General features: G+C 37.3%; 12 protein-coding genes across 23 annotated transcripts in view; 5 read left to right on the plus strand and 7 right to left on the minus strand.

The window, feature by feature from the left end:
• The window catches only part of LOC106059821 (cadherin EGF LAG seven-pass G-type receptor 1-like), a 134,813-nt gene extending 126,815 nt beyond the window's left edge, over positions 1 to 7,998 (minus strand). Inside the window, exon 1 of the mRNA XM_056019243.1 lies at positions 7,636 to 7,998. The gene's annotated coding sequence lies outside the window, so the exon portion shown is untranslated. The remainder of the gene's footprint in view (positions 1 to 7,635) is intronic.
• A 14,501-nt stretch (positions 7,999 to 22,499) lies between these two features.
• On the minus strand, positions 22,500 to 311,622 carry LOC106059824 (synaptotagmin-15-like). Of its 4 annotated transcripts, none has more exons than XM_056019265.1 (9): positions 240,585 to 240,726; positions 239,860 to 240,025; positions 169,595 to 169,755; positions 128,384 to 128,594; positions 50,047 to 50,140; positions 45,207 to 45,377; positions 37,331 to 37,454; positions 29,764 to 29,946; positions 22,501 to 24,160 (listed from the first exon to the last, which is right to left on the minus strand). In XM_056019265.1, exons 2-9 carry the CDS (start codon positions 240,018 to 240,020, stop codon positions 24,036 to 24,038), a joined length of 1,230 nt encoding a protein of 409 aa, XP_055875240.1. In that variant the 5' UTR covers positions 240,021 to 240,025; positions 240,585 to 240,726; the 3' UTR covers positions 22,501 to 24,035. The 4 variants fall into 4 exon arrangements, with proteins under 4 accessions (XP_055875238.1, XP_055875240.1, XP_055875241.1 ...); XM_056019264.1 differs by lacking the exon at positions 240,585 to 240,726 and adding an exon at positions 311,444 to 311,622 and having other exon boundaries at positions 22,502 to 24,160; XM_056019266.1 differs by lacking the exons at positions 239,860 to 240,025; positions 240,585 to 240,726 and adding an exon at positions 205,792 to 205,946.
• Positions 74,626 to 103,155, plus strand: LOC106050552 (uncharacterized). 3 transcript variants are annotated; one of them, XM_056019282.1, is made up of 6 exons: positions 74,626 to 74,722; positions 81,771 to 81,873; positions 92,746 to 92,994; positions 93,702 to 93,802; positions 95,059 to 95,205; positions 102,809 to 103,155. In XM_056019282.1, exons 3-6 carry the CDS (start codon positions 92,797 to 92,799, stop codon positions 102,912 to 102,914), a joined length of 552 nt encoding a protein of 183 aa, XP_055875257.1. In that variant the 5' UTR covers positions 74,626 to 74,722; positions 81,771 to 81,873; positions 92,746 to 92,796; the 3' UTR covers positions 102,915 to 103,155. The 3 variants fall into 3 exon arrangements, 2 of the variants coding, with proteins under 2 accessions (XP_055875257.1, XP_055875256.1); XR_008776436.1 differs by lacking the exon at positions 74,626 to 74,722 and having other exon boundaries at positions 81,739 to 81,873; positions 95,031 to 95,205; XM_056019281.1 differs by lacking the exon at positions 74,626 to 74,722 and having other exon boundaries at positions 81,744 to 81,873.
• LOC129924404 (uncharacterized) lies at positions 250,436 to 267,793 on the plus strand. Its single transcript, XM_056018624.1, has 3 exons — positions 250,436 to 250,446; positions 252,240 to 252,422; positions 267,133 to 267,793. The coding sequence occupies exons 1-3, from the start codon at positions 250,436 to 250,438 to the stop codon at positions 267,791 to 267,793; spliced, it is 855 nt and encodes a 284-aa protein (XP_055874599.1).
• A 25,137-nt stretch (positions 311,623 to 336,759) lies between the features above and the next one.
• LOC106079626 (uncharacterized) lies at positions 336,760 to 344,919 on the plus strand. Of its 4 annotated transcripts, XR_008776437.1 has the most exons (6): positions 336,775 to 336,863; positions 338,289 to 338,457; positions 340,017 to 340,223; positions 342,546 to 342,680; positions 343,613 to 344,326; positions 344,817 to 344,919. XR_008776437.1 is itself a non-coding variant. In XM_013240827.2 (5 exons), the coding sequence occupies exons 2-5, from the start codon at positions 338,403 to 338,405 to the stop codon at positions 343,984 to 343,986; spliced, it is 771 nt and encodes a 256-aa protein (XP_013096281.2). In that variant the 5' UTR covers positions 336,760 to 336,863; positions 338,325 to 338,402; the 3' UTR covers positions 343,987 to 344,717. The 4 variants fall into 4 exon arrangements, 3 of the variants coding, with proteins under 3 accessions (XP_013096281.2, XP_055875272.1, XP_013096280.2); XM_013240827.2 differs by lacking the exon at positions 344,817 to 344,919 and having other exon boundaries at positions 336,760 to 336,863; positions 338,325 to 338,457; positions 343,613 to 344,717; XM_056019297.1 differs by lacking the exon at positions 344,817 to 344,919 and having other exon boundaries at positions 343,613 to 344,717.
• Positions 344,920 to 348,584: 3,665 nt separating this feature from the next.
• LOC106079615 (uncharacterized) lies at positions 348,585 to 358,402 on the plus strand. 2 transcript variants are annotated; one of them, XM_056019299.1, is made up of 3 exons: positions 348,585 to 348,853; positions 356,011 to 357,173; positions 358,065 to 358,402. In XM_056019299.1, exons 1-3 carry the CDS (start codon positions 348,831 to 348,833, stop codon positions 358,316 to 358,318), a joined length of 1,440 nt encoding a protein of 479 aa, XP_055875274.1. In that variant the 5' UTR covers positions 348,585 to 348,830; the 3' UTR covers positions 358,319 to 358,402. The 2 variants fall into 2 exon arrangements, with proteins under 2 accessions (XP_055875274.1, XP_013096261.2); XM_013240807.2 differs by lacking the exon at positions 348,585 to 348,853 and adding an exon at positions 351,507 to 351,626.
• Positions 358,403 to 358,415: 13 nt separating this feature from the next.
• LOC106079617 (18S rRNA aminocarboxypropyltransferase-like) lies at positions 358,416 to 374,445 on the minus strand. Of its 2 annotated transcripts, none has more exons than XM_056019300.1 (6): positions 374,312 to 374,445; positions 364,564 to 364,753; positions 363,381 to 363,574; positions 362,705 to 362,884; positions 362,355 to 362,433; positions 358,416 to 361,343 (listed from the first exon to the last, which is right to left on the minus strand). In XM_056019300.1, the coding sequence occupies exons 2-6, from the start codon at positions 364,710 to 364,712 to the stop codon at positions 360,995 to 360,997; spliced, it is 951 nt and encodes a 316-aa protein (XP_055875275.1). In that variant the 5' UTR covers positions 364,713 to 364,753; positions 374,312 to 374,445; the 3' UTR covers positions 358,416 to 360,994. The 2 variants fall into 2 exon arrangements, with proteins under 2 accessions (XP_055875275.1, XP_013096263.2); XM_013240809.2 differs by lacking the exon at positions 374,312 to 374,445 and adding an exon at positions 368,265 to 368,403.
• LOC106068628 (60S ribosomal protein L9-like) lies at positions 368,401 to 375,665 on the plus strand. Its single transcript, XM_056019303.1, has 6 exons — positions 368,401 to 368,485; positions 368,732 to 368,781; positions 373,400 to 373,515; positions 374,024 to 374,113; positions 374,360 to 374,570; positions 375,530 to 375,665. Exons 2-6 carry the CDS (start codon positions 368,733 to 368,735, stop codon positions 375,628 to 375,630), a joined length of 567 nt encoding a protein of 188 aa, XP_055875278.1. The 5' UTR covers positions 368,401 to 368,485; position 368,732; the 3' UTR covers positions 375,631 to 375,665.
• LOC106079618 (DNA excision repair protein ERCC-1-like) lies at positions 375,649 to 394,117 on the minus strand. The gene is made up of 12 exons (XM_056019301.1): positions 393,976 to 394,117; positions 384,369 to 384,565; positions 384,154 to 384,208; positions 383,839 to 383,942; positions 382,674 to 382,773; positions 382,466 to 382,542; positions 382,214 to 382,313; positions 380,999 to 381,070; positions 377,704 to 377,772; positions 375,993 to 376,047; positions 375,817 to 375,884; positions 375,649 to 375,770 (listed from the first exon to the last, which is right to left on the minus strand). Exons 1-11 carry the CDS (start codon positions 394,084 to 394,086, stop codon positions 375,862 to 375,864), a joined length of 963 nt encoding a protein of 320 aa, XP_055875276.1. The 5' UTR covers positions 394,087 to 394,117; the 3' UTR covers positions 375,649 to 375,770; positions 375,817 to 375,861.
• On the minus strand, positions 390,730 to 393,945 carry LOC106079616 (zinc finger BED domain-containing protein 4-like). The gene has a single exon (XM_013240808.2). It carries the CDS (start codon positions 393,276 to 393,278, stop codon positions 391,203 to 391,205), a length of 2,076 nt encoding a protein of 691 aa, XP_013096262.2. The 5' UTR covers positions 393,279 to 393,945; the 3' UTR covers positions 390,730 to 391,202.
• On the minus strand, positions 393,977 to 412,785 carry LOC106079608 (phospholipid scramblase 2-like). Its single transcript, XM_056019302.1, has 6 exons — positions 412,599 to 412,785; positions 410,714 to 410,828; positions 406,436 to 406,592; positions 405,411 to 405,532; positions 401,069 to 401,181; positions 393,977 to 395,363 (listed from the first exon to the last, which is right to left on the minus strand). Exons 1-6 carry the CDS (start codon positions 412,647 to 412,649, stop codon positions 395,226 to 395,228), a joined length of 696 nt encoding a protein of 231 aa, XP_055875277.1. The 5' UTR covers positions 412,650 to 412,785; the 3' UTR covers positions 393,977 to 395,225.
• Positions 412,786 to 415,236: 2,451 nt separating this feature from the next.
• Positions 415,237 to 425,734, minus strand: LOC106079627 (phospholipid scramblase 2-like). 2 transcript variants are annotated; one of them, XM_056019305.1, is made up of 6 exons: positions 425,614 to 425,734; positions 422,987 to 423,101; positions 421,613 to 421,769; positions 420,285 to 420,406; positions 418,617 to 418,726; positions 415,237 to 415,642 (listed from the first exon to the last, which is right to left on the minus strand). In XM_056019305.1, the coding sequence occupies exons 2-6, from the start codon at positions 423,093 to 423,095 to the stop codon at positions 415,475 to 415,477; spliced, it is 666 nt and encodes a 221-aa protein (XP_055875280.1). In that variant the 5' UTR covers positions 423,096 to 423,101; positions 425,614 to 425,734; the 3' UTR covers positions 415,237 to 415,474. The 2 variants fall into 2 exon arrangements, with proteins under 2 accessions (XP_055875280.1, XP_055875279.1); XM_056019304.1 differs by lacking the exon at positions 425,614 to 425,734 and adding an exon at positions 425,192 to 425,513.
• Positions 425,735 to 435,562: the final 9,828 nt, after the last annotated feature.

A 435,562-nucleotide genomic window follows, 5' to 3' on the forward strand; every position in this document is an offset into this window, starting at 1 on the left:
CATGCAGGAGATACGAGAACTGTCAACGTGTCAAACTGTAAAAGCTTTTGCTCAAATGAATCAAATTAAAAGCATCAGACGATGTGTCGTGTTATTTTTAGCTCTAACTCTTGTGTTTCCCAAACTTTGTCCTCAACGCAACACTTCTAACATTCTGAGTGTTTAGCTGAACACTTTGCTTTTTTATTCAAGAGATTAATTCACGTGGTGGCCTGCTAATTAATTATTCCAGTAGTTCGTGGAACACGTATTCAGGCCTCAAGGAAACCTAGGGTTCCCAGAAACACAGGGAAACACTGCTCTAAGCTAATAATGAGCGAATAATGAAAAAAAACAACAACAGGGCAACCACAGATAAAGAGACCATCGCAAAGACAATCATCAGGAAAACTATCGGACAACCACCATGATGATTACAGGGACAACTACCAGAACAACCATCAAGAAAACAACAGGAACAACGACCAGGACAACCACTTAAAAAACTACAGGAACAACCACCAGGTCAACCACCGAGAAAACATCCAGGATTACTACAGGACATCAACCAGGAAAACCACCAAGACAAACACCAGGACCAACCACCATGAAAAATATAGGAATAACCATCCCTAAAACCACCAGGACAGTCATCAGGTCTGCTACAGGGGCAACATCCAGGTAAGCCACAAGGACAACAAAAAGGACAACCGCCAGGGCAACTGTAAGGCAACCATCAGACCAACCACCAGTGACAACCACCAGGGCAGTTATAAGGCAACCACCAGGGAAAATCACCAGGACAGCTATAAAGCAACCACCAGGGAAAATCACCAGGACAGCTATAAAGCAACCACCAGGCCAACCACCAGTGACAACCACCAGGACAGCTATAAAGCAACCACAAGGGAAAATCACCAGGACAGCTATAAAGCAACCACCAGGCACAATCACCAGGACAGCTATAAGGCAACTACCAGGCTAACCACCAGGCACAATCACCAGGACAGCTATAAAGCAACCACCAGGCACAATCACCAGGACAGCTATAAGGCAACCACCAGGCTAACCACCAGGCACAATCACCAGGACAGCTATAAGGCAACCACCAGGCTAACCACCAGGCACAATCACCAGGACAGCTATAAGGCAACTACCAGGCACAATCACCAGGACAGCTATAAGGCAACCACCAGGGACAATCACCAGGACAGCTATAAGGCAACCACCAGGGACAATCACCAGGACAGCTATAAGGCAACCACCAGGCTAACCACCAGGGACAATCACCAGGACAGCTATAAGGCAACCACCAGGCTAACCACCAGGGACAATCACCAGGACAGCTATAAGGCAACCACCAGGCACAATCACCAGGACAGCTATAAGGCAACCACCAGGCTAACCACCAGGGACAATCACCAGGACAACTATAAGGCAACTACCAGGGAAAATCACCAGGAAAGCTATAAAGCAACCACCAGGCCAACCACCAGTGACAACCACCAGGACAGCTATAAAGCAACCACAAGGGAAAATCACCAGGACAGCTATAAAGCAACCACCAGGCACAATCACCAGGACAGCTATAAGGCAACTACCAGGCTAACCACCAGGCACAATCACCAGGACAGCTATAAAGCAACCACCAGGCACAATCACCAGGACAGCTATAAGGCAACCACCAGGCTAACCACCAGGCACAATCACGAGGACAGCTATAAGGCAACCACCAGGCTAACCACCAGACACAATCACCAGGACAGCTATAAGGCAACTACCAGGCACAATCACCAGGACAGCTATAAGGCAACCACCAGGGACAATCACCAGGACAGCTATAAGGCAACCACCAGGGACAATCACCAGGACAGCTATAAGGCAACCACCAGGCTAACCACCAGGGACAATCACCAGGACAGCTATAAGGCAACCACCAGGCTAACCACCAGGGACAATCACCAGGACAGCTATAAGGCAACCACCAGGCACAATCACCAGGACAGCTATAAGGCAACCACCAGGCTAACCACCAGGGACAATCACCAGGACAACTATAAGGCAACTACCAGGCCAACCACCAGGCACAATCACCAGGACAGCTATAAGGCAACCACCAGGCCAACCACCAGGCACAATCACCAGGACAGCTATAAGGCAACTACCAGGCCAACCACCAGGCACAATCACCAGGACAGCTATAAGGCAACCACCAGGCTAACCACCAGGGACAATCACCAGGACAACTATAAGGCAACTACCAGGCCAACCACCAGGCACAATCACCAGGACAGCTATAAGGCAACCACCAGGCCAACCACCAGGCACAATCACCAGGACAACTATAAGGCAACTACCAGGCCAACCACCAGGCACAATCACCAGGACAGCTATAAGGCAACCACCAGGCCAACCACCAGGCACAATCACGAGGACAGCTATAAGGCAACTACCAGGCCAACCACCAGGCACAATCACCAGGACAGCTATAAGGCAACCACCAGGCCAACCACCAGGCACAATCACCAGGACAGCTATAAGGCAACCACCAGGCTAACCACCAGGCACAATCACGAGGACAGCTATAAGGCAACCACCAGGCTAACCACCAGACACAATCACCAGGACAGCTATAAGGCAACTACCAGGCACAATCACCAGGACAGCTATAAGGCAACCACCAGGGACAATCACCAGGACAGCTATAAGGCAACCACCAGGGACAATCACCAGGACAGCTATAAGGCAACCACCAGGCTAACCACCAGGGACAATCACCAGGACAGCTATAAGGCAACCACCAGGCTAACCACCAGGGACAATCACCAGGACAGCTATAAGGCAACCACCAGGCACAATCACCAGGACAGCTATAAGGCAACCACCAGGCTAACCACCAGGGACAATCACCAGGACAACTATAAGGCAACTACCAGGCCAACCACCAGGCACAATCACCAGGACAGCTATAAGGCAACCACCAGGCCAACCACCAGGCACAATCACCAGGACAGCTATAAGGCAACTACCAGGCCAACCACCAGGCACAATCACCAGGACAGCTATAAGGCAACCACCAGGCTAACCACCAGGGACAATCACCAGGACAACTATAAGGCAACTACCAGGCCAACCACCAGGCACAATCACCAGGACAGCTATAAGGCAACCACCAGGCCAACCACCAGGCACAATCACCAGGACAACTATAAGGCAACTACCAGGCCAACCACCAGGCACAATCACCAGGACAGCTATAAGGCAACCACCAGGCCAACCACCAGGCACAATCACGAGGACAGCTATAAGGCAACTACCAGGCCAACCACCAGGCACAATCACCAGGACAGCTATAAGGCAACCACCAGGCCAACCACCAGGCACAATCACCAGGACAGCTATAAGGCAACCACCAGGCTAACCACCAGGGACAATCACCAGGACAGCTATAAGGCAACCACCAGGCTAACCACCAGGGACAATCACCAGGACAGCTATAAGGCAACCACCAGGCTAACCACCAGGGACAATCACCAGGACAGCTATAAGGCAACCACCAGGCTAACCACCAGGGACAATCACCAGGACAGCTATAAGGCAACCACCAGGCACAATCACCAGGACAGCTATAAGGCAACCACCAGGCTAACCACCAGGCACAATCACCAGGACAGCTATAAGGCAACCACCAGGCTAACCACCAGGCACAATCACCAGGACAGCTATAAGGCAACTACCAGGCCAACCACCAGGCACAATCACCAGGACAACTATAAAGCAACCACCAGGCACAATCACCAGGACAGCTATAAGGCAACCACCAGGCTAACCACCAGGCACAATCACCAGGACAACTATAAGGCAACTACCAGGCCAACCACCAGGCACAATCACCAGGACAGCTATAAGGCAACCACCAGGCCAACCACCAGGCACAATCACCAGGACAGCTATAAGGCAACTACCAGGCCAAGCACCAGGCACAATCACCAGGACAGCTATAAGGCAACCACCAGGCTAACCACCAGGCACAATCACCAGGACAGCTATAAAGCAACCACCAGGCACAATCACCAGGACAGCTATAAGGCAACCACCAGGCTAACCACCAGGCACAATCACCAGGACAGCTATAAGGCAACCACCAGGCTAACCACCAGGCACAATCACCAGGACAGCTATAAGGCAACCACCAGGCTAACCACCAGGCACAATCACCAGGACAGCTATAAGGCAACCACCAGGCTAACCACCAGGGACAATCACCAGGACAACTATAAGGCAACTACCAGGGAAAATCACCAGGAAAGCTATAAAGCAACCACCAGGCCAACCACCAGTGACAACCACCAGGACAGCTATAAAGCAACCACAAGGGAAAATCACCAGGACAGCTATAAAGCAACCACCAGGCACAATCACCAGGACAGCTATAAGGCAACTACCAGGCTAACCACCAGGCACAATCACCAGGACAGCTATAAAGCAACCACCAGGCACAATCACCAGGACAGCTATAAGGCAACCACCAGGCTAACCACCAGGCACAATCACGAGGACAGCTATAAGGCAACCACCAGGCTAACCACCAGACACAATCACCAGGACAGCTATAAGGCAACTACCAGGCACAATCACCAGGACAGCTATAAGGCAACCACCAGGGACAATCACCAGGACAGCTATAAGGCAACCACCAGGGACAATCACCAGGACAGCTATAAGGCAACCACCAGGCTAACCACCAGGGACAATCACCAGGACAACTATAAGGCAACTACCAGGCCAACCACCAGGCACAATCACCAGGACAGCTATAAGGCAACCACCAGGCCAACCACCAGGCACAATCACCAGGACAGCTATAAGGCAACTACCAGGCCAACCACCAGGCACAATCACCAGGACAGCTATAAGGCAACCACCAGGCTAACCACCAGGGACAATCACCAGGACAACTATAAGGTAACTACCAGGCCAACCACCAGGCACAATCACCAGGACAGCTATAAGGCAACCACCAGGCCAACCACCAGGCACAATCACCAGGACAACTATAAGGCAACCACCAGGCCAACCACCAGGCACAATCACCAGGACAGCTATAAGGCAACCACCAGGCTAACCACCAGGCACAATCACGAGGACAGCTATAAGGCAACCACCAGGCTAACCACCAGACACAATCACCAGGACAGCTATAAGGCAACTACCAGGCACAATCACCAGGACAGCTATAAGGCAACCACCAGGGACAATCACCAGGACAGCTATAAGGCAACCACCAGGGACAATCACCAGGACAGCTATAAGGCAACCACCAGGCTAACCACCAGGGACAATCACCAGGACAGCTATAAGGCAACCACCAGGCTAACCACCAGGGACAATCACCAGGACAGCTATAAGGCAACCACCAGGCACAATCACCAGGACAGCTATAAGGCAACCACCAGGCTAACCACCAGGGACAATCACCAGGACAACTATAAGGCAACTACCAGGCCAACCACCAGGCACAATCACCAGGACAGCTATAAGGCAACCACCAGGCCAACCACCAGGCACAATCACCAGGACAGCTATAAGGCAACTACCAGGCCAACCACCAGGCACAATCACCAGGACAGCTATAAGGCAACCACCAGGCTAACCACCAGGGACAATCACCAGGACAACTATAAGGCAACTACCAGGCCAACCACCAGGCACAATCACCAGGACAGCTATAAGGCAACCACCAGGCCAACCACCAGGCACAATCACCAGGACAACTATAAGGCAACTACCAGGCCAACCACCAGGCACAATCACCAGGACAGCTATAAGGCAACCACCAGGCCAACCACCAGGCACAATCACGAGGACAGCTATAAGGCAACTACCAGGCCAACCACCAGGCACAATCACCAGGACAGCTATAAGGCAACCACCAGGCCAACCACCAGGCACAATCACCAGGACAGCTATAAGGCAACCACCAGGCTAACCACCAGGGACAATCACCAGGACAGCTATAAGGCAACCACCAGGCTAACCACCAGGGACAATCACCAGGACAGCTATAAGGCAACCACCAGGCTAACCACCAGGGACAATCACCAGGACAGCTATAAGGCAACCACCAGGCTAACCACCAGGGACAATCACCAGGACAGCTATAAGGCAACCACCAGGCACAATCACCAGGACAGCTATAAGGCAACCACCAGGCTAACCACCAGGCACAATCACCAGGACAGCTATAAGGCAACCACCAGGCTAACCACCAGGCACAATCACCAGGACAGCTATAAGGCAACTACCAGGCCAACCACCAGGCACAATCACCAGGACAGCTATAAGGCAACCACCAGGCTAACCACCAGGCACAATCACCAGGACAACTATAAAGCAACCACCAGGCACAATCACCAGGACAGCTATAAGGCAACCACCAGGCTAACCACCAGGCACAATCACCAGGACAACTATAAGGCAACTACCAGGCCAACCACCAGGCACAATCACCAGGACAGCTATAAGGCAACCACCAGGCCAACCACCAGGCACAATCACCAGGACAGCTATAAGGCAACTACCAGGCCAACCACCAGGCACAATCACCAGGACAGCTATAAGGCAACCACCAGGCTAACCACCAGGCACAATCACCAGGACAGCTATAAAGCAACCACCAGGCACAATCACCAGGACAGCTATAAAGCAACCACCAGGCACAATCACCAGGACAGCTATAAGGCAACCACCAGGCTAACCACCAGGCACAATCACCAGGACAGCTATAAGGCAACCACCAGGCTAACCACCAGGCACAATCACCAGGACAGCTATAAGGCAACCACCAGGCTAACCACCAGGCACAATCACCAGGACAGCTATAAGGCAACTACCAGGCTAACCACCAGGCACAATCACCAGGACAGCTATAAGGCAACTACCAGGCTAACCACCAGGCACAATCACCAGGACAGCTATAAGGCAACTACCAGGCCAACCACCAGGCACAATCACCAGGACAGCTATAAGGCAACCACCAGGCTAACCACCAGGCACAATCACCAGGACAGCTATAAGGCAACTACCAGGCCAACCACCAGTGACAACCACCAGGGCAGTTATAAGGCAACCACCAGGGAAAATCACCAGGACACTATAAAGCAACCACCAGGCACAATCACCAGGACAGCTAGAAGGCAACCACCAGGCTAACCACCAGGGATGATTAGAAATACAACCACCAGGACAACTAGACTGAACAATTAGACTGAACAATTAGACTGAACAATTAGACTGAACAACTAGACTGAACAATTAGACTGAACAATTAGACTGAACAACTAGACTGAACAATTAGACTGAACAATTAGACTGAACAACTAGACTGAACAACTAGACTGAACAATTAGACTGAACAATTAGACTGAACAATTAGACTGAACACTGCCAATACCAGACTTCTCTCTTGTTTACAATGATCAAGGATGGAACGCTCCGTGGACTGAGTAGAATCAATATTGAATGGGGGGGGGGGCACAGCCAGAACATCTTAAGTGTGTTCCACAGACAAAACAGAAATTAGTCTGTTAGTTAAGAACAGGTGGAGGTAATCAAAACAAGACATAAGACTAGGAGACATCGACACTCTGTACTTACATGTTGAACTCTGACCTTGTCAACAAGCATAAATATCCTGTTCCGCATCCAAGAAACTGGGAAGACACCCGGTACTTCCAAGCAGGGATACTTTGAGCACAGTCTTAGCACAGCAAGCGTAAAGAAATAAACATAAAGTCTCACGGCGAGACAGATGATCGGTGACACCGTGTGGTCCACTGTCTTAGATGGTATCTGGCATAGGTGTAGTGCCTTCAACTCGTTTGTCTCTCACTGCCAGTGGCCACTGCCGTGCCAGCACACACACGGGAATATCTATGCATACTCACGCACGCGAACACTGTACTACATCCTTTCGTCTGTCTCGTTTACTGAGTGCCACCTCCTCTCTCTCTCTCTCTCTCTCTCTCTCTCTCTCTCTCTGTGCCAACCGAGACCATTTTAAGTGTGTTTTGGTTACGTATTTGAGTGTGTGTGAACGCGTGTCAGCGGGTATGTGTTTTGTGTCGACTGTGGATTATGCGACACCTTCTTAAAGAGCTGATCGAAGTAGAAAAAATGATTTACGGAAACCCACTTGTGTCATATTTCATTGTTCAGATCTTAATAAAAAAGGAAATCGAAATAATAATTGAAATAATACCTTTGTTCCCTCGCCTTTGAGATCCTCCTCACACAAGTAGAATGATGCAAACATGCAACTGAGATACGAGAATAAATAAATTTCATTAATTAAAAGTTATAAAAGATGTTTCTGTCATTCGGTTTTATTCAACTTTTCACTTTCGTTTTACTCGCTTTCTGTTGAATTTTCCAGATTAAAAAAAAGGAATCAAAAACACTTTTAAAGCAACTGTTTGCTTTTTATTGAATTGATCATTTTAAAACAAAGCATACACTTACAAAAATTATATTACAATAAAAGATAAGTTCTTTTTTCCTCATTGATATATATGTATATATCTATCTACTATCTATCTATCTATCTATCTATCTATCTATCTATCTATCTATCTATCTATCTATCTATCTATCTATCTATCTATCTATCTATCTATCTACTATCTATCTATCTATCTATCTATCTATCTATCTATCTATCTATCTATCTATCTATAGTTAAGAGTCGTGACAAAAGCTCCTGGATTGTTGCCATTGGACAGATATGAGAGAAAGGCCCTTAACCCAAGTATCCGATAATCATTAAATCACACCCTCAACTCAAATGTTGTCAAAAAGAATTATGTCCACATGTAGAAATGCATGAAATGTTTACGTTGGCCTTATTCAGACTGGCGACACTCAGGACCTCGCGTATTGGGTTTGAGTGATTGCAATCATACTTTGAATTAACACTTTAGTATGGATCGATCCAGGATTGTAGTTGTTGGTAGCGTTTAGTTCAGAGATGTTGAGATCCGTCCTGAAAATGTCAAAACCTTTATGCTTACCTGTATTTTAGAGCCATGACCGGATAGTTGGGTCATCCTGAGTTTGAAGGAAAGCATTAACATTTGTAATCTATTTATAAAGAGGCCATACACCAAAAGTTCTTTAAAAAGATGTGTCTACAGTCTACACTTATTGGTCCTGACACCAATGAATTGAGAAACAGCCAAACACTTTGAGTTATAAAAAAAAGAAGTTCAATAATAGCAAATGATGGATTGAAATAAGACTCTTTCGTCCTCCAGGAGCACTCCACACAAAGTTGAAGCAAATAAAACAGATCTGTTGAAAACTGGTAAAAACATCCCCTCCCGAAATGTATAGGCCTACAAAACCCCTGTGTCCCCCTCCCTCTTGAGAATCCCTGTGAGTCATCATTATTAAAATGTACAAACAAAGATTCTCTTTTTTTTAAATTTATTTCTGCTTATGTCTCTCTCTCTCTCTCTCTCTCTCTCTCTCTCTCTCTCTCTCTTTTCCTCTCTGTCTCTCTGTCTCGCAATCTTTCTCAATAATTATGTAAAAACAAAAAGTTTTTGTTTGGAACGTATTGATTTATTGAGCACAAGGTTCAACATAAAACTCAATACAAAGAACAATACATCGTGCTAGAGACCTGTTCAAAGATGAATATCTTTCACTATATTCAAAAGTACACAAACTTATGATCTATTGCACACAGCAGAGATTTAAATACAAACACAAATTAATTTTAACTCTGACCAACTATACATTGTAAAGTGAAATATAGTAAATATAGTTTTTGGAAACTCTAGATTTTTTTTCAACTGTTCATATAGTCATTTAAAAATTCAGGAGCTGGTGACCCTTATGTAGCTAGCAGCACTCGGTGCTTCCTACTGGCAGAACGTGATACGCCACTTTTCCTAAACTATTTACTGTACATGGTCAGGGCGGAGAGGGGAGAACTGCTGTGCGGGCCAGCATCGTTCCGGCCATAGATTCAGCGTTAAGAAATCAATCCTAGTCGTTATACGACTGAAAGAGGCCAATAAGAGTAGTGATACTCATACAAGATCCTTCCTCATGAAGAAAACCTTATAGATCTATTTGAAGCCACTCACTTTTGCATATCCTCTAAATATGCTTTAATTCAATCAATCTGGCAGCAAGCGCCCTTTACTACGTCAACAGGCACTGGGGCACTCTGTACATGTGTCACTGAATTCAAATCGAGAGATATTTGTAGTCACCACGTTGGACACTTTTATAGTTTTCTATGACCTTTTCTTGACCGTAAAGTAAGTTTCCTTAAAATGTAAAATTTCAGTGTCTTTGCTGAGTCCAGTAGTTTAAGATATTTTTTGACATCTAAAAGTTTATCGGATTAGGAAAGTTTTAAGGTGCTACAGATGCGTTTGAAATAATGAACTAGCTACGCCAATCTAACAGTATCTTAAGTTATATTTCTGTAATACATGGCAGAACCAATTTGTTTATTTTTACATTTATGATAATTGGATAATTTGATTGGATAACTTCACAAGGCTGAAGTTTGCCAAATGAAGAAAAAGTCAAAAGGTCATCACCCATTTCAGAAGAACTGCAGAAAAAAAAATATGTGAAAAACAATAGACCTTCCAAACTTGTCCAGTTTGTTGTTTCAGATCTCAGAGATTGTTAGTCAGCAGTTCATCCAAGGAACTCTTGATATAGTTTAGCATTAATTAAAATACAGGGAGTAGTGAATGAATGTTTATGTGAGGGGAAGGTAGTGTAGTCTATTTCATAGAACTGTTCCCTTTTTTTTTTTACTGCTGATAACTTTACAGTTTATGACTAGACTTTTAATTCAAACACATATGACACTTTGGGCTTCCGTATTTCCACCAGCACGCGCCTGGTTCTGGAATGCTATCGATCACGAGAGTAGTATGCGGCTTTACTTTCTTCTCCAACATTATTCTAATCTTCGATCTCTACCGAGGATGTAGCGAGCTCACGACTGTGGAATCAGTTCTGGGTTGTTTTTTTATTTACTTTCTTTCTATTCTGGAATTAAGAATTTGACGTCATGGGAACAATTCCTTTAAGCAGAGATCTTATGTCGCCAAAAACACATGGCTTGCGTCAACATGGGCACATAACTCATCCTGACCTGTTTCCCATGTGGGGTTGTCTTTCTTATGTTGTTTGACAAAATGTTACACTATTGATTTCTATCGATTCGTTGCCAATTCTCTGTCTACTTAGTTCGACCTGTTCTGCTACTTGATTACAATACAGATGATATTAGACCATGTTAGACCATATGTCTTAGTTTCCCATTGTAGTTTTGCCCAGTTCTGGCCTTGCCTTTTTGTAAACATTTGTGGGCTGCACATTCTATATATTCAGTGCCGAATTTAGAATTGGTAAGGCTCTAAGCCATTTGAGATATGGGACTCCGTATTATCAATATAAGGCAATTTATTCCTTTGCTTTTTCTTCAAAGCAATTATTGGGGGGGGGGCGACAAGTGGGGGCCCCAAGCTATAGCTTGAATATAGGTAAGCCCATCACTGTATATATTATAAACATATTTTTTATTTTTACTTCAAGAAGAAAGACATTGCACAGGTCAATGGAAGACCTTCAGGAGTACGAGCCGTGTGACATGTTTCTTTTCTAGACATAGTTGCACAGGTCAATGGAAGACCTTCAGGAGTACGAGCCGTGTGACATGTTTCTTTTCTAGACATCGTTGCACAGGTCAATGGAAGACCTTCAGGAGTACGAGCCGTGTGACATGTTTCTTTTCTAGACATCGTTGCACAGGTCAATGGAAGACCTTCAGGAGTACGAGCCGTGTGACATGTTTCTTTTCTGGACATCGTTGCACAGGTCAATGGAAGACTTTCAAGAGTACGAGCCGTGTGACATGTTTCTTTTCTGGACATCGTTGACCAACATGCCAACACGTTCCCGACATTTACAAAAATGGTGTATTTTTATTTTGCTGATTCTAGATAATTAAGTGCATACAATATTGCAAACCTCAAAGATTTCCGTCTATATTTTAAAACGTGCATGATCTCTGCATATTTTCTAAGCCTACATGTTGAATTTCTTTTTTTGTAAAACTATATGTTAGGGTTACATTTTGTAGATTTAGCTTTTTAAACCTACATTTTTCATGTTTACCATTATAGACACAACTGTTATATATCAACACTTTTAAACCTAGATGTTATATAGCTACATTTTAAAAATAGATGTTATCTACAGTGGCGTTACAAGAGGGTTGCGGGGGTTGCTGGCCGCACCCGGTGACACACACGAAAGGGGTGACACCCAAGTGGGAAAAATGCACTTTTAAAAATAAAAATTACTACCTCAAATGTGTCTCAGCTTAGTGTCAACATGTCCCAAACCTTCTTAATTTAATGCTATTTCACTTGCAATCTTGCTATTATGAGAAAAAGAAAGCGTTGTAGACGAGAGGAGAAAGAGTTTGTAGAACAACGCTTTGTTGACACACAAACAGCTTGATTTGTTTTAGACATGTCGCTGAATCTGGACATAGTGTTGCGAGATGTCTTATTTTCTTGCTATTTTCCAGAGTGATTCCGATGGAAGCTATCAAACTTTTTTTTTCTAAATCTACAAAACTGATCAATGTCCTGTGTTGGTGTTCCAGACTTTGCTTGATGACGTAAACCTGTTCAGTAGCTGAGAAACACATTAGCATAATTTAAAACCTTTTCCGTAAGGAGCTCCTCAATAATTAAAAATATGATCAACTCAAGGTTTCTCAAGCTTACAGTTTCATTGTTCAACATTAGGAAACAAAATAAACAAGAGTTCTTTTTTTTTTTTTAAGTTAAGTTTCCCTTTCAGACCTTATGGTCTATAGGGCAGATGATGTAAAGGTCATCTGTTTCTGTGGCCTACAGTTAATGAAGGTGTCATGAGGCCAGCACAACGACCAACCGTCTTTACTTTTCCCCAACTAATTTCAGGTACCTATTAGAGCTGTGTGGACTCAGAGGCGCCCCAAAATTAAAAACCCCAGTTTTCACTAGGATTCGAACCACGATCCCCAGTTCGGAAACCAAGCGCTTTATCGCTCAGCCACCGCGCCTATTTTGTTTTCGTAGGGGAGATTATTTTTTCCCTAGGAGGAGGGGGGTGGAGGTGACACCCGAGCTTACCGTACAGGAATAAGAGATTGTTCCTTTACCAAACAATTAGATCAATTATACATTCATTATAAGACATTATTTAGGCCAGGTTCACATCTAACTTCACATCCACTTTCACCTATCCTTAGGTCTGCTGGACCGCTGGGGCATCACACAAGATCCGTCAACCTTCTTTCTCCATTCTTCTCTGTCATTTGTCTTTGATAGAATTTCATTCTGATGTTCTATCTGACATTATTGAATCCTGCCTTTTTACGTGCCTGGGTGGTCCTGGGTGGACAACTTCGGGGTCCGATTTTGAGTTTGTGTCTCCACACAAACTGTCTTCGTAACCTTGTTGTTATGTTTTTCATGTTGTTTTATAATGTTCTGAATACAAACATAAATGACCACCTTCTCCCACCTTTTGGTCAGTTGTTGTTAGTGCTGAATGGACTTAGTTATTATATATTTACATTTAGATCCACTAGTTCCCTCCTTTCAACTAGAAAAATGTGTAGCAGAGTTTTTTGTTTTTAGTATTTTAGATCTAGAGTCTTTCGAATAATTTAAACCACTCATTTTAAAGAGTTATGTTAAAGAGTTATGTTAAAGAGTTATGTTAAAGAGTTATGTTAAAGAGTTATGTTAAAGAGTTATGTTAAAGAGTTATGTTAAAGAGCTATGTTAAAGAGTTATGTTATAGAGTTATGTTAAAGAGTTATGTTAAAGAGCTATGTTAAAGAGTTATGTTAAAGAGCTATGTTAAAGAGTTATGTTAAAGAGCTATGTTAAAGAGTTATGTTAAAGAGTTATGTTAAAGAGCTATGTTAAAGAGTTATGTTAAAGAGTTATGTTAAAGAGCTATGTTAAAGAGTTATGTTAAAGAGTTATGTTAAAGAGCTATGTTAAAGAGCTATGTTAAAGAGTTATGTTAAAGAGTTATGTTAAAGAGTTATGTTAAAGAGTTATGTTAAAGAGCTATGTTAAAGAGTTATGTTAAAGAGCTATGTTAAAGAGTTATGTTAAAGAGTTATGTTAAAGAGTTATGTTAAAGAGCTATGTTAAAGAGCTATGTTAAAGAGTTATGTTAAAGAGTTATGTTAAAGAGCTATGTTAAAGAGCTATGTTAAAGAGTTATGTTAAAGAGTTATGTTAAAGAGCTATGTTAAAGAGTTATGTTAAAGAGCTATGTTAAAGAGTTATGTTAAAGAGTTATGTTAAAGAGTTATGTTAAAGAGTTATGTTAAAGAGCTATGTTAAAGAGTTATGTTAAAGAGCTATGTTAAAGAGTTATGTTAAAGAGTTATGTTAAAGAGTTATGTTAAAGAGCTATGTTAAAGAGCTATGTTAAAGAGTTATGTTAAAGAGTTATGTTAAAGAGCTATGTTAAAGAGCTATGTTAAAGAGTTATGTTAAAGAGTTATGTTAAAGGGCTATGTTAAAGAGTTATGTTAAACAGATATGTTAAAGAGCTATGTTAAAGAGTTATGTTAAAGACCTATGTTAAAGAGCTATGTTAAAGAGTTATGTTAAAGAGTTATGTTAAAGAGTTATGTTAAAGAGCTATGTTAAAGAGCTATGTTAAAGAGTTATGTTAAAGAGTTATGTTAAAGAGCTATGTTAAAGAGCTATGTTAAAGAGTTATGTTAAAGAGCTATGTTAAAGAGTTATGTTAAAGAGTTATGTTAAAGAGTTATGTTAAAGAGTTATGTTAAAGAGCTATGTTAAAGAGTTATGTTAAAGAGTTATGTTAAAGAGATATGTTAAAGAGCTATGTTAAAGAGTTATGTTAAAGAGCTATGTTAAAGACTTATGTTAAAGAGTTATGTTAAAGAGCTATGTTAAAGAGCTATGTTAAAGAGTTATGTTAAAGAGTTATGTTAAAGAGCTATGTTAAAGAGTTATGTTAAAGAGCTATGTTAATGAGCTATGATAGAGAATCATGCTAAAGAAATTCTTCTTCCTCGTTCTCATTATTGAGTTGGAGTGTTCAGATGACTAGACCAATACATGAGATGAACTGTTGGAGTGTTCAGATGACTAGACCAATACATGAGATGAACTGTTTGAGTGTTCAGATGACTAGACCAATACATGAGATGAACTGTTGGAGTGTTCAGATGACTAGACCAATATATGAGATGAACTGTTGGAGTGTTCAGATGACTAGACCAATACATGAGATGAACTGTTGGAGTGTTCAGATGACTAGACCAATACATGAGATGAACTGTTAATTTGTTCAGATGACTAGACCAATATATAAGATGAACTATTAGAGTGTTCAGATGACTAGACCAATAGATGAGGTGAACTGTTGGGGCGTTCAGATGACTAGACCAATAGATGAGATGAACTGCGCAATGGTTTCCAATTCAGGGAGTTCTCCATATAATTTTTCTTCCTGTTGGTTTGTTTTCTGGCCAGTGTCTTGTACGAGAGCTCTCCATATAGTTATATTTCTATTGGGGTGTTTTGGGGCCAGTGTCTTGTACGGGCCTCTTGGTAAAGAGAGAAGTTTTGAAGGACATGGTCGGCATTCTCTGGTGATGGGCAGATTTCACTGATTTCAATTTTGAGCTTCAGGTACATATGTTGTCTCATTCTGTTGTGTTCTGTCCCGAGTCGAAAGATTAGACTTTGATCTTGTCGGGATAGCTATGCTAATGAACCATGTTTTAGGGATAGGGCCTAGGTGTAAAAAGAAATTATTATTAAGACCCATATTAAAGAGACTCGTGATGTTTGTATGTGTGCGTTTGAGGGTAGGGAAGCGGTATGTACAGCTTCAAAGCCAGTGTTTAAATGTGTTAAGTTTCTCACTGATGAGCAGCCGTCTCTACTAGTTAGAAAGGGGCGATAATTAAACGCAGGGTTATCTCCTTGCGTTACTCTAATTGTCTCCTCCATTGATTGAGGCTGAACTAATGATTGGCCTGGGGGGGGGGGGGGAGGGGCGGAGGGGCCCTCGTGAATTATTAACATCCAAATGAGACGCTGATTTCATGGCATCAAAAAAATGTCTGTGACTAATTCAAGTGCATGGCAAATGAGATATTTAATGACTCGTAGAGGGCCTAGCGTTATTCTGACAAGATTAAATAGACATCTATTTGAAGAGGCTCGTTTCAGGTAGACGCACCATAACATATTGTATGTGCCCCGCGCGAGTACAAGTTACTTATAATTCAGTGGAGGACTGAGCCTCAGACTCGGCCTTGACATTACCATGCAGGAGCGGACTGGGTGTCCAAATCGAGCCAAACAGTTCTATGCCATCCGGCCCATAAATTGTACATTAGACGATGGGCACACAATGCCAGGTCAACCTGTCCTCAAAATCATTCTGTTAAGTTCGATAATGTATCGATAGCTGTACACATGCATACAGTGACAATAAATACGGCACTCAGAGGGACACTTTTGTAAGAGAATACTATCAAACCTTTAACAATTTAACACGTGCCTGAGAGAAATCCATGCGGCCCTTATCTTATAAAATACAGAAACATTAAAAAGATGATTATTGTGGCCTAGCTGTCCATTTGGGTACCAACCCACCGGGCATTTGCCCAAATGCCCATATAGCCAGTCCGCTCCTGTCATGTATCCCGGCCTACATCTGTGTACCATATTAAGGATACCAACTCCTAGGTCTAATTGCCTCGTTACCGTTATTGTGTACGAGTTGCTTTAATAACTCATTAACAAGAGAGCACATGCATTGGTGAATGAACTTATCTTGTTGTATTTCTACAGTTAATCCAGGTAGAGTAGATCTAGGTAGGTTGCTCAACCTTATATAACATCTACAATGTAAAACAGTATTAACAATCCTTACTGTCATTCCATTCGGCCCGTCTCACTGGGTATTTCCCCAATCTCACATACAGCCCCCCCCCCTTCCCGCCCCATCCAAAATGTATATAACACTTTTTAAATTTTATATGAATATCGTGATATTATGATAACTAACCTATCTTATCTTATATATTACAGACGTTACTTCAAAAAAAAAAGATAATTACGTCCTGCGCTTTTCATGTGTCATGTATGTTAATCAATGAATTAAACTCACCTAAGTCGTTGGTTTTCCTGGCTGATTCAGGCAACCCATTCCATTTTCTAATGGCACTTGGAAAGAAAGAGCACTTTTGTAAATTTGTTATAGCGTATGGACAACGATATAATGTGTGTATTTCTATCTTTGAGTATTTCTGAGTATCTCATTAGGTTTTGTTCTTCTATTTGTAAGTTATGGTTTAGTGTTTTATGTATTATAACTACTTTACTTTTTGTTCATTTGTCCTGAAGTGTCTGTAAGTTTACTTATTGTAATAATGCTGTAATTAAAATGACTCTAATTGAATTGTTAGTTCCTATTGGAACTACTTAATAAGTATTTAGTGTGCGGCGATGATAACAAAATAAGGGACTCTGAGAGATTATTGTTATCTGCTCCTAATTTACATTGTAATTTTTAATATCCGGTTTACATTTATTTCTTAAGCAATAAAATACAGAACGTAAAAAAGAAAGAAGAGAAAGCCATATAAAGAAATGCGGGTGAGATATACTAAATAATGTATGAAAAAACAGAAGCTTCGAAAATTTCGAAATAGATTTTCTAAACGCTATCAAGAACGGTAATTACACGTCACAAGAGTTTAAGTACATCTTAGTTTGAATTATTTCCGCTGGTTAATTGTTCACTTGTTTTTAAGAACGTAATTGGTTGAGACACCTCTGTCATAGACTGAACCTCAGTCATAGACTGAACCTCTGTCATAAACTGAACCTCTGTCATAAACTGAACTTCTGTCATAGACTGAACCTCTGTCATAGACTGAACCTCTGTCATAAACTGAACCTCTGTCATAGACTGAACCTCTGTCATAGACTGAACCTCTGTCATAGACTGAACCTCTGTCATAAACTGAACCTCTGTCATAGACTGAATCTCTGTCATAGACTGAACCTCTGTCATAGACTGAACCTCTGTCATAGACTGAACCTCTGACTGAGACCCTGTCGTAGACTGAAGTGACTGAATCTCTGTCATAGACTGAACCTCTGCCATAGACTGAATCTCTGTCATAGACTGAACCTCTGTCATAAACTGAACCTCTGTCATAGACTGAACCTCTGCCATAGACTGAATCTCTGTCATAGACTGAACCTCTGTCATAGACTGAACCTCTGTCATAGACTGAACCTCTGACTGAGACCCTGTCGTAGACTGAAGTGACTGAATCTCTGTCATAGACTGAATCTCTGTCATAGACTGAATCTCTGTCATAGACTGAATCTCTGTCATAGACTGAATCTCTGTCATAGACTGAACCTCTGACTGAGCCCCTGTCGTAGACTGAAGTGACTGAATCTCTGTCATAGACTGAACCTCTGACTGAGCCCCTGTCGTAGACTGAAGTGACTGAATCTCTGTCATAGACTGAATCTCTAACTGAGCCTCTGTCATAAACTGAATCTCTGTCATAGACTGAATCTCTATCATAAACTGAATCTCTATCATAGACTGAACCTCTGACTGAGCCCCTGTCGTAGACTGAAGTGACTTAACCTCTGCCATAGACTGAATCTCTAACTGAGCCTCTGTCATAGACTGAAGTGACTGTGTCTCTACTACTTCCTCCACAATAGTATCATTTAATAATACAAAAGAAATAGGTTTAAAATTAATTCTGAAAAGTGCACACCTATTAATATACATCTTTTGAACATTTATAATACAAAGCTTATCATCACTTCCTATGCATAGGGCGCAGTACCATGAACCTGTACACATATAAAAGCCATGGACAAAATTGTCTAATAAACGAACATGCCCAATCAATTTAATGCTTCTAAAACAGTGGTTCTCAAATGTTTTCCCTTGCGGAACGCTTCGCACATTCTAAGTAATTGCTTGAACACTTTGCTTATTTTTTTATATATAGGTTGGATTTTGTACTATTTGTTTAAAAAAAATTAAGCAGTATTATAAAGTACGCATTATTTGTCAAGTATACAAGTTTAAAAAAAATAGAGAGAGAGAGAGATGATATAATCATATGCAGTTAAAAATCTGAATTCTAATATCTGGTGCGCATCAAATCTGTTTCTATACTTTAACTTAGGTGCAACATACAATGAAAATTCTTGCTTTGTACAAATAGGTTGTATGAAACAAGTAAACAAAAATAACTTGTGCTCTCCAGTTTTAGAAACACTGCAACTAGAGCATGGTCCTGTTTTATATAAATATTTAGCAGAAGCACATAAGACAAAACCGCAAGTTCCATATTTTCACAACAATTAAGGTGAACATTGTTCAGAAATTGTTCCAACCTGACGATCCTTAGGCTGTCTATTGTCCTCCGTTGTAGACACTTTGTACGTACTCATTGTGTTAGACATGTCAAACGAACGAAGTTCTTGAAATTGAGATTCTTTCGAAAGGAATAGTCTTTAGTTTCTATAAAAAAAAAGTTCCCCTTTTAGACCTTGTGGTCTATAGTGGCCCACAGTTAACGAGTGTGTCATGTGGCCAGCACAACGACCAACCGCCTTTACTTTCCCCAGTCAATGTCAGGTACCCATTAGAGCTGGGTGGACTCAAAGAGGCGCTCCTTACCGCTCACCCACCGCGCCTTTAGTTTCTATGGAAGCCCGAAATTCCGAGAAACATATTGCGTTGATGAAAAACTTGACATGCAGAGCCTATCATGGGGGAAACAAATAGTTTATGCAAGCTTTCTATTGTTTAAAATGTGTTGAAAATCTTTGCTTTGAAAAATAATAAATAATAATTATTGCTTTTATCTAGCGCTACTTTCATGCTTATAGCATGCTCAGAGCGCTGTGGTCCAATCTCATTTGTGGACCAGTGTGGGAAGGGGGTATCAGGGAGAAGGTTTTCCGTGCTGCCTGTAGGCGCTCAATAACACAACTCTGCTCGAGTCGGGTGTCGAACCTCGAGCCCCCCCCCCCCCATAGGTAGCCAAGACAAGCCAAGTTCATGTGTACTTAGTCTCTCGACCACATTGGACGAAGATAATGAAAACGGATGAATCGATTGGAATATTGTTAGTTATAATTAACAAAAAAATAGTTGATTTATTACTACACACAATGACAGTCTGTTTCATATAATGTGCTATCTGTTTATAAGTTAATGCCGAAAAGTACACACCTATTAATATACATCTTTTAAACATTTATAACACAAAACTTATCAACATTTCTTATTCGATACTGGATGTCTTTGATATTTGATTTAATGAACTGCTTCTCTTTATTAAAGAGTTTAAAGACGGATTATGGCAAATGTCTTTGATTCCGAAGATTGTAATGGTACTTTGTAAGACTGTTAAAAAAAAATAAATCCTAATAGCATTGAACAGATAAATGTAGATTGTCGTGCACATCTGGAGCTGCTCCTTTGCTTGATGTTTTCTTTTGTGCACCACAACGGTTTGTGCGCTAGTTCTTAAGGGGGCGATGTGTTGGCGTCATTGCTCTGTTTGTTTTTGCTGGATATCAGTCCTTTAGATGGAGCTCTATTGTTGATTTCTTCCCCAGTGTTGGTGACGCAGACTTGGGACTCTGCTGGAGTCAAGCCTGATCTGCAGGCTTTGTTATGGTATGTTATGGTATGGACCTTACTTGGCTATCATCCATGGCATTGGGTTGTGGGCTTCTCGAGCCCTTATTGAACTGTAGCACTGAGCTTAAGGTGTGCTCTATTCATTTTGAGTAACTTGCATAACTTAACCTTGTAAATACTATTGGTACTTATTCATCATTCATGTCAAATTACGTCATCTATTCATTAAACTGTTGTACTTAGAACTGCTTCTCTTAAATGGTTTCTGGTACACAGTCGTTCTTTTTTTTTCCTCGATGGTCCAGGGTTCAGACCCTTCCAGCAGCTATTCTCCTACTGGATGTTTAAACTAGGAAGAAAATTGTCTATAACTCTGAAGAAACATCCGAAACATGTGAGACATTGTACTGTTAACAGAAAAACTTGATTTTGTTGATCTCACTGGTAAGACTTTGCCCGATAGCTTGAGATTAAATTAATTCATTAACTATTCATTAACTAGCTAACTTCTAATCTTTTAAAAATCTTTTATATAGAAAATGTACATATAGAGTTTATAAAACTAATCAATGAACTAGTCTATATCTATCTATCTATCTATCTATCTATCTATGTATATATATATATATATATATATATATATATATATATATATATGGCTTTTTTTGTGACTGTACCCACCTGTACGTATTACCGGCACCTTTTTGTAAAAAAAAAATTACTTTTCTTGTATTTTAACACGTATTAATAATTTTTAGTAGTTAAAAGTTAGGCAATCAATTACTGAGTACCGGCACCTAATCCCTGAGTACCGGCACCTATTTTTTAACAACAAAATATATATATATATATATATATATATATATCCAGTACATCTATTAAGAATAAAACAAAGCACGCCAGATAACCATTATATTATTATTATTATTATTATTATCTGTACATTATCTGTACATCTATTTGCATCCAGGTCAACTGTATTATACATATTACATGCACATTTATATATTTATATCTTTGTGTTTGTGTGTTTTTTCCTTACTATCACATTATATTTATTTATTTATTTATTTTTGTGAGTTATTAAAAATCGTGAGTTGTAACCGCATTAAACGTTTGCAGTAAACACAATATTAGAACATTATTAGGGCAATGTTAGAACATTATTAGGGCAATATTATTACTACTATATTATGCAGCTCATTAAATTTCAAACAAACCATTTGTTTCGCTTTATAGGACATCTAGAGACATATTGAAACATATAGAGACAATTCAAGACATCAGAACAAAACAACACAAGTAGCAACATCGTGGTTTAAATCAATAACATTTATTTCACAAGGACTAAAATAGGCAAATTAGTTTTTATTTTACATTATTACAAACTGTCCATACTTCCAGGTTTATGCTTCTTAATAAAATTCAGTACAAAATAAAATAAACATCACAAGAAACTCTTTCACAAGCTGACAGACATTTTGATTTGAATCATGTATCAATGACTGAATCACTTTGACCCTACCAAGACTAAAATCTCGCCCGCGTGGCAGGAATGATCTAGATTATTCTATATCTAATAATTACATAATTACACTCCTGTTGGACCAATTAAATATGTAAGTAAAACAGATGTTTAACATGTAACAGTGTTAAATTATATATATATATATATATATATATATATATATATATATATATATATATATATATATATATATATATATATATGTATGTAATCTAGCCTATTTATTCCATAAAATTATTTGATTATTTTTCAACCCAACGATTGCTGGGAATCATGAACCAGAAATAGTAGATACTCAATTTTTTATTAAATATATTAAATAGATCATGGGTATGTCATTGTCGCAAACAAACGTTAGATATCGACCTACTATAAATAGCTCTTGCACACACAGGCGCACATAAAGGCTCTCACACAATAAATGATTGCCAGCAGACGTGAAGACATCTATATTTCATTTCTACAAGAGGAGAGCTCTACTGTTTTGTTACATGTGAACATCTAAGGCAGCAAAAAATTATGGTCACTTTATAGGCTATGCTAATTAAAATAAGATTGACAGGTGGTCTTAAGCATGTGACATTCAATACTGACATTGTAATGATTGAATTGATGCAAGCATGATATAAATGACAAGAAACAGTCCCAAACAATTGATGAGAAGGGAATCTAATGACAGTTGACATTCAGGTGTGACAGATTTTAGAATCGATTCCAGAATTTGACAATCTGCTCACCTAACAATTGAACTAAAAAACAAGTTTTCCCTTCAGCAGAAGACGTGGAGGTGTCAAGGACAACCCACTTCAGTTGATAAGTGGTGACTACTTTTTTGGTCATCACCTCCATCTTGACCTTTCTTGACGTCTGCCAAGTACTTCCTGTATACAAATGAGACTTGAAAACAAGCCCCCATAAACATCTCAAGAAAACGATCCGCCAGTCACCAGAATTCGAACTTGGTGTTATCTGGTCAGTTGTCAGCCTTTTTTTTGTTTCATCCACCAATCTTCAGGTCCTTAACTTAATTTATAATTTTATTAAAAGATTAGTGTTTTCCGTTTCCCCCCCCCCCCCCGATCCATGAAAATAATTTCTTATAATATAAGTAAGGAAAGAAAAGAAGGATATCAAGGGCCGATAATTTAAATTCTCACAAAGTATCAGAAGATGTCCGTCTCGTTTAACTCAGGTAAATAGAAACAAGGCATCCAATAAAGGCAGGAATGTTTTCATCAAACAGGAACCCGTTTTACAAGGCCATTTTAAATCAACCTTGACGCGTAGTTCTGGAGACAAAGAGAGAGAGAGAGAGAGAAGAGATTCTGGTATGAGAAATGTCAGTGACATAAGGAGATGACAAGATGACACCTGAGTGTCACGAGTGTGACCTGAGACAGAAACTTGGATGAAAAACAAAAAACTTGAACAAAACTTCCGACTCATTGCCCAATTCAATGAGAACTACACATAGGATAGATACACTCTTAAGTCAAGTGAATAACCCTACCTTAGTATATTAAGACAGATAACTTTTTTATTTATATATATATATATATATAAATCTGATTTAATGTTAAATTGACCATCATAGACTTCCCCATTTGCTGGACATCAACATTGTAGTCCATTCTTTTTTTTTATATTCGGAATAGTTATTGGCAGCTTTTTGATTACAATTAAAAACAAAACAAAACATCATGTTCAAAAAGGGAAGTAATGTCAATATCTATGTAAGCGTGTGCCAGTGCAGGATTTGCTCCCTTTGGTTAGCGAGCATTTCGTTCCAGTGGTCGAGTTCCTTGTTCCTTGCAAACATAAAGGAGCCCAGAACGATCCGACCAAGCTGTTTATCTGTGGATTACAAATGGACGTCAATACAATACGGATATATAAATAACATTTTTAAGCTGGTCGATAAAATACTGATAATGATTATGATGAAACAGGAGCATCCAGGGCCAGATTTGGGGCAATTAGGCAGGGCTACTGCCCCGGGCCTATTCACAAGAAAGGGCTCCCCACAAAAGAGATTTTAATAGTCTCAAAATTTTAGACGGTTGACAACTTTTACATTATCTATTATTATTTATTTAAATTTTGTTTTTCAAATTTTTTACCAATCAAAACTTTCAATCTTACTATTGAATACCATTGCCGGTATGGTCTTTTCAGTTCTTTAGGGTACCTCAATGTCTAAATTTAGATTGCTGACAATAATTCATCTCAGGTAGAAAAATTTCTTCACCATCGAAAAGGTGATTCCCGAATTTACAATGGGTCTTTCTGAGACGTATTTTGCCTTTTTTTGTCTGTATTAGTGAAACTTTTAGTAAGACTGAACTCTTGACTTGCAGCTCATCTTCCAAAGAATTTATGTGCATTTGCTTTCTAAAATAAAGTGTAGGGGCCTCCATAAACTAAAATCCGGCCCTGGGAGCATCAGAACAAAAGAATTAGTCATTAAAATAAGTAAAAAAAAAGTTGAGACACAAAGCAAGTTTCGTACAAGGCATGAATCCATACCCACTTGCCAAAATCTAATTATTGGAGTATTTTATACAAAAAAAGTATATCCTCGAACAGACAACATTACTCTTCATAAGATGTGGTAAAAAAATATGTAGGTCCCAGGAGGTCGTAGACCCTTGACCTGTTTATATCCTAGCTTATCTTTTCAATAAACTACAGACGTTCTTTCAAAAGAGAGGATAATTACGGCCTACTATTCATGTGTCAATCTAATCGCACATATTATTAAGAGACTTAAACCCTGTCACGTCATTGGTTTTCCTTGATTCAGTTTACTCGTTCGATGCTCTATGTAACTAGGGAAGAAGGAGCACTTGTCCTAACATATGGAATTAAAATGTGCCATTACCTTTGGAGTGTTTCTGATAATTTTGTTTGCGTTGTGCTTTTGTCATTTCCGTTCTAGTTCAGTGCCGTTTGTATTAGTAGCATTACACACTGGCTATGCTCTTTGATTTGTTCCCATGATTTATATTGTTGATTAGAGTTGGTAAATCCCCTCCAAAAGTGTTTTTTTTGTATTTTCAATGAACGTAGTAAAAAAGGGAAGTTCCCCTTTCGGACCTTTTGATCTATATGGTAATGAACGGGCCACATTTTAACGATCATCCTAACATACATTTTAGCCCTATAATTAGTGTGTATGTTAAAGTGAAATTAAACGGCCCACAATCTTTCTCTTTCCTTCTCTCTCTCTCTCTCTCTCTCTCTCTCCCAAACCCCCATTTTTTTAAATTATTTTTTTACCTGCACATTTTAATTTCTCCAAGATAGACTTTTGACTTGATGTGGAAAGACCCGCTATATAACGCCACCCCCTGACACACACACGGACATATACTTCAAGTTCGTGAATTCTAGTATCACTTTTACTTATCCCCTTCCCCCTCCCCACCCAACGCTTTCCCACCTACAGCAAAAACCTAGGTCAAATCTCTGACCTTTCTTCGGCTTCTCCATTCAATATTTAATATGGCCTATCTTGCTTTTCGTCCGTAACCAGCACCACCCCACACAAACACACAATCTCACACTTTTCGACAATTTATATTACAAGGACAAATTTTTAATTTATTTTCAGAGAGAGAAAGAGAAAGAGAGAGAGAGAGAGAGAGAGAGAGTACCTTTGCAAATCCCCATGGCAGATTTTTACTTTTTGGTCTTCTGCCCGGAAGAGTTCCTAAATTTAGTGATGCTACTAGTAATGTCACTCTTTAGAGTTGAAGACATTCCATTATTTATGTATCAGTGAATTTAGAAACACTTTAAGCATTTCATTATCTATATATCAGTGAATTCAGAAACACTTTAGCTTCACACACTGATATCAAATATTAATTTTTTTTGTAGCTGAACCAGTGAAGCGAATCGTTCGAAAAGTTCAAGGTACATCTAATTTTTAAAGTTAAAAAGAAATAACATCAATCATCGCCATTATGACACATAATAGAAGATGAATAGCGAATCGTTTCCAAATAATTTGCTGTCAGAAAGATATCAGAAAAGCGTCCAACGAAACAAAAAGGTCTCTACTAGCAGTGAAACCCGTTCAATCAAGATTTCATTTCATTTTTACACATTTCAATTTTAAAGCTTGTTGTTTTATTAAATTAAGAATAAATAATAAGTTATAAATATAGTATGGTCAATTCAAATTATGTAGCAATCCTCAGGGCCTGATTTAAGTAAGAGGCGACCCAGGGGCAGGATATTTGAGAAGGCACCTATACTTTTTCGAAAGTTGAAATAAAAATCTATTAATTGCTAATAATACTTATAGCTTAAAGCATGTCATAGTTTAGCAGAAAGAAATAGAGTAGTAACACATTTAATCAAATGTTTCTTTTTTTATTAATATTTAATATTCATATTTAGTAAAAAAAAAGTTTATATTTTTTTTGAGTTTATGGAGGATAAGGCCCTGGTTGGACAAAAATCTTTAAATACAAAGCTGTATGTAGATCTATCTATTACGAGCACGCAACAAGCAGACACTTCTGAACCATGGCAGTGTTGCCAACCGTAAGCTCTAAAGTATTGACTAAAAATAGAGATAACTGCAGTGCAATTACGAAAGGTAGGAAAATAAAAACATAGTAGTTTCTGACCCGTCAAAATTCGGATATTTTCGTTGTGGATCAACGAATCAGCAACTCAATCATACTTACAATGTAGATCCACCAATCTGTCACTCTGGCACACTATTGATCCACCAATCTGTCACTCTGGCACACTATTGATCCACCAATCTGTCACTCTGGCACACTATTGATCCACCAATCTGCCGGTGTGCCACACTATAGATCCACAAATCTGTAAACCTATCACTCTGTCACACTTTACAGTTTTCAATCTCCACCCTATTACTCTTTTATTCTGGTAGCCTGAGACTTTGCCACAATGATTTGAAACGATCAGATCTCTACACAGATAATCTCTTTCCTCCCCCCCCCCTCCCAACCCCAAAGCTACCTACCTACTAAATCTAACCTAAACCTAAATAATTACGCACACATTTCACTGCACAAAGAGACCAAACAACCATCTTGTTATATCGATGTCCAGCAGCACAGGCCAAGGGCATGAATAATTGAACAGCAACCAAATAACATAATTGAATTGAACACAAAGTGTAAAAAAAAAAAAAACAGGACTTTTTTTTAACGGAACAAATCACGGTCGAGATGTGTACAATCAAGTTTTCCCTGTCTGGGTGTTGTTTTTTTTTTTAATTCAAATAAATAATAGATCTTAGACATTGCCACCACTATACCTACAAAGTGCTGCACAAATTGTTAATTAATCATTGTAATCGTTATCTACCTCGTCGCCTTTGTGACCAACATAAAACAAAAAACAATTGTCAACGTATTGAGATCGTTTCAAAGGTCAAAGTGGATCAACTCTATTATATTCAGCTAATTACATTACATTCAGTCATTTATATTACATCCAGTTCACTCTGTTACAGTCAGCCAACTTTGTTAGATCAACTCTGTAACAGTTTTACAATTTTCATAACATTTCTGTATTCGCGCACTAACATCCGACACCAAATGTGTGAGGATAGGTCAATAAATATGTTACATCGTGATGGCTCATAGATTCACTGTCCAGACAAAACCAAGATTTAAATGAGAACAGTTAAGACCAGAGGGAAAAAAAGATTTATTGATAAAATGTTTGAGTGAAAATGAATTTCTAGCATGGGATGACATGACTAGTAGAATATCAGGTTGTAGACACTCGTGTACAATGTCTGCAACTAGACCTTTCTAAGGATTGAACCCTAACCCTAACCCCTAACCCTAACCCTAACCCTAACCCCTAACCCTATGTAACCCTAACCCTAACCCTAACTAGCCACAACCAACAATCACAATGCTATTATTTTTGTTTATTTGATTACTAAACGTCGAGCTTCTATGTAAAGATTTTATTGAATGAATTTTTTTTCAGCTTATTGTTATTAGTTGTTTCTCCAAGCAAAAATATTTCTGTCTGGATATAGGCTGTTCTAGATTGAATAACTTGTATTATGATAATTATGGTATGTTTTGTTAACTGACCGTAATCGGGACAACAGCGGAAAGGTGCGTTTATAGGGAAACAAATATTTATTAGATCTCTTTCGTTGAGCATATCAGTTATTTGGTCTAGTATCACTAGCTAGTTTTGAGGACCACTACTAGACTATATTAACCACTACCTACTTTGTGAGGACCACTACTAGCCTATGTGAACCACTACCTACTTTGTGAGCAGCGGCGGACTGAATGTCAAAATCGGCCCGGGTTTTCTATGCCATTCGGCCCACAAATTCTATATCATATGATGGGCATCCATTTCTAGGTCTACCTGTTATCAAAATCATCATATTAAGTTTGATAATGTATCGATATGTATGCATACAGTGAACTCTGTATCTTTATACGAAATATAGACCTTATGTTGCTCTTTAATCGCTAAGTATGTAGGCCCTAAAAGGATGAAGCCTACTAGTAGCACTGTCTACGGACGAAGGTCATTACATTATTTCGGAAAATGTGTTAAATTAAAATGGTATTACACTATAGAGTCTGTGAAAGATTTGCTTTTAGGTGCGGCCATGTCGGTTGCACTACCGGCCCATTTGGGTACTGGTCCATCGGGCATTTGCCCAAATGCCCATATAGCCAGTCCGCCCCTGTTTGTGAGTACCACTACTAGCCTATGTGAACCACTACCTACTTTGTGAGGACCACTACTAGCCTATGTGAACCATTACCTACTTTGTGAGGACCACTACTAGACTATGTGAACCACTACCTACTTTGTGAGGACCACTACTAGCCTATGTGAACCACTACCTACTTTGTGAGGACCACTACTAGCCTATGTGAACCATTACCTACTTTGTGAGGACCACTACTAGCCTATGTGAACCATTACCTACTTTGTGAGGACCACTACTAGCCTATGTGAACCATTACCTACTTTGTGAGGACCACTACTAGCCTATGTGAACCACTACCTAGTTTGTGAGGACCACCACTAGACTATGTGAACCACTGCCTAGTTTGTAAGGACCACTACTAGCCTATGTGAACCACTACCTAGTTTGTGAGGACCACTACTAGCCTATGTGAACCACTACCTACTTTGTGAGGACCACTACTAGCCTATGTGAACCACTACCTACTTTGTGAGGACCACTGCTAGACTATGTGAACCATTACCTACTTTGTGAGGACCACTACTAGCCTATGTGAACCATTACCTACTTTGTGAGGACCACTACTAGCCTATGTGAACCACTACCTACTTTGTGAGGACCACTATTAGACTATGTGAACCACTAACTAGAATGTGAGGACCACTACGTTAATAGATTATGTGACCCACTAACTAGATTGTGTGGACCAAGACTGGAGCAGACCGCTTACCTTTAAGTCCTGTGTTGTGTTGCATGACACTCAAGTTAATACTGGCCGAGTCCAGGCTGCTGTTGGCCACTTTGAACGTGAAGGACTCATTAAAGTTTGGATTGGTGGTCTTCTTGGCCAGTTCCGTCTTCTTCACTTTGACCGGTTTGTTCTGGATCATGAGCGTAATCTTCACGTAGGCATCTAGTAGACGAAACAAATGTAGATAAAAAGTAGGCAGAACAAATTAAGATAATCAAAGGATATAGGTCATAGATCATAGTAGATAATGGGTCACAGTAGATACAAAAAAATAATGGATAAAAATGATTTTAATAGTTTATAGATCAAAGGATTTTCGGTTTACTTTAAGAATAAAAAGCTGGTTTCGTCTTTCCGTGCTGCCTTTAGGCGCTTAGCCAACACAGCTATACTTGAGTTGGGATTCGAACTAGGACACCCTTGATAGGCATCAAAGTGTTTTTGTCACTCAGTCACACATCCCAAACCTTCCTTTTGTTTTTCTCTCGTTGCACTCTCTCTCTCTCTCTCTCTCCTCCGTCTCTGTGTCTGATTTTCTCTCTCTCTTTCTCAACTGTTTATCAGCTTCCTATTTTGACAACTTATTGTAAGAGTCATGTTTCAAACTATCACCCAGGCGATTACCGTCAGTTTAAAGATTTTGTTTGTACCAATTCAACAGGACCATTTGACCGAAACATTACACTGCTCGACTAATCACCAAGCTAAGACGTAACCTGATCAGACGTCCGTGGCTTCCTCCAAACCTCTCTCCTCTCTCTCTCCCTTCCTTCACAACATCACCTACCAATCTGACAGTCTGACCAAGACACTACCAGCCAGTCAAACGTCTGAAGGTCGACCACCATCCTATCTGATATCTCCTCTTATACACATTCCAGGCACGTCCGAGACGAAAGTGTATGGTGGAGGAAGGGGGGGGGCACCTTTGTATGGATGTGTTAAACGGGTTTCGGCTGATGTTCCGCCCAGGGGGGGGGGGGGGAGGGGAGAGACAATTTTACACAGGGTGAGTAGAGTTGTTGTTTTTTTTTAAAATAGTGAGACAAAGCCGTTTGACATCGTTTGTAACTCCTGCCGTACCGTGAGGTCAGCTGGTGTCGCTTAGATGTGCCAGTCGATGCCCGACTTCCGGTAGCAACAAACTGATCTCCAACGTATCTTGTTGAAATCCATTCTAAAGTCAACCAGCTTAGGAAAAGATTCAGACTCAAATAAAACAATTACCGCGAAGCGTTTTGTTTCCAAATTTGTCCAGTCGCCACACAATGAATGCATGGATACAAATACACTCAATTACAAAATGAAAAAAAAAAAACAAATGAAAAAATTTTAAACAGACAAAATCTAATTTAATTTTTTTTTTACTTTCAATTTTTATTCTCATTTTTCTCATTATCCGCCTCTCTCTCTCTCTCTCTCTCTCTCTACTCCCCCCCCCCACTTTAACATTCTTGTTCTTCTTCCGCACTAGAGAAATGCTCTTCCTGATCGATACATTATTATTATACTTCTGCAGTGGATCTCACATTGTGGCGAATCCTGAGAAGTCACTTTACACAATGTCACTTTTCATTAAATCATTATGCGGCCACGACATGGCCTAAATTGTGCTGATGTGCCAAAAACTCAAACTCACTATATCATTTTGTCTCTTTTCATTAGGACATTTTTTTATTAGGAAACTTTACACTATTTCATTTTTCACTCTGTCACTTTTCACACTGTAATCGTGTTATTTTTCACTATGTCACTTTTCACTATGTCACTTTTCACTATGTCACTTTGTCACTTTTCGCTATGTCACATCACTTTTTTAATAAGTCACTGCCGGAAAACATTCTTGAACCAAAAAATTGTTACACGATGATAATGTCTAGGTTTTTTTTATGTTATTTTTATAATTTGTTCAAAGTTTAATAGTAGGTCAACATCAAAGCCGCCTCTCTCTCTCTCTCTCTCTCTCTCGCTGATTTAGTTACAGCAATATTTATATTCTTAATAAGGCATATATTAACTTGTATTAGTGCCAGGGCTGTTTCAGCGATTATCTTGTCAGATAAATTCCGAACTCGATCCGGAAGTTTCCATTTCCAGCTTGAACATCGCCCCTCCCATTCTTTCAATACAGCTGTTAAGAAAAACGATAATTAATAATCGATACGGATTCTCATAAAAGGCGGTAGTATTGTCGATTCGATACTGCGAGTTGTTCAAGATCAAATCGATACTACAAGAAAAATGCCTGACGTTTTCTCAGTTTGAGCCAAACTTCGATACTAATTTAAATTTTGTCGATATTTCTGGCTGGCCATTCTGACCTTCACCTTAGTTCACTTTCAATGTTTCGTTCTAAAAGAAAAACAAAATGAGTTCAACTTAAAAAAAAAAAAAATCTTATCAATGGGTTCCGAGTAAGTTAATATATAGGCCAATGGAAATCAAGGGCTCCGACAAGCAAGACTCATGGGCCCAAATATTATAGAAATACTAGTAGACCGGTGGCGTAGCATACGCCTCTATTTTGCATGGCCGGCCTTAGGCAAATGCAACCTATGCGAGTGAGCCCCGCACTTTCATATGACCCGTGCTAATTCTAGGTGTATAAATTATGAAATTAAACCATTTTATAACATAACTAACTTCCTGCGGCCTCCTGTCGATTTACCAGGAGCTCCTGAAAATCTCTTGAAATTGCAAAATATACGAAAAAGTCCTTGAAATATCCGAAAAATACTAAAATCTTTCGAAAACTCATACAAATCACCAGAAATATATAGACAAAAATTGTCATTTTTGGGTGTCGTTCAACATGGAAAACGCCAATCTTTTGCGCTATAAATAAAACGGCATTATGCAATACCCGTAATTGTGTAATCTGGTGAAAGAAGCTTCTCGCTCCTCAAACTAATGTAGAATTACTTGAAGTCAACGATTCTCAAAGATAGATTGAAACATTTGGTAATTCTTGCTATTGAGCGTGATCTATGTAGGAAACAGAATTCTTATGATATACTATATGACTTCGCTACATGCAAGACTCGTGTGGTAATTCTGTGCGTAGTAAAGATTGAATAAAATTCAAAGACAAATTTATTTTCTAATACAAACGCCTAAATTTCATTTATTATCCGTATCCCTACCCAAACTTGGCCCCGCGAAATCCGTTTCGCATAAGGCCCCAAAATGGTTGAGACTGGCCCTGCTTTTTAGTGACGGATGAATACAGAGTAGATTACTTGTTCTCCTCTCCCACTCTTGTTTTTTCGCAGACCACTTCAACAACGTGGGGTAGAAGTAAAAAAGAGTGATCTTTCCATGACTTCTTGGTCGAAACAGTTAAGTCCGGCCTTGCTATTTTTTGACGGGTGAATACTACTTGTTCTCCCCCCCCCCCCTCTTTTTTTTTCGTAGGGTTACTCTAGTCCGACTTTCAGAAATAAAAGAGTGATCTTTTACTTCATGTCCAAACTCTTGAGCCATGAAGAGAATTATATATATAGATTTGATTAATAGTGAGACCGATAAAGTGAGAGATAGACAGGAATTAGAGAGAAAGAGATAGAAAAAGAGAAAGGGAGGGGGAGAGAGAAAGAGGAAGAAAGACAGAGAGGGAGAGAGAGAGAGAGAGAAAGAGAGCGAGAGAGAGAGAGAACGTGAGAGAAGGAGAAAGAAAGAAGGAGATAGAGGGAAAATGAAATAAAGTAAGAGAGAAAGAAAGAAAGTAAGATAAAAACAGATAGAGAAAGAAAGAGAGAGAGAGAGAGAGAAAGAAAGAAAGAGGGAGAGAGACAGAGACAGACAAGGGTTAAAAGACAGACCGCGTGGAGAGTCAGAGAACTAAGACACATTAAAAATAATACATACAATTCTGTAAAGGTTGAATCTTTTCATATCTAATTTTATTTTTAATATTTTAAACATTGTTATTTACAAACTACTTGATTGCTAAGGAATTCATCTACTTAGAGATTTTTTGTTTGCATATCTTTGTATAGATGCTTAACAGATTTTAATTTCTATTTAATATAATCGTATATTACACAAAAAAATTGCTAAAATTTATCAATAGTTTAGGTGAGATTAAAAAAAAAAAGTTTGGATCAGTTTGGTGAAGTTGTATATCTGAACCAATATTCAATGGCAATTTGAACATGTTTGCTTGAACATGCCTAATGAAAAATTCAATTGCGACCAAAGATCATAAATTATTAAAGTATTTTACAGACTTCGATGACTGTATGAGTTCCAAAGATCCTGTCACTACTAATGCTGATGAAATCGTAAATTTCAGGGCGTCAATCCGATGATTGGGATATGTGCGTTATTTTGGTCAGCCATGTTTTTCTTCGAATGTCTCTTTCCTTTAGATTCTAAATCTAGGTCTTGAGGTCTTTGCATAACATTCATGCCTCTTTCTGAAGCCAGTTTGTGCTAGATTCACTTCATGCTATGCTCTCTTAATTTAACAACTCTGGTTATAGAGAAACGTTCCTTGAATTTGTTCATGTTGTATTCAAAACACGAGCTCAAGTAGTCCGCCTGCTTTAGAGAACCAAGACTGCAAAACATCTTTGTTGCCAACTCTGGTAGAGTGAGTCAGACCTTGTTCAGCTCATGAGATCAAAAGTCAAAACAGAGCAGCAGAATGAAATATAAAGTAGTGCAGATAAAAAACAAGCATTTGAATCAAAGCAATCATTGTTTTTGAGATAGAAAAAAATGGGCTTCTTTTTCGGCTATTTATTTTGAGACAACAGATGGGAAAAAATCTGGCCTGAAGTACAAACAATGCATACTGATGGAAGAGCTCATTGTGTATGCATTGACTCAAAGCTGAGGAGCGGGAATCCCGCACGAGCCACGTTGGCTCACTTCGACGGGACTTGCTCTTCAGGTGACGCGAGGATCATAGAAGCTAAACAGAGATTTGACCATTACTGATAGAAGGAGAGGAGAGAGTGCTGCAAAGTGGGGGGAGGAATAGGGCGCCGGGGAAAGATAAGCTAAGGAGAGTGGAAATAACGATATTGGTGATCCATAGTAATGACAATGTTCTGTGAAGGAAACAGAAGGGATGCGGATATATTGACATGATTAATATACTGTCCTAGTGTAGTAGAAACTATACCCAAACATGGCGATACATTATCTGAAACATAGTGATACATTATCTGAAACATAGCGATACATTATCTGAAACATAGCGATACATTATCTGAAACATAGCGATACATTATCTGAAACATAGTGATACATTATCTGAAACATAGCGATACATTATCTGAAACATAGTGGTACATTATCTGAAACATAGCGATACATTATCTGAAACATAGTGATACATTATCTGAAACATAGTGATACATTATCTGAAACATAGTGATACATTATCTGAAACATAGCGATACATTATCTGAAACATGGCGATACATTATCTGAAACATAGCGATACATTATCTGAAACATAGCGATACACTATCCCGAACATAGCTCTACATTATCCCAAGCATATCGGTACATTATCCCAAATACATTATCCCTAATATAGCAATGCACCATTCCAAGCAAAGCAATACTCTATTCCATACATAACAATACATTATCCTAATCAAAAGGATACATTACCTCACACATTGTAAATGTAAAATGTATATATTGGCACTAGCCAAATCATTTAAAAGTATTGCTATTAATTAACATAAACTTAACGAAGACACACAAAATTGCATAGCAAGCAATACTCGATGTGAAACACTGTCCAAATGTATAAGATGATAAAATAGGAAATCATATGAGTGTGCACATAGTTAATTATATGTATCTAGCTGTTCATCAAGCTTAGCTTATTTAGAATTCATTGAAATGCGCTATTTAAGCTATATAAACTGAATACGACGGAGTGCGTGAGTATACATCTGGGTTCACTTCTCCATAAGATTCGGATTAAATTTTTATTTATAGTCTGAATACTATTGTCTTCAAAAGATTTGTTAGTGAAAACTGGGCGACGGAAACCAAACGTCATGCGTTCTCTGGATACTTTTGTCTTCAAAAGATTTGTTAGTGAAAACTGGGCGACGGAAACCAAACGTCATGCGTTCTCTGGATACTTTTGTCTTCAAAAGATTTGTTAGTTAGAACTGGGCGACGGAAACCAAACGTCATGCGTTCTCTGGATACTTTTGTCTTCAAAAGAGTGACTAGTTCTTAAAGAGATTACTCAAAACAAGAAATAGTTAAAATCTAAATGTTTGCAGACAGAGAAAGCGATAGGAAGACAACATTAACAAAAAATTGGATGGACCTGCCACTGAAAGAGGCTCTATCCAAGGTGAAAGACAGAAAGGAATGGAGATAGACGGTTGACAAATCTTGTGTGGTGCCCCAACGGTCCAAGGGATAGTTGAAAGTGAAGATGAAATGTTTGCGAAGTTTGCCAGTGAAACTAGGCGACAGAAACCAAACGTCATTAATATCTGTTCCTCCTCAATCGCCGCTGAGAATTATGCAAATCTCACTTTGATTTGTGGCTCGAGATTGCAGTGTCAAGGTCAACGAAAAAAAAACAACAACATATCTTCTTCCGGTCCGTTCGTATCACGTAAACACCCGAACACAAGTCTCTCGTTATCCACGGTGTCAGAAATTCACATTGACTCAGACATCCACAATTTAAATAAGAGATGTGGGGACGCCATCTCACGCAAAACAAATTTGTGGGGGAACACAAGATGAAGCCTTGAGAAATAAATTACATATTCTAGGAAGTCTTAATGTGGCCTAAATAGGCTTTCTAGATTTTTTAAAATACATAATCATGCGTATTTAGATATAGCTATATTTTTAGCCATAGCTAGGCATCTTATCTTATCTTATAAATTTTAGAAGACAGAAGTTCCTTCAAATTAAAAGATAATTACGCCCTAAATGTTTATTTAGTCGTACATGTTTATTAGAGACTTCTTGTCAGTCATTGGTATTACCGGCTGATTTAGGCAACCCGTTCCATACTTAGCCATATTAGGCAATACTATTTTAGTTATTTAGCCAAAGTTGGTCATAGTGTTAGTCATAGTTAGCCATTGTGTATATTTAATTATTTATAGTTGGTGTTTCGGAATTTTCAAGGCTTCCACCCACCCAGCTTTTCCTATAAAGAGTGTACATTGAAAACTAGTTAAGAAAGATTTATAGAGAGCTATTTCTTTATGGAAATGTCGGAAGCATTAGCCGTTTTTTTTTAAAGATTACATCAAGTCACTATGTCTGTCTGTCTGGTACAAATTTTGTACACGTTATTTCTTCAACTTTTGGTCCCGAGAGGGGGAGGCCGGAGGGAAGACTACTTATACGGTCTAAAAATTCCAGATCTAACCATTCATTTTGATTTCAAGTGCTGCTTTTTCTCTGCTGGACATGGACTTAACGTTTCTCTAACTTTGTCCACCATCAACGCGAGAGCTCTTCTGGGTCTCTCACTCTTCTGCTTCGCTTTGACCAAATTGTCTAGGAATTGTATACAGCATTTGTCCTGGATATTTACCTATTCCTGGGGCGGTAGGTGGCGTGGTGCACATGTCACGTGTCTCGAATAGACCAATGGTAAGGCGTTCAAGATGGTTGTTGTAACACAGTGAGACTAAGATCTCTCCTTTGTTTGCTGTACACTGTGGACAAGGAAGAGAAACGGGAGATAATTAAAAAAAAATAATTAGCGAGTGATTTATTCATTAGCATTCAAGCTAATACATTTACTTGTGTTTGTAACATCGGTTTTTTTTACTGTACTGATTTCCCATTTTCATCGATCAACAATGTCATTTATTTTATTCATTCTCTGTGTGTGTGTATTTAAACTGAGTTATTATGGAAACTGCTTTTTACAAGTAGTGGCAAGCTCCTTCAAGCTAAATTCATTGCAACATCAACACCCATACCATATGTACAACATCAACACCCATACCATATGTACAACATCAACACCCATACCATGTGTACAACATCAACACCCATACCATGTGTACAACATCAACACCCATACCATGTGTACAACATCAACACCCATACCATATGTACAACATCAACACCCATACCATGTGTACAACATCAACACCCATACCATGTGTACAACATCAACACCCATACCATATGTACAACATCAACACCCATACCATATGTACAACATCAACACCCATACCATGTGTACAACATCAACACCCATATCATATGTACAACATCAACACCCATACTATGTGTACAACATCAACACCCATACCATATGTACAACATCAACACCCATATCATGTGTACAACATCAACACCCATACCATATGTACAACATCAACACCCATATCATGTGTACAACATCAACACCCATACCATATGTACAACATCAACACCCATATCATGTGTACAACATCAACACCCATACCATGTGTACAACATCAACACCCATATCATGTGTACAACATCAACACCCATATCATGTGTACAACATCAACACCCATATCATGTGTACAACATCAACACCCATACCATGTGTACAACATCAACACCCATATCATGTGTACAACATCAACACCCATACCATGTGTACAACATCAACACCCATATCATGTGTACAACATCAACACCCATATCATGTGTACAACATCAACACCCATACTATGTGTACAACATCAACACCCATACCATATGTACAACATCAACACCCATATCATGTGTACAACATCAACACCCATACCATATGTACAACATCAACACCCATATCATGTGTACAACATCAACACCCATACCATATGTACAACATCAACACCCATATCATGTGTACAACATCAACACCCATACCATGTGTACAACATCAACACCCATATCATGTGTACAACATCAACACCCATATCATGTGTACAACATCAACACCCATACCATGTGTACAACATCAACACCCATACCATGTGTACAACATCAACACCCATACCATGTGTACAACATCAACACCCATATCATATGTACAACATCAACACCCATACTATGTGTACAATATCAACACCCATATCATGTGTACAACAGCACCTTATCTGGTGCTTTCTTTCAACTAGAAGAATTGAACATTTAAAAACCATTTTAAACAAAATTAAATTACAAAAAAAACTTTTTTTTAACTCAAGCCGGGTATTGAACACGGTCAGCTCAATGTACCAACGACGTTACCCAGTGAGCAAGAGGACATTGTTTAACAGTGTAATTATTTATTGGTACTTTCATTATATAGACATCTAGACCTAGATCTAGACTTCTGATGTTGAAATCTTAAAGTTCTAGTCTAGATCTTGCTCAAGATCTACTTCAAGATGTAATCTACATTAGAATTAGAAAAAAAAGTAAAAATATCAGTAAAACTTTGTTAATCTAGCAATAAAGTGAAAGAAACTTTCAATTTAATAAACGATTCAGTTTATGGTAACTACGGCTGACTACGTCATGTTTTTTTTTTTGTTTTTTTTTTAACTTTCAGACAGTCAAACTAGAGTTTTCCCCGTGGGGCCAACGAGCTAGTAAATCTTTTCTAAGCGATGTACATTAACTATTGAATTTCTAGGCAAATCGTTAGAGCCGATTTTGAGATCCGCGTCAAGGTTCCACCCACCAAAGTTCCCTGTAGTTCTGACTTGAATAGAGGTATTGTAAAAATATTTCTACCTAAAAGGTTGTTCAAGTGTAGATCTAAAACGCCTCAGCGTGTCAGTATGATGTTTGCTGAGTTGGCTCCATGACCACCGCCTGCCGCCATGCAATACTATTCAGTGAAGAAGAAGCGTCCGACAGGCATAAAACAAAACAATGGAGACCACAACATGAGTCTAACACTGCCTTGTATTCTACAATGTTTACTCCCTCACTGCCTTGTATTCTACAATGTTTACTCCCTCACTGCCTTGTATTCTACAATGTTTACTCTCTCACTGCCTTGTATTCTACAATGTTTACTCCCTCACTGCCTTGTATTCTACAATGTTTACTCCCTCACTGCCTTGTATTCTACAATGTTTACTCTCTCACTGCCTTGTATTCTACAATGTTTACTCCCTCACTGCCTTGTATTCTACAATGTTTACTCCCTCACTGCCTTGTATTCTACAATGTTTACTCCCTCACTGCCTTGTATTCTACAATGTTTACTCTCTCACTGCCTTGTATTCTACAATGCTTACTCCCTTACTGCCTTGTATTCTACAATGCTTACTCCCTTAATGCCTTGTATTCTACAATGTTTACTCTCTCATTGCCTTGTATTCTACAATGTTTACTCTCTCACTGCCTTGTATTCTACAATGTTTACTCTCTCACTGCCTTGTATTCTACAATGTTTACTCCCTCACTGCCTTGTATTCTACAATGTTTACTCTCTCACTGCCTAGTATTCTACAATGCTTACTCCCTCACTGCCTTGTATTCTACAATGCTTACTCCCTCACTGCCTTGTATTCTACAATGTTTACTCTCTCACTGCCTTGTATTCTACAATGTTTACTCTCTCACTGCCTTGTATTCTACAATGCTTACTCCCTCACTGCCTTGTATTCTACAATGTTTACTCTCTCACTGCCTTGTATTCTACAATGTTTACTCCCTCACTGCCTTGTATTCTACAATGCTTACTCCCTTAATGCCTTGTATTCTACAATGTTTACTCTCTCACTGCCTTGTATTCTACAATGTTTACTCTCTCACTGCCTTGTATTCTACAATGCTTACTCCCTTACTGCCTTGTATTCTACAATGCTTACTCCCTTACTGCCTTGTATTCTACAATGTTTACTCTCTCACTGCCTTGTATTCTACAATGCTTACTCCCTTACTGCCTTGTATTCTACAATGCTTACTCCCTTACTGCCTTGTATTCTACAATGTTTACTCTCTCACTGCCTTGTATTCTACAATGTTTACTCTCTCACTGCCTTGTATTCTACAATGCTTACTCCCTTACTGCCTTGTATTCTACAATGTTTACTCTCTTACTGCCTTGTATTCTACAATGTTTACTCTCTCACTGCCTTGTATTCTACAATGTTTACTCCCTCACTGCCTTGTATTCTACCATGTTTACTCTCTCACTGCCTTGTATTCTACAATGCTTACTCCCTTACTGCCTTGTATTCTACAATGTTTACTCTCTCACTGCCTTGTATTCTACAATGTTTACTCTCTCACTGCCTTGTATTCTACAATGCTTACTCCCTTACTGCCTTGTATTCTACAATGTTTACTCTCTTACTGCCTTGTATTCTACAATGTTTACTCTCTCACTGCCTTGTATTCTACAATGTTTACTCTCTCACTGCCTTGTATTCTACAATGTTTACTCCCTCACTGCCTTGTATTCTACCATGTTTACTCTCTCACTGCCTTGTATTCTACAATGCTTACTCCCTTACTGCCTTGTATTCTACAATGCTTACTCCCTTACTGCCTTGTATTCTACAATGCTTACTCCCTTACTGCCTTGTATTCTACAATGTTTACTCTCTCACTGCCTTGTATTCTACAATGCTTACTCCCTTACTGCCTTGTATTCTACAATGCTTACTCCCTTACTGCCTTGTATTCTACAATGCTTACTCTCTCACTGCCTTGTATTCTACAATGCTTACTCCCTTAATGCCTTGTATTCTACAATGTTTACTCTCTCACTGCCTTGTATTCTACAATGTTTACTCCCTCACTGCCTTGTATTCTACAATGTTTACTCCCTCACTGCCTTGTATTCTACAATGTTTACTCCCTCACTGCCTTGTATTCTACAATGTTTACTCTCTCACTGCCTTGTATTCTACAATGCTTACTCCCTCACTGCCTTGTATTCTACAATGCTTACTCCCTCACTGCCTTGTATTCTACAATGTTTACTCCCTCACTGCCTTGTATTCTACAATGTTTACTCCCTCACTGCCTTGTATTCTACAATGCTTACTCCCTCACTGCCTTGTATTCTACAATGTTTACTCTCTCACTGCCTTGTATTCTACAATGTTTACTCCCTCACTGCCTTGTATTCTACAATGCTTACTCCCTCACTGCCTTGTATTCTACAATGTTTACTCCCTCACTGCCTTGTATTCTACAATGCTTACTCCCTTGCGGACTTCACTGTTGGACTTATCGTTCTTCTAAAACACTCTAGCCGTGCACATCTTTTTCAACGTTCCTTGAATTAGTGGCAACTTCTATATTTCTAACATTTTGGTTGGTTTGTTTATTGTTCCTTATTCCTCTTTTAAGTGTACATATATCCTGGTCGTGGGGTTTGCGCGCTGGACTGTCGTTCGGACTTATCGATGGTCTCGGGTTCAAACCCTGCCTGCTGCCACCACCGGTCGTCCTGCTGGAGGCTTGGACTAGGAAGTAAACTATCTTCAACTCTGAAGGAACAGCCGAAACATGGAAAACATTTAACAAACATTTTTTAACAAACATTTTTTAACAAACATTTTTTAACAAACATTTTTTTAACAATCATACAAATTTTGTTTTAAGCCGAAGTGCGATACGTTCCTATAAAAGTGATTTATTTAGAAGTATTCTTGATTTCTCTCCCTTCTTTTAGAAGCCTCGTCTACACTTGAATGTAAATATCTACGTGGAAATGTTTGATCTCTGCAACTAGTTCACTTGTAAATGAGGCTAAAAGAAAAAGTCTTTCTCGACCCTGAAAATCGATGTTCCAGGATGCACGTGATGTATCATGTGACATTAAAAAAAATGTGTCAAGGACTCACTCACAGTGACGATTATGTCATGGGATAAGATTACATTAGATGAATCCCTGCAGATAATATTACAGATAATAAAGATTTTATACATAGGTCTGTAAGTATGAAAAGATAGCCATAAGCATCACACCTGAATGAAAAGCGAGCCAAACTAAATATGGTTGACTTTGTAACAACAAATGTCACCTTAACTTGTGAGAACATGTGTCTCCAGTCTGCAGAAAAAGACTTAACGATCACATGAACAGTTGTTATGTGTGACAAACAATTGCTATGTGTGATTATCGCAACTATCTATTTAGTTGTATAGTAAAAATTTTCACTCTGTAATAGCGCCGCTTTCATCAATAGGTGATGACGTCATTTGAGCTATTTTATTTTATTGTGCTGTATTAGTGTTCTCCCCTTGTCGCTTCGTCGTAATTTTTCAAATGACGTCAAATTTTTCTTTTTGATCGTTTGGTACATTGACGCCATCTTGCGCTGTAGAGCCAAGCTGTATGTTTGGAGTTCTTGAATTCTCCTTGTGTCTTCGGTACTGGATAGCCTTAGCGTTGGTCTTGGTATATATTCTTGAGGGATTATTTTGACCACTGTTAAGGGTGAGTTTTATTTCACATTGTAAAGTTATTTTAATATGGATTCGGTCGTATTCGTATTTTGTAATTAGATTAGAAGATTAGAGGATTACAAGAATCTGTTATTTGTCTTTCTATAGGGTTTTTCGTCTGAGGTTCCAGAGTTCAGATTTCAGATTTCAAGTTTTTCTACATTCAGTCTTGGTGTTACATTGTGACGTTGTGAGTTCCGGTGCTACCCTGAACTCTAGTTATCTTCATTGTTGTTGAACATTCGTCTTGGCTAGAAGATACTTGTGTTACCCTCAACATTTGTATATGAAGTACACTGCACCTGATTACAGAATTTTTGTCTTGAAATGGAACATTGATGAGGTCAATACTATTTCTATAAAAAAAAATTTAAGTTAATTGAACCATGTCATGCTATATGTACTTTTATTCATTTATCATTACCATTAGTCATATGTCATTTTATTGTATACATCTCATTGGATTACATTTATAGTTAAATTATAAATCATCATACACATCGTTTATTAGTTTATGTACAACTGGGTGTGTATGGTGTGACTGTTAGGATGAACCTTGGAACTTATAAAAGTAATAATACATTATAAATTACTTATAACACACACGCACCTTGCAATTAATATTACTTTGAATACCTTTAATACTTAGTAAATTAAATCTTAAGACCTGACAGTGATGAACTATTGCAATACGCAATGAACAACTGACGTTCTGCAACTCAAAGATGTTAACAAATACTCAATACTGTCGCAGGTGCTGCTCGATCTAGAATGGTGTGGAAACAGAAATATACACAATGTCAAGCTATGAAAAAATATGCGCAATGTCACGTGAGAAGAAATATACACTGTATCACGCTAGAAGAAATATACACAATGTCACGCTAGAAGAAACACAATATCACGCTAGAAGAAATATACAGTCACTCTAGAAAAAATATACACTATGTCACGCTAGAAGAAATATACACTATTTCACTCTAGAAAAAATATACACTATGTCACGCTAGAAGAAATATACACTATTTCACTCTAGAAGAAATATACACTATGTCACGCTAGAAGAAATATACACTGTCACTCTAGAAAAAATATACACTATGTCACGCTAGAAGAAATATACACTATTTCACTCTAGAAGAAATATACACTATGTCACGCTAGAAGAAATATACACAATGTCTAGAATAAATATACACAATGTCACGCTAGGCGGCTAGATGAAAGCTATCTCAATGTAAGCGCTGTATTCAGAAACTTTTATTGTCCACACAAGCGCAGTGTGAGCTCGTGAGGACGCAAATAACAGGAATACATTCAGAGTGTTGTGGACTGTCCTTGCTTTGTATCAACAAACTGCTGGTAGACATCTAAACCGCTGCTTATTATATCTGAACGTGTAAACTAGGAAATAACTTGAATAACTTTCTTGGGGGACAATATTTAAATTTAACATTTATTACAATATAGATTTTAACTTAAGATGAAGAAACAAATGAAACGTAGTAAACTTTAGTAATAATAGAAACTGATATTCTGAACAAAATCTTAGTCATGACAAAAACACTTCTTTTCAGTCTGGCAATCAACAATCGTCTGTCCTAGGACCGCTGACGACAATCCCATTTATCTTGCATCATTCACAACCATTCGCTAACCTCTTCTCAACGTCTCCATAGAAACACACACACACTCCGTAACACGGAAATTAAAAGTTGAAGACATGGCTGGAGAGGTCAAAGTTCGACTCAGGTTATAGAATAACTTCCTCTCTTGCTGTATGGAACAGTGACGTTGGGAAATCAAAACGCAATTTTTATCCTTAAAATTCACTGATTTATATCATGTAAACATTTGTTATAGACTACAAGGTTATTACAACGACTAGTGGTCAGATAGCTGGACCTCAGTGCTGTTAATAACATTGTGTCAGAGTTATTTTTGATCTCGCCTTTCATTACTTAGTTACAGAATGTAAACAAATACTTCGGACATCTCCAGCTCTCGCCCTCTTCTCTAGTAGCCCCAAGGTGACCTACCTCTGACACTTCCCTCTCTAAATCACGCCAGATGACCAGCCGGACGTTGTTCTCGCAGTCGTGTTCCCGCAGCGGGTAGAGCGCGTGTCCAATCACTTGATGACGCTTGTGTCTGTCCACGTCCAGGACCGTCAGCTTAAGGACACGTTCTTCAAGGGCACGATGGGAGACCTGTGGAAGGAAGGGAAAGAATGAGGAAGGAAAGGGAGAAAGGGGGAGGAGGAACACATTAGAAGGAGGAGATGAGGTATGTAGGGGAGGGAGGGGACAAATAGTAACATTATGGTTTGTTTTAGATCTGAATGTCTAAAGCCGGTTGTCTAGTGTTTTTAAAACCGGCACTATCGCTACAACAAGATGATCTGCGATGGTGAAACAAGAAATATGAAGTCATTACATGTGGTCTAGAAAGTAGCAGCGAAAATGCAAACAAGATGGGATTAGGTTTAAGAAAGCCGTGTACACCTTGCACAGACAGACATCTCCTGACTTAAATGTATTTAGTACAACACAATGGAACTCTCTCTCTCTCTCTCTCTCTCTACCTCTCTCTCTCTACCTCTCAATCTCTTTCTCATACTCTATCTCCAAATCTCTCTCTCTCTATCTCTCTATCTCTCTATCTATCTATCTATCTATCTATCTATCTCTTAATCTCTCTCTGTCTCTTAATCTCTTTCTGTATCTTTATCTCCCAATATATATCTCCCAATCTCTATCTCTTAATCTCTCTCTCTCTCTCTCGTTATTTCTGTCTCCCAATCTCTCTCTCTATTTTCCTCTCTATGTTTTCGACCATTTCATGGTGTCCTTATCTTGGGAGAGCCTTAGTCTTGATTTTAAAACAACAACAACGTAACTCTTAATAACGACTTCAACAAATCTCTGCATTTTGTTTTCTTTCTCTCTGTGTGTCTTTTTTCTCTTCTGTTTCTTTTGCTCTTTCTCTCTCTTTCTCTCTCTCTCTCTCTCTTTCTCTCTTTTTTTCTTTCTTTCTCTCTCTTTCTTACACACATGCAGTTTATCTCTTCTTTTCACTCTCTTTTTTTGTACATCCTTTTCTATCTTTTTTTGTTATTTTTTTAAATCTCTTTCCGAATTTCTCTCTTTCTCCCTCGCTTCTCTTTCTACTCTTTTTATAACATTTTCTATCTCCCCCCCCCCCCCGATCTTTCATTTACTTTTGTCTTTTTCGTCTTTATTTCATCTTACTTTGTCTTTTATTTTTTCCCTTTCTCTTCTTAATCTTCTCTCTCTCTCTCTAACTCTCTCTCTCTCTCTCTAACTCTCTCTCTCTCTAACTCTCTCTCTCTCTAACTCTCTCGCTCTCTCTAACTATCTCTCTAACTCTCTCTCTCTAACTCTCTCTCTCTCTTTAACTCTCTCTATATATCTATTTGTCCTTCAATCTGTATTTCGTTTCTGATTACGTTTATTTCTCTTTCCCCCCTTCCCTTTTTTAAATGTCTTCTGCTTCTTCTCTCCCTCTCTCTCTCTCCCTTTCTCTCTCTCTTTCTCTCCCCCCCTTTCTCTCCCCCCCCTCTCTCTCTATCTATCTCTATCTTTCCCTCTTTATTCTAGAACAATATTGTGTATGTTTTTCCCTGTACCTTTCATTACCATTGCACTGTGCATGTTTTCAAAGAACTGAACTCTGATTTACTTATGAAACAACAACAATCTTGTTTCAACGATTTCTTCCAGCTAGATTCAGTTCTAAAGATCCTTCTCGTAGGTCGACGACTTCCGGAAGACAGAGAAATACGTCATTTCCTACCGTTGCAAGGCAGCTTGGGAAATAAAAGCAAATGAATAGGACGTCTTGATGATGTGGACATGCCATAAATCTTGACAATGTCCCGATGACGTCATGTTCACGGACCACGGCAGACATATTGAATTATACTCCAATCTGTTCGATTGTCGTTGTTTCTTTTGATGTCGTCTGCAGAACTTTTTCTTTATCGAATTCCCATTGCATGAACACATATATCAATAGGGCTGCCTGCCAGTGTTGAAACTATATAGCATATATATATCTTGGGTCCGGTTTTTATAATCTATGGAGTAATACTGTGTACTGCATGTTGCAGCTTAGTCTATGTTGAAGATCTAGACAACCCTAGCTATACCATGGACATTTAAAACAGGTGGGGCTCAACTCGCAAAATGCAAACAATTCAATTTTATTACCTACACAATAGGAGTAAATTAAAAGTATAACCTCAGCGACTCCTTGAGTCCTGATCTCCCTGATCTCCCTTATTCTTATTCTTTTTGTCCACTCCCTTTCTCTCTGTCTCTCGGACTCTCTGTCTCTCTCTGTCTCTCGGACTCTCTGTCTCTCTCTGTCTCTCTCTGTCTCTCGGACTCTCTGTCTCTCTCTGTCTCTCTCTCTCTGATTCTCACTCTGTCTCTTTCTCCATCCCCCCCCCTCTTTCTCTCTCCTCACTATTTCATTCCGCAACACCAACAGTTCCCAATTATTATTTGGTCATCATGTAAACACGTTGAAACCATGCCAGTCATTTCTCCAATGTTTAGAATGTTCCAGTGTTCCTCTGGCCAAGACAATGATTGTGGGGTGACAGAAAGCATGCCTCTAAGCTGACCGGATAGAGACAGACATTAATTAATGAATTTATTTTGGTTTTGAATTATCGATATTCATCAAGAGATTAATGTGAAACAATGTTTATTTATAGTAGTTTTAAATACATGCACACTAAATACATTCGTTTTCTTTTAAAACCAAAGCAAACACTTTATACATAAATGTAAGTCAGTAGTTATTCTTCATTTAGTCAAAGTAATATTTTTCTAACATGTTTTTAGGGACAAAAATTGCATTAATGTCTATAAAATATAAAGATTAATCCTGTCAGTATAGTTTAACCTTTTAACTGTGAATAGTGAATGACTTTTAAAAAAAAAATGTAGATTTATCAAACAACACTGTGATAGTACCTTTAAAAACGGTTCGCTTTAAAAAAAAATCAAAATTTAGAGGTCGCACAAGAGCTTTAAAAGATCTAGAATATATTTTCAATCTTTTTTAGTTTTTGCAATCTAAACGGGACGGACGGATATACAGACAGACCACACAAAACTAATAGCAGCTTTTCCGTTTCGGGGACCATTAATAAAACACGATGAACTTATAATAATTTGTTTTAATACTTGATGGCTGTCTACATAAAAAACATAAAAGTTTATTCATTCTATACTAACATAGGGGATACAAGTAACTAATCAGACACAAATTCACATAGATTCATATTGTAAGGCTTGTCTTGGAGTCCGAAGATCAATGAGAAATGTAGTATTTTCCGTGGCTACACAGCCCAAGCTACGACCTACATATTTTGCCACAAAAGAGCAGGCCATTGTCTGCTGGTGGTCGACTTAAGATTTTCTTGCGACGTCTACATCTGCTCTCTCTCTCTCTCTGTCTCTCTCTCTCTCTCCCTCTCTGTCTCTCTGTCTCTCTCTCTGTCTGTCTGTCTCTCTCTCTCTCTCTCTGTCTCTCTCTCTCTCTCTCTCTGTCTCTCTCTCTCTCTGTCTCTCTCTCTGTCTGTCTGTCTCTCTCTGTCTCTCTCTCTGTCTCTATCTCTCTCTCTCTGTCTCTCTCTCTCTCTCTGTCTCTCTCTGTCTCTCTCTCTCTCTGTCTCTCTCTCTGTCTCTCTCTCTGTCTCTCTCTCTCTCTGTCTCTCTCTCTCTCTCTCTGTCTCTCTCTCTCTCTGTCTCTATCTCTCTCTCTCTCTGTCTCTCTCTCTCTCTGTCTCTCTCTCTGTCTGTCTGTCTCTCTCTGTCTCTCTCTCTCTCTCTCTCTCTGTCTCTGTCTCTCTCTCTCTCTCTCTCTGTCTCTCTCTGTCTCTCTGTCTCTCTCTCTCTCTGTCTCTCTCTCTCTCTCTCTCTCTGTCTCTCTCTCTCTCTCTCTCTACCTCAGTTAGAAATACCTTTTAAATTGGCGATGGAAAAGAGATTTAGCCACAAGGGAGATAATCTAACCCACCACTACCATCCTCTAGGTCAATGTCTTCACGAAGAACGCACATTGTGTTTGCTAAATAATAATAGTTTTATTTTTAATATCGGCAAACCGAACATTTTGCACCTGTCATACTTTTCATATCCTCTGTTGAAATCGATAATTTTTTTTTTGTCTTATGGAATTTAATGTTTTTCCAAACACTCAATTACAGCCTTTGCTTTATTTACTCAACGCATTTGTCATTTTATTTGCGAAAGATCCAAAAGTTCCATAGGACCTTTATTGGAGATAACCCAGGCAAGAATAGCGTGCGCCTACAGCGCGATCGTGTTCCTCGGTCGGCGAACTGCCTTAATAATAGTGAAACAAAACATTTATTTTAAAAACGTGTACCTAATGTACAAATGCATTGTCAATTTGACGGCCAACGACTAGCAGTTCTTCTCTTTAGGTTTGGGTTTCAACATTTTTACTCGTCCTCCACAAGGCAAGTTATTTAAGTAACATTTAGTGGAAGTGCCGCATGGAGCATCCGCATATAGCGACCCTGGTGTTATATTGAAATAAATGGTGCATATTTTCATTGAGATATATCTCTAGATAATTGTAACAATAAAGGTTTAATTTGTAATGAATACAAAAGGACTTTTTTTTTTTTTGCTTTTCTTTCTCTCTTCGTCCAAAATATAAAAAAAAGAAGGATATAAGCACTAAGCAGTGACAGATGAACAGTGACAAGATGAACAGTGACAAGATGAACAGTGACAAGATGAACAGTGACAAGATGAACAGTGACAAGATGAACAGTGACAAGATGAACAGCAGCAGCAGACGGCCAAGACTCACCTGAAATACATAAGTCTCTTCAAACTTTGGGTGGCAAGTTTTTTTCCTCATTTTAGATTGAAGGTATCTACGTTCATCAGGCATTAAATAAAGTCTGGAAATAAAAGACAGCAGAGTTGGTAATACTCAATAAACCAAGTAGATTTCAAGAGTTTATTGGCGAACTAAAATGAGGACTATGTGGACCAGTCAACTTAGAAACCAGGGAAGACATCAGTTTTAAACCCTGCTATAAAATAAAGACTGACTTTCCTAGAAGTTTAGTGAATGTTGAATAAGTTTGATGTAATATTGTACTTTAAAAAGTATGTCTGGCTTCAACTCTCTGGAGAGATTTCAATTGAAAGACCAAGCAATAAGCTTACAACTTAGAAATATGACACTGTGATCTAATAGGAACAAAACAAAAAGAACTAAGTAAAAACTACCATTTACGTTTATAGATTTGAACTAGATGTGATACATACTATCATTTCATTCCCAGAGGACTGACTGAAAAAAAATATCTGAGCATCTTTTTTTTTTCAATTTCAGAGCAGTAACATTTCATAGAGACTTTTAAGTAAGTAGTTCTAAAGTTAGACATACATCGTAATCAATTATACTTTTGATCTTAATTAGATAAACGCACAGTTTCAAACTATCTCATCATTTGTCCCTTGACTTTAGTCGTAGGGGTGTTGTGACAGTTTGTGTAACCAAATCCCTCCATTTTTCTTGGTCAGCAGCTGTCCGTTCTTTTTCACTGTCCAGTACCTTTCCATCGGACGACCCCTTCTTTGTGCTTCCTCTCTTGAAGGATGACTTTTGACAATGAGGTCTTACAATATGACCAAACCAGCTCAGCTTTTCGTAGAACTAATAATAACAAGCCTCAATTTGAAGTTGGACTCGTTTGTTTTAGTCTTTGGCCCACGGTTTGGTCAGTTGATCTCAATGGAAATACACTTGTTTTAGTCTTTGGCCCACGGTTTGGTCAGTTGATCTCAATGGAAATACACTTGTTTTAGTCTTTGGCCCACGGTTTGTTCAGTTGATCTCAATGGAAATACACTTGTTTTAGTCTTTGGCCCACGGTTTGGTCAGTTGATCTCAATGGAAATACACTTGTTTTAGTCTTTGGCCCACGGTTTGGTCAGTTGATCTCAATGGAAATACACTTGTTTTAGTCTTTGGCCCACGGTTTGTTCAGTTGATCTCAATGGAAATACACTTGTTTTAGTCTTTGGCTCACGGTTTGGTCTGTTGATCTCAATGGAAATACACTTGTTTTAGTCTTTGGCCCACGGTTTGGTCAGTTGATCTCAATGGAAATACGCTCATTTGTCTCTACATGTTTTATTAAAACATTTTCTGATCAGTCCAAGCTTACATCGAATAGTGTTTAATTGTTGTTGTTGTTTTTTTTTAAATAGGATGTGAAGTAGCCCACAGTCCACAGCAGTCCTTTCAAAACCTAAAATAATATGGAAAGACAAAGGCTTAGCCCTCGGCACCAAAAATCAGACTGATGCGCTCTCTGGTCATGGTCACATTTTTATATGCTTGTGAGTCTTGGACGGTGACTGCAGAGCTAGAGAGGATGATCCTAGCAATGGAATTGAGATGCTACAGAAGGATCCTAGGCATCACATTCAAAGACTGCAGCAGAAACCAAGAGATTAGAGACAGGGTTACTGCAGCCATTGGACCCCATGATGACCTGCTAACTATCATAAAAAAAAAGCTAAAAATCTATGGCCATATCACACGATCTTTGGGGCTCGCTAAGACCTTCTTTCAGGGATCAGTACCAGGAATAAGAAGAAGAGGCAAACAGAGAAAGCGATGGGAAGACAACATAAAAGAATGGATGGACATGCCATTGAATGAGGCTTTAACTAAGGCTAAGGACAGAGAGGAATGAAGAAGGACGGTCGACGAATCTTGGGTGGTGCCCCAACGGTCCAGCAGACTAATAAGGTAAAGGTAAAGGGTAAAGTAGCCAGCCCAAGGACTAATGACCATCATGTACACCTCGATTAGCTTAATGTCCAGTCTCTTTTCTTAAAATAAATACGCAATACATTATAAGATTCAAACACATTATAAAAAAAAAATAACGCTACACAAAAAAGATTCGGACACTGTTTTAAAAAAACTCTACACATTAAAAGATTCGGACACTGTATAAACCCTATACATTATGATTAGGCCACTGTATAGACTGATAATTTAAGTATAGATTGCTTTACTGGATCTTTGGTTCGTCAGTAACAAAAAAACGGATAGTTAAAGGATGTATTTCTTTGCGGAGTGTATTCTAAAAATGGAGAGGAGACTTGGGGAGACACATTCCTAAGTTCAATTATATGTTTCTAACACATCACATGTTGGAAACTCTTGTCCTATAACATTCTCAACCACTTGACGTTTTAGTTTTCTTGTAGTTTTTTGTTTGTTAGCTTCAAGGGAAGCAATCGTGTCGTTGCTAATGACATAACAATGTCAAGGTAATTAGTGGAGATAAATAGCAAACAAAAAATATGGATTCCATAAATCACACAAAGCTCGTCCAGAAGGAAGACGTTTGACGTAAAACAGAAACACATTTTTCAAACTGTGATAAATAGACAGCTAAGGCTAGTTTTACCAAGCTTATATTAACTCACTCCATCTGTCTGTCTGTCTGTCTGGGTAGATTCTTTCATACTTTTTTCTCCTACTTCCCATTCTCAGACGATTTTGAAACTCTGCACAACTAATCGTTGCCGATGACAGCAAATGAATCAGTAAAGAAAAATTAACTAACATACTGCTCTCAACTGAAGCAAAGTCTGGATTTAAACTAGACCCCCCCACACACACCAGTAAAGAAAAATTAACTAACATACTGCTCTCAACTGAAGCAAAGTCTGGATTTAAACTAGACCCCCCCCACACACACACACCAGTAAAGTAAAATTAACTAACATACTGCTCTCAACTGAAGCAAAGTCTGGATTTAAACTAGACCCCCCCACACACACCAGTAAAGTAAAATTAACTAACATACTGCTCTCAACTGAAGCAAAGTCTGGATTTAAACTAGACCCCCCCACACACACACCAGTAAAGTAAAATTAACTAACATACTGCTCTCAACTGAAGCAAAGTCTGGATTTAAACTAGACCCCCCCACACACACACACACCAGTAAAGTAAAATTAACTAACATACTGCTCTCAACTGAAGCAAAGTCTGGATTTAAACTAGACCCCCCCCACACACACACACCAGTAAAGTAAAATTAACTAACATACTGCTCTCAACTGAAGCAAAGTCTGGATTTAAACTAGACCCCCCCCCCACACACACCAGTAAAGTAAAATTAACTAACATACTGCTCTCAACTGAATCAAAGTCTGGATTTAAACTAGACCCCCCCCCCACACACACACCAGTAAAGTAAAATAAACTAACATACTGCTCTCAACTGAAGCAAAGTCTGGATTTAAACTAGACCCCCACACACACACCAGTAAAGAAAAATTAACTAACATACTGCTCTCAACTGAAGCAAAGTCTGGATTTAAACTAGACCCCCCCACACACACCTTTCAGATGGGGAGCTTAACTCGCTGTTATGGAGTGTGTGTGTGTTTCTATGGTGACGGTTGAAAGATGTTATCTATTGGTAGGTGGCTATGTAGTAAGAAGGTTGCAATATAGGCGGCATTGTCGTCTTTGGTAGGAGAGACCACCACAGAATGCCAGAGTGTAAAGACGTGTTTTTGTAGTGAGTTCGATTTGGTTCAGGATACATTATATTAGTACTACTGTCTACTACATTGATTTATTTCGATTCAAGTTACGACGCTTTATTCTGTAATCAAAGTTGTATTCAAGTTGTTTCTAATTTTACAAGAGATGATAGACATAGAAAGTCAAACAATTCATAATGTTACAGTGGTAGGAAAGTAAGTGGGCAGAATTGTGTGCCCATTAGCATGAGTAGGCTATTCTTTCTTCAGCTTTTAAATGTTATTTTGTTGTTTTTATTTTAGTTTTTAAAGTATGTTTTTATTTTTCATTAAGAGAACGTTTCCTACGTTTTAAAATGTATGATTTGACTTTTTGAATTGTAGTACTGTTAGTAAAATATAGATGTGGCGTCCGGGAGCACGTTGGTTTAGCGGTTGGCTTCCAAACCAGGGTCCAGTGTTCAAATCTAGGTGGAGACTGGGATTTTTAATTTCGGGTTTCTTAGGGCGTCCCTGAGTCAACCCAACTCTCTTGGGTACCTGAGTTAAGTTGGGAAAAGTAAAGGCGGTTGGTCGTTGTGCTAGCCACATGGCACCCTGCTTGTTAACCGTGGGCTATAGAAACAGATTACCTTAACATCATCTGCCCTTAACATCAGATCTCAAGCTCTGAATGGGGAACTTTACATTTTCAATCACTATGCCCGACACCGCTTTATTTGTTAAATGTTAAATGATGCATGAAGGAATTGTATATCAATATTAAAGCGGTCTACGTCATTTGCGTGAACATTGGAATACAGATGTCTTGAAACTTTAAAAAGTTCATGAGACTATTGTTGCTTCAGCGTTTTATTTACACATGACATCGATACATTCAGACATATATTCAAGATGTACACACACACACACACATACACACACAATCGCCAATAAATCCGAGTTCTGAACAAAGAAAACGCAACCTGAAGCTCTCAATGTGTACAATAGCGTCGCCATCGTCCGGAATTAAGAAAGACATTATCGTGGCATCTTCCTGTCTGGACAAAAGCCACATAAAAATGAAACCTTGGATAGATAGCGAATGAAAAGAAAATAAGCTCTGAGCTTAAGAAAAAAACAAACAACATAGAGAAAGGTCTTTGTATGACGATCCACGAGTTTCTAAATGTCTTTTGTTTTATTTCTTTTTAAATCCAAGTTTTTAGATGTTTTTTTTTCGACTTCTGGTTGGTTTCCATAAGTTCAAAAAGTAGGAATGTACTTCAGAAAGATACGAATTGTGTTGGTTTGTTTCATTTACTTAGAAATGTTGTTTTCTATTTTATTTTCTCTTTTGTCAGAAGGATTATTTTTTTTTTTTATAATTAATAAAAACAACATCAAATCATACACAAACAAAACAGTTATTTTTTATTCTTATGAATCAATTTGTATGTAACGGCTGGTGGATGACGGATTTATGGTCGGGTTGCTCTCGGGACTCATGAAATGACAATCATGGGGTCAGTGCCGGCCTTAGGTCACTGCAACCTATGCGGCCTCATTGGGCCTGCAGTTTCATAGGCTCCACGCTAATTCTAGGTGTAAATTATTAAATGAAACCACTAATCTATAACTTATTATTTCCCAGGAGTTCCTAGAAATTTGATGAAATTATTAAAATATCCTGGAAACTCATACAAATCTTCTGAAAAATAGACAAAATTGTCATTTTGGGTTGTCATTCAGTATGGAAAACGCCAATCTTACGAGCGATTAAAAAAACGGCATTTTTTGTTAGCTTTCATTTAATAAAAATAGGGCGAATTATAACCAAGTAATATAGTTCCAATACTTTATTGATTTTCATAGTCTGATCTGTCTTGTGTGTCAAAATGTCTTGGTGTCCAGGTCAGATTGTGTGTGCGTGTGTAATGTGCTATTGTGAACTGTTTTGTCATTTAAAGACCGCAAATCAAATGAGGAGATCTGGAACAGGATGACAGTGATCATTGGGCCTAACGAGGACTTGCTGACATTGTCAATAAACGCAAATTAAAACTTAATGACCATATCACAAGGTCCTCAGGGCTCGCAAAGACCTTCCTTCAGGGAACAGTACAGGAAAAAGAGGAAGAGGCACACAGCGACATAACACATTAAACAGTGGACGGGCCTGTCACCGAAAGAGATTCTACTCTAGGCGAAATAATGAGAGGAATAGAGAATGACTGTCGACTGATCATATGTGGTGCCCTAACGGTTTAACAGACTAAGAGATAGGTGAGTAGAGGTTTGTGTGAGTGTTTTATTTTATGATTCATTGTTACGTCTATGTGTAATCATGTCTCTATGTTGTATACTATTAAAAGTACCCCTTTAAGAACCGTGTAAGGACAGATGACAATAGTGTTTGGGTTAGGATTAGGTCAGAGTTTAGTGCACTCAGGGGCGTCCATACAATTTTACACACGCACTTTGTGGACGCGCGGTGGCTGAGCGGTAAGGCGCTTGGCTTCCGAATCGAGGTCCCGGGTTGGAATCCTGGTGAAGGCTTAGGATTTTTAATTTCAGCTCTAATGGGTGCCTGACATTAGCAGGGAGGTCGTTGAGCTGGCCACATGACGCCCTCGTTAACAGTGGCTTCACGAAAACAGATGGCCATTACATCATCTGCCCTTTAAGATCGTAAGGGGAGTTTTTATTTATATTTTACTTAGCATTGATTGTTCTTAAAAACTAGGACACAGCTAAGTTACTGAGCAGAGACCATCAATGAAATAGATAATTCAAGCTATGACGTCATCATATTAATTATACTTCTAGAAATTTAATTAATGAGGCCAATATTGACACAAAAGTAATCGCTTTGGTATCGATTCTCAAAACAAATGTCACAGGAATGTTTACCTTCCCATAAGCCTAAGCAATTTAGAGTGCACTGTCCTAGTTCTAGGTCACGTCTGCGTGGTCTAAGGATAAAAAAAAACGAGGGCACTATAACTAGAGGCTATAACTATATAGGTATAAAAAAAAATTCCAGCCAGCAATCAAATGTCGCAGTAAAAGTGAATTGCGCCCAGGGCTTGGAACGGCTTGGGAAGGGAGAAGGTTTGGGCAGCCTCCAACCTTCACTAAAGACATACATAACAAAAAAGAAATGGTCGAGTGGACGGTGTCGTGAGACTATCGATTCAATCAGTCGGCTCGTGTAACTAAAACTCACTTAGCCGAGACCACCAGAGAGGGTTCTGTCCATCCAGGTTGACCTTGTGCCAGTTGTACTTCTGGTGATAGTAAAACCAAACGGCCTACAAACCAGGGCTAGAGGTCAACTCGTTAAGACGCCATCGTATCAGTGGAGGCTCAGAACGACGAGAAGTGCAGATAAACAAAACGTGCACATGTTTTAAGAGCCATCGACACTATCGAACTCTTGCAATTAAAACGAAGGCGTCTTTAGTATTTTTATTGTAAAACATATTTCTTTTCCCAAAGATATACATAAACTGTTAAATTTCTAAGAAAATAGTTAGAGCCTTTTTCGAGAACCGTGTCCACCCAGATTTCTTTTTTTTTTTTTTTTTTGCTTAAGATCTTTAATTTTCCGATGACGAAATTGCAAGCTGAAAAGAGGAATGGTAAAAGACTGTGAGGGTCACGTTGTTAAATTGTACTTTGATGCCCCTGGTTTCTCTCTCTCTCTCTCTCTCTAATTATATAGTTCTCATCCCGTAAGGCGGGATGTCAGTGATAACGAGATTTGGGAATAAGTTGGTATAAAGAAAAACAAAATCCTGTAAGAAAACATTCAGTTTTTGTTTTTAAACCTAACAAGAAAGAGACAACAGACGTTTGTAGAAGCACCAGGCATAAGATAGATTGTTAGTACATAAACAGAGGTCTGTAGAAGCACCAGGCATAAGATAGATTGTTAGTACATAAACAGAGGTCTGTAGAAGCACCAGGCATAAGATAGATTGTTAGTACATAAACAGAGGTCTGTAGAAGCACCAGGCATAAGATAGATTGTTAGTACATAAACAGAGGTCTGTAGAAGCACCAGGCATAAGATAGATTGTTAGTACATAAACAGAGGTCTGTAGAAGCACCAGGCATAAGATAGATTGTTAGTACATAAACAGACGTTTGTAGAAGCACCAGGCATAAGATAGATTGTTAGTACATAAACAGAGGTCTGTAGAAGCACCAGGCATAAGATAGATTGTTAGTACATAAACAGAGGTCTATAGAAGCACCAGGCATAAGATAGATTGTTAGTACATAAACAGACGTCTGTAGAAGCACCAGGCATAAGATAGATTGTTAGTACATAAACAGACGTCTGTAGAAGCACCAGGCATAAGATAGATTGTTAGTACATAAACAGACGTCTGTAGAAGCACCAGGCATAAGATAGATTGTTAGTACATAAACAGAGGTATGTAGAAGCACCAGGCATAAGATAGATTGTTAGTACATAAACAGAGGTCTGTAGAAGCACCAGGCATAAGATAAATTGTTAGTACATAAACAGAGGTCTGTAGAAGCACCAGGCATAAGATAGATTGTTAGTACATAAACAGAGGTCTGTAGAAGCACCAGGCATAAGATAGATTGTTAGTACATAAACAGAGGTCTGTAGAAGCACCAGGCATAAGATAGATTGTTAGTACATAAACAGACGTCTGTAGAAGCACCAGGCATAAGATAGATTGTTAGTACATAAACAGACGTCTGTAGAAGCACCAGGCATAAGATAGATTGTTAGTACATAAACAGACGTATGTAGAAGCACCAGGCATAAGATAGATTGTTAGTACATAAACAGACGTTTCTAGAAGCACCAGGCATAAGATAGATTGTTAGTACATAAACAGAGGTCTGTAGAAGCACCAGGCATAAGATAGATTGTTAGTACATAAACAGAGGTCTATAGAAGCACCAGGCATAAGATAGATTGTTAGTACATAAACAGACGTCTGTAGAAGCACCAGGCATAAGATAGATTGTTAGTACATAAACAGACGTCTGTAGAAGCACCAGGCATAAGATAGATTGTTAGTACATAAACAGACGTCTGTAGAAGCACCAGGCATAAGATAGATTGTTAGTACATAAACAGACGTATGTAGAAGCACCAGGCATAAGATAGATTGTTAGTACATAAACAGAGGTCTGTAGAAGCACCAGGCATAAGATAGATTGTTAGTACATAAACAGAGGTCTGTAGAAGCACCAGGCATAAGATAGATTGTTAGTACATAAACAGAGGTCTGTAGAAGCACCAGGCATAAGATAGATTGTTAGTACATAAACAGACGTCTGTAGAAGCACCAGGCATAAGATAGATTGTTAGTACATAAACAGACGTCTGTAGAAGCACCAGGCATAAGATAGATTGTTAGTACATAAACAGACGTATGTAGAAGCACCAGGCATAAGATAGATTGTTAGTACATAAACAGAGATTTTTTTGGTTTTTTAAATGTTATAAGTTTGCATGTATGACTTACAGCCAATCAGAGCAGACATCCTATAATGCTACAGATTCGGAATCAAGAGCGAGAGAAAAATGCTTCGTAATAATATATATATTAGCTTTCTCTCTTTCTTCAACTAATAATAAATACTCCCTTTCTATATCACCTAACACACACACACAATCAGTCCATAACACAGTGAGGTTACGTCATTATGATTCAATGTGGTCTTCAAGTCTTGCTTAGTCATACTAAGTTTCCAATGACTATCCACACACCAGTTTCCAATGGCTAACCACACACCAGTTTCCAATGGCTAACCACACACCAGTTTCCAATGACTATCCCCACAACAGTTTCCCATGACTATCCCCACACCAGTTTCCCATGACTATCCCCACACCAGTTTGTTGATTTCATAATGACTTTCAATATAAAATGTGACTTTGTTTCCGCCCTTCTGAAACAGTAAATACTTAAAGTAATAATCTTTGGTGGCTATTCAGTAAAACGAGGTACTGCTAACCCCAGCATCGCCAGTTTGAAACTGTTACGTGCGCATGTTAATGTAAATGTGAAATGGTGCGAATGCGTGTTGAACGGAGAGGAGAAAAGGAAATGGAGAAAATAGAAACGAAATAGTGTTCTAGTGTTCATGAGAATTAAAATGAGTTCTAAGCGATGACGTTGTTGTTTTAGTGTTAATGTACTGTTTAAAGAGTCTCATTCTAGAAAGGAACGTAACAAGTGGCGCCCAACGTAAAGGTAAAACCTACGTAGTCCTTTATACACAGTTGATCTCCTGTCAACAGATAGTAGAGATATCATATTATATAGTCTAGATCTAGCGATAGGATACTATTCAATTCGATTAATAGTAATAGAAAATGGCGGACAAGGCTGAGGTAGCAGCGTTGAAAGAAGAGGGAAGGTTGTTAGAGCTTGAAGGGGCAGAACTAAGAAAATACGTACAAGAAAGGTTGATGGAGAGGGAGAGATTAGCAATGGAAAGAGAAAAAGAAAAGGAGAGATTAGCAATGGAAAGAGAAAAAGAAAAGGAGAGATTAGACATGGAGGACAAAAGAGAAAGAGAAAAAGAAAAGGAAAGATTAGACAAGGAAGACAAAAGAGAAAGAGAAAAGATAGCCATTGAAAGGGAAAAGAAAAACGAATTAGTTGCCATTGAAAGAGAGAGATTGGCGTTCGAAAAAGAGACGGCCGAGAAAAAGTTAAAAACAACCCAAGAAAAAGAGAGTGATAAAAGAAAAGGGGAAACTACAGGGAACAAACTAGCAAAGTATAAAGGTGCAATATTCGAAGAAGCTAAAATGGACATAGACATTTTTTTGAAGAAATTTGAAATTGAAATGAGGGAACTGGAATACCCCGAAGACAAATGGTCATTCTTATTATCGAAGTCATTCGTAGCAGAGGTTCCATCGAAGATATGCATGAACCAGAGCAGCTATAGCGTGGTGAAAGAACAATTACTACGAACGTACGGAAAAACAGAGGCGTACTACCGTGAACAATTTGTTAACTGTGCGATAGAAACAAATGATGACCCACAGACATTCCTGGACAGAATGACCAGTAGTTTTGAAAATTGGACTGAAACCGCTAAAATAGAAAAGACCTTTGACGGTTTAAAGACATTTCTAATGATAGACAAAGCAATTTATGAGTGTCAGGAGGAATTAAAAATATTTTTGTTGGAGAGGAAACCAAAAGCCATAGAAGACATAGTGAGACTGATAAGGGCTTATAAAGTGGCACATCCCGATAAGAAACTATCCAGAGGCAGTGACATAGAAGAAATAGTTGCATTTAACAGAACAAGAGATACACGAGACAACTACATCAACAATGGAAGACGATTTAGATATGATGAACAAAATAGATTTAGAGGACAAGGAAGGAACCAAATGGGTAGTAGACAAGGACATTTTTATAGTAACCGAGGGCGATACCAAAGAAATGTACAGGGAAGATACGGCGGAGTGAGAGATAGAAGAGATCAAAGCCTTTCAATGTTAACATGTGCAGGAAGCCTTGAGTATTTTGAGACTTTCGTGGGAAACAAAATAGCAAGGACGATACGAGATTCAGGCAGTACAATTGTGGGTGTTAATAAGAAATTAGTAGAAGAACAAGAATATACCGGCAAAACCAGGAATTGTGTGATGTTTGATGGGAAGACTGTACAATTACCAGTTGCTAGAATTAAAATTGATACACCATATTTTACTGGAATTGTGGATGCATGTGTAATAGACCATGCTCATATTGATTTGATTATCGGAAATATTCCAGGTATAAAGAATTGCAATGAAAAGGATATGGGAAATTGGAAGAAGTGTTTCGGAATGAGTATTACTCGATCCAAATGTAAGGACCTGGATGCAGGAGATCTGGAAAAATTATTTCAGTTACCAGATAAGAAAAAAAAAAAAGAAGGATTAATAGGAAACTCAGAAACATTAGAACTTAATGATGTAGTATTCAACAAGGAAAGGTTTATTACAGAACAAAAAAATGACCCAGAGATGCGTCAGTTGGCCCAGAAAGGAGGTAGAGGAGGAAGATTTTATATAGAAAGAGGAATTTTGGTAAGAGAAATTGAGTCACAAAGAAGAAAAATTATACAGGTTGTTGTACCAGCTGAATTTAGAAATGTTATATTGAAGAATGGGCATGATGAAGCATATGCAGGCCACATGGGAATTCACAAAACAAAACAAAGAATATTTAGGGACTTTTATTGGCCATCTATTAGCAAAGACATCAAAAATTATGTGTTGTCGTGCAAAGTTTGTCAAATGAAAGGCACTAAAAAAATCAGAGCTCCATTACAAAAGGTAGATATACCAGAAAGGCCATTTAGGAAGATTGCGATTGATTTGATTGGACCCATGCCGGTGATATCAAATAGGGGTCATCGATATATTCTAACTGTAATAGACGTTTGCTCAAGATGGCCAGAAGCGATCCCACTAAAAAGAATTGAAGCCAGTGATATAGTTCAAGCGTTATATACATTATTTACACGGTTTGGATTTCCTGAAGAGGTACTGTCAGATAGGGGCACACAGTTCCACTGCCAACTAACGACAACATTTTTGAAAATGTTTGGAATTCGGCAACGGTTTACAGCCCCGTACCACCCGCAGAGCAGCGGTATTTGTGAACGTTTTAACTGTACGTTAAAGAAGGCGTTGTCGAAAGTAGCAGATGACAATCCCAAAGAATAGGATGTGGCATTACCCTCAATCCTTTTCGCATACAGAGAGAGCCGTAACGAAACCACGGGGTATTCGCCATTTCAGATGATTTATGGAGGAAATCCAAGAGGCCCAATGGCAATCCTAAAAGAACTAATACTCCCACAAGAACATGTTGGAAATAAAGAAAGTTACGATATAGTGACAGAAACTAGAAATAAAGTAATAAAGGCTTGTGAGGAAGCGAGCAAACATGTGCTTGATAAAAATGAACTAACACAGTCTAGGGTGAATGAACACAGGAAATTGACCAAACTAGAAGTAGGTCAAGATGTTTTGGTATTACTAAAGGATAAAGAGAATGTACTATTCACGAAATGGTTGGGTCCTTATAAGGTAACAAGGAAAATTAGTGATGTGGATTATGAAATTAATATTGATTCAAGGCTGAAAATATTTCATGTGGATATGCTAAAAGAATTTAGGTCGAAACAAAAAAGTGAAAAAAGCAGTAAAGAAGACCCATTGGTCATGGGTACATCCGTGAGTGTAGACATTGAGACAGAAGAAAGATTGGGACACATAGAAACAATTTCAACCGATGCCAGTCAAACATGGAAAGATGTGGAAGTGAAGGGAATTTCGTCAGACAGAGCTAAGGAAGTAACAACATTATTAGAAGATTTTAAGAATATTTTTACAGATTTACCAGGAAAAACGAATATCATAGAACATGATATCAAATTAACAGGCAGAGTTCCAAATAAACTACCTCAATATGCTGTACCATTGCATCACAGAGAAGCATTACAGAAAGAAATAGATGAACTACTTCAATTGGGAGTGATAGAACCATCTAATTCGTCATGTGCTGCACCAGTTGTACTGGTTAAAAAAAAAATGTGGTAACATTAGACTGTGTGTAGATTACCGCCAACTAAATAAAGTTACAGAATTTGACCCATTCCCAATGCCACAGGCAGAGGAAATGTTTACTAAATTGAAAAAAGCGAAAATTTTCACCACGTTGGACCTTTCTAGAGGATACTGGCAAGTACCTCTAAAGGAAGAGGCTAAACCACTATCCGCATTTAAGACACCATTCGGAGTCTATCAGTGGAATGTGATGAGTTTTGGCTTAGTAAATGCCCCAGCCACTTTTAACAGGATGATGGCAAAGATACTGGGCCACAGAAGAGACACTATTTGCTATTTAGATGATATCTGCATCTTCAGTGAGGACTGGAACGAACACTTACAGAGTCTAAGAGAGATATTTGCTATTATCAAGGGAAACAATTTGACATTGAAACCAACAAAAATAAAAATTGGACTTAGTGAAATTCCTTTTTTGGGATACAAGATAAAAAATGAATCAATTACACCACTGGAAGAAACAGTTGCAAAAATAATGGATATTAGTGTACCAAAAACAAAAAAACAAATTAGAAGCCTTTTAGGTCTATGCAATTTTTATAGAAAATTTGTTCCAAAATTTGCAGAAATGATTGAACCTCTTACAAATCTTACCAAGAAAGGGAAATCTAACATTATAGTCTGGTCTGAACAATGTCAAAGATCGCTAGACAAGATTAACAGGGTGTTTTCTGAAAACCCAATATTAAAATTGCCCGATAGTACTAGAGAATTTATTTTGGCAACGGATGCTTCATCCATAGCTATAGGGGGCTGTTTGATGCAAGAGTATAGTGGAATTGCACACCCTGTTTTTTATGTAAGCAGGAAACTAACCCTTGCAGAGTTAAACTATGCAACTATTGAAAAAGAGGGGCTGGCAATTGTGTGGTGCATAACAAAGCTAAGTTTTTATCTGATGGGGGCTAAATTTCAATTATGGACTGATCATGCTCCGTTGGCATTTATTAATTTAAATAAATGTGGTAATAATAGAATTGCTAGGTGGGCATTACAACTGATGGACTATAAATTTGAGATCAAGACAATACCAGGGAAAGAAAATGTTGTGGCAGATACATTATCACGATGTACTTAGGTTGGTGAGATTGTGTAGGGTATATAATGATTACTTACATGCTGTTAAGAATTAATCTATTTTATTGTTTACAATTGTAAATTCTGGCACGGAGTGTAGTAGATATTCCACAGAGGATTGTCCAATTGGGAGTATACACAACAATGATTAGTGAACAGATATAGATTTAAATTGAATTATAGGCGGGGAGTGGTATTAACGAAATCTGCATGATTACATAGAGATATGCATAGATATATATATGTGTCAATTGTTCATAATAACAATTAGTATTGTGATTGTTACTGTCACAATGGGTGAATATAAATGCTATATGTTAAATCTAATGTTAGAATTGTATTGGTATTAATATGTCATTGTGTATGATTTTGTTTTGTAGTACATTATGGTTCTCTATGTTACAGAGAATTTAAAGTAGTTTTAACTTGGAATAGGCTGATAAGATATGTGACAATTTATATTTGGGACGTTCGATGTACATCGAACTTGTTAAACAGGGGGGGTGTTACGTGCGCATGTTAATGTAAATGTGAAATGGTGCGAATGCGTGTTGAACGGAGAGGAGAAAAGAAAATGGAGAAAATAGAAACGAAATAGTGTTCTAGTGTTCATGAGAATTAAAATGAGTTCTAAGCGATGACGTTGTTGTTTTAGTGTTAATGTACTGTTTAAAGAGTCTCATTCTAGAAAGGAACGTAACAGAAACCTTGTCTTGTTAACAATAATCATTCTGGATAGTTATGAAAGAGCCGCAGATCTGCAGAGGAGTGGGTTCATTAGTTCCAGAAAACAAGGGAAGCTGAAGAACTTGTATTGACAATATTCACGGTTGACAATGATTCTTTTTATTAAATTCATCTCAAGATATTTATTTATTGTTGCTTATTTGTTGTGATGTCGATAAAAACAACATCCAGCTCATCCAATCCCCACTGTAGGGCATGAATTATCTCTAATAAAGTTGAACTTGATGTCATTCTAAAAAATATACTGACTTGATATTCAGAAATATCTACAGACAGTAGGCCCTGACTGACTGATTCATTCACTTATCCCTAATTCTCCCTCATGCCGTGGACGAAAAATTACGACAATGTAACCTGTTATTATTTTCCTTGTACCTAGGACTACTAAGCACCTTTCACCATCGAAACTGCTGCGGTTAGATTTACCAAAATTCTTTATTAGCAATTTTGACCAAATAGTTTTTTGAAAAACGACATAATAGAAAGTTAGTATTTCCAATTTGCTCCAGCTTATGGACTATAGATGTAGTTTTTATGGACTACAGATATAGTTTGAATTCTACACTACTAGCTCTAGATGATAAAGGGAAAACAAACGTTGGGGTGGAAAGGTAAAGGGGGGGAAGAGGTTCTAGAATTTACGGGCTGCTCCAGTTCAACGTAATAGATACTAGAATAAACTGGCCAAAGGATTGTATGGGCGAGAGTTTAACTTTATATCATTATATTGTATATTATATAGTTAAAAGTAAAAAAATAAAATGGGCGAGGCCAATAGCAAAACAAAGAATATATAGCCTGTAACTAATGGGTTAAACTAGCATGAGTCTATTTGGTTAATATTCTCGGAACTCATTCCTGTCACTTGCAATTTCCATTTAAGTCTCTAGAAGTGTTTCCTCTTGCACTAGACTTCCGCTTTCTGTTTAAGGAACACACGCTCGGTTTTAAAATAAACTATACGTAACTCATTAACATAAACAACGGGATAGCCAAAGCAATGGGCACCATGTCACGGTTGCAGAAAAGAGTGTGGGACAACATATTGCTGACTTACAATACTAAAGGCTTAGTCTACCTGACCTATGTGATGAGCACTTTGCTATACGGAAGTGAAACTTGGTCAATCTACTCATGGCAGGAAAAAAGCTGAATGTCTCCACCTAAGGCGGATCTTTAAAATAAGGTGGCAAGATAAGATAACCAATGAGGAAGTGCTACGAAGAGCAGGGTGCCAGGACATCCGCTCTGTTATCAGCAGCAGACGCCTTGGCTGGCTTGGCCACGTTCGTAGAATGCCAGTAGGTCGACTTCCACAAGACATTCTGTATGGCGATCTAATAGTAGGCAGGAGAGCCGCTGGTCGCCCACTTTTACGGTATATGGATGTATGCAAACGCGACATGAAGCTCTTCAAAATCGACACTAGCAGCTGGGAAAAAGTAGCACTGGAAGGATCCACATGGAGAGAGTGCATAAAGGAAGGGTCACGGATTGCAGATGTCATACACAACAGAAGCAGAAAGAAGGGTGAAAATGCAACGGCACCTGGTGATTACATATGCCCAACCTGCGACCACAGCTGTGTATCAAGAATTGGCATCTTTAGTCACACAAGAAGTTGCAAAGGGATAGAACTATCCCTCGAGACATAAAATGTCACAGAGAATAGGTAATTCCCATTCTCTAAAAATAGTTTCTCAGTTCCTACAACCACATAAATTTGCACACACACAAATACATATTCGCAAACTATTGAATACATTGTAATAACTACCCCTCCCCTTTTCATTGTAATGGACCTCATTCACCAATCGTAAACAAACAACATTTAGCCACGTGATTCTATATATCTTCTATATAAATTATGTAATCCATAGTGGCAGTCACGTGGTACGTATTTTTCATTGTTTTATCAATATTATGACGTAGCTAAATGTGTTTAATTACGATTGCTGAATGAGGTCCTTTTGAAAAAGCCAAGATTCACAATAAGAAGACTCTAGATCTCTAGATCTCCGAGCCTGTGGTCGAGGGTGGGAGGGGGGTGGGGAAGGGAGAATGGTCGATGACGTACGAGTGTCAATGTATCCAATAGGATGACAGACCCGGTGGCTGGCCTAACTAGTCCCGTACCTTGTAGCTTGTCAACACATGGCCTGATTTATGGCAGACGTAAATTACGTGTCTGTTTAACGACATCACCCCCCCACCCACCCCTTGCCGACCTTCCTCTTAGGATGGCGGGGGGGGGGGGGGGTGGAGGTGAAATACAAACAGTAAACAATAGCAGAAAGAAAAGAAAAAAAAGTAAAAGAAAAACGAATGAAATAAAGAAACAGAGAAGTGAGAACAATGTTTCAATAAATCAACAAACTATGAGAAACCTATTTGTAACCTATGAGTTAGACGTTTATACACGGACAGGCCAATGTGAGATACCATGATGATATCCATATGTGGGAAAGTCTAGAATGTTCATTCAACAAACACCGGCTTAGCTCCCTTTTATTATAAAGCTTATCTCAACAAACTCTGTCTGGTAAAAAGTGTGTCGAGGCCTTCACGTGATTTCTCCTACACACATTCTCGGATCAAGCTGAAACTTCCCACAATTATTTATTGACATGGACAAGACATGAATCAATAAAAAAAAGAAACCAATAATTAGACAACTAATTACTGGTAATTCATTATTTTGTTTAGTAGCAACATGGAAAACTCTAGTATTCATAGAAATGACTATATTTGTTGGATTTAGTTCCCTTAAATAATTGTTAACGCTATTTCTCCCTCACGCATTCTCCGATCAGGTTGATACTTTAAACAATTATTTATTGTAGCTAACAAAACACGAATAAATAAACACAAATACTCAATAGTCAAATAATTATTAGTAATTAATTATTTTGTTTAAAATCAAATAAGGGAAATCGCTCGTACATTATTGGTAGATATAGTTTTATGGACGGAGTTCTTCCCCTTTAGATAAGTTTTGTCCTGGTAGAGTGGCAAGAGATGGCAAAGAATTCCGGTACAGACTTTTGTATTTTTGTGTACAGCTCTCTAGTCCACGTGTACATGGATTACATTACATTAAATTTGTCTATTTTATAAACGTCCATGTTGTTATTCGTTTGATTGTATTCATTATATGAATTTATTATATTAGAATTCTTATGGAAACTGAAGTAACTTTCATTCTCAGGTACTGCCAGGGGTTGAACTTTGTTAAATAGAAATGAAATTCATTGTACTCTCTTAATTATGATTATTTGTTTTGCGATTACGTTTGAGAACCCTACCCAGATCAACGTCAAATGCTACGCCCTTGTATGCTCCATATTAAATGAATATGAATATACACATATAAAATAAAGTAGGAGGTGCATGTGTGTGTGTGTTTGCGTGTGTGTATGTCTGGGGGCTGGTTAAAAACTTGAGATCATGAAATAAGTGACACAAATATCCTAAGTTCTCATGTATATGACGCTATCAGTTGATTCATACCCATCTAAAATATTCCATAACAATACTAACATACTGTACATTGTCTAGACTAAGTACATACATTTAAAAAAAACAACAACAAAACTTGGAATTTCATAATTTCGCTGGCTGTATATATATCAATCCCCCATCCCCCTCTCCACTTCTTTTCAGCTTTAAAAGGGGAAAAAACTTAAATAGATGAAAGAAGAAACAACTAACTGAAGGGACAATGACCAGGTGCCAGAGAAATGAAATATTACAGATGCCATAAATAAATATCCACAAATATTCAAGACATGTGTTTGTCTTTTTTACAGTTTGTTCTTTACGGCATTGAGCTAATGTCACGTTGACTTGTACGACACCTGATCTGGCAGTCAGGTCTAAACGCCCTTAGCAAAGAACCCAAGGATGCAAGAGAAGAAAAAAATACATCAGTGCTGGGGTTTTCTCACCAGATCTGTGTTTTTTTCCCATGTTCTGTTAGTATTGCTGATATTTTTACTTTTCTGTTATTAATATTTTCTATTTATTTATTTTATCTTAAGTGTTTTTGTTTTCATTTTTGCACTGCGAAGGTGTCGCGTCGTGTTACAGCAGGCGGTCTCTTGTATGATATGATGCATGGCAATACATGTTTCGTTTCGTAAATTTTCTTTCAGCACATTTATTCGATTTTTTCCTGGCCTTCATATTCTCTGCTTTTGAGTGCTTCCAGAGATCTACAACTTTTGAGTGCTTCCAGAGATCTACAACTTTTGAATGCTTCCAGAGATCGACAACTTTTGAATGCTTCCAGAGATCTACAACTTTTGAGTGCTTCCAGAGATCTACAACTTTTGAGTGCTTCCAGAGATCGACAACTTTTGAGTGCTTCCAGAGATCTACAACTTTTGAATGCTTCCAGAGATCTACAACTTTTGAATGCTTCCAGAGATCGACAACTTTTGAGTGCTTCCAGAGATCGACAACTTTTGAATGCTTCCAGAGATCTACAACTTTTGAGTGCTTCCAGAGATCTACAACTTTTGAGTGCTTCCAGAGATCTACAACTTTTGAGTGCTTCCAGAGATCTACAACTTTTGAATGCTTCCAGAGATCGACAACTTTTGAATGCTTCCAGAGATCTACAACTTTTGAGTGCTTCCAGAGATCTACAACTTTTGAGTGCTTCCAGAGATCGACAACTTTTGAGTGCTTCCAGAGATCTACAACTTTTGAGTGCTTCCAGAGATCGACAACTTTTGAATGCTTCCAGAGATCGACAACTTTTGAATGCTTCCAGAGATCGACAACTTTTGAATGCTTCCAGAGATCTACAACTTTTGAGTGCTTCCAGAGATCTACAACTTTTGAGTGCTTCCAGAGATCTACAACTTTTGAGTGCTTCCAGAGATCTACAACTTTTGAATGCTTCCAGAGATCTACAACTTTTGAGTGCTTCCAGAGATCAACAACTTTTGAATGCTTCCAGAGATCTACAACTTTTGAGTGCTTCCAGAGATCGACAACTTTTGAATGCTTCCAGAGATCTACAACTTTTGAGTGCTTCCAGAGATCGACAACTTATGAGTGCTTCCAGAGATCGACAACTTTTGAATGCTTCCAGAGATCTACAACTTTTGAGTGCTTCCAGAGATCTACAACTTTTGAATGCTTCCAGAGATCTACAACTTTTGAGTGCTTCCAGAGATCTACAACTTTTGAGTGCTTCCAGAGATCTACAACTTTTGAATGCTTCCAGAGATCGACAACTTTTGAATGCTTCCAGAGATCGACAACTTTTGAATGCTTCCAGAGATCGACAACTTTTGAGTGCTTCCAGAGATCTACAACTTTTGAGTGCTTCCAGAGATCTACAACTTTTGAATGCTTCCAGAGATCTACAACTTTTGAATGCTTCCAGAGATCGACAACTTTTGAGTGCTTCCAGAGATCTACAACTTTTGAGTGCTTCCAGAGATCTACAACTTTTGAGTGCTTCCAGAGATCTACAACTTTTGAGTGCTTCCAGAGATCTACAACTTTTGAATGCTTCCAGAGATCTACAACTTTTGAGTGCTTCCAGAGATCTACAACTTTTGAGTGCTTCCAGAGATCTACAACTTTTGAGTGCTTCCAGAGATCTACAACTTTTGAGTGCTTCCAGAGATCGACAACTTTTGAATGCTTCCAGAGATCTACAACTTTTGAATGCTTCCAGAGATCTACAACTTTTGAGTGCTTCCAGAGATCTACAACTTTTGAATGCTTCCAGAGATCGACAACTTTTGAGTGCTTCCAGAGATCTACAACTTTTGAATGCTTCCAGAGATCGACAACTTTTGAATGCTTCCAGAGATCTACAACTTTTGAATGCTTCCAGAGATCGACAACTTTTGAGTGCTTCCAGAGATCTACAACTTTTGAATGCTTCCAGAGATCGACAACTTTTGAATGCTTCCAGAGATCTACAACTTTTGAATGCTTCCAGAGATCGACAACTTTTGAGTGCTTCCAGAGATCAACAACTTTTGAATGCTTCCAGAGATCTACAACTTTTGAGTGCTTCCAGAGATCGACAACTTTTGAATGCTTCCAGAGATCTACAACTTTTGAGTGCTTCCAGAGATCTACAACTTTTGAGTGCTTCCAGAGATCGACAACTTTTGAATGCTTCCAGAGATCGACAACTTTTGAATGCTTCCAGAGATCGACAACTTTTGAATGCTTCCAGAGATCTACAACTTTTGAGTGCTTCCAGAGATCGACAACTTTTGAATGCTTCCAGAGATCTACAACTTTTGAATGCTTCCAGAGATCTACAACTTTTGAATGCTTCCAGAGATCGACAACTTTTGAATGCTTCCAGAGATCTACAACTTTTGAATGCTTCCAGAGATCGACAACTTTTGAGTGCTTCCAGAGATCGACAACTTTTGAATGCTTCCAGAGATCGACAACTTTTGAATGCTTCCAGAGATCGACAACTTTTGAATGCTTCCAGAGATCGACAACTTTTGAATGCTTCCAGAGATCGACAACTTTTGAATGCTTCCAGAGATCGACAACTTTTGAATGCTTCCAGAGATCGACAACTTTTGAGTGCTTCCAGAGATCGACAACTTTTGAATGCTTCCAGAGATCTACAACTTTTGAGTGCTTCCAGAGATCTACAACTTTTGAATGCTTCCAGAGATCGACAACTTTTGAGTGCTTCCAGAGATCTACAACTTTTGAATGCTTCCAGAGATCGACAACTTTTGAATGCTTCCAGAGATCGACAACTTTTGAATGCTTCCAGAGATCGACAACTTTTGAGTGCTTCCAGAGATCTACAACTTTTGAGTGCTTCCAGAGATCTACAACTTTTGAATGCTTCCAGAGATCTACAACTTTTGAATGCTTCCAGAGATCGACAACTTTTGAATGCTTCCAGAGATCTACAACTTTTGAATGCTTCCAGAGATCGACAACTTTTGAATGCTTCCAGAGATCTACAACTTTTGAGTGCTTCCAGAGATCTACAACTTTTGAATGCTTCCAGAGATCTACAACTTTTGAGTGCTTCCAGAGATCGACAACTTTTGAATGCTTCCAGAGATCGACAACTTTTGAATGCTTCCAGAGATCGACAACTTTTGAGTGCTTCCAGAGATCTACAACTTTTGAGTGCTTCCAGAGATCTACAACTTTTGAATGCTTCCAGAGATCTACAACTTTTGAATGCTTCCAGAGATCTACAACTTTTGAGTGCTTCCAGAGATCTACAACTTTTGAATGCTTCCAGAGATCGACAACTTTTGAGTGCTTCCAGAGATCGACAACTTTTGAGTGCTTCCAGAGATCTACAACTTTTGAGTGCTTCCAGAGATCGACAACTTTTGAATGCTTCCAGAGATCTACAACTTTTGAGTGCTTCCAGAGATCTACAACTTTTGAGTGCTTCCAGAGATCGACAACTTTTGAGTGCTTCCAGAGATCTACAACTTTTGAATGCTTCCAGAGATCTACAACTTTTGAGTGCTTCCAGAGATCTACAACTTTTGAGTGCTTCCAGAGATCTACAACTTTTGAGTGCTTCCAGAGATCGACAACTTTTGAGTGCTTCCAGAGATCTACAACTTTTGAATGCTTCCAGAGATCTACAACTTTTGAGTGCTTCCAGAGATCTACAACTTTTGAGTGCTTCCAGAGATCTACAACTTTTGAGTGCTTCCAGAGATCGACAACTTTTGAATGCTTCCAGAGATCGACAACTTTTGAGTGCTTCCAGAGATCGACAACTTTTGAGTGCTTCCAGAGATCTACAACTTTTGAGTGCTTCCAGAGATCGACAACTTTTGAATGCTTCCAGAGATCTACAACTTTTGAGTGCTTCCAGAGATCTACAACTTTTGAGTGCTTCCAGAGATCTACAACTTTTGAGTGCTTCCAGAGATCTACAACTTTTGAGTGCTTCCAGAGATCTACAACTTTTGAGTGCTTCCAGAGATCTACAACTTTTGAGTGCTTCCAGAGATCGACAACTTTTGAGTGCTTCCAGAGATCTACAACTTTTGAGTGCTTCCAGAGATCGACAACTTTTGAATAAAGATTCCGAAGATTAATGAAGAATGCAGTTATTCCTGTAGCTAGGCAGCCACGGATGTGACCTAAAAATTTTGCTACAGTAGCGGAGGCATAACCATTGTCCACCGGTGGTCGATTAAGACTTTCTTTTCGCGGCGTCTACGTTTGTCCTCGGCAGTGGCTATTGAACTTCAATGTGGATTCCACGGCCTTTGTATGTGACCTTCAGCTGTCTGGTTCTGAAACCCAATTTATACAGTATAGAAGAGGATGTATTTTGCGTAACGAATATCTCTTGTATACAAAAGATGGCTTGATATAAATCTAATTTATTCTGGATAATTGACCTCCACTTTAAAACCCACTTAAATTTAAACCTTCATCGTCAGCGTCCTTGAACCCACTTATAGTTCAACATTATTTCTTTAATTATACAGCTCCAAACCCATTCTACTGTGTCATTTCAACCTTTCTTTTTCTTCTACACCATATTATTCTCTCTTTTATTCCGTTTCTTTTTCATGAAAATATTCTCACTTTTACGACGGCAGAGTTTTCTGCCCCTGCTCTTCTCATCCCTTCAAGTTATTGCCCTTCAATTTTTTGCTTTACTTTTTTTTTTAACCACAAGTGTATGACATAGCTTTCACGTTGTTTTGTACGTTGTTGAGCTATTGATTCTAGACTTCAACTCGACTTTCATTTTCTTTTTTTTTTAATTTTTAAAGATTTCTCGGAGTCTCTAGCAATGATTCTCAACGCGTTACGTCTCCATGGCGACACTTCCTGTTAGGGAAGCTTCAACTTGGAGAGTATAAAGAAAATATAAAAACTCCGCATGTTAAACTTTGGGAACATGCGGGTATTATGTCAAGATAAAATCACCTTTTTTTTAATCTTCCCACCTTGTAACAAATCGTAACTCATGGGAGCGCTGTACCTAATAATAATAATGATAATTTAATGTATAAAGCGCTGTTAACAAACACTATGTAGGCTGACGGCGCTGTGATAACCGAACAAACGTAAATACGAAATATAAATTGTAACTAATCTAAAAAATGTTTGTTATTTCATTTCGAAATGTTTTGTTTTGTTTTGTTAGGTAATAAATCTTCAGAAACCCCCCGTCCTCCTTTTCACACAAATTTGTATTGCCTTCCCCTCCCCTTTTAACCGTTACGTAATGCCCGATTGTTCCAGTACATTGTCAGCAAGACTAAGTGTGTCTATGCGTGTGTGTGTGTACGTATTTATATATGTATGTACGAATGCGTTAGTCACGAAGTTCGCAGGACACACAATTGCCAAAGACAGACCCAATGAAAACTTAAATAGCCACTAGCGAACAGCAGCTTTGTTTGCATTAGATATGGCAAAATATGAAGGTCGCAACTGACTTTTCGTGGTGGTGTGAAACACTGCACTCATCCTTAATCTTCAGAATCGAAGACAATGCCTTAATGTATGTATTTATGTATTTAAATGTATATATGTATGTATGTATCTATGTATTTATGTACGTTTGTGAATATTTATGTATTTGGTGTCCTGTCTCTCGAACACACTGAGAACCACTGAGCTCACTAGATATTAGTATCGGCTAAGTTTCAATTTTTTAAGCCGGTAAATTTAATGCTTCTTTGCTGTACACATTTTTTGTATGATGTCTCTGAATTGAAACGGATCTAACAGAAGTAGCTTTTAAGACAAGAAGTTTTAGATGTGAACTAGGAACATAAAAACTGTGAAGTCCTAGCAGGATGAGTTTGAAGATGGAAGAAATATAGCATTACGTGTTAAAAAAATGTTTTCTATTGAATTTATTTAGATGAAATTGTAAAAAAAAAATAATAAACTTAAATTTAAAAAAATACATGGTTCGAGTCTCAGCATTCAGATTTTTATATACAATACATTATACATCTTGATGTTGGGATAGATTCCAATACTTAACTCTTTCTCTCCGTAATTATTTTCCACATTCCGATGGAATTATTCATTTTGCTCATTTGTGTTTCACTACCCTGTTAGGGTTAAACTTCAATAACGTTTTGTATGTAATCAGGAAATGTTATATTAGGTATATAATTTTAGAAGATTGGATGCTCTTTAAATATATTACAAATTTAAGTTTATAAAACCTAAAACGAATTCAATTTAATGGGGGTCAAATCATGTTGGTATCGTCAGTTAGGAGAGAAAGAGTTAAGGATGTTTGGACTGATTCCAATACTTTTGGATGCTGGGAGAGATTCAAATGCTTGACGATACTTGGAAAAATACTAATTTTTTTAGCCTACTGGGATGTATTATAATACTTTAAGAGGCTGGCGTAGGTTGCAGTACTTTAGGATGCTGGGATAGATTCCAATACTTTATGATTTTGGGATAGATTATTATACATTAGGATGTTGGGGTAGATTCTAATTCTATTCAGCCTTTGTTTATTCTTATTTTCCAAACTATTTGTCCAAAACGCCATTTAAACGTGACTACACTGAGAGTTGAGAGAGAAGGATGGTTGCTGCGTTTACTCTTGTATTGCATAACTGTTATGGAGTGTGTGTGTGTGTGTGTGTGTGTGTGTCTGTGTGTTTCTATGGTGATGGTGAGAAGAAGTTGGCGATTGGTTGGTGGCTAAGCAGTATAGATGACGCAATATAAGCGACAATGTCTTCAGCAGTCGTAGGTACAACAGACGACTCCAAATTGCTAGAGTGAAAAGACGTGTTTTTTTTTAGTGAGTTCTTATAATATTACGAAAGTCTACTATATTTATTTCATTTCATCTTAAGTTTATCTTCTGTATTTTGTAATAAAAGTTATATTTCGTTTTGTTTACAAAGAAGTTATTCAACCTATTTCAAGTTTTAATAGTTAACATAAAATACGCGATTCAGTTGTCTACCAGCAGTTTGGTGCTTCAAGTCAACGACCTTCCACCACAAGTATCTAGACACATTTATAGATTCTATACATTTGTAAAGAAGGAAAGAACCGTTTAGGTATTCTTCTCTAGTTCATGTTTCTCATCATCAAAAGCTTGTAAAATATAACTTTACAAGACTTGTAGATCATGTTTCGTAAATAGAAAGCTTTTAGAGTATATTATTATTTTTTAAGTGTTAACTAAGAATAATACCAAAAATAGCCCGTTACATTTATAACAAGAACAATAGAGAAGATGGTTCAATGAAATCTTGAATGACGTGATAAGTTTTCAGATCTAAACGTGTCTTAATGACAACATGCCAAATACCAATACGATACCAATATGATACCAAAACCATACCAATATGATACCAATACCATACCAATATGATACCAATACGATACCAATATGATACCAATATGATACCAATATGATACCAATACGATACCAATATGATACCAATATGATACCAATATGATACCAATACCATACCAATATGATACCAATACGATACCAATATGATACCAATACGATACCAATATGATACCAATACGATACCAATATGATACCAATACCATACCAATATGATACCAATACCATACCATTTTCTGTTTGTTTTTCCCCTTTGAGGCCTTTCAAAATGAACTGTTTCTGTCATTGTCAAATCGAATGTTCTATTGTGAAAAAAGTGAGTGCGCCTCGACCCTTGTATTCTGTATCTGTCTAGCGGAGTGCTGTCAGCCAGTCTCCATGTCACATAACCAAGTGCCACTTAACACTGTCATTTGTCACTTTAAACCTGTCCAGCTGTCATTTGGGTTATTATTGGTTCTTTTTTTGACCATCGACACTTTATTATAAGAGGTGACGCGGTCACGTTTTAGAGTGGGCTGAGATTTAATAAGTTAGAAAGAAGAAAAACTATTTGAGAGAGAGGAGAGAGAGAAAGAGGGAGAAAGAGAGGAAAGAGAGAGACTAAAGAGGACAGAGAGAAAGAGATGAGAGAGAGAGAGAGAGAAAGAAAGGGGAGAAAAAGAGGAAAGAGGAGAAAGAAAGAGGGGTCAGAGAGAACGAGAGTAGAGAAAGAGATGAGAGAGAAAGAGAGAAGAGAGAAAGAGAGGAGAGAGAGAAAGAGGATACAGAAAATGAGGAGAGAGAGAAAGAGAGAGAGAAAGAGAGGAGAGAGAAAGAGGAGACAGAGAGAAAGAGAAAGAGAGGAGAGAGAAAGAGAGGAGAGAGAGAAAGAGGAGAGAAAGAGAAAGAGGAGACAGAGAATAAGGAGAGAAAGAAAGAAAAAAAAAGAAAAAAAAAGGTTAAGCTTGAAAGAGCGAGAGAGAGAGAGAGAACGAGAGAAAGAGAGAGAGAGAGTCTGATAAAGAAGGAAAACTAGGTTCGAGAGACAGACAGAAGGTTAGAAAGAAAATAGTTAGTGTGTTGTGTGTGTGAAAGAGTGAGAGAGAGAGTGTTTTAGAAAGAAGGAGAAATAGGAGAGAAAGAGAAATAGAGAGAGAAGGTGAGAGATGGGAAAACATAGTCTAGTGTAAGAGAGAGACGGAGAGAAAAAGAGAGAGAGAGAGAATTGAAAAAAAAAGAAAGAAAAGAGAGAAAGATTTGAAAGCCGAAAGAAAGCTAATGGTAGAAAATATCTTTAAGGAGGAGGAAAAGAGACACACGAGAGAAGGCGATTTAAACACAGTGTAAAAAGAGATAGATAGAAAGAGTTGTGGTAGAAAGACCAAAGTCTGTAGAAAAACAAGAAGAAACACACACACACAGAAAGCTAGAACTTTAGAAAAGAAAAGAGACAGAACTAGAGTGAACGAAGGAGGAACATCTACATTAGAGAGACAAAGAAAGAGGCAGGGAGAAGAAGACAGAGAGAGAGAAGAGATAAACAAATGATTGTGTCCTGTGCTTTAATTTACACGTTTTAAGATTGCGAACTGTGAGTTTGACCACGACCGGAAATGAGATGTCTTAACTGATCATGGTTCCTTAAGAGATAACAACTATCTAGCCAGACACCTATCTACATTGGTCAGTAAAACCCATGGGGTGTAATCCTGACCAATGTCAACTTGACCGCTTGACTGCCTGTGATTAGGTCTATGTTATTTATTCCCATCATTACCTCCCCCTCCCTTCCCCAGAAGAAACGTATGTCGCTCATTATTTCACTGTGTTAGACAGAAACTTGAAAAATGTTTTAACACTTTATATATTAAGTTAATGACAACTGATCCAATTTGTAATGCCTGTAACTTTAATAATAAGGCCTGTCTTCGAGTCCGAAGATTAATGAGGAATGCAGTATTTCCCGTGGCTGCGCAGCCCCAGCTGTGACCTACATATTTTGCCACAATCATGTAATGTAATATTTCTTCCATCTTCAAACTTAGCATGCAATCAGGTGCTCTCTTCTATGCCAGCTAAGGGCAAGTGGGTGCCTAAGCTGGTCTTTAAAGCGTTTCCGTGGGGGCGCCTCTGTTACGTTGACTACATTTTAGCTCACCAAAAACATAGACTGCTTTGGGCATACCTTCGTCCCCCATATGAGCCCAGCGTAACTGTTGGACCATAAGAAGTCCCTCTATACTGTCCATACCGGCGTTCGCAAGGAAATCGCTGTTTGTAGTGTGGTCTTGCCTCCGTATGTCCATTATGGAACGCAAGCATCTTTGGTGAAAGCGTGCAAGTGGTATTATTTGCTTTCTGTATAATATCCATGTCTCAAATCCATATAATTGTACCATGAAGTTTTACTACAAGAATAAACAACTTTTTTTACTAAACATATATACCTGTGTTTCGGAATATTTAGAACTATCTTTATAGTGTTTCCTTCTCAAAAATATCATTTGACCTGAACTAGAGTACACAATATCGAAAATCTATATTTTTATCTACCCTTAGTTGTTCGGTCTTTCGCAGTACACCAGGAATAGGAGTGCCGACATGAAGAAGGCCGCCAATATAATGTTCATTTGAGACCTAAAAGGAGTGCCGACTTTGAGGATGCCGCCAATATAATGTTTATTTGAGACCTAAAAGGAGTGCCGACTTGGAGGATGCCGCCAATATAATGTTCATTTGAGACCTAAAAGGAGTGCCGACATGAAGAAGGCCGCCAATATAATGTTCATTTGAGACCTAAAAGGAGTGCCGACTTTGAGGATGCCGCCAATATAATGTTCATTTGAGACCTAAAAGGAGCGCCCTTGACGAAGACGGGCGTAGATGACGAAAAGAAAGCTTAAAAAAAGAACCCCTAACCCCTAACACTAACCCCGTTAAAACGCTTTGTTTGCATTAGGTGTGGCACACTAAGCAGATCACGACTGGGTCCTCGTGGACATGGACAACACTGCAGTCCTCCTTCATTGTCGTAATGAAAGACACTGTCTTATTAAATTAGTTTTCATTCTCTGTCACTGCCAGGGTCGAGCTTCGTTAAAGGAAAACAAAATGTATTTTAGTCCACTAAATAATGACCACTTAGAAATTTTCTGACAATGTGGCAGGTCTGCAGCAGTACTGACCTCTGAAAGATAATGAGGATCCTCCTAGGAATAGAGTAATGGCTTGAACGTGTCATGGAGGTCAGTTGTCATTATCCTCTCGGTTGATGTAGCAATATTATTTATGTTCATTTTTCAAGGAACTTCCAAACTACTTTAAAATGTTAATATAAAGAACAAATATTTTGTAACTTTCGAAATTCATTTCTTTTAATTGTTACAAGAAGTAAATAAAGTCGACTCCGGTCCAGCGGATCAGCCTCTTATTTAGAGAGAATTCTTAAATACTGAAACAGATTCTATCATATAATTGAATACGGTTATTCGTGCCAGGTGGTGATTAGGGCCGAAACGATTACCTCATGATTTTGTTTGAGCCTTGTAACCACAACACGAGACAGCAGTCATAGAACTAGCTAACGAACATCACTTTACAATGTTACATTATGTTAGGCTTTTATCTTGTTACCATTCACAAAGAACGTTCAATGCTAATAATAAAGTTTAGTCTTCGAGTACAAATTGAAACATTTTACGAGACTGCCCAGAGCCAGCTGTGACCTATATATTTTGCCACATTCAACTCGGACAAAGCAGGAGGTGGATTTGAAATCTCTTACGCCTTCTTTCCCTTTGCTCCTAAGTCTGCTAATATGATAACTATGTAACATAATCTAGTTCTAAACAAAAAGCATCTCTATAATGTAAAGGTGTTTCAAGTGGTGTGATCGCATACATATACGAACCAGATACATTTCGTATTTATCATACTAGTTGAAACAAAGGACGATCACCATTACTACAACCGTCTGTATCCAATGGATAACAGCATGCTCTATATGCAAAAGGCTATATTGGTGGGAAACGTGGTCGAGAGGCCAAGTACGCTTGAACTTGGCTTGGCTTGGCTACCTAGAAAGGGGCTCGAGGTTCGACACCCGACTCGGGCAGAGTTGTGTTTACTGAGCGCCTAAAGGCAGCACGGAAAACCAACTCCTAGATACCCCCTCCCCACTGGTCCACAAATGAGATTGGACCAAAAGCGCTCTGAGCATGCTATAAGCATGAAAGTAGCGCTATATAAAAGCTATAATAATTAAAAAAAATAATATATTGTAAACCATTGCTCTATTAGCGTTGGGCATTTTTTAAAACTAAAATCCCCGCCCCCCCCACACACACACATACACACATTAATTCTAAAGTCTAAATTGAGAATTACATTTAAAACTTATATTTTTTTTAAAAAGCTTATATCAACTCACTCTGTCTAGTACAAAGGTTTGTCCAGGCTATTTCTCCCACGCCTAATTTAGGATCAAGCTGAAATTTTCAACAATTATTTCTTTACCCCGATGACGTAAGAATCAATTTAAAAAATAACATTTTAGTTTAATTATGTATTGGTAATTAATTATTATTATTATCTCGAACACGGGAAAAAATTGTACTTGACTGATCCTGGTGGTATAAACTGGATTAGTGCCCTTTATAGGTCGTTGTCTGAGGCTTAGTGAACACAAACATGAAATAGGACGAGACTATTTAAACAATAGATAACTTTACAATCTACAATGTTCATAAACTCTTCACTAGCAGAGTTGTTAGCGTGTTGGCTTGAGAAGTTTTTAGCCCACGAGTTCGAATTCAAGTCGTTCCCTTTTTTTTTTACATCAACACATTTAAAAAGCGATCACCCAGATATCTCATTCATTCTCTCCCCCCCCCCCCTCCCTCCATCATACCAACTGATGCAGACAATTGATAAAATCAGAGCGTATTAAGAAATTAAAAAGCATGAAGATGTGATAAGCAAACAAAAATTTCAAAACTATTTCTACTCGCACGTATTTGTTATTGTTAGTCTAGATCTACTACACGTTTGATCACATGACTGATATAAAAATAACTGCTACAACAAAACTTAATATAAGCTTTTTTTAAAAGATATTTGTTTTTGTATTTTGGCTTGTTTTGGCCTTGAAATGCGCTTGACTATTCAATATGATTTAGTTACACTTTGTAGTTTTACTTTTTATCCGAGTTTTTTTTTTTTACAGCTCGTTTACAGCTCATTGACAGCAAACTGTCAGCTAATTGACAGCCAGATATCTAATTGTAAAGCTGTGTCCATTTTAAACACAAGCATTTGACACTGCGGGGGTAAGTTTGGTTTTTATTTAGATAAACTTACATAGAAATTCGGCTAAGAGAAAAACTTAATTAGTCTAGATTATCTTCTGCCCTAATTGTTACTACTATAATGTAACATTTAATTGTGCATGAAAGAGTGTCAGCTGCACAGTAATTAAAATATTTCCATTCTCTAGAGTACTGTTGTATTACTTGCTGTCGCGTATGGTCACTAAATGCGTTCTGCAGTTATAATTAGCACAACAAACATATATATATATAGTTCGTTCATCGTGGTTCGATGATGACCACTTTGTCATCCAGGGGGCTTAGGGCTTTGCACTGGGGTTTTATGCCTCCTCATGTGGCTGGTGAGACCTATGCGAGCCCGGAATGTTCGGCTGCACACTGGGCAGGTTATTCCAGCTGGAGCTAGTGTCGTTTGTCTTGCTTTTCTTTTCTGGCGTTTTTCTTCTGCCTGTGTTGTTCTTTTTTCCTCAGCAACCTGTGCGCCAGTTTTCACAGCGTGACGCCATGATGCTCTGTCGTGTGCCTCTGTCTCCCAGGTGCCAGGGTCTATTCTGAACGCCTTCAGAGAAGCTTTGAGGGTGTCCCTGAAGCGCTTTCTTTGCCCACCTTGCGAGCGCTTTCCTTTCGCTTAGTTGGCCATACAAGAGTCGTTTTGGGATGCGGTGGTCTTCCATTCTGTAGACGTGACCTGCCCATCGCAGCTGGGACTGCATCAGGATTGTGTGGATGCTTTGCAGACACGCTCTTCGAAGGACTTCTGTATCTGGTATTTTGTCTTGCCATTTGACATTTAGTATTTTTCTCAGACATGTCATGTGGAAGCGGTTTAGTCTCTTTGCATGTTTACTGTACACTGTCCATGTTTCTGAGGCATAGAGCAATGTAGGGAGGATGACGGCTCTATAGACCCCTAGCTTGGTGTTTGTGGTGATACCACGTCTGTTCCAGACATTTTTTGACAGTCTGCCATAGGATGCACTGGCCTTGGCGATACGCAGGTCGATTTCACTATCGATTTTTCCATTTCTGGAGAGTGTGCTGCCAAGATATGTGAATTTGTCAACTGCGTTTATATCCTGTCCATTTATAGTAATGCTTGGATCCGAGTAGGCTTTCCCAGGAGCAGGTAGATATAAGACTTCAGTCTAGTTCGTATTGATGGTAAGGCCAAAGTCTGAGCATGCTCTTAAGAAGTCACTGACGATGCGACAACCACAGAGGAATATCTCTTCTCTCTATTGCTGGGAAAATCCTTGCACGCATCCTACTAAATCGGCTCATGCAACACATAGAATATGGTCTACTACCAGAAAGCCAGTGCGGCTTCAGAAAAGAGCGTGGAACCATTGACATGATCTTTGCAGCAAGGCAGCTCCAGGAAAAATGTCAAGAACAAAATGCTGACCTGTTCTCAATATATGTCGACTTAACAAAGGCATTCGACACTGTTAGCAGAGAAGGACTCTGGAAGATCATGTCAAAGTATGGCTGTCCACAAAAATTCATAACCATGGTGAGACTATTTCATGATGGCATGAAGGCTCGTATCCAACAAAGTGGAGAACCATCAGAGCCCTTCGAAGTATCAAACGGGGTAAAACAAGGCTGTGTCCTAGCACCTACACTGTTCAGTATCATGTTCTCCGCTATGCTGACAGATGCATTCACAAATAGAGAAAACAACGGGATAAATATATCATACAGATTTGATGGTGGCCTATTCAACCCGAGGCGGCTTAAATCAAAATCAAAAACAAATGCAGCAGTAATCAGAGACTTGCTATTTGCTGATGACTGTGCTCTAAATGCCTGACTCCCAGAATGCACAACAAACATAGAGATTCAGAAACGGACGCCTGAATTAGCAGACGACATTTATTTGACATAAGATAAAATAACAGTTCACTGGCAACTCCAGCCATCAATGATATCACATGAGATAATACACATTATCATACAACATAATCCAAATAGAATTTCATTAAACACACAGCTAGCAGTACTCCAATGCTTCAATACTTAAATACGTAAGACACGTCTGTCGTTCTTCAACTACATGGCCTAGACTACCCCTGACCATGTGATCCTATCTCAAGAGCGAGATTTTCTTTTTTCCCACAATGCAACTGTGGCCCCTTGATTTCCCCGTGCGATATAATATTTTCCATAAACCCACAGATCTCGTGGTCCACAACCAATAAATGTCACTAACTACCGAACAATGATGTGACAATAATATGTTGTGTGACATTGATGAAATACTTTAAGTAGATTTATAGGCTAAGAAAATTTGCACGGCAGACCTGAAACAGAAGGATAGATTTCTAGGATGGGTTTGTTTCTTTAGGTCCATTTTCCCCATCTCGCTGGCTTTAAAAGATTGTTAGAAGCCTTAGTGTACCGAAATTATACGATAACAGAGTAAATTTTAAAATCCTTCAATTTTATTCAAAGAATGTCTAAGCATGGAACTATGCTAAAGGAACGCCGACTTCAAGTTTCTTTTTACAAAGCCGTATAGAAAACAGGTTCTTTACGCATATTCTCGCGCATCCTCAATGTCTACAAAATAAAATGAGGAAGCTGAAGGATGTTATGTGTTTGCCCTAGTGAATAAACACAACTATTTATTTTCTGTGTTGAGTTGCCTGCCTTTTTGTTGAGTGCCTACCCTAGAGTTGCAACAACATTACATCCAGATTCTAGATGTAGAAGGAGATCTAGATCTAGATTAGATCTTAAGCGGTCCAAGTCAAAAGTGTAGGTCTAGAATTAGATCTAGATGTCCATATAATGATAATACCAAATAATAATCACAAAAGTAGGAATTCCTCCCTAGCAGAAAAAGGTAAATAAATATGACATTATGAGAATATGTTGTACATGTGCGGTCTTTCCATTGTATAAACTGTTTTTTAAGTATTTTTTTTTACATAAGGATTGTTTTTAAATCTTCATTAGTTTATTTTGTAAAAAAAAAAAAAAGCTCTGTGAATTATCAAAAAGACCGGGGGGGGGGAGTAAATAGAACAAAATTGTTATTTTGTTATCGCCATTTTTTGTCAATCTCTAATTAATGAAGATGTATATAAAAGAACGATAACTCATATCCTCAAGCCTTCTTAATTGCCTTAGCTCCAAACAAAACAAAAAAAATGTCTTAGAGAATTGTACATTTGATATTTTTAAATGTCACTTCTTTCCCTTTTCAAATATTCAGGTTGAGAAGTATTGCTTCATAGTGTAGTCACATGTTTATAGCACACCATCAGGTTGAGAAGTATTGCTTCATAGTGTAGTCACATGTTTATAGCACACCATCAGGTTGAGAAGTATTGCTTCATAGTCTAGTCACATGTTTATAGCACACCATCAGGTTGAGAAGTATTGCCTCATAGTGTAGTCACATGTTTATAACACACCATCAGGTTGAGAAGTATTGCTTCATAGTCTAGTCACATGTTTATAGCACACCATCAGGTTGAGAAGTATTGCCTCATAGTGTAGTCACATGTTTATAACACACCATCAGGTTGAGAAGTATTGCCTCATAGTGTAGTCCCATGTTTATAACACACCATCAGGTTGAGAAGTATTGCTTCATAGTGTAGTCACATGTTTATAGCACACCATCAGGTTGAGAAGTATTGCTTCATAGTCTAGTCACATGTTTATAACACACCATCAGGTTGAGAAGTATTGCCTCATAGTGTAGTCACATGTTTATAACACACCATCAGGTTGAGAAGTATTGCCTCATAGTCTAGTCACATGTTTATAGCACACCATCAGGTTGAGAAGTATTGCCTCATAGTGTAGTCACATGTTTATAACACACCATCAGGTTGAGAAGTATTGCTTCATAGTGTAGTCACATGTTTATAGCACACCATCAGGTTGAGAGGTATTGCTTCATAGTGTAGTCACATGTTTATTGCACACCATCAGGTTGAGAAGTATTGCTTCATAGTCTAGTCACATGTTTATAACACACCATCAGGTTGAGAAGTATTGCTTCATAGTGTAGTCACATGTTTATAGCACACCATCAGGTTGAGAGGTATTGCTTCATAGTGTAGTCACATGTTTATTGCACACCATCAGGTTGAGAAGTATTGCTTCATAGTGTAGTCACATGTTTATAACACACCATCAGGTTGAGAAGTATTGCTTCATAGTGTAGTCACATGTTTATAGCACACCATCAGGTTGAGAAGTATTGCTTCATAGTCTAGTCACATGTTTATAGCACACCATCAGGTTGAGAAGTATTGCCTCATAGTGTAGTCACATGTTTATAACACACCATCAGGTTGAGAAGTATTGCCTCATAGTCTAGTCACATGTTTATAGCACACCATCAGGTTGAGAAGTATTACTTCATAGTGTAGTCACATGTTTATAACACACCATCAGGTTGAGAAGTATTGCTTCATAGTGTAGTCACATGTTTATAACACACCATCAGGTTGAGAAGTATTGCTTCATAGTGTAGTCACATGTTTATAGCACACCATCAGGTTGAGAAGTATTGCTTCATAGTGTAGTCACATGTTTATAGCACACCATCAGGTTGAGAAGTATTGCTTCATAGTGTAGTCACATGTTTATAGCACACCATCAGGTTGAGAAGTATTGCTTCATAGTGTAGTCACATGTTTATAGCACACCATCAGGTTGAGAAGTATTGCTTCATAGTGTAGTCACATGTTTATAACACACCATCAGGTTGAGAAGTATTGCTTCATAGTCTAGTCACATGTTTATAACACACCATCAGGTTGAGAGGTATTGCTTCATAGTCTAGTCACATGTTTATAACACACCATCAGGTTGAGAAGTATTGCCTCATAGTGTAGTCACATGTTTATAACACACCATCAGGTTGAGAAGTATTGCTTCATAGTGTAGTCACATGTTTATAACACACCATCAGGTTGAGAAGTATTGCCTCATAGTCTAGTCACATGTTTATAACACACCATCAGGTTGAGAGGTATTGCTTCATAGTGTAGTCACATGTTTATAACACACCATCAGGTTGAGAAGTATTGCTTCATAGTGTAGTCACATGTTTATAGCACACCATCAGGTTGAGAAGTATTGCTTTATAGTCTAGTCACATGTTTATAGCACACCATCAGGTTGAGAAGTATTGCCTCATAGTCTAGTCACATGTTTATAGCACACCATCAGGTTGAGAAGTATTGCTTCATAGTGTAGTCACATGTTTATTGCACACCATCAGGTTGAGAAGTATTGCTTCATAGTCTAGTCACATGTTTATAGCACACCATCAGGTTGAGAAGTATTGCCTCATAGTCTAGTCACATGTTTATAACACACCATCAGGTTGAGAAGTATTGCTTCATAGTGTAGTCACATGTTTATAGCACACCATCAGGTTGAGAAGTATTGCTTCATAGTGTAGTCCCATGTTTATAGCACACCATCAGGTTGAGAGGTATTGCTTCATAGTGTAGTCACATGTTTATAACACACCATCAGGTTGAGAAGTATTGCCTCATAGTGTAGTCACATGTTTATAACACACCATCAGGTTGAGAGGTATTGCCTCATAGTGTAGTCACATGTTTATAACACACCATCAGGTTGAGAGGTATTGCTTCATAGTCTAGTCACATGTTTATAGCACACCATCAGGTTGAGAAGTATTGCCTCATAGTGTAGTCACATGTTTATTGCACACCATCAGGTTGAGAAGTATTGCTTCATAGTGTAGTCACATGTTTATAGCACACCATCAGGTTGAGAGGTATTGCTTCATAGTGTAGTCCCATGTTTATAACACACCATCAGGTTGAGAAGTATTGCTTCATAGTGTAGTCACATGTTTATAACACACCATCAGGTTGAGAAGTATTGCTTCATAGTGTAGTCCCATGTTTATAACACACCATCAGGTTGAGAAGTATTGCTTCATAGTGTAGTCACATGTTTATAGCACACCATCAGGTTGAGAAGTATTGCTTCATAGTCTAGTCACATGTTTATAACACACCATCAGGTTGAGAAGTTTTGCTTCATAGTGTAGTCACATGTTTATAACACACCATCAGGTTGAGAAGTATTGCTTCATAGTCTAGTCACATGTTTATAACACACCATCAGGTTGAGAAGTATTGCTTCATAGTGTAGTCACATGTTTATAACACACCATCAGGTTGAGAGGTATTGCTTCATAGTCTAGTCACATGTTTATAGCACACCATCAGGTTGAGAGGTATTGCTTCATAGTGTAGTCCCATGTTTATAACACACCATCAGGTTGAGAAGTATTGCTTCATAGTGTAGTCACATGTTTATAACACACCATCAGGTTGAGAAGTATTGCTTCATAGTGTAGTCACATGTTTATAACACACCATCAGGTTGAGAAGTATTGCCTCATAGTCTAGTCCCATGTTTATAACACACCATCAGGTTGAGAAGTATTGCTTCATAGTGTAGTCACATGTTTATAACACACCATCAGGTTGAGAAGTATTGCTTCATAGTGTAGTCACATGTTTATAACACACCATCAGGTTGAGAAGTATTGCCTCATAGTGTAGTCACATGTTTATAACACACCATCAGGTTGAGAAGTATTGCTTCATAGTGTAGTCACATGTTTATAACACACCATCAGGTTGAGAAGTATTGCTTCATAGTGTAGTCACATGTTTATAACACACCATCAGGTTGAGAAGTATTGCTTCATAGTGTAGTCACATGTTTATAACACACCATCAGGTTGAGAAGTATTGCTTCATAGTGTAGTCACATGTTTATAGCACACCATCAGGTTGAGAAGTATTGCCTCATAGTCTAGTCACATGTTTATAACACACCATCAGGTTGAGAAGTATTGCTTCATAGTGTAGTCACATGTTTATAACACACCATCAGGTTGAGAAGTATTGCTTCATAGTCTAGTCACATGTTTATAGCACACCATCAGGTTGAGAAGTATTGCTTCATAGTGTAGTCACATGTTTATTGCACACCATCAGGTTAACTGTAACATAAGCTTGGTATAATCCTATCACTGTAGTCTAAGTATGATATGTCATATACAAAATAGCAAAAAGAACATAAAAAAATACTTTAAAAAACAAACGAAAGCTTATACGAAGTGTTATTGTATCAATTAGTCTGGATCAGTCATGTCATTACATTTGTAACAGATCTAGACCAACAACAGTAAATCTGTGCGATAAATAATAGTTTTACACATTGCTTTTGTTTAGCGCTATATCATGCTTTTAGCTTTCTCACTACGCTGTGATCCTCTCACTGGTCTGGACCAGATGGGACAATGGGGAGGGGGGATACTTTTTACCAGACAGATAGACAGAGTGAGTTGATATAAGCTTTGTAAAAATAAAAATTAAAAAAAACATTTTAAAAAACCAAAGCTTATATAAAGTGTATCAATTAGTTTGGATCAGTCATGCAATTAAATTTGTAATAGATCTAAACCAACAATAATAAATCTGTGTGATTAGAATTTTTTTTTTTTACAAATCGTTTTTTGTTTAGCGCAATTTCATGCTTTTACCGTTATCAATTCGCTATGATCCTCTCACATGACTGGACCAGTTGAAAAGGGGGAGAAAGAACGGGACATCAGGGTGATCGCTTTTTAAATGTATTTTTTTTAAAGGGAACGACCTGAATTCAAACTTGTGGGCTAAAGACATCTCAGGCTTCTCAAGCCATCAACACGTTAACCACTCTGCAAGCGAAGTGTCTATGTACATGGAAGTTTGTATAGTTATCTAGTGTTTCTATTTCATGTTTGTGTTCACTAAGCCTCAAAGACAGCTTAATATAAAGAGGACTGATTCATCTCATAGCACCACTTCAGTCAAGTACTATTTCTTTCCCTTGTTTGATACACCAAACACAATAATTAATACCATTAGCTAATTAATTAATTGGTTAATTATTTTTTTTATTCTTATGTTATCAGGTAAAAGAAATAATTGTGCAAGATTTCAGCTTGATCCGAGATTGGGTGTCGGAGAAATAACGTGTACAAACTTTTGACCAGACAGACAGAGTGACTTGATATAAGCTTTGTAAAAACATTCGCTTTCATTGATATCGATACTCAGATTTCCAATTAATATCTCGTTTTCAAAATTGCCAGTCTAGGTAATCGATCCTATTGCCATAGGCACTACAGCATGTCAATTCGAAAATCTCCATTAAATATGTCAATGTCTCGAGTTTAATAGTTTCGTGGAATTTTGATTATATTCATAGAATGATCTACTTTTTGATTTCGTTGGAGTTTCCTTTTTATTTATAAGGTTCATTCGGACTTTTTACGAAATGTTTTTATTCACCAATTTCTTTAAGTGAGTCTAAAAATGAAGCAGGCCTATATGATAGTGACAATATTAAGACGATAGCCAGAGACGCAAGTTTGTTCCAAATAGCAACCCTCTTTGTTGTTTTTCGTTTCAGTGGATCGAAGAAGAAAAAGATTTTGATAATTTACACATCAATTCTTTATAAGTTATTAATTTTTAGAAAAGGTGGAGGGGGAGGTAAGAATGTAAAAACAAAGGAGGTGAAGGGAGATTATCTTAATTTCAAGAATCTTTCAAAATAATGTCACTCTCAATTTTGTTTTATAATGTCACTGGCACCCAATACTTTAATCAGGGCGTCGACCTGACATCAGCGTTTTCCAGTCTCTGTGTCATTACGCCTGAGAGAGTGCTTCTAATATTTTTACTCTGACAACTTGTTACGGATATCCACGCCTGCACAGTTGGCAGCAAGTTGTATTTTATTTTTACAAATATTGACTAAGCCCAGAAATTGGGAGACGGCTCTGATGCCAACATTGTAGATCTAGTGCAGTATATGTTAACATTGGCCATATAAAATACTCCACGGGCTATTAATCGTAACATGTAATACTGTAAGCAATAGCTACATGGCTACCCTTACGATCCCATGGTCTCGTGGAAGTCCTTGTTAAACCTTTGGTCCTGCTTTACTACTTGAGCTTATGTAAATCATGGTTAGACCACTGCTGGAGAAATGACAATTTGGTGGTCGTATGACGGAATGATAGTAGTTTTGATACAAGAAACTCTGAAAATCATTAGTCACATTTATTAAATTGGTGAACCACTGGCCACATGACTTCATGGTAAACCATTGGCTACATGACTTCATTGTGAACCACTGGCCACATGACTTCATGTTAAACCATTGGCTACATGACTTCATGGTAAACCACTGGCTACATGACTTCATGGTAAACCACTGGCTACATGACTCCATGGTAAACCACTGGCTACATGATTTCATGTTGAACCACTGGCCACATGACTCCATGGTAAACCATTGGCTACATGACTTCATGGTAAACCACTGGCCACATGACTTCATGGTAAACCATTGGCTACATGACTTCATGGTAAACCACTGGCTACATGACTTCATGGTAAACCACTGGCTACATGACTCCATGGTAAACCATTGGCTACATGACTTCATGGTAAACCATTGGCTACATGACTCCATGGTAAACCACTGGCTACATGATTTCATGTTGCACCACTGGCCACATGACTTCATGGTAAACCATTGGCTACATGACTTTATGGTAAACCATTGGCTACATGACTCCATGGTAAACCACTGGCCACATGATTTCATGGTGAACCACTGGCCACATGACTTCATGGTAAACCATTGCCTACATGACTTCATGGTGAACCACTGGCTACATGACTTCATGGTAAACCATTGGCTACATGACTTCATGGTAAACCACTGGCTACATGACTCCATGGTAAACCACTGGCTACATGATTTCATGGTGAACCACTGGCTACATGACGTCATGGTAAACCACTGACCACATGACTTCATGGTAAACCATTGGCTACATGACTCCATGGTAAACCACTGGCTACATGATTTCATGGTGAACCACTGGCTACATGACTTCATGGTAAACCACTGGCCACATGACTTCATGGTAAACCATTGGCTACATGTTTCCATGGTAAACCACTGGCTACATGATTTCATGGTGAACCACTGGCTACATACACCACAGGAAACAACCGGCTACATTATATTATGGTGAAGCACTGGCTACATGACACCAAAAAAAACCCACTGGCTACATGACTTCATGGTAAACCACTGTTATGATATAAAGTCATTGAAACTTCACTTGCGAGTCCGTACAGCTGTCGGACATCCATATAAATAATACTTCAACACGTTCTTTATCAAATTTCGTAGAGTCCAGATCTAGTCTATTCTGTACAAGTATGTCATCCTGTGTTTACTAGCAACCCCCTTATCACTACCTTAAGTGTCGTCATCAGTTTCTATGTAAACATAACTACTTTGATTCTAGATAAAAAACCACCCAACACATAAATCTATATCCTACACCGACCAGCCATGTATCTTGACATCACTGACCACAAGGAATAAACAGCGATACTCTACAACACCAGCAGAAAGAAATCTGCTAATCCTGGCATGAATGAATTCGTTTAAACTAACACACTTTGTGGAGGCGCGGTGGATGAGTGGTACAGCGCTTGGCTTCTGAACTGAGGTCCCGGTTTATAATCCTGGTTAAGACTGGGATTTCTAATTTCGCGATCTTTAGGGCGCCTCTGAGTCCACTCACCTCTAATGGGTACCTGACATCAGTTGGGGAAAAGTAAAGACTGTTGGTCGTTGTGCTGGCCGCATGACACCCTCATTAACCTCGAGCCACATAAACAGATGTTCTTTACATAATCTGCCCTATAGAGCGCCTGGTCTTAAATGGAACTTTACTTCTAACACACTTTGTTTTTTATATCATTTCTACAGTTGTTCTCCCCTACAGTCCAGACACAAAGATTGTTAAGTCCAGCATAGACTATGGAACCCTCAACACCGTGGACTAAAAAATCGAGGTTGCCTAGACCCAAGGACAGGCTTTGGATGGCTACTCTCATGGTCACTTTATGTTCCCTATGGGGTGTGAGAGCATCCATTGAACATTTAAACTATTTCAACATCAGCTACATCTTCAACAGGGCCGCCCCCATGATCGAGTTTAATGTCACTACAAGTGAAGTAAGCACTTCGCAGTTTTGGTCTGATTCTTTTAGTCTTCTTACTAGTTCATTATACAGTAGAACGTCGATAATCCGGATGTAAGTTATCCGGATCGTAAAATATCGGTCCGCCTATTTTTTTTTTATTTTACAGTTCGACTTCTCAGTGATCTTACTGACTAGCAGCCAAAGATCAGCGATTATTTCTCTCAATGATGTCAAGCTACCACGTATAACGCTTTGTTTCCCTGTATATTCTACTTGAACCTTATTCAAAGACCGCATCACAAACCAAGAGACCTGCTAACTATCATTAAAGAAAGCACGCTTAAAATCTATGGCCATATTACAAGATCTTCTAGGCTCGCAAAGACCTTCCTACTGGAAACAGTACCAGGAAAAAGAGGCATAGAAAGCAATGGGAGGACAACATCAAAGAATGGACGGGCCTGCCACTGAAAGAGGTTCTAAGGCAACAGACCGAGAGGAATGGAGAAAGACGATAGGGATAGGTAAAGGTAAATCCCCATATAAATTTTCTATATATTGTTTGTGAAATGGACCGTTTATAATATTCCGATTTCGGTTATCCGGATAATTGATTAATCTGGATAATAGACGTTCTTCTGTATATATAGGTATTGATAAGAACATATTACTTTTTATGTTTTGATCTTATTACTAAGTTAGATCCAAGTATAATATATTGTTTTTATTTCGCGTTAGGTCCATGGTCTACGCATTGTACATTTTACCTGCGTAACGAAATTGAAATTCAAGCAGCCAATAGAAATGAGCATCTATTCGTGGCCCACAATCAGTAACGGGTAAGTCAGGGGTCAGAGTGACATATTTGGGAGAGAGGTTGTCCGCTTCTGAATGTGATACTACCGTATACTTAAACAACAAATCTGCACCGCTAAACTGTCAGAAGATAAGTTATTGCTATAATAAATTATGGATGTAAATTGAGATCAGTTTATAAATACATTTAAATCTAAATCTTGATCTAGATCTGGCCTCTTTTTAGTCTACTTTAGATTGTTGTCAAGTGTATAATGAGGATACGTCAAAACTGCGCGCTATAAAAGTACTTCGTTTTTTCAACTAAAAGCTAAAGCAAATTTCGTATCGAAATTCTATTTAAAACAACAACATTTGAATCAGTGTCTGCTCTATTATTTATGCCATGGGTTGATTGAAAAATAGAAAATATATTTTATAATGGTTCATTGATAAATTTTAAATTGTGACCTAAGATGCAATTTTTTTTACCAATGCGCGGATGCATAAAGGAAAGCTTGAGCTGTTTATGAAGAAGTACTTTCGGTCCCAAAACAATCTTACCTCCCCGAAAGTTTTTTATTTAAAAGTGGTGTTTTTTTTTTGTTGTTTAAATCTGATTGCATAGATAATTTTAAAAATTAAATGGTTCACTTCCGGAAAAGAGAAAAAGATTGGCATTGCATCAGAACTTTAAATGATCTAAAATTTCATGATGTCCGATTTTCAGTTTCTTTTCTAGTTTCTGAGATCTAAGCGGGACGAAAGGACGGACGGACGGACAGATAGACCACATAAAACGAATAGCGGTTATTCACCTCTCGTGGGACCGCTAATAAAACATATTTGTCATGACTCACACTGTTTATTCAGTCTCTATCCAATGGAACTAATTATACTAAAAATAATATCAATGATGTTTAAAATGGTATATGTTAAATATATTGTCCAAGTCTCATCGAGTTCAATTATTTATATCTTGGCTCAATTATTTATACCTTGGTTCAATTATTTATACCTGGCTATTGTAAACTACAAATATGCATGTACTCCTTCGAACCAAATAATCAGTATATGATTCATCAAGGTTGTATATATTTCTTTTTCATCATACATTCAGTCTTGCACTTAGTTCATCTGAATCTGTTTCTTTTGTTCAACTGATTCTTTTTCTTTTGTTCATATCTCTTTAAATGTTCAACTCTGTTTACTTCATAATTTGAACATACAATCAGGAAAAACACACACAAAAAGTTTTATTTTGCTTGTCAGCAATTCTCCAACAACTCTTTCTGGTTAGATTGCCTTCATACATGGCTGGATTTGAAAGGGTCCCCAAAAAGAAGAAACCCATCAGGTGGACCATGGCTAAAAACATTGCATTGAATGGAGACCTGCACAAAATTTGTGTTGATATCACAGAACCCTTCTACAGACAGTTCGGACAGTAAGTTCCTCTTGTTGATATCACAGAACCCTTCTACAGACAGTTCGGACAGTAAGTTCCTCTTGTTGATATCACAGAACCCTTCTACAGAAAGTTCGGACAGTAAGTTCCTCTTGTTGATATCACAGAACCCTTCTACAGACAGTTCGGACAGTAAGTTCCTCTTGTTGATATCACAGAACCCTTCTACAGACAGTTCGGACAGTAAGTTCCTCTTGTTGATATCACAGAACCCTTCTACAGACAATTCGGACAGTAAGTTCCTCTTGTTGATATCACAGAACCCTTCTACAGACAGTTCGGACAGTAAGTTCCTCTTGTTGATATCACAGAACCCTTCTACAGACAGTTCGGACAGTAAGTTCCTCTTGTTGATATCACAGAACCCTTCTACAGACAGTTCGGACAGTAAGTTCCTCTTGTTGATATCACAGAACCCTTCTACAGACAGTTCGGACAGTAAGTTCCTCTTGTTGATATCACAGAACCCTTCTACAGACAGTTCGGACAGTAAGTTCCTCTTGTTGATATCACAGAACCCTTCTACAGACAGTTCGGACAGTAAGTTCCTCTTGTTGATATCACAGAACCCTTCTACAGACAGTTCGGACAGTAAGTTCCTCTTGTTGATATCACAGAACCCTTCTACAGACAGTTCGGACAGTAAGTTCCTCTTGTTGATATCACAGAACCCTTCTACAGACAGTTCGGACAGTAAGTTCCTCTTGTTGATATCACAGAACCCTTCTACAGACAGTTCGGACAGTAAGTTCCTCTTGTTGATATCACAGAACCCTTCTACAGACAGTTCGGACAGTAAGTTCCTCTTGTTGATATCACAGAACCCTTCTACAGACAGTTCGGACAGTAAGTTCCTCTTGTTGATATCACAGAACCCTTCTACAGACAGTTCGGACAGTAAGTTCCTCTTGTTGATATCACAGAACCCTTCTACAGACAGTTCGGACAGTAAGTTCCTCTTGTTGATATCACAGAACCCTTCTACAGACAGTTCGGACAGTAAGTTCCTCTTGTTGATATCACAGAACCCTTCTACAGACAGTTCGGACAGTAAGTTCCTCTTGTTGATATCACAGAACCCTTCTACAGACAGTTCGGACAGTAAGTTCCTCTTGTTGATATCACAGAACCCTTCTACAGACAGTTCGGACAGTAAGTTCCTCTTGTTGATATCACAGAACCCTTCTACAGACAATTCGGACAGTAAGTTCCTCTTGTTGATATCACAGAACCCTTCTACAGACAGTTCGGACAGTAAGTTCCTCTTGTTGATATCACAGAACCCTTCTACAGACAGTTCGGACAGTAAGTTCCTCTTGTTGATATCACAGAACCCTTCTACAGACAGTTCGGACAGTAAGTTCCTCTTGTTGATATCACAGAACCCTTCTACAGACAGTTCGGACAGTAAGTTCCTCTTGTTGATATCACAGAACCCTTCTACAGACAGTTCGGACAGTAAGTTCCTCTTGTTGATATCACAGAACCCTTCTACAGACAGTTCGGACAGTAAGTTCCTCTTGTTGATATCACAGAACCCTTCTACAGACAGTTCGGACAGTAAGTTCCTCTTGTTGATATCACAGAACCCTTCTACAGACAGTTCGGACAGTAAGTTCCTCTTGTTGATATCACAGAACCCTTCTACAGACAGTTCGGACAGTAAGTTCCTCTTGTTGATATCACAGAACCCTTCTACAGACAGTTCGGACAGTAAGTTCCTCTTGTTGATATCACAGAACCCTTCTACAGACAGTTCGGACAGTAAGTTCCTCTTGTTGATATCACAGAACCCTTCTACGGACAGTTCGGACAGTAAGTTCCTCTTGTTGATATCACAGAACCCTTCTACAGACAGTTCGGACAGTAAGTTCCTCTTGTTGATATCACAGAACCCTTCTACAGACAGTTCGGACAGTAAGTTCCTCTTGTTGATATCACAGAACCCTTCTACAGACAGTTCGGACAGTAAGTTCTTCTTGTTGATATCACAGAACCCTTCTACAGACAGTTCGGACAGTAAGTTCCTCTTGTTGATATCACAGAACCCTTCTACAGACAGTTCGGACAGTAAGTTCCTCTTGTTGATATCACAGAACCCTTCTACAGACAGTTCGGACAGTAAGTTCCTCTTGTTGATATCACAGAACCCTTCTACAGACAGTTCGGACAGTAAGTTCCTCTTGTTGATATCACAGAACCCTTCTACAGACAGTTCGGACAGTAAGTTCCTCTTGTTGATATCACAGAACCCTTCTACAGACAGTTCGGACAGTAAGTTCCTCTTGTTGATATCACAGAACCCTTCTACAGACAGTTCGGACAGTAAGTTCCTCTTGTTGATATCACAGAACCCTTCTACAGACAGTTCGGACAGTAAGTTCCTCTTGTTGATATCACAGAACCCTTCTACAGACAGTTCGGACAGTAAGTTCCTCTTGTTGATATCACAGAACCCTTCTACAGACAGTTCGGACAGTAAGTTCCTCTTGTTGATATCACAGAACCCTTCTACAGACAGTTCGGACAGTAAGTTCCTCTTGTTGATATCACAGAACCCTTCTACAGACAGTTCGGACAGTAAGTTCCTCTTGTTGATATCACAGAACCCTTTTACAGACAGTTTGGACAGTAAGTTCCTCTTGTTGATATCACAGAACCCTTCTACAGACAGTTCGGACAGTAAGTTCCTCTTGTTGATATCACAGAACCCTTCTACAGACAGTTCGGACAGTAAGTTCCTCTTGTTGATATCACAGAACCCTTCTACAGACAGTTCGGACAGTAAGTTCCTCTTGTTGATATCACAGAACCCTTCTACAGACAGTTCGGACAGTAAGTTCCTCTTGTTGATATCACAGAACCCTTCTACAGAAAGTTCGGACAGTAAGTTCCTCTTGTTGATATCACAGAACCCTTCTACAGACAGTTCGGACAGTAAGTTCCTCTTGTTGATATCACAGAACCCTTCTACAGACAGTTCGGACAGTAAGTTCCTCTTGTTGATATCACAGAACCCTTCTACAGACAGTTCGGACAGTAAGTTCCTCTTGTTGATATCACAGAACCCTTCTACAGACAGTTCGGACAGTAAGTTCCTCTTGTTGATATCACAGAACCCTTCTACAGACAGTTCGGACAGTAAGTTCCTCTTGTTGATATCACAGAACCCTTCTACAGACAGTTCGGACAGTAAGTTCCTCTTGTTGATATCACAGAACCCTTCTACAGACAGTTCGGACAGTAAGTTCCTCTTGTTGATATCACAGAACCCTTCTACAGACAGTTCGGACAGTAAGTTCCTCTTGTTGATATCACAGAACCCTTCTACAGACAGTTCGGACAGTAAGTTCCTCTTGTTGATATCACAGAACCCTTCTACAGACAGTTCGGACAGTAAGTTCCTCTTGTTGATATCACAGAACCCTTCTACAGACAGTTCGGACAGTAAGTTCCTCTTGTTGATATCACAGAACCCTTCTACAGACAATTCGGACAGTAAGTTCCTCTTGTTGATATCACAGAACCCTTCTACAGACAGTTCGGACAGTAAGTTCCTCTTGTTGATATCACAGAACCCTTCTACAGACAGTTCGGACAGTAAGTTCCTCTTGTTGATATCACAGAACCCTTCTACAGACAGTTCGGACAGTAAGTTCCTCTTGTTGATATCACAGAACCCTTCTACAGACAGTTCGGACAGTAAGTTCCTCTTGTTGATATCACAGAACCCTTCTACAGACAGTTCGGACAGTAAGTTCCTCTTGTTGATATCACAGAACCCTTCTACAGACAGTTCGGACAGTAAGTTCCTCTTGTTGATATCACAGAACCCTTCTACAGACAGTTCGGACAGTAAGTTCCTCTTGTTGATATCACAGAACCCTTCTACAGACAGTTCGGACAGTAAGTTCCTCTTGTTGATATCACAGAACCCTTCTACAGACAGTTCGGACAGTAAGTTCCTCTTGTTGATATCACAGAACCCTTCTACAGACAGTTCGGACAGTAAGTTCCTCTTGTTGATATCACAGAACCCTTCTACAGACAGTTCGGACAGTAAGTTCCTCTTGTTGATATCACAGAACCCTTCTACGGACAGTTCGGACAGTAAGTTCCTCTTGTTGATATCACAGAACCCTTCTACAGACAGTTCGGACAGTAAGTTCCTCTTGTTGATATCACAGAACCCTTCTACAGACAGTTCGGACAGTAAGTTCCTCTTGTTGATATCACAGAACCCTTCTACAGACAGTTCGGACAGTAAGTTCTTCTTGTTGATATCACAGAACCCTTCTACAGACAGTTCGGACAGTAAGTTCCTCTTGTTGATATCACAGAACCCTTCTACAGACAGTTCGGACAGTAAGTTCCTCTTGTTGATATCACAGAACCCTTCTACAGACAGTTCGGACAGTAAGTTCCTCTTGTTGATATCACAGAACCCTTCTACAGACAGTTCGGACAGTAAGTTCCTCTTGTTGATATCACAGAACCCTTCTACAGACAGTTCGGACAGTAAGTTCCTCTTGTTGATATCACAGAACCCTTCTACAGACAGTTCGGACAGTAAGTTCCTCTTGTTGATATCACAGAACCCTTCTACAGACAGTTCGGACAGTAAGTTCCTCTTGTTGATATCACAGAACCCTTCTACAGACAGTTCGGACAGTAAGTTCCTCTTGTTGATATCACAGAACCCTTCTACAGACAGTTCGGACAGTAAGTTCCTCTTGTTGATATCACAGAACCCTTCTACAGACAGTTCGGACAGTAAGTTCCTCTTGTTGATATCACAGAACCCTTCTACAGACAGTTCGGACAGTAAGTTCCTCTTGTTGATATCACAGAACCCTTCTACAGACAGTTCGGACAGTAAGTTCCTCTTGTTGATATCACAGAACCCTTTTACAGACAGTTTGGACAGTAAGTTCCTCTTGTTGATATCACAGAACCCTTCTACAGACAGTTCGGACAGTAAGTTCCTCTTGTTGATATCACAGAACCCTTCTACAGACAGTTCGGACAGTAAGTTCCTCTTGTTGATATCACAGAACCCTTCTACAGACAGTTCGGACAGTAAGTTCCTCTTGTTGATATCACAGAACCCTTCTACAGACAGTTCGGACAGTAAGTTCCTCTTGTTGATATCACAGAACCCTTCTACAGAAAGTTCGGACAGTAAGTTCCTCTTGTTGATATCACAGAACCCTTCTACAGACAGTTCGGACAGTAAGTTCCTCTTGTTGATATCACAGAACCCTTCTACAGACAGTTCGGACAGTAAGTTCCTCTTGTTGATATCACAGAACCCTTCTACAGACAGTTCGGACAGTAAGTTCCTCTTGTTGATATCACAGAACCCTTCTACAGACAGTTCGGACAGTAAGTTCCTCTTGTTGATATCACAGAACCCTTCTACAGACAGTTCGGACAGTAAGTTCCTCTTGTTGATATCACAGAACCCTTCTACAGACAGTTCGGACAGTAAGTTCCTCTTGTTGATATCACAGAACCCTTCTACAGACAGTTCGGACAGTAAGTTCCTCTTGTTGATATCACAGAACCCTTCTACAGACAGTTCGGACAGTAAGTTCCTCTTGTTGATATCACAGAACCCTTCTACAGACAGTTCGGACAGTAAGTTCCTCTTGTTGATATCACAGAACCCTTCTACAGACAGTTCGGACAGTAAGTTCCTCTTGTTGATATCACAGAACCCTTCTACAGACAGTTCGGACAGTAAGTTCCTCTTGTTGATATCACAGAACCCTTCTACAGACAGTTCGGACAGTAAGTTCCTCTTGTTGATATCACAGAACCCTTCTACAGACAGTTCGGACAGTAAGTTCCTCTTGTTGATATCACAGAACCCTTCTACAGACAGTTCGGACAGTAAGTTCCTCTTGTTGATATCACAGAACCCTTCTACAGACAGTTCGGACAGTAAGTTCCTCTTGTTGATATCACAGAACCCTTCTACAGACAGTTCGGACAGTAAGTTCCTCTTGTTGATATCACAGAACCCTTCTACAGACAATTCGGACAGTAAGTTCCTCTTGTTGATATCACAGAACCCTTCTACAGACAGTTCGGACAGTAAGTTCCTCTTGTTGATATCACAGAACCCTTCTACAGACAGTTCGGACAGTAAGTTCCTCTTGTTGATATCACAGAACCCTTCTACAGACAGTTCGGACAGTAAGTTCCTCTTGTTGATATCACAGAACCCTTCTACAGACAGTTCGGACAGTAAGTTCCTCTTGTTGATATCACAGAACCCTTCTACAGACAGTTCGGACAGTAAGTTCCTCTTGTTGATATCACAGAACCCTTCTACAGACAGTTCGGACAGTAAGTTCCTCTTGTTGATATCACAGAACCCTTCTACAGACAGTTCGGACAGTAAGTTCCTCTTGTTGATATCACAGAACCCTTCTACAGACAGTTCGGACAGTAAGTTCCTCTTGGTCTTTCTAGAAAGATAACATGATAGCATCACACCTTAAAAGAAACCATTTAATCGTACCATAATATCATCATACCGTTTGACACACCTCATCGCGCAAGCCAAGAGAGAGAGAGAGAGAGAGAGAGAAAGAGATTGTGTTAAAGGTAATATTTAACTCTCATCGTTTTTAGATGTTTATATCTCGCTATACAACATGATATAACAACATATCATCGTGACATCATGTCTGTCTGCATGCTATATTCAGTGTCTGATTCAGAGGTACTGTAGTAGATATCGCCCCTTACCCCTCACCCCCAGCTGCTGAACCCCCCCCCCCAACTCTAAAATGATGTGTGGGATAAAACGGGCATACTTTTAAGTGTCAACATAGATCACCAGCGGACCAACTACTTTGTCTGCATCACGTATGACAAAATATGCAGGTCGCAATCAAGTTTTGGAAAAGCTGCACGTAGTCTCTGGATGTCTTCAGCTTGCAGAGTCATCGGCAAAAAACCTGAAACCTGGACATTGGACATTGGACAGATGATGTCCATCTTTGGGAAAAGAATTACGACCTAAACGGCCACTCTGGAAAAATTCTACTTTGACCGTTATAATTTTTTTTGAAACATTATCTTCTAAAACTAAATTTAGTCTTGAAAATCTAGAGCAGAAAGGTCACGTCGTATTTCCGTATTGGAGCCCTATTAATGAAAGAGTTAAAGGAATAAACAGACGTTTAGTAATATAATGAGCTTCATCTTGTAAGTCTGGTTCTATAGGCATATCATTAGACTTTTAAATACTCTTGAGTAAATTTATACATTCGCTTAACCAGGATTTTTTTTTGGAGGGGGTGGTGAGGGGTGAGGAATAGGGGATGAGTAAAAATGTTCATTTTTTAAAAATCTATCAATCATTAGTTATTAAGTGTAAATTAACCCCTCTTACAAAAAGACATCAGATTCTTCAAGGAGGCATTGTCTTTGAAAACAAATATTTTGTTAGTTACTTCTTTTTTTTTGTTACATCCAAACTTCTTCCAGAGATTGTAGTACACCTCGTATATACTATTCTCTTATCAGCATAATCATTCATTAACCTTTAATCAACTTTGACCTACAGGTACAGGTGCAAAGCCAAGGGCATCAACAATGACAACATCATAGTGGAGTTTGTCAGTACACCATTCTCATTATCGGAACAGTGGTTCTTGTCTAGGTTTCCATAACAACGGCTGCTTTGTGCATAGTCTCCTAAGCAACGGATGCTTCTTGAGTGCTGTTTGGAGCTTATTCTCCCAAACAACTGTTGTCAACGGCAGGTGCTTCTGGGGTGCTGGAACCAAAAGAAGAGGGATCTCCGGATATTTCTAAACTTTTCCCTGTGCAAATATTCCATTAAAATGAATACGACCTGTATTGAAATTTGATTCGAATAAAATTTAGCTTTCGAAAAATTTCAAATGTAAACGTTTTTCGGTAAAATTCTTTGACTGCGATTCAGGCTTGGTCAACCAGAGTCTTTTTAGTATCGCACCTCCATGTGCTTTCAACCGGCGATCTTGACCTTGACCGCTAGTAACAAGTACATATACTTATTACTCATTACAAATTAAGTTAAAACAAGTTATTAACATATATGTATCATCATTTCTCCATATGGTTAACGGCTTTGTCTGCATCATTTGTCATATTTTCAGTAAGAATATCAGAAACTATGAACTACAAACTATCAACAACTACAACCTTATCTCCGTCGATACAAAAAGAAGAGATGTGCATAGCACAAAGGGAGCTGAACCCTATAATATTCAGTTAAATGGTAGTAATTAGCGATTATTTTCCCTTAGATAGGGTTAGGTTTTTAAAAAGTTTTCTTAATTCTATTGCTTTTTTTTTAAATAAATTAATGTCTGCTAAGATTCTTTTATAAGAATGATCCTTAGAGTGCTTTCCGTGACTTGCTGGGTTGCTTTGACTTGTTCATCAACTGGGTCGTCATGACATTGTACTGTCTGAACCATTTTAAATTTTATATTTTAATTCTATAATAATAATAATGGCAATGTCTTCATTTTCAAAGATTAAAGGATGAGTGCCGTGCTTCACATGACTTCGCGAAGTTTGGCCCGACCTACACTTTGTCCACATTTGTCGTCCAGGATTCTGTTTAGGTTTTCTATAAGTCTTCTGCGCATGTCTTCTAAAAAGGTCTTTTCATTTGGGTCTCACATTTGTGTCCCGTCGGACTTCGTCTTTTTCAAGGTCATCTTCTACCACTATTTGCCTCTACGCCAAAATGGCGCCTAAGTTGATAATTAGGGCCCCTCCTGGGGGGGGGGCCTCTGTTATGCCATCCTTCTACTCTCCAAACAAAGAATGACCATCATAGTTTGTAATATGTTGTCTGTCAAACCTTCTTCGTTGTCTATCTATTAAGTAATTTAAAAGCGCTCAAATTTCAGAAGAGTCCTAATTCCAAAAAGTTTGAGAAATGTTGTGGTCGGTCGTTCAATTTTCACTTTCTATTATTTGTAGACAACTAAACCGATGTAGGCGTATTCTTTTTGAAATTATAGAATTGAAATAACTAGAATAAACTTCTTTTCTGAACAAAACTAAATATAACTTTGATAACAATATTGACAAATGTAACTTGAAATGAAATTAAATAGAAGCAGTAGACTTTAGTAATAATAACAATAATAATACAAAATGATATTTCAAACAAAATATAACTATAAAAAACACAACTTTGCACTCTGGCATCCTGGAGTCGTCTCTCGTTCTTAACATAGATTATGACAGAGCCGCTTAGCTTGCATCATTCGACAAGACTCACTATCGATGATCCCTTTTTGTTCATCACCTAGGAAACACATACACACAAACACACTCCATAACAAGAACCACTGAAAACATTTTTTTTTATTTCATTTTTTTTTTAAGAGCGACAGAAAAATTGCTGCAAATTGTACTCAAATTGGCGTTGAAGTAGAAACTAATTCATAATTCACTGAGCATTGAGTGCAATTGATTTATCTCCTTCTTCCGCCCTAGGGCAAGTGTATTAGTGACACAAACATATAGACCACGTGACCTGGGATTAAACAGTGCTTATAAAATGTCGACCTCAGAGTTAAAAAAAAAAATGTAAACCAGACAGTTCGAGATAGTAGGATGTATGTTGAAATATATCAACTTAGAGGTTTGTCCGTTCAGTCATACTGCCCTCTACTTGATCCTTCTAACACACACACACACACATATATATTTATTTATATACACATACATACTAGGACTACCTCTCGGTTTAGCCCGTTGATTTGCTCCGATGCTATAGTCTGTTTATTCTCTAGTTACATCCTGCCTCATTCTCACAAAATATTTGGTCTTTACCCCCATTCATATGTTTTAGCACTTTCAATAAGACGGGGGCGCATTTCAACACCTCTCCTCCCCCTCCCGTTTGACCTGTGTATTCTAGTGTATGTGTTAGGTTTAATCAAGTGTTCAAACGTATCTTAGGATCGAGGTTATAAGTTCTGTTTCAACATTTATGTAGACCGAATTACTCATTTTAAATAGTGCAAAACCGCTATTTTAAAAATATATATATATATAAAGTAATTTTTTTTTCAAGTATCGTGTGATTAAGGATTTGAACCACTGACCTTCTGATGTAGAGTCTGACACTCTACTAATTGAGCTAACCGAGTGGAAGGACTCACAGCAAAAACTAAACAAAAGTAAACTCTTTTTAACTTTTAAAATTGGCGACTGTACTTAAAAACTTTGGGTCAGAATTGCGAATAAAAGAATCGTTTTCGGTAAATTTAACCGCTGCGGTTTTGATCGTGAAAGGTGCTTAGTTGTCCTAGGCACATGGTCACTGGTTACATTTTCATATTTCTTCGACCACGGCAGGTTGGAGCATTAGTGAAATGTCACTTGTTATCGTAGACAATAACATATATATTTAAAATAATAAAATATTTATGTTAGTGGACACCACAGACTAGTAGAGCACGATTTGATTCATAGTACATACCCAAGTATGACTCAATAAGAAGCTCCATCGAAGAAATAGATAATATCTCTATATGTTGGCCTCCTTCAGTTGTAGAACGACTATGGTTCATCTCACACACTTCCTCATGTGGCTGTGGAGCCCTATTTTGGAGAGACACTCCCGTCCACAAATATTGCAGGTTAAGGTGACTTTTGCTTCGGTGGTAGAGGAGCTGGCCATTTTTCGGATTGTACGTTTTTCTTCCTGAGCTGAGGCCCATGTTATTTCACTATCCATAGCTTTCTATCGCTATATAGAGTTACTTTAATGCTGTCACTGGTCTGGACCAGTTGGGAGAAGGGGGGTAGGGAGAGAAAGAAGGGGGTGCCTAAGTGAAGGTTACCGTGATAGCTTTTTAAATGTATTTATAAAAAAAAAAGTTGTACGATTTGAATTCGAACTCTAGAGTTTAAGCCTCATCAAGCCGATGTACTAACCAGTGAAGTGCTTATGAAAGTATAAGGTTTTATAGTCATCTAGTCAAACTTTAAATTAAGCGACGACCTAATTCTCTACAAAGTATAAAGGGGATTAATTCAACTTAAACCACCACAGATGTCAAGTACAATTTCTTTACCATGTTAATTAGCTAAAAGGATAATTTTTTAAATTGATTCTTGTTGTGTCATGTACAAGACAATATTTCAACTAGATCTGACATTGGGTGTGTGAGAAATAACATGTACGAAAATTGTGCCAGACAGACAGCTTTGTAATAAAAAAAATTTTGAATTTTTTTGAGGGGACAGAAAATGAACAATGACTAAACAAAACTTGTTACAACGGATGAGTCAAAGGTCAGATAATTCAAAGGTCATGTGTAAAGACAAACACAAAGTGACAGGAAGTGGTGTTGAATGACTTGTACACGTCAGCGCACCTAGTGGCACGCTGGAAGTAACTCGATTTTAAATACGCTTGACCTTTCCCTGCAGGTCAGACCTATCCCGGCATTTCTTCACTCCACTACGTCTGCTGTCAGTTGGGGAAACTTCGATCTGCACAGTTATCGCCCTTGCCAGGAAGTCCATTTCCATAGCAAACTTAGTTATTGTCCGAAACTTTTTTTTTCCTATTGTGATTCTGTCCACGAGAGCTTAGACTCTGTTAGTTTGAGAAGTTTTGGATTCGATCTTACACGACACCATCTCAATGGTAACAAGGCAGTCGTATACGTTTTTTTAGGAGATTATTTAATAGCAGATCTGGAAAATTAGACTTTATTTGTCCTTGATCAGGCCAGGGAGTCCATCTTTGATGCTAGATTAATGCTGGGACATAATTTAATGCCTATAAAATCTGGTGAAAACCCCGGTAAGTAACAGGACTGGAACCCGAGACACCTGGAGAGAGCAAACCAATAGTTGGCCAAGGAATGCTTTGATTTTGATTCACACAGTATGTCTTTCTCTCTCATTGACGGTCTCTTTCACTCTCTCTTCCTTCTTCTTCTTCTTTCTCTCTCTTTCTTTCTACTTCTCTTCCTTTATCTCTTTCTTTCTTCCACTCTCTCTCTATCTCTCCCCCTCTCTCTCCTCTCTCATTTTCACAATCACTCAAAATTTAACACGTACACATCCTTGAGTGTTCGATGACACATTCGGCACGAGAACAATGCCAAATGTCATGACATTGGTGACATCTAATGACATACGACACCGTCACCTTTAACTCAGTCTTCACTAAGTCTCCCATCCCTGTTTCTAGACAGTCCCTAACTAATCATTAACCCTAAAAGTCTGGCCAGATTCCACTGGAAGCACAAATTTGAAAAAACAAAGGCACTACAAGATCACAAAGTGAACAGTGTGACAGGTGGGGTAATGTGATGTGTGTTTGGCGCGTTTAATGTCTAGGGGATGATTATTTTTAAAGCTATCACACACCAACCTATCAGCATATGAATCGGGAGCAGACACGCAACGAGACAAAGCAATGAAAGATAGATACAAAAGTTAAAAATGAAGAATATTTATTTACATAAATATACATATAAGAATAAAAAGGGGGAGGGTTTGCATCTATCTCTAGTATATTCTAAGTTTAATCATCACTCTTGCACCTAATAAGAGAGTATGTCACTTTGTCCTCTGACTTAGCTGGTATTCCTGTTGATGTCGCAGCTGGCTGTGTCCTGGCTTGAGGTTCTGCAGCTGGAGGTGGCGCCCTAGCGGATAGAGGGACGCCGGTGATATAGTTCTTGTGGAGTTTCAATCCCAAAATCTAATATCTGTAGTGGGCACAGTAGGGCGGGTGGCCGGCTACCGTGGGCACAAGGTTACTGCGGGCAGAGCGGATCTGCCGTGGGCAGCGTAGTTGACAGGATATGTCCAGTGAGTTGCAGAGGGTTGGCGTAGCTATGACGTCTCACACAGATCTGAATCTATAGGGACGTCGCACCTAATAGCTTGACAGGTGGGCTGTCGAATAGGCGGGCAATGCCGATAGCGCCAAGTAGTAGAGTTGAGTAGATCTCAGTAGGCAAGTGCAGCGCTGAATAGCACTAAGCACATAGGCAGTAGTTGAGTGGGGTCGAGTAGACACTGAACAGCAAATAGCAAATAAATAGGCAGACACCTGAGGGAGGCTGCGGATAAATAAAGACAAGTTAGGACAAGTCTCTCATGCATCTTATCGATGCCCTCGACTGAGGTGCATTCGTCAGATTGGTGAAATTGCTTTAGAGCACAATGAGGAGATGATGACAAATGGGATTTGGGAAAATAGATGGCAGATAGTAGCAATATAGAAATGTACATAAAAGGGGAAATAATAATATAAAAATGTACATAGAAGAGGAAATAATAATCTCAAATAAACAACACAGGTGGATAGAGAAAAAAAGGGGGGGGGGAATGGGCGGTGGTCAGCGACCCAGATGGTTTGTTTACATATGACCGTGGGTCGAGAACAATGAAGCGTGCTTGAATGGAGAGGGTGTCCCTTCAAGCGGCGCAACTCTCCTTAGAGTAAAATGAGTACAGGGGAGACAATTCACTACAGGGGAGATAACTCGTATCTCTTTTCTAGACGCAGTATTAGTGCGCTAGTAAAATTATCACGGTCGTCAGCCGAGATAAAGGAAATAGACTAAGAACAAATATATACATGGTTGCATCAACGATCAATTGAGCAACGTAGCATTTATAGATTAATGCAATACTAAAATATATACATAGGACATGTTTATGTTTTCTACTTACGCCAGTGAGAAATACACAACGCACTAATTAAATATAAATGAACTAGGCAAAATACACATGATAAAATCCAATGGAAATATACACAGAGTAATTAAGATGGAACTTGTGATTAAGTTCGGCTTACCACCAGGTATTCCTCTAGGAGAGAGAATAAATGAGATAGTCCAGACTCGATAGCTCAGCTCGAATGAGAAATGAAAAAGGGTCTGGCTTGAGTTGGTTTACTTTATATAAGCCTGGAAAGTGCGGGCGGACACAGGAAATGTCCTAGGCTAAGAATTATCTTACACGTGGGTGACGTAGCCTTAAGATGGGAGCGTCGAGAGGCGCTTTGACTCGAGTAATATCCTAGATCAAAGAGAGACGTAGGAGAAAAGGGGGGGGGGAGGAGTGACTTGCATTCCACACAAGGTGGTGTCCACTGCGGCTGTCAGACATCCTACCGATAAGATCAAAGTCTGTGCGTATCTTTGCCCCGGTCAAGGGAAGATAAATCGAAAGACGTGGCCTAGCTATCTCCAATGTGGTCAACTAAGTCTAGCCTGGAGCGGAAAAGGTGGTGCGGGTGGAGAATTTAGGGGTAGGATGAGGAAATAATTAAAATAAAATAAATAAATAATGAAAAATAATAATTAATGCTGTGATAAATTTGAGTGACTCTGACAGCGAGTTTTTGACTTGTCACAAACAGACACACGAACCAGTAGGCATCCTGTTCAGGTAAAAGGTACTCACTCATCACACACACCTACACCTAAATCACATGACCTCGAATTAACCAACATAGGGGCCAGTACAAACAGACTTTGCTGGAGATATAGGAGGATGTTTTGTAGAATCCTTTTCAAGTGTTGACTATTATAAATCCCATACATCTGCATAGAACATTGATGACACTAAAGAGATGTGTCGGATCTGTACCATGGTAGGATGTTACTTTAACAGAAAAAAACAGCATGTGAAGGTAACTTTTAAGCGTTATTTATATATAATATTTATATTGTCTTCGAGTCCGAAGATTAATAAGGAATGCAGTATTTCCAATGGCTACGCAGCCCCAGCTGTGAACTACATATTTTACCACACCCAGGGCAAGCATAACCATTATATATTCAATAATTGTAGATACACTAGTCTTCTATTATCTCTCCAGTGCGATGAGGACAATATCGAAATTCTCATTATCGCCTTTTCTCTAAATGTCACAGGTGGACAGACAAACGGACAGACAGCACTTAATTAAAACATCGCCCTTTCTCTTCCTGATTCTTAAATCTAAAGTTTACTTCCCGGATAATTTAAAAAAAAAAATGAGGGAAATTATCAAGAAATTGAAATGAATTGGAATAATTTTCCAATTTTCAGAAACGCTCAACTGTTGGTATATCTTGTTTAGGATCATGTGCAAATGAGTATCTGTGTACGTGTGTATGTGTATGTGTGTTTAGTGCAATGTGTTTCTGTCTCCCGACTCATCAAATCCCTGTCCTATTCACTTTGTTTAATAATTGATCCTGCTCAGTTACCATTTATTAGAGGGATGCCTTCCTTTCAGCGCCTCGGTTACACATTGAGAACTAGTTAAGCATTAGTTCATGAACTAAATGTTACGGATAGTTTGTCAATGAACTAAATATTGCTGCCGGTTTCTTCAGTGAACTAACTGTTACTGCCGGTTTGTTAAATAAACTAAATGTGACTATCAGTTTGTTAAATAAACTAAATGTGACTATCAGTTTGTTAAATAAACTAAATGTGACTATCAGTTTGTTAAATAAACTAAATGTGACTACCAGTTTGTTAAATAAACTAAATGTGACTATCAGTTTGTTAAATAAACTAAATGTGACTATCAGTTTGTTAAATAAACTAAATGTGACTATCAGTTTGTTAAATAAACTAAATGTGACTATCAGTTTGTTAAATAAACTAAATGTGACTACCAGTTTGTTAAATAAACTAAATGTGACTATCAGTTTGTTAAATAAACTAAATGTGACTATCAGTTTGTTAAATAAACTAAATGTGACTATCAGTTTGTTAAATAAACTAAATGTAACTATCAGTTTGTTAAATAAACTAAATGTGACTATCAGTCTGTTAAATAAACTAAATGTGACTATCAGTTTGTTAAATAAACTAAATGTGACTACCAGTTTGTTAAATAAACTAAATGTGACTATCAGTTTGTTAAATAAACTAAATGTGACTACCAGTTTGTTAAATAAACTAAATGTAACTATCAGTTTGTTAAATAAACTAAATGTGACTACCAGTTTGTTAAATAAACTAAATGTGACTATCAGTTTGTTAAATAAACTAAATGTGACTATCAGTCTGTTAAATAAACTAAATGTGACTATCAGTTTGTTAAATAAACTAAATGTGACTACCAGTTTGTTAAATAAACTAAATGTGACTATCAGTTTGTTAAATAAACTAAATGTGACTACCAGTTTGTTAAATAAACTAAATGTAACTATCAGTTTGTTAAATAAACTAAATGTGACTACCAGTTTGTTAAATAAACTAAATGTGACTATCAGTTTGTTAAATAAACTAAATGTGACTATCAGTTTGTTAAATAAACTAAATGTGACTATCAGTTTGTTAAATAAACTAAATGTGACTATCAGTTTGTTAAATAAACTAAATGTGACTACCAGTTTGTTAAATAAACTAAATGTAACTATCAGTTTGTTAAATAAAATAAATGTGACTACCAGTCTGTTAAATAAACTAAATGTGACTACCAGTCTGTTAAATAAACTAAATGTGACTATCAGTTTGTTAAATAAACTAAATGTGACTATCAGTTTGTTAAATAAACTAAATGTGACTACCAGTTTGTTAAATAAACTAAATGTGACTATCAGTTTGTTAAATAAACTAAATGTGACTATCAGTTTGTTAAATAAACTAAATGTGACTATCAGTTTGTTAAATAAACTAAATGTGACTATCAGTTTGTTAAATAAACTAAATGTGACTACCAGTTTGTTAAATAAACTAAATGTGACTATCAGTTTGTTAAATAAACTAAATGTGACTATCAGTTTGTTAAATAAACTAAATGTGACTATCAGTTTGTTAAATAAACTAAATGTAACTATCAGTTTGTTAAATAAACTAAATGTGACTATCAGTCTGTTAAATAAACTAAATGTGACTATCAGTTTGTTAAATAAACTAAATGTGACTACCAGTTTGTTAAATAAACTAAATGTGACTATCAGTTTGTTAAATAAACTAAATGTGACTACCAGTTTGTTAAATAAACTAAATGTAACTATCAGTTTGTTAAATAAACTAAATGTGACTACCAGTTTGTTAAATAAACTAAATGTGACTATCAGTTTGTTAAATAAACTAAATGTGACTATCAGTCTGTTAAATAAACTAAATGTGACTATCAGTTTGTTAAATAAACTAAATGTGACTACCAGTTTGTTAAATAAACTAAATGTGACTATCAGTTTGTTAAATAAACTAAATGTGACTACCAGTTTGTTAAATAAACTAAATGTAACTATCAGTTTGTTAAATAAACTAAATGTGACTACCAGTTTGTTAAATAAACTAAATGTGACTATCAGTTTGTTAAATAAACTAAATGTGACTATCAGTTTGTTAAATAAACTAAATGTGACTATCAGTTTGTTAAATAAACTAAATGTGACTATCAGTTTGTTAAATAAACTAAATGTGACTACCAGTTTGTTAAATAAACTAAATGTAACTATCAGTTTGTTAAATAAAATAAATGTGACTACCAGTCTGTTAAATAAACTAAATGTGACTACCAGTCTGTTAAATAAACTAAATGTGACTACCAGTTTGTTAAATAAACTAAATGTGACTACCAGTTTGTTAAATAAACTAAATGTGACTACCAGTTTGTTAAATAAACTAAATGTGACTACCAGTTTGTTAAATAAACTAAATGTGACTACCAGTTTGTTAAATAAACTAAATGTGACTATCAGTTTGTTAAATAAACTAAATGTGACTATCAGTTTGTTAAATAAACTAAATGTGACTATCAGTTTGTTAAATAAACTAAATGTGACTATCAGTTTGTTAAATAAACTAAATGTGACTACCAGTTTGTTAAATAAACTAAATGTAACTATCAGTTTGTTAAATAAAATAAATGTGACTACCAGTCTGTTAAATAAACTAAATGTGACTACCAGTCTGTTAAATAAACTAAATGTGACTACCAGTTTGTTAAATAAACTAAATGTGACTACCAGTTTGTTAAATAAACTAAATGTGACTACCAGTTTGTTAAATAAACTAAATGTGACTACCAGTTTGTTAAATAAACTAAATGTGACTACCAGTTTGTTAAATAAACTAAATGTGACTACCAGTTTGTTCAATAAACTAAATGTGACTACCAGTTTGTTAAATAAACTAAATGTTACTGACCGTTGGTTCAGTGAACTAACTGTAACGCCCATTTTGTTGAATGAACTCAATATAACGGCCAGCTTTTTTATTCGCAAGAATTGCAAATGCACATCAGTATAATTTTTTCCTCTCCATGGAGGTCGTTTGCCCCGGACAACAAAGATGGATGGCTATGCTTGGCCAGAGATGGATGGTAAAAGCGATTTACAGACAAATTAGCAGAGACCTTCCTTTTTTTTTCATTTTCACCACATTCCCATTTGGACTTGGTTGTATGGAAAATGTATGTACGCAGACTGTATGCCACGGTACATCACTCTACATATTTTGTTGTGCATTGGAAACTGTATAAATATGACTTAATGCTCAAATCGAAAGTGCGTAGTGCTGAAACACACATTTATTATTTGCTTTTTAAAATACATAGCCTACAGATCTGCATTTAAAGCATCGGATGCATCAAAGACTCCATTCGTGAAAATCTCCCATGTAGCTTAAGACGATGTCCTAAAATAAATTATTTAAAAATATTTAATAAAGGAGAAAAAGCTGAAAATTAGGATAAAAACAAAAACCAAGGCAACGAAGATAAAGAAAATTTAAAAAGAGGGACAGACAGACAGACCCCCCACGCCAACTTACACTCACCCTGATCTCACGGTTCTGAAATATGACATGATATCCTTTCATCTCAAATGATCAGGTTTGGGATCGGAACAATGAAGTAATCGACTTTGACTTTCTTATCACCATAGCTTTGACAGCCATCGTCGTAATGCTATCAAGTAATCGATACAGCATCAGCCAAGTGTAACAAAGTTCTTCTCAGAGCGAGATCAAAGCGACCCTAGAGACATTTAGGCGGGAAAATAAAAGTGTCTAACAAGACTTTGGGAAACATGGAGAGGCCTCCTCCCCTGCCAAATAAAAAATTAACTCTTTCTTTCCCACACTTTAACTCTTTTTCTCTCCGCTTTTCCAAAAGCTAAGAAATCATCTATAATTGTTAAGAGTTATATATATATATATATACTATTTTATGTATCAGTCAGGCAAAAAGAAAAACAGCTAAGCTGCAGTGGATTCAGAACAACTCTGCACGAATAGACCTACGAAAAAAAAAGACGAGATTCTGTTACTGTGAAAGCGAGTATTGACTACAAAGTGGCCACACTTTGTCTTCAGCGCATCTACAACAATGAAATGCCCTTGTACCTTAATGAACTGATCACTCCATATGTCCCTCAAAGAGCCCTGCGCTCAATGGGCTAAACGCTTCTAGTGGCACACACGTTTCTCCCTCCAAAGTTATGTTTTGAGGCAGTGGCGTCGCTAGGGTGGGGGGGGGGGGAAGGAGAGGGAGAATTTAAAAATCCCCCCCCCGGGTCCCCACTTGAGGGGGGTTCCCAAATGAGTGTTGTTTTTTTACATTAAATATTAAATATTACGCAAAATGCAGGGGCCCCCAAAGCCCCCCGTGCCCCAAAATGATGGCAAATTCCTAGCTACGCCACTGGTTTGCGGGGTTTTTCAGTGCACGCACTCAAGTTTTGAAACTCACTCCCCATTGATCTCAGACAACATGCTTAACTACTTCCAATAAGAACATTAAGACACATCAGGTTTAACATTTTTTTGTTATAAGTTTGTCATTTTAGCTCTTGTGTTTGTTTCTAACGTTATTTAAACGCCTTGAGCTTACATTATATTTGTTAACAGCGCTCATTAAGTTAAATTATTATTATTATTATAAATGTATAAATGAAATTGACTTTCAATGCCCACCTGGCTACTAATGATAATCATTCTTACTCTCTATACTATATAAGTCTTCAAAGTTTGTATATCTAGATCCGGAGACAAAAACTTTTAGAGATACAAATTTGTAGGACATCTATTTTTAGTACGTTGCAGAATTTTCCGCATTTAGTGAATTTATTTATTTATTTTTTGATATCTGAACGTGACAGACATAGACGGACAGACATTATTATTATAGCTTTTTATATAGCGCTACTTTCATGCTCAGAGCGCTTTTGGTCCAATCTCATTTGTGGACCAGTGGGGGGGGGGGAGGGGGAGGGGGTATCTAGAAGTTGGTTTTCCGTGCTGCCTTTAGGCGCTCAGTAAACACAACTCTGCCCGAGTCGGGTGTCGAACCTCGAGCCCCCTTCTAGGTAGCCAAGCCAAGCCAAATTCAAGCGCTCTCGACCACACTTCCCACATAAGAACAAACACATTTCACACAGCCAATAGCAGCGTTTCCCCTTTCACTACTTACGTTCAAAACCGTCCTGCTGGCATAAGAATTGAAAGACAAGACTCATGGGAAACTAAACACAGAAAAACAACTAGTTCCTATCGTTTTAATAAGACCTGCATTTAAAACAACAACATCCGAACAAAGAAAAAAAAACAACAAAGCATTTTACAGTAGTGGCCTAGATCTAGATAAGGATCTAGGATCAAACAGACATCCTACAGACAGCTAAAAACACTTTCTAAATAGACCCAAGATTATATTCCGTTTAGGTGCACCGTGTACAACAAATATAGGCTTTATTTCATGCCAGCGTGTTTAGATTCAATAATTGAAAACAAATATTTATTACTGTATCGAAGTTTGTCTAGTTAAAAAAAAATTGTTTGCGAGTTTGTATTTTTTTTACATTATTATTTTTCTGTTTTTGCTCTACTGCATCAATGTTGGGCATGGGCATGAACCAGATCAACATAAGACAGACCACGAAACAGAATCTGAGCATCCTGATTTCACCAATCTACACTCTTGAACTTAATTAGTTTTTTACCTTCCTGACATTATTACAGGTGTTCTTTCTTTTTACTAATTACATAAAACTGAAAACTGATCCAAGTAGAAAATATATATATATATATCAATATCATTTAATTATCTTGAAATAAATCCAATACAAATGTCAAGGTTTAGATTTGAAGAATTGAATGAGAAAAACATTATAAAAATACTTTAAAAAAGAAAGCTTATGTTAAGCTTAGTTGTATCAATTAGTTTGAATCAGTCATGTAATTAAATTTGTAATAGAACTAGACCAAAAATAATAATTCTGTGCGATTAGAAATGTTTTTACAAATTGTTTTTGTTTAGCACTATTTCATGCTTTTAGCTTTCTCAGTGCGCTATGATCCTATCACTTGTCTGGACTAAATGGGAAGGGGAAGGGGGGGGGAGGGAGGGGGTTTCAGGATGAGTGTTAGGGTTATCACTTTTTAAAGGAATTTATTTTTAAAAAAAAGTTGAACGACCTTGACCCAGACCATTCGTTATAGAACCTGTGAGGATGTTGTGACGTTGCAGGTCAGTGTTCAGGCCTTCTGTAACGGTTGGTCTCGCCTGGACTCCTCAAGCCTCCTCAAGATGTCACCAACTAATGTACCAATGAAGCGCTTAAGAAAATAGAATGTTTTATAGTTATCTATTGTTTGTTTCAAACTTTAAAATAAGAGTATAAAGGGGACTAATTCAACTTAAGCCACCACATTACTCAAGTATAATTTATTTCCCTTGTTCTACTCCAAACTCAATAATTTATTACTGATTGATAATTATCTATTTGTTGTTTTTTTTTTATTGAATCTTGTTTTCTCTGGTCAAAAAAATTATGGTGCAAAATTTCAGTTTAATTAGAGATTTGGAGTGGGAAAAATATTGTGTACAAACTTTTTACCAGACAGACAGACAGACAGAGTGAGTTGATATAAGCTTTCTAATTATAAAAATGTTCAAATTTTGTTTAGCTCCGTTCAATTAGAGAAAACAATAAAGAAAGAGATAGAAAGAGACTGATAAAGAGAGTGAGAGAGAGAGAAAAAACGAAAGAAAGAGAGAGAGTGAGAAAGAGAGGGTAAGAGAAGTAGAAAGAAATAGAGAGGCAATAAGTGAAAAGCTCACAATTAATACCTAACTTTAAAAAACATTTTCAGTGTCACTTTTAAATACAATTAACTTAGCTCCCCTCCCCACCACCACCACTGTCACACTCTCTAAGCTGTGTCCATGGTCAAACAGCTGTGCTAAACGACTCCTCTGGTCTGAAGTGTATAATAGGCAACTTATTTACTGATTAGATGTTCATCTCACAAAGAGTCTATTTACTACGTAGTCCGCACAGTAGATTTGTGGTGATTTATATGTACTCAACATATGTGTTTTTCCGTTCTCTAACCAATTTAAGAGTAACGAGTGTTGTCATAAAAATGGTACAATTGACTCTGCATAAAGTCAACTCTCTTAAATAAAATACTTAACATTGTTGATATTTTATAATCTCCGTACCGTACCGTGTGTGTGTGTGTGGGGGGGGGGTGATCGTACTTTGAGAAGCACTGCTTTAAACTATTAATGACCATAAGGCCGTGAAATCACGCGCTAATGGTGATTGGATAAGAAGTCTTGGCGCTGAGATACCATACACACACAAAAGTCTGTTGTCTGACAATCAATACGAGTAGCCAGACGTATTTCCTCTCACGTACCGTACTTACCCCCTTAACAGTACGTTTACAGAGAGCAACGTTATGTTAGGTATACGTTTCTCACGTTTTCAATAGAGCATCGATAGAGCAGACATACTAGAAAGCATAATACACTTGCATTATAGCTAGACTAGACATACTAGAAAGCATAATACACTTGCATTATAGCTAGACCAGACATACTAGAAAGCATAATACACTTGCATTATAGCTAGACCAGACATACTAGATAGCAAAATACACTTGCATTATAGCTAGACCAGACATACTAGAAAGCATAATACACTTGCATTATAGCTAGACCAGACATACTAGAAAGCATAATACACTTAGATTATGGCTAGACCAGACATACTAGAAAGCACAATACACTTAGATTATAGCTAGACCAGACATACTAGAAAGCACAATACACTTAGATTATAGCTAGTCCAGACATACTAGAAAGCATAATACACTTAGATTATAGCTAGACCAGACATACTAGAAAGCATAATACACTTAGATTACAGCTAGACCAGACATACTAGAAAGCACAATACACTTAGATTATAGCTAGACCAGACATACTAGAAAGCATAATACACTTAGATTACAGCTAGACCAGACATACTAGAAAGCACAATACACTTGCATTATAGCTAGACCAGACATACTAGAAAGCACAATACACTTAGATTATAGCTAGACCAGACATACTAGAAAGCACAATACACTTAGATTATAGCTAGACCAGACATACTAGAAAGCATAATACACTTAGATTATAGCTAGACCAGACATACTAGAAAGCACAATACACTTAGATTATAGCTAGACCAGACATACTAGAAAGCATAATACACTTAGATTATAGCTAGTCTAGACATACTAGAAAGCATAATACACTTAGATTATAGCTAGTCCAGACATACTAGAAAGCAAAATACACTTAGATTATAGCTAGTCCAGACATACTAGAAAGCACAATACACTTAGATTATAGCTAGACCAGACATACTAGAAAGCATAATACACTTAGATTATAGCTAGTCCAGACATACTAGAAAGCACAATACACTTAGATTATAGCTAGACCAGACATACTAGAAAGCACAATACACTTAGATTATAGCTAGACCAGACATACTAGAAAGCACAATACACTTAGATTATAGCTAGACCAGACATACTAGAAAGCATAATACACTTAGATTATAGCTAGTCCAGACATACTAGAAAGCATAATACACTTAGATTATAGCTAGTCCAGACATACTAGAAAGCACAATACACTTAGATTATAGCTAGTCCAGACATACTAGAAAGCATAATACACTTAGATTATAGCTAGACCAGACATACTAGAAAGCACAATACACTTAGATTATAGCTAGACCAGACATACTAGAAAGCACAATACACTTAGATTATAGCTAGACCAGACATACTAGAAAGCACAATACACTTAGATTATAGCTAGACCAGACATACTAGAAAGCACAATACACTTAGATTATAGCTAGACCAGACATACTAGAAAGCATAATACACTTAGATTATAGCTAGTCCAGACATACTAGAAAGCATAATACACTTAGATTATAGCTAGTCCAGACATACTAGAAAGCACAATACACTTAGATTATAGCTAGTCCAGACATACTAGAAAGCATAATACACTTAGATTATAGCTAGACCAGACATACTAGAAAGCACAATACACTTAGATTATAGCTAGACCAGACATACTAGAAAGCACAATACACTTAGATTATAGCTAGACCAGACATACTAGAAAGCACAATACACTTAGATTATAGCTAGACCAGACATACTAGAAAGCACAATACACTTAGATTATAGCTAGACCAGACATACTAGAAAGCACAATACACTTAGATTATAGCTAGACCAGACATACTAGAAAGCATAATACACTTAGATTACAGCTAGACCAGACATACTAGAAAGCACAATACACTTGCATTATAGCTAGACCAGACATACTAGAAAGCACAATACACTTAGATTATAGCTAGACCAGACATACTAGAAAGCACAATACACTTAGATTATAGCTAGACCAGACATACTAGAAAGCACAATACACTTAGATTATAGCTAGACCAGACATACTAGAAAGCACAATACACTTAGATTATAGCTAGACCAGACATACTAGAAAGCACAATACACTTAGATTATAGCTAGACCAGACATACTAGAAAGCACAATACACTTAGATTATAGCTAGACCAGACATACTAGAAAGCATGGATAGCAAGGATTTTTTTTCTCTCCCCCCCCCCCCCCCGCGAAATTTTTTTTTATATGTATTTATGTGTGTGTGTACATACTCTTTATTGCATTCTGACCCTTCATTCTTTCGGAAGACGTTTATTGTGACCTTGAATAGGTTCTTCCATGAGTTAGTGGGAAAATTGTAGATTCCCCGCCAATACTAGCAAGGGGGTCTGGGGGAGCGCTAGGAGCTCCCCCAGCGCGGGGCGAAGCCCCGCCGCCAAGCACTATTTCTGATATTGAAAGCCAACAAAATGCATATTCTGAGGTATCTACAGTGCATTTTCCTGCTATTAAAATGTTTTATTTCAAAAACCTAATGTGCTATTCTTACTGACTTAGACCCTCCCGCGCCGTTTGGCGCATTTGCCTTCAAGCTGTTTCCATAAAATTGTAGATTCCCTGCCATTACTAGCAATGGGGTCTGGGGAGCGCTAGCGCGGGGCGAAGCCCCGCCGCCAAGCACTATTTCTGGTATTGAAAGCCAACAAAATGCATATTCTGAGGTATCTACAGTGCATTTTCCTGCTACTAAAAAGTTTTATTTCAAAAACCTAATGTGCTATTCTTACTGACTTAGACCCTACCGCGCCGTTCGGAGCATTTGACGTCAAGCTGTTTCCATAAAAATCTGTCACTGGTAATATCTGAAGCCTCTTCCCACCTGCCATGAGGACCTCAATGAATGAGTTGCGTCAAGTTGTACTAGGATATCATTGCAACTCTTCTTATGCTTAATTCATTTTGTCGGAGAACATGTCCCGCAAACCTCATGCGTCGCTCTCTCACAATCTTACTAAAGGGTCGACTCCCAGTTCGGCATAGGATTTCCTAGATTTAAAACCGATCTCTATAACTGACTACTAAAATCTGTCTTAGCCATCTTTGTTGAGCCACATTTAGTGTTTTTCAATTTCGGCAGATGACTATTCACTGCAGTTTATTAAGGGAGCCCTGCCACTGGTAAAAATGTGTAACCACTCTTGAATACGCTCTTGGAATTAAGTGACTGTAGTTTGCTTTAGATTTTATATCGAAAAGAGAAGTTTTATCGTCAAAATCATCTGTTGGGGGTTTTCCACCTCAAAATGCTCTGTAAGGGGATCTTAAACTCAAAACCATCTGGAGGGGTTTTAAACTTTAAACAAACGCCATCTGTAGAAGAGGGGTTTAAACTCAAAACTCCCTATTGGATTGGCTACGCTCAAATAATTTTAGTGTGTAATTTGCTTTTTTTTTATATATTGAAGAGGTATTTTTAGCATTAAAGCCCTCTGAATGGGAGTTTAAAAACAAAACCCCTTTTGGCAACGCTCATAGCATTTTGAGTGCGTAATTTGCTTTTTTTCTTACACTGAAGATGTATTTTTTAGCCTCAAGCCCCCCTGGCAGGGGTTTAAACTCAAAACCCCTTTGGCTGCGTTCATAGATTTTAGTGTGAGTAATTTGCTTTTATTTATATTGAAGAGGTACTTTTTAGCTTTAAACTCCACTGGAGGGGAGTTTAAACTCAAAACCCCTTTGACTACACTCAAAACATTTTGAGTGTATAATTTGCTTTGTTTTTATTATTAAAGAGGTATTTTTTACCTTCAAACCCCGCTGAAGTGGGGTTTAAACTAAAAACTAAGTCGAATCCCATTTAGCTACGCTCATAACATTTTGAATGCGTAATTAACGTAATTATATTAAAGAGGGTGTTTTATCGTAAATTTTAGAGGGGGTTTTAAAATCAAAATCTCCCTTAACTGTGCTCTTGGAATTAGGGGATTTTCGTTTGAATTTTTGTTTTGTTTTGTTTTATAGAAGAGGGGGGGGGGGTTAACTGCAAAAACTCCAAGTAGGGGGCTTAAAACTCAAAACCCCTAGTAAGGGGTTTTAAACTCAAAACCCCTGGTAGGGGTTTTTAAACTCGAACCCCCCTGGTAGGGGGTTTTAAACTCAAAACCCCCTGGTAAGGGGTTTTAAACTCAAAACAAAACCCCATTGGTTGTGCTGGAGCAATTGATGGTTTAGTATTAAAATCTCACCTAAAATAAACAAAATCAAAGCAAAAATCATTCACTAAATTCCGTTCCCCCCCCCCAAGGGTGGGGGGATTTCATTTCGGGGGGGGGGGGTTGAACCCCAAACCCCCCCCCCTGGCTACGCCCATGCTAGAAAGCATAATACACTTAGATTATAGCTAGTCCACTAAACTCCTCATTAGCTCATGGTAATGCTGTTCAGCCTCAATCTTGGGTTGACGACAAGTTAACATCTGGCAACCGATCCCTGTCTGCCAACTTGTGGAGGTCTCTCTACTAGTGATTTGGAAAAAGCGGTCATAGTAATAAAGTTCCTTTGGGCCTTTCAGCCTGTATACAATGGCGCAGGACACGTGACTTATACACAACGTGATAATGACTAATTGTGTATAGGAAAATTTGATTAACCCAGTTCTAAGTACATTTTGTTCTATATAAAAACAGTTATAATAAGAATTCATGCTTGTCAGCTGGTAGAGGCCCGAACAAGACTCTGGCAATCTAAACCTTCCTATAGAAAAAAAAACTTTACGGAGAAATGCCTGATTTGGAAACCACTGCGAAGTTCATCTCAGATATGGGATTAATGATCTGAACCCTCCGACATGTACAATGTGAACTAAGAAGAAGAAGAAGAAAGCTGGTAAAAGTACCAAAAAAAAACAACAAAAAACAACATATAGCCTTTGTTTCTTGGCGCCTTCGGGCTTCCAAAGAAACTAAAGACAGTTCCTTTCGAAAGACTCCCAATATCAAAGACTTCGTTCGTATACGTACCTGTGTCTACAACAGAGGGCAATAGACAACCTAATGATCGTTAAGTTTGAACAATTTCTAAACAATGTTAACCTTAGTTGTGAAAACATGGAACTTGCGGTTTGGTCTATGTGTCTTATGTATTTATGGCAATGTAACCTTCTACTGAATAAAAAAAATGAGTTTAAGTTTGCGCTTAAACTCATGGTTTGTCTTAAGCTTTTTTTCGGTTTTCTTTTAGTGTTAATATTGTGACGCACTTATAACAAAGGAAAAAGCAATGGATTGGAAACAAAACTTGATCTACGACAATGTAGGAGACTGTGTGTATCAGCCCAGGGTCTAACCTTAAACTGATAAGTATAAGAAATATAAATAAATTGTCATTTTCTTGACAACGTGAACCACTTCCTGTATAGCGACCAGTCAATGTTTTATCTTTTGGGTCCGAAGTTTAAGGAAGAGTGCAGACGTCACGTGACCACGCAGGCTCAGCTGTGACTAATATATAGTACAAAAGTCTCGAGATATTAGCATGAGACCCAAAGGAAATCTACCACAATGTACAGCCGATGATAAGAGATCTCTCGGTAGACAATGTCTTTGTCTACATGTATGAGCAGCATAGTAGGAAATGAATTATCACAGATAAGAAATCCTGGCTCAATCTAGCAGCGCTTTATGGACATTCTAAAATGATTATTCAACGGAATAGGTCTTTTCATCTCTAGACAAAAACGTCTCTGAGACCACAGCCTGTATAGAAAGTTTCTAGTATTAAAAGACGCATAGCTCCTATTTGGATGCAAACTAATCTATCTACTCAAGTACCGGAAAACAGTTCACGGCATTAGATTCACCCAACAAAAGGTTACAAATGGTTCATCCAAAAATGGTTCCACTAGCAAATGGTTTAACCAACAATGGTTTAACTGACAACTGGTTCAACGACAACTGGTTCCTTGACAGTTGACTCACAAAAATAGTAACATGCTGTTTATATTCTGGTCACGTGTTTTCTTAATCACTTTTGTAGCCCTATTGTTCAAAATACTAGTGTATTGTTTGAAATACTAGTCTATAGTTCGAAATACTAGTGTATTGTTCGAAATACTAGTTGATGCTAACTTGAAACTCAATATGAACCTATTAGCGATTTATTTTTTTTTACTTGAATGCCGATAGAATTAAAACCTTGTATTTCAACGACCAATTAATATTGTTTGATTTTACGTCATAAAAGTGACTTTACAGAAAGAACTGAATGTAATTATAGTCTAAACCCAAAATTAAACTTCTTCTAATTTCCTTTATGTCTGATATTGATACAAACGCTTCTGGAATGATCTAGAATGTTTCAGCTTCATTCCGTGTACGCTATTGTTTGGTCTAGCTATCACAACTGAGACATCAGAGACAATACAGGCTGGAAAACAAACTAAAAACTTTTTTATTTGGTGTATCCTGTGTTCTAATAAAGGCAGTGTGTTGATAATCTTTTTCAATGGGTGCATGATCATGTTGGCACACTTTATAGCACTTCATTATCATCATTACGTTTATGACTTTGGTCAGTATGGTGTCTAGGGCTATGTCTTTGTCTTTCCATATTGTTCTGAGTTTTGCCAGTGCTGCTGTGGACTGTGCTATTCGGGCCAGTAGTTCGCGTTTGGTTCCTCGTCTGAGAAGATAGCTCCAAAGTATTCAAAACTACAGACATTTGTAAAGCTTTTCTTCTCCAATGCTGATGCCCCTTTTTAAAACCCCCTGATGGCTATTGGTCACAATTTGTGTTTTTTCATCATTTTGTGCATACCATATGATGTGGGAGTCTTGTCTATGCGCATCACCAAGTCAGCGAGTTCTCAACAAGAGTTTAGTGATGAAAAACAAAATTAGAAATCTCAAGGAAATCCTTTGCTCTGACCACAGCAAGCTGACCTGAATTTGGTTCCACGAACAAACCAGATCTAAATTTTCTAACTTTGAGAACTGCTGTAACTTCAAACAGAAGTAATGAAGTGTAGACGGAAGAGGCTCGAGATTTGTAACGTCTGTAAATTGTAACAGCGCCAAGTGTAATGAGCTGTATAACGCTAGGCCTGAGACGAATGTGTTAGCTCATTGATTGAAGAGTAAGATGCATGCAAGAGCATTGATTGATTGATTGATCGCAATACTTGATTTCGCAACGAGAACAATACCGCAAACAGGTTGTGCTGACGATGATAGATCTACACGATGGATGAGCTCAAGACAAATCTTTACGTGCTTTTAATTATGTTTATTGTAATAGTTTGTTTCAAATTAATCATTTAACTCTTTGGTTACACTTTTGGCTTGAAGTTTGCTGTGTTGATTTGTACTTAAGACTAAGTATGCTGCATAGATTTGTACCTAGGACTAAGTTTGCTGTGTAGATTTGTACCTAGGACTAAGTTTGCTGTGTTGATTTGTACTTAAGACTAAGTATGCTGCATAGATTTGTACCTAGGACTAAGTTTGCTGTGTAGATTTGTACTTAGGACTAAGTTTGCTGTGTAGATTTGTACTTAGGACTAAGTTTGCTGTGTAGATTTGTACCTAGGACTAAGTTTGCTGTGTAGATTTGTACCAAGGACTAAGTTTGCTGTGTAAATTTGTACCGAGAACTGAGTTCTTCTATTGATGAATGCTAATCAAGCTTATTGTTTCTCTCACTTAAGTGTAGTGTAGATCTATCAAGTTTATTGTAAGTATGTGTGTGTATGTGTATTGGCTGGTGTATACATGTTCTTTGACTAAGATACTATTTTTAGAAAGATAGGTTACATGTGCAATGTATAAAGAGAGGGACCACTGATGAAAGACACGTGAGGAATATCAAATGACGTGAGTTGAGAGATTTCATGAAATCTTTGAACACCAATTGATTTAATTGATTCTGGTATATAACTACACCCAAAATGAAAGCATGTTAACACTCCCAAATCCCTAGTTACGCAACTGCTTCATTGTATCACAGATAGACTTGTGCGAACAGAACGTAAATTCGATGTAAAGTTTGAGTGTGGAGTTGTGGTCGATCGTCGATTTATGCCTACGTGCTGCAAGTCGACAACTAAACCGATGTAGGCGTATTATTTGAAATGATAGAACTTGAAATTGCTTGAATAAACTTCTTTTGTCAACAAAACTAAATATAACTTTTATTACCATATAGGCAAATTCAACGTTAAGTTGAAATGAAATAAACTGATATTTAAACAAAACTAACTCACAATAGAAACACGTCTTTACACTCTGGCGTCCAGGGGTCGTCTCTCGTTCTTAACCTATTCATCTACTCTATGACAGTGGTGGAACTTAAAGACTTATTTAAAAGCAAATGGGCAACACTCGCATACAATGGACCAATTAAAGGCAAGTGTATTCAATAACAAAATAACAGAACTTGAGCTCATTTTTTATGACAGAGCCGCATCTTTTTACAAGACTAACAATGAATGTTCCCTTTCTTCATCATCGAACAATTAATGCTCCCTTACTTCATCATCACCTTAGAAACACAAAACACACGTTATAACGACGTAGGCAAGCCAATGACATGTCAGGATGCTAGTACATGATATACGATAACATGGATTGGATGATGTGTTATACATTCTGGAACTACACTCAAAGTTTATATTTTGTAACTTAGGATATATATAAACAAATAGTTAAAGGGAAACAAAATTCATTGTAGTCCCTTTAACAGTTTCCACTGAGGAAATTTCTGGTGATGTGGCAGGTCTGCAACAGTACCCCCCTCTGACAGGCAACGAGGATGTTCCAAGGAATGTTAAGAACATTGAAGGTATATTTGAGGGCAGTTGTTATTATCCATTCCGTTGATACAACAATGGGGTATATTGTTATTTTGAATAACTTCCATAAACGTTTAATCTCCAAGCCTAGGTTCCCATATTTTCTTTGTTTTTCCATTTAGTATTATTACTAGACAGATTACCCGCTGCCCGCGGGTCTTAACTTGCGTATTGCTGATATAGTCACTGATATTGTGCATTACAAACAATTAAAGAAAATAATAATGTTATAAGTAAAGCGAATGCATGAATTCATGAATAAAAAAAAATTATTAAGATTGGAGCTAAAAATAGCTAATTGAACTGAATTTAATTTTTTATGAAAACATTGGCGAACGAATGTAGATCTATGTAAAAATGCTTTAGAAAAACAAATTTGAATGTTAATTTGATTAAAATATGAGATGAATGGACTATAATTAATATGTTCATGTGTTTAGTTATAAAACTATCATTGCGAAGAGAAGTGGAATTAGAGTTTTAGACCTAGGAGTAGAGAGATGTGTAAAATTTCGCGTAATGTCTAATAAAAGAATGTTTGTCAGGAATTCTAAAATCGCAGATATAAGGAACGAATTTATGTAAAATGCATTTGAAACACAAATTTCAAGCTTAATTTTATTAAGTAATGAAATCAATGGACTATATTTTGTATTTTCATGTGTCAAAGTAAAAAACTATTTGCGCAAAGTGTAGTTTCTAAAATTAGATCTAGATCCCTTCGATCTTTTCATGTAAATATGGTAAACATAGCCTAGATCGATGTAGTTATAATGGTTTCATAGAGTTGGTCAACTTCTTTTTTGAGGGTCTTAAGTTAAGTTTTTTTTAGGGCTACAATACATACACTATGGTCTAAGTTAGTACCCTAGGAACATTTCTGCCAAGTTTTATCAAGGTTGGTCAAGTGGTTTTGATTTCTATTCGTAACATACATACATACATACGCCTTATTTTCTACTTTATAATATAGATTAGTAGCAGTAGTAGTTTTTTTTAAATAGAATTGAGTGCGTAGCGGGCTTCAGATCCTTATATGTTTTGTCTGGCTTTATAAATTCTGATTATTAAATTTTAACTACATATAATTATCGGCAAGTTTTCTTTTTCTTTTTTTTTTTATCGATACATTGGAGGTCTACAATTGACAAGAGACTCCAGTGTTACATAAAAAAATAATAAATTTGAAATGCTTTAAATTGAAATTAAATTATTTGTAAAAAAAACAAAAAAACAACACAAGAATGGGGTATGGGGGGGGGGCGCATTGTTGTGGACAATATCCGTCGCCCTATGTCTTTGTGTTTGTCAAGATTTGTTTGTTTGTTTAGCAACCTGCTGCTCAAGCTGGACATCTCAGTCGGCCAAACCAGTTGTTCGAGTTTTGTTTTGTTCTTTGTTAAGCTAATCGCATTACCGTCTGCTATAGGAGCAGAGACATTATAAATAAATAAAAAAGCATCGTCGCAATGAGCTGGAGGCATTCAATTCCAAGGTAATCGATTACTCGGCTAGCTTCCTCTCGGGTGAGTAGCTTTAAAAAAAACAACAACTAAGCACACACGCACGCACACTTACCTAACGAATGGGTCGCAAGCATTGTCCAGCCCTTGTGTCCGGCTAGGCAAGTTCCTGGCTTTAATTACGGTGACCATCAGTTTCTCCGTCTCCCTGTCGTACTCGGTGGCGAACCAGATTCGTCCGATGTGGTCAGGTGGGATATCGTAATGGTCATCTTCGTCTGCTACTTTATATAGGGCGGGATCGATACTGCCTAGAGCGTAAGCTCCTGTTGTAAAGGGAAACAGAAAAAGTAAAATAGAGATTTTATAAAATTTAAATCTCAGATCAGAAAAAAAATGAAATAATATTTTTAAAGTACATCATTTGTTAGTAACTAGATCATATTTCATAATATACGAGACATTATTATAAAATCTTCTTGTAAATATTGGTTACAAAAATTTTGTGAATCGATTACAACTTTTTTTGTTCTTGTTGTTCTCACATAAACCAGTAAAAATAAATGTTCGACTCTGAATGTATTTACTAGAAGGCTGTCTGGCTGTATCATATTACACTACGTTACAGGCTGTCTGGCTGTATCATATTACACTACGTTACAGGCTGTCTGGCCGTATCATATGCACTTTACACTACGTTACAGGTTGTCCCCACAATGGACTCGACTTTGAATCCAGGTCACCTATATCCCATCCCGTCCTGTGAGTGTCTAGTTAAGGGTCGAACTTGCACCCTATTATGACCCTTGGCCAACGGGATGGATTTTACTCAGAGGCCAGGAATGAGAGATGGCTATTCCGGATATCTCTGTCGGAGGTTCCCCATCAACTAGAATTATTAGATGATCATTTAATCACATTCGTTATCGTGAGGTATCCTTGAGACACATCTAGGTTTGACCTTCAAAGATGAGGCCAGAGACCGAAGCCACGAGGGGTTCCTACGTTCTCCATAATGTGTTAACCTAGAAGCTTTGATGTTCAAATCGAAGACCTCTTTGGGGGCCCCTGCATTTTGCGTAATATCTAATATTTAATGTAAAAAAACACACATTTGGGGATTTTTAAATTCTCCCCCCTCCTCCCCCACCCTAGCTAGGCCACTGGTCGATTATGGTGAGTGTTACCACTTTGTGTTTAAATTAATTAAATTTCGACACTGTGTGACTGTCATAGAGTAAAAATCTAATGGTCACTTCTTATTAACATTAATTTATACGGAAAAGCTAAGAAATTGGATTCACCAGAACTAAAAAAAAAGGCTTGTAAATTTATCATATACAATTTTTTTTTAAATATAGCATATCAACACTGCTTCCGAGGCGCGGTGGCTGAGCGGTAAAGCGCTTGGCTTCCGTACCGGGGTCCGGGGTTCGAATCCTGGTGAAGACTGGGATTTTTAATTTTGGGATCTTCGGGCGCCTTTGAGTCCACCCAGCTCTAATGGCGGTGTGTCGTTGTGTTAGCTCTCTTCTTCGGCTTTGTTCGCTTCTAAACCTGAACTCAAATACAATGTATTTCTCTCTATCAAGCCATCACTAGAGATGTTTTTATCGTGTCTTTACAGTTTCTGTCTGGGCATTCAGTATCCCACGCTAGAGAACTTCGACCGGCATAGCAGCAAAAGTTCAACGGGTTCCTCTTTTATGTTCAACGTTCAGAGAATCTCGCGTCAAGAGTTGCCTGTGTAGGTGGCGCACATTGTTGCCCGTGTAGGTGGGCACACTTTGTTGCCCGTGTAGGTGGGCACACTTTGTTGCCCGTGTAGGTGGCGCACTTTGTTGCCCGTGTATGTGGGCACACTTTGTTGCCCGTGTAGGTGGCGCACTTTGTTGCCCGTGTAGGTGGCGGACTTTGTTGCCCGTGTAGAGTGGGCACACTTTGTTGCCCGTGTAGAGTGGGCACACTTTGTTGCCCGTGTAGGTGGCGCACTTTGTTGCCCGTGTAGGTGGGCACACTTTGTTGCCCGTGTAGGTGGGCACACTTTGTTGCCCGTGTAGAGTGGGCACACTTTGTTGTCCGTGTAGGTGGCGCATTTTGTTGTTTGTGTAGGTGGCGCATTTTGTTGTTTGTGTAGGTGGCGTACTTTGTTGCCCGTGTAGGTGGCGCACTTTGTTGCCCGTGTAGGTGGCGCACTTTGTTGCCCGTGTAGGTGGGCACACTTTGTTGCCCGTGTAGGTGGCGCACTTTGTTGCCCGTGTATGTGGGCACACTTTGTTGCCCGTGTAGGTGGCGCACTTTGTTGCCCGTGTAGGTGGCGCACTTTGTTGCCCGTGTAGAGTGGGCACACTTTGTTGCCCGTGTAGAGTGGGCACACTTTGTTGCCCGTGTAGGTGGCACACTTTGTTGCCCGTGTAGAGTGGGCACACTTTGTTGCCCGTGTAGGTGGCGCATTTTGTTGTTTGTGTAGGAGGCGCATTTTGTTGTTTGTGTAGGTGCGTACTTTGTTGCCCGTGTAGGTGGCGCACTTTGTTGCTCGTGTAGGTGGCGCACTTTGTTGCCCGTGTAGAGTGGGCGCACTTTGTTGCCCGTGTAGGTGGGCACACTTTGTTGCCCGTGTAGGTGGCGCATTTTGTTGTTTGTGTAGGTAGCGCATTTTGTTGTTTGTGTAGGTGGCGCATTTTGTTGTTTGTGTAGGTGGCGCACTTTGTTGCCCGTGTAGGTGGCGCACTTTGTTGCCCGTGTAGGTGGCGCATTTTGTTGTTTGTGTAGGTGGCGCATTTTGTTGTTTGTGTAGGTGGCGCACTTTGTTGCCCGTGTAGGTGGCGCACTTTGTTGCCCGTGTAGGTGGCGCACTTTGTTGTCTAGGAGTGAAAACAAGACACTTTGAGGAAGTGATGAAGTGTCTTTGTTCGTGTTTACTTGGTACACTAATGAATGGGTTAAATGGACACAGGTTACAAATAGAACATCAGGCTAACAATATGGGACAGAAATATATTGAGGGGGATGGGGGGGTGGGGGCGTAGGCAGGGAGTTCTTTCTGTTTGGCTTTCAGAAGCGTCTCGTTTTCTTAATCTTATGTCACTAGTTCTGGAAAATAAAGGTACAGAAAATTGTCTATCTATCTATCTATCTATCTATCTATCTATCTATCTATCTATCTATCTATCTATCTATCTATCAATCTATCTATCTATCTAGCTATATCCAGACAATAGTTTTTCTTTATTGTTACACTCTTATTTCTTGTTTTAATCTTTCATTTCACTATCTCTTTTTCTCTCTTTCGCTCTATAAAGCTTCGATCTTTTCCCCTCAATATTTTGCTTTATTCACCCTTTATTTCATTCGCTCTCTCTCTATCTCTCTCTCTCTCTCTCTCTCTCTCTCTGTCTTCATTCTTTCGCTCTTTTCGTGACTGTCTTAACACTTCTTAACTTACTAGTTTTTTTATGTTTTTGTTTTTTTGTTTTGTTTTTCTATTCACTGTTTTTGTTCTTAGCCTAAAAAAATGTTGCTACCTATTTGTCTTCATCCACCCCCTCCCTCTCTCTCCCCCTCCTCATCTCACTCTTTTTCTCTCTCCCTATCTCGAGCGCCCTCTCTTTGATCACCTCTCACGCCAGTAGATGTCCCTGACAATGTGCAAACACTCCCTGGTGGTAGCTCGCAGTCCAACACCGCCTCGCGTGATCTGTCACTGAGCTTCTCCTGGCCAATATGTCCTGGCGCACGGCCCACTTTCTCATGTCGGAGATTTTCTTCCATTTCATCTGATTCTCTGGGAACTTGACTGAGGCCACCGGAAACGTTATTTGTACGTAAAAACAAACAGTTTGAGATCTATTAATAAACTCAATGTCAAGGACATAGAATGTGTGAAGGAAAGGGAAACTTGTGTAAATTCCCCATCAACCCAACCCGGAGGAGAAGGTCTTCAGCGATTACCATAAGAATTTTTTTTGTTTATTTCACATAATTATAGAGACAAAAAAGAAACATCGTTCTTGTAGTAAATGAAAAGACACAGACAGCGCTTGTACTAGTCCTTGGTCTCCACTGGGGGAGGGAGGAGTGGGGAGCCAGTGAAAAGCGAACACCTTTAAGAAGTTAACAGTAATGTGACTAGGTGTGTGTGGCTCCTTCTTTCTCGCTCGAAAGACAATGAATTCTCATAGATGATTCCATGGTGTCGATGGTTTCTCCTTAAGTTAGGCAGCCTTTGTTGTGACTAAACAGGCCAATTATGAAGCGGCACATTGTGCATTAGAGCACCTGGTTGCATGCGGGTTCAGAAGAAGACAGCTGGAGGTCACCTACAAAGGCCGCGGGTTACACATTTGGTGCCAAAAGACAATCCGCTGCCGAGGACAGACGCAGACGGCGAAAAGAAAATCTAAATTGACAACCTGCGGGCAATGGTTATCCTTGCCCTGGGTGTGGCAAAATATGTAGGTCACAGCTGGGACTGCGCAGCCACGGGAGATACTTCGGACTCGATGACTTGCCTTATCTTACGATTACCAACTGGGGAAGACTTTTTCCTCTCTCTCACTCTAATGTAAGGCTTCCAGAACTGGTGCGCTCTTTGCATGGATTGTACCAGCTAGCAGTCTGTCAGCGTGCTTTCCGATATTGGGCAATTTCCTGCCACATCCTTTCATTGATAAACCTTTCACTTTGCATGCAGGTGACATGTCGGAGCCAACACATGCAAAAACTGTTCAATCTAAGATCTTCATGCATGTATATTGACCAGCTCTCACTCACCTAAAGCAGAGGACTTACTTCAATCACAAATATTTCAGCACGGAATTGGACAGTTTTTTTTTTAATGAAATTTAAAAGAGTTGTTGTATGTTTTCTTTTCTTTCTGGAATTTTTATCTTGTAACGGTTTTTTTTTTTTCTGTAATGTGCAAGAATATAACCGACATCGACAGGGCAAAGGTTATATCAACTTTCTCATATATATATAAATTTTGAACACGTTTTTTCTCCAACACCATTCTTAGTTGAAACTTTGTACAAGTGTCTCTAACAAAACATGAATCAATCAAAAAATCAACCAGTTAATTAATTAAATAATTAATTATGATTAATTAAAAAGTGGTAATAAAATAATTTTATCTTATATCAAAAAAGGTAAATAAATCCTACAGTTTTGATAAATATGCCTGTATGTTCTTTCCCTGTCATAAGATTTTTATAAAAGCATTATTTACATTTTTTAAAAATGTTTAAATATTTTAAGCTTTCTTTGGGATATACATTTTTGTTTTAGTTCGAAGGAATGTTATAGAAATCTGTTCTGTCCAAACCACTAGGATTTAACATTTTTGATACTTTTCTTTGATTGTATAGTCTACAAACCTAGTGAAAGATGATAGCAATGCAGGTGTTTGCAAAGTAAAAACTTGACTAGGCTTTTTATAAATTATTCGCATTGAATGAATAAGTAACATAATGAAAAAGTTAATTTAAAAAATCAATTATGAAACTGAAGTACTTCGCCTTCAAAAAATAATGTGTAATTAATTCCCTACCCCCTTTTTCCACCCGAAAAAAAAATCTGGTTACGCCTATGTATAGATCTATTCAGAGTATAGAAAATTATATTGTACTGATATAGATTCAGACTTAAATACATTAAAAGACAGTAGTCTAGAACAGAACACTGGATCTAGTTAGTGATATAGTATTAATATTGTGTATTGATAAACTCAATAAGTATTATATATATATATATATATATATATATATATATATATATATATATGCATATTGTCGCAAATTTATTTTAGCAGTCCAGCTAAAGATTTCGACATGAGACTTGTAGGCCTGCGTCTTTTTATTCATTCAGCCCTTTATTGAATACAAAGAAATGTTTAAAAAGACAAGACGAAAGGAGCATCCAGTTGTAGAGTCCACACATCTCAATAACTTATACCGATCAGTCCTGAGTTTTCACTTTGCAGACAATTTTTTTGTTTTTTTGTTTTTGTTGCTTGTTTCTTTTTCAGTAAGGAAATACATAAACTGTCAAATTTTTTAGGAAATTCATTATTGCCGTTTTCGAAATCTCGGCCCAGTGTCCAGTTTCCTGAATCCATTAAGAGTTTGCAAGCTAACAAAGCTGGGAACTTTGATTAGATATAGCTAGGGTTAAGAAAGAAATATTAGAGGCGCGGTGGCGATGTTGTAAAACCGAACCGGGGGTCGAAGACTGGGATTTTTAATTTCGGGATCTTCGGACGCCTCTGAGTCCACTCAGCTCTAATGGGTATCTGACATTAGTTGGGGAAAAGTAAAGGCGGTTGGTCGTTGTGCTGATCACATGACAACCTCATAAACCGTAGGCCACATTATCTGCCCTATAGAACACAAGGTCTGAAAGGGAAACTTTAGATCTAAGTTTAATTTAAACTCTATCTTCTGTCTTCTTATGTCCAAGACTAGTTTAACATTCCTTAAGCCAATAAATTATAGAGACTTCTTCCTTATCTATCATTTATAACTGAGAGCTGACTAGTGATCGATTAATAAAGAATGATAAATGACCAAATGATTGAGATCTCAGCCTTGAGATTGTTTATCATAAAGCCCAAAGCTGAGACATCGCTACGTATTCTGTTTTCCCTGCCATGTAGCAGAAATGTACACTGACAAATTAGTATTAACTAGGTCAACAAGAAGTGGGTCAATAAGACATAAAGTGGGTTAAAAAGATATAGGTCAAGAAGAAGTGTGTTGAAGAGCTGAGATTTTAGACGCGACTAAATACATTTTTAAAAAATAGCATTCTTTATATTGCAGATATAGTTCTCAGCGGGTATCATACATACAAACATGCATAGTAAAGAGTAAAGTGTCCCCTTCAGACCTTGCGAGCTATGGGGCAGGAGATGTTAAGGTCATCTGTTTCTTTGGCCAACGGTTAACAAACAGGGTGTTATGTGGCCTGGACAACGACCAACCGCCTTTATTTTCCCCAACTAAAGTCAGGTATCCATTAGAGTTGGGTGGACTCAGGGGCGCCCTAAAAATCCCGAAATTCAAAATACCAATCTACATTGGGATTCGAACCCAGGAAGCCAAGCGCTTAACCATTCGACCAGCGTGCCCCCCATACATACATGCATCCATACATAAAAAGATAAAAAGTTACAAAAGAAAAGTAAAAATGACACCTTAATAATAAACCCAGAACTAGTTTCAAAACACTAGCGACCAATGGTAAGACTGGTAGTTACAAGTCACACTGGTGTCAAGGACTTTTTACAAAACTTATATCAATTCACTTTGTCTGTCTGTCTGTCTGGTAAAAAGTGTGTACATGTTATTTCTCCGACAACGAATCTTAAATCAAGCTGAAATTTTTACTTAATTACTTTTACGCAACAAGATATGAATCAATAAAAAAATATAACCAATTAAGTAATTAAATATTGTTGATTAATTATTTTGTTTGGTATCCTGAATAAAGGAAAGAAATCATACTTGACTAAAGTGGTGGTATGAGCTGAACCCTTTTATAAGTTGCAGCTTCAAAGTAAATTTGAAAAAAATAGATAACGATACAATCTTCTATTTCCACAAGCAGAGTGGTTAGTATGTCTGCTTGAGTCATGAGTTCGAATTCAGAAAGTCTCCCTTTTAGAAAGTGATTAAGGTAAAATACACCTAGAGATCCTTTTTTTTTTCTCTTAAAAATATTTCTAATCGCACAGATTTATTGTTGTTGGTCTAGAATAGTCTAGATTTATAAACAAATTTAGTTACATGTCTGATTCAAACTAATTGATTCAATTACACTTCGTATAAATTTTTTTTATTTTTTTTTTTTTAAGTATTTTTTTTTTATTTTTTTTCTTGTTATTTTATTACTTCTGTATTAAAGCTTCTCGGTCACGTGATCACCCGTCTCACTATCAAACATGATGCATTTAGTGTTCAACAGAAATAAGAGCTAGGGGAATGCAAGGTATCGTTTCTATGGTAACCAGCTAGCTAATTAAACAGATCCAATGGGAAAATTATAAAGAGTTGTTCGTAAATTGGAAAAAAAAAGATAATAGAAAGGAAATTGAGAAAAAGAAAATATGAAAAGAGATTCCACTCACATGTCACTCGACTTGGGTTCATAATATAGAGTTAACAATCAATAATTTCATAACAACATTTCAGGTTTCGTATTGTCATATCCATATTGTATAGATAGAACTTATTATTGTTTACTTTTGAAGGAATTATCTTCATAGAATACTTTTTCCTATTTTTGAGTTACATTTCCGCAAGTCCACTACTGTTAGAAAAGTCGCGAAATGACTAAGGATCATCTCATGGAGTGAACTACCTGGACATTAACAATCGTCGAAACGAAGTCGTCCACGCAGCTGATCTATTCGAAGGAACTGCAGGTGCTGATACAGTTTGCAGGCTCTCTCAGTGTGCTACCGGTGGCGTAGCAAGGTACCCGTGGGCCCGGGTTCAAGAACACGACAAATTTAGTGTGTGACAAAAATGAGTAAGCTAAATGTTAAGACATTCCAATGTAAAGATCGTACCTTTTAAAAAAAAAAGTAATTCGAATGGATGGTTTTGAGGTCATACGATGTGAGTGTGTGGGCATTGCAGCGTATTGGTTTCAAAATCAACCACCGCTGGAATCCGCTGTAAGAATAATTTAAATCGGCACTCGCTGAACCTCCAAGAAAACATTTAACATTTATATTTCATTTGTCCTTGACAAAAATTGTTTAGTATGGGGATCGAACCCAGGACTTGCGTGTCAACAACCAGTCATTCTAATATGAGCAGCATTTTGTTTTTGAAATAAATTATTCTGTCTTTTACACTACCTAGATCTGCATGTGTCCAACATGTTGGTTCTAGAATCTATTTTATTTCTTTTCTCTTCTGAAACAGATATTGTTAAACCTGAGTTAGTGCTTTTGGAGATTTTGGAGAAAAAAGCCTCATGACCAATCTACCCGCTGTCTAGCGCCCCCAGCAGCCCCTCCCCACCTCCGAGGTGCTGTCGGTGATAATGTTTAAAAGCTTGGCGTGTAGGACAAAATGTTGGTTGCCACCTAAAGCTAACGAGTTCCTCCTGCCCGAGGGAGAAGGAAAACTCAGAATTCAAAACTCTGCTGCCTCCAGATAAATATGAGTTTTAGATCAAGGCATATTTGATATTAGATACAGTCCGCGCTTTTTGTTTTCTCTGCGCTATTTTAAAGACACCATTTTGTCAGCGCTACTTTGTTGTACGAAATGTTGGCATTATGTAACCCAATTTCAGTTATGTGTGCTTCTTAAAACAAGATTAATTCTAGGCAGTTCTATTTATTATTCAAATCTATCTTTGTTCGACGATCCTCGGTATGAGCATGAAAAGAAACACATAATGTTGCTGTCTCTTTGTTTAAAGTCTAAAACTATAAAATCATATAGGTAATGTTCACGTCGGATCTATTCAGACAAGAGTTAGCAGGCAGGATCTTTTGCTTTGATTGTAAGCTATCGAAACAGTGCCTGATTTAAGGGAGGGCAAAAGATAGACGCTTTGAGTAGAAGACTCGACAACCATTTTCCCTGTAAATAAACGTTTTACGGTTTACTAAAGCAATATCCAGTTCTTTCAAGAGCGTCTGAAAAGCTATGCGGACTCGCATGTGTGTTGTAACTCTTGATTGGAGCATAACAATTTATCCAATGTGATAGCAGTCTGGGTGAAAGCACAAACAGTAGAGACTGAATTAGACATAGCTTAAGGAACTATAAAGACAGGCTCGAGCTAAATGGGAGATGGCATAAACACGGCTTTTAATGTTGGACCGAATTGATGTTGGAAATCAAGTGCCAGTGGTTCTTGTGACTGGTTTAGAGACAATATTATAAGCGCACATTCTTAAAAGCACGGGATAAAACGATATTATTAATTAATATCTATTCGTTTTAAGACACATTAGGAAGTAATATGTAAGCATGTAGTTTAAATATTGGACTATTAGTGTTAGGTTACATTTTAATTTAGGTGATGGCCAGAGACGGTAGAGCTATAGGACGTGACCACTGCCTGCTAAACAAGTAAATATCACACCAGTACTGTGAGGACTATAGGATGTAACTACTGCCTGCTACACAAGTAAATATCACACTAGTACTGCGAGGACTACAGGACGTAACTACTGCCTGCTATGCAAGTAAATATCACACTAGTACTGCGAGGACTACAGGACGTAACTACTGCCTGCTACACAAGTAAATATCACACTAGTACTGCGAGGACTACAGGACGTAACTACTGCCTGCTACACAAGTAAATATCACACTAGTACTGCGAGGACTACAGGACGTAACTACTGTCTGCTACACAAGTAAATATCACACCAGTACTGCGAGGACTATAGGACGTAACTACTGCCTGCTACACAAGTAAATATCACACTAGTACTGCGAGGACTACAGGACGTAACTACTGCCTGCTACACAAGTAAATATCACACTAGTACTGCGAGGACTATAGGACGTAACTACTGCCTGCTACACAAGTAAATATCACACCAGTACTGCGAGGACTATAGGACGTAACTACTGCCTGCTACACAAGTAAATATCACACTAGTACTGCGAGGACTACAGGACGTAACTACTGCCTGCTACACAAGTAAATATCACACTAGTACTGCGAGGACTACAGGACGTAACTACTGCCTGCTACACAAGTAAATATCACACTAGTACTGCGAGGACTACAGGACGTAACTACTGCCTGCTACACAAGTAAATATCACACCAGTACTGCGAGGACTATAGGACGTAACTACTGCCTGCTACACAAGTAAATATCACACCAGTACTGCGAGGACTATAGGACGTAACTACTGCCTGCTACACAAGTAAATATCACACTAGTACTGCGAGGACTACAGGACGTAACTACTGCCTGCTACACAAGTAAATATCACACTAGTACTGCGAGGACTATAGGACGTAACTACTGCCTGCTATGCAAGTAAATATCACACCAGTACTGTGAGGACTGTAGGACGTAACTACTGCCTGCTACACAAGTAAATATCACACTAGTACTGCGAGGACTACAGGACGTAACTACTGCCTGCTACACAAGTAAATATCACACTAGTACTGCGAGGACTATAGGACGTAACTACTGCCTGCTATGCAAGTAAATATCACACTAGTACTGCGAGGACTACAGGACGTAACTACTGCCTGCTACACAAGTAAATATCACACTAGTACTGCGAGGACTACAGGACGTAACTACTGCCTGCTACACAAGTAAATATCACACTAGTACTGCGAGGACTACAGGACGTAACTACTGCCTGCTACACAAGTAAATATCACACCAGTACTGCGAGGACTATAGGACGTAACTACTGCCTGCTACACAAGTAAATATCACACTAGTACTGCGAGGACTACAGGACGTAACTACTGCCTGCTACACAAGTAAATATCACACTAGTACTGCGAGGACTATAGGACGTAACTACTGCCTGCTACACAAGTAAATATCACACCAGTACTGCGAGGACTATAGGACGTAACTACTGCCTGCTACACAAGTAAATATCACACTAGTACTGCGAGGACTACAGGACGTAACTACTGCCTGCTACACAAGTAAATATCACACTAGTACTGCGAGGACTACAGGACGTAACTACTGCCTGCTACACAAGTAAATATCACACTAGTACTGCGAGGACTACAGGACGTAACTACTGCCTGCTACACAAGTAAATATCACACCAGTACTGCGAGGACTATAGGACGTAACTACTGCCTGCTACACAAGTAAATATCACACCAGTACTGCGAGGACTATAGGACGTAACTACTGCCTGCTACACAAGTAAATATCACACTAGTACTGCGAGGACTACAGGACGTAACTACTGCCTGCTACACAAGTAAATATCACACTAGTACTGCGAGGACTATAGGACGTAACTACTGCCTGCTATGCAAGTAAATATCACACCAGTACTGTGAGGACTGTAGGACGTAACTACTGCCTGCTACACAAGTAAATATCACACTAGTACTGCGAGGACTACAGGACGTAACTACTGCCTGCTACACAAGTAAATATCACACTAGTACTGCGAGGACTATAGGACGTAACTACTGCCTGCTATGCAAGTAAATATCACACTAGTACTGCGAGGACTACAGGACGTAACTACTGCCTGCTACACAAGTAAATATCACACTAGTACTGCGAGGACTACAGGACGTAACTACTGCCTGCTACACAAGTAAATATCACACTAGTACTGCGAGGACTACAGGACGTAACTACTGCCTGCTACACAAGTAAATATCACACTAGTACTGCGAGGACTATAGGACGTAACTACTGCCTGCTATGCAAGTAAATATCACACCAGTACTGTGAGGACTGTAGGACGTAACTACTGCCTGCTACACAAGTAAATATCACACCAGTACTGCGAGGACTATAGGACGTAACTACTGCCTGCTACACAAGTAAATATCACACCAGTACTGTGAGGACTATAGGACGTAACTACTGCCTGATATACAAGTAAATATCACACCTGTACTGCGAGGACTATAGGACGTAATCACTGCCTGCTACAGAAGTAAATATCACACCAGTACTGTGAGGACTATAGGACGTAACTACTGCCTGCTATACAAGTAAATATCACACCAGTACTGTGAGGACTATAGGACGTAATCACTGCCTGCTATACAAGTAAATATCACACCTGTACTGCGAGGACTATAGGACGTAATCACTGCCTGCTACAGAAGTAAATATCACACCAGTACTGTGAGGACTATAGGACGTAACTACTGCCTGCTACACAAGTAAATATAACACCAGTACTGCGAGGACTATAGGACGTAACCACTGCCTGCTATACAAGTAAATATCACACCAGTACTGCGAGGACTATAGGACGTAACCACTGCCTGCTACACAAGTAAATATCACACTAGTACTGTGAGGACTGTAGGACGTAACCATTGCCTGCTACACAAGTAAATATCACACTAGTACTGTGAGGACTGTAGGACGTAACCACTGCCTGCTACACAAGTAAATATCACACCAGTACTGTGAGGATTATAGGATGTAACCACTGCCTGCTACACAAGTAAATATCACTCCAGTACTGTGAGGACTGTAGGACGTAATCACTGCCTGCTACACAAGTAAATATCACACTAGTACTGTGAGGACTGTAGGACGTAACCATTGCCTGCTACACAAGTAAATATCACACTAGTACTGTGAGGACTGTAGGACGTAACCACTGCCTGCTACACAAGTAAGTATCACACCAGTACTGCGAGGACTATAGGACGTAACCACTGCCTGCTATACAAGTAAATATCACTCCAGTACTGCGAGGACTATAGGACGTAACCACTGCCTGCTATACAAGTAAATATCACTCCAGTACTGTGAAGACTATAGGATGTAACCACTGCCTGCTACACAAGTAAATATCACTCCAGTACTGCGAGGACTATAGGACGGAACCACTGCCTGCTACGCAAGTAAATATCACTCCAGTACTGTGAGGACTGTAGGACGTAACTACTGCCTGCTACACAAGTAAATATCACTCCAGTACTGTGAGGACTGTAGGACGTAACTACTGCCTGCTACACAAGTAAATATCACACTAGTACTGTGAGGACTGTAGGACGTAACTACTGCCTGCTACACAAGTAAATATCACTCCAGTACTGTGAGGACTGTAGGACGTAACTACTGCCTGCTACACAAGTAAATATCACACTAGTACTCCGGGTTCAAGAACATCTTTATTGGCTCCTCTCGAGCCAATAAAACAAATTTAGTGTGTGACAAAAAATGAGTAAACTAAATGTAAAGACATTCCAATGCAAAGAACGTAACTTTTTCTTGTAATTATGTCATAACGTTTCATTCAGTTAGAACTGCATATAAGTAATAGTGTCTTAAAAGTCAATGTTTTTACAACTTATTAACAGAGTTAAACCATTTAAAAGTGTTTCAAATGAACAAACAAATGTTCTTCCTAAGTTTTAATGTGGGCCCCAACTGGCATTGAGCCATGGGCCCAAGCGTAATGAGCTCCTTCGCGCCATGATTGCTACGCCACAGCTGTGGGCTCCCATTGCTTGTGGGCCCGGGTTCATTGAACCCCTTCGTGCCATGGATGCTACGCCACTGGGTGCTACGCTTTGTGTACACAGTGAACAGTAACTGGGTTTATAACCGCTCACTCCAGCGCCCTTTCACACACGACTCCTAATAGACGTCATAAGTGGATAATCCCAGGTCATAGTTAAATCAAAGAAAGTATTATTTCAATTCATGGATAAACAGTAAACAGTCAATGGTTTATAATCGCTCACTTAAGTCCAGCGCCGTTATTCACAAGACTGCAAATAGACGTCTTAAGTGGATCACCCCATGTCAAAGTTCAATCAAAGAAAAGTTTGATTTCAATTCACGGCTAACAGAAAGTTGCTGTTATATGCACATGCAATTATCGCTGAATATTTTGTGCTTATCTTTTCCTTGTGCTTATGACATGACATTCCGATAGGATAAACATGACATATGACATTATTAGGCTTTCTTGTCTTGCCAGACGTCGAGTGTGATTGACTGACAGAGATAAGAGAGGGTGGGGATCTATTGATGTGGAGGGAAAGTGCAAGGCCGAAGGCATCGATTGGTGGATTACTTTCCGTGATGGTGTCAGTATGATACGATGTACCTGTGACATAGAGTGGTGACGTGCCTCAGGAAGCGAGTACAACTAATTGCTCTGATCTCTTAAGTCACAGAAGAGTCACACCCTGACATTCCATTGTTGTTGCTTTTCAGTAGTTACATATTTAACAATGACAAATAGAAACAATAAAATATTTGGTAGTTTTAAAGGATACCATTTCACCAACCAGTCAAAATCGGGAATAAAATTAAAATTTGTACTATTGCAAAGTAATATCAATCTCATTTATATTGTTTGTTTATATCACATCTAAAAAAAACTGACAATTACGGATGTTTTAGACTATCGCTACGCCTCCTTCATTTGTTATAATTGTATATTTTTCACTTTTTAAATTTTATTGTAGTACTTATGTTAAATTATTACAATTTGCATAATTATTCATTCATAACTAATTAAAAATCCAACAAAGTCATTAAACATTATTTACGTCATCAAATTGTGTCTTTATTTTACATTAGAGACAGATAATAAAATGTTATATTTTGTTTTCACGTTCAAGTGATCTGGTTCCAGACGTTCTGATAGCTCGCCGGATAAACGTTTGATGTTAACAATTTAAATACTATCTACTCACCAGTCTTAAATCCGGGCCGGACTTAGGTAATAGGAGGCCCTAGGCCGAGCGAATAGGGAGTGTGGTGATTGTGCTTGTAGATAGTATTGTAAACAACACTTGATAGAATCTTGGGTGTAAGATTAAAGAAGTCTATGTTTATGTATTATTATTTCATTGGTCCATTGGTTGGGACAGAGTGACAGCGCTTGAAGTGTGTTATTGTTGTCGGAGGCCTGAGTTTTGGAGCCTAGTCGTATAGTCTAAATAAAATGTCTTTGAGTCCTGTGAGAGGCCCCCACCAATCGGAGGCCCTCGGCGGCTGCCTAGTTTGCCAATGCCTAAGGCCGGCCCTGCGTAAATTTACCTCAATCTATAGTTTAGGGCACCAACTTCCCCCCCCCCCCCCCCCCTTTCAAAGGTACCAGAGATATTTTCAATCAAGTAAAGGAAAAATTGCTTTATGTTGTAAAAAACATTAGCGTAGACAGTGGACGACTTTGATTTTTAAAAGCCCCCCACACCCTTTCTCAAATTGCTTAGGGCCTAATCAAGTGTAAATCTGGCCCTGCTACTGACTAAAATTTCTCTCTAAGTAAGTGTAATTATGTCATTCCATTGAGAGAGATCAATTAGGACAATGACATTTGTTTGTTTAATGAAAGGCCTAGAGGCGCCATGTTTGTGCCGGCTCTGATTGATAGTGAAGCGAGTGTGGCGGTGTTTTAGAAGGCTGTGGATGGCTCACACGTGGTCGCTTGATCTCTAGATGGCAAGTGCTGAAACAGTTAACACTAACTTTCATCTAGCTTCAAGGAGAGTGGATATCCATGGATGGATGGCAAGTGCTGGAACAGTTAACACTAACTTTCATCTAGCTTCAAGGAGAGTGGATATCCATGGATGGATGGCAAGTGCTGGAACAGTTAACACTAACTTTCATCTAGCTTCAAGGAGAGTGGATATCCATGGATGGATGGCAAGTGCTGGAACAGTTAACACTAACTTTCATCTAGCTTCAAGGAGAGTGGATATCCATGGATGGATGGCAAGTGCTGGAACAGTTAACACTAACTTTCATCTAGCTTCAAGGAGAGTGGATATCCATGGATGGATGGCAAGTGCTGGAACAGTTAACACTAACTTTCATCTAGCTTCAAGGAGAGTGGATATCCATGGATGGATGGCAAGTGCTGGAACAGTTAACACTAACTTTCATCTAGCTTCAAGGAGAGTGGATATCCATGGATGGATGGCAAGTGCTGGAACAGTTAACACTAACTTTCATCTAGCTTCAAGGAGAGTGGATATCCATGGATGGATGGCAAGTGCTGGAACAGTTAACACTAACTTTCATCTAGCTTCAAGGAGAGTGGATATCCATGGATGGATGGCAAGTGCTGGAACAGTTAACACTAACTTTCATCTAGCTTCAAGGAGAGTGGATATCCATGGATGGATGGCAAGTGCTGGAACAGTTAACACTAACTTTCATCTAGCTTCAAGGAGAGTGGATATCCATGGATGGATGGCAAGTGCTGGAACAGTTAACACTAACTTTCATCTAGCTTCAAGGAGAGTGGATATCCATGGATGGATGGCAAGTGCTGGAACAGTTAACACTAACTTTCATCTAGCTTCAAGGAGAGTGGATATCCATGGATGGATGGCAAGTGCTGGAACAGTTAACACTAACTTTCATCTAGCTTCAAGGAGAGTGGATATCCATGGATGGATGGCAAGTGCTGGAACAGTTAACACTAACTTTCATCTAGCTTCAAGGAGAGTGGATATCCATGGATGGATGGCAAGTGCTGGAACAGTTAACACTAACTTTCATCTAGCTTCAAGGAGAGTGGATATCCATGGATGGATGGCAAGTGCTGGAACAGTTAACACTAACTTTCATCTAGCTTCAAGGAGAGTGGATATCCATGGATGGATGGCAAGTGCTGGAACAGTTAACACTAACTTTCATCTAGCTTCAAGGAGAGTGGATATCCATGGATGGATGGCAAGTGCTGGAACAGTTAACACTAACTTTCATCTAGCTTCAAGGAGAGTGGATATCCATGGATGGATGGCAAGTGCTGGAACAGTTAACACTAACTTTCATCTAGCTTCAAGGAGAGTGGATATCCATGGATGGATGGCAAGTGCTGGAACAGTTAACACTAACTTTCATCTAGCTTCAAGGAGAGTGGATATCCATGGATGGATGGCAAGTGCTGGAACAGTTAACACTAACTTTCATCTAGCTTCAAGGAGAGTGGATATCCATGGATGGATGGCAAGTGCTGGAACAGTTAACACTAACTTTCATCTAGCTTCAAGGAGAGTGGATATCCATGGATGGATGGCAAGTGCTGGAACAGTTAACACTAACTTTCATATAGCTTCAAGGAGAGTGGATATCCATGGATGGATGGCAAGTGCTGGAACAGTTAACACTAACTTTCATCTAGCTTCAAGGAGAGTGGATATCCATGGATGGATGGCAAGTGCTGGAACAGTTAACACTAACTTTCATCTAGCTTCAAGGAGAGTGGATATCCATGGATGGATGGCAAGTGCTGGAACAGTTAACACTAACTTTCATCTAGCTTCAAGGAGAGTGGATATCCATGGATGGATGGCAAGTGCTGGAACAGTTAACACTAACTTTCATCTAGCTTCAAGGAGAGTGGATATCCATGGATGGATGGCAAGTGCTGGAACAGTTAACACTAACTTTCATATAGCTTCAAGGAGAGTGGATATCCATGGATGGATGGCAAGTGCTGGAACAGTTAACACTAACTTTCATCTAGCTTCAAGGAGAGTGGATATCCATGGATGGATGGCAAGTGCTGGAACAGTTAACACTAACTTTCATCTAGCTTCAAGGAGAGTGGATATCCATGGATGGATGGCAAGTGCTGGAACAGTTAACACTAACTTTCATATAGCTTCAAGGAGAGTGGATATCCATGGATGGATGGCAAGTGCTGGAACAGTTAACACTAACTTTCATCTAGCTTCAAGGAGAGTGGATATCCATGGATGGATGGCAAGTGCTGGAACAGTTAACACTAACTTTCATCTAGCTTCAAGGAGAGTGGATATCCATGGATGGATGGCAAGTGCTGGAACAGTTAACACTAACTTTCATCTAGCTTCAAGGAGAGTGGATATCCATGGATGGATGGCAAGTGCTGGAACAGTTAACACTAACTTTCATCTAGCTTCAAGGAGAGTGGATATCCATGGATGGATGGCAAGTGCTGGAACAGTTAACACTAACTTTCATATAGCTTCAAGGAGAGTGGATATCCATGGATGGATGGCAAGTGCTGGAACAGTTAACACTAACTTTCATCTAGCTTCAAGGAGAGTGGATATCCATGGATGGATGGCAAGTGCTGGAACAGTTAACACTAACTTTCATCTAGCTTCAAGGAGAGTGGATATCCATGGATGGATGGCAAGTGCTGGAACAGTTAACACTAACTTTCATATAGCTTCAAGGAGAGTGGATATCCATGGATGGATGGCAAGTGCTGGAACAGTTAACACTAACTTTCATATAGCTTCAAGGAGAGTGGATATCCATGGTTGTGTGTTCACCACTTATTTCTTCGAGGCGGAGTCGTCTAGTAGGGACTCGGAAGTTCTTTGTGCCATTGTATCTTCATATTAAAATTACCTTTTTTTTGCGTCAATTAAAAATGATTTAATCTGGTGCAGCTGATATATGTGTCACATGTATTGACCATTACACTGTACACTTAACCTACTTGACTTATTCCCAGGGCAGAATAGCCGCAGTCACACTCCATCATAGGGTTCGGTTCTGAGCATAGTTTTGTTCACCTTGTTCCATGTCATTCTAGTATCCTCAGCTTCACAGATGACTAGAGATGGGCAAAAGTTAACTAAAAAGTTGCTAACTTTTAGTTTAACTAAAAAAAAATAGTTAAGGCCAAAGTTTAATAAAAAAAAATAGTTTAGTTAAAATCCTAGTTTAATTAATTTTTTTTAGTTACAAACTAAAAAGTTTAATTACAAATTTTACAAACTTTTTTAACATACATACGGTCATACCAATAAATATATAGATATATGTAATTCAGAGAATATATATAATGAATGATAGAGAGAAGAATAAACTAGAGGGTGCACAAGTCACTAGAAAGCCTTTTGACCTTTACCCTATAATGGCCGCTATTCCCACCTTTTAAAAAAAATACACGTGTTCATTATATTTCTAGCAAGTTTCGCTGCTTGATAAATCCTGATAATTCCTTGCTTCTATAGATCTACATTTTGCTGTTTTTTTATTAAACACCAGTGTGTTCCTGTATAGCTGCAGGCAAAGAATTTTGCTTTACTATAGATCTAAAAGAAATGTCGACTCTTTTTATTTTAAAACCTTTTACTAGATAGATCTAAAGTTAGAGTCTAGTGACGTCTAGTCTATTAGTATTAGTCTATTACTACTATTCTACTATTACTATTAGATCTATAGTCAGAATAGTCTATATTTAATTATTTTAGTCTCTTAGTCTTAAGTAGAGTCTAACTCTTAGTAGTCTTAGTCTTAGATCTAAATGTAAATTTAAAATTATAAGTCAGTAATATAGATCTATTAGTTTAGAGATTCTACTATTCTAGAATTAGAGTCTAGATTAGATCTAGATATATCTAGAAAATTCTAGATTACTTATTAGGCCTATACTAAGACCTAAGATGCAAAGATGATAGATCTAAAATATTAATGACTATAATAGGCCTACTAATAATAGTCGTCACTATACTAGATCTAATACTAAATTAACTAAATCTAGACTAGATCTACATCTACTTCTATTATAATTATACTTATATCTACTATCTAGATCTATTAGCTATTAGATCTAGATCTAGTATTATCTACTACAGTAGGCTATATTATATTATAGTATATTATAGATCTAAATACCCATATCTTGTTATAATCATAATTATAATAATCTAAAATCTCTAGATAGATCTAGAGTTACTAAGATGTCTACTAGACTCTATTTAGATCTAGTAGTAGTAGTAGTAGTAACTAGTATTTCTTAAATTATTTTTAGATTAAAATATTAATTATTTGATCTTGGTCTAGTAGCTAGATCTAATTCTAGATCCAGATTATATTTCTGATCATTTCGTTTGTAGAAGATATTAGATCCAGAATATTCTAGAATCTAGAGTTAGTTAGCGAGTCAACATGCAGTTTTATCATTACTTCTAAAAATGTTTAGTAACTTATATTAGAACTTGGACAATTACTTCTAATTTCTTTCTATAATAGTATCATTCTAGTCTAATCTAGTGATTCTATTAAGATCTACATCTATCCCATAAAGACATTTAAATCTTTTTTCATGTGCACTAATAAATGTTTATTACATTTTGCTAAAGAGATTGGTTGTTGTTTATATTTTTCATTTTTGGCTGTTTTGCCCTTAAAAAAGGTCAAAATAGTTAGTAAAAGTTTAACTAAAGTTTCTTAGTTTAGTTTAACTAATTTTTTCAATTTGTGATTAACTAAAAGTTTAATTACTTTTTTTAGTTCAAACTTAGTTTTAGTTTAACTAAAAAAATTTAGTTTAGTTCCCATCACTACAGATGACCGAGCTCTTCCAGGTTTTCTGAAGGATTTCAATCAAGTACCTGCCTTGCAACATTGGGAGTTGCTTTTCTCAAGGTGTTTTCCTGCCAACTCGTTCCCAATATACAGCAAGTAGGCATCTGTTGGCGGAGACATCTGTTGGCGGAGACATCTGTTGGCGGAGACATCTGTTGGCGAAGGTATGGAGGTTGTTTTTTTCCACGTCTGTTTTCGTGATTCTCCATTTCCCGGAACCGTATATAAGGAAATAAACTGCTGCCTGGGCGTGCGGTATGCGCGCTGGACTCTCGTTCAGTCATCTCAATGGTCCCGAGTTTCCCTGCCCACTCGGCTCCCCTGTCGTCCTGTGTGATGTATGGCCTAGGAAGTAAATTATCTTCAACTCTGAAGGAACATGCAAAGCATTTTACAAACAAACTGTATAAACAACTTTAAAATAGATTTGTTGTTTCATAATAGAATAACAGCGCTATGTAAAATACGAGCATGAAAAAGAGTGTACCCGTATATAAAATAGATGTGTTATACCACTTTAAAAATATATTGCGGACATGTGTGTGTGTGTGTTACCCCAAATGTGTCCCCTGCTATCCTAAATGTGTCCCGTGCGATCAGATGATGATAATAAAGACAGACACTCCAGGAATTCTTTCATTACAGACCCAGACAAAGATGTAATCTAAGTGTGAACATTAAGGGGAGGGGAATAAAGGAATAGAAATGGCATCAACTCAGGAAAGTAGGTCACAGACGTATAAATATATAGGGGCTGCTGTAGAAAGTCAAGGTGTCCAGATCAATGCCTACTAAATAACAACATCTACAATCGGATGTCAGATACTCATGTGAGACTAGTGTAACACTCTCGTGCAGAGGAGAAACAGAGAAAGCTTATAGGTTGTTTTTTTTAATCATTAGATTTAAACAAGAAGGAAGGAGAGAAAGAGAGAGAGAGAAAGAGAGAGAGAAAGAAAGAGAGAGGAGAGAAAGAGAGAGAGAGACAAAGAGAGAGAGAGGAGAGAAAGAGAGAGAGAGAAAGAGAGAGAGAAAGAGAGAGAGAGAGGAGAGAAAGAGAGAGAGAAAGAGAGAGAGAGAGGAGAGAAAGAAAGAGAGAGAAAGAGAGAGAGAGGAGAGAAAGAGAGAGAGAAAGAGAGAGAGAGAGGAGAGAAAGAGAGAGAGAAAGAGAGAGAGAGAGGAGAGAAAGAGAGAGAAAGAGAGAGAAAGAGAGAGAGAGGAGAGAAGAGAGAGAGAGAAAGAGAGAGAAAGAGAGAGGGAGAAAGAGAGAGAGAGGAGAGAAAGAAAGACAGAGAGGAGAGAAAGAGAGAGAGAAAGAGAGAGGGAGAAAGAGAGAGGAGAGAAAAAGAGAAAGAGGAAAGAGAGAGGAGAGAAAGAGAGAGAGGAGAGAAAGAGAGAGAGAGAAAGAGAGAGGGAGGAAAGAGAGAGGAGAGAAAGAGAGAGGAGAGAAAGAGGAAAGAGAGAGGAGAGAAAGAGAGAGAGGAGAGAAAGAGAGAGAGGAGAGGAAGAGAGAGAGAGAGGAGAGAAAGAGAGAGAGAGGGGAGAAAGAGGGAAGGGAAAAAAGAGAGGAATGGAGAAGGGGTGAAAGGAAGAGATAGCGAGGAGGTAGAAAGAAAAGGAGAGAGAGTGAAAGATAAAAAGACAGAGAGAAAGAAAGAGAAGAGTGAGAAAGAGGAAAAAAGAAAAAGTGAGTGAGGGAGAAAATGAGAAAGAAAGAGATGGTTACATAGAGCGAGGGGAAAAGAGAGAAGGAAGAAGGTAGAAAGAGAGAGGAAACGATAGTGAGAAAGAGAGGGAGGGAAAGAGAGAAAAGGAGGTAGGCGTTCGATTAGAACTAAAAGGAGAGATACGCTGAGACCAAGAGACAGAAAGAGAAACACGCCTAGAGTTTTGAATATGGGAACGCATATAACAACGCTACATTGTTTTTAGCTTCAAAACTTTGGTGTTCAAACATAAGTAACTCGCTGTCGTGTCGGTCTAAGATAGAGAATTTCAAGACCATATTATTTTTACAAGATACTATTTTTTTTAAAATTATAACGGTCAAACTAAGATTTTCACAGTGTTGACAAATAGCAAGTAATTCTTCTCCCAAAGATATACATCAGCCGTGAAATGTCTAGGAAAATCGTGAGAGCCGTTTTTTAGATTCGTGTCCACGTTTTTTTCAACCAATTCCCATGAATTTGCAAGCTGAATATAAGAATTGTAATAAGAGTACATATCTAGTGTATAAGGAGTTTATTATAATGTATATATAACAACTATAACAACGAAAATGAGGGCGCATAATTTATAGTATCCGAGAAATCCGCGTACTTCTGGGCTGAACCAAAGAACGAAGCAATCACATTCTACTCAAGTATAGGGTCAACGTGGGCTCAAATAAGGTCAGACCCACAAAGAGGTATTTAATTGGATATTGGGCTAATGACCATCCCAGATCTCTGAGTGATGCCGCGGAGACTGGACTTCAAAATAAACACACTTACACATACACACACACACAACCACCTTGAGGTCAGCCTATCTCTAATTTGAATAATGATATTCATGTCACTAGATCCAGCCACTACGAACTTCCCCTTCACCCACTGTCTTGCTGTGGAGCATTTACTTCGACTTCCGCTTCGATTACTGACATAGAAAAGAAAGATCTATCCATAACTTAAAAAAACAAGAGAAATATAGACCAGGAATACATTCAATATCGGTAATGTAAAGTACTGCGGCGAACTGATGACATGTACAGGCTTCAATATTGTAAGCACTTCCTTAGTTTCTGCCCTATTTCTTCGCTTTGTTTACCCATAACTAGAATCACCGTCTCGGACTTGGGCTAACGTGCTGTAGAAATATTTCTTTTAATGATCGATAACTTTGGTAAACAGTAAAAGAGGCGGACTGGCAGAGACGGGGCGCTTAAAGATAGCTTTAAGGAAGGTAGGGCGCTATTAGGTTGGTTTAAGAGACAGGGGGGAGGGCGCTATTAGGTGGCTCAAGATGGCTGGACTCAGTGAGGGGCGGGCAGTCTGTTGTGTAGGCTTTTGTTTGCGATACTGAAAGATCGTGATTGCAGACTCAAGAATCCGGGGGGGGGGGGGGGGGGGGGGGATTCTCTGGAAAGAAAAAACATTTTTGTCTTGGTCACACAAGAGAAGAAGTGGATGCATTGGAACAATATTCCTTTGAAACAGAAGTAGTAGAATTTGTCCACATTTCAAACTGTAACAAAAAACTGCTTTATTATTATGGCAATAATTACCTTAAGAGCTGCTAAGGTGTAGACATAAAATGTTCTTAACATGTTCATAGTCTTATTATAAAGTTAAAGTACATTAACAACCCGAATGTAATCGTGTTTTATATTTGAGAACGAAGAAGAAGAAGAGGAAGATGTATTATAAAAAACTAATTAAAACATTGAATAGTTGAACAAATAGAAAAAACAATTAAATTTAAAAACCTAACCCTAAAACAACAAATGATTGATAATGGAAACCAAACAACTGCTTGTAAATTGCTTCTTTTTCTAAATAGGATATAAAATGTAAAATTTTGATGGGAGATAGAATGTCACAGTTCTGATGGGAGATAGAATTTCACAGTTCTGAAGGGGGATAATGAAGGAAGATAGAATGTCACAGTTCTGAAGGGAGATAGAATGTCAGAGTTCTGAAGGGAGATAGAATGTCAGAGTTCTGAAGGGAGATAGAATGTCACAGTTCTGAAGGGAAATAGAATGTCACAGTTCTGAAGGGAAATAGAATGTCACAGTTCTGAAGGGAGATAGAATGTCACAGTTCTGAAGGGGGATAAGGAAGGGAGATAGAATGTCACAGTTCTGAAGGGAAATAGAATGTCACAGTTCTGAAGGGAAATAGAATGTCACAGTTCTGAAGGGAGATAGAATGTCACAGTTCTGAAGGGGGATAAGGAAGGGAGATAGAATGTCACAGTTCTGAAGGGAAATAGAATGTCACAGTTCTGAAGGGAGATAGAATGTCACAGTTCTGAAGGGAGATAGAATGTCACAGTTCTGAAGGGAAATAGAATGTCACAGTTCTGAAGGGAGATAGAATGTCACAGTTCTGAAGGGAGATAGAATGTCACAGATTTGATAGGATTTAAAATGCCCAAAGTAAAAACAACCGTTGAGCGGTCTGAACATTGGGAGGCATCCGAATATGTCTAGAGTCATTGACACCTGTCACATCATTTAGTTAATAATTGGCTCAACACAGAATATAATGTTTGGGATTAAGTCAACATTACACCACCAAATATTCAGGATATACTGTTTGGCAGGGGGCGCGGTGGCTGAGTGGTTAAGCGCTTGGCTTCCTAACCTGGGGTCCTGGGTTCGAATCTCGGTGAAGACTTATTTTGAATTCTGGGATTTTTAGGGCGCCCAACTCTGATGGTTACCTGACTTTAGTTAGGGAAAATAAAAGCGGTTGGTTTTTGTGCTGGCCACATGACATCCTGCTCGTTAACCGTTGGCCAAATAAACAGTTGACCTTAACATCATCTGCCTTATAGATCGCAACGTCTGAAAGGGGTACTTTACTCTTTTTACTTTATACTGTTTGGCATTAAGTAAACATTACATCACCAAATAATCAGGATCTGCTGTTTGGGATTAAGTAAACATTACTTCACCAAATAATCAGGATATACTGTTTGGCATTAAGTCAACATTACACCACCAAATAATCAGGATATGCTGTTTGGGATTAAGTAAACATTACACCACCAAATAATCAGGATTAAGAGGGAGAGGAAGACCACGAATGAGGAGGATAAAAGAAGTTAAGATTTCTAAAAGGAGGTCTTACACTTCACCGGACATCACACCTAAATGCATACCGTAGGTCACTTCTACCCGCGACACATCCCCAGCAAAAAAATAAACAAAAGTACATTAGCTGCAACTCAATTACTTGTGATAGATTCATGTCCGGATATTATGCCACCAATTTCAATATGGATCGTAAATTATTTTAGCTTCATCAACAATGATATAGACTACACTCGCTAGAGATTTGTTATCTATTTAATTAACATGTTAGACATTTATCACTGAATTTCTTCAAAGTGAAATAGTGTACGGGTGTCTGCTCTGATGTGAAACATACTCTACAAATTGTTCCTAGCGTAAAGAGAAAAGGGGAGACAAGTAGGGAATGATCTAATTCATCATGTTGCATCGAATTTTTTTCCTTGGAACTTGTTCAAGTCCATTAACTCTGTACGCTTGAAGATATTTATAGAATCTTAACATTGCCTGAGGGGCAACAACTCTAAACGACCTCGCTCGAGAGATTCCCATCGAGCAAGGAACGAACTCTGATGTGTGTCATTATCTACAGAGACTCGCGCCACATCCTGTCATGTGTTGTCACACTGAGGAAAGACGATGTCATAGCCTTCGTCTGACATTATACGAGTGACATGGTCTCGAGTCATAGATTCTTTGGTTGCATTTTATACATGCAGGACTAGAGAAGTAGTTTCAAATGGTTTTTAAAACAAAAATATAGCATTATGATACAGGGAGTTTATGTTTCATAAAAACTCCTGGGTGGACCTTGAGGGTTAGTCGTGTTTGTGTTATACGATGCTCACATGTTAAATGAAATCAAAATAACCATTGGGATACACTTTTTGTTTTTAAAATAGTTTATACAAGTATGCATAGTTTTTTTGTTTTTTTTTAAGTAAAGTTGCATGGTTTCGGAGACTTAACAGGCGAAGGTGTAATTTCATCAGCAGTAATGTGCTCTCTTGTAGAGAACTAATGAACTAATTATTAGTATGGGGAAATTTCATAAATGGAGGAAAATCCATAAATAGTAATCTTTTTGGTGTCTCCAGTGCTCAGAAGGTTTTAAAGTATTGAGAAGCTATTGGAGATTTCTTTTCAACATAAACTCAACAATGTCGAATACTCTAAATTGTACCTTAATGTTACCGACACTTAAAGATGAGCTAAAATTAAAGTTGTAATTTAGTTATTGCATGCGCTAGCTTATCATTACCATTGCATTATGATGTTGCTCATTAGGTTTAAATATGTTTTTATTGAGCGCCAGTGTCAAAGAGTTAAAGTCATGCTACCTCCATATTGAAACTATTATGTGCTACAAACAGAAGAGCTTAGAAATGTTGACTCTGCAGAGCTAAAAGGCTTTTAAAAATATCATATATCTTTTAAAAGAAATAGTTTATCAACACTTCTCTTGTTTTGTCCACCGGATACACCGAAATGCAAGCTATTTGTAGTTTTGTTTCACCAAGTACAAAAATATGCAATATATTTTTAGAAACATGTATACACATTTAATATTATCGTGCACATTTCATTACTTTAATTTGTGTATGTGTGTGCGTGTGTGTGTTTTTAGCGGTCCCCGTAAGGGGAATAGACGCTATTAGTTTTATGTGGTCTGTCAGTCCGTCCCTCTGTCCCGCTTAGATCTCGTAAACTAGAAAAGATATTGAAAATCCGACATCATGATATTTGAGACCTCTCAAAAATCTGATGCCACGGATACTTTTTTTTCTTTTCTGAAAGCGAAAAATTTAATTTTTTAAGTCAACTATGCAAGCTTTGTTTTTTAAATACACCATTTTTTACAACTATTCACTGTTAATAGTAATAAACACGGGAGGCTCTTTAGTAAGGGCCAAGATAATCTACCATATTTTTAACACATTTATGCAAACAGTTTTAGATATTTTGTCTAAAAAAATTTCGTACAAACGGTTTTAGATTTTTTGTCAAGTAAGTTCTGTCATATTAACTACTACATTTACAGAAAAATTGTTTATTTTTTTTAAAGAGAAAAAATCTATTTAATATGCATATAAGTGGAACATAATTTAAAACAACAATTGGTAAATAGTTTTTCCTATTATCACGTATACTGCAGTACATTATAATGTCAGTGAGACACTTAACAAGAGTATTTTTTTTCAGAATTTTTTTTCTTTCTAGAGGCTTTGAATTTAGAGATTGTTTCTTTTACAAACCAATTAGATCAACAAGATAATCATTATATGACATCAGTTAGGCCAGGTTCACATCTAACTTCACCTTCACTTTCACCAATCCCTTAGGCTTCTGGACCGTTGGAGCACCACACAAGATCTGTCAACCTTCTTTCTCCATTTATCAACCTTTGATAGAATTTCATTTTTATATTCTTTCTGAATATATTAAAACCTACCCTTTTTTTACCTGCCTGGGTGGACCACTTCGGGGGCCGATTTTGAGTTTATGTTTCCACACAAACTGTCTTTTTAACCTTGCTTATTCTAAATCTGTACTAATCATGCTCCATTTTATTTTCTTATGATTTTCTTTAATTTTCATTATATCGCCACAACATTTCTCCATGTTGCTTTCCCCCTTGTTCTGACTTACTGTATTTTATTGCTTTAATTAAAGAGTTCTAACATTCAAAGTCTTAACAATGGAAAATTACTAAGCATTTGGTATGTTGATCCCCCAACAACACAAGTACCATGTTGTCCAATAGTCTTCACTTGATCATAGTTTAATAAGTACATGTAAGAACTGATTTTTTTTTTTTGAACGATTTTTTATTTTAAAATGTTTAACAAAAACACTTTCAATATTTTATTTAAAATATTATTAAAAGATACTTTGAATGCAGAGAATAGCGATATACTTTGTTACTATGAACATAATTTAACTTACAGGCGAAGTGAGCTTGTGACAAGATGTAAATAAATCAACAGAGAGGACAGAGACGTGAATGGGTAGCAGAAGAAAAAATGAAGAGATAGAAAGAGAGAGAGAGAGGGAGAGAATGCTTGAGTCATTGAGGCACCGAAATAAACAGAAAGAAATAGACAAAAAATAAAGAATTACATTGAAAAAGACAGACAAAGAGACATTGGAAGACAAAGAGACATAAAGAGAAGAAAGAGATATTGAAAGACAAAGAGTCATAAAAAGAAGCAAGAGACATTGAAAGACAAAGAGACTTAAAAAGAATAAAGAGAGATCGAAAAATGGAAAGAAAAAACAAGAGAACGAGAGAAAATGAAAGAGACCGAGACAGACAGAAAGACAGACAGATTGCCACACACAAACTCATGACAGTGTTTGGAATAGATTTATCTATCCTCCCCAGCCCCTCCTCCCAATGTATTCCTCCAGGATCGATAGCACAATGTCCGTGAAGGCACTACGGGGGACTGTCATGCTCCAGGTGTTGCCCGGCCACTTTGACCTCTGGGCAGTCCAGACTGGACACAAACAATCCCGGCCAGACATCAGACTGCCTCTAATCCACCTAGTACTGGCATAACTTCCCCACATGCTACCTTATATTATTCATAACTAATACTGGAGGCAAGTCAAGAGTTCGTTTTGTTTTCCTTAGCAACAAGAAACCATTTTCTCACACCGGAAATGCTTGTAGTTTCTATAGTCACGTTATTACTAACGCCGTGTTGTAAATTTCATCTATGTTTTAAAAGATAGTGTAAATCAAATTTCGAGATGATTTCATGATGAGACCGCCTCTGTTCCGGTGGGCATAATCTGGCCATATAAGTAACTAGTGAATTGTTATTTAGTAACAACTAGTCTGTTAATGTGTCGGTCAAGCTTAAATAAAAGATGGAAGCTAGAAGCGTCTCTAGTAAATGATTGTCACGGGACAAACGTCACGTCCACTGAATGGAGGCTAGAGAAATAAAGATACGCTTTAGTTTATAATTGCTTGGACAGAATGTTGCATAATAAATATTGTGAATAAATTGCTGTCATGAGTTTGGGGCTGTGTGTCTGTCACTCTGTTTGTCTGTCTCTCATCTGTATATAAATTTTTGATGACTTTCTTTTTTTTTTTTAATTCTATCTCCATCTCTAACAGCTTGTCAGTCACTTCAATAGCTAGATTTATATGGCTTATTGACAAAGTGGTAAAGCGGCTAGGTTCAAAACTGTATGGTTTTGAGTTCGAGTCCCAGTAAAAGCTGTAATTGTGAACTTTGGAATTTTAAAGAGCCCCCAACTGACCAACGTTGAGGACGTAAGGACGGCCAAGGTGCTGGTCACGTGACAGGCTGGTCAACCGTCTTTACATCCAGTGCCCAAATAGATCACAAGATATAAAAGTGGACCTTTAATGGTAACTATTGACTATTGTTAGATTTCGCGATAATGACGTTGTCATGTAGTCATATATTTTTGGGTTTCAAAATATCACAATAGTCAATTGCTGACTTCCTTTCAGTAACAAACTTCATAAATGCGATACGTTTGATCTTATATCGTAAAATAAGCTGATAATAAGTCTGGATCTAGGAACTAGTACAATGCTTTCGTATGGCTTGACCTAGATGGCGTGCTGCTTCCGGCGAAACGTTTTTACTTTTGTAATCAAACTCTTTGGGGTCCCCCCCCCCCACAGACCTTTGCACACAGTATATCCGTACTGGACGCGCTGATCTCCTAACATTACTCAAAAATGTCTCGAAACATCAAATTGATTTGTGAAGTAGTTCTAATCTAACCCATATATAACATATAACATTCATGATAAAGATCTAAGTTGTTTTAAGACTACAATTTGTGTAATGTTGTTCAATGTTTAGATCCCGAATCTAGTTATAAACTATAAATATAGAATGATCTATGTAAATGTACAATCTAAAATCCTAAGATGATTAAAATCAACAGCCTTGTAATATTAACATTTAGGATTGTTGACATGCTACATGTTTCGTTATCTCCACAGAAACTAAAAGAAATTAGCTTTATATCATAGATTGGAGTGAATATATAGGTCTGTGATTAATAGTCTATTCTATTCAAAATCTACGAAATAGGATTGTTTTAGTTTAAACTTTGAAATCTGAAGATCATTACTTTCTGAGGTAGAAAAGCGATCTCCAGGATTCATAAGGCGACTTGAAAAAGAGTTACGAACATAACCATCTTATTAAAAAAATTTAAAAAATGTGGCTGTGTTTCCATTCTAAATACACTATTTGCAGATCTTTACTTAGTTTTCGATTTTGAAAGATGAAATAGACCAACTCAGCGATCTTGAGGACGCTATATTCAAATATAACTGTTGCTAAAAAAAAATCGAATTTCCTTTATTTTGTTCACCAGAAGCAACAAAATTTGAAGTTATTTATATTTATTCCAGTGGCGTCGCTAGGGTGGGGGAAGGGGTCTAAATCCGAAGGTCCCTCCGGTTCCCCACTTGAGGGGGGCCACCAATTGAATGTCCATTTTTGCATTAAGCATTACGCTACTGCCATGTACTCTTGCAATTCAAGTGGAGTCAAAAATAGTAGACAACATCGATGTAGATGATGTTATAGATGATGTTATAGATGATGTTATAGATGATGTTATAGATGATGTTATAGATGATGTTATAGATGATGTTATAGATGATGTTATAGATGATGTTATAGATGCCTTTGCTGCACAGTCGTGAAGCGATATGAATTGAGATTTGTCACTTATGCATTATCTCGCCAGTAAACAACGTGTTAAAGTGTTTTAATTATTTATTTTTTATTTTACTTATATACTGTACCAATTGGAATTTAAGCATATATTTATTAACATTATCTCAAGTCATGATGTCCAATGTCATAATTCCGGGACCTCTAAAAGGGTCAAGCACTACGGCCCCCCTGATTCATAGCTACGCCACACATTTATTCCCCATAGATGGAGAGTCTCCAATAGTAAAGACGGAATTCTATCGTTCGTTCTCTCAATAGCTGAGACTACCAGGATTGAATAGTCGCCATCTTTGACATATGACTTGATTGAATCCCACCCGACGTTGGCTACACCTTTGTTCACTTGGCTTCTATCAACTTCAACGACATGAAGCCTCCTAGCTGATTCACTTTGAGAGCGTGCTTCTTATAATAGTTTGAAACTGAGTAATAAATAGTTTGCAATATGTATTTTTTAATTATTTGTATTTAATGGTGTCATCATATTATTAGTGTACAAATAATGAGTGTGTTTATAAAATGTATAATGCCAAATGAGTTAACAATTTATACATAAAATAAAATAATAGAATGTGTATACTAGCCAAAATAAAATAAAATAAAAATTTTAAATTCACATTTTATCGTCAAATCCCCAACACCGAAAATCATTTACACCATAGTTTGTTTTTTATTTAACGAATAAACCAAGTTAGGAAATAAGACCATGATATGTACAATTCTGCCTATTTATCTCCCCTTGTTCTGAAAAAAAGCTCATTCTCTGGTTAAGTTAATGATTCGGGAGTAATGCTTACCGTCTGCCATTCTACCAGTATGTCTTGAGAAGTCATTGATTTCAACTGGACATGAGCGAGGACTGACCGGGAAAATGACCCAAGGGACCTGTGGTTTCCTTTATGTGTGCGAGTGATGGTGGCTACCAGAGTGGGTGTGACCGCGTGTGTGTGTGTGTGTGTGTGTGTGTGTGTGTGTGTGTTGTACGTAATATCGAGAACAAATGATGGTGAATTTCTCCACTCGTAATTTTTTCCCCGTTTTTTTTTCACCGAAGAAAAAAAAAGATCAATATCATTTAGACTCTCGCTTTAAACCGGAAGTGGCAAACGATGCAGACGATGCTCCTGTTCTCCCTGTCGGCTCAGCTCTATTACGCATGCAGCGGTGCTAATGTGTACGCATGCGTCTCTGCGTAAAGCGGGTGTCTCGCGTACAAATACGCACACATTTTACATGCTAATGTTGCTGCTGGTTCTTGCTTCCATCCGCCGGCTTCACAGTCACGTGGTTAATGTCAATATGTTTCTCTTCAGCATTGGCAAAATCTAATTGTTTCGTTTTTATTTTTTTTTTTTTGTTTTCTTATATTTTGTTTCGTTTTCGCTGCGTTTTCTCTTTTTGTTATTTCCCTTGTCTTCCCAACAGTCTGTTTCCGATTTCCGCCCAGTCGTTGTTTTCACTTGCCCGTCTATTGTTGCTCTGCTTTCTCTAGTCTAGTTGTTTGGGAGTAGCCGGCCGCTTTTTGTTGTTGACCTTGGTTACTTGTTGTTCAGCGTATTTGGTCGTTAAGTGGTTGACCTTGTGGTTGACCTCAGTGCGTACATAGTGACACCAAGCAGGTGTCTTACAGAAGCAAGTGATCGAATATCCACAGAGAATGACGTCATGGTCAGACCGGAAGTTGTGAACACACCGTAATATCAAAGAAGAATTTTAAAAAATCCTCCCCCCCCCCACCCCAGTCATGTAATAAATGTATTTATATATTATAAAAATTGAGGCGCGGTGGCCGAGTTGTAAAGCGCTTGGCTCGTGTTCAAATCCTGAAGAAGACTGGGATTTTACATTTCGGGATCTTTAGGGCTCCTCTGAGTCCAGCCAGCTCTAATGGGTACCTGACATTAGTTGGGGAAAAGTAAAGGCGGTTGGTGGTTGAGCTGGTTAACCGTGTACCAAAGAAACAGATAGACTTGACCTCATTAGCCGTATAGACCACATGGTCTGCAAGGTGACCTTTACTTTTTACTTGACTTCTAAAATGATTGCACCTTTAAGAAGTGGTTTATGCAAATTTCAAGTGTAATAGGTCACTCTCACTCGTTCTTTCATAGACGCACAATTAATTACTTTATAACATAAGCCTTGTTCACGGTAAACCAAACATATTTGTATTTACAGTATGTGAGTGTCTGGTCAGTGTGGTATGCGCTCTGGACTGCCATCTCAATGGTCTTCGGTTCGATCCTGCCAGCCACCATCCACTGAAGTTCTGCAGGTGATTAAGGCTAGACATATTCTTCAATTCTAAAGGAACATCCGAATCATGTAAAACAAATTTGTAAGACATTAAAATAATAGAAACATATATCTCCATCAGTGGAACGATATACAGTCAAATCCGGTGTATTTGACAAGCCACAAAAATACTCAAATAACGTTAATTGAAACAGCCGGTGAGTACGATCAAAACGATTGCGTCTTGGTGTGGATTCATAAACCGTTTTTTAATAAATAATTTATACTTGTTCTATTCATGATCTTGGCGAGAAATTAGCAAAATAAGAGAAGTGTAGAATTTAGCACACCATCAACCATTATTATAATATACAACATAATATAGAATACTTTTATGTTTCAATACTTTTATTCTGTTATAACTAATCACAATGTACTTTATAATTTAATTCACTTGCTAAAATGTACATCATCAACTTATGTTACATGGTGGCTTTTAATAAACGAACCACTAGTTGAAGACCATTAAACTAATAATGTCTTGGCTGTTGTAAAACAACATCATAGCACTCACTGAACAACCTGACCTACATCTAAACTGTAGAACTACATCAGGTCTGAACGGCTACATGATGACAATCTAGAATTAGATTCACAAGTTCTCTCATCCAGACTTCCGATCATGTGATTCCTGCCTGGTCGTTCATACAATTAAATTATTTCATGCTCTAGTTATAAATGTGTATTGTAATGCATGAGTGGTGCAACTGACCACTAGGGGCTTTCTTCGAGCTTGTGAGTAACACGAACTCTCTTTTTGTCTCGTGTTTTTTGTTTTTCTGTTTCATTTAGGTTTTACATAAAGGCACGCAACTCAAGTTTCAAAAAAGGAAGGGATATAATCTATCGTTCTCGAACCATTGAACTTCCGGAATACCAAAACAAAAGTGCCATTACAATATTTTATGCTAGAATAATAATAGACACAAACAAGTCTTTAGACCTAACAGCTTCCCAGACATTAACTTTGAACTCTAAAGTATAAAGAAAAAGCGGGTGCAACGTACGCTATATGATCCACCTCATACGTTTTAGAAAAACCTTCAATTTGTTTGAGAGTATCTTCCAGGCAATGTCCAAGAGAGTGCTATCATGATACTAAATCTACAGCTGTCAGGATCTTGGTGTTGGCCTGCTATTATCTTGTACTTTATAGGGGGACTATTAAATACTACTAGCGTGATCAGAAACACGGCAACCGCCAAAAGGGCATCACGACCCAGACTCGGAATGATTGTAACACTTTTAACAATCGCTACATCCGAGTAGGCATAAAATGTGTTGCCTCAAGCAGAACCAGAGGGATGAGTTCAAATCCCGTCCACCCTACAAACAATCCCAAATAGGCATGTAAGGTACAGAGACTTAAATGAGTTAAATGGGTTAATAAGTTATTTGGGCTAATGAGTTGAATGGGTTAATAAGTTATTAGGGCTAATGTGTTGAATGGGTTAATGGGCTAGTGAGTTAAATGGCTTGATGAGTTCATTGACCTATGAATTAAATGGGCTAATGAGTTGAATGGGTTAATAAGTTATTCGGGCTAATGTGTTGAATGTGTTAATGGGCTAGTGAGTTAAATGGCTTGATGAGTTCATTGACCTATGAGTTAAATGGGCTAATGAGTTGAATGGGTTAATAAGTTATTCGGGCTAATGTGTTGAATGTGTTAATGGGCTAGTGAGTTAAATGGCTTGATGAGTTCATTGACCTATGAGTTAAATGGGCTAATGAATTGAATGGGTTAATACGTTATTGGGCTAATGTGTTAAATGGGTTAATGGGCTGAGTTAATGAGTTAATTGACATAAGAGTTAAATGAGCTAATAAGTTAAATGGGTTAATCAGTTAAAATGTTTAATGAATTGAATCGATTAATGAATTGAATGTGATAATTTGGTAAATGGGATAATGAGTTAATAGGCTAATGAGTTGACAGGGTAAATGAGTTAAATTGGTTATTGAGTTAAATGAGTTATTGAATACAATCAGTAAAATCTTGTAATGTAGTTGAATAAATTGAATGGCTCGATGAGCTAAATAAATCATGTAACTATTATGAGTTAATTGAGTTAAATGACTCGTTCGACTTAAGTAAAGTCAATTTATAGAGTTACTTACATATGCTAGAGAAAAGAAAACTGAAAGAATTATATATAGCGAAGACGCAGCAGAGATTGCAAATGAATTCAGTTTGAAAATAGATGCACACGTTATTTTTTATTATTATTATTATTATTATTATTGTTGCTATATTAAAAACGAACTAATATTCACTGGCACTGCCAGGGTCGAGCATCGTTAGAGAGAAATAAAATTCATTGTGGTCTCTTTGACTGAGAAACTTTCTGGTGATATTATTATTATTATGTTAGAAATGAACGAGTAGTCATTCTCTGGCGCTGCCAGGGTCGAGTTTCGCTAAAGAGAAACAAAATTCATCGTAGTCCCTTTAACAGTTTCCACTGAGGAATTTTCTGGTGATGTGGCAGGTCTGCAGCAGTACCGCCCTCTGACAGGCAACGAAGATGTTCCTAGGAATGTTAAGGGACTTGAAGGTGTCTATGAGGTCAGTTGTTATTATCCCCTCGGTTGATATAACAATGGGGTATATTGTTATTTTGGACAATTTCCATAGACGCTTAATCTCCAAGCCTAGGTTCCCATATTTTCTTTGTTTTTCTATCTCAGTTTTTCTTAAATTATGAGACAGTGGTAGGGCGATATCGATAATGGTAGCGGTTTTTTCTTTTTTATCGATGAACAGCAGATCCGGGCGATTGAAATCTACCGTTTTGTCGGTCAGAATAGGCCTATCCCAGTACAGCAGATGTTCAGTAGACTCGAGAACCTCTTGCGGAGAGTATTTATATTATTATTATTATTATTATTATTATTATTATTATTATTATTATTATCTTTCTACGACAATTAATGCCAACTAGTTGTCCGAGTCCAGAAATTAGATTTGGAACAATATTTATAATTACAAAATATAACACATAACAACAGAAAATCTTACAATATTGATTTCATATTTCAAACCTCTGCGAGATTACTAGATCTTAAGACGTTAGGCATGAACACAGCGTAAACCTCGGCGAGATAACTAGAGACGTCAAGTGTGTACACAGCGTTAAGTCTTGTCTAATTTGTATAATGAGCTGCTCAAATTTCGTTTCATTTTTTAATGACATTGTCGAGAGATTTTGTTTTTTGCTTTTAAATTTAAATTTCAGCCCTGTTGAACTTGACCTTTTGGGAATCCCATCTGAGATTTGAAGGTCGTGTGCGATCATTGACGTGCATGTTCCTGTATAGTGTGTAAAGGGACATGCTATATAGAGATACACAGCGTCCTTAACGACAAGATCAATGAACTCATGTTAATTAAAATTACGTCCCTTTTGTGTGTGTGTGTTTGTGTGTATTTGTTTGTGTATATGTGTGTTTGTGTGTGTGTATAGTAAGATTCGCTCGTAACACCATACATGACACCCTCGTAAAAAAAAAAAAAATAATAAAACAATCATTCCTTTTTTTTAAAGTGATTCCCACACAAACGAAGTGTTGAACTAGATTGCAAGGCTAGGGACACGGAACAGACTGTATTCTTAAAGACTCCTTGAGAGGGAAAGGAATGAAGCATGTGCAATACATTATACTGGGTGCAAAAAGTTCAAGTTTATGAGATGAGTGACCCCTTTTAAAATAACATCATATAATAGACCTATGAGACTCCATGAAATGGGAGTGCGGTCCTGTTCCTATTATAAAAAAAATTAAGAATTTCACAGAAGTTATTCACGCCATTTTTTTTTGTAATTTTTTTTTTGTTTGACGGCAATCTTCAGTGACTGTATGTCAGTTTTTTGTTGTTTTTTTTTTCTGAATGTTTCAGACATTGGGTAGAAACTAGATGCTGGTCTCGTCATAAATAACGTTACTATCAACAAGTACAGGCTAGTATAGTTGTGACAGATATATACTAAAGACATGACCGGCCATGACTAAAGGTACCACTGGTCAAAGAATTCAAACATCCTGGTGGTTATAAAGAGCTAAGAGTCTGGAGCTTATCTACATTGAAATGTATTAAAACAAACTTACTGAAACAACTAGATCTAACAGTATAGGCAAACTAAATAAACCTGATGATCAATATCCAGTAGAACGATTGTTTAATGATTATTTCTATATTTTGTATACCATTAAAAAAGTAACTGTAAGCGGTTCATTATTTGCGCTATTTACATTTCCTCGGAGGAGCGGTGGCTGAGCGGTAAAGCGCCATGCTTCCGAACCGGAGGTCCCATGGCTCGAATTCTAGTGAAGATCAGGATTTTTAATTTTGAAATCTTTAGGGCACCTGTGTGTCCACCCAGGTCTAATGGGCACCTGTGTGTCCACCCAGGTCTAATGGGTACCTGTGTGTCCACCCAGGTCTAATGGGTACCTGTGTGTCCACCCAGGTCTAATGGGTACCTGACATTAGTTTGGAAAAAGTAAAGGCGGTTGGTCGTTGTGCTGGCCGCATGACGTTAACCGTGGGCCACAGAAACAGATGATCTTTACATCATCTGCCTTATAAACAACAAGGTCTGAAAGGGGAACTTTATTTTTACATTTCCACGAGTAATTAAAGAGATTACGACACTCATCCAGCAGAAAATGACATGAAGATTAACACATAACTTTCAACGTTGAACAAGTGTAAGGACGATCAATACGCGACATGAGTGCCGGAGTATAGCAAGTGGAGGACCTGGGCAGGAGCGTTTGTGGAGGCTCTTCCACCTTCAATACACTTGATGATGTTAATAAAACTAAACAAATAAAACATTTTTGAAAGTTTTTTTTTTCTTTTTAAGACAATTCTTCCTTTACACATCTGACCAACCTTTGCAAGAGCGATTATTTCGATGCTAATAACTTAAGAATGATAGATTTCAAAAATGGAACATTTTTTATACCCCACTCCGATTCCCTACGCCCCACCAACCATCTTTCATTTTACCAAAACAAATTCTAATTAAGCGAATTTATAAGCTAATGAAATTCTAATGTTTGGCCCTATAGATCCAGACTTAGAAGACGGTGCGCTAATTTATTCTTAATAGTTAATGAACAATAGATTTTAACAAAAGATTTTTTAAAAAATTACTCCGCAACAATCCCTCCTCCCCACGAGGTAAAGCGAATATATAAATCTATCTTCTTCTTATCTTATATAATACAGACGTTACATATAAAAAAGGAAGATGATTACGTCCTACGCGCCATGTATCTAGACATACATGTTAACCAATGACTCAAATTCTGCCAAGTCACTGGTTTTCCTGGCTAGCTCAGGCAACCCATTCCATGCTCTAATAGCACTAGGGAAGAAGGAGCTTTTCTGCAAATTTGTCCTAGCATATGGAACGAGAAATGTGCCTTTATCTTTGTGTCTTTCTAAGTATTTTATTAGATTTAGTTTTTGTATTTGAAGATTATGGTTCAGTGTTTTAAGCATAATTGCTACTTTACTTTTGAGTCTTCTCTCCTGAAGACTATGGAGTATATAAAATTCTAATGTAGAGTCTATCTATCCAGACTTAGAAGATGTTCCTGACAACTTCCTGAACGACTATTTACTCACTGAACTCTGTAATGAATAGATCCCACACGTGGACGTATGTCTGTTCAAGATAAAGATTGTCTAGACCTCTAGCCAAATGTAATATTTTTATTATTATACTTTGACAAATTATAACGATAACATTAGGATTCTTCCAGTGTGGCTAATTAGCTCGTGATTCTTTTCCCAAAGATATACATCAACTGACTGATTTCTAGGAAAATCGTTAGAGTTGTTTTCGAGATGCATGTCCAGGTTCAACCATTTTTTAATCGATAAGTTTTTAAACTCACTAGAGGAATCGTCAAATGCATTTGATATTGTGCAAAAAGAAATAGCGTCACTTATACATATAAATATCATTTTCCTTATTTCCTTTTATTTAATTTGTGTATTTCGTTAAAAATTGTTTTAAATTTTTGAAATGTGGAGGCCAATTTGAGGGTAAGGCCCTGTAAGGCTGCACAATTTGGACTGTTAATCACATTTGTAAAAGCAAATAGTTTATAAAAAAAAAAACCCGGAGAAAGAGACGAAAGACGTATAGAAAAACAGTATAGTTTAATACTTGCTAATAGTAGATGTATGTCTCCAAATATCGATACTAACATAACGACAACATGTACCAAGTTTAAAGTAATATCCGATACTGGAATCGAGTGATTGAATGTACTCGCTGAACTTATGACTTACTAGGCACATTTCGATCTAACCTTAGTTATAACCCAAATGTACAAATTTTTTAAGTTAACTGTAAGAGATTAGGAGGATTTGGAGATTTGCCTGGTTGTGTGATATGCGCTCTTGGCTGTTGATCGGTGGGCTCAAGGTCCCTGAGTCCCCGGTTTGAACCCTGCCCGCTGCCATTCCCCGTCATCTGCGGATGGTTTAGACTCAAGGAAGTAAGCTTTAGAATATGAAGGAACATCCGAAACTAAAATATTTTACATTTTACAAACATTCTTAGAACATAAAACTAAAAAGCTAAATCAGGTATATCCATCCTCAGTTTGGGACACTTCCACTGAAGTAAATAAAAAAAAACTTAAACAGACGCAGAATAGAGCTGTGGCATTTATAGAAAACACATATTCACATTTGACTAGATTAACTTTACTAGGAAAATTATTAAACTTCGAGCCACTCCAGAACAGAAGACTAAAAGTAAAGTAGCACCAAACCATAACTTCCAAAAAAGAAAAAAAAAACACAACCTAATAAAATACCCAGAAAGATACAAAGATAAAAGTAGGTTTCCTATTATGAAGGACGAATTCATCAAATCACTCTTTGTTTCATTAGTGCCGTAGCAGAGTAAGTCTCTAATTAACATACACACGACTTGATTGACACAGCGATAAGCGTTGGGCATAATAATCTTATTCATCAATGGAACGTCTGTAATTTTTGTTGTTGTTATAGTGAAGGAATTTGCATCCACGTTCGTCACGTGTTTAGACACGTTCTTTTCCATCATATACCTAGTGTACATACTACATAGTGTATATAGTGTACATATTGTACATAGTGTATATAGTGTACATATTGTACATAGTGTATATAGTGTACATATTGTACATAGTGTATATAGTGTACATATTGTACATAGTGTATATAGTGTACATATTGTACATAGTGTATATAGTGTACATATTGTACATAGTGTATATAGTGTACATATTGTACATAGTGTATATAGTGTACATATTGTACATAGTGTATATAGTGTACATATTGTACATAGTGTATATAGTGTACATATTGTACATAGTGTATATAGTGTACATATTGTGCACATCGGTTAGTTTCGAAATTAGAGTGGCTTTAGTTAGAACTACCATGCTAAGAGTGTAAGAATCAACTCACCTGGTATCTCGACTGAAGGCCTCTTCCCTGTGGGAGACGTTGGCTCTGAGCGGCCACTTGCGGAGGAATCATCCAGTGAATGGTGCTCACCTTTCTTGAGACCAGTCCTACATCCAGGCCCGTGGGGCGAGGTGGGCACCGTGAACGGGATCTGCTTCAGGCTGGAGGGAAAGACAATAAGAGATAAGTACCTCCTGAATACCGGCTTGTCCCTGCTCGAGCTAGGAAGGGACGGGGTCTGTGCAACCGGGACTTTGGCCCCCGACGCCGACGGGGGGAATATCTTAGAGGACACGTTAGCTGTAGGGGTGACTAGCGGGGTGGCCAAGGGAGTGCCCCTCGGAGAGCTGGAATGAGATGAGCAAGGCGACGTAGACGTGGACCCTGGCTGGTAACTCCTGTTCCTGGGGTCCATCGCGGCCTTGCCAAGAATTTTTGAGTGAATCAAGTCGACCAGGCCGTGCCGGGTCCTTTCGGAGGCCCCGAACCAGCTCCAGGCGTTGGCTCCGTCTCCGCCGTCCGGGCACACTTCCCCGTTGTTGTTGAGGTTGTTGCTCAGAGTGTGTGAATGGAGGGCGGACATGGAGGCCGAGGAGGTCTTGGTCTCTGGCGGCGTAGATTTTTTTTCCTCATTGTCCATGGTAGCACAACGCCGTAGCGTGGCGAAGGAGAAAACGGGAGGGGGGCGGTTAGACCGAGTCATCATTGCACTGTCCTCCTCCATGGCTACCGAAATATCCTCGTTATCAGATCACTCAGCACAGCTTTGTGTACCCAGCATTAAAATATTTGTCCACGTGACTCAATTTTGTGTTCTAAATAAATCTGTCTAATCAAGCCTATTCAAACACGAATGGTAAACCTATCCATTACTAAGTCTTCTAATGGTGCAGATCAACTAGCTGTAGCATTACAGTTATTAAGCTAAACATGGATGTAGCACAGCATTAATGTCATATCAGAAATCACAAACATTCTCAGGTGGATGAGTCTTATGATACACGCTGTCCACAGTGGAAGAACACCATGCCTCATGGAGATCTCCGAATCTCCCTTTGGGGGCCAGAGAACACTCAAACCGACACTGTCAACGTAATACAGGACCATGGGACAAGGAATGCACACCGAGTGACATGACTCCTAAGTCCCCAAGATGTGCACGCCTAAGAGGGCGAGCTGGGGAGAAGTAGCATCACAACAACGCCACACAACTGGAGAGTTGTAAGCGGCGCCCCGCCTCGTCATCTTTTCCCCCCTCGACTTTCCAGCCAAGCGGTTTCCTCTTAAAAATCGATTAGTCGCCAACCTTCAATACAACCACGAAAACTGGAACATTTTTCTCTGAGTGGATAAAATGTAGCAGTAGTGGGGATAAGATGTAGCAGTAAAGTGGGTATAATGTAGTGGTAGAGTGGATGAAATGTATCAGTAGTGGGGATAAGATGTAGCAGTAAAGTTTTATAAAATGTAGCAGTAGAGTGGATAGAATGTAGCAGTAGAGTGGATAGAATGTAGCAGTAGAGTGGATAGAATGTAGCAGTAGAGTGGATAGAATGTAGCAGTAGAGTGGATAGAATGTAGCAATAGAGTGGATAAATGTAGAAGTATAGTGGATAGAATGTAGCAGTAGAGTGGATAGAATGTAGCAATAGAGTGGATAAATGTAGAAGTATAGTGGATAGAATGTAGCAGTAGAGTGGATAGAATGTAGCAATAGAATAGATAAATGTAGAAGTATAGTGGATAGAATGTAGCAGTAGAGTGGATAGAATGTAGCAATAGAGTAGATAAATGTAGAAGTATAGTGGATAGAATGTAGCAAACAAAATTTCACTCTGTAAGCCCACTCTGGTATTCTAGCACGTGAATGGGCCCACATTATTCCAGTGTAATTAAGTGCCAGAGTAGCGTCCAGCAGCCATGACCATTGCCCAGTAATTTCTGATTTTTGTTTACATAAAATAGCTTTGAATGAGCTTAATGTGGATATCTTTCAATATGAGTTGATTTCTGTTAATTTAGAACTATCTCCTTTCTAAAAAAAAACGATCTGGTATAACTCTGTTACCACGCGCTGAGAACCACTGATGTTAGTGCATGTATTGACTTAATGACACCCCTATTCACCTCAAGCTGTTTTACTCCCCCTTGTAACCCCTCCTTTATTCTTTCCCCTTGTCTTACAGTTCACGCTCACAGTGTCACGTAAAACATAAACCAGACCCACAATGACCGTATGAAAGTTACTAACAACTAGACTTGTTTTTCAAGTTGATTCTTTACTAACAGTGCCACCATCGTTTTGTTTTAAAATAAGGGAAATAACCATGAAATTATTTGATAAACACATTCAGTGACGGCGCCATTCGCTGTACGCCATACTCTTCAGATTGTATTTATGACGGTCCCGAGTTTCAAACCTGCCCGCTTCTACCTTCGACCGTCCTATTGGAGATAAGCCCTAGAGGAAGTTTGGGCTTTAGAATGTTTGGACTGTAGGTGGATCGGACCCTCAGAGGTTTGGACAATTTTCATCGGAACAAAAAAGAAATTAAAGAAAAAAAATAGGTGTACACAAAAATGTATAAAATAAATACAAGTTTATGGCATTTCATTGCTATTGGAAAAGTCAAGGCCCAAGTCAGAGCATTGTATGTTCAGAACTTCAGGACCCCTAAGATAGAGACACATTTCTTATCCCATATGCTAGGACAAATTCGTACAAGTGCTCCTTCTTCCCTATTGCCATTACAGAATGAATGGGTTGCACGAATAAGCCAAGAAAACCAACGACATAGCAGAATTTAAGTCACTAATGACACGACTAGAAAGATTGAGAATATAACTGTTAAGTGTGATGTCACCACCTCGTCGGCTAATATCAACATTAAGTTTTATATCTAGATCTATTTATTTTTTATTTTTTTAGTAAAACATAAAAAAATTAATACATGTTCACTTTCAATTACAAGAAATGAAAATCTTAAAACAAGAAAAACCTAAAAAAAAAATACTTAAAAAAAACACATAGATGAACTGTTTAGCGCTGTTTCATGCTTTTAGCTTTCTCAATACGCTGTGACCCTATCACTTGTCTCAATACGCTGTGACCCTATCACTTGTCTCAATAAGCTGAGACCCTATCAATTGTCTCAATACGCTATGACCCTATCACTTGTCTGGACCAATTGGGAAATGGATGTCTGGGTAGATTTTACCGTAATTGCTTTTTAAACGCATTTGCAAAAAAAAAAATGACGTGAAATCGAACATGTGGCTCACGCCTCACGTTCGAACATGTGGCTCACGCCTCACAGGGCTGACGTGCTAACCACTCTGCTAGTGAGATACTTATGACTAGAGAAGATTTTATAGTTATATATTGTTTATTACAATTAAGATCGGCGACATATAAAGGGGACTAATTCAGCTTATACCACCACTTCAGTCAAGTACAATTTCTTTCCCTTGTTCGAGATATCAAACAAAATAATTAATTACCAATAGTTTATTAATCAATCGCTTAATTTTTTTTTCATTGATTTTTTGTGTTGTCAGGTAAAAAAAAATAATTGTACACAATTTAATTGATCCGAGATTGTGTGTGGGAGAAATAACATTTACAATTTTTTTCCCAGATAGACAGACAGAGTGAGTTGATAGAAGCGATGTACAAATTATCAGGCCCTTAAAAGAAGAATATGTTCATATCTAAAATTGATCAAGACTTCATGTTACTTAAAATAGATCATCGTAAAAACGTGATTTTATTTTCAGTGGCTATTTTGAAATGTCTGAAAATGTCAAGCCTCCACACTGTGAGAATTTGGAAACTAGAGATTAGAAGAAAGTTGAAACAAAAGTGATGACCATTTTTTTTCTAGGACATTTCTTTTTTAAAAAATTTATAGCTAGTTTAATTGTTATTCTAAATTGTTGTTACGCAATATTTTCAGATTATCGTATGCAGTCTCTGAGGACTGCTGTTGATATCCATTGTGACATAGAACACAACTGCAATACGAGATTTTGATGATATTTTAAACTGTTGAGTATCAGACGAGCTACATTCAGAGATGTTGTGATGCTGGTCAAAGTAAGGAGGCTGTGAATGTGTGTGGGATTTTGTACTCTCCCAGGAAGTATCGGACTGTCGTGTGACGTCAGAATGTAAGACATGTTTGTAATTAAATAAAATTGTGAAATCCATGCAATATAAAACACATGTATACTTAATGCGTTTTACTGACCTTAGCAAACAAGTCAAGTAGCTCTTATACATATTATTAAACTGTGAGCTAGTAGGCTAATGTAAACATTTATTTTAATTATTTTGTTTGTTGGAGGGGAGCGCGGTGCTTTTAACCGTTTTGTTTGATAAACTTCCATTGATTCTAATTTTCCTATTAATATCACGGAGACTAATTTTTTTTTATTTATTTACTATGTAATGTATACCTAACAGAGCAAAAATAGATCTAAATATGGAGACAATTTACTGCCTAATAATAGCTTTAGTGGAGGAGTGTCGTGAATTTGTTTATTCGATTGTCACCCCAAGTGTTTGTTTACATTTGTTAGGCTGTGTAGTGACCCTATTTCGTGTGTGTGATCTCTACTATGTGTGTAGTTGTTTGTCATCCAGTGTAATAAAGCTTTGAATGGAACATGGTTTTGTTATTATTGAAGTACGACAAGTAGATTAACATTTCAGAATCAGCCTACGCAATAAACACTTTCATATTTGTAATAATAAGTATCTAATTATTTATTTAAAATAATTCAAATTAAAAAAAAAAGTATTTGTTGTAACTTTCGATTACTTTTGATCAGAAAAAACTTGATCAACTATTTACAGTCATTTCTCTTATTGTTTTCCTCAAAGGTTTAATGGGAAATAAATGAATGAAAGAATTAGAATGCAGCCGTACAGAAAGCACATTTCTCTCTTGCAAAGCTTAAATCAACTGACAACGTCATTCTGTTCATCTGTCCGGTACACATTTTGTACACGTTATTTCTCCCACTACGCATTCTTGGATCAAGTTGAAACTTTGCACAAGTATTCTTTGCCCCAAACAAAACATGAATCGATCGAAATATTGACCAATAATTAATTAATTCGTGGTAATTAGTAAATTTTGTTTAATATCGGAAATGGGGAAAATACAGTATTGAGATATATGGCTGTAAATGTGCAGTTGTTTCCGTTATATAAGCTTTATTTTAAAAAAATTGTAGCATATGTTTTGCTTGATTTTTAGTCTCTTCAAATAAAGGATAAAATTAAGCATGGAATTGCTGAGTGTGACATATCTGAATTACATGTTTACTGATCACAAGTGGACGGGGTATATTATAGAGATCTAGGTCAAGATACCGGTAGTAATGGATGGCTGCTTGGTCGTGCTGGACTGTCGTTTCGATTTATCGATGGTCCCGGGTTCAAACCCTACCCGCCCCATCCCCCGTCGTCCTGAGGGAGGTTTGGACTAGGAAGTAAACTATGTTCAACTCTGAAGGAACATCCGAAACATGTCAAACATTGTACAGTAATGATTGATTTAAGGTTATTCAGCTAGTTAAGTTGGCTACATCTAATACTTTTAACTAATCAAAATATAAATAATGTTTTAAAAAAAAGTTTATCTAAAGGAGAAGAACTCCGTCCTTAAAAGTATATCTACCAATAATGTACAAGCTATTTCCTTTATTCGATATCAAACAAAATAATTAATTTGCATTAATTAATGGACTAATTGGGTATTTTTGTTTATTGATTCATGTTGTGTTAGGTACAATAAATAATTGTTTAAAGTATCAACTTGATCGAAGAATGCGTGAGGGAGAAATAGCTTTAACAATTATTTAAGAGGCCTATACCCAACACATTTAGCAATAGGCCTATCTGTCTATGCTAAAGTATTAGTTTCACTAATAGTTGCTATTAAAGAAATAAATGAATTACTAGAGATTAATTGTCTAATTGGTTACTTTATATATATATATATATATATATATATATATATATATATATATATATATATTTATTTCTTGTCTATGTCAATAAATAATTGTGCGAAGTTTTAACTTGATCCAAAAATGGGTGTGGGAGAAATAACGTGTACACACTTTTTACCACACTGACAGATTGAGCTGATGTAAGCTTTGTAAAAATACGATATAGAATCTTGAGCAGGGGTTTTCAACCTGTGGTTGCGCCCCCCTTAGGGGTCGATTGACAATTTGTCAGGGGTCGCTAAAGACCATCGAAAATACGGATTTTTATTTGGCTATTCTAACATGTAAAATTTGACACATACAAAGTTTTTTGTTTCAATGGAACTTACTATTTGTATTGTTTTTCAAAGATAGATGTTGCAGTCAGCTGATGATTTCAGAATTGATTTCAAACATCTTAATTGAATTATTTGTAACAGTTAAACTTATTGCGCTTAAGGCATAACGTATCGTTACGCCAATTCTAACTGAGGCTACAAATACATACGTGTGGAATCTGTACTATGTGAACCGAGATGTGTACGTTTTGAAAAAGGTTGAACAGCTCATCCATAAATTTGAATTTTAATACGTAAACTTGGTATAGAAATGCATAACGTATTGGAGAACATGAACCTTGGATGAACTCCTAATGCTAGCAGGGAATGAAAGCCTGGGCCTCCCGTAGTTCCCTGGTAAGAAACTTTGTTGAACGTAGTGCCTCTTAGTTTCCTTGCAATCAAGTGACCCTTAAGTTGTCTCCCCGCAGCTCTTGGACACTCTTGTAAGACATGCTCCACTGTTTTCTCTGCCTGCCCTATTAGTTTAAGCAGGAATTGAACAACTCCAGTATGTCAGTTGTAGCGAAGTTATTTTAATTCGAATATATCAGTGATGCCAAAATACGGCCCGCTGGCCGGATCCGAACCGCGACCTAGTGTTATCTGGCCCGCCCATACATCGGACTAAAATGTAGAAAATCACACAATAAAGGTTGAAACCCTATTTTAGGGTTCTCACTCTTTGTTTCATGGATTCCATTCCTTGCTATTTTTATATTCATATATATATATATATATTTTCTTGTGAGGAAAAAAAAGGTTATGTTTTAATTTTTATGTGGCATGACTCTTCTCTTAATTTTAATTCTTTGAAATATCCGCTGTTGTCTTGAGCTAACCTTGTACGTGACATCTTGTGAGTGCAACCCAAGGCATCAGTACGGATCGTGTTTTGGTATCATCGCAAGTGGTGCTGTACCATTTCAATGACTTAATATGTGTACATTAGTGAAATGGGAGATCCGAAGAAAACAAAAACTAGACTCTGATAGTAAAACTTCGAAGAAAAGTGAAAAAGTCTGATTGGATGTGACGGCGGACTTGCAGCAAGAGTTATCAGAAAGGTGGCCAATTTTTTATTTTTTTTCTTCGATATGGCCCGCGACATGAGTGTCAGAAATTAAAATGGCCAGCGGGCCGATCTAGGTTGGTCTTCACTGGAATATATGAAGTCGAAATAACTGTAATGTTATTTTGATAGGATCCGAACTTTGTCGTCATGGATACTCAATAGTTTAGAGGAATAGTTATACATATAAATGCTGGCGATATAAAGATAAGTTTTTCTTTCGTAATCCCCTATGACAGAGTGTGAATGTGTTATAGAAAATGAGTTCATTTTTGGAAAAGTGTAAAAATATCTTTGAAAAATATTACTGGTATCTGCTCTGATGCTGTTCTAAGTCTGGTAGTATTTTGGTCTGGATTTCAAACTTTGGTAAAGAATGAGTCACCAAAAGTTATCGGAACTCAGTGTGTCTCGACTATTACTATCGAAGTGACTAAAATAACAAAAAGCAATGAAAAGCGTCACTGCAAGGATTAATTGCAATTTAACTCGCGTCTGAAAAAACTCCAATCCTTCCAAATAAAACAAATTGGCAAAAAAAATTGGAGGAAAGTAATATTTATAGGTTTAAAATCTGATCTGCTCTCTGTGAGGAAAATGACATTGAACCTGACAAACAAATAAAATGATAATTTTGTGAAAGAACATTAGCTGATGCTCTACAGACAAAGTTTCATTAAACTTTCCAAATCTACTTCACATCCCATTTGTACCTGCCAGAAATCCAATGAAAGTCAAAGGTTAAGATGTTTAGGTGACAGAAATAGTTTATTGAAAATACAGATGCAGTGAAAAATGTCTCTATAATTACACACATCTGGATCAAGTCTTTACAGTCATGTTCCACTCTGTCTGTGTTGCAACTTCTTCTTCAATTCGCAATAATACATTATTTGTATAACAGCCTGTTCATTATCATGTCTAAATACAGAAAATCTTCACATTTGTATGCGATCTGGATAATGTGACTAAGAAATAGTAAGGTCAATAAATGCATGTTATAGAGAAACTATTTCATTTATTTGCAATAAGTTGATAATGAGAAATCTATATTTCCAGAATATAATTCCATATTGTTTCATGATTAAACATAAAGCTTTGGTATTGAAAATCAAATTTACTGTTATGGTGGGGGGGGGGGTCACTGAGAAAAAAAAGGTGAGAACCGCTGATCTAGAGTAACGGGGATAAATACTGAAGGAAATAAAATCTCTTAACATCTAAACGCATTATACAAGAATTGAACAGAACTTTGACTGTTCACGTCAGACACATTGATACATCCACGTACAAACAGAACAAATAAGTAACAAGTGAAAAGTATTAGCTAGCTCAGAAGCTATATAGTACCCAAATACCAGTAGCTACTACACTGAAGTTCACTGCCAGCTAAATAAAAAAAAAAGAATAGAGCTACAATAAATATATAAATGCATTGCAGTTGATTTTCGTATCAAACTTTCCTCTATTAAATATTACGGCTAGTTAGTTGAACTTGTGTTGTCCATTAACTTTTAGGTTGTAGAGTAAAAGTCTAAATTTTTTTTTTCACATTGAAATTTTTTGTTCTGCTACAAACAGAAGAGCTTAGAAAATGTGTTTCTGTAAGGAGCTAAACATTATCATAAGCCTTTATATAACAAAAAAAATATAAAAAACATAACTTATCGTACACCGAATACACCAAAAAACGAGATTTATATATATATATATTATTTGTCTAGCACATATAAAAATCCTCAATGAAATATTCTATTCTACTTGACTATATATCAAGTTATTTTCCTAAGGTCACGTGAGTTCAAAGGATTTCACAAAGTGTTGCAGGGACACAGCAGGTCATCCTACGCGGCATCAAATGTTTCAAGTGCCTGTGACATTCCATTAAAAGACGTGACTTTGATTCCAAAAGTGGTCTATATAGACCCCCAGGGTTCTACAAAGACTTCCAAGGGGTCTACGAGAGAAAAAAAATGGGGACCACTAGTCTAGGACGTAAGTTCATTGAAATATAAAAATGATCTATATGATAGAAGGAAATGATGTTTTCACTGTAAATTCCTAGATCTATCTAGACCTGGTCAAGCTCGGTGTATGTTTTAAGGACCTGTCTAGTCAGTGCAGACAATTTAAAATCAACTATTCACTTGAAAGTCTAGAGATAGCTACGGAATAAACTTTGTATTCGTTTAATCATAAAATAAAGTGTCTGAATTCATGAGAAAGTAAGCATTATGAGCCGAAGACATGACAATGTCATCTTCTAATTGTATATAGGCCACTGTATTAGACAGCCCCCCATCCAAGAAGACACTAATGACGTTCTAGTTGTATCCATGGATTCATCTGGTCGTTCATGTTAATTACAGACTTAAACTCTATTACATTAATTGTCTTTTTCTGGCTGATAAAGGCAAACTGTTGTTTTCTTTAATGAAACTAAGAAGCCCCGACGCCTTAGGTAGCGCCTAAATGAATCTCTTTGCAAAATTTTTCGCAGCGATTGTAACTATATCTTCTTATCTTATATAATGCAGACGTTACTTTAAAAAAAAAATTGATTACGTCCTACGCATGTTAACCAATGACCTAAATTCTGCCAAGTCAGGTTTTCCTGGCTGGCTCAGGCAACTCATTTCATGCTTAATAGCACTAAGGAAGAAGGAACATTTAATAATAATAATAATAATAATAATCTTTATTATCCGTAAGGAAATTTGTCTTACAATTTGTGCATTACACCAAACAAAAAACATTATAACTATAAGAAACCAAAGTGTACATTCACACCAGACTCACTCATAATTTACATGTGACAAAGTTTATACCAGATTGTTCTTGCACAAATACTAGCAGTACACACCGGCTACGCCCGTTGATTTGTTCCCAGGCTTTTTGTTTATTATGACCGGAACTTTAGTATCTTTGTATCTGTTACATCTAATCGCACGGCCCCCTCCCAAACGTATATTTTATTTTACCAGACAATTCGATGACCAATATCACCCCCCCCCCACACACACACACACACAATTCTACGCATTAGAAAAAGAGCCAACATATCACATATGAGTTTTCTTCGTCTTTTTATCGAAATATTTGAGAGGCTCTTGGACGCTTTTAAACACCATCCATTTTTTTAATCAAGTGTTAAAAAATCATCTAAGGAGCGAGGTTATAAAACCCTGCTCCCACTTTTATGTGGATCAAATTATTAATATTAAACTGTGCAAAAAACACTATTTTTAAATATATATATAACAAAATTAAAATACAATATCGTGCGATTAGAGATTTGAACCACAATCGTTTCTGATATAATGTCTGACACTCTCTACCGACTGTGCTTACCGGGTGAGTTAGTGATGGCAGTCAATGGAAATTACGTACACAAACTAAACATGGATATAATCTTGTAATTGTTAAAAGCTTATATCAACTTACTCTGTTTATGTGATACGTAAGTGGTACTTGTTACTTCTACCACACATAGAGATCAAGCTGAAATGTAGCAGTTATTAATTGCACCTGACAAAAACATGTACCCTGTAAGCTACTATATATGTGGCCAATAGCTTTAATTCTAACACTAATAATTTAAAAACTTAATCACACTCTCAAGCTTCATCTCTCTTTTAAAAAAACAAAAACATACTAGATAAGACAGAAAACAACACATACTTTAGAAAAAAAAATATCCCCCTTTGTTTCATATCTATCTATAGAAACATTATAAATATCTTGGTTTTCTGAACTGGATTTAAAAGTTTTTATTCTTATTATTAGTTTTGTTTTTTATCTTTATCAAACAGAACCTTCTAGCACTTACATTGATTGACATACATGTCACTCTAAAGGACTTAGCAACTGAAACACACACACACACGTTAACACACACATGCGCGCGCGCTCCACTGACAAGACGTGCCACTGCTACCATTGACCTAACCCCTCACATTTCTTTCTTTCTTTGAATTAAGCAGAACAGAAATTCATTACACTCTAGGAAATGTTTAATATCCGTAGCCATGGCAACGGTGACGGCCAGCTAATTAAAGGCAATAATACTCCAACCTTTCTATTTTTGAACATGCTATTAAAAAACTTCCTTAAGGATTTCTCCCCGCCGCCCCCACCCCACCCACCACAATTGAAAAGTGGATGAAATTTAATTAATCGGGTTAAAAGCCATTTTTAATTCCGTTGTTGATAAAAATGTTGGCAGTGTAGCTTAATTAGCCCTTTTTAATATCTATGACATTATTTGAGTTGTGCAATAAATAGCTCAACCAAGGTATACAAATAGGTTGCTATATTGACAGTTGACAATATTGAATCAGACAATGTAAATCTATAGGCTAGTGCTTTATTGCGTAATTGATCCTATTGGTTCAAGCAAGAGATTGACCTAATCTATGTATATCATGGGCGTAGCCAGGATTTTTTTCGGGGGGGGTTTAGGGGGGTGATTTTTTTCTCCCCCCCCCCCCGACGCCCCCCCCCCCCGCGAAAAAAAATTATATGTATTTATGTGTGTGTGTGTACATAATCTTTATTACATTCTGACCCTTCATTCTTTCGGAAGACGTTTATTGTGCCCTAGAATAGGTTCTCCAATGAGTTAGTGAAAAAATTGTAGATTTCCCGACATCACTAGCAAAGGGGTCTGGGGGAGCGCTAGGAGCTCCCCCAGCGCGGGGCGAAGCCCCGCCGCCAAGCACTATTTTTGATATTGAAAACCAACAAAATGCATATTCTGAGGTATCTACAGTGCATTTTCCTGCTATTAAAAAGTTCTATTTAAAAAACCTAATGTGCTATTCTTACTGACTTAGACCCTCCCTCGTAGTTCGGCGCATTTGCCATCAAGCTGTTTCCATAAAATTGTGGACTCCCCGCCATTACTAGCAAGGGGGTCTGGGGGAGCGCCAGGAGCTCCCCAGCGCGGGGCGAAGCCCCGCCGCCAAGCACTATTTCTGGTATTGAAAGCCAACAAAATGCATATTCTGAGGTATCTACAGTCCATTTCAATGCTATTAAAAAGTTTTATTTCAAAAACCTAATGTGCTATTCTTACTGACTTAGACCCTCCCACGCCGTTCGGAGCATTTGACGTCAAGCAGTTTCCATAAAAATCTGTCACTGGTAATGTCTGAAGCCTCTTCCCACCTACCATGAGGACCTCCATGAATTGCAACTCTTCTTATGCGTAATTCATTTTGTCGGAGAACATGTCCAGCAAACCTCATGCATCGCTCTCTCACAATCTTACTAAGGGGTCGACTCCCAGTTCGCATAGGATTTCCTTGATTTAGATCCGATCTCTATAACTGACTCCTGAAATCTGTCTTAGCCATCTTTGTTGAGCTATATTTAGTGTTTTTCGATTTCGGTAGATGACTATTCACTGCAGTTTATTAATGGAGCCCTGCCACTGGTAAAAATGTGTAACCTCTCTTGAATACGCTCTTGGAATTTAGTGACTGTAGTTTGCTTTAGATTTTATATCGAAAAGAGAAGTTTTATCGTCAAAATCTTCTGTTGGGGGTTTTCCACCTCAAAATGCTCTGTAGGGGGATTTTAGACTCAAAACCATCTGGAGGGGTTTTAAACTTTAAAAAAAAAGCCATCTGTAGAAGAAACTCAAAACCCCCGATTGGCTTGGCTACGCTCAAATAATTTTAGTGTGTAATTTGCTTTTTTTTTATATTGAAGATGTATTTTTATCACCAAACCCCTCTGAATGGGGGTTTAAACTCAAAACCCCTTTAGGCAACGCTCTTAGCATTGTGAGTGCGTAATTTGCTTTTTTTCTTAAACTGAAGATGGCGGGGGGTTTAAACTCAAAACCCCTTTGACTACGCTCATAGATTTTAGAGTGAGTAATTTTCTTTTATTTATATTGAAGAGGTACTTTTTAGCTTCAAACTCCACTGGAGGGGAGTTTAAACTCAAAACCCCATAGACTACACTCATAACATTTTTAGTGTATAATTTGCTTTTTTTTATTAATAAAAAGAGGTATTGTTTACCTTCAAACCCCACTGAAGTGAGGTTTAAACTCAAAACTGAGTAAAAACCCATTTAGCTACGCTCATAACATTTTGAGTGCGTAATTAGCTTTTTTTTATATTAAAGAGGAGGTTTATCGTAAATTTTAGACGGGGTTTTAAAATCAAAATCTTCCTTAACTGTGCTCTTGGAATTAGGGGATTTTCGTTTGCATTTTTTTTTGTTTTGTTTTATAGAAGAGGGGGGGTTTACTGCAAAAACCCCAGGTAGGGGGTTTAAAACTCAAAACCCCTGGTAGGGGGTTTTAAACTCGAATCGCTCTGGTAGGGGTTTTAAACTCGAACCCCCCTGGTAGGGGTTTTTAAACTCGAACCCCCCTGGTAGGGGTTTTTAAACTCGAAACCCCCCCCCCCCCTGGTAGGGGGTTTTAAACTCAGGTTGTGCTAGGGCAAGTGATGGTTTAGTATTAAAATCTCACCTAAAATAAACAAAATCAAAGCAAAAAATCAGTCACTAAATTCCGATTTCATTTCGCCCATGATGTATATAAACATGTTTTATTATGAATATTTTGACCTAGCCTGAAACTAGATAGAGAGAAATAGAGAAAAGTGAGAGAGTAAAGAGAGATTAAAGAAGAGAGAGCATGAAAGAGAAATGGGAAATCGAAAGAAAGAAAGAAAGAAAAAGTGAAAGACACAAAATAAGAAAAACATATAGAGAGGAAGACTTGAAGAGATAGGTAGAAGGAGAGAAAGAAAGAGAAAGGTATAAAAATTGAAAGACATAAAAGAAAAAAAAGACAGAAAAAATAAAAGACAGAAAGAGAAGACAGAGAGAGAAAGACAGAAAGAGAAAGAAAAAAAGAGAGAAAGACAGAAAAAAAGAAAGACAGACGGACAGAAAAAAAGACAGACAGAAGGAGAAAGACAGAAAGAGTGAAAGACAGAAAAAGAGAAAAAACAGAAAGAGAAGACGGAGAAAGACAGAAAGAGAAAGAAAGAAAGAGAGAAAGACAGAATGAGTGAATGACAGAAAGAGAGAAAGACAGAAAGAGAGAAAGACAGAAAGAGAGAAAGACAGAAAGAGTGAAAGACAGAATATGTGAAAGACAGAAAGAGTGAAAGACAGAAACAGAGAAAGACAGAAAGAGAGAAAGACAGAAAGAAAGACAGAAAGAGAGAAAGACAGAAAGACAGAAAGACAGAAAGAATGAAAGACAGAATGAGCGAAAGACAGAATGAGCGAAAGACAGAATATGTGAAAGACAGAAAGAGTGAAAGACAGAAACAGAGAAAGACAGAAAGAGAGAAAGACAGAAAGAAAGACAGAAAGAGAGAAAGACAGAAAGAGAGAAAGACATAATAAGTGAAAGACAGAAAGAGTGAAAGACAGAAAGAGTGAAAGACAGACAGAGTGAAAGACAGAATATGTGAAAGACAGAAAGAGAGAAAGACAGAAAGACAGAAAGACAGAAAGAAAGAAAGAAAGAAAGAAAGACAGAAAGAGAGAAAAACAGAAATAGAAAAAGACAGAATAAGTGTAAGACAGAAAGAGTGAAAGACAGAAAGAGTAAAAGACAGAGAGAGAGAAAGACAAAAAGAGTGAAAGACAGAATAAAAGTGAAAGACAGAAAGAGTGAAAGACAGAATAAGTGAAAGACAGAAAGAGAGAAGGACAGAATAAGTGAAAGACAGAAAGAGTGAAAGACAGAATAAGTGAAAGACAGAAAGAGTGAAAGACAGAATAAGTGAAAGACAGAAAGAGAGAAGGACAGAATAAGTGAAAGAAAAAAATAGTGATAGAGAGAATGAGAGGCTGAGAAAAAAACATTATAAGAAAGAATATTCAAGATAGAGAGGCAAAGAGATAAATAGAGAGAGGGGAGAGGCAGAGATAGAAAGAGAGAAGCAGAGAGAGAGAGAGAGAGAGAGGAAATGAGAATGACTAGGAAAAAAGAAAGAACGATGCAATGAGAGAGACATAAAGACAACTACTCAAAGTACATTCTGTATCAAATAAAAACACACTAAGATCACCGAAACACAGGTAACACTGAGCCAAATAAAATAACTCAAAGTTAAACCAAGTTTTCATGAGAGTTTGTTGGGAAGTGAGAATTTTTTTAAAAATCCGAAAAGCCTTCAAAGATTACACAGTATAAAAATAGTAATAATAATATTGATAATTTGAAAAAAAAAAAAGGGAATATGAATAAACTAGTCGACCAGCTCCTGGAAATCTCCTGAAATTGCAAAATATACGAAAAAGTCCTGGAAATATCCTGAAATTATTTAAATCTTTAGAAAACGCTAACAAATCTCCTGAAATAAAACACAAAAAATGTCACTTTGGGGTGTCATTCAATATGGAAAACGCCAATCCTACGCGCGATAAAAAACGGCATTATGCAATACCCGAAATTGTGGAATCTAGTGAAAGAAGCTTCTCGCGCCTCAAACTAATAAAGAATTACTTGAGGTCAACAAATCTCATAGATAGAATGAAACATTTGGTAATTCTATTGAGCGTGATCTATGTAGGAAACAGAATTCTTATGATATAGGCCAAATATAGGGTATGACTTCGCTACACGCAAGGCACATAAAGTAATTCTGTGCATAGTAACGAATGAATAAAATGCAAAGACAAACATAATTTGTTATACAAACTCTTAATTTTCACTTATTATTCGTATCCCTACCCAAACTGGGCCCCGCGAAATCCATTTTTGCATTGGGCCCACAATGGTTAAGTCCGGCCCTGCTATTTAGTAACGGGTGAATACAGAGTAGATTACTTGTTCTCTTTCCATGACATTTTGGTCACAATTGTTATGTCCGGCCCTACTATTTAGTGACGGTTGAATACTACGTGTTCTCCCCCCCCCCTCTTGTTTTTTCGCCTCTAAAATTACGTTGGGTAACTCTAGTCCGTCCGACTTGCAGGAATAAAAGAGTGATCTTTCGATTACTTGGTGTCCAAACTCTTGAGCCATGAAGAGAATTCTATATATAGATTAAGGGAAGGAAATTTTAGGTCTAAATAGAAAATGTATAGCCTGAGAACAAATTAACGGGCGTAGCCGGTGTGTAATGTTAGTATAAATATACCTTCATACCACAGTATCACTCAAACATAACAAGTGAAGTTTACATCGGAAAGATGACGACCTCCCTTGTACACGAATCCACAGAAGATGTTGTGTATCATAGCGCTCTGGGCTTGTGACAAGCATACAAGTTGCGCTAGATTCAAAGTAATTAAAAAAAAAAAAGATTCGAGCATTCGAGTAGGGAAACAAATTACACAGTAAATTCATGCTGTAATTCTCTCATTCATTACAATGTAGATAAGCCTTTTTAAAAAAGTATTTTTATCTTTTGGTGTTTTAAGTTCGACATGTTGATATTCTAAGATATTTTTAGGTATATTTTCTATTCATTGTTTCGTCCATGTTAATATTTCGTGTGGTATAGGTCACTGACATTATATATTAAAACAATGATGTTTACATGTCAAAATATTGTTTTTTATTATTAGTTAATTTTTTAGGAGGTGGGTTTATTCCTCTTTTTGGGGCTTCATGCCTCTTCTCGTAAATCCAGCCTCATGAGGTTTTGTTTTGTGAATATGTATGTTTGGTATAGATTGTTGCCAATGACTATCGGATGGTAGCTTGTGTTTGTTAACCACGTTTAAGCTTTGCATACTTTGAATAGAAAGATTTTTTTTTGAAATTCTACAATTAAACGCACATACCTGAAACCATTACAAAGTGTTTTGTCAATAAAATACTGTTCAGTGTTTATGTAGATCTAGAATTCTAGACCAAAGAAGTTAATTTATTGAACTTTTTTTTTTGTATTGTATAAAAATGAAAATATATATTTCGACATAATATTCACTTAAAACAATAGAAACAATACATACAGGGATTTAATGAATGAATATCGAAGGTGTAAGAAGACTATAAATAAATATATAGAACATTAATCTTATTTGAAACAAAAAATCTTTTTTCCTTTTACTTCTTAGCGGAAGTGACGCAGCAACTTATCTAGTTTTACTCTCGGAAGCCTCGTCAAGATCTCGTCATGACAGGAAGTAAACAATCAATACTCGCATGAAAAAGATCGTCTGCTAAATATGGAAGGGAAATGTCAGGTATAGTGGTCTGAATATAAATAGATATAACCAAACAAATAAGGATATCCTAAGGGAATATCTAAATATAAATTAGTGATTCTCAACATGTTGTCTAGGGACCATATTCATAGAGCCAAGCGAATAAATTTCAATAAATGACTCCATGTGTCTTAAAAGATTGACGTCGTCTGGCGTAGCTTTGATTATTGTCCCCAAGACCAGATTCATGTTAATATTGAAACACCTTATCAAATTATCTCTCACAATGTATTCCACAACAAAGAATATTTGGAGAATTTTTATTTTCATACCAGACTGACTAATTTCCCCCACCCCGCCGGACAGACAAACACACAAACACACAAACACACTTTTCATCTTTTGTTACTGAAAACGAAGACGACAAATGCTTTTATTTTTGTTATATTGAATGTATATAACAACGTATTCTGTGTACACATCTCTGTTGGCGATATGTTGCGACATCACAACCGGCTACGTTTTTGCGACATCAACATAGGATACTTATTTTGATATCACTATAAGCTACGTTTTGCGACATCCTTACTTTGTATGACATGCTTCTAGCTACAGTTAGCCTGCCTGAGTTAGCGTTATTACAGTCTCTGCAACTTTAAAAAAGAAAATAAAGAAAAAAAAATTCGCGGGATATGTTTTGAAAATAATTTGATAAACTAAAATGATACTCTGGAATTATAACGCTTTAAATCTTCAATAATCCAAGTTTCTTCAGCGTGAATGAATTCACTCTGACCTTATTTTTACGACAATCCATAAGCACATAATAAAAAAGCATTCAGCTAATAATAACAATACTTAAAGGGGGTAAAGTAGGTCAAATGCAATAAAAGTAGGTCACGCGATCTAGTTTAAGTTACCGAAAGAAGAATGATGGGAATATTTTAATTTAATTCCACCCAACTTACTCCACACCAGATCTCGGAACGCGAGATTTCATTCGCCATGAGCGAATTTATTTTTGTCATGGAACGGTAATAAATGTCTGGTCACTTGAGAGTAGAAACGAATTCTTCTGTTACTTCGTTTATTTAATGTCTTTAGTTTTTGTTTTTTAAAGTTATCTTGTTGCAGACGACAGATGGAAGGAACTCTGGGAAATCTGGACCTGAAAGTGGGCTGTTTATTTCATAGAAAAACGCAGTAATGTCCAGGTATTGACCGACTGAGCCGAAATGATCCAAGTTGTGCACGACAAGCTTATGGCGATTGGATCAGTTTGGAGATTGAGTTGCATGTCAAGAGTTTGGAGTGGACTTGAATAACGAAGGAGATAGTTGCCTGATGTCCGTCAGGGGTGGGAATGGCAAAGGGGCGGAGGGTCATAGAGCAAGTCGGAAGTGAGACAGTAGTGTGAACATAAAGAGAGAGAGAGAGAGAGAGGAGTGAGAGGGAGAAGAGATTAAAAAAAAAGAAGTAAGAGAGAGAGAGAGACGAGAGAGACAGAATAGAGAGAGCTAGTAAAGATAGGAGAGAGAGAGAGACGAGAGAGACAGAATAGAGAGAGCTAGTAAAGATAGGAGAGAGAGAGAGACGAGAGAGACAGAATAGAGAGAGCTAGTAAAGATAGGAGAGAGAGAGAGACGAGAGAGACAGAATAGAGAGAGCTAGTAAAGATAGGAGAGAGAGAGAGAGAGAGAGACAGAATAGAGAGAGCTAGTAAAGATAGGAGAGAGAGAGAGAAATAGGAGAGCTAGGTCAATGTTCTCGTCAAAAATGGCTTGTCTAGGAATAACAAAAACTTCTATCCAAATCAAAATACAAACGTATCAGACGCAAGGTACGTTGACAAACATACTCATGATTCTGATTTCTAATATTTTAGTTTATTTACCTTTGTGTTTGTGTTTCTAAATCGTGTGTGTGTACACATATACATATTTAGGAAGTACAAGTACTCTAATTGAAATTGTGTAGTGTCTTTGCATTGTCCGTTCCAAGTAAATAAACTTTAGCTTGCAGACATAAAATGTAAATCTTCTTGACAACTATTGTCAGTAGTGAAGCACAACCAATCATTGACAAAGTATGAACATGAAGAACTTTTAATCAAGCTCATTATAAATAGCATTGATAACGACCCATATCATGAATGAAATAGTAAAAGTATACAAGAACTAAAAAGGGCTGATATAATACATGTACACAGGAAAGAAAGTAGTCTACATTATCTTTGAACAGTTTACCGATGGTCATGGTTACAAACATATATTTTAAATTGTGTACGTCAAATATTAGTTTTATAAAATGCGTGGCTAATGCACATCATTTGTATTGACTCCCATAGGACTTTTTACGAAACACCTTTAATTACGTTTGTATAGCCGCTAGGCCTTGTATAAAACATCCTTAAGTTTGTATAGCCTCTAAGCCTTGTAAAAAAAAAATCTTTAAGTTTGCATAGCCTCTAGACCTTATACAAAATATCTTCACTTTTGCGTAGCCTCTAGACCTGTAAGAAACATCTTTTAAGTTTGTATAGCCTCTAGACTCTAGACCTTTTACAAAACATCTTTAAGCTTGTATAGCCTCTAGACCTTGTACAAAACATATTTAACGTTTGTATAGCCTCTAGACCTTGTACAAAACATCTTTAAGTTTGTATAGCCTCTAGACTCTAGACCTTGCACAAAACATCTTTAAGCTTGCATAGCCTCTAGACCTTGTACAAAACATCTTTAAGCTTGTATAGCCTCTAGACCTTGTACAAAACATCTTTAACGTTTGTATAGCCTCTAGACCTTGTACAAAACATCTTTAAGTTTGTATAGCCTCTAGACTCTAGACCTTGCACAAAACATCTTTAAGCTTGCATAGCCTCTAGACCTTGTACAAAACATCTTTAAGTTTGTATAGCCTCTAGACCTTGTACAAAACATCTTTAAGCTTGTATAGCCTCTAGACCTTGTACAAAACATCTTTAAGTTTGTATAGCCTCTAGACCTTGTACAAAACATCTTTAAGCTTGTATAGCCTCTTGACCTTGTCAAATAAACAACAAACTGTACTCTAAACTTAGACCAGCAAGTTACCATTCCGCAGATTTAGAACAGCGTTTAGACCCAGAGTCAGTGGTAGGGAGCGTTTAATCGACCGGACAGTGTGTCCAAGTTCTTAGAGACTCTAAGATTACCTGGGGATCGATTATCGAGTAAGTCACGTCAGGTGGTCACGTAACCCTGGCCAGGTAATTCAACAAATGTCAGGTTCAAAGGAAGATGAAGGTGAGTGTGCAAATAGCGAGCCATGAGGCGAGAGCTAACTGATTGCAGAGGCCTCTGGTGAGTGGCCTAGGGACTATTACGATACAGAATGGGGAAAGTATCGTACAGGGAGAATTAGAAAATTATAGTACTAGTTATAGAGATTATGTTGTATACAGTTGTTAGATATAATTCACAGTTTTATTGACATTAAAATTTCGAAAAACTCGCGTTTTTAGTTCACAAGCTGCCTTGAACTCACACTTTAGTTAGTTTGAAACTCAGGGATCTCTGGGTAATTGTTAGTGTGAAGTCTCTAATCAGCTTTGGCCTGTTACATATTGTTTGATAAGGAATCCATTGGGGGTCTGTTTCTAACTCTTATTAAGGGGATGGGCTGTCAATACTTTTAATAAAAAATTGACTTCAAACTTTTCTTCTGGTGGAGGCATTGGTCTTATGCGTGCTCATGTTTAAATATTGTTACGGCCAAAGTCCGAATTTTGCCAATTCTCAATCTGGCCGACCATTAAGTGAATTAGCCAATCATCTCTTCACATACGTCGGCTAATGGCCAATTTGGCAAGCCAATTCGCAAAATGGCCAGAAATGATCGGCCAAAGTCGGCAGGAAATGGTAATGTGCAGATTCTGTGTTGTTGATTATTTTTAATACCTTAATGATTGTTACATGACATTTTAACAAAGGTGTGAAAGTACTTTAGAAATGGATCAATGTAGTGAATTCCTTGTTACAACATTGATGACATTTCGAATTACACATCAGTTTTTTTGTATTTCTAAATCTACATCGATTTGTTGACCACTTGCAATGTCCATGTTTCGGTCAGTAAGTGTAAAGAAGTATGTATACGAGCTTTGGTTTTGTTGTGTTTAAATGTGTTCACATTATCAAGTCAGCTTTATAAAACAGTGCAGACGAAGATTAGTCACTTTAGAACATTGCACGCCCATTGTTACTATTCCTTGTGGTGAAACAGAGAGTACAATTGCCGAATAACAGAACGATGTGGAGAAAAGAATTGACTACTTCTAAGAATGAATTCCAGATGTAAATCTAGACGCTCAGAGTTGAGAAAGCATCTCTCTGGAGACTAGTGATTGGACTGGGGTTCGAGTCAGAATCACATGATCAAGGCTTATCTCGAATTGGAGTTTCTCCACTTACAAGCATAACATGATAAGCAAGGATGACAGGCAGTGAAAGAGACCAGCTACTGTTGACTTCAATCTCAGCTAACAAGACTCTTCAAGTCGAAAGATGTTAGAATGAATGTGAGTTTAAAAAGAATCTGTGAACCAACGCCACTTAGCGTCCCAGAGACAAGAGAGCGGCCGCGTAGTAGGTCAAGGAAATAGATTGCATCGCTCTTTCAAAGGCCGATAATGTGTCTAGGATATAAGCCAAGGTGGTCAACAAGTGTTAATTGACCAATATGACGTGTGGGAAGGAAAAGAAAAAAGGGGCTACATCCGGGGGGTGTCAGTCCATTCTTATTGCGACAGTGATCACAGATTTAAGAGAGGGCTTGCGGGGATACAGCCCAGGAGACTCCAAAAGATAGGGCCTACACAAAAGAGATAAAAATTTATATTTCGACGGGTCTGAAACTTTAGTTTTTTTTTTTTTTTGTTTTTTTTTAACATTGTTTTCGCATTTTTATCACTACTTTAGTTCTTTAGTTGGCAAGGCTGTCCTAGTTAAAAGGTGCCCGTGTAAAGTGTGCTCGTTTTCTCGTGCTATACTTCGAATAAACCAAATGTACATTTGTTTTTAAAAATAAATATGCATATTAATTTTTTTTTTTAAATCGAAGGAAAATTTAATTGAATTCGTACTTTCTTTTATACTATGGCTTTTAGATATTAGTATTTTTTTAAAGTAATAAGTGGAATTTTATTAAAGCTTTTGAAAAAGTGTAGAGGCCTAACAACTATTCTGCCCCCGAGGCCTTGACATACCTTAATCCGGCCATGGTTGTAGCATAGACCAATGACGAATTCTGGTTCCTTAGAATATCTCGTTGAGTTTTGCGATGATGCAAAAAGCCATTGGTGTAGGACATTGTTTCCCAAAGTAAGATACACTTGCGTTTTTTTAAAACAAAATACACGTCCTACGTTCCGTGAGTATGTTCTGTTTCAAACTGACAATCAAGAATCAATACGTTGTAAGTCACATTCGAAACATATTCAACGTGACAGTCAGGTGGAAGTGTAAAGGAATCTCAGGTGAAAATGAACAAGAAGGGAACCAAATTATGTTGATCTGTTATCTCAGCCCCAAACAATGTTCTTCCTCCTTCTCAATGATCTGCATATCATTGTTATCTATAATATCATTGTTAGTTATAATTATTTATGTTTTTGTATAATATCATTGTTAGTTATAATTATTTATGTTTTTGTATAATATCATTGTTAGTTATAATTATATTATGACAAGAAAGCATAAAGGACCGCTGTAGGAAAACAGCTTTGTCTGCACGAGATACGAAGAAAAATATGCTGGTCGCAAGTTGTTGCAACTGGGTTTACTTTCTCATGCGGAACACTGACCTCATTACAAAACTTCAACATTGATAATCGTAGCACTATTATCACCCTCTGCAGGGAATAACTGCTGCGTCGTTAAACACGAAGTACAAAGATTTTTTTAAATAACATACTCCTACCTATTTGCATAAAGGAATTTAAGAATCGTAAAATTTATCATATAAATAATTAAACTTAATAAAGGTGTGCATATAATTTCTGGAAGACATTTCATAAGATATAAATTTGAACCGTTTTCTTTTTAGTTGCATTAATTGTTTATTGATTGGAAGTTTAGCATACACACTGCAGGCAGTAAATGGAACAAAGGTACATAACTTACGATAAAGTCCGCAGGAAACAAAAGTAAGTGGAAACAAAAGATTTGTGTCGTGGTACAGTCCCTTTCATCTTCGATTTTAAACATTGTCAAAGTTGTTTCTTGTTCTATAAATCCCAATCTGTTTCTAAGCCAATGTTTACATCATCATTGTATTCAAGGCATGATTTCACTTAAACCAGCCCACCCTGCTTTTACCGTTATAAGAATCCAGAAAATTTTTTGCTTTATAAAAAAAAAAAAAATAAAAGTCAATGATAACCTGGGAATTAAGATGATGGGGCGGGAGGGGTGATAGCGGCTTCACTTCTGATCTTCTTAACTGATGTTTGCTGAGGTGAGACCAATCATTATAGACGACCCGAACACTGGCCCGCAAGGCCACAACATGTGGGCTGTTTAGACCAATAGCTCGTAGCCAAGATAGCATACTGTTTAAGTTTAATACATTGATACGTATGTGTAACGTCTATTATCCAGATTAATTGGGAACGGGGTTTGTCCGGACAATCCTTATAACCGAATGCGGAATGTTACACACGGTCTAATTAACCAACAACAACAAAATCGCGTCGTAAAAAAAAGTCAACAGATTCCACGTTCAGAGCTTGTGGTCTATAGGACAGATGATGTAAAGCTAATCTGTTTCTGTGGCCTACGGTTAACTAGGGTGTCATGTGGCCAGCACAACGACCAACCGCCTTTACTTTTTCCCAACTAATGTCAGGTACCCATTAGAGCTGGGTGGACTCAGAGCGCCCAAGAGCACTTAGATACCGTACTGTTCAAAACAAAAGAAGTCCGGATATTTGACGCTCCGTATAACTGGCGTTTAGACGTTCTACTATATTTAGTTCTTTAGTTTTGGTATTTGTGAACTGAATTTAAAAAATACCAGAAATACTGAACTATAAATAAAAAGTATAACTTTTTTAAAAGACTAATATTTTTTACTTCAATATATGGTACAATAAACGTACAGTTCTTATTCTATATGCTGGGACAAATTAGTATATACTCCTTCTTCCCTATTGCCATTTGAGCATGAAGCGAGTTGCCTGAATCACGCAATAAAACCAATGACTAGCAGAGTCTTTAATTAACATCGAAGACTAGATTAATACATGGATACCTGTTTGAGAAAATCATCTTTTTTTTATGAAAATCTATGATTTATGAGACAAAATAAGATAAACTTAATAATAATGTTAGAATAACACTTTAATAATACGAATGAGAATACTATTTATCACGGTTGTAATATGTAATGTGTAAGTGATTACAGTTACAGAACAATCAAACTGTTTTACAAATTGAAATTTTCCATTCCGTCACTTAGATTTGCTTGAAATAGTTTTCTTGAATTATATTTATTATTGCCCAGTAATTATAAATGACTAACTCTTCAATACACTATGTCAAATTCATTACAAACAAAAAGGAAAAACATTTGACAAAATAGATTGTCATGATTTAATTGGTCAAAGCATCTTGTCAACATTTGATTGGTCAAAACATCTTGTCAACATTTGATTGGTCAAAACATATTGTCAACATTTGATTGGTCAAAACATCTTGTCAACATTCGATTGGTCAAAACATCATGTCAAACATCGTCCCCTCTTATTTGTCTGGCAGACGTGGGCCTTCAGTGTGAAAATGTTCTACCTTTCGGCATGTCGCTTATTGCCATTGAGCTTCATCCATCAATTGAATTGCTCACAGATGACAAGTTCTCTGACAGACCATGAACAGGTGTTTGTATGCTCAAGGTTATTCGAAAAAACAAACCAACTTCTACTCAGAATTCAAGTCTGTAACCTTTGCCCTCCCTGATCAACGCACATTGGACCTCCTGAAAGAAATACTCGCCATGGTCTCAGAGAAACTCACTAAGTCCAATGGGAAGAAAAGCACATACATTTTCAAACTTTTATTTATTGATGAACTCTTGTGAGAGGTCACTTCGTCTGAGAAACATGGCACTTACTATATCAATATGTACAGCCTTGGATTTACTGTCTTTTTCTACAAAAATGACATCAACTCAGTCTGTCCCACAACTATTCTCGCAACTTAAGACTTCAACACATTTATTTGTTGCACCCAATAAAAACATGATCCAGTCACACAAAAAAGTAAAGAATTAGTTAATTAATTGTTGGTCATTAACTATTGTGTTTGGTATCCAATAAAGGAATTAAATGCTACTTATTGAGAAATGTGACAGTTTATGTGGAGTTTGAGTCCATAAACAATTAACAATTATTTAATCAATGAGTGATGATTAATTTTGTTTTATTCAGAAAAAAAGGGAGCTAATTGGCTAATTGCTGCAGTATCCAGATATATGGCAGTGTAGGGTATTTTATTTATGGAGCTGCACTATTCTCCGTTTTTAAAATGTTTGGCTGAACAACACTTACCTTTATATTATAAGTTTAAAAACAGGTAGACAGTACCATGTATTTTCTCATACTTTTTCGTATTAATTATCAATTATTGTAAAAAAAAAAATTTAAAAAATCAGTTTCATGACTTTATACATATCATTTCTATCTGGAAACTAGTCATTACACAAATTAAATGAAACAACATTCCTGTAGAATATATTGCAGCTTAATTACGAGTAGGTAACTTTATTTTTGTTTCACAATGATAGCACATCGTAGAGCAGGATTCAGAAGTCAGGAAATTTAATGAGCATTAAGAGTTACGTTACAGTACCGTAAAATAACGAATTTTAACGGCTGATCTTTCTAGTGAAAAAAATATTGGAGCAAGGGAAGTAATAAAGTTCGACTACTAAGAATACGTTTTATTATGAGTTAATCCCCTTGCTAAACAAAGTGATTCTTGTGAATGGTTTGCAGTCTGAAATCGTAGTGCCTAATTAGGAAGACATTAGAGACCATGTTCTCAATCAATGGATTTAGTGTTTAAATGCTTGGCTTCTTGGATTCGAAGTAATAATAATAATATAAATATTTATTTTAAAATGTCCTTTTGAAGGACAACTCCTGTTTAACAGGCAGTGCATTTCTAAATGGAAGTCCATTATCCGAGAGAAGATACATGAGAATTTCGTAGATGATCTTATTCTCCCACATCCCACCCTAGGATCAGGTTTTAACTTGTGCATAATTAGTCATAGGAGATGACAATACATAATTCAATTTAAAAAAAAAAATACCAATTGGTTAATTAATTAGTGGTAATGAATTAATTTTTCATATAGAAAAAAGGCACTAGATCTTGCATTATTGAGAGGAATTGCAGTAATTGAGCGGTTCTTAAGTAACTTTTTTTTAACGTATATCTTTAATTTTGCTTGTATTATTAGCTTTTGATATATAATAGCCACTAACAGATGGAGAAAAAGACCACACATAACTAATAAAGTATACTATACTTTTAAGTTGATAGACTGTGCTGACCATCGTAAACTGTTAAGTTTATAGATTATGCTGACCATCGTAAACTGTTAAATTGATAGACTGCTGACCATCGTAAACTGTTAAGGTGATAGACTGTGTTGACCATCGTATACTGTTAAGTTGATAGACTCTGCTGACCATCGTAAACTGTAAGTTGTAGACTGTGTTGACCATCGTAAACTGTTAAGTTGTAAACTGTGCTGACCATTGTAAACTGTTAAGTTGTAGACTGTGTTGACCATCGTAAACTTTTAAGTTGTAGACTGTGCTGACCATCGTAAACTGTTAAGTGATAGACTGTGCTGACCATCGTAAACTGTTAAGTGATAGACTGTGTTGATTATCGAATACTGTTGACAGCTTCGCAGACCATCTCCTAGTTTAGTTGAAACATGGACCGGTCATATAATAAAACATAATTATTTCTGGACTCTTTCCATCTACATAACTCTTCCCAAGGGAGTTAACCAGCCTAATTGTTTTATTTGGTTCACATGTTGTACTTTCAAAGAAATATATCTTCTGCTACAACAAGACACACGGTGGACCTTTGACCTCTGGACATCAGTAGTTCTTAAATGTTTGCTTTTTTTTCCCCGATTCAGTTATTGACAGTTTCAACTTGCTAACTATACAGAGGGCTAAAGTTCCTCTAAACTAGTAGCTCATAACACAGCTTATCCTTAGCAACCACTAAAGTCATCTATCCATCCTAAGATCTAAACTTGCGTTTCCCCATGCAACACAGGTGAAGGAATGGATTTTTTAAAATAACATTTATATAACAATTGTATACGAAGTTTTATATATATTTTACATAGACTTTGATCCAACCCCGCCGTTTGGTGCATTAGGCGACAATCTGACTCCACAAAGATCTGTCACTGGCAATGTCTGAAGCCTCCTCCCACCTGGTGTCCACTGTTCTAATGTCCTCCATGAAGGAGTGGCGCCAAGTTATACGAGGACGTACCTGTTTGCGCTGTCCTCGTATTGGCCTCCATGTCATCGCGATTCTTGGTATGCATAGTTCATTTTGTCGGAGAACATGTGCTGCAAACCTCATGGGACGCTCTGTCACAACCTCACTAAGTGTTCGACTTCCAGTTTGGCATAGGATTTCCTTGTTTGAGACCCGATCTCTATAACTGACTCTTAAAATCCGTTTTAGACTTTTTTTGTTGAGCCACATTTAGTCTTTTCTCAGTTGTGGCAGATGACTTCCGTGTCTCGCGTGCATATGTTGCTGTTGGGATGACGATTGTGTTAATTAAGTGTCCAAATAGTTAGCAGCCTTTGGAAATTGCTCCCTGCCTTTCCTATTCCGCACCCGCTACGTCATGGTAAGTATCGACAGGTACCGTACATTACATGCCTTAAGATTAAATGATGTAAAAATAGATAAAAGTAAACAAAAGCGCTATATATACAATTCAAAAGATGAAAAGTGGGTGACGCTGTGGAGCAACTGCTAAAATTAGATGAAAAAAAATTGGGGGGGGGGGGAATGGCGGTTATCGCTTCAATAGTTAATACAACTGTTGGTTATTTGTATCCAATATTAAAATTAAAACTACACAATAGAAATGTCACTTTTCAGTGCGCAAGCCAAGTAAAGGGTCGCGCCTCGGTGTGCAAGACAGAATAGCAACTCTGACCCAGTCCATAGTGTGTGTATATTAAAGAGAAAAAAAAACATGTTTACTGTTAGACTGAATCCTCTTGAAAACTTTAAAGAGATATTGAATCAAACAAACTTAATTGCTCCCTGCCTTTCCTATTCCGCACCCGCTATATAAATATTTAAAACTAGATAGAATGTGAAAGTAGAAGTTTAAAAAAACTTACAGACAATACAAACACAAACAATCCCGAGAGTCTTGAAGCGAGAGTATCTAGGGAACGTAGAACTACGGTAGAACTAGCTATTGGGATCAATGGTCGTTGTCCATAGTCATTATTCAGTACTATTATTCTGTCATGGATAGTTATTGATCACCAGTATCTTCACTGTGCTTTATTCATTCAATAATAATTTTATATGTCAGGGGAGCTAGTATTCTAATGTACGATTCTAATATATAAGATCTAAGCATCTAAATTGTTGAATGTACAATCCTTAGAAGGCGTTGACTCTATTTCTAAGGTCAAACATAAGAAGAGATGAAGATAAGAAAGAAAAACAAGTTGAAGTTTGACATCCGCTATCACGGACAAAGCCTGTGGAACGTCTGGAAGAGAAACAATGCTACAATGTCAGCCTGATCAACATACACATTTGTTCGCCAGTGGTCTCCGTACTTCTATATGATTGTAAAAGTTGGACACTGAACGCTGAATCTGAAAGAATTCAAACCTTTGAGAGAAAATGATGCAGAAACAAATGCTGGGCATCAGATACCAGGAAAAGAATACATTTATGTTTGTACTTTGACAAGTTAACAAGCATGCTGGCCAAAATTGAATTTTTAATATCCTGAAGAGACGAAAGCTGAGTTGGTTTGGTCAAATTGTAAGACACGACTCATTGTCAAAAAGTCATCCCTCAAGGTACAGTGGAAGAAAGGGTCGTCCCAAGAACAGCTGGGTTGATAAAGTAAAAAGAACGGCCAGGCCACTCTCTTGATATCCTTCTAAGAACAACTGCTGACCGGGAAACGTGGACGGACCACCCCTACGACGAAAGTCAGGTAACCTTGGTTAGGCTAATAATAGAATATGCATCCTTCGTTTGGGACCCCTAAACTCAGGACAACATTAAGAAACTGGAACAGACACAAAATAGAGCAGTGAGATTCATAACAAACGAATATTCACATTTGACTAGAGTAACAACTTTAGTAAAATCACTAAATTTAAAATGCCTTCAGGACAGAAGACTCAAAAGTAAAGTAGCAATCATACATAAAACACTGAACCATAATCTTCAAATACAAAAACAAAATTTAATAAAATACTCAGAAAGACACAAAGATAAAGGCACATTCCTCGTCCCATATGCTAGGACAAATTTGTTCCAATACTCCTTTTTCCATAGTGCTATTAGAGCATGGAATGGGTTGCCTGGGCTAGCCAGGAAAACCAGTGACTTGGCAGAATTTAAGTCATTGGTTAATATGCATGACTAAATGCATAACGCGTAGGACGTAATCATCTTCTTTTTTGAAGTAACGTATGTATTATATAAGATAAGATAAGATGAGATGAGATTTAGATTTATATTCTTGATTTTGTTTATTGAATTGAGTTCTAAAGTATTAAGCCCGTGTAAAATATATTCAACACTTTTTTACGTGTGTTCAAGAATAGGCATGTAACGATCTCATGTACATTGTGAAGACATTTGAAGACAATATTGTTCCTTACATACACATACTGTAGAGTTGTATGAAGCAGAAGTGTAGTTGTTCTCTTCGACATGCGTCTTGCCGTGCCGTTACTATGGAAATGTCGCCACGATATGAATAATTAGATATGTTGTTTTTGTAGGAATTAATTAATGAATGATATTTGTCCAGTCGTGAGGCGTTAGCGAGGGAGAAAAAACAGATTAGGAGACAAAAGTAGACAAGAGGTTTAAATAAGAGTGAAAAACTTTTTCTTTTTTTTTAAGTGTGATAGAGAAGAAGAGACAGAGAGAAGAGGGAGAGTGAGAGAGAAAGAGATAGAGAAAGAAAGAGAGTGAGAGAGAGAGGTAGAAAGAGAGAGAGAGAAAGAGAGAGAAAGTGAGAGAGAGTAAGAGAGAGAAAAGAGAGAGAGAGAAAGAAGAGAGAGAGAGAGAGAAAGAGAGAGAGAGAGAAAGAGAGAGAGAGGAAGATTGGAAGTTTGAGAAAGGGAGAGAGCTAGAGACTAGAGAGTTAGAGAAAGAATTAGAGTTAGAGAGTTAGGAGAGAGCATTAGAGAGGTAGATCTAAAGAGAAAGAGTTGAGAGAGAGACTTAGAGATAAACGAGAAAATGAAATAGAAAGTTAGGACGAGATAGTATTAGAGATAGAGATAGAAAGAGAGAGAGAGAGAGTTATAAAGTAAGAAATTCGTTCAGAGAAAGAGAGAGCGATACATAGAAAAGAAGATTTAGACAAGAAATAATTGAAACATAATGTGAGCTTGTAAAGACTTATTTTGATCAAACAGAGAACGCGTAGAATAATGTATGAGTGATTAGCATAAAGCACCCAGTCAGATTCCCAGGCCTATCCCTCCGTCAGCCTCTGTCTTCAATCAAACAGAAATACGATTACAAAGAATCAGCTGCTTGAGAATTTCTTTGACTGTTCATTTCATTTTGTATACGAATTAATTTCTTGGATTATTTTGAACACGAGATTTCACATCGATGGTATTCATATATGTGGGGGCGGGGTTTGCCGTAGGTCATACAGTGCAGCCTCCTAGAGCTTCACCCACAAACATGTACATTCGGGTTGAATGCAAAAATGCATGCTCTCAAATGTGCTAGTACACTATCTTTGATGAAAAGTATAATGCATTTCAATTCTTCAACACAACTAGAATACTACATAAAGTCATGCATCGGGTCTCTACTTTCTTAAATCTAGCTCTACACACATGACAAGAGTTTGAGCGATTTCTATTGAAGATTACAGAATATGTCGTCAGTTGAATATCGTGGTTTGAATATCATTTGTTTGAAAATGACAAATTTGGACCTGTGTTTACTAATGCTTAAAATACTAAGAGCAGTAGCGGCCTTAAGGGGTGGCATGTGGGGAAACCGCCCAAGGCGCGCGCCTGAGGCGGCCCCACGATAGGAGATTCCCCTGTCACCATCAGGTTAAAAAAACCAGACCAATTCTCATAAACTAGGACGTGTTGCTTAATAGTTTGGAAGCCCTTTGCTGCATCTATATGATACCAATTACCATGTAAGCTCTTAGCATGACATTTTTGCTTTCGAAATACTGTTCAGTTTCGGTAAAGACAGCATCTTATAAACTGTACATTCTAAGCGGCTATCACAGTTTAACAGTTCACTTTGGTCTAAAATAAAACACGTAGCCGAAAGCAACCAATCAAAGTTGTCTATTTCGTAAATAAAGAGTCATACAGTACTGCTATGTTAAAGGGACAAGGGTGTGTGGGAAGAATTTCTTGTTTGGTACTGTGGTTTAGCTTTTTTTTTTAGTTGATTTGCTATACAGTTTTTTCGGCCAATCAGCATCCAGAAAGTTTGACGATGACGTATTCATTTTTCTCCAATAGCCTTCTGTGCATTTACATCGGATGGCCGTGTGAGAACCTGTGTGAAGTGTACAAAAAAAAAAAAAAAAACAGAAAAAAACAAACAAACGCGAATATATTTCTTTTTTCATTGGAAAATGGGATCTGCAAAAGTCAATGGACTATAGTAGCTCTTATTGTACACTTTGTTCTTGTACCAAAGACTAAAGACAGTATTTTCCTTTCCTAGTAAGTTGTTTGACATGATAGCTACTGGAGGCCAATAAACAAACGAAAGTTGCTGGGACTGGACACATTTTGGTAATAACATTCAGCAGCACGAGGTCTCTGTAAATCACGTTAAAATGTTTCTTTGTAAAAGGTTTTAAATGTTTCGCATGTTCCTTCAGAGTTGAAGATAATCTATTTCCTATTCCAGACCTCTTGCAGGACGACGGGGGCAGGATTAGAACCCGGGACCACTGAGATGATCAAACAACAGTCCGGCGCACATACCGCACGGCCAGGCAGCCATCATCCGTCCATACTTATACTTATGTGTCAGCGTGATTGGATTAAACTCCAATGTCCAATGGTAAAGTTCCACTTTCAGACCTTGCGATCTAAAGGACAGATGATGTCAAGGTCATCTGTTTCTTTGGCCAACGGTTAAGTAAAGTCAGCTACCTTTATAGCTGGGTGGACTCACGGGCGCCCTAAAAATCTTGAAATTCAAAATCCCAGTCTTCATAGAGATTCGAACCCAGGACTCCAGGTTTGGAAGACAAGTGCTTAACCACTCAGCCACCGCGCCAAAGGCTATTGCATGGTGCTAGAACAAATTAAAAAAGAAAAACTGCATTCGCGCACAGTCTTAGCGAGAATTCTAGCTATTGTTCAGTAAAAAAAAAAAAAGCGCATTTCGTGGGAGTACAGAGAAATCTTATGCACCGAACAACGTTCAGTTTTTAGACTTGCTTGAGATGCTTGACGAATTCGACCCAACCATTCGAGGACGTCTTAGAAGAATTAAGAACGCCGATGCTTACGACCATTAACTCGGATATAGGATTCAAAACGAGTTTATGGACTTGTTGGCATTCTTTCCAATTATCCTCGACTACACGCTTGATGTTTGCCATAAAGAGCAGAGTCTTTTACTAGCGTTTTGCGGACGTATCAGATACAGAAGTTAAGTTGGAGAGTTTGTGTAGTTAAAAGGCCAGTACTTACGTACGGTAGTATGTTTCGTACCAAAACTAAGTCCTACAGCGTTGGAGGCGGACGATCCCGTTAGCGTGACGTGGAACGATAGATATATATATTGTCTAGCCTTAGGGCTCCGCGCCCAGCATATAACATTCGTCCAGAACCCCGTGGACTGCTAGGGCCGTTTCTGACTAAGAGTGGTTCTCTGGTCCTAAGAGGTTGATTTGTTTTGATCCTGTTCTAACTGGCTATTTGTTTTTTATGTGTCCCCTATAATGTTAAGTTAAATCTATAATAATACTAAGGCTTGTGTTCAAGTCCAAAGATTAACGAGGAATGCAGTGATTTCCCGTGGCCACGTAGCCCCAGCTGTGACGTACATTTTTTTTTCCACATCTAGCGCAGGCATAACCACAGTCCACCGGTGATAGATTTAGATTTTCTTTTCGCCGTCTACGTCTGTCATAGGCAGCGGATTTTCTCTTGGTCTCACATGTGTATCCCGCGGCCTTTGTAAGTGACCTCCAGCTGTCTCGTTCTGAGGCCGCATGCAACCAGGTGCTGTCTTCTATGTCAGCTAAGGCAAGTTGGCACCTAAGCTGGTCTTAAGAAGCGTTTCCGTGGGGCGCCTCTGTTACGTCGACCACCTTTTAGCTCTACAAAAAATACTGCTTTTGGCATGCATTCGTACCCCATAAGGGATACGTGCGCTGCCCAGCGTAACTGTCGGACCATAAGAAGTCCCTCTATACTGTCCATGCCGGCGTTCGCAAGGTCATCGCTGTTTGTAGTGCGGTCTTGCCACCGTATGTCCAAGATGGAGCGCAAGCTTCTTTGGTGAAAGCGTTCAAGAAGTCTTAACTACTTTCTCCTTAATAGCCATGTCTCTCACATAGAAGGGTTGAGAGAAACACCGCTTGTTAGACCTTGATTTGTGTAGGCAGGCAGAGCGATTTATTCCGCCAAACTCTCGCCTACATGCGTCTAAAAGTACTACTTGCCCGGCTAGACGGTTATCAACTTCCCTTGAAAGCGATGTCTCATTTGATACTATGCTTCCTGGATGTGTGAAGTGGTCTCCACTTTCTATAATATATACGCCAAAGCAGTAGCTGACTGACTCAGTCATTCACATTCATTCAAAGACCTGTTCCAAAGAAATTTCAGATATCACCAAGAATGTTTCTCTTCTTTGGTAAAAATTAGTGGGAGTGACTACCGATATGACCATATGTATGGATTGATGTCATAGCGAACTGACGGCAAGAGTTATTAGAAACTGTGTCAAGTCAAACTGAATCTCTGTGTCAAGTCAAACTGAATCTATGTGGCAAGGTGTTGAATCAGAACCATGCAATGATGTGCTTGCAACTTTTATAAAATTTCAAGCATTGAACCACAAAACTTCTAAGAATTTTCTGACAGAAATGGAGTCCAAATATATGAAGACATTTTATTTTACAGTGAGGTGCGCTGATTAAGCAGAAGAAAGGTTTTTAAACCATTTTTAATATGAGACATGACTGAAATTTTTATTATGGAGAAATGAAACCAAGTGCCTTAACTTAACGAATCCTCATGGTTGTGGAAATTGTCTTGTTTAAAGTGACATCACATCATATCTAAATGAACTTAACAACAAACTGCAAGAAAAATAAGTTGATGTTGAATGGAAAAGCTGACATATGCGACTGACATATGCGACTGACATATGCGACTGACATATGCGACTAACATATGCGACTGACATATGCGACTTCTTGACGTAATTGAACTCTTTATTTATCAGACGGAAATGGGTGAAACCTTTGTTGCCTTACGCGAGAGCACCTGTAGATTTAGTGCCTCAACTTGGTGTCTCATCAATGCAGCGGGATTTTCAGAAGTTTGTTTCAGACTCACTTTCAACATCTCATTATTTAGTGGAAGTACTATATCCGCGAGTTTATAACAAGGTGCTATATTGTTTATTTTCCTTTCCTATGCTGTGGCTCGCGACACGAGTGTTGGTAATTAAAATGTTCTATTTGCATTCCGTAATTTGACATCATTGATTTATCTAGTAAATTTATTTGAACATTATTACATGTACATAGTTTTAGCTATTAGCTAATTTCATAACATTGAACCGAACCCGAACTTTAAATCTGACCGAACCCGAATTTTTAAAAGTTGGGTTCGATTCCCATTTCTATTTTTGCAGGGATTTATAACAGTTTTGCTAATTTTGGCCTTATATAGACTTCTATTTTTTATAGACATGTAAAGTAATGTTTATAGGGACATGTAAAAGTAGTGGTTATTGATAAAATAATTGGGACACTAATCATTCAATCTAAGCAAACATTGACTAGTTGATAAAACTTGTTTTTAAAGTCTGTATACAACGTGTTTGAGATATAGCAGAATAAGTAACATAATATATTCCGATATGTTTCTAAAGACATTTAGTTTGTGACTCTATTAAAAAATTTTTGTCGATACTTTTCAAGTTTCTGATATTCCTTAAGATTTAAAGATAATTACATCCTAGTCCAAACCTTCAGCAGGACAATGGGAGTGGGGTGGTAGCGTCGGGCAGGGCTCTAGAATCATCAGTGTTTTGTCCGACTAATCTAGCTGTATAGTAGATCTAGTGTCTAGAAAAACAAATCAAACTTACCTATTGAACATACTGACGATACTATCCAGACTGTGAACAAAAAATTCTACAAAAACCACAATTGATCCCAAAGGGACACGATTGTCCTCTCAATCTCTCCTAACTTCACAGAGTTATCCTCCCACGAATGGCCACTGACGGAACACGTGAATGGTGATGTTTTTTTGTGGGTTTTTTTTTTTTTTTTGCTTGCGTATTTCGTTGTTGTATCCTCTTTTTTTTATCAGCCTCCCCCTCTCTCTCTCTCTCTCTCTCTCGCTACCTCTTATGGTGGCATTAATTGCCTGGGCTAATCTGGTCACTCCTGGACCCTGGCGACTAAAACACTGGCATTGCCAGAATCACAGTGCCAAAACATCTGACAGTGTTCCGCCAAAAAAAAAAAAACAGAAAAGAAACCACGAATAAGGGAGATAACTGGCCAGGAATGGAAGAAAATGTAGGATCAAATACGACAGCAAAATGTCTATTTCATCTCTCGTCGATTTTTCGTATCGACCGACAACGTTCTAAAAATATCGACTGAAAGGAAGTCGACACGTGGACCTGCCCGTGTCAAAATAATACGACTAATCGTCTGTTTGATCAGCTCTTCGCACTGCAATTTAATAATTTATTGAAGTGCATTGTTACAAGGCGAGCTTTCTTTTGCTCTGCGTCGTGCAAGAAGTGATGGGTGACATTTTAAAATAGCAATCAGCGGGAACATTTTAGATCTAGAAGTGATGACGTAATTGATGTTGTAGTTTTTGATGCGGCGTGAGGTTACAACACTTGAAGTGATGACGTAATCGTAAATATATAGAACGAAAAATATACAAACGTATAAACATTAGTTTTGCGTGTGTGTGTGTGTGTATGTCAGCTGACAAGTAAAGTATGGATCGACATCACTGTAGGGCAGCGGTTCTCAACCTTTTAAGCTTGTCGACCCCTTTTTACAACCTCCCACTCTGCCGCGACCCCCCCCCCCACACACACACACATACAGCAATAGAAGAGTAGACAATAACAATCCATATTTTCGATGGTCTTAAGCGACCACTGGCAAATGGTCAATCGACCCCCAAGGGGGTCGCGAACCACAGGGTGAGAACCCCTGCTGTAGGGAGTTTACACAGATTTACAGCCAATCGATTGGTTTAGGAATAGAACAAATGAATCGTCGCCAAATTTGAGTTTTATTTTCAAAAAAAGCTTATATCAACTCACTTTGTCTGTCTGTCTGGCCAAAAGTTTTTACACATTATTTCTCCGGCACCCAATTTCGGATCAAGCTGAAATTTGCGCAAATATTTCTTTTACCAGAATTAATTTTTAAAAATTTACCAATTAGTTAATTAACTATTGGTAATAAATTACTTTGTTTGGTATCTCAAACAAGGGAAAGAGATAGTACTTTAATGAAGTGGTGGTATAAGCTAAATTATTCCCCTTTATAATATGCTGCCGTTAGTGAACACAAACAGGAAATAGAAACAATAGATAACAATAACAATAGGCCTACAATATTGACCTAGGCTCTAGTACATCTAAATTCTATTTCTAGATTTCTAGATCTAGTCTACATTCTAGTCTAGATTAGGCTATAGATTTAGTTCTGGATCTTTATCTACAATCTATTTAGTCTAGACCTAAACCTAGTCTAGATCTAGCTTCTAGACCTAGTTTAGATCAAGAGTCTAGATCCAGATCTAAACTAGACTCTAGATCTAGAACTAGTCTAAAAATCTAGTTCTAGCCTAGATTAAAATTCTAGTTCTAGTCTGAATTCTAATTCTAGATTTTAGGTCTAGATTCTAGTTCTATCTAAATCAAATCTAGATCTATATCAAGAACCCAGTCTAGAGATCTAGTCTAGATGTAGATTAGATCTAGATTCTAGATCTAGACTATATCATATCTAGAACTAGTCAAGAAATCTAGATTTTGTCTAGATCTAGATCAGTGATTCCCAAAGTGGTCTATATAGACCCCCAGGGGTCTATGGGGACTTCCAAGGTGTCTACGGAAGTGAAAAAATAAATTGGGGGTCTATGGTCTGTAAATGGGGGTCTACGATAGCGGATGTCATTGAAGCATGTCGTGACTTTAAATTTCATTTCCCATTAATGAGTTGTGCCTTAGTTTATCCTTTGAATTTTAATCGAATGAATTTTTCTCTATTATAACATTTTAAAATTGTAACATCTTATTTTAAAGCTTTATTTTATTTTGCTTCATTTTAATTTGAATTTCATCAATGAATATATATGGCCTAGAAATCACAAAAAAAAAACACATTTGAGGTTGATGAATTTTACAAAAAATGCAGGGGGTCTACCGAAAACTGGAAAACATGGCAAGGGGTCTACGAGACTAAAAAGTTTGGGAACCACTGATCTAGATTCTATATATATATTCCTTTATTCTGGAATATTCTGGATCTAGTCTAGACCTATTAAGTAAATAGAGCGATTATGATCAGGATTAGGCCTACTGGTGGTTAATAGTGTATTAGCCTATACTGTTCGCATGGGAAACTTGTTAAGTTGTGCAGGCTCATTTTTTTTTATTCCTTACTATGTCTACTCCAATATATTTATCGCAATTGTTGGGAAGAAGTAGATATCTTGGAGCAGTGGCGTCATGGGGGGGGGGCGAGGGTGCAGTCCGCATCAGTCTACACCATTTTGGGGGTGACAACCAAGTTGGAAAAATTATATCTTGGCAAAAGCAGACACATCGGAAAAGATAATAATAAAATCTCAAGATATATATTGGAGCAGTGGCGTTAATGGGGGGAAGGGTGCGGTCTGCACCGGTCGACACCATTTTGGGGGTGATAACCAAGTTGGAAAAAATTATAACTTGGTAAAAGTAAACAAATGGGAAAAGATAATAATAAAATCTCTAGATATATGCCCAAATAAGCATTGACACATCTAGATAGTAGTTTAAGTGTAAATGGTACAGCACGACGTTATACCATTTAAAGTATAACAAAAGAAACCTGTTCATATACCTGTTTATAATTTTAATTAAATATTATTGTAAAATTTGCAGTAACATTTGAATAAATGTAATAAACATTGGGATTTTACATTTGAATAAAAATCAATAAAAGTAGGTAATCAGCTAACTGTATTGGTTCAACAAAAGAAAAAACTTGCAATAGTGTTCATTGGAGCATATTTCATGAAAATTGATGTGGATAGGTAGCACCCTGACGTGTTGCACTGTTTGCTTTTATGTGAAAAATAACGCCTAATTTTTAAAATTTCTTTAAATGATCAAAACAAGAATATGGCCTGAATATATTTCTCGTCCATTTGTGAATTTGATGGGGCCGCCTCAGAGTTTGTGTGATAACATTAACTCTCTTTGTAATGTTGTTTTTCTTTTGCTTGTTCAATGTCTTCTAATAGCTCAGACTTTTGTCGTGGTTAGTGACTCGAATCATTTAGTTAAACAACTTATTTACTCCTGTCAAACTGAAATTTGACACAAAATCTCGTGCTACGTGACAACACGTTGTTTCAAAACGTGACAACTCGTTGTTTCAAAACGTGACAACTCGTTGTTTCAAAACGTGACAACTCGTTGTTTCAAAACTTCACAAAGATCGCTTCGTTTAATTATTGAATACATTAAAAATAAAATTATCTAAAAAAAAAACAACTTCTACTAAGACATGTAACTTAGAATCTTAATTATATTTGTTCAAATATTTAAACTAAAACAAGAGAATTGGGTGCCGAGGCGGTCGAGTATTAACGCGGTTGGCTTTCGAACCGAGGACGTCTCGGGTTCGAATACCGATAAAGACTAGGATTTTGAATTTCTGGATTTTTAGGTCAAACTTGATTTCACCGAACTCAATTAGTTGGGAGAAAAGTAAAGGCGGTTGGTCATTGTGCTGGCCACATGACACTCTCGTTAACTGTGAGCCACAAAAAAAAAGATGAACTTTACATTATCCATAGATAGCAAAATCTGAAAGGGGAACTTTACTTTTTTAACAACATAAACATACTTCGTTACATACTTTGTCTACGACGATACTCAATAACGCCAAACCTTATCAAATGGATTCGTCATGTTTATGGATATGGTGTACACATGTGAAGTCACCATCAGCTTCATAAAAAATAAATAAAACTATGATGAAAAAGTGGTATTAGTCTTCATACATATCATATGAAAAGGAAAATTTAAAATGTAAGGAAATCAATCGTCCACATAAGTGTTGGGATACTTATCATTTATTTCTATTCATTAGGATTCTTACCAAATTCTGAACATTAATTGACGAGTGTTTAGGTTACTATAGTATTTCAGAATAAATTACACAATCAAACCGGCAAAGCTTATAATAATTACATCTCTCTGTGTGGGTGTGGAAGTATTCGACATTGATTCATGACTAAAGTTTCAGCTTCATTCGGGAACAGTAGGTGTGAGAAATAACATGTAATAAATTATTTACCGGTCAGACGAAGTGAGTGGAATAAGCTTTGTAAAAAATGCATGATCTAAATTATTTGTGACCTGTTTAAAATGTGTATTTGGCTTTTTTAAAATAGTATACATTAATTAATTACTTTAGCTCAGTGATGCCCAACCTTATTTGGTCTGCGGGCCATTTTAATTTTCGGCATTCGTGTCGCGGGCCATATCACCAAAAAGGAAAAAAATGTAATATACAATGAGCTATTTTTAATAGTTTTATTTGTGGACCTACTTACATAAATTAATGTGATGCATGAAGTTTATCCAAAACCATCTTTTCAATATCTGGCTGCATAGATGAAACACCAACTCGGAGCACTAAATCTAGATGTTCATCCGTGAGGCGATTACGTCACTTGATTTCCGCCCGTTTCATCATTGAAAAAGTTTGTTCCCACAAATAAGTGCTTGAAAACATTGTGATCATCCTTAGTGCTTGTTTTCCAAGATTTGGAAACGCTTCTGTAGTAACATGGAGTAGAAGTCAATGGTCTGCATCACTTGAAATTTGTCAAGCAGGGATGTCTGGCATTGTAAGTCAATCAGTTCCAGTTGCAGATTTGTCGGGACACTTGACACATCCGCAGCAAACGGATTTTCAAAAAGACAGATTTTATTTTTTAAATTCTGAAAAGCTACAAATCTTTCACTGAAATTATCTATCAAGAGCCTCAGAAGTTGGATCATTCTTTCTTTAGGGAAAGACATATTTAGCTGCTTATCATTTTGTAGAGTGGTACAGATTGGAAAGTGGTCAAGATGCACCTTTTCCGCCTGTTGAATGAAAGTTGCAATTTTGCTTGGAAAGCACATATGTCAGCATACACATGCGAAATCAATTTGTCTTTCCCTTTTAGTTTGGTGTTAAGTTCATTTAGATGTGATGTGATGTCGCATAAAATAGTCAAATTCCACAACCATGAGGGGTCGTTCAGTTGTGGCACTTGTTTTGTTTTATCGGTCATAAATATTTCAATTTCGTGTCTCAAATAAAAAAAAAAACGTTTTAATACCTTCCCTCGGCTTAACCAGCCCCCCCCCTTCCCCCCCGCACTTAACTGTGAAATAAAACGTCTTCATATTCGGACTCTATTTGTGTCAGAAAATCTTTGAAAGTTCTGTGATACAACGCTCTTGTGATTTGATGATATTTACAGTGTTGAGCACAATCATCATCACATGGTCCAGATTCAAAACCTTTCCACAGAGATTTTGTTGGTGAATGATGCAGTAAAGCCGCAGGGGTTCAGTTCCATTTGACTCAACAACTTTTTAAATAACTCTTGCTGTCATTCCGCTGTGACATCTAACCATATTTCCTTCAGAAGTCACTCCAACTAATTTATTCCAAGGAAGAGCAAGGACCTCTATGATGGCTGACACTTCTTTGAACAGGTCTTCTTCAGTTGTAGTCCCATGCATGCTCTGCATAGCTGCTAACTCCTCTGTTATATCAAAATTGCTGTTTGTACCGCGAATAAATACCAAGAGTTGCGCAGTATCAGTTATGTCAGTCGACTCGTCAGCAGCAATAGAAAACATTTCGAATTCTGCAGCTCTGTCTTTTAATTGTGAATGAAGATTTACCCCCATATCTTCCACTCGCCTTGTAATTGTCATGCCAGAAAGGCTGACAGCTTCTACTGCATTCTGCTTTTCAGGACACATTTCTCCCATCACTGCTAGCAAGCACTTTTTTACACATTCGCCATCCGAAAAAGGCTTCATTGCTCTACTTAAGATGTGAGCAACTCTGTAGCTGGCCCTTATCGCCGACTCATTTTCTTGTCTCTTTTTATGAAATATTCTTGTCAATCCCCCAATCTCTAGTCGTAACATGGCAATCTTGTCTTCGCGGCTCAAACCAAGAATGCCACCATATGTGTTTATGTGTTTGGCTTCATAATGCCTTTTAATGTTATGTTCTTTAAAAACAGCCACACTTTCTTTACAAATCAAACATGTTGGCTTACTATCATATTCCACAAAAAAGTAAAGATCTGTCCACTTTTCTTGAAAGTTTCTACATTCAGAGTCCACTTTTCGTATCTTAGGCTCTCCCATTTCATTCAATCACAAACGTTAAACACTACGGTACCAATTACTTTGACATCAAAAGAACACAACCCAAAACGATGCATCAATGATGCTCTGTGTTGCACACACTAGGTGTCAAGGACACGGCTAGCTCAAGACAGTAGCGGAATTTTTTAATAATTAAAAATAGCAGTCTAGTTTGCACTAAAGACGGAATTCATCAAAGAATGAGTGAGAATCCTAACTGAATGAGAATATTTTTTGAACATTCTATGTTTTTATTTTGTTTTTATTTTTACATTTTGTTCCAATGCTTTTGCGGGCCGGATATAACCACGTCGCGGGCCGGATCTGGCCCGCGGGCCGTAGTTTGGGCATCGCTGCTTTAGCTCAATCAATAAGATAATTTTTTTCATAAAAATATTAAGTTACATTTTTTTGGTCATATCACCAATGTTTGAAGATATATAAAATACTCTTAGATCAATTTATAACTACTGGCTTAATATACTAGAGAGAAAGAGAGAGAGAGAGAGAAAGAGAGAGAGAGAGAGAGAGAGGTGAATGAGACAATGAATGGCCTAACTGCTCATTAGATTTGTCACAGCTTGTAAGTGATCAGAATTTAGGATCTTTTAAACGAAAGTATGCAATCTGTAGAAAAACTCCAGAATTTCAAGTTGCTAGAAGTACCGACTTTTGACGAAAACAATGTCCACCGGAGGTCAAGGCTAATTTGTCTACTTGCGTCTTATGCCAGCAAGAACAAGTAGAAAAGGAAGCTGATTCGTAGAACACTTTCGGGATTGGTTTAAATGATATCCTCATCCCTTAAGTTCACAAAACTATTCCTTTGGCAGGCAGTCATTGGTGATCTGGATTATCCTTGCCAATGTGAGGGTCTGAACATCCTCTACAGACGCTCTTCCCAATTTAATATTTATTGCTTTTACCCAGGGTGCTGAAGTGGTCGTCATGAACAGCGATGGAAAAACTTGAATAGAATTGTTTCATTTATCATCACCGGAACATTATTCATTGACCTTAATTATAAATTTTGAAATTTAGCGGAAAACTTAAAATAGAGAGTCTTTTTGGTGTATCCGGAGTGCAGAATAAAGGCAGTGTCCATAACCTATGTGTTTTTATATTATTTTTTATAGTTTATTGTGAACATTTTTAAGAACAATAAATATACCATAGCTTCATCTACTATCTACATATAATGGATACTGAATCAATATTTTAGTCTAATAATAAAAATAGGTCCGACTGAAAGACTACGTCGCTTAGATTCAGTCACGTGACGCAAACGCCACAATGATGTATTGCCAGAACGAATGGCCGACACATTGTCCACCACGGTGAGAACTTCTAAAATATGAATGGCATTGTGGAAATATGCAATGACTCCGAATGGTATGAGTTGAGAGATGGGATAAATCACTTCAGAAGTAACCCGCCGCTAGACTAATGTATTCAGTTCCTGTGGGAGTTTAACAAAATGTCTGACCACTTGACCAAACGGATGTCGGCTTCCTACAAGATGGACAATAAATTGTATTAAACCAAATTTGAGCAACTCCATTTCTACCCTACCCCCATCCCTCCACACTCACCCCACCACCATCCTGCCCCGTTTTACGTGGAGATGCTAAATATAGAGCGGGCAGGGGAGAGAAGTGGTGGAGTATTAGAACAACACACACACACACATGTCAAAGGAAAAAATGGAATGCGAAAAAAAAAGGAGGGGGGGGGGTCTGAAGGGGGTGAGCGGCACGCTTGGGATATATTAAGAACAAGATAAGAAAGTACTTAACTCGTTTGTTGGGGGGGGGGAGGGGTAGAGCGCCCCCTTTGCGATTTGCCGCAACATTTGGTCTATTTTTAGGAACTACTTCACCAAGACTTCCGGAAGTTTCTTTAGGGTGTTCTTTTTTGTTGTTGTTTCTGTGTTCAGAAGCGTAGGAGAAAGAGATGGGGCGGGGGGTATCAAGTAACTGTTAAGTGCTGGGGGAGGGGTTATTTTTGTATGAAGAAAGAGACTCTACCAAGATCCCTCACCCTTTCCCTCTCCGTTATTTGACTGTTCTTAAGACAATCGATGATTTCTGGCTGCAAGTTCAACCTAACATTCAACTTCGACCCTTCTGTACATAACATCACACCATTCTCTCTCTCTCTCTCTCTCTCTCTTTTACTGTCTCTTTCTCTCTCTTTCTATCTCTCTTTTCTCTCCCTCTCTCTGTACAACAGCTGTTCTATGACGTCATAAAGCTGTCATCCCACAAGACACCGAATCTGATAACGGTAATGGAATGGCCATTATAAGCATCGGCTAATCGAGTGGCGAGTTGCAAGAGAAGTCTCGAAGCAAGTTCCCGGCCTGTGAAATATGACCAATAAAAGAGAAGAAACTCAGTCAAGTATCATGTTTTGTTTCCTGCAAGTTCCCGGTAACACTTTTGTAACGTGTTGTTTGACTTCTGCTACAGGAAATCATTGCGTCCCTTAATTATAATTGGATGAAAATTATTGTTTGTAAGTGTTCAATGAGTATCATTACCTAGGACGATCGAACGGCAACAAATGAAGGCTTACAAAGATGTGTAGGCTCTAGAATTGCATTGGCAAAGACTTATTTGGAATGTCTTTGAAAAAAAAACAACTTTTGTAAACAGTAAGACAGATTCTGCTATGAAGTATGGGGATAAAACTTAAGAAAATGATTTAATATGTTTCATATAGTTTGTATGATATATTGGTAGTGTTATTCTTATTGGACTGATACTCAAACACGGATATTGGACTGATACTCAAACACGGATATTGGACTGATACTCTAACACGGATATTTATCATCTTTAATTTTATTAATGATGCAAAAAACAACAACGTTATTTTAAAAAGCTTTGATCAACTCACTCTGTCTGGTAAAAATCTGTACACGTTTTACACACCCCATCTTGGAACAAATTGAAATTGTACACAATCGAAAGAAACAAAACAACTAAAGGCCTATCATATCAAATAAAATAATTAATTACCAATAAAGTATTAACTAATTGATTATTATTTTTTTTTTTCAAAATTGATTCCTTTCTTGTCAGTGAATACTTGTGAAAAGTTTTAACTTGATCCGAGAATGGGAATCAGAGAATTATACATGTTGAAACTTTTTACCAGACAGAGAGACAATTAACTATTGGTAATTAATTATTTAGTTTGGTAACAAAGCATCAATCAATCAAAAAAATTAAACAATTAATAAATCAGTAGTTATACTTTTTTTATTATTATTATCATTATCATACATATCAGTATGTGAAATATGTATCATTATTTTTTTATTAACGGATCTTCCGAATATTTGAATTGGATATTAAATAACCACTTAATTAATGAAGGTAATAGTGTGAGTAGAGAATTCTAAGTTGTAGATTTTAAATTTACAAAATAAAGCATCAACATTTTAATAGTAAATTATTCGGGTTATTAAAAGAAAAAGAAAAAAAATATATAATGAAATTTACAATGACAGCTCAGATATTATTGCACTGCTATTTACCTCCCTTGTTTGGCCCCAACTGCAGTAAAAATTACAGTGGAGTGACCGATATATTTTTTTATGTGAATGTAAATTATCTCCCTTTTCCCCGTTACGTGACATTACTGCCCTTTCCAAGTGTAAACCAATCTGATGCCTACAGTCTCAGGCGTGTAGTGATATAAAAACAAGTTGAATTAATCAGTTTTTTTTTTTTTTTTGTTTTGTTTTTGTTTGATGGGAAAAACAAAATAAAAATGTTTACTCAATTTTCTAACGACATTTCGCTACGGATGTACATGATGTGTTATAGCGACTCTTCGTTAGCTCGATAATTCGTTGGTTAACAACCAACGACCATCCTTCCATCCAGTTGCTCTACTGCCCATGGAGGGCTCTGGCCTGCTTCAACACATCCTTCCATCCCAGTAGCTCTACTGCCCATGGAGGGCTCTGGCATGCTTCAACATATCCTTCCATCCCAGTAGCTCTACTGCCCATGGAGGGCTCTGGCATGCTTCAACATATCCTTCCATCCCAGTAGCTCTACTGCCCATGGAGGGCTCTGGCCTGCTTCAACATATCCTTCCATCCAGTTGCTCTACTGCCCATGGAGGGCTCTGGCATGCTTCAACATATCCTTCCATCCCAGTAGCTCTACTGCCCATGGAGGGCTCTGGTCTGCTTCAACATATCCTTCCATCCCAGTAGCTCTACTGCCCATGGAGGGCTCTGGCCTGCTTCAACATATCCTTCCATCCCAGTAGCTCTACTGCCCATGGAGGGCTCTGGCATGCTTCAACATATCCTTCCATCCCAGTAGCTCTACTGCCCATGGAGGGCTCTGGCATGCTTCAACATATCCTTCCATCCCAGTTGCTCTACTGCCCATGGAGGGCTCTGGCCTGCTTCAACATATCCTTCCATCCCAGTAGCTCTACTGCCCATGGAGGGCTCTGGCCTGCTTCAACATATCCTTCCATCCCAGTAGCTCTACTGCCCATGGAGGGCTCTGGCCTGCTTCAACATATCCTTCCATCCCAGTAGCTCTACTGCCCATGGAGGGCTCTGGCCTGCTTCAGCATATCCTTCCATCCCAGTAGCTCTACTGCCCATGGAGGGCTCTGGCCTGCTTCAACATATCCTTTCATCCAGTTGCTCTACTGCCCATGGAGGGCTCTGGCCTGCTTCAACATATCCTTCCATCCCAGTAGCTCTACTGCCCATGGAGGGCTCTGGCCTGCTTTAACATATCCTTTCATCCAGTTGCTCTACTGCCCATGGAGGGCTCTGGCCTGCTTCAACATATCCTTCCATCCCAGTAGCTCTACTGCCCATGGAGGGCTCTGGCATGCTTCAACACATCCTTCCATCCCAGTAGCTCTACTGCCCATGGAGGGCTCTGGCCTGCTTCAACATATCCTTCCATCCCAGTAGCTCTACTGCCCATGGAGGGCTCTGGCCTGCTTCAACATATCCTTCCATCCCAGTAGCTCTACTGCCCATGGAGGGCTCTGGCCTGCTTCAGCATATCCTTCCATCCCAGTAGTTCTACTGCCCATGGAGGGCTCTGGCATGCTTCAACACATCCTTCCATCCAGTTGCTCTACTGCCCATGGAGGGCTCTGGCCTGCTTCAACATATCCTTCCATCCCAGTTGCTCTACTGCCCATGGAGGGCTCTGGCCTGCTTCAACATATCCTTTCATCCAGTTGCTCTACTGCCCATGGAGGGCTCTGGTCTGCTTCAACATATCCTTTCATCCAGTTGCTCTACTGCCCATGGAGGGCTCTGGCCTGCTTCAACATATCCTTCCATCCCAGTTGCTCTACTGCCCATGGAGGGCTCTGGCCTGCTTCAACATATCCTTCCATCCCAGTAGCTCTACTGCCCATGGAGGGCTCTGGCCTGCTTCAGCATATCCTTCCATCCCAGTAGTTCTACTGCCCATGGAGGGCTCTGGTCTGCTTCAACATATCCTTCCATCCCAGTTGCTCTACTGCCCATGGAGGGCTCTGGTCTGCTTCAACATATCCTTCCATCCCAGTTGCTCTACTGCCCATGGAGGGCTCTGGCCTGCTTCAACATATCCTTCCATCCAGTTGCTCTACTGCCCATGGAGGGCTCTGGCCTGCTTCAACATATCCTTCCATCCCAGTTGCTCTACTGCCCATGGAGGGCTCTGGCATGCTTCAACATATCCTTCCATCCAGTTGCTCTACTGCCCATGGAGGGCTCTGGCATGCTTCAATATATCCTTCCATCCCAGTAGCTCTACTGCCCATGGAGGGCTCTGGCCTGCTTCAACATATCCTTCCATCCCAGTAGCTCTACTGCCCATGGAGGGCTCTGGCCTGCTTCAGCATATCCTTCCATCCCAGTAGTTCTACTGCCCATGGAGGGCTCTGGCATGCTTCAACACATCCTTCCATCCAGTTGCTCTACTGCCCATGGAGGGCTCTGGCCTGCTTCAACATATCCTTCCATCCCAGTTGCTCTACTGCCCATGGAGGGCTCTGGCCTGCTTCAACATATCCTTTCATCCAGTTGCTCTACTGCACATGGAGGGCTCTGGTCTGCTTCAACATATCCTTCCATCCCAGTTGCTCTACTGCCCATGGAGGGCTCTGGCCTGCTTCAACATATCCTTCCATCCCAGTTGCTCTACTGCCCATGGAGGGCTCTGGCCTGCTTCAACATATCCTTCCATCCCAGTAGCTCTACTGCCCATGGAGGGCTCTGGCCTGCTTCAACATATCCTTTTATCCAGTTGCTCTACTGCCCATGGAGGGCTCTGGCCTGCTTCAACATATCCGTCCATCCCAGTAGTTCTACTGCCCATGGAGGGCTCTGGCATGCTTCAACATATCCTTCCATCCATTTTCTCTACTGCCCATGGAGGGCTCTGGCATGCTTCAACATATCCTTCCATCCCAGTAGCTCTACTGCCCATGGAGGGCTCTGGCCTGCTTCAACACATCCTTCCATCCATTTTCTCTACTGCCCATGGAGGGCTCTGGCCTGCTTCAACATATCCTTCCATCCAGTTGCTCTACTGCCCATGGAGGGCTCTGGCCTGCTTCAACATATCCGTCCATGCCAGTTGCTCTACTGCCCATGAAGGGCTCTGGCATGCTTCAACATATCCGTCCATGCCAGTTGCTCTACTGCCCATGAAGGGCTCTGGCATGCTTCAACACATCCCTTCATACAGATAACTTTTCGTCTCCAAGCTCGAATCTATGAATCTACATCGTCAATCCGTCGTAGTCGTGGGGGTTCAATTGGGTTTTGGTTTTTGCCGGTATACTATTTACAAAGCTTATATCAACTCACTCTGTCTGTCTGTGTGTCTGTCTGGTTAAAAGTTTGTTCAAGTTTTTTCTCCCACATCCATTCTTGAATCAAGTTGAAACTTTGCACAATTATTTATTGACATAGACAAGACAGGAATCAAATAAAATAACAACAACTATTATTCAATTAATAACTGTTGTTTAATTATCGTGTTTGATACCAACAAAGAAAATGAATCCTTCAGTATTCAAGGCTAAGGCTAACTCTGTAGAGTTCCGACCTCTTAGATGATGGAACCCGTTCTCTCTGCCACATCCATTATAGGATCAAGTGGAAACATGAAACAATTATTTAGTGTTCCTCATTAAACATGAAACAGTGTTTTAATTAACCGATTTGTCAATTAATTATAGATAATTATTTATTTTGTTTGTAATCAAATAAGGGAAATAACTTCTATATTTTTAACAGTTATGTCCCTTTAAAAAAAATTAAGGACTTAAAATTTTTTGCTTCTTTAGCTCTTCTGTTCTCTGACATTCTTTCAAGTTGAACTGCCCAGTGAAGTCTGTTCTTTTTTACAAAGCTTTTATCAACTCTTTCTGTTAGTCTGGTCAAAAAGTTTGTACACGTTATTTCTTCCACACCCAATCTCGGATTAAGCTGAAATTTTGCACAATTATTTCTTTTACCTGACAACACAAGAATCAATAAAAAAAAAACAACAGTTAGTTTATTAACTATTGGTAATTAATTATTTTGTTTTGGTATCTTAAACAAGGGAAAGAAATCTTAATTGAAAGATGTGATGATGTTAGTTGAATCAGTCCCCATTCAGGACTCTTGAGCCCTGAGTGAACATTTTTTTTATTCATAACAAAAAACGATCATGCAAACATTCACCAAGATACACTCTTCTTCCCTCCCCCTTTCACAAATGTTCCAGCTATAGGATCATAGCGCATTGAGAAATCTAAAAGCTAAACAAAACAATTAGTAAAAATATTTCAAATCGCACAGATTTATTATTTATTTATTTAATAGTTGCATGACTGATCCAAACTAATTTATACAATTACTCTAAATATAAGTTTTGTTGTTTTTTTTTAAATTATTTTTGGTGTGTTTGTCTTGTTTATATTCGCAAACGACCGCCTTGCCAAAAAGTCTGAGTGATCCAAATCCAGTACAGACGACAAGTAAAATTATAACAATTGTAACACTAAACCAATTTACAAATCCAACAAAAAACTGGCAAAATAACATTAAATCACAAAGATAAAGGCACATTTCATATTCCATAGGATAAGACAAAATCTTACAAGTGCTTCTTCTTACCTAGAACCATTAAAGCATTGAACGAGTTGCCTGAATCAGTCATAAAAACAAGAACTTAATTGACGACTAGATTAACACGTGAACACGCTTAGAACAAAAATATCTTCTCTTTTGAAAGAACGTCCATAATGTATAAGACAAAATAATAGACTTCAATAATACTCTTATAATAACACGTTGATACGAATGATAATATTATTTGTTGAGCTTGTAATGACTAATGTGTAAGTGAATACAGTTACAATTTAAAGCAACTAGATTGATACATGGATACGCGTAGGGTGTAATTATCTCCCAATAATAAAATAGGATAAGATAAGATATTAAGATAAGAAGATACAAATGTTTTATCATTAAAAACTAACTTACGCATTTTTAAGTTTTCTCTATCTTCTTATCTTATATAATACAGACGTTACTTCAAAAAAGAAGATGATTACGTCCTACGCGTCATGCATTTAGTCATGCATATTAACCAATGACTTAAATTCTGCCAAGTCACTGGTTTTCCTGGCTAGCTCAGGCAACCCATTCCATGCTCTAATAGCACTAGGGAAGAAGGAGTATTTGTACAAATTTGTCCTAGCATATGGGACGAGGAATGTGCCTTTATCTTTGTGTCTTTCAGAGTATTTTATTAAATTTTGTTTTTGTATTTGAAGATTCTGGTTCAGTGTTTTATGTATTATTGCTACTTTACTTTTGAGCCTTCTGTCCTGAAGGCTTTCTAAATTTAGTGATTTTACTAAAGGTGTTACTCTAGTCAAATGTGAATATTCGTTTGTTATGAATCGCACTGCTCTATTTTGTGTCTGTTCTAGTTTCTTAATGTTTTCTTGAGTTGAGGGGTCCCAAACAGAGGATGCATATTCTATTATTGGCCTAACCAAGGTTAAATAACATTTTAGTTTTAAGTTCTTATTTGATTTATAGAAATTTCTTTTAATAAATCCTAATGCTTTGTTTGATTTTTTTGTAGTTTCATCAATATGTGGATTCCATGACAGTTTTTCATTTATTATAACACCTAGGTATTTTGCGTTTTTAGTCTGTGTTACTGGTTTGCCATGAATAAGATAAGTGGAATTAATTTGTTTTAGTTTTTTTGTTACTCTTAACAACTGACATTTTTCTGGGTGGAAAGACATGCTCCAATTTGATTCCCATTTCTGTAATTCATCAAATTCTCTTTGTAAAATATCTGTGTCTTGTGTTGTTTTTATTGTTCTATATATTATGCAATCGTCTGCAAATAATCTGACTTTTGTTCCTGAAGTAATGCAATTTGGTAAATCATTTATGTAAATTAAAAATAGTAGTGGACCCAAGACTGTTCCTTGAGGTACACCTGAGTTTACTCTATAGGGGACTTTCCTAAAACATTGATCAAAGTGATATTCTTATTTATGACATTTAATTTTTTTTAAGGTCCGGTTTACATTCCTAAAACAATTTAATAAATAGAGTAAATGAGAAAAAGAAGAGAAAGTGGTACAGCGAAACGTGAGGGCTATATAATGGAACCTGTGAAAAAGAAGCTATGTATATTGAAAGAGATTTTGATACAGATATCAACTGTAACAATATCTGGGACGCTATAATGAAAGATAACTGCTGGTAACAAGACAATACGGAAGTGACTTTGATACAGAGACTTTAGCTAGATCTGGAACAAGACAGTAAACATTTGAGAACGATACGTGTTCTATTTTATTGCCGTTAATGAAATTATTATTATAGCTTTTATATAGCGCTACTTTCAAGCTTATAGCATGCTCATTTGTGGACCAGTTGGGGGGGGGAGGGAGTATCTAGGAGTTGGTTTTCCGTGCTGCCTTTAGGCGCTCAGTAAACACAACTCTGCCCGAGTCGGGTGTCGAACCTCGAGCCCTTCTAGGTAGCCCTTCTAGGTAGCCAAGCCAAGCCAAGTTCAAGAGAACTTGGCCTCTCGACCACGCTTCCCAATGTGAACATGCCATGTATTGCTCTGTTTCTTTCTTTCGTTGCTTCTCCGCAACAACATCATAACAAATTCACATTTTTGAAATGCTTGTAAATGACGTCATCGTTCTTTGTGCACATTTTTGAACTGCTTGTGAATGACGTCCTCGTTCTTTGTGCTCGCCGGTCTAACATCAAAGAATCTATGGGCGCTTGTGCTCTCTACCGGCTACAAAGCATCAATTTCAACGTCTCTCAAACTAAAACTTTATTTGTATTGAGGCTGTTTGTTTTTTTTATTTTCATTTTACTAAAGCTGATTCTGGCACAAATATTATATTGCCTTGAACAAGTCACTCGTAAAATTGTCTATTTTTAATCAACGAAAATCTTCAAAGAATACCTATAAACCTACATCTTGCATGAATATTGTTTTCTAATGGTTTTGAGAATCGCTGCACCGTCTGCTGGGCAGGATTAGAACAACAGTTGAAAGGGAGACGATTACAATCAAAACAGAAGAATGAGAGTTACCTTCCCCTGGTCTAATAAACTTGAGAGATAAAAGGGACATGTTACGGGAGGAAAATGAATGTCTGTGTGTGTGTGTGTGTGCGTTTTGTGCATGCATGCCAGATAACGATAAAAAAAAGGTTTGCACATGGAGAGAGAGAGAGAGAGAGAGAAAGAGAGAAACATCTTGTCCTTAAAACTGTAAGTTAAGTCCTTCTGCCTATTTGACTGAAACGAACAACATATGTTCGAATCCTTCATGAGATTAGGGCTTAAAAGGGAAGGGGGGTGGGGGAATGTGTCATTAGAAACGTTCAATTCTTGCAAGACATTCGTCCAGGCTGGCAGCATGGTTCCTGTACGCTGTTCACCCCATGGCCATTAAACAATGCAGAATTAGCAACACCCGCCCACACAACGTCCGGTCGCGGTCAGTACAGATTCGGCCATTCATCATTCTTTCATGAGACAATCCTTTGGAACACATACAGACGCAGACTCGCCTGCACTTGTTGACCCTCCCAAGTTAAGGTATACATTTCAATCCAAGGAACAAGAGTGTATTCGGTCAAACCTTAGTGAATGGGGAGGGGTGGGTAGGGGGACTAGAGAGCGCTGTTTAGATCTCAACTATCTCTATTTAGAATATAGAGTTTAACAATTGTAGTCAAACTGAATTGATATTTGTTTGGACAAAAATAAAATGATATCTTTTCATACATTTGTTGACAAAAACAGTAAAATAATAAAAATAATCTTTATTATCCTTCAGGACATTTGTTTTACAATTGTGCATTACAAAAACAATACTTGATTAGAGCAAACGTGACCACAAGATAGACGTTTATAGCCCAGTTACTTTTCAACATTACATGCAAAATTACATGTGATAGATTATTCAACAATTATTTTGTTGTTGTTGTTGTTTAACATCTGATGTCATTTTTTAATCCTGACAAAAGAGTGTATCAAAATGTGTGTATCGAAATATGTGCATCGAAATGTGTGTATCGAAATATGTGCATCGAAATGTGTGTATCGAAATAAGTGTATCGAAATGAGTGTATCGAAATAAGTGTATCGAAATGAGTGTATCGAAATATGTGCATCGAAATATGTGCGTATCGAAATGAGTGTATCGAAATGTGTGTATCGAAATGAATGTATCGAAATGTGTGTATCGAAATGAGTGTATTGCAATGGTGTCGAATTACGGCCGCCGGAATATCAAGCAAGGCAGACTATATTAGATTCTAGTTTCATTTCTTGTGTCAATCAAGTTAAATATAAGAAATACTTTTTAAACAAAACTCACATCGAGTTGAAAATGCAATTATATCCATTATTTTGAATCAATTATATCAATTATTTTGAATCAATTATATCAATTATTTTGAATCAATTATATCAATTATTTTGAATCAATTATATCCATTATTTTGAATCAATTATATCAATTATTTTGAATCAATTATATCCATTATTTTGAATCAATTATATCCATTATTTTGAATCAATTATATCCATTATTTTGAATCAATTATATCCATTATTTTGAATCAATTATATCCATTATTTTGAATCAATTATATCCATTATTTTGAATCAATTATATCCATTATTTTGAATCAATTATATCCATTATTTTGAATCAATTATATCAATTATTTTGAATCAATTATATAAATTATTTTTAATCAATTATATCCATTATTTTGAATCAATTATATCCATTATTTTGAATCAATTATATCCATTATTTTGAATCAATTATATCCATTATTTTGAATCAATTATATCCATTATTTTGAATCAATTATATCAATTATTTTGAATCAATTATATCAATTATTTTGAATCAATTATATCCATTATTTTGAATCAATTATATCAATTATTTTGAATCAATTATATCCATTATTTTGAATCAATTATATCCATTATTTTGAATCAATTATATCCATTATTTTGAATCAATTATATCAATTATTTTGAATCAATTATATCAATTATTTTGAATCAATTATATCCATTATTTTGAATCAATTATATCAATTATTTTGAATCAATTATATCCATTATTTTGAATCAATTATATCCATTATTTTGAATCAATTATATCAATTATTTTGAATCAATTATATCCATTATTTTGAATCAATTATATCCATTATTTTGAATCAATTATATCCATTATTTTGAATCAATTATGCAATTAATTTATTACGACTCAAAATTACGATACCATACAAGTTTGTTGTCCGAAAAGAATAAACCGTTTGGTCTAACAGTGTACCTTGACCTTTCTAAGTGCGATCCGAGAAATTATCAAGTTACTGGATATATTTTGTCATTTTACTGTTGCAAAGTTTCAACTTGATCCGAGATTGGGAAATAACGTGTACTAGATTTTGACCAGACAGATGGACAGAGTGACTTGATATTAGTTCGGTAAAAAAATGTTTAGCTGTATCTGTATCGTCGGGACATGAGTTTTCTATCTACTTATCACTGACCCACATATTCTATATTTTCTCATGTTTAACACAGTGTATGTGTAACAATTCAGTGCATGTGTAACAATTCAGTGCATGTGTAACAATTCAGTGCATGTGTAACAAATCAGTGCACGTGTAACAATTCAGTGCATGTGTAACAATTCAGTGAACGTGTAACAATTCAGTGCATGTGTAACAATTCAGTGCACGTGTAACAATTCAGTGCATGTGTAACAATTCAGTGCATGTGTAACAATTCAGTGCATGTGTAACAATTCAGTGCATGTGTAACAATTCAGTGCATGTGTAACAATTCAGTGTACGTGTAACGATTCAGTGCATGTGTAACAATTCAGTGCATGTGTAACAATTCAGTGCATGTGTAACAATTCAGTGTACGTGTAACAATTCAGTGCATGTGTAACAATTCAGTGCACGTGTAACAATTCAGTGCATGTGTAACAATTCAGTGTACGTGTAACAATTCAGTGCATGTGTAACAATTCAGTGCACGTGTAACAATTCAGTGCATGTGTAACAATTCAGTGAACGTGTAACAATTCAGTGCATGTGTAACAATTCAGTGCACGTGTAACAATTCAGTGCATGTGTAACAATTCAGTGCATGTGTAACAATTCAGTGCACGTGTAACAATTCAGTGCATGTGTAACAATTCAGTGTACGTGTAACGATTCAGTGAACGTGTAACAATTCAGTGCATGTGTAACAATTCAGTGCATGTGTAACAATTCAGTGCACGTGTAACAATCCAGTGCATATGTAACAATTCAGTGCACGTGTAACAATTCAGTATCACCCTGAGAAAAACGCTCATTACAAGAAAAACATTTTAAAAAAAAACTTTTAAAAAAAACCTAAATAATATGTAGTTGCATCAATTATTTTGGATCAGTCATGTGAATAAATCTTGATCTAGACTAATAATAATAAATCTGTGCAATTAAAAATATTTCTACCATGTTTTTGGTTACCGCAATGTCATGCTTTTACCTTCTCATTGCGCTATGATCCTATCACTTGTCTAGGAAAGGGGGGGAAGGGGAGAAGGAGGTGTCTTGGTGAATGTTTCCGTGATCCTTTTTCAAGGGCATGTTTAAAAAAAACAAACTTCTCACTCAGGGCTCAAGCCTCATCAAGGGGACTAATTTAACTTATACCACCACATCTGTCAAGTACGATTTCTTTCCCTTTATCGATTTAAAAAAAAAATCAATAACCAATAGTTAGTTAACTAACTGTTTTTTTTATTGATTCTTGTTTGACAGGTACAAGATATGATCATGTGAAATTTGAACTTGATTCATGTGTCTTTCTAGTCCCACATGTTTCTTAAACTCTACTAAGTCATTGGTCTTTCTGGCTGATTCAAGCCATACCCAATGCAGCCTAGTTAAACAATCCGTTACATGACCTAATGACACTAAGGAAGAAGGCGGACGAATTTGTCCTTTACTATGGAATAACAAATGTGCCTTTGTGTCTCTCTGAATTGTTTTTATAAGGTTTTCTTTTTGTATTTGTAAATTAGTGTTCAGTGCTTTATGCATTATAAATAATTTACTTTTTAGTCTTCTGTCCTGAACTGTCTCTAAATTTTGTGATTTTACTCATATTTTTTAAGCTAGTGTTTCGTTGTTCTACTTTCTGTATGTTTGGTTTCTGGGGTTGAGGGGTCCTACATAAAAGATGTTTATTCTAATATTGGTCTAACCAAAGGTAACTGCAGCTCAGTTTTATCTTCCTGCTTGATTTATAAAAACAAATTATGTTAAGAAACCCTAAGAATTAGTTTTCTTAATTATTTCATCAATATGCGGGTTCCATGATACGTTTTTATGTATTATAACACCTTGATATTTTTGTGGAGATATTTATTAATAATTTGATCTTTCCATATCAGGAAATCATGAATTTATTGATTGGACAATATTGCCAAAATAATTTTTTTGCAAACTATGGTGGTCATCTTTGTCAAGTGTCACAGATGCCATTATAGATTTATTTGTATATTTCACATTTAAAAGCTTATGTGTAAATAGAAATATAAACCCTTGACTGAGCCTCAGGAATTACCCCACAAATCTAGATCCTTGACAGCGCCTCAGGTTTTACCCGAGACGTAATTACGATGTTGCAAATCTATTGGTTGATTTGAAAATAAATAAAGACATTTTAGCGCCAGAGAATTGACGAGAGCAGAAAGAACGCGAGTCGATGAAAGAATTTCCTAGTAGACAGTCGCGTTTTCTAAGAGCTCTGATTTAAAGCCTTTGTAATGTTATTTGTGCTTATTGATCTGTAACTTGTACATAAGCTGTACTTACGTTTTATATTTAAATAAAGTTCCAGAGTTGTGTTTTAACAAAGAATCTTTTATTGTGAATCCTAGATCGTCATTTATTCAACTATTTTAATTCAAGTGAAATCCCCGGCACCACAACACACGTTGTGACATCAAGAAATATGATTTTAAAAATGCATTTAATTGGTCTATATAAGTCCTTTGAAAAGTCATTAATTAGATTTATTTGCTAAGTTTCACAGGTCCATGTCCACTGGAGTAATATTAGCTTCTCTCCAGTCCCTTGGCACTCTGTCAACTCTACCTTGATTAGGGAAAACTTAAAGAGGTAGTTTGAATACTAGCGCTAGTGTGTTGCTCAGTCATCTAGATGGAATGCCGTCCAGGTGATTTAGTGACCTAACTACTCAAAACACGAACACTATATGAAATAGTTATGAAACCTGGATGGAAGGATTTTTTTTTTGGCAAAAAAATATGTGTTTGTGTGTGTGTGTGTGTGTGCACATATTAATCTTTATTACATTTTGACCCTTCATTCTTTCGGAGGACGTTGATTGTGCCCTAGAATAGGTTCTTCCTGGAGTTAGTGGAAAAATTGTAGCCTCCCCGACATTGCCAGCAAGGGGGTCTGCGGAAGCGCTGTAAGTTCCCCCAGCGCGGGGCAAAGCCACGCCGCCAAGCACTATTTCCGGTATGGAAAGCCAACAAACTGCATATTCTGAGGTATCTACAGTGCATTCTCCTGCTAATAAAAAGTTTTTTTTTTCAAAAACCTTATGTGCTTTTCTCACTGACTGTCACTAGCAATAACTGAAGGCTCTTCCTACCTGCTCTAAGGACCTCCATGAAAGTGTGGCGCCAAGTTGTACTAGGATGTCCCTGTTTGCGCTTTCCTTGTAATGGCCTAAATGTCATCGCAACTCTTATTATGCATAGTTCATTTTGTCGGAGACAAACTTCAAGCGACGCTCTGTCACAACTTTACTAAGGGGGTCGACTCCCCTATTTGGCATAGAATTTCCTTAATTGAGACCCGATCTCTAAAACTTACTTCTAAAATCCGTCTTAGCCATCTTTGTTGAGCCACATTTTGTTGTTTTTTTTTCAATTTCAGCAAATGACTATTCACTACATTTTATTTATGGAGCCCCTCCACTGGTAGAAATGTGTAACCTCTCTTGGATACGCTCTTGGAATTAGGTGACTGTAGTTTGCTTTAGATTTCATATCGAAAAGAGAAGTTTTATCGTTAAAATCATTTTTTGGGGGAGGTGGGGGTTTAAAGTAAAAAATCTGTGGAGGTTTTTTTCTTTTTAAATTCAAAACCCCTTAGCTACGCTCATACAATTTGGTGACTGTAGTTTGCTATAGAATAAAATTGAAGAGTGAGGTTTTCAACCTCAAAACTTTCTGTATTGGGGTATATAAACTCAAAACCGTCAGGAGGAGTTTTAAACTTTAAAAAATGCCCTCTGGCTTTGCTATGCTCATTGAATTTTGAGTGTGTAATTTGATTTTTGTTTTATATTAAAGAGGTATATTTTAGCTTCAAACCCCGCTAAAGGGGGGTTTAAGCTCAAACCCCTCTCGCTAAGCTCATAGATTTTTGATTGTGTAATTGGCTTTTTTTTTTAGTTGAAGAGGTTTTTTTATGCTTCAAACCCCGCTGAAGGGGGTTTTAAACTCAAACCTTTTTGGCTACGCTCATAGAATCTCTCAGGTGACTAATATATGGATAGTCTTATATTGTATAAATCGTATATTTCGGAGCGGTTTTAAAATCAAAATCTTATATAGTTATTCTTTTTGATTAGGGAATTGTCGTTTGCATTTATTTTGAGTGTGTGTGTGTGGGGGGGGGTGGGTGGGTTTGATTAATCGCAGCTAAAAGGTTCATTTATAGATAATGAGCGATAATCATTTGGCATGTTCGCGATGTTATTTTCCTACAATATTGTATTTCCTTGACCTTTCAAATGTTATACACAAATAGTATTTTTTTTTATTAAAAGATTTTTATTAGAGTAGCATTTTCAACTCGCCTGTTAACGTGACTCTTGGAAACGAAATAATATTCAGTCTTTATTGTTATCAGTTTATGGTGATTACAAACTGAATGAGTAAGCCAGATCAACTAGAAATGTATATAATGAGTTCCATTATTGAATCCCTCTCTCTCTCTCTCTCTCTCTCTATGTCCCAGTTCTAAACATTGGCCTGGTTTTTACCCCTCTTTCTCTTTTGATATTGATGCCGGGAAAATTTACTGAAGCCAATTACCAGGATTTAATAAGTTGACTTGAGTCACGTGATCTGGACACGACCATTGGTCATTTTGGTTTTAATTTGCGGGGTCAAGGTAATACTTTGAGTAACATTTTAAAGAATTAAACAGACCAACAAGACAGAGTCTATTTTATTTTAAACACAGACCAACAACGCAAAGTCTATCATTTTAAACACAGACCTACAACGCAGAGTCTATTATTTAAAGACAGATGAACAAGGCAGGGTCTCTCATTTAAAGACAGATTAACAAGGCAAGGTCTATCATTTTAAACACAGATTAACAAGGCAGAATTTATCATTTTAAACACAGACCTACAACGCAGAGTATATCATTTTAAACACAGATCAACAAGTCAGGGTCTATCATTTTAAACACAGACCTACAACGTAGAGTCTATCATTTTAAACACAGACCAACAAGGCAGAGTCTATCATTATAAACACAGACCTACAACGCAGAGTCTATCATTTTAAACACAGACCTACAAGGCAGAGTCTATCATTTTAAACACAGACCTACAACGCAGAGTATATCATTTTAAACACAGATAAACAAGTCAGGGTCTATCATTTTAAACACAGACCAACAACGTAGAGTCTATCATTATAAACACAGACCAACAAGGCAGGGTCTATCATTTTAAACACAGACCAACAACGTAGAGTCTATCATTATAAACACAGACCAACAAGGCAGAGTCTATCATTTTAAACACAGACCAACAACGTAGAGTCTATCATTATAAACACAGACCAACAAGGCAGAGTCTATCATTATAAACACAGACCTACAACGCAGAGTATATCATTTTAAACACAGATAAACAAGTCAGGGTCTATCATTTTAAACACAGACCAACAACGTAGAGTCTATCATTATAAACACAGACCAACAAGGCAGGGTCTATCATTTTAAACACAGACCAACAACGTAGAGTCTATCATTATAAACACAGACCAACAAGGCAGAGTCTATCATTTTAAACACAGACCTACAACGCAGAGTATATCATTTTAAACACAGATAAACAAGTCAGGGTCTATCATTTTAAACACAGACCAACAACGTAGAGTCTATCATTATAAACACAGACCAACAAGGCAGGGTCTATCATTTTAAACACAGACCAACAACGTAGAGTCTATCATTATAAACACAGACCAACAAGGCAGGGTCTATCATTTTAAACACAGACCAACAACGTAGAGTCTATCATTATAAACACAGACCTACAACGCAGGGTCTATTTATAGAATCGTGCACATCGTATGGACAAGTATGTTGTCATGAAAAAAGAAGTGAAATTAGGGTCAGTGTTCATATACTGGGTCAAATGTTATCAAGTTATGCAATTTAATATTCAAATATCATTCGTGTATTATGCAGACAATTAACCTTACTCTCTCTCTCTCTCTCTCTCTCTCTCTCTCTCTTTATGCCTTTCTTGTTTTTGTATGTCTTTTTCGAAATTATTATTTATATTATATGACCTTCGATTGAATAAATTAATTTCTTATTTCCAGGAGTTCTCTGCCCATTGTTCAGTCAAATTGCCAGCAAGTTTTTCACAAGTTATGAACTTCCCGACCCACGTCTTGATCCAGTCGGTCAAATGTTTTAGGAACACATCAAAAATTCATCGCTGAGCTTCGAACTAAAACTTCTGTCGTTAGTATCTCACGTAAGTCTAATGTATGGATCTTTTTTTTTTTTAATGTTCAAACTGTAGACTTTAGTAAGAGATGAGAAAAGAAACAGATGACACCGTGTGTTTAATGTACTTACTATATCGTGTATATTAGCCTGACGGTAGACTCATGTGATTTCAATGGACCTAACAAAGAGCAGAGACTTTTAAAAGATGACACCGTATGTCTAATGTTCTTACTACATCGTGTATATTAGCCTGACGGTAGACTCATGTGATTTCAATGGATTTAGCAAAGAGCAGAGACTTTTACAAGATGACACCGTGTGTCTAATGTTCTTACTATATCGTGTACAAGCCGACCCGCGGCGTAGCATACGCCCCTCCCCTCTTTTTTTTCTGAGTATTTTAGACGATAATAATATACATGTACACATGAACCATTAGTACAAACTCGGACGTTCCATAGACGACCCACACACACACTCACACACACACAAAAGCTCAATCACAAACAGGCACACGAACTCACTAATACTGACAACCAGATAGACATGCGCTCTTCAATGTAGGAGAACAGAGAATGGGTACAAAGGAAAGAGGAGAGAAGTCGCAAGATATAGCCTTATGAATATTAAATAGCTGTCTATTCGCTCGTAGGCAGTTAGATCTGGGGGAAATCGGCCGCTCGATTACTTGTGTCCTCTTTCTATCTTTTGGCTATTTGTATTGATGGATGTCACATTAAAGGGAAGACAACTCAATGCAACTAGGTGGCCACCCAGTCGAGCTAGCCCTTAGGTGTCTGTGGGCCTGTGTCAGTGTGTGTGTGTGTGTGTGTTCACTAAATGTTGCACGGTTTGACTTCTGGCTTCCTTGAATGTCCAAGCCTTTTTTCTTAGAACCCCATCACATTGTATAACCCGCAACTGTGTCCCGTTATAATTAGGTGATAGGCATTTTAAGCCTTAAAAACAGAAACAATACATGGTTGACTAAGTTACACACACACACACAGACTGTGCTGGGGGGAGGTGGAAAGAAGAGAGCGATAAAGAAAGAGAGAGAGAGACAGAGAAAGAGAGAGAAAGAAAGAGAAAAGAAGAGAGATAAATGGATGTATTTAAATGTGAAAACGTGAGTGAAGCTTGTGTGTGACAGAGTGAGAAAAGCTGTATGTGTGTGAGAAAGTGAGAGAAACTGTGTGTGTGAGGTGAGAGAAGCTGTGTGTGTGAGAGAGAAAGAAACTAAGAGCATTAGCCTCACAACTGAGAGAGAAAGGAGGGAGGGGACGTCGAGGAGAGAATGACCTAAACGACAGCCTGGCCTTTGGTCACAGCCTCCAATGTTATCATCAAAGTTCCGTGACTGTCTTAATCAGCCCACATTTGTCGGACTTGATGTTGATGTAGTTTGACTTGGCGATGTTGCTGGGGTGGATGGCAACAACCAGCACCAAATGTCACACCGACCTAATACAGCCGCTCCAGTTAACCTTTAGAAATCTCAAAACATGTTGTCATTGACAGGCTTTACTCATGAATATTTAAGTTCAAATGAGAGGAACTAATTACTATATGAATACTAGCAGTACACACCGGATACGCCCGTTGATTTGTTCCCAGGCTTTTTATTGATAATTACGGCCGGAACACTAACACCCTTTTTTTTTTTGTTTTGAAATAAACGGGCCACATTTTAACGACCAACCTTATATACGTTTTTAGTCCGTGAATTAATGTATCTTTTACAGCACGCTCTCTATTTCCTTTTTGGTCTCTCTCTCTTTCTCTCTTTTACGCTCACAGGAACACACATTTTTTCTTTAACTTTCACATCGTAATTTCTCCGACATAGACTTTTGACTTGATCTGGAAAGATCCGCTTCATAATGTGTCCCCGACACACATGCCCTCATAGTTTGTGCCCGTTAATTTTAGTAGCACTTTTATTTATCCATTGCTCCCCCTCTCCCCGCCAACAACTAAAAAAGTTGATCCATCCTACACTCTCCCGTTCCCATTGTTACATTTCTCTTGGTATTTTGTTCTCTACATAACGAGAAATTTCAATTTGGTTTTATTAATTGTAATTGTTTATTTGACCCCATTTGAATGTAGTGAAAGGACACTAGATCTGGATTTACAATTTCAATGCTATTAAGGTTTAGTTGTTTCTTTGTTTGTTTCTTTGTTTGTTTCTTTGTTTGTTTGTTTGTTGTTGTTGTTTTTTATTTTTGTTTTTACAGTGTTACAAAGTACCATTCCATTTCTTTGCTCTCTACCTTTCTCTCTCGAAAAAAGAAAAAGAATCTAGATCTCTCGTTTTATATCTATTCGGATTGTGTATTGTTTTGTATTGAGACCGCGTCTGAAAGAAAGCGGAAATAACGTAAGGTATATTGAAAATAAGTAGACTTAGGACAAAAGAAAAAATTGCTATAAAAACTTGTGATATTTTTGTACGCTTTATTTGTAGGCTGCGGCTTTTTGAGAAAATATCGTAAATAAAATACAAAGGTTGGATAGAAAACTTGCGGTATTTCAACAATAGCAGTCGTCAGGTTGAAAATCAGTTAAAACCGGTTCTTAGCAAGCGTCTATGAGGTAAAAGGAACCTGTGTACGAAATTGCATGCGAATTTGTACGTCATTTAAGAGATTCCTAGATGAATGAAGGAGTCAGTGAGTGGTATTGTACGTTAATATTTATGGATTAAAACATAAGAACAAGTTTGAAATCTCTCGATCTATTCAAGAAATGATCATCCAAATATTTAGTGTACAAGATGTCAAAATGGTGGAGAGTGAATGAGTGTTCTAGCAAAATCTAGAAGCCGGCGCCTGCGATTCACTTGGACTTATCCATTATATTGCCTATAAATTCAAATCTAAATCGTATATAGGTCATGTTATTCAATAGCACTTTGAAATCTGTGGCGGAACCGAAAGGATTTGTGCTGGGTAAATCAGAAAGATGTTTAAAATAATGCTTATTCCTTCATTGTCCCAACGGCAACCTCCGCCCGCGAAACTTGGACGTCATCGTTAAAGGTTGAAAAAAGACTAAACGTGGCTCAGGAGCGTTGGCTGAGGAGGACCCTAGGAACAACATGCCAAGGTCATGTGACTCAGAAATCCTTTCCCGCACGGGCACTCGTCCCCCTAGTGAAGTAGTGACTGAAGGTCGAATGAGATTCGCCGAGTAAAAAAGGCAGGTTTCAATATTTTCAGAAAGAACATCACAATGAAATTCTATCAAAGACAAATGACAGAGAAGAATGGAGAAAGTAGGTTGACAGATCTTATGTGGTGCCCAGCGGTCTAGTAGACCAAACGATAGGTGAAAGTGAATGTGAAGTTAGATGTGAACCTGGCCTAATGTCTTATATCTAATTGATCTCAATGTTTTGTAAAGGGTCAATCTCTTATTCCTAAAGAAAAAAAATGTCCGTAAAAAAAAAAAAGCTCGTTTCCGTTATGTGATACCTGTCCTTTAGCATTGCAATTAACGCGATAATATAAAAAGCTACTTATTAATTGTTGTTTTAAATTATGTCCAACTTATATGCATACTTAATAGATTTTTTTCTCTTTAAAAAAGAGTAAAAAAAAAATTGTGTAAATGTAGTAATTAATATGACAGAACTTACATAACTTATCAATACAAATGTAAAAAAAAAAAAAATTTTGACAAAAATCTAAAACAGTTTGCATAAATGTGTTGAAAATATGGTAAATAATCATATCCCCTACTAAAGAGCATCCAATGTTTGTTACTATTAATAGTGAATAGTTGTAAAAGTGCTGTATTTTTATGAAAAAACAGCTTGCAAAAGGGATTTAAAAATGAGATTTTTCGCTTTCAGAAAAGAAAAAGTAGCCGTTGCATCAGAACTTTGAATGGTCTATTATATTCTGATGTCGGATTTTCACTATCTTTTCTAGTTTACGAGATCTCAACGGGACGGACAGACGGACTGACGAACAGACATTTCACACAAAACTAATAGCGTCTTTTCCCCTTTCGGGGGCCGCTAAAAATTGTTCATTTGATTTCTTCATGTGAGCTTAGTTTTAAAACCTTATCAATTAAGAATGATTCAATCGATTCTTAAGATATACATAAGTTTTCACAAATCTTGTCATGAATGGTCTGCTAAATCTATAGAGTTTGTTCTTGTGAACCAGGATATAAACCTGAGAAAGTTTCTTAATGCTGACTTGGAGACAGGGATGCATAATCAGCAAAGCATGCACTCGGAATAACAAAAAGGCGAATTTATAATTGTATTATGGTGCTTATGTCAAGACTTGTATATCTCTACATATCTAGCTTTGAGGAAAACAGTTCAGCTACATCATTAAATTGACCACAGTTATGGTTTTAAGGCGGATTCGGAACAGATGATAACAGACTTGAAAAGAGAATCTTAAAAATTTTTTAAACACTTTTTTATATTATAATGAAAAACTCAAGCATAGATATGTACAGGCGTATAAAATATAAACATACAATATACCAACACAATCATGTGGGCGTAAATGTAAATATCAACGAGTCTAATCTTCTATAGAATAAACTCGTGTGTGTGTGTGTGTGAAGATAACTCTTGCAAGGACCATGACGGATTGATCCACGAAACGGGATAGAAAAAAAAAGGGGGCAAGCCCGAACAGACATCCAAGCCTTTAAGGCTAAACATTGTGAAGAACACAAATATTCTAAATACGCAACAAAAGGCGAGGCGAAAAGAAAAATAAAACTGAACTTCTATTGTGTCTATGCGATTTCTGTATGTGAATGTTTCAGAAATCTTTTCCCTCCAAAGTTGCACCCCTTCGTGTGTGCAGCGCGGTGCGAGTATCTTTTAACGTGAAGACACTCAATGACGTCATAGAGATGACAAGAGTCCCGTTCGCGAAATGTCTTTCAGTTACATTAGATTGTAATTTTTTTTATTGCAGCTTCCCTAGTGATCTGGTTAATTTTGATGTTGAATTGGCTTTAGAAGTAATCATATTTTCAAATTTTTTTTTAAACAACACACACACCCACACTAATGTGTGACTTTGGATGTAAATATCGACGGAACAAGCAAGCGTTATGGGAAGTTGGGGGCGGGGGGGGGGATAACGAGGTCTGGAAGGAGGAGAGAACTCTAGATTAGAATATAATCCTACTCTTGTAGTATTCGCGTCAAGGTCACCTTATTTACAATAAATTAAGTACGAATATTTGCTTATTGTAAAGTTCCCTTTCAGATCTTGCGATTTATAGGGCAGATGTTAAGATCATCTGTTTCTTCGGTCAACGGTTATCGAGCAGGGTGTCATGTGGCCAGTGCAAATACCAACTGTCTTTACTTTCCCCAGGACCCCAGGTTCTGAAGCCAAACGCTCAATCACTCAGCCACCGTGCCCTCTGAATAGTTGCCTATATTGCTAGTAATAGACATTGGAATTTCTATAATAGTGAAAATAGATTTCTAGCTCGTTCTCAGCAGTCTGAGAAATAAAGATTGGGTTAGGTAGTTATGTCAAGGGTAGACAATAAGCCGGTCTTGAAGTCGTTTAAATAAGTTGATTATGTCTGCTAGTCAAACTAAATTATAGCGTGTAGTTGAAGTACGTGTTCAATAGTGTTGTGATTCTAAGCTGAGAAATAATCGTGTGTTGTAGTCCGTTAAGAGACTTTCTCTTTCTTCACTTTGGTAACACAGTGAAGTTTTGTGTCCACAGACATTGTACTGAGGCGTGTTATATTACATCTCAACTAACAATCTCACCGTATCACTGATTTGTTTCAGTAAACGATCGTGGGTAATTAGTACAGTGGGTCCCCACTTAACGACGGGTCCAGAAAGTAAGTCATGAAGTATGTTTTGTTGTTATGTTTGACCCTAGATTTGGATAAGGTATTAATCAATTTTTTAACAGAAGACCAAATAGTGATTTTTTTTTTCTTTTAAAACAATATGCTGGCAGCCTCTTATGAATGTATGTTATTTCGAGCATTTTTTCCAGAACAATCCTGTCTTGTCGACGTTGAACGTTTGTTCTGATTGATGGCCACCTTTTTGGATGATCTCACCCAGCACGTGCAAACATTCTTCAGCTGCCTCCACACTTGCTGCCTCCAAACTTGCTGCCTCCACACTTGCTGCTTCCACACTTGCTGCTTCACCGTGTAGACTTCTGTTGTGGTGGCTGAATTGGCGTTGAAAGCGACGGAAGCAACTTTTGTTTGCACTGACTGTTTCAATGCATTCTTCTCCATCTCGTGCTTTCAGCCTGGCAAAGATGTTTAGTGACTCGCAAAGATGTTTAGTGACTCACAAAGATGTTTAGTGACTAGCAAAGATGTTTAGTGACTCACAAAGATGTTTAGTGGCTCGCAAAGATGTTTAGTGGCTCGCAAAGATGTTTAGTGACTCGCAAAGATGTTTAGTGACTCGCAAAGATGTTTAGTGGCTCGCAAAGATGTTTAGTGACTCGCAAAGATGTTTAGTGACTCGCAAAGATGTTTAGTGACTCGCAAAGATGTTTAGTGACTCGCAAAGATGTTTAGTGACTCGCAAAGATGTTTAGTGACTCGCAAAGATGTTTAGTGACTCGCAAAGATGTTTAGTGACTCGCTCTTTATGATATGGAAACCAAGGAGCATTCTCTTATTTGATTGTTATACCAAATTGCAGGCAGTTACTCCATTTCATAAATCAGGCCATTGCACCTTATATCCCACAGTACACTTCGCCAGTTCCTTCACTTTCACTTTCAGTATGGTTGAAATGGTAGACTGAGAAAACCGTCATGCTACTAGCGATGGCTAAGACTTTCATTCCAACTTCGTGCTTCTGTATGGTCTTCATCTTTGTCTCTAGGTCAGTGGTTTTACTGGGATTCTTAGCGGAAGATCCTGTAGGAATAGAACTCTTCATTTCGGAAGATCCTGTAGGAGTTGTACTCTTCCTTATATCCACCATCTTGATGGGATACGTTTTTTGATCTTAAAAATAGTAAAAAAGAAAAACAAAGTTCTCGAGCCTACGTACAGTGTGAGAAAGAGCGAGCTTGTTGCCGAGCTGTCTCAGTCTAGCTGATCGTACACAACACAAGCCACTCTGCTGACACTTCTCCCTGCACCGCGCGAAGTTCAAAAATATTGCTCGGCCATCCGTCGTATCTTTGAAACGTGTCGTAAATCGGAATGAAACGGAATGAATGGTTATTTGTGAGAGTCCGTCGTAACTTGAAGTCGTCGTTAAGTGAGGACTCGCTCTATATGTCAGGCTTAAGGAATGAAAAAAAAAGCCTCATCACTTATGCTGTTTCTTTTGAGATATTTCCCTCATGTCACTCGCATACCACATGTAAGAATCCCTAAAGACATATTATACGCTGAGCTTGCAGAGTGATTCGGACCCAAGGCTCCTACAGAGATGTCTGTAAGCGAGACATGAGAACCACGGGCATCGAACAAAGTATGTGGGAGGAGATAGCCCAAGACCGGACAGCATGGAGACAGACTGTACATGCTGGTACGAACTTCGCCGAGTGCAAAAGAAACGAAGCTGTATCAGTCAAGAGAAAGAAAAAGAAAGCTGCCCTGTCAGCTAGCCCTAGGACAGATTCATATACATGCACGAACTGTGGCAAACTCTGCCGCTCCAGAATTGGCTTGATCAGTCATACCAGATTCTGCCCCATCTCAAGACGAGACCAAAGCCAGTGACTCAACTGGGGGCATTGTTTTCCGAGACATGAGGAGCCATATAAATTTGCCATCAAATGCCTTCCTAATAGCCAAATAGTTTTCTTTTTTTTTTTGTTTATAAATGACTCCGTTTACTGCTCATGTTTATTATCATATTATCATTATTTGTATAATATGTGCTGTCAATACCATGAGTGATTCCCATTGGCAAGGGTGTTAACATTGTAATATTGTGTATTACGTCACATATTAATGTGTAAATAAAGAGAATCTTGATTTGATCTGTTTCATAATATTACATGTTTGCTAATCAAGAATGACACGCCTTCCATGCAAAAGATTCTTGGGGATTAGATGTTAACACAATGAAAATCCAAACTTGCATAAATGATAAACTTGGAAGAAAACAAAATGTTCACGTACCTGATAGTTCTGGTCAGCGGAGGTAATGTTATAGAGTGTTTAGGTCCAAAGTCAGTCTTGTGGTCAGTGAGTCGCCTTCTCTGGGTCCACATGAGAGCGCTTACCAAGGCTACTAGCAAGATGACCATGGCCAGAAGACCAAACACAATGATTGTATCCATGGAGACTAGAGAGACAAAAATGAAGTCACGTGATACAGACTGTTTCCGAAACCGTATGTAGCGAATTTGTAAGCTATGAAGTGATTTGCTTTATTATTTCTGGTTATTTAGTAAGTTACCTAATTAGGTTTTTTGTTGTTTTTTTTTGTCTGTTTATTTGTTTGATTGATTGATTATTTATTAGTTCTGGTTATTTAATTAGTTATTTAGTTAGCTAGTTAGTGAGTAATTTGTTTGTTTGTCTGTATGTTTGATTGATTGATTGATTGTGTGTAGTTTAGTTAGTTAGCTACCTGGTTAGTCTATCTATGGTGTTGTCACTATCTAGTTAGTTTGTTAGGGTTAATCATGTAGTTTGTTATTTATGTATTTATTTAGGTGGTTAGCTAGTTGTTTATTAAATAGTTGTTAGCCGCGTATAGAGTAGAGGTGGCACTACGACACTTGAGTATTTCTACACGCCTTTATTTCCCTAACTAACCTTGTACACTTTAGCACTTTAACATTCCATTTAGCACCGATGAATACATTAGCACATATCATACGACTTACATATTAACTTACCCTAAATTTCTCTCTGGTCGAGTTATGTACGTAACAGCACTATGTAAGTAACATCACATAATGTAGACAATGAACACATAGTAAGCACATCAGTACACAGTGTACATGCAACACACAAAGTAAACACACGTTGATGTTTAAAACGCACATGTTCCCAAAAGGAATTTGAATACATTCTTTCACAATTAGCTTGTTGTTGTTTTTTTCTCGCATGTTTTCGGCCATGTTTGTTAATTGCCAACTAATTTCTTTTACGCCGGAATTACTAAATGCTAGTGTTGATTGGTGTTAGCACGCGTGTCGACAAGTACAAGTATAATATATATATACTTTTATAGATGTGTGTGTGAGTGTGTGCTGCGTTCCCGAATCAGGTGCAAGGTTACTTTTAATGTTCTGAAAAGAAACCCCTTTGTTGTTTTTGTTTTAATTAAATAGGCAAAGTCATTTTTATATGCATACACACTTTAAGCAAAATAACCAGTCTCTTATTTATTATATAGCTCGATGTTTGTCATAAATGTAACTCGGCAGTAAGTGCTACATATATGTTTGAAGGTTCAGCATTGATTTCTGGTGTTCTAAAATTGTATATGGTTTTGGAAACTAAGTATGCATATTGAACGTACATACACATAAGCATTTTCAAGTTTTTTATGAGCAGTTTATCTACGATGTCATTGTGCCCTTGGACCACAGTTTCGTGTGAAACGCAATTTGTGAGTATGACTAATCTTCAGGGGCCTGCTTACGAGTTCAAATGTAACATAAACTCTCGTTATTATCTGGTCAATTAAGTATGTATGCTATATGCAACTTAGTAGAAAAACCTAATAAATAATGTTTTTAAAACAATGTTTAAAAGGCAGTTCTGTGTGTTAGTCGAAAGGAATGTCAAGTATCATCAATTCCATTGAGGACGAGAGTTTTTCCCTAAGAGATTCAAATTCAAGATTGTTAGCAGTGGCGTAGCTAGGTATTTAGAGGCCTGTGGGCTTGACCTCTTTAGGAGCCCCTTCCTTTTGACATTCAAAATTATGACATAAGATAATGGTTTAATGTAAAAACACATTTTGGACACTCATTTGGGAGCCTCCCTCAAGTGGAGGCCCGGAGGGATTTTCAAATTTGGACCCCCTCCCTCAAACCTAGCTACTCCACTGATTGTTAGTTCGACACTCTAGCGAGTTACCATTCGGCCACCTCGTACCATTTGTGTTAAGTGTTAAGTGCATTCACTTTTAAATGAGCATTTGGCACTCTTGTATAAACACCAGGACCTCAAATCTAGTGTCAAGTCCCAACACAGGGCTGACTATTAAATATTGAATGAGTAGCCAGTCACGTGATAACCTTTTTTTTTTCAAGAAAGTCAACACTGGTGTCCAGTGGGACTAGGGGCTATAGTTTGCTTAAGTGACTTTTAGCATTCAATAGTCCAGCCTGGGGTCATCAATGAAAGAGTTGTGGTTGAACTCAAGATGCGATGACCTTTACGCTTGGTGTCAATTTAGACTGAACTTGGAGTTGTATATAGATTTATATTGCTTTATTATGCGTCATTATAACTGTGCTCTATTCTTTTTTTTCTATCTTCTCTCTCTCTCTCTGTCTCTTTCTCTGGTACTGTGTCGTTCCTCTCTGCATATTTGATCATTCTCTTACACTCTTTATTTACTGTCTCTTATTTTGTCACTGAATGTGTTTTCTCTCTGTCTAGAAGGACTGTCTTATCTTATATCGTCTTATTATAATTATATCACGCACTATACCAAACATACTTTCTGTCGTTATTTTCTTCTCTCTCTCTCTCTCTTGCAACCAACTTTCTGTTACCCGTATCTCTATGTGTCTTGTAAACATATCTGTCGTCTCTCTCTCTCTGTCTGTCTTGCAAACATACTCCCTGTCAATAGCTTCTCTCTCTCTGTCTCTCTTGCAAACAAACTCCCTGTCAATAGCTTCTCTCTCTCTCTGTCTGTCTTGTAAACATACTACCTGTCAATAGCTTCTCTCTCTCTGTCTGTCTTGCAAACATACTCCCTGTCAATAGCTTCTCTCTCTCTGTCTGTCTTGTAAACATACTCCCTGTCAATAGCTTCTCTCTCTCTGTCTGTCTTGTAAACATACTCCCTGTCAATAGCTTCTCTCTCTCTCTCTCTGTCTTGCAAACATACTCCCTGTCAATAGCTTCTCTCTCTCTCTGTCTGTCTTGCAAACATACTCCCTGTCAATAGCTTCTCTCTCTCTCTCTCTGTCTTGCAAACATACTCCCTGTCAATAGCTTCTCTCTCTCTCTGTCTGTCTTGTAAACATACTCCCTGTCAATAGCTTCTCTCTCTCTCTCTGTCTTGTAAACATACTACCTGTCAATAGCTTCTCTCTCTCTCTCTGTCTTGCAAACATACTCCCTGTCAATAGCTTCTCTCTCTCTGTCTGTCTTGTAAACATACTCCCTGTCAATAGCTTCTCTCTCTCTGTCTGTCTTGTAAACATACTCCCTGTCAATAGCTTCTCTCTCTCCGTCTGTTTTGCAAACATACTCCCTGTCAATAGCTTCTCTCTCTCTGTCTGTCTTGCACGCATACTCCCTGTCAATAGCTTCTCTCTCCGTCTGTCTTGCACACATACTCCCTGTCAATAGCTTCTCTCTCTCTCTGTCTGTCTTGCACACATACTCCCTGTCAATAGCTTCTCTCTCTCACTGTCTGTCTTGTAAACATACTCCCTGTCAATAGCTTCTCTCTCCGTCTGTCTTGAACACATACTCCCTGTCAATAGCTTCTCTCTCTCTCTCTGTCTGTCTTGTAAACATACTCCCTGTCAATAGCTTCTCTCTCCGTCTGTCTTGCAAACATACTCCCTGTCAATAGCTTCTCTCTCTCTGTCTGTCTTGCACACATACTCCCTGTCAATAGCTTCTCTCTCTCTCTGTCTGTCTTGCACACATACTCCCTGTCAATAGCTTTTCTCTCTCTCTGTCTGTCTTGTAAACATACTCCCTGTCAATAGCTTCTCTCTCTCTGTCTGTCTTGCACACATACTCCCTGTCAATAGCTTCTCTCTCTCTCTGTCTGTCTTGCACACATACTCCCTGTCAATAGCTTCTCTCTCTCTCTGTCTGTCTTGTAAACATACTCCCTGTCAATAGCTTCTCTCTCTCTCCGTCTGTCTTGCAAACATACTCCCTGTCAATAGCTTCTCTCTCTCTCTGTCTGTCTTGTAAACATACTCCCTGTCAATAGCTTCTCTCTCTGTCTGTCTTGCACACATACTCCCTGTCAATAGCTTCTCTCTCTCTCCGTCTGTCTTGCAAACATACTCCCTGTCAATAGCTTCTCTCTCTCTCTCTGTCTTGTAAACATACTCCCTGTCAATAGCTTCTCTCTCTCTCTGTCTGTCTTGTAAACATACTCCCTGTCAATAGCTTCTCTCTCTCTCTCTGTCTGTCTTGTAAACATACTCCCTGTCAATAGCTTCTCTCTCTCTCTGTCTGTCTTGCACACATACTCCCTGTCAATAGCTTCTCTCTCTCTCTGTCTGTCTTGTAAACATACTCCCTGTCAATAGCTTCTCTCTCTCTGTCTGTCTTGCACACATACTCCCTGTCAATAGCTTCTCTCTCTCTCTCTGTCTGTCTTGTAAACATACTCCCTGTCAATAGCTTCTCTCTCTCTCTGTCTGTCTTGTAAACATACTCCCTGTCAATAGCTTCTCTCTCTCTCTCTGTCTTGTAAACATACTCCCTGTCAATAGCTTCTCTCTCTCTCTCTGTCTTGTAAACATACTCCCTGTCAATAGCTTCTCTCTCTCTCTCTGTCTTGTAAACATACTCCCTGTCAATAGCTTCTCTCTCTCTGTCTGTCTTGCAAACATACTCCCTGTCAATAGCTTCTCTCTCTCTGTCTGTCTTGTAAACATACTCCCTGTCAATAGCTTCTCTCTCTCTGTCTGTCTTGTAAACATACTCCCTGTCAATAGCTTCTCTCTCTCTGTCTGTCTTGCAAACATACTCCCTGTCAATAGCTTCTCTCTCTCTGTCTGTCTTGTAAACATACTCCCTGTCAATAGCTTCTCTCTCTCTGTCTGTCTTGCAAACATACTCCCTGTCAATAGCTTCTCTCTCTCTCTGTCTGTCTTGCAAACATACTCCCTGTCAATAGCTTCTCTTTCTCTCTGTCTGTCTTGTAAACATACTCCCTGTCAATAGCTTCTCTCTCTCTGTCTGTCTTGTAAACATACTCCCTGTCAATAGCTTCTCTCTCTCTGTCTGTCTTGTAAACATACTCCCTGTCAATAGCTTCTCTCTCTCTGTCTGTCTTGCAAACATACTCCCGTCAATAGCTTCTCTCTCTCTCTGTCTGTCTTGCAAACATACTCCCTGTCAATAGCTTCTCTCTCTCTCCGTCTGTCCTGCAAACATACTCCCTGTCAATAGCTTCTCTCTCTCTGTCTGTCTTGCAAACATACTCCCTGTCAATAGCTTCTCTCTCTCTCTCTCTGTCTGTCTTGCAAACATACTCCCTGTCAATAGCTTCTCTCTCTCTGTCTGTCTTGCAAACATACTCCCTGTCAATAGCTTCTCTCTCTCTGTCTGTCTTGCAAACATACTCCCTGTCAATAGCTTCTCTCTCTCTCTGTCTGTCTTGTAAACATACTCCCTGTCAATAGCTTCTCTCTCTCTGTCTGTCTTGCAAACATACTCCCTGTCAATAGCTTCTCTCTCTCTGTCTGTCTTGCAAACATACTCCCTGTCAATAGCTTCTCTCTCTCTGTCTGTCTTGTAAACATACTCCCTGTCAATAGCTTCTCTCTCTCTGTCTGTCTTGCAAACAAACTCCCTGTCAATAGCTTCTCTCTCTCTGTCTCTCTTGTAAACATACTCCCTGTCAATAGCTTCTCTCTCTCTGTCTGTCTTGCAAACATACTCCCTGTCAATAGCTTCTCTCTCTCTGTCTGTCTTGCAAACATACTCCCTGTCAATAGCTTCTCTCTCTCTGTCTGTCTTGCAAACATACTCCCTGTCAATAGCTTCTCTCTCTCTGTCTGTCTTGCAAACATACTCCCTGTCAATAGCTTCTCTCTCTCTGTCTGTCTTGTAAACATACTCCCTGTCAATAGCTTCTCTCTCTCTGTCTGTCTTGTAAACATACTCCCTGTCAATAGCTTCTCTCTCTCTGTCTGTCTTGCAAACAAACTCCCTGTCAATAGCTTCTCTCTCTCTGTCTGTCTTGTAAACATACTCCCTGTCAATAGCTTCTCTCTCTCTGTCTGTCTTGCAAACATACTCCCTGTCAATAGCTTCTCTCTCTCTGTCTGTTTTGCAAACATACTCCCTGTCAATAGCTTCTCTCTCTCTGTCTGTCTTGTAAACATACTCCCTGTCAATAGCTTCTCTCTCTCTGTCTGTCTTGTAAACATACTCCCTGTCAATAGCTTCTCTCTCTCTGTCTCTCTTGTAAACATACTCCCTGTCAATAGCTTCTCTCTCTCTGTCTTGCAAACATACTCCCTGTCAATAGCTTCTCTCTCTCTTTCTGTCTTGCAAACATACTCCCTGTCAATAGCTTCTCTCTCTCTCTGTCTGTCTTGCAAACATACTACCTGTCAATAGCTTCTCTCTCTCTCTCTCTGTCTTGTAAACATACTCCCTGTCAATAGCTTCTCTCTCTCTCTGTCTGTCTTGTAAACATACTCCCTGTCAATAGCTTCTCTCTCTCCGTCTGTCTTGCAAACATACTCCCTGTCAATAGCTTCTCTCTCTCTGTCTTGCAAACATACTCCCTGTCAATAGCTTCTCTGTCTCTTTCTGTCTTGCAAACATACTCCCTCTCAATAGCTTCTCTCTCTCTCTGTCTGTCTTGCAAACATACTACCTGTCAATAGCTTCTCTCTCTCTGTCTGTCTTGCAAACATACTCCCTGTCAATAGCTTCTCTCTCTCTGTCTGTCTTGCAAACATACTCCCTGTCAATAGCTTCTCTCTCTCTGTCTGTCTTGTAAACATACTCCCTGTCAATAGCTTCTCTCTCTCCGTCTGTCTTGCAAACATACTCCCTGTCAATAGCTTCTCTCTCTCTGTCTCTCTTGCAAACAAACTCCCTGTCAATAGCTTCTCTCTCTCTGTCTCTCTTGCAAACATACTCCCTGTCAATAGCTTCTCTCTCTCTGTCTTGCAAACATACTCCCTGTCAATAGCTTCTCTCTCTCTCTCTGTCTGTCTTGCAAACATACTCCCTGTCAATAGCTTCTCTCTCTCTGTCTGTCTTGCAAACATACTCCCTGTCAATAGCTTCTCTCTCTCCGTCTGTCTTGTAAACATACTCCCTGTCAATAGCTTCTCTCTCTCTCTGTCTGTCTTGCAAACATACTCCCTGTCAATAGCTTCTCTCTCTCTGTCTGTCTTGCAAACATACTCCCTGTCAATAGCTTCTCTCTCTCTTTCTGTCTTGCAAACATACTCCCTGTCAATAGCTTCTCTCTCTCTGTCTGTCTTGCAAACATACTCCCTGTCAATAGCTTCTCTCTCTCTCTCTGTCTGTCTTGCAAACATACTCCCTGTCAATAGCTTCTCTCTCTCTCTCTGTCTTGCAAACATACTCCCTGTCAATAGCTTCTCTCTCTCTCTCTGTCTGTCTTGTAAACATACTCCCTGTCAATAGCTTCTCTCTCTCTGTCTGTTTTGTAAACATACTCCCTGTCAATAGCTTCTTTCTCTCTGTCTGTCTTGCAAACATACTCCCTGTCAATAGCTTCTCTCTCTCTCTCTGTCTTGCAAACATACTCCCTGTCAATAGCTTCTCTCTCTCTCTCTCTGTCTGTCTTGTAAACATACTCCCTGTCAATAGCTTCTCTCTCTCTGTCTGTCTTGTAAACATACTCCCTGTCAATAGCTTCTCTCTCTCTCTCTGTCTTGCAAACATACTCCCTGTCAATAGCTTCTCTCTCTCTCTGTCTTGCAAACATACTCCCTGTCAATAGCTTCTCTCTCTCTGTCTGTCTTGCAAACATACTCCCTGTCAATAGCTTCTCTCTCTGTCTGTCTTGCAAACATACTCCCTGTCAATAGCTTCTCTCTCTCTCTCTGTCTGTCTTGCACACATAACATCTGTCCTATAGCTTTTCTCACTCTGTCTTGGAAACACTCTCTGCCACCCCTTTTTCTCTATCTCTCTCTCTCTCTCTCTCTCTCTCTCTCTCATACACACACACAACACTCTTACATTTTTCTGTTTTTACACGTGCAGTAGGTCACAATGACATTAACATTCTTGTGATTCCTGAATAAACAAACATTGACCTGCTGCCCACTCCTACTTTACCATTCATTCCTATCACTATTTTTTTAACCAAACATTTCCAAACTATTGAGAAATTCTATCTTACAGCATTCCGTTCCTATCATAAGATTGGTCATCAGTGGTTTTTAATCACCTTTTGCTTAAGATAAAGAAATAAAAATCGTACAGCTTTTGTTCTCTACTAAAAGTACATCATAGGTCTTTAGTTTATAACAAGTCATATCATTATCTTTTTAAGAATACCTACTTTATGGTCCAGTAAGTCATTAAATTAAACAATCATATCTAAGAGAAAACAAATAGTTAGCATGGGGACCGAACCCACGACACTCTATGTATTAGCGTGAGCCTCTATCAGCTTACTTAATCAGTCATTTTTTCTTACTGTGTGCAACATTTCAACTCAAAATAAGTGATTCACAATTTTTCTATACCTAGATTTCAGTTGGTACTCAACTTATATATTCTTATATACAATCAATGTTTTGATCTACTAACAGTGTCTTTAAATAGGAAACAATGATTAGTTACGTAATTAAAATAATTTATTCAAATTGAAAGGGCGCCGATAGTGTCCCTCTCTTTGAGCTAAGGGTCTGAGAAAAACTATAAACTTTTGCCGTTATCGTTTATTCGAATCCCCCCCCCCCCACCACCACCACCACACATATACACATACACACACAAAAACGAAGCCCTGGCCACTTGGCTTCTTAGATTTACTGACTCTAGGCTATTACATATCAATGTAGACAGAAAAGAAGAGCATAGTTTTAAGCCAAAGGAATCAATAGTATTTTTAAAACTAAAATCCTATCAAGATTTCACGTACATTGTAAAACCTACAAAATCGCTATGAATACTGTCATAACAAGACATGATGATAATATAAACAAGGTTACAATGACAGTTTGTGTGGAAACACAAACTCAAAATCGGCCCCCGAAGTGGTCCCCCCAGGGAGGCTTCAATATTTTCAGAGAACATCCGAATGAAATTATATCAAAGACAAATGAGAGATAAGAATGGAGAGAGAAGGTTGACAGATCTTGTGTAGTGCCCCAACGGTCCAGCAGATCAAAAGATAGGTGCAAGTGAATGCAAAGTTAGATATGAACCTGGCCTTACTAGTTCCCCTTTCAGACCTTGTGGTTCATCTGTTTTTGTGGCCTACGGTTAACGAGGGTGTCATGTATCCAGCACAACGACCAACCGCCATTACTTTTCCGTTGGAGTTTTAAAACATTTGACCTGTATAACTATTTTATAGTGTAAAATACATGCTTGAACACTTTTAATGGGAAAATCTAATGTCAGGTACCCATTACAACTGGGTGGACTCAGGGGCGCACAAAGATTCCGAAGTTGAAAATCCCAGTCTTCACCAGGATTCGAACCCGGGACCCCCCGTTCGGAAGCCAAGCGCTTTACCGCTCAGCTACCGCGCCTCCCCGGCCTAACTGAAGTGTTATAATTGATGTAATTGTTTTGAAAAGGCTCAATCTCTCATTCCAGTGATGCCCAAAGTACGGCCCGCGGGCCAGATCCGGCACACGAAGTGGTTCTATCCGGCCCTCCGAAACGTCAATGCAAAGTTTAGAAAAATTATCGACTACACACATACAGTACACTAGGCTTACATGTGGTCATGTGTATGTCTAGCTGACCAGGTTGTTAAAATCAGTTGGACACAGTCTATTTACTTTATGGTCAGAGAGAGTGTGGATTAAGATTTTTTTTTCTAGAGTTGGTTACAATAATGCTTTTAGATCTATATAGGCCTAGCTGTTGATTTAGACTTAATAGATCTCAATAATAAGTCTTAAGACTATAAAAGGGTGTACTTGATGTTCCTGCAGTTAAAAAATATATTGTTTGCCGCAAATGAATTGATTAAAACCACTAAATATTGATCTAACTCACTAATCAGATTCCCACTAGAAACAGAAATTAAACACCTCCACGTGGCTCACAAAAAAATTCGAAAACAACCTCATTCATAGAAGCTTTTGGCAAAAAATGTTTAACATTTTATAATACAGCTACTTTCAAGTGCAAATATTAACTCCCATAACCTCTACCAGGATCTTACTTTACCCTCTTCAAATAGTTGTTAACTGCATCATTTTTTTTTTTTGTTGATAATCAAAGTTATTGATATCAGGACCAGAAAACGGAGTGCGTTTCAACCCTGACCACATGTTGACAAGTTTTACAAATTTTAATTAAACTTTTTAGTTAGTAACTTAAAAAAAATTAATTAAACTACGATTTTAACTAAACTTTTTTTCTAGTTAAACAATGGCCTTAACAAATTTTTTTTTTAGTTAAGCTAAAAGTTTCTAACTTTTTAGTTAACTTTTGCCCATCACTAGGAAAATGTACCAGGAAAAGTGAACGGATCTTTACTTTTTGTGGAACATGATAATAAGCCAACATATTTGTTGTATAAAGAACGTGTGGCTGTTTAAACACAAAAACACATATGAACAGCATTATGAAACAAATATGGCGGTATTGATGGGAATATTGAACACAAAGAGACAAGAAAATGAGTCGGTGGTAAGACTTGCTCAAATGCTGCTCACATTTGAAGTAGAGAAATGAAGCCATTTTCCGTCGCCTGAAAAAAAAAAATTCCAATATCCCATTAATTAGTACTACATCCATGGGTTTCTGATAAAATTAGTTTAAAGTCAATTTCATTTTTTTTAGTTCATTTTTTTTCTTTTTTCTGTCATGTGGCCCGCCACAAGAGTGTCGGAAAATAAGATAGCCCGCTGGTCGAATTAGGTTGGGCTTCTGTCTTATTCGAATCGTCAAAATGACAATATTGTATTTCTGCTTATAAAATAAAATCTGTTAAAGAAAATGTGGTTTACAAGATTTCTATTTGTTTTAAATTAGGCTTAACTTGTATTGCATACTAAATAGCTTTTTCTCTTTAAAAAACTGTTTGCATAAGTGATTTAAAAGATTTTTTGTTTCAGAACTTTAAATGGTCTAAAATATTGTGATGTCAAATTTTTACTATCTTTTCTAGTTTACGAGATCTAAACGGGACAGACGAACAGATATTTCACAAAAAACTAGTAGCGTCTTTTCCCCGTTCGGGGGCCGCTAAAAATAGTATATAAAGATCGAATGGAAGGAATCCTAGAGAATAGTGGAGTACTCTTACGGGAAAAAAAAGATTGATACTAATTACGTTAATATTCACGAGTTAAAAAAGCTTCTTAAATTTCAAAATGAATTATTAAACAATCCTAGTAACTAGATCTATAGCTGGTCTCAACATATGAAGTCAGATAGCCTAGCCCGTTGTTTATTATTATAATTTATAATGTAATGTACCAGTTACACCATTATTACATTTCTTTTCTTTTCATTTTGATTTTTTTTTGAGTATGTTATTTGTATACTATTATCTTATTTTATATAATACAGACGTTACTTCAAATAAGAAGATGATTACGTCCTACGCGTCATGGATTTAGTCATGCATATCTTATTATTTGTAATTTGACTGCCTTTGTAGCACTTATACTTTGTGGTCAATCAAATAAAATTGTTAATTGGCTCTAAATAATAATTAGATAAAAACAGATCGCGAGGCCCCTTTTAATCTCAGACATGGCTAGATTAAGAATGAAAATACCTTCGCTTTCGAAGGCTTGTATGATTAATAAATTTATAATCATTAAGGGGCAGGTTAAACCCCCAAATTGAAATATCAACAAATCTGTCACTATTTAAATGTCTATATGTTTGGATGGATCATTTAACGATCTATTTCGCAATAACTCAGTATTTACTTAGAGTATCTAAACAAAAACGAGGTTATTTCCCTTACAAATTGCAGAGCGATACTACCGAGCCTTGAATATAGTCTTATGTATTGTAAATAAAGTGAAACGTGTGCATTATTTTATAGAATTGAAAATTGAAATTCATCTATTGATTAATAAAAAAAAAACCTTATCACTAAACTTTACTTTTTAATCACCATATCAATATACTACACGGAAATACAAACTAATTGTAAAAAAAAAAACTGTACTGTGAAGAGTCGAAAGCTGTGCTGGTTTTGTCATATTGTAAGACATGACTCACTGTCTAAAGTCATTCTTCAAAGAACAGATTCATCTAGTTGTGGCCTGAATGTTCCTTACTAGGGTTTTCAGTTGAGGTAACTGATAATCAAAAGGATATTAAGTGTAATCAAGTAATGTTGTGGAAACAAAGGTCTACACGTAGAGGTCATTTAGAGGTCAATATAACACCGCAGCCACCAACAATCTTCTAGGTCGGTGAAAAGCAAAGACACATCGGTGAGTCCCAGTTTTTAAATGTAGTTGCGCTAGCGGTGGTGATGGTGGTGATGATGGTGGTGATGGTGGTGATGGTAACTCATTGCTGACCGGCGGTGATTTAATTTTTCGACCTTTGTCAACACTGAGCAGACACAATTGGTCTCGAGTGGACAAAGTGATGGACAAACTGGTCAATCGATTGGAGAAAGTTCATGATGACCCCTGGTACTACTGCCCATTGACACGCGTGACAAGACTGGATAAGACGAAGCAGAAATGTGAAGCCTAAACAGACGAGCCAGGTGGATGAATGTTCTCACCGTGCCTTTATCCACTGTAATCCAAATATCCAATGCACTTTATCAAATACAATTGTTTAACATAATTATACGATGATTATGATAAGCTTGACTATTCCATAGCACATGTATTTTATAATATAATTGTCCTTTAAAAGGAAACTCCGATGGTTTTGACTATTTTTGATATAATATGTGTTTTGATTTACAGATATGAATATATTATTATTTTCTTTTTATTTGCAATAATAACTAAGTAGTTGATGTTTTTCTGACGTAATTTTCCTGCGCATCCAAAACAGTCAGACATTCACCGGGTTTCTATGTGACGTCACACATACCTATTCATTTAATCTATTCACTTATTGTATAACGGGAGACCATATAGTTACTTTTACATTCTCGTAAAAGATAGATATATCTTCGTCTATGCAGTTAGATCTAGATCTTGTAAGCAAAGATAAAATGCGTGTTAAAGGAGATTTACACGCTTGACTAACCACGGCAGTGTGTATCATCTCGCCTGACCACTCAACACACAACAAACACTATCGCTTGGTTGTCCTGTCATGACTGACTACACGTAGTCTAGACTAGCCTTACACTGACCAGTTTGTTCAAATCAGTCAGACACACGATCTATTTACTTGTTGAGACAAGGAGGGGCTTAGATGAAAATGTTACTTTTTTTCTCGAGTTAGTTGTCCTAATGCTTTTAAATCTATTTATCTATTTATATAACTGTACCATAGCGCTTGACTAGGGCACTAGGCTGTCAATAAGCCTAACAGCTACTGTAAGAATGAAGCGATACGATTGGTCAAATCTCGTTTCCCTTTCAGTATTGTTGATGGAAGTGACGTATGCCTAACCTAAAAACAAAATCTCAAAGAACCCCGTTTTTTTGAGATGTCAAGAATTTACTGTCTAATTTATTAAATATAAATGTTTCTAAGCATTTAAATAAACAAGGTTACAAAAGACAGTTTGTGTGGAAACACTAACTCAAAATCGGCCCCCGAAGTAAAATGTTTTACATAATTCGGATAATCCTTCAGAGTTGAAGATAGTTTACTTCTTAGTCCAAACCTCCCGCAGGACGACGGGGGATGGGAGCAGGCAGGGTTTGAACCTTCGATCGTCGATAAATCCAAACGACAGTCCAGCGCGCAAACCGCACGACCAGTGGTCCACCCAGGTAGGCTTCAATATTTTCAGAAAGAACATCCGAATGAAATTATATCAAAGACAAATGAGAGATAAGAATGGAGAAAGAAGGTTAACAGATCTTGTGTAGTGCCCCAACCGTCCCGCAGATCAAAGGATACGTGAAAGTGAATGTAAAGTTAGATGTGAACCTGGCCTAACTAGTTTGTGGTCTATAGGGCAGATGATGTAAAGTTCATCTGTTTTTGTGGCCTACGGTTAACGAGGGTGTCATGTAGCCAGCACAACGACCAACCGCCTTTGCTTTTCCCCAACTAATGTCAGGTAGCCATTAGAGCTGGGTAGACTCAGAAGTTGAAAATCCCAGTCTTCACCAGGATTCGAACCCGGGACCCTCGGTTCGAACTAAATAAGTTAATTGTTTTGAAAAGGCTCAATCTCATATTCAAATCCTCAAAAAAAAAAAAAAAAAAAAAATTTCCGCTATATTGAAAAAATGTTCACCAAAATAATGTTTATAAGATTACTATTCGTCTTTAATTAGGTCTAACATATAATGCATACTAATTAGCTTTTTCTTATAAAAAACTGCTTGCATAAATTGATTTTAAAAATTAGAATTTTCGCTTTCAGGAAAAAAAAAAGTAGCCGTTACATCAGAACTTTGAATGGTCTAAAATATTGTGAAGTCGGATTTTCAATATCTCTTCTAGATTACGAGATCTAAACGGGACGGACGGACAGACGGACAGACATTTCGCACAAAACTACTAGCGTCTTTTCCCCTTTCGGGGGCCGCTAAAAATGGTAAAATGTTTACTATTACAACTTTTTACGCAGAATTTAAATATGTCAATAACTCAAATTTGAAAAACCATCGGAGTTTGCCTTTAATCAAAGCTAATCTACAATATTAAATAAGAAAAACATTCTAAAATACTTTTTTTTAAACAACACTTATATTAAGCGTAGCTGTCTCAATTAGTTCGGATCAGTTATATAATTAAATTAGTAATAGATCTTAACTATCAATAATGAATCTGTGCGATTAGAAATATGTTTACCAATAGTTTTTTTTTAGCGCAATTTCTTGCTTTTAGCTTTCTCAATACGCTATGATCCTTTCCCCTATCTGGACCAGTTGTGAAAGGGGTGGGGGAGAAAGAAGGGGGTATCTGGGTGATTAAAATACGATAGAACATTTTTTAAACCCAACCTATCCTCCCCCCCCCCCCTCTCCTTTTTTTTTCCTGCGAGAAAGAATCCTGGTTAAGCGAAATTAAATGTTTATAATATAGGCCCTTAGATCTAGATATAAAAACTTTTCCTGAACATAAATTTATTAAAACTCTTCAATGAATGCGGAAACAAGCGTCCGTCCAAGATAAACATTTTCCCATTCTCTAGACAAATTAAAATATTTATTTTTACTTTAACAAAATTATAATGATCAAATTAAAGTTTACCAGCTAGTAGCTAGAAGCTGTCAAATTTGTAGGAAAATCGTTAGATCCGTTTTCGAGATCCGTGTCCACCCAGGCTGCACCCACCCAGCCACACGTTTCCACGAAGTTAAGAGTTGAATCAGGGCCGGTCCTACAGATTGCTGGGCCCTATGTGAAACGAATTGCGTGGGGCCCATTCTGGGTAGGGATAAGGATAATAAGTGAAAATTAAGATTTTAAAATTTTGTATTAGAAAATAAATTCGTCTTTGCATTTTATTCATACTTTACAAAGTACAAAATCACTATCTATTTCGGGGGCCGTTAAAAAAAAGCAGCAGGTTATTAGCACCCAAAACGAGTACGCCTTGATGGGTTCTGGTTAGTATGCTTTATATGTACTGAGTTATTTCTATGTATCTATATTTATTAATTATACGTTCATTTCCCCCCCCCCTTTTTTCCAAAGTAAAATCAGTCACTATGACCATCACTTGTTGTTTTAATGTTGTTTCCTCCTCTTGTCTGTGTAAGAGATGAGGTCAAGTCTCTGACAAGTATTACGATCTGTGTGCTCAATTACTCAATGAGAAGCTTGGTTATCGATTGTTTATTTTTGTCACTAAGTCATCTAATCATGTTTGGTGCGGTCCTATTTCTATCAGAGGAAGTGATACACTATATATAGACACGAGATGCTGAAATGTCTCTCTCTCTGTCTGTCTCTCTTTCTCCCCCTGTCTCTGTCTATCTCTCTCTCTGTCTTTCTCCCCATGCCTCTCTCTTTCTCTTTCTCTCCATCTGTCTCTGTCTCTCACTCTCTCTGTCTCTCTCTTTCTTTTTCATTTCTCTATCTCTCTCTTTCTCTCTCTCTCTCTTTCTCTCTCTGTCTTTCTCCCCCTGCATCTCTCTTTGTCTCTCTTTTTCTCTCACTCTGTCTCTGTCTCTCTCTCTTTCTCTTTCATTTCTCTCTCTCTCTTTCTCTTTCTCTCTTTTCTCTCTATTTCTCTTTCTCTTTTTTTCTCTTTCTCTCTCTATTTTTGTCTCTCTTTCTCTCTTTCACTCTCTACTTCTCTCGCTCTCTCTCTCGGGTCATAGAGTGTATATTTTCTAACTTCAAACGTTTCTCTCATTTTTTCTCCTCTCTTTACCTTTCAGTTTCCCATTGAGTCACTTGGTTTAGCACTAAGTGTAGCCTTCCAGATACCACCTCTCCCAAATGTATACGAGCGCCAAAAAATATTCAGTTTATCACAGTCATTTTTTTTTTTTTTTTTTTGTCTTTTTTTATCTTCATTAATTCATTTTGTTTTAGTTAGAAAAGTACCAAACAAAGGGGAGTTAAGGCTTGTATAGAGAATTAGATCGTTTGCCAAAATTTGGAACCAACAATAGATAAGACCTTCTCTTTTTATAAGTACTTGAATAGCTCAGTGGCTAACATGTCGACATTACTTCTTGCAGGATCGAGACCTTTGATGTATTTCTTGAAATACTTTGCTTATCAATACTTCCGTATTCTGTACACCGGAGACACTAAAGATCCTGCTATTTATTGATTTCCTTCTATATGTGTCGGATACAACGACAAACATGAAAACTACTTTCGGACAGAATGATTATCAAACATAGAATACATTAAATTGTTGAGTCAGTGATGTTCACAAGTATGACTCCATTTTCCAGTCATTAGATAATCAACGTGAAAAGTGATGCGGCAGGAGGAGTATAAGTTTAAAGAATTGTTTGCAGAAGTCCACCCTCACATCTTTCACTCCCTCCTTTCTTCTTTCCCTCTGTCTCTTTCACTCTCTTTCTATTCTCCCTCTCTCGCTTGCTTGTGTAGATTACAGTGCGCTGCATTGATTGCTGTACAAGATTCAAGGCGTCTGTCAGCAAGATCGAGTTACAAGAGAAATAACTCTCGAGCACAATGTTGTAACAGTGTAACGGAGAATTGATTTCTCTCCCTCTAACTCTCGCACCGGATGTCAACAAACACGAACTTTTGAATAGATCTTTGACTTTACATGTATTTTTCCCGATAAATACCAGATGTGTGTGTGATTTTAAACACACTTATATTTGTACCTTGACCTGTCCCTTCTGTCCAGTCGTTCGGTACGTCCAGTCCCGTGCCAGAACCTCCACACCTTTGTAGGATGGACAAATGGCGACAATGGAATTTCCATTTCATGGGGCCTCCCTGAGACGCAGCCTTGAGCGGTCGCCCCTGTTCTCCACCCCCAAAAAGCCGCCTCTGGAAAAGGGAATGTATTTGATGATCTCGAGTCTGTGTTTGTACAAAGCTTATATCAACTCACTCTGTTTTCCCGTCTGTCTTGTACACATCTAGGGCACGTTACTTCTTACGCTTTACATGCTCGGGTCAAGTTGAAACTTTACACAATTATTCATTGTCCAAGGCAATACATGAAATACATGAACCAATCAAATAGAAATCAACTATTTCATCAATGAGCCAGTGAGAATTCATACATTTTGTTCTGTCAATGAAATTGTTTTACATGTGGGCAGTATTCAGCTTATGTGGGCAGTATTCAGCTTATGTGGGCAGTATTCAGCTTATGTGGGCAGTAATTGTGCAGTTCTTCACTTTAATAGACAAGAGATATAGACAACAGAGCTATAGCAGACATATTGTGAATATATAAACTGTGATTTATATTATAGATATTTATATACACAACAGAAATAGTATACATTGTCAAATTATTGTACTTATTGAAAAGTATGGATATAAGTGCCAAGAAAACATCCAGTGATTCAACCAGTCCAACTTCCGGTCTTCACGTGTAGCTCAAAGATTAGTTCCAGGGGAAATGATATCACTTACAGGAGAAGGGGCAAAGGCGAGTAACTGGCGTCTAAGCCTGTAAACTTTGGGCAGGAGTGGCTCCTTAACCTTGGTAGGTCACCCTCCCAGATACCTCATCTCTCCAAATACTAAAATAATTTGACAAAAACGAGTTAGTCTGAAAGTTGCGCTAAACAAAAGCAATCTTTTAAAAAAAGGTCAAACTTAGCTGCAGCTATGTAATGAAAAATGTGTCACAGCTAAAATATATATACATAAATGTATAAATGTGGACATTGTTTAAAAGATGCCCACAATAAATAGCAATTTCTTGTTCCTATAAGTTCTCATTCCTAAATGCTATTCCCCGTGTGATATCTCATTGTAAGTCTACTGTCTTGGCCCTTGGGAATGTTTCTTGTAATGGCGAGGGTGGAAAAAAGGAAATTCTATTAATTGTATGATCTCTTGTGCAATGTTAAATGGCTATAGTGCATGGACGCCTTCTTGAAGTTTTTTTGTTCCACATTTAGATCTAATTATAAAAGTTATTTTTTTGAAGTTAACACTTGAATTGACGTAGATAACACATCAAAATTAGCCGCATTCATTAGCATCTTTTGTGTCAATCCATATGGGAAAGTCTTGCTTCGGTTTCATTTCGTAATATGTTTTTTGCTTGCTGGCCTACGAAGTTAGTATCATGATGGAGGGACGGAGCTAAGAAGTGCTTGGTTTCCGAACAGAGGAAATCATGTTCAAATTCCAGTTAAGGTAACATTTGAAGTCCACACATTTCTAATGGGTTCCTGGTATTAGCTGTAAACCTAACGTCAAATTGTCACAAGACATTTGAACACAAGAAATCTGAACACAAGACATTTAAACACAAGACATCTCAACACAACAAATTTCAACACAAAACTATTGAACACAAGACATTTGAACACAAAACATTTGAACACAAGACATTTAAACACAAGACATTTCAATACAAAACAATTGAACACAATACATTTAAACACAAATCATTTAAACACAATTGAACACAAAATATTTAAACACAAGACATTTGAACACAACACATTTAAACACAAAACGTTTTAAGACTGTCGCAACTTTCATTAAAATAGTGAAGATTTAAAAATAAGAGGAAGCTTTAGAATCTCCCAGACTTTCAAACATTGTATAGATGACATCCTTTTGTGGTGTAAAGACATGTTAAGAATATTTCCTTAGAGCACAACATTTCCTAGACCTCCCAGTCCCTTTGCAATCATTAACCTGACCCCGGCCATGCACCAGTTCTTTCTCTCCAAACATTGTCCCTTTACGTACAATACCCATTCTACATGAACTTGTTCAACTGATTCTTTCGTCCTCTCTGCAGTGGCGGCATCGTGCAACCAAAATTCTCTCAAAATCGCCTAAAGTATATTTCTTCCCTAGTTGGTCTTGTCCCAGCTCTCGAACCAAAGGATGTCCTCTCTCACAGACAAATAGCAAGGACAATGTCGGAGGATAGCGGCGATTGGGGTCATGTTGCCAGTTGGCATGCGGGATTTCACCGAAAGACCGTCATGCTCATAGCCAACCAAACTGCCCTCGGCATTGAAGCATCCGCTTTATGGTCTCTGTTCTAGAAGTCCAGCAGAAGTTATACGTCGAATGGTTGCGTTTAACTCGATGACCACTACTTCAATCAAAACGATTTACTTAAAGCTTTGGGGTTTGTTTGACCTTTTATTTGTTACGTTGAAGTCAATAATGAATGCGTGTCTACTACTGAAAGATAGCCACCAGATGGACCTTAAAGTAGGATAGGCTCTCGCCAGGATTACAAGCAGACAAGACACTCTCTTCCTCGTCGTCTGAAGGTGACCCTCACTCTCCCCACCCCCCACCAATTTAACATATTCACTTGAACATCCTCTTATCGTTTATCCATCCAATGAGTTTCCATTATTTATATTCAATATTGGTTGTCATGGCAATATCTTCAATTTGGAATCATTTTTACTAGCTGATTGTCAAGCCCGTTAAAATGAAGAATGAAAAAAAAAAACTTAAAAAAAAAAAAGAAAGAAGGAAAATGTATTGGACGTAGATCTAAATTATTTATGCATTAATTTTATTTTAATTGTCAATGTTAACGCGTGTTTATAGAACCAGTTGATTGGCTGGATATATCAAATGCGCACGTCGTGTAGAGATTCAATGCTTTGGTTAATAATTCCAAAATGTCTTACGCACTTTTAAATTAATTAATGAAGTACAATTTTAAACCAATAATTTTGTAATCAGTTCCTTCTTTATGAGCTAATGATGGTCTGTAATTTTTCATTCTGTTAATTTTTTGTAATTTTTAATTATTGAAAGTGTTTTCCAGTGAGATCTACACAATCAAGTCCTTCTATGAACAGACTAGCAAAAGATTTCTACATTGACGGTGCGTAAGATGCACATGTAGGCCCACATCTAAATATTTAGTTCTTTAATTAATACAAAGAAACCATCTGTAGAATATACTTATAGGTCTGTGAAAAAAAAACATTGTGAGACGATTGTGGTAGTTCCAGCAAAAGTCATGTAGACGTATGTCAAATTCAATTATAACATCGCAAAATACAGTAATCAAATCACATTTGTTCAAAATATTGAATGTCAACAAAAAAGCAAAAACAACAAAGAAATGAATGTCGACTTCCGAACAAAGAAATGAATGTCGACTTCCAAACAAAGAAATGAATGTCGACTTCCAAACAAAGAAATGAATGTCGACTTCCGAACAAAGAAATGAATGTCGACTTCCGAACAAAGAAATGAATGTCGACTTCCGAACAAAGAAATGAATGTCGACTTCCAAACAAAGAAATGAATGTCGACTTCCGAACAAAGAAATGAATGTCGACTTCCAAACAAAGAAATGAATGTCGACTTCCGAACAAAGAAATGAATGTCGACTTCCGAACAAAGAAATGAATGTCGACTTCCGAACAAAGAAATGAATGTCGACTTCCGAACAAAGAAATGAATGTCGACTTCCGAACAAAGAAATGAATGTCGACTTCCGAACAAAGAAATGAATGTCGACTTCCAAACAAAGAGATGAATGTTGACTTCCAAACAAAGAAATGAATGTCGACTTCCAAACAAAGAAATGAGTATCGACTTCCAAACAAAGAAATGAGTATCGACTTCCGAATATTTCGAACTTTTAGTATCTCAGAACTGTCTAAAACAATAAAATCCATTTCACTGCAAACAGATTACATCACCAACACAAATCAAATGACATACACAGATTATTTCACAAACACAGATTACATCACAAACACAGATAACATCACAAACACAGATAACATCACAAACACAGATTACATCACAAACACAGAAGATTACATCAAGTAAAAATAAACTTTATATAATCCTAAAAGCTGCCAGTAAGATCATTGGCAACAAACAATCCGCATTTGGACACCTAGTCGAGAAAAAAACATTGCTAAGAAAGTTATAAAAAAAATTAAGAATAAAAAAAAAAAACACCCTCGGGCTTATAATTTTAACATTTGACCATCACAAAATGAAATACAAGACACCGACTACAATAATAAATAGACACAAAAACTCTTTTGTTCCTTATGTTATTCAATCTTTAACACCATAGAACTTCCTGATTGTATATTTATTACATAATGTAACAAAAGAACAACTTTGTGATGAACGTATATCTTGTGTGCTATTGTACAAAATGGTTACTTTAATCATGTTGTGTTTTTTTGTAATGCACAATTGTAAAACAAATGTCCTCACGGAAAATAAAGATTACTATTATTATTATTATTATTATTATTATATTTTTGTGTGGAGAAATATGTGTGACTTTTCCCCCAATGATATGCACAAACTGTCAAATTTCTATGTACATCGTTAGAGCAGTTTTTAAAATACCAATCCATAGAAAGTCTAACTTCATTTTTTTTTTTACTTTTTAAACCTACGAAGAATTGGCAAACTATTAGGAGGAATTGTAGAGACATTCCTATGAAAACGTATGCAAATTTACTCGCTCTGAAGCTCAAGCATTTAAATTTCTCTTCCCATCATGCTTGCGGACAAGTTCAGTAAGAAAAAAATACGTTTTCCAGCTCATGTAATCTTTTCCTTTTAAATGCTGAAGTCCTTCAAGAGTGCAAATCATTACATTGCGAGAAAGAAAATATTCCACACAAATGTATTCGTTGTTTATTTTGCTCTAAATTAGGTAATTATAATTCTGTATTTTGAACCAATGTTTTTGACTAATTTATTTAGGGGCGGACAAAATGTTTCTTTTTTAAGGACTTTGGCACTGTGTGCTCATTGTTGTGGAGCAGACGACATCAGAAATACAGACATTTGATTGGCCGAGCTAATCTCATTGAGTAGACAAAGAGAAGATGAAGTATTGATCCGAACAAAGGAAACAATTTGACGGAGAATATTTTGCGTTTGAAAAGTGGGACATTGATAAAAATGATGAGAATTTTGTTTCTTTATGTAAATCGATAATATATCATTTGGAGACCACACACAATAGAGATAGAGAGGGGAATAAAGCTAATTTGTCAAACGTTTTAAAAAATAAACCTCAATTTTTGTGTTGAACAATGGAACGCCTTTTTATAGTATCTTGTGTTGTTTAAACCTGTTTATTTTGAGATTATTCCAGAAAATTACAATGACACGATTACATGGACCTAGTCACGTGACAAGATGAGGTAGAAGAAACTAGGATGCCATTCACACGGCGTGTCACTCAAACGTCATTTCTGGATTCCTTTATTATCTTCTTTCAATAGATCTTTGTGAGAGTTGAGGGGGGGGGGGAGAGATGATGGGAAAGGAATTCCCCCCTGTATCTGATCCAACACAGTCTCTCTCTCTCAGATGGTCTCTATCTTTTTTCCCTCTCTTCTTTCGCCATTCTCTTTACATTACTTTCTCTCTTTCTCTGTGTCTCTATTTGTCTATTCTCTTTCTTCTTCCCCCCTTCTCTTCACTCACCTCCTTGATCTTCCCTCCTCTTTCTTTACATTACTTTGTCTCTTCTCTCTCTCTCTCCTAAATAAGCTCGCTGGCTGGCTAGTAGACTTAGCTAAGATTAATGTTTGTTGTTGTCTGCCCTTGTGAAGTTTAAAAGGACTATCAAAAGCATGTATATTAAAAAGAAGTCCATTCTTATTATGAACTTTAACCTTTACAGTTAAACGATGATTGTCTTGTTCTAATAAGAAAATATATTTAATACATGGCAGCAAACATTAGAACATAAGTTATCATTTTCTTTTGTTTCTTTTTCTTTTTTTTGTTTCTGAAACATTCATCTTGCTTCTTTTGTTTACCCCAAAGCCCTATCTACCCATCTGCAAAACAAAAAAGCGGTCAAGCAAATTATGTCCCTGTAATTATTGGGTTCAAGGAAGAACAGTTCGAAGAGGTGAACAGGTTGAAGAGCTCTCATAGAGGGAGATAAGATACTTGACTAGTCCATGTTCTAAACAACTATGCGATTGATTCTAATCAAACACAAAAAACAATCTCTCAACTATAACTGAACACGTTACATTTGAATAGCAGCTTGAATGGAAAATGAAGCAATCAAATTCCCTGTCCACATTCTGGACATTTAAATAATGTTAAAATAAATGGACAACTTAGACATTCTGTAAACACTGCTAAACACAACACAGCACATCTAACACAAGAACTTGACAACAAGAGTCTCAATACAGCACAATTGGCTACATCAAATTCCAATGCTTTAACACAATAGAACTGCCTACAAGTCCTTCTCTGTCTACTTCCAGACTCGTACAGCTACATTTTCAAGGACTCACTTTGTAGCACACTGTCCTTACCGCCTTGCGTCCTGGACTCAACTGTCCTTTCTATCACGCTGTCTCTCGTCTGTAAAGGCTTTTTGGTCACATGACCATAACATTGGTCATATTGCGTGCATTAGCAGTAATGTCCCTTGTTCACCAGCCCTTGACCTGTGTGATTGGCCTGAATCATGTGTGTCAGTAGGCCACACACACATTAACCCTTTCAGTCCGCCAATGTCCGCCAATAGTATATAACAATATTTTAACTTATAGAACTTGAAATAATTTGAATTACTTCTTTGTCAACAAAACTGAATAAAAGTTTTATTACAATATAGACAAATTCAGCTTGAGATGATATACAAACAAATGTAGTAGACTTTAGTAATAATGTAAAATTGTATTCTGAACCAAATCTAACTCACTACAAAACACGTCTTTTCACTCTGGCCTTCTGGAGTCGTCTGGTCTACCCAAGACAGCTTACGACATTGCCGCTTGTCTTGCATCATTCACATTGCATAGCCACCAACCAATCGCTAATTTCTTCTCACCATCACCATAGAAACATGAACACTCACTCCATTACAATGGGTATCTGACACTACATTGGGAAAGTAAAATCAGTTGGTGGTTGTGCTGGCCACATAACACCTTTATTAACCGACGGCCGTAGAAACAGATGGCCATCATTTGCCCTAAAGATTGCAAGTCCTAAAAGGACTTTTATTTTATCGCTGCACAGCTACCATATAGTCGTAAAATCCTTCAATGGACACTTTTCAGAAGACAACAATGAATTGTTTCCCTTTTGGTGAAATTCAACCCTGGCAACGCAAAGAGTTGAAAACATGTTTTACTTTACGATGATGATGATAATTATAATATTAATAATAATAATAATAAGCATCCCAAAGAGGATCCTTATTACCTCTTAAAGGGCAGTACTGCTGCAGAACTGTCGCATCGTCAGAAAATTTCTAAGTGGACACTATTAAAGAAACTTCAATGAATTTTGTTTCCCTTTAACGAAGCTCGACCCTGGCAGTGCCATTTCATGAATGTTAATGTATTTCTAAACTTATAATAATTTAAAAAAAAACAGTAAAAAGTATTTGGTTTCATTTAGATTCTGTCCTATTAAATAAGAATAACAAAGTTTACACATTGAGAATCGATGCTGGTGCCTTAAAAATTCAAAATCGTTTCTTTTCTTAAATAGACATTGTCTGCTTTGATTTGATTTGATCATGCAACTTAGTATAAAGCGGTCACTTTAAAGCGTGTCCGCATCACCGAGATCATTAGTCAAGATCTGAGAAAAAAAATCAACATATCCATTTAGAGTTCATTCGTTCTTAAATGTGAGGACCTCTGGAACTCATTTGCATGTATCCTCGTTTATATTTATCATCAGAAGATCTAAGCTGGGATGCCCGCTGCTGGACAGGCTTCGGAAATGATGAAGATTAAAGGGAAGAAACTTCAAGTTAGATGCTTGCATAGAGACGTTGTTTCCCTTAGGGGGCGTACGCAACTCGATTTCTATGTAATCTGAAATTGAACATACGAGGAAATAATGTACTTACTTTCTAAAGTAAATATAAGGAGGGATGTAGATAGTTTAGGAAAGATGGAAAGATTGAAAGATGGAAAGATGTGTTGTTGAGATGAAAAGATGGCTACTAAAGGGAGGCTACAGTACATAACTTCTGAACGGCGGCTATTTAGTTTCATGTAATATAGAGAGAGATAGTGTGTGGGTGTAAACAGTAAAGTGCTAAAGAGAAAGAGGACAAGAGGGAAAGAGTGAGAGAGTAAAGAGATGAGGGAATGAGACTTTAAAAATATATATCAAGCAGTTCATAACAGTGGTTTAGTTTAGCTGGTCACTCTTCCTATAAGAAGAATGGAAGACTGGATGAGGCAGGTGTTGTTTTTTTTTTCAGTTTTTTTTGTTTGTTTGTTTGTTTGTTTTTGTTTTGTTTTGTTTTTTGGTAACATAGTTGTAATTACATTTGCACGCGCACCTTGTTGAGTGTATTTCAACTGCGAGTTCGAGACATGAGCATCACGTGACATGAATGAACAGGTACAACAGGAACGAAGACTCAATGACCTTCGAATAACTTTTAATACAGAATGGGCCACAGTCTAGTCCGCCACTAACAGCGATGTTAACCCCTCAAGAGTCTAGCAGTAACTGATTTCTAAAAGTCTATTCTAATCTCTAACCCAAAGTCTATGTCGTCACTATAGAATGTACGTTCACTGTCAGTCTAACAAAGTGTGCAACCCAACTAACTCAACTAGCTATCTAACACATTATATAGCACTTCAACAGACGCATTGATAAAAATAAAGAAGGTCAAATCACCCCCATTCAATGAAACACTCACACAGTTTCACTCAAATCTCCGCACACATATCTTATATGATTAAAAATAAATACTTAAAATAGTTCCAAACATGACGTTTACTTTTCTTTTTTGAAAAAGACTAAAATTTAAAAAAAAAAAACTTTTTAAAAACAAAGCTTATCTAAGGGATGTAACCACTAAGTATCGCCATTTACTAAAAATTACTGTCTTAATCTCCCTTTCTGCTATATAAAACAAAATTACTTATATAGTGCTGAATAATTAACTAATTGGTTGATTTTTGGATTGATTCGTGTATTGTCATCAACAATGAATTATTAAGCGAAATTTCAATTTGATCCGACAATGGGAAGTGGGAGAAAAGCGTGTCAAAACGTAATAAGGGGACTAAATCCATATATACATCCACATCTCTCATTCTGAAGAATTTATTCCCTTTATTTCGATATCAAAAAAAATATTATTACCAATAAATTATTAACTAATTGGTTAATTGTTTAAAATATATATATATATATATATTAAAATTTTTCATTAAAAAGTATTTATTCCTATTCATTCCAAATCGAACAATTAATTAATCACTAACATTTCATTAACAAATTGTAAATTTTTAAAAAATGGTTTAATGAATAATTGGACAAAATTTTAACTTGATCCGAAATTGGGAAATAGGAGAAAAACATTTTTACCAGACAAACAGAAAGACAGACAGACAGTGTGAGTTAATATAAGCTTTGTAAACTATGTCAACAACATTAGATTCAAATTCTACTATGTAATATCGCTCCGTCTACATCAGACACACACGCACACACACACACACACAAGCACTGAACAACATACACCCACTGCTGTACAATCTGTTCAGAAAATTATTTTCCAGTTGTCTTTATTCTTCACGAGTGTATTAAATAATTTCTCCCAACTTTTAATTTGCTTACATCTTTGTCAGACAGGTTGAGACATGACGTCAGCAAGAGCACTTCAGAAAGGTTGAGACATGACGTCAGCAAGAGCACTTCAGAAAGGTTGACACATGACTTCAACAAGAGCACGACAGAAAAGTTGACACATGACTTCAACAAGAGCACGACAGAAAGGTTGACACATGACGTCAACAAGAGCACGACAGAAAGGTTGAGACATGACTTCAACAAGAGCACGACAGAAAGGTTGAGACATGACGTCAACAAGAGCACGACAGAAAGGTTGAGACATGACTTCAACAAGAGCACGACAGAAAGGTTGACACATGACGTCAACAAGAGCACGACAGAAAGGTTGACACATGACGTCAACAAGAGCACGACAGAAAGGTTGAGACATGACTTCAACAAGAGCACGACAGAAAGGTTGAGACATGACTTCAACAAGAGCACGACAGAAAGGTTGAGACATGACGTCAACAAGAGCACGACAGAAAGGTTGACACATGACGTCAACAAGAGCACGACAGAAAGGTTGACACATGACGTCAACAAGAGCACGACAGAAAGGTTGACACATGACGTCAACAAGAGCACGACAGAAAGGTTGACACATGACGTCAACAAGAGCAAGACAGAAAGGTTTACACATGACGTCAACAAGAGCACGACAGAAAGGTTGACACATTGACTTCAACAAGAGCACGGCAGAAAGGTTGAAACATGACGTCAACAAGAGCAAGACAAAAAGGTTGACACATGACGTCAACAAGAGCACGACAGAAAGGTAGACACATGACTTCAACAAGAGCACGACAGAAAGGTTGAGACATGACTTCAACAAGAGCACGACAGAAAGGTTGAGACATGACTTCAACAAGAGCACGACAGAAAGGTTGAGACATGACTTCAACAAGAGCACGACAGAAAGGTTGAGACATGATTTCAACAAGAGCACGACAGAAAGGTTGAGCCATGACTTCAACAAGAGCACGACAGAAAGGTTGAGACATGACTTCAACAAGAGCACGACAGAAAGGTTGAGACATGACTTCAACAAGAGCACGACAGAAAGGTTGAGACATGACTTCAACAAGAGCACGACAGAAAGGTTGAGACATGACTTCAACAAGAGCACGACAGAAAGGTTGAGACATGATTTCAACAAGAGCACGACAGAAAGGTTGAGACATGACTTCAACAAGAGCACGACAGAAAGGTTGAGACATGACTTCAACAAGAGCACGACAGAAAGGTTGACACATGACTTCAACAAGAGCACTGCAGAAAGGTTGAGACATGACGTCAACAAGAGCACGACAGAAAGGTTGAGACATGACGTCAACAAGCAGGTTTTTTTTAGGCCTTCTGGAAATCTCCTAAAATTATTAAAATCGACTGATAACTATAAAATGGACAAAATTATCATTTGGAGTGCCATTCAAAATGGTAAACGTTAATTCTACGCGCGATAAAAATAATTAAACGACATTGTCAGCTTTTATTTAGTAAAAATGTAATGTAAAGACGAATTTATATATTTTCATTTTGTAATACAAAATCTTCACTTTCACTTATTATCCTTATCCCTACCCTGACTGGGCTGCGTGCAATTCATTTCGCATAGGGCCCCGCAATGGTTAGGGCCGGCCCTGGCTGATGTATCGAACTTTGTTAGTTTCTGAACTTTCTACCACATTATAAATGCTTGAAAAACAAAGTTAGATCATATGACTAAGTGACCAGATTCAGCAGAGAAGCTGAGCGGATGACATCATCAAATGGGTTGGTTAATCCTAGGCGGAGTCACTGAAATGTGAAAATGTGAAAGAGTCAGCTATGATTCCCTAACGACACTCTCCAGGGAAGGCGGGGGGGGGGGGGGGGGGGGCTTAACTTTAGTGCAATTTTCGAATGTGTAATTGAGCGTACCTGCGTATATAATATGTAATAGTGTTGATATTGATTTTAATAATAGTACACCTCTTATTCTCTGTTGGAGAGACATATAGTTGCCGACCTCCCTGTTCTGAGAAGACAAGTTGAAATGTGTGTTTCTTTTTAACGAACCGATGTCGTAGCCCTAACCCTAACCGGTGTCGTAGCCATTATTATTAGTAGTAGTAGTAGTAGTAGTATAGCTTTTATATAGCGCTACTTTCATGCTTATAGCATGCTCAGAGCGCTTTTGGTCCAATCACTTTTGTGATATCTAGGAGTTGGTTTTCCGTGCTGCCTTTAGGTGCTCAGTAAACACAACTCTGCCCGGGTCGGGTGTCGAACCTCGAGCCCCCTTCTAGGTAACAAAGCCAAGCCAAGTTCAACCCTCTCGACCACGCTTCCCACTACTCAGAATATCAGTTAAATATTTTAACTGAAGACAAAGTGTATGTGTGTATGTGTGCGTATGTGTGTGTGTGTGAAAAAGTGTGAAATTTAAAGTTTATCTTATCTTATAGATTACAGACGTTACCTATAAAAAAAAGAAGATAATTACGTCCAACGCATTTTATTGTCAATCTAGTCATGTGTGTTAATCGGTGACTTAAACTCTGCTAAGTCAATGGTTTTCCTGCATGATTCAGGCAAACAATTCCATTCTCTAATAGCACTAGAGAAGAAGGAGCACTTGTATGAATTTGTCCTAGCTTATGGAATAAGAAATGTGCCTCTATTATTTCTAAATTATCTAAAGTCTTTTTTGTTGTCGTTATTGTTTTTGACACAGAGTCGTTGCTCTTTATTTTAGTGACTATGTTTAGAAAACATTTTTTTCAGGGTTAGGGTTACTTTTACAAGTTATTTTATATAACTTTTAGAATGATGAGAAAATGTTTTCTAATTTATTTCCAGTCCACACAAGGCTGGGTCAGACTGACTAGTACTCTAAGGGAACTGCTTTAAATCATTTTCTTTATCATTTTGAAATTCGAGATATTGATTGATTACCCAAGCTTATGGAAAGGGTGTGGGGATGGACAGCTAACACAAACACACATACAGTCTCTCTCTCTCTCAAATATACACTCACACTGACATTAACACACTAACGGTCATCTTTGAGATATTCACTGACCACTTGACTTTAATGGAAGCAATTACAGCGGAACTGGACATTTTGAGGCTTTGGAAGCCAGTGCTAAAATTTGTTGGAAATAAGTGGAAAAAGATCAATTTCATTGTAATTTGGGCCCCAATGTCCCAGGCGAGGACATTGAGATTTATTTCAAAATGGGGGCACCGGAGGTGGCAACGTTATTTAAATCACAGCTCAACCAGGTGATGTACTGCATTACTTAATTTGAGGACGCGAGGACAAGCCTTATTACTAGTTTGAAATAAAAATGTGCAAATCCAGATCAAACTATTTGGGCTTGGTTTGTGGTTCGTTGTGGTTTTTTTTTTCAAGATTTGATTAGTTACAGAAGTTAAGTCACGAGAGAAGTTTATTATCCAAAATAACATCAGTTTAGATGACCTTGACAGCTATAGAGCCCTGATCAGAGTGCAACATTCAGAAAGGTTGTCAGTCTATCAGACTGCTAACCATCATTCCTAAAGTTCAAACCTATTTTTTTTTTCAGTTTTTTTTAAATATATTTTTGTTCTCATACAGTAATTTATACGTTAAACATTTGGAAGAATGTTTCCCTTTTGAAAGTCGCATTTCTTTTTACATTATTTGATTAACATGAAGAGAAAAAAGTTAATCGTCAAAAAACCATCTCGTCTACTCACTTCCTGTTTTCATGTTAGCTTCCCATAATTCATCACAGGATTCATTTATCAATGAACGCCTGTACCTAGAAAGAAAAAAAATGTATATTGATTCCTCATTAAGTTGTGACCTTAACAACTGATGACTCCTCCCCTACCACCCCTTTTAGCGTTTAGTATAAACTTCTTGGACCAGAGCCCAGGGCTATAAAGGCCAGACTTTCCTTCTGGTCAACTCATTCAAGTCTTCAGCTAGAAATAAATCTCTGCCCCACCTCACCCGCCCTTTTCTTCCATATCTCCCTAGACATTTTATAATCCTTATAAACGACTACTCAGTGGAATCCTTTCATTGTTTGAAAAAGCTGGGAAGAGTTTTCTTCTCCTCGGAGACTCAATGAAGAAGATACGTCTGTGAGAAATTTCTAGATAGTGACAGACTCAAACTAAATTGTCAGCTAGCATGAGAACAGTGTCTTAATAACAGTGTATCTGAAATGTCAGATGACAATGTCTTAAAATCTGTGATATGGTGACAAAACGTGTCTGAATGGGGTAGATGTCAATGTCTTTATAATAGAACTGTCAAAAGTCAGATAGCATCACAGTGTCAGTGAAATAATGACCAAAATTTGCTAGGACAAATCTGTAGAAATACTCTTTCTTTCCTAGTGCTATTAGAGCATGGAATGGGTTGCCTGAGCTAGCCAGGAAGACCAGTGACTTTAGGTCATTGGTTAATATGCATGACTAAATGCATGACGCGTAGGACGTAATCATCTTCTTTTTTTGAAATAACGTCCGTATTTTATAAGATAAGAAGATAACTTGTCTAAATGTCTTATAGCAAGTTGATAATCGTAGTGTCAGTGTTTTAATGATAGGGCTTGTCTAAATGTCAGGCAGCAGGATGGCATTATGGAAGAGTCACAATACCTGTTTTATAGAAATTTTCTGAATGTCATATACCTTATTTTGAAAAACACACACACATATATATATATATTATATATATATACATATATATATATATACATATATATATATATATATATATATATATATATATATATATATATAACATATAAGTACAGAGAGAGACAGACAGAGAGAGACAGACAGAGAGAGAGAAAGAACAATAGATCTAGATCTATAATATGTGCCAAATCTTAAGCTAGGGGACACTACTAGGTTGTATAAACTGTTAGACGTTCTCTTGTACTAAGTGACGTCAACATCAAGTTGTCTTTAGATTATATCATAACTAATGGATTGGTAGATAAGAGATTACCACAATATAAGAGAAGCGTGGTATCACTTTAACATAATGGAATGTAATGTACAAATAAATAGGCGTGCAATATGTAATGCAAATAAATTCAGGCCTGCATAGTCAATAAAAGTGTATGAGACAGAGTTAGGACTTTTGGCTCGTATTACTTAGTGACTTCTGGGGGGCGATATCATGAAAATGGGGGGGGGGGGCGCTGGGAACCAAATGGGATGTAGGAGGCGCTAGCGGGGTAAGGGGCTAAAAAAGGGCACGCAGTAATGAAAGAAAGAATTGAAGGAACTCTGAAACAAAAGAATTAAATGTATTCAAAATTAGCACTACCGAAGTAGGTATTGACACATTTTTATTAACTTTCTTCTCATTTAAAAACATAAACAATTTCAGAGATTGCTTTTGATTTGGTTCGGGAATTCCCTTTGTTCTATTTTTTTTTTTCATAAGTAGTATGTCTATTTTTGTTTTTAATTCATACGTGTGTAAAAGTGTATTATTTGATACAAAAACAAAGTAATAAGCTTGCTGATATACAAATATAATATATTATAAAGGTTAAATGTAACATTCAAACAGAAACAGACCGCACCACCCGTACCCCCTTAGCGACGCCACTGGGCTACATTTAAACGTTCCTGTGCAATACCAAAACTGTTGTCCAAAATGCAATGGAAACTTTTAGTATTTCCATCAACATAAATAGTTGAAACTGGATTGAGGGCTGTCAAGTAATGAGCAAACAAAGAAATAGACTGAATGTAGCCACTAGAGGAGACCTTCGCCTTGCTCTGACTAATTTAATAAAGCCTGACATTTTTGTAATTTTGTCATACTGCATGAGGCACACGGTTCTTATTAGCTGAAGCTCATTTTCTAGTGAATTCAAAAATAATAATAGCTTTATTAAATATGATACTTAATTTAAAATAAAATCTATAGATAATAATAATAATAATAATAATAATAATGCCTAGCGATTAATCCTCTATCTACATTACTCCAAGACTCTACAAACGGTTTTAGGGTTGACACTAAATGTACAAAATGTGTGTCCCACTTATTATACATGGATGATCTAAAGCTATACGCAGAAACCGAGCAAAAATTACACACCTTAATCAAAACGGTAAAATGCTTTAGTGACGATATCTGTATGTCTTTTGGCCTGGATAAGTGTGGCATCATAAGCATTAAAAAGGGCAAGGCAACGAACACCAACATTGAATTTGAAGGCATCGAGGAATTGAACTCCGCCTCTATTTATAAATATCTTGGAATAAACCAGAATGCCAAGATAAACCATAAGAAATTAAAAGAGGACTTTCTTGGCAAATATAAGCAAAGAGTTAATAAAATCCTCAACACCAAACTGTCTGGCAGTAATCTCATCACTGCAATTAACAGCTGGGCCGTCCCTGTGCTCCTTTACACGTTCGGTGTGATCAAATGGACTGACACCGACCTACATGACATTGACAGACTCACTAGAAAATTACTAACCAAGTTTCGATGCCTACACCCCAAGTCCTCCACCATAAGGTTATACCTGCCCAGGAAAGATGGGGGTCGTGGATTGCAGAACATCTTCAAATTGTGTAAGATGCAAGTTTTAAAAATACGATCAAAACTGCTCGCCTCCAGCAACAAATTAGTTTCCTTCCTACGGAAATACGACTCCGATGCAACCCCCCTGAACCTACACAATGCTGATGTCAATATAGGTTTGGACGACGTAGGGCATGAGATTCGCCAATGGGAAGAAAAAACACTCCACGGAAAATTTCCGGCTTCATTACATGGGGACAACATCGACAAGGCTGCTTCCTTAACATGGCTCAAAGCAGGTCATCTCTACCCTGAAACAGAAGGCTTTGTTACAGCAATACAGGACAGAGTAATCAGGACAAAAAATTACGAGAAGCATATCCTGAAACTCAATGTTGTCGACAAATGCCGAAAATGTGGAAATGTGGGCGAGTCGATTGAACACATTATGGCAGGATGTCCAGCCCTATCAGAATCAGCCTACCTAGGTCGCCATAACCAAGTTGCAAAGTTAATACACCAACACTTGGCTTTGACGTACAAATTGATCGGTAAGGACACTCCCCCTTATTATAAATACTCTCCGCAAGAGGTTCTTGAGTCTACTGATCATCTGCTGTACTGGGATAGGCCTATTCTGACCGACAAAACGGTAGATTTCAATCGCCCGGATCTGCTGTTCATCGATAAAAAAGAAAAAACCGCTACCATAATCGATATCGCTGTACCACTGTCTCATAATTTAAGAAAAACTGAGATAGAAAAACAAAGAAAATATGGGAACCTAGGCTTGGAGATTAAGCGTCTATGGAAATTGTCCAAAATAACAATATACCCCATTGTTATATCAACCGAGGGGATAATAACAACTGACCTCACAGACACCTTCAAGGCCCTTAACATTCCTAGGAACATCTTCGTTGCCTGTCAGAGGGCGGTACTGCTGCAGACCTGCCACATCACCAGAAAATTCCTCAGTGGAAACTGTTAAAGGGACTACGATGAATTTTGTTTCTCTTTAGCGAAACTCGACCCTGGCAGCGCCAGAGAATGACTACTCGTTCATTTCTAACATAATAATAATAATAATAATGGCCGCCGGAAGCTATGGCGTGTTTTCCTTCTCTCTGACTCAGTGCACTTTTTAGCGAGATCAAGGAAGTATTTGTACTCTAGACTTGACAAATACTGAAGTACTGCTACATGGTTGTAGGTCTGCATATATTTAGAATGTTTTTATGCATTGGGTTTGAAAACTTTCTTAGTTTTAAGATCACTTCTTATCCTAGGCTAGGGACGCCATTTTCGCTGCGTCACTTCCATGATTACTAGACCTAGATCTAAAAAGCTTGTTTACTGAGACAGTAGATCAAAATAAACTAGTTAACGCACGATCATTTTTTTATCTTCATTTTTGAATTTTGAGGAAATAGAACGGACCCATTGCTTCTTCCAGGACAGCGATGAATATGAAATAAATTAGGCGGTAAATATTATTCACCAATGAGTCGAGTGTCTACTGAGGGCAATTCACAACCTCATGACCAAACACAAGAGGTCGGTCTACTCCCTGACTCGCACCCCACACAATTGAGAGGTGCTGTTGGTGGTAGAACAAGAGGAGCCAAAAGGATCAAATGGACGAGAGAAATGAATATAGACGTTATCAAATCGTTCTTCCGTGTAAACATTTGTGATGATAAACCTCTCCCAGGTTATAGGCAAAAACTCTCCCTGGAATTTAACAAATTATACCCTAATCTAAACCTTACAGAGCAGAATGTTGTAGACAGAAGATCTGTAATAATTAAAAAATGTTATTTGACCCCTGCAGAAATTGACGTGATAAGAAGGGAAGTAGGTCATGAGCTTCATATACAAGAGCTCATCTCAGACATAAACGACACGCCCACACAGCCGACCAACGAAGACATTAGTAGAACACCCAACCAACAAGAGAATGACCCAACATCGGCAATAAGCAATGAGCTACACTCAAAATTTTCTAATCTTATAGACCGTTATAAAAACACCAATCTTAACTCTAGGCCTCGTATCCCCAAGCTAAACGTCAAGAAAGAGACAAACACATATATTAATGAAATAAATAAAGTCTTAGCCAACCATTTTGAAACACCAAGAAACTTGTTTGAGACACACCTCGCTATATATTGCGCCGCTGTGGCTGTCACGGAGCTCTCTGGACAAAAGACCTTCGAGCTAGGCCCAATTAATCAAAGACCAAAACAACATGTGCCAGCATGGAAAAGGCGCCTTGAAGACAATATTAATCAACTGAGGAGCCAAATGGATACAATTGGACAATATCTGGGAAACAACCATTCCGCGAAAATACTTAACAAAATGAAGACAATACTAAGAACAACTGGAATCAAATTGACGGACTGTGATAGCCACGCACGACTCTTATTGTTTGAAAGATACTCTGAGACAGAAAGCTAAACTAAAGGGAGCTAGGTTAAAGCGCTACAACGAAACCACCAAAAGAAAGGAGCATAACGCTTTATTTCAGCACATGAGAAAACAGTTCTTCCGTAAACTAGCTGATAATGGTGCTGACAAAATTCAAACCATTGATAGCACTAAACACGGCTCCTTTACCGACTACTGGGCGGCGCTTTGGTCCGACCCGCTACATTACAATGTGCAGGCTGACTGGATCGAGGAAATCCAAACTAAAAACAACCTAATACCAGAAATGCCTGATGAGGATTTCACAGCTGAGGAAGTCTCCGCAGCTATTTCAAAAACCCACAACTGGACTGCTCCTGGACCGGACAATATTCACAACTTTTGGCTGAAAAAACTTACAGCCGTACATGCACCACTAACATCAAGTTTTAACGAGCTAATATCAGAACCGTCTTCAATGCTGTTAGAACTCACTGAAGGGAGAACATCTCTCCTCCCCAAAAAAGGGGATCCAAACCAACCATCAAACTATCGCCCTATCACTTGTCTGTCAGTGGTGTATAAACTATTAACTTCACAAGTAAAATGTATAAATTTTGTTCTGCCCATAAGCTACTAGCAGATGAACAACAAGGTTGCATTGAAGAGTCGATGGGCTGTAAAGTACAGCTAACTATAGATGGTATTATATTGCATCAAGCTAATAGAAGAAAGAGAAATTTACACATGTGTTACATCGACTTCAAAAAAGCTTTCGATTCAGTTCCGCATGATTGGCTATTAAAAACCCTGGACATCCATAGAATCAACCCAAGAATAAAACAACTATTGAAAGTCTGTATGAATAATTGGAAGATAAACCTGCACCTAAATCGTGATAAACTAGGTTCTGTGCACATAAGAAGAGGTATATACCAGGGTGACTCACTATCTCCACTCTGGTTCTGCCTAGCGATTAATCCTCTATCTACATTACTCCAAGACTCTACGAACGGTTTTAGGGTTGACACTAAATGTACAAAATGTGTGTCCCACTTATTATACATGGATGATCTAAAGCTATATGCAGAAACCGAGCAAAAATTACACACCTTAATCAAAACGGTAAAATGCTTTAGTGACGACATCTGTATGTCTTTTGGCCTGGATAAGTGTGGCATCATAAGCATTAAAAAGGGCAAGGCAACGAACACCAACATTGAATTTGAAGGCATCGAGGAATTGAACTCCGCCTCTATTTATAAATATCTTGGAATAAACCAGAATGCCAAGATAAACCATAAGAAATTAAAAGAGGACTTTCTTGGCAAATATAAGCAAAGAGTTAATAAAATCCTCAACACCAAACTGTCTGGCAGTAATCTCATCACTGCAATTAACAGCTGGGCCGTCCCTGTGCTCCTTTACACGTTCGGTGTGATCAAATGGACTGACACCGACCTACATGACATTGACAGACTCACTAGAAAATTACTAACCAAGTTTCGATGCCTACACCCTAAGTCCTCCACCATAAGGTTATACCTGCCCAGGAAAGATGGGGGTCGTGGATTGCAGAACATCTTCAAATCGTGTAAGATGCAAGTTTTAAAAATACGTTCAAAACTGCTCGCCTCCAGCAACAAATTAGTTTCCTTCCTACGGAAATACGACTCCGATGCAACCCCTCTGAACCTACACAATGCTGATGTCAATATCGGTTTGGACGACGTAGGGCATGAGATTCGCCAATGGGAAGAAAAAACACTCCACGGAAAATTTCCGGCTTCATTACATGGGGACAACATCGACAAGGCTGCTTCCTTAACATGGCTCAAAGCAGGTCATCTCTACCCTGAAACAGAAGGCTTTGTTACAGCAATACAGGACAGAGTAATCAGGACAAAAAATTACGAGAAGCATATCCTGAAACTCAATGTTGTCGACAAATGCCGAAAATGTGGAAATGTGGGCGAGTCGATTGAACACATTATGGCAGGATGTCCAGCCCTATCAGAATCAGCCTACCTAGGTCGCCATAACCAAGTTGCAAAGTTAATACACCAACACCTGGCTTTGACGTACAAATTGATCGGTAAGGACACTCCCCCTTATTATAAATACTCTCCGCAAGAGGTTCTCGAGTCTACTGAACATCTGCTGTACTGGGATAGGCCTATTCTGACCGACAAAACGGTAGATTTCAATCGCCCGGATCTGCTGTTCATCGATAAAAAAGAAAAAACCGCTACCATTATCGATATCGCTGTACCACTGTCTCATAATTTACGAAAAACTGAGGTAGAAAAACAAAGAAAATATGGGAACCTAGGCTTGGAGATTAAGCGTCTATGGAAATTGTCCAAAATAACAATATACCCCATTGTTATATCAACCGAGGGGATAATAACAACTGACCTCACAGACACCTTCAAGGCCCTTAACATTCCTAGGAACATCTTCGTTGCCTGTCAGAGGGCGGTACTGCTGCAGACCTGCCACATCACCAGAAAATTCCTCAGTGGAAACTGTTAAAGGGACTACGATGAATTTTGTTTCTCTTTAGCGAAACTCGACCCTGGCAGCGCCAGAGAATGACTACTCGTTCATTTCTAACATAATAATAATAATAATAATGGCCGCCGGAAGCTATGGCGTGTTTTCCTTCTCTCTGACTCAGTGCACTTTTTAGCGAGATCAAGGAAGTATTTGTACTCTAGACTTGACAAATACTGAAGTACTGCTACATGGTTGTAGGTCTGCATATATTTAGAATGTTTTTATGCATTGGGTTTGAAAACTTTCTTAGTTTTAAGATCACTTCTTATCCTAGGCTAGGGACGCCATTTTCGCTGCGTCACTTCCATGATTACTAGACCTAGATCTAAAAAGCTTGTTTACTGAGACAGTAGATCAAAATAAACTAGTTAACGCACGATCATTTTTTTATCTTCATTTTTGAATTTTGAGGAAATAGAACGGACCCATTGCTTCTTCCAGGACAGCGATGAATATGAAATAAATTAGGCGGTAAATATTATTCACCAATGAGTCGAGTGTCTACTGAGGGCAATTCACAACCTCATGACCAAACACAAGAGGTCGGTCTACTCCCTGACTCGCACCCCACACAATTGAGAGGTGCTGTTGGTGGTAGAACAAGAGGAGCCAAAAGGATCAAATGGACGAGAGAAATGAATATAGACGTTATCAAATCGTTCTTCCGTGTAAACATTTGTGATGATAAACCTCTCCCAGGTTATAGGCAAAAACTCTCCCTGGAATTTAACAAATTATACCCTAATCTAAACCTTACAGAGCAGAATGTTGTAGACAGAAGATCTGTAATAATTAAAAAATGTTATTTGACCCCTGCAGAAATTGACGTGATAAGAAGGGAAGTAGGTCATGAGCTTCATATACAAGAGCTCATCTCAGACATAAACGACACGCCCACACAGCCGACCAACGAAGACATTAGTAGAACACCCAACCAACAAGAGAATGACCCAACATCGGCAATAAGCAATGAGCTACACTCAAAATTTTCTAATCTTATAGACCGTTATAAAAACACCAATCTTAACTCTAGGCCTCGTATCCCCAAGCTAAACGTCAAGAAAGAGACAAACACATATATTAATGAAATAAATAAAGTCTTAGCCAACCATTTTGAAACACCAAGAAACTTGTTTGAGACACACCTCGCTATACATTGCGCCGCTGTGGCTGTCACGGAGCTCTCTGGACAAAAGACCTTCGAGCTAGGCCCAATTAATCAAAGACCAAAACAACATGTGCCAGCATGGAAAAGGCGCCTTGAAGACAATATTAATCAACTGAGGAGCCAAATGGATACAATTGGACAATATCTGGGAAACAACCATTCCGCGAAAATACTTAACAAAATGAAGACAATACTAAGAACAACTGGAATCAAATTGACGGACTGTGATAGCCACGCACGACTCTTATTGTTTGAAAGATACTCTGAGACAGAAAGCTAAACTAAAGGGAGCTAGGTTAAAGCGCTACAACGAAACCACCAAAAGAAAGGAGCATAACGCTTTATTTCAGCACATGAGAAAACAGTTCTTCCGTAAACTAGCTGATAATGGTGCTGACAAAATTCAAACCATTGATAGCACTAAACACGGCTCCTTTACCGACTACTGGGCGGCGCTTTGGTCCGACCCGCTACATTACAATGTGCAGGCTGACTGGATCGAGGAAATCCAAACTAAAAACAACCTAATACCAGAAATGCCTGATGAGGATTTCACAGCTGAGGAAGTCTCCGCAGCTATTTCAAAAACCCACAACTGGACTGCTCCTGGACCGGACAATATTCACAACTTTTGGCTGAAAAAACTTACAGCCGTACATGCACCACTAACATCAAGTTTTAACGAGCTAATATCAGAACCGTCTTCAATGCTGTTAGAACTCACTGAAGGGAGAACATCTCTCCTCCCCAAAAAAGGGGATCCAAACCAACCATCAAACTATCGCCCTATCACTTGTCTGTCAGTGGTGTATAAACTATTAACTTCACAAGTAAAATGTATAAATTTTGTTCTGCCCATAAGCTACTAGCAGATGAACAACAAGGTTGCATTGAAGAGTCGATGGGCTGTAAAGTACAGCTAACTATAGATGGTATTATATTGCATCAAGCTAATAGAAGAAAGAGAAATTTACACATGTGTTACATCGACTTCAAAAAAGCTTTCGATTCAGTTCCGCATGATTGGCTATTAAAAACCCTGGACATCCATAGAATCAACCCAAGAATAAAACAACTATTGAAAGTCTGTATGAATAATTGGAAGATAAACCTGCACCTAAATCGTGATAAACTAGGTTCTGTGCACATAAGAAGAGGTATATACCAGGGTGACTCACTATCTCCACTCTGGTTCTGCCTAGCGATTAATCCTCTATCTACATTACTCCAAGACTCTACGAACGGTTTTAGGGTTGACACTAAATGTACAAAATGTGTGTCCCACTTATTATACATGGATGATCTAAAGCTATATGCAGAAACCGAGCAAAAATTACACACCTTAATCAAAACGGTAAAATGCTTTAGTGACGACATCTGTATGTCTTTTGGCCTGGATAAGTGTGGCATCATAAGCATTAAAAAGGGCAAGGCAACGAACACCAACATTGAATTTGAAGGCATCGAGGAATTGAACTCCGCCTCTATTTATAAATATCTTGGAATAAACCAGAATGCCAAGATAAACCATAAGAAATTAAAAGAGGACTTTCTTGGCAAATATAAGCAAAGAGTTAATAAAATCCTCAACACCAAACTGTCTGGCAGTAATCTCATCACTGCAATTAACAGCTGGGCCGTCCCTGTGCTCCTTTACACGTTCGGTGTGATCAAATGGACTGACACCGACCTACATGACATTGACAGACTCACTAGAAAATTACTAACCAAGTTTCGATGCCTACACCCCAAGTCCTCCACCATAAGGTTATACCTGCCCAGGAAAGATGGGGGTCGTGGATTGCAGAACATCTTCAAATCGTGTAAGATGCAAGTTTTAAAAATACGTTCAAAACTGCTCGCCTCCAGCAACAAATTAGTTTCCTTCCTACGGAAATACGACTCCGATGCAACCCCTCTGAACCTACACAATGCTGATGTCAATATCGGTTTGGACGACGTAGGGCATGAGATTCGCCAATGGGAAGAAAAAACACTCCACGGAAAATTTCCGGCTTCATTACATGGGGACAACATCGACAAGGCTGCTTCCTTAACATGGCTCAAAGCAGGTCATCTCTACCCTGAAACAGAAGGCTTTGTTACAGCAATACAGGACAGAGTAATCAGGACAAAAAATTACGAGAAGCATATCCTGAAACTCAATGTTGTCGACAAATGCCGAAAATGTGGAAATGTGGGCGAGTCGATTGAACACATTATGGCAGGATGTCCAGCCCTATCAGAATCAGCCTACCTAGGTCGCCATAACCAAGTTGCAAAGTTAATACACCAACACCTGGCTTTGACGTACAAATTGATCGGTAAGGACACTCCCCCTTATTATAAATACTCTCCGCAAGAGGTTCTCGAGTCTACTGAACATCTGCTGTACTGGGATAGGCCTATTCTGACCGACAAAACGGTAGATTTCAATCGCCCGGATCTGCTGTTCATCGATAAAAAAGAAAAAACCGCTACCATTATCGATATCGCCGTACCACTGTCTCATAATTTACGAAAAACTGAGGTAGAAAAACAAAGAAAATATGGGAACCTAGGCTTGGAGATTAAGCGTCTATGGAAATTGTCCAAAATAACAATATACCCCATTGTTATATCAACCGAGGGGATAATAACAACTGACCTCACAGACACCTTCAAGGCCCTTAACATTCCTAGGAACATCTTCGTTGCCTGTCAGAGGGCGGTACTGCTGCAGACCTGCCACATCACCAGAAAATTCCTCAGTGGAAACTGTTAAAGGGACTACGATGAATTTTGTTTCTCTTTAGCGAAACTCGACCCTGGCAGCGCCAGAGAATGACTACTCGTTCATTTCTAACATAATAATAATAATAATAATGGCCGCCGGAAGCTATGGCGTGTTTTCCTTCTCTCTGACTCAGTGCACTTTTTAGCGAGATCAAGGAAGTATTTGTACTCTAGACTTGACAAATACTGAAGTACTGCTACATGGTTGTAGGTCTGCATATATTTAGAATGTTTTTATGCATTGGGTTTGAAAACTTTCTTAGTTTTAAGATCACTTCTTATCCTAGGCTAGGGACGCCATTTTCGCTGCGTCACTTCCATGATTACTAGACCTAGATCTAAAAAGCTTGTTTACTGAGACAGTAGATCAAAATAAACTAGTTAACGCACGATCATTTTTTTATCTTCATTTTTGAATTTTGAGGAAATAGAACGGACCCATTGCTTCTTCCAGGACAGCGATGAATATGAAATAAATTAGGCGGTAAATATTATTCACCAATGAGTCGAGTGTCTACTGAGGGCAATTCACAACCTCATGACCAAACACAAGAGGTCGGTCTACTCCCTGACTCGCACCCCACACAATTGAGAGGTGCTGTTGGTGGTAGAACAAGAGGAGCCAAAAGGATCAAATGGACGAGAGAAATGAATATAGACGTTATCAAATCGTTCTTCCGTGTAAACATTTGTGATGATAAACCTCTCCCAGGTTATAGGCAAAAACTCTCCCTGGAATTTAACAAATTATACCCTAATCTAAACCTTACAGAGCAGAATGTTGTAGACAGAAGATCTGTAATAATTAAAAAATGTTATTTGACCCCTGCAGAAATTGACGTGATAAGAAGGGAAGTAGGTCATGAGCTTCATATACAAGAGCTCATCTCAGACATAAACGACACGCCCACACAGCCGACCAACGAAGACATTAGTAGAACACCCAACCAACAAGAGAATGACCCAACATCGGCAATAAGCAATGAGCTACACTCAAAATTTTCTAATCTTATAGACCGTTATAAAAACACCAATCTTAACTCTAGGCCTCGTATCCCCAAGCTAAACGTCAAGAAAGAGACAAACACATATATTAATGAAATAAATAAAGTCTTAGCCAACCATTTTGAAACACCAAGAAACTTGTTTGAGACACACCTCGCTATACATTGCGCCGCTGTGGCTGTCACGGAGCTCTCTGGACAAAAGACCTTCGAGCTAGGCCCAATTAATCAAAGACCAAAACAACATGTGCCAGCATGGAAAAGGCGCCTTGAAGACAATATTAATCAACTGAGGAGCCAAATGGATACAATTGGACAATATCTGGGAAACAACCATTCCGCGAAAATACTTAACAAAATGAAGACAATACTAAGAACAACTGGAATCAAATTGACGGACTGTGATAGCCACGCACGACTCTTATTGTTTGAAAGATACTCTGAGACAGAAAGCTAAACTAAAGGGAGCTAGGTTAAAGCGCTACAACGAAACCACCAAAAGAAAGGAGCATAACGCTTTATTTCAGCACATGAGAAAACAGTTCTTCCGTAAACTAGCTGATAATGGTGCTGACAAAATTCAAACCATTGATAGCACTAAACACGGCTCCTTTACCGACTACTGGGCGGCGCTTTGGTCCGACCCGCTACATTACAATGTGCAGGCTGACTGGATCGAGGAAATCCAAACTAAAAACAACCTAATACCAGAAATGCCTGATGAGGATTTCACAGCTGAGGAAGTCTCCGCAGCTATTTCAAAAACCCACAACTGGACTGCTCCTGGACCGGACAATATTCACAACTTTTGGCTGAAAAAACTTACAGCCGTACATGCACCACTAACATCAAGTTTTAACGAGCTAATATCAGAACCGTCTTCAATGCTGTTAGAACTCACTGAAGGGAGAACATCTCTCCTCCCCAAAAAAGGGGATCCAAACCAACCATCAAACTATCGCCCTATCACTTGTCTGTCAGTGGTGTATAAACTATTAACTTCACAAGTAAAATGTATAAATTTTGTTCTGCCCATAAGCTACTAGCAGATGAACAACAAGGTTGCATTGAAGAGTCGATGGGCTGTAAAGTACAGCTAACTATAGATGGTATTATATTGCATCAAGCTAATAGAAGAAAGAGAAATTTACACATGTGTTACATCGACTTCAAAAAAGCTTTCGATTCAGTTCCGCATGATTGGCTATTAAAAACCCTGGACATCCATAGAATCAACCCAAGAATAAAACAACTATTGAAAGTCTGTATGAATAATTGGAAGATAAACCTGCACCTAAATCGTGATAAACTAGGTTCTGTGCACATAAGAAGAGGTATATACCAGGGTGACTCACTATCTCCACTCTGGTTCTGCCTAGCGATTAATCCTCTATCTACATTACTCCAAGACTCTACGAACGGTTTTAGGGTTGACACTAAATGTACAAAATGTGTGTCCCACTTATTATACATGGATGATCTAAAGCTATATGCAGAAACCGAGCAAAAATTACACACCTTAATCAAAACGGTAAAATGCTTTAGTGACGACATCTGTATGTCTTTTGGCCTGGATAAGTGTGGCATCATAAGCATTAAAAAGGGCAAGGCAACGAACACCAACATTGAATTTGAAGGCATCGAGGAATTGAACTCCGCCTCTATTTATAAATATCTTGGAATAAACCAGAATGCCAAGATAAACCATAAGAAATTAAAAGAGGACTTTCTTGGCAAATATAAGCAAAGAGTTAATAAAATCCTCAACACCAAACTGTCTGGCAGTAATCTCATCACTGCAATTAACAGCTGGGCCGTCCCTGTGCTCCTTTACACGTTCGGTGTGATCAAATGGACTGACACCGACCTACATGACATTGACAGACTCACTAGAAAATTACTAACCAAGTTTCGATGCCTACACCCTAAGTCCTCCACCATAAGGTTATACCTGCCCAGGAAAGATGGGGGTCGTGGATTGCAGAACATCTTCAAATCGTGTAAGATGCAAGTTTTAAAAATACGTTCAAAACTGCTCGCCTCCAGCAACAAATTAGTTTCCTTCCTACGGAAATACGACTCCGATGCAACCCCTCTGAACCTACACAATGCTGATGTCAATATCGGTTTGGACGACGTAGGGCATGAGATTCGCCAATGGGAAGAAAAAACACTCCACGGAAAATTTCCGGCTTCATTACATGGGGACAACATCGACAAGGCTGCTTCCTTAACATGGCTCAAAGCAGGTCATCTCTACCCTGAAACAGAAGGCTTTGTTACAGCAATACAGGACAGAGTAATCAGGACAAAAAATTACGAGAAGCATATCCTGAAACTCAATGTTGTCGACAAATGCCGAAAATGTGGAAATGTGGGCGAGTCGATTGAACACATTATGGCAGGATGTCCAGCCCTATCAGAATCAGCCTACCTAGGTCGCCATAACCAAGTTGCAAAGTTAATACACCAACACCTGGCTTTGACGTACAAATTGATCGGTAAGGACACTCCCCCTTATTATAAATACTCTCCGCAAGAGGTTCTCGAGTCTACTGAACATCTGCTGTACTGGGATAGGCCTATTCTGACCGACAAAACGGTAGATTTCAATCGCCCGGATCTGCTGTTCATCGATAAAAAAGAAAAAACCGCTACCATTATCGATATCGCCGTACCACTGTCTCATAATTTACGAAAAACTGAGGTAGAAAAACAAAGAAAATATGGGAACCTAGGCTTGGAGATTAAGCGTCTATGGAAATTGTCCAAAATAACAATATACCCCATTGTTATATCAACCGAGGGGATAATAACAACTGACCTCACAGACACCTTCAAGGCCCTTAACATTCCTAGGAACATCTTCGTTGCCTGTCAGAGGGCGGTACTGCTGCAGACCTGCCACATCACCAGAAAATTCCTCAGTGGAAACTGTTAAAGGGACTACGATGAATTTTGTTTCTCTTTAGCGAAACTCGACCCTGGCAGCGCCAGAGAATGACTACTCGTTCATTTCTAACATAATAATAATAAGGCTTGTCTTCGAGTCCCAGGTTAATGAGGAATGCAGTATTTCCCGTTGCTACGCAGCCACATTGTCCAGCGGTGGTCGATTAAGATTTTCTTTTCGCCGCCTTCGGCAGCGGATTGTATTTGGCCTCAAATGTGTATCCCGCGGCCTTTGTAAGTGACCTCCAGTTGTCTCGTTCTGAAGCCGCATGCAACCAGGTGCTTTCTTCTGTCAGTTAAGACAAGTTGGCGCTTAAGCTGATCTAAAGTTTGAAATAGAGAACTTTAAAACGACTTAGAAAAAATTTTGATAACTTTATTTAAATTTGCATTCCCACGTTTCCTTACAAGTATTTGTCCGGGAGGGGGGCGCTGGGGGAGTTTTTAAAATGAAAAAATACAAAAAGGGGGAGATGGGTAAAAAAAATGTTGAAAACCACTGATCTAACTTAATGCAAATGAGAAACAGCAGACGATCTAGAAATATGAAAGAGTAAAGACGTGTTTTTGTTATGAGATAGATTTTGTTTTTAAATATCAGTTTATTTCATCACTATTAGATCTAAATGTATATCTCGATTTGAGTTAAATCTGTGTATATTGTAATTAAAGTTTGAGTTTTTTTGTCCAAAAGAGAAGTTTGTTTTAGTTTTTTAACTCTTTCTCTCCGTAATTATTTTTCCACGTTTTGAAGGATTTCTTCATTTGGCTTATCACTATTTCACTACCCTGTTATGATTGGGCTTCAATAGCCTTGTTGTTTTTTATAAAAAAATGTTGTATTTGGTATAAGATTAAATGGGAATGCATGCTCTTTTTATATAATTCAAAGTCAGGTTCAAAAAATTAATCATTAATTTAATTTAATGAGGTCAAAATCAACGATGGTATCGTCGATTAGGAGAGAAAGAGTTAAGCTTATTTATTAATAGTATAATACGCCAGCATTGGTTTAGTTGTACTAGCTGTACTACAAGTCAACAACAGAAGGTACGCCATTTCGATATGTTTGCTGTATCTTTACTGGATAGAGGCGTAGGAGAATAACGTTAATTAGGGAGTGTATGATGTCTATCTTCGGGCATAGGAAAATGTTAGGATGCATGTATCCCTTGTTAAAATTTAGACGTTTTATTGGTTACTCGGAACATGAATTGTTAATTACGGAATTTAAAGTAAAAATTTTGTTTTTGAAACATCAAGGTTGCCAGGTGTTGACGTACCAATTGAACTAGAAATGTGTTATTACGCTGAGATTATTTTTAATTCAAGCAAATGAACAAATGCCATCCGATATTAGATTTGTATTTTGAATCATTTCCCTTGGTGCATCAATAGTTCAAAGCATTTCTAAAAATATTGCCCACGTGACGTCTTACTTAAGAATATCGTGTTTTTGTTTTTGAGATATTCTCGGAGGGGTTTCCAAGGTCGTGGAATAAGAAACAACAAAGCTTTATGTGGAAATTCACTTAGAGAGTGACGATTTGACCACATTTTCAGTGAGTCACTTTTTTAAGACACTAACGGTAAAAGTCCTACACAAGAAGTGAGCCTACATTTTAGAATGACAGCTAGAGGTTTCTAAAGTTTCCCTTTCAGACCTTGTGGTGTTTAGAGCAGATGTTGTAAAGGCCATCTGTTTCTGAGGACTACGGTTAACAAAGGTGTCATGTGGCCAGCACAACGACCAACTGCCTTTACTTTTCCCCATCTAATGTCAGGAATCCATCAGAGCTGGATGGACTCAGAGGCGTCCAAAGATCCCAAAATAAAAAATTCCAGTCATCACTAGGATTCGAGCCCGGGACCCCTGGTTTGGAAGCCAAGCGCTGTACCGCGCCTCCCAGCGGTCTCTAGATCCATACATTTTTACACTTAACTGACACGAATGAACCCAGAGGCGGCCTTAGTTTGGCGCTGAGCGAGTATAGTATCAGGGCCTTGACTATTTGTGCGATGACTTACAAAAGATTAATAATAATAATAATTATTTTATTTATAAAGTGCTGTTAACAAACAAAATGTAGGCTCAAGGCGCTGTAATAACATTACAAACACAAATTTTAGTGCTAAAATGGCAAACTAATCTAAAAAAGTTTTAAACAGGTAGGTCTTAATGTTCTTTTTGAATGTAGTGTAGTTTGTTGTCTGTCTGAGATCAATGGGGAGTGAGTTCCAAACCTTTGGTCCGTGCACTGAAAACGCCCGCAGACCGTAGCTTTTGAGGGAGAAACGTGGCACCACTAGAAGCGTTGAGTCGATTGAACGCAGGGCTATCTGAGAGACATGTGTGACCAGTTCGCTAAGGTATAAGGGCATCTCATTGTTATATATACACTGATGACAAAGTGTGGTCACCTTTTAGTCGATTCTCGCTTTCTCGGGAAGCCAATGGAGCGTGCGCAAGAGCGTAGTAGCAGAATCTTGTCTTGTTTTTCTAAGGACTATTTGTGCGGCGTTGTTCTGAATACGTTGCAACTTGGCTATTTTGTTATCGGGCATACCTGCTATCACGGCGTTGCAGTAGTCAAGTAGTATGAATGTCACGGCCATAGACATATATATATAGACTGGACGATAAAGTAAAAATTATTATGGGAAACATTTGGAAAAAGATAAGTTTGTATGAGTTATACAGCAGTTATGAGCAGTGTAAAATTAAAAGTATTTATAGTTGTTTTTTTTCAGTCATAACCTATATAATTAATAGAACCCTTTCTGTAATATTATATCTCTAATCGTGCCTACCAAATCTATGTCAGGCGAGCATTCTGATAATCATTTGGTATAAAATGTTTCCATTTTAGCTTATTTGGGTCTTCTGCTGAAAAAAAAAAATCCCGTAATACGGATACTAGATTTAACTAGATTACTAGATCTAGATCTAGTCTATAGTCTGCATGCATTGATTATGATAGAATCATAGATGATAGACTGACTAGTTTAAATAGTTAGTAGTAAAAAGTATGAAAAGTATTAGACCTAGTCATTACAAATATTAGTCATATTAGATCTATCAATATTAGTGACAATTACTAGTGAATACATACAGCTAATTCTGAAATGAATTATTCTGACTTACTCACTTACTCAAGTTACTGAAAGTTAATGTGTATTACAGTATTATATTCAATTTATTGAAGCAAAGGTAAAAATGAATTTTCAACCTTTAGAATTTATCCCTTGCGTTGGCCTATCGTACTACGAACATTAGAGCACGTTCTGCTCATTTTCTTTGACTTTTTTTGACTAAAAACTAATTCTAACAATTTGAATCGATAAGACGACCGCCATACATTAATAAAGAAGCCATGTCAACAAACATAGATCCACATAACAAACCTAAATATATTTGCCTATGTCTATGATTATGAAACAAAGGCAAAATATTTGGAATATGGCAGTTTTGTACTTTTCAAAACTAAAGATCATAGTTATATATTGGCTGAAATGTTAGTCCTAGAATTTATTGCTCAATTGCCGCCATTTTTTTTCACATAGATATAGTACATAAAGCATATTTGACTTCCCCCAAATAAAAATAACTTCCTACTTCCAGTCTATATTTATTTATGTCTATGGCCACGGCTAACTTTTTTGTTGACTCCGTTGTTAAATATGGTCGGATCTGGCCTAATCTGCGCAGCTGCAGATAAAGACCCTTGCAGAGCTGACGTATGTGTGGATCGAAAGATAGTGTTGAGTTCAAGAAAACACCAAAATTCCGCACTACATGGACATAAGGAACCTTGCAGTTCGTGATCAAAAGAGAATCTGTGCTCTCGACTTTTGAGACGTTGTTCCGAGTGCCAATGTTAATTATTTCTGTCTTGTCTTCATTCATCTTGAGCTTATTCTCAACCGTCCAATCGCTCACCCTGATTTTCTCTGTCTGATGCGACACCTCAGAGGGTACTGAGGAATCGTATAACTGTGAGTCATCGGCGAAGAAGTGGTATTGTCTTTATCGCCGCAATAGCGTGGCCCACTTATGCCCTGTGCCTGGAACGGTTGCACCACTCGCCTCCCCGTAAGGCCACCTCTGAAAAAGGCTGTGCCATGGCCTGTGCTGTATCGATGTTTGACGTGTCTTGTAGATTTCGATGAAAAAACTGTCAAGGCCAAATGACGTGTGTCATATGACTTACAGACCAATACAAAGTCAAACGAAGATACCAACTGGCTAACACTTGGAATAGGCCTACATGAGCACATAGTTTATAAGGTACTTAATAACCTGGTGAAGTAACAACTTTTGTCAATAACTAGAGTTATGGAGGGAAAAAAAACTATAAATAACTTTTTGGTGTATCCGGTGTACAGAATAAAGAAAGTGTGGATACGCTAGGTTTTTTTTTTAAAGGTATAAGTTTATTTTTGAGCACGTTTTAGCTCTTAGGTTTGTTAAACCAACTAATTTCAATATAAATGAAGTATCGTGTGGGTTGCCTATTTTTGAGTATTACTTTTTAACTTATCTGAAAACAAATTGGCAACTAACTAGCGGTACTAAAGGAGAGTCGTTACGAAGGTCAACTGCCTTGCATTGACAAGATTAAAGCGGAAGTACAATTTAGCGTCCTTGACATTGGTTTGTTTACTGTAAAAATCTCCAGTAGAAAAAAAGGAACACTGTATACGAAAGCTCTATAAAAATTAATGATTTAAAAGACAATGATGAATGATCTGCCCCGTGTGTTAGGGCCTACTTTTAGAAGGTGTCCTTCTAAAAGCGTAATAATGAAAAGAAATAGCAAACATGGGGTGATTACATAGGATAGAGCAAACTTTAATATTTCACGTATATAGAAAGACAGAAATCTATGAATCAGTACCATGTGCGATAAATTGTTTATTTGCGTCAACATGGGAATGTTCAGTCTTCGGCCATAGTCCGAGAAGTTTATGAATGTTGAAGAGCCATGCTAACTGGAACATGTCGTGCGCATGTCATCGGCTGCTTTGATTCATGACTAATGTCAAAAGCCACGCGGATCAAGTTTCATGGACCTAAAGCCATAGGAACGCTGGGATTGTTTCCTTACTGGTTGACTGTGTCATCCGTTGCCTTGGGAACGGAGACGCAGCATTTGCCACCAAGTTTGCTTTGTAACTAAGTCGGTGCGTGTCTGAGAAACGTTATTGTGTGTGCGTTTTAGTGAAACGCATGTGTGTGTGTGTGTGTGTGTGTGTGTTTTGAAACGTTATTATGAGATTTTGTATTTTAGTGACACGTTTGTGTGTGTGTTAGTAAAACGTTGGTGTGTATGTGTGTGTGTGTGTAGTCATTGTATTCCTTGTGCAAATGTGAAACAGAATTCCTAGCAGGAGATTTATTGTACAAGAATGTAATTTTAGTTTTCCTGTTTGCTAAAATTAATATTTGATGGGAAAAAACTGCCAATGGTATTTAGAGTCCGAGCTTGAAGCCAAGTTCATGAAAGTATGAACATTCAGAAGTGAACTAAAAAAAATAACAAGGTTACAAAGACAGTTTGTGTGAAAACACAAACTCAAAATCGGCCTCAGAAGTGGTCCACCTAGGCAGGTAAAAAGGCAGGTATCAATATTTTCAGAAAAAACATCAGAATCAAATTCTATCAAAGACAAATGTCAAAGAAGAATGGAGAAAGAAGATTGACAGATCTTGTGTGGTAAAAAAAAATGTTCTTTAGTTAAGTGTTTTATGGGCGTAGTGTAGCACTACAGTTCACGCGATAATATGAAAACCTACATACTAATTGTTGTTTTCAATCAAATTTTAACTTATATTTAGTAAAAAAAAAAGTAAACATTATATTTTTGGTAAATGTAGTAGTTAGTAGGACAGAACTTACATAACGTAGCAATACAAACGTAAAAAAAAATAATTTTTAACAAAAAGTCTAAAACCACATGCTTAAATGTGTTACAAATTTGGTAAATAGGAATCTCCCCTACTAAAGAGTCTTCAGATTTTACTACTATTAATAGTAAATAGTTGTAAAAGTGATGTGTTTTATGAAAAAAATGCTTGCATAAGTGATTTAATAAATTAGATTTTTCGCTTTTAGAAAAGAAAAAAAGTAGCCGTTGCACCAGAACTTTGAATGGACTAAAATATTATGATGTCAGATTTTCACCATCTTTTCTAGTTTACGAGATCTAAACGAGACGGACGGACAGACATTTCACACAAAACTTATAGAAATATAAAGAATTATTTGTAAGTTCTGTCTCGGTGCAAGATCTTGTTGGGATAAAAAAAAAGCTACCCCTGTTATCAATGGTCGACGGATGTCATGAGACCAGAAGCTACCCCTGTTATCAAAGGTCGACGGATGTCATGAGGCCAGAAACTACCCCTGTTATCAATGGTCGACGGATGTCATGAGGCCAGAAGCTACCCCTGTTATCAATGGTCGACGGATGTCATGAGGCCAGAAGCTACCTCTGTTATCAATGGTCGACGGATGTCATGAGGCCAGAAGCTACCCCTGTTATCAATGGTCGACGGATGTCATGAGGCCAGAAGCTACCCCTGTTATCAATGGTCGACGGATGTCATGAGGCCAGAAGCTACCTATGTTATCAAAGGTCGACGGATGTCATGAGACCAGAAGCTACCCCTGTTATCAATGGTCGACGGATGTCATGAGGCCAGAAGCTACCCCTGTTATCAATGGTCGACGGATGTCATGAGGCCAGAAGCTACCTATGTTATCAAAGGTCGACGGATGTCATGAGACCAGAAGCTACCTCTGTTATCAATGGTCGACGGATGTCATGAGGCCAGAAGCTACCCTGTTATCAAAGGTCGACGGATGTCATGAGGCCAGAAGATACCCCTGTTATCAAAGGTCGACGGATGTCATGAGGCCAGAAGCTACCTCTGTTATCAATGGTCGACGGATGTCATGAGACCAGAAGCTACCTCTGTTATCAATGGTCGACGGATGTCATGAGGCCAGAAGCTACCCCTGTTATCAATGGTCGACGGATGTCATGAGGCCAGAAGCTACCCCTGTTATCAATGGTCGACGGATGTCATGAGGCCAGAAGCTACCTCTGTTATCAAAGGTCGACGGATGTCATGAGACCAGAAGCTACCTCTGTTATCAAGGGTCGACGGATGTCATGAGGCCAGCACAAAGACCAACTAACTTTACTTTTCCAACAAGTGAACCCATTACGATTGGGTGGAATTAAAGGCCTCTTATATATCCCGAGGTTTAAAATTCTTATCTTTACCGGGATTCTAGCTCGTGATCCTTGGTTAGGAAGCCAATCGCTTCATTACTCGGCCACCACGCCCCATTTCGTGCATATAGTTGACAAAATGAATGTTTACAGCAATAGATTCTTTTGTTATCTATTTTCTTGTGCAAGGTCTTCACATGCATTAATCTTTTTTACAAAGCTTATATCAACTCATTCTGTCTGGTACAATGTGTGTACACGTTATTTCTCCCACACCCATTCTCAGATCAAGCTGAAATTCGCACAATTATTCATTACTTATTGACATAAACAAAAATGAATAAAAAAAAAGGTAACCAATTAGACAATTAATTACTGGTAATAAATTATTTCTTTTGAATGGCAACACGGGAAACTAATCCTTCGGTAAATACAGCTAATTACAAATGTGTTGGGTTTAGTCCACTGATACAATTGTTACAGCTATTTCACTCTCACGCATTCTCCGATCAGGTTGATAATTTAAACAATTATTTATTGTAGCTAACAAAACACGAATCAATAAACAAATATACTCAATAGTCAAAAAATTATTAGTAATTAATTATTTTGTTTTGAGATCGAAAAAGGGAAATAACTTGTACATTATTGGTAGATTATTAAGGACGGAGTTCTTCCCCTTTAAATACACACTTTTTTACCAAACAGAGTGGGCTTATATAAGCTTTGTAAAAACGAGTTACAGTGTGTCGTGGGAGCTTCTCAGCTCAGCCTCATTAGTAAATACAAGTCTTAATGATGTACCTTTGAGTTTTTACTAAGCTCATATCAACTAAGTCTGTCTCTCTGTATGTTAAAGATTTTTTTGTTGTTGTTGTTTCTAGAAACGAGACTAATATTCTGTCGAGCATCTAGAAACTTCTAATCTTTTGATTTCACTTCAGCTCTTGGAAGAAAAAAGAATTGTTTTCCACTGATCATATCGTATGAATTAAAGACAATCCTTCGAAAGAGAAGATAATTACCTCATACGTTAACAAATTAGCAAATATAGTTTTCTTATTCTTTGGTTTTCCATTAAAATAAAACAAAAAAAAAAACAAGGTTACAAAGACAGTTTGTGTGGAAACACAAACTCAAAATCGGCCCCCGAAGTGGTCCACCCAGGCAGGTAAAAAGACAAGTTTCATATTTTCAGAAAGAATATCAGATTAAAATTCTATCAAAGGCAAATGACAAGGAAGAATGGAGAAAGAAGGTTGACAGATCTTCTGTGATACCCCAATGGTCAAGCAGAGCAAGGGATAAGTGAAAGTGAAGGTGAAGTTGAATGTGAACCTGGCCTAACTGATGTCATATAATAATTATCTAATTGATCTAATTGTTTGTAAAGGGTCAATCTCTTATTCAAAGTCTCGAGAATAACAAATTCATTACATTTTTTAAAAATATTCTTCAGTTAAATGTTCCATGTATGCCATATAATCCTGCAATTCACGCGATAATACGAAAAACTACTTATTAATTGTTGTTTTGAATTATGTTCTACATATATGCATATTAAATAGATTTTTATCCTTTTTTTTTTAAATATATAGTATAGTAAATATGTAGTAAGTATGACAAAACCTACTAAACTAAGCAATACAATTGAAAAAAAAATTGTAAAAAATCTAGGTAATCTCCCTTATTAAATAACCTCCCGTGTTTGTTACTATTAATAGTGAATAGTTGTAAAAATGGTCTATTTTCAATTTAATTTTTAAAATGCCTGCATAGTTTATTTTAAAAATTAAATTTTTCGTTTTCAGAAAAGAAAAAAAGTAGCCTTGCATCAGAACTTTGAATGGTCTAAAATATCATGATGTCTGATTTTCAATATCTTTTCCAGTTTACGATATCTATACGGGACAGACGGACGGACGAACGGAAAGACAAACCACACTAAACTAATTACGTCTATTCCCATTTCGGGGGCCGCTAAAAATCAAAACGAATGAATCTCATTAGTGCAGAGTTTGAGTTTGTTTTCTTACTTGCTATGATCATTCGTCTTTAGGGTAGCCTTCAAGTTTTGAACCTTATTTAACGTTTTGTTTCGTAAATTATTTTTAATGTGTGTCTTGTTTTTATACAGCAATGCTTTAGTCCCAAATTAAAGATTATCCTATTCACCATTCATACCTCAAAAATATTGTTACATATATTATCAAAAAAACAATGTCCTTTAATAAAAAGATAGGACTGTGGCAATATTGGCTTCCAGGCTTCCATGGACACGGTTGCCTTTTTAACGTTTAGCATGTGAGGACATGCATCTAGAGAACAAGAGTACTGTTGTCTACAGCCAGAAAGTAAGCCAACCAAAGGAGCAATTTCTGGAGAAGCATAATATTACTTGTCCTGAGAGACCATGAAATTATTTTTCTTTGTTTTTGACAATATAAAACCTTTTGAAATAAATAAATAAATAAATATATATATATATATATATATATATATATATACCAAAAAATATATAGAAAAATTAAAAAATAAAATAATCTTTTTTAAGAGAATATTTACATACATTTACATGTAAAACTATTGTATAAATCTGGACGTAACTCTCACGATTTTATTTTCAATGTCAACGTCATATGAAGAAAAATATTTTTTTAAAAACAAGTTTCACGATGAGAATTTTTTTATTATTCAACATTTTGTCTTTTAGAAATCACTACATTTAAAAATGAGCTTCAAAACTGATTTTAAAAAGTCTGTAATAAATTCAAATAAAATACCATCTAACAAGATTTTTTAACAACTTTTGTCTCGTGTGAATTGATCTTGGAAAACATACAGCAGATTCAGTCACAACATTTAGTCAGCCTATTCAATCAGGTCATTTAGTCAGGCCATTAAGTCAGTCACTCAGTCAGATCATTCAGTTTGGAAAAATAAGTCAGGACATTCAGTTAGTCATGGAAACTCAGTCAGTAATTCAGACAGTCATTCAGTCAGAACATTCATTCAGAACATTCAGTCATCACATTCAGTCAGCACAATTAGCTATAAAATATGAAAAAAAATGAGTCAGGGCATTCAGTCATGAAAATTCAGTCAGGACCTTCAGTTAGGCCCTCCAATCAGGCCATTTAATCAGGTCATTCAGAGTATTGAGTCATTAAATTTGGTTAAATCAAACAGTCAGGACATTCATTTAGTCCTACAGTCGTCATATTCAGTCATACTTTTCAGTACCTTCAGTCATAAACACTCAGTAAGGGGGTTTATTCATGAAAGATCAGTCATGTCATTCAGTAAGGTCATTTATCAGCACATTCAGTCACAGTTTTCAGTCATGATATTTGTTCAGGGCAATCAGTCAAGTCATTCAGTCGGGGTATTTGTTATTACAGTCGGTATACTCAGTCAGGGTGGCTTCTCTCTCTCTCTCTCTCTCTCTTTCTTTCTCTCTCTCTGTAATATTATTAAATTGTTTTGTTGTTAAGTAAAAATTTATCCCGCCCCCTTTTTCAGACCGACGGTTACATGTAGTGTGATGAGTTACGTCTGTTGATCTTAACACGTAGTGTGATAAGTTACGTGTGTTGATGTTAATATGTAGTGTGATGAGTTAAGTCTGTTGATGTTACATGTTGTGTGATGAGTTACTTCTGTTGATGTTACATGTAGTGTGATGAGTTACTTCTGTTGATGTTACAGGTAGTGTGATAAGTTACGTCTGTTGATGTTAATATGTTGTGTGATGAGTCACGTCTGTTGATGTTACAGGTAGTGTGATGAGTTACGTCTGTTGATGTTACAGGTAGTGTGATGAGTTACGTCTGTTGATGTTACATGTAGTGGGATAAGTTACGTCTGTTGATGTTACAGGTAGTGTGATGAGTTACGTCTGCTGATGTTACACACGTCTGAGTATGTTTGACGACTTATGACGATTGTTGTTATTTGAGTGTGTTTAATAAGTTCTGTTTATGAATGTTATTTTATAAGTTTTGATGAGTTATGACTGTTGATGTCTCGACTGTTGATGTCTTGTCTGTTGATGTTTCGTCTGTTGATGTTTCGTCTGTTGATGTTAAATCGCAGGAGAGCTTCTGATATAGATATATCAGTGCATAATGAATCCTAAAATATATTAAAAGAAGACAAGAGAGAGAGAGAAAGAGAGAAATAGAGATTGAGAGAGAGACAGAGAGAGAGATTGAGAGAGACACAGAGAGAGACACAGAGAGAGAGAGATTGAGAGAAAGACAGAGAGAGAGAGAGAGATTGAGAGAGAGAGAGAGAGACAGAGAGAGAGATTGATAGAGAGATTGAGAGAGAGACAGAGAGAGAGACAGAGAGAGATAATAAGGAGAGCGAGAGACTAAAAATAAAAAATAACGAGAGAGATTGAGAGAGAGAGAGAGAAATTAGATCTAGAGACAGAAAGTGGAAAAGGTCAACGATACAAAATAGGACAAGAAAATATGCTAATATCATTCACTGTCGTAAATAAAATGCGCTGAGAACAAAAATGTCCTTTTTAGATCACTGAATGTTCCCCTTAGGTCCTAGTCACAGAAGTACCCAGACTATTTATGGCGTGTCCGAAGCCAATCGGAGACAACTACTGACCAAATAATATAGATATTCCTTTACCTCTCCACTGAAGAGTACACCTTGTTGGCCACCAACAATGTACAGGAAATGGCGTATTTTACAGAAAGGATTTGTATTCTATTAATAATTTATTCTTATTTGAAAAGTTTAATAAAGAAAAAGTGACAGCCTGTCAAAACTACCACTAAAAACAAGTTGAGGTTAATCAAGTTCTGGAAAAAAATCAATTTTTAAATGTATAGATTTCAAAATCAATAAAACGTCTGTGGTAGATTTTCATTAAACTATACAAAAAAATTAGCATTGTATCGGTTGGATTGTACAATAGTTGTCTTCTCTTTGGAGATATCACACAATAGTTGTCTTCTCTTTGAAGTAATAGTGGAGATTTTGACGATAAACAAAACAATGTCAAGGACACTAAATAGAACTTCTTTGTTGCCAACTAAAATAAAATAATTGAGCTCTAACATAGAACTTAGTTTTGTGCTGCTACCATATCTCTTTGCTGCATTAAGCGTGATAGTACATTTTCGTATCCAATCTCCTTCATTACTGCTAGTTAGGTGTCCACATTTTGTTTTTTCAATAAGTTTGAAGTCCTAAAGTGAAAGTATCATGCTTCCTTCATAATAATAATAATAATAATAATAATCTTTATTATCCATATGAAAATCTGTCTTACAATTTGTGCAATACAATACATTATCACTAATGAACTATAGAAAACCAAAATGTACATTCACACCAGACTCACTCTTAATTTACATGTGACAAAGTTTATATCAGATTGTTTCTATTTAATGATTCGATTGCCAGGGGAACAAAAGAGTGTTTGTGTCTGTTTGTCTTTGCTATCGGTGTCTTGTATCTCTTTTGTGATGGTAAACTCACAAAATCCTGACCCAAAGGGTGATTTTTTGTATGTATAGAATCTTTTTAGCTTTTTATGAATGTTTGTCTCAAACAGCTGCCCTAATGGGGTTTGTTTTTCGCCATTGATTTTGCCAGCAGCATTTAGGATTCTATGAAAGTTTATTTTTATTTTGAATGAACTTAGGATCACAAACTGAAGCGCTTAGAAAATTTCATCTTGCGGCGCTAAGAACGTACAACAAAATTATGTACCTAAAAATAAGTATATGGCTTCCTTTAGTTTGTGCACCGGGCATTATGGCATCTAATCTACGTATAGTTTTTCAGCCATGTATGGGTGTTTTTTTTTACAAATACTATTTTTTTTAAAGATGCATAGAATTATGATCATCTTTATCTGGCCATTCATTGTGCACACGACACACACAGAATCTTTGATGCCCCATTTTATTAACACCAATACTTATGATTTAAAAAAAAACAACTTACCTAAAAATATGCACATTGTTAAAATCAGCTTAGTCAACAAATGTAAACTTTTTCAAAAACCTAAAGGACTAAACATTTTTAACTACTTATACATTTTAAAAAATCATAAAGTGTTGGTACCATAGACATATATAGAACAAATTATTATCGGAAATATTTGGGAAAAGATCAGTTTGTAGATCCACATCACAAACCTATATATATTTGCCTATGTCTATGATTATGAAACAAAGACAAAATATTGGGAATATGGCAGTTTTGTACTTTTCAAAACTAAAGATCAAAGGTATATATTGGCTGAAATGTTAGTCCTAGAATTTATAGCTCAATCGCCGCCATTTTTTTTTTCACATAGATATAGTACATAAAACATATTTGACTTCCCCCAAATAAAAATAACTTCCTACTGCCAGTCTATATTTATTTATGTCTATGGTTGGTATATATTAATCATAGTATACATAGCGCATAAAAAAACACTACAGCAATGTTCCCTATATGATAGATAGATAGATAGATAGATAGATAGATAGATAGATAGATAGATAGATAGATAGATAGATAGATAGATAGATAGATAGATAGATAGATAGATAAGATAGATAGATAAGATAGATAGATAAGTTAGATAGATAGATAGATAGATAGATAGATAGATAGATAGATAGATAGATAGATAGATAGATAGATAGATAGATAGATAGATAGATAGATAGATAGATAGATAGACAGATAGATAGATAGATAGATAAGATAAGATAGATAGATAGATAGCTAGATAGATAGATAGATAGATAGACAGATAGATAGATAGATAGACAGACAGACAGACAGACAGACAGACAGACGGACGGACGGACGGACGGACAGACAGATAGATAGATAGATAGATAGATAGATAGATAGATAGATAGATAGATAGATAGATAGATAGATAGATAGATAGATAGATAGATAGATAACAACAAAATAAATATTTGTCTTAAAACAATGCTGATGGTCAAAAACTTGGAACAGTTTTCAATACCCTCGTTTCACCATTTCTTTCATAAGCTGATTCAGCTCCAGTGGACATAGCTTCAAGCAAATTATGTCCTGAAAGTGAAGGCTCAAGTCAGATCTTCCTCTGGAGTTTTATTGGTGCCAGAAGTTGCATGTTCACACTTTAAAAAACTTTGCTGCTAAACTTTCACATTATTCGGGCCCACGTAAATCCTCGAGCTGGTATTTTATTGTTTGAAAATAAACAAGTGTAAGAACAGGTCGATGCTGACTGACTGAAACTTGACAGCAGCCACGAAGATAACATTCAGTAAGCTAGCTCCACAGTTCGGGAACATCACGCATGAGTGAAAACAGTTAAATATTTTACATTAAGTACAATAGTACATTTGTGGTCTAAGGTTGTGATGGCTAAGACAAAAACAATAGTTTTAAAATATTAACTAAACTAGTTTCAGAACATTCTATCTCTTTTTATGGTTCAATTGCTAGTTTAAAAAAAAATTAAATGTAAATACAGTACAAAGTGAAACAAAAGACATCTTTCGTATTTTTCTAATTAATTTTTGAGTATATATATATATATATATATATATATATATATATATATATTGTAATAACTTAAGTGAGGCAACTCAACGAGGACATAGACGTTTATTTACATAGAGACATGACAAACACAAAGGGCATCTGTCTTGAGTACAGCATCTCCATATTGGCTCTCTCCTTGGGCGAAAATCGTTAGTCTCTTATGTCAACATCCGACTTGTCTGGTCACTGATAGTGCGCACCTTCTTTCTGCACTATCTTGGATGGCGGTGCGCATGGCAAAGTCATAACATTGCCCCCGTCTTAGCACTTTTCGTCCCGAAAAGAAACACTGCAGCTGAGGTTTGACAGTTCAGGTGGAGGTCGATCAGTGGGAGCCACAGGCGGCAGGGAGCGTGTTCCCCACGAGGCCATCCGCATTGTTTTCTTCCAGTGCCGCTTTCTCTTTCTCCAGTTGACCAGGCTGTTGTTGCGATAATGACGTGGCCGTTTGCCACACAAAGAGATAGGGTCGAGCACTGTTTTCTTCAGCACAGCCGTTGATCGGACACGCTGTCTCAGCAGACCTTCCCGACAGACGCCTCTCAAGGGAGCTGCAGGTTCGCTTGCAGCCACGTTGCAAGCAAAGTCCAATGCACCGCAGTCATCCTCAGACAACAGTCTTACGTCCAGAAGATAGGTCTCTTCAGGTTCAAGTGGAAAATGTCTTCCTCTTGACAGCTCAGATTTAGAGTGGTTTGATTGACATTCATCTATGCCAATGTCGATGATGATGGTAGAAGTACATATGACCTGTTGGTGGTTTTCTTGGCATCTAAATTCTATGTGTGATGCGCCGCACGTACAGTTCATGCTAAACTTCTGGATGCAGTTGTCAAGCTTCGAATTTCCCTCGTGAGCACCGACAGATAGGCAGAGGTCTTTAAGGTCCATAGCAACAGGCTTGAACGCAGACCCAACGTTGTCTTGCTCCGTCAGGCTCATTGAGGTACTGGTAACAGGTACAACAGGAACATCCGCTTCAGGCACATAACAGTCTTCAGTTTCTTCATTTGTCTCTTTCCGTTCGATTCGGTACATCTCGTTGAGATCATCACAGCAATCGTTGTCACGTTTCTCGTCTTGAAAGTCACAACCACAAGACTTGCCCACAACACAGACACAGACGGCGCTTCATTTCCCAGCGTCTCCGTCACCACTGTTTGTGCAGCCACAGTCTTGACCACGCAACTTCTTTACCGACGAGTCTACAGGCAACTGCTCCTTTACCAACGAGTCTACTCGAGACACCATTTTATCTACCTTTTTCCCCATACTTTTACTTTGTTCACACATTACATCAATACCTTCATTTATCTTGCCAATAAGCTCATGAATCTCCGATTTAATTTCAAATAGGTAGGTCTCAGGATCTTCGTCTTCATCAATCAAGGCTTGCCGGAGACGAGCTGTAAGCACCTCCTTGGTACCACCAATTATCTCATATCGGTTACGAAGTTCCTTCCTAAGCTCTCTAACCGAGAGTTGGTCTAATTGTGTCAAAGCTGCCATTGTAAATCCTACCTCCTCTCGTTGAGTTGCCTATAATCCCACTTCTGACACCAATTGTAATAACTGAAGTGAGGCAACTCAACGAGGACATAGACGTTTATTTACATAGAGACATGACAAACACAAAGGGCATCTGCCTTGAGTACAGCATGTCCATATTGGCTCTCTCCTTGGGCGGAAATCGTTAGTCTCTTATGTCAACATCCGACTTGTCTGGTCACTGATAGTGCGCACCTTCTTTCTGCACTATCTTGGATGGCGGTGCGCATGGCAAAGTCATAACAATATATATATATATATATATATATATATATCCGGCCACACTTTTTTTGTGCGGTCCCCACCCCAACCTATGCACTAAGACGTCAAGAGGTACATCACATTACTGAGAAAAAAATATTAAATCAACATTTTCAAACCTTACATGCAAAAGTCATATGTTTCTTTGGCCCACGCTTAACGAGTGTGTCATGTGGCCATCACAACAACCGATCGCGTGCACTTTACCCTAAAAATTTTAGGAATGAGACATGGGGATTGGGGTTGAACCTCATTTGGTGACGAGAAAGATGGCTTATGCCTCCCCGCAGTGCCCTGGTAAGAAACTCTGCTCTGTGACGTAGTACCTCATAGCTCCCATACAAGCCACGTGACATCGTAGGTTAGTCTCCCCGTATCTCTCGGAACTCTGAACACTGTCAAAAGAGGTGCACAGCCAAATTCTCTGACTCTCCGCAGAGGCACCAACTGGCATAATAAATGGGCTGGAATCGGGAAAAATAGTCACCTATAGTTCTCGTTCTTTAGTGCGCAATGATTTTTCCGATTTTAATGTCCTTTTTTTTGATTTAGGTTTTTTTACAAAGCTTCTATCAACTCACTTTGTCTTTCTGTCAGGTCAAAAGTGTACACTTAATTTTTCCAAAACCAAACCCTAACCCTAACCCTAACCCCAAGCAGCAATTTCGCACCATTATTTCTTGTACCTGACAAAACACAAATCAGTAGTTAGTGTATTGGCACAAGGAGGCTAGAGACCTCGAGTTCGAATTCAACTCGAATAACTGGTGTTTTTTTTTAAGTATATTTCAAATGCATTAATTTAGATAACCCCCTTCTTTCTCAACAACATATTTGTAATTGGACAGATTTATTTATTTGTTAGTCTAGATTTATTATAAACGTAGTTATAGGACTGATCCAAACTACAATTACACTTAATATAAGCTTTGCTGTTGTTGTTGTTATTTTAAGTATTTTTATCATGGGCGTAGCCAGGGGGAGTTGGGGTTCAACCCCCCCCCCCCGAAATGAAATCCCTCCCCGCAGGGGGGGGGGAATCGGAATTTAGTGACTGATTTTTTACTTTGATTTTGTTTATTTTAGGTGAGATTGTAATACTAAACCATTACTTGCCCCAGCACATCCAAGGGGGTTTTGAGTTTAAAAACCCCTACCAGGCGTTTTTGCAGTTAAATCCCCCTCTTCTAAGCGCTTAGTAAACAACTCTGCTGGAATCAGGTGTCGAACCTCGAGCCCTCTTCATAGGTAAAGAGCCAAGTTCAAGCGTACTTAGCCTCTCGACCAAGCTTTCCAAGAAGAAACACTGTTCATTTAACATTGACAAAATATAAATACAATTTGCAAATTTTGTTTTAAATTGACTAAATAAATTTTCTCTTGGCGGGCCGCACAGTGCAACACGAAGGTTCGAATGTAGCCCAGGATTTGCAAATTAGTACAAACCTGCTGTACACCGTGTTGTGTTGTAAAGTCGATAAATAAATGTCAGTATTGCAGCCGATGTCGTCTCTGCATGCCAGGATGCTGAGTTCTCTGGCCGAGCTCTGATGTGACATTTAGCCCCCGTTGACTTGCTGCAATTAAAAGCCATCTAACAACGCTATAAGCAGTGTGAATGTTTTCTTTAATAGCCTGGCGGGGGAGGTGCGAGTCATTCAGTTCACATAAGATTTATTTTTCTGATAGCGTAGACGTTTGTTATTTGTTATTTGTTATTTGTTATTTGTTATTTTTGTGAGAGCTAATGACGCGGAGAGGTACTGGCTCGATAGGGAAGACTAAACTGCATGAAGATTGATCCTGTGCAAAAGGTCCCTAAGGCTACCGCTACTAAAAAAAAAGAAAACTGGTTGGGAAGGAAGTAAAATGCAAATCTTTACGTAGTCATTGTTAAGACGCCCCGAGGAGACCAGTTCCCGTGACCTCAATGTAGCGCATTGGTGGAAACTTCTGTTATACGGAAGCAGATAGGCTGACGAACCGAGAACTGGTCCTGAGTTGCTCAAAGATTCCTAAAAGTCAACGCATTCAAAGCAACTGTACTCCAGGGCCCGGAGTTGGTATTTAACATTGATCCGGTAGCCAGTCCAAAATGCCGTCTCCCATTACACAAGAGAACTGACATCCGACCCAGGATTGGGAATGGTGGTACTTCCTCGTAATAGGAATATGAAGAAATTCCGCGAGGTACGCCGCCTTCGGCCGCATTAAATGGTGAGTAGTGCACGGTGATCTGTGATACGAATAACGGTATGACCTAACCCAGTAATAGTCACAACATTAAGCAAGCATCAGACAGAACTAAGGGGCGAAGAGCACCTTGTCCACGATTATTCTACTGAAGAAATCCACCTCAGTGATCAAAGGGTTAATGTGGTGCATTGCCGCTTCGATTCTCCGAAACAGATTTTGTTCAAAAGTTACGGAATCACACCCAATGTTGTTTTTAAAAAACTAGAAACACAAAAATAACTTACAAATAGGTAAAGATTACAATAGACAGACAGACAGACAGACAGACAGACAGACAGATAGATAGATAGATAGATAGATAGATAGATAGATAGATAGATAGATAGATAGATAGATAGATAGATAGATCGTCAAATGTTAATTTTTAAAAATTATCGCTGACTTGTCTTCGTGTCACTGACGATGCCATTTAAAGCCATGTCAAGTCATATCAGGTCATGTCAGTCGTGTCAGAAGTTTCTATACAACGGACGTCGCTATCAGAAATCAGGTCGATTGTAAAAATCACGATTGCCTGGAGTAGCACAAATCTTTGAGCGATCAATGAGTTGAAGAAATCATCACACTATGGATCGCCCCTTTTCTCTCTCCCCTCTCTCTTAGACCCCCCTATCCTACGCATCATCCGACGCTGTCAAGAAACAGCTGTGTTCGTTTGACAATAACCTGTTATAAAATTATGGGGAATCGTTTGAAAGTTCTTTGTGCATTTGGCTGGAGTTATGCATTGTTTTGAAAAAACTGAGAACTGATTAACAAATTTTTTTTTACAAAATCATCGGAAATTCTTGGTTTGGTTTAGGGAGCAAGGTAGCTGGTCTACCAATGACCAATCAATGCCATGCCAATGTAAACAGAGATAGGGTCGCGTCAACGGGGACAAAAAAGTGACAAGTATTTTTTTTAAATTCAATGGTTTAAAGTTTAAAGTTTAAAAACAAAATGAGTTTTTAACCTAAAGTATTTAACATTCGTCACTTTTATTATAATCGCATAAATAACACTCACTGACTGATTTATGTATCAAGAGATTTCACCAACTGTTTTACGGATTCGCATGAAATTTCGCACACAGGTTTTTTTTGTTTACCTCCAAGGTGCTCGGTACGACACGTTTTTGACAGATTCGCCGCCTGAACGCTGCATATTGTGGAAAACCACAAGCCTTCTATTAAGGTTAAGGCATAGACTTATATATGCTATATCTAGACTGAACATGGAGACTTTTTAACAATACAAAAAAAAAAATTGAATATTTTTTAGAAATTTGGATCAAGTAAAGTAGTTAAAAGAAGTAAAGGCTATTTTTTCCAACCCTAACCTATGTAACATATAATTTAATTTGAAATCTACATCTAGTAAATGAATATTAAAAAAAAGAGTCTCTTCTCATAATTATTATTTTAGATACATAATCTTCTGTATCAAAAGACTGAATGCAACACTAAATTGTGATTTTTTGTGAGTTTTTGGTAATCAATTACTAGATCTAGATCTAAAAAATAAAATTATATGTTACATAGGTTGGGGTTGAAAAAAAACAACAACTTGACTTCTTTGAACTACTTGACAAAACAACGCCTTGATCCAACTTTCTACACAAAGTTCACGATCGATCAGTCGCGGATAAGAATTTATTTCCAGTTTCCAGTCTAGTAGTAGATATATAAGTCTATGCATTCTATGGGCTAATTTCCCAAAAAGACGCATTCTTTATTGAAGATTAGATAGATGTAACAAAAAAAAAAAGAATTTCTTATTTTTCAAGAAAATTCACTTTTCTTTATCCCCTAATCAACTTATTTTTAATTAGTCTTACGTCACATTGTATTTTCATTTCCGCTTCCTTTTAGTTAAGAACAGAAATTTGCTTAATAACAACAGAAAGTCTATGTCTTTGAAGAGAGAGAGCAAGGAATGCTAAGTGTTTTGTCCGTGTGCGTGTGTAGATAAGATTGTAACTATAACTCTATAGCACAGTCTTTTCTCGACACTCCAATGGATTCAAATAAACGATTACAATTAATACAATCAAATGGAGAATTTCTTTTTTTTTTCTTATGGAGACAACAATACCAAATACATCTAGCCGGGGGGGGGGGCATTTCATTGACTTGAGGCCTTCCAAAATGTATCGTTCTACTTATACACCTGAAACTGGTGGCGTGCGGTGTCTAATACCGTACACATTGCTGGGCCTATGACAAATGCATGCAAATAGATATATAGATATTTATATATTGTTACAAATGACCAGTGACAGGAAGAGGTTAACGTGTGACCCCGATGAGATAACACAGCAGCGGGTGTTCTCTGGAATGTACATGTATCAACAAAGACAGGATGTGACGTGTCCTTACGTGTTATTCCAGAAGGTACTAGCAATGTCCAGTGACAGATAGAGGTCACAACTTGTGACCCCGGCAAGATGACACTGCAGCCGATGTTTTCTGGAATCTACATATATAAACAAAGACAAGATGTGACGTTTCCTCACGTGTTATTTCAGAGGATACTAGCCGTGTTTGTGCAACTTTGGACAAGCGATTAGGGACTCTATATAAGCCAGAGTGAAAGTGAGTCGTGAGTGAGTCGTCGGTACTGTTGTCTACTGTGCGAGACAGTAGAAGAGAGATGTGTACGACTCGATGCAAGTTAACTAGGGTAGAGTTAACTGGATTGGACTACTGTCGTTAAGGTCTATACAGCGAACTACAGTGGACTTGAGCGTTACAGTCGATACAGTCGATGTAAGACGTGTGCGGCTCTGATTCGGTAGACTTGAGTACGACTTGGTTCAGCTTTGGGAGACCTGGAGCGACACTGGGAAGTGTGTCGTTGGTCTGTTCTGTGGAACACGGCTCGATGCAAGTTGAGAAGAGATGAATTGCAACGAAGTGAAGAGATGAATTGCAACGAAGTATAGCTAACTATAAACTGACAGATATTGTACAGTCTTCTACGCTACATGTTACAGTAACGAATTGTTAGAGTTAATAGTCATTAAAGTTATATGAAACTGAAAGTTTAGTCGTCAAGTTCTTTACAGTGTTTTTATTTGTGTGCCAACTAATACATCTAGCCAGAAGATTCAGAAATACGTAACAATATTTATTTATTTATTTATTCATCAATCTATATACAATGTTAAAACTAACCAAAGGTGTTAAATTAAATATATAGAACTCAAGAGCGGTGGGGGGGGGGGTGTATCATTATAATAAAAAAGGGCCGAAAATGGAGAAATAACGTGAACGAAATGTCTACCAGACAGACAGACAGACGGAGTGAGCTTTGTAAAAAAGAAAAGGAGGTTCCAGAGAGACAGAGAGAGAAAGAGAGAGAGAAGGAAATAGCGGGCTGTTCTAAAACAGATACTAAATATCACGCCCTAAAAAAAAGTGTGTCATGGCCATGGATAGTTGAAGTGTGGCCCGTTTAGTGGAAATTTAAATAGACCAAAATGTAGGAATGGATGTTCCGTCGTAGAGAAACAATATGTAGCCTGGGAACAAATCAATGTAGCCGGTGTGCAATGCTATTTTATGTATTCTGGTCGATTTATTTTAAAAACTATTTTAAGTGGCTCAACTCATTTCCAGTTAACGAATGCAAGTTTTACCTTGTCAAGTTTTTTTTTTCTTAAATTCAGAACTGAGGGGGAAAAAGTCAATTTAGGTGTCGACCTCTTTGTTTTCACAGTTTTTATTTCCCGAGAGAATTAGAGCAGCTCTAGAGATAAACACTAGCAATGTGGTCACACGTGGTCAGTACGAAATATAGTTTCTATTCAGGGTTCACTACAAAATATATTTTATATTCAGTGGTCAGTACAAAATATATTCTGTATTTGGTGGTCACTACAAAATTAATTCTGTATTTAGTGGTCAATACAAAATATATTCTGTATTTAGTGGTCACTACAAAATATATTCTGCATTTAGTGGTCACTACAAAATATATTCTGTATTTAGTGGTCACTACAAAATATATTTTGTATTTAGTGAAAAACTCTAACCACGTGTAAACCTTATCACTAAGTATAGAAACAACACACTTATATAGATGGATATATAAATAAAGAGAGAGAAAGAGTGAGATGTAAACATTGACTTCACGATAGACATGTTATTCTAAAAGAAATTGTGTTGCTATAGGCAAGAATGTTTAAAAACAAGTTTTCTTCGCGTTCTGAATCACCGCATTATGCCATCGTTGACATTTAAACCCTGTCCAGTTGTTCTCTATGACTCTGTCTGTCTCTGTCTGTCTGTTTGTCTGTCGGTCTTCTATCTGTTTGTCTGTAGGTCTTCTATCTGTCGGTCTTCTGTCTATCTGTCTGTCAGTCTTTTATCTGTTTGTCTGTCAGTCTTCTGTCTGTCTGTCGGTCTTCTATCTGTTTGTCTGTAGGTCTTCTGTCTGTCTGTCGGTCTTCTATCTGTTTGTCTGTCTCTCTGATGTCTCCCTTATATCAATCGATGTACTTTTCCCTTGCCTAACTTGTGCTAGAAGGTGCTACGATGTGCTATTGTTATTGCGAACTGCTCTCGTTGATTTATTTCGACGTTGTTTTGGTAACGTCAGAGGTTAAATATCAATCATAATAAACGCCATGGTAGAGAGAAGCACTTGACTATGAATTTAATGTGAATGACTATGTAACGGATAACTCTATCGAGCACTGCAAGGTGTTTAGTGCTGAACAAATAGCGTGGTATTGACTCCTTCATAAGTACATAGATCTATATAGACTTACCCTAGAATGTCGATTCTGCGTAAGGACCTCTATCAAATTATTTAAGAGAATATTTATACAGTACTTTTGTGAGAGTGTTTTGAACGGGAGGGGGGGGGGGGAGAGAGAGGTGGATGTTGTTAAAAAAAAAAAAAGAGAGGCAAAAACGAAAAAAAGAAAGAACGAAAAAAAAGTATGCATAGAAGTGAAGAGCACATATACAAATTGTAAGGTGCTAAAAAATTATATTTATAACTAATGAATATAACATAAAGTCTCTCTATCTCTCTCTTAGTCCACTTTTTCCAAACCTAGGCCGGGGGGGGGGGCGCAAATCGACCTTCTCTAGAGGGAAACAAAATTCATTGTAGTCCACTTAACAGTGTCCACTGAGAAATTTCTGAGGCACGAGCCTTAGTGCATGGAGGCTTACGAATGGTGATATGGCAGGTCTGAAACAGGTCACGAGAATCTTCCTAGGAGTGTTTTGGGCCCCGAATGCGTCTGTGATCTCACTTGTGACTTTCCCTTTGGCTAATATAACCACAGAGTATGTTGTTATTTTAGTTTATTTCCATAGTCGCTTCATCTCCAAGCTAAAGTTTTAAGGTTTTCATATCTGGTTCGTTATTCACTTTCAGTTTTTCATATATTATGATATAGTGGTATTGCGATGTCAAGGATGGTTGAGGAGTTTTCGTTTTTTTGTCGATATTATTATTATTATTATTAAGCTTGGTCTAGGGGCTAAGTAAGCTTGAACTTGAAATGGCATGGCTACCTATGAAGGGGGCTCGAGGTTTGACACATGACTAGAGCAGAGTTGTTTTTACTGAGCGGATAGCGGGTCTTGTATGATCATAAGCTAGTTCAGTGCACTGTGATCTAAACTCTTTTCTGGACATGTGAGGGATTATGTAGGGAGAATGTTCTCGAGCTGCCTTAAGGTGACAGCTGACACAGGTTGAGCCAAATCTCGTATTGAAAAATTCCATTATCTACATGGAGATTCGAACTCAAGCCTTCTGACTTACGTTTTACTTTATGACACTCAGCCACACATAAAAATAAGCATTCAATGGGATTCAATCACTAACACTATTTCTCGGCCTTAAATCACACACAAGTATTTAATGAGGAAATAAATATATCTTTCTTAAGAATACCACAAGACAGACAAAGGACTGACACATGACTGGCAATTGACTTGCACATGACTAACACATGACTAACACTTCATTGGAATATGAATGACATATGACTAACACTTGAGTGACAAATCAGTGATACATGACTGACAAATGACCAACCTGTTTAATTGAAGAAATCCCTGGGGTTAGGGTGTGATAGAAAAACAATTATCTTATCCAGGAGACACTTCGGATTGTGTGAGAGTGAACCACTTTCAGTCGTTCTGTGCCTCACTGAATGAAGAGTTCCTGAAGCTTCAAGTGGAAACACTGGCTGGTTAGCGACCTGGCACTGAACACGCGATTAACTCCCCTTCTGACTAGACTGTCTCTTCTTCACTCAATAGGAACGTGATTGTGTCTATCTGTCTTGTCTGTCTGTCTCTCTCTCTCTCTCTCAACTTTTGTATTCCATTGCATTGCTTTTTAAAATTTCTCTTTTAAAATGTGAATGGATGGTGGACAGTTCCAAGAAATTTGACAGGCAAATGATGTAAATCTTTATGAAAAAAAAAATACCTAATTGGCCAAACATTAAAAACTCTGGTTTGCCGTTACCGTTAGAATTGTTCAAACTGTAATCATTTTAAAATGACATTTGGTTTAGTTTGAACACACATCGCTTAAATAATGGAGGAATTGTTTTTTTAACTCTTTTTTTTAGTTACTTGTTCACTCTCTTTTCTCTCACTCTCTCTCTCTCTCCATTTCTCTCTCTCTCTCCATTTCTCACTCTCTCTCTCTCTCTCTCTCAGTATTTGTATACCATCGTATAGCTTTTTTTTACAGTCTAAATAGTTCACTCTCTATTTCATTTCTGTTTTACAAAGCTTATATCAACTATCTCTGTCTGTCTATCTGGTAAAAAAGTGTGTACACGTTATTTCTCCAACATCCTTTCATGGATCAAGTTGAAACTTCGCACATTTATTTTTTGGCTCAGACAAGACATGAGTCAATTAAAAAAGTAACCAATTTGTCAATGAATTGCTGGTAATTAATTATTTTGTTCAATACCAACAAAGGAAATCGATTCTTCAGTATTCACATTTATAGCTTAATTTGTTGGGTCTAGTCCGCTATATTCTTCCTCACACTTTCTCCAATCAAGTTGAAACTTAAAACAATTATTTATTGTAGTCTACCTAACGAAACATGAATCAATCAATAAATAAAATACTAAGTTAGTCAACAAATTATCGGTAACTAATTATTTTGTTTGATATCGAATAATGGAAGTCTTCCCCTTTAGAAAAGCTTTTGTTGTTTTTTTTTAAGGATTTTTTTTTCTTTCAATTGTTTTTCCTCTTTTATTATATACTTTTGTTATCCCTGGCTTACTCCTTGTTTTTCTTTGTTTCCTTTGTTTCATTTCTTTGCTCTACATTTTTTGTCATGTTTTATATTTGTGTCTTTTTTTTATGTTTTTTTAGAATTAATTATTTACTTCTTTAATTCTTTCTATCTTTGTAATTATAACTACAAATATTCGTCTCTTGTCTTCTTTCTTCTCTCTCTCTCTCTCTCTGTCTGTCTGTCTCTCTCTATTTCTCTCTTTCTCTCTCTCTATCTCACTCATTCTTGCATTTTATTTCCTTTTCTTTCCTTCTTCATTGTCTGATGTTATCGAACACCCAATCTCATGTTATAAGGTCAACTAGCACTGGCCTACGTAAACACAGCATCCGCCATATTTACCTACTTTATGACATCCCCACCCACCAGAGGGAGAAGACAACTCTGAGATATCACGTGACTTTCTGTAGCTTGTGAAACACTGTCTGGAAGCAGGTCTCGAGTTAGTCAAGGTTAATGCCAGAGGTCCAAGAGACCACTCAAGTGAAAGTCTATTTCTAACCAGGGACTGAAGCCAGGTCGATTTCAGGCGAGAATCAGTTACGCTCCACAATCTGTTGCTGATATTATTGGAGTTTTTATTTTAATCCCGACACACGAGTGTTGACAGTGGCGTAGCTAGGGGTGGAGGAGGATGTCCAAATTTGAATATCCCCCCATGCCTCCACTTGAGGGTCCCCCAAATGAGTGACCGAATTTTTTTTACATTAAATATTAAGCTATTCATTTTGTTGTGTAAATTAGTGACCATGTTGCATGTATTCTACACATTAGACATATATTTATTAAGTACATTATCTCCTGTCATGATATCGAATGTTAAATTGTAGGGGCCCCCTAAAGTGGCCGAGCCCCCCCCCCCCCCGAATCCAAATGTATTGCTACGCCCCTGTGTGTTGATCTATGTTTTCAACACTTTAAACAATGATCTTGAGACGACATTGACGACCGTTTCTAATTGCAAGTTTTAATTAATCTTCTCGTCTTTCAAGTGGTGGCCTAAAGGCTGGAGAAACGAGGGTTCAATCGTAGGTGAATTTTTATTTGAAGATCTGAGGCGCTCCTGATTCCAGTGGCGTAGATAGAAATTTGCCATCATTTAATGCCCGGGGGGGGGGGGGCTTGACCTCTTTGGGGGCCCCTGCATTTGGTGTAATATTTAATATTTAATGTAAAAAACAACACTCATTTGGGGGCACACTCAAGTTGGGGCCCGGGGGGATTTTCAAAATTGCCCCGTCCCTCCCTCCACCCTAGCTACACCTTTGCCTGATTCTTTCTAGATGGACATCTGTTGGAGACAGTTAAGTTTGGTTGGTGCATTGTGATAATATAATAATTATAGCTTTTATATAGCGCTACTTTATGCTTATAATATTCTCAGAGCGCTATGGTCCAATCTCATTTGTGGACCAGGGGCATCTGGGAGAAGGTTTTAGGCGCTCAGTAAACACAGCTCTGCTCGAGTCGGGTGTCGAACCTTGAGCCCACTTCAAAGGTGTCTATATCTCTTCAAGAAAAAAGGCTATCTCTTCAAGATACAAGACAAGTCTATCTCTTCAAGATACAACACAAGTCTATCTCTTTAAGAAACAACACAAGTCTATCTCTTCAAGATACAAGACAAGTCTATCTCTTCAAGAAACAAGTCTATCTCTTCAAGAAAAAAGGCTATCTCTTCAAGATACAAGACAGGTCTATCTCTTCAAGATACAAGACAAGTCTATCTCTTCAAGATACAAGACAAGCCTATCTCTTCAAGATACAGCACAAGTCTATCTCTTCAAGATACAAGACAAGCCTATCTCTTCAAGATATAGCACAAGTCTATCTCTTCAAGATACAACACAAGTCTATCTCTTCAAGATACAAGACAAGCCTATCTCTTCAAGATACAGCACAAGTCTATTTCTTCAAGATACAAGACAAGCCTATCTCTTCAAGATACAACACAAGTCTATCTCTTCAAGCAACAGCGTGTAATAATCACGACTTTTGGGGAGGTACTTTTATTACCCGAATATTGAGAGAAAAAAAGCGCCAACTTTCAGAACAGAGATAGAAACTTCTCCAGTCAACTTTGGGCTGCAAGACGTCCGACAAAAGAAGGACAAGGGCTCCAATGTCAGGTCACGTCTTTCGTCAGGCAGTCAAGTGTGAACACCCCCAGGTCTTGTCTCACTCATAAAGGATGTATTGGCATGTAAACAGTACCCAAAGAAATGGTGTATCGATATATTGCTAGGTACATTTGCATATCTGCTAGGCATCTTTGCACCTCTGCTAGGCATCTTAGCACCTTTGCTAGGCATTTTAGCACCTTTGCTAGGTATCATAGCACCTTTGTCAGGCATCTTAGCATTTTTGTAAGTATTATAGTGCTAGAAAAGTGCTGATTGCTTATAAAACATGATATTTTGATTATGTAAATTTAGGGAAAGACGCTAATCCCAGCAGCATTCTAAACGTCTAGCTGCTGACCACGTGATTTGTTTTTCACTGATTCTGGGCAGACGGCGTGCCACGTGCTTGCGACGTCTGATGTTTTATTTATGTCTCGGTTTTAAATATCATCTCAACGAATAAACTGGGTCTCGGTTTATTCAAGTTGTTTACTTGTGTTGTTCTGGGTTGTTGGGACTCCGACACAATCCAGTATTACTCTTAAAGGGCCTGTAAAGGATACATGTGAGTTTTTTCAAGGACCTGTATCTGATTATTGTTACATTTCTTTAGTTCCCCTTCAAGTGTTTTATTGAGGTTTTGGTCTGGGATCCTTGAATAAGCACAATCTTATCGTGTTGGAGCCTCGTAAAGTTCTGCTTATTACGGCTCGCTCTAGAGCCCCTTGATAGAGCCCCCTTTTACCCCTTAAAGGAGCCTTGTCAGTTCATATTTCAACAAAATTTCACAAAAATACACATTAAACGTTTTAATAATTTAAGTTTTTCTTCCTCAGACTCACTGACATTTCGGAGCATTATTCTTTTTTTTTTTCTTTTTTTTTCTTCGCTCAGTATTCAGCATTAATCTTCCCCTACTAAGGTTTGAGAAAAACAAACTTTTTAGCTCAACACAATTATAATGTGGTCTTTCATAGAGCTACGCTCAGTCGACGGTGAAAAGATTTATTTTTTTTTAAATTGGTTGGACTTTAAAAAAAAAAAGAAGGTTTAGAGTTCTCTCCCCTCTATCAATGACGACTTAAAAGGGAGACAACTAATTTAAAGGAAGATAAACAATGTTGTTGTTGTTGCTTTCTGTTGAGCATAAGTTCGTGACATTGTGTTTTGTTAGTTTCCATGAAATGTTTCAATCAAAAGTTGAGAACGTAAACATGATCAGTGCCAGATGTTTATCAAATAATTACTTTGAGCTGTCTATCTAACCTGTGCATCAACGTCTATCTGACCTGTGCATCAACGTCTATCTGACCTGTGCATCAACGTCTATCTGACCTGTGCATCAACGTCTATCTGAAGTGTGCATCAAGGTCTATATGACCTGTGCATCAAGGTCTATCTGAAGTGTGCATCAAGGTCTATATGACCTGTGCATCAACGTCTATCTAACCTGTGCATCAAGGTCTATATGACCTGTGCATCAAGGTCTATATGACCTGTGCATCAAGGTCTATATGACCTGTGCATCAAGGTCTATATGACCTGTGCATCAACGTCTATTTGAGCTGCTCATCATGGTCTATTTGAGGTGTGAAACAAGATCTATTTGAGATGCTCATCATGGTCTATTTGAGGTGTGAAACAAGATCTATTTGAGATGCTCATCATGGTCTATTTGAGGTGTGTATCAAGATCTATTTGAGATGCTCATCATGGTCTATTTGAGGTATGTATCAAGATCTATTTGAGATGCTCATCATGGTCTATTTGAGGTGTGTAACAAGATCTATTTGAGATGCTCATCATGGTCTATTTGAGGTGTGTAACAAGATCTATTTGAGATGCTCATCATGGTCTATTTGAGGTGTGTATCAAGATCTATTTGAGATGCTCATCATGGTCTATTTGAGGTGTGTAACAACATCTATTTGAGATGCTCATCATGGTCTATCTGAGGTGTGTAACAAGGTATATTTGAGATGCTCATCATGGTCTATTTGAGGTGTGTAACAAGATCTATTTGAGATGCTCATCATGGTCTATCTGAGGTGTGTAACAACATCTATTTGAGATGCTCATCATGGTCTATCTGAGGTGTGTAACAAGATCTATTTGAGATGCTCATCATGGTCTATTTGAGGTGTGTAACAAGGTCTATTTGAGATGCTCATCATGGTCTATTTGAGGTGTGTAACAAGATCTATTTGAGATGCTTATCATGGTCTATTTGAGGTGTGTAACAAGGTTTATTTGAGATGCTCATCATGGTCTATTTGAGGTGTGTAACAAGATCTATTTGAGATGCTCATCATGGTCTATTTGAGGTGTGTAACAAGGTCTATTTGAGATGCTCATCATGGTCTATCTGAGGTGTGTAACAACATCTATTTGAGATGCTCATCATGGTCTATCTGAGGTGTGTAACAACATCTATTTGAGATGCTCATCATGGTTTATCTGAGGTGTGTAACAAGATCTATCTCCACAGACGCAGATGTTGTCATGGAAGTGCTTCATCTAACTCCGTCTTCTATTTCCTATAGAAATTCAGAATTCTACAAAACAAAGCTTAGCTTTAAGGACTGTATAAGAAGAATTCAAAATAAAACTGAATGTTCATTAGTTTGGACCGATAAAACTATCTAATCTTATCTTATCTTATCTTATCTTTACTTTACCTTTACCTATCGCTTAGTCTGTTGGACCGTTGGGGCACCAAGCAAGACTCGTCGACCTTCTTTCTCCATTCCTGCCTGTCTTTTGACTTGTATAGAACCTCTTTTAATTCTTTTGTGTTGTCTTCCCATCGCTTTCTCTGTCTGCCTCGGCTTCTTTTTCCTGGTACTGTTCCCTGAAGTAAGGTCTTTGCGAGCCCCGAAGATCTTGTAATATGTCCATATATTTTTAGCTTGCGTTTTTTTTTTCTATAGTTAGCAGATCATCATGGGGTCCGATCGCTGCAGTAATCCTGTCTCTAATCTCTTGGTTTGTAATGCGGTCTTTGAACGTGATACCTAGGATCATTCTGTAGCATCTCAATTCCATTGCTAGGGACATCCTCTCTAGCTCTGCAGTCAGCGTCCAAGGCTCACAAGCATATAAAAATGTGGCCATCACCAGGGAGCGCATCAGTCTGATTTTGGTGCCGAGGGCTAAGCCTTTGTCTTTCCATATTATTTTAAGATTTGAAAGGGCTGCTGTGGACTGTGCTATTCGGGCCAATAGTTCGGGTTTTGTTCCCTCATCTGAGACAATAGCTCCGAGGTATTTGAAGCTGTTAACACTAGTTAGCTTTTCACCTCCAATACTGATACCTCTTTTAAAGCCCTGATGGCTATTGGTCATAATTTGTTTTTTTCGGCTTTTATTTGCATGCCATATGCTGCGGAAGTCTTATCACCAGGTCAGCTAGTTCTTCTTATGACCCTTCTAGGCCATCAATGTCAACTGCGAAGCGCAAGTTAGTAATTCTTCTTCCTCCAATGCTTACAGTACCTTCATAGCCCTCGAGAGCATCTTCCATTATACTTTCAAGGAAGATATTGAAGATATCTTATCCTAAATCGTACAAATAATAAAAATGCGAGTGTAATCAAAAACATTTTTAGTTATGTTGCTCAGTGCCTTTTTAAAAGTGTGATGACACATACATACACACACACACACACAATCACCAGGCTTCTCTGCACCCATTGTGCCTGACTAGTTGTGAGGTATGCACTTAGAAACGTCCCTCTTGTTGGTCCCTAGTTCGAAACCTGACGCTGTCATCCTCTATCGTCCTGCTGAAAATATAGGTTAGGATAGATAACAATTATTTATAAACAAAGTCTTAAACGTAACAAGCAAAATACAAAAAAATATTTTAAAAAACAAAGCTTATATTAAGTGTATCAATTAGTTTGTATCAGTCATGTAATTAAATTTGTAATAGATCTAGACTAACAATAAACAAGGTAACAAATACAACTTGTGTGGAAACACAAACTCAAAATCAGCCCACGAAGTGGTCCACTCAGGCAGGTAAAAAGCAGGTTTCAATATTTTCAGAAAGAATATCAGAATGAAATTCTATCAACGGCAAATGACAGAGAAGAATGGAGAAAGGAGGTTGACAGATTTTGTGTGGTGCCCCAACGATCCCACAGACCAAGGGATAGATGAAGGTGAAGGTAGAGTCTATTGTGAACCTGGCCTAACTGATGTCATATAATGATTATCTAATTGATCCAATTGTTTTGTAAAGGGTGGATTTCTTGTCGCAAGCCTTAAGGTCACGCGATAATATGAAACACTACTTATTAATTGTTGTTTTCAATGTTCTACTTATATGCATGCTAAATGGATTTTTTCTATTTAAAAAAAGGGAAACATTTTTTTTGTAAATGTAGTAGTTAGTATGACAGAACTTGGTATGCCTAGTAGTACAATTGTAAAAAGACAAAAAGTCTAAAACTGTTTGCAAAAATGTGTTAAAAATATGGTGAATAGTCATCTCCATTACTAAATAGTCTACTAAATAGTCTCCCGTGTTTTTTACTATTAATTGTGTATTTTTATGGAAAAAATGCTTGCATAGTTTATTTTTTTAATTAATTTCTTTGCTTTTAGAAAAGAAAAAAAGTAGCTGTTCCATCAGAACTTTGAAAGGTCTAAAATATTACGACGTTAGATTTTCAATATCTTTTCTAGTTTACGAGATCTAAACGAGGCGGACGGACGGACAGACAGACCACACAAAACTAATAGCGCTTTTCCCATTTCGTCGGCCGCTTGCGATTAGAAATATTTTTTAACAATTGTTTTTGTTTAGCTCAATATCATGCTTTCAGCGTTCCCAATACGCTATTGTCAGGGGCAGGTATGGTGAGAGTGAATGTGTTATTTCTTTGTTGATATTTTAGTATGAAAGAGTTATATCTCTTTGTTTATATCCCCAGGTATGAATGTGAAATGTCTACACGTGATGGGTCTGAATGTGAGTTCTTCTTTGTATGAGAGAGTGAACTTGGTAGTTAGTTTTTGATTTTCCCTGGACTGGTGTTTGTGTACTAATACTTCATGAGAGTTGATGTCATTGTGTGCTTTATTGGATATTCAAGTTATTATTATTTTCATGGATATCTGGAGTAGGAGTTTATTTATTAATAAGAAATAATTGTATTTGAGTAAACGACCATTCTGATAGCGAAGAGTCTATGAACATGGAACATTGTATAGTTATCTATTGTTTCTAGTTCATGTTTGTGTTCACTAAACCTCAGACGGCAGCCTACAGATTATTCCACCACTTCAGTCAAGTATTATTTCTTTCCCTTGTCTGAGATACCAAACAAAATAATTTATTACCAATAGTTAATTAACTAATTGTTGATTTTTTGTTTGTCTCGATTCTTGTGTTTTCAGGTAAAAAAAAATAATTGTGCAAAATATCAGCTTCTTCCAAGATTGGGTGTTGGAGAAATAATGTGTACAAACAGACAGACAGACAGAGTTGATAGAAAAAAAACAAAAAAAAATCTGGTTTAAGGTGTAGACATACTGGGAGACGAGGAGATCCATGTAAAATGTAAACGATAACCTACTCACCCCCCCCCCTCTTTTTTTTTCATTAATAATATCCCCAGCTAATGAATACTTATAAGGGCGTAGGTTGGTTAAAAGTCTTGAAGTAGTATTAGGTAGCATATATAGGTAGCATATATAGGTAGCATATATAGGTAGCATATATCATTTCAGCTATTCACCAGTTTATCAATTCAAAACGTCTTTTCTTACAAAAGTACATCCTCACCGTACCGCTCCCTGGATTGATGTGACAGTGATTCGATAATAAAGCGTTCTTCACGACCTGGACACTGTGAAAATATTTCCTTTTTTTTTTATCTAGAAAGACGTGACAGAGATCTGAAATTATATTCTCTGGGGGATTTTCATAAATGGAGTCTTCGGTGTATCCGGTGTATAGAATATGGATGTATTGATAAACTATGTACTTTAAAAAGCATACAATAATTTTTAGCATTACAGAATCGAATTTTTAACTCTTCTGCCTGTAGGACATAATTTTATTTTTACTGTTTAGTTGGAAGCAGGGATCTTTTAATATACCGCTTTTGACATTGACATTAGTTATTTTGTCTATTAATGTAATTTTCTTTTTTTTTCCCAAAGTATATTTTTAGGTTTCCCACATTTCTCTAGGGAGTTTTTTTTTTTTTTTTCTCTTACTCTATCATATTGATTTACAAATTTAATTCAGATTTTAAAAATCAAAGTCAAAGTGTAAACTATAAACTGATTACCGTAATTAATTTTATATATGTGGACAAATGTTTCTACAAACAAAATGAGTAATACAGAATTCATAATGTTCATTTGTATTTAATTATCCTGTTATGATTAAACTTCAATAAATTTTTTTTTGTTATCAGAAAATGTTATATTTGGTATTAAACTATTATTCTCTTTACATACAACACCAATTAAATTTTATAAATCCAAAAATCAATTTAGTTTTATGGGGGGTTAAATCAACGTTGGCATCGTCTGTTAGGAGAGAAAGAGTTAAACAACAATAAAGAATGAACGGGGCTGTCCTTGAAAGAGCCTCCATGTAAGGCATAAGACAGAGAGGAAAGGAGAGAGACGTCTTGTCTCAATGCCCATGCGGATCAACGAATAGGTTGGTGGGCTGGTGGGCTGGTGAACTGAGTTGCAAAATATGGTTAAAATAATATTTTCTTTTATATTCACACAAAAAAAAACTAACAAATTCTATTGTCAAATTAAATCTTAGGTTTTCACGTTCTAAGACTGTATTTGCAGTAATGTTATGGCGTCAATCAAATAAGACCTTAAAAAAAATCTATCAGATTACAAAACCGATAAAAAGGAAATGTAAAAAAAACGGAGAAACTCCGTATAAAAGACGCACTGATTTATCCCCCCTGGTAGTTGGTTATCAATCACAACAGGCAGGAAGTTTTCCAACAGTAGAACTCTTCTGGTAGTAAGAAAAAAACGAAAACATTGAGAGAGCTGGAGATGGGGTGAAAGAGGTGACTATTTAGCAAGGGGGAGGGGTGGTGTGGAAGATATAATTGGCACTGGAACTGATGCGAATGTCAATAACTACATAGGAACGACTCGCTCGGACCCGGACGTTTTATGAGATGCTAATGGCAATTTTATATTCTCTTGTTTTAATGTTGTTGTTTTTTTAAACGTAATTTATTTTTCAATTTGGTTTCAAAACTTGGAAAACATAAAAACTAAAGCATGAACTTTACTTGATAACTTTCAACTAGCCAATAAAACTGTATCATTAGTAGCCCTGGGGAACATTGGAAAGGTTTATAATAATAATAAGGCTTGTCTTCGAGTCCGAAGATTAATTAGGAATGCAGTACTTCCCGTGGCTACGCAGACCCAGCTTTGACCTACAAACTTTGCCACACCAGGGCAAACATTACCATTATCCGCCGGTGGTCAATTAAGATTTTCTTTTCGCCGTCTGCGTCTGTCCTCGGCAGCGGATTTTCTTTTGGTCTCAAATGTGTATTCTGCGGCATTTGTGAGTGACCTCCGGCTGTTTCGTTCTGTGAGACCCTTGGTTTGCCAAGCGTACCTTATAAAGGGCAGTTATGTCTACATCTAGCCGTACCAATTCTAATGCCACCAGTGCAGACTTCCGTTGAGGGCATTCACTTTTATTGTTGTCCTGCAGTGTGTGACTGTGTGTACATTCCAGCAGGTGCCCATAAAAGTCTCTGTTTTCTAATATTAAAGATTTTCATACTATGGTATTTTTAAAAGGTATGACTTTGTGCACATTTTAGCCCTGCAGAATCACATCAGCTATAGCATGTGTGGTACGAAATAATTTCCGTATGGAGAAAGTATTAGACTTGGACTTTATGGTACTGGCGCAACTTAAAACTTTTTAAAAAACAAACTTCTTTCTTCTTTGTTCTCACCAATATAGATGAGGTAGCGTGTCAATGTTATATGCGTCATGAGGCCCAATGACTCCAACTTCAGCCTGCTTTTCTTTCTGGTTATGCTCCCAAAATCATCTGCAAGGCAGCATCTGTTTAATTTCAGAGTTGTCTCTCCCAGATGAATTACTATTCCTAGTTAACGAGCTTCATCTACCCGGGTTTAGAATTTCAGCGCCCTATGCTCGCTTTTTGCAATCATTTCCCTGAATTCTATTTTTATATATTTTTAAAGCATTGAAATACCCCACCTCATCCTCCATGACCACAAACCAGTCAGCGGCTGTTTATTTCATATTCTAAGGGTTTCTTTCCCTCTCTACAACCTGGGGACGCGCTAGCTAGAAGATAGTAACCCCCCCCCCCCCCCAGAAAAGGGGAACTAACTAGCGGTAATAAAGCAGAATTGATACAAAAATCAACTGCCACGCTTGAACTTTTGTTGTTCGAAAAAGATTGCAGTTCCGGTGTAAATTGAAATGAAAATGGCTAAGGTATGTAGATCTAAAGTTTAATGACCATTATAATTGGAACAAGAAGAGCATTGATATCTTCTAACAGCTGGAAATGTTATAGAGAGTGCGTCTTAAAATAGAGTTGGCAGCACTGAGGTTCAGTTTAGCGTCTTTGGCATTATTTTTTTTTTGTTTCATCTTCAACATTTCAACTAAAGCACTAAGGGAAATGATCGCAAGTTAAAAGAATGGCTTATGTTTTGACTTTCAGCAGAGGGCAAAAGTTGACAATGGCAAGTGTTGAAAAGTTGTGTAACAGTCAGCAGTGTTGCCATGGGTAGTTGCGATTTGTTCTAATAGAATTAAAAGGCTTAGAGATGTCCGTCAACTCGGAAAGTGAAAACCTCTGATCTCAACCCAACCCTTTGGCCAAACACAGTACGTGCTACCACCGCTAACCACAATGTCTGGGAACAGTGTGATTGTAATGAAAACATATTTACCAACATCTGACCAACATTTGACCAACGCCTGACAAACACCTGACCAACACCTGACCAACACCTGACAAACACTTGACCAACACCTGATCCACACCTGACAAACATATGACCAACACCTGACCAACACCGGTCAAGCTCATTTTGGAATTCTAAATCAATAAAATGCTACCGAGAAGATGGTTGCAATGCTCAAGATGTTCAACTCTATCCCGATTGTGTCCTTTTGATGTTTTGTTGTTGTTTTTTCTGCTGTCATCTTATTATTGCAATACCTCTATTCAATTCGTAACTTCGTGGAGACTTCAAAAACCTGGTTGGGTGGACATGGATCTCAAAAACGGCTCTAACGATTTTCCTAGAAATTCAACAGTTGGTGAATTTCGCTAAGAAAAGAATTACTAGCTCGTTTGTCAAACTTGAAAAAGTCTGGTTTAAAATTGTTCAAACTTTAATAAGAAATACATCTAAATTTAGCTAGAGAACGAGAAAAGATTTATCTTGAATGGACTATATGTCTTTGGGTATTTACGCATTCCTTGAAGAGTTTAATAAATTAATGTTCATGAATATTATGCGCGTCGTCTTCTAAGTCTAGATCTAAAGGTCTATCATTGGAACATTAAGTGTAGTAGATCTAGACATTCGCTTACCCAGGATTCATTCTCGGTGCTAAGGGAAGGTCGTGGTCGTGTTTTTTTTTAAATCTTACATTCACACGTTATTAAGAGAAAAACACTCGTTCTATAAGTTGTATAAATAGATAACACTCGATCTATAAGTTGTATAAATAGATATTGCCTTAAAATACGGCTATTTAAAAAAAAAAACTAATATTTTTCTAGTTGTGTGTCTATTATTGGCATAACTAATGTTCTTTAAAGATGACGTAATGTGTCTGAACCTTGTCTTTAAAAACAAAAGAAAGACGAGAGAGGGGATGGATAGAAGAATGAATAAAGATGAGAGTGTGGTGTCAAAGTCGATCAAAGAAAACATCAAAACACTCCTCTCCTCCCCCCTCTCTGACACACTCGCCAGTTGGATCCAGAATTCAGACTTGAACATTTATTGTTGTGGAAATGTAAGGCCTACGCAAGGAGTTCTAAGACTGGGTCAAGTGCAACAAGGAAATAGACTCTAGACTCTAGAGTCTAGACTATTGTGAAGCGATTTTAGGGGTCACTTTCTAGTGAAGATTTGTAACAAGTTTCTATAATTTCGCTTCATTTGTCTGGTACACATTGTGTACACGTTGTACCTCCCAACTTCCCATCCTCGGATCAAGTTGAAACTTTGCACATGACAATAGAAAATCATTTTTTAAAAGTTGATTTAGTTAATCAATTTTCGGTAATTAATTAATTTGATTAATATGGAAAGGGGGAGTTTAGCATTGCTGTATTTGCAGATATGGCAGTGATTTTGCGGTTCTTCTCCAAAAAAAAGCTATTGAGTTCACTTTTGAAAAAAACAAAGCATACACACTCACAAACTGACCACATCGCATGCCAAGTAATAAGCACACACACACACACACATTTTATAGAGATTCCTATCTCCTAACACACATGTATACATGGAAGACATTGCTATCCCATACTTTTAACACACGATCACATTGAAGAGCTCCCTATGAATTGAACACACCAACGCAAGTATAACTGTTAACTCAAAGGCACAGCTATAGATGCAAGCATATGGTCTTAATGTCCCGAGACGATGAGTCCTGATGTCTTGATACAACTTGTTTTAATAAGGTTAGCTCCCTTGTTCCATACAAAAGCAAGTAGAGAACTTACATATGTAAATTTTCTTTGGGTCTCTCTTTTATTTTCAAAGCAATTTTGTTATTATCAGTGGCGTAACTAAGGGGGGGGGGAGGGGGGGAGAAATTTAAAATCCCCCCGGGCCCCCACCTAGGGGGGGCCCCCAAATGGGTGTCCGAAATTTATTTGTAAATACATAAATAAATATATTTGATTGACAAATAGTGTCAACGGGTGTCTTTTTTTTCAACATTTATGGATTAAAAATTTATCACAAAGACTAAACCTAGATCTAGGTCTATCAGTACGTTGACTTTGTTGACATTTTAAAAATATTTTTTCCCACAGAGATCAAAGTTTTTTTTAAAGTTAGTTTTACATTTTAAACTTTGTTGCCACGAATAAAACTGCATGATATACAGCGAATTCCAGGTATCTTGTTACCTTTACTAATAATAGATCTAAATGGCGAGTATTTTATGGCTACACTAATTAACCTTGAAGCAAAATTTACAGAATCGAGTATAACAGATCCAAAAGTTATTCTTAATAATGCAAGAATAGTCCATTATTCGGGTTTGGCGTCTATAATTTCAGAATTAAACTTCACACTCGAGTTATTACCCCTCTATTCATCTTTCATCAATCCAATGGAAACTCTATTTTTATTTCCATCTAATCCTTTTGCTTTCGCACAAAACACAAACAACAAACAATAACGTAATATCATATAATATTAGCACATCCTTCCTTTTGAAGTTATTATCACACCCTTCCTTTTAAAGTTCTTAAGAGTGATATCTACCATTTGGGGGCCCTATGCAAAACTGATCGCGCGGGGCCTAGTCTGGGTAGGGATGAGCATAATGTCAATATTATTTTTTTTTTAATTAGAAAATAGGCCTACTTTCGTCTTTGCAATACATTTTTATCAAATGAAAGTTCGAAATGCCACTTTTTATTTATTGGCACCCCAAAATGTCAATTTCGTCTATTCTTCAGGAGATTTGAATAAATTTAAAAAAAGTTCAGGACTTTATCGTATATTTTGCCTTTTCATGAGATTTCCTGGAGGCCCTGGAAAATCAGGAGGTCACGAAAACCCTGTTATTTTATATACGTTATAATGGTTTAATTTAATAATGTACACTTAGAATTAGCGCGTGTCCTATGAAAGCGCGGGGCCCACTGCGACCGCATAGGCTGCAGTGGCCTAAGGCCGGCCCTGTCTACTAGGAACTTTAACAATTCGTCCACTTCTGGTTGTCTTGACTGGCACAACAAGTTCTCTAAACGTTGGTCTATAACTGTCTGTTTCGTTTGTTCCAACAGTTTGCAGTTCATTGTCTCCATCGGTATCATAGTACCCAGATATGTTTTCATCGAAACTCTTATGTAAAAAGCGTTGATTTCTTCTGTATGTTTTTCCGTCGTTTGTCTTTATGATGTAAGATCTGGGTGCTGAATGTTTTTTATGACAACTGCTTTCTGCCATGTTTGACCTAGACGAACTCTCCGACAGAATAATCTTTAGGTAGTCTTGCTTTTGCATTGTATTTCACTTTGCTTTTCATCTGTCGTTCGTTGAGTAATGTCTCTGCATTTTCAGCTACCGATGGTTTCAAAAGTTTGGGATCAGTTCGAATGATTCCCTGAGTCTTCTACTCGTCACCAGTTGTGATGGTGAATACGGCAGTCCACTTATCGGAGTATTTCTATACTCGAGCATAACGAGATATGGATCTTTCCCACTTTTGTATGCTCTGAATCCTTTTGCTTGCGCACAAAACATAAACAACCAACAATGACGTAGTACCATATAATATTAGGACAGAATCTTCTTCATGCAGTGGGAAATTAAGAATTTTTTGCTTATCTTGAATTCTGGTCAAAGCTCTTGCTCCCAATTAATATAGTTCGGAAGAAACTACAAAAGTCTGGACTGCATATATGGAAAGCTGCTAAAGAAATTAGTACCCTTTCATGCTTTCTGCAAAATGATGAGAAACTGACAAAAACCCAATCCATCAAAAAAGCAAAAGAAGGTAGTGAATACTATGGATTCCCTGTAATCCCTGTGGGAAGCGTGGTCGAGAGGCTAAGTGCGCTTGAACTTGGCTTGTCTTGGCTACCTAGAAGGGGACTCGAGGTTCGACACCCGACTCGGGCAGAGTTGCGTTTACTGAGCGCCTAAAGGCAGAACGGAAAACCAACTTCTAGATTGGACCAAAGCGCTCTGAGCATGCTATAAGCATGAAAGTAACGCTATATAAAAGCTATAGAAGAAAGAAAAGACTTGATGGGAAGTTGAGTTTTAATGTAGGACTGTCAATAGAACTGCAATTCAAACGTGTTGCAACAGAAGTGCTGGACAGATTTCATATGGAGATGAAGGGCAGATTCCAAAGGCTGGAAAGAAAATGGATACCCTTGGGTTTCTTCTTTAACCAAGACACCTGTTAGATGAAGACCCGCTTATGACAAACTGTGCTACTTTTCCTGTTTGTATGATGTCATTGATGCACGAGCACTTTTCATCAACAAACCAGTAATACAATCACCAATAGACATATTGAGGAAACAGGCTTCATATGGTAATTACGTGTGCTCAAACTTTGCAACCTCCTCCGAATACTGCTAACTCAGGCCACTTCCATTACGTCATGTGAGAGATCATTCTCAAAGCTCAAGTTCATCAAAAGCTATCTCAGGAGCACAATGACACAAGAAAGGCTTATCATGGCTTTAATGTCAGTGAAGTCACAAATACTAGAAAGTATCGATGTAGTTGATGTTATAGATGTCTTTGATGCACAGAATGCACGACGTGAAGCGATATCAATTGAGATTTGTCACTTGTGCATTATTTAACTAATAAACAAAGCTTTTATTCATTAAAAGAGTCTTGATTACTTTTTGTTAAGTTTACTGATATACTGAACCAATTTGATTTGGGGCTTATATATTTTTGCGTACATTATTCCATGTCATATGTCGAATGTCAAAATGCAAGGGGCCCCCAAAGAGGTCAATCCCCCCGGGCCCCCAAATCCCTAGTTACGCCCCTGGTTATTATATAAAAGTTTATAAAAATATTGTCACTTTTTTTAAAGTATTTAGTACTACAATTTTTTTATTGTACTTTATACAAACATTATATTAACTCACTATGTCTGTCTGTCTATCTGTCTGTCTGTCTGGGATGAATCTTTTACACGTTATGTTCCCAGCATTCTATTCTCGGATCTAATTGAAACTTTGCACAATTATTCTTTGTCGATGACAACACGTGAATCATTAAAAAAAAAAACAATTAGTGAAGTCAATCAATTAGTCGTCATTAATTAATTTGGTTTTATATAGGGAAGCCTTGTGTAGAGTCGCTCGCTAAATTTGTAAACTAACAATAGATTTTAAACACAACGGCCTTCCATCATAGAGGCTCGAGAACTCGAAATCGAATTCCGGACTCGATCAACTTTAAAAAAAAAAAAGCTTTTGAAAAGGCAGCACTGAAACCTTCTCCCAGATACCAGCACCTCCACCCCTCAAACTGATCCATAAAAGTGATTAGACCAGAGCGCACTGAGCCTGCTATATGCATCTAATGCATAAAAGGTGCGCTTAACAAAAACATTTAAATAAAAATATTTTCAATCATACACATTTATTGCTGTTATTGTAGAACTCTAGATCTATTAAAATCAATGAAATGATTCATTCAAAGTAATTGATGCCGTTTCATTCAAAAAATTATTTTATATATTTGACTTGTTTGTTTTGTTTTGCTTTTTGCATTGTGTCTTTATCAAGTTTATTTTATTTAAGGTGGAATAATCACTTCAAAAATTGTGACGTTTTAAAAACCTGGAACTGAAGATTTCGATTTTGTTCCACGTGACCACCCACACACCCACAACTAAGTCAAAGTCATTAAAATAGTAATAGTAGTTTCCAACACTGGAAATAGCATGAAACATTTTATCCTAATTTAACTACACACACACACTTATTATTGTACTTAAGAAATCTATTTTTATATTTTGAGACATTAATCCAATCTATTTCCATCAAGTAGACTCGTGCATTAAATATATTACAGGAGTATCATTGACATCGTATGTACGTCTCTCGTTAAAGGGAAGCTAATCATCTCAAATCAGTTTTTCCAATGACTTTCACTTAGTATGTGTGTGTCTGGGTGAGTGAGGGAGTGTGAGTGCCAGCTGGGGTATTAAGATTCTAACTGATTGTGGTGCTAAATGACGCGTGATCAGGTCACGTGGCAATAAATGTAACGTGAAAAAAAAAAGAAAAGGGTTGGGCGGTGGGGGGGCGGGAGGGCGCAAGTAGACCATGAGAGTGCTTCTTGGCAATCGTATCTTTGATTGTATAGGCTGAAGATATGCTGATAAAATTTGAATAAATGTTTACAAATAATCAAATTGATAGAAATTCGCTTGAAAATGTATAACCAAGTAATAACCAAGTGAAGATATGCCGATACAATTCTATAAATGTTGACATCAAATAGATAAAACTTCGCCTGTACAAACATAGATATGATAGCCAAGAAGCACTATCATGGTCTACTTGCGCCCCTCCACTAGAAAGAGGATTTAGATAAGAAAAACTAAATTCTAGTTTTATCATCTAATTCACTCCACATGTCTTTAGTATCCAGGGGAGTAGCTAGGAATTTTCATGGTTTGGGGGTCCGGGGGGCTTGACCTCTTTGGGGGCCTCTGCATTTTGCGTAATATTAAATTTTTAATATAAAAGACACTCATTTGGGGGGCCCTTGGCCCGCGGAGGGATTTTCAAATTCTCCACCCTACTCCCCCCCCCCACCCTAGTCACGCCACTGTTAGTAACATAACACTACCCTTCCCCCTACAAAAAAAAAAGACACACTGTAAGGGGACATAACAAACATTAAAAGCTCAAGAGACTCAATGCCTGATTTAATAGAGAGCTAAAGTTTGTACTTTCAATAAAACGCTGAAAAATGACTATACAACTAAACATCGAATTCTGTAGGCGGCTAATTTTATGTTTTCTTGAGTTCTGTCAAGTTGAAGACACCCCACCCCCCTACTACGGCAAGTACATCTATGAGTACCGAGTATAGAGACTAATAAGAGGCACAAAGAGAACCAGGTTTAAAGCTTATCTACTACATGTGATCTATGTTTTAATTGAATTGTTTTTAAATCCACATAATAGAGTTACAACACACGAGAAAAATTCAACATTGTTTCTCCAGTGTGTTTATATAGAAGCCGCTCCGCACCAACACATGTTACGTTACTTTGATAGACAAAAAGAACAATTTGATGGCGTGAACAACCCAACTCTCAAACAATGCGTGGCACGGCAATTAAAACCTCTTTCAAGACACAGCTCTGGTTGTCAATGCTCTAGCCTGGCAAAGATTCACTGCTCAGCAATCTGAACATTACACTTTTGCTTAAAAGAAAATAAAGACACATAGTTTGCACATTTCCCCGCCAATTTATGTGCTCAGTCAAGCAGAGCTCGCGAAACGTGCAATGTTCAATCAATAGTGGAGACAAGTCCTGAGTCTGGGGAAGTGACAATCGCTCTACAGAGTTACTGTCTCACTTAGTTCCTGAAATATCTCACTCAATCTGTGTGAGTGTGTGTGTCTTTTGTTAGTGAATGTGTGTATGAATGTTAGTGTGAAACTGGTGACGCCGCCATTTGCAGAAATAAATAAAGTAGTCATAGAAACAGAAACGTAGATCTCGGAGTTGTGGGTGCTACCGAGATACAAGGGTTTGAGTCTTTCGACCTTTCACCTTTCCTTTCCAGTGTCTGGAGTTTTACGATGAAAATAATAACAAAACTCAACGACCTTTATGATGAGGCCAAAAAGGATATCTGTAAGCAGTGGCGTAGCAAGGCACCAGTGGGCCCGAGTTCAAGAATATTTTGATGGCCCCCCTTCCCCCAATAAGACACATTTAGAGTATGAGAAAAATAAATGTCCTCACTCACGTAGAGCTAAAACTGGATGAACACACCAGGTTGGGGAGCTACTTCAGCAGTTTCATTTTGTACACTCTTAAAATCATTTCTCAAATGACTTACTTCATTCTAGAGCTTCTGCATTTGACTTTCTGCTCTATGTAGATCTTGCTGCTCACTTTCCAACAGCTTTGACACCACGTTGATTGCGTTTGTTGTTGTGAAAGTTTCTAATAGTCCCCTAAGTGCTGCAGATTCCAGGAGTTTTTTTTCATTTGAGAAACACAAAGTAATTTGAGATAACAGCTTTAGTACATTAAATCGGTTTTTACAAAAGTGCAATTTTTTTTTTCACAATGATGTCATACCCAAGTGCTCTTGTGGGCTCCAACTGGTCATGAGTCATATGCCCAAGCGCAATGAACCCCTTCGCGCCATGGATGCTACGCCACTGTCTGTGGGTCCCGAATAGTCGTGGGCCAGGGTCTAGTGAGCCCCTTCGCGCCATGGATGCTACGCCACTGTCTTTAAGTTAAAATTAGGGGCACAACATCTTTTTAGTTCACACGGACTAGATCCCGGCCTATCTATAACTTTCTAATCGACTCTTACCTATAGTTTCAGATGGTTTTTGTTATAATTCACTTAATGCATTGTGTTTATTTTATAGCTAGCATTTTATTTATTTATTTTTTGTCAACACGTCAGTACAATAGAACAGGATGCGATTTAAATAAAGAGCCTGTTTTTAAATTCCTTTAGGAGACCTAAATGCATAAACACTAACAGGAAAGAGGCTGTGGAAGTCCCCTAAGACAGATCTCTAAGGAGAATGATTTCCCCCCCCCCCCTATGCGCCGAACTCCACGGGAGGATCTAAGTCTAAATTCAAAGTAAGTAATCTTTAAATGCCCCTATATAAAATAGCAATGCATTCTGAAATGCTTTTAGTTTAAAATCATCATGAGACATGTATTTGATGTACAAAGCAATCTATCTTTTGATCAAACAGATGTAGTTAACATTCCTGCACTTTGGGACAAAATAATTTGTGTTGGTCCACTTGAATACGAGAAATATAGTGCCAAGAGCTGCCTCAAAGAATGTGGAATATGGGAAATATAGTGCCAAGAGCTACCTCAAAGAATGTGGAATATGGGAAATATAGTGCCAAGAGCTGCCTCAAAGAATGTGGAATATGGGAAATATAGTGCCAAGAGCTGCCTCAAAGAATGTGAAATATGGGAAATATACTGCCAAGAGCTGCCTCAAAGAATGTGGAATATGGGAAATATAGTGCCAAGAGCTGCCTCAAAGAATGTGGAATATGGGAAATCTTTGCCCGTGATCTTGCCACGGAGCCGTGTCTCATGCTAGGATACTACCAAGTTAGCCGAGAGCAAAAATCAAAGATACGCAGCAGGCAATACTGCAATAGATTCAAACTACCCATGAATGTAACCGACTTCGCGAATCAAAGATACGCAGCAGGCAATACAGCAATAGATTCAAACTACCCATGAATGTAACCGACTTCGCGAATCAAAGATTGAACTTCACAGCCATCTTCGAGTTCATAGGCAATAAAGGCTAGGCTTATTATAATAGTATATTTTATATCCTTAAATTATTTAAAACATTTCAGAATGTGTATTGCTCTCTATGTAACACAAGACTAAACAGTTGGATGTGTTCCTGACAACCTGTTTGTGTTCACTGAATGTTGCAGAGGATGTATAGGTTCATATCCATTAGTCTCACTAAAGAAACAGTTCATACTGACAAATGAAACATTACACCAATGTTGGTAATAAAACCAAAATTATTTCTTATTATTATTGCCTATATATAAATTTGAATATCCCTCACCGTAAAGAATAAAAGTAGAATGCTGTGTAACAATAACAACAAAAATAATCTATATCTAGTGCAATATATGAAATGCTTTTTTTTTTCCTAGGCTTTTGTTTCTTTGTGTATGTGTGTTCATTTCTTATGTAGCAATATGAATGTCATATAGAGTGTAGTATAATATAAAATGACAGTATTGCTCTACATCTAGGTAATCACTGCAAAGTTAACTCAATAAGTTTCATTATGTTAAAAATGCATGTCCAGCATTCTCTGGTACTACCCCACAGTGTAATGACAAGTGTCGATGGTCTTCGTTACAAAACCAAAATCATTAAAAGACTCAACAACAACAAGAAAATGCCTGTAGAATAAAAAACATATTATTGGCCATCGGTAGTTTCCCTTCTGGAAATGTCACATAAGCAATTTAATCTTATTAACTCCCTTGAATTTTGTTTTGTTTTCTGCCGGGGGGGGCGAGGGGGATAGGGGGAATGTGGATCATAAACACAGCAGTAACTCAGTAATTATAACAATGAGAAGGTCAAGATGCACTAAATAAACTTCCACATGTGAGAAATTATATATATATATATATATATATATATATATATATATATATATATATATATATATATATATATATATATATATAGGTAGAACAACTTCACATGTAAACAAATTATCGACAATAGCCTAGTGCGGTTTGCGCGCTGGACTGTCGTTTTGATTTATCGATGGTCGCTCCCATCCCCCGTCGTCCTGCGGGAGGTTTGGACTAGGAAGTAAACTATCTTCAACTCTGAAGGAACATCGGAAACATGTCAAACATTTTACAACAAGCTAGAGTCTACATGTTTACAATTATATGCTGGACAATTATTTAAAAAAAAAAAAGAAAGATTAGAACGTGAAACTCGCTAAGACATACATGGAAGAGGGACGAGGAAGTCAGACTGGAAAGTCGTGAAATCTCAGAATTAAGAGAATAGTGCTTAAAGCTATTCCACTAATTGGCTTCCCTTCTGATCATATTTTGTCTTCTAATCACCATTTTTTCCCTTCATTTCCGGTCCAATCTCACTGATAAATCCCACTTAATTAATGGAACTACCATCCACCATAAACTGTTCGTAGCATGGTCTGATACTTGAATGGAGGGGCTGTAGTTATAGAGATCCTAGGATTTCCCAATAGCTTTTGCCAACTGTAATCATAAATAGAGCTAAACTAGCTCGCTTGTCATGGATCAGTATTAGGTCCACTGCTGCTTCTAATTTAAATAAATGAACTACCAAATCCCATCCATATCAGAACAGACGATCAAATTTTGTTAGGATGACTGTACACTAAATAGAATAATAAAACAAGAAAAATACTTTTTTAAAAAAAAGTTTAGGCCTATGTTTAATGTAATTGTATCGATTAGTTTGGATCAGTCATGTCATTAAATTTGTGATAGATCTAGAATCTAGACGAACAACAATAAATCTGTGCGATAAGATAGTATTTTTACCATGGTTTTTGTTTAGCGCAATTTTATGCTTTTAGCTTTCGCTGTGATCCTATCACTTGTCTGGACCAGTTGGGAAAGGAGTGGAGGTAGAATTAAGAAGGGGGATATGTGTGTGAATGTTATTGCGATCGCTTTAAAAAAAAAAGATTGAAAGACTTCAATTCGAATTCAGGACGCAAGCCTCTTCAAGCAATACACTAACCACTGAGCCAGCGAGTGCTTATGAAAATGGAAGGTTTATAGTTATGTATTTTTAACTAGTTAGAAGTTAGTTTCAAACTGACTCTACACAAAGTATAAATGGTACTAATTCAGCTTATAGCATACTGCCATATCGTCAAATATAATTTCTTTCCCTAGTTCGACAACAAGAAAAAAGAAAAATTAATTACCAATAGTTAATGAACTAATTGGTAATTAATTTTTTAGTGATTCACGTTTTATCAACTACAATAAATAGGTGTGCAAAGTTTCAATCATATCAAAATTGGGCGTTAGAGAAATAATGTGCTCAAACTTTTTACCAGATAAACAGATAGACAGAGTGTGTTGATATAAGTGGTGTAAAAAACAGTACAAATTTAAACTGTTTCACCGCTATTATACAGTTCGAATGTTTTACTTCTCTTATAAAAATTAAATGTTTTACTGCTATTATAACATTTGAATATTTTACCGCCATTTTAAAGTTTAAATGCTCCACCGCTATTACAAAATGTGAATGATTCATCACTATTATAAGGCTTAAACGTGTTACTACTATTATAAAGTTTGAATGTTTCATTTCTATTATAAAATTTAAGTGTTACAGCGCTATTATAATGTTTAAATGTTTTATTGCTATTACTGATAACATAAAGTTTTAATGTTTTATAACTATTATAAAGATAACTGTGTTTCATCTCTATTATAAAGTTAAAATGTTTTACAGCTATTATAAGAATTGAATGTTTCATTGCTTTTCTAAAGTTTGAATATTCATCAGTATTATTAAATTTGAATGTTTCGTCGCTTTTAAAAAGTTCTAATGTTTTATTGCTATAATAAAGTTTGAAAATTTCACCACTATTATAAAGTTTAAATTTTTTACTACTATTAATCAGTTTGAATGTTTCACTGCTGTTATAATGTTTTACTGTTTCCTCGCCTTTGTACGGTTTGAATGTTTCACTGCTGTTTAATTGTTCAATGTTTCACTGCTATTGTAAAGTTTAGATGTTTTACTGCTATTAATCGGTTTGAATGTTTCACTGCTGTTATAATGTTTGACTGTTTCCTCGCCTTTATGAAGTTTGAATATTTTACTGCTATTATAAATTTTAACTGTCTATCACCGCCATTATAAAGTTTTAATGTTTCATCAAATTTATAAAGTTAAATTTTGTAATGCTATTATAAAGTTTGAATAATTTACCGCTATTTTAAAATTTGAATGTTTCACTGTTATTGATGTGTTTGAACGTATAACTGCTACTATAAAAGTTAGATGTTTTACTGATATTATAAAGTTTGAATTTTTCACTGTTATCATAAAGTTTGGTTTTCTGGATCTGTAATTGAACAGAAAAAAAAACATTTGTAGAAGAGTCGGAAAATGGAAACTTTATGAAAACAATTTATGAAAAAGTAAATCAGTTCCTAGATTTATGGTGATGCCATTCAACACTTGATGCCGCATGCGGCCCGAACATTGCTAGCTACGCCTCTGCCTTAACATAAACCTAGTACCAACTCTCCCTCTCTCTAATGGATATGTCCTTGCGCTTGACAATCAATAACGGTAACTCTACACTATTTTGGTACTATTTTGGTACTGCTGCTTACTAGAATACTGAGGCATAGTTCTTGTTAACCATGTAAACAAAAGAAAATAGTAGGCCTATTTAGCTATTTAGTATATTTGTAATCTGCATTTTTTTTCTGCATATTCTTAAAAATAAAATATAATAGAAAGCCGATTCTGCGTATCTAGTCACGTAAACTACTACCTTTTTTTTTTTTACATCTACTACTAGATCTATATAATATAAATCTAGTCTAGAACCTAGAAATTTTACCAAACTGGAGTCTCAGTCTGGAGTCTAGAATTTCAGATTATCATAATGATAAATCATATGATAATCATATTAATCATTCTCAGTCTGAGAATCTACTTACTTAACTTACTAACTTAGAATTGAAATCTAGATCTAGAATTTCTAGATTCAAATTGCTAGATTAAATTCATCACCATTATCAAACTCCATTTGAGAAAGGGCTTGAGAGGCTCAAATCCTCTCTTGCAAAAGCCCTGGACAGAAACCCTGCTGTCTTAATGCATAGACCCGTAGTGCATAAATGTCGCCATACAGGTCGAGAATTTTGGGTTTCCAAGACCTGTCGAGACAGAGATCAGCAATTCTGGGGCAGTCAAACAGAATATGAGGCACAGTTTCCTCTTCTTTCCCCGCAGCGGGGGCACCATGAATCAAAATTTGGCCATAGCCGTGAGAAATATGAGCCAACAGGACAATGACCTGTCCTGCACTGTGCTATAATAGCTTGCTCAGGCCTGAACAGCCTCCACCATGGGGAAGTGCGGTCAGGGCGCCTCATGTGCTCCCAGACTCCACAGGCTTTTTGGAACTTGTCCCAGCACTCAAACCACTTTTCCATTTCTGTTTTTTGGATTATATCCAGGGCTTGATGAAAGCTTACAGCCTGTTCAGTGGGTGGAATTTGCCCTCCCTGGTGGGCCAAAGAGTCTGCAATGGTGTTGCCAGTCACACCTATGCGACTCTGTACCCACTGCATTATTACAGGGATGCCATAGCATTGTTTAATGTTATGTGAGGCCATGATGATAGTGTTGATATTGGGGGGCCATGGTCCGGGGCTTTGCAAAACCTGTAGTTGCCCTCAAATGTCCCTCGCTGAGTTGAGAGTCAATGACTTTTAAGGCTTCACAGACTGCCATGGTCTCCGCATCAAAACTGCAAACACTACCACATGGTCCAAAGATTTTGACTGAGTAAGAGCCAAGAAAGTCGATGTAGGCTCCATAGCCTGCTCTTCCAGAATCTATTGATGCCGACCCATCAGTGTATGTAAAAATAGCACTGGGCTTGAAGGTATTAATGGTCTCCAGAGCTAGGATTTGAAGGTTGTTAGATGAACGACTTAGCTAAGTGTTATTAGGGTCTACTAGTTTCAAGCGTATGTCTGGGGTCGTTGGGCGACACCAAGGGGGAAGGGGATGAAAACATTGAATGTTTTGTCAGTTGGTGGAGAGGCCAGCTTTATCAGATAGTCTAGTTGCATGATTCATAAAAGACTGGCTAGATTAAATTAACTTAGTAGATTCTACTTTTCGAGATCTAGATTGATTCTAAAAATATTCTAATTTATTCTATCTTATCTAGACTAGATTACCAGATCTAAATTTATCATCTATCTAGATCTATCTACTAGTACTATACTAGTAGCTAGAATAACAGCTGGTAGATCTATCTAGAACTTCATAATAATCATTCATAATGGCCACTTCACGAATACAATCGTTGGGAATTAAAAGAAAATCTTCCAATAAAGGTAATTTTTAAAGAAATTTTAAAATTCAAATGATAACTCTTGTATATAATATCTAGCCTTTTAGACTAGTCTAGATCTACTACTATCAGTATAGTAGACTCAAAGAGCTAAATTAATTTAGTAGACTTTAAGTCACTGACACTGGTTATTAAGTATAAGCTTATATAACCTTTAGGTATATATTATTACACTAATGTATGCAAATCATAAGACTCAGGTAAACATGTATAGATTATATACACATAGTTTATTTACATGAAAAGTCAAATAAATGTGTAAACAACTGGCCATATGCTCACAGTCCTCAAGGAAAAATTAACAAAGTTACTCCTCAAAAATAGTATGACACACCGCACTAGTCATATACTACAAATAAATACATATCATATGCCATAAGGCAATCTATCGTCTTATTTGGGTAATCACACATCAGTGTAGAAAAAACAAAATTCTAAGATTACAGGGCTCAGGTCAACATACTACCACTTTTGGCCACTCTAAGGTCAGAGGTTTCGGGCTAACAAGTAGCCACTTTTAGCCCCTCTAAGGTCTAGGCTTCAGACCAACACAGCCACTTTTAGCCAAAATAAGGTCTTGATGAACTATAAACTTCAGGGAAACCCACTTATATTCATCTGTTTGGGAAAGCCTATCTGGTGGATCAAAGCAAAATTGAATCCATCACAGACACAAGGTTAGAAAATAAGTCTTGTTTAGGAAGACCTTAGGATGAAAAACATCAGGGCTAAAATATACTGCCTGGAAATCATTTGAGGCTTTATCTACTAATTAATCAAAATCTGCATCAGAAAATCCTGAATTCATTGATGTAAAGAACCTAAAAAGGCACATTTCTATGGCACAGTCGTGGTAGGAAAATGATATTACAGTGGTCAGGGAAGATCTCCAGGAGACCCCCAATGTTTACAATAAGACTGTACATTCTTTACAGATCTATTGTCCAAACAACTGATCCATAGAAAAGAATGTGCTTTAGCACCTGCACCAGCTATTGAAATTCTAACTCTTTCATGGATTACTAACAGAACTTTTGTGAGAACTAAGCACACATTAAGTGACTCACAGCTCCCAAGAAAATGAAAGTTTTCCTCATCAGCAATGAAAGAACCAAAATTTACTGAATCAGCTTCTTTTTATTTTATTCAGTTAATGGTTTCTTTTAGAACAGCATTTCACCTCTCACTCTTGCTAAATTCTTTTAGTGATTTTCAACTAAAGTTGAACCTTGATTTCTCTGCATTCACTTACATCTTCCAATGTTTCAACACAAAATAATCATGGTCTGTTTTACAATCTAAACACAATATGTTTCTGTGTAATTATCTGCTTGGATTTTATTTGTATATTTTTGTTAAAAATACAAACTCACCTTCTTTTTGAATGAAGAATATATAATGTAAACTTATTGAAGCCTTTTTTCATCTCTAATTTCATCAAATACTCACTCTCCATGGGGATATTGTATTTTAGCTACTAAAATATACTGTTAAAGGAAGCTCTTTATTTTTTTTTTTATAAAAGATTTTCTCTTTTCACAGATGACAAGCAGCAAGGGAAGAAACTGTTACCTCTTACAGAAACTCAAATAGAAGACAAACTCTTAATTTCAGATAACAAACTTTCTTTTTCTTTTTTTAATGTGAATTGTGAAATACTGGCACACCTTTTGTTGGGTCAGAATCTTGTTCGCTGTATAGGTGGTCAGCGGGTCAGTGGCAAGATTGTGGAGACAGAAGCATATCTAGGTACAAATATATTTGAAAACACAATAGTAAACATTATAGTCAAACCTTATAATTATTAATTATTATTATCATTACTATTATTATTTTTGTATATATTATCTTTCATGCTCAAAGCATGCTTAGTGCGCTCTAGTCCAATCTCTTTTGTGGACCAGTGGGGAGAGGAGTTTAGGCGCTCAGCTAACAAAAACTCAGCTTGAGTTGGGATTCTTCTTCTTCTTCGTTCTCATTGTTATGTTGGAGTGTTCAGATGAGTAGATCAGTACATAGGATGAACTGCGCAGTGGTTTTTGCTGTTGTTGTTGAGCTTTGTAAGTGCTGTTCTGAGGTTTTTAATATATGAGGAATCAGAGTTTTGCAGGTTTTGGAGGGTTGTTTTTGCATCTGTTAGAAAGACAATCTGACTGTGTGGGGAACTTGGATGATTTGCTAGCATGGTAGCAGCTAGTGCAAGTGCTTCCCTTTCTGCTCTGTTCTCATTGTTATGTTGGAGTGTTCAGATGAGTAGACCAATACATAGGATGAACTGCACAGTGGTTTTTGCTGTTGTTGTTGAGCTTTGTAAGTGCTGTTCTGAGGTTTTTAATATATGAGGAATCAGAGTTTTGCAGGCTTTGGAGGGTTGTTTTTGCATCTGTTAGAAAGACAATCTGACTGTGTGGGGAACTTGGATGATTTGCTAGCATAGTAGCAGCTAGTGCTAGTGCTTCCCTTTCTGCTCTGTGACTGTCAGAGGGCTCTCCAGTTGCAATGGATTTTTCTAGTTTTCCTCCATCTGGCCATTCAATAAGTATTTCAGCTCCTCCATTTGTGGTGGCTTTATGGGTTGAGCCATCCGTGTAAACTCTGATCCACTGATTGCTAGGATAATTGGTATGTAGAAAACAGTTCACTATTTTCTTGAGCTCTGTTGGTCTGTAATCAGATTTTCTTTTTATGCTTTCAATATGGTTCCTTATAGTAGAGGGCTTTCATCCCAGGGTGGAGATTCATTATAGTGTATCGAGGATTCCAGAGTAATTTTTTCAAGTTGGTGTTTTTTTTTTTTTTTGTTTTTTGTTTTTTTTTTAGGTTTAGAGATTCCTGTATGAAATTGGTCCTTTTGAGACGTTTTTTTGTGCCAGTTTTGTGGATTTTTGTTCTGAGTGGGTGCCTCTCCATGGTTATGGTTTCCAATTTAGTGAATTGGGAAAGGATTTTTATTTCTCTTCTTTCATCCAGAGAGATCAGGGCAGCGGTTTCCTCCATAGCTCTTATGGGTGTTGTTTTGATTGCTCCTGTCATTATCCTTAGACCAATATTTTGAACCTTGTCTATTTTTCTTAGGTTGGTTTGGGCTGCTGAGCCCCATGCTGTGGCACCATATTCTAGTACAGGTCTTACGTAACTGGTATATGTCTTTTTTAGGATGTTGTGATTTACTCCCCAATCTGTGCCAGCTAATTTTTTCAAGAGGGATAGTCTCTGGATGCCTTTACTCTGTGTTTTATCTATTTGGCTTTTCATCAGTTGGGATTCAAACTTAGCCTTCTTGATACGTGGCAAAGTGATTATTGACAGTCACACATCCCAAACTTCAGAAGCATGACACCATTTGTAGGAGGTTATATAAAATTTATATATAGGTAAAAATATATTGATTGCAATGGGGTTCAGACGAGACTTAGAAAAACTTTGAAATAAGACTATGATATCATAGAATTCATTGTATTGAGACTTGTGTACATGAGTACTGCTTACATTTTTTTTATTTCTTGAATCTACAATGAAGAATATCTTAAGTTGTCATTGGCTAAACTTTTTTTTTTATATTAAATTAATGTGTATGGAATGGTTTTTCATTTATTTAATTATTTTGCTTAATTCTGCCCTAACCTTCCACTCTTATACAAAGTAGTCTTTTTCTTTCTTGTAAGATATGGCTATTAGATTTCAGTATAATTATTAATAAGTGTTAAAAAGTGGAATTTTATGAAAGCTTTTGAAAAAATATAAGGGCCTCCATAACAATTCTGCTCCTAGGCCTCCACTTATGTAAATATGGCCCTGGATATACTGAATCTCTACTCCCCCTTCTCACTACCACAACTTTGACTCTGCTAAGTTGGGTAATCGTGTGATCAATTGTATGTCATTCTAATCTAATTCTTTTTTAAAGTTATTGTCATATGTATAATTTTTTAAGCAAAAAAAATTCCTTTAGCATTAATATTGATAAATTTAAGCAGAAAACAATTTTATGCAACTAGTCTCATAGCCTTGTAGACTTTAAATTATGAGAATGATTTCTTTTCATATTTGTTGACTATTTCACAAATCAAGGTTTAGAAGATAAGGCAGCACACACTTACAATGGTAAAAGAACTGAACGAAATGAAGCCATGTTTATGGCGCCAGGCACTGCATATGTCTACAACATTTATGGCATGTACTGTTGTCTTAATATTTCAAGCCAAGGTAACAATTGTTGTTGTTTTTTCTGTATAACATTTATTGAAACTGTTTAATTTTACTTAGAAGGCAAACATCTGACACATTTAAATAAAGAAATATCATTAATCAGGATCAGTAATCATAATAGTTTTCATCACTGAAGCTACAAAAAAAGACCTTCACTAATTTTTATAAAAACAAAAAATTAAATCATGCTGGAAATGTAAAAAAAAGATTGTTGAGCTTTATAAGAAGACATTGACATTTTTTTAGACCAAATTTCATTTACAATCCACAACCTGTGGACATCTGCTTAGAATGATTTCACTGTTTCAAGGGTTCTTCAGCTGTCTCCTTTGGAATCCATTTGCTGCTAAGCATTCATATTGGTAGATGCCTTACTGTTGAACAATAAATAGTCTCTACCCCGGTCACATTGGAAACCAACAGAATATATATATATATACAGACCTTTTTTTGTGATGGTACACACCAGTACAGCATACCGGCACCATTTTCAATGTAGGGAAAAAATATTACTTTTCTTGTATTTTAACATTTATTATTAATTTATTAGTAGTTAAAAGTTAGTCAATCCATCACTGAGTACCAGCACCTATTTCTTTACAAAAAAAGCACTATATTTATATTCATTTATTTATATAAAGAAATGTATGACTTGTATTTCTTAGCACTGATATGAAGTGCTTAGCTGTTATGTTTTTTTTTTTAAAGATTTGATTAAAATTTCAAAAAGAAAAAGTTTTTACTGCAAAAATGTTATATATACAAGTTGAAGGTTATTTAATTAATTTTTCTTTTTTTATTATTTTTGGCTTATCTTAAATTAAGAATAATGAAAAATTATTTTATGGAAAAATAAATAATTAAGACCCAATGTATTTCTTAATACAAAAAATTTGAAGAAATATTTTTTTCTTGTTTTTCTTTGCAAGGTGAAGGCTGTGCTGTTCTCATCAGAGCCCTAGAACCTCAAGAAGGGTTAGAGATAATGAAAACACATCGCTCAAAAAATTCTACTAATTCCACTAAAGAACTTAAAGTGAAAGAACTTACTAATGGACCATCTAAGTTGTGCCAAGCTTTAGCGATCTCCAAAAATGATTTTAACAAATGTGACCTCACCAACTCAGAACTTTTGTGGCTAGAACAAGGGGAGACAATACCAGATGAGAAAATAGTTTGCAGTCCTAGGATAAACATTGGCTATGCTGAAGAATGGCAAGAGAAACCATTAAGGTTTTATATTTTGGGCAATTCATGTGTCAGCAAGCGGGACAAAAAAGCGGAGGAGCACAGATATTCTTGACACACAAGCTTTGAATATTCCTTAGAATTATGTGTATTCTTGGCTACCTCAATCTGGTTTACTGTGATAAATGTTTTGTACAAGGACTACACAGTGTTATATAGCATGCATCACACTACAATCTCAATTACTGCCATCTGGTGTATGCACTCTTGAATGTCACCTCAATGGTCCTGAGTTTGAATCCTGCCTGTGGCCATCCCAACCATCCTGTGGATGGAGATGATGTAATAATCTCCAATTCTGAAACTTCTAAAACAAAAAATGTTTGCCAAACCAAGTTAACTGTACTTTTGGTTTCATTCCTTTGGAGAATAGGATTTATTAAAGTTATTCAAAGGTTTGTTTTATTTTTAGTGCATCCAGCTTTATTTTTAGTGCTTGATCTGTATGAACTTATCTTTTTTTTTTTTTTGCGTATATAAAGGGAGGTAAAAAGAGTACCACTAAGGGTGGCTATCCTGCTTCACTTGCCAGGATCCTTTTAAATTGGATGGTCTCAAGAGACCCACCACAGTTGAGTGCTCTTGTATGTTAAACTGTTACATGCCAACTAGTTTAAGTTAGATGCAATTTTCTGCCATCCTTAATTATAACTGTAGTAGAGCATAAATTATTTTTTTAATCAACTATGGGGATCTAAGCTTTAAAAGACTATAATGATATAATCAACTTTCTTCTGACATTGTAAACAAACAACTACACACAGAGTAATAAATCATCAAAACTTGGCTCACTTGTTCATGTGCTTGAGTTAAGAAACTCCTTTATATTATTAGGCTTTGAGTCACCAACTGATATCAAACTAAAAATACTTTTTTCTGTCACAGTGTATGTATGACTTTATCAGCTGTTTCATTGATTTGACTCAATAGGATACAGTGCATGGACTATCAGGTTTACTGACACAATAAACTCTATCTTTGCCAGAGATTCTAATCTCTTTTTTTTTTTATGGTTCTAGTTATAGTAACATGTGTGGCTGAGTGACGGTAACTGTGTGGCTACCTAACTGACCAGGCCCACTGACAGAGGGCAACAAACAGAACTCTTGTCAAGGGTCCCTAGAGAAGTAATGGAGAGGGGGGGGGGGTCCCTTCATGCTTTTTAAAGCATCTTTTACATATATTTGGCGTATGAGGAAAGGCAGAAGGGCCCATACATACCCAGTTGTCTGGGGTCCAAATTTTTCTGGCCTGAACTAAGGGTCTAAAGTTTAAGTCTTCATGTTAACTAGGAAATTGGTATTTGAGATTTGACTCGAGCTGATATGTGCAGCATAGAAACCTTCTCCAGATACCCCACCTTTCCCTTCCCCACAAGTCCATAAAAGTAATAGGAGGACAATTTATACTTAAGCAATACAAATAATTTATTTGGGATTCTAAAAATATAGTTTCTCTTTTTTTTTAAATACCTATTCTTTGAAAAAAAAAAATTCAAATGCAAATACTTTTTCAAGGAACTTGTGGGCTACTGACACTGTAGTCTATACTCCAAGGAACTTGTGGGCAACTGACACTGTAGTCTATACTCTAAGGAACTTGTAAGCTACTGACACTGTAGTTTATACTCCAAAGAAACTTGTGGGCAACTGACACTGTAGCCTATACTCCAAAGAAACTTGTGGGCAACTGAAACTGTAGTCTATACTCCAAAGAAACTTGTGAGCAACTGACACTGTTGTCTATACTCCAAAGGAACTTGTGGGCTACTGACACTGTAGTCTATACTCCAAAGAAACTTGTGGACAACTGACACTGTAGTCTATACTCCAAAGAAACTTGTGGGCAACTGACACTGTTGTCTATACTCCAAAGAAACTTGTGGGCAACTGACACTGTAGTCTATACTCCAAAGAAACTTGTGGGCAACTGACACTGTTGTCTATACTCCAAAGAAACTTGTGGGCAACTGACACTGTAGTCTATACTCCAAAGAAACTTGTGGGCAACTGACACTGTTGTCTATACTCCAAAGAAACTTGTGGGCTACTGACACTGTTGTCTATACTCCAAAGAAACTTGTGGGCAACTGACACTGTAGTCTATACTCCAAAGAAACTTGTGGGCAACTGACACTGTAGTCTATACTCCAAAGAAACTTGTGGGCAACTGACACTGTAGTCTATACTCCAAAGGAACTTGTGGGCAACTGACACTGTTGTCTATACTACAAAGGAACTTGTGGGCTACTGACACTGTAGTCTATACTCCAAAGGAACTTGTGGGCAACTGACACTGTTGTCTATACTACAAAGGAACTTGTGGGCTACTGACACTGTACTCTTAATATATTATTATCACAATTTTTACAGTAATCTTTAGAAATGCCCTACATTATTATCTGCTCTTTAAAAATTCATTAAATGGTTATGTGTAGGTCTTCTAAACAGACATATATACATATACCTAGGTATATATCGATGCTAACTTTTGAATAAAATACAAGAGCAGACAACAACAAACTTTCAGCTTGATCCGATATTGGGTGTGGGAGAAATAGTGTAGGTACAAACTTTTTACCAGACAGAGTTGATAGCTGTGGCATTTTGCGTCTCGATAGACGATCTTTTCCCTTTGAAACTTCTTGTGTGACTAAAGAGGACAATCCTTGATATACAACTGCGGTCACAGGTTCGGCATGTATAATCACCATTTTCACCCTTCTTTCTACTACTGTTGTGTATGGCATCTGCAATCCGGGACCCTTCCTTTATGCTCACTCTCCATGTCCATGTAGATCCGTCGCTATCCAGTGCCACTTTTGCCCAGCTGCTAGAGTAGATTTTGAAGAGCTTCGAGTCGCGTTGATATAAGTTTTGTAAAAATACCCAGTATCACGTTTTTTTTTTCTTACTCATGTAAGTCAACCCATTCCATGATCTTATGCTATTTGGTAAAGAGTACCGGTATTATATAAATTAATTCCAAATCTTGTTTTATTAAACAATAATATGATTTGTTCGCGTGCTGTAAATATAAATACGTAGATTGAGCAAGGGTAATAAACATAGGCCAGGAGTGGGCAAAGTACGATACGCGGGCCACATGCGCCCCGCTGGATTGTTTTAAACGGCACGCGAAACTTACAGAAATCATGTGTGCATACAGTATACACATAAAAACTGCAAATATATTAAAATAATATCTAGATAAATTATTGAAACTATAAAAAGTTAAAAGTATTCAAAGATTAAGCTAATTTTCTATTCTTCAATATACGAAGTCTAAGACATAATCATCGGTCAGTATTTATGCTATGAAGGATTGTGTTGGGTATGCTTGCATAGGACTTGTTGTAGAGAGACTTACAAAATTGCTCCCCTTTCATAGATGCTAGCCAGCGGTAGCAACAAGTTAAGCTACACACAGCCTTTGGACAGAAGTTGCAAAGAAAAAAATGATCGTCTCTCGAGACGTAAAATGTCACACATTTGGGTATGCTTGGAATGAGATGGCAAATGTAGCTATTGTTAAAGCTCGATCTTTCATAGTATAGGACCATAGTTGTTGTTGATTTTTTTTTAAATAAAGAATATCCAACCATAAATTCTAAACAGGAAGGTTGTTTAAAGCTGTATAAAATATTAACACATTATTGTTTACAATGCTGTAGTGATCAAACTTATCAGAACTAGGGGTCTTTAACCACAGGCAATTCCGAAAAGTACTTGAAGATTTTTAAATAAAATATTCCGATGTATCCGCTGGGTTAGCATGGGCAAGGTAATGAGAAGAATATAAAAATATCAATGAAGAAATTGTTATGTTCCTTGAAGGACATTGACTGTGACCTTGTTACTAATATATCTAATGAAGAGTGGAAGACAGATTTCATTATTTTAGCATAAATACTATTACAATGGGTGGTTTGCATAAGAAATGTAAGTGCATGTTAAATATTTTCAAACAAGCTTTCCCATTTCTCCAGGCAAGCAAAAGAGAACAGTTTTGTCATTTTCCTTTGCTGTCAGGTGACATTTTTTCTAGTGAAATAGTGAAATACAACACTTATTTAGATTCTTTAATAGTGGAATGTATAAAAGCAAATTTTAAGACGTCAAGAACCAATTTTTAATACCATAAGCTCACCATTTAGAGCAGAAGCTGATTCAGCTCCAGAGAAGTAGCTCCAAGCAAATTATGACCTGAAAGAGAAGTTCCAGTCAGAACTTCCTACGGAACTTTATAGCTGGCACTAAACGTTCACGTTGTTTTTTTGGGTACACATACATCAGTGAACAAACATTTCTTTTTGTGATACGTTATAGATACATATACCGTATATGCTGCCCCCACCCCATTCCATAAATTTCTTTTTAATGCGGCCCTCGATACAAAAAGGTTGCCCACCCCTGGCATAGGCGATTAGACAACCTCAAAATGACATTTCTTCAGTTCACAATATCAGGTTCAGAATGCCTCATCTCATGATATGATATACAGAGGACTGCTCGAAAGTTGATGTTTTAAAAAAAGAAAAACTGTCACATAATTTTAAATATAAGTGTCACATGAGCAGTGATTACGTCATTGTGTTTGTGGAACGTTTTAAAAATAAAAATATGTGACCAAAGTAGAGATAATGTGACCAAACTCAATACGGCATGGCCTCCCTTTTACCCAGCAGTTATATTTAAAAGTCAATCAGGTGTAATATTATGAACATTTTAGTAGTAGGAACCAAACGACGAGGAAGTTGTTTTTAGATTCAAGCATCTATTTACAATGTACCTTTGGACCTAGTGCAGTACTTTATATAAAGTGAAATTTGTTATTGATTAAAAGAAACTTTAAAAAAGAAAAAAAAAAGACTTTTTTTAGAAGGAAATATTAGAGAAAATGAAAACTTCTCTTTCCAAAAAGTAAGTTTGTTTTTTTGTTTTTAATTTTATTATTTTGTATTATTGGATTTACTCTTCTATTTGTTTTCCATTTAAAAACGTATGTATAGATCTAGGGTATATAGCTTTGTTGTTGTTGTTTTTCTATTTGAACTCCCCTCCCCTCTTCTATTGTGCTATCAGGGAAAAAATGAGGGGTATGTGAACATTTCAACTCTCCCACAACTCAATGAATTGTTATCTAGACATACTACTTTAAGCTTGTGCGGTTTGTGAAGTAGGCGGAGAGAGTCCATCTATCGTTTCGTTTAGCTTTCTGTCTGTTTAGTGCAGTGCTTCCTTCCTTGGTAAGAGGGAATGTGATCTAGGCTGTCAAATAATTTTTTTTTTCAAATTTATTTTATTGAAACTTTTGTAATAAAATCTTTAAAATTAAATTAAAAACTTCAATTCTCCTAAAAAGAACAATGACATGTTAATAAAGAATGGGTATTTCATTTCATATATTCATTGGAATATTTGTGTAGTTTGGAGAGAAGAAAAAGATTTATCATAGGTTAACATCGATAACTTAACACAACAGAACAAATACTCTGTGAAAAATACCTCCAACGCCAAGAGAATCGTGTCCATGTCTTTATTGATTTCAAGAAAGCTTCCGACCGAGTTTGGCACGGGGCACTCTGGGCGACAATGGAAAAATACAACATAAATAAAAACATAATAAAAGTTATCCAGAACCTCTACAAGGAGGCCACCAGTGCGGTGTACTTCAACAATAATATTGGGGACTGGTTTAAAACCACAGTTGGGAGTTAGACAAGGCTGTCTACTTTCAACAACACTTTTCAATATCTTCCTTGAAAGGATAATGGAAGATGCTCTCGAGGGCTATGAAGGTACTGTAAGCATTGGAGGAAGAAGAAATTACTAACTTGCGCTTCGCGGATAACATAGATGGGACAGAAGAAGAACTAGATGACCTGGTGATGCGCATAGACAAGACTTCCGCAGCATTTGGTATGCAAATAAATGCCGAAAAAACAACAAATTATGACCAATAGCCAACAGGGCTTTAAAAGGGGCATCGGTATTGGAGGTGAAAAGCTGACTAGTTTCAGTAGTTTCAAATACCTCGGAGCTATTGTCTCAGATGAGGGAACGAAACCCGAACTACTGGCCCGAATTGCTCAGTCCACAGCAACCCTTTCAAAACTTAAAATAATATGGAAAGACAAAGGAATAGTCCTCGGCACCAAAATCAAACTGATGCGCTCCCTGGTCATGGCCACATTCTTATATGCTTGCGTGTCTTGTGCGCTGACTGCAGAGCTAGAGAGGAGGAGGATCCTAGCAATGGAACTGAGATGCTACAGAACGATCCTAGGTATCACATTTAAAGACCGCATCACAAACCAAGAGATTAGAGACAGGGTTACTACAACGAGTGGACTCCATGATGACCTGCTAACTATCGTAAAAAAAAAAACGCAAGCTAAAAATCTATGGCCATATTACAAGGTCTTCGGGACCTTCTTTCAGGGAACAGTACCATGAAATAGAAGAAGAGGCAGACAGAGAAAATCTTGCATGTTTCTCCAACAGTCCAACAAACTAAGGTATAGGTAGGCCTAAAGGTAAAAGGTGAAACATTGTTTCGGATGAGTGTCTTTTTTTAACTGGAAGGGGGCTAGAGTTAGGGTTAAAGTTAAAGATAGAATGTAGGAATTGAAATTAGAAAGCTGTATCACTGCATCAGGCATTTTTTTTTTTACAATTCTAAAGTTCTATGGAACATTATTATCATTACGTTTTATTCTAGCTTTGCTGATATCATTTCTGTACCTAATGTCATGTCTTCGTTAGGTCAACATGAAACAGTAGATCCTAAAGAGACAAAAATTACTAGTCCTATGTCCTATTGTCCTAAAATTTCGGAAGCGTAGGAAGACATGTGCATCGAAAATCGTTTCAGTGATGAGTTTCCGAAATGCAAATGTCACTCGCAGCTGTCTTTTTAACAATTTTTAAATGCAAAATTTAGTTATTTTGTCGCTTCTATAAAATAAATTAAATAAATGTCTTGTGCACGTGACTAAACCCCAATTAAGTGCTACGAGCCCCATTTATCCAGATGTAAAAGCACAAGGTATCCGTATCTCTTCAGCAAGGAGCACAAGCAGTTTCGCCCGTCTTATTATCTAGCCCATAGGAGTCGGCCAAGTGCTGGGCTTGGACGTCAAAAATAATAAGTTGGCCTAATTTTTGCTGATTGATTTCTAGAGGCGTCATAGTCTTGAGTGCTGATTGTTACGAAAATAAAGTCCAAAATTTATATTAGTTAGCAGTGCTGAGGAGTAGGGGTAAGCGGCAAGTAACTTGAGCAACTTTTTGTGTTTGAATAAATAGCCTTTACATCCTTCTGACCAACTATGTACACTGTGGTATTGTATGATCAGTAGAACTATGTACTGTGGTATTGTATGATCAGTAGAACGTCCAAGTAACTGAGTCCCTTCCTACACAAGATGTCAAGTTGTGTCTTTGACCTTAGGAGATATCCAATAGACATGGTACTTAATGACTGTCCACAAAGTCCGAGGAAATAGCTTTGAACCAGGAATGATTATGCATTAACATTGTGGTCTAGATTAAAACCACACATACAACAGCATCAACAAAAACTGAAGTCGTCTGAAAAGAGTTTTTCCGCGAAGCAAATGTTATCGCACAGACTGTGTTCTTTGGGACTCATTTCTATTTGCTGATGCGAGCAGGCCATCATGGAGCAAAGGTTTGTTTATGTCCGTTTGTAAATAGCTTTGTATCCCGGGACCATAGTAACTAAGTTTTACAATACTAGAGTAACCTAGTAGTAAAATTAATTTTAGTGTTGCAATAAATATTTCAAAATCATTTTTTCACCCCGTTGTGGAATGGTCACATTAACAATGAAAATATAGAGGGCGCCGTGATATCTCAAATTAAAGTCAACACGTGTTTACCAATTGAATAAATAGCTTTCAATTCAATAAATGTATTAACATGTTCCTCACTTCAAGTGAATCTCACCCGTTAAAAATTAATGAAGTCTTTTCGAGTAATAAATTGGCCTGATGTATGAATTAATGTGCATATTCTTAAATCTACTCATTATTATATAATTATGAATATTTAAATTGAGTGCATTCATTCTTGTTATTTATTCTTAATTTTTTTTTACATCGATCATTGAAAATAAAGTTAGATTTTTTGGGGTGTGCGATATTGATTTGTCTCTACAATGTCAGCTATGTAGAAATGTCAGTAGAAAACTACACGTAGGCCTATTCGATTTGAAATCATTCAAAAAACATACTAGTTAGAGATTATTTTTAATCAAATTTAAAATCTTTCAAAGTCAAATTAGTTATAAATTATTATAAACCACATTAGTTAGGAGTTGAAAAACTACAGAAATGAATAAATCAACCTGTGTAGAACAGAGCCAATGGGTGGAAATAGATCAGTGTTGACTAATTTGGTGAGTCATGAGAGATTTAGTTAGGGAGTGATGATACACAATAATTGTTTTTTACTTGTTTCGGATGCTGTTTCCGAATTGAAGATTATTACATTCTAGTCCAAATCTCCTCCAGGACGGCGGGGGATAGCGGCGGGCAGATTTCGAACCAGGGACAATAGATATAACAGTCTAGAGGACATTGTACCACACGACCTAGCAGTCATTCTATAAGTAATAAAATTAAGAACCCTTCCATAAGCTGTAAAAGTAATTAAGGTCATAGAAGTCATGGCTTAGATGAACATCAAATTATAGATGCTGGCCCGAATTTTATGGCTGAAAAGTATATTCAAGTCATAGAAGTAATTTTCTGCTGGCAGATTAACCCATCGGCAAAAAAGTTCCATATCTATATATATAATTCTCTTCTTCCCTCAACAACAGTTTAAACAAATAGTAAGGAGTAAATGAAAGATCACTCTGCGGATAGTCCACGAGAAAACAGGAGGGGGGGGGGGAGAACATGTAGTCACAAAATAGCAGGGCCGGACTGTTGTAATATCACTCTTTTTTTTTTCAACCTCACGTTAAAAAAAAAGGGGGGGGGGTAGTAATCTACTCTGTAGTAACTATCTAAGCGACAGAGCACGCTCAAGAGTTTGGACACAATGGAAAGATAACTCTTTTATTTTTGCAACTCGGACGGAAGAAGTTATCCTAGGCAATTTAAGAGGGAAAAAAAAGACAATTTTCGTCTGTATATTTCAGGAGATTGGTATGAGTTTTCAAAAGATTTTAATAGTTTTCCGGATATTTCCAGGACTTTTTCGTATATTTTGCAATTTCAGGAGATTTCCATGACCTCCTATTAAATCGACAGGAGGCCGCGGAAAATTTGTTATAAGTTATAAAATGGTTTAATTTAATAATTTATACACCTAAAATTAGCGCGGGTCCTATAAAAGTGCTGGGCTCACTGCGGTCGCATAGGTTGCAGTGGCCTAAGGTTGGTCCTGCAAAATAGCGGCGTATGCTACGCCGCCGATCGACTAGTTCTAGAATAATCTAGAACTTCCATAACATAGTTGGACTTATCCCCCCCCCCCTCCTTTTGCTGACTCTTTGTGTGTACTCTTTCTAAGTTCAAGGGATTTTCTCTACTAGACCATAGACTACAGTAAAATATAGTGATTATAATCTATCACTAGTCTCTACTTGGATTTTTTTCCGCCCGGATTATTACTATGGCAATTCTACTATGGTCTAGTTTGAAGCTATTAACTCCGTACGACACAGATCAATGCTTTGCATTTCTAAAATTATCTCTAGTTCAACATCACGTGAATGTGCCACTATTATCTAATTATAACTTCATAGACAGAGCTTTGCCTGTGCAGGGATGTCGCCATAGTCAAGAAGTAGATCTAGAGGTGCTAAAAAGATAATTCACATTGGTTTCATCTACATATAGGACCTAGTATTTTTTATTGATCAAAACTGTTTTGTTTTTGTTTTTTAGCGGTCCCCGAAAGGGGTAAAGACGCTATTAGTTATGTGTGAAATGTCTGTTCGTCTGTTCGTCCGTCCGTCCCGTTTAGATCTCGTAAACTACAAAAGATAGTGAAAATTCAACATCATAATAATTTAGTCCATTCAAAGTTCTGATGCAACGGCTACTTTTTTCTTTTGTAAAAGCGAAAAATCTATTATTTTAAATCACTTATGCAAGCAGTTTTTTAATAAAAATACACCACTTTTACAACTATTCGCTATTAATAGTAACAAATACTGGAGGCTCTTTAGTAATATTACACATATGTTAAACATATTTTAAATTATTTTAGATTTTATTGCACAAATTTTTATATAGGCCTACATTTGTATTGTTACGTTATGTGAGTTCTATCCTACTAACTACTACATTTACCCAAAAATAATGTTTACTTTTTTTAAGAGAAAAAAAACTATATAGTATGCATATAAGTTGGACATAGGCCTAATTCAAAACAACAATTAATAAGTAGAGATTCATATCATCGCGTGAACTGTAATGCAGCCATATACACATGGAACGGAATTATTTTTTTTTTTACGGAAATTTTTTTTTCTTTTGAGGATTTTAAGAGATTGACTCTTTACAAAACAATTAGATCAATTAGATATTCATTATAAGACATCAGTTAGGCCAGGTTAACATATAACTTCACATTCACTTTCACCTATCCTTTACTTTGTTGGACCGCTGCCCGGCGCTGGGGCACCACACAAGATCTGTCAACCTTTTTTCTCCATTCTTCTCTGTCATTTGTCTTTGATCAAATTTAATTCTGATGTTCTTTCTGAAAATACTGATACCTATCTTTTTACCTGCCTGGGTGGACCACTTCGGGGGCCGATTTTGAGTTTATGTTTCCACACAAACTGTCTTTGTAACCTTGTTTTAATTGTGTTTGCGCGGTCAAGTAAAATATTTCACTCATCCGTATATTTCGGAATGGAAGACATTTATCTTATATTATTTTTACGTTTATTTAATAGAGCTCAAAATGTACATAGGACAAACATTTGATTTTAGCAGAACCGTCACTGTGTGTAGATGAATAAGGGCAGGGCTGGACTTAGGCCACTGCAGCCTATTTTATCTTATATAATACAGACGTTACTTCAAAAAAGAAGATGATTACGTCCTACGCGTCATGCATTTAGTCATGCATATTTACCAATGACTTAAATTCTGCCAAGTCACTGGTTTTCCTGTCTAGCTCAGGCAACCCATTCCATGCTCTAATAGCACTATGCAGTCGCAGTGGGCCCAAACTTTCATAGGCCTCGCGGTAATTCTAGGTGTAAATTATTAAAATCTCCTGAAACCTTAGGCCTATAACAATTTCCTGAAAAGTAGATAAAATTGCCATTTAGGCCTGCCAATCCAACGCGAGATTTATTGCAAAGACTAATGTATTTTATTTTCTAATACAAAATCTCAATTTTGACACTATACGTATCCCTACCCAGACTGGGCCCCGTGCAATCCGTTTCGCATGGGGCCCCGCAATTGTTAGGGCCGGCTATAAGTAAGGGTGACCAGTGAGAGCACCTACATAGCCTATTGCACGTATATATATAAGTAGTCTACCATGATATGCCGGCTGCTAAAAACTCCGCTTTTCCATAAACCCAAGCATTCTGTCTCCTTATCATCGGCTCTGTTCGGAATGTGTCTTGCTTTTACTTCAACAAAGAAAAAAATATTATAATACACTCATATTGTATTTATTAATCCATGTTTAAATGTTAAGTAAAATGATATTATTAACACAGTTTAAAAATTTAAATATTTTAAACATTAGAAGTCGTGTAATAAGACTCTTACAAAGTGTAGCAAACTGTTTTCACTAGAGACAACAGACTCAATTATAACTTTGAAGATTTTGCAGAAGTCTTTGCAAAACGTCTCCGCTAACGCGATTCTTCTCGACTTTCTTGTGAAAGAATGTTGAATATTTTCTCGACAGTTGCAGCACATATATACTCCATCCCTATTCACGTGAACATTTTGACATGTAGTCTTTACTTAAAATCTCTGTCTACCTCTGCCCCACTTTTCTCCAGCTAGGTACAAATTATCTGCACCTCTGTGATTCTTTAATAATGCTTTTTTTTCCGCCCACAGAGAACCTCCAAGTTATTCAGGTCCTAGTCAAAATGTTTCGCCAGGTGTCTCCTTTGTACCTCAAAATTGCGTACCTTTATCTCAGGCCCAATGTGGCCCAGCAGCTCCAGTCCAAGGCTATATCCCCCCTCCTCAACCTTCAAACTTTGGCCCACCGACGAACAGCAGCCCATATTTCATCAACACAGCCAACACCCCGCCCTACACAGCCTCGTTGGACAGAAGCTACCATACCGCAGCAACCAGGTTGGCTCTTTTACCTCGCAAGTCGGTCCTGGAAGCCTACTTGCTGGCAGTTTCGCCTTTTGGAATCCTAGGAGCTCATCACTTTTACCTCAGGAGATACTACTGGGGCATCGTCTACTTTTTCACCCTAGGATTAGCGGGATGCGGCTATCTCGTCGACTGGTTCAGGGTTCCTTTCCTTGTCAAAGACGCCAACGAAAAGCTTCAGAGCACGGACCCCAAAGTGGAGGAGAAAAAGAATCTTTCCGACGCTTACACTTTGTGGTTTCCTTTCGGCCTTCTCGGGTTCCACCATTACTACCTGGGAAACTACGCTTGGGGAGCCGTGTACACATTTAGCGGAGGAATCTTCGGCATAGGCTGGCTGGTCGACTCCATTCGCATGCCCTGGCTAGTCAAAGGTGCCAACGAGAGAATAATGTCCAGTCCCATAGAGAGAAACGAGAAGAACCTCTGTCCAGCTTACGCTTTGGGCTTGACTCCTATCGGAATCCTGGGAGGGCATCACTACTATCTCAACCGCCCTCTGTGGGGCGTGCTCTACACACTGACCTTAGGTATGGTGGGTGTTGGCTGGTTATTTGACTGGATCAGAATGCCCTACATCGTGACCAGAGTCAACGAAGAAGTACGAGGTAAGAGGCCGCCAAACGTAAAGACTGCAGACGACGCGTATATCCTGTGGTTCGTTTTTGGTCTCCTCGGCTTCCACCATTTCTATCTGGGGCGCCCTCTCTGGGGACTGCTGTATTTCTTCACTCTGGGTCTGTTTGGCATAGGCTGGCTCGTAGACATGTGTAGGATACCTTTTTTGGTCAAGGAAGTGAACAAGGAGAATGAAGAAAGGCGCCGCATTATTGCAAGTCAGATCGAGGAAGCAAACAGGCAGACAGTGGCCCACGTTACAGTTACACGAGGTAAGCTTTGTATTAATATAAGTGTACATTTAACCAAACTTTGTATCTAGATAGTTGAGTCATAGAATCTTGAAACTCTAGGCCAGCAAAGAAAAAGTAATTGAGATCCAAGCAGATGTAAATAGATCAATCCCTAATCCCAAGATTATCTGGACTAGAGGAGAGGTCTCAGTCTGAGCATAACAGGGAACCTCTACTATTTTCACTCAGTGCACCAAACTAATCGTGTTGGTGTCCGTCATAAAAACAAAAAAGACCCTTTGAACTGTTGGTTGGATCGTAAGTGAAAGGAACAAAGTTCTTAGGCATCCCAAACGGAATCTTTTTTTTTTTACCTTACTGGCCTAGTCACCACCTTTAATGACATTTCCCCATTGCGGGTGGGTAGTGTAGCCCGGGTTTAATGGTAGTGCGCATTCAACTTTGATGTACTAAAAAAATAACTTGCATAATTTCCTTTTTTAGTATAATAATACATTTTTTACTCCATCATTTCTTTATTTCCCAGAATCCGACTTCCACGTTCATTCCAAGTCTTACTATCTCGTATCCCTAATTATTCCTACCTTTATCTTTTCTGGCCCTACTTATTCAAAGCCTGCCTTTTAATAACCAGAACATTCTCTCTTAGATTTAGATGCTTCTGGAGGCCTATTTTCATCAGTATGGACCTGTTTGACATAGTATTGGCTTACATGGTGTCAGAATCAATCAAGAGTTGTCAGCGCTGTCTATAGCGTTAAGTCTCTTTTGTCATAGTCCTACACATTATTTGGCCAATGATTTGTTTTATCCTTTGTTGTTGTTTTTAACAAAACCTGTCGCATAACTTAAATTCTAGTAGGCTATCTAAATGTTCAATGCTCTAAGAATGCTATTCAATTCTTTCAGGTTATCAAAATTACGGTATGGTCAACCCAGGAGAGTACCCACCTTCGGGACCACAGACAGGACTATATCCTAACTATCCAGTGGCTTACAACTATGGTCAGGGCGCTGCCGCCCAGTCCTACCAAACAGCGGGCTACGACTACTTCGCTCCAGGGCAGCCGCCAAGCACAGTCATCATGGCCGAGCCCCAGCCGCCACCATACTCCCCCAGAGAACAGGAAGCAGGTCCGTTACCAGAGAAGCACATGGTTTAGTAGGCCTCCCTACTTTCTGACAAACATGTCAGTTCAAATGTATCAGTCCAATGAGCGTATTCACCAAATTAACGGGAAAAAGAACATTAAAAATCAATCTCTTGATTGATTAAGATGTTAATTTCGAAGTTTCTGCTACACCTGTTTCACGTAGATGTTTTCGAGGGAAAATCTTTGGCTAGAAAAAACAAAGAAAACAAAAGCCAAATTGGGGATTTTTATGATTAAATGTCGCGATTAAAAAAAACAACATGTCTTTGACACTGTATTAAGAGATCCCTGTTACCATCTAAGTAAGCTTAATTTCTATGTGCTACAAACGAAAGACCATGAAGATTTGATAGCAGGGAGGTAAATTTAATAAAGATGTATACCTAGATTATATATAGGTCTGTGATCTAAATCTGGATTTCTATGAGAGCCTTATCAAGCTAAATTATAAAAATTAAATCTTCCCATTTTTTTTAAAAATTGTATTTCAATTTACATTCTCCATTCATGCAAATTTTAAAAGAAATTTTACAATTAGTAATATAACAACTATAGTTATAGAGTTAATGTTGTTTTTTTTTTTTTTTTTTCTTTATTTTTTTTTATTAGTTATTTTTAACCATTTGAGCATAATGACCAAATAAAGTCAAACAAAAAGAAATTTTCTCAGTAGCCTATTCAGGTTGAGTGACCATTATCAATAACTATCTAGATCAATTCGTACAACATAAAGTCGATATATTGATCAGCCTGAACGGACAAAATGTGAAAATAATAGGAAACATGATGTTATTTATTTCCAGTCACATGATTACTTAGTGTTTGTATTGTAAATAGTTTTTACTCAACATTTTGCATCATCATTCATATCTCTTTAGAAAAGAATAAAATCTTATGATGACTGTATTGCAATGATTACAAGTATCCAAATTTATTGTTGACTTTTAATACTATTGTGAGGTTAGTCATTGACATTGTTGTTTTTTTTATTTTAAAGTGTCTCACAAATTGTAATTATAAATTATGTTATTTAAAAAAAAAGTAAAGTCTTAGTGACATATGTTTAGATTTATGCCATAAATGTGTTGTATACCATGTTGGTATTTTGTCAATAGTTCATATTTTGGTGTCATTATTCATGAACAACAAAAAAAAAAAAAGAGTATGCACATAAATAAATAAAACATTCAATACATTCTGTCTTCAAAAACATTTCTGTGTTGAAAGTTGTACTGAACCATTACCAATGGCTTTTGAGTTCATTGATACTGCAGCATCACACTTGAAGCAAATAATTTTTAGATATTAGTTAAAATTAGGCCTAAAATTCAAAATTAATTAATATCTGTATTATCTTCCTCCCCCTCAATCCAAAAAAAAAAACATATTTTATTCACTGGCCATGTATGATGTTTCTAGGTATAGGTTTCCAGGAACACAAAAATCAATCTGAAAATACATTTATTTAAAAGAATGTTGTTCTCATCTAAATGAACTGTTGGTAAGATATGAAGTTACATTTTTTTCTAATTTGTCACAATTATCTAACATGGTTGCAATGTTCAGATCTAGGACTATGTGTGTAAGAATTATTATTAACTTGTAGTAAAAAAAATTTTTTGAAACATTTTATACAAATGTGTTTTATTGGCGACAAAGCTGGTTTTCTTTTAACAGTAGAACATCAATACAAGAAATATTGTGTACAATAAAATCTGGGGTTAAACTAATTGATTATAAAATTACTTTATGCGCTTATCTTGTCTTTGTCAATAGTTATAATATAAGACACAAAGTTAAAGGATCCAATGAACAGGCTACATGAGTGCAACCAAAGTCATGTTATGGATTCAACTTTTAAATGGGCACCAACAGTGAACTACAGTCCTACCCAAGCTAAAAATAATTAGTAAAAAAAAAATTTGCTTCGATTCCAACTAGCAAATTTCATGTTTGGATGGACAGCTGCTTCAATGACCTGTGATAATACAAAGGGAAAGTTTATTTCATTAAGTTGCTAGTCAGCCATCAATAGACATTGTGTACCAATAGACCTGATGTTACTTGTGCACCTATTACTCACCTTTCAAACTAACAAAAATGTTTTGTATTTACAATCATTTTGTGGACTCACAAACTAACCCTGTTTGTATAAGACTCCCTTTAAATTTTATGATTTGGGCTTTTTAACTACTTTTTGTAATTGACTTTCATAAGTTTTAATGCTGGCTTTTTTTTTTGTTTGCATGTGCAAAATATTTATATAGAACAAAAGTCCATTATCTACTGTACTGGTTATATCAAGTTTTTATAGTGTGACCAATTGGTACAATTTTCAATACTAATTCTTTAATTACACTAATCAAAGCAAAGTACTTTTAAAAGTTCCAAATGCTTAACATAATCTCTTATCCTGAGATAGTCATGGGAATTGTTGTTGTTTTTTTACAAAAATTTTGCAATGAGCTTTACACATGAAAATATTTCTAAATAAAGAATAGATTTTTGTTTTCTGACATTTATTAATAAAACAAAACAAAAACAACAGAAAACAACTTAGTAACTGTTCTTTTCATTCACCCAGTTAACATCAAGTAATAAACATTTAAAATGATCAAGACATTGCACTGCAAAAGTCAAAACATTGATCCAGACATTCCATCCATCTTTTGGAAATGTTATGCCTCATCTTAGACCACTAGGTGACAAAGTCATATCTTTGGTCTGCAGTGCAAGACTAGATGTTTCCTGGTCACATTCAGCATTAGAAGAATCTGGCAGCGGATCCTTGAGACTGATGTCCTTTTCCTGGCTGTGACCAGAGGGACAATGTTTAACTTCACTATCACAGCAATGAGAAACTGTTTCTGAATTTTGAGAATCATTGTTCTGATTATTATAATTCAATCTATTGCCTCTTTTATCAGACCCACTCTCAGCATCATCAGACCCACTCTCAGCACCATCAGACTCACTCTCCTGATCATCTTCTGATTCATCTATTTCTCCATCTTCATCTGAATCCTCATCTGAGCTGAAAAAAATATGAATTAAACAATGAAATTTAAAAATTGCAATGATGCAGAAAAAAAAATTGGCAAAAATTAATCAACAGTGAGCATCGAGAAAATGCAAATGCTTTAGAAATGTTGAGAAATAAGGCAAGGAGTTTTTTTAATAGACTCATACTGCACTATTTTAGTTTCAATAACCTCGTACTTTGTATACAAATTTTTGGAAATGCCATTTTGGAACTAGAGGTTCAAATAAACTTCAAATACACAAAAAATTAATTATAAAAAACATTCCTTTTACTAAACTAATTGGGCTAAATATTTAAAACAATGGGGCTTAGTGGTATAGCTTCCGAACCGAAATGTCCCAGGTTCAAATCTTAGTGAAGACTAGGATTTTAAGGACGCCTCTGAGTCCACCCAACTCTAATGGGTATCTGACCCTAGTCAGGAAAAGTAAAGGTGGTTGGTCATTGTGCTGGCCTTATGTCAGTCTCCTTAACAGTCTGACTTAGAAACTGATAACCTTTACATTATCTGCCCTGTAGATTTATTTAAACAACCTTCTCATGCCCTTCCCCAGCCCCAAAGGTTTCAATTGAGATTAAGACTATTTTATAAATAAATATTCCTACCTGAGACTACAATATTGAAATGATTTCACACATACAGAAAGTTTAGAAAGACATAGATCCAAAAAATATGAACACAAACATGCATAGAAAAATTTGATATATATCATTCCTTTTAAAGGCAAAATATATCTCAAACATTTAGTGTGAAAATGGCACACCCAAAACATTCTGCTTCAACTGCAAGACTAACTACATTATGATTTGTGAATAAAGTTCACTTTAAAAAAAAAAGGTTGATGTTATAAATCATTTATTTAAAAACATGTCAGGTATGTAGGGTCAATCGGTTGTATATTCTGCTTTATGCAATATTTTCAATTTATTTTTATTACTTCAATTCTTATATCTGAACTATCATGTAGGCATATTTAATCTACAATTCAATTTCATAATTACCTAGAAAACAATGGTGGCATCTCTCTATTGGGTCTATTTGGATTACAAACATCAAACTCAGGATCCATCAAGCTCCAATCTATTGGAATTAATTGAAACATTTTTTAAAAAATAATTTATCTTATATAAAGATCTAAAAAATAAAAAAAAAAAGAGAGATGCATGTTATAATGTAGGTAATAAAATTGTAGTGAGACAAATATGATTATGATAATGTATAATAGTAAACTTACAGTTCTCTACCTTAAAAAGAATTAAAATAATTGTGTGAAATAAAATATCCCTAATCCCAGAATACGGCTAAAGAAGTGAATGTGAAAAATGGGAATCTAAAGCTATGGTGGCTGGACCTTTTGTTTTGTTCTGATCATGATCCTCAGACTGTTTGGCCAGAACCTTCTCCTGCACTGCCACAACTTCAGCACTTGTAGAGCATGCTGCATAGCTCTCAAGGAGCTCCTGATTCAGAGAAGGAAATGCCAGCCCCCACTTGAACTTGGCCAGGAGCTTTTCAGCCAGCTTGTCAAAACCTAAATAGTTCATATGGTGTCAACGAAACAGAAGTAATAAAGTTTTAATCATCTAATAGTTATAACACATTAGAAAGGAGATAATAACAAAGCCAGAAAAGTCAATAACTCTATAATAGTATTCAAAATAATAAGAGGAATTCATTATCATCAAGATTTAGAGAGAAACATTCATTTTTTTTTAATCATATTAAACAGTTCTAAAAATAAAATGTTATGGTTCTGAAATTTAAAAAAAATCAACAGTTAGAAAATAAACAACTTCCTTTAAAAATGTTAAAAGTCTTTACTTCCATTATGATGATAGATTTATAAAGAGCTTGCAAATCACTGCAAATTTATATTTAAAACTTCACAATGCTTCTTCTTTCTAACAGCATTTTAATAGGGTAAGTCATGTTGCCTAAACTAGCTACATGATATTTTGATATTCAAAGCACCAAAGAATCATTTTATTTAGATGAAGAATAAGATTCTCTGTAAAATGAAATATAACCTGTGATGTAGAGAGTTGCAGCATAGGCCTCCACACACGACAGCTTACAGGGGCGACCATAGTTGATTGGATTGGTCGCCACAAGGTAAGGAAGAAGTCTGGTGTTATTGCCTTTCATTCTACTAAATGGGGTCTCCTGAAGCTTGGCCCAGCTGCAATCAACTACAGCCATGCCATAGTCTTTAATGATATCCCTAGAGAAAATACAAGAGAAAAACATAATACATACTATTAAAAATAACAATTTAAAAAAGCTTATATAAAGTGTAATTGTATCAATTAGTTTGGATCAGTCCTAAGATTACATTTATAATTGACCTAGACTTACAAAGTTAATTCTGTGCAATTAGATATAGTTTTACCAATTGTTTTTGTTTAGCCCAATATCATGCTATTAGCTTTCTCATAGCACTTTGGGCCTATCTCTTGAGAAAGAGAGGTGAATTTTACCATGATCGCTTTTTAAATACATTTTAAAAAATGTGTTCGCTCAGGGCTAAAGTCTCTTCAACGGGACTAATTCAACTTATACCACCTCATCTGTCAAGTGTGATTTTTTTCCCTTGTTTGATACCAAACAAAATAATTAATTACCAATAATTAAGTAATTTTTTTTTGTTTTGTTTTTTTATTGATTCTTTGTTTTGTCAGGTAAAAAAAACAATTGTGCGAAATTTCAGCTTGACCCAAGATTGGTTGTGGAAGAAATAACATATAAAGTACACAATTTTTACCAGACTGACAGAGTGAGTTGATAAAAAAAAATGTTATTCCTTCAAAAATGTGGTAAAATTTCACAAAGCAAATAGACCTACTGATGGTTATTTCCAACATCGGATATGAGATCCTGCATGATAGAAAAAAAAAGGGTCCACTGATGCTAATTGCAACAGAAGTATGTATACCCTGAATTAATATAATGTTTGTGCTGTTCCATCAGCTATATAACTTTTCTCAGCACTTTCCAATTAAAGGGGATGGGGAGAAGTAAAACTAGATGGATTATTGGTCAACACTATTATCATAACTGATAATACGCCCAATCACCATTACTCAAAATAGGTCATATGATTTTTGTTTCTTTTTTAGCCAAAGAGATGAGATAAGCAAGTGTGCAAATACAGTCAAAGAAATTAATGCTTGGTCATCAAATCTAATAATTGCTAAACACATCTGACAATACCTGTCTTCAGGTGCAACACACTTAGTGCCAACTGGTGAAAGTATAATGCCATTGAATCTCTGATTTAGTCGAAGTGTCTTGACAAAACCCATGCGGGCAAGTTTTCTGCCTGTGCACTTCTTAGGATCACAGTGCTCTAAGTCCCACATGGCCAGAGGGAAAGGTAATTTATCAGTCTCAGCTGAAGCACCTAAACAGAAAAAAAAAAAATAGACAAAATGTACTAAGCAATAAAGGAAACAGACAAATAATAATTCAATGATCTGTTTGCCTACTTTGATTAAGCTGACTACTGATTTGCATGCTAATTAGCAGTTCAGTACTGAAACCTCCCTCAACTACCCATCACTATTGTTAAAAATCCTGACATGAAAAGTTGTCAATTTTAAGGAATGGCAAATGTTTTTGGAAATAAAATAGTAAAAAGAGAATAACGGTCAATAATCCAAAGACACTGCTCTATCTAAACCAGTCAATAAGTTAAAGCAGTGTTTCTCAAACTTGTTCTATTGCATTTCTCCAGGACCAACAAGCCAACAAAATTTCATTAGTGCCTCCCATAGCCAGCTGTAAGCTCCCAGTGGCGTGCTGGAGTGTTTAACCCTTAAAATGCATGTGTGGTAGATTAGCCTCTAAACATCAGAATTGTAATTCCATATTGTATACACTCATTTAAAAACAGGTCAGCACTTTAAGGGTTAAAGGATGTAACAAAAGAATAATTTAAAAAATCACAGACATAAAACAAAAATTTTCCAGTTTTTCTGTTCATTAAAGCTACTCTGTTCAGACTTTTTTTTTGGTTTTGATTATAATTTTTAAAGTGTTTTGTAAAATAAGAACATTCTTTCTGGAAATAGTATTTGACAGGCAGCAGTTTCTCTCCTCTGTGAGATGGAGTCCAGACGCCAAGCATTTTTCATTGTTCTGATTTTAAGAACTACATAATTTAGGCCTCCAGAACAGTTTTTCTCATAGTAGGAAGAGCTTGTGTTAAAAATTTTGCATTGATGTTTTTATTATCTTTGATATGTGAGAGAAAAAGGGACGAGGGTAAATCCAGATCACATTCAATGAAATACTAGACTAGATTCAAGGTGATACTAGACAAGATTCTAGGTTATACTAGACTAGATTCAAGGTGCTACTAGACTAGAATCAAGATGCTACTAGACTAGATTCTATGTGCAACATAATGACCAAAGAAGAAACCAGAGAGAGACAAGTAAAACTAGAATTAAAATGTGATAATTAATGAATGACTGAAATATTTAGATCTAGATGTTTGTAAAAACTGGTGTCCGCAGGTGGGCAAAGTTAGACTAAGTTAATTTGAACAATAATTTTCCATAAGTGCAGGAAATGAATCTGACATATTTATATGTAATCATATTGGAAAATGACCGATGCACATTTAGCCATTTTCTTCTTAAGTTGGGCAGTTTAACAAAACGCTCAAAATGACAATGCACTAATAAAACTAAGGTTGCACCGCATCTAATAGTACTTTTTGAAATTGACAGGATAGTAAATTATTATATCTGTCCAGAGCAGGATACATACATGTCTTTTAAATAGTTTGTGTTACTGAACATTTTGCAAAACTTCTAAATAACATACTATATTCACATTAATTTTTTTTAAACTTTTAATTACCTTATATTGTTTTCAATTCTTATTACTGATTAATGAATTAAAGTTTCTCAGCATTTATTAACAGAAAGGCCTATCACAAAATAATCTGTGTAACATATGAGGATGAGTGTGTATGTAGGAGGCCAACTGTAAAGGGGGTAAGAAAGGTGGTCAATGTAAAATATATAAATGTATATATGTAACTACTGTAAATCTCACAATGGTAAAGTGCAATCTGGGTTGTATAGTGGGTAGATTATGTGTTCATATATTTCAGTTCATTAACTGGTCATCAGGCTTGTATTTCAAAAACCATGAACCACTAGTGGTTTTGTCATTCTCTAGGGCTTGATACTGATAGTGGCTGTTAGTTTATAGTTGGAATCTGAAGTGTTGTATGTCAATATTTAGTGGTTTAGATTAATTCATTAATGGCAAATGATGTTTTCTAACAGCAGGAACAGGAGTATTTTGAGCACATACCCCGCATTCACATTTAAACTACACATGCATATTCTCCACACAAATTACAAATAACTAAAAGAAAAAATTTATATTAAAACCAGCATCCTCATATAACCTGCATGTGAAGAGTCTATTTATAACCCAACTGCTGCTGCCAAAAACACTGGTCTATTTGGTTATCTGTTGATAGGTCTCATTATATCCATGTTGCTTTGTGTATTCATCTATGTTGCTTTGTGTATTCGTTTGTGTGGGAAGACAGTTCCTCCAATCACTAAGTTGCTTGTGGCACACATGTCTGCAAATCCCTCTCCATTTTCATTCATCTCACCTAGTCCATGCTTTCCCATGATCTCTTCATATCTTCTGTTGTCATTGCCAACCTTAGCGTTGAAGTTGCAAAGGTGTGACCTATCCATCTCCAGCGTCTCTGAAGGATATCTACGTCAATGGGTTGCTGTTTTGTTCTTTGCCACAGTTCCTCATTCAAAATCTCGACATAAGTGTCACAAGTATAAATTCTGAAGGGGAGCATCACCATGACTGCGCCATTATTGTTATTTTGAGAGTGTAATCCTGAGGCTGAGCTGAAGGAATAGAAGCTTGCTTAGGGCTTAAGGCTAAGGCTAGGCAGCTGGTCTTGGCCACCTTGGTGGTACACTGGTTGGTAGATCTGTCCTATGACTTATGTTACTATCATAATAAAATATATATTAGTCAGTATTATTTTAATATTTATAAATCTTGATCTAGTTACTAGTAGATTCTGCTGTAGATCTACTTAGTTAGTTTACTAAACTAGTCACTAGATTTCACTAGATCTAGTAAATTCTAGTATTACTAGAATTTAAAAGATGATAGATCCTTCTTTATAGATATCTAGAATCTAGATCTCACTGTACTGTTACATCTGTAACTATACTATGTTGTCTATGTTAAGTATGTTAGTATCTTGAATCCTGATCATACCATTAAAAGTATTATAATTAGTATTTGTCATAATTAATATGTTATGAGTATGTTACACTCTACAGTACACCACACTAACACTACAGAGACTACTATCATACTATGAGAGCATGACTACAGTGACTACACTTAACTTAATAGTAAATAACTACACTACTGAGTACTACAGTGAGTCCGAGTGACTACTCAAGACTACTACTGTCAGTACTGGATGGCTGCCTGGTCGTGCGGTTTGCGCCCTGGACTGTCGTTCGGATTTATCGACGGTCGAGGGTTCAAACCCTGCCCGCTCCCATCCCCCGTCGTCCTGCGGGAGGTTTGGTAGTTTGGACTAGGAAGTAAGTAAACTATCTTCAACTCTGAAGGAACATCCGAATTATGTAAAACATTTTATAAACATTTGTACTGACTACAGTCTACAGTCTTATTAGAGACTACAGAGACAGACTAGTCACATAGTGAATAGTCACAGTGTGACAGGTCACAGAGTACCGTGAGTCTACACTTGTAACACTACAGTAACAGTTCTACTCTACAGTTCTACAGACTACAGTGACAGTGACAGTCTACACTGCAGACTACACTAGATCTAGACTAAAATCTAAATGTATGTTTGATAGAACTTTATTAACCCGCTTCTTCAAAATGTTCCACGTCGTCATTCTCGACATTAGATTTTTTCAAGTGTTTATTGCGTCTGTCGTGCTTATTTTGTGGTTTAGATCCTCTTGATGAGCTAGTAAAAGTTGTTTGTCGTTTGGTTTTGCCCATGTTGTTTACTTCCGGAAATTTTTCACATGCGCGAACTCTGACCGAATCAACTTCCTTTTTAGATTTTCTCGTCGACATCAAGGTAGCTTCTATTTTCTGATTTTAAAATCTATGTCTAATCCTTTATATTTATTTGATAAAATGGGTAATTAACATTAATTTTATGCAGTTTGAGCCTTGCTTTAACAATCCCATATATTATTTCATGACCTTTTTTCACACCAACAATTATAAAGATATATAATTTTCCATTTGAGTATTTCTTTTTATTTGGATAATTTATCACTATGTTTAATGCTTATTTTATTTATACAACTTTCATTATTAGGATGAAGACCATAAATTCAACCCAGACTGTGAAAATCACAGATAAGAGAGGTAGTCAATTTTCTTTTTCAAGTATTCTCTACAAACTTCAGATGAGTCTATATCTAGATTTAGATCTATTCTAGTTAATCTAGAACTAACTCCTAAGTAAGACCTAACCTAAGTTAGACAGATTTTATCATTTTAGTAATTTTTAGGGCTACCGATTTTAGATCTTGATTAGACTTACCACTTCACCCAGTCTCAGTCACTGGTCTTTAGTTTTAGGCAAGTTCAGTCTTTGACTTCAGACTTCACTTGTCTTCAACTATAGACTTCACTAGTCTGACTACTTAGACTTAGTCTAAAGTTAAGTTGTAGTTGTAGATTCTAGATGTAATTAGAATCTACTACAGTATTACTATTAGATTACAATTAGATAGGTACTTTGATTTTCCGGAATAGGTCGATTTTTTTTGGTTACCGGAAACTAGTGTTTCCCTGTGGCAGTATATAAGGCTGAGACAATGTGTGGTCTAGTATAATGTGGTTTTGTTCTCAAAATCATCCTTAATCGGATTAATTGTGCCCATTCCTTTCACATGGATAGTATATCAGTTAATTATTTAGATCGACATCAGCGTGGTTCTATTGTTTTCATGGACATTTCTCGTACGGCAGATAGCGGGTAAGTTGACTTCAAAATTTTTATATTTTTTATCGCGTGTCGTCATTGAAACTAATTACTGCGTGTAGATTAACATTAGACCTAACTATTTTCATTAGTTTTATCTCAATAAGTTGTTGCCTTGATGGCCAGTCGTAAGCTCTAAGGACGGGGTATCGTTTTCGAGAACGAAGCGATCGCGACCATTTTACCGGAAATGATGGAAACAATGATAACAATGGCCGTATCGTATTTTTCTTACATTCCTTTTATTTCTAAATCCATCAACAGCGATCAATTCTTTGATCATCTATTAATTTAAAACTTTAGAAATATTATTTTGATGATAATATTTAACTTTTATGATGTTATTTTCTTTATTTATCTCGCAAGAAGCCTTATATTCAATCGCGATCAAGGCCGTTAATTAAGAAATAATTTTAAAGCTAGATCTAGTTGCGAGATCATAACTCCGTTATAATTAAGCCTATTTAAAAATCTTTGCTATTTAATTTAAATAGTAGATCTATACATATATTTATAAATTTAGCAGTGGAATTAGATTTTAAATAGATCTAGGTCCAAAAAGACTGGATTCCTAAAAATCATTAAATATAATTAAGATTAGATTGGATTAGCAAGGACCCATCTTCTAAAGACATAATTTATTTTATTTATTTTTTTTTTTTAAATTTTAGAATACTAGGTCTATTTAAAAGAATATTATTATTACATACTATGCTAGATCAGTAGCTAAGAAAATATTTTAAAATAACTTTTCTAAAATAAATCAAAATCTAATAAATTGTGTTAAATTATGAATATGAATATATGATAATTAATTGAAAATCAAATTAAAGACAATTATTCAATTATTTTCACAGAAAACTTCATCATGGACATAACTGGCAGTGGTGTGCCACTAGGTGGTGAGTGTGGTGACATGAAAGTCGGATGGCTGCCTGGTCGTGCGGTCTGCGCACTGGATTGTCGTTTGGATTTATCGATGGTCCCGGGTTCAAACCCTACCCGCTCCCTCCTCGTCCAGCCAGAGGTTTGTACTAGGAAGTAACTATCTTCAACTCTGAAGGAACATCCGGAACATGTAAAACAAACAAAACATACACTGATGATGCAGAGGCAGGGAGCAGTAGTGGTGTAGTTAAGTTGTATTGGATGATACACTAACTTTGACACCTGGCAGCATCGCAGAGCTCAAGAAGGAGATATGGCTGCGGTTTGACATGATTGTCATACACACTAATGTGGCAGCAACAGACCGGGATGTAATTTAATACTTTAACAGATTCTGCCACTATCATTGAGGGCAAGCAAAAAAGTTCATATTGGAAAATTATTTTCGACCTGGTGACTTATTACATCTACTTACTGTCGCCACAGTGCTATAACCAAAAAAAGTTTTGTGCTAACTTCAATCTCAGGTTTCAAAATAATGAAAAGAACAACACAATTAAATTCATGCATTTGTGCTGAAAATTTTATTCATATATCTCTGAAAATTAAAAAATTACAGCCTTTTTAACAGAAAAAAAGCACTTTTCTGTCTTTTTTTTTTGGACACGTGGTGCCTCGTCATGAAGTGTAAAATATTTTCTTGGACTTCTATATATAATTTAAAGGTAAAATAAGTAGAAACAGGTAATCAAGAATCTCTGTTTAAAATTGTATTCAATTATCTCTTACGGTTCAAAAGTTATGGTCTTTGAAATGTGAAAAAGTACTTCTTCGTCGATCGTTTCTTTTTTACAAGTAACCTCACTTTAAAAATTAATAAGAAAATTTCGTCAAAGTCTATCCGTTGTTTGAAAGTAAAATAAATATCAGGACATAATCATGCATTTCTTGTGAAATTTTCATGCAAATAACTCAAATAGTTTATAAGTTACAGCATTTTTATTGCAAAATTTCCCTTTTTCGGTCACGAAATATTTTTAAAAATATAGGCAAAATTTTCGCCACTAAAATTGCTATAACTTCTGTTCTAATTATCTTATAAACATAAATTAGGTATCAATAAATTCAGTTTAAAGAGCTCTATCTAACTATATCAGTTTCATTACAATATATTGAGTTTGAAATTTTTATCAAAGTACCTAAATTAGATCTAGTTTACTAAACTTGTCTTTTGCATTTAGACCTGTCTCAATCAATTTAAATAGACAAAAACATTTGGCTCTCGGGATGGAGTAGCTGAACTAGATCTAGATCTGAAGTAGATCTAGATTCGATCTCAATAAACTCAATTGCTTTTTTAGTCTAGGTCTAAATCGTGAAGCAAGACGCCTAGACTGGATTTTTATCATCAATTTAACTTAACAAATAGACTAGATCTACAGACTCTTTATGTTTTAAATCTAAATTTTGTTTATAATGCTTTAAGAGTCTTGATCTCTGACTAAACCAGTCATATCTTGCGATTTGCGAGACTTTCACTTTGCATGCGCACTTAGCTTTATTTACCGGTACAGTATTTTTTTTTTAAGTGACAAAAAAGTGTAAACATTCTAGATCTATGGAACGCATCTCGAATCGGCTCGATTTAGAGTCTAGATCTATTTCTATGATCAATCTAGATCTGATCTAGACTGTAAAGTCTTGTATTTAGTATAGATATAGTCTATCTACTCACGTGGCTAGCGGCTAGTTCTAGATCTAGAAATAGAAAGAAAAAAAATTCACGAGTGAAAAATTATATATTTTTTTCTTTCCGTGTTTTATATATTAATATTTGTATAGGTTCCATGTAGACATAGATCTAGAGCCTTAGCTTATGTCTAGACTAGTCTAGAGCTATATTGATCTAGAGTATTATAGAAGTAGTATCTAGATTTAGGATATTTACATCGTTTTTAGATCAGAACTAGAATCAATGATTGAAGAATTAAATTAGATCTAGTTACTACTAATAATAATAATAATTTTATTTATAAAGCGCTGTTAAAAACAAAATGTAGGCTCAAGGCGCTGTAATATTACAAACACAAACACGACAATTGAAATCAAAAACTAATCTAAAAAAGTTTTAAACAAGTAGGTCTTAATGTTCTTCTTAAAAGTGGTATATCATGTCTGTCTGAGATCAATGGGGAGTGAGTTCCAAACCTTTGGTCCGTGCACTGAAAAAGCCTGCAGACCGTAGCTTTTGAGGGAGAAACGTGTGCACCACTAAAAGCGTTGAGTCCATTGAGCGTAGGGCTCTCTGGGGGACATATGGAGTAATCGGTTCTTTAAGGTACAGGGGCATCTCATTGTTATATATACACTGATGACAAAGTGAGTTTGTAAGTAGTAAGTTTGCGTTCGCCTGAAGACTTAGAGGCTAGAAAAAATAGATTGATTGGTCAATAGATTTATACAAATAAATTATAGTTATGTATAAGCAGTCCGGCACATTCTAGCCATCTAGGTCTACATTTAAATATTAGAAACTAAATCTAAATGTTCATTTTGGAGTAGATCTGGACTAAATCTCAAATCAATTTTATCTTGTTGCAATAGATTTACAGGTCCATGCATAAACATTGATGGAATCAGTTTTATCAATGTTGATTAAAGTAGGCTGCTTCAAAGGAATAATGAGGGAAAAAATGTTAAGAGAGAAACATCATTTAAAATAACTGTGTGTTTGGGGGGGGGGTGTACAAACATTGTTAATATAAAATTGTACTAAAGCCTCTTAACTTGTATTACAAGCTTTGTCAATAAATACACACAAACTCTATTCATTATAATGATTACATATTTAAAACATGGGGGGCATATTATGATATAGATCTAGGTAGTAATTTAATACTGTTCTTCTTTCGTAAAATTTTGGTGCTTAAATTGTATATGCGGTACGTTTCAGGGTTTGTAAAATTTGGAAATTCGGGTTTCAGGGTTTATTTGGTCTCATGGGTGGCACCCCTGAGCTTACCCCACTTGCTAGTTCATCTATGACCATGGATAATCCAACATTTGGGTCATTTACAACCCTTTCTTTTTTTTTTTTTCCTTGTACAGTATCTGTCTCTGTCAAATCACGAAAAGTCACTGTGAAAGGACCTAGAGGAACTTTGGTGCGAAGTTTCCGCCACCTTCCCATTGACATTTCAATGGCAGCCCCTGACGTGCTTAAGGTTAGTAAATGAAATAATTTTGTTTTCTCTTAATGTAGATTCAGCATTTACACAATTTTAAACTTTTTTTGTCCTGCAAAGTTTGTATCTTGGCATTATGTGTGTGTGTAAAAGTGCCTGCAAAAGTTAAGAAATTCACCCATTGTTGCATGTAACATGTTTGAACATTTTGATCTTAACATTCTTAAATCATTTTGCATTATATAATTCTTAAGTTAAAACTACTACACAAGTGCTTTCATGGGAATACTTCAGTTTATACATTAGTGTCTGAAAAACACTGAAAGTTGTATTTTAAATCACATTTAGTTGTAAATCAATAGATAACATTGATTTGTTATGCCACTCAGTAAGCAAAACAGGTGCCAAGATTCCTGTCCACACTTAAAAAATCCATATGTATTTTTTCATATGCAAAGCAGCAGTTAATAAATAATATACTTTGACAGTTTCCTGCATGTTGATTCTGGATGGTCCACTAATCCTGATTATTTATATTTTTTTACAGGTTGAAAAATGGTTTGGAAAGCACAAAGAAATAGCATCTGTGAGAACTGTAATTGCTCATGTTCAGAACATGATTAAAGGTGTCACACTTGTAAGTTTTACTAATAATTTTTTTAATCTGCGTGTTCAAATAGAAGGCACAGACATTTGCTTATTTTTTATTTTTTTTTATACTGACACAAATTAAAAGTTTTTTGTTTTTTTTTGGAGGGGGGGGGGGTAATACATGTAATTAATTAAAATGACATAATCAAAGAACTGTTTTGGTGGATCTTGTATTTATCCTTACTTTCCTTGTGTCCATCTTTTTCTTATGAAGTACATGATACTATTCCAGGGATTTTTGTACAAGATGAGGGCTGTGTATGCTCACTTTCCTATCAACGTGGCTGTCTCCAACAACAGTACCAGTGTTGAGATCAGAAACTTTTTGGGAGAGAAATTCACTCGTCATGTAGATATGTTGAAAGGAGTCACTTTCAAGCCTTCTGGAAACAAAGACGAGTTTATCCTGGAAGGAAATGACATTGAATTGGTTTCTAGATCAGGTTGGTTTTTCATCAAAAGCTGTGAAATCAAAAGAAAATATTTATTTTTTTTCAAATTTATTTCTTTAAATTTACCGCTATCACTAGGCTTGAAACAGGGCTAGTATTTAGTGATTTGGTACAAGGAACCATCTTGGTTGAATATACTTTTTTTTTTTTTGTTTTTTTTTTTAAGATTATATCAACTCTGGTAAAAAGTTTGTACATGCTATTTTCTCCCACGCCCAAGCTCTTATCAAGCTGAAGTTTTGCACAATTATTTCTTTTACCTGACAACACAAAAATAAAAATTAACCAATTATTTAATTAACTATTCGTAATATAAATTTTGTTTGATATCTTGAACAAGGGAAAGAAATTATACTTGACTGAATTAGTGGTATAAGCTGAATTAGTCCCATTTATTAGGTTGCTGTCTGAGGCTTAGTGAACACAAACATGAGGTAGAAATAATAGATACCTGGTAACTATACAATCTTGTATGTTCATAAGCACTTTGTTGGCAGGGTTGGGTGGTTACCATGTTCACTAGCATGAGTTTGAATTCAGGTTGTTCACCTCTCCCTCACCCCTATATCCAACTGGTCTAGACAAGTGATAAGATCATAGCGCATTGAGAAAACTGAAAGCATGAAATTGCACTAACCAAAACCAATTGGTTAAAATATTTATCTCACAGATTTATTATTATTAGTCTAGATCTGTTACTTATTTAGACTGATCCAAGCTAATTGATACACTTAATATAAGCTTAGATTTTTTGTTTTTATTTTGCTTAGTTATTACATTGAGTTTTAAAGATTCCTTCATATCTGGTTTGTCATAATTATCTGTTAAACCAACAAAAAAACATTTTCTCAGAAACGACTAAATCAATTATTTAATTTTAGATCTTTTCACAATATTTTTACTCCTTGGATCTCTTTCTCAATGGTTTTTTTTTTTTGTTTTTATTTCAGCTGCTCTTATTCAGCAATGTACAGCTGTGAAAAACAAAGATATCAGAAAGTTTTTGGATGGTATCTACGTTTCAGAGAGAACAAATGTTGTTCAAGAATAGATTAATAAATACAATTAAAATGGTGTTGATATAAAGTTGTTTTATTTTTATTCACTTATTCACATCTGTATGTTTTGGCTGAAGAATTCTATCACACAAGTGCTCCTTTCCTATTGCCAGTGGTGCATAGAAGAGGTTGCCTGAATCAACCAGCAAAAAGCAATGATCAAATTCGTTTTGCTATGCTCTCAATAGACAGTTAAATCAAAGGAAGTAATGTCTGATCCACCGCTAGCTAGCATTTCCAGATGTCTCTGTATAAAGAAAAATAAAAAAAGTTAAAACAGATGGTATGATGCTGCACATACCAAATTCATTCTACATACACTCCTGGGCAATCTAAGGTGTATTTCTCCTCTCACCTTTGTATGGCATTTTAATAAATGGTTCATAAAATATACTGTGGAGTCTCTTGGCCTGATGAACAAACAAAAAAATGTAGTGATAAGCTTAACAGATGCACCTGTCAGCAATTTATTAATTTTAATAGTATCACACAATTTAGTCTGGCAAACGAAAGGACATGCCAACTAGAATTTGAAATAGTACTTGGTTGCCATCAAACTATTTCTTATAGAAGTAAAATAAAACAAAAATACTTATTTTAAAACCAAAAATTCTATTGAGTGGAGTGAACTGCATCAATAATTATGAATCAATTATTAAATTAACTTTCCATATTGAATATCTAGAGAAGCCAGAATGCTCTTGCAAACTAAATATAGAAACAATGTTAGAAATTGAGTTAGGGAATCCTCTTTTTCTGTTGCTATAATTGGCGGTATCTATTGTCTTTAGTTCTTGAGCATGTAACCTTGATGATTTGATAAACAAACTAGGTAATACACTTTAAGATTACATTTTATCTACATATGTTAATATTATATGTAAAAAAATAAAAAAAAACGCTACAGCTAACATTCAAATAGAATTCTTTTCACTTTTTTTAAAACTCTTTCTCTCCATAATTATTTTTCCACGTTAGGAAGGAATTATTCATTTTGCTCATTACTTTTTCACTACCCTGTTATGATTGAGCATCAATAGCTTTGTCATTTGTTATAGGGGAAATGTTGTATTTGGTATATAATTAAAGGGGAATGCATGTTCTTTTTATATTAGACAAAATAAAGTTTATAAAATTAAACTTTAATGAGGTCAAATCAACGATGGTATTGTCAATTAGGAGAGAAAGAGTTAACATTGACAAGTTGGTTGAGAGAAAAACTGTTAGAACTCTTAGATATCTCACACAAAGTATTTTTTGCATTGCCAACAGATAATGACAACATTTTCTAATAAGGTTAGAGCTGAAATACTATTTTAAAATTGAAAATTAGTAAATATATGACATTTTATTCAAATTTGCCTTCTCACGCTTCTTTATTAGTATTTTTCTTAGAGGGGGCACTGGCGGATTGTTTTAAAGGAAAAAGGAGAGGTAGGCCAAAAAAAGGTTTATGACTCACTGATCTAGACAAACAATACATGTGCACAATTAGTCAATATTTGTATTCATCGTTTAGAACAACTTTCATGCATATAGTTATCTGGGTGCCTTATGGTCACTTGAGGGGGATTGTTCAAGTCTGAATTTGAACACTATATCTTGAGCTTTCACAAAGGAAGGCTGACATGCTAGCCACTGAGCTTTTCAAGTACTTTGAAGATATTTGTTTAGGTTTAGTCTGTAAAAGAACATCAATAGTTTAAAATTTTTAGCGAATGACTGGTACTGGTAATTCTCTTTGCAAGGATTATCTCCTGTTAGCTTAGTATATTTAAAAAATATAACAAAATTATCGGTGTTACAACTAATTGATATGATAATTGTGCAAAGTCTCGATTTGATAATGGGAAGTTGGATAAATAACTTATACAGGTACAAGATTCCCCCAGAGAGATAGAGTTGATATCATAAGTTAGTACAAAGTCAAATTTCATAGTCATAAATAAACAATACTAGTGAGAGAAAAAAAAGAACTTTTTAAATTCTTAAAAATAGCAAATATAGCTGATGTATTAGAAAATTACATTTGGTAAATTTTCAATTATCAAATTGTGTTTACGCACCTTTTGTGGACCAAAACCTGGACAGAGAGATAAGTCTTCTTCTGAGGAATCCATTACATTTGCTAAAGTCTGAAATAGAAATGAGGAGATAGGCCTATATGCACTGTTTAATCTTACCCAGTGTTTTTATGTAAATTTTGTCAATCTAGTTTTTATTTAAAATCCTGTAAATGTTGCATTGTGCTAGCTAAAAAGGCACACCTCTTTAAAATTGGCTACATAAACAAGTGAATTAGACTTCATAAACCAAAAGATCTCAAAGGAAAATTTACTAAAGGCGCCTGGTGGGATATAAACCAACAAGTTATAAATTATCCTGTTCACCTTTTACCAGGTGTAAGGTTATTATTATTATGAGCATACTTAAGGTTACAATGCCCATGATTGTATAGAGATGCTTTTGTTTGCAAGGGTGCCCAATTTTTGATGAGTACATATGAAGGGATTTCTTTTACATCATCTATCCCAATATCTTTGATGATAAACGGGTAAGATTTTCATTCCTATGGGACACATCCAATTAGTGTTAAGCTCTGTGCTGGCGGAGTTGAACTGTATAATCATGCTCTTAGCGCACAACAAGCCCAACTTTTGAGCTGCCACTTGATGGATTTTTATCTCAAATTTACTGGTGGTTGTGTGGGAGAAGTGTTACATTGACAATTAAGTCGTCATCTTCCAATCCATAATGTCTACATGAATATCATTTGTTTGTTTACTGGTGAGTATTCCACAATCCAGACTGTAAAAAAAAAGAAGGATGATTTTAAATTACTCTTTCACCTAACCACAAACTTTACCTTTAAGGACACCAAAAACTGAAGAAAAGAAATGCCTTAAGCTATGCCCCAGCAACCACTACACCAAGACACGCAAGATCACAATACGATCACAGAACGGCAAAGTAATAGCATAACTTAGGTTGGTGATAGCCCTTTGTATTGTGTGACAGGTGGGGAAATGTGACGTGTGTTTGGCGCGTTTAATGTCTAGGGGATGATTATTCTTAAAGCTATCACACACCAACCTATCAGCATATGAATCGGGAGCAGGCACGCAACGAGACAAGCAATGAAAGATAGATACAAAAGTTAAAATAAAAGAATATTTATTTACATAAATATACATATAAGAATAAAAAGGGGGAGGGTTTGCATCTATCTCTAGTGAATAATATGTTTAATCATCACTCTTGCACCTAATAAGAGAGTATGTCACTTTGTCCTCTGACTTAGCTGGTTGTCCTGTTGATGTCGCAGCTGGCTGTGTCCTGGCTTGAGGTTCTGCAGCTGGAGGTGGCGCTCTAGCGGATAGAGGGACGCTGGTGATATAGTTCTTGTGGAGTCTCAATCCCCAAAATCTAATATCTGTAGTGGGCACAGTAGGGCGGGTGGCCGGCTACCGTGGGCACAAGGTTACTGCGGGCAGAGTTGATCTGCCGTGGGCAGCGTAGTTGACAGGATATGTCCAGTGAGTTGCAGAGGGTTGGCGTAGCTATGACGTCTCACACAGATATGAATCTATAGGGACGTCGCACCTAATAGCTTGACAGGTGGGCTGTCGAATAGGCGGGCAATGCCGATAGCGCCAAGTGGTAGAGTTGAGTAGATCTCAATAGGCAAGTGCAGTGCTGAATAGCACTAAGCACAGATGCAGGTAAATAGATCGTTGATCCAATAAATAAATAGGCAGGTCAGTGAGCTAGTGCAGTGCTGAATAGCACTAAGCACAAAGATAGTAGGTGATTCTTGATATCAAACAAATAGGCAGACACCTGAGGGAGGCTGCGGATAAATAAAGACAAGTTAGGACATGTCTCTCATACGTCTTATCGATGCCCTCGACTGAGGTGCATTCGTCAGATTGGTAAAATTGCTTTAGAGCACAAAGGGGAGATGATGACAAATGGGATTTGGAGAATAGATGGCAGATAGTAGCAATATAGAAATGTACATAAAAGGGAAAGTAATAATATAAAATGCACATAGAAGGGGAAATAATAATCTGAAATAAACAACACAGGTGGATAGAGAAAGAAAAGGGGGGGGGGGGGGGCGGTGGTCAGCGACCCAGACGATTTGTTTACATATGACCATGGGTCGAGAACAATGGAGCGCGCTTGAATGGAGAGGGTGTCCGTTCAAGCGGCGCAACTCTCATTAGAGTAAAGGAGAGATAATTCACTACAGGGGAGATAACTCATATCTCCTTTCTAAGCGCAGTATTAGTGCGATAGTAAAATTATCAAGGCTGTCAACCGAGATAAAGGAAATAAAATAAGATGTACAAATATATACATGGTTGCATCAATGATCAATTGAGCAACGTAGCATTAATAGATTAATGCAATACATAAAATATACATTAGCCATGTTCATGTTTTCTACTTACGACAGTGAGAAATACACAATGCACTAATTAAATATAAATGAACTAAGCAAAATACACATGATAAAATCCAATGGAAATATACACAGAGTAATTAAGAAGGAACTTGTGATTAAGTTCGGCTTAACACCAGGTATTCCTCTAGGAGTAAGAATAAATGATGTAGTCCAGACTCGATAGCTCAGCTCGAATGAGAAATGAAAGAGTCTGATTTTATTTGGATCTACTTTATATAGGCCTGGAAAGTGTGGGCGGACACAGGAAATGTCCTAGGCTTAGCATTATCTTACACGTGGGTGAATTAGACTTGAGATGGGAGTGGCACATTGGTACGTCGAATGGCACTTTGACTCGAGTAATCTCCTAGATCAAAGAGAGACGTAGGAGAAAGGGGGGGGGGAGGATTGATTTGCATTCCACACAGGGTGGTGTCCACTGCGGCTGTCAGACATCCTGCCGATAAGATCAAAGAGTCTGTGCGTATCTTTGCCCCGGTCAAGGGAAGATAAATGAAAGGACGCGCCTTAACTATCTCCAATGTGGTCAACTAAGTCTAGCCTGGAGCGGAAAAGGTGTGGCGGGTGAATAATTTAGGGGTAGGATGGGGAAATAATTAAAATAAAATAAATAAATAATGAAAAATAATAATTAATGCTGTGATAAATTTGAGTGACTCTGACAGCGAGTTTTTGACTTGTCACATATTGGATTGATCAAGTTAGTCACAGATTAGATGTTTTTAAAAATCTGGTAAGATTGTAAGTGTAGATCTTTACGTAGATAGTGCTTACTTTTTGTTTAGGTTTGCCTTATATACTGTACCAGATATAATTAGAAATTATGTTTGTTAGTTATTACTTGAGTAAAGGAATGAGTTAGCCTTGGATTGAAATTAGATACAACTTACCCCAAAATGTGAAATAAGAGTGAGACAATCAGTTTTATTCACAGATTTAACTCTGGTCAGGCAATCTGTGAACTGAAACGTTCAGGGGAAAATAATGAAACATGATATGTAGCCAACAATATAGAATTTTACTAAATTACTAAATTTTCATTCAAAAACAAGGATTATGTAAAAAATATTAAAGAAGAGTGTAGTATTTTACAGTACCCGGTACATGACGTTTTGGCATTAGGCATTCTGTCGATGTTTAAAAAAAACATTTTAACCTAAACAATTTTTTCTATTTCAAAAAAAAAAAAGCTTAAAAATTAAAAAAAAAAATTCACAATACAAAAATGAAGACAAAGGTTTAAATATTTAAAGAATAAAAAAGTGAACTAGAGCATGTCAGATTTGTACCTGAAAACAATGAATGGACAAGCCCCTTCCACATCCCATAAATTTTATATTTAGGTGGAGAACAATAGTACTCCTACCCTACTCTTACAAGGCAGCATGCTGATATCACATTACAGTTCAGGTCCAAACTGATATGATCTTTTATATATGATCTTTTATATGAGCAGCCTTCAAAATGGAAAAAAAAAATGCTAATAATTGTAAAAAAAATAAAGTGTTCACATTTTTCCCACCACTGATTCACTTTCGTTTCGTTTTTAAATTAGCATAACTTTTTAAAAAGTGAAAGTTTGCAAAACAATAATAAATAGTATCGGTACACTAAATAATTGTAAGAAAAAACTTTCAGCCTGATTAAAGAAAATAAACATAAACTCACAAAATAATAAACTGCATTCTTTATGTACAAAATTAAAGCCCACCAAACATAACAATTTGACATGAAGTGATGTAATAATTGCATAACAAACTATAATTAATAAAAAACTTTAAAAAAACATACTGGAGCATACACATACAAAACAAACAATTTTGAAAGAGGCAAAACTACCATCGCCAAAACGTCCTGCAGAGTATTTTCTGTAGCTACACTGAGCCAACTGTGGCCAAAATATTAAAATCTCTAGTAAACATTGGTATGTGACAGGTCATAATACTGAGCACATAACAGCTTATAATGCTTTTGACCACAGAAGTTTTAAAGTTATCTTTTTAGCAACTAGGAAAGAGTAGCAGTAGCTTTAATTTATTATTAATACAAGGTTCTGATAGTTACATTTACTCTCAATATATATGAACAATTCTATGAGTACTAACTTTAGCGATAAAGTTCTCTTCTGTTTTTTCCATAATGGCCTCTGGTGGCTTATTTTCAAATATCTTGTAAGTTTCTAGGTAACGACCTGCTTCCTCTGGACTAGGTTGTTAATAAAATATATATTTATAAAAAGTTAAAAAGACAAATGCATTTTTTCCCTCTCAAAAGTATCAAAAATACATTCTAACTTACCTTGCTATATTATTAAATAGGTATTATCTTTCATTAATAATGTTTTCAATGCCAAATACCTAAAAGCCAAAACAAGAGTGCAATCTGCTAACAGACAAATCTTGGCCAGGTCCTTCAATAAATGATGTGCTTCTTTCTTAAACAAAAAAATGAGAGTATGTACAAGTCTAATGTAAAAAAGACTATTGAGAGTACAAGTCTATGCTGAAAAGACTAAACAAAAAGTGAGTCAATAAGACAAACACCAAATGTTGAAAGATTACTCACCACATCTACTTGTACTAACATAACTCTCAGTTCATAACTTTTACCCAGTTGCTTCAACCGCTCATGAATGTAATTTGGGTGGAGCTGATGATAGCGAAGACTGTAAAAATTTTCTTAATTTAAAAACTAAGCTTAAAGAGTGAAATCTATCTTAATGTTTCACAGGCACTATAAGTACTTTGTAATTTGCTATATAAGTGTATTAGAATTTCGACTTTCTATCTGATTTTGGCAAACAAAAATAAAATGAATAGGTTATATTTGAAAACTAAATCAAAGAAAAGAATTTTGAGTTCCTGCTGATAGGGATCATTACAAATTGTTCACAGACCAATGGTTCAACAATTATTGGTTCCTGACTATATTTTCACCAAAAGTGTGACTGAGTGGTTAAGTGCTTGGTTTCCAAAACTGGGGACCTGGGTTCAAATTTTGGTGAAGGATGGGACTTTTGAGATTTTTAGGGCACCCCCTAGTCCACCCGGAGGCGCCGTGACTGAGCAGTAAAGCGCTTGGCTTCTGGTCCCGGTTTCAAATCCTGGTGAAGACTGGGATTTTTAATTTCGGGATCCTTGGGCGCCTCTGAGTACATCCAGCTCTAATGGGTACCTGACATTAGTTGGGTAAGTAAAGGAAGTTGGTCGTTGTGCTGGCCACATGACACCCTCGTTAACCATAGGCCACAGAATCAGATGACCTTTACATCATCTGTCTTACAGACCACAAGGTCTGAAAGGGGAACTTTTTTTTTAGTCCACCCAACTCTAATGGGTAGATGACTTTAGTTGTGAAAGTAAAGGCAGTTGGTTCTTGAACTGGCCACATGACACCCTGCTCGTTAACCCTTGGTCAAAGAAACAGACAACCTTAACATCATCTGCCCTATATTATAGACTGCATGGTCTGAAAGGGAACTTTACTTTATATGTTCACCAAAACTTGGCTCACAAAAAAATGGCTTCTACAACAAATGGTTCATACACATTTGGCTCATTGATAATAAACAAAGCTGTCTCTGGATGCAAGTAATGCAAACCCAACATGTTATGATGAATCATTATACAGCTGGTAGAATAAACATTTTACTTTTATTATTTTAATCTCATCCTTTTTTTTTACATAACTGTTTGGTACACTGGTTAATAAGAACTTAAGATCAACTCACCTCAAAAACAATGCACAATTGGACTGGCCCATGACATAGTCTGGTATAATGTTCCCATACTCCCAGGGAATGTTGCGTATAGATTTTAAAATAGGGTTTCCTCTCTGTGTAAAGCAAACAGAATTTAGGGAATTGATTTGAAACTTTATCAAAAGTAGAACAATTACAATAATTTTGAAATGAAGTTAATGTAATAAAGCAAAGCAAGCAGTATTATGTTTAAAGTTAGATTTAAAAAAAAAATTAAATTATTTCTGAAAACTAACATTACATTTAAAGTTCATGTTTTATTTCATGAAACTAAACCAACAGTACCTGCCTAGTATTGACTATAATTGAGTTTGAAAATGACTTGGTAGCATTGGTCGACCTGTGGATGGCAATAGTTGGATAAATAATAAGTATTTTTAAAAAGTTTCAATGCTTGAATAAGAAGCTGACAAAATTTCTAGGCATATCTTTTTTGTTTAGGAAATGAAGAAAAATTTTTAACCCAAATTTTTTTTTTAGTACAGAAAAGTCAGATTTACCCAGGAATACTCTCTTGATCTTTTTTCTCTGAATTTTCCTTCTGGACAATACTGGAAAATTGTTCTTGGTTGGCTCCATGTGTTTCCTTATGGATTTGTGCACCTACTGTAGCTGATGGTGTTGATTTTTGAGATACTGTTGAGTTAGCACCTTGCACTGAGGATGTTTTGGCTTTTTTAAACAAAGGTTCTGGAGGCTAGAAAGAAGAAATGCATCTAATATTTTGGGTGTGTATTAAATTGTGCTAAAAAAAAAAAAGTATGAAGCTTGTTGAAAAGTCTCTATGAATTGAGTTTTCCCAATGCTGAAAACCTTGAGGATAAAAAAAAATGAAGTTGTTGGCTTGTTTTATTATTATAATCCCTCTATTCAGCTTGCAAATTCATGGGTGGGTGAACAGGGATTTCAAAAACAGCTATAACAATTTTTCCTAGAAATTTGACAGTCTATGTATGTCATTGTGAAAAGAATTTTTTTTTAAAATAAATTAAATCTGGAGTTATTCTATCTATTGAACACTTATGTCAGCAGCATTCCTATTTTATTTTCTCTCTTACAAAGGTTGGTTAGCTGTTTAAACAAGGAAATTCTTTTTTTTTTTATGTTACTTGTTTCTGTTTCTTTTTTCATTCTCCCTGACAGGGTAGGGGAGAGGTAATAGGAAAATTAAAAAAGAATTGTGAGGAGGCAGAGGGCCAAGGTCAATGGGCAGAGGATGGCAATATGGGCACATGGGGAAGTTTGGGCATAGGTAACTTAGGGTAAAATAGTGTTACGCAGCCTGTATGCATGTTTCTATTAGCTGAATAGATTCTGATGTAACCATGGGTAAGGCAATGGTGGATAACTGGTTTAGATTGGTTGGCTGAATAGATTCTGATGTAACCATTTGAGGTTTTACCTGCTGGAGTGAAAGTGGAAGTCAAGGAGATGAGTGACAGAAAGACATGTAGTTTAAAAGTGAGTTGTTTTTTTTGGTTGAAATTGTTCAACATATTATTTATTTACTTGTGTTTCTACCTACATCTACATTCAAGTTGAAAGCTGTGTATATATTGTCAATAATATTCATTTTTGTTTTTGTCAGTAATATTCATTTTCATTTTTGTCAGTTATATTTTTTTTTTTAAAGATGATTCATTCAAATTCTGCATAAAGAAATTAATACACCTAAAATGATTTAGTGGAGCTACAGCCCAATAGCTGTGTATGTTATTAAAGGGCAGAAGGGTATGGCAAAAAAAAAAATCGCCAGATTGGGACAAATAAAGAAAAGGGGAGCTTGAGGAATAGAAGTTAGAGGGATAAAGTGGGCAAAGGAGGTTAGGGGAAAATTGTGACGTGAATGTTGTGCATAGATGTTGTAAGATAGAGAAATGACATGTAATTTTTATTTGGGTGGGGGAAAACCACACTTTACTGTGACTGAGAAGTATTCTCAAATGTCTATGAAGGTTTCCTCAAGTAATGAACATGGCGTGGTCTTCTGAAGCTATTGCAAACAAGCTAGCCACTTGCCAAAAATAAGAAAATATTGAACATTAGCTCCTAATCTCACTAATTTTGGCCATTTTCCTATTTAGACAACTTCCCATTTCAGAGGATTGGGCTTTATCCAAAACATATATATAACTTAAACGTTTATAACAGTAGATAGGTTTGACAAATGTTTTTAATTACTTTAGGAATATTACATAAACTAAAGCCAACTTTTAAATAAACAGGAATAAAGAAAAGGAAACATTTAGAAATGTGTCCTGAGCAGTTAGGAGTTAAGTTTGTATCATGTTTTGAATCTTAAAATTCAAAATCTAGCCAGGAGGTCTGATAATTTAATGTCCAAAAAAAAAGTGTTGCAATGATACATTTTTAGGTGTCGTTTCAACTTTTTATTTCATTAATTAACTTTTTAAAAATTCAAGGCAACACATTCATGAAGCTTCTGCAACTGAGTTGGTGCCAAATGTAATGCGATGCGTTCCTTTGGATCACATCAGCAAGGTCGAGAGAGGGATCATGACGCATGGGCCACCCATGACCCCTTTATCCAAGGCCCAGGAATGTGCCCCGGAGAGGAAACTCTGGTGCTGCTGCAAAGCGGCTAAAACAACACGGGAGACAACAGTTACGGGTTATAAGTCCAACTTGATTGGCGTAATGTATGGACGCCACGGGTTGTCTCTGACGGTGGGAGAGGACTTCGCGCCTCACTGATCAGCTACCGCCCGCCTCAACCTGGGCAGCCCCCAGTCAGTTAGGTGCTGATCCGCCACAGCCTGCCTGCTCTAATGGGTGCTTAGAGCTTAGTTTAAAACGACAAGTAGGCTGGAAACTTGCACCAAGCAACAAAAGAAGAAAAATTAAACTGAAAAAGAAAATCCCTGTCATGCGACTGGCCACTTGGAATGTCAGGACAATGTGTCCTGGTCTCACTGATGATCTAAGGCAGATCGACGATGCAAGGAAGACGGCAGTTATAAACAAGGAGCTAAAAAGGCTACATATCGACATTGCAGCCCTGCAAGAAACCCGACTGGCCGAAAACGGCATGCTCCGCGAGACTGACTACACTTTCTTTTGGAAAGGGAAAGCACAGGATGAGACTCGAATACATGGTGTGGGCTTTGCTGTCAAGAACAGTCTTCTTCCCATGATAGTCCCTCCAGTTGGTGGCTCGGAACGGCTACTAAGCATAAGTATGATGACAGCATCTGGAAAAGTCACTCTAATTAGTGCCTATGCCCCCACACTAAGCTCGCTTCAGGAGGACAAAGACAAGTTCTATGAAGACCTCAAAGAAGCCATTGCAAACATTCCTCAAAAAGAACATATGATCCTTCTAGGTGACTTCAATGCCAGAGTAGGATCAGATCACACTACCTGGCCAGACTGTCTTGGGCTTTTTGGAATCGGAAAGATGAATGAGAACGGACAAAGACTGCTTGAATTCTGCACATACCATAAGCTCTGCATTACCAACACATACTTCAGAACAAAACCACAGCACTGTGTCTCATGGAGGCACCCTAGGTCTGGGCACTGGCACCAGCTGGATATGATACTGACACGAAAAAAGGACATTGGAAATATACTGCTGACACGTAGCTACCAAAGCGCGGATTGTGATACTGATCATACTTTAGTGTCCTGCCGGACAAGACTGCTGCCAACTAAGATCCACACATCACAGGGAAAAAGAAAATCACGCCTGAATACTACTAGCACAAAAAATCCTGATCTTTGCACCGAATTTGAGAACAAATTAGAGGAAGCTTTTAAAAACTTCTCTGTGACTGAGGTAGAAAAAAGCTGGACGTTTATGCGAGATACAATCTACCAAACATCATCACTGGTCTTTGGAAACAAAACCAAGAAAAGCGAAGACTGGTTTGAAGCTAGTCTACCAGAAATGGAAACTGCCACTACGAACAAGAGAGCAGCCATGCTAATCTACAAGAAGGATCCCACCCCAAGCAACTTAAAAAGGCTCAGAGCTGCACGTAACAATGCCCAAAGAGTAGCGAGACAATGTGCTAACAAATACTGGCAGGAGCTATGCGAAGATATTCAATCTTGTGCCGACTGTGGTAACATAAGAGGACTATATGAGGGCATGAGAAAAGCCTTTGGACCTCACACCAGCAAGTGTGCTCCGCTCAAGTCAAAAGATGGCTCAATCATCAGCGATCGTGCGCTGCAAATGGAACGATGGGTTGAACACTATGCAGAACTCTACCAGATTGAAAACGCCAACTCACCAAATGCTGTTTCCAACTTCCCATCACTTCCAGTTTTGACGGAATTAGACGAAACGCCCTCAGTAAAGGAGCTGAGCATTGCCATTGACATGCTTGCACATGGGAAAACACCCGGAGGAGATGGCATTCCTGCTGAAGTAATTCAGGCTGGAAAACATGCCCTAATCAAACCACTCCATGAACTGCTAAGCTTGTGCTGGGAACAAGGAATGGTCCCCCAGGAATTGAAAGACTCCAACATTGTTACAATTTATAAAAATAAAGGTGACCGCTCTGATTGTAACAATTACAGAGGCATCTCACTGCTTAGCATAGTCGGAAAGGCTTTTGCTAGAGTATTACTAAAGCGATTACAGATCCTGGCAGATCGTGTTTATCCAGAGTCGCAGTGTGGCTTTAGGGCAGGTAGATCTACAACAGATATGATTTTCTCTCTTCGGCAGCTACAGGAGAAGAGCAGAGAACAAAAGCAGCCCCTCTTCATAGCATTTATTGATTTGACCAAGGCCTTTGACCTTGTTAGCAGAAGCGGTCTGTTTGCTGTACTAGAGAGAATCGGCTGCCCAAATAAGTTAAGAAAACTAGTGTCAGCTTTTCACGAAAATATGCAGGGCACCGTTCAGTTTGAAAGTTCTTCCTCCAGGCCATTCTCCATTAAGAGCGGTGTCAAACAAGGATGTGTACTGGCCCCTACACTATTTGGCATCTTCTTCTCAGTCGTACTATCCAGTGCTTTTAAATCCCTGGAAGACGGAATATACATCCATAGCAGATCCGATGGAAGGCTCTTTAACCTGGCACGTCTTAAAGCCAAAACGAAAAGGCGTCGTATCTTGATAAGGGAGCTGCTGTTTGCCGATGACGCGGCACTCGTATCTCACTCACAAGGAGGTCTACAGAAGCTAGTGAACGCCTTAGCAGCTGCTTGTCAAGAGTTTAGCCTTACTATAAGTCTCTCTAAGACCGAAATCCTGGCACAAGACGTCGCAGAAATACCTATAATACAAATTGGGAACCACACCCTTTCAGTGGTGCAGGAATTTACCTACTTGGGTTCAACAATTGTCAGTAACCTAGACTTAGACATTGAGCTGACAAAAAGGATAGCAAAAGCTACCACAGCATTGGCAAAACTCTCCAAGCGCGTCTGGGAAAATGGTAAATTGACCACAGCGACCAAAATCCTAGTCTACAACGCCTGTGTTGTGAGCACTCTCCTTTATGGCAGTGAGAGCTGGTCAACATACATGTACCAATAGCACAGATTGAATAGTTTCCACTTGCGCTGCCTGAGACGCATAATGGGCATCTCTTGGAGGGACCATGTCTCCAATCAGGAAGTTTTAAGATTGGCCAATATGAACAGCATGTATGCTCTCCTGACACAAAGAAGATTACGCTGGCTCGGACATGTCACCCGCATGCCAGATGGCAGAATCCCGAAAGATATCTTATATGCTGAGCTTGTGGAAGGAGTCAGACCCAAGGGCCGCCCAAGACTAACATATAGAGATGTTTGCAAGCGAGACATGAGAGCCTCAGGCATCAGCGAAAGTATGTGGGAAAACATAGCCAAAGACCGGAGTGCATGGAGACAGACTGTGCGTGCTGGGACAACCCTTGCTGAGAACAAAAGAATTGAAGCGGCTTTAATCAAGAGGGATAAAAAGAAAGCTGCCCTGTCTGCTAGCCCTAAATCAGAGGCATACACATGTACGAATTGTGGCAAAGTCTGCCGTTCTAGAATTGGCTTGATTAGCCACACCAGATTCTGCCCCGTCTCAAGATTAAGCCAAAACCAGTGACTCATTTGGGCGCATCCATTGCCTTTCGAGACAAAAGGAGCCATATATAACAGTAGATAGGTTTGACAAATGTTTTTAATTACTTTATGAATATTACATAAACTAAAGCCAACTTTTAAATAAACAGGAATAAAGAAAAGGAAACATTTAGAAATGTGTCCTGAGCAGTTAGGAGTTAAGTTTGTATCATGTTTTGAATCTTAAAATTCAAAATCTAGCCAGGAGGTCTGATAATTTAATGTCCAAAAAAAAAAGTGTTGCAATGATACATTTTTAGGTGTCGTTTCAACTTTTTATTTCATTAATTAACTTTTTAAAAATTCAAGGCAACACATTCATGAAGTTCAATAACTATTTATATAAGATTATATTAAATGTAACAGGCTTCAATGTCTTTTATTATATGTTTGCAAAAATAATTGATTACATTAAAAATTTCAAATGATTCTTAATTTGTTAAAAATGTTTCAAATAATATGCAAATTAAACTCTTTATAAAATGCAAATCTACATAACAGAATTAATTATTCCACTTTAATGACAAGAAATATCAACTAAAAAAATAAAAAAACAGAAATCAAATACAAGTCGGTGTTTTTAAAATGTAAAAATAACTGTCTAAAAATCATTACTGGGTATTAATAGCTGGATATCATAAGAAAAGAATTTTATTCTAAAAGATCTAAGAAATACTTGCAAGTATAAAACCTTGTAGAACAATTGGTAATTTACCGGTATATGAAATTCAACAAGACACACTAGTGAGAGCAATCATTTTCCACCAAGTGCAGCTACAGTTGGTGAATAATGAAAAAAACAACTTATAATATATTACAGTTAACTGTGAATAACAATTACAAGTAATCTTCAATAATCAAAAGCAAGTGGAAATGAGTTAACAAGCCTCTTGGTGCATAATAGATCAAGCAAGAATATTATTTATGTTGGTGGTCGATGTCGAAGTATAGAGAACTGTCTGTTTACTAAATGACTGCATCCTATCCAGCACAAGGTAAGTTATTTTACACTTCTACTGCCGCTACTTATGAGGAAGAAGAAGGAAGACAAATGCTTTACACATTTTATATCTGTTGTCACATTGTGACATTAATTTTGAAAAATTAAAAAACAAAAACCAATATAAAATTAATTTTAAAGCTTATTTTTAAAATAAAAAAGATTTCTAATGATTAAAATAGATGACATAATTATACAGTTTAGTATGGTAAAAATAAATATGTTACAGCTACTAAATTCCCCAATGGTTACACTAAATAGCATTATTGTTAAGAAAGAGGATCATATCAATATTTTTGGCCTTTAACCTGTTCCTTCGTTCATTGACAATTTGTCCTGTTTTACTAAAAAGTCTTTCTGCTGGTACACATGTACCAGGGGCACACAGATATTTCCTGGCTAACACTGTAAGATTAGGGAAAGCATGGCTGTGCCGCTTCCACCATTCGAGTGGATCTTTGAGCCTGTCTAAGTAAGGCTCATCAAGGTATCGCTGCATTTCTACCTCAGCACTAACAAATGAAGAAGTGTTCACAGCAGCCCGAGCTATGGCATTGTCATACAAGTCCCACAAGCTTGATGAGGCCTTTGTAGCAGTTGCTTCTTTCTCAGAGGTCGATGATGATGTCTGTGTGGACTGTTGCTTTTGTGCAATCTCACTTAGCTCTTCGATGAGAGGCCTGATGACAAAGTCTTCAGTGTTGTCATCAGGAAGGCCGTGCTTTTTATATCTTGGATCAAGCAAGGTTGAAGCTGAGACAGTAAAGTTTGTACTAAGAAGATTGAAACACTTCCTCATTTGGCTCAAAAGATGTGGTATAATGCTTGTAGCTGAGCTTTTAGTGTCAGATAACTTTTCAAAAAGTACTCTTGACAGTGGCAAAATTTTAGACAATGTTGTATATTTTTCGGAAGAAATTTCTCTGGTTGCTTCTTCCAAAGGCTGCAGGTCAAATAGAGTTAATCTTAGCAAATGCAAATCATAGTCAGTGAGACACAAATGGGCTACATTGAGTCTGCTGAGCACAGTAGATATTATTTCATGCATTTCATCTACTCTGCGAAACATGCAATACGTTGAATTCCACTGGGTGTCTACTTCACGAATTAGTTTTTTTTCTGGGGAACTTGTTAGCAGTTGAATGTCTCTCAGTTTATCCATAGCCTTGTTGGATGAGTAAAAATAGTTAACTATAGCTTTTAGCTTGTTATGAAGAGCAACTATTTTTTCTGAAGCAATAAAAGCTGATTTAGCAATCAAGTTCAGTGTGTGGGCATAACAAGGTAGGTGTCTCCAGTGCAAAATGTCTGTTACTGCTCTCATCATGTTAGCTGTGTTGTCTGTTAATACAACCAACAACTTGTCTGTAATGGCCCAATTCTCAGTGACCTGAATCAGTTTACTGGCAATATTTTCAGCTGTATGATCTCCATTTAGAGTAGTTGTGGTTAAAACTGCACTAGTCAGTTTGAAACTGGGAGTGATAAAATGAGCTGTAACTGTAAGGTATGCTACAGATTGATTTGAAGACCATAAGTCTGTGGTTAAGGCCACTGAGGATGTGGTTGAAAGAATGCTCATCAGTTCTGATCTTGCTTTAGAATAAAGGTCTGGAATCAAAATGCGAGAAATCGTATGGCGGCTCGGAGGTTGGTATTTAGAATCAAGTTCATAGATAAGTTTTAGAAATCCTTTGTCGTCTACAAGGGAAAGCGGTTGCAGGTCAGACACAATCATAGACACTAAGATTTCATCTATTCTCTTTTTGCGTTGAGAGTCAGCATTGTACTGTGATAAATGATTCAATGGAGTCTTAAATAGCATAGGCTGAGGCACTGCAGAGTCTTTTAATTTCACAGCATTTGAAGCTACAAACTCTGAAGGATGCTTGATTCTCAAATGCTTTAGCATGTTAGTTGTGTTATTGTTATGGGCAATTTTAAAGAAGCACATGTTACACACAGCTTTACTTTCATCTTCTGAATCCTTGACGAAGAAATTCCAGGCAGCACTTAATTTTCTTTTACTTGATATATTCACTTTTAGTAGCCGAGGCTGGAGCACAGGTTTATGATGAGCACCTTTAGGTTTGATTCCTTTGGCTACTTTGTTCTTGATGGCCGATAGATCAGTCAGTTTGCTACCTGATATCTGAGCCTGAGAATGAGAGAATTCTGCAGGATGTTTGATTCTCAAGTGTTTAAGCATATTGGTTGTGTTGTTGTTATGGGCTATTTTAATAAAGCACACACTACAGACAGCTTTACTTTCATCCTGAGAATCCTTGGTAAAGTAGTCCCAGGCAGCACTTAATTTTCTTTTAGACATAGTGACTTTAGTGTCAGTTACTCGATTCTTGGTTTTTATTAGACGTTAATTTTATTTCTTCAGTCAATTCAGTGTATGGATTAGACCTTAGAAAACACTGTTGTAAACAATTGTCTCATTGCCAAAGAATAGTATGATATATAGCATCTACTTCATCTAGGTTCCAGTCATTTTTGGTTTACAATGCATGACATGATGACATCTAATAGGCTACAGATCTAGATCTATATATTAAGCTTTCTACTTCTAGACTCTAGATCTAGAATTATGTTTCAGTTTTAGACCAAAACGTACAAAATCTAGAAATCTAAATCAAGAGTCCACTTTTAAATAATCTTAAAATTCTAGAGATTTTTAAAAGTTAAAAAAAAAAAGTTAACGTTTCGATTGCTTAAGTAATAATAAGTTCAAATACAATTTTTAAAAGATAAAAATAAGTAAATATGGAGGAATCGGAAACGATTTCGATTCCCCCAGAGGAATCGATTTCTTCCACTTTCGTGAAGCGGGAATCGTGCAGGTCGTGCGAAATTACTCGACTTGCTCACTTTTACTTGAATACTACATTACACTTACAGTCATGTCTATTATTAATATGGAGGATAATAAAGAACAAAAACAAGTAGATATAGATCTACAGCTCCCACGGTATAGATTTAGATTAATCGATACATGTAATTGAAAAATAAAAGCTTACATTTTGGTCACAAGCACACTCCATTTCTTCGACAGTAGGCACCACAAACTTTTTAATACCGGCCATTTTATTTTTTTTTATAAACAAAGAGCAGGTAACCAAAGTTGTCATCACTAGCCTATGAATTAAAGCAATAAGATAAAGGGAACATCGATGCTGCCTTTTTCAGAATTTTTTCCATTTCGGGCCCATACGTTTTCCTTGCCTCACTGTGCACCATCTTGGAAACGCGGCTCAAGAGATGACATAGATCTAGATCTAATTAGGTGAAAAGAAATAGCAAACATCTCCATTGCACTTGGTGGGAACGTAAGAAAGACTCGCCGGTATAGATCTGCTGGTTTCACACAACCATAAACATGTTCCTTACGTTGACTTGGAGACGCCATTGAGTGGGTGTAGGATTCAGAGGTTGTCACCCCTTTGGCGAATGTGATATTCAGAAACTCGTTTGTTTGCGGAATTCTTCAGACAGAGAGGTAATCAAGGACTGCCAATGAATTCATTCTATGATGATAAAGTACTTACCTTAGCTTTGTCAATGTCGGCTCCATAGGACAAAAAAAAATAATAATTTATACAATGCCTACAAAAGTTTTACAACAAGGAGAAATGTGCGTAGAAAATGAGTTTAACTAGTGCTCAGAGTCGCAGGATGTTTAATCTTGTTCTTTTAAAAACATTGGGTCCAAACTGCGAATACAAAATTTAACCACTGCGGTTTCGATCAATAAAATATTAGTTGCCATAGATTCAAGGTACCGGTAAGTGATATTTTTCATTCATGGCAAGAGAGAATTATAAACTGATGTATAATTTCTCTTGTCTTTTAAAACAGATTATTATTGTAGAAATGAACTCATTTTCGTTCTGTAGCACTGAAGGGGTCGAGCTTCAAAATTCATTATTACCGGTAACATTATTATACTGTAACTGTAAATGATGACAAAACATGACAATAAAACATCTGCATACATTTTAAAAAGTAATACAGGAATAAATATTTAAGTTTTTTTTTTTTTTTAGTTTATTGTTTGAGTAGTTTTTTTTTATAACATTCAGGCAATCAAATTATGCCCCATTTTAAAAATTCATATTATTGAAAACAAGTCACTAGAAAAATGAACATCTACCATTGAACTATTCGTTGCTTATTTAGTTCTGAAAAGAAAACAAAATGTATAAGTATTATCATTGTATGGATGTTACGTAATCCAGGTGGCCAACTGGCGGCACATTTAGCTCATGGCTTATCTTGGATCATTTTTGTTGTTTTCATAGAACATGAGATCAATGAGAAAGACGGCAGCAAAGAGCAGAGCTTTATCTCGTACGTGCATTTCTTTAGGAAATTGGACTCCTAATAAGTCAGCATCAGTGAAGACTTCCTGAAACAAGCGGAAACATTTCTCGCCTGTAAACATTGTAAAGCGTACCAGAATTTTAAATTAGCATATTTTCTCGCCTGTAAACACTGTAAAGCGTACCAGAACTTTAAAATAGCATGTTTTCTCGCCTGTAAACACTGTAAAGCGTACCAGAACTTTAAATTAGCATATTTTCTCGCCTGTAAACATTGTAAAGCGTACCGGAACTTTAAAATAGCATGTTTTCTCGCCTGTAAACAGTGTAAAGCGTACCAGAACTTTAAAATAGCATGTTTTCTCGCCTGTAAACACTGTAAAGCGTACCAGAACTTTAAATTAGCATGTTTTCTCGTCTGTAAACATTGTAAAGCGTACCAGAACTTTAAATTAGCATTTTTATACAAATTAAAAGTTACATTGGTGTCACCAGCTGAGGTTCGCAACCATCTTAGTCCCATATGTGACGTGACTGGGGTCAGGACACTAGTGGATCCAAAACTTTGGAGTGGGAGGGTGGGCGATTCTTTTTCCAAACCCTAACCTTATCCCCCAGTAAACCACTCTAACCCTAATGCGCTTACAGCACACACACACACATATATATATAAATAAATAAATAAATATATATATATATATATATATATATATATATATATATATATATATATATTAGAATTTAAAAAAAAAACAGTTTCTCAACCTTTGTCGAAAAACAAAACAAAAAACAGCCATGTTGAGCCCTTCCTCTTAACAGCTAGGGGTCTGGGGGAGCGCTGCAGAAACGCATTCTCTTGACATCTACAGCGCATTATTCATCTCGTATTATTCATCTCATTCAAAAAGGACCTTTTGAAAATGTTTTTCTTGAAAATATTTTAATATGAATTTACAGGCCCTCTCTACATTGCAAATACAACCGATTTGTTCCTTGAAAAGATAAGATACCCCACAGATTTAGATTAAGGCTTTGAGGATCGCCCCAAAATAAAAAATTTTCAAAAAATACTAAAAAAAAAACACAAGACAGCCATGTTGAGGCCTTTCTTTTGACAGCTAGTCGAACTGGGGGAGCGCTGTAAGCGAAGCCCCGACGTAAAAAGCGTTTTATTGAATTCTTCACTGCAGAACCCCTTTGTCCTGACATCTGCAGCTTATTATTCATCCTATTTAAATAAGACCATTTGAATAATGTTTTAATTGAAAAATAAGAAATATTCTTATATGAATTTACAGGCCCTTACTACATTGCAAATACAACAGATTCGTTCATGAAAAGATAAGATACCCCACATATTTAGATTAAGACTTTGAGGATCGCCGCCGAAAAAAAATAATTTGAAAAATCATATTTAAAAAAAAAAAGCTCATTTGTTAGTGATACATTTTGTTCAATAGGCATATTTGTAACTTTGTTTTGTTACAGAACTATAATTCAAAGTTCTAAACAAAAAAATTCGGAAGTGGGAGGAGAAATTAAGTGGACCATTTAGATTCTACTCTAAATTTTTTTGCATTTTTAGGATTCAAGCATATATTGTGAGTTATAATCTCAAAATATTTTATACAATAGAAAAATATCAGCAAAGGTTGGAAAAAGGTGACTAGGAAAATAATATTTGGGCTCAGAACTCATCTCAATTGTTACTCTTATAATGAAAAAGTTCGTATGAATTCTAAATTTTCCAAAACAAAGGCTTTCTTAAAATAACTATATGAATTGGTGTGCAATTACATAAACTCTGTCACCATATTTGACTATTCTGTTTTAAAACGTCATGTTTTCGTCTGGAAAGGGGAGAGGGCGGTAGTGTGAAAATGTTAATCCTCGCTCCTTTTTTATAATTTCTGCATAATATTGCATTTGGCATTTGGCATTAAAGAATAGGGAGTGGGGCGACTCGATATAAGAATTTCATTTATAGCATATAAAAATTATATTAGTGACACATTTTTTTTAAATCTTATTATTTCTTAACTAAAATACAAAATGAAAAAAGTATTGGCTTGTCCGATGGGCGGAAGGTGATTGCATGTATCGCCCCTTCCACCTGGTACAACCCTTTTTCATTTTATATTTACTAATGATAAAATTTGAGATAAGAGTCTGTGTGCGACATAATATACAAATGGGTTAAAACTTAGGTACCTTATTATATATATACCTTATATTATATAGATATTCAACTAATTTTGTTCACAAACTATGATTTCTGCATAAAAATAGGACCCCCCCCCTCACCCAGAGGGCTAGAGCGAGGAGGGCAATCGACACCCCCTCCCACCTCACCGAATCGGCTAAGATACCAGAAGTGTAGCGATACAATTTAAAAATTATATAATAATTCTACTAATTTTGTTCACAAACTTTGATTTCTAAAGAAAAGTAGAACCGCCCAACCCCCACAAACACACTAAAGGGGCTTAGGTGGGAAGGGCAGTAAATGTATTCGCCCCTCCTGACTCTAAAGATCCCGACATTTAAAATACCAGTCTTTAAACCGGTTTGGAAGCCAAGCGCTTTACCACTCGGGCACTGATCCTCCTATAACATGTGCGCTGTCATACAACAACTCAGTACGTGGTTTGGTCAAACATTTTCAACGTTCAAGATGTACTTTAAGTGATAGGTTTCTATCTACATAGCACTTCCATTATCTTACGGACATTTTGTATTCAAGAAAGATTCGTCTTTAATACGTTCACGAAATGTCCAATATTTTGCTTCTGTACGATATCTTCTTCCATTGTTTTTCTTCTTTATATCAATCATATCCACCACTTCTTTGTCAATGGTATTCTTACATCTATTTTTATTTTTTTTATTTTTGATATTCCATTTTCGACTTTATTTCTAATCTCTTATTTACAAATGTCTATTTCATTTCTATTGCATTAGTTGAAAATAGTCAACAACAACAACAAAAATACCATTTCTTGCTATTAAGTGACAAACCATCCCAAAAGTTAATGAATCATAGATTTGTGTAGGTAGTGATGCACAGTTAACTCTTTCTCTCCATATTTATTCTCATCGTTTACGAAAGAATTATTCATTTTGCTCATTTGTATTTCACTCTCCTGTTATAATTGAAGTTCAATAATTTTTTTGTTTGTTATCAGAAAATGTTATATTTGGTATCGAATTATAGGCAAATGCATTCTCTTTATACAAAACTTTATACTTAAGAGGTGCCTACAGATCACTTGAATTCTGTTACCAATCGTGGTTCTTTACAGGTGCTTACAGATCACTTGAATTCTGTTACCAATCGTGGTTCTTTACAGGTGCTTACAGATCACTTGAATTCTGTTACCAATCGTGGTTCTTTACAGGTGCTTACAGATCACTTGAATTCTGTTACCAATCGTGGTTCTTTAGAGGTGCCTACAGATCACTTGAATTCTGTTACCAATCGTGGTTCTTTACAGGTGCCTACAGATCACTTGAATTCTGTTACCAATCGTGGTTCGTTAGAGGTGCCTACAGATCACTTGAATTCTGTTACCAATCGTGGTTCGTTAGAGGTGCCTACAGATCACTTGAATTCTGTTACCAATCGTGGTTCGTTAGAGGTGCCTACAGATCACTTGAATTCTGTTACCAATCGTGGTTCTTTACAGGTGCTTACAGATCACTTGAATTCTGTTACCAATCGTGGTTCTTTACAGGTGCTTACAGATCACTTGAATTCTGTTACCAATCGTGGTTCTTTACAGGTGCTTACAGATCACTTGAATTCTGTTACCAATCGTGGTTCTTTACAGGTGCCTACAGATCACTTGAATTCTGTTACCAATCGTGGTTCGTTAGAGGTGCCTACAGATCACTTGAATTCTGTTACCAATCGTGGTTCGTTAGAGGTGCCTACAGATCACTTGAATTCTGTTACCAATCGTGGTTCGTTAGAGGTGCCTACAGATCACTTGAATTCTGTTACCAATCGTGGTTCTTTACAGGTGCTTACAGATCACTTGAACTATGTTGCCAATCGTGGTTCTTTAGAGGTGCCTACAGATCACTTGAACTATGTTGCCAATCGTGGTTCTTTAGAGGTGCCTGCATAGCATGTGAATCCTGTTTGTTCCTTAACATATGCTAACAACCATCTGTAGTGTTACAGTGGAATTGGGTGGTTATAGGAGTACTACTGAGGTGAACAACTGCAGGTAAACTGAATTTCTATGTCTTTTAATAGTATATTCTTGTTATCACACGTAGCCATAAGTTATATCCGAAACCCAAATTCTAAAGTACGCCGGGAAATCTTTGAGAACATTCGAATATTACGTAACGACATATTTTCTTTGCTTTCCAATTTAATTTCTCTTTCTTTTGTGAGATAGGGGTACGGCGATGTCATTGGTGGTTGCGGATTCTTCTTCTTTTTTTTGTTTTGTTGATAAACAGTAAATCTGAGGATTGAAATCCACCGTCTTAGTCAGTCAAAACAGGTCTTTAATAGGTAATCGGTTGACTCGAGGACCTCCTGTGGCGAGAATATGTAGTATAAGGCCTATCTTTCTGAAAGCTGAACGCCCTGTCATGTTCAATAGACTCACCCGTATCCCCCCCCCCCTTTTTCGGCATTTGTCAACAACATTGAGTTTAGGGATAGTCTCATCATAGATCTTCGTCTTAATAACTAAATAAAAGCCTTCTGTTTCAGGGTAGAGATGACCCTCTTTGAGCCATGCCAAGGAAGCAGCCTCGTCGGTCTTCTCACCGTGTATTAGAGCCGGGAATATTCCGTGAATTGCTTTTTCTTCCCATTGGCAAATCTCATGCCAAGCGTAATCTAAACCAATAAAACATTAGTTGTTGTTGTTTTTTTAGGTTCAGTGGGGTTGCGTCATAGTTGTATTTTCCAAGAAATAAGAGGCGTGGAGTTTTTATCTTATTTTTAACTCTTACACAATTTGTATGTGCTCTGTAGTCTACGGCTTCCATCCCTCCTAGGCAAATATAACCTTATGGGGGAAGGAGTGTAGGCAGCGAAGTTTTGTTAAATGTTTTCTTGCGAGAATGTCATTATCACGTAGGTCTGTGTCACTACATTTTATGAGACCCCAAAAAGTGTAAACGAGTACTGAAACGGGCCAGCTATTTATTGCAGTGATGACGTTCTTACCAGACAATTTGCTGTTGAGTATTTTGGTTAGTCTATGCTTATATCTAGAAATAAATTATTTTAACTGATTATTACAAGAAAAAAAATATTTTTTAAACAAAGCTTATTTAAGGGAAAGAACCGCTAATTACTGCCATTTATCGCAAGATGACATGGTTTAGCTCCTTCTATTATATAAAATAAAATTAATTGATTAACTAATTGGTAATTTTTTAGATGTATTCGTGTATTATTATCGACTATAAATAATCATGCAACATTTCCACTTCATCCGAGAATGGGAAGTAGGAGTAAGGGGAATAAATCCGTATATATAATCAACATCTCTCATTAAGTAGCATTTATTTACTTATTTTTATATAAAACTTGACAATTATCGACCGATAACAAATTTAAAAAATGTGCCTTTATCTCTATTGTTTCATATTTTGTCAGATAGGTCCACTTTGAATAATTGTGCAAAGTTTCAACTTGATCCGATAATGGGAAGTGACAGAAAAAACAACAATGTTCAAACTTTTTACCAGACAGACAGACAGAGTGAGTTGATATAAGCTTTTTGAAATAATTTATTATTATTATTATTTTGTTACTTACTTTGGCCAGACCAGAAAACGATTTACTTATTTTCCCAATGGGTACATTCCCTTGGTACTCGTATATTTGAAACACGTCCTCGCAGCAGCAGCTATCCCATCGGCATAAAGGCGCTAAGGAAAAGACAAGTCATGCAGACAAGATTCTGTAGCATTCTTTTGTATAGGGCAGTTTCCTCTTGAAAAAAAAGTGTTTGGGATATTTAGGTAGATCTATGGCCACATTCTTAGCACCCAAAAAGTAATGCCCAATTTATCTATGTCTAATTATATTTATTTTGTGCCCCATTTAATAACCAGGGCAAACTAGGCAACCGCCTAGGGCCTCCCATTGGTAAGGGCCTCGCACAAGTAAATATGTTTCGGCTAAAAATTGTGAAACCTGGATCAAATCTCAAACCTGGCAGAGATCAATTTCAACTAGGCTAGCTCTAAGTCTCTACTATAACTCAAGGTTTATTTGTGAATGTGTAAGATTTTAAGATCTACCTGTTAGACGACATATGTAAAAAATAAAGTTCCCCTTCCAGGCAGATGATGTAAAGATCATCTGTTTCTGTGGCCCACCGTTAACGAGGGTGTCATACGGCCAGCACAAAGACCAACCATCTTACTTTTCCCCCAACAAATGTCAGGTACCCATTAGAGCTGGACGGACCCAGAAGCGCTCTAAAGATTCTGAAAATAAAAATCCCAGTCTTCACCAGGATTCGAACCTGGGACCCTCGGTTCGGAAGTCAATCGCTTTACCACTCAACTATCGCTCCCCCTACCTATGTAAGAAGAACCGTTTTGCTTCTTATTGGTAACTATGTGCAAAGCGTCGAGCCTGGTGCATCAAAACGAACAAAGCGGAGAATGTCAAGAAGGGCTTCATTCAATCTCATTTTACTTGTCTGCATTGATTGAAACTTCAAGTTATTTGGGTTTTTTTAAATCAACTAGTACTAGTTACATAAAATTATCGCTTTTCAAATTCACTCAGAGTTTAGGCCTACACTAGTATAGAGCTACAAAGTATGGCTGCCTGGTCGTGCGGTTTGCTCGTTGGACTGTCGTTCGGATTCATCGACGGTCGAGGGTTCAAACCCTGCCCGCTTCCATCCCCCGTCGTCCTGCGGGAGGTTTGGACTAGGAAGTAAATTGTCTTCAACTCTGAAGGAACATCCGAAACATATAAAACATTTTTACAAAGTTAAGTATACACCAAGTAAGGGATGGGAGATTGTACAGCTGTGAAATCACAGTCCGCAACCCCGAGAAAGAAAGTCATTTTAAATAGTTTGGGTCGGACAGTTGTACGGTACAATTACATCATGGTGTCATCCTTCCCTCCCCCCCCCCCCTAACCAGCTCCCACTAAAACTATTATTGGGTTCCCGGTCATTTCATCTTTGGTCACTTCATCGCTGGTCATTTCATCCTTGGTCACTTCATCCCCGTCATTTCCTCCGCTGGTCATTTCATCCTCTAATCCATTAAATAATAAATGTAAAAAGTATGACATTAACAGTATTTCATTGTTTTCTTGCCAGTTACAAGACAAATAGTGTGACACATTAAATATGAACAGAATGGAATGTCATTAAAATGTAAACAATTTTACATTTATAGATATGAGCTAAAAATTGTTTTTGCGTGTTTATTCATATCAAAAAGATAAGCTATCGATAGTAGGTACAGAAGACGATTCATTGATTCGTATTGCTGTACATGATTTGTAATTTCTTGGCCAGTGTTGCGTATTTCTTGAAGTCAGCGTTTATTAGACTAAATAAAACGTTATATCAGGGTTTGAACTGAAATGCTCCTATTCAAGAAAGAGAAATTGCTAATAAAGATAAAATGAAAGATGACCTTCAGGAGATAAGTTATCAGCGGCAAGATCATAAGTCTAATCGTTCTCATCTCTCAAAATATGTCCCTACTTCCACCACGCAGTGGCCTTTGATGAAAAGTAATCAGCCTAGAGCGGCGTGATCATAATTATTCTAATCTTACTTCTGTCTCTCAAAAGACTTTCCCTACTTCCACCACACCTTGACATTTGGTCATTACATCGCGCAATATGCGCAGGATAATATTGGTATCCCTATATCAAACAGAAACAATAGAACTAAATACAAACCCCGCATTGCAATATAATTACTTACATACATATATTATTTCATTTCTCAACAAGTATGAAGAGAGGAGGGGGAACACTATAAACACTATATAGTTCGTCCATCGTGGTTCGATGATGACCACTTTGTCATCCAGGGGGCTGAGGGCTTTGCACTGGGTTTTATGCCTCCTCATGTGGCTGATGAGACCTATGTGAGCCCGGAATGTTCGGCCGCACACTGGGCAGGTTATTCCAGCTGGAGCTAGTGTCGTTTGTCTTGCTTTTCTTTTCTGGCGTTTTTCATCTGCCAGCGTTGTTTTTTTTCCTCAGCAACCTGTGCGCCAGTTTTCACAGCGCGACGCCATGATGCTCTGTCATGTGCCTCTGTCTCCCAGGTGCCTGGGTCTATGCTGAACGCCTTCAGAGAAGCTTTGAGGGTGTCCCTGAAGCGCTTTCTTTGCCCACCTTGCGAGCGCTTTCCTTCGCTTAGTTGGCCATACAAGAGTCGTTTAGGGATGCGGTAGTCTTCCATTCTGTAGACGTGACCTGCCCATCGCAGCTGGGACTGCATCAGGATTGTGTGGATGCTTTGCAGACACGCTCTTTGAAGGACTTCTGTATCTGGTATTTTGTATAAACACTATAATAACATGTCAAAAATATCTATATAAATATTCTAAATAAACATATGTATATATTAGATGAAATTAGTGCTTAAAGACAAAGCCTTAACAACACAATTACACAATAACTTAGAAAAAATATTTAATTGGAAATGAAATGACCGGGATGAAGTGACCGGGGAGGAAGTGACCGGGGATGAAGTGACCAAGGATGAAATGACTGGGGATGAAGTGAGCGAGGATGAAGTGACTGGGGATGGAGTGACGGTGACCTATTATTGGTTTATTCGTTGAGCCATACTACACTGAGCTAATTATATTCAACTGTAGAATGTTGGTAGTGGTGACATTTTATTACTGTCACGGGAAAAAATAGTTACCTTATAATACTTCGGGGCATTGAGCTGAATACACAGAATGAAATTGCAAATATAACACGAGCTCTGTAAGACCGGAAGTAAGGTCGTATGAGAAATCTGACCGGAAGTAAGGTCTTATGAGAGATCGAGAGTTTAGTCAGTTACAAATTCAAAATTTCGAGGGTGTAACCTGGTGCGGTCCGCACCTTGCGCATCTTTCTAGCGACGCCGCTGGAATTGGGACAAGATTCGGATTTAAAGAATGAAGGGCAGCTTTGAAAATTTCTTCATTAAGCAGACGAGCATTAGCATTATGTAAGAACCGTCCTGTCATAATATGGCATAGCATGAGCGTAGCCAAGACTTTTTTCGGGGGTGGGGGTAAATGTTTCCCTTCCCCCCTTATTTATACTTTTATGTGTGTGTGTGTGTGTGTTTGTAGGTAATCAATCTTCATTACATTCATTCTTTCAGACGTTGTTTTTTTTTTTGCACCCTAGAATATGTTATTTCTAGAGTTCGTAGGCACTCCTCCCTTGCCATCTAAAGCGGACCCCCGGTGCCAAACATTATTTCCGGTAATTGAAACTAAAAAAAAATTGCATATTCTGAGGTGACTACACTACTACAGTACATTACCCTGCTACTCTTCTGTTAAAAATTGTAGGTCAAATCTCAAATCTGCTTTTCATTGTACTTAATGGATCTCAGGGACTGGTAGAAATCGTTTTGTTTTTATTATTGGGGAAAAAAAGGGGAGGGGAGAGGATTAACCACAAAATAAATTCATGTTCAGGAAAATTGTGCGCATCGTCTTCTTAGTCTAGATCTAAAGGTCTATCGTTGGGATATAATAAAGTGTAGTAAATCTATACATTCGCTTAGCCAGGATTCTTTTCCGGGAGGGGGGAGGGGTAAAAATATTCGATTGTTGTTTTTTAAAAATCTAATATCCATTTATTATTAAGAGAAAAGCAATCACATAAGTTTTTTAAACTTTTAAATGAGGTATTGTCTTTTTAAAAGTGTATTTTTTTTCTTGTTTATTAAGTATTTTATATTTTGCTTGTTATTAGTGGAAAAATCTAAAATGCACATTTAAAGATCGGACTAGCCACGCAAAGATCGAACTAGCCATGAAAATTGAAAACATCTCCATTCATCAACCATTACACTATCGATTTTGTTACGATTTTCAAGCCGAAACAAATTTTTCGGGCCTGGCAATTTCCCCACAGTGTGACTGTGACTAACCTTTGATTGTATAGGCAGGCATGTCGTCTGACTTGTAAACAACAAAATTGTACCAGACGAACGTAAGTTCTTCTTTGATGTAGCCAATCTCCTTCTGGCAACAGAACACATGATTCTGGTGGCTGCAAGGAAGTCACATGACCATAACTTACATAAATAAGTCATCATAGCATTCTCTCTCTCTCTCTCTCTCTCTCTCTCTCTCTCTCTCTCTGTTATTCTAAGTATTTATCTCTGTTGTCTACATCATTCCTCTATGTTGTTTACAGCGTTCCCTCTATATTGTACACACCATTACATTACAAACCATACATTTCGGGGGGAGGGGGTTTGGCGGTGAATTTTCTTTCCTAACCCCCACACAAATACACACAAACACACATATATATTAGAAAATTGCAGGTCAAATATCAAATCTGCTATTCGCTGCACTGTATTAACGGAGCTCAGCGACTGGTAGACATTTGTAACTATAGTTTCGCTTTAGTTTTTTATTGGAGTGGGGAGATGAAACATAAATTCTTTTTGGCTATGCTCGAGGAATTTAGTAGCTAATTGTCGAGTTGCTTATCTTTTTGTTTTTGGAAGGGGGTTTTAAGCTACAGGAGGATTTTGGTGACTGTTAAGTGTTTTAGTTTTTTATTGAAGAGGGAAATTTTGACGAGCGTGGGGGTTCATATCGGGGGTTAAACCCTTTCCCCCAACTGTCTACATCCTTGGGACATATCATTCCCTTTATACTGTATATATCAAAATGATAATTCCCTCAATGTTGAGCATACCATTCCCTCTATAATCTACATACTATTCCCTCCCATAACTAATACAAATATAGGGAACAAAAATTGTATTTTTGGTGGAGAAATATTGAGTGAATCATAGAGTAAAAAAAATAAAGATACATTCACAATTAGCAAAGCTTAAGTAAGTTAAATGGGAACACCATTAGCCACCTACTAACGAGCTTACTACTACTGATTAGACTTCTTGATTTGAAGACCCAAGTAAACTCTGGTTTCACTTACCTACACAAATCACAACAAGCAAAGCACAGTGGCCCTATACAGGGCCTCATCGGGCTCTGAATGATCATGACCTCGCTCATGTTGACGTCATGCACGTGCATGGTATAAGCCCGACCGGAAGAACACAGCTGACGGAAGCAACAGCTAGACTCCTCGCCTAGGGAAAGAAAATGTTCAGTGGTTCAATGATATGGCAACTACAAAACAGTGATATGGTAACTAAATGGTTGACATGGTAACTAACATGCTGAGATTGTAACTATGGGGATGGCATGGCAATTAAAACTATGGCACGTTAACGAAGGCGATGAAAAGGTAACATTTTGATGAGGTAACTAAAACATTGACATGGTAACTAAGGTGGTCATGGCGTATATTTGTCTAAAGCTTATATTAGCTGACTCTGGTAAGCAAAGCTTATATTAGCTGACTCTGGTACATCAAAGCTTATATTAGCTGACTCTGGTAAGTAAAGCTTATATTAGCTGACTCTGGTAAGTAAAGCTTATATTAGCTGACTCTGGTAAGTAAAGCTTATATTAGCTGACTCTGGTAAGCAAAGCTTATATTAGCTGACTCTGGTAAGTAAAGCTTATATTAGCTGACTCTGGTAAGTAAAGCTTATATTAGCTGACTCTGGTAAGCAAAGCTTATATTAGCTGACTCTGGTAAGTAAAGCTTATATTAGCTGACTCTGGTAAGTAAAGCTTATATTAGCTGACTCTGGTAAGTAAAGCTTATATTAGCTGAATCTGGTAAGCAAAGCTTATATTAGCTGACTCTGGTAAGTAAAGCTTATATTAGCTGACTCTGGTAAGTAAAGCTTATATTAGCTGAATCTGGTAAGCAAAGCTTATATTAGCTGACTCTGGTAAGTAAAGCTTATATTAGCTGACTCTGGTAAGTAAAGCTTATATTAGCTGACTCTGGTAAGCAAAGCTTATATTAGCTGACTCTGGTAAGTAAAGCTTATATTAGCTGACTCTGGTACAGCAAAGCTTATATTAGCTGACTCTGGTAAGTAAAGCTTATATTAGCTGACTCTGGTAAGTAAAGCTTATATTAGCTGACTCTGGTAAGCAAAGCTTATATTAGCTGACTCTGGTAAGTAAAGCTTATATTAGCTGACTCTGGTACAGCAAAGCTTATATTAGCTGACTCTGGTAAGTAAAGCTTATATTAGCTGACTCTGGTAAGTAAAGCTTATATTAGCTGACTCTGGTACAGCAAAGCTTATATTAGCTGACTCTGGTAAGTAAAGCTTATATTAGCTGACTCTGGTAAGTAAAGCTTATATTAGCTGACTCTGGTAAGTAAAGCTTATATTAGCTGACTCTGGCAAGTAAAGCTTATATTAGCTGACTCTGGCAAGTAAAGCTTATATTAGCTGACTCTGGTAAGTAAAGCTTATATTAGCTGACTCTGGTAAGTAAAGCTTATATTAGCTGACTCTGGTACAGCAAAGCTTATATTAGCTGACTCTGGTAAGTAAAGCTTATATTAGCTGACTCTGGTAAGTAAAGCTTATATTAGCTGACTCTGGCAAGTAAAGCTTATATTAGCTGACTCTGGCAAGTAAAGCTTATATTAGCTGACTCTGGCAAGTAAAGCTTATATTAGCTGACTCTGGTAGGCAAAGCTTATATTAGCTGACTCTGGCAGGTAAAGCTTATATTAGCTGACTCTGGCAGGTAAAGCTTATATTAGCTGACTCTGGTAAGTAAAGCTTATATTAGCTGACTCTGGTAAGTAAAGCTTATATTAGCTGACTCTGGTAAGTAAAGCTTATATTAGCTGACTGGTAAGTAAAGCTTATATTAGCTGACTCTGGTAAGTAAAGCTTATATTAGCTGACTCTGGTAAGCAAAGCTTATATTAGCTGACTCTGGTAAGCAAAGCTTATATTAGCTGACTCTGGTAAGCAAAGCTTATATTAGCTGACTCTGGTAAGCAAAGCTTATATTAGCTGACTCTGGTAAGCAAAGCTTATATTAGCTGACTCTGGTAAGTAAAGCTTATATTAGCTGACTCTGGTAAGCAAAGCTTATATTAGCTGACTCTGGTACAGCAAAGCTTATATTAGCTGACTCTGGTAAGTAAAGCTTATATTAGCTGACTCTGGTAAGTAAAGCTTATATTAGCTGACTCTGGTAAGCAAAGCTTATATTAGCTGACTCTGGTAAGTAAAGCTTATATTAGCTGACTCTGGTAAGCAAAGCTTATATTAGCTGACTCTGGTAAGTAAAGCTTATATTAGCTGACTCTGGTAAGCAAAGCTTATATTAGCTGACTCTGGTAAGTAAAGCTTATATTAGCTGACTCTGGTAAGTAAAGCTTATATTAGCTGACTCTGGTAAGCAAAGCTTATATTAGCTGACTCTGGTAAGCAAAGCTTATATTAGCTGACTCTAATAAGCAAAGCTTATATTAGCTGACTCTGGTAAGCAAAGCTTATATTAGCTGACTCTGGTAAGCAAAGCTTATATTAGCTGACTCTGGTAAGCAAAGCTTATATTAGCTGACTCTGGTAAGTAAAGCTTATATTAGCTGGCTCTGGTAAGCAAAGCTTATATTAGCTGACTCTGGTAAGCAAAGCTTATATTAGCTGACTCTGGTAAGTAAAGCTTATATTAGCTGACTCTGGTAAGTAAAGCTTATATTAGCTGACTCTGGTAAGCAAAGCTTATATTAGCTGACTCTGGTAAGCAAAGCTTATATTAGCTGACTCTGGTAAGTAAAGCTTATATTAGCTGACTCTGGTAAGCAAAGCTTATATTAGCTGACTCTGGTAAGTAAAGCTTATATTAGCTGACTCTGGCAAGTAAAGCTTATATTAGCTGACTCTGGTGAGTAAAGCTTATATTAGCTGACTCTGGTAAGTAAAGCTTATATTAGCTGACTCTGGTAAGTAAAGCTTATATTAGCTGACTCTGGTAAGTAAAGCTTATATTAGCTGACTCTGGTAAGCAAAGCTTATATTAGCTGACTCTGGTAAGTAAAGCTTATATTAACTTACTCTGGTAAGTAAAGCTTATATTAGCTGACTCTGGTAAGCAAAGCTTATATTAGCTGACTCTGGTAAGCAAAGCTTATATTAGCTGACTCTGGTAAGTAAAGCTTATATTAGCTGACTCTGACAAGCAAAGCTTATATTAGCTGACTCTGACAAGCAAAGTTTATCAAAACTTCCTTTATTTGGAACAGTGGATACATCAAAAAACTTTCCAGTTGCCTCCCCATGTATGAATATATTCAATTGATCACAAATAAAGAAATAATAACTCATATCAATCCCGCCTTTTCCCCTTCGTACTAAATAGGTTTCGCACTTTATCTTCATTAGTGTTATGATTGTTTGGTTTCTAACTTTCTTCACACAGCACCGTAAACATACAAGAGTAAGAAAGAGAGGTGGGGCGGAAATGACAAAGAACAATTATCATCATTTTCCAATCGCCCCGTTGTCAAATTAGATGGATGGATGGATATGACAAGACAGACAGAAAGACAAACAGATAATAAAAAAAGGTTGGGGCTATATCATTGTTAATTAAAGTTTTACCAATATCGCCCCACATACCAATAGCTCGGAGAGGACAGTAAACATTTTTCTGTGCATCCGAAAGTCCTTCTCCCAGTGCCTACAGCCGCTCGCTACAGCGCATCTTTTTCTCATGGTCTTGGTACGGGTCGATACTGAAGTCAGACTAGTCAGAGGCAGTATTGTTTGTTTGTGATGGGTTTGATGTCATCAGATCAACAAAACATCTTCCTCGCGTTCAGCATGGCGTCTTGCAGCGGGCCTGTTTTGTTCACGCCTAAACTGTACAAGGCTACGTTCCTCGTGACGTAAGGTAGACGAGTAGACTCTAGAATCGCATTGGCGAAGACTTCATGAAATGTCTTCTTTAAAGCAACGTTTTTAATGATTGATTGATTGATGTATTTTTTGCAGTTGCCTTTCGCGGACACAGAATGAAAAGTGTATTTACTAGCAGGAACTTAATTACATCTTTTATTACATATTACAATTAGAGAAGTAAGTTATGGAATACACGGAATTATACTCAGAGGCGTCACTAGGGGGGGGGGTGCGGGTCAGCCATATCCTATAACAATATCTGTTTCTAATTTAATATTTTCAAAGCACTTCTGACAGAAGACAAAACTGATAGAACTTTTGGCAGTAATATGGAGAAGGCTCAATTTCTTTCCGCAATCATTTTCCTTCCCATAATTCCTGGGGTCAAGCCGAAGCACATGCATGCATGCACCTACCTATGGAAAAAAGCTGTCGTCCAACTTCGTCCAATGCTATATATTTGTTTTTCGTTTCGAAGCCAACAATTGCTTCCAACAGTTCAACTTTTTGTTTGACAATCACGTGGTCCAGCTAACAACATCACACAGGAAATAACAGTGGAAGGAAGTAGCATAAAAACAAGCAAAATGAAAAAAAAACATACTTTAAAGAAAAAAAAAAAGAAAGAGAGCTTATCTGTAGGATAAAACTACCCATTTATATCCATATCTTTCAATATTGTAAGATTTATTTTCCTAGTTCGATATCGAACAAAATTAATTAATTAATTAATTAACTGATTGGTTACTTTTTTTTTTTATTCATGTTTTCTTAGGAGCAATGAGTAATTGTGCAAAAGTTGTAACTTAATGCGAGAATGGGAAATGGGAGAAGTAATGTGTTCAAAATGTTCATGAGACTTCCTGAACTAGACATTTTAGATCTGTTTTTGTAATGTCCTTGAATGTCAACAAAACTAATACCTTAGGAATACTGACCTACAGTCACTTTGTTTAAATCGGGAAAGCTGTAGGTTTTATGTTAGCTTCAGACTCAAACTTTAAAACGTCGACCTATAATGGGGACTAATTAAGTTTATACTTTCAAGTGCGATTTCTTTCCCTTGGTTGAGATACCAAACACAATAATTTATTACCAATAGTTAGTACACTACCCTGTTAACTTTCTACATTGATTCTTGTATTGTCAGGTCAAAGAAATAATTGTGCAATATTTCAGCTTGATCCGGGATTGAATGTCGGAGAAATAACGTGTACAAACTTTTTACCAGACAGACAGTGATTCGCTGGCACACTGGTTAGTGTATTGGCTTGAGTATGCCTTAGCCCTCGAGTTCAAAATTCAGGTCGTTGATATTTTTTTAAATTAATGAATTTAAAAAGCGATCACTCAGGTACCCCCTACTTTCTCCCCTACTCATTTCCAACTGGTCCAGACAAGTGATAGGATCATAACGCATTGAGAAAGGTAAAAGTATGAAATGGTACTAAACAAAAACAATTGGTACAAATCTTTGTAATCACCCAGTTTCAATGTTCTTAGTCTAGATCTATTACAAATTTAAATAGGCCTACATGACTTGGCAGAATTTAAGTCATTGACCTAGAAACACGCGATGGACGTAATCATCTTCTTTTTTGAAGTAACGTCTATAAGATAAGATAAGATAAATGATTTAAAAAGTATTTTTGTTATTCTTGTCTGGTATGGTCATCAGGCCCACTAAAGTTAGGCAACATAAGTTATAGTGATCATATCTTATCCTATAAAATACAGACATTACTTCAAAAAAGAAGATGATTACGTCCTACGCGTTATGTATCTAGTCATGCATGTTAACCAATGACTTAAATTCTACCAAGTCATTGGTTTTCCTGGCTAGCTCAGGCAACCCATTCCATGCGCTTATAGCACTAGGGAAGAAGGAGCATTTGTATAAATTTGTCCTAGCATATGTAAAGAGGAATGTGCCTTTATCTTTGTGCCATTCTGAATATTTTATTGGGTTTTGTTTTTGTATTTGAAGATTGTGGTTCAGTAATTTATGTATAATTGCTACTTTACTTTTAAGTCTTCTATCCTGAAGGCTTTCTAAATTTAGTGATTTTACTAAAGGTGTTACTCTAGTCAAATGTGAATATTCGTTTTTTTATGAATCTCACTGCTCTATTTTGTGTTTGTTCCAGTTTCTTAATGATTTCTTTAATGTCTTTTGTTCCTGATACACAGTTCCATGTATACAGATATAGTATGCCTATAATGTTAATTTAGAGAAATGAATACAAAGAGTCCTAGATCTAGATCTAAACTCCACACTGCAGTTGAACACATGCTACTTACATTGGCAAATACCGAAAGGGACTTCAGCTGATTTTGATCTAATTTTGGCATTTTGAAATTTTAAATGTATGAACGTTGAAATAGTAGCTAACCTAAATTTATATCTTTAAAAAAAAAAAAGGAAAGATGTCAACTGAAGCCCTACTGTTATATGCCTTTCTCTGGGTATTAGAGCTTTGAGAGGTGCTCTTCTGGTTTGAATATTTCGCACCGCGACCTACTTTAAACAAATTGGGTTTTTCCGATATTTCTAATTCTATAAATAGGTTTAAGTTCTGGGTCCTCGTCGACACGCTCATCTCTTCTACAATCTTCCGTGATCCGTATTCACCACTTTAATAAAGCCATTTCTGGGGAACTTAGCTGGCGCCTCGAGCACAGCACTTTATTGGCGCCCACTCCTTTTTTTCATATAGTAATATAGGCTTAAATATAATAATATATTATAGGACAAATTTGTACAAATGCTTCTTCTTCAATAGTTTATTAGAGCATGGAATGGGGCTGCCTGAGTCAGCTAGGAAAACCCAATGGCTTCGCAGAATTTAAATCCTATATCGACTTAGTACATAATTATTTTCTTTTTTGAAGTAACGTCTGTATTTTATAAGATAAGAAGAAGATAAGATCAAGAAATGAAATAAGAAATAAGTTGTATGTGAAAATGTTAGTTAAAAATTGATTTTCCAGAACTTTTGCTCCCTTCCCGACGATCATAGAACATCCCGAAGGCTGAAATATTATTCTTATCATCGAATGAAGCTCGACTCTGTCTGTCTGTCTTGATCTTGGATCAAGTTGAAAATTCCACAATTATTTACTTTACCTAACAAAACATCAATCAATGAAAAATAACCAATTAGTCAATTATTGGCTATTAATTATTTTGCTTGATATCCAACGTGGAAAATAAATTCTACATTATCGAGATATATAGTTGTAGATGTTCAATTCTTCCCCTCTTACAAGCCTTTAGATAAGCTTATTTTTAAATGTATTGTTTATATTTTGCTTGTTAGTACAACAATTTTATCCTCTTCCCATTGGAGGATGAAACGGGTTGCCTGAATCAGCCAGGAAAACCAATGACTTATTAGAGTTTAAGTCTCTAATAGCATTCACAATTAGATTAACACAGAGATACGCGTAGGACGGAATCATCTTCTCTTTCGAAGAAATGTCTTTAATTGAACAGATACTAATTTTAAATGCAGCCTATATAAAGTAAACTTAAAATTAAAATTAATTAAAACTAATTATTGACTTGGTGGTGTGCATAGATAAGACTTCGACAGATAAGGTCTACAAATCAATGTAAACAACACACCATTATGGCCAACAGTGATCAGGGTTTACTATGTATGACAGGAGAGAAGAAAAAACTTGCAAGTGTCAGAAGTTTTAAATATCTTGGAGTAATCGTTCCAGTCGAAGGTAGCAGACCTAAACTTCTAGCCAGAATTGCAGTCCAAAGCAGCATTAGTGAAAACAATTTGGCAAAGGCATAGTTCTCGGCAAAAATAATCAGATTGATGCGCTCTTTGATCACGACGACATCTTTGTATGCTTGCGTCTCTACAACGGCAGAATTAGAAAAGAAGATCCTATCCATTGAATCGAAATGGACAAAGGTAAATAAGGATTCAAGGTACCACATACAAAGGCCACATCACAAAACGAGGAAATCCAAAACAGTTTCTCAATGGCGATTGAGCCCCATGATAACATTCTGGACCATATCAAGAAATCTTCAGGCTCGCAAAGACCTTCCTGCAGGGAACAGTGCCGGGATAAAGAAGGATAGGCATACAAAACAAGTCATGGGAAGACAACTAGGAATGAACAGGTCTGTAAACAAAAGAGACTCTTGACAAAAAGGAATCGAGAGAAAAGGCCAACGGATCTTATGTGGTGCCCCGTAAGACAAAGGGACAGAACTGAACAATTCATTTCCTCCGGTATCACCACGCCATGGGATATCTTACAATCAACGCGAAACAGTTCGGTACATGCAAATAACAATACAAATAACAATACAAAACATCCTATGATATTTTTGTTCTAATCAATATTTTAATGTGTTAATCAAGCTTCTTGCACTCACATAAATGTAAACTAATGTGGTCATTACCTCTGTGTGATTGATCAAAGTGTTTTACATTTCTTCAACATTGTTAATGTCCCAATAGCCCATTAATTTCGGGCTAGAAAAAAAAAGGGGGGGGGGAATGAACTGAATCAGTGTCGATGTATAACTGGACTTCTACTACAAGAGCCATCTGTAGAAGCAGACATACGAGTTTTGGTATTGTTTCATCCGTCTTCCTTCACAAGAATGGCCATCGGTCAAGCTTTGTGCTTTTCGGACTGTCGTCAAGATGGTTACTAGCCCCGTTTGCTATCCCAGTCTGTAGGAGGTATGGGGCAAAAAAAAAATCTTAAATGTAAATCTTAAATGTCTAAAATGTATTTAAATCAAAGTGAAGTGTTTCTAAACCTGTTACTTTCGACACCCCCCCCCCCCCAACAACACCTCAGTGTTTCTCATACTTTTACTTGCGACACCTCACCACATTCCAAAAATTTCATTTCTGGAACCCCCCCCCCCTTTTTTTTTGTCCAAATATCCCCCCCCCCCACAAGCAAGCTAGAGAGTCATAGGGAAGCACTGTAAGCTCGTCAAACTGAGTTTTAAAAATTGACTTCCAAATATGTCAACGAAACAATTTATTTACAACTTTGGCCAAATGAGATAATAACAACAAAGTCACAAGTTTTGAAATGTTTCAATTCACATTAAGATTTATGTTTTTAAAACATTGTTTTCATTTTTCATTCCCGCTGTGCTTTTTTTTTTTTCTTCTGATGTTTTTTTTTTATCTTCCTATTTGTATGCCACGATCCATCATATTATCCGACTTGTTGTTATTCTCGTAGAACATAAAATCTATGAGGAAGGTAGCTGCAAAGAGGAGCGCCTTATCGAGAACATGCATGTGTCTGGGCAACTGCACTCCGAACGTGTCGGCATCGGTGAATACCTCCTGAAAACAAACAAAGCAGATACGATTTGTATAAGTGCACTTTGGTTGAGTAGATAGGGCGTAGGGTGTAAGGCGAGGAAGGAAATAGAACCTACACATGCGTGACAACTTGACTCGAAAGTGTGTGTGTGTGTGTATGCGGTGACGGTGGTGTGTGTGGTTTATTCAGTAGCGTAGCTAGGGTATATGGTGCCCGGTGCGGCAGCTCCTCCTGATGCCCCCCCTTCCTAAATAAAAAGGAAATAAAACAGCGGAAAGACGTTGCTTTTCCCCCAAATAAAGTGTATTCATTCAGATACTCCAAAAAGAGACTACAAACCAATCTTACGTGCTTTCTTGTTGGCTTAAGTATCAATAATTTAATTGGAATCATTTTTTCATCACAAGTTTGTCATCGTTGATTTTTGAACAACGTTTGACGTTTCTCCCATATCTAGTCACACACTTACCGCAATGTACAGACATCAAGAGGACGATAGTCGGAATCATTCTTCTAGAATCTAGATATTTTGTTATAAAGAGAGTTCAACAGGTCCTTGTTTCAACAGGTCCTTGTTTCAACAGGTCTTTGTTTCAACAGGTCCATGTTTCAACAGGTCCTTGTTTCAACAGGTCTTTGTTTCAACAGGTCCATGTTTCAACAGGTCTTTATTTCAACAGGTCTTTGTTTCAACAGGTCTTTGCTTCAACAGGTCCTTGTTTCAACAGCTCTTTGTTTCAACAGGTCCTAGTTTCAACAGGTCTTTGTTTCAACAGGTCCTTGTTTCAACAGGTCCTTGTTTCAACAGCTCTTTGTTTCAACAGGTCCTAGTTTCAACAGGTCTTTGTTTCAACAGGTCCTAGTTTCAACAGGTCTTTGTTTCAACAGGTCCTAGTTTCAACAGGTCCTTGTTTCCGAAGTTTGGAGGCTTCAGAAGAAACTGCGCCTCGTTGTTGACGTCTCTTTCGCTCCAGACGAAATACGTTTTAGTGAATGTCGCCAGGAGCATTGTCGATCTGTGGATTCAATAGTTGGGAAGGCGACAAAAGTTCACATTTATCTGCCACATCATGAAGTTGCTCAAATCGGGTGATTATTTCTCGAACACTTAAACAATCCAATCCAAGGAGGAATACATTTCCCTTCGTAGCTCTTTCTTGTGTTTGAATACAGAAGTGTCACCTTTTTGTTTTGCCTGGCATCGTTTTCTTGTGGCCAATACGTCTTGGAGGCTCTGCACTAATTCCTATATCTGAACACATGCTTTCCACAAAGGTAGGCTACTACTGTCTTCAGCAATGTCTTCCCTTTCAGTTAAGAATGTCTTTAATGTTTTTACTTTGAGTGCGCAGTCTTGAACTGACAATTCTTGTTTTTGAAGGTAGATTTGCGCATTGCTTATATCAATGAATACAGGGGTACATCCTCAATGTAGGTGAACAAAATAAAAGACTGCACAGCAACCAACAATCCGCCTGTTACAGATCTAGATCTAGTAGAAGAATTTTCATGTGTAAACAATTTATCTTAACCATCTTGACGGCTTCTGTCACTCCAAACGTGCAAAATGAATACACTTACACTCTCATTCTCAAATCGACACTATGATTCTTCAAAGTTAAAATAACTGTTAATAATGACACTTAAGAATCGTCCTTTTTCTTCAGCATTTGTTTTGGCATTAATCACGCCAGTCAATTATTGTATTACCTTTCTGTACGGCAACTTGTCAATATTTTCAGAACATAATGTGAGGCGCATGCGTATTATACAACAAATTACAATAGTTAATTAACTAATTCGTTTTTTTTAAATATTAATTATTATTTAGTCAGGTTAAGGAAATAATAGTGAAAAATTTCAACTTGATCCGAGATTGGGTGTGTAGAAACTTTTTATCAGAAAGACAGAGTGAGTTGATATAAGCTTTGTAAAAATGGGCCCTGTGTCTTACGAGAGATTTTTATTTTTTAAAAAAAGTCGAACTAGCCAAGATATAACGGTTACTTAAGGTCGTGCAATTTATTTTTACTCTTAAAAGATTTAGAATTACGTGTTTAATCTAAACTAAACAAGCAATATAAAAAAGAAAAGAATATTTTTTTTAAAACAAAGCTTTTCTAAAGGAAGGAAACAGTGAGCAGTAGCGTAGCTAGGAATTTGCCATCTTATGGGGGCCCTGAGAGGCTGATCTCTTTGGGAGCCACTGCATTTTGACATTCGACATCATGACATGAGATAATATTTAATGGGGGAAAAAATCGAATTTCTCCTTCCTCCACCCTAGCTACGCCATTTCCACTAAGTACTGTCTGAAAGTTACATGGTTTATCTCCCTCTCTTTTTTATAAAACAAAATTAATTAATTGGTACTAAAGGATTAACTAATGATTATCTTTTGATTGATTCTGTATTGTTATCGACTATAAATTATTAAGCAAAATTTCAACTTGATCCGAGAATGAGAAGTGGGAGAAAAACTAAATCCATATATATAGCCACATTTCTAATTAAGTAGCATATATTCCCCTTGTTTCGAAATCAAAAAAAAAAAAAATTAATCACCGACATTTAATTAACTAATTTTCAGGTTTTTAAAATTGATTCATGTTTTGTCTGGTTGAATGAATAATTGTGCCAAGTTTTAACTTGATCCGAGAATGGGAAATATGGGAACTCACGTTCTAATGTTGAACCAGACAAACAGAGTGTATATAAACTTTATACAAAATTACTTGATTTTGTATTAATGTTTTTTTTTTGCTATTTTATTTTCTGTTTATTTTATAAACAAAAGTCTTTTAAAAAATCACTCAAATTTTTTTTTTTTCATTTTCACATTTAACCGTGTGTATTTTCAATAACTCGCGCAATTATTTTTAAAAAAAAATTTTTAAATCGTACTATTGTTTGCTTTTCAAATTCGTTATTCCTGGTATTTATTTAAAAAAAAACAAAGAGTAGACAAGGTTGTTCATTGGGTACAAAACTTACTTTCCCAATGCCTGCAAACTTCTTACGTATCTGTGCGACAGCTGACCCTTGGTAGTCGTATACGTAGTAGACGTCATCACAGCAGCAGGCATCCCATCGGCACAAGGGAGCTGTCAAGCAGAAGTAGGACTGGACATGACATTTGCTCACACGCAAGAATACACGTTGGGATTCAAATGATAGCAGGAACGGTATTATACCACGAGATTTGTATCGTGTGTCCGAAAAGGTCACTGTGCAGAGTCAGTGCAGACCTGTTAGTGTACGATAGTGTGTTCATGTGCATTAAAGAAAGTTGAGCTATGTTTTTGTTGTAATGGTGGGCTGCTAGGTCGAGAGGCTAAGTACGCTGGAACTTGGCTTGGCTTTGCTACTTATGAAGGCGCTCGAGGTTCGACACCCGACTTGAAGGCAGCACGGCAAAACCTTCTCCCAGATATTCCCTCCCCCCCCCCCCCAACTGGTCCACAAATGAGATTGGACCATAGCGCTCCGAGCATGCTATAAGCAGGAAAGTAGCGCTATATAAAATCAATAATTAAATGGTAGACTATCTCTCTTTGTAATCAAGTGACAGCATTAGAACGACCAACTTCTTGCCTTTATTCAACAAGATTCATCTCAACAGTAAACACACACACACATACAAATGTCACATGACTGCTGGAGTAAAAGGTCGTACATTTAAAAACAAAACTTCGGTCACTATACAGCAGCTTTTCGGATAGCTGTTATTAAGTTTAGTCAACTGAAGTACACAAACATCTTTTCGGAAAGTGAAAATTGGGACCGTTGAAATTAGCCCTCGTGAAGTGTCGCCAGAGAATGCCGACCATGTCCTTCAGAACTACATACTCTATCGAGAGGCCCGAAAAAGACACTAGCCCTAAAACACCCCCATAAAAGGAAAACTTTATAAGAACTGCCTAATCTCAAATCTAGGACAAGATATAGAACCTTCCAACATGAACACCAGAACGCATAAAAAGGAAAAGAAACATCTTTAACATTGCAGCTAATACGTGCGTAACATGGTTTATTACGTCTGTAAAAGGAGGCGCGGCAAAGCGCTTGGCTTCCGAACCGAGGTCCTGGGTTCGAATCCTGGTGAGGGCTGGGATATTTAATTTCGGGTTCTTCGGGCGCGTCTGAGTTCACCAGCTTTAAATGGGTACCTGACATTAGTTGGGAAAAAGTAAAGGCGGTTGGTCGTTGTGCTGGCCACATGACACCCTCGTTAACCGTTGGCCACAGAAACAGATGAACTTTACATCATCTGCCCTATAGACCACAAGGTCGGAAAGGGGAACTTTTACTTTACGTGTGTAAAATGTGTTACATGTTTCGGATGCTCCTTCAGATTCTGAAGATAATTACAAACTAGCCTAAACCTCCAGCTGGCAGGGTTCAAACCCGTGCCCTTTGAGACAACCGAACGACAGTCCATAGCGTATACCATACGACTAGGCAGCCATCCCATCCAGGCAGCAAGCATCTATCTTAATGACAGGAATTTGAAAAAAAAATAAAAATCTGTAAAAAACAAAAACAACTAGTGAATTTTTATTACTATTTAATGCTAAGCGTTCTCCTGTTGGAAAGTTTACATCTTTAGCTCTAGACATGTCACGTGTTCTAAATTTATTCAAAAATCTAATTTGAATTTACCATTGATTGTGAAGACGGGGTTCTCGTCGTCCCTGTAAACACGGAAGGTGTATTGAATTAAGGAGCAGGATTCCTCCACGTAGCCGATTCTTTTATTGCAGCAGTAAACATGAATTTGGTGACTGTATAATACAATACAATACTATAAGAGAATGATGAGAAAATACTTCATTTTTATTTTTTTACAAAGCTTATATCAACTCTGTCTTTCTATCTCGTAAAAATTTTAAATATGCAATTTGTCCCACACCCATTCTCGGTGCAAACTTTACATATTTATTCATTGTCAAAGACAATAAAAAATTAATAGCACGCAGATTAATAAATCAGACCTGAATTAATTTTGTTTTAAATAGAAAAGGGCAGATAAATCTTATAGTATCGAGAGATAAAGCAGTAATTGTGTGGCTTGTTCGCTTATGTAAACTTTGGTTTTAAAAGTATTTTTATCTATATTTTGCTTGACGAGTAGATAATCGTAAGGAGAAAAAAAGTCAAACAAATAAAGGCCTTAATGTCAAACATAATGTAACAAGGTTGGACATGGAGGGTAAGGAGCTTTTGAATTCATCTCTTCTCTATCAGCTTTCTTACTTAGTATAGTCGACCCACGGCGTAGCATACGCCGCTATTTTGCAGGGCCGGCCTATGCGACCGCATTGGGCCCCGCACTTCCATAGGACCCGCTCTAATTCTAGGTGTAAATTATTAAATTAAACCATTTTATAACTTATAACAGATTGCCTGTGGCCTCCTGATTTACCATATACGAAAAGGTCCTGGAAATCTCCAGACATTATTAAAATATTTTGAAAACTCATAAAAATCTCCTGAAATATATAGACAACAATTGTCATTTTGGGGTGTCATTCAATATAGAAAACATCAATCCTACACGCGATTAAAAAAAAACGCATTATGGAATACCCGTAATTGTGGAATCTGGTGAAAGAAACTTCTCGCACCTCAAACTAATGAAGAATTTCTTTGAGGTCAACAACTCTCGTAGATAGATTGAAACATTTGGTAATTCTTGCTATTGAGCGTGATCTATGTAGGAAATAGAATTCTTATGATATACTGTATGACTTTGCTACACGCAAGGCTCGTAAAGTAATTCTGTACGTAGTAAAGAATGAATAAAATGCAAATACGAATTTATTTTCTAATACAAATGGTTTAATTTAATAATTTCTACACCTTGAATTAGAGCGGGCCCTATGAAAGTGCGGGGCCTACTGCGGTCGCATAGGTTGCAGGTGCCTAAGGTCGGCCCTGCCGGACGACTAGTTATATATATATATATAGATTCTTACTTAAGTACTAACCTACATGGGTCACAACAAGCAAAACAGAAAGGGCCCATACAAGGGCGCCAGGGGGATCTCAAGGTCAGCACCTCGTTCAAGTTGTTGTCCATAACGTGAAGCATGTGAGCTCGACCAGAGGTACAGCATTGTCTGGTCAAACAGTCGGACTCTTCACCTGTGTCAGACAAAAGAAAAAGTTTAGCTCTCCATTCAGCGAATGCATCGCTACTTCTAAATAACTGGCTCAACCAGAGGCGGAGCGAGCAAAACGTGCGCCCAGGGCAAGGTACTTAACCATGAATATATATATATATAGGTGCCTCTCTGTGTGTGGTGCCCCCCTGAGGGTAGCTCCCGGGGTATCTTGTCCCCCCCCCCTCACTACGTCTCTGGGTTCAAAAGTTTTAGTCCTTATTTCTCGTGTGTGTGTGTGTGTGTAATGTTTATTTCAACTGTGATAGCACATTCAAGTGATCATTGTACAAGTCAAGACTCATTTTCTTCAATTGAGTTTGGAAACACAACGCTGAGTTACTTCATGGTATCCTAGTCAGTGGCGTCACTAGGGAATTCGAGGGATGCGGTACGCACTGGTGACACCCTTTTGAGGGTGACACCCAAGTTGGAAAAATTATATCCTGGCAAAAGCAGACACATTGGACAAGATAACAATAATAAAATATTTAGATATATGACCAAATATGCCTAGATCAATCGAGACACAGCACAACGTTATACCATATCTGTCTCAAAGTATAACAAAGGAAACCTGTTGAGGTGATGTTAAGTCTGTTTCTTACTTTAATTAAATTTCATTGTAAAATTTGCAATAACATTTGAATAAATGTCATAAACAGTGGAATTTCATAATAGAATTGACACACATTTTACATTTGAGTAACAATCAATAAAAGTAGGTAATCAGCTCACTGTATTGGTTCAACAAAAAGAACTAAGTAACAATAGTGTTAATTGGAACATATTAGAAGAAAGTTTTGGGGGGGGTGACAACATGAGCTAACCGCACCAGTTGACATTGACAAGAGTGACGCCACTGATCCTAGTAGTGTGTTGAATAGATGTCAAAGGCACCTCCGAATCCGCGTATGTCATATGATTATGGAAGCAATACAAAGCTCTCTCCAAGACACAGTCGTGACATGGCCTCTAAGTGGGAGAAAGACTCAGTGATAATGTCAATCTTTTAGAAGGAGGTGATTGGGTTAAGGTGCAGGGTTACGGTTGGGATTGGACTTAGTACTACTGTTAGGTTTATTTAGGTTCAGTAGTAAGGCTGGAGGAATTTGTCAATAAGTGCTCACACTCTAACAGCCCACACACACACCTACGTTTCTCGAATGGCGCACGATGCATGTGTTGGCTAATACTTACCTACTTGTAGCAGAAAGCGGCCTATTTCGTCATAGACTCGGTACTGGTTTGCCGTTTCGAAATTAATGAACGCCTCCAGGAGTTCAGCCTCTTGTTTGACAATGATCATGCCAAGCTGTGGTGTAGAATAATGAGACATTGAATAATTGCCAGTTACATGTACTCCTAGACCTAAGAGAAACGCGTTGAGAAGCATGCTAAGAGAAAGAGATTGAGAAGCATGCTAAGATAAAGAGATTGAGAAGCATGCTAAGAGAAAGACATTGAGAAGCATGCTAAGATAAAGAGATTGAGAAGCATGCTAAGAGAAAGAGATTGAGAAGCATGCTAAGAGAAAGAGATTGAGAAGCATGCTAAGAGAAAGAGATTGAGAAGCATGCTAAGAGAAAGACATTGAGAAGCATGCTAAGAGAAAGAGATTGAGAAGCATGCTAAGAGAAAGACATTGAGAAGCATGCTAAGAGAAAGACATTGAGAAGCATGCTAAGAGAAAGGCGACCTATTTTTCAGTTTTGTCTTCACTAAGACTCCACCAACATATTCTTGAACCCGGGCCCACGAGTACCTTGCTACGCCACTGCTTCTTTCCCTTTGTTCGAGATTCCAAACAAAATAATGAATTAACGATGGTTAATTAACTAATTGGTTAATTTTTTAAATTGATTCTTGTGTTGTCAGGTAAAAGAAATAAGTGTGCGATATTTCAAATTGATGCGAGATTGGGTGTCCGAGAAACAACCTGTACAGACTTTTTACCAGAAAGACAGACAGATAGTTGATATAAGCTTTGTAAAATATTTCTAATCACACAGATTTATTGTTGTTGGTCTAATTCTATTTCACATTTAATTACACGTCTGATGCAAAGGAATTGATGTAATAACATTTTGAATAAGCTTTTTTTTTTTTGTTAGTTGGTTGAGTTCTACTTTGTTGTATTGTCTTGCTTAGGTGACTCTAGCCCTTTATTAGTAGATTGAAGTGCACAGATAGACCCACCAAGTAGCATCATCAACTGGATACTAAAACTTAAATTAGTATACCCAATAGGCCTACAGCCAATTTCTTGATATTTCTTCAAACGTTTTTTTGATATTTCTTGATATTATTTCTTGATATTTTTTTTTATATATTGTTTATTTGTGTTATTTATTGATAATATTTTTGATAATATAGTCTGAGTTGACATAATTTTTAGCGACCACAGAAAGGGGAAACGACGCTATTAGTTTTGTGTGGTCTGTCTGTCCGTCCGTCCGTCCCGTTTAGATCTCGTAAACTAGAAAAGATATTGATGACCATTTACCTTATTTTCAACACATTTATACTAATGGTTTTAGTTTTTTTGAAAAAAAAAAATGTTTACTTTTTTTTAAAGAGAAAAAAATGTAACTAGTATTCATATAAGTGGAGCATAATTTTAAACAACAATTAATAAGTAGTTTTTCATATTATCGCGTGAACTGCAGCGTCTGGATGAACAGCCATAGAACGCTTAACCAAAGGAAATATTTTTAAACGGAATTTTTTTTCTTGAGGCTTTGAATAAGAGATTGATCCTTTACAAATCAATGAGATCAGTTAGATAATTATTATATGACAGTAGTTAGGATAGGTTCGCATCTAACTTCAACTTCTGGACCGTTGGGGCACCACACAGGATCTGTTAACCATCTTTCTCCATTCTTCGCTGTCGTTTGCCTTTGATAGAATTGTATTCTGATGTTCTTTCTTAAAATATTGAAACCTGCCTTTTTACCTGCCTGAGTGGACCACTTCGGGGGCCGATTTTGAGTTTTGTTTTCACACAATTTGTCTTTGTAATCTTGTTTTCTCATGTTTTCCAATATTGCTAAAAAGGAATGGCAGTGGGCAGTTATCAGATAGAGTTTGGGCTAAGTGGGCGACTTTGGTTCTGCAAAAGTGAAGCGCTGTGTGCTGCTAGCTGTTTGAGGGTCATCGTGTGCATGTTAATATCACATCTATATGGTATGCAGTAAAGTAGATCTAGATCTATACAAAATCTAGGTTATTAAGAGGGTTAGCCCATTCATTCCCACCATTACAAAGGGATAGATCTTTATTAATGTGGTAACATCAGTAGTCTAATAATATTTCCACTAGAAGGTGATATATTTGTGTAATTGTAACATCGACAGCCTAATGATCTCTATTAATGTGATGGGGCTGACAAATTCCACTTACATTTTTAAATACTGACAAAAACTGACGCTGATTTTCGTCCAATTGCTCCATGTTCCCTCGCTTACTTTGGCTCCAATCAAAACTAGATTTCTACATATTACTTCAGACTATGTTCAGGTGTTGAATAGGCCTATGTTGCCTATATCATTTCTTTAAAAATGTCGTGGTTATGTATTAGGTAAAATTATCTCTTCTAACTAGTCCTCTGGCTAATACTTAATATCTAGATCTAGATTAGAGTGACTAGAGTCTAGCTCTACATGTCTATGCCTAGACTAGTCCATTTTGTTTAAACTCGTAGATGGAATAGTGCCAGAAAGTGTAGCTTGGACCATCGGTTATTTCCGGAAAGAAATGGGAAAAATAGTTCAGAAATTTTAGAAATATTCATTCTTTGGGGCTATAATAATAATAATACTCGCCACAAGAGGGTCTCGAGTCTACTGAAAATCTGCTGTACTGGGATAGGCCTATTCTGACCGACAAAATGGTAGATTTCAATCGCCCGGATCTTCTGTTCGTTGATAAAAAAGAAAAAAACGCTACCATTATCGACAACGCCGTACTGTCTCATAATTTAAGAAAAACTGAGATAGAAAAACAAAGAAAATATGGGAACCTAGGCTTGGAGATTAAGCGTCTATGGAAATTGTCCAAAATAACAATATACCCCATTGTTATATCAACCGAGGGGATAATAACAACTGACCTCACAGATACCTTCAAGGCCCTTAACATTCCTAGGAACATTCTCGTTGCCAGTCAGAGGGCGGTACTGCTGCAGACCTGCCACATCATCAGAAAATTCCTCAGTGGAAACTGTTAAAGGGACTACGATGAATTTTGTTTCTCTTTAGCGAAACTCGACCCTGGCAGCGCCAGAGAATGACTACTCGTTCGTTTCTAACATAATAATAATAATAAAGATTTTTAAATAGGGATCTTTCAATGTGTCTTTAATTTAAAAATCTCTCTTTATTTTCTAATGATTTTCTTTATGTTCCATTATATCGCGAACATATTTTTTTCATATCACTTTTTCTTCTTTAGTTATCTTTGTTCCCATTTCAGACCTTACGATATATATCTACAGCATGAGGTCATTGGGACTTCTTTTATCTTCTCTGTCCACTTCTTTTATCTTCTCTGTCCACTTCTTTTATCTTCTCTGTCCACTTCTTTTATCTTCTCTGTTCACTTCTTTTATCTCCTCTGTTCACTTCTTTTATCTCCTCTGTTCACTTCTTTTATCTCCTCTGTTCACTTCTTTTATCTTCTCTGTCCACTTCTTTTATCTCCTCTGTCCACTTCTTTTATCTTCTCTGTCCACTTCTTTTATCTTCTCTGTTCACTTCTTTTATCTTCTATGTCCACTTCTTTTATCTTCTCTGTCCACTTCTTTTATCTCCTCTGTCCACTTCTTTTATCTTCTATGTCCACTTCTTTTATCTTCTCTGTCCACTTCTTTTATCGCCTCTGTTCACTTCTTTTATCTTCTCTGTCCACTTCTTTTATCTTCTTTGTCCACTTCTTTTATCTCCTCTGTCCACTTCTTTTATCTTCTCTGTCCACTTCTTTTATCTTCTCTGTTCACTTCTTTTATCTTCTATGTCCACTTCTTTTATCTTCTCTGTCCACTTCTTTTATCTTCTCTATTCACTTCTTTTATCTTCTATGTCCACTTCTTTTATTTTCTCTGTCCACTTCTTTTATCTCCTCTGTTCACTTCTTTTATCTTCTCTGTCCCCTTCTTTTATCTTCTCTGTCCACTTCTTTTATCTCCTCTGTTCACTTCTTTTATCTTCTCTGTCCCCTTCTTTTATCTTCTCTGTCCACTTCTTTTATCTCCTCTGTACACTTCTTTTATCTTCTCTGTCCACTTCTTTTATCTCCTCTGTCCACTTCTTTTATCTTCTCTGTCCACTTCTTTTATCTTCTCTGTTCACTTCTTTTATCTTCTATGTCCACTTCTTTTATCTTCTCTGTCCACTTCTTTTATCTTTTCTGTCCAATTCTTTTATCTTCTCTGTCCACTTCTTTTATCTTCTCTGTCCACTTCTTTTATCTCCTCTGTCCACTTCTTTTATCTTCTCTGTCCACTTCTTTTATCTTCTCTATCTAACTTCTTTTATCTTTTCTGTCCACTTCTTTTATCTTTTCTGTCCACTTCTTTTATCTTCTCTGTCCACTTCTTTTATCTCCTCTGTTCACTTCTTTTATCTTCTCTGTCCCCTTCTTTTATCTTCTCTGTCCACTTCTTTTATCTCCTCTGTTCACTTCTTTTATCTTCTCTGTCCCCTTCTTTTATCTTCTCTGTCCACTTCTTTTATCTCCTCTGTACACTTCTTTTATCTTCTCTGTCCACTTCTTTTATCTCCTCTGTCCACTTCTTTTATCTTCTCTGTTCACTTCTTTTATCTCCTCTGTCCACTTCTTTTATCTCCTCTGTCCACTACTTTTATCTCCTCTGTCCACTTCTTTTATCTTCTCTGTCCACTTCTTTTATCTTTTCTGTCCACTTCTTTTATCTCCTCTGTCCACTTCTTTTATCTTTTCTGTCCACTTCTTTTATCTTCTCTGTCCACTTCTTTTATCTTCTCTGATCACTTCTTTTATCTTCTCTGTTCACTTCTTTTATCTTCTCTGTCCACTTCTTTTATCTCCTCTGTCCACTTCTTTTATCTTCTCTGTCCACTTCTTTTATCTTCTCTGTTCACTTCTTTTATCTCCTCTGTCCACTTCTTTTATCTCCTATGTTCACTTCTTTTATCTTCTCTGTCCACTTTTTTATCTTCTCTGTCCACTTCTTTTATCTCCTCTGTCCACTTCTTTTATCTTCTCTGTCCACTTCTTTTATCTTCACTGTCCACTTCTTTTATCTTCTCTGTCCACTTCTTTTATCTTCTCTGATCACTTCTTTTATCTCCTCTGTCCACTTCTTTTATCTCCTCTGATCACTTCTTTTATCTCCTCTGTTCACTTCTTTTATCTTCTATGTCCACTTCTTTTATCTTCTCTGATCACTTCTTTTATCTTCTCTGTTCACTTCTTTTATCATCTATGTCTACTTCTTTTATCTTCTCTGTCCACTTCTTTTATCTTCTCTGATCACTTCTTTTATCTCCTCTGTCCACTTCTTTTATCTTCTCTGTCCACTTCTTTTATCTTCTCTGTTCACTTCTTTTATCTCCTCTGTTCACTTCTTTTATCTCCTCTGTTCACTTCTTTTATCTTCTCTGTCCACTTCTTTTATCTTCTCTGTCCACTTCTTTTATCTCCTCTGTCCACTTCTTTTATCTTCTCTGTCCACTTCTTTTATCTTCTCTGTTCACTTCTTTTATCTTCTCTGTCCACTTCTTTTATCTCCTCTGTCCACTTGTTTTATCTTCTATGTCCACTTCTTTTATCTTCTCTGTCCACTTCTTTTATCTTCTCTGTCCACTTCTTTTATCTCCTCTGTCCACTTCTTTTATCTTCTCTGTCCACTTCTTTTATCTTCTCTGTTCACTTCTTTTATCTTCTCTGTCCACTTCTTTTATCTTCACTGTCCACTTCTTTTATCTTCTCTGTCCACTTCTTTTATCTTCTCTGATCACTTCTTTTATCTCCTCTGTCCACTTCTTTTATCTCCTCTGATCACTTCTTTTATCTCCTCTGTTCACTTCTTTTATCTTCTATGTCCACTTCTTTTATCTTCTCTGATCACTTCTTTTATCTTCTCTGTTCACTTCTTTTATCATCTATGTCTACTTCTTTTATCTTCTCTGTCCACTTCTTTTATCTTCTCTGATCACTTCTTTTATCTCCTCTGTCCACTTCTTTTACCTTCTCTGTCCACTTCTTTTATCTTCTCTGTTCACTTCTTTTATCTCCTCTGTTCACTTCTTTTATCTCCTCTGTTCACTTCTTTTATCTTCTCTGTCCACTTCTTTTATCTTCTCTGTCCACTTCTTTTATCTCCTCTGTCCACTTCTTTTATCTTCTCTGTCCACTTCTTTTATCTTCTCTGTTCACTTCTTTTATCTTCTCTGTCCACTTCTTTTATCTCCTCTGTCCACTTGTTTTATCTTCTATGTCCACTTCTTTTATCTTCTCTGTCCACTTCTTTTATCTTCTCTGTCCACTTCTTTTATCTCCTCTGTCCACTTCTTTTATCTTCTCTGTCCACTTCTTTTATCTTCTCTGTTCACTTCTTTTATCTTCTCTGTCCACTTCTTTTATCTTCTCTGTCCACTTCTTTTATCTTCTCTGTTCACTTCTTTTATCTTCTATGTCCACTTCTTTTATCTTCTCTGTCCACTTCTTTTATCTTCTCTGTCCACTTCTTTTATATTCTCTGTCCACTTCTTTTATCTCCTCTGTCCACTTCTTTTATCTTCTCTGTCCACTTTTATCTTCTCTGTTCACTTCTTTTATCTTCTATGTCCACTTCTTTTATCTCCTCTGTCCACTTCTTTTATCTTCTATGTCCACTTCTTTTATCTTCTCTGTCCACTTCTTTTATCTCCTCTGTTCACTTCTTTTATCTTCTCTGTCCACTTCTTTTATCTTCTCTGTCCACTTCTTTTATCTCCTCTGTCCACCTCTTTTATCTTCTCTGTCCACTTCTTTTATCTTCTCTGTTCACTTCTTTTATCTTCTATGTCCACTTCTTTTATCTTCTATGTCCACTTCTTTTATCTTCTCTGTCCACTTCTTTTATCTCCTCTGTCCACTTCTTTTATCTTCTCTATCTAACTTCTTTTATCTTTTCTGTCCACTTCTTTTATCTTTTCTGTCCACTTCTTTTATCTCCTCTGTCCACTTCTTTTATCTTCTATGTCCACTTCTTTTATCTTCTCTGTCCACTTCTTTTATCTCCTCTGTTCACTTCTTTTATCTTCTCTGTCCCCTTCTTTTATCTTCTCTGTCCACTTCTTTTATCTCCTCTGTCCACTTCTTTTATCTTCTCTGTCCACTTCTTTTATCTCCTCTGTCCACTTCTTTTATCTTCTCTGTTCACTTCTTTTATCTCCTCTGTCCACTTCTTTTATCTCCTCTGTCCACTTCTTTTATCTCCTCTGTTCACTTCTTTTATCTTCTCTGTCCACTTCTTTTATCTCCTCTGTCCACTTGTTTTATCTTCTATGTCCACTTCTTTTATCTTCTCTGTCCACTTCTTTTATCTTCTCTGTCCACTTCTTTTATCTCCTCTGTCCACTTCTTTTATCTTCTCTGTCCACTTCTTTTATCTTCTCTGTTCACTTCTTTTATCTTCTCTGTCCACTTCTTTTATCTTCACTGTCCACTTCTTTTATCTTCTCTGTCCACTTCTTTTATCTTCTCTGATCACTTCTTTTATCTCCTCTGTCCACTTCTTTTATCTCCTCTGATCACTTCTTTTATCTCCTCTGTTCACTTCTTTTATCTTCTATGTCCACTTCTTTTATCTTCTCTGATCACTTCTTTTATCTTCTCTGTTCACTTCTTTTATCATCTATGTCTACTTCTTTTATCTTCTCTGTCCACTTCTTTTATCTTCTCTGATCACTTCTTTTATCTCCTCTGTCCACTTCTTTTATCTTCTCTGTCCACTTCTTTTATCTTCTCTGTTCACTTCTTTTATCTCCTCTGTTCACTTCTTTTATCTCCTCTGTTCACTTCTTTTATCTTCTCTGTCCACTTCTTTTATCTTCTCTGTCCACTTCTTTTATCTCCTCTGTCCACTTCTTTTATCTTCTCTGTCCACTTCTTTTATCTTCTCTGTTCACTTCTTTTATCTTCTCTGTCCACTTCTTTTATCTCCTCTGTCCACTTGTTTTATCTTCTATGTCCACTTCTTTTATCTTCTCTGTCCACTTCTTTTATCTTCTCTGTCCACTTCTTTTATCTCCTCTGTCCACTTCTTTTATCTTCTCTGTCCACTTCTTTTATCTTCTCTGTTCACTTCTTTTATCTTCTATGTCCACTTCTTTTATCTTCTCTGTCCACTTCTTTTATCTTCTCTGTTCACTTCTTTTATCTTCTATGTCCACTTCTTTTATCTTCTCTGTCCACTTCTTTTATCTTCTCTGTCCACTTCTTTTATATTCTCTGTCCACTTCTTTTATCTCCTCTGTCCACTTCTTTTATCTTCTCTGTCCACTTTTATCTTCTCTGTTCACTTCTTTTATCTTCTATGTCCACTTCTTTTATCTCCTCTGTCCACTTCTTTTATCTTCTATGTCCACTTCTTTTATCTTCTCTGTCCACTTCTTTTATCTCCTCTGTTCACTTCTTTTATCTTCTCTGTCCACTTCTTTTATCTTCTCTGTCCACTTCTTTTATCTCCTCTGTCCACCTCTTTTATCTTCTCTGTCCACTTCTTTTATCTTCTCTGTTCACTTCTTTTATCTTCTATGTCCACTTCTTTTATCTTCTATGTCCACTTCTTTTATCTTCTCTGTCCACTTCTTTTATCTCCTCTGTCCACTTCTTTTATCTTCTCTATCTAACTTCTTTTATCTTTTCTGTCCACTTCTTTTATCTTTTCTGTCCACTTCTTTTATCTCCTCTGTCCACTTCTTTTATCTTCTATGTCCACTTCTTTTATCTTCTCTGTCCACTTCTTTTATCTCCTCTGTTCACTTCTTTTATCTTCTCTGTCCCCTTCTTTTATCTTCTCTGTCCACTTCTTTTATCTCCTCTGTCCACTTCTTTTATCTTCTCTGTCCACTTCTTTTATCTCCTCTGTCCACTTCTTTTATCTTCTCTGTTCACTTCTTTTATCTCCTCTGTCCACTTCTTTTATCTCCTCTGTTCACTTCTTTTATCTTCTCTGTCCACTTCTTTTATCTTCTCTGTCCACTTCTTTTATCTTCTCTGTCCACTTCTTTTATCTTCTCTGTTCACTTCTTTTATCTTCTATGTCCACTTCTTTTATCTTCTATGTCCACTTCTTTTATCTTCTCTGTCCACTTCTTTTATCTCCTCTGTCCACTTCTTTTATCTTCTCTATCTAACTTCTTTTATCTTTTCTGTCCACTTCTTTTATCTTTTCTGTCCACTTCTTTTATCTCCTCTGTCCACTTCTTTTATCTTCTATGTCCACTTCTTTTATCTTCTCTGTCCACTTCTTTTATCTCCTCTGTTCACTTCTTTTATCTTCTCTGTCCCCTTCTTTTATCTTCTCTGTCCACTTCTTTTATCTCCTCTGTCCACTTCTTTTATCTTCTCTGTCCACTTCTTTTATCTCCTCTGTCCACTTCTTTTATCTTCTCTGTTCACTTCTTTTATCTCCTCTGTCCACTTCTTTTATCTCCTCTGTCCACTTCTTTTATCTCCTCTGTTCACTTCTTTTATCTTCTCTGTCCACTTCTTTTATCTCCTCTGTCCACTTGTTTTATCTTCTATGTCCACTTCTTTTATCTTCTCTGTCCACTTCTTTTATCTTCTCTGTCCACTTCTTTTATCTCCTCTGTCCACTTCTTTTATCTTCTCTGTCCACTTCTTTTATCTTCTCTGTTCACTTCTTTTATCTTCTCTGTCCACTTCTTTTATCTTCACTGTCCACTTCTTTTATCTTCTCTGTCCACTTCTTTTATCTTCTCTGATCACTTCTTTTATCTCCTCTGTCCACTTCTTTTATCTCCTCTGATCACTTCTTTTATCTCCTCTGTTCACTTCTTTTATCTTCTATGTCCACTTCTTTTATCTTCTCTGATCACTTCTTTTATCTTCTCTGTTCACTTCTTTTATCATCTATGTCTACTTCTTTTATCTTCTCTGTCCACTTCTTTTATCTTCTCTGATCACTTCTTTTATCTCCTCTGTCCACTTCTTTTATCTTCTCTGTCCACTTCTTTTATCTTCTCTGTTCACTTCTTTTATCTCCTCTGTTCACTTCTTTTATCTCCTCTGTTCACTTCTTTTATCTTCTCTGTCCACTTCTTTTATCTTCTCTGTCCACTTCTTTTATCTCCTCTGTCCACTTCTTTTATCTTCTCTGTCCACTTCTTTTATCTTCTCTGTTCACTTCTTTTATCTTCTCTGTCCACTTCTTTTATCTCCTCTGTCCACTTGTTTTATCTTCTATGTCCACTTCTTTTATCTTCTCTGTCCACTTCTTTTATCTTCTCTGTCCACTTCTTTTATCTCCTCTGTCCACTTCTTTTATCTTCTCTGTCCACTTCTTTTATCTTCTCTGTTCACTTCTTTTATCTTCTATGTCCACTTCTTTTATCTTCTCTGTCCACTTCTTTTATCTTCTCTGTTCACTTCTTTTATCTTCTATGTCCACTTCTTTTATCTTCTCTGTCCACTTCTTTTATCTTCTCTGTCCACTTCTTTTATATTCTCTGTCCACTTCTTTTATCTCCTCTGTCCACTTCTTTTATCTTCTCTGTCCACTTTTATCTTCTCTGTTCACTTCTTTTATCTTCTATGTCCACTTCTTTTATCTCCTCTGTCCACTTCTTTTATCTTCTATGTCCACTTCTTTTATCTTCTCTGTCCACTTCTTTTATCTCCTCTGTTCACTTCTTTTATCTTCTCTGTCCACTTCTTTTATCTTCTCTGTCCACTTCTTTTATCTCCTCTGTCCACCTCTTTTATCTTCTCTGTCCACTTCTTTTATCTTCTCTGTTCACTTCTTTTATCTTCTATGTCCACTTCTTTTATCTTCTATGTCCACTTCTTTTATCTTCTCTGTCCACTTCTTTTATCTCCTCTGTCCACTTCTTTTATCTTCTCTATCTAACTTCTTTTATCTTTTCTGTCCACTTCTTTTATCTTTTCTGTCCACTTCTTTTATCTCCTCTGTCCACTTCTTTTATCTTCTATGTCCACTTCTTTTATCTTCTCTGTCCACTTCTTTTATCTCCTCTGTTCACTTCTTTTATCTTCTCTGTCCCCTTCTTTTATCTTCTCTGTCCACTTCTTTTATCTCCTCTGTCCACTTCTTTTATCTTCTCTGTCCACTTCTTTTATCTCCTCTGTCCACTTCTTTTATCTTCTCTGTTCACTTCTTTTATCTCCTCTGTCCACTTCTTTTATCTCCTCTGTTCACTTCTTTTATCTTCTCTGTCCACTTCTTTTATCTTCTCTGTCCACTTCTTTTATCTTCTCTGTCCACTTCTTTTATCTTCTCTGTCCACTTCTTTTATCTTCTCTGATCACTTCTTTTATCTCCTCTGTCCACTTCTTTTATCTCCTCTGATCACTTCTTTTATCTTCTCTGTTCACTTCTTTTATCTTCTATGTCCACTTCTTTTATCTTCTCTGATCACTTCTTTTATCTTCTCTGTTCACTTCTTTTATCATCTATGTCCACTTCTTTTATCTTCTCTGTCCACTTCTTTTATCTTCTTTGTTCACTTCTTTTATCTTCTATGTCCACTTCTTTTATCTTCTCTGTCCACTTCTTTTATCTTCTCTGATCACTTCTTTTATCTTTTCTGTCCACTTCTTTTATCTTTTCTGTCCACTTCTTTTATCTCCTCTGTCCACTTCTTTTATCTCCTCTGTCCACTTCTTTTATCTCCTCTGCCCACTTCTTTTATCTTCTCTGTCCACTTCTTTTGTCTCCTCTGTCCACTTCTTTTATCTTCTCTGTCCACTTCTTTTATCTTCTCTGTCCACTTCTTTTATCTTCTATGTCCATTTCTCCTAATTTTGGTTTATGCCCAGTTCTCTTAGGCTATCTCTTCTCTGTCCACTTCTCTGTTGTTGTTGTTGTAGTTTTTTTTTAACCTCATAAATGAAAAGCCAGTAAAAGTAGGCCTACAGTTTGACACAAAGCATAACCCATCTTTGAATCACCTGTAGCCATTTGAAACTGTCAGGTAGAGTTGAGCCATATAAGCTCTCAAAACTCTACGCCAGTAAAAGGCGAACAAGCGCTCTCTCTCACCGGCCTGATTGAACAGTGTGTTCTGTATGGTAGAGGGTCTTATAAATGTCATTTCCATTGACGCTTCGCTCCGGACTTGCCGACTAGAGACACGGCCGAAGGCCGTGTTCACCGGGAACCACTGCCAACCTTTTGGCCTAGCTGTTTCCTCTAACAACCATACATGATGCCAGTATGAGGCAAAGTAAATTAATGCTCCCGCACTACACGCATTTTGTTTTCGTAATTATAGAAATACTGATAAAAATAATTTATTGAAGCTTTGCTCTTCCCACGGACCAGGTTGAAAGAAGAAGCATCACTATCTACTCTTTACTTTTATATATATATATATATATATATATATATATATATATATATATATTTGTTATTAGTCCTAGATCTCGAGACGCACTTCTTTTGAATAACATATTTCCACAAACCGTAGGCTACTATCCCCCCCCCCCCAAAAAAAAAACAACAACACACTTTTAATAGGCCCATAAGTTCATTGTGACAATATC

This window comes from Biomphalaria glabrata, chromosome 2 (genome assembly GCF_947242115.1).
Source record: "Biomphalaria glabrata chromosome 2, xgBioGlab47.1, whole genome shotgun sequence".
NCBI classification, from domain to species: domain Eukaryota; kingdom Metazoa; phylum Mollusca; class Gastropoda; family Planorbidae; genus Biomphalaria; species Biomphalaria glabrata.

Bases quoted from the DNA above. Each gene is read 5' to 3' on its own strand.
- LOC106079626 (XM_013240827.2), top strand. From the start codon at position 338,403: ATGGCCACTTCACGAATACAATCGTTGGGAATTAAAAGAAAATCTTCC. The intron at 338,458-340,016 runs GTAATTTTTAAA...CTCTTTTCACAG, and splicing joins AAGAAAATCTTCCAATAAAG to ATGACAAGCAGCAAGGGAAG. The intron at 342,681-343,612 runs GTAACAATTGTT...TTTCTTTGCAAG, and splicing joins TCTTAATATTTCAAGCCAAG to GTGAAGGCTGTGCTGTTCTC.
- LOC106079616 (XM_013240808.2), bottom strand. From the start codon at position 393,278: ATGTCTAAAAGAAAATTAAGTGCTGCCTGGGACTACTTTACCAAGGAT.
- LOC106079608 (XM_056019302.1), bottom strand. From the start codon at position 412,649: ATGCCAAAATTAGATCAAAATCAGCTGAAGTCCCTTTCGGTATTTGCC. The intron at 406,593-410,713 runs GTAGGTGCATGC...TTCTTTCCCTAG, and splicing joins ACGACAGCTTTTTTCCATAG to GCGAGGAGTCTAGCTGTTGC. The intron at 401,182-405,410 runs GTTAGTCACAGT...TCTTTTCCTTAG, and splicing joins GCCTGCCTATACAATCAAAG to CGCCTTTATGCCGATGGGAT.
- LOC106079617 (XM_013240809.2), bottom strand. From the start codon at position 368,403: ATGGGCAAAACCAAACGACAAACAACTTTTACTAGCTCATCAAGAGGA. The intron at 363,575-364,563 runs GTATTGTCAGAT...TATTTTCTCTAG, and splicing joins TGTGTTGCACCTGAAGACAG to GGATATCATTAAAGACTATG. The intron at 362,885-363,380 runs GTTATATTTCAT...TGAACTATTTAG, and splicing joins TGCAACTCTCTACATCACAG to GTTTTGACAAGCTGGCTGAA.
- LOC106050552 (XM_056019282.1), top strand. From the start codon at position 92,797: ATGGAACCCTCAACACCGTGGACTAAAAAATCGAGGTTGCCTAGACCC. The intron at 92,995-93,701 runs GTAAGCACTTCG...ATTTCGCGTTAG, and splicing joins TTAATGTCACTACAAGTGAA to GTCCATGGTCTACGCATTGT. The intron at 93,803-95,058 runs GTAAGTCAGGGG...CTTTCTGGTTAG, and splicing joins TGGCCCACAATCAGTAACGG to ATTGCCTTCATACATGGCTG.
- LOC106079627 (XM_056019304.1), bottom strand. From the start codon at position 425,242: ATGGAGCAATTGGACGAAAATCAGCGTCAGTTTTTGTCAGTATTTAAA. The intron at 418,727-420,284 runs GTAAATTCAAAT...TCTGCTTGACAG, and splicing joins CCCCGTCTTCACAATCAATG to CTCCCTTGTGCCGATGGGAT. The intron at 415,643-418,616 runs GTAAGTTTTGTA...GTTTGTTTTCAG, and splicing joins AGTTTGCAGGCATTGGGAAA to GAGGTATTCACCGATGCCGA.
- LOC129924404 (XM_056018624.1), top strand. The intron at 252,423-267,132 runs GTACTACTGCCC...TTTGTCAGACAG, and splicing joins AAAGTTCATGATGACCCCTG to GTTGAGACATGACGTCAGCA.
- LOC106079615 (XM_056019299.1), top strand. From the start codon at position 348,831: ATGAAAACTTCTCTTTCCAAAAA. The intron at 348,854-356,010 runs GTAAGTTTGTTT...TTCCGCCCACAG, and splicing joins AAAACTTCTCTTTCCAAAAA to AGAACCTCCAAGTTATTCAG. The intron at 357,174-358,064 runs GTAAGCTTTGTA...CAATTCTTTCAG, and splicing joins CCACGTTACAGTTACACGAG to GTTATCAAAATTACGGTATG.
- LOC106079618 (XM_056019301.1), bottom strand. From the start codon at position 394,086: ATGACAACTTTGGTTACCTGCTCTTTGTTTATAAAAAAAAATAAAATG. The intron at 382,774-383,838 runs GTGAGTTGATCT...AAATTTTTACAG, and splicing joins AATTGTGCATTGTTTTTGAG to TCTTCGCTATCATCAGCTCC. The intron at 381,071-382,213 runs GTTAGTACTCAT...TGAACGTTTCAG, and splicing joins AAGAGAACTTTATCGCTAAA to TTCACAGATTGCCTGACCAG.
- LOC106068628 (XM_056019303.1), top strand. From the start codon at position 368,733: ATGAAGACCATAAATTCAACCCAGACTGTGAAAATCACAGATAAGAGA. The intron at 368,782-373,399 runs GTAGTCAATTTT...TTCCTTGTACAG, and splicing joins GAAAATCACAGATAAGAGAG to TATCTGTCTCTGTCAAATCA. The intron at 374,114-374,359 runs GTAAGTTTTACT...ATACTATTCCAG, and splicing joins TGATTAAAGGTGTCACACTT to GGATTTTTGTACAAGATGAG.
- LOC106059824 (XM_056019263.1), bottom strand. From the start codon at position 170,318: ATGGAGGAGGACAGTGCAATGATGACTCGGTCTAACCGCCCCCCTCCC. The intron at 50,141-128,383 runs GTAAGTGTGCGT...TTTTATTTCCAG, and splicing joins GCTTGCGACCCATTCGTTAG to ACTTTATTTAATGCCTGATG. The intron at 24,161-29,763 runs GTAAGCGGTCTG...TGTAATCCACAG, and splicing joins ACACAACACAGGACTTAAAG to ATAAACAGCTTGGTCGGATC.